The 538,029-nt window shown below is 39.2% G+C and overlaps 17 protein-coding genes, 2 long non-coding RNA genes and 17 other non-coding genes across 48 annotated transcripts in view; 12 read left to right on the top strand and 24 right to left on the bottom strand.

The window, feature by feature from the left end:
- The first annotated feature begins 1,888 nt into the window (after positions 1–1,888).
- Positions 1,889–114,296, top strand: kirrel1b (kirre like nephrin family adhesion molecule 1b). 2 transcript variants are annotated; one of them, XM_022208671.2, is made up of 15 exons: positions 1,889–2,297; positions 64,193–64,342; positions 73,456–73,605; positions 75,943–76,100; positions 80,857–81,007; positions 81,624–81,729; positions 85,577–85,725; positions 88,143–88,270; positions 88,664–88,790; positions 90,893–90,993; positions 99,124–99,340; positions 102,154–102,261; positions 104,551–104,678; positions 105,277–105,387; positions 107,356–114,296. In XM_022208671.2, the coding sequence occupies exons 1-15, from the start codon at positions 2,252–2,254 to the stop codon at positions 107,998–108,000; spliced, it is 2,475 nt and encodes an 824-aa protein (XP_022064363.1). In that variant the 5' UTR covers positions 1,889–2,251; the 3' UTR covers positions 108,001–114,296. The 2 variants fall into 2 exon arrangements, with proteins under 2 accessions (XP_022064363.1, XP_022064364.1); XM_022208672.2 differs by having other exon boundaries at positions 105,313–105,387.
- A 15,977-nt stretch (positions 114,297–130,273) lies between these two features.
- On the top strand, positions 130,274–146,500 carry LOC127535404 (uncharacterized). The gene is made up of 5 exons (XM_051953312.1): positions 130,274–130,356; positions 143,279–143,572; positions 143,657–143,941; positions 145,038–145,708; positions 146,398–146,500. Exons 1-4 carry the CDS (start codon positions 130,308–130,310, stop codon positions 145,154–145,156), a joined length of 747 nt encoding a protein of 248 aa, XP_051809272.1. The 5' UTR covers positions 130,274–130,307; the 3' UTR covers positions 145,157–145,708; positions 146,398–146,500.
- An 8,314-nt stretch (positions 146,501–154,814) lies between these two features.
- LOC110967997 (T-lymphocyte activation antigen CD86-like) lies at positions 154,815–176,312 on the bottom strand. 5 transcript variants are annotated; one of them, XR_007944253.1, is made up of 7 exons: positions 174,513–176,307; positions 173,240–173,542; positions 172,871–173,155; positions 172,068–172,187; positions 171,423–171,466; positions 166,986–167,265; positions 154,815–155,011 (listed from the first exon to the last, which is right to left on the bottom strand). XR_007944253.1 is itself a non-coding variant. In XM_051953309.1 (7 exons), the coding sequence occupies exons 1-6, from the start codon at positions 174,610–174,612 to the stop codon at positions 171,009–171,011; spliced, it is 1,017 nt and encodes a 338-aa protein (XP_051809269.1). In that variant the 5' UTR covers positions 174,613–176,312; the 3' UTR covers positions 155,181–155,291; positions 170,966–171,008. The 5 variants fall into 5 exon arrangements, 4 of the variants coding, with proteins under 4 accessions (XP_051809267.1, XP_051809269.1, XP_051809266.1 ...); XM_051953309.1 differs by lacking the exons at positions 154,815–155,011; positions 166,986–167,265 and adding exons at positions 155,181–155,291; positions 170,966–171,173 and having other exon boundaries at positions 174,513–176,312; XM_051953308.1 differs by lacking the exon at positions 154,815–155,011 and adding an exon at positions 170,966–171,173 and having other exon boundaries at positions 167,129–167,265; positions 174,513–176,312.
- Positions 176,313–179,640: 3,328 nt separating this feature from the next.
- On the bottom strand, positions 179,641–201,648 carry LOC110972082 (ATP-sensitive inward rectifier potassium channel 10-like). Of its 4 annotated transcripts, none has more exons than XM_022222483.2 (6): positions 201,265–201,648; positions 190,660–191,005; positions 186,941–187,152; positions 185,469–185,600; positions 185,169–185,346; positions 179,641–182,114 (listed from the first exon to the last, which is right to left on the bottom strand). In XM_022222483.2, exons 2-6 carry the CDS (start codon positions 191,003–191,005, stop codon positions 181,717–181,719), a joined length of 1,266 nt encoding a protein of 421 aa, XP_022078175.1. In that variant the 5' UTR covers positions 201,265–201,648; the 3' UTR covers positions 179,641–181,716. The 4 variants fall into 4 exon arrangements, with proteins under 4 accessions (XP_022078175.1, XP_051809343.1, XP_022078177.1 ...); XM_051953383.1 differs by having other exon boundaries at positions 190,660–190,973; positions 201,265–201,643; XM_022222485.2 differs by lacking the exon at positions 201,265–201,648 and adding an exon at positions 199,232–200,285 and having other exon boundaries at positions 190,660–190,973.
- Positions 201,649–215,177: 13,529 nt separating this feature from the next.
- On the top strand, positions 215,178–219,464 carry LOC127535431 (uncharacterized). The gene is made up of 3 exons (XR_007944282.1): positions 215,178–215,278; positions 215,677–215,825; positions 219,015–219,464. It is a non-coding gene; the product is annotated as an uncharacterized LOC127535431 (long non-coding RNA).
- A 1,859-nt stretch (positions 219,465–221,323) lies between these two features.
- LOC110967122 (purine nucleoside phosphorylase-like) lies at positions 221,324–233,966 on the top strand. The gene is made up of 6 exons (XM_022216637.2): positions 221,324–221,465; positions 226,975–227,144; positions 227,263–227,366; positions 229,529–229,704; positions 230,803–230,993; positions 232,954–233,966. The coding sequence occupies exons 1-6, from the start codon at positions 221,437–221,439 to the stop codon at positions 233,172–233,174; spliced, it is 891 nt and encodes a 296-aa protein (XP_022072329.2). The 5' UTR covers positions 221,324–221,436; the 3' UTR covers positions 233,175–233,966.
- Positions 233,967–238,675: 4,709 nt separating this feature from the next.
- LOC110967120 (oocyte zinc finger protein XlCOF28-like) lies at positions 238,676–243,926 on the bottom strand. Of its 3 annotated transcripts, XM_051953378.1 has the most exons (5): positions 243,483–243,919; positions 243,203–243,270; positions 240,888–242,794; positions 240,705–240,798; positions 238,676–240,518 (listed from the first exon to the last, which is right to left on the bottom strand). In XM_051953378.1, the coding sequence occupies exons 3-5, from the start codon at positions 240,888–240,890 to the stop codon at positions 239,470–239,472; spliced, it is 1,146 nt and encodes a 381-aa protein (XP_051809338.1). In that variant the 5' UTR covers positions 240,891–242,794; positions 243,203–243,270; positions 243,483–243,919; the 3' UTR covers positions 238,676–239,469. The 3 variants fall into 3 exon arrangements, with proteins under 3 accessions (XP_051809338.1, XP_022072327.2, XP_051809337.1); XM_022216635.2 differs by lacking the exon at positions 240,888–242,794 and having other exon boundaries at positions 243,483–243,926; XM_051953377.1 differs by having other exon boundaries at positions 240,888–243,270.
- Positions 243,927–246,147: 2,221 nt separating this feature from the next.
- On the top strand, positions 246,148–246,221 carry trnai-aau (transfer RNA isoleucine (anticodon AAU)). Its single transcript has one exon. It is a non-coding gene; the product is annotated as a tRNA-Ile (tRNA).
- Positions 246,222–251,340: 5,119 nt separating this feature from the next.
- Positions 251,341–251,414, top strand: trnan-auu (transfer RNA asparagine (anticodon AUU)). Its single transcript has one exon. It is a non-coding gene; the product is annotated as a tRNA-Asn (tRNA).
- A 4,640-nt stretch (positions 251,415–256,054) lies between these two features.
- Positions 256,055–278,225, bottom strand: LOC127535410 (oocyte zinc finger protein XlCOF8.4-like). Its single transcript, XM_051953354.1, has 4 exons — positions 277,754–278,225; positions 274,107–274,697; positions 261,611–262,360; positions 256,055–259,445 (listed from the first exon to the last, which is right to left on the bottom strand). The coding sequence occupies exons 1-4, from the start codon at positions 277,902–277,904 to the stop codon at positions 258,628–258,630; spliced, it is 2,310 nt and encodes a 769-aa protein (XP_051809314.1). The 5' UTR covers positions 277,905–278,225; the 3' UTR covers positions 256,055–258,627.
- Positions 278,226–281,408: 3,183 nt separating this feature from the next.
- On the bottom strand, positions 281,409–283,319 carry LOC127535421 (uncharacterized). Its single transcript, XR_007944269.1, has 2 exons — positions 282,900–283,319; positions 281,409–282,371 (listed from the first exon to the last, which is right to left on the bottom strand). It is a non-coding gene; the product is annotated as an uncharacterized LOC127535421 (long non-coding RNA).
- Positions 283,320–287,494: 4,175 nt separating this feature from the next.
- si:dkeyp-68b7.12 (rho GTPase-activating protein 30) lies at positions 287,495–305,756 on the bottom strand. Its single transcript, XM_022216639.2, has 14 exons — positions 305,709–305,756; positions 304,784–305,149; positions 301,855–301,957; positions 301,595–301,739; positions 301,054–301,136; positions 299,094–299,201; positions 298,728–298,846; positions 298,472–298,646; positions 298,101–298,198; positions 297,629–297,703; positions 295,267–296,004; positions 293,515–293,723; positions 291,421–292,022; positions 287,495–289,370 (listed from the first exon to the last, which is right to left on the bottom strand). The coding sequence occupies exons 2-14, from the start codon at positions 304,869–304,871 to the stop codon at positions 288,125–288,127; spliced, it is 3,789 nt and encodes a 1,262-aa protein (XP_022072331.2). The 5' UTR covers positions 304,872–305,149; positions 305,709–305,756; the 3' UTR covers positions 287,495–288,124.
- Positions 305,757–319,877: 14,121 nt separating this feature from the next.
- Positions 319,878–338,979, top strand: si:ch211-155e24.3 (uncharacterized protein LOC100150696 homolog). Of its 2 annotated transcripts, none has more exons than XM_051953381.1 (4): positions 319,878–320,528; positions 320,624–320,730; positions 331,525–331,624; positions 336,098–338,979. In XM_051953381.1, exons 1-4 carry the CDS (start codon positions 320,315–320,317, stop codon positions 337,045–337,047), a joined length of 1,371 nt encoding a protein of 456 aa, XP_051809341.1. In that variant the 5' UTR covers positions 319,878–320,314; the 3' UTR covers positions 337,048–338,979. The 2 variants fall into 2 exon arrangements, with proteins under 2 accessions (XP_051809341.1, XP_022072330.1); XM_022216638.2 differs by having other exon boundaries at positions 319,901–320,528; positions 320,627–320,730.
- Positions 323,760–323,833, bottom strand: trnai-aau (transfer RNA isoleucine (anticodon AAU)). Its single transcript has one exon. It is a non-coding gene; the product is annotated as a tRNA-Ile (tRNA).
- On the bottom strand, positions 323,989–324,062 carry trnai-aau (transfer RNA isoleucine (anticodon AAU)). Its single transcript has one exon. It is a non-coding gene; the product is annotated as a tRNA-Ile (tRNA).
- trnai-aau (transfer RNA isoleucine (anticodon AAU)) lies at positions 325,052–325,125 on the bottom strand. The gene has a single exon. It is a non-coding gene; the product is annotated as a tRNA-Ile (tRNA).
- trnai-aau (transfer RNA isoleucine (anticodon AAU)) lies at positions 325,281–325,354 on the bottom strand. Its single transcript has one exon. It is a non-coding gene; the product is annotated as a tRNA-Ile (tRNA).
- On the bottom strand, positions 326,344–326,417 carry trnai-aau (transfer RNA isoleucine (anticodon AAU)). Its single transcript has one exon. It is a non-coding gene; the product is annotated as a tRNA-Ile (tRNA).
- Positions 326,573–326,646, bottom strand: trnai-aau (transfer RNA isoleucine (anticodon AAU)). The gene has a single exon. It is a non-coding gene; the product is annotated as a tRNA-Ile (tRNA).
- On the bottom strand, positions 327,630–327,703 carry trnai-aau (transfer RNA isoleucine (anticodon AAU)). Its single transcript has one exon. It is a non-coding gene; the product is annotated as a tRNA-Ile (tRNA).
- Positions 338,980–341,697: 2,718 nt separating the features above from the next.
- tesk2 (testis associated actin remodelling kinase 2) lies at positions 341,698–384,503 on the bottom strand. The gene is made up of 13 exons (XM_051953363.1): positions 384,055–384,503; positions 380,076–380,500; positions 378,518–378,637; positions 369,487–369,608; positions 366,998–367,046; positions 359,766–359,912; positions 357,277–357,359; positions 355,485–355,569; positions 353,986–354,069; positions 353,127–353,213; positions 349,886–350,024; positions 347,468–348,001; positions 341,698–344,166 (listed from the first exon to the last, which is right to left on the bottom strand). The coding sequence occupies exons 2-13, from the start codon at positions 380,196–380,198 to the stop codon at positions 343,883–343,885; spliced, it is 1,857 nt and encodes a 618-aa protein (XP_051809323.1). The 5' UTR covers positions 380,199–380,500; positions 384,055–384,503; the 3' UTR covers positions 341,698–343,882.
- Positions 384,504–388,292: 3,789 nt separating this feature from the next.
- trnai-aau (transfer RNA isoleucine (anticodon AAU)) lies at positions 388,293–388,366 on the top strand. The gene has a single exon. It is a non-coding gene; the product is annotated as a tRNA-Ile (tRNA).
- Positions 388,367–388,656: 290 nt separating this feature from the next.
- On the top strand, positions 388,657–388,730 carry trnai-aau (transfer RNA isoleucine (anticodon AAU)). Its single transcript has one exon. It is a non-coding gene; the product is annotated as a tRNA-Ile (tRNA).
- Positions 388,731–396,258: 7,528 nt separating this feature from the next.
- Positions 396,259–396,332, bottom strand: trnai-aau (transfer RNA isoleucine (anticodon AAU)). The gene has a single exon. It is a non-coding gene; the product is annotated as a tRNA-Ile (tRNA).
- A 5,730-nt stretch (positions 396,333–402,062) lies between these two features.
- LOC110957471 (zinc finger and SCAN domain-containing protein 4) lies at positions 402,063–404,900 on the top strand. The gene is made up of 2 exons (XM_022203518.2): positions 402,063–402,509; positions 403,749–404,900. Exons 1-2 carry the CDS (start codon positions 402,248–402,250, stop codon positions 404,654–404,656), a joined length of 1,170 nt encoding a protein of 389 aa, XP_022059210.1. The 5' UTR covers positions 402,063–402,247; the 3' UTR covers positions 404,657–404,900.
- A 679-nt stretch (positions 404,901–405,579) lies between these two features.
- trnai-aau (transfer RNA isoleucine (anticodon AAU)) lies at positions 405,580–405,653 on the bottom strand. The gene has a single exon. It is a non-coding gene; the product is annotated as a tRNA-Ile (tRNA).
- Positions 405,654–405,806: 153 nt separating this feature from the next.
- Positions 405,807–405,880, bottom strand: trnai-aau (transfer RNA isoleucine (anticodon AAU)). Its single transcript has one exon. It is a non-coding gene; the product is annotated as a tRNA-Ile (tRNA).
- Positions 405,881–407,107: 1,227 nt separating this feature from the next.
- Positions 407,108–407,181, bottom strand: trnai-aau (transfer RNA isoleucine (anticodon AAU)). The gene has a single exon. It is a non-coding gene; the product is annotated as a tRNA-Ile (tRNA).
- A 1,175-nt stretch (positions 407,182–408,356) lies between these two features.
- Positions 408,357–444,202, bottom strand: LOC110957470 (nectin-4-like). Its single transcript, XM_022203517.2, has 11 exons — positions 443,796–444,202; positions 435,121–435,321; positions 430,990–431,157; positions 424,022–424,300; positions 420,162–420,279; positions 416,302–416,453; positions 415,831–415,999; positions 414,025–414,100; positions 413,723–413,782; positions 411,654–411,851; positions 408,357–409,736 (listed from the first exon to the last, which is right to left on the bottom strand). The coding sequence occupies exons 1-11, from the start codon at positions 443,845–443,847 to the stop codon at positions 409,446–409,448; spliced, it is 1,764 nt and encodes a 587-aa protein (XP_022059209.2). The 5' UTR covers positions 443,848–444,202; the 3' UTR covers positions 408,357–409,445.
- trnai-aau (transfer RNA isoleucine (anticodon AAU)) lies at positions 427,770–427,843 on the top strand. The gene has a single exon. It is a non-coding gene; the product is annotated as a tRNA-Ile (tRNA).
- Positions 428,008–428,081, top strand: trnai-aau (transfer RNA isoleucine (anticodon AAU)). The gene has a single exon. It is a non-coding gene; the product is annotated as a tRNA-Ile (tRNA).
- Positions 444,203–450,199: 5,997 nt separating the features above from the next.
- Positions 450,200–452,030, bottom strand: LOC110957469 (high affinity immunoglobulin epsilon receptor subunit gamma-like). Of its 2 annotated transcripts, none has more exons than XM_051953430.1 (5): positions 451,734–452,030; positions 451,520–451,611; positions 451,107–451,145; positions 450,622–450,736; positions 450,200–450,473 (listed from the first exon to the last, which is right to left on the bottom strand). In XM_051953430.1, exons 1-5 carry the CDS (start codon positions 451,747–451,749, stop codon positions 450,451–450,453), a joined length of 285 nt encoding a protein of 94 aa, XP_051809390.1. In that variant the 5' UTR covers positions 451,750–452,030; the 3' UTR covers positions 450,200–450,450. The 2 variants fall into 2 exon arrangements, with proteins under 2 accessions (XP_051809390.1, XP_022059208.1); XM_022203516.2 differs by having other exon boundaries at positions 450,707–450,736; positions 451,734–451,896.
- A 93-nt stretch (positions 452,031–452,123) lies between these two features.
- LOC110957468 (vang-like protein 2) lies at positions 452,124–466,042 on the bottom strand. Its single transcript, XM_022203515.2, has 7 exons — positions 465,661–466,042; positions 463,540–463,663; positions 460,586–461,193; positions 458,756–458,889; positions 458,412–458,547; positions 455,986–456,229; positions 452,124–455,108 (listed from the first exon to the last, which is right to left on the bottom strand). The coding sequence occupies exons 1-7, from the start codon at positions 465,729–465,731 to the stop codon at positions 454,848–454,850; spliced, it is 1,578 nt and encodes a 525-aa protein (XP_022059207.1). The 5' UTR covers positions 465,732–466,042; the 3' UTR covers positions 452,124–454,847.
- An 18,077-nt stretch (positions 466,043–484,119) lies between these two features.
- ncstn (nicastrin) lies at positions 484,120–505,382 on the bottom strand. The gene is given in 16 exon segments (XM_051953362.1): positions 484,120–485,369; positions 487,585–487,797; positions 488,940–489,103; positions 489,414–489,501; positions 490,043–490,141; positions 490,824–490,926; positions 491,019–491,188; positions 493,183–493,260; positions 493,535–493,639; positions 493,749–493,901; positions 497,623–497,669; positions 497,672–497,734; positions 498,964–499,111; positions 499,902–500,047; positions 504,350–504,471; positions 505,221–505,382. Coding segments are annotated over 16 exon segments (1,980 nt in total). The 5' UTR covers positions 505,379–505,382; the 3' UTR covers positions 484,120–485,246.
- Positions 505,383–510,154: 4,772 nt separating this feature from the next.
- copa (COPI coat complex subunit alpha) lies at positions 510,155–526,566 on the bottom strand. Its single transcript, XM_022203512.2, has 29 exons — positions 526,357–526,566; positions 525,488–525,601; positions 525,318–525,391; positions 524,996–525,076; positions 524,813–524,889; positions 524,354–524,463; positions 522,555–522,664; positions 520,307–520,406; positions 519,738–519,956; positions 519,270–519,420; positions 518,522–518,588; positions 518,367–518,442; positions 518,050–518,132; positions 517,386–517,611; positions 516,714–516,852; positions 516,163–516,325; positions 515,822–515,968; positions 515,414–515,603; positions 515,208–515,303; positions 514,557–514,645; positions 512,604–512,727; positions 512,199–512,288; positions 511,970–512,073; positions 511,588–511,734; positions 511,309–511,449; positions 510,940–511,122; positions 510,683–510,793; positions 510,393–510,553; positions 510,155–510,304 (listed from the first exon to the last, which is right to left on the bottom strand). Exons 1-28 carry the CDS (start codon positions 526,394–526,396, stop codon positions 510,485–510,487), a joined length of 3,321 nt encoding a protein of 1,106 aa, XP_022059204.2. The 5' UTR covers positions 526,397–526,566; the 3' UTR covers positions 510,155–510,304; positions 510,393–510,484.
- Positions 526,567–527,948: 1,382 nt separating this feature from the next.
- The window catches only part of pex19 (peroxisomal biogenesis factor 19), a 10,935-nt gene continuing 854 nt past the window's right edge, over positions 527,949–538,029 (bottom strand). The window contains exons 2-8 of the mRNA XM_022203511.2: positions 536,430–536,518; positions 535,968–536,130; positions 535,332–535,417; positions 535,072–535,245; positions 534,819–534,989; positions 531,366–531,410; positions 527,949–529,479 (exon numbers count right to left, since the gene is read on the bottom strand). Coding sequence (XP_022059203.2) covers positions 529,393–529,479; positions 531,366–531,410; positions 534,819–534,989; positions 535,072–535,245; positions 535,332–535,417; positions 535,968–536,130; positions 536,430–536,518 — 815 coding nt within the window. The 3' untranslated portion in view covers positions 527,949–529,392. The remainder of the gene's footprint in view (positions 529,480–531,365; positions 531,411–534,818; positions 534,990–535,071; positions 535,246–535,331; positions 535,418–535,967; positions 536,131–536,429; positions 536,519–538,029) is intronic.

Below are 538,029 nucleotides of genomic sequence, written 5' to 3' on the forward strand. Positions count from 1 at the left end.
AGGTTAAATAAACAACAAAAGTATTTTTTACAACAATAAAAAAAATCCAGTATTATAGAGTTCAAACAAGAATGTAGATGGTTTAAACCTCTAGACTTTTCTTTTACGAAGTCAACTCTGCAAGAATTCCTGATCATTCTTTTCCTTAAGTACTTTTCCTGAGTTTTTAACTTTTCTTTTCTTAGAGTAATAGATGCAATTAAATAGCTCACACATCCAATAACACTGAGTTCTGTATCAACACATAATAAAAAGCCATATTCTTACAGCATGCAGCTAAAGAAAATGCCCAACAGAGGGCAGTACAATAAAGTCAATCAAAGTCTCCTGTTTGAAACACAAAAATGCTGGTTGGTTATAAAACTCGGAGAGCCAGTGATTTTCTGTAATTCCACTAAATTACTTTATCTTATTATATCCAAATTCACTTATTAAATAATGCTGTCTTTCCCTCTGAGACCAAAAACACATCTGCTCACGAGTCTCTTGATCTTTCTTCCTTTCTTTCTTTCTTTCTTTCAGGTTTCCTTTCATTCCTCCTATCTTTTCCCCATCTCTGCTCGTTTGCACCATGGTTGTGCTTTTGAGGGAAATTTTTTTACCACATGTTGGCGTGGAGGTTAACACTCGGCCTCACTCTGTACTCATGCTACTAGTTAATTACACGGTAAGTAGTCACGACCTGCACACAGATGAGGATTCATTATTCTGTCCAGACATATGAGGTCAAACAACTGTTGGAGCTGTTTTGTAAACACACAGAAAACCTTCATCAGTTTGTAAAAAGTTGGTGAAACTAATCACCTCAAAATTGTGATTTATATAAAATTGAACAAAACACAGGGATGTAAGTGCTAAAGCTGACTTTATTTTATCGTAATTCAGTGTAATATTTCGCTGTATTTGCTGGTAGCAAAAGTGTGTAACAGCATTTAAACATGTCTTCTTATGGGTTTTGACTTGAAAATAACTAAGCAGAGTTCCCTCTCTTGGAAGAAATCACTATGAACACACAATTTAATGCCACACTTCACCATACTTCGAGATTAAATTCGAGGCTATAGCAATTAAATCCATTCACTCTGTTCACATCACTGTTTAGTCACACCAGAAAAGCCTTGAAGGGAATATTACAGTGGCACTATAAGGTCACTATCACTATGAGATACTCTAGAAGTCTTTGTGCTGTACTGGAGAATGCTAGCAGATCAAAAAAAGATTACATAAATGTCACAGTGAATATTACTGTGGTCAATCACAAGCAACATAACATCGAATATTCATGACTTTATTCAAAGTTTAGCTCTTAAAAACTCATTGTGTTTCCGTGTCCGTGTGGTTTGTTAGATGGACTCAATATAAGGAAAGAATTGGTTGTTTTGATTGAAATATTTAAAAGCTGTGACTGAGACATGAACGTTTCAGGTGTCCGCTTGTTTCCACACATGACAAAGCAAGATTAAATCAAAATATGCAGAAATCTCACTAAAAATGCTACTGATCTCTCATTTTGATAAATTATTCTACATATGAAAGCAGCTTTAAGTAAAAGAAATCTGTCCAATGAACCCATCTGAGGGATCCTTTAATTATTGTTCTCATGCACTTTGTTTGGCAGGACTCTCATTTAAACATCATGAAAGATTTAAAAGCATACAGCTTCTGTTTAAGGTGCACCCAGTTGTGCATTTTAACACTTTAAGTTTTGAACTTTGCCTACTTAAAGCGCAGTTCGCTCTACGGCCGCTGCAGCGCCCTCATCCTCCTCCTTCTCCTCCTCCTCACCGTGGAGCCTAAACGGAGATTTGGAGCGGGGAGGCGTGGAGGAGGAGGTGGTGGTAGTAGATGAGGGAGGGGGGTGTGCTGCTGATTGTATGAGGGAGGGAGGGGGTGGGGGGCAACAGCGAGAGAAAGAGAGAGGGAGAGAGGAATTCAGTCCTGTTTAATTGGGAATCCACAGCGCAGAGAGGAAAAAGGACGCAGACTGAGAAACCACCAACAACAAAAAGTGGAGACAGATTGATTTTACGCACCGGGAAAAAAGAGGGAAACAGTTGGAGAAAGGACAGAAAGAGAAGGAAGAACAGAGGAGGAGGAGAGGCTTCGGATTTTATTATCTTTTACTTTATATTTGTCTTCTTTCACTCTCATGACTCAAAAAGGATTCCTGCTAAATTCACCCGCTCGGGAGGAATTGATGGTGTCTTTTTGGGGAGCCGAAAGGAGGAATCTGAATGCGTTCGGCTGAACCATGCCAGCCTTGTGGATCATAAGTTTGGCGATCACTTTGAACCAAGGTGAGTGAGACGCGCAGCCTGAGCTGGATGGAGGCGCGAGCAGAAGCGTAAAGTTTATATTTGTGAAGCTCAGATTGTCTTGTGGTTGTTGTTGCTCTGTTTGGATGCGGCCGTCTGAGCTCTCCGTGGGTCTCCTCTTTCTGTCTGGTGATGACAGCGCTTGCAATGTTGTGCATTTCTGCCTGCGCGCGTGGTTATGTGCGCTATGTTGTTGTACATTTGCGCTGCTGGACGTCATCCTCCTCCTCATCAGAACCCGCAGAAAGGATGAAGAGTGTTGGGGTGTTCAGGGTCTCACCAACTGCCCTGCGAATTTGTTTGGGTTTTTTTTCTTTTCTTCAATTACGCGTGTTGTGTGTGGCGGAGATGTGGAGCATCTGCACACGACATTGCTTTGACGTGACCTTTGAAACGCATGAATAGTTAGATTTGGTTGACACGCACACAAAAAAAACGCAGTATGGGTCACACACGCACACATTCATTGCGCATAACCTGCCAGCCGGGGGATGATTGATGAGGCGAGGATCCAATGCACAGTATGGTCCCCTGGCTTTAACATGAGTCACACTTGATCAATTTCACACACACACGCACACTGCACGCACGCGCTTGACACGTGCATGTCTTTAGTCTTCAGTGTGTGAGTGTGTGTGTGTGGGGGGGGGGGGGGGCGAGAGTGAAAACCCTCGAGAGAGAAAGTCGCTGCATGTGTGTGTCTGTGTTGAAGAAAATGTGTTAGAAAGTGTGTATGTGTGTGTGTGTGTGTGTGTGTGTGTGAGAGAGAGAGAGAGAGCAGTGCGTTCTCCTCTTAGCATGCAGGTAGAGTCTGTGCGTGCTCGTGCCCGTGCGCGCGTCCCTCGCTGCGAAAAAGGTGCCAAGAAAAATTCATATTTTACCTTAAAGACAGAGACATATTCACTGGACTGGAGGAGCGTCCCATTACTAATATTAATGCCCCTATTTATCGATCACCTTGATAGATCGCCCTCTCTGCACACACACACACACACACACACACACACACACACACACACACACACACACACACACACACACAGATAGATGCACATGCTCCTCAGCACACAGAGCGGATGAGTGTGTGTTTGAAGGCTCCAAAGACAGAGGTGATTAATGGAGGTGTCCTGATGTGAACAGTTCAACGGCATGTATGTGTGTGTGTGTGTGTGTGTGTGTTGTGTGTATGGGCTGTGTACCTGCCTCCCCACCTGAGTCCTCCCGGTGCCGCAGGCCGCCGGTGTGATGAACCACAGACGGTGATGTGTCTAGACAGACAGTCAGTGGAGCTTCCAGGCCGGAGCAGAGCTGACCACCTCAGAGGGCGGAAAGAATATGTTTGAAAAAAAAAAAGAAGATGCCGTGGAAGACTGAAGATTAGAACAGAATGAATCAGTCAGAAAACATGTAAGGAGATCAAGATTAGTCAGGGTTTCTACAAGGGTTTGTAAGAGAAGAGACATGAGTGGAGAAGGTCAGGAGAGTTGGATTGTTCCAGCATTGAAAAGAGCATCAGAAAGATGAAACAACCACAAATCAGAACAGAGGAAAAGGTAGTCAGAACAGAAGCCGAACAAAGACCCAAACAATAGTGAAGCTGTAATGGAGCAGGAGAACACAGAGCAGACAAGCAGAGCAGAAAACCCAAATGGAACAAAGCAGCAGGACCAACGGAGCAGATCAGAAACAGCCTGAGAATGCGAGCAGCAGCAGAGAACAGAGCAGAGCAGCAGATCAGTGTCTCCAGCTGAGCCGGTGTAAGCCTGTAAATGTGATCAGAGTGAATCTGTCCCCCTACATGCAGCAGCTGCAGCCTAATGTGTGCTTAGCCTGTTTGGACTCTTCCAGGTTTTCCACTACTGACAGCTCAGACCGTCTCTCTGAGCAGCCTGATTTACTGCTCAGTCCAGTGGTGTGTCTGGCTTCCTCACACAGGCCAACTACATCTCTGTGTGGTTGACCGCGCATCTGTGGGCCTCTGTAATTACCATTCGGCCCTGGTTGTGTGTGTATATTTGTGTCTGAGTGTGTTGTTGCCGCTGTGCTGCCACAGCGCCGGTCTGGCCACAGGCGAAGAAGAAGCCTGTTTCTCAGAGTCAATTCTTGAACAGCACTTTTGCTCAAGCTTTTTTTTTTTTTTTTTTGCAGCCTGATCATGCAAAGCAAAGGCAAGCAAAGCGATTCTTGCACTGCAAGCACCTGTCCCATCTTTCTGCTTTCCCTTTCACACACATCTAGACTTTCTTTTTCTCTCATTTCTTCTCCCCTTCTCCCCCCTTCCTCCTCCCTTCATCACAAGAATAGAGCAGAGGCGCAGATGTAAAGAGACAAGCCAAAAGACAGAGAGATGGAGGCACAGGGAGACAAAGAATGGAAGAGACAGCGGGGTTCAGGCCTAATCTGTTGACAAGAGGGGATGTTTGAGGATAAACAGAGGCAGAGCAGGAATGCTCAGGAAGCACAGAGAGAAAGAGAAAGCAACCCCAGCTGGACCATCAATGTTTGATGGTTTACATCAGCAAAGATTTACGCCCAAATTGTTTTCTGGGGGCAACCAGAGATCCAGAGAAAGTTCTCAAGTTGTATTCTTCAGAAAGACAGAGTCAAAGGCAGCCAAGGCTCTAGTCCATTTTTCAACTTTCACTTTGAGATTCACCATGACTGTGAATCTTCCTAGACTCCTAAATTGTTGAGCCCACTTGCTGTGACCTCGTCCAATAATAGAATGTATGCGATAAATCATTAGTTTCAAGCGCTCCTCTGTTACGCCCTCAAACAGTTGTGTAATTCCTTTCTGAATCATCAAACAATATAAATACGCTCAGATGGGGGGTTTGTATGTAAAGTTTTGTCATTTACACCATGTACAGGCTTTGAAAAATTGCACTAAACTACACCAATAAGCTGTGGAGTGACGAAACAAGATTTAATTAAATCTCATCTCTGCTACTTCATAAAAGGAGCATTTGGTTACATCATTGTCTTTAATTTACACTGGAAGATAAGAATAATGATATAACCTCTAACAAACTCTGCTCTTCCTGATCTGATGTAGGAGATACTCACATTTTCACAGCCCAGTTAATCCACATGTTGAACCTAAGGTGGAAACCTGATGTGGGCCTGACTGACACCATCTCCTTCTGCCACCACCTCTATAAATGTTGTGTATCTGGTGGTGTTTAAAAAGACAGACTAAACTGATATAGGAGCACAATTGTCAGTGCACTTCTTTGAATTTAAACTGAGATTAACACTGCTGAAGAATGCAGCCGTGTCACTCATTCCATTGCAATTCATGCAGCCCACTTTTACAGAAAAATAGCACAGATTCATCTGCAAAAGAGTTGAAGGTACTCATCTGTCATCAGCATACTGAATTGTCACTCAGCAGAGCTCAAACATGCACAATAAATATTAAAGCAAGGCAATTTCCTCTTGTTATAAATGGCTATTTAGTGTTTTGGTAGCTGATAAACTTCTGAAGGCACAGATCAGTCGCTCAAATTGGATCCCTGGATCATATTTCATTACCTCACCTTTCACCTGAAGCAGCTTGCCTCTGGCATTGTACCCACAGTAGATGCTTTTTTTTTTTTTAACCTGGGGCTGTGCTAATGGTAAAAAGCACCTCACACCATACGAGAAAACGCCTGAAACGTGCAAATACAGTCATGTTAAAAATCTACATTTATTTGTGGCTTCCACAGAGACTCGACCCTTGTAAAAACTACCCTCATCTAACACAGTTGTTCCACCACAATTGTTCAGCTTTCCATATACTTTCTCACTCATTGATTGGCTGAAATCTCCTGTCACGGGATGCATTTTGTGAATCCTGAAAGTGAAGCCAAAAGGAGGTGAAGAAATATAGTTTCCTCCCAGATCAATTGAAATGCATTATGCTTGAATAACAACAGCATGGGATTTTTGCCTGCTTACCCCAGCTTTAATCAAAGTGATGCAAACTAAAAACATCTTTAACTCAGGGCTTCAAGGGTCTGAGCAGTTTCCCACTTTGAAATGGATTACAAAAGAGCTTATGTCAGTAGTCCTGCAATGGACTAAGCTCTCTAAATCACACTTATTTCAAGCTCTTATTGAAATTCCCTCTTTTTTGTTGATTAAACCCTAAAAAACCCTCATCTCTGTGTATCAGAGTTCCATATTCAGATATTTAGATAATCCCTTTCTGCTTTAAATAACGCTGATGTAACTTCACACTGTTGCTTCCACTAAAATGTGCAGATCTATGAAGTCTGTGCCTCTTTCTCCAGTCACTTCTCCTCCATTCGCTGCAGCTTGAGCACACCACCTCACCTATTGCTCTCCTCAAACACTGTAAAACTACCAGCCTGTCCTCAAATGAAAAACGACCACATAGGTCGTCTGTACATGCCCGTATTACGACCGAGTGTTACGTTTTGACTATGCGACCTCTGACGGTTGAGTAAATATCGACACTCCGGTGTCGCAGGTGAAACGTCACCATGAACAAAAATTTATCTAACACTATCCCTATCCCTTTCCCTCACCCTAACCCTAACTATAACCCTAAACCCGTGCTGGGAAAGTCAGGAAAAAGCCGTTTGGCGAGGGAAAAGCCGTTTCTCAAATTAAATCCTGTAATGCGTTCCTTTTCCCCATAGGGGCGCTAACGTAAATACGCTCTCATGGGTCGTATTCCGGTGCACGTTACATACGAACGATGTGGTCGTATGAATTTGAGGATTTGTTGAAAACTACTTTACTCAACTGCAAGCTTTAGCCAAACATGCTGGAAACCAATTCTTAAAGTTCAAAGATCCAGATCCTCCAAGATGATACAACTGGTTCTTTAGATTTGTTGCATTTGAAACTCTGGAGGTCTGAATCCTTGTTTTTGGGTGAAATGCTCAGTCATAGTATTTGACTGCTTATTTCGCTTTTAATATGTCTTAAAGGACATTTTTTTTAAAAAAGCTATATGTGTACCTGCTAACAGAGTAAAAAGAACTTCAACCATCTATCACAGATATAAAATGCATGCAGGAAGTTCATTAATTTAAGAAATTTGCACTGCCACTTTTATTCAATATGCAAAGCTACTCCACACGTTGGCCTCTTTGGTAAATTTCATCATCTGCAGCACCGCTGATAAGCATTTCTTGCATGAGCAGCCTCAGGATGAATCAAGCCACCAACCTTGGCCATTAGTCCCATACTGTACTAATCATGCCATAAAAGCAAGTATACAAGGCCGACTGACTCTGTTGCTCTAATTAGGTGGTTAAAAAAAATATTAAAAATTCACTCAAGTATAAGACGCTGTACTTTACAATTAAAATAATTAAAAAGAGCCGAGCGTTTATGAGTAGGAGCCGGGGTTCAAACTACATGTGCCACATCAGTAAAGCCCCGCAGTACCTGACAGATCTGATATCCTTATTTTGGGGGGGAATTGTAATCTGAGGTGACAAGGGGGAGCAATTAAAATAAATGAATAAAATAACTGCCACAATTAGCTGTCGCCTAATTCGCTGTGATACAGTCTATGGCGATGCCTCGATAATCTAGTAATCTGCTAAAACGATGGTGGCAAACAACCCCCCCCCCCCCCCCCCCTCCTTTGCACAGGCTGATGTGGGTTTTAGTGCTTTAGTGCATGTGTGGGAGTGAAAGATTGAAGAGTATGCAGATCCTAACAGAGAGCGTCGACTGGTATTAGGACTGACACACGTCAGTCTGGCTGAAATGTCAGCCGGGATGAGGAAGAAGTCGTGGACTCAAAGGGGAAAAGAAGAGGAGAAGGAGGAAGACAAGACGTGCAGAGAAAGAAAAATGGGTTGAGAGGAGAGAGGAAGAAGAGAGAGGATGAAGGCGGAAATTCAAACTGGAGGAAGAAAAGAGGAGAGTGTGGGCTGGAGCAAAAGATGAGGAAAAAAGGGCAGAGGAAGTGAAGCGAGAACATGGGGATAAAGGTGGGAGAGTTCAGGTGAAGAGGAGGAAGGAAACATGAATGAGCAAAAAGAGGGCAGAGGATGAAAAGGAAGGGATTGGAAGTGTGTAGGAACAAGAGATTAAGAGGGGGAGGAGAAGAGGCAGCTGTAAGAGAAGAAAAGAGGAAGGAATTCCAGGTGGAAGGAGAAGGGTGAAAGAGGAAAAAAGTGGGATGCAGTTAGAGAGCAGGAAAATAAAGGAGTTCAGATGGGAGGACAAATAGGTCGCAACGATGGAGGGACGACTCAAAAGTGGAGCTGAGGTTGGAGAAACGCAGGAGGAAAAGATGATGAAGATGGCAAATAAATGTAAATGGTAAGAGGGCAAAGGAGTGAATGAATGTGGGGCCTACAGTGGGGATGAAAGAGGAGGAGAAAAGAGGGAGAATGAGTTAGGTTGGAAGGAATAGAAGATGAGTAAAGGAACAAAGAAGAGCAAAAAGGAGCATTAATGGAGGAGATGAGGTGCGAGAAGACAACAAGACTAGGGACATTTTGTTAGGAAGAGGAGGATGAAGGAAAAGCTGAAACGATGCTAGAAGGAGGAAAAGTGGTGAAAATGAAGAGAATTTCGAGGAGGAAGACATGCAGAAAACGAATAAGGGGGATGCAGCAGTGTGGGTGAGGGCAGGAGTAAAGGAGGAAAGCAAGGTTGAAGAGCAGAGATTTATGTGTGGAAAAAAGAAAGAAAAGGATCAACAAGAAGGGTTGAGAAGAAAAGAGGATGGTTTGGGTGGAAGGACGAGGGAAGTAGAGTGAAGGAGGGCAGCAAAAAGGAGGTGTAGCAGGAGATGGAAGAAGCCCTGGAAAGAGGGCAAAAGGAGCATTAATGGAGGAGATGAGGTGCAAGAAGATGACTAGAGGAATTTTGGTAGGAAGACAATCAAAGAGGAGGATGAAGGAAAAGATGGAAGGAGAAGAAGAAAGAAGGAGGAGGTGAGCAGCATTGGGGTGGAGGGATTTATTGGTGAAACAACATAGATGGGACGAAAAAGAGGAGTAGATGAGGCTCCCCTCATGAGAAGACACGATGATGGATTTGGGTGGAAGGAAGAGTAAAGGAGCAGCGAGAGATGGAAGAAGAACTGGCAAGAGGGCAAAAGAAGCATCAGTTGGATTAGAGAAAGACAATCAAAGAGGAGGATGAAAGAAAGGCTGAACAGATGAGAGAAGAAGAAGACAGGTGGAAGAGGTGAGAGAGAGAAAGTGGGTGAGAATTTGGGGGCAAAATCTTGGGGAGAAAGAGCAAAGGCATGAAGAAGGAGATCAGCAATAGAAGGACAAATGATAAAGGGGGATCCAGCAGTGTGGAGGACAGCAGGGTTGAGGAGAATAGATTTATTAATTAAAAATAGAAGACAAAAAAGAGGAGAAGATGAAGGGAGATTAGAAGAAAAGAGGATGATTTGGGTTGAAGGAAGAGGATAGACGAGTAAAGGCGCTGCAAAAATGAGGCGGAGGAAACATTGGAAAGAGGGCAAAAGGAGCATCAATTGGATTAGAGAACATTTGGTGGAAAGACAGTCGAAGAGGAGGAGAGAAAATGTTGAAAAGATGTGAGAAGGAAAAGAAAAGTGGGTGAGTATGGGATGAAATTTTGAGGAGAAAGAGAGCAAAGGCATGAAGAAGGGACATCAGTAATAGAAGGAGAAAAGATAAAGAATAAGAGGGATGCAGCAGTGTGGAAGAGGGCATGAGTGAAATGTAGAGGAGGAGACCAGGGTTGGGGTGGATTTATTAGTACAAACAGAATAAAATAGATGGATAGCAGATGGATTTGGGTGGAAAGAAGAGAGGACATGAGTAAAGGAGGGCAGGAAAGAGGTGTAGCAAGAGATGGGGGAAATATTGGAAGGAGGGCAAAGGGAACATTATTGGAAGAGATGAGGTGTGAAAGGACAACAGGATTAGAGCTTTTTTTTTGAAGGAAAACAATCAAAGAGGAGGATGAAGGAAAAGATGGAAGAATGAGAAGAAAGGTAAGAGAGGCAAGAGAAGAAAAGGGTCTGAGAGAAATTTGGAGGACAGTTGAGGATGAGATTATAGAAGGAGAAACGATAAAGAAGGGGGATGCAGCAGTGTGGGTGAGGGCAGGAGTGAAATGCAGAGGAGGAGTGGGAGTGAAGGAGGAGCAGAGCAGGGTTGGGGAGCAGAGATTTATGTGTGGAGAGGGTTGCAGCGAGGGAGCAGAGGGAAACAGCCAGGCCTATTATAGATGGGGCTCTCCTGGGAGAGCAGGGCCTGGAGTTTTCCAGGCATTTCTAGCATATTTCACCGCTGTTCCAAGCAGCACGCTGCAATGCACAAAGCGCCGCCCTCGACCCGGGTCCTCAGCCCTCCAAGGATAAATAAAGTGGGTCTCCTTTCTCCGCAGAAGTATTCAATAAAAGTGATAAAAGGCTGGAGGTAACCCTTCTTAGCTTTTTCTAAAATTTTTATTTTGGAATGGAAAGTGAGAAACCAAACCGGCCACCCTCTCCAAGGAGACGCTTTCAAAGAAATGCAGACATCAAGCACAAAAGCACCAAAAGCATAAAAGTGCTTCCTTTTATATGAGGAAGAATGTCAACGAAAAGGGGCCGCGAGATCAAATGAGCTGACTGTGGAGGTAGTTTATGTTTCTGCTTCTCTCTCTCTCTCGCTCTCTCTCTCTTTCTGTTTCTTTGTCTGCCTGTGTTTTCTGCCTCGCTCGCCCGCCGTCTGAGGATGTGTGAAGGTGAGAGAGAACAATTGAATGGGCCTCCCACATAAAATCCATTCAGAGACATCTTGAGGAATAAGAATGAGGAATTGTCCGACGCAGTGAATTAAATCAATCTGATCCATTTACAAGATCGCTATCACAAGGTTTTCCCGTTTGTCTTTGCCCTGGATTATGCATGCTGCTGTACACGGGTGTGTGCCGCCACATTACGTAACGCCGTAATGCAGCTTCCCACGTAATCAATGAAACGATTACTCAAATACATGTTACGCTGACAGATTTTACATGTTTCACATTTACGCTTTTGTTAGCTAACTGTCAAGGTTGGGTGTTACAGACTCAGTAGTTTTATTAAAATGTGCATTACGGTGACCAAAGAAACCTAAACCTGCCTAAAAACCAAAGCTAACTTTTAAATAATGCATCACAGAATGACTGTTTCTTTTCGTTGTCTATTAAACAAACCAATTGGTAGTTTGTATTAAATGCTGTAAAAATTACTATCTTTGTTATGAAATTACGTGTTACGGCACCAGATCACAGTGATTCCTACCTGGAACAGATAGCCACATAGCATTTTCTGCTAATCTGCAAGGAAATTACACAATTTTCAAAAGAAATTCTGATAAATTTCGATGCATTTTTACAGGATGGATGCTGTGATACTTGCTGCTTGATTTGCATGTGCTGTTGCAACAAGAAAGTAAAAAAAAAAAATACAAAAGTAATATATCTTCACAGGAGTTTAGTGAGTCCTAACTAGAGCTGATAGCCACATAGCATAGTCTGTTAATCTGCAAGGAAATAATGGAATTTCCAAAAGAAATTCTGACAAATTTTTACAGGATGGATGCTGCAATACTTTTTGCTTGATCTGCATGTGCCTTTGCAACAAGAAAGTAAAAAAAAAAAAATGCATCTTCAAAGGAGTCCTAACCAGATCCGATAGCCACATAGCATTTTCCACTAAAAGGAAATTTCCAAAAAATATGAAAAATTTAGACAAATTTTATAGGTTGGATGCTGTGATACCTACGGCTTCATCCGCATGATCTGTGACAATAAGAAAGCTAAAAAAAATATTCAAAAAATGTAAAATTTTCAGCAAACTGTTATACGTTGGGTGCTGTAACACTTTAATCTGCATATACTGTAGCAAAAAGAAATACAATTTTTTTTAAAATAATGCATTTTTGATTTCTAACCAGAACCAATAGCTACATAGCATTTTCAGCTAATCTGCGAGGAAATTGTAAAAGTTTCCAAATATGCTGAATTTTGAAAGTAATTTATAGGTTGGATGCTGTGATTCCTGCTGCTTGATGTGCATGTGCAGCTGCAACAAGAAAATAAAAGTTGAAAACATCATCTGTCGTCACAGGAGCATTCTGATTCCTATCCAGAATTGATAGCTACATAACATTTTATCCTAATATGCAAGAAAATAACAGAATTTCCACAGAAAAATCTGACAAATTTTGACCAGATTTTATATTGCTAATGCTGTGATACCTGCTGCTTGATCTGCATGTGCTTTTACCACAAGAAAGTGAAAATTGAAAAAAAAAATAATGGAACTTCAAAGGAGCTCAAGGACATAAAAAAATCTGCCATGCACATTTCAATATGCATCCATAAACTTTGTTATTGATGTAGAAATGATCCACAACACAACAGGAGCTCTATTCTACATCAAGCTACACACACCGCATATAAAATACTTCGTTACGTTTCGAGTCATTTCTTCCAACCACGCAACAACTAATTTCTATGAAGTGCATATCTCATTCAAACTAAAGCTTCAGTTAAAGGAAAAGTTGGTCATTTTTAATACTTTCTCTTTCAAATATTCAACGTGTGACGAACATGATTCCAATTTTTCACACCCCACAGACCCTGTATCCGCTGGCACCACTTTCAGTTAATTTAACATTTAGCGCCTTCCAATCTTTTCCCACAGAGACTTTTCCAAACTTATTTCCCTTATCAGGACCTGAACTTGTGTAACCAAATGATTTCAATGCGTGGGCCCAAGACCAAAGGTTTTTCTCTCTGTCTTTTTTTAAAGTCTCAATATATCGCTCTATCCCTTTCATTTCGCTTTTCCTTTGGTGGATTTTAAATGGTGATAAAAGAGGCAGCAGCAGTTTAAAAGATGGAGATGGACAACATGATTACAGATGATGAAAGTCGGTATCCATCACCACCCACTCTGTTTGTGTTTCCGTCCTCCTTCTGTCTGTCTATCTGCCTGTTCCTCCTCTTTCCCCCCTCTTATGTTTTAATGTAAGTCGATAACTATCAGGAACTGATAACACCCTGGGCTCCAGTCGACTCGGTGAGGCGTGATGAGGCGGAGAGAGGAAGGAGGCGAGGCTGGGTGAGGTGTTGGTGTGGGTGGGAGGGTGGTGACACTATCTCCCCTCGGTGAAGCCTGATACGCTCGGGTGAGGTGGAGATAAGCCGGCTGCTCTTGGTGGCAGCGAGGGGGAGGAAGGTTGACGTCACGCTGCTGCTCATCTCTCCAAATGAAGTTATGTCGTCACAGGTGGAGATTATGTCAGAGTGCGATTTGTCATTGTTCCGACGAGGAGATTTAAACTTGGGTTTTGTTGCTCTGTGTGCCTGTGTTTTTTTTAACAACAAATATTTGAAGTTGTCACAGAAGGAAAATCGCAGGTGTTACTAATATTATTAACACGACTATTCAGCCTTGACAGTGTGACGGTGAGTCAGCAAGGGCCTGGAAGCTGAAGCAGCTTATTGAAATTCGGTCTTTATTAATTCTGTTATTTATACCTGTGTGTTTTCTAATGTGACGTGTCAAAACGCCTTCCATAGAAAAAAGCCTACTACAATTTCTACCGTGGTGACTTACAGCAATCAGCCGCAACATTAAACCATAGACTGGTGAAGTAAGTAGTCATTTTGTTGTAATGCAACATTCTGCGGGGAAACCTTGACTTCCTTGGATGCTACTTTGACATGTACCATCCACCTAAACATTTTTGCACGCCATGCAACAGCAGGATAATGCATGATGCCACACTGCAAAAGCTGCTCAGGAATTGGCTCAAGGAACACAACCAAGAACCTGCAGTGTTGATCTAGCCTCCTACCTCGGCAGATCCCATTCCATACTTGTGTTTTTACTAAAATGTGTAGCCACAAGGTAAAACCTTTCTGCTTCTTTCTCCTCTCTCTATAAAAAGCAAACTGCCCAAAAACTAAGAACTCAGTATATATTCTATTAAGTTTATGTTTTTTTTTTAAACATTTAGTGGACATATTCAGTGGGAGTTAGCTTTCAATAATGTTAAGACTGCTTTCTTTATCAGATTAAACAGTTAGAATTTCCAAACAAATACATAGTTGCTCTTTGAATTCCATACCATACTATTTCATCATAACACAGTGATTTCTAACCACAACAGAACAAACCATACTGTATTATCTGCTAGTCTGTCAGCCAAATAATATGACTTGAAAAAAAATAGCAACTAGAAAAGCACTCAGAGAGCGCAGTACTCCGCCAAGCCTGTTTAGTCGTTGTATCGTTTCCGACGGCTGAAATCTTTAACACATCCGTGGATCCCCACGATAAGCCGCAATCTAATCAATTGGTCCTTGTGTAATTTCTGACCTTTCCTGAAAATTACATCCAAATCCATTAAGAGTAATGTTGCTACTAGACAGACAAAGCCACGCCGATCGTCGCATAGCTGTAATAATAAAGTAGTTACAACTGTGATCGACGAATGAGCAACACGATAATGATATATACGATATTAAGTTTATGGATTTTTTTCATATTTAGCAAATATATTCCGTTGGAGTTACCTTTAAATAATGTATGGACTACTTTCTTCATCCAACTAAATAATTATAATTTCCGAATTCACGCTTGCTATTTGCAGTTTGAATTAAATGCCGTGCTATTTCATCATAACACAGTGATTCCTGACCACAACAGAACCACACCACACTGTATTATCTGCGAGTCTGCAAGCCAAAATGTACTGAATTGGAAAAAAAACAGCATTAACTGTTCTCGACAAATAAGGAACACGACAAAGAGCTGAAAGTGTTGACCCAGCCTTCTAACTCACCATATCCTAATCGGTTTAGTATTGGATCAATGTCCCAGAGCCTTGATCCAAGGAGGATCTTAGGCTGCCAAATCTGGCAACCCACAGGACCCAAAGGATCTGCTGCCAACGTCTCAGTGCCAGAGCTACAGAACACCTCCAGAGATTCTGTGTCCATGGCCACGACGGACCAGAAGCGTTTTGGCAGCACAAGTGGGACATACAAAATAGTTTGCAAGTGGTTTTAATGTTGTGATACATCAGTTATTAATACACTCACATTATGGAGACCCTAAATCCAATTTGGCAGCCAGTATCATGAAAAGACTTTTTTTTTAATACTTTGTTTGTTAGCGGAAGACATTTTTGGCATTTGGCGTTTAATCATATGCCATGGAGCTGCGACAAACCACGCTGTATGCCATTTACTAACATAAAATATCACCCATTACTGTAAAAAGCATAGAAGAGATTTTCAAAGTGTACTAGAGTTGGCCTGCTGATGTTGAATTTGTTGGCAAAAATCACTTAAAGTTCCTTTGAAGGTAATATATTTAATTTAGGGTTTATGTTCTCGTGGTGCCTGCATGAGAAAGTGCCAGACACAAAGAGAGTGTGTGTTTTTGTATGTTTCCTAAGAAAAGGCTCTGTTGTTCACGTGCATGTGTGTGCAACAGTGAGCGAGAAACCCTTGAAAGAAGTGTGTGTGCAGGTGTGTGTGTGCAAATCCACAATATACAGAGAGGGCCAACGGAAAATAAAAGAGTAGGTCTGCTCGCCTGTGATTGAGGCAATGCGAGAGAGGAGGGGGGAGGCGGAGTGGGTGAGATGGGGTGAGTGAAAGAGAGAGAGAGAAAGAGAGAGAGAGAGGGAGGAAGCGAGGGAGCAAAAAGCGAGCGTGCTGGGGAGAGAGAGAGAAAAAGATAATTTCTTAGCTCTTCTTTTAAATAAGTCTGTTTCTATAGCAACCATCCAACCAGCCGCTGGAGAGAGAGAGAGAGAGAGAGAGAGGGGAAAGTGGGGGTGCACCAGAGAAAGAGAGAGAGAGAGAGAGAGAGAGAGAGAGTTACTATAGCAACGGAGGAAGAGGGAGGAAAAAGAACTTGGAGAAACTTTAAAAAAAAAACATATTGTGAGGAAAAAGGTAAAAGGCGATAAAAGGAAAGGACGAGTGCTACCATAGCTGAGGCGGTCCGGTAGCTTTGTGTGCATGACATCAATTTGGTTTTTATTATTTAGTTTGTTTCATTGGTAATTCTTGCAGGGTCAATTTAAAGTACCGCCACAGAACAATAAGTACGGTACACACAATAGAGTTGATTCTATTTATCTCATCACTGTAAGATAAACAGAATCAATAATCAGCGTACTTCAAAAAGTTATTGGCTTCACAAGGGACAAAACTCCCATTACTAACTGTACACTGTAAAGCCTTATATCTTTGTGTGCAAAAAGTTGATAGTTTGTCATTTCTGTGCATCATGAGGTAAATGTGAAAATCTGGTTGCTCCAGGACAATGACTCTCTAAACACAGATCAGCCAAATGTGAATTTGAGCTTTTGCTCGATGAACCTTAATCACCATCTGACTTCTGTTTCCCAAACTGAAATCTGACCGATGAGGTCATACATGCTGCTACTGAAGAATATCTCGAATCCCAAGATGTGACCTTCTGCCATTAACAGAACATGAAGCTTGAACATTGATGGACCAAGTGCATTGAATTTAAAGGAGACTGTTGAGAATAAAGCAAGAATGATCTCTCCTGTGACATTTGCCAAGAACTTTTTAAGTACCTTTATTACACTACAGAAAACAAAAGATTACCTAAAAGTCCATCAGTGTGAGATAAATAGAATTAGTCATCCAGTAACAAGGGGTGTGACTTCCATTTTGTGTACTATAAAGTCTTATGTCACTGTCCACAAATTCTCAGATGTTTGAGGCAATCAAAGAAAAAAGGAATGGAAAGCTTCAAGATGGCTGCTCTTGCTCCAAAACAATGTGTCTGTCCACACAGATCAGGTGCCAGAGGCAGCCAAATGTGGCTTAAAACTGTTACCCCAAGAACTTTTCTCACCCAGCGTGCACCATTGAACTTCTATCTGTTTCCTAAACTGAAATCCAACTGGCATAGTCGGAAATTTCAGACCGATGATGAGATCATGCATGCTGTTGAGGAGAGTCTGAGTGCTGAAGCTGTGACCTTCTTCTGGGAACTGATAATGACACTCAAACATTGGTGGACTGAAAGCATTGAAGTTAAAGGAGACTGTATTGTTCTTTTTCCTGTGGGGCTTCTGGTGAGGTTGAGAGCTTCATGAAGTACCCTTAATAGAATACATAAAACAAAACAATACCTAAAAGTCTACCAGTGTGGGATAGTCAGTAAATACAATACCTAAATGACAATCACTGATGGGGACACTTTCGGGATGTTTGCAGCCAAATCATGAGGCTGGTTTTAAACAAACTTCCTGAGCCCCAGATGCTTGTAGAGATGAAATTCCACTTCCTCATCTCTTTACACAAAAAAAGCACATTGACCAAAAGCAGTCTTTATAAACTGCAATACCCAATATCCTCTAGTAGATACTTCAGTTTTATCTGCCCCGATAGGCCAGGCATCCTCTAAGAGGAGGGGTAGCAAGATTATGAATAATTTTATACATAGGTAAGATAAGATAAGATAAACTTTACTGATCCCACAGTGGGGAAAGTTAACTGTTACAGCAGCTCCAAATGAGAGAAAAATAATTTAAAGACAGTACAGAATAAATAGAAACATATACCTTTTGTACTACCCCTCTACCTCTCTACCTCTTCTGTCCATCTCAACCTGCCAGCCAGCAGGCAGATGGGTCCCCCCACATAAAGAGCCTGGTTCTGTTCAAGGTTTCTTCCCTGTTAAATGGGAGTTTTTCTTGCCACTGTCACCTTAGGGCTTGTTCTGGGGGTTTGGGTGTATGGGTTCTGTAAAGCGTCTTGAGACAATTTGACTTGTAATTGGCGCTATATAAATAAAACTGAATTGGCTTTTAGGAGGCTTTACCTTTAATGAATTCTTCTATGTTAGATCTGATTAATCTCTCTCCAGTAACAGGCTATGTACCACAGGCTTTTAAGGTTGCTGTAATCAAACTTTTACTTAAAAAGCCAACTCTCGATCCAGATGTTTTAGCTAACTATAGACTGATATCCAACCTCCCATTTCTCTCTAAAATTCTGGAGAGAACAGTTGTAAAATCGCCCGTCTAATATGGGTTAGGTTAACTTCATGCCACTAAAGCACCTTCAACCTGTCGGTGCATAGACACAGAGCCCCTTGAATTTGGAGGCCATGGCGACTGTTTTTGGCTCTTGGTCATGTTCCTCCATGCATTTCTAAGCAGTTTTAACAGTGTGGTACATTGGCTTTGTGGTGGGAGGCCACTGTCATGGAGTTCAGCTTTCCCATGGAGAGGTCTGTAACTATGTCTGGGTAGGGAGAACCTTTAAAAGTCACACTCACATGAATGCCAGGAATCAACGTTTCCCGGTAAAACAATGCAGCATGAGACACGCTCAATAGACAAAAACTCACCAAAAGCATTTTTTTTAAAAGTAAAATATGTTGAAATCTGAATCTCCTGTATTTCCATATTGAGGAGCACTGAGGATATTAACGGATAAGAACTTTTTGAAGTTGGATTTCATAGCAGGAGAAAAATGCTCCAATAGCCAGTGGCTCTTCCTGCTTTTGAAGCCTGTTATTTAACAGCAAGTAAATGGTTAGATTTCTCATCCCATTGCTTTCTGTTACTCAGCCCAGTTCTGTCAAAGGCTCCAAATCCTCCACAACTGCACATCACACCTTGTGTGTTAAGCAAGTGTAAATTGTGGTTTAACAAGCACCCAGTTCAACGTTTGGAGGTATTTAGTAACTGTCAACAGCTGTAGCCCTAGTCATTGTTGTACAGACCACCAGAAGTTCTGTTCTCACAGAAAAAAAATCAAATAGTTCAAACAAACCATGGACTAAACCAATGTGACTCCTGCATTTACACTCAGGAGTGGTAAGTTGACAAGATGATTAATGTTGAGTTTTGGGTGAAAAGGATAATAAAAATGTCAAATTACTTCAAAAAATATTCCTTGCACTAAAAACCTCGTCATACTGCTGATTACTTCTTAACAATTTATCACTGTCGAAGCAAAATTGCAAACTGAAACAATGAATTTGGCACCTCACAAAGACTGCAGCTTAGGATGTATGTTACACAACACATCTAAATCAGAACTTTGTGTCGGTGGTTTTACAATTTCATGCTCCTTGTGTGACAGGCACGCTTCTGATGATATCTCATATGGTAATGCCGCGTGTCAATTAAATTCTGTTACACAGTGGATATTGAACTGAAGCTGCACGTGGTAAAGAAAATACTTAGATCCCAAATCAAATCGCAATATCTGACAGAAAAATCGCAATTAGATTGCTCAGCCCTGCTGTTTCTTCTAACTACAAATGGGAGATAAAGAGCAGCAGAGCTGGGTCGTATAGCTGCACTGTATGGAGCCCGGAGAGAGACACAGATATGAGCTGCACAGATAACAGTGGTTATATGGCTCCTGCCTGATTGTCCATTCTCAGCTCTTGACCACACATGACCTCCATCACTGTGTAGAGAGGGCGAGCGAGCAATGAGAACACGGGGGGGAGGCAGAGCGAGCGAGAGAGGATTGATTGGGAGTCCCAGAGTTCAGACAGCTCCGACCACAAAGGCCTTGATCTGTTTCCCCGAAAGCGCTGAAGCTACACAGTGATCCAAAGCAGGAGAAGAGGTCGTGTGGGGAAAGAGAGAGTCCAACACTTCATCCTGCACACTAATAGTATGGAAATTTTAGGGTCTGTAGTGTCTGTGTGCATATCGAGTGAGATCTCATACATTTGTAAGCAAAATTTGGATAAAGAAGTGCCAGACTGCATCAACAAATTCACTATTCAGTGTGTCTTTTTGGTAGTTTGGAGATTTTTTTAGCATAACAGAAGAGTGGCAGATCTTCCACTGGCTTTAGTGTGGATATTTATTTACTTTACTTCTCCCAGTGGATTTCTCACATGCATTAGGATGGTGTTGTTTTGAAAAGAACCTTATTTTGACACAGCAAGAAAAGACCATTATTCTTCGACTTAAGATTCGCTTTTATTCACTGTTTGGTTAGATTTAGAAACCACAGCTACCTGTTTGGGTTTAGGAGTATAATGCGCTTTGGTTAACACGTTCACAATGATTATTAGACGCTTGGTTAAATGTAGACACAGAATTACTTGTTCAGATTTAGGAAAATGTCATGTTTTGGGTTATTATACAACACTTTCACAACATGTTTGAAGCTTCCCATATGTTACCAAAGTGATAATATATTGGTTGGTGTAAATTAACGGGATTATCTGTGGTTTTGCTAGATATTATCTAAATCTCTGAAATAAAAGTTTCAAAATCCAAATCTAACAAAAAGTTGTGCTTAAATACTGGCAATTGTCAGTGAAATTTTTGCTGATTATAATAAAGTAAAATTTTTTGTAATTTTACAGTCATATTTTATAAAAGAAGAAATTACAGCAACTTCCTGTAAAACAATGAAATTTACTGATTATAATAAAGTTAAAATTGTATAATTTCTAGGGCTGGACCCGAATATCCCGAATATCCGAATATTCGTTCGCTACGGCACTATCCGGATTTGATATTTTGGTATCCGAATATTCCGGATACCAAAATATAACAATATTCCACAATAAAATTGTGCAGTTTTAGAGTTTGCAGTCAGATATTGAGTAATATGAATAATTCACCATTTTTATAAATACAGATTTTTTTTGATGCGGACGTTAATTACAGTTAATTACAGTTTTGGCATTTACTGATTATAATACAGTTAAAAGCCTTTTTTTTCAATGAAGATAACATTAAATTAATCACAAATACTGTCTAGACATCGTTAATGTGGTAAATGACTATTCTAGCTGGAAACAGCTGATTTTTAATGGAATATCTAGATAGGGGTACAGAGGAACATTTCCAGCAACCATCACTCCTGTGTTGTAACGGTGTTGAAAGGCTAACTGAGGATTAGAAAACCCTTGTGCAATTATGTTTGCACATGAATAAAAGTGTGAGCTTACATGGAAGACATGAAATTGTAAGGGTGACCCCAAATTTTCAACCATAGCGTGCATGCCTGTGTGTGTGTGTGTGTGTGTGTATTTATATCCATCCATTCTCTATACACCGCTTTATCCTCACTAGTGTCGTGGGGGGTGCTGGAGCCTATCCCAGCTGACTCGGGCGAGGCAAGGGACACCCTGGACAGGTTGCCAGTCTGTCACAGGGCTACATATACAGACAAACAATCACACTCACATTCACACCTGCGGACAATTTAGAATAATCAGTTAACCTCAGCATATTTTTGGACTGTGGGAGGAAGCTGGAGTATCCGGAGAAAACCCACGCATGCACAGGGAGAACATGCAAACTCCATGCAGAAAGATCCCGGGCTCAGGCCGGGATTTGAACCGGTGATCTTCTTGCTGCAAGGCAAGAAATTCACCTCAAATTCGGCCAGTACATACAGGAGGCCTTAATGATTCAAAGTTATTAAAATCTTTTTCCAAAGTCAAAGGGCGTATCCGTGGCGGCCTCTGGAATTTTGATCCTTCGCCATGAAATTTCAAATGCTGTGTAAATGCACTGAACATGCTCCAATCTGCCTGAAACTTTCCATGCATGATCAGAGTCCTGTCCTGATCGCATCCATATGATGAAATACACCCCCTGTCAAAAGCTGTAGGACAGGTTCTACTTTATTTGAATGAGACAGTGTCCTAAAACTTTTGACAGGGGGTGTATATCATACAGTGAATAACAGTAACACATTTATTGTATTTACAATGCTTGCAATATGTTTTCCACACCACATGAGTAGATGAGTTCTTGCTGTAAAGAACTCATGTTCTCATGTAGCTGTATTAATCTATGCATTCTTTGTTGGTCTGCTTCTCGTGGTTGGAGTGAAGGTCCTTTGCCTCAGTAACCTTCTTAAGGATTCATTCTTCAGTTGCAGGTGCTTGAACTCCCCTAACAGGCTTCTATCAATACAAAAGCAGCTCGAGGTGATGCTGAATCACTTAAGTCCTCACTCACTCAATTGATCAGTGAATTAAGAGCTTTGTTTTGATAGGCAAAACACCTTATTCCAAAAGAGAACAGAGTTTTAGGCATCAGTGTTAAACTCTCAACCAGGTGACTGCAGGACAGAGGAGTTGCTCAAAAACACACACCTACAGTGTACACGTTCATGCTGAAATCTTTACTTTGAACACATTTTGAGTGCCGATATTCAGCATGGATTGAAGTTGACACTGGAAACTGTCTCTTAAAGAAGTGATACTAACTCTTTTCCCATTTTTTCGCAAAGCAAACCAGCAGTCTAAGAATGATTACGTTTTGAATTATTAAAGAGGTAGAGTGCTTTTATCAAACTTTTTCCCCCCAACATAAAATGCTTCCTCTGTAAAGTTGGAGTGTGGGTGCACGACTTTTCAGCCTCAATTGATTATGAAGCTTTCTGTGCCTCCGCCTTCACCAAACTGCTGTTTTTCTTAACAGCACTGAAAAATATCTTGTAGATTTTGTCCTTTGAAACAGCTCCTCATAAAGTCGGCCCGTAATGCGCTAGACAGAGCTGGGTGAAATTAATGGGGTTTGGAACAAAAGGTTTTGGAGAAAGATTTCCTGACTATTCCCCACGCAATTACTTAATCCCTTGTAATTAGTCTCCTTGTTTGAAAGGGAATATACATTCTCTGTCTCCCCCCCGTCCCCCCGTCCCCCCTTATTGAGTCGGAAGATAAAATTGCTGACAAAAAACAGCATGAATGTCGTTTGTGGAGATTACTGCCTGTAAGCATCCACGCAGTTTCGGCTTTGACGGCTATATCTTTAGCGATTTACATTTGTTATACTAAACTGCACAAAGATAATTATTTTTCAAGAGGATCTGCCGTTATAATTAGAAATAAGCACGGTCCAGTTTTTTTTCCTGCATAACCTTTTGGGGGGTTTAGCTTCAGTGCACTCAGACGGGGAAAAAATGTTTATCATTTTTGCTTTTATGGTCCATTATTATGTGGCGAATTCACGGTGACTGATAATGAGGAGAACATAGTCATTTCGATTCTGGCTTTAGCCCACACAGGACAGCTGTCTATTTTAAGCTATAGCTGCTGGCCAGCGAACCATTAGCCTGTTTTACACCGATAGCAAATAGCCATTAGGCGTAACTGCAAGCCAGTTAGCCAACAGCCATCTGCTGCACACTGCAATTACCCTGCCTTAAAGTGCTGTTGAAAATATAGTAATTATGAGTTGAGGCTACATTAATGACCCAACACAATGGTGAATATGCCTGGGAAAGGGGCAAATTTTCAACGGTACCTGCGGTAACAGTCTGTGCAGTGAAGAGCGAGGAAGCAATGCAAATACTGAGAGAGTCTGTCAGTCGGTGTGTTGTTTAAAAAGCAAAACAGCTTTTGTTGCAATTTTCACTTTTTATTGTCCAAAAGCATTTATGCGCACGCACACAAAAACAAGTTCCTTTTAGATCCTGCAAGCTGAGCCGCAGCTGCTCCTGACAAGCTTCGAAAACAGAATGCGCCAACAGGAGTAGCTGGTTAGTTGTTAGTGTCTGCGAGCCCTCTGTGCTGTTTCCCATGCTGCGCTCTGCTCTGTTCAATGACAGTGGGCTCATTGAGACCCCGCTGCCGCTACTAGCTCTCAGTGTAAATCCTCCGGCTCTGTTCGGTGACTCTTTTTTCCTGGCAATGACAGTTGCCGTAGTCAGCAGCACATTCAGGTCAAGCAACTTGACTCATTTCGTCACATTCTGCCACGAGCCCTTTTGCTTCCACAATGCTCTGATTAAGTGGTACAATAGTTGCAAAATCTGCTGGCGTGTTTGCTGAAGAGTAATTACTAACGTCTGATAAGTGTTCTGGGGAAGTTTCCCAGCTCCATGATTTCCACCGAGGCTTTATCTCAATTGAACGCGATTGTCTTTGCTGAATTGGCTCGGCCCATGATGCTGGAAACTGGCCTCGTCTCACACACATGATAAGACAACAGATTGCCTTGTACACCGGCCAACCAAGAATAATGCTGCAAGCTGTAATAATTTACGCCATCCATCAAGGCTTCTCCTGCAACTACATGCCTTCTTCATCGTGGAAGATAAAACTGCTGCTCGCTGGCAAAGTCTTGGAATCATAAAATGGCATTGGAGGCACTAATTGGCCACATAGAAGGCGTCTCGGGCTTCTAGCATCATACGAACACGCCAATGCGGATCAAGCTCGCAGAGGCGGGAGACGGAAGGAGGGATTCTGGGATGTGAAGGTTTCCCACTTTTTCTTAATGTGTTTCTTTTGTGTGTGTGAGTTTTTTTCTGTCTCTCTCATGCATGTGTGTGTGTGTGTCGGCCTCGCTTCCCCTCTCTCAGGATCCCTCCGTTTGTGTTACCATGGGGACGGCATGCTTCCTATACCCCCCCCCCCCCTTCACCACCCCCACCATCCTCCTCACTGGTTTCGGTGTTACCATGGCGACACATGTCTGTCTCCTCTCCTACCTGTTTCGCATGCCGCCCCGTCTCGCTGGGTCAGTCTGTCTGTTTGTCTGTCTGCCTGCCTCCCTCCCTACCTCCGTTCGTACCGCCAGGCGTTTGCGTGCCCTTGCCTCCTCATTGTTTACTCTTTGTTTGTTTGTTTATTTCTGCTTTATGTATCAGTCTGTGCTGGGTTTTTTTTCTTTCTTTACCAGCGTCCATCTCAGTCTGTGTTTGCTTTCCATCTTTTTTTTTTTTTTTTTTTTTACGGCTCACTGGCTGCCTGTCTGGCCACCAGGCTTTTCCACCTCTAATCCCTCCTCTCTCCTCTTTCTCCTCTGCCGCTTTGCTCCACAACATCAACCTCCCTCCCTCCCTCTCTCTGCTTTATTTTTATTTTATTTTTATATATTTCTCCTTTTTTTTCTCCAAACCCCCCCTCAAAACATTTGTTTGTTCCCACATCAAAAAAGCATCTATTGAATGTGACTGGGAACACACAGTGTATTTAAAAAAAAAAAAGAAAAGAAAAAAAGGAGGGATTTAGGTAATTTTTGCAGACGGCAGCTGTTGCTATGGCGACACAACTTTTGGATTTGCCGGGGAGAGATGAATAGAAAGGATGGAAGGGAAGGAGGGAGGAAAAAATGTGAGGGGATAGAAAAGAGAAGGGGGGAGAAGAAAGAAGGAAAAGAAGGGAAAGAAAGAAAGAAACACTTTGGCTGCAGTGGTACATGCTGCTTGTTTTCAGAAGTTTTCAACCAAAATAAGCTGTTTTTCCTGCTTTTCCTGCCGTTTTTCCCCAACAAAACTAGATCATCATGTTGGAAAAACATCTCAAGTCCATAAGTCAGAGAATCTAAATGAAGCCAAAGTAACCAGTCATCCCTCATTAAAGTGTCTTCTCCTTTGTTTCATGTGAATCGTGTTGCAAATGTGTTTGTCACATCCTCGAAATGGTGAAAATCTCATTTTGGACAGACCCCTCCCCTCCTCACTGTGTGCTAATGCATTTAGAAAAACCACTTTATTATAATACGCATTTGAATATTCATAGTAGGCAGGCAGGAGAAGGGGTGGCAGCGGCAGTGGGGGGGGGTTGATGGAGGAGACTGGAGCCTTTGGGTATTGATGCAGAGCAGTGGAATTAGCTGCGAAACTGCTATTGATTCATGCTGCGAGGACTGGAATATGAAACACGAGAGGGGCGAGAAAAAGGGCAAAAGACCTTATCAATGAACTTGGGGAGTGAAAGACGGAGCGTAAAGAGAATGAGGCTGCTCAGAGAAGAGAGAGAGAAGAAGAAGAAAGAAAAACCAGATTATCAGTCAGCAGAGAATTGAATTAAAGGGACACAGAATGAGAGAGGGGGTGAAGAAAGAAAAGGAGATTATGAAGCAACACAGAAGGGGAATGAAAAGAGACAAAGTATGACAAAAGTAAAAGGAAAGTAAAAAGCACAAAGGAGACAGAGAAGGAGGAGAGAGAGGATGAGGATGAAGCAGTGGGGGAAAAAACAGTGGAGAATGAAAGAAAAATCAAATAAACAAAAGAGCGAGGGAACAGGGTGAGGGGTCAGGGCTTGCCGGAAGTGCTGCTTCAGCCCGGAGACACCACGCTACAGTAAACCCTCCACCCCCGAACGCTGCAAGTTGTTGATAGGAGGACTAAGTTGACAAATGTCAAAGTTTACATTTCATTACAGAAGGCAGGAAGAGAGGAGTGGATGGAGGGAGGAGGATGGAGAGAGGAGGACTGACTGGTGGTTGGGGCGGTGGGGGAGGAAATGCCATGCATTCCATTAAGTGGCCAGAGAAAACCACAGAAAGAGGGGAGAGGAAGGGGGAGGAAACGGCAGAACTGAGAGAGGAATACAGGAAACAGAGGAGGGGGTGAGGAGGGGGAGGCAGGGATTAGACCATCGTCCATAAAGAGAGATGGAGATAGAAAGGCGGGGCTTATGAGCGAAGGAATGAAGCGCTCGATTCATCGCCGCCTCAACTGTGGTCCTGACCTTTGAAAATGGAGTTAATGTTAGACAAGGCAGCACTTAACATTCTGGTGGCCTCCATGTTTGTTCTGAAGTTGTCGAGGCGGCGCTCCGGCTCACGTCACCCTTTGTTGGTCGACAGATTGCGGGGCTTTTGCAACGCTCTCGCTAAAGGATAATAAGTTGATGTAACAGTGTTTCTGATCTGAAAAGATAAAGATGGTGATTTTCCATGTGACTGTCAAGAAATCTGAGAAAGAAAGGAAGAAAGAGATTCCTCAGAGTATGCCTGGTCTATCTTCTTCTGACCTTTACAGTAGAAGCCAAATAACTATTAAAAGAACATCAGCGACTCCAACCATTAAACTGGCCAGCGTCCTCTTTACTAGCATAATGGGAGCCGGAGCTTATTTTGAATTGATCCCATAAGCAGCAAATGTGTATCGATCCACAGCCGTACACTGTAAAAGCAAAAATGATAAAAACAATAACACAACAGCTTGCATTTGTCTTTTTAGGTTTAACTGAAAGCATGTTCAACCAGCGAACCATATCGAGTTCAGAGAATTTGCCATTCTACTACAATCGGTGGCTTTTTAATGACTTGTTACGTAATAATTGGAAGCCTTGAGATAAGGTTTTAATTTTTCAATTACTTGAAATCTAGAACTCAAGTTGGAGAGAAAAAAAACAAGTCATAAAGCCAATTTAATACATTTTACGATAACTTTTAAATTAATTAATGCGGTTTAAATTACACATGATATTAAGTTGGTGTAACTACCAGTACTATTATGTTAAATTAGAAGTTCAATTCTAAATCTTTCAACCCTAAATTAAGTGGTAGTAGCAGATAGTGTTTTTAGAGTGAAAATCCTAATGTACTAGTGCAAAAAGCTGCATTACCAAGCTATTTAAGGGAGTTCCTTTGTTTTGTTTTGTTTTTTAAGAATGAGACTATAGATTATTAAACTATAGTAAAAAAAAAGATACTAATTAATTCCAGTCTGAGGATATATCATGATTAATGTGTCTCTGATTACACACAAAATATAAGCACTAACTGCAAACCAAGGATGATTCTTTGCAATGGAATTATCATAGAACGCTTTTTAGTTGACATAAGCTCCTTAACAAACTATTTCTGTAAATAGTACCACAGAAAATTCCCAAAGGTGCCTGAAAGAACCATTAAAGGGTCTCTGTTATAGGTACTATGCATGGTGCTCCAAGCAGAAAATACTTTTTTATGGAATGATTTTAAAGAAAGTTCTTTGTGGACCCACCTGGTTCAGTACAGAACCTCTCTATAATGTATTTATTTCTTTATTTAATACGGACAGTGCACATTAATGAATGTTTATTTAGACAGCAATAGATGTAAATGTGCCAGATTTTAGCAACAATGCTAATTTACATCCAGTCCCTGCAACAAGTTCCCTGAAATAACATTTTGATCTTTTAATAAATGTGTTTTGAGCATTCCAAATTAAATAATTACGTTCATGTTGAAAAAGAAGTACATTAAAATGGTTCACAGAGAAGCACAGTTATGCAGACCAAAATATGCCACTGTGATGAGTGACTCCAAGAATTTTGCATTACCTTGAGGAATCTTTGAAAAAATAATAAAAAATAAAAAATAAAAATAAAATATATATGTATAATTATATATAAATATATACAATAAAAATAAACTATTTCAGAGCTTGACACAAGCAAAAACATCCAGCATTCAAAACAGCAGCCTTACCTAACAGTTTCATTTCATAGACTTCAATATGAAAAACACTGTTGAAAGCCACAAAGATGAAATCACTGCATGTTTTTTGTGATTTAAATTGAGGGCAGATAATTTCCTCCGGTCCCTGACCCTTCTCAGAAAGTTTCCTAACGCTTTTAAAAATCTTAACAAGCTCGAGCACATAACCTCAAAGGCGACTGGTCAGCACGCTCGAAACAAGTCTGAGTTTTATTGGAGCTTCAGAAAATATTCAGGAAATCAAGGCTGTCTGTCACATGAGAATCGGAGATGTTTGTTGCCTCAAACTGGAAATCTGAATGTGTCAGTGTCATGTTGAAGAGCGCGCTTTCAATAGGTACAACATGCTGAGAGCTGACGCTGCCAAAATGTAAAATCTGTCACTTCCATTACAGGAAATGATTTCAAACACGACTAAAGTGTAATGTGAAGTGACTTCTTTATTTATATTAAATAACTCATTGCAAAGTGTCATTCTTATTATGACAGGAACACCATCAGGTTCTTGTCTGATATGGAAAACACTCCATGCTTTAGGATTACTGCTGTTGCTGCGTATTATTTCCTTTCGGCCTGCACGGTATGAGAAAAATCTGTGATGTGTAACAACATTATTAGTGTGCATGTTAGCCTCATAGTTGTCTGCTTTAATAGGTGCACTGCTGCCCATATTCCCTCTAAATAAATAAAAAACTGTGTCAAACATGGCTTTATTGAACAAATTCAATCCTGTCATTCAGTTTAGCCAACACTGATTTTAAGAACACATCACATGAAAAACACGTGTGATGTGTTTCTATCTTGCCTTTAAAACATTTTCTTCTAATCTAATAAAAAAAAAACATCTCCAGACATTTTTCTTGTTCTTCTCTCTGTTCTCAGTCACTGTGCTAGGTAACCTTGCTGAGTGTGAATACTAGGGGTGTCTACAGAGAATAGTTTTTGATATTTATTGTGTTTTAAGCAGCCCTTTTGATGTATTCTGACTCACTACATGTAGACTTCGCGTGTCAGCCTGTCATTTGTTTTGGCAGGCTTATAGCCACTGACACACTCCCCCACCTCATCATCTAGCAAGGGCACCATCTCTACATCCTGGGCTAAGCATCACCAGGAATGATTGTGGTTGATTTAAACAAAATACAAACAAATCAGATTGTTGTTTTTCCCTCTATAGCAGAATGATAATGAGGTACAGTGCTGACACGGTGCCGAGAAGATTAGCTTGGCTATGTGAGATTATTTGCAAATTGTTTTTCGCGTCTGCACGTCTCTCCAATCAAGAACAATGACAAAATTGCTTATTTCAGACAGTTTCCCAAAATGACATATGCTGAATTGACAAAGGCTTCTTTCAGCTATAATAATTCTAATAGTCACATAAGAGGATTAGCTACTGAGAGTCAACACTGCTTCCATAACTTTAGCATTAACACGAGAGTGGAGAACTTTTTCATATGAATCCATTACTTTCAAACCTGTCAGTACCAGAGTTTTAATCATAAGTCGGTGGTGATGATGTGTTTTACATGATTTTGTAAACAATTCCTTTATCAAAGCTCTGGAAACAGCACAACTGTGGCTAGCAAAAGTGCCCTCTGTGCAGGATAACAGAGGTATAATTCCACAAATCATAACAAAGAAACCAAAATAGTTTGTAATGCTTTCACTGCTCTTTTGAAAAAATTAAATAAAAAGTATCCATAGGTGTTACGCCCTATAGTTATAGAGCAGAGATATTTTATTACATTTTTAGTGTGTTTCTGTACTTGTTTTATCTGTCATCTGTGGAAACACAATCTTCAGTTTAACCAAAAAGTTCCTGACTTGTTGTCATTTGAGTGTTGGTCACAGCAGATCCAGTCATGGCTTGTCAGTTGCAATGTGGAGAGCAGAATTTTTTTTGTTTTTTACAGGAGCTTTTTGGTGTAGGTTGTTTATTTCTTGGCAAATATTAAACAGAGACATGTAGAATAAAGTCGTTTTGATGAAATATGACAGTTTTAAGCTTAGATTTGGTTATTTTTACCTACAGAATTGCACACAATTAGTTCAAGGAAAAACAACTGAAAAGTTGAAAATGTAATGATTTGATCATTTTGATGATTTTTAAAAAAGATAATGTGCCTTTCATATCTGTTGTGGGGTTTTAGGTCTGAGAGGCTTAAGAATACACTAGTTGGGTTTCCATTACAGTTTTTCGCAAAATAAAAGCGATATTTCTAAAATTTCGACAAAGTATATTTGCACTTTGAACGTGTTTCCACTGAAGGTTGTTCTGGCCAGAAGCATTGTGACTCTCGTAAAATATCATCCTGTGAGATTTCACTGCAGGAAGATGGACGCCCAAAACCTGTTCCTCTGCTGTTTGCTGTCTAGTGTGGCAGTGATGTTTTTCTCAAGAATAATGGCAAGAAAAGTCTCGGTCTCCTCTTCTGTCCACACGTACCGTGCCATGTTTACTCAGAGAGAACTGGTCATGTGACCAGGTACGTCACGTCCGGTGACGTATAATTGCGGAAAAAGTGTTTCCATTGCGCTTTTGCGATATTTCTCAATATCGAAACGTCTGAAAAACCACCTCATGAGAGCGTAAAAACTTTTTAGCGATATTTTAGTCCTTTTTCGAAATTCAGGTGTTTCCATTACCATTTTTTTATTGCGCTATTTACATTTTGCGCATATCTAAGGGTAATGGAAACGCAACTACTAAGTGATCAGACTCAAGAGTTTGACTTTGACTTTAAATATCCCATAAAAAGAAAATTGTACATTTTTTTTTACCAAATGACAAGAGATTGCAAACTTTTGTTCGACAGACTGACTCAACACAATTGACTGCAGGACTTTCTTTGAAATCAGTGGAACTTCAGTGTTTTTAGATGTGAGGACTTTCCGCAGTGGCTCCTTCTTTGTTCTCTTTCACTGTTTTAAACCAAAACCACTTCAAAAAATACTTACCTTTGTCAGCCACTGTTGAAATCTTGAATCTGAGTGGAGTGTTTCAGCGAACCCATTTCATTGTTTCGTAGCTGCGCTGATATTATGCCTTTCCCTGCTCAGGAGGGAAGGAGAAAGTGGATGTTTTCTCACCGCTGTAGCCCAGTAACAATTTCCTAGTAGGATTCAGGCCACGATGAGTCAGTATGAGGCTTGAACAAATGCCACGGATGCACACTGATCCTTTTAGTAACAGATTTTCTTTTGCATTTCGAGATATCTGGTCAACCCATAATTATTTCAAATTCTGCTGGAGATCCCAAAGTTTCCGAAGATGCCCGACGTGTCAACTTAAATTTTGTAGACACGTGCATAAATGATGCACAAGACAGCAAGAGTATTTGCATCTGATGTAACAGTGCAGCCATGACTGAAGAAAAGAAAAAACACTCCACTTTGAAGATTTCACTCGACACGAGCAGCACAGAACACCAGTGAAATGTTGGAATCGGCACATACAGAATATATTTACGGCGCGTGGAGAATATTTTTGTCATTTTAAAGAAAGTCACGACCAATCTCAAGCGTTAAAGAGGTCAAATGGTTTTAAATCCACCATTTACTGCCAATGATGTCTATTTTTTGTCCACATGAATGTCTGTATAAATGTATAGACACTGTGAAGTCACTGTTGTCTGCTCAGAGGATAAGAACAGTTTACTGTGTGTTTTGTCTGAAGGAGAAAAAGAACAAAACTCGCCTTCATTCGGTTGTTTGTGATTGAAGCGTGACGCTCGTTTGGGCTGCGAGAGGAAGGGAGCTATCTGTGATTCTTATCTGTGAGACTTTGAAATTGAAGAGTGTGTTTGACTCTATATGAAAAGGTTTTTGTGGGTAAACACTGGAGCAGGTTTATTTGAGCACTGGAAGAAGAAAAACAGTGTTTTGTGAAACGAAGAGAAAAGATTAAGTACACGTGAGCGTATTTACTGCAGCGATCAAAACCAGCTTGAATACCTGAGATTTACTTCTTTGTGTGGAGAAGTCTGACTTGACATTTAACTTCGTCAAGCCTTTTATTGATTAGTTCTTTGAGTAAGTTTCCCTTCATGGAGGTTTTATTGAAGATAAAAAGGTTAAAAAAAAATACATGTTGGAAAATCTGACATTCTCCTACAATGCAGAGGATGTGTTGCAGAGCTGCATGTGAAGACATCAGTGTTTCTTACTGGCGCTTCTATTCTTTAACTTCACTTCATTATAACAAATGTTTTTGCTCACTGATCTGCTGCAGACAGTGCTGTAGAGACAATGGCAGCAACAGAGTCCAAGTCAGTTTAAAGTTTTAGACACCCAAAGCTATGAATGTATAGAAGTATCAAACTATGACAAAACAAAAGGACGGTTTGTACAGGGTTTGGTTTGTTTCTAATTTTGATAGCAAACAAGACCACCTGAAGAGAAAGCTCACACAGGTATTATTCAGCTCAGAGGCATTTTACATCCGTTAACTTCCATTAGTTGCGAATGATTTCTGCAATATTTTCATGGAATCTGAAGCCAGAGAACAGTTATACAATAAGGAGGACAGAAGCTGCTTCGGCTGCTCTGTGCTTGTAAAATATCCACCGTGTCTGTCGCACTTTTCTTAATGTGCAGACTTTGTGAAGGTGTGTAATAAACAAAATGATTTTTGGGATTTCTTTTTGAGTGGCATTACTGACTTAAATAATTCATTCATCCATCTATTCTCTATACACCGCTTTATCCTCATTAGGGTCGCGGAGGGTGCTGGAGTCTATCCCAGCTGACTCGGGCGAAGGCAGGGGACACCCTGGACAGGTCGCCAGTCTGTCACAGGGCGACTTAAATAATTGTACTTTTTATCTGTATTATGCATATATATGTATATTTTTGGACCAAACCATTTACCAGATCTAGCACTTAAACATCACTTTCTGCAAGTTAGACAGTATGTAGGAGTTTGCTGGAGACTTTTCAAAATACCTACACTACCGTTCAAATGTTTGGGATTACCCAGACAATTTCATGTTTTCCATGAAAACTCACACTTTTATTCATGTGCTAACATAATTGCACAAGGGTTTTCTAATCATCAATTAGCCTGTCAACACCTTTAGCTAACATAATGTAGCATTAGAACACAGGAGTGATGGTTGCTGAAATGTTCCTCTGTACCCCTATGGAGATATTCCATTAAAAATCAGACGTTTCCAGCTGGAATAGTCATTTACTACAATGGCAATATCTAGACTGGATTTCTGGGCTGTGCAGTGGAATGGTGGCTAGCACTTTTGCCTTGCAGTTTGAAGATCCCTGGTTTGCATCCCGGCCTTCCCGGGATCTTTCTGCATGGAGTTTGCATGTTCTCCCTGTGCATGCATGAGTTTTCTCCGGGTACCCCGGCTTCCTCCCACAGTCCAAAAAATATGCTGAGGTTAATTGATTATTCTAAAGTGCCCGTAGGTGTGAATGTGAGTGTGATTGTTTGTCTGTATATGTAGCCCTGCGACAGACTGGCGACCTGTCCAGGGTGTCCCCTGCCTTCACTCCAAGTTGACGGGGGGCGAAGGCAGGACCAAAGGCAACTCTCACGACCCTAATGAGGATTGAGCGGTGTAAAGATAATGGATGGATAAACTGGATTTCTGATTTATTTCATGCTATCTTCATTGAAAAAAATGCTTTTCTTTCAAAAATAAGGACATTTCCAAGTGACCCAAACTTTTGAACGAGGGTGTAAATGATGAAAAAGATGTGTGAGGATGTAGTTTGTCTTTAATCATGTTTGAGATGCAAGTTTACCTCTGAATTTGGAGGTTTAACATCCAAACCTCTGTGTGCGTTTTGTGCTGTGATGCTTTTTACGATGACAAACTGTTTGTCAAAGAAAAATTACATTAAAAATTGCTAAATGAAATGACCATTTTGCTTTTTTGGAGGAAAATGAATTGCTTAGATTAACCGGCGAACTGGTAGAATAGTGGATAGGACAAGAATACTCAGGTTCCTTTTTCCAAACCAGCACAAATAAACACTAAATAGTAAAGTTATTTCAATGCTTTTCAGTTCAGAGGCACCTTCTTGTGTCACTTTATATGTATCCTTCAGTAATCTACATTTAAAACATTTTAGCACCGCATTAACCTTTATTTTGCAGATTGAGACTTTCCACCGCATACAGTATGATAAACTCATGAAATGTGATGCTTTGCTATAACTACATAAATTTTAATGTTAGGTGTCACTATAACATTTAAAATTATGCCATAACAGTAAAGGTTTGTTGTAAAAATGAACAATTGACATTCAGTCTAGATTTTACATGGTGCTTTTGTCACTACATTGCATTTTGTCTATCTTTGTAATCTCACTGTGGCTTTAAAACTCGCACACGTTGTATTTTGTTGGCACATTACCACCTTTTTAATCACCACCAACAAATGTCAATGTGCCTCACTCTAAAAGGAAGTATATGATACTGCTTTAATTCTACTTGTAATAAAACTGATAGGATTCAGACTTGCACTTTTGCCTCATGTTCTTGGTACTTTTACCATAAAAGGATCTGAAAACTGACAATAATGCTGAAAACCAGTCGAACTGTCTTGTGCTGCCTTTTAGAAAAACTAATGAAAACTCTCATGGCAACGTGAGACAATCAGCTATTTTAAAAACAGGTTCACATCTGAACATACAGCAGCCAGTTAAGGTAAATTACGGCCACAAACAAAAGACTCTATGTATAAAGCCGAACCTTTCTCACTTGTTTTCTTTGTCTCACGTGGACAAGCATGTTGCTGCAGAATTTTTTATCATGAGCACATTGTGTGAGGGTGTGTATAAATACAGCTTAAATGTGTGTGTTGCATGTACATGGTCTTAAGTGCTGCCTCCCTGCTGACAGTCCTGTGACTGGGATCTCCTCCCTCTAACCTCCTTCAAATCTTCCTCCTTCATACTTTGTCTAATGAAAAACCTTCTGCCGGCTCTCTGTAACACAAACACACACTCTCACAGACACACAAGAAACCACACTGACCGAGATACATTTACACAAGCTGCACAAATAAGAAGAGAAAAAGCAGATGGAGGAGCACATAGACACAGAATTCCTCCCGACAGACGACATATACATGTGTAAAGTGCACACTTCTCCCACGACTCCACGTCTGGGAGCAAAGAGTCGTCTTTAAAAAGCGAGTCCCTCAGTCCAACTCCACTGAGATTTCATTTTCACTCTTCCCTGCAGCAGCCGGTCACAAATACAAGATTCTTCTCACTGATGATTTTAGAGTAAAAAACCCCAAATGAAAAATTCATCAAATTGGTAGAGAAGTCCAGGATTTTTGCTTCTTTTTTTTTTTTTTTTTTTGAAGTAGCGGGCTGAGTGTGTGCTTATATGTGCAGAAACATGCAACAAGAAATGGAACTGATGCACCTTTTCTGTGTCACTGCTAATGTCGCATGATGCAGGAACCTCCAGAGGGCTGCTGTCCACACACACACACACACACACACACATTATGCATTCACCCACTCTCTTATATTGCACACACATAAACACAGACAGGCTTCATGTCATGTTTCTGCTCGGCATCATGGGAGTTCCAGCTCCTCTCTACTCTGAACATTAAAGCATGAACCAGTACATTTATCTGCTATTGGAATAGAGAGGCAGAAATCAATTCTGCTTGTCATAACACACATGTACACAGACACGCATATATATATATATATATATATATATATATATATATATATATGCGTGTGTGTGTGTGTGTGTGCGCGCGCGTGTGTGTATACCAACACAGAAATAAAAAAGTGAATGTGCCTCCTCTGTGTGTGTGCTAATGCAGAGGAGCAGAGGTTGACCTCAGGCTACCAGCTAATTAAAACTGTTCCAGAGAAATGAGAGAGGAAGGGAGGCAGAGAGAGATGGGAGGGAAGGAAAACACAGAAGAAGAGGAGTCGTTAGAGATTGAAAAGAGCGAGACAGTGGAAAGAAGAGGGAGGAAATGAGAGAAGAAAGACCAGAAGGCAAAGAGAGAGTTAGAGAAGGAGAAAAAAAACCCCACTCTTTTTATGTTGAGTTTTTGGTGGAGTTTGTACGCATTTGAATTAAGGGAAGAGAGTGCAGAGTGCTGTATGGATTGGAAAGCCCTTTGAGACAAATTGGTGATTTTGCGCTATATAAATAACATTGGGCGCTCTAATTCATGCCCCCAATTGAATCGTTTGTGCTAATGAACATACATTGCAGCCCTGCTTCATTAAAATCAGAATCCTATATGACTAACCTGCATTTCCAATTACATTTTGAGGTTTGTTATCTCATATGCTTCAAATCAACACATTTTTGCCTTTTTTTTTTATTGCATCACTGTCGCCAAGCAACCATGTATTAGTTGGGACCTGGATAACCCAGAATGTGGAGGAGAAACTTCCTTAAAAAAGCTCCTATTTTAAACAAAACAGTACTATGGGCTAAGTGATTTTGGTACCTAAACTTAAAGTTCGTGTCCGGAGTTTGAATCGCAGCGTCTCCCAAAACACTGTTGGTCCCTCCCTCCCTCCCTCCCTCTGATTTCGCGAGATACCTCGTGACGCCCCTTTATTTGTGCACGCTTGTGATAACACTCGTGTATCCCTCTCGATGACGTTGTTTTTCAAACAAAATCATTACTGTATATGTGTTACATTGTTTATTTATTTCTATGTAGAGTTCAGAATTGCATGACTCCTCTGACGAAGAGTATGTCCCAGACGCCCCAACATCTTCCTCCAGAGGTCGGGCATCTAAACGAAGCCGTCAGGCGGGCTATGGAGGCCGTGGTCGGGGAGCGACGTGAGCACCCCGAGCCAAAAAACGTCCTGCAGTCTCTTATCCTGACAAGCCGTGGGATTGGTAACTTTTCTGGAAGTTGCTGAGCCCTGATGCTCTCTCCTCCACAAGCAAAACAAATGTGCACGCGGTTGCATAGTGCGTAGCTCGCGCACCTCTGCATGGGCTTGCTTGCTGTGTGCGTAACCGTTGATTGACAGCATGACAAAGCTGAAGCTCGAACTTGATTGGCTAGCTGCCGACCGGCACTTTTTGGAATAACATGGGGGTCTATGAGAGGAAGGCGGAGCTCAGGAATAAATTTTCATATCGCGTGATACTAACATTATATTATAGTATCGGACTAGACTAACACATTTAAGCTTTGTTAAACAATGATACATAAATTGAAAACAAACGGAAACTCCGGACATGAGCTTTAACCAAATAATGAGCAAAAACTGAAAGTAATCAGTGAGTGAAAATGAAACCTAAGCGCGATGCAAACTCTGGATCCAGCAAGGAAGTCTTGTTGCTGATTTATGTTTCCATCTTCTGCTCCAATTTCCTTATGTGAACTTTGTGGCAAACTGGAAGCCTTTGCTATCATATCATGGTCTTTAGTGTGAAAATGATTCTTCCCAAGCATCAATGAGAATGCAGTTAAACTGTATAGGAGTGTACTTTCTAATACAATTTTACCTCGAATGACTTACTGGATGTAGGATGCATTTAGCCTTTTTACTCATAGTATTCACAAAAGTTCCACTAAAACAGCTTCCTGGTCACTATGTTGCAGAGGCACCATCCTGGGCTCAGCATCGCTAAAGATGACTGTGATTGGTTTAAAGAAATACAAACAATCCAGAGTGTGTTTCTTCCATAGCAGAACGATGGTGAGGTGCAGTCAGGTCATGGTGTTCTACAGAATGGACCTGCTAAGCAAGACTACAACTTTACAGAACTTAAAATCACCTGAAAATGTAAATGTCACAATCAAAAACAGACTAAATTCTAAACATACCCTCTGCTGTGTGGTATTCCCTGTAATCAGAGACATTAAGAATTACTGTAGTTAACGACGCAGTTCCAAACAGACGTGCTTAAAGGGGAACTTCGGTTTTTGTCAACCTGAGGTCTGTTTCCATATGTAATTTCATACATGTGAGTGATGGAGAAATGAATTTTCGACATAGCTCCAGTATTTAGCCAGGCAGGCAGCTTAGTAGCTCAGCTAGCAGCTCGGCTAGCGAAAAGTATGGGGCAGTTGGCCCCCCCGCAAATCTCGTTCCGAAAAACACCGGTTTTGGCGTGAGCTCTCACGCAATTTCAGAACGAGATTTGTGTTCTAGCGTCCTGAGATTTGGATACAGACCACAACAAAGAGCGATTGCCAGGTAATGTGGAGGTTTTCGTTCACTTCTCATCTCTAGTATGTTATGGGACACTCATTGAGACTATCTGAGCCGGTCAGTGTGGGGCAAAAGCACGTTAGGGCGGACTTTGACGCGGGGGGGCCAGCTGCCCCATACTTTTCGCTAGCCGAGCTGCTAGCTGAGCTGCTAAGCTGCCTGCCTGGCTAAATACTGGAGCTATGTCGAAAATTCATTTCTCCATCACTCACATGTATGAAATTACATATGGAAACAGACCCCAGGTTGAAAAAAAACCGAAGTTCCCCTTTAATGGCAGAATGTCAAAATCTAGTCTTTGTCCTCTTTAGAAGCAACACTGACTGTTAGTCCTTGAGGACAATTAAACAATGACGAGCAAAACAAAACTGGCAACCTGTGTAAAATGGAAGATGACACTGGATTAAACCTAAACCATAATATAGTGGAGCAACGGCCAGACCCAGATCTAAATGCTCCAGTGTGATACGTGGCGGCATGACCCTAAAGGTTAATCACGGCTGGAGGTGGTGCTTGTAGCTGAACTGTCCATCTTGACTGAAGCATGAAAATCGATAATTAAAGTGTGTTTCTTGTGACGCCTTTAGTGTAAAGAGCTTCGGAGCATTTAGAGTCCTAATGAGAGATGTAACATTCTCTGTGATGTGTGCGGTTAGAACAGATTATTAGTCTGCATGACCAGAACTGTGTAGACTAATAATCTGTACAGGAAGTTGTAATTTATGGTTAATAAAACTGTAAAACTGCAACATTTTTGCCCCTATAGCTTGTTTTCTATTGAATTGTCAAATTGAATTTTTATTTAAAGCAAACTTTCAAAATGTTGCATAAAATGACAAAAAGAAAAAGCTAATTAGGTTTGTTTCCGTGAACTATTTGCAGTGAATTAATCTGTCTCTGTCGTGTCATCAGGATGTTGTGTTATAGACTTTTGCATTGCTGTAATACATGGAGCAAAAGAAGCTGCACGCAAAACCAACAGTTTGACAAGAATTGAAGAAGGAAAGGAAATAAAACTTGGATAATTTATAACAGAATAAAAGGGGAAAGTCTTCAGCAAGCAGGAAATTTCCAATTACTCTTTCATGTCATCTGGTGTTGGTCACGTTTTATGCATTCTGGAAGCAAAGACAGCAAAAGGCGTGGTATCATCAGAACTTATTCGAACACCTTATTTGTCTTTCTTTCAAAAAAGTCCAAAATATCCTCAAGTAAGCATGAAAATTGCTATATTTTAGGTAAATTCGGATATTTTTCTTGAATTTTCATTAACTTTTTCTCAAGCAGTCCTTTAAAATATGAGTAAAAGTACATTATGGAAACAGGGCTACTTGTGACAAAGTCAGGATTTCACAATAATAGGTGTTACATGCAGCTAAAGTCATGCTTCTGTGCAGATTAGTTGTTTATCACCAAACAGGGACACTGTCACGTTACAACAGGAAAATGTCTTCCTCAAAGTGCAAGGAATGCTGTTTAAATGTAACTGTATGTGGTAGCTGCCTTAAAAACGTTGCCTTAAATAAAATAAATGATATCAAGAGCTCAATTTGTAGTTTTCTTTGCAGGACTGTGGTTGGCAAGGCAAAAGAGAAACTGAAAGAATGGGATGGAGGAAACAAAAAATGAATGAAAAAGAGAAAGAATGTGGCGTCAGAAAGAGAGAAATGTGAACAGACTGAGACACAATGACCTGAATAAGTGGAGGAATGACGGAGTCGAGCGAGAGGAACTGTTTTGTAGATCAGTGCTTCCTAAAGTGTATCCGCTGCTTATTGTGTTCACTTAGTTTTTGTTTTTCAATCAGCCAATAAAGCTTTACTGTATTGAACTGAATTAATTAGAGAGTCGGGGAGTCGGACTCAGAGAGGGAGAGAAACAGAAGAAACACACGACATTCATGTTTTATTCACACAGCAAATACACAATCGATGTCTCTTTATATAATTCATGGTACACTTTAAATATTTCACTCTCAACAAACCAATTAGCAATTTAAGAAGGCAGTGTGTGTGTATGTGCGGGCATGTATGTGTGTGAGGATTGCACTATTGTGTGTTTCTGGTTCAGTGTGTGCCTGTTTTTGCATGTTTTCATTTACTTCCCTTGTTCTGTCTCAGTCTGTATGCATGTATGTGTGCATATGTGCAGGCAAATATGCACCGGTGCACTGTAAAAAAAAAAAAGACATTTATTACATTAAAAAAAAATAAAAATCTAACAGCAAGCATGCCAGAAAACAATATTTAAAAACACAAACACTGTAACATCAAAAAACTGTAAAAGCTGTGAAAATATTGGCAGATTATATTATATAATAATGATTTTTTTAAGCTGATATGAATGTAGTAAAACTGTGTACATACTGTAAAGGAATTAATTAATATTTGAAAAAATCTACATTTTTTTCTGTCTAATTTAAATAAAGTTTTGGACCGATTTTTTGTACAATAAAATAAAATTGAAATAAATTAGATATTGTCTATAATTAAATCATGCTGAGAATAATCTGTAAAACAATGCTTCAAAAATATCTGTAAAATAATCATATATATACTTAGCTGATTTAAATGCATCAGAGAATAATGTAATTTTCTTAGCAAACATTGCCAAACAATTAATTACAATTTTAGAAAATTAAGATTTTTTTAATTGACAATTATTTTTCAGTTTTTGCCTCTTTTTAAAATGTGAAATAATAGTTTTTTCCCCCCCCCCTGTGGCTTTACTAGACATAATTTGTAATGTAACACAACAAGGAAAACCTGTAAATAACCATTTAAAAATTCAATAATTAATATACATGTTTTCTCTTCCAAAGGCAAGTATTTGCAAAATGCCATTATTTTTTGCTGATTTACAGCCACTAAAAATAGAGTATATTGTTATTGTTAATATACAGATTAATTTTTAAAGAAATCCCTGTGATTTTTCTGAATGTCATCTGTAATTTAACAAAACAAGGGAAAGCTGTAAAATAACTGTTTAACAAAGTCTGTCCTTAGAATATGTAATTCTTTCTTACAAATAGAGGCAAATATCTGTAAAACAACACCTTTTATTTTTTGCTAATTTAAATTTTAAAAAGTAAAAACAGTTAAATTTTTATTACTGTTATCATGTAGATGTATTGTTTTTTTCTGTGATTTTTATTTTCTGTAATTTAACTGAACAGGTAAAACCTGTAAAATAATGAATAAATAATTAAGCATTAATATACAGAATTTTAAATGAATATATATGGGTGAATATGTTGGTAGAAGGATGCTGAGTTTCCCACTGCCAGGCAGGAGGCCTCGAGGAAAACCAAAGAGGAGGTTTATGGATGTGGTTAAAGAGGACATGAAGGTAGTTGGTGTGAGAGAAGAGGATGGAGCAGACAGGGTTAGATGGAGGCAATTGATTCGCTGTGGCGACCCCTGAAGGGAAAAGCCGAAAGGAAAAGAAGATACAGAATTTTAAATAGAAGCAGATATCTGTAAAATAACAGTATTTTAAGGGGATTTTCTGATTTAACAGATAATATCTGTAATTTAACAGAAGTTACAATCCAATACAGACTTCATAACTTTGAGTTTTTACAGTACAGCCATGTTTTGAACAGGCTGCTGAGTCTGAGCAAAGGGGAGATAGAGTCGAGGAAGAGGAGGAGATGAAGGAAGAGAAGAGGAAGAGGAGGAGGAGAGCATTTGTGTGTCTGTTTCAGGGGTTAGGAGGAGGAGCAGGAAAGAGCAAAAAAGACTAGATTGAAGTTTGGTATGTTTGTTCTCTCCCCCTCCTTTGTCCCACTTACATGTCCCCGTGGAGCGCAGAGAAGGAAGGCAAGAAGATGTGGGTTCATGTTTATGTGCATGTGAAAAAAAAAAAGCCAAAACAGATCAAGATAAACAGATAAACAGACAGATTGAAATAGACAGAGTGACAGCAAAACAGGGGGAGATAAGAGAGAGGAGACACGAGATGGAGAGGGCACCGAGTCTGAGACGGTGGGAGATGAGTTTGGAGGAATCAGTGATTGACAGAGACCGACAGACACGCCTACAGACTGAAAAAAGGATGAGCGGAAAACAGAACGACGGAGAGAGATGCAGAGATCCACGGCCGGATACAAATCCAAACCGACAGTGGAGAGACAAACAAAAAAACGGACAGACAGACGAACCGGGCGACAGTCACTTGCTGTATTTGTCTGTTTGTGTCCTCGGCTGCTCCGTCAAACACATTCTGACCAAGCGGTTTGGTTAAAAGTAATGACCCGAAACATTTGCATGGTAACTGTAGTGTCAGATTTGCCTCCAGCGAGCCTCGGCAGCGAAGTGATTCATTACAAAAACCCCATTTCATGAGAGCGGTTATACTCTCTGTTATAGAACTCTCTTTCGAGGGGAATTTATCTGCAGCGGCAGGAAAATTCTGCATTTTTCTGTTTGTTTTGGAATAAATAGAAAAAACGAAGACGAGCTTGAGTGGCAGTCATCCCAGTTTAATGCTGAAACTCTGGCAGAAAGGCTTAAACAGGCCTCATTTCTGCTAAATTTCAAAGTCGTGAGTCCTGTCCCATTTAAAACCGCTTCTCCGAAAGACAAACATGTCTTTCACATAAATTTGCAGGGGAACAATCAGCTCTCATTTTCCTGCAATCCATCACCAGTCAGCTGCTAATGCGGGGTTGAGGCCATGTTGAAGCGGACACTGGAGATACTCCTTCAATATAAGCTTCCCTCAATAAAAACATGAAAGAAAAGCAGCTGTAACTTCACTCAGATGCATACAATACCAAAATATGCAGAAAAGACACAAACTGGAGCATTAAAAAACCCATTAGATGCAATAAAAGCAGTGTTTAATGCTCAAATCATCCTGGAGAAGGTCGCTCAAAGGCCACTCTGTAACATGTCCCTGTCAGTGTTAAACAAAACCCATGTCTATGCATGAAGTCAAGTCAAAACTACAAAATTCAGAGAGCTTTGCATCCTCCTTTACATCCTCTATACTTACAAAATTGGTGCAAATTAATAGACAGACGTAGAAGTAGAAACTTTACAAAGAATCTTGTTCTGAACTAGACTAACTGAAGCATCTTTGGGTGCTTCTGTCACGTTTTTCCTCACTGTGAGCTCATTTTTCACTGCAATATAAAGTCCTGCACCGCTATGGAAACAGAACAACCACAGCTAGAAGTCGAAAAAGCTCACAAATAGCTACTGAGCATTTTACCAAACTATAACACCCTAAAACCTAAAACTAAAAGTTGGATTTCTTCACTTCTTTTTCAAAAACTGGGGGGGAGAAAGACTGGAATCAACATGTACAACATTTGTCTCAGCAGTGTTACCGATACTGGAGCGCCTAGATATTTAACTGTTTACATTTTTACATCCTACACTACTGTTCAAAAGCTTAGGGTCACTTAGAAATGTCCTTATTTTTGAAAGAAAAGCATTTTTATCATTGAAGATAACATTAAATGAATCACAAATACAGTCTGGGCATTGTTAATGTGGTAAATGACTATTGTAGCTGAAGATGGCGGATTTTTTATGGAATATCTCCATAGGGGTACAGAGGAACATTTCCAGCAACCATCACTCCTGTGTTCTAATGCTACATTGTGTTAGCTAATGGTGTTGAAAGGCTGATTGATGTTTAAATATGACATGAATAAAAATGGGTGTTTTCATGGAAGACATGAAATTGTCTGGGTGACCCCAAACTTTTGAATGGTGGTGTATATAAACTAGGTGTCACTACTCTGCACATCAACTGTAGAAAGATGCTTTACCATTCTGAATGTATCCTCCAACAACTTTCTCCTCTGTATACTGTTTCTGAGCCGTGCTACCTTTATTTTATTAATCAAATATTTACCTCTCATTTGTCATCGACTCGATGCTCTGTTGAAACACTGCTTTCAGTTCAACTAAAACCTCTCAAAATATTTGCCTCATGTCTCTTAGTTGTAACTGAGTCACTACTGCATCGAAGAGTGCAGAATTTCTGGCCTTTTTTTTTTTTTACATCATCTGTTTGGTGTAAATGGTGTATTTTTGTCAATTTTCCAAAAACACACATGTAGGATAAGGTGATTTTAATGTCACATTTTTAAGCTTAGATTAGGTTGTTTTTCTCGACAGAATCTTGTAGTTGAAAATCTGGTGATTCCTTCAGTTTGTACAGGTTATTCCTATGATAATTAGTGTAATTTGGGCTTTTTTAAAATTTAAAGTAAACATCCATTTCAGATCTGCTGGTGGGTTTTGGAGTTAAGACACACACACACTTAATCTTCTGGAAATTCTGTGAAAAATGAAAAACATTTTCACACGTTCACAAGTTTTATTCTCCAGAGTGAAGTCTTGTGCTGCTACACAGGAGGTGCAGACAGCTGTGCTGATTAAAACTGATCCTGCTCATCAGATGCATACAACACGGACATCTCTAGTGGGAATTGCTGCTTGCTCGTCTAACCTCAGCTCTACGTTGACTAAAATTACATTTTTGTGGCCTCCAAAACTAGCGAAGTAGCAAACAGACACTGCAGCACGTCAGCATTTTCCTACAGTTTGTTGTAATTACAAGCAGCGATGGTGCCACCTACTCAAAACTAAGATTTCATCAACAGAAAATAAAACTTCATCTGAAGGTAAAGCTGTGCAGGAATCTGAGCTCTGCCAGAGTTTCAGCTTCAAGAGGCTGCAGCTGCACTTTTGTGAAAGAGACAGAAAAGTAAGAGAAAGACAGTTTCAATTTAGAGCAGCGATCAAACCTCTTACCTTAATTCTGCCCTGGCAGCTAATTTCACAAAGATCACTTTTATAAATGTATTTTTCCAAAGAAATGGAAAACCTTAACTCAGCCTAATTATCAGGCCAAAGAGAGTCCTGGTTCCCCCAGAGACAAATACTGGGAAAGCAGGATTCCCCCAAAAATAATCACTGTCACGCACCACTGTTTGACTGGTAGGTGACCTCTAAGGACTGCAGTGCACTAAATAAGCCAAAAAGACACAAATATATATGAAGGTTTATCCTGCTTGTCTCACTGATACAAGCTCAATTATTACTCCTGCTTTCTCTCATTTTGAAAATAATGTAGATTAATGAACTCAATCTGGAAATATCGCCTCTCCACTTTGTTCCTAAATTAAGCATGAGGCAGGGAATACAGAGAGTCCCTAAACTCCACATCCCACATCTAAACACATACAGTGACAGGGTCCAAATTAGCAACACACAGACCTGAAAGGCTCTTTTTTCATATTTAACGATCTTTGCAATCCCAAGATCAGATCTTCAAAGTTGGTAGTAGCTGAGGTATCTTGCACTTAGATCAGAGGGGGAGAAAAAAGAAAAAAAAAAACGATGAATGTTGAATGCTGCTGGTGCTGTGAAGTTCTGACAAAAAAAGAGCCTCCAACGCATAGCTTTGGCTCGGCTTTCACACTCGCTCTGTGCAGCTCTATTATATCTGTGCATTAGGAGAAAGTGTCAGGGGAAGGGAACTTTTAAAAATGCAGAGAGGGGACGAAAAAAACAACTGAAAATGCAAATAAATTTCCACACAGACTTTCAAGAACGGATTTCTAGTTTGCAAATTATTATGGCACTTTTGTGGCTGACAGTGGAGGTGACATTTCATGCTTTCGAGATGGAACTCCAGGAACGCACTCTGCATACTGTGAAGAACCCAACTACACAGAGGAGACTCTGCTTTTTCACTGGGAGGTCCCGGTTTACACAGAACATCTCACAAAGAATTTCTTAACCTCCAGACCTTTTCTTTTTTACCTCCAGTGAGTATAAAACTTGACATTCACATTCAGCTTTTCTTGCTCTTGGAAGGCGGCCCAGTTCTTGTTGCTGCAGCATTACTGCAGTAACTCGGTGAAAATCCATTGTACTTTATTAACAATCAGATTATGAACACCTCAGAATCTTTCTCCTACAACTCTTTTTTTTTATACTCCCTCGTCATCAGTAAGATTAAAGTTTCCCTCATCCTTGTTTGAGCTTCCTCGTTCTCTTCGTGGGGCTCTGGCGAGGTTATTTCTCTCTTCACCGTTTCACTTCACAGCAGAATCTCATCTCCTCTGCCTCAGTGGAGTTCGCATCACCAATTCTTATTGAAGGGGAAATCACATAGCCATTGCTGAACGAGGTCGTTATTTGGATAATGACTAATCTGCTCCCGACTTAATTCCATTCCTCTGATCCGACGTCCAGGTTGGAGTCAGAGGATGTGGTTAATGATGTGGCTGCAGCCTTGTCTGGGAATGCACAGACTACAATATACACACAGACTCGCACTCAGTCCGCTGCTGATGCACTGTAAGCACTGATATGTATGAGACACGTCGATACACATGTTTGGCCTTTAGTTTCCTATAAAATTCCCCCATAAGGCCATTCTTTAATAACCTGTTTTTCCATTATTCCACAATACACTTCATATAAATATTTGTTGCAGTGCGTCAGCGCTCGATTCAAGGAAACAAGCACAAAGCGTATATTTTTAATGGCAGCCAAAAAACAGCAAATTTTGTCTTCAAGTACAGATGATGTAAGATTGTGTGAACAATTTAAGATAGAATCAAATGAATCTAATATTAAAGTACTCTAATGTATCCACAAGATCATTTTATTCTCTTTTAGTCAGTTTTTCCCGCCCGGCAAAACTGCGTTTGCCGGAAGGTATTGTTTTCACCTGCATGGTCTTGCTTGCGTGTTTGTCTGTAAGACTTTGGTTTCCGCACAATAACTCGATAAAATATTGATGTAGCCTCACCATATTTGATACACAGGTGTACCATAATAAGACACAGGTCAAGTTCGACTTTGGTGACCGTGACCTCATTTTCAAGGTCACAGGGGTCATCTTTGTCTGTAACAATTTGGTTTCCGCGCGATAACTCGATAAAATATTGATGTAGCCTCACCATAATTGGTACACAGGTGTACCATAATAACGCACAGGTCAAGTTCGAATTTGGTGACTGTGACCTCATTTTCAAGGTCACAGGGGTCATCTTTGTCGCCGGGCGGTCCAAGTTTGGTAAAACTTCTTGTTTCTTCTTTTTGTTTCTTCTAGCTCATGGTTTACATTTATTCCTTGTTTTCACATTTCCAGACAGCTGTAGCTTGAACAAATGCACTGTATATTACCTTCTTGGTACCAAAAACCATTAAATAAAAATTTAGAAACTGTCTTTTAAAGGAAAAAAGGAAACATCCAGAAGCCAAAGAGTCAAATATTTTTGCCAGGAGTTGGTAGAGCCCTAAACAGAGCTAAAAGAGTAAAAATTGAAATTTTTCATATGTTTACATGCTTTTTTTTTCCGGTTTGTTAGATGTGTAAGTAGGCACTAATGCAGTTTTATTTTCCCAGTTATTGATCATCTACAAACATACAACACAATAGTCATTATGGATGAATAAAGCATATCAGCACAATGTATGTTTATTACTTTCTGTAGTGGGCATTAGGAGATTTGATCTGTAAAAACAAAACTTTAGTCATGAACATTACTTGAAACTAATTACTAATTAATTACATTATATTGCATTGACAGAAATGAGTTAAAGTTGGACTGATTTTTTCTTCACAGTGATCATTGTTGTCCGCCCGGTGCACACATTTGTCCGAGCTTACCGAAGCTGCATATATAGGAGCCCTCACACAGACTGTCCTTGTACAACTTTAAGGACTTTATAGTCGTAACACCAAGCTAAAACCTCATCCAAACCATAAAAATCAAGTCTTAATCTTCAAGCATCCTGTAAAAAAATGAAGACCAGCCAAAATGTCCTCGATTTCGAAAAAAAAAAAAAGTCCCCGCAAAGATAGAAGTGCCGGATCACATGCTCACATTCATCCGTGCACTTGGTCTAATTTTTATCGAATGCAACATTCACAGCATTGACCTGCTCACTCATATGCTTTCACATGCACCAAAAAGCATGCATACACACAAACACACAAATGTGGTCTCCCCCTCATGACACACACACACACACACACAACACACACACAACTGCCCTCCTCTTCTCACATGCTTTTTTACTCCATGCTCATTTGGTGATGTTAATGCTAGCAGACATGTACAGTGTGCTCTAACAGCGGCGGGAGGGGTGTGTGGGTGTGTGTGTGTGTGTGTGAGTTGCATATGTGCAACTGCGGTTGTGTGTACTTACCGCTCTTAAAAACCAATTAACAGTGCACAGCAGCAGCCGGCCCCCTCCTCCAAATGAAGAGGTGAATTAAACATCACCAAGAACCAGATGGAAAGAAATCAGAGAGAGAAAGAAGAAGAGAGGGATGAATAATTGAAGACGGGGTGGAGGGGTGGTGGTGGGGGGGCATCATAAAAAAAACGGGGAAATAAAACTGAAATAAGAGATGAAATGAAATGTAAGAAAGCAGAAGTCAATTAGAGCGACTGAGCGAGAGCTGCAGGGAGAAAGCAGCAGATAGGAAGACAGGGGAGGGATTGCTGCCAGTGTGTTTGTGTGCAGTTTTGCATGTGTTTGCAAGCATGTGCAAGCGTTTCTGCATGTGTGTGTGTGTGTGTGTGCATCTGCAGCCTGTTTTTCTGGAAAAAGAGTCAAACTTAACACAACCCAGTTGTTTGAAGTCCACAGCGGCATAATCAGGTTGACTGTGATTAGACCGCACTCACTTTGACAAAGCTCAACTTTGGTGCAACCTCGACGCCATTCGGTGTGCATGTGTGTGGTTGGGGGTGGGTTCGTGTGCATGACAGTAAAAACCTGAGAACCAGGAGACAGTTTACCAAAAGCAATTTGCAAGCGCTGCTGACATAACGATCAGAAACGACGGCGAAGTGACATTTCTCCGATGATTATCTCACACAGCCGTACAGGCCTCTTTCATGCTCGTGTGGCTCACAAGTGTAAGACAGTAAATTGGAAATATCTCTAACAGTTGCTGCAGAAAGCAGGAAAAAAAGGCAAACCAGTTATAGCTTTAAAAGAAAAATGCTGCTGTTTTATCTAACCTGGCAGAGAAGCTGCACAAAGTTCCTCAAAAGCTGAGTGTCGACTCTTGTTATGTTCTGTGCAGGTGTCTGACAGAAGGTGACTGAATTAAGAGCTAAGGAGCATCATGTTTACCTGCAAGCAAAGCTGGGAAATAGTTCCAGGAAGCCATTTGTTTTGATTAGTGAAACATGTCAAAATGAGCCACAGAGGAAACAGTCTGGTGCAGTAATTGTAAAACAACTTGTGATCAACTCAATGTATTTGTACTGGATGACTATAAATACATTACACTAGAGTATATACACCCCCTGTCAAAGGTTTTGAGACAGGTTCTCATTCAAATGAATGAGAACTCGTCTCAAAACTTTTGACAGGGGGTGTATGTACTGTATGTATTATACAGGTACCAAGAATAAAGGAACTGAACGAATCTAATTTGAATTAAGTTATATATGTATATGTAGAAAATTGTAAAACAAGCTGAGTTGACAAACGTTTGCTGTACATGTTATAAGACTGCCAAGAACAAAAACCAAGTGCAAATAAGCGAAACAGGATAAAATAAAATGCTTTTGTAAAGCAAAATTTAATAAATTAAGTACTAAAAAACAAGGCAAAACTGGATAACTGCTTGTAAGATAGAATTCTAAAATGCAATAAATATAAAATACTAGAATGTTAAGACCTTTAAAAGCCACCAGAAGTCATTGAAAACATGTGCGTTTTGAGATATTTCTCAAAATATCAACAGAAGAGGGGCATTTTTTAAACAAGGAAAGCTGTTCCAAAGCTTTAGAGCTGCTATTGCAAAGGAACAGTGTCTCCTTATGAACCAGCAAATATAGAACAGCAGCTGTACTGAGGATGTAAGAGACCAAAAGGGACAAAAAAGGTCTAAAAGGTGCACAGGTTCCATCTTACGCACGGCTTTATAAACAAATAACTACCTTAAACTCAATTCTGTATTTACCACTTAGCTAGTGCAGAAATGCTAATGCAGATGTGGTGCTTTCTATGGTTTTGGTACCAGTTAGAAGTCTTGTAGCAGCTACAGAAGAGACACTAAGGACTATTCAATACTCAAGTACAGAGAGTTGATATCTAGCCTTGAGGAAATTATTGTAGTGATCACAGGCTCCTTGTTATTTATAAAGAGACAATAGCATCCTTTTACTGCAGAGTGTGTTTGTCAAATCTCAGTACTGAATCAAAGACAGCATTGGCATGTAGGTTGGCTATCAGTTTCCCTAATAGTCCGGGAGCCCAGATGGCCTACCATGTCCTGCCCCCAAAATCTTTGTTTGAGCATCCACGTTTTTATGGTAAGTTATATTTCAACTGTACATTTCAATTTCTGTTTTGAATTCAAATTTGAATTATTGTTCATTAGTTAAGTACTAACAACACTTAATATGGTATTAACACGTGTAACAATAATATACTTCCATGATACGGTTTTTCTTTAATATGTTTTCAGATTCCAACAGAGTTGCATAGGCTATTGTGCTGATAGTAGAGCAGATAAGTGCAAATTTCAGGAGAATCGTTCATTTCCGGAAACATGCACCAAAATTGCCATTTTTCAAGATGGCCCCCATTGAATATAAAGAAATATTGCAATTCGCAATAAAATTGCAGAGATCTCATTTGAATGATCTTTGTGTCAAATCGTACATTTTTGACTATGCAGAATTTGCATTTGGACCTGTGTACCTACTCACTGGCTTCCATGTACCATAATATCAGTCCTGGAATCCTAATATTCTGCTAAATTAGAAGTTCATGTTAAGTCAGACTCAACTAAAATACATGGTAGTGTACTGTATATCACAGTATTAGAGATTTAGTATGTGTAGCATTTCCTGTATAAGGCTTCCAAATGGGACATGACACGATGCGGTGGGGGATGTTGAGATACCTGCAGCAAAAGGTGTAGAGTAGTAGCGAGCAGAGTGGATGTCAACACACAACCAGAACACACTGGTGGCACCGCTGCTGTGAAACTATTTCCATTTTTTATTGATTGTTTTTTTACCATCCAGCACTTCACATCCAGGAAACAGGTTGGGATGGATGTGACAGAAGTTTGAAGTAGATTTGTGTGTCATCTGCATAAAAGTTGAAGAAAACAGTATGTCCGTGGAAGATGGAGCCTAAAGGGAGCACATTCATAGAAAATACAAGAGGCCCTAAGATGGAACCCTGAGGTACTCCACAAGTGATTGGGATTGTAGAGAAAGCTCTGTATGTTACAAATTAAGCAAATACTTCAGTACAGTGTTCTGGATGCCAACCTGCATTGTTGGATTGTCTCAAAAGGTGCCCAGAGAACTAGAAGAATTAAAATAGCACAGTTACTAGAGTCTAAAGACAGCAGCAAGTCAATGGAAACCAAAGCCAATTCTGCGAAAGCCAGATTGGGATTTTCAATCATGTATCATCAACCTCATCGGTTATCCTCATCATTACTAAATTTTCACTCATTATTTTAATTCCTAGTTAATTGCTGAGAATACTTTAATATAGAAACCAATAGGTTAGCCAAACTTCACAAATACCACAGTTTAAGTTTATTTCCTATGCAACATTCTGTGTCAGGTGAACATGGTGTCCATTTTACAACCAAATAAAGTGTTCTAGATAAAATAGTTAAATTATGGGATACATACATGTCTTATTTTTCAGATTTCATGCCTTATCAAGCTCAACAACCACTTTAGTGTGTAGCTTCTTCTAACCAAACATAAATGATGGCCAAACTGCAAAAAGTCCTCTTATATACACATAGTATTGTACTCTAATTGTCATTTTCCTTTCCACTGCTTTTTGCTTTTTTCAGTTGTACTTTCAAGATGCTTTGGCAAGTTATTTGTACAATATATAATGTGTCTTAAGTTGCCAAAAAAAAGAGAAACAGAAAAGTAGCAACAGCATCACACGGGATATTTTAAAATTTGAACCCCTTGAAAAGAAGGATCCTTAAATTGACTTTCATGGTTAAAAAGAAAAAAGTAGATCTGATCATTAGACAGTAAAAAGAAATGCATGTTTTTTTTCAATCCCTTCATGAAGGTCCACAGTGATTTTAGAACTCAGTATATTTTTGTGTCTGAGAAACACTTAGCAGTCAGTGCATTCACTGTTTGCAGTTGTGTAAGTCTATGTATGCGTGAATCGAGTGTGCACAACTTCTTTCAGTGTTTGTGTGAGAGTGTGCATCTACACACTGGTAGTTGTCCCTCTGTGTGTGTGCGTCTGTGTGTGATTTCCAATAACTGCCTAGTTTGCTCAGCATCTCCTCTGCCGTCGGCGTCATGCTGCTCCACCGTTCTGCTGGAAGTGTTTGTGAGGAGGAATGAAAGCGGTGCTCGGCGGTAGGGAGGACACTGGGAAACCTTGGAGCCGCTGTTTACAGCAAACAGCGAGCGAACAGGGGCACGCAGCGATGAAGTTATGAATCTCTGTGTGCGTCCCTCTGTGTCGGTCTCACTTAGGCCCCCTCTGTCTGCTCTCGTCTCTGTCAGTTAAACGGTGTGAGTTTGGGGGCACCGATGTTACGTGAATGATATTTCACAAACATCGGATAAACAAGGCTGGAGTAAACATATGGTCCCACAGGAATGATGCAGTCGCCCCTCATGACCAATCAGAAACAAACAGGTCGCTGGATTCTGACCTTTGTTTGGAAATGACTGGAGGGACACATGGCTTTGTAATGTGACAGAAAACTCTTCTTTTTTCTTTGTCTGGTAGCTTTGTTCATCTGGTTTCCACTGCGGACGTTAATGGACCATGAATGCATTTCTGTAGAGAAGATGTCGTACCAATACCATAGACAATTCCTATTAAAAATCAAATCTAATAAGATGAAACAATCCATTTAAACACGGTTTGCAAACACATGTACTATTTCTATCTCTGGCTCTGCTTCTATAATTCATTATTCCTGCCTTTGCTGTCATTTGATGACATTCTTTTATGACGTTTTAGTTTTCTCTCCTCTACTAGCTGGTGTTTAGTTGAAAAAACAGAGTTACAAATTTGCAAGGAGTTATGTTCAATGGAAATGAGATTCAGAGGGCAGTTATAGAAAAGTAATTTGGTAGCATCGCTTCCATGCACATCACAATCATTGTCAGTGCCAAAAAAGGAAAATAACAGAAAATATCCATTCCATAAAAAATACAATAATTTTCTAACATAAAATATATTTTCTTGACCTTTCTACATGAGATCATGAACATTTTTGGGCTTTTTAATGTTAAATAAAAGATATTTGCATGTTTTAAAAGGTTGTTTAATGCTATTTTGCACCATACAACTAAATAAAAATCTATTTTTTGTAATTTTATTGATTTTTTTGTATTAAAAATATTTAAAAATTGTAAAATAAAATTCAAAAAATATTTTATTTTTACAGTTATAGATCCAAACATAACATTGAAGGAAATTATCTCATGTTGGAAATGACAGTGTGAATCATGCTAATTTGTTAAAACAGGAGGTTAGGGGGGAATCTGAGTTGTAGATTCATGTGTTTAAAGATTTATCAGACACCAAATGTTTTATTGCAGATTATCACAGCAGCACACATTTCATTTCAAGTAAACTAGAAATCTAATGTTCACATGACAAGTTATTTTTTAAGAAGTCCTTTGTACTGGCAACATATTTAAATGTAGAATTCTAAAAAATCATGAAAATATGGCCGGTAGTTGTATGCAAAAGGAAAAAAACCCTTATGAAAAAGCTGTATTTTAATTTTAATTTCTAATATAAAACCAGTAATACCTACTCTGGAAGAATGTGATGATAGTGGTTCCAAAACAGGAATGAAAGATTGGAGATGTTCAGTGGCACATGTTATGTCACTGTCATAGCTGGTAGAATGTTTTTACAGTTCAAAAACTCTAAAGCCACTTCACACCTTTTGTGTAATCAGACAGAACCTGAAATACTAATCACTGAGTGGTTGCATTTTTTTTCCATTTCTATTGAGTTTCTTGAGCACATCTGGTAGCTACACATGACAGAAACATGCTTGAAGAGTTTATCATCAGTCTTCATTCTTCTGTTGGTCTTTGTGTCTTCACTTTCTCTCTTCTACACACTTTCTGCCTTTTTTTCTCTCTCTAAGGCAAACACCTTTTTTCCCCCACTCTCCCATCCACACACTTTGCCCTTTGCTGCCTTTTCAGAAATGGCAAATATATGCACATGGCATACACATCGCAACAATGACAGATATGCATGCAGGCATGCGTGTAAACACGAACAATACTCACACACACATAGACTCTGGGCTGCCGGAGTGTGGTGGAGTTGAAATGGGAGCGAGCTGTAGCCCAGAGGCAGAGCTGGGATATGAAAACAAGGAGAGGGTCAGCGTGGCACTTTTTGGGGTGGGGGGTTATGAGGATGAACGCTCCAGGGTGTGGAGGTCTGCCGTTTTGGGTTACAACCTCACAAACTGCCCCCTTCTATTCCGACATGGTATCGGTTTGCTTGCAGGAAATTGTATTTGGCCTCTGGCAGCCATATTGGAGGTCTCCAGCAGTTAAGAGACATTCCTCATGCCTAATAAGATGACAAGACAGATCCACTTTGAAGCCAAGAGAGTCCCTCCCTGTTCACATTAACTCAACTTCCAACAAGGGGGACGCGTGAGAGCTCTGATTTGACATTCGTGAGTGCCATTATTGCAGCAGAAAAAGACGGCAATGAAAGGCTGATTGTTGCCTGCAAAAACAGTTTTCTACGTTCCTGTCAGCTGCACTCATCCAGTTTATTTCTGATCCTTGAGTTAATCAAAAACTGCTCGCAAAAGATTAAGTTACCTGAAAGATTTGCTTCCGCCAGTCGAGACAAAGACAGCTGAGCTAAAGGGATGGTGACAAACGTTAAGAGACGACACACATTCAGTTCGCCTCATGGGGCATCAAGTCAGGACAGTGTTGTTTTATTTCACTGACAGGTGTCAAAACTCTAGAAAAGCTGCAGTTTCATTAAAGCCACTGCTGTTTCTTTACTGCACCTTTTGCACAAAACTTTTCTCCAAAGAAGAACATCAAAAGTTTGTGAAAAAAAAAGCCTCCCCAAAAAGAACATCCACCTCTATTGACTGTATAAATTATAGCTTTAGTCTGTCAGGAACAAAGACCTTTCTTTGTGAAACAGTGGATAGGTGGGTTGACTAAGTGTACGACTTTGTGACTGCAGCTTGTTTCTTTTTCCCAGGTTCTACATGAAATGGTTATTTAAACTTAAACAACAGCAACCCTTTTCTAACCTTAAGCAAGCCTTTTCTACAGAAACTGTGTGTCGGATAAGAAAGCATTTACAGACATCATTCTCATTGCCATCTTGATATACTGGGAACCCGTTTAGTGGCATTTTGTGAGATGGGTGGTTAGTTAATGTACAGACAACATCCTCATGGAAAAGTTTATTAGAGGGCTGGTGGCGTCATGGAGCAGACACAAGCCTTGCATCTAAGAGACGTGTCTTCATGTTGTTCACTTATTTTTCTGTTTTGTTTTTTTTCTTTTCTTTTGCATTATTTTCATTTGTAGTCACACCTTTGTTAGATTTAAGCACCAAGTAAAAGCTGTTTTTTGTTCAAATAGACCCTTTTACAATGTCATCCATTCTCCCTTTTGTAACAACCTTCTCCTCTAATTTCATTGCTACCATAGTGATGACTCATGACACATTTAATACAGGACTGGTTGCCTGAAAATGAGCAAACAACATTTGGCTACAATCTTTCAGGACTTCTATTGTCTATTGATGTTGCCCTAACTTGATCGTTGAAAAATGACATTTAAAGGAAACCCACTGCATTCACAGTTGGCATCAAGGGGTCATGACCAAGCCTCCGTATGTGACCAGATGGGAGTAAGAATGTGCAATCACAAGATGTTCTCATACAACTAAACTGCATTGTCATTGTCAGTGTAATCTCATTTCGAAACCAACATATTTTGTCATCTCTGACGTTAGGTTTCTAGTTTCAAGCCACCACAAGACTTTCACCCAGAAAACCAGGGTTGCCATGTCCCGTGTGGGTCAAATATTTTTTCATATTTTTCACTTATTCTTTGTTCAGTTAGATTTCCTGGTTTTGAACTTGTTTTTGGTCAATAAACCCTTTCAAAATCTTATCAAGATATTCGTGGCCAAATTTCTCATTTTTGCAACACCCCTTTCCTCTGTTTTTATTGTTACCAAAGTGATGAGTCCAAACACATCTATTATATAATTTATTGTGTGTTAACGATTCAACAGCATCCCAGAAAATTTCCCAACAATCATATTATATCTATCATCTATTTTTTGGCATTTAGGGAGTTCTATTGATGACTATTCACCCTGCAAGTTGAAATATTATGTTTAAAGGAAACTCAGTGCATCTAAAATTGACACAAAGAGGTCATAACACCTATATGCGACCAGGTGGAAATGAGAATGTACATCCTTGTCTCAACAAATTTAAAACTGAGTGCCGTTTTGTATCACAAACATCAATTCTCTTCTATGACGTCATAGGAAATGCCTCCAGTTTGAAGAAACCACAAGTCCACACTTTTCAGAAAGCATTTTACCCAGGAAACCAGTATTCTTAGACTGAAATTTCATTTGCTTTTGAGTTTTAATTCACTCTGCAATTAGGTTTAGGCACCAAAACCTCTTGGTTAGGGTTAGAAAATATCAGATTATGGTTGACAAATTTCACACAGAGCTTGGTTGGGTTTAAGCATCAAAATTACTTGGTTATGTTTGGAAAAAAATATCATAGTTTGGCTCAAAATATGAGTCTTTCACTACATATTTAAAGCATTTCCTCTATTTTCTGGTTTACCAAGGTGACAAGTCCCGCTGTATGACTGTAAATAAGCGTTAATAAAGCAATTAAAGAAATGCTCTCAAAAAAAAGACCTGTTTTGAAACATATTTGTGATACATCAGAAACGAGGTAAATCTGACATAAATGATGCTTCCTTTATAAAGGAATTGAGAATGCAGTTAATCTGTGTGGAATATATATAGTTCTACTGCAATTTTGGGAAACACGGGCAGAAGTTGAGACAACAAGTCTTAGAGGAATTTCAAAAATATTTTTGTGTTTAATCTGTGTAATAAGTCCAGTCTACACTACTAGCACCCAATAATACAACACAGAACTCAGAGCTTGGGGGTGCTGCCTGCTAAAAAATTTCTTTCTTGGCTCATCACCTGCAAAAGTGAACCCATGTCCTGAATTACATGTTTTTAAAGTCTGTTATTTGACAGTATGACTCTACTATAAATATAAATCAGAATCCAACTTGTGTGAGATTCCAGTGCAGCTCCTTTATTCCAAGACAATCACTGAATCCTTCAGCACATGTATAATGCACAATGTACACATGTGGACAAAATTGTTGGTACCCCTCAGTTAAAGAAGGAAAAACCCACAATTCTCACTGAAATCACTTGAAACTCACAAAAGTAACAATAAATAACAATTTATTGAAAATTAAATAATCAAAATCAGCCATCACTTTTGAATTGTTGATTAACATAATTATTTAAAAAAACAAACTAATGAAATAGGGCTGGACAAAAATGATGGTACCCATAACTTAATATTTTGTTGCACAACCTTTTGAGGCAATCACTGCAATTAAACGATTTCTGTATTTGTCAATGAGCGTTCTGCAGCTGTCAACAGGTATTTTGGCCCACTCCTCATGAGCAAACAGCTCCAGTTGTCTCAGGTTTGATGGGTGTCTTCTCCAAATGGCATGTTTCAGCTCCTTCCACATATGTTCAATGGGATTCAGATCTGGGCTCATAGAAGGCCACTTTAGAATAGTCCAACGCTTTTCTCTCAGCCATTCTTGGGTGTTTTTGGCTGTGTGTTTTGGATCGTTGTCCTGTTGGAAGACCCATGACCTGCGACTGAGACCAAGCTTTCTGACACTAGGCAGCACATTTCTCTCCAGAATGCCTTGATAGTCTTCAGATTTCATCGTACCTTGCACACTTTCAAGACACCCTGTGCCAGATGCAGCAAAGCAGCCCCAAAACATTACTGAGCCTCCTCCATGTTTCACCGTAGGGACAGTGTTCTTTTCTTCGTATGCTTGGTTTTTGAGTCTACGAACATAGAGTTGATGTGCCTTACCAAAAAGCTCCAGTTTGGTCTCATCTGTCCAAAGGACATTCTCCCAGAAGCTTTGTGGCTTGTCAACATGCATTTTTGCAAATTCCAGTCTGGCTTTTTTATGAGTTTTTTTCAGCAGTGGTGTCCTCCTTGGTCGTCTCCCATGAAGTCCACTTTGGCTCAAACAACGACGAATGGTGCGATCTGACACTGATGTACCTTGGCCTTGGAGTTCACCTTTAATTTCTTTGGAGGTTGCTCTGGGCTCTTTGGATACAATTCGAACGATCCGTCTCTTCAATTTGTCATCAATTTTCCTCTTGCGGCCACGTCCAGGGAGGTTGGCTACTGTCCCGTGGGTCTTGAACTTCTGAATAATATGAGCCACTGTTGTCACAGGAACTTCAAGCTGTTTAGAGATGGTCTTATAGCCTTTACCTTTAAGATGTTTGTCTATAATTTTTTTTCGGATGTCCTGGGACAATTCTCTCCTTCGCTTTCTGTTGTCCATGTTCAGTGTGGTACACACCTTTTCACCAAACAGCAGGGTGACTACTTGTCTCCCTTTAAATAGGCAGACTGACTGATTATGAGTTTGGAAACACCTGTGATGTCAATTAAATGACACACCTGAGTTAATCATGTCACTCTGGTCAAATAGTTTTCAATCTTTTATAGAGGTACCATCATTTTTGTCCAGGCCTGTTTCATTAGTTTTTTTTTTTTTTTAAATAATTATGTTAATCAACAATTCAAAAGTAATGGCTGTTTTTGATTATTTAATTTTCAATAAATTTTTATTTATTGTTACTTTTGTGAGTTTCAAGTGATTTCAGTGAGAATTGTGGGTTTTTCCTTCTTTAACTGAGGGGTACCAACAATTTTGTCCACGTGTGTAGAGCTTTTTTAAATGATACAGTAAAATGTGTATTTTTCATACTTACAACTTAAGTATAAACTGATAAGGCTAGTTAGATAGTCTATTTAACACAGCGTAGCCTGATGGGAAAAAGGAGACCAGAATGAATAAAAGATATTAAAGGTATTAAGGATAATATGTTTGGGCACCCCGGCTTTTATTGTCTATTGTACCACTGGGTCATTATGCAATGAGAGCGAGAGAAGCAAAGGAAGATGAGATACACCTCACATCATTCCACTTGGTAATGATGCAGTGATGTGAAGATGGAGAGAGAAGGAAGGGAAGAGACAGAGAAGATGGCCAAAGAAAGGAGAGACTGGGGGAATAGAAGTGTAGAGAGAGAGAGATAGTGGAGATCTAGAGGGGTAGTGGGAAGAGAAGAATGAGAGGAGGCAAAGGAGAAACAAAAAGGTGGGTTAAGGATGCATCGGGAGAAAGAAGTGAGAGCAGAAAAAGCAAGAATGAAAGAAAAAGACAAAACCAGAGAGACAGTTAGGTGGGAAGGAGGCAGGAAAATGAGAAAATGGGAGGAAGAGACGAGAAGAAAGTGAGCAGAGATGGGAGTTTGAAACTGGAGAAGGGTGGGAGGAAAAGATGGGAGGTGTGTGTGATTGTGTGCGTGCTGTGTGTGTGTTGGGGGGAGGTTATCCCGTAGGGTTAATTACATCTCTGTTCTCTGTCAGTGCGGCTCTCTCCTCTGCGATCTGAGTCCCTGCTGCAGGCTGACAGGCCACACACACATTCAGAAATATGCACACAAATATGTAACCCACACTCGCGTAAACACACACATACATGCACTCAAACATCAAGACACACAATCAGTAATGTTCTCTGTCTCCTCCTTTTTGTCTTTCTGTCACAGTTTCTCCCTCACGGTAAAAACCCGTCACAGTCTCGTCCCAGGAGATCGTACGTTGTTCTGTTCCGAGTTCGACACGAAGACGAGGCCTCGCACTCATAATAACCGTTAATTTTGCATAAATCATGCATAACATGACCCACATGTAAATCACTCATGTCAGCAGGATATCGCATCCCGGCAGCTCCTTCTTCTTTTTCTCGTTCTTCCTCATTTTCCGAGACACTTCGATTTTCATTGTTTTGTCTCAGCTTATTCTGTTTGACTTTTTAAGATGAAAGACACTAAAAAGATGCACATAGTTGGAGCCCTGGGAACATCATTAGCATTTCTCCTATCCAGGTTTTGTACGGCAATGAAAAATGTAGATTTCTACCTCTACATCAAATCTGATAAATGTTTTATGAGGAAATAATATCAGCTTCTAACATTCTTCATTCACATAGTAACTGGAGTAGTTTTTTCTCACCTTTGTGAAACATTTTAAACTCTACATCCGCTTCTGTGTGTAGTCGTGATGCTGGATGAATGATTCCTGACATTACATCGCAATAGAGTCTTTTTTTTTTCATACGTACTTTGTTTTTCCTCTGCCTTTTGACAACCTTAGAAAAAGCGTGAACTTGTGCTGAACTGAGGGCTCCGCAAATATGTGATGAGAGTGATAATGATGAGAGTTTAACTTGTAAAGACGAGGAGCTGCAGCACATACTGAAATTCTGCAATTGCATCAGGATTAGTGAGTGTGTTGCAGTTTGACCGTTTTGCATCAGTGCGTACTCCCGGGTAGATTACTGCACTGGACTGTTTATTTAGTATGTTAGGGTCTGAACCCGAAAGTCAAAAGCAACCTGTAGGTCCGTGCTTTACTTTAAAGTGCCTGAAGAAGGTTTTTTTTTTTTAATGTGACCAGTATTTCATGAGCAGTTTTGCATTTGCTGTAGAGAAAAAGAAGCAGGAAATAAGTGCAGATAGCATGAAATAAAAATCCCTTATTGGATCCAGATTGGGTCTGTTTGACTATTTAAAAACCCAACAAAAATCCACTGCTTCAGTTAATTTGAGGAAATAACATCCTAAATCAGTAAACGTAGACTACAAAAAGATTTGCATTAAATAAAAAATTACTTAGCAGGAACCACAACATTACAGCAATGTTACGGATTTGATGAAGAAAGGTAGCGTTGGATGATGTGGATGGATACAGGATGTAAGATGGATGTTAGAGGATTTTGGGTTTACGTCTCAGGTGGAAATTTTCACCTGAACCTTCAGTGTGGTGTCTGGAATGAGGAGAGAAAAATGGAGATGAAAGGATGTGGAGATTGAAGGAGGAATGGATGAGAGGTAGGAGTAGAAGGTTGGGATCTAGAGAGTAAAACAACTAGTCGCAGATGGGTAAACCAGGTAAAAGTAGGGTTGTCAGGTAGTTAAAAGTGTGATCATGGCATGTTTCTGCTCATAAACCAACAAATTAACTTCATAAAGTAGGTGAAGAATAAAGAGGGGGGACTAAAATGATAGTAGATGCTGTTAAATGTCTAAGTTACTGGTCAGAAACAGATTTAGAACAAGAAAAGCACTCACAGAGTGCAGTACTCCACCAAGGCTGCTCATCTATATGATTTCCAACAGATGAAATCTTAAAAACATTCATGGTCCACAGCGGTGAACTCGTAGCAGAATCGCAATCATGTGATTGTCAGCAGGGAGCTGGCATAGTGTTCACTTGTATAGTTACAGTGACACCGTGCTGCTGTCTCACAATGATGTAGAAATCTTTAACAAATCCATGGATCCAGACTGTAAGCCACATCAATGCCAAAATCTCACCACTTGGTCCTTGTGTCATTTCTGACCTTCCCTGAAAATTTCATCCAAATCCATTAAATCGCTTTTGAGTAATGCTGCAAGCAGACAGAGAAACCAACGCCGACTGTCACATAACTCCGCTGTGTTCCTTGGCGGAGCAATAAAGATCTTGAGGTGAAATGTTAAGCTCACTGTCTAGATTCTGAAAGCCACAACGCCAGAATCAGCTTCAAATAATAGATTTCTATCTTGTCGGAGAAAATGTCTCAACAGCACATCATTAGCTTAATTTCAGCCAGAAGAAAACACCACCAAGTAGCAGCTCAACAACAGTGAAGCGTTTCAAGGCAGAATCCCCCTTAAACTTCAAATGAATACCGCAGCCATCAGCTCTCAGCCACCGCAGTTGTCTTCTCGAGAATTCAAAAGGGAAGTTGATGCAACATTAAAGGCCTTCTTGTGAAGTCTGAAGATTCCTGCCTCTGCTAAAAGAAGCCTCCTGCTCAAATAACATGACAAGTCATGTAATCCTCCTGACAAATCAGTAAATCTCCCTGTTGTTTGCACCTTTGTGGTTGAATCCCGCTGAGACGTGTCCCTCAGAGCCATGGCCTGCTTTATTAACCAGTTTTTGCCTTAATTAGCTAATAGGATTGTTTTAACCATGATCCAAGAACAGAATAGCCCACGGGAAGACAAACACCAACTCAGTGGAAGTGTTTGTAGGTGTGTGTGTGTGCGTGTGCCAGTGTCTATGTGCTTTCACAGCTGTGTGACTCAATATGTAGCTGCATGTGCGTGACCGACTCACTGAGGAGTGTGTGCGCGTACGAGCGGATAAATTGGGTGTGATTCAATTTTACATGTGTGCGGGAGCTTCTGTGTGTGTGTGTGTGTGTTTGCGCTCATGCACGTGAGAGTGCACGTGTCGTCTTAGGCAGAAGAGTCTCTCTCTGGCTTAATTAACGTGCCTTCTTGCAAGAATTTCTCCGGAATATGAAACAATTTTACCTGATGATGCAAACGGCTGAAAACAGCGGCGGGTTTAGTGCCTCGCCTCTTCACCTGACACTTTCTCTTTATGTGAGAGCGTTAATGTATGCCGGCGCTACACTTGTAGTTTTTATATCTGTGTATTTTAGTGGCTCTGCAATAGCCAAAAGGCTTATTTTGCTGCAGGAAATGTGTGTGTGTAAGCAGAATCCTTTGTACTGTGTGATGAAAAAGAGCAGGCTGTATCACAGCTTGGCAATGATGTTCCCCCTGCACAAGCATCCGTGCGTGCTCGCACACACATGCACACTCGCACATGCCCACGTAGATCCACGCAGTGTTGGTAAAGTCCAGGGAAAACCTTGAAAAGGGGGAAAGAAGAGGCAGAAGACACAGAGGAATGACAAATATTCAAATTGAGCTCTGGATCCGGCTAAAAAGAGAAATGATTAAAATGATTTTATGAAATAGAATCTGGAAATTCTCCAGCGTCCTTCCATTCAGGCGGTGTGCATGTGCAGAAACGCAGGCAATTCACTTCAAAAAACAAGAAAAGTTCCATGCTGACAGGGTTCATATTAAAATGCACTCATAATAAAATGCTCATACAGTCAATAAAAGCACACACAAATTACCCCAGTGGTCACCATATGGACAAGCATGGGTCAGTAAGGTGCTCTGTAGCTCGATACAGTGCAATAAAAGATGGCAGCTCACGGCCAGGTCATAATGAAACCAACTAAAAATTAATTTAGTCTCTCTGTCCTCTCTTTTGCAGTGTGCTGCGTTCGTTTCTCCCAGGAGCCCGCAGACCAGTCGGTGGTACTGGGAGAACGAGTGGTGCTGTCCTGTGTCGTCTTCAACTACAGCGGCATTGTCCAGTGGACCAAAGACGGCCTGGCACTCGGCATTGGAGAGGGCCTCCGAGGTGAGCAAAGAAATCCTGCAGCTTCACCAGGCTGCAGGGATCAAAGTGAAGTTGAAGAATAACTCAGCCACCGTTTCAGTTCGGTTTTGACTGTAAGAACCCTGACAAAAGCTATTACGGCTGAAAAGTGTAGGGTTTTTTTAACATTAGGGGAATGAACACTGTTCCATGTGAGAGAGAGTTAAGAGCCAAGAGGCGTGTGAGTGACAATCTGGGCAAAAATGAGTCCTGTATATCATGCTGAATTAGAGAAAATCCCTCGCACTGCTGACAAAAGCAGACGCACACTCGCATTTACATTTTAAGCCGACACGCACATCCAGAATGACTTAGTGCAACAGTGCTTCGTTTCAGAGACGAGCAAACATCACATGCAACCACAAGTAAGCCAGTCAATAGGGTCAAAACCACAACAGAACGGGATGAGTTTTGTATTTTTCTTTTTCTTGCGTGCGTGAAAATGGTCAGAGGAAACTCAGAATTACAAAAGTGAAAGAATAAGAAGACTGGAGGAGAATAAGAAAAAGCAAAAACTGACCTCACCTCCATTTTCTCAAAAATTTGCAAACAAGCTTTTGGCCACTGAATGTTGGCACTGACTTCTTTTACAATTTGGCAAAAAAAAATGTCAGGAATGAAAACTGCCTTTCAGATTTTATGTTGAAAAATGAGAAAAGTCTCCGAAACACAACTGAGAAACTGCACAGAAGGATGATTACACAGAAAATTAGATTTAACAAATTAACATTCTACATAATGCAGGAATCACAGAATTTGGCATTTTGTCAGCTTCATTCACTGAGAGTTTCTGGTTTGCATGAAGAGATAGTATTGGAAAGAAAGAGTGAGTGGTTATTGTAGGAAAACAATTGAAACAAACAAGCTGCATAAAGGAAGAGGAGAACACTGATTTATTTTTATTGCTTAAATTCCTCTTTTTTAAAATATTTATCCATCACTATCTTTGATGCAGAGCGGCACTGATGTCGTGTTTCTTTTCTGCCTTAATTAAACCTGTCAATCAGATTGCGAGCACCAAGTTTTCAAACTTTTTTTAAAAAAAAATTTGGAGGCTGATTCTAAATGCGCTCCTGTAGCTGTAAATGCTGACGTGCTAGAACTACTCTCTCTGTGGTTGTTACTACTAGTTACTTGTTAGCCTGAGGGCCTCCTGAAGTAGCACACAGGCCTGAAGGGCTGCAGCTGAGCTGGTGGCAAAATGTATCCGTGGCTGGAGCTCAGGAAGCAATAGAGAAGGACTTTCCGTCGACTCCAAAGAAGTCCTGCAAACTGTCAGACCACTCAGGAAGTAAAAGCGAGTCTCGGCCCAAGCTGTGCTCATCAACTGTTGAGCCAGACTGAAGGTCTTGTTTAGAAGTGGAAAAAGCTCTTTGAGGGAACTCCTGGATCCAACCAACACATCCTCAGTGGAGGAGGCAGAGTTTTAGTCAGAGTTTAACGCCCCGTCAGTGCAAATCAAGTTTATTTTAGCATGTTAACATGTATATGTGGTGTTTTTTTATATGCTAGGGCAGATATCATGGGGTCTGCACAGTGAATGGTGGTTAGCACTTTCGCCTTGCAGCTAGAAGATCCCAGGTTCTTGGCCTTCTACGGATCTATCTACATGGAGTTTGCATATTCTCCCTTTGCATGTTTGGCTTTTCTCCAGGTTCTCCGGCTTCCTCCCACAGTCCAAAAACATGCTGAGGTTACTTGGTAACTTTAAAATTGTCTTTAGGTGTGAATGTGAGTGTGACTGTTTGTCTGTGTATGCAGTCCTGTGATAGACTGGTGACCTGTCCAGGGTGTCTGCTGCCTTCACCCTAAGTGAGCTGGGATAGAGTCCAGCTCCCTGGCAGCCTTAATGAGGATTAAGCGATGTGTAGATCATGAATGGATGGAGATATCAAGAGCAAAATAAGTAGTCATCATAATGGCTGAGTGTTTCCACCTTGAACTGTGTCCCAAAAACATGGATTCAGACTTTCAAGGTTTCTTAAGTAACAAACCTAAGAAACTAATCTTGTTAACTTGCACGGTTGAGCTGTCTGTCTCAATGTTTCTCTTCAGAATCAGTTTCCTCCTCAAAAATGTATCGCTGAATTACTGCAATGTTACAGTTGTGTAGTAAAGTGGTGTTGAACAGGTGAGCCGGTGTGCTCCAGCTGCAGTGAGGGCAGGAGTGTGAGCTGAGAGACAGGCAGGGACTTCATAGGTACACCATTTTTAAAAAAAATCCACTAAAAATAGTAAAAAGTCTGACTGCAATGGGAAATTTAAAAAAAAAACAAACCCTAGTCCCCCCACCCCACCCCACGATGTCGAAAAATGAGAAAAGTCTCCCAAACACAACTGAGAAACTGCACAGAAGGATGATTACACAGTAAATTAGATTTAGATTTAACAAATTAACATTCTACATAACGCAGGAATCACAGAATTTGGCATTTCGTCAGCTTCATTGACTTAGAGTTCCTGGTTTGCATGAAGAGATAGTATTGAAAAGAAAGAGTGACTGGAGCCTATCTCAGCTGATTCCAGCGAAGGCATGGGATGCCCTGGACAGGTCACCAGTCTGTCGCAGGACTGGTCAAACACCGTGAGAAAACAAATCATTATTTTCACTAAATACAGGGAATGGAAGTTGAAACAGTTTAAAGATAATTTATAATTTTTTGATCTGAATGTACACACTTTTGCTTTCAAATGTTGGCAAATATCTGTAAAATAATTATATTTTTAACTGATTTGAAGATAATGAATGTTACAGTTAAATTTTGTTAAGGAATATATTACCATTTACAAAAATGCAGATTTTTGATGATGTTAACTAGTATTTTTCTTTTTTTACGGTCAACATGTAAATTAGTCTATAAGATGTAAGATATCATCTTTGATTTAAACAAAAGAGGGAAAATCTGTAAAATAATAGTAAATTGTTAGAAAAATTATCTTAAAGGTGATATTTTTTATAATGTACATGAACTCTGGACAAATCAACAATGATGTACTTACATTTTAGTCATTTTAAAGTTGGATGGGGATATTCTCTTGGAAAGAAGAGATCTAAATATGCAACTCGGATAAAGAGAGAGGATTTTTTCTTTTTTTTTGGGACTGGAGATGTACCTTAAGACACTCCTTGGAGATTCGTTGGGTTGCTGAGATGCACATGCCATGCTGAAACCCGGTCGATGGATACCAGAGCATGTACTGTAATTACAGTCATGTCATACAGCAAAGCATCCCTGGAAAAACGTCTGACAGAAAGCTCCCTTGGATTGACTCTACATTCTTGCACAGTTACTGGAGGAGTGACGGGAGTTTCCTTTTCCACTTTACATGTGATTTGTACACTTGTAGAAAACCATTTTTCTCCTATGGGGACTACAGCACAAACATGGGGTATCTTGGCTGTAACTGCATCCATGTAATTGCCAGAGAATTTATGCGGAGAAGTTAAACATGTCGGTTTTAGCTTCTTAGCTGTTGTCGGGTCTTTGGAGGCAGGTTTCAGCTGCCGGGGTCGTCCCTTGTCACCAATCCTGTTAGTTTGATTTTCTTGAGCAGGATTTTAAGGTGCAGCTGGCGGAGGATGGCGTCTTGTTTGGGGACCTCAGCGTTGCCTCTCAGTTCTTGGCAGACGATCGGGTTCTGTTGGCGTCATCAGACAGTGACCTTGAGCGGGCGTCGAGGTGGTTTGCAGATGAGAATGAAGCAGTAGGGATGAAAAAACGGCATCTCAAAGTCTGAAAAGGGTGGAACGTATCATCCGGGATAAGAATTAGCCGTTGCACCAAGAGAAGTATGTCGGGATCAGTAATGGAGATGCTGCACCAGACTGTTGTTGTTAAAAAGGGAGATTAGTTTAAAGATTTCTACCTATCAGTATACTTTCAGAAAGCCAAAATTAGTTTCTTTGAGACATGGTACGGACATTCACTACACATAAATGGTGATCTTTTGTTTTGAAAGCAAAGCTAGAAATAGTTTATGGAAGGTTTTCCAATTGCTAGAGATCCGAGTGTGTCCCTTGCATACACTTTTTTAAATTTTACAGATAAAAACTGTAAAATATGAGCATTTGAAAATGGAATAGTTTTTCTCTCTTTTGTTAAATTACAGTTACTATCTAATAAAAGAAAAAAATCACAGAAAAAAAGATTCTGTAAAAAAAAAAACTGTAAATAATGTCCACCAAAAACAAAATGAAATCTTTAGAAATGGTCATTTGTTATTTCACAGTGTTCGATGTTTAAATGCATGATTCCAACTGTGTTTAAATCAACTTAATATGTCAGTATTTTATTATGTTTTAATATTTGCCATTAGATAGAAAAAAATGTTGAAAAACATCAAATCATGTTTTGATCTGTGATTTTACAGATTTTCACTGTTTTGTTAAATTACAGAAAATAACCAGCAAAACATGACAGAAAAACAAATATTCATTTGCATGTTTAAGAACCAAAACTGTAAATAATAGCAATATTTAAAATGTTTATTTTGAAAAATGGTAATTCATTGTTTTACGTTGTTCGATGGTAAAGTTATATTATTTTCAACTGTGTTTAAATCTTTAAGATATATAATTTTTAAGATACTCGATGTTATTTGAAAGAAAAGGATTGAGGGAATAAATACATTTTTAAAAATGCGATATACAGATTTCCTCCTTTTGTTAAATACAGTTTTCTTAAATTGAAGAGAAGACCTAGTAGAATCACAAAATTTGCATGTTAATTAAAAAAAACAGGCCAAAATGTTAATGTCCAGTAATGTCCACATCTAACATCAATACTTAAGTATTAATATTAACACTAAACATTACTAATTAAAATACTAATTAATTACTAATTAATAGTTTTTTTCTTTATACACTGTCGTTTTTTTCTGTGGATTGACTAGATATCATCTGTAATTTAAGTAAACAGGGAAAATCAGAAAAATGGCAGCCATGTTTTTTTAACTACAGTTAAAAGCATGTCAAAAGATGTACATTTTTTGCAGTGTATATTAATAGAGAGAAATTAGTATGCAAATAAACCACTTTAAGCTAGGAATGGGTTACTTTCAGGGGGAAAAACATCTAAATATGTAAATATTACATAGAGTTGAGTTTTTAGGGACCAGTTAAGGAATGTAAGAGGCTCCTCAGTAATGAGGCACCAGCTGTGGATGACATTTACACAGCTTTAATGTCTAAAAGACAAAGTCAGATAAAATATAAATATTTAACATATGTTTGTCATTGTTTTTGCAGTTTTTGAACATTACAGTGCTCCAGCAAATTTTTTCTGGAACCCTTGCTGCCAGATTTTCACCACTTTTTTACAAATTTTTTACAGTGCGGGGCAGAGAGACTATAAAATGGATCTCACCTGGCCTGAAAACACTGAAATATCACCATGGGGTAAACCGCTGACGATGGATGAACAGAAAAAACTGGCTCCACAAAGCTCTCAGTACCTGCATGAAAGAACTTTTGCATTAGCACTTACAGTTATTACATTAGCACTCACACACTTTCAGCTCCCAACCATTCATCACATTTCTCACAACACTGTAAATTCATCCACAAAAGAACGACTCATGCTGTATAGCACACAAAAACATCACATACCCATCCGCCCACGCACACACACACACACAGTCCAATCACCGCCCACACACTCAAACACACACACAGTCACACAAGTGATAATCTGACATGTGATGTGAGTCTTGTGTTCGACTCGATTTAATTCACAGGTTCATTAAAGGTCAGCCCGGCTCTCTTTCTCCCTTTATTTCCCGATGCTTCGTCTCGTGAAACTACAGCTCCACTTTCTTTCTCCTTTCCCAGATATCTTCTGTTGCGTTTTTATTCCTCTTCTTTCCCATCCCTTCCTCCTCCCTCTCTCTTTCCTGTCAGTAAAGCTCCCTTTGTCCTTGTAGCCCTCTTTTTGTTTTTTTGTTTTTTTTGCCAGCGTGGTGTAGCTCACAAACACATTTGATAAACATGTTGTCCTCTTTGTCTCATTTTTCTGTCCATTTTTTCCCCACTCTTACTTGCTGCCGTTCTCCCCCTCCGTCCCTGATGTGTTTTGCTTTATTCTCATTTATTATCAGCGCACCAAACAAAAGGCATCCATTGAGGTGTTGCAGGTGTGTTGCACGTGATGCAGAAAGAAAGAGCATGTGTGATCATATGCAGTGTAGGCATGCAGTAAATTCATACCTGCTCACCCACACACACACACACACACACACATGCGGAATATCTCGACATCACAAATTCATGCATGTAAATATCCCCACAAGAAATGAATATTAAACCCTTTTAATGTATGATGAATGGACGGTAAGACGTGTGCATGAGTGCAAATACCTAAATTACCTCTACCTGCAGGCATCAGTGGTGGCAGTTTATTGTTCATCCTCCTCCTCCTCCTTCTTCTCCTTCTCCCCGGGGTGCTTTCACCTCTGTGGTTGCTATGCTGCGAGGTGCTGGAGTGGATGATGTAATCTCCACTCATACTTTTGCCCCCCCACCCGCCCTCCATCTTCCTCTCCGCACCCCAACTGTCTGCCTGCCTCTGCCATCTGAATCCATGATGTCATGTTAGGATTGGGCACGGAGGATCAATGAGTGCCCCCTAGTGGGATGTCACGCTCAATTATGTCTTTGTCTGAGAGGCAAAGGGTTCAAACGCTGAGGAGAAGAAGAAAAAAAAAAGGTGGCGGTGGCGGTGGGGGGTGCTGTAATTGGAAACGAAGCTGCCTGTAGTCTCACACAGGAATTGATGTGGAGTTATACGATGTTTGATCAGCGTTTGTGCGACAAAAAAGAGAGCTCTAAACTACTTCTTCTGTGTTGTTAAAAAAAAAAAAAAGGACGTTATGATCTCCAGACGATGCAGTCAATGCAAAAAAAGGTCTTGCAAATAAATGCTATCTTTGTGTTGAGATAAAAAAAGCTCTGACATTTTCACATAAATACGTGTCCGGTTCGCTGCTCGCCGCCTCTGATTGATGTGCCGCCGCCGTGATTCAGCATTTATCCATTTCATAAGAGCTTTCTACATTTCCTTTATCTTGTAAACAGATCAGGTGTCAGTCCTCTGCTGCACGGTTAAGCGGAGGACAGGAGTAAAGTCGGTGACACTGAATGAAAGAAAATGAGGCCCAGATGTTCACAGAGACTTCTTTTTTCCTTCATTTTTTTTTTCCGTTTGTTATACTGAAAAATGTCATGATAGGCTTCTTAAGATTTACAGTTTGATTGGTGAGGTGACTGCTAAAAGAACTGATTTGCACTTTGTTACTTATCTTTTGTGTTATTAGGTAAAATTTACAGACATGACCTGTGTGGGTGAAGTTACATGATCTGTAAATATCTACTCTACAGAAGTATCATTCCTACCGTAAAATATTGATTTTCATTTGCCAAATCACCATTATTCTGGACAAGTTACATCATGAGAATACAAAATGAGGAAAAACAATAGGCAGCAGTAGGGCTTTGTGCAACTTGGAGGCCTTAAAACCAAATTTGTGTCCAAACCCTGCTTGGTTGTAGCTCACTGATTTACCTTTTGAGCAACTGCTCTTGAAACAAAGCATTATTCAATCGTAACGTCCTGAAAAACAACTTTATTTCCTCACTTGTCTTTTGCCTTATTCCGAAGTTTGCATATATCTCCCTCTCAGAGCCTTCTCCTGCATCCCTGTATATAATTTATTTGTGCTCTTCACTGTAGACAAAAACAGCACCTTAAAAATTTAAGAGCAGCGTCTCCTTCCAGGAAATAAGTGGCAGTGTTAGTCTGGATAATCCACCGAACACACCACGAACTGTTTTCATCGCACTGCTTTTTTATATTGGAGAAACAGACATGTTTGTTTAGATGAATTAATAATTCAGAAAAACTTCCCCTTCTGAATTCGCACCGCTTGTTTTGTTATCAATTACTTCTACAATTCCAAGAGTTTTATTTTAAAGAATTTTAGATCTTTTACAGCTAAAAATATGTTTAATAACTTTAAAGATAAGATAAAATAAACTTAAATTTACATGCTACAGCTGCTAGATACAGATGAGGCATGGAGGAAGCGGGACAAGAATCCAGTAAAGTACAATAAAGGTAAAAATAATGATATATTAAAGGTCTTGTGAAGAAAATGCATAAGACATGATAAATTTACATACTATATAGGTATGACATGGAGGATAATGTACCTACATTTTTGTTGTTGGAGTCATTACTGAGAGAAAAGACAAATGTTTGCATGTTTTTACACAAGAAGAGCTGTAAGAGATCAGTGTTAGATCTTGTTCACTGGTTTGGAAAGCTGTAAAGTTAAAATGCAGATTTAAAGACAAACTCCAGGACAAAAAAAACATCAAATATGTGAAAAAGTCAGCTAGTTTTCTTTTAAAGATGGAGTACGCAGTTCTAATCCGCTAACGATTGTGTCAGATTTTGAAAATATCACCTCATAGTCTGCTGACTGTCTGTTCTTTATGGGTGCAGAAAATAAATCCAGCGTTTGAGCACGCTGTCAATGTCAAATTACCAAAGTTACTTGGACTGACAACATTATTCCAGCATGTTCTGAATTTGTACTCATGCAAATGGGCTGTTTGAGGTAAATCTGACAGATTATTAGTATCTAAATATGCTAACTCACTAGATATCAACAGTCTATTTCCAGAATTGCAGACTCTTTCAAATAAATGTATTATTTTTTCTTGATAAATTTCAGAATTGAAAGTTTTTTTCAGTGTTCCGACCTGAAACTAATCAGTCAATATCCCTAGAATAAAGATATTATCCTCAGACATGGATGTTATTGTGAATGCAGCACCGTTGAGGTGACTCATGGCTGTAATAGCATCATTTGGAGCTCCTCTTCCTTCACACCGACAGTCATTTCAAAACAGCAGCGTTTTCCTTTCACAGTGTACAACAAATAACGATGTATGAGGCATAACTGATGCACTGATTCTTACAAGTAAATGAACACAGTGTTGCTGTTTTTCTTTTGTTTCATTTTTTTGTTTGCTTTTCCACTGGCTATCTCTGTTTCCATCTCTTATCTGTAAACCCGGTGTGTGTCTCCTGCAGCCTGGCCCAGGTATCGTGTGCTGCGAGCTCTGGACATCGGCCAGTACAATCTAGAGATCTCCAACGCCGAGCTCTCTGATGATTCTCTGTACGAGTGTCAGGCCACCGAGGCCGCCCTGCGCTCCAGGAGGGCCAAGCTCAATGTGCTCAGTAAGTGATCAGACACAGGGGATGTTTCTCTGATTTTCTGCTAACGAGCAAAGTTTAAGCAAAGCACCTTTGGTAGAAATCTGAGCTGTATGAAATCAAAAAATGCCAAATTGACACTCCTGTCCTCATGAAGAGCAGGTTACCTGAGCTGAGAGTTCTCACTTTACAGCTTAAAATGACCTGTGTAGTTGAAGTTCCATCAGCTAGATCATGGGAGTCAAACTGATTTTAGCTCAGGAGCCACATAGAGCTAAATTTGATCTCAAGTGGGCCGGACCAGTAAAATCATAGCATACTAACCTATCAATAATGGCAACTCCTAATTCTGCCTTTGTTTTAGTGTAAAAAAAAGTCCAAGTACGTTCTGAAAATGTTCACATTTAAGCAACTGTCTTCTTACAAAACATTATGAACGACATGAAATTTCTTAAGAAAAATAAGTTCAGTTTTAACAATATTATGTCTCAGTTTGTCATCTACACACACGCCTTACAACTTACAGATCACAGTGTGTCTACAAAAACACAAAACATTTATTCAAAGGTATATGGAACTGAACAATCTAGTATTTTATTTTATGATTGAAACAACCTGTCAAGGTCTCGAAATTATTTTAAATTTATGGTTTTACGAATTTACAATTTGCAGTTGATGTCTCTGTAATGTTTACACTTTGCAAAGTTGGCCGGATTAGACCGTCTGGCTGGCCGACTTGGGCCGTATGTTTGACACCTTCGCTTTAGATGCTTTTCCAGATGTGCTTCATGTGGTTCTACACTTGTGGCATCAGTGCATCCATCGTATCTACTGTAAAATGCTGGGTTTCCTGTCTGTTTCCATTTGCCAAATCACCATTGTGCTTGACAAGTTACATGACGTATGCTTTTTTTATTAGGGAGAAAAAAAAGAACAGCAGTATGTTTAGTTGTAACTTAGAAGTCCACAATCTGCTTGTTTTTAACTCATAGATTTGCATTTTGAGCAACTGGTGTAGCGATCGCCCAGTAAGGGCTTTTTGGGGCTGAAACTGATGATGATTATTGGTAATCAAGAAATACCAAAAAAATTTATTTGAAAACAAAGTGACAGCATGTGATAGCAGAAAACCTGCCATTCGTAACTAGGCTTCTTCATTAATAAGGGCAACTATAACTGAATATGTAAAATAGAAAGAGGAGTGATTATGTGAGATCGACTAAGACTGCACTTCATTATTTTCTAATCTTTCACTGTTCAGTCACTTTTATAGCTGACTTCGGTCCATATCTTAAAGCTTTATTAATTACTGCGTTCCAAACTGTTTCAGGGTAATCTGTGGCTGCCTTCTAACTGAGCCATTAGCCGTTAGCGTTGCATTAGCCACGGTGAATCTAATTTCCTGGTTTGTGGCAGCAACTTGCATTTCTTGTTCATTTCTGAAACTTGTTTGTTTTGATGAATTAATAATTCAGATAAACTCCCCTCTTCTGAATTAACACTGTTTGTTTTGTCATCAGTTACTTTTACAATTCCAAAGAAATAGGTTTTTTTTTTTAAAGTTTAGATTTTTTTACAGCTAAAATATGTTTAGTAGTAACTGTTACATGCTACAGCTGCTAGATAGAGATGAGGCATGGAAGAAGAGGGACAAGAATTCCAAAAAGTACAATAAAGCTTAATATAAAGATATATTAAGAGTTTTGAGAAGAAAATGTACAAGACATGATAAATTTACATATATACAGGTATGACATAAGAGAGGAGGCTGCATTAAACCTGAAGTAGTGCATTTAATTTATCAGTAGTCGGTCAATAAAATACAGATAATCGGAATAAATATCATGATAATCAGTCTGCTGTTACTTGGCACTTGATAAAATCTTTAAATGAATCTTCTCATCCCTGTGAAGCTGCCAATTTGATAAGTCACCACGAGCATCTCAACTTTAAATTCAACCATTTAACTTTGTGTTAAATAGAAGTTCAGAACCTATTTTCCTTTATTTGTTTTTTAGTGTGCGATTCTGACGGACACGAAAAAAATATGGATGAGAGTTGAGATGCTGGACAGCAGGCAGCACAGAGGTTAAAGATTAAAGTAGCAATAGCGTCATGGTGGAAAAAGCTGGAGAACAGAATTGGACTGAACCACAACATGACATAATTCAATGTTGCCCTTTGCACTTTGGTGTTATTGGCCTTCGAAGTTCATATTTAGAAGAGCATGTGTGCTTTGACCTAGCATGTGAAAAATTGGACAGATTTTTGTGTACATATACTATATGTATAAATATGTTTTTTTCTGAGTGCACGCTTGCATAAATTCCTGTTTTTTAAAAGTATGAGTCTTTCCTGCAGTCCCCCCTGAGGACCCGGTGGTGGAGGGAACCCCAGAGCTGCTGCTGATGGCCGGAACTCCGTACAATCTGACCTGCGTGACCCGCGGGGCGAAGCCTGCGGCGCACATCCAGTGGACCAAGGATGGAGGCGCCGTGGAGGGAGCCTACCAGTCCACGGTGACTCACAACGCAGCACAACTCACGCACACGTGCAGATAATAGCAGCTGCACATGCACAAAATTAGGGGAAGAGTCATGCATCATAAAACGCACATAAAACCAGATGAGTTTATTACACTGAAATGAGATCTGCAAAAATCTCACATGCCCGCTAATGGCTTTGAAAGAGTTTGCAAAACAAATGCTAATACTTACAATCTGCTCCTCGATAAAAATCCACTCTCGGCCTGTTTGTTTGTTTGTTAGTTTATGTGCTTCTCTTGCCGTGGGCATGTTTCAAAAGGGGGAGTACAGTATGTACAGCAGCCCTGAGGGCCTGCGTTAGGCGAAGAGTGTGCAGAGCGTGCGAAGATGCAAGTTTCTCGGTTGACAACATCTCGGCAGATGGAGACCATATTTACTCAGAAAAGTTTTGACAAAATGCAGATTCTGACCTGCAAAGCAAAGAGCAGCAGACACATTTTGTGCCTTGAAACCTGGGCTAGGAGGCTTTAAGCATTAATGCAGTATTTATTTTCTGGAGCGGTGAAAACACAACTGAAATGCCTCACCGGTGTCTGTTTACTACAGCAAACTAAAACAAGTCATTTTTCCAACAATTGCCAATAGAAAATGCGCAAGGGAAAAATTCTAACTTCTCACAGCTGCACTAAGGTTCTGTTGCTCTTTTCCCTCCTTTCCTTTCTAATGTAGGAGCCACTTCATGTTGTATATAGTGAGGAGTATTTTTGGTATCTTGACTCTACTGTTTCTGTTTCTTTCTTTTGTCCATTAACTGCAGTGTCTAGACAGTTGGTGAACACTGACAGTGAAATTTGACAAAACCTGGCAACACTAAAAGTCCTGGCCTTAGGGGAGTCAGCAGTGTTCACACAGCATGTGTGTGTTCTGCTGAGTAAATACAGTACACATAAACACCGAGGTGTTCCTGCTCTTTGAAGGCCAAGGATTTCTTCTCACAATACAAAAGCATGACGTGAGAGTGTTTTGCATTTTCCAATTCGGGCTGCAGTGTGTTGACTTGTCGCTGTCTGCAGTGAGTCGCTGCCCAGTGTGAGGCTCCATTTCATGACATTTGTTGTTACAGTCTGTTGAATGATCTGTTTATATATATATATATATATACATATATATATATATAAGTAGGCTTATGGTTGTATCACTATTTGTTTCACGTTTTAGATCTAATTTATCCAAACCATAATTCCAAACCAGTATTCCATATCCCTTATTCACGTTTTGGAAATGTTTTTAAGGTATTTCTATGCAATTTTGGTTTCAATTTTTATGTTTTTTTTTGTTTGTTTTTTTAATCACAGGGATTGTGAGCAATGCCAAACATATTAAATTAAGTGAATATGTATTTTTTAAAAATGTAAAGTGCATAAGTGTAAGCCTACTTTTGGCCCCTGTGTATTCATAGACATAATGATAAATAATGTGTTGAACAATAAATACATATGTTTTTACAGTTTACAAATACTTATTATATATTAATGAAAACACATCCATTTAATATTTTTTGTGAAAACTCATAATTCTACAAGATATCTCCTACTTTACAAACAAATTTATGTAAAATTACTGAACCAATGCTTCTTTGTTATGTTGATTTTCACTAATTGTTTCTAAGTTTATAAATATATTTGCAGTATTAAACAGTTAAAAGTTTCAGCTAGTAAATCAATACAAAATATTTGTGAAATTGCAATAAATTTGGAAATGTTTTTTATATCAAAAAGGTCACTTTTCTGCAAAACACTGATGTTTTTTGGTTATTCAAAGGTACGTCTTTTCCTTTACATGTCCAAACTCACAGTCTGTTTTTGCAGTTTTATTTATATTTTGGTGCAAAAATATGTAAAATGTAAAAGGAAAAGAAAAACGTTATACAGGGTGGGTTTTCATTTCAGCAACAGGCTAAATTGGAAATATAAATCCGAGGCTATCTGCAGAGCAGAATACTCTAGATATATACATTTTTTAAATCCAGATAGCTCCTTGTGACTTTTTCTGTTGCTGCTACACTTACAGAAACCCTACTTTATTACATTATGAATACACACTAACATTATTTTGTCTCTTTTAGCTCCTCCATGTTGAGTTTGGCAGTGAACCTTTATAAACCATTTTAACAATTCACTTAATGCACTGAAGAAGGTCTGCAGCAGTGGCTTATTAAAATCTGTAGTTAAATAGATGTACTCCTGCTAATTTCAGGCATTTTGCATTCACAAAATGTAACATCTGCATGCTGTTGTTAAATAACTGGGAGTCTGCTTGAAATGTGCATGTACAACTCGAAAGACGCAAAGATACGATATGCGTTTAATAAACTCTCTACAAAACTGTATACTCAGGAAGTGTATACATGCGCTCGATCTAACATGATGTTCTCCTACATTCACACTCCTCTATATTCACCTACACATGAAATGAAGCCTGCGAGGTCGCACACAGACACACATGAAGAGTTCATTTGCAAAAACAGATAACTCCGTTTTGATACATTTTCAGAAAACTTTTTTTATTGTTTACTTGAGATAATATCAATCAAACTGAAGTTGAGTGGATTTGACTCAGTAGAAAAATACATAACAAAATAGAGAAAAAATAAATTATTAGGGTTATTATTATTATTATCTCAAGTAAACAATAAAAAAATGAGTTTTCTGAAAACGGAGTTACCTGTTTTTGCAAATGAACTCTTCACATAGACGCACACTCACATATGCACACTCATGCTTTGAATGTGCACACAGCAGCAGCAAACCCTGACTCACACACTCCAACACGGATGTTTTTACATCTCATCGCAGGCAGTTTTATGTCCCCCCACACACGCTCATACATATTACATGCCGCTCATATATTACTGTGCTACTGACCACGCAGCTTTACTACAGCTGCAGCGCGTTCTGGGCACATTCTTAGTAGCTGCATTTCAAAACCCCAGAAAACTGTGATTTTATGATCATATTGAATAGAAGGAGATTTACAGCTTCTTTTTTATGGCTGCTACTGAGAATTATTTCCATGATTGATTTATTGGTCTATTGTTTCCTTCTATAACTTTCTTCTTCTTCCCACAAAACCTCTCATTGTATGTGAATATTCTATTTCTGTCCATGTATTCCTTTTTATATTTGATGATTCCTTACCTCTTATGGCTCCATTAGTAACCAGCCAATATTTACCTCCTTTCTCCTCCTTTCTTTATATCTTGTTTCTCCCATGATGCCTTCTGTTTCCTCCCTTAATTTTTTGTTTTTCCTCGAGCCTATTCTTATAGATTCTTCAGATGCGATTTTCAGCACCTTACTCATCCTGCAGCTTTGAGAAAACCCGTACAAATTACATATCAAAACATGCAGCTCCACTGGGAATAGTGTTCTAAGTCTTTTCTTTCTGCTAAAAGTCCCCATTAAAATTACAGCCATGGCCATAAGTTTGGACACAGCATGACTTACTATGTCTGTTTTGATGTCTATTACAGAACATAACTAATATTTTTTGACAGCACCAGTTTAATTAGTCAACAAATCAACAAGGGATATAATATTATCAATAAATCCCAACAATTGGAACAACTTTGTTCCCAAAACATAATATTAGAAGAAAATAACAAAAAAATGCAGTACTTTCACAACCGAATTTGGTAAGAATAACAAAATGACACCAAACTCTTTTGATGTTTTTTTTAAATATGAAACTTAATATAGTTCTCAGGAGTTGTGTACTGTATTGTAAGTGACAATTTTGTGGTATTTTCTAAGATTCACAAGCGTCATGGTACTTGTGTCCAAACTTATGGCCATGGCTGTAGTGGGAATTTGACAATTGCCAAAACCAGCCATCTTTTGAACTCTGTAACTCTGGTGTACTTCAAAGTAGAAGCTTCATTCGGGTCACAAGGCTTTTGTGTGTCATTCGTCTAAAATTGTGTTTTGATGTCTTTTTTGGTTTCCACACAGTCGCAGCTAAAGTTTATGGAGCTTTTGAAAATCCAGAATGTTTTGTTTCCTCAAAATACTGACCTGAAAAGTTTTATGAAAAATACTGCAATTAACCACGTCTCCTTCTCACAATTTCTCCTCTACACGATCAGTTTTTACATAAAAATGCAGGCAGTTTTGCCCTCTTTCACGCAGTGTGAGTCTCATAGCTGTAGGATAGAGCGTGCCGACCAACACGCTCATTCACTTCCTTTATATCAGCTCCAAAACTGGGGTGAAAATCAGAAACGAGGTTTTTCTAGTCTGCCACAAAATCTACATAATATGCAGTGCATGCATGAAAATACATCACCGTGTTCAAAACAAGATAGTGCTTTAAACGATGAAAGTTTACTTTATTTTTTGTCATTTCTCATTCTTTTTGCATATATATGTACATATCAATCTATATTCTATCACTGTCTCTATTTTAATAACATATATTTTATTTTATTTGTTATTTATCTGCCTAATTTCATCTTAATTTGTTTTTATTTATATTTAATTACACTGTTTTATTGCATTTTTTATTTTCGTAAAGTCCTCTGTGTTGCGTTTTTGTTTGTATGAAAAGTGCTGTATAAATGAAGTCTGAATAATTGATAGTAGTTTAAATATAAAATTATTTAAATTAATTGATTTTATATAGAACATTTTATTCCATTTTTGATATCTATAATCTTTCTCTAACAGCTTTCCTCTGTAAATTCTACTCTTTTCATGCTTCCTCCCATCCTAACAGCTCTTCTGTCTTCCAGGAAGTGCTGTCAGACAGGAAACGAGTGACGACCAGGAGCTACCTGCCCATCACTCCTGTTGACACCGACAGCGGCAGCAATTTCACCTGCGTGGCTAGCAATCCTGCAGTGCCGATGGGCAAAAGAGCCACTGTCCATCTCAACGTCCACCGTATGCGACTCCTCTTCTCCACTTTAACACTATTTAAGCGCCTGGATGGAGCTGAGGTTACTGGAGCCAAGTCGGCTTTGTGTAGACGCACTGGAAAATCAGTCTATAATTTGAATTAGCTGCCTCGGCACTTGTCAAGTTGAAGTAATTATCAGCCAGGAAGAAATAACTCAAAGGCTTTGTGTATGAATTTACAGTCACGATTTTTCTAGACATTCTCAAAGCTGGACTCGCTCCAAATTTGATTTAGCTGCTTGTGTTGTTTTGGCACTGACTTTGAGGCCAATAATCTTTACCTAAAGCAGCTCGGCGTGTTGATTTTCCTCAACATCTGGAGAGCAAGAAACTTTCTGTGAGTGTGTGTGTGTGTGTGTGTGTGAAATAAGGAATGATTGCTCACGAGGAAAGTGTAGTTTGAATTTTTAATTAAGAAGACTGATGTATTTTTCCAACCCAGTTTAGTTAGTAATTTCTGCAAAAAGGGTGAGAGTCCTGTGTTTGTATAGAAGGTGGTAGAAGTCAGTTGTTTATTTGTTAAGTTTGACTTGTTTGTGTGAAAACAAAAAAGCCAAAATACATCAGTTATATTCAAGTTACACATTGTTTCCCTGTGCAGACCCTCCCACGGTGACCCTCTCCATCGAACCTCGCTCCGTCCTGGAGGGAGAAAGAGTTACCTTCACCTGCCAGGCCACCGCCAACCCTCCAATCATGGGATACAGGTCTGCATTAGCTTTTAGAGCATTTTCCCACACAAATCTAAACCACACAATATTACAGAAATTATACAAAACTCACTTCAAATATTTTGTGGGTTCGACCACTCTGTTCCTTACCCCCTCATATAGTCTGTTCTGTACATCGCTTTAACTTTATTCAGCTAAAAAACAAACAATTATTCCCCATGCTGCATTAAAAATTGGACTTAACTTTGAATCACAATCATCTCATGAGTTGCCAAAGTGTTAAACTAGCCAAGTTAAATTAACTGAACTTGAGAAAATACGTTCAATAAACTTAAGATTTTAACCTGAATCAATTTCCTTTTACTTTTTCTAAGTTTTAGCAGTTTCTACTTCTATTTCCACTTAGAAGTCATAGACTTGGCTGTTGAAGCCACTTTTTTTTTTTTAACCCAAATCAGTCCATATAGATGATTTGTGCAGCTGATTTAGTTTGTTCCAAAAAACCTTCTGAGAAAGCTCTACTCGTATTCTCAGCAGGAGGTTTTATTTTAGTTCCCTGAATTCTTATTGGTAGGATGACTAAACATGTTCTAAAAATCCATTTTATAGACTGTCATGCCTATAAACTGAATGTCACACTAAGAACTTTCTGCCTTTGTTATCATGTAATACTGGAACTATTTTTTACCTTCTATACTGTGTTCCCTCAACAGCATCCCCAAAACATCCTCAGAACATTTCAGCCACAATCTAAAACTCTCTTTTACACTTTTCTGAGGCCTTGAAAACATCTGGAAAACGTTTTTTAGATGTTGGTCTGAGAACTTGCCTTCATGTAACATTGTGGTGATGTTGTAAAGATTCTTTAATATTTTCCCTCAACAATGTTCTTCAGAACATTGCAGCCAGAATGTTCCACCTTTTCACGTTTTCTGAATGTTGCATCCTTCCTTTACTATTGGTGTGGAAACTTTCTGTAGAAGAACATTCTATAAAATGTTCCCTCAACGTTAAAGATAAACATTCTACCTTTATTATGTTAGATTACAGGAACATTCTAAAATGTTTTGTCTAAAAAACATCTGTCTTCAAAGGCCTCAGTAACACGTGGGAAACATTTTTTAAACGTTCTGAAAATATGTCCTAGATGTTGTTGTTGAGATCTCAGATGACAGAACATCCTTTATAAGACATTCCTGTAATGTGATACATTGTGGCTGCAATGTTCTGAGGATGTTGTGGAAACACATTGTAACACGTTCCCACAATGTTGCACAATAAAAAATTAAGAACATTCTTAATATTTCAGACTACAGGAATGTTCTATAGTGTTTCTGTCATCTGAGACTGTGAGAACATTTGGAAAATGTTTTTTAAACGTTGGTTTGGGAACGTTTCTCCTTTGTTGTCAGGGAACATAATCTGTGTTTCAGACAACATCCTTTGAATGCTGACATTAAAACATTAAATGTCCGGCTGAACTAAATGACTACAGACCTATTGCTCTAACCTCACACATCATGAAAACTCTGGAGCGGCTGGTTTTACGTCTACTGAGGCTTGAGGTCAAAGACAAACTCGATTCCTTGCAGTTTGCATACAAAGAACACATTGGAGTGGATGATGCCATCCTCTTCATGCTTCACCGTGCCCTGTCTCATCTGGAGGAACCTGGAGTTTATGTGAGAATCATGTTCTTTGATTTTTCAAATGCATTCAACTCCATCCAACCCACCATCTTCAAAGACAAGCTCACAGAGATAGGAGTGCATCCTTCCTGTGTTTCATGGATCACAGATTACCTGACAGGAAGGCCACAGTTTGTCAGGCTGGGGAACTGTGTTTCTGGGACATTAATGAGTAGTACTGGGGCTCCACAAGGAACAGTCCTGGCTCCATTCCTGTTCACTCTGTATACATCTGACTTCAAATACACAAGCACTGAGTCCTGCCACATTCAGAAATACTCTGATGACACTGCTATCGTGGCATGTATCAGAAATGAACATGAAGCTGAATACAGAGATCTGATAAGTGCCTTCAGTGACTGGAGTGACAAAAACTGCCTGCTACTCAACGCCTCAAAGACAAAGGAAATGATCATAGATTTCTGCAGATCCAAACCCCCTCTTCAGCCAGTGAACACTTGTGGCGTGGACATCGAGATGGTGACATCATATAAATATTTAGGTGTCCACCTTGATAATAAGTTGGACTGGTCTACAAACGTAGACTTCATCTACAAAAAGGGCCAGAGCCAACTTTATTGCCTCAGAAGACTTCGATCACTTACATCTGTAGTAAGATGCTGCAGATGTTTTATTAGTCTGTGGTAGCAAGTGTCCTGTTTTATGCTGCAGTCTGCTGGGAAGGCAAGTATAAAAAACAAGGATGCAAGGCGTCTGAACAAACTGATTACAAAAACTCGCTCTGTGGTTGGAATCGGATTGAACACATTGGAGGATGAGGTGGAGAGACGGGCACTGAGCAACATGGAGGCCATTCTGACAAACATGGATCATCCACTTGACATCTGCTTCAATGAACAACGAAACATCAATGGACGGCTCCTATCGCTACGCTGCAAGACCGAAAGATTTAGGAAATCTTTCTTTCCATCAGCAGTCAGGCTATTCAATTCAAAATTAAACAGATAAGAACCCTGACAACTGAATTTCCCTTCGGGGATGAATAAAGTGATTCTGATTCTGATTCTGATTCTGATTAAAATAACTTTACAGAAATATTACTGAAAATTAAAATATTCTTAAAATGTTCTTTAGACATTTAAGTAAGACACTTTCTTTAAAGAATTATTAGAACTTGTAGATAATATGATCTAATGTTGTGAGAACGTTCAGTGTCAGCTGGGTTTCAGTTACAGTGAGATAAATGGTGAGTCTGGGGATGGAAGGACTGAATTCAGTTAGTATCAAAGACACAGTTTCTAACAGGTCTGTTTTTATTGAACCAGTCTCTGAGGAATTTTAGTTTTCTGACAATGTATCCTGGGAAACTTGCTTACATGCTGGTTATGTTTCTGATCAACTTAATGTAATGAGTTCAGTAAAATCACAACTGTTCATCCATGCAAGTCATCATTTTAAATCATAATGCCCCAGGTTATAAGAACTCTTGTTTTGTTTTGTTTTTTTTATTTCTAATTAGCAAAACTCATGTATTTAATCAAGTAAACTAGAAAAAAGGTGTGGCGATTGGACTAAAGTCCTTTATGGTATGATGATGATGATGATGATGTGAATATACAGCTTTCTATGCAGTTCAAGAGTGGAGAAACTTTTTAATGACAGTCCAGCAGAGCAACACTTGGAGCCAGATCAGACATTTAATGCAGATAGATTTTCCTTCATGTGTTCCAATCTGCCTGTATTCACCCTCTGGAGTTGCTCCTGAATTGCAATTTCTGCTTAGAGCACAGAATTGGTGAAAGTATCGAACATTTGTACAGTTAAACACTGACTTTTATCCTAAGCGACAGCGCTGAAGCGCTGCAATTGCAAAACGCTGGACTTTAACAGTCTTAATGTGAGGTTTGAGACTCCACCAGAGGGTCTCAGTGTGGGACCACTGCCAGGTACTTAGGCACTAAAGCCTGCCCAGTGTGTATTAAAACGTCTTCTAATGGAAGATGTGCAGTATGGGTATATGGTCCTGACTTGGCCAGATAGAGTATGGATAACAGAAATGAAGAGAAATTTCTTGAAATGATTCCCTCGGGTTTTACAATCTATAAGTGTGAGCTTAGTTGATAATATAAAGACACTGATTGTCTAATAATAACACTTCAGTCACTGCCTTGTCTTTTGAGATTTCCTGCAGCAGTGATTTGAGTTGCCTGTTAAGCTGGTTGTTTCTCTCTCAGGTGGGCCAAAGGTGGCGTCCTGCTGGAGGGAGCCAGAGAAAGTGTGTTTGTCACCACGGCAGATCACTCCTTCTTCACCGAGCCGGTGTCCTGTCAGGTGTTCAACGCAGTGGGAAACACCAATGTCAGCATCCTGGTGGACGTACACTGTGAGTCCATGATGTGCATTAGTCTTAAGAAACTCGCTGTATTTATCAAATCAAATCAAAATGCACTTTATTGCCATTTTGCCAGATATACAGCAATAATGTAGGATTCCATGGGATCTCCTAGTGTAAAAACTGACAACACTCACCAAGTACACAGACAGATGGTTTGAGAGAGGAGTGAAAGAGGCCATTTATGTTCATCTAGAGCGACCCACTCTGAACAGAGGGGGAGGCCTCAGACACCATCTCTCAGCAACATACAAAGCTGCCTTAAGAACTCTCCCCAGAAGATTTAACCACTCTTCACACCTTTCCTCAGGTGAGCCCGACTCACATGATGATGAGTCATAGGTAGGAGGCGACTCATTGGGCCATTAAATCAACGACTCTAACCAGGCCCCCCTCTATTAGCATATTAATACCTCATTGGGTTTCAACACCTGTTGTTGAAAGATTTTTTTAGTCCTTCAGTAGATACCATCAGCCTTAGCCCCACCTTCACCTTAAATACCTGGGACTCTCCAAACTAGTTTTTAGAACTGAAGAAGTCGCTCGGATGAGAGGCGAAATGTCTTCAAGATCACAAGAATAAGTCCAGTTGCCCAAACTAAACCCTTCCCCTGCCAAGTACACAGTGCAAAAATAGAAATAGATTAGAAAAATGGAATAAAATGCTAAACTGCAATACTACATGTCTTCAAAATGCTAAAAGTAACCGAAAATACAATAATAATGATAAAAATTCAAAAAATGTTACAACACTGAAAATGATGAAACATTTAAAATGCTTAAAAAGTAACAATAATAATAATAATGGATTAGTTTTATATAGCGCTTTTCAAGGCACTCAAAGCGCTTCACAATGGATCCATTATTCATTCACTCACACATTCTCACTCTGGTGGTGGTAAGCTACATTTGTAGCCACAGCTGCCCTGGGACAGACTGACGGAAGCGTGGCTGCCAATCCGCGCCTACGGCCCCTCCGACCACCAGCAACATTCACACGCATTCGTACACCAGTGTGAGAGCAGCACTGGAGACAAGGCGGGTGAAGTGTCTTGCCCAAGGACACAACAGCACATGACTAGGTCAGAGTGGGAATCGAACCGCCAACCCTTCGATCATTGACAAAACAACAACAAAACAAAACCAAAACAAAACTAATAATTGTAAAACAGTAAAACATCCAAAACAGTTAAAAATGCTTAAACACTGAGTATGATAACAACATGTCGTATTATCTTGAGACATTGGAAAACCCCCACTGTCCCAGGTGTTCGGGAGTGGGCTGATGCTATGAGTGAAATTGTGTCATATGAATGTATGCTTGGAAGATTGTCTGATATTTCAAGGGTGGAGGACAAATTGCCATGGGAACTATTTTGGAACCATGTAAAAGTGGACTGAGTATAACCGTTTCCTCCCTTAGACCATGTTTTCATTTTTTGTAAAGTAGGGTCTTCTAAAGTAGGCTACGCTGGTTTTTGTAGAAGCCATGTACCATGTACCGTTTGTGAAATGACAATAAAAAGTTGAATTACAAAAACAAAAGCTTAAACACTCAAAATGCTAAAACACTTAAAATGCTTTAAAAAACAACTTATAACTAAAACTGCTAAAACTACAAAAAAATGCTAAAACATTGAAATATGCTAAAATACTAAAAATGCGAAAGCATCAAAATTCCTTAAAAAATCTCTAAAAGCAAATATGACCCCCCCCACACACACACACACATAAATGCTAAAGCAAACAAAGATGCAAAAAACACTAAAATACTAAAACACTGAAAATGCTAAAACAACTGAAAATGCTAAAACCACAAAAAATGCTAAAACAACTACAAATGCTCGAATACTGAAAATGCTAAAACAAGTAATAATGCTAAAGAAATTAAAAAGCTAAAAACACTTAAAAAATGGTGCAAGCAATAAAAATTCTATTAAAACAACTAAAAATGCTAAAAAAGCTAAAAATGCTAAAACAATTAAAAGTGCTAAACGCTAAAAATGCTAAAACAAAAATGTTTAATATTGTAACTTCACATTGTAAATGGATTGTGGAGAGTTAATTTGCAGTAGATAGCCCCTGCATATTTTGTTTGTTCTTAGTTCATTCAAACAAAGCGTTACTGTACTATATGTTAAAAATATTTCACTTAGACACTTTTAAATCATACAAATAATCAGAACTTAAAAGCAGATAGGACGATGTCCTGCACCATTTTATAGTCTCCTTCAAGCTAAATGAACACTTTCATTAAGGAGAATCTGAATAAATTCTCCTCTAATATGACTGTATTTTAAATTTTTTAATATCTTGACCACATTTTTTTCAGTTTTAGCTTCATTTTTTCATGTTAACTGCAGTTTCCAGACAGCTGGTGATCACTAAGTGTATCATTATTCTTCCAGTCGGCCCGATCCTGGTGGTGGAGCCTCGGCCGGTCACCGTGGACGTGGATGCGGACGTGACTCTGAACTGCAAGTGGTCTGGAAACCCTCCCCTTACCCTCACCTGGACCAAAAAGGGCTCCAACATGGTGAGAAGAAACCCCCTGAACCACCTTTTGACCTCTGAACTTCAACGCTACAGTGCCAGTTCATGTCTGATTAAAATATTCATCGTATCATTGTAATCCCGTCTCTAGAATTAAACCAAACCTATATTAAAGACCCAGACTTCATAAATGTTTGCTCAGTTGTAAAGCAGACCGTTAGTAGTGAGGCTCTGTCTTCATATTTTAAATCTTTAATTCATGGCTAACAAGTTAAGAAAGGCTTGAGGAGAAAAAAGCTAATGGAGCCAGCTGAGTAAATCAACATGTTTTATGAATTAAATATAAATCTCCCTCCCTCCTTCTGTGCTGCTTTTAAAACTATCTCTCTCTGTCTGTCTCTGTTCTCACAATCCTGTTTTTTTTCTTGTGTTTTAGGTGCTGAGCAACAACAACCAGCTGTACTTGAAGTCGGTGAGTCAGGCTGATGCAGGCCAGTACGTCTGCAAGGCCATCGTGCCCCGAATCGGAGTCGGAGAAACTGAGGTCACACTGACTGTGAACGGTCAGTCAGAATCCACTCACTCTGCTATTAATAACAGTGAAAACCATAAAATGTGTTCCTTTGCCCAGTGAAGTCCTGATTCTGTGTCAAATATGTGTAATGAAGCCACATGCATTCTTTCTGTAAGCATCTCTATGAATCTGGCAGCTGTGAAACCACTGAATCCACTAAGTACACGGTCCGAGTGTTTCTTCTGACCCGGCCTGATTCATTTCTGCCCGAGGCCGACCCGAACTAACTAATCAGCTAATTTTTCAGTCCTAAACAGGCTAAAAGCCAATGTTTCACTGTCAAAAACCTCCCAGACACACTAGCAAGCACTTAATAAATCAAAACTGATTCACCAGGGACACGATGATGAAAAGGGGGGTTCACAAACGCATGTTAAATCTTCACCAAATGACAAAGTATCGGGTCAAACCAGAGAGGAAGGCAGATAAATCCATTGGCACGTCCGCACAAATTAAAAGCAGAGAGTTTTGTAATCTGTCAACTACATGAGCACCCATTTACTGGCAGCACAATTTATGCTAACTCGGTTAAATCAAAATGTTTTCTGTTTTATTTTTATGACTGATAGCAAACTATGATGCATCGTTTCAGTGCAACCTGAGAAAAATTAATTATACAAAAAGCATTTACAGCTCATGACCCAGACTTTGTCCTAGAGCTAAAAAAAAAAAATACAAACTGAAAATTACTATTACTCAATAAAAAAAAGTACAGAAATTTTTTTTCGAAAACAGGATTTTTTTTATGTGTTTAATTGGTGCCTCTATTGTGAGAAAAACTAGAAATGTTGCATTGTTTGAAGGTGTATCTACAGGACAGAAAATGAATTTAAAGAAACAGGTGCACAAAGACAGACTTTCTATTATTATTAAAAGGTAATTTTATTTTTAAAAATGGAATTATTCTTGTTATGGAATTATTATATGTAGTCAAAATATGCATTTTCTGTTATTTAATGATGTAACTACAGTGTTAATACGAGATGCTTTCTGTTATTTAATACTACTGCAGTAGAAAAGCTCCAGATGTGGAATGTATAAAAAAAATAGCAAGCAATAAAATGCTTTGTTGAAAGGCTTTTTACTTAAAAACTAGAAATTTCTGTGAATTTAAAAAGACAGGTCATTTGCTGTATTTTAAAAGTAAATCTACAAAAACACGACTTTTAAAAAATTATTTAATAGTATATCTGTACAAAAAAATATTAAAAAAATAGTGAAAAATTGCTAAAAAACAAAACAAACAAACAAAATCTAAATATGTGCAGCTCATTGCCTGTTCATTTATTTTAATCAGCTTATTTTAAAAATGAAAATGTAATATTTTTTAAAAGATGTGTCTATGGTGAAAAGGACATTCTCTGTCATTTAATGGTATTAGCAACAGTATAAATACTGCAAATGTTACATAAATCCATAAAATAGAAACACAAAATGTACTTCCACTTCATTTTCAGACTTTGGCCTGTAACTGGAAAACAGTGGTAATTTTCAGTTACTGTATGGTTCATCTACTGTTAAGTAAAAAAAAACATCTTTGTCGCAGTTATACCCACAGTTATAAGAAACCTTCTGTGTTAAAACTGATTTCCATAAAAATCCTCAAGTAAAATAGATTTTAAAATATACACTAACGTTCAGAAGTTTGGGGTCACTTGGAAATGTCATTATTTTGGAAAGAAAAGTAGTTTATTTTCAGTGAAGATGACAGTAAACTACTCAGAAATACAGTATGGACATTATTAATGTGGTAAATGACTATTCTGGCTGGAAACAGATGGTTTTTAATGGAATATCTACATAGGTGTACAGAGACCAGTTTCCAGCAACCATCTTTCCTGTGTTCTAATGCTACATTGTGTTAGCTAATGGTGTTGAAAGGCTAAATGATGATGAGAAAGCCCTTGTGCAATTCTGTTAGCACATGAATAAAAGTGTGTGTTCATGGAAAACATGAAATTGCCTATATTATGTATAAAATATGAAAAGCTGAAATGACAGTAGCTTTTCCACATTGTTCTGGTACTGATTTGTATCTCCTAGACCTTTATAAATGTGACAGTTTGCTGTGTTGTTGTGATGCTCCCTCAGGCCCTCCCATCATCTCCAGCGATCCAGTCCAGTACGCCGTCAGAGGGGAGAGAGGAGAGATCAAGTGCTACATCGCCAGCACCCCCCCACCCGATAAGATTGTAAGTTCGTCCTTGGAAGTCGTAATTTGCCGCAGAGGTGCTCGACCTCCCTCAGATTGTACCAGACAGAATCCTCGTTACAGCTCTGAGAACTACATGATTTTTTTTGCGCTCTCTGGCTAAAAGACCGGCTCGGGCGACACTGTTTTCCCGCTGTGTCACGAGTTGGTGAGAACAATCTGTTCCTGCTCCGTAGTGGAAGGTGTGACTCATCAAAAGCAGCTGCTGTAGTGTTTGTCTGGAAACAAAGAGGAGACTCACAGAGCTGAGCATAGGGAGATGATGAGGTGCAGCAGACAGAGCTCAGTTTGTACCTTTTACACATGTTTATCAAAATAGTTTTGAATTATTTAATGAATTTTTTAAAACTAGGAAGCAAAAGTAACACAACAGCGAATTTTAGATAGTTTTAATATATATAATCTATTATCTGTGGCCAAGCCTTTCCATATAGTTCAACTAATATGTGTTTTGTTTGCCAGTATATCAATAGATGAATATAAAGTTGCTCTCAAACTCACACATTACTGTGCTGTTTTCTTTTTTTAAATTGATGTAGCTGCTCCTCTAAATCAATAAGCACAGTCACAACTCAGTTTTTGTAGATCAGTGGTTCCCTTTTCCCTCCTGTTGTACCCACATTTCACCAATTAGAAAGCACATTGGCTGTGATGAATCTGTAGATGGAGATGCAAGTGTAGAGTTTTGGCTATTGATTAGCTCTCCCTTTCAACTTTTCTGCTTGTTTCCTGCATTCACAGTAGCAGCACATGATGTTTGGTGTACAGCTAACTGTCTTCTGCAGCTGGTCCCTTTTAGCTGGTATTTTATAGGATATTATGACATTAGGACGTTTAATTATGGCATTTAATATACATTTAATATACATTTTAATGTATATTATGTGTTCCAATCACTTCCATGACCACAGGTGTATAAAATCAAGCACCGAGGCATGCAGACTGCGTTTACAAACATTTGTGGAAAAAATGGGTCGCTCTCAGGAGCTCAGTGAATTCCAGCGTGGAACTGTAATAGGATGCTACCTGTGCAACAAATCCAGTCGTGACATTTCCTCGCTCCTAAATATTCCACAATCAACTGTCCGCGGTATTATAAGAAAGTGGAAGTGTGTGGGAATGACAGCAACTCAGCCACCAAGTGGTCGGCTACGTAAACTGACAGAGCGGGGTCAGCGGATGTTGAGGCGCATAGTGCCAAGAGGTCGCCAACTTTTTGTAGAGTCAATCACTACAGACCTTCAGACTTCATGAGGCCTTCAGATTAGCTCAAGAACAGTGTGCAGAGAGCTTCATGGAATGGGTTTCCATGGCCGAGCAGCTGCATCCAAGCCATACATCACCAAGTGCAATGCAAAGCGTCAGATGCAGTGGTGTAAAGCACGCCGCCACTGGACTCTAGAGCAGCGGAGACACATTCTCTGGAGTGACGAATCGGGCTTCTCCATCTGGCAATCTGATGGACAATTCTGGGTTTGGCGATTGCCAGGAGAACAATACTTGTCGGACTGCACTGTGCCAAGTGTAAAGTTTGGTGGAGGGGTGATTATGGTGTGGGCTTGTCTTTCAGGAGCTGGGCTTGGCCCCTTAGTTCTAGTGAAAGGAACTCTGAATGCTTCAGCATACCAAGACATTTTGGACAATTCCATGCTCTCAACTTTGTGGGAACAGTTTGGAGCTGGCCCCTTCCTCTTCCAACATGACTGTGCACCAGTGCACAAAGCAACGTCCATAAAGACATGGATAACAGAGTCTGGTGTGGATGAACTTGATTGGCCTGCACAGAGTCCTGACCTCAACCTGATAGAACACCTTTGGGATGAATTAGAGCGCAGACTGAGCGCCAGGCCTTCTGGTCCAACATCAGTGTGTGACCTCACAAATGCGCTTCTGGAAGAACGGTCAAAAATTCCCATAAACACATTCCTAAACCTTGTGGACAGCCTTCTCAGAAGAGTTGAAGCTGTTATAGCTGCAAAGAGTGGACCGACGTCATATTGAACCCTATGGATTAGGAATGGGATGTCACTTACATTCATATGCCAACGCAGGTGAGCGAATACTTTTGGCAATATAGTGTATCATCACTTCGCGCAACTACTCAACCGTAAAATGGGAGCGTTTCATCAACTAATTATGGTTAGTTTTGATGTATTGACCGTAAATGGTAAAGGGCCAAGTCTGTCTTTTTCCAACTTCAGAGAAAAGACAAAATTTGATACGTTCCATCCCTCTGCTGATTGGTCAAATGCCACGTATGTGCCGTCTAATGTGCTATAACAGAGTGATTTTCACTGATTGTCCTCAACCTCACTGATAGGTGGGAGCAACGCCCTATTTAATGTGTGCAACAGTTACCAGATATGATCACTTGCCCCATGAAGGACTATGCAGATAGTGAAGCCCAAAATTGTTAATGCCAATGGCAAATGTTGATTTATACTGAATTGAATCTGTGCGTCTTTTTTGAGTGTCTGGTCTTTTCATAGTTTGCATATGTGAAGAAGTTGTAACTAATTTATTAATATCATCACTTTTAACCCCTTGAGAGTCATCTCACTTTCTGATTAAATCCTCTTTGAGTAAATGAATATTTATCATTTCTTAAACTGCTTCTATTTAGTTACTTTTAGATGTTTCGGTCCACAGCTTCTCCAGTGCTGTGATTTGGACCTCTGAACCCCACAAAGTTTCCCGGCGTTTTTTACTCTTGTTGCATTTTTACTCACTGTTGGTTCATTTTTCACTGTGATTTAAAGTCCTGCAACTTGATGGAAACACAATGATGGCTAGACGTAGAGAGAACTCAGAAATGTCTTCATGGAGTATGACACAGTTAAAATGGCATAAATAACAAAAAAAAAATCCCAATGATTTCATTGTTTATTTTACAAAAACTGAAAAGCCCTAAAATCAAAACATACATAATTTTCCCATGTTCCCACAAGTATTACCAATACTGGGAAGATGATGACTCCACATACTACCACTGTTGATTTTTTTGCTACCTGCATTTTATTTTAAACATATATTTCTTGCTTTTATCCATTTATACACTGAACATACACTACAGTGCACAAACAAAACCTGAACAGTTCCCCACGTGAACATATGGCAGTATCAAAAGAAATAATCAAATAATAAAATTAAAATTAAAAAAAGAGAAATATTTAAATAAAGCTTTTAAACGATACTTAAAAGAAGAGAGGAAAAAAAGGTTAAATGCAAAGATACTGAAAAAAGAATAATAACGCAAAACATCCCATGACAAGAATAGCCTTATAAATTATAAATAAAAAGTAGATAAACACAGGTATTGAGCAGAGTTCAGAGTACATTCCTCATAATAAATGTTGTACCTTTATGATCACCTCACATTTCCAGCATCTCTTCAATATCATCCTTTCTAACAAATTTCAAGAACAAGCTCCAGATGTTATTAAACTCAGAAGCTTTCCTTCTAACTATGTAAGTGAGATTCTTGAGAGCCAAACTTAATGTTAGATTTTTTTTAACCAGTAGCCAAGAGAGGAGCACTTACATTCATACTGTTCCAGCACAGTGTGATAGAGCTAGCTTGTTGTAGACAAAGGTCAATCATTTTTCCTTCTCTGGATAGAAGGCAGTTGTCTGGGTAAATACGTAAAATGTAAATCTTAGGACATAGAGGAACTGGGGAAGGTATCATCTGCGACATATATTTTAACACCAAATTCCAAATTTTTTTTATCTCCTCACATTTCCAGACAATGATACAGTGTACCCTGGTGAATATTGCATTTATAGCATAGGTCAGATAACTTTGGATCAACTTTAACCGTACAGGGGAGATATGTTCTCATTGTCCAGTTGAATTGTATTAATCTCAGTTGAGTGTTGATAGTTTAAGTGTGTGCCTTTGAATAAATTCTATGCCAATCAGTGACTGAGATATCTTCCTCTAAGTCTCTAATCCACTCCTGTCTTTTACTTCTGGAGTTATCTTGATGGTTTTCAACCAATAAGTTATACAGCTGTGTGACCAGCCCTTTACCGAAACTATTTTTTGTGACAAATGTTTCTAGCTGGATAAAGGAGATTGCTGCACATTCTTTCAGTGTGCTAGAATAAAACTTCTAAGTTTCTGTGGCACTTCAAACTTGGCCTTTAACTCGTCAAATGACATTAAATTGCAGTCTTTATACGAGTCTTGTAGAGTTATTATGCCCCTGTTCAACCATGTTTTAAACTCAAGTCTTTTGTTGCTGGGCTGAAATGTTCATTACCCTAAATTAAGGAGAAGACAACAGAACACTGGGAAATCATATTTATGTACTTTATGCCAAACAACAACAGTGTTTTTTACAAAAGGATTAACCATGTTTTGTCTAAATTTCTTAAAAGGTGCCGAGTATTAAAAGCTATCCAGTGCCAAAACATTTGTAGATAACTTTTCCAGCTTTAACCAGGGCAAGAAGATATCATTGGAAAACCATAACATTGTGGCTCTTAACTGGGTTGCCCAGTAGTACCACTGCAAACTGGGAAGCTGTAATCCTCCCCTGCTGTAAGGGAAATACAAAGAGAGTCTGAGTCTTGGCTTCCTATTGTTCCAAAGAAAATATGACCAGAGATGGGTAGAGTAGCCACAAATTGTACTCAAATAAGAGTAATGTTACTTCAAAATAATATCACTTCAGTAGAAGTAAAAAGTAGTCATCCAAAAAAATCACTCGAGTAAAAAAGTATTTGGTTAAAAGTCTAGTCAAGTATTGAGTAACTGTTTGATTGTAATGTCCGATTTATTTTTCAGAAATGATGTGATCAGAGAGACAAAAATATAAAATAATGTGTAAATAATGGTATTTCCAAAAAATAAAATAAAAAATAGCAAAAATAAATAAAATCTTTATGAAATGACAAGTTTAGGTACAAGAAACACAAATTTCCACATCTCAGTTTTCACAACATAAAGCTTTTGAAACAAATACCTGTAGTAAAGTAATGTTTGTATGTTTGAACAGTCCAAATTACTTCCAGTGACAACATATACTATATGCTGCATTTCACTTCCCTCCAAATGGCACAGGCTCAGTAGATAGAAATTCACATTACAACTTGGGCTGGACCCGAATATCCGGTCGCTGTGGTGGTATCCGAATATTAATTTAGAGAAACAAATATTCAGATTTCACCTTCCTGCTGTATCACGCAGGGCTACCAAGCCTGACATCACGCTTCACTTCAATTGTGTTAGTAAACAGAAGACAAAAGCCGAAGACAGAGATATCCATGCTAATGTCATGCTAATGTTGTCGGACTCCGAAGCAAGATCAAACTTCTCAAAAATGCCTCCGTTTTTTTCATTCCTTGTCTGCTACGTGTGTAGAGTTTGTGCCACTATGCCGCTACGGTTTGTATTTAGTCGTGTGATTGCAGGGCGATGTCTGGTGCAAGGGAGTCATGTGATTATTGTTGCTTCGTCTGATTGGGGAAACACAGTCGTGGTCGATCTAGCGCATCAGTTTTGCCTTTCTCTGCATTAGCTTTGATATTGCTGATATGCTCTTCTGCTTCATCCATGCGACCTGAGAAGTCTCGTATATCTCTCTTGACATCTTGAATTGCCTTTAAGAACCCTTCAATCTTGGTGGCAAAATCATTTCTGATCACGTCGAGTGTCTGAATAATATCCATGTTATGAGCACCTTTAGCCTCCACGACCTTTGACCAAAGCTTGGGGCTAGCATCACCTGTTGAGCTAGCTGGGCTGTTCACATCCATATCGTCGTCCTCCTCATGCATGTAAGAGCTGGGTTTAGACGTGGTCTTCACCTTTTACACGACATGATATCGCAAGTCTACACTGCAAAGTTGCCACAGAAGTTTGGTATTCCTGTCTGTGGTATGAAAGGATAATTTACAAGAGTTTAATTAGATATCACCAGGAGCTCCTAAGAATAAGTGTGTCTAGTTCAGTGCCAGAACCACTCCTGTGCTACCTGCATTTGTAATTTGTTTCTATGCTTATTTCCCATTTGCTCCGTGTAAACACTGCCTGCAGTTCAGCCTAGAACATTAAAAAAGTCCCTGAATTTTTGTCACATGACTGTTGGTTACAGCTGAGTCACTAATGGCTTGCTGGATGCACAGGACAGTGCAGATTTTATTTTTTGCTTTTTACAGAATCTGGTTAGAATAAATTACTTGAATTGGCTGAATTTTTAATGACATTTTGATGTAATGTCACAATTTCCACTAGCTAATACCGCACATATTTGATCATGATTTGATGATTTTTTTTTATTTTTTTTTTTTTTACAGTTTTTAGCTCTGAAAATGGTGTAATTTGGACATAAACACTATCAAATCTTGTAAACTCACCAGCAGGTTTGGGGGGTTCAGAGGTTTCCAAATTTCCCTTTGAGTTGAATTTGTCAAGATTTACGATTTCAGAAAGAAACACACAAGGAAAAAAATGCTATTATCACATACAATTCCACATTGGTGAATATAACACTACTTATTAAGACAGTTACTTATTTATGGTCTCTATTGAAGGGTCAGTGAACATCCAGAGCTCAAAACGATTCCAGTTCAGTGATGCTTCTCCAAAGGTCTCTTTAAAAGAAAGCTTTCACAGATAGCTTTACCAGACATCTGTAATCGAATATCCTCCTGAAACTGCCACAACAGCAGAAGTATGTGCTGTTTTTTCCCATTCCTGCCTTTTTCTATAGTCTCTGAGTGCAACATTTGATCAAACTACAATTTAATATAAAGCAAGTATTATATAAGTTACAATGTGTGATATGAACCTTAAAAAAGGGAAACGCCAGAATGCTGTCAAATCACAAAAAGAAGCAAAAAAATAGAAATAAATCCACTAACTCAATTTGAGTTTGAAGGCTAGAATGAGCGAGAGAGAGTGTGGGGGTGAAATAGATTGAAATGAGAGGGAGAGAGATGGAGGGGGAGTAAAATTTTGTACCTTTCAGCGTCAATTATCCAATTGTGTGGTGCCGACATGACAGAAATCAGAGCTTTTAGAAAGCCTCAGCCCCCCGCTGCACTGGCAGAGAGCTCAGAGCGTATAATGTGATACGACATTATAGTCTCGGCTTAATGCAGAGACACAGGGACTTATAAAATATGGAATATGATACTGTGTGTGTGTGTGTGTGTGTGTGCTCATAAAAAAGGCAATGAGAGACTGAGAAAGAGGGACAGAAATACAGACAGAGGTGGTGCAATATAGTTACTGTGAGGACGAGCGATAAAGAAATATTCAGACAGTAAGAGATGAATTATGCAAGACTGTCAGAAGAAAAATTTAAAAAGCAGAAGATTTGGGACTCTTTCAGATTTGTCCCTCTATGAGTCTTGATCGCCTTTTTATTTTTTCAAGCCAGGTTAAAAGGTAGATTAGCCCAACATAATGCTGTATGTATATTTGATACCGTCATGTTCCATATTTAATACCCTCCAAATTCCAAGTCAGCAGATTTTAAGTAGAAAAACGTCCTCGAGTTTTTAATCGCTCATGTACACTTGCTGCACCGTGTGTGTGTCTCCTCTGACTTATTTATGAGGAATTTCTTTCTTTACCGGCCTGAAAAGTTGCCACACAGATTATAATTAGGCATCTTCTGCAAAAGGAGAAGAAGTAAAAGCCGAGATATGCGAATATAATTCGTTTTGCCTGCTTTAGTGTCTTTTAACCTCTCTTAACACCAGCCCATCTGTTTGCTGAATGTTCCTTCTTGACTACTTCTTGAGTCTGTTGTAGTTGATACTAAATAAGATCAGACAAAGTGAAATTAGCATTATTGATCCCTGAGGTTGAAGCGGATGATTGCTGCAGTAACGAGAGGAGTTCAGATAAAAATCAAACACACTGAAGACTCAGGTCTTCGTCACAGTAATGGGACGCTCCAATCAGCTGTGTTGATTAGGAGCAGATTTATGAATTCACAGATGTTTCGCCACAGATGCATCATCTTAACTTCATCTCCAACTCAAGTGCACCTGCTTTTCTGCAGACTACAAATTGTTTTACTATTTGTGTTAAGAAGTGCAATTTTCACCTCGCTCTCAGGATGGAGACTAAATGTCAGACTTTCTGTTTCAGGTTTGGGCCTGGAAGGAGAATGTCTGGGAGAAGGAGAAAGGCACCCTGATGGAGAGGTACACCGTGGAGCAGAGCAAACCTCCGTCGCAGGGCGGGGCAGTGCTCTCCACCCTCACTATCAACAACGTCATGGAGTCTGACTTCCACTCGCCGTACAACTGCACCGCCTGGAACTCCTTTGGACCCGGAACCATGATCATCACGCTGGAGGAGAAAGGTATAAGGGAGGGAAAAGAGGGAAATACATTATCAGTTCAACTTTAATACAAGAAATCAATCATCCGGAATTGTCTGAAACATCATTGTTATTGTGGGTCAATTGATTATCATCCTGGTTGACTGATTTAACATCTTTATGATTTTTTTAAACTGACTCCCGATATGAAAAATGCGCTCCTTTAGCTCTGATACAGCTGCCTCTATCAATAATCACTCTGGTGTCTGATTATTATTGTTACACTACCGCTGAAAAGTTTGGAGTCACTTAGAAATGTTTTTATTTTTGAGAGAAAAGCAGTTTTTTCAATGAAGATATCATTAAATTAATCAGAAATCCAGTGTAGACATTACTATTGTGGGAAATGACTATTCTTGCTGAAAATGTCTGATTTTTAATGGAATTTCTACATAAGGGTGCAGAGCAACATTTCCGGCAACCATCACTCCTGTGTTCTAATGCTACATTGTGTTAGCTAATGGTGTTGAAAGGCTAACTGATGATTATGAAACCCTTGTGCAATTCTGTTAGCACATGAATAAAAGTGTGAGTTTTAATTGAAAGCATGAAATTGTCTGAGTGACCCCAAACTTTAGAACGTAGTGTATGTATCACAAGAACTAGACAATCAGCACTAAAAGATAAATGTTGAAAAATGTTCTCTTTTAATTATTAGAATTTTAAAAAAATTGCATTATTTTAGAATATTTTCTTGGAGTTTGTACAATTTAAAATTTTGCCACTAAAGTTTTTTTTTGCTAAATATTGCTGCTTCACAGCGAATTGTTTGTATTTTAATGTAAACCAAAGACGGGACATACATTTATGTTTGGGCTTGTGACCTGATGAATAACATTTGGTAACGTGTCTTAAAACATAAAAATGCGACAACTTAAGAATGCCAAATTTTAAGACACTGAACAATAGTGGTTAAAAAAAGTTTTTAATTTTGCAAATACTTTATAGGAAAAAACATAACATACAGCTAAAGTTCCTCTCTGGTCATTGATTAAATCCTTAAAACTTATCTCATCTGTATCAAAGTTACGTATTTTTCAATGAATATAATCACTTCCGACTTTGAAAAAGGATGAAATGTAAAGCTACACCTTTGCTATATGCAGATTTATAAAGTCTCTGCCTTTTTTTACTTCCCATCTGCTGCAGCTCAAGCAGATGGGAGGTAAAAAGCTCATCTACAACTCTGCTTAAACACTGTAAAACTTCTCATGACTCCAGAATTTCACATGTTAAAACTCATGTTAAAGCTGGAAACTAATTCAAATGAAGAAAAACGATACACAAAGCTCCACCCTGCAAGGTGACAGGATTGGTTGTTTCGGTTTGTGACATATGAAACCTCAGAAAATCTAAATCAATGTTTTTTAAACTATCATTGGTACACTGCAGTTCCAACCAGAGCGCTGGCTATTTATTTCATTCATGATATGTCTTTAAAAACATTATATAGGCACGGTAACACGCTTACAAAACGTCTCCAGAGGGGGTCTTTAAAATATTTGTTATGGATTATATATTTGCTGCATTTTCATAAGCAGCTCCCTGTTTCATTTTGATTCAAGTCTCTACGAGCACGTACAAGGATGCAGGAATACTGGTGCCAGCAGTTTCATGCCACTCTGCTGTTTCATGCGCGGTTGCAGTAATGCATAAAGAAACACAGAAAAAAAGCAGAAAATACGACAAAAGCGGCATGAAGCTAAACATGGATATCTTTTACGAGAGCCGAGTACATGAATAAAATGGTGCCAGAAACCTGTTTAATGCACATGATTACTGCAAATTCTACAGTATTATTTCATGCTCATGAATGAACTGTAAGTGTGATGTTTGCTTTTTAGGAGTTACTAGTGTCACAGTTGGCACAAGATGAGATAATATTATGCTGCAAGTTTGCAATCATGCCACAAGTTTCAAAATTGGCTTTGCGGATGGTTGAACATGAAGAAATTCAACTCATCACATGGACTTTAAAGGCATTAAAACTTATTTTCTTCCTGAGATTTTGCATGGGTGCAACAGTTTTGATCATTTCGTGTTTGAGATTTCAGTATTTTTCCATTTGCTTGTGCTCTTCTTGCTGTTCTGTAAGTGTAAATAGGTGATGCAATGTACTTTCATGCAAAAATGAACATCTTAAATCAGAATTTAATGAGAATTAGTGGCTTGTTTGGTCACTGTCAGTCAAGTGTGATGGAACCATGAAGATTATTAGCTCAGTTTTTAAGCACTAAACCCCAATTTGTTTACAATAAAAAATAATCCGGAGGGGGCCTTTAATAACCCCAAATAAGATGCTTTTCTCTTTGTTTAGGACTGAGGTGCCCTTGAGCAGGATTACTACACAGAGGCCTCAGCTGGAGGACAGATAGATTGTGATGTTAGTCTCCTCTGGATGGTTCCATGTTTTATTATGAGAGCTTGGTATGTCACATTACCTTGAGAAAATGGTTTCTGCATGCTCTGTCAGTCTTATCTTGCTCTTTTTCTTTCAGCTGTCAGATTTCGCCGGCTTCAGAAAATCTACCAAAACATCTTTCGAAGGAGAGAGAGAGAGACAGAGAGAGAGAGAGGGAGAGAGCTTGATTTTGTCCTTACATGTTCACTAAAGGCATTTTTTTATCCCTTGTCTGACTAGCACGCCTTATCAACATAACCAGCCCTCAGAGATTCAATATTAAGCCCAGGACACAAGAGGATTTGTGCTTAAACGACGCAGGTTTCCGCAACAATGAGGCAGCAGCTGTCCCTCAACCTCGGCCCTCTTTTATTTCCGCTTGTGTTTGTTTCAGATATTGTTCCGGTGGGAATTATCGCCGGTGGTACAGTGGGCTCCTCCATTCTGCTGCTTATGTTTCTACTGGCGCTCGCCTTCTTCCTCTACCGCCAACGCAAAGGCAGTGAGTGCTCTCAGTGGTTTCCTTTAATGCGTTTGTGTAGGGCCATGCACACACTCACTCTACATGTCTATCAGTCTTACTTTCCACTGCTATCTGTCATTCTGCTTTTTCCATGAAGAAAGGCACATATGCAGACCGTATAGCATTTTATTCAAATTAGATTAATGAATATTCATAAAATATGGCAAACTGCCTTCAAACGCCTACTGTACATTTCCCCTTTTCATTCTACTGACATGGAATTGTGTTTTTTAAATAATGTATTTATACGCCACTTGTACATTAAAGTACATAAATAACAGAGCAGAGAACAAGAAAGGTGAAGCGTATTTAAATGATGAATTCCTATATGTTATTTCTACAGCCTGCGGCAATCCAATTAGTATTTATGAACACAAACTGTGCCCCTGCAAAAAGCAGAGAGCTAAAAAACATATGGTGTCTTCCAATTGTTCCGTTCTGAGATGCTCCACAGCAAATAAAGAATTGGGAAAGACAGTGAAGGTGACTGGCAGACTCCCCAGAGGGATTTTCTGGGGATAAGAGTATATTTTCTGGTGCGGAGCTGATAACACCACTACAGAAAAGATACCGTTTGGAAATAGAAACTCAAACAAACATCGTTGTGGCTCCAGATAAACAGTCTCTCATTTGCTGTCTACGAAGCAGCTCAAGACTTCACAGATTTAAATCTTTACTTTTAAGGGTTCTGGCTGGGGAAGTGAGCTGTTCATGTCGACAAACACTGACTGTTCTGGGGACACATTAAGCTGAGCATTTCAAGTTGCACAAGGCAGTGTTTAGCACAGAAATACACTTTTTTTGTTGCCCTACAAAGTACATTTTTGCAGTGATGCAGATGACAGTCTTATCCCAGCTAAGTGAAGCCCTTTGCACACACAGTACATTTAATTTCAGCCTCTTTACCTTTATGTTACTAAAAACACTGAAATCAGGCTTGTGTCTTGTGGGAAATGTTGATTAATGCCATAGACTGTATATAAAGATGTACAAACCCTCTGCGATGTCACCTATAGGTTTTCTAAGCAGTGATTTCAAAGTGGCCACACTCTTAAGTATGAATAACTTTAAACCTTAATAATACAATTTAAACAAATGCGTTTTATAATAATATACTCCCTGTACAGTTGTCAGGAACAGGAAATTTCAATGTAGACACCTGAATCTTTTTAGTATCAGGATGTAAGAAACATGGAGTTCTGTGGGGATCAACTCACTTTTAGAGCCAGCCTCTAGTGGCCATTCGTGGAGCTGCAATTTTTGGCACTGTTGATTTAATGTTTTAGTCCTGGAAGTTGCTGCTTGGTTAATATAAATGAGACTAGATCAGTGAGTCATAAAAGGCTTTCTGTTCTGTAAACATGTAGATAATAGAATTATGAAGGGTTTCTCATGTTAACCTGCTGTGCATGTTGACTTTTAAGTTGTTGATGGCAATGTTGGGAAGGAGAAGAAGTCAGGAAAATGGCACTTGTTGTCGTCTGAGTTTAACCAATCAGTAATAATACCCACGGGGAAGTTTTTTTAGGGCCAGTCAGAAGTACTTTTATCTACAGACCTCAAAGATCTTCTTCAAATCCATTTTTTGTGGTTGGAACATGCACAACAAGCTCAGGTTGCTCTAGAACAATCTGCAAGTTCCTGTAGGGGAAAAATGACTTATAGCATCAGAAAATCTTATCTTGACATGAAATACACATTTAAATACTCTCATTTACAACTAGAATCAGGGTCAGCTAAAGCTCCTGACCACCTTCTGCCCCACCAGAAACACCATTAGCTGGGGTAGCTGGGACACTGTGAAGGGTAAAGTTTATTGACATCCGAATGTGGCGCATCATCGTTGCATAATAAGGTTTGCAGACGTATTCTCCCGGTACTTGACACAAAACTGCCGAACAAAGCTTTTAAGCCCCTATATTTAGATTCTTTCACGTGATTACAATTTTTTTTTAGTTTGTTCTGATGGTACAAGTTTACAAACAGCGACAACAAGGAACTGCTGAAGTCACAAATCTGAAAATCCCAAACTGGGGCTTTAGACTGTGCATGATTTAATGAAAAGAGTCTAAATAATGTAAAAAATAAATACATTATCTGTTCTGAGATCTGCAGGGAGAGAGATGTACTAAAAAACTTTTATCTTTCTCATCATTTTTACCCACAATTCCTAATACATTTACATCAATTCAATTTAATTTTGATCATATAGCAATAAATCATAACATAGTCATCTCAGAACACTCTTTGGCTTTTCTTCTCTTTCAGGTCGCCGGGGTGTCACCCTCGGTAAGCCAGACATCAAGGTAGAAACAGTCAACAAAGACACCCACAGCCTGGAGGAGGAGGCGGCCAATGTCTCCACGGCAACTCGTATGGTCAAGGCCATGTACTCCGTGAGTAGACGCCCATCTGAGTCAGCGAAGGCCGCGGAGAGGAGGCGTATGGGTCAATGGCCTTAAATGTACAGATGCACCGACACTGAGAGCGACACGGCAGCAACGGCGAACACACAGTCACACAGGGAAACAGAGATACATGCACAAGATCTCAAATGCACTAAAATGCATTAAAAATATATACACAAGGACATACACTGGAATCAAGATCAATAAAGTACCTATTGTACATGCATGTAAAGAGGAACAAAAATGGACGTGAAAGGTGCAGTCTAAGCTACCCATATATATTTGTGCACATGAAAAGCACAAAAACACACATACTCATTTTAACGCTGTGTTCCTTTTAGAAAAACCCCTGGAAGTCCCGGAGAACCTAATCGACGAAGCCCCTTTGAGGTGGTTTTAAAGCGCCGAGGGCTGAAACCCTTGTTTTTTTTCCCCCCGACAGCTAACTCTCGTTTCTCGTCTACCAGTCTCTTGGGATGAAAAAGCTGAAACTCTTCTTTTCCTCTCCCCTCCCTCTCTCTTCCTTCTCCTTTCCTTTCTCACCCTCCCTCTTTCCGTCTGTGTGTTTCGTTGTTTGATGGTTTAGTTTCTGCCCTCTGTTTCCCTCTCTCCCTCCACTCAGCCATTCAAAGACGACATGGACCTGAAGCAGGACATCAGGAGCGAGAGCGACACCCGCGAGGAGTACGAGCTCAAGGTGAGATGACTCAGCAAAGACACTTTGGCATGCTGACACTGGCTTTCTCAGGAAAACACTTATCTGCTGCATCTCTGACATTGTGTCCTGCATGGTGCATGAGCTTTGTGATCGTGTTCATCTCGCAGGTCCTGGTAGGTGTTCTTTTTGCCTCAGGTCCTGCATTTACACTGTGGTTAAAAGCATCTTTTCTTCATTATTGGTGTCATTTAGCTTTATGCAAAATGAGCATTGTGGTTACTTTATTTTAAAGTCCACCGGGATAATTCTCCACTATTTGTAGCTTGTTTTAATCAGGTTTCTCTGTGAAGAAGCCCTAGTTTTTTAGGCATCATGGTACCATCGCTGAGTGTCAAACCCTCCTAAAAACCCTCTGAGCCACGAAACCTGTCAGTGGGTTTCAAGGGAATGTTGCGTTTAAAAAAAAAATCACCAAAATTACACCATTTATTGTAGGGTTTTCAAAATTTTTCTTTAACTACTCATTTGTGACGTGGGGAAGTTAACCAAATCTACACTTGAAATCATAATATTTTTGTAACATTACTTTATTTGACATGTCTCATTTAAAAATGTGGCAAAAATTAAGTATTCTCTTCAACCAGATTCTGTAAAAGCCTAAAAATTTTACGCTTCCTGGCACAATAGTAAAGCCATAAGTAACTCAGCTGCAATGTGTCACAAAAACTCGTGAGCTTTTTGCCTGAACTGGGTTCAGTTGCAAGCTGTGATAACCCAAAGCAAATGGAAGACAGGTTTGGAAACAAACATAAATGTCTTTGGATTGTAGAGTCATCTTTTTTCCAGTATTGTGAATGCCTATAGATACTTGTTTGTTTTTTTAATGACATTATTCCAGTGCAATACTACACAGAAGACATTTTTGAATTTTCTCTACTTCTAGCTATTGTTTTGCTGTTTTCATAGAGGTGCAGGACTTTATATTGAAGTTATTTAAGAGTTTTAGTCCAGGTGAGGCCTGGAAGAATAAAGGTTTGTCTTAGTAAAATAAAATTACGGAATCATAAACTTTCCTGGTCATACATACACTGTGTGCTGCATCACTCCATTACATTCTCGTACATAGCATGAAACAATAGTACAGCATCAAGATTTCAGAATGCTCTGAACCAGTTTTCTCTTCTCAAAAACTATGTTTCTAAGAGTGCTGCATCTGATTTATTGTGAGCTTTTTTTGTTTGTTATACTGACATTTCCATATATTTTAAAATCTATGCAGTTTTTTTTTATATTTTATGAGATTTTTTTGAAAAAAATGATTTCCTATTTTATTGATTTGCCTTATTTTGTTAATTTTACCTGTAAGTTTTTGTTTTTGAAACACATGCAACACACTAGCGCCTCATTTTTTTGGAATCTGCACCATTCTAGAGCTATTTACACCCAAACCCGGAACAAACCACTTTTGCTAACTTGAGATTAAGCTAACCCAAGCACAAAAGTGATCACACATGATACACATCCTATTTCTGTATGTCTGAACGGTTTTTATTGTTGCTCCTCAAATACAGGGTGGGCCAAAAGTAGTTTTGCTCAAATCAGCTTGTGCTTTCAAATTTACTTCTTATGTGATAAATTGCCTGGTGTGAAGGTAGGGGAGTGTTAAAGGCTCCTTGCCATGATGTGCACACCTGCTCTGCATTTTCACACTTTCAGTACTGCTTTAGTGTCCACTTTCTTTGCTCACGATTTAATTTGTCTGCCATTGCTCACATTCTCTGTAAAAAAATAAATAAATTTAAAAACCCCATAAAAATCTAAACCAAGATTGGAAGAAATAGACGTGAATAAGGGATATGGAATACTGATTTGGAATTATGGTTTGGATTAATCAGATCTAAAACATGACACAAAAAGTGAAACAACTGTAAGCCTACTTTCAGTCCACTCTCTACATTAAAAGAAATAACCGGACTAACTGGCTAATTTTCTTCCATCTGATCTCAGGATCCAACCAACGGCTACTACAATGTCCGAGCCACCACCCACGAAGAGGCGCGCCCCCAGTCCCGCATCATCCACTACCAGGGGGAGTTCCGCTCTCCGAACCTCAACAGCGGACCGGCCGGAGCCACATCCAGTGGACCTCCAGCTGCTGCCAGCGGTGCTGTCCCCCCCAGCCAAGTGCCGGGCTCCAGAGCGGGCTGCTACGACCCCCGCCCGCCTTCCAGGATGTCGCATGCCACCTATGCCCAGTTCAACACCTTCACCAGGGCAGCACAGAGCCAACAAGCGCCTCCTAATCCTGCCCTCCAGTCACCCGGAGATTACCCCGGAGACTGTGGCCTGCTGGACGGAACAACTCAACTGGCTTATGACAACTACGGATACCCTTCCCAGTATCCCACCTACCCCAGAATGGGCTTTGCTCCACCCATAGAGGAAGGGCCATCGTATGAGATGTACCCAACAGGACAAGGGATCGGGCCTGGGCCAGGACCCGGTCCAGGACCAGGACCCGGACCAGGACCAGGACAGCAAAGTCCTGAAACAGGGCTGGGGAAGTACGGAAGCTCTACTCGCTTTTCATATTCATCTCCACCTTCTGACTATTCCAGCAGACACACACAACGGATGCAGACTCATGTGTGAGAAACATACCGATACATAAACACAAAAATACTTTGGAAAAAGCTAAAAAAAAAAATCTCACCTTTGTATACATAAGCAGGAATCCTTTTTCCATAGCTTCCACTGCATGGAATTTCAGTTCATTTCTCGCCCAGCAGTTACGAGCATCACATGTAATACAGTTAGCAACAGCGAGAGCCACAATCAAGAGGAAAAAACAGTTGAGCACTTTGAATGCAGGAAGAAGAGGAGCTCAAGGAGGCACAGAGGAAGTTTTCTCCACCTGAAGTCCTCATCTTGCTGTCAGATCATCTCCCTGCATTGCGTGGTCCTCCCACCTCATCTCTGTAAATAAGCCCATATGGAGATTTGGGTCATATTAAAGTTATTTCCTTGTACAAAGAATGCAATGCAGTACGGTGAGCTACAGAAAAGCTCTGTTAGCCACACTTTTTTGCATTTTCTGACTCTCACATATTGCAAAACACACACAAATCTTTGAAAACGTATTTGTTTCTGTGTGTTGCAGCAACGGGGCAGCTTGGACTATGAATATATCTGGCACTTTTTTGATGCTTCTATTTCCTCAAGAAAATTCGCCCAATGGCCATTTCTTACAAGATCTACCTTGATTTAAGTGGGACAAAGCTTCTTAAGGTGGTGCAGTGACTGAACCGGAGTGCCAATGCTTATGTGCCAACACACACAAACTATTGTGTCTTCTTTTGTAAAGCGTGGACAATGAGGTGCTCTGGACGACAAGATTTTTGTACATGCCACACCTAAAGCGGAAAGGAGCGGTAGCAAGCATCTCTGTGCTCCTTTTCCGCCTCCTCGTTTTCCCATTTTTATCATCATGATGCATTTCTATACTTCATATTTCACTCGATGCTAAAAACGACAAAAAAAAAAGATATTTGTGAAACGAGGTGCGGTGGGAGCGCTTTTTTTCATCCTGGCAAAATTCTCTGCAATTTGTACAAAAAGGTACCTCCCCTACCCTGAAGTGTCAAAAAAAAGTATTTGTTTCTCTCACTTGCACAGTAGAATAGATTTTTCTTTCCATATTTATACGGAAACGTATGAAGAACATGGCATTCAGAAGCATTTTATAATATTTTTATAAGGAGTTGTGGACCAAAGGTTCAGCGTTTTGAGGTGACACTTTTAACGTGTATGTGGCTACATGATCGTTGCTAGAAACCTTTTGAAAAAAGAGACGGATGGTGTTTTTAAAAGTGGATGTTGAATTAGAAAACTTGAAGAGCTTCACTCCAAAATGATGAATATCCAGCACGAGCGAGTGTTTCCCTTTTGATGGATGTCTTTGTTTGGCATGAAACTCTTTCTTTAACTTCCAGTCTTGTGACTGGACTGCCTTTCTCTGAAACGTTGACGACATTCGAAGTGATGGATGGAGAACAAGCAGCTGCTCCCTTTGAGCTGCACTGCAAACTTTGTAAGCAATGGGAACGTTCAAATGTGGTCTAACATATCAAACGCGAAGGTACAGAGGGTTCTATCTAGCTCATATGGTACTTTGTACTACATTTACAGTGTGTGTAACGTGTGACGGTTTCCTCACTGCGATAGGAAATATTTTGGTGGTATTTTGTGTCCGAGATTTTTCCATTTTGTTGTGTCAGCTTTTGGTGCGTGTGATTGGCTTTTAACTCCACAGGTTTGTAATGATGCGCATTTAAAAGTCTGCTTCTCTTAAACCAAATCGGTGAAGAGCAGTGGAAGTCATTTATTTTTGCACACTGACATCTCATAAACTTCACCTTTCACGGTGACAATCATTTTGTTGATTTGACTGCAAAGCAGCAGCGTCGATCTTTACTATATCCTGACCTTGAAGTTGTAAGGTTCGACTTCTAATCCAGCTTTTTTCCCCCTTTTTATTTCTTAAGGAAGACAATAAATGTTTTTTGCATCCGCTTTTACCTTTTTTTAAGGGACAGTCAAAGTTAAGAGCAACAGAAAGCAATAGTCACCCGCTTGTATCTTTACACGTTCAAGCAGTTAAAAACGAGAGCAGATGACGACAACGCTTTAAATAAAACCTGCAGGCTGCAAAAAACTGAAACCAGAAATCTCTGCGCCTCCGGAGGTAATCATCGAGCATTCGCACTTATCAGCCACCCTATCAACCCCTCACGATATATTATGGTAATTGCGTGCAAAGGAGCAGTAAAAAGGAAAAAAAACAGTATTTATAGCTACTGTTTAGAATAAACAGTGAGAAAGGAAACCACAAGCTGCGCTGATTCCATATATCAGATGGAACCTCGTAGCTCCAAGGTCACTATATAAAGTGTTTCAGTGGTTATGGAGGAAAGAATGGCAGATGGAGCACCCTTTTAAATTTATATGGTTATCACAGCCTTGGTATTGCATTCTATTACCTCTTTACAACCTTTTTTACAGAGTTGTAGCTGCGCAGTATTTTGCATCTGACTTGCAATGTCGTTATGACCTTGTGTAGAAGGAGTAAATTTGACACACAGGAGGTACTGAGGCCACAAAAACAACCCCACATTGTCGGGCCACCCAGGCACTTAGTCAGTACCTCTTAAGTATTTGTTGACAGTGGGGACGCATAAATATGTAAAAGACACCACAGATGCCAAAAAAAAAAACTGTGCTAGATTTGGTTCCACAGTGAAAAATTTGTGATTTGGAAGGAAATCTGAAGGAATCTTTCTTTTTCCACCTTATTTCCATCTCCACAATGTGTGCTGATGCTCCTTTGCTCTCTCTTGTGACACATTATTACCGGTTTGCAAATTTAAAGGTCGAATCTGTATCTTCAAGATTAAAAAAAAAGTCTTTTTTGAACTTTCCTTCAAGATTACAACACGTGGGGCTTGCAGGTGCATCTAACTTGCATAAACGCATCTATGTTGAGGGGCTGGTTGTCTTTTTTCAGACAATATATTATCTTCACAGGCCTCTGACATCCATTTAGGTTATTTATGACATAATCTTTTCTTCTTTATTTTAAGTAAATCAGTATTTTAAATCTTATTTTCTTTGCATTGCTTCAACAGTGGAAGAAGCGTGCAAAAGTGTGTGTTTCAACTTTTGAAGACATGTTTTATTTTGTATGCTTCTGGGGGTTCTAATTAATCAAAAAGTATATTAAAAAAGAAAAAGAGAGAGAGGGGGCATCTGTGGCCAGAAAAAACGACAGCGCAGCCAGGCCACAAATAGCCAAAACTTCGTCTCAACTAGGCCAACCCAGGCTAGAAGCAGGCCAGACCCGCAGCTAAACGCCCTGTTCCATGCTGTGCTGTGCTGTGCTGTGCCATGCGATCTCCGGCCAACTGAAGCGACTCGGTGTCCATTTTTACCTTTCAGAGTTAGTCGGTGGGTGCTAAAAGACTGAGCAAAAAAAAAAGCTTCCCCTCATAAAAAGAGAACTGAGCAGACCAAGAAATGCAGCAGCCATTTGTGTCCGTTGTGTTTCTTTGTGTCCATACTAACACATGTACTGGATGCATCCATCTGTGAATGTGCATGTGTGTGTGTGTGTCTGTTGACAACATGCAACCCAAATGTGTTTTCATGCTTCTGGAAATGTGTTGGGACCGCTGGCTTGCCGAAAGTTGGGTTTGACTGATGTTTTCAGTAAATGTCACGTTGTCACCTGCTGGTATGATGGAGGTGACTCCTGACCGCAGTTTAAAAAAAAAAAAGAGAGAGAACTATATGGTTTTGAATTAGATTTTCTTTACAAATTGTGTATTTTAGAATTTGATTATCCTTTCTGTGCAGATACAATTGATTTAAATGTAGTATTGTCCACTGATCGTGGCTCAAAATTAGAAATTCTTAGTATGAAACCTCATTTTTAGGATGCTTCTTCAGAGTCAATGTGCTTTAACCTTTTGAATCTCATGCAGTTTATGCTGTTTTTGCTCTTGCTCTTGTCACCTTTTTACTAAAAGTTTACTAAAAGTAGAGAGAGCTCAAATATGTCTTCTATGCAGTAAAACAAAACGATAAAATCATAAATCATAACGACGACAAAACGAAAGTTCATTTTTTAAAAAGTTATTTACATGATAAAAGTTGAAAAAAATGAAAAGTGGACTCAGCATGTACAACATTCTTCCAAGTGTCCAAAAATATTGCATTTAATTATCTAGTATAGATATTTTACTGTTTCATTTTTAATTTGTTTCACTATTTTCCAGCTATTTACTTTGTGTAAACACAGCCTGCAGTTCAGCTGACAGGTCCCTGAATTTTAGCTATGTGACTGTCGGTTGCAGCTGAGTCACTAAGGGCTTCCCAGATGTCTGGACTAGCACAGATTTATTTTATTTTTTTTACTTTTTTTTTTTTTACAGAATCTGGTTACTGCAGGAATGTATTTTTTGAGAATTTTTAAATGAGACATGTATATTAAAATGAAATTGACAAAATGCAACAATTTTAAGCCTAAATTTGGTTGATTTTCCAAACACAACAACTTAGAACACATAATGCACTCCAGTATTGTTGGAACGCTAAAAATCCAACAATTTTTTATTTTATTTTTTATTTTTTGTAATTTCTTGCTCTGATAAATGGTAGAATTTTGGCTATTTTTCAAACATAACTTGCCTCTCAAATTCACAAGCAAGTTTTTGGGTTCAAAGAGGTTAATTCTACATTTATGTAGAAATATTAATATATATTAAATATTTAATTTAACCTTTATTTAACCAGGTAAAAGAAAAAACCCACTGAGATCAAGATCTCTTTCACAAGGGTGACCTGGCCAAGAGGTCATAGTAAATACATAAAAAACAGTATAAAACATAACAACAATTTAAAAATGCATTTTTGTGAATGAAAAATCGCAGTAAAGGACAGAAGATTATCAAATATACATAACTATTCAGAAACACAGGCACTGCTTAATGGTTTCATGCTGTTTGTCCATTAGCAAGGACCGGAAAGCTCCAAGTGAGATGAGCTCTGAGAGCTTCAGTTCAGTCTATACAGAGTTCCACGCTGTTGGAGCAGCAAAACTGAACGCTTTCTTCCCCAGTTCAGTTCTTACACGAGGAACAGAAAGATGAAATCATCATAATATTTGCCTTTATAGTAGCTTTAAACTTTACAAGCAGATTTAAATGTGTCAGAAACAGTCCTATAATCACAGTTTTTTGCTTTTGAAGGAAATGACATTACACTTGTTGGTTAGGACGAAATGAAGCAGCTTCCAAACAGATATTGGCCGCTATTGAAACAGAATACTAAAACCTTCAGAGCTAAGCAACCGTGATTACCCCGGCTGTAGGAAGAGCAATACTCAGCATCCAAAGAAGTGACTTTTCTGTCTTTCAGAAACAAAAGGAAAACAGTGCAAGTTGCTCAACTGCTCTAACTTCAGCCGAGGGTAGTTTAAAAGCTTAATATCTACAGTAGCAGCCTAATACAGCATTACTTCCAAAGTCAAAGCGTTTTGTGGAGCTACAGGTTATGCTAAGAAACAGAAGGTTAGCAAAACGTTAATGGCTCCTTCCTGCTCTTTCCTGGGTTTTAGGACATCTGCGCTTCAGCAACCTGAGCTAAAGTCTCGTCTACCTCCGTCTGAAGTGTCAAAAGTTGCCCCTGACACCATTTAAAGTTGCCCCGTTAGAGGAGGAGGAGTCCAACAAACTTGGCTGCTAAAAAAATCTGAAGGTTTAAAACTCTAAACTGCTAAAACGGTGCGCACCATTACAGTACTGTGTCTATCTCGTTTTCCCACAATACTTTAAAGATTAGGAGGGAATAAGGAGGGCTACATGTGGCATTTTGGAGTAACTTTCCAAAACCATACATCAGTCAAACCCGAGCAGGAAGCAGGACAGCTGGTGAGACAGAGTGAAGGAACGTCGCAGGGCCTCAGGTCACGACTAAATCCAGCTGCTGAGCCGGAACAGCTGCACGAGTGAACAAGATCAACTGATTGTTCTGAGCATATAATGACAACAATCAGTACATGAGTGAAGGAATCCATATTGCACTTAAAAGAAAAGTGGGGCCGTGCATCACAACAAAGAGAGGATCAGTGTGTGTGTTCGAATAAGCATATATATTCTCCATTTAATTCCTTATTTTTATCTCTATATATTGTTCACGTGTGTTATGTTCTTGCTGGGTTCCTTTTTGTTCGTGGCAAAAAAAAATGTACAAAACATGCAAGATATTACTGAAATTTTTCTCTCTTTTGTTCCTGTTTTTTTGGTTTATTTCCTTTGGCTTTTTTTCAAATTCTATGTAATTATTTTTTCACAGTGTTAGAGACAATAAAAGAAGACACGGTTTCATAAGAACACTGGCAGAAGCTTGTTTCATTTCACCTGCACACACCTGAACTTGAGAGTTGGTTTTGTTACATGTAAATGAGACTCCAGAATGTGGCTAAAAATATGTAGTTTTTATTCAAATGCAGTTTGTGCAGCTCACACGCTGCTGTTTATTTAGGTCAGACCATGAATGACTGCAGTCAAACAGTGGTTGTGACAGTTTCTCATGTCAACATGGAAAGTGAGTCTATGTTTAGCAACACAAGAATATATGTAACTGAATGTGAAACAGCTCAAAACAAACATCTGCAGTCGATCCTCTTTTTCAAAAGTCATTTCTCCTCGTCTCCTGACTCATTTATTCTGTTGTTCTCATCCTCTAGTACTGTATATATGTTGCAGTTTTAAATCTTCTTTCTTCCTCTGTCAAGAAAGAGCTGCCTCCATTCCCTCCTACACTGTAAAAGGGTGTGTTGTTACAACAAATAGATATTTGCAGCAAATAGATATTTGCTGTAGCAGTATTTTTTAAAATTAATATAACACTGATTTTAAAGGGGCACCGAGGAAGATTTTAGCGGAAATGTAGCGTTGCCTACATTTCCCATGAGCCTCGGCGCGCACTGTCGCAAACCGTCGTAAAGGAGCAAGCGAGCCTCAGGAAAGCCGGCGGTGGTGGAGCAGAGATGACATTAGCCGACTTCATTGGCATGGAGCCAACTGGTCCCGCTGGTCGCACTGTTCCAGCATTTTCATAGCTATGACACAAGTGCATAATTGCCCGATCATGTTTGGTTGTGTCCTTAACAGTAACGTGTGTAAATGACTCCGCGGTCTAATAAAACCGAGTTGTCAAAGCTGCTCCGAGCTACGGAGTTAACCGAACATTAGCTCCGAGCTAACGTTACATTAGCCAATACTCATACAGTGTTTTTGCCACAAAGTTAGTCAACTAAACCAGTCACAGTCAAACTAATCCCATAGTCTACTAACCACACATCGCAAGCAACACACACAAAAGACAAAAGAATTGTATCAAACTTACAAAGAGCTAAAGTTACATACCTGTCTAGGAGAAGCACAGCCAGCTTGGCATCTGTTTTGATTCCTTTTTGCTCCCGGAATTCTCTCCACCTCTGAAATGCCTGTCCAAGATTAACTTTTCTTTTGCTTCGTTGTCGATCTGACAATCTTTTTGCTTGCAGACTTTGCTCCGTTCGCTTCCTTTTGCGCTCCATGTGTGCCGTCTTCTCAACCAACTCTCCGCTCTGCTACTGCTAAAAACAACTAGCTCCGCTCTGCTACGCTCTGTCAGCGCACGCGCACCATATTTGCTGTAAATCGCTCCGTCTCTCACAGGAAATTCTAGACGAGTCGACAAAAAATTAATAAAATACAAATATTTACAAAACCAAAATGATTCATGAATCGAAAATGAGGGCATTAATAAGTGTAAATAACGAAGATTCATCCACATTAATAAGAGACTTTGTTACGAGCATAAAAATCTTCCTCGGTGCCCCTTTAACACAGTAAAGCTCTATTCTCTATACACCGCTTTATCCTCACTAGGGTCGCGGGGGATGCTGGAGCCTATCCCAACTGACTCGGGCGAAGACAGGGGACACCCTGGACAGGTCGCCAGTCTGTCACAGGGCTACATATGCAGACAAACAATCACACCTACGGACAATTTAGAGTAATCAATTAACCTCAGCATATTTTTGGACTGTGGGAAGAAGCCGGAGTGCCCGGAGAAAGCCCACACATGCACAGGGAGAACATGCAAACTCCATGCAGAAAGATCCCAGGCCCAGGCCGGGATTTGAACCGGGGATCTTCTTGCTGCAAGGCGAAAGTGCTAACCACTACATCACTGTGCAGCCCAGTCAACAAAATATGAATCTATATTTTTTTCCAAATATGGGAAATACAGTCATATATTTTGCTGATTTAAATACAATAAAATACTGTAATTCTTTAGTAAAATATTGTAAAAGAACAATTTACCATTTGTAACAATAATGATTTTTGATGTGCGCATTATTTACAATTTTGGTTTGTTTTATTCTTCTTATTTTTAGGGTTAACATGAAAATATGTACGCTTTTCTGTTTAACTGGTTCTATAATTCACAAAACAGGGTAAAATATGTAAAAATAACAGTAAATTGTTAAAAAAATTACAGCTAAATCTATTTTAAAATCTAGTTTTTTTTACAGCAGACTTCCATTCTTCTCTCCTTCGTCTTGTCGCTTCTGTTCACATGTAACTTCTCATTTCTCTCAACATTTTTCCTTTCTCTCATCCCTCATCTCTCCTCAAACCATTTAGTTTTTCTCTCTTAGGTGCGCAAAAGCCATTGTGCAGTGAAACAAAGGCAGTGGATAACATGGGAAGGAGTGGAAAAGAGGAAGATCTCTTGGCAAGAACTGTGGGATATGAAGATGTTGAGAGCAAGCTTCACCATCAAAGCGGCCTATGATGTCCTACTGTCACCCAAGAACCTCAACCAATGTTACGGTGAAGACCCTACATGCTCACTCTGCCCGACTCCAGCTACACTCAAACACATCTTAGTGGGTTGCAAGACCAGCCACGCTGAAGGCCGTTACACCTACATGACCAGCTGCTGAGGTGTCTGGCACTAGTACAAGAGACGCAGCACATGAGTGTTCCACCCACCTCGACCTGAAGACAAGAAACAACATTTGTCCAGAAGGGTCAATGTCTTCTTGAATGGGCGCCTCTCAACTGTCCAGGATCTGGGCAGCTGGGAGGGGCCTGCAATTGGAGGATGCTGGTAGCCCCTTTACAAAAGCTCTGCTTCCCACCTGAAATTGCATCAACCAACCTGTGACCAGACCTAGTCCTATGGTCAGCTTTGCTTGGACACGTCTACATCATTGAGCTCACAGTGCCCTGAGAGAGCCAGGTAGAGGAGGCCTATGAGCACAAGAAGCTGAGGTATACGGAGTTTGCTGCAAATCAGCGAGGCTGACTCGTAGCCACTTCGACATCCAGGCTTCTCTGGGAGATGGAAGTATGCGTGAAGGTCCACCAGAACCGCTGAAAAGGGAAGTCAGTGGTTGTGGATGAAGAGAAAGGACTCCATCTGGGCCTTCAGGTGAGTAGACAGCATCTAAAGGGTGAACCTGGGACCCTGGGATTCACTGCTGAACCCTCTGGAGGTGCTGTGGGCCTATCAGCAAAGCACTGATGAAGGAGGACTTCCACTTGATAACTCAGAGCCCAGAGGATGCCCTCACTCACTGCACCATCCCACAGAGTCTTAGATTTGTCATGTATGCAAGAAGGGATTCCAACATCTAGTCCTTTACAACAGATCTTACATCCTTTCTTCTCTCACTCTTTCAGCTCTTCTTATTACTCTATAGCTTGTCCTCTTTCCTCTTCTTGTGCTCCGTCTTTTCATGTGCAGCTCTAACCTCCTGTCTCTGAATGCCTCTAACATCTTTTCATTCTGTTGCTCTTCTCCTCATCGCTGTTCTCCTTTAGTCTCATTTCAATTCAGTTCAAGAGGCTTTATTGACATGAATATCATGTTCACAGTACTAGCAAAGCATAAAAAGTGGCGTGATTGAAATATGGTGAATTATTTTGAAGCTTTGTTTTACAGGTTTTTCTTCTTTTTTAAAACAGTTTAGTAAAAATTATTTACCATAGTCCAGACCTTAATATGCTTATTTTTTCCTTCAAAAAATAGCAGTTAAAGTTAATTACAATTAATAGAAATACAGATTTTGGACGTGCACAAAGCTTTGGCAGTATTGTTTTATAAAAACTTGTAAATTGGCCAAAACCCTGGCAGTGACATTTAAAACAAAAATTATGTTTGCAGACTTAAATGCAGAAAAAAAATAGCCTTTTTTATGGTCAAACACTGTCAAATTAACTTAGAACTACAATTATTAAAAATATTAATTTTGGATGTGGAGAAAGTTTTTCAATTTTTTTTAACTTGTAAATTAGAGTTTTTTATTATCTATAATTTAACAAAACAGTGAAAATCTGTAACATAACAATTAATAAAATGATTTGCCATTTTTCAATCCTCAGTTTACATAATGCTTCCATGAATAACAGCAAAAACTAATAAAAAAACATAAACAATATTTTTGCTGATTAAAATACAGCAAAAATTGTGTGACCAAGCATTGTAAACAAACTATAATTAACAAAAATGTAGAACTTTGAAATGGACATTATGTACAATTTTGCTCCTTTTTTGGATGTTTGTGTTTTACATGAAATGTAAATTTTGATTTTTTTTTTCAATGATTTTACACATTTTTGTCTGGAATTTTAAAAAAGTAACATTTAATCATTCAAAAAAAATTGCTGAAAACCTTTTTACTATACATCCATTTTTACAGTGCAAGGTTAAGGTTAAGTCCAAACTTTGATTGCTGTGTCTATCTTCTCTAAAATACTCAGTTGTCCTCTTTTATCCACCTCTTCTTTAATATCTCCAGGTTTCATTCTCTTCTTCTTCTTCTTGCCTGTCTGTGTCATCTTTTCATCATTTCTGTCATCCTCTCATCCCTCAGATGCCTTCTCCTCTATTTTCCTCCTTCATATCTCCTCATCTTCTTCAGCTGTTTCTTTTTCCTCTTCTGTTTTGTCTCTCATCCTCTGTCTTTTCCATTTCGAGTCCTTCTCTCAGATCTCAAACCTTCTCCTCTCGTTTCTTGCCTTTTCATCTGTCCTTCTCTCGTCTTCCTCCTCCTTTTCATCCTCTCTCACCAGACTCCTCTGTCCACTCCATTTCTCTCCTCTCTCCTGGTTTTCTGTATTTTTTTGTCCTCTCCTCCTCTGTTTTCATCTCTACTGCATCAAATTGTCAGTCCCTCTTACATCACTGCAACTTTACCTTCATCTTAGTCCTTTCCTTTCTGTTTTTCCTCTCCTCTGTCGACCTTTTGTCGCCGTCTATCATCTCTTATCACATCCTTTCAGATTTGGCTGTAACTCCTCGGCTCTCCCTTTAAACCTCCTCGTCTCCTTAACTCATTTCCTTTCTGCATCATTTTTTTCTTTAACTTCTTCTCCCCCTCTGCACCCCATCTTCTCCTCTCATTTCTCTCAACAAGAAAGAAATGACAGCAGATTAAAGAAGGACACAAAAGACAGACGGGAGGCTTCTTCTTCTTCTTCTTTTCTTTTCTGCTTTTTGCTCAGTGTGTAACAATGATTATCGCCTCCTCTCTCCCCCTGCTCTCACTGAGGAATAATGTCTGAAATAACCTTCAGCGCTGCACTCCCAGCGTGGACCTTTCTCCCGCCTCACTCCAGCAACACTTCCATTTTATCCCCTTGCTCACATCTGAAGTGGCCGCTGTATGTATTACGGCCCCTACTCTTGCCTGGCACCGCTCAAGATATATTATCATATTAGTGGGGAATGATGTAATGCGTTTCAAGACATTTGTCCTTCGCACATCCTCTGTCCCTCCGCAGATGATGTCACTGGCTTTGTGTCTGGAGGCAGAGAAGTTCTCAAGTGGCTTTTAAAAAAAAAAAAAAAAAAAAAAATCCCTTGACATTGTCGCCATCTCGTGGTGGAAAAGCAAAGAGCAGAGAAAGGGAGAGAGAGAGAAGTGGGAGGGACTGGAGGAGTAAATTAGGATGTAGGCAATTATTTATTACCCAATGAGAGGATAATGTGACTCGTAATAGGCGTCCTTGGTGTGACTGTACTGATGTGGTCTGCTGGGTCAGGGACAGCAGCATGGAGACAGACACCCAGGACACCACTTGATTACAAATTAGGCCTCCACCGGCTGGTTTCTGGAGACTGTTGCCAATGACAGGATTTTAGTTTGACATTTGTTCAAGGAACTTATTTCATGTCGACCGATCAATACCTTTTAACTGCAGAGAAATTAAATCTATTTAGAAGTAAATTTGAATTTCTTTTAATAAATATTTAGTGTTTTTTACTCTTTCCAGCTGGAATAAAAAAAAAGTTCTGCAAAGTTCTAGTAACGTTTAAAGCACTAAGTTCTATTGAAGGTCCCAGAATTTTGTTCTAAAAGACTAATTTATTTTCCATATGTTGCAGTGATAATATCTTTGTAACATTGTGGGGACCGAGGAAAAAAGCCATGTTTCAATGTAACTTTTTTGTGAATTCCTGCCTTTTTGGCTCTAAAACAGTAACTCACAATTCACAATTTTCTAAAAAAGATTCTTTCTTTTAGATTTTAACAGCATGTCCACTGTAGTGGATGACAGAACAATTTTACCATAAAAAATAACAGCAACACTTCAAAGTCAAAATAGGCTGACAAGAAAACATTTGATCCATTTTGTTATGAAATTTTAAGAAACTAAATCAAATAACAATGGTGTAAATTTTAAGAGGTTGAATGAAACATATAGTTATGAACAACTATTTAATTACTTTACATGGAAAATATATTAAATTGTTCTCATGTCCATTACAGTTCAATATATGAATATAAAGGGTCTCGTATTTTTCCTGACAAAAAGTTTAACTGAACTCTGACCCCAATTTATAATTCCTGACATGTTCATAAACAAGAAAACATATGATTACCATTTACCAGAGGTGGCTAGAGTAGCCAAAAATACTACTCAAGTAAGAGTAACATTACTTCAAAATTATATTACTCAGGTAGAAGTAAAAAATAGTCATCCAAAAAATTACTCAGAGTAAAAAGTATTTGGTGAAAATACTACTCAAGCACTGAAAGTATTGAGTAACTGTTTGATTCTAATGTCCGATTTATTTTTTAGAAATGTGATCAGACAGACAAAAATGTAAAATAATGTGCAAATTCTGGTATTTTCAAATAATAAAATTGAAAAAAAAATAGCAAAAACAAACAACATCTTTACAAAATGACAAGTTAAGGCACAAGAAACACAAACTTCCAAATCTCAGTTTTTCACAACATAAAGCTTTTGAAATAAATACCTGTAGTAAGGTAGCGTTTGTATGTTTGAACAGTGCAAACTATTTCCAGTGACAAGATGCACTGCATGCTCATGGAGTCTATGACACAGACTGCATGTGAATGCTGTTTCCCCCCGTATCACGCAGACCTATCAAGCCTCACTTTGCCCGTGTTAGTAAATGGTAAATGGTCTGTATTTATATAGTGCTTTACTATACCTGCAAGATACCCAAAGCGCTTTACATGATACGTCACATTCACCCATTCACACACTGATGGCGGAAGCTGCCATGCAAGGCGCTAACCACAACCCACCAGGAAAGTCTCTTGTTCATGTTCAGGGACATCTCGACATGAGCATGATCGAACCGGCAACTCTCTGGTTACAAGACGGCCACTCACCGAGCCATGCCACCCCCTTCTGTTAGTAAACAGAAGACAAAAGAAAAAAACAACATTCTGTCATTTGACACCTCTAGAATGTCTTGAAAACATTTTTCTAATGTTGGTTCTTCTTTTGTTCTTGTGGAACATTGTGGGAAAATTTTAAAAATAACTTTCTCAACATCGCTGAAACATCAGAATATTAAAGGCAAAATGTTCTGCCCTGCACAGTGATGTAGTGGTTAGCACTTTCGCCTTGCAGCAAGAAGATCCCCGGTTCAAGTCCTGGCCTGGGCCTGGGATCTTTCTGCATGGAGTTTGCATGTTCTCCCTGTGCATGTGTGGGTTTTCTCCGGGTACTCCGGCTTCCTCCCACAGTCCAAAAATATGCTGAGGTTAGTTGATGACTCTAAATTGTGTGAATGTGAGTGTGATTGTGTGTCTGTATATGTAGCCCTGTGACAGACTGGTGACCTGTCAGCTGGGATAGGCTCCAGCACCCCCCACGACCCGAGTGAGGATAAAGCGGTGTATAGAGAATGGATGGATGGAAAATGTTCTGCCTTTGTTAATATGTCACAACACAGAAACGTTTTTTTTTTTTAAATGTCAGATTTGAGACCTTGAGAACAACTAAAGAACCTTTTTGGAATGTTGGTTCTTCTTTTGTTATCATGTAACATTGTGTTAATGTTTTATAGAAAAACATTTTCAAAACAATTCCCAACTCATTCCAGGTGGAATTTTCTAGAAAAGTTCTGCAAAATTTTAGTAATGTTTTCAGTAGGAAGTTGTATTTTAGGTCCCAGAATTTGATTCCCAGACGCAGTGTACTTAAAACATTTTCCTTATGTTGCATTAACAACATTGTGAGGAAGTTTTATAGAAGAATTTTCTGAACAGAATCCCCAAAACATCCCCAGAATGTTGACAAAATGTTTCATTTGTGTTAATATAACACATTACAGGAACATTTTATAAAAGAAAATTCTGTCACCTTGACAACAAGTTTTGAATGTTGATTCTTCTTTGGTTATCCTGTAGCGTTATAGGAATGTTGATAGAACAAGTTTCTCAACATCTTCAGAATACTGCAGACAAAATGTTTCACCTTTGTTAATATGTCACAGTCCAGGAACATTTTGTAAAAAGAAATATTCTGACATCTGAAAATGTGAACGTCTTGAAAACGTGTTGGTTCTTTTTTGTTGTTGTTGTTGTTCTTATAACTGCTCCCAAAGTTTTTCTTCTGGTACAGATAAGCCACACTGCAAGTGATGTCTGACCAGTATTTATGCTTTTCTTTGCCACAGCAACTCTTCTCTTCACCAGAAAGCACCGTGAAAAACTAACAGAAAGTAATGATACAAACATAAGCATTTTGTCAACACAAAATCAAAACACAAACCTAAATGAAATGTCAATACAAAATAAAGTTACAGTCGCATACTGTGTGCGGCTTCTGACCAGAAATTCAGGAGTTGGTAAGGTCTTTCAATGTCCTCTTATAATTTTCCACTTAAAAAAAGCATCCTTTTTACCGTGTCTTGCTTTCACCAGTAGCTCCTGCCAGCATACTGTTTTTTCTAGGTGATCATGTGAACACCACATGCTGTTGCAATACACACTTTGACCACTAGGCGCCAATAATACTCCAGAGAATTCACATACATTTCAAAACAAAGGTTTTATCTGTAATACCATAAAACTCTTTACAAAGAAACAGAATCATGTGCGACATGTAGCATTGTAGCAATGTTTTACAGAAGATCCTTCTCAACATCCTCAGAATATTACAGGCAAAATGTTCCAAACGCTCCATATTTGGTATAATGTCACCTTTCAGGAATGTTTTACAAAAAAAAAGAGAGAGAGAGAAACAGAAATTGATCCTCTAGAACATATTGAAAACATTTTTTTTTCTTTTTTTAAAATGTTGGTTCTTCTTTCTGTGTGGAGTTTGCATATTCTGTCTGGGTTTCCCCCTGACGTTCCGGCTTCCTCCCACAGTTTAATTTATAACCTTAAACGGGCGGTGACTGTAAGTTCCGTTAGTTTGGTGGACTTCAAACCTGTGAGTTGCGCTTAATGTCAGCAGGGACAGATCTCAAGCTCTGTAACCTTCTGCAAGATGAAGCAAAAATACATAAAACAAAAATAAATATATAAATACAGCATGTAAATGGTCTTTTCTGACTTAAAGATAAAGTTAAAAAACCTGAATTTCTCTTCAATTTGTTCTACTTGTGTACACAAAGCTTCAAACCAGTGAGTAAATACACATCCTAGCCTGGTGTATGTTCAGATAGTGTGACCAGCACACAGACACTTTTATGACCAGCAATTATAAAAAAGAAAAAAAAAACACTTCAAAATGCACCTGTATTCAAATGCCACAGATGATAAGACCAACTGGATGTTGGATAGTCAGTTAGAGACGTAGTCAGCTAAGGTAGCGAATAATGACAGTTTGCTACCAGATGCTGTGAATAAGAAAGTAAGTACAATGTATTAATATATTACTTTTAACAGTGCAAAGACACAAAGTTCTTTATATAGAAAATCAACATAAACTCATAAAAACAACAAAAAGCAGAGCAACCGCTACTTAGCCTTGATACAATCCCAATGTTGCATTCATGTTGTAATTATGTCAAAAGTGTTCTGCATTTTAGTCAATAGCACTAAATTCTGGGCTGCTCAGTGGATTGGTGGTTAGCACGTTCGCCTTGCAGCTAGAAGCTCCCTGGTTCGTGTCCCAGCCTGGGATCTTTCGGCATGGAGGATGCATGTTCTCTCTGTGCATGTGTGGGTTTTCTACCGGGCACTCCGGCTTCCTCCCACAGTCCAAAAACATGCAGAGGTTAATTGGTGATTCTAAATTGTCCATAGGTATGAATGCAAGTGTGATTATTTGTCTCTACATGTAGCCCTGTGATGGACTGGTGACCTGTCCAAAGTGACCCCTGCCTTCACCCTGAGATCGTGGAGTCGACTCCGGCCCCTCAATAGGGAATGAGCATTAAGCGGTGTATAGATAATGAATGGATGGATGGCACTAAATCCTCAGGTTTTGTCACCTTGCTCTAAATTATTAAAGACTTGAGGAAAGTGCACAATGCATGCAAAGAACACTGAGATAAAACTCAAGCAATTTCATCTCACTCCGCTGACCTAGTTAAACTTTTATGTGTTATGCTACCATCTATAATAAGCATCGCAGATATAGTTGTTTGCAATTATTCTTTTTACATCTAAAATCTTTTAAATTTGCATGTCAATTACGTTGCCTTTCCCAGTCTCACCCACTGTATCAAACCCCAAACTTAAAGCAAAATGAAGTAGATAAGAGTAAAAGATTCCAATTATATGAGAAAACAACAGGTTTGATTCTGACGAAAAATAAACGGATTCTGCATTCCCATTCTGAAAATATTCTCAGTTTCAGTTCACAAAAACTCTCCTTTCTATATATATATGCAGGAAGCCTCATAAACCTGCATTTAATTGATCATCTAATCCCAGACAAGTGACATCTGATTTTAAGGAATAATTAACACTGTCCTCTTGTTTAATAATAAAGAAATGATATGTAATTTTCCTGATACTATATTTGTGCAGCAAAAACTACCTCGTTGGTACGACACTTTGTATCTTGTATGTACATGAGAAAAACAATAAAATATTAGGCAAATCTGACATGAATATGTTAAGTGGATAACAATGAGGATCCCTGTATATTTTATCAGTGATTCAAAATGTGAATGCATTCAGAAAAGGATCCAAGTTGCATTCTGTCTGTATTTGAAGGTGGATTATTTGAGTCATGGTCGAAAAAAATCCCAGGCTGATCAGTGAGGAGTGTTGGCAGATTATTCTCAGTCAGTGTTAATGCTGCTTAAGCCTCTTCTTTCAAAGGGACTTTAAGGATGCAGAGATGCATCTGATGAGGCGACAAACTCTCCAGTATGTCACTGAGCTGCTCTGGTTGACATCCAGGCTTTGGCAGAAAAAGAAGCCTGGCTTTGATCACTGCCTCGTTGCATTCAGTTCTTTAAATCACTTCCCATAAACTACTTCCTTAATCTCGTGTGGATACGTAGATGGATTTCTATGAGAGCTCCAAACGCTGTAAATTGGCAAGAGAGACACAAACACTGTCGATTTGCGTTGGAGAGAATGGCGCTGGCATTCCTACCTGGAATGAAGTGAAGAGAGATTTGTTCCTCGGCTTCGTGGGTTTGAGGTCTGTGGATCGTGGATCGGGAGAGATTACGAGTGACTTGTAAGTCATCAAAATGCAGATGATGCACCAAAGCCAAATCTGTCATTGTTTGTCAGACAGATTCAGCGTCTTCTCGTTCCTATCGCTGCAAATCAGAGTAAAAGGATTCACAGTGGGCTTCTCAAAGGAAACCCCTTTATACTGTAAGCGCTGTGTCATCCAAAAGCTCAAGAAACAAGAAGCCCAAGCCAATGTCACAGCAGAACGGATTCTCTCCGTGCTGTACATGCAACTCAACAATAAATCAGACAAATGTCATGTGAATCCAGCTAGTATGTGATACAAAATCAAGACTGAAAACAGTTGGAAGAATAAAAATACAGACAAATTCTAACAGTAGTCTGCAGTTTTTCCAAAATACAATTAAGTTTTAAGGGGTCAAAGACAAGGATGACTATTAACAGCAGTCTGCTGTAAAAACTGACATTGTGAACTGAATAAACAAAGAAGACAAAAAAAAAACAACACAAACCAGACAAAGAAAGAAAACAATGGTACACAAAAAATGCAAACAAGACGTTAAAAACACCACAAAACAAGTCAAAACGACAAAGAAAAGACACAAGTTGACACAAACAACAATAAAGAGGCACAAAACAACAAACTGGACACAAAACAACAACAAACAGGATGCAAAACAATACAAAATGATACACTGGACACAAAATTACACAAAATGACAGAAGGCACAAAACGAAACATTAAAACAACACAAATCAGACAAGAATACAACAGAAATGAAACACAAAACAATAGAAACATGACATCAAACAAGATAAAATGAGACACAAATGACATGAACTAGACACAGAACAAGAAAGAACAGACACAAATGAGACATAAAATGATAAAAACCACAAATAGGACACAAAATTACACAAAATGAGAAATGAGACACAAAACAACACAAGCTAAACTAAAAACCACAAAAATGAGACATACAAAGACAAACACCAGGCACAAAACAAGACAAATAGGACACAAAACAACAAAATACACATACACAACATGACACAAATACAACCCAAAATAACACAGAATCACAAACTAGGCACAAAACAAAATAATATAATAACACAAATCTGAGAAAAACACAACAGAAATGAAACACAATACAATAGAAACAAGACAGAACAACACAAAATGACAAAGAAGAGACACAAATGGAACACGCTAAAAATCAGACACAAAACAACACAAAATTACACAAAATGACAAATCAGACAAAAAATGAGACACAAAATGAGACAAAAATGAGACACAAAACAACACAAACTAGACATGAAATGACACAAATGAGACATACAATGGCAAACACCAGGCCCAAAACAAGACAAATAGAACACAAAATGACAAAAACTAGACAAAAGATTGACAAAAATTAAACACAAAACAATAGCTTGGGCCAGTTTTTTAGCACAACAGATTCTCTCTGTGCTGTACGTACAACACAACAATAAATCAACAAATGTTGTGAATTCAGCTGGTAAAGGGAAAAAAATCAACACTGACAACAGCTGGAGTCTGTTTTAACAGCAGACTTTGGTCTTGAGTCTTGAGCAGAGCAGTACCAGAGGGATAGTCTGCTAAAAGTTTTAACTACGATGTTTTACAGTTAAAAGCACAATGAAAGTTACAAAAACCTGAATCTAATCATCAGCCGGTATAGAGGAGAGGAAGCCTCTGATGTTCTTCATTCTGATGAGGTGGAAGTTGAGGTTGTAAATAGACCAGCAAAAATTTACTATATTACTGATTACAGCACTCTACAAGAAAATTACAAAAAAAAGTTTACAGTTTAATACTGTAGCCGGACTTACTAATAAAACACTGTATTTATATATCTGTAGCTGTTGCTTTTGTGTCTCATTTGTGTGGTATTGATTCTCCAAATCTCTCAAACTCTGCTGAAAGATGAACACCATATCTCTAAAATATATTTCCTCAGTTGCTGTTTTGATAATGGTGATCCAAAAACCACCATCTGTGTTTTATTGAGTTGAGACCTGGTAACTATGAAGGCCCACAGTGGCCTGAACAGATGTCTCCGATCGGGATAAGAATTTTTCATCTTTGGAACTAAACCCTACCAGGAAAATGGCTCCCATAGCATTCCAGAGCCACCAGATCCTCCCACTGTAGGGTCAGGGTTTAGGTTTCTCTTTGAATGTGTCACCTGTATGTATTTTTATGCTTATAAAACTAAAATTGTAAAAAGAAGAGATGAAAGAAATTCCAAAACAAATGTATTTGAACCATTAGCATTCTGAAGTTCCCAAAAATCAAAGAATGTAAACATCTATACAGGCCATATACACCGAGCAGGCGTAACATTATGGCCACTGTCATATGTTATGGCAGTGGTCATAACATGCCCACTGGCATAACAGTGAGCAGTGAACATTTTATTAGAAGCAGGAGAAATGGGAAAGTGTGGTGGACCCACTTTGTGAGACATGAGAGACATTCACCAAAGAGGACTTGTGCCTTTAAGATGGGAGTGAATGTAGTGCGTTATTCCGGTTCCAGGGTTAAGCTGATTGTTATTGTTTTTCCCGCAAAAACTACGCAGGTTGGTTGAGTTCAGATGTGCTGTGAAGTGGAGATAAATTAGTAAACTACCTCGACTCTCTCATGTCTGCTGTCTCGTTGTTCCATCTCCACAAAAGCAAAAAATTTGAGGGAGTTTGACAAGGGCCAAATTGTGATGGCTAGAGAACTAGGTTAGTGCATCTTCTAAACTGCCTCTCTTGTGGGGTGTTCCCAGTCTGCAGTGGTCAGTATCTATCAAAAGTGGTCCAAGTAAGGAACAGTAGTTAACCGGTGACAGGGTCATGGGCAGCCAAGGCTCACTGAGCTAACACATGAGCTACAGTTGCCCAGATTGCAGGAGAAGTAAATGCTGGTTCAGACAGAAAGGTGTCAGAATACACAGTACAGCCATGGCCATAAGTTTGGATACAAGTACCATGACGCTTGTGAATCTTAGAAAATACCACAAAATTGTCACTTACAATACAGTACACAACTCCTGAGAACTATATTAAGTTTCATATTTTAAAAAAACATCAAAAGAGTTTGGTGTCATTTTGTTATTCTTACCAAATTCGGTTGTGAAAGTACTGCATTTTTTTTGTTATTTTCTTCTAATATTATGTTTTGGGAACAAAGTTGTTCCAATTGTTGGGATTTATTGATAATATTATATCCCTTGTTGATTTGTTGACTAATTAAACTGGTGCTGTCAAAAAATATTAGTTATGTTCTGTAATAGACATCAAAACAGACATAGTAAGTCATGCTGTGTCCAAACTTATGGCCATGGCTGTACATCACAGTTTGTTTTGTTGTTAATATTAGGCAGGTGACCATAATGTTATGCCTGATGCTTGTATGTAGCTGCTTCAGATATTTGGTCAGGAAGTTTTTTCTTTCATAGTCTTATACTAATTTATCTGAGTCTTTTTACATCAAGTCTCCACTTCTACTTTTTAAGGCCTGTCTCTTCTGCTGCTGTCTGTGGTTGTTTTGCTGTGAAACTTGTAGTCGGCTATAATTGAACTATCATGTCAGTGCAATACTGTCATCACACAGGAGTAAATTATTTCTATATAGTCAAACAAACACTATTTAGATCAATAAAACTTTCACCCCATGCTATTTTTTTTTTTACTTGTGTGCTGCATTATTATGTTTGAAATTCAAATGATCAAGATGAGTGTTTTTGTTATACATTACTGCAGCACAATAAGGTCTTCATAAAGAACCAAAAACTGACTTTTGGTTCTGCTAATCCAATTTCAGTTTCCTATTGCACTGCAAAGATGGAACTTCCTTATTCCTTGGTATACACAGGCTGTTTTCATAGAACATTTATAGTTTTCCAACTGCTCTGCATCTTCTTACATTCAGAGATATCTCAGGTGTTGAACATAGACTTATTACAGGGTAAGCGGTCATCACTGCAAGTCCAGAGTCACTCAAATAAGTTCAGCTGTTAACCTCTATGATATGAATTTATACATAGTACTTTTCAGATGCTATGTAGTCTACTAAAGAACTAGTTGTATTTACATGGCTAAATAAATCATAATAATTGTTGTTACTTAAAGCAGTCTTTAAGATTTGCTAAAGCACATAATGTGACTCTTGTTTAATGTGTTTTTTGAATGGATTTACACTGCAGACTGCTTCCTTGATAAAATTCAGAAATAAATTCTGTCTTTAGCAACACGTTTGAAGCAGTAAATGGAGGTTTGCCAGGAAATTAATGTGTTTATTTTTGCATGGTAGCGTCTAACTAAACTCTATGTGGTTTTAACAGGAAACACCCACCTGTGAGATGACTTGAAGTCTGTCATGCTGTTGCTGGACCTCAACACTTCACACTGTTGCAGTTTGGAATCAAATCAGCTGGAGACTAAAATGTCTGTCTTTGTGATAGTGGGGCTGCTTCTCTGCATTCAGACACCAGGTAATACAAGAACACTGATTTAATGCTATCAACAGCTACAGTAATGATACATGCTTCTATATTTTCTATTAATAAAGCTTTTATCTTATGATTCATAGAAGTTTGAGACTTAAAACTTTTCAAGACTAAATATAAAGTCAAAATTTACTGCATATTTAGAATTAACTGAAAAAAACCGCTTAAACTTTGTTCTGTTATGTCAACTGTTTGTACAGGGTCCAGTGCAGCGACTTCTGTGTTTGTACAGAAAGGAAACGATGTTCTTCTGGAAGTCCCAAAATCTTTTGTTCCTCGGAAAAACAATATTTTTTTCTGGACATTCAATCAAAAGAACATTTTAGTAAGATTAATTTCTGAGACAAAACCAACAATCTTTGATTATTATGCTGGAAGGGTTTCTGTCGCAAATTACTCTGTGAAACTGAAGAATTTACAAGCAGCCGACAGTGGAGTTTACAGTGCACGAGTGTCAGGGGCTGAACAAGCTATAGCTGAATACAACGTCACAGTTCAAGGTAGGTTTCTTAACATTTCAGACTCTTCAGTAGAGTAACTGCTGTCATGTTTCTGAAACATTTCTCACTAACATTCCTCCACAGATCCAGTGTCTCCAGTGAAAGTGAATGTCTACTCTGTGTTAAACAGCTCAGACTCTTGTATCGTCAATGCAACCTGCAGAACAGTGGACTCCGACTTAAGCAGCACTTTCAGATGTGTTCATAAAACCTGCCATCAGGATGGAGGAGAACAATCAAAGACCACCAACTCTGGAGCTTCTCTACGTATTAGTCTGTCGAAAGTATTGATCATCTGCAACCACAGCAACCAGGTCAACTGGACTGAAAACATGACAGAGATTCAAGATTTCTGCTTCCAACCTGCTGGTAAGACGAACGAACTAAACAATTTCCTGACAATAATCAACAGCTGGAGTTAAATTTATTGCAATTAACATGTATTTAATACATAAACATTTAAATGTCTGTTACAATGCTGAATCAGAGACTCAAACAGCACAACGGAGACATGACAGACAATTGCAATAGGAAGTGTCATTGAATAAGTCATGAAACAGGAAGTAGTTACCGCACTACTCAGGCTGAACAGAGACTCATGTGGGTTCAGAGGATACTTAATGCCACAGTCCAGTCAAAAAATTAACTTAATAAATGACAATTAACCCAAACTAGGTATCACTGAGCCAGGAAAGTTATTGCCAAACACTAATACAACACACACACTAATGCTGAGACTTCAGCGGCTAGGAATACGCTCGGAAAATACGAATGCTGACAATCACTAAATCACAAAAACAGAGCTGGACCCAGAGACTGAGCAGGGAACTTTGCAGGCTGCAGGTATGAGGGAACACAGGGAGGGCTGAGGCAGGCAGAGGTGGTGTGTGACAGGGCAGATGGCGGCGTTTCAACAGGTGCTGTTAATGACGGAGCTTGGCTGGTGGCAGTCCAGATCTGTCCAGGCTGATGAGGGTGAATGGTGTGCAATCCAGGTAAGGGATGACAAGCAGGCAGGGAGTCCAAAACAAGGTAGTACTACGATCCAGCATCGAGTAGTGTCAGCATCTGGCTTTTATGGGAAAGAAGGGTAATGCTGAAATCATTCCCACCTTCTCGTGCGCCTCCTCAGCTGACGGCTGGTCATTACATTTGACAGAAATGAAAGCTGTTGGTGTTACAATGTAAAATTTCAATGAATGAGGAACTATTTTTCAATTTACTCTTGAACTGATGCATTGTTTGTATTTTGAAATATGACAGCATTTGAATAAGTTTTATTGCTTACAAATTACCATCTACATACAGTAACAGGAGTTACTGGATTATTAGTCATAGTTAAATTGTACTGTTTTGATTTTTGCACTTTCAGAGAGTCTCTCTATCTGTCTGGTGAAGACGGTTGTGTTCTCAGTGGGTCTGCTCATCATGGTTTCTGCCGTCATCAGTGTCCACCTCATGGAGAAGTGCAAGAAGCAAAAATAAACAGTTCTCTACTTACCAATTTAGCATGTATCTGTGCGGAGTGATGGCTTTAGAAGAACGGAATTTCATTTGGAAATCATAACATTTGATCTGCCTTTTAGAGCTTTATCACTATTAGTAGGACTTTTTTAATGAGTGAGTTTTTCCTTTAATAGTTTGTATCATAAACAGGACATATGTGCTGCATCAAAAAAGGCAGAAGTTACACTGCAGGATTCAAAGTGTTTTAGAAATTAGTAATTGATATTGCACATATTTGATGAGGAAGTATATGTTGCAATACTGTGATAAGGTTTCAGGAACATTTACAGCACAGCTTGACAAGCAACGGTTTAGTAATATAAATATTATTTCTTTACATAAAACTCCACAGGGCATGTTGTATGTTTTATATGCAAAAGGACCAGTTACAAATTTTTTGTTGATTGTAAAAGAAGAAACAGACTACAACTGTAAATAATGTCCACATTAAAAATCTGTATTATTTTCACAAATAGTAATTTGTTCTTTTTCATTATGTGACCTCTGCGTTGAACTCAGTTTAATAAAAATCATTATTTCACATTTATTTTCTGTCATTTTTACCATCTCTACAGTTTGAATGCACAGAATGTGTTTGTGCATCAATGCTGCACCATCACTTCTGTGTCAGATGAATGTTCCTGCAGTTCCTTTACAGTCTGATGGTGGTTTTGCTTTTCCTTTCTTCTAACAACAACATTCATGGTCTCTTTGCATGCTATGCATTATATTCAGAGAGTAAAATAGGTATTTACATTGACCTCCTCAAGTCAGTATTTAGTAGATGCAGCTTCGGCCTCAATTACAGCATTAGCCTGTGTGGATGGTCTCAGTCAGCCTGAACATGGGGACATGCACCTTTACCCCAATGTAAAACTGTCAGGATAAAGAGGGATGGTTAGTGAACAGTCATATTCAAGTCCAGCTACGAGTTCTGAATTGGATGAAGGTCTGGATTCTGACTCAGCTACTTCAAAACATTCACCTTGTTGTCTTTAAACCATTTCTGTGTAGTTTTGGTTGTTTGCTTCGGCTCACAGTTCTCTTGCAGACTGCATCAAGTGACCCTCCAGTTTTTCAAACGTGCTGCACTGTTATCTTGGAAAGTCAAATTATTGAGATTTGGAGCTTGACACAGTTCATAGCAGTGATTGGTTGGGTGCAGGTAAGTGACGTAGGATGTGGTAAGTGACGCACTTTCTGTGAGACGGATAATTCAAACAAAGCGCGCTCACACATTTGCTTGTGGATTTACTTCCCCTAATCCTTCAACTTTAAAATAATAATAACAATAATAATCGGTAGAAAGTGGAAGTAAGTGTCTTTCAGATCCACTCTGGAGCACAGCGAGGAAGATTTGGCCAGCCTGACGGAGTTTATAGATCGCTGCTACGACACACTCGTCATGGGGAAGCCAAACCAAACCTCAACTCCTGCCGGAGCTAAAGCTAAGAGGCTCCGGGATGATAATTCATCTGAAGCCATTTCTCCACCTGGGAACGACTCGACGGATGTTCTTCTCTCTATAGATAAGAAATTGTCCAGTCTCGACGCTCGTCTGAGCCTGCTGGAAGTGCTCCATCAGGAATTCCAGGCTATACGCCAGTCCCTGGAATTCAGCCAGCAGCAGGTGGAGAAGCTGACGACGGAGAACACGAGCCTCAGAGAGTCGGTAAAATCCCTCACCGAGGGGTTCATCCGACTATCAGAGGAAAATAAAAAAATTAAAGAAACTGTGATTGATCTCCAGTCCCGGAGCATGAGAGACAACCTGGTCTTCTCTGGAATCCTGGAACAGACGGAGGAAGACCCCGAGTCGACGGTGAAGAATTTCATCCAGACTCACCTGAAGCTCCCGGAGGAAACCGTTAAAAACATCGCTTTCCTCCAAGTGCACCGTCTCGGAGGGAAACGACCCGGAGAGCACAGGCCGAGACCCATCATAGCAAAGTTTGCTAACTACAAGCAGAAGGAGCAGGTGAAGCGTCAGGGCCGGGAGCTGAAGGGAACCAACTTCGGCGTTAACGATCAGTTCCCTAAAGAGATCCTGGATCGGCGCAGAGCCCTGTTTCCCATCAGGTAGAAAGCTATAGCTGAAGGCTCTCGTGCTGTCATCGCGGTGGACAAACTATCAACGGTCAACTGTACCGCGACCGGAACACCACTCCATGGCTCTTCTGATGTCAGGTGATGTGCTTGATCTCACTCACAATGTCATTATACACAACACTGCCATAAAATAATTAATACTAAAATTAATTCCCGTCTTCACTGCACTACTCACAGCACCAATGTCCTTTTTAAATCATATTTTATTTTTTTCAGTTATTCGTTTCACTTTTCACTCTTTTTCTTTCTCACCTTTTCACAGTTCACCAATATTTCACCTGTTATAATCACTCAAACCTCACACACAGACATGAGAATAGGAATTTGTTGACACACATCAGCACTATACACAGCTCACATAAACACATTTACTTAAAGCTTGTTGGAACAGCACAACCACGTCTGAAAATATTAAACAGGGTGATTCAGAATGCACACTTAGCTGGCATGTATGCACGTATGTGGCCCCTTTCAGATATAAGCTCTGGTAATATGCATGTAGCACTTACTTTAGTTGTTCAGTCATGAACGCACTAAGGTTTGTCACTTGGAATGTGGCCCACTCCTCATGAGCAAACAGCTCCAGTTGTCTCAGGTTTGATGGGTGTCTTCTCCAAATGGCATGTTTCAGCTCCTTCCACATATGTTCAATGGGATTCAGATCTGGGCTCATAGAAGGCCACTTTAGAATAGTCCAACGCTTTTCTCTCAGCCATTCTTGGGTGTTTTTGGCTGTGTGTTTTGGATGGTTGTCCTGTTGGAAGACCCATGACCTGCGACTGAGACCAAGCTTTCTGACACTAGGCAGCACATTTCTCTCCAGAATGCCTTGATAGTCTTCAGATTTCATCGTACCTTGCACACTTTCAAGACACCCTGTGCCAGATGCAGCAAAGCAGCCCCAAAACATTACTGAGCCTCCTCCATGTTTCACCGTAGGGACAGTGTTCTTTTCTTCGTATGCTTGGTTTTTGAGTCTATGAACATAGAGTTGATGTGCCTTACCAAAAAGCTCCAGTTTGGTCTCATTTGTCCAAAGGACATTCTCCCAGAAGCTTTGTGGCTTGTCAACATGCATTTTTGCAAATTCCAGTCTGGCTTTTTTATGAGTTTTTTTCAGCAGTGGTGTCCTCCTTGGTCGTCTCCCATGAAGTCCACTTTGGCTCAAACAACGACGAATGGTGCGATCTGACACTGATGTACCTTGGCCTTGGAGTTCACCTTTAATTTCTTTGGAGGTTGCTCTGGGCTCTTTGGATACAATTCGAACGATCCGTCTCTTCAATTTGTCATCAATTTTCCTCTTGCGGCCACGTCCAGGGAGATTGGCTACTGTCCCGTGGGTCTTGAACTTCTGAATAATATGAGCCACTGTTGTCACAGGAACTTCAAGCTGTTTAGAGATGGTCTTATAGCCTTTACCTTTAAGATGTTTGTCTATAATTTTTTTTCGGATGTCCTGGGACAATTCTCTCCTTCGCTTTCTGTTGTCCATGTTCAGTGTGGTACACACCTTTTCACCAAACAGCAGGGTGACTACTTGTCTCCCTTTAAATAGGCAGACTGACTGATTATGAGTTTGGAAATACCTGTGATGTCAATTAAATGACACACCTGAGTTAATCATGTCACTCTGGTCAAATAGTTTTCAATCTTTTATAGAGGTACCATCATTTTTGTCCAGGCCTGTTTCATTAGTTTGTTTTTTTAAATAATTATGTTAATCAACAATTCAAAAGTAATGGCTGTTTTTGATTATTTAATTTTCAATAAATTTTTATTTATTGTTACTTTTGTGAGTTTCAAGTGATTTCAGTGAGAATTGTGGGTTTTTCCTTCTTTAACTGAGGGGTACCAACAATTTTGTCCACGTGTGTATGGTCCAAATGTTGATGACCCCTCCTTTTTTCACTCTCTCTTCACTTCACTTGATGGCTACTCAAATAACGCACTGATTATAGGAGGGGACTTCAACATGGTGTGTGACCCGGGAATGGACAGGCTCAGTACCACAGGAAACCAGCGAGTGTGGCGATCCTCAGAAACAGTTCAACAATATATGAAGGATTTTGGTCTTTGTGATGCGTGGCGTTCTCATCACCCTACTGTAAGAGAATATACATTCTTTTCTTCAGCTCATCGTTCTTACTCTAGACTAGATTATTTCTTAATTAGCAACACGCTGATGAATGACATTTCAGAAATCAAAATCCATCCCATTGCCATTAGCGATCATGCACCTGTATTATTTACCCTTAAAAATAAGAATAATAAACCCCCATCTACAAACTGGAGATTTAACACATCATTACTTAAAGATCCCGAATTTATCAGCTATGTTAAAAGAGAATGGTCTATATATTTAGAAGATAACGACTTGCCAGAAACATCAGCGTGTCTTTTGTGAGAAGCAAGAAAAGCAGTTTTGAGAGGAAAAATAATATCTTTCTCTTCACATAAGAAAAAGAAAGAGGTCTCAAGAATCTCAGAGTTAGAACTTCTAATTCAATCCCTGGAGGAAGCTTATCGTGTTTCTCCAGAAGAGCACACGCTGAAGGATATAAGACAAGCTAAACTTGAACTTAATGAAATTATAGATAAAAACTAAATTCATGGTGCAAAGACTTCGCTTAGAGAACTTTGAACATAGCAATAAATCTGGTAAATTTCTGGCCAATCAATTAAAAGTAAACAAAGAGAAAACAACAATCTCTGCTGTCAAAGACCCAGATGGAAACATCAGCCATGACCCAGATAAGATAAATGATACCTTTAGACATTTCTATAAAGGATTATACAAATCACATATAAAGACAACAGAAGAGGACATTAATCAGTTCTTTAGTTCAATTACTCTACCAAAACTACAACATGAAAATAGATTGGTGTTGGATTCTCCTCTGTCAGTCGAAGAACTTCACAAATCTCTGCAGCATATGCCGAACAATAAAGCACCCGGTCCAGATGGCTATCCAGTTGAATTTTATAAAGAATTTTGGACAACGTTGGCTCCCACCTTTCATAAAATGGTAACAGAAATTAAAAACAAACAAAAAATACCTTCAAATATGAACTTAGCCAAAATTATTTTGTTATTAAAACCAGAAAAAGACCCCACACTTCCATCTAGCTACCGTCCAATTTCATTAATAAATGTAGATCTCAAAATTATCAGCAAAGCTCTCGCCAGTAGAATAGAAAAAGTAACCCCCCTTATAATACATCCTGATCAAACAGGTTTTATTAAAGGGAGACATTCCTCTACTAATATGCGCAGATTAATTAACAGATTATTCCACAATACATCATTTAGAATCCACAATCATCTCGTTAGACGCAGAAAAAGCATTTGATCGAGTAAATTGGAAATTTCTGTTTGCAACATTAAACAGATTTGGTTTTGGGCCATCTTTTATAGACTGGATAAAAATCTTTTATAATAACCCGGCTGCTTGTGTTAAGACCAATGACCAGACTTCTCCAAGTTTCTGTTTGCAGAGAGGCACTAGGCAGGGCTGCCCACTTTCTCCATCACTTTTCGCCATCTTTATTGAACCTCTTGCAGCTGTCATAAGACAAAATACAGACATCAGAGGAATCCAAGCCAACAATATAGAACATAAAATAAGTCTTTATGCAGATGATGTATTACTTTTCCTAAATAACTCCAAATCATCTATCTCCCAGACAATTACGCTTATTAATACATTTTCATTGATATCTGATTATTCTATCAACTGGTCTAAGACTACAGCCATGCCTATTAATTGTGACATACCAAGAATATCTAACATCACAATACAGTCAGGAAACCTCAGATATTTAGGCATAAATATCTCTCCCAGGATATCAGAACTTACAAAACTAAATTATGTTCAGTTATTGAAAACAATAGAGGACGATCTTATACGGTGGAAGCACTTACCCATGTCACTCATGGGGAGAGTAGCCACTATTAAAATGATGGTTTTACCTAAAGTTAACTATGTATTCTCAATGATACCATCCAAACCATCCTCCTGTTGGTTTAAATCACTGGACTCATATATATCCAAATTTCTTTGGAAAAACAAACCATCACGTATCAGTTTAAAGACTCTACAACAGACTAAAGATCGAGGTGGACTGGATTTACCCAACTTCAGTCACTACTTCCTAGCTAGTAAGTTGCAGTATATTTCCAAATCGCTAAAACCTAGTAATGTAGATGAGTTATGGTTAGATGTAGAGCAAGCAATATGTGAGGACATAGCCATTTCTGACTTGCCATTTATCAGCACAACTATTAAATCTCATCAGTGTTTCAAAAGCATTAATATCAGCTCCTCTTTAATGGCTTGGTGGGAATTTCTAAAATTAAGTAAGTCTTCAATCATTCCATGTAAATTTACTCCAATCTGGAATCACCCTGACATTCTACAAAACAAAAAGATGATACATTTTACTCACTGGAGAAACCAAGGGATAAAACAGTTAGAACATATCATAGAAGATGGTAACTTTCTGTCATTTCACACACTCATTTCACAATATGGAATTAGCAACACAAAATTTTTAGAATACCACCAACTTAAATCGATCATAGGAAAAAAATACACTCTCAACCAATTACACTGGCAGCTTCCTCTTAAAATAGAAGAATTCTTAAGTTTTCGTCCCCCAAAGCTATTATCAAAACTATATAGAATATTATCAAAGTCAGAAGATACAATCTTTCTTCCTACAACAAAATGGGAAGCTGACCTATCCAGTAATCTTAATCAAAATGCATGGTCACAAATATGTTTAAATACCTTAAAAATGTCAAAGAACTCAAATATGCAACTTATACAATTTAAAATTCTGCACAGAGTTCATTATACAGGACAAAGGATGTTCAGGATGGGTCTGTCCCATTCGGATATTTGCTCACACTGCAGTGATAACATGACTGACAGTTACCTCCATGCCATGTGGTCCTGCGCACCTGTTCAAAGGTTCTGGCTTGAGGTATGTGAAGACCTGTCATTATGGTTTAAATGCAACATTACTGCAAGTCCCACATTGTGCCTATTAGGTGACTTAGGTGAAATCAACATAGGATCTAACTCTGTATGTATGGTTCTCACCAGCTTATGCATCGCAAAGAAAACTATCCTTATAAATTGGAAAGCCAAAAACAATCTGAACAATAAGCAGTTTAGGAATCTCTTATTAGACTACATCAGCTTCGAGACAATGTCTGCAGGTTCAAGGGATCAGTTAGCTGATTTTCGTTCCCTCTGGTCCCCTGTGATCAGCTCCATCACCTAATGTAAGGGGTGAATTGGGGCCTCGCCACCTTGGCGGTCGGATGTCGGTGCGGGGGGCCTGGGGACTGGGTGCGTGGTGCTGTCTTGGAGTGGGGGTCTGGGCTCCCGCGCTGGGGGGGCGGCTTCGTGCTTGGTCCGGTCTGGGGTCGGGGTGGGGGCGGCGGTTGGGGCTCTCTGGCGGCGGTGGGGTTGGGTTGCCGGGGGAGGGGTGGGGTGGCAGGGAGGGGGGTGGGGAGGGGGTGGGGAGGGGGTGGGGGGTGGGGTGCCCTGGATCTTGGGCTGCGGCGGGGGCGCCGGCCCATGCCGGGTGGCCGTCTAGGGTGGCTGGTTCCCCTGGCGATGTTGGCCCTCTGCCTGGGGGGCGGGGGTTGCCTCTTTGGCGCCTGGGGCCCGGGGTCCTGTGCTGGGTCCGCCCTGGGCCTCCGGCCCCTGGCGGGGTCGGCGGCCGCCGATCTTGGTCGCCTGGGGCCCGGCCCTGCTGGGCGCTGGAGGTCCTGGCCGGGTTCTCCCTCTGCCCCCTTCCGGGCCGGTCCGTGGTCGTCCTCGTGGTTTGGTGGCTCGGATCTCTGCTCTGGGATTGCTGCCGGCTCGCCTGGGTCTTGTGGGCTCTCGGGCCCGCTTCTGGCCTTCACGGAGGTCAGAGGTCATAGTTGCATGATCACAGTCACAATTGCACCGTACTCTGCATGTGAACATAGCAACCATGCTGTCTTGGGGGGTGTTAAGTTTGTCCTGGTGCCAAAATATCAAAAGACATGTTTCCTCAGTTTGTGTGTTTCACATAGATGATTTGAATAATTACTAGCTGTGTTTCGGAACAAAACCCGTAGGATGCGTTCTGGTGTGTCTTTGTTAAGGTGTACTAGCTTGTTATCTGTTGTGTCGGTATCAATTGAAAGATAATTGTATTCTTGCACTTTTCCTTTTCTCTTCACTATCCCCTCTTGTTGTTGTTTTTTTTCTCCTTTTCTCGTTTCTTTCTTCCTGCCTTTCCCCTGTCAGGTCCGGCAAATGTATGTATATTTAACTAATCAACAAGTACTCAATCTAAATAAATTACTGTACAGTATCAAGGGGAGTCTTATACTTACGAACTCCCCTTGGAAAAGCAAACTTGTATGGCACAATGTAGCAGCCAGATCCTCATTCTGCCTGCTCTGTTGCCGGACAGGACACAAAAAAAGAGAGAAAAAAAAAAAGGAAAGTCAAATTATTGAGATGAATGTTTTGTTTAGGGCTGCACAGTGGTCTAGTGGTTAGCACTTTCGCCTTGCAGCAAGAAGATCCTGGTTTGAATCCCGGGGTGGGCCTGGGATCTTTCTGCATGGAGTTTGCATGTTCTCCCTGTGCATGTGTGGGTTTTCTCCGGGCACTCCGGCTTCCTCCCACAGTCCAAAAATATGCTGAGGTTAATTGATTACTCTAAATTGCCCGTAGGTGTGAATGCGCGTGTGATTGTTTGTCTGTATATGTAGCCCTGTGACAGACTGGCGACCTGTCCAGGGTGTCCCCTGCCTTTGCCGAGTCAGCTGGGATAGGCTCCAGCACCCCCCGCGACCCTAGTGAGGATAAAGTGGTGTATAGAGAATGGATGGATGGATGGATGGATGTTTTTGTTTAACACCGGTGCAGCACAAAATGGTCTTCATAAAGAACCAAAAACTGACTTCATAGTTCTGCAACTGCTCTGCTTCTTGTTACATTCAGAGACATGTGAGGTGTTGAACATAGACCTATTAGAATTCAATTCAATTCAATTCAATTCAATTCAATTTTATTTATATAGCGTCAATTACAGTCAAATCGTCTCAAGACGCTTTACAGAACCCATATGCCTGACCCCCAGAGCAAGCCAAAGGAAGCGGTCATCACTGCAAGTCCAGAGAGCCACTCAATTGAGCTCAACTGTCATCTATTAAGATACAAACTTCAACACAGTACTTTTCTGATTTTATACTGTACTAAAGAAGTAATTCTCCTCAAGTGAATAAAAACATCATAAAAATGGTGCTATTATTTATTCAGAGAAGTCTGTAAGAGCTGCTAGAACACATAATGTGACTCTTTTTTATTGTCTTTTCATACATTTACACTCCAGACTGCTTCCTTGATAAAATGTAGAAATCACTTCTGCTTTTATCAGCAGGTTTACAACAATAAACAGAGCCTTGTTTGGAAACGCATGTGTTCACTTTTGCATGAGAGCTAAACTCTATGTGGTTTTAACAGGAAGCACTCATCTGAGAGATGACTTGAAATCTGTCATGCTGTTGCTAGACCTCAACACTTCACACTTCTGTGTTGGAGTCAGATCAGCTCGAGACTGAAATGTCTTTCTTTGTTATAGTGGGGCTGCTTCTCTGCATTCAGACACCAGGTAAGATATGAACACCATCTGATTAAATGCTATGAACAGCTACAGTAATGATACATGATTTTTTATTCTGATTAAAAAATGGATCTCCAGAGGAAGAACTGACCAACACATAAAGTTGCTTCAGCTTTTATCTTAGGATTCATAGAAGTTTGAGACTTAAAACATTTTAAGACCAACTACAAAATCACAAAGGAAGCATCACTGTGATCCAGACAGAGCAAGAAGTTATTTCTTCATATTTTTCCTTAGAGGGTCAGCAGCAGGTCTTCATTCTGTTGAACTGTGTTTGTCGCAGGGTCAATGTTCAGAAATTTACTGCATGTTCAGACTTACCTGAAAAAACACAGATGATTGAATTTAGTTCTGTTGTGATGTCCACTGTTTTTACAGGGTCCACTGCTGTGACTTATGTGGTTATACAGAAGGGAAAAATGTTATTCTTGCACAAAATGATGTTCTGATCTGGACATTTAATGAAAACAACATTTTATTTATTAAAATGTTTTCCTGAAACGAAGCCAAAAATCTCTAATGCTTATGCTGGAAGGGTTTCTTTGACAAATTACTCTGTGAAACTGAATTTGTGGGATCAGTTTTGTTGTTATTGTTCTCTTAAGCAGCACAAGGTGGCAGGTCAGACACACTGAGTTTGATACTGTCACAGAGCACATGCTGATTTACTTTTCATAGCTTTGAAACTGTTGCAGCAATTCCAGATGAGCTTAACACACATTTTAAACACGTAATATCAAACTATTAAAGCTAGTTATCATAAGGGAGATGGCTCAAAAAGAGCCAGCCATTGAAAAGGAGACAAAGATAAGACTCTACATTGTTAAAAAATAAATATAAAGGTTGTTACTAACATCTTGCTCTAGTTGGCCTCAGTTTTATCTTTTAAACTGTATCCTATTAAAGTGTTGCCAAAACACTGAGCTGAAGAAATTGAAGTCATTTTCAAATAGTTTGAAGTGGGAACCCTCCTGTTAATAAACCATGATAATGCCTTTATGATTTGAACTGATCATCAGAAATGTGTTAAAAATGATGTACAGAAATTCAGCATTGACAGAACACTATATATTGTGTTTTTCATTAATATTATGTGTATCCTTTCTTTACAGGGTCCAGCGCTGTGTTTGTGAAGAAGGGAGAAGATGTTCTTCTGGAAGTCCCAAAATCTTTTGCTCCTCAACAAAAGGATATTCTTATATGGAGATTTAATGTAAGGGACACTTTAGTAAGATTTATTCCTGGGATAGAGCCAGATATCTTTGATAACTACACTGGAAGGGTTTCTGTGACAAATTACTCTGTGAAACTGAAGAATCTACAAGCAGCCGACAGTGGAGTTTATGATGCACAAGTGTCAGGGGCTAGAGAACGAATAATAGCTGAATACAGCGTCACAGTTCAAGGTAGGTTTCTTAACATTTCTGACTCTTCAGTAGAGTAACTGCTGCTACGTTTCTAAAACATTTCACACTAACATTCCTCCACAGATCCAGTGTCTCCAGTTGAGCTGAATGTGGACTCTGTGTTAAGCAGATCAGACTTTTGTATCATCAATGCAACCTGCAGAACAGTGGACTCTGACATCAGCAGCAGCTTTAGATGTATTTATCAAACCTGCAATCAGGACGGAGGAGAACAATCAGAGACCACCAACTCTGGAGCTTCTCTGCGTATTAATCTGTCAAATGTATTGATCTTCTGCAACCACAGCAACCAGGTCAGCTGGACTGAAATCATGACAGAGATTCATGATTTCTGCAAACTAGATCCTGGTAAGACTGAAAGACAAAGCAATCAATAATGGACAGACTGGATTTATCACAATAATAATAACACAATGAACTGTAACTGTTGACTTTTGGGTGGCTGGTAGTTTGAAAGTCTGTCAGTCTGGCTCCACTCATTAGGCTTTAGTCGATCATATTCAATTATTGATCCCATCAGAGGAGGTCTGCTACCAAGGAATTTGTATTCTAACTTTCCCTCCAAAAAAATTTGCTTGTTTAAAAATGACTTGCATTAGTTTATTTGAAAATCAGTTAATGTGTAGATGTGCCAGCACAGCTGTTGTCAGGGTTTTTTTTTCTTCCCATGACTATTGACCAACAAAGATAACTGCTCAAAAGTTCTGTCTGCACCTAAATGAACCACCGCGTTCACTGTGAGTCATGTAATCCTGGATTTCAAATTGGACAAACATGATGGCTCTTCAGAAACACTACGTAGTTTACAGAAATATTTCTAGAAAAGATTTAAGGCTTGAAAAAAGTAGTGCAACCAGATCAGCTGGACTGAAAACATGACAGAGATTCAAGATTTCTGCCTCCAACCTGCTGGTAAGACGAACAAACTAAACAATTTCCTGACAATAATCAACAGCTGGAGTTCAATTTATTGCAATTAACATGTATTTAAAACATAAACATTTTAAATGTCCTTGTAAATAAGTTTAAGTGACTACTGTTGTGGGATTTTGAAATTGAACAAATGTTAAAATTTGGAAAATAGGACATTTAAATCAATCTCAAGCATAAACAATGATAAAACTGGAAAACATGCTGTATAAACTGAATTCATGTCAATCCTGTGTAAAGTGCAACCCAATGGAAACTTTTACAAGACGACAAAGTCTGAAGCACAAGCTCTTTGTGTGTGTGTGAGAGGTCAAACTAGACAGTACAGTACACAAGTTTTAATTAAAAGGCAATGATGGTTTGTGGACACTGCACTGACCAATGCATTGCTTGTGTTTTGAAAAATGACAGCATTTGAATAAGCTCCACTGTTTACAAATTACCATCTACTTACAGTAAGAGGAGTTACCGGATTATTAGTCATAGTTAAATTGTGCTGTTTTGATTTTTGCAGTTTCAGAGAGTCTCTCCATCTGTCTGGTGAAGACGGTTGTGTTCTCAGTTGGTCTGATCATCATGGTTTCTGCCGTCATCAGCGTCCACCTCATGGAGAAGTGCAAGAAGCAAAAATAAACAGTTCTCTACTTACCAACCTTGCATGTAAACGTGCGCACCGTTGCCTTTAGAGGAACAGAATTTCATTTGGAAATCTTGATCTGCCCTTTATAACTTTATCACTATTAGTAGGATTTTTTTAATGAGTGAGTTCTTCCTTTCGTAGTTTGTATCATAAACAGGACATACAGTGCTGCACCAAAAAGGCAAAAGTTACTTTGCAGGATTCAGTGTTTCACAAATTAGTCATTGGTATTGCAGATGTTTGATGAGGAAGTAAATACATGCAACAGTTAAGTTTGCTTCAGGGACATGTTCAACATATCTTGACAAGCAACAGTTTAGTAACATGAATACTGTTTCTTTATAGAACTCCACAGGGCAAGCTGTAGCAGAATGATGCAAATATTGATTATTCTTTGTTATTTTTATTCATTACTGTGTTCTCCGTGCACTGTACCAATAATAAAACTCATGGGTCATTCCGTGTGGTTTCACCAGATGGTGGTTGCTGCACCATTTTCAGAAAAAAGCGTAAAGAAGATGAGGAGGAGCAAGAAAGAAGTCGAGGTATGGTGTCATGAAATATTTTGTTAGAAACTGCATGAACACACAACCGCGTATCGGCTAGCTCGTAATGCTAATGGGCTAACATTAGCCCTCGTAGTGACAGTACTGTTAGTGCTGCTTTGTTAGCTCACTTTCAATATGATAAAGTTACTTCTGTGTTGAAGAAAGTATCAAAGACAGTGATGTACGAAATGCACGTAGTGATGACATTGTTGATAGAAATCGTTTCTTTCAAAGTTTGTGCTCTGACGCACTGACAGTCTCGTACCTTTGTCTGTGTGTAGGCGATGCTACCGTCATTGAACTTCACTAACTGGCTTCAATTTATTTTAAGCCATTAAAATAAATGATCAACTTAAACACAAGTTTAAGAATATTTACATATTTATATGAATGGAAACATGCTCCATGCGTCCCAGACGGCCGTACAACAGGAGAGGATTACATCGTCTTTATCAGACACGTCATTACCAGTGTATCACATTTAATTAGAACAGGTATACTGAAGCTGTTGTTCCACATACAGTAATTATTTACATGTTACAATTTTGAGATGTTTATATTGACATTAGCTTGCTGCTGTGTTTCGGATGTCCTAGGTCAGGGATGTTATTATGTTAGGTGTTACCATGTATTTACCTTCCCATGTAAACACCCAGTTAATCAATTACCTTACTGTCTCTTTTTAGATTCACTTCTGAAATATTTATCTTCCACTCCTGCCACTACTGGATCAACAGCAGCCTCCACATCCACCTTTATGTTCAATAAAGTGAAAAATGTTTAAAGTTAGTTTATACGTTTTTTTTTTTAAATATCTTTTTTTGGGCGGGGGGCGTTGGGAGGGTCTCGCCTAGGGTGCCAAATGAGTCAGGAACGGCCCTGATGACAGGGAAGGGAAGGAATAGAGTGCAATATTACGACACAATATTGGGAGAATATTACGTTATAATGGTGCTCTGGGAGGAAGGAATTAGAAGACCACACTTGAAAGCAGCCTCTTTTGGGAAAACTTTTGGGAAATGCCAATGTGAAAGTTTGATAAATGAATGGTTTTAGGGAATCTAAGAGTTTAGAGCAGGGGTCGGCAACCCGCGGCTCCGGAGCCGCATGCGGCTCTTTCAGCCCTCTGTTGTGGCTCCCTGTACCTTTGGAAAATAAATTGTTCTGCCTTTCAGGCGCGTTTCAATGCATTTTAATATAGAGAGTTTTATTGTGAAATTACTGCTCTTATTTTGATGTGTCACTCCACCGGATGTGCTGCTGGGGTTTTCCCCTGGCTGGGACATTAGAGCGCAAAGTTGATGCAGAGAAGATGGAGAAGCAACGCCTGTAGTTTCACATCGTTTTGTACTCAAGAATGGCAAGCCTGTATATTAAAGCTCCACTCCAAGAAAGACACGTCTTGTCTTTGAGTCAAAAGTACTCATGAGTACTAAGGTTACTCGCAAGAACACGGCTCGATGTCACCTCCAGCATCCAGGCAGCAGGTCAGAGAGTCAGAGGAGTGCCGTCATGGAAAATAGGGCAGCAACTTACCGGAGAAAAGTTATTAGCTTAAGATAAACAGATTTTACAAGTTAAATAGACATTCGCAAAATATTGATTTCCAGCTAACATTACGTAACATATGAGGTCCAGGAGCAAAAATGACATTAACCAAGTAAGATAAATATTAGTGGTAGGACACAATTAAAAAAATGAATCTATCTAATTAGAGGCTTTGTAATTAATTATTCACTACTGATTGACAAGGGCATAGAGGTAAAAAAGCGATATATGCAGTGTTGTCTTCATTTTAAATGCCAAAAGGATTTTGCGGCTCCCGGTGTTTTCTTTTCTGTGGGAAACGGGTCGAAATGGTTCTTTGAGTGTTAAAGGTTGCCGACCCCTGGTTTAGAGGAATGCACCAAGTATTCAGTGATTGAAAGGTACTTGCGTGCCAGTGATGATGATGACGAAGGTGACGATGATGCGTGCGGTCCGGTTGGCCTGTGGAAGCGGGTCGGAACAACGGTGGACAAAGTGGAGCCTCAGAGTGATTGATAGCAAGTCGACTTCAAAATTCAGGAGAACTCCAAATGGTGCTTTCAGATGTGGTCTTTTAAAGGGGGCCTTTGCATATCATTAACTCAGCAGGGGTCTGGTACATCAGTGAGGGCTGATGTCCAGAGGTCTCTCACAGAGTTGCATTTTCAGGTAATTTCTATAACTTTCCAAAATACTGAAATTTGGTGAACATGGTTTATCTAGGAGCATTACTAGCCGATAGCTGATTAAAATGATGCCAAGCATGCTCATATGTGATCGGCAGACATGTTAAAATTATGACATTGATATTAGTCAGGAGGAATAAAATATTAAAAGTAAGGCAAGAGGTAGATTAATCATGAAGTCATTGAAAAGTTCACTTGTTCGGTGAAATGGATGTACATAAAAGGAGTTTTGTCCAGAATTGTGAGATGATTGTCTTTGTTAGTTTTGAGGTGAGTCCAGAGTTCCTTTGTCTGTGAATGGAATGTCTTTGAAGTGTTCAGTGTTGGGCAAGCTACTTGGAAATTATAATGAGCTAAGCTACCAGCTACTCCGTGTTAAATCAAGCTTTACTACACTGAAGCTATGACCCACAGAAATGTAGCAACCTAAGCTACAGCAATATGGCCAAAGTGCCTTAATACATTCAAGTTACTTTTTTTCTTACCAAAAAATTTCAGGGACTAATGAAGTCAGTCAAACGGAGACAAGAAAATGCTGACTTGTTTATTATTAAACCATCATTTTTGTTCTCAGTGCTCCAAACTTAGTAAGTTGATACACTGAGGAATATGTGGAGCTATATTTAAAATGAATCAACCTTTTTACATTAGAAATCATTGTTTTGATTTTCTTTTTAGTTTGTATTGCAGACATAATGTATCTGATAATTAAGCTGCAGTAGCTTATATTAACACACCAGTTACATTGGAGGGTATAATAGGTTACATTTGATAATCTGATATCATTTCCATATAAAGTAAGCAATATTATAGTAAGACAATATTATACATAATTTGGGTATTCACGTTGGGCAGGCCCGGACTGGCAATCGGGAGAGGCGGGACTTTTCCCGGTGGCCTGCCTCCTTATTGGCCTGCCTGGACAGGCCAGCCATGGACTGGCAGGCCAATGGTAAAAAGTTGATTGGCTTTTTGGCAGACAGGCCAGAGACAGCAGCGCTAGAAGCCTTACAGAGTACACGCCCACCCTCCTGTCACTCACACAAAGCAAGTGCTCTGAGCTCTAAATCAGAAGGATAGGGATTGGTCAAAGTGACATTTTTTTAGGAGAAACGTGCCATGATTGGTTAGTTGCTTTATGGCCCGCCCCTTCATAGCGAGAACGGGGAAGCATGCACTGCAGAGCGGTGTTATGAGAGTGAGGCAAGAGAGTGGAAGGAGCGAAGATTATGGAGCACCCTTAAGTTTACAAACGGTCGGTTCTTCTCACAAATGCATCATCAGACTTCAAAGTCCAAAATATAATAAAAAATGTCCGGCCCAAATAAGCTCCACAGGTGTCAGGTGGGTTGCAGGAAGCCTGAAAATGTTTGAGACCCCCTCTTCAGGTAGGATAGGCAGTTGACTTACAATTTTCAGTTATAAAATGAACATTGGTGTTTGCATATACTATTAGCTATGACCAGCTGACATCTAAATGATTTGCTGACAAAATAATATATATATTTTCTAATTCCACATGTTATATAAATAATAGGAAAAGGAAAACATTGGAAAAATTGGTGAGGGTAGTGAAGAGATTACAGAAGAGAAAAGTACTGGACTGTATGGAGCTGTCATTATGGTTGTGTTTAATAGACTTACTGTCTGTTTAGTAGTGTTGTAATTGCTATAACATAACTGTAAAAGGCATATTTTTGGAAGGAAAGAAAACAAAATTTTGGAGCATTATCCCACGTGACACAACCCTTGCGGTGGCGGAAGTGGCCTGACTGATTGGAAATCTCCCGGCCTGAATTTCTTTCCCAGTCCGGCCCTGACGTTGGGTATTAAATCAAGTTTTATTTCTTAAGTCTAATATCTATGTAAAATCATTCAATGCTTGCCCAAAGTGCTGTATCCACTACTACTTAACTCAATTTTGGTCTTGAGTGTAAGATTAAGATATTTAATCATTTATGCCATCACTTTTGTTACCCTTTCTGTTATTTTTTTCAGCCATTTGCTCATTACTGTTAACAGTAATACTGAAGAAGACAGATTTTGGTTTTACTGTTACCTCGTTTTCTCCCAGACCTCTTCCCTCCTATATGTATCAGTTTAATTATTTAATCCCCCAATTTATACATATTCACACACTGCCACCACAACCTTACGCTTAATTTAGTTAATTTACTGCCACGCGAATTTTAGATGTTGAAAAGTAGCTCGTTTGTGTGTGCATCTTATACTGCGGTTGACATGTGGTGGTTAGCTAATTGCTGCTGGTTGTGCATATTCGGTAGTCACCTGTATATGGGTTCTCTGATTTGTATTTGACGTCTTTGAAGTTGACAGAAACTTTGCCTTGGGCTGGCACAGTAGGTATCTGAAAACAACTTTTCTCCGTTTTTTCACAAAAACTCATATAACTATTTAGGTAGGGCCACGGTGACTCTGACTCCTTCGGTAGCTCCTCATCTTCTCCCTCCTTCTCTGCCATCTCTCAGTGAACTGAAGCGAGCGTCTGTGTGTGTGTGGATCCAGTGAGTCGCAGGAAGGGATTGTTGAATGACGACATCAACAGTTTCTCCGCTTCGATTGGTCGACACAGACATGTCGGCGTTTAGAGATGATGTCACTGACTGATCCTTAAAAGTGTGAGATGAGACTGCAGCAGAGCAGAAAGCTCCGCTTCAAGCAGTTCAACATGAATCATTTTTAATGTAGCTTTTTGCGTTCGCTACCGCGCTACATGACCAAAAGATCAGCTAAGCTGTTGAAACGTTTTTTGATTTTGTAAACAACGACGCTATCACGTCGTTACAGAAAAATGTAGTCAAACTACTAACGACGCTATTTGTAGTGACGTTACTGCCCAACACTAGAAGTGTTCCTCCAGGTTTCCGAGCTTCTTCCCTTCTGTGGTTCAGGAATCAGTCAGAATTTTTATTGCCATCAATTTGGTTCCTTGGAGGCTTGATGGTGCTTGGGGGTTTGAGCCAGTCTCTTGCTAAGACAGGTCCAATACACATCCTGGAGGTCTGTAATTGGGGGAATCCTTTAACGTCGGCTCTCGGCCTCACTTCCTGCTGCCTCGGTGCTTCACACCCCCATGCCAGACATTTCCCACATCTGGTGTGGTGTCCTGGTGTCCCTCTTGCTTCACTGATCAAAAGGGGAGCCCGTCTCCATCCTGTGGCTGCAGAGGAGCTAGGACTCCAGAGCTTTAGGTGGGCGAATAAACAAAACCTTGTCCTGGTTCTGTTTCACTGTTGATAATGGCTGGTGGATCCTACACCACAAAGTTTGAGGAATTATCATCAGCTGACAATTCTTAAACAACATCCATGAGTTGAACTAAAAAGAATTCTTCAATGAAATCTAAACTCAAAAGACACAAAGATGACTTTGAAAACTTTAAAGCTTGTTCAAGCAAAAATATACCTCTTATAATCCACATATTCAAAACAGCTAAAACATTTCAGCACAAGCTTCTTGAGGTTCAGTTGCCACAGACAAAATAAGGTAATTCAAGCTTTTAGGAACAGTACAAGTACAAAATTGAAATGCACAGTACCAGTCAAAAGTTTAGACACACCTTCTCGTTCAATGGTTTTTTATTTAATTATTTTCTATATTGTAGATTAATACTGAAGACATCAAAACTATAAAAGAATACATATGGAATTATGTTGTAAACAAAAAAATGTTAATTTTTTAGTATTAATCTATAATGTAGAAAATAATACAATTAAATAAAAACCATTGAATGAGAAGGTGTGTCCAAACTTTTGACTGGTAGTGTAGGACTCTGACGAAATTCTTTGTTTGCAGTAATACAATCTGTAAACTAAAATTCATAAAATACAGAAAATATATTAAACAATAAAGATATTAAAAAAATAGGAGCTACAATAAGAAATAAAGAAAACACTGTGCATAACGGTATAAACACTTTAAAGTTACATCTCCAAACTGTAAATCATTTCTTGTAGAATACAGAAGCGTCACATTGTCCATTGTCCTCAACATTAAATTCACTGTCTTGCAATCCCTCCACTGTATTTCAAAACTGTGTATATCAGGTTCCCAACTTGAAATGTTTACTTCCCTGGTTACCATTCAACCAAATACTGTGTTGGCAAATGATTTTTTCAGTGCTCTACTCTAAAATGCAGTCCCTCCAGGAATTCGCGATGTTGCGATCGCACGAATTCACACAAAATCAACCAATCTCCGTGAATTTTGCGCGGCTTGCAATTTTGTCCAATCACTGCAACTTTCCCGCAATTTTGGCCTGCCTCCCCTGAGTTCCACTGATCATAGCAGCTCCCAGCGCAAACGTAATGCGCGTACGTCACCGAATTCACTTCCTGTTTATGGTTTGAAGATGCAGACATGTGCGATACTAATGTCTCTCATTTACCAACAAATGACCGTGATAAACAATTACAGTTTTTCTCGATTGCTAAGACACATTTCTGAAAAGCTGCTCTCCTTTTCCCTAAACTTTGAACACAAAACCCAATTTTCAAGCTACATTCACAAAACCTCTGACTCTTCTTGCAAAACCAAACTTTCACCCCAAAACAGTTCAATCTGTGCTCAAAACTGAACTATGCTGTCAAATCATGCCTCAGGTCAATCAAAATTAAATACTCTACTGAGTAGTCACTAAACACTACATAGAAAAAAGGAAAACACAATGCTCAGGACATGAAGCAGTAGAAATAAATGGTTGTTTAGGCTAAATGCATGTTGCAAAACAAAATATGTGGGCATTTGTAACACTTGTACATAGAAAAAAGAATTTGCAAAAAAACAGAAATCCTGTGCATTTACATGTAGCACTTGTACGTAATAATAAAGCACAAAAAATATTCAAATGAAGTACAAAGAAAAGAAGTGCATTACTCTACCACAGCATCATTTCTCCGTACTGGGTCAGGCCACAGGACTTCATCTACATCACAGGTCACATTTTCTCTGGAAATAAGGACCTAGTGTGTCTGATCCAGCCCTGACATGCATCAGCAGAAACATCACCACATGCCAAGACCATTGATGGCAAAAGATTTTACCAAACTATGGCTGCTGCTCATAAACCTTCCACCTCCATGTGGAGAAGAATTCTTCTATAGGATTCAAAAAGGGAGAATATGGAGGCAGAAAAATCACAATGACTTGAGGGTTCATATTGAACCATTCCCAAATCAATAGTCCTCTATGAAAACTAACATTGTCCCCGATATATTTATGTGTATCATCAAAATCCAACTGAAAAACTCTCTGGAACAAACACACACAAAACAGAGGGAAAAGTCAGTCATGTACACTTTCTGTAATTTTACCAGCACTTTTGAAGCAGAATTTTCTCTGGCCGGGCAATGGGGGGAAAAAACCCCTGGCATGCCGTATCCATGCTCCTCTTCTTAGATTTCTATCCATTGTAGTGCCTCACAAACCAGTGCTTTGGCTTATATGTACCCTCACATCATTAGCCACAAGTGTGATCAGTTTTCAGTTGTTGTGTTCAACCGGTGACGCCTGAGCTTTAATTGTGTTTGACTTTTGCCACCTGTGCTCACCATTTTGCAACACAGGTGCATCACAATGACAATGTGTTGACAAGATGTGTCTAAACAGGTGAAAAGGGCTTATGGTTTTGCCAAAAGAGTGACTGATTCAATAAGTGGGTTCAGGCAACTGAGAATTTGGTTCAGACAATAGAGTTTAGTGTTTTAGCAATTGAGAAAAACTGTAATTCACTGATGTTCTTCACCAAAGTGGAGCTAAACTGTTTTACAACCATGCAATATTGTGGTGGAATACAAAAAAAAAAAAAAAATCATCAATTGATACACACTTTTTTTTTTAAAAAACATGAAACATATTAGAACGGCTGAAATGAGCGGACAACAGACCAGACAAACTACCATGATGGAAACTGTTGCATCCAGATCCGTTAGAGCACTGAAAGAATGAGGTAAATTAGATTAATTATTCCACCAAAGAACACGGCGGAGTTATGTGACGATCAGCGTGTGTGAATCCTTCCTCTGTTACCAACATCACTCAAAACAGACTCAGGGATTTAAATGAAGTTTTCAGGGTCGGTCAGAAATGACACAACGACCAAATGATTAGACTTTGGCAGTGATACGGCTTAAAGTTTGGATCAACGGATTTGTTAAGGATTCATAGCGGCACAGCGTCTGATAACGGCATGGTAACCATGGCAACAAGTGAACGCTACCTCAGCGGCCTGCTGACGATCACATGATTGTGATCCTACAACAAATCTACCTCTGTGGACGTATCGGAAATGACACAAAGAAAAACTGATTAAATTGTGGAGGTGTTTCTGAGTCCCATCAATTCCTGTCACTCCCTGCATAGTTAGGTTACATCATGTTAAACCAGTATCTGGCTGCTGCTAATGTCCCACCATGGTGTGCAGGCTTTTGTGGAAATGGGTTGGAAGGTTAAATGATTAATTTTGGAATAAATATTGTCAATTACAGTGTTGAAACCTGTTCTACAAGCTGGAAAAAATGCAGCTTTTTAGCAATTGTCACTTGTCTCCTGCAATTTTATCACAACAAATAAGCTTAAAACATCACAACTTTTATTGCAATGTTTTAGAAAAGCTGCCATGAATTCAGGCATTTTTGGCCGCAACAATCACGAAAAACGCCCGCAAAATCCTGGAGGGACTGAAAATGTAATATTTGGGCTCAAGAAAACACAGCAGTTTCAGTTTCTAATAAAATTCAGTCAACAAAATATGTTGAGCAAGGGGAATTAGTTTTTCCTTAACAATGCAAGCTATGTTTAAATATCAGTCCTAACTATTTGAAATTGCCCATGCATGTTAAGGTGAAGAAAATTCAGGTTGTCAAGTCGATTTCATTTGGTTACCTCAACTTCAATTAAATTTTAAATCGACTAATGGAGAAATTTGACTTTAAGCTACACACAGTATGAAGTTGATGCCATTACTAACAATAATATGTCAACCCAGTCCATCCAAATAATGTTTATTTTTCTTTATCCATGCTACTGCCTGACATTCATAGCTGTTTACAAAACCATTAACTCCAACCTCATTAGGCAGCGATAATTGTGCTACAGTACAAGAAGCAAATTGGAAACTGATAAGACCAGCATGTAAACTACACTATATCCTGAAGATTTTTGCAGGGCCTGGCTGGCTTCTCTACCTTGGCTGGCTTATCTACTGTAGCATACAGGCTCTCTGGCAGTGGTTTGTCTCTTGTTTCAACAGGTCTAGAGTGAGGCCCTACCAAGCTGTAGGTGGACGTTGGAGACACACATGAAGCATCACTGGGTGAAATCTCATCCTGAGTTTGGGTAGTTTCAGCCTGGAAAATAAATTACAGACCACATATTTAGGAGAATGCCCTTAGCCATTTTTGCTGACTGAACATTTCAATTTCAAGAGTTCCATTCACAGCAGATCACCCGTATCCTTCAAAAACTGTAGTTTTCTAGATCTTGGACTACAGAAGTGAAAACCCTGTTCTTCGTGATGTCACAATAAATTTGTATTTTTTTCATCTAAATTGCATGAAATTGCTTTCAAAACACACTTGTATGTGTTGCTTACATAGACTGTATATAAGATGCTATGAGATGACATACACCGATCAGCCACAACATTATGACTACTGACAGGTGATGTGAATAACATCGATCATCCTGTTATAATGCAATGTTCTGCTGGGAAACCTTGAGTCCTGACGTTCACATGGATGTTTGACATGTACCACTCACCTAAACATTGCAGGTCAAACAACGCCCTAACTCCCCAAGTCAACAGCAGTCCTTGATGCCAGTTGCCATCCTCAACGGGATAATACACCCCAACACACCACATAAACAGTTCAGGAGTGGCCCGGGAACATGAGAGAGCTAAGGTGTTCGCCCGGGTTCCACACTCCCCACATCCAAATCTTGTTGAGCATCTGTGGGATGTGCCAGGGTAAGCCTGATCTAGGTAAGTCTACAAACCTACTGCAACCCTCGGGACACACAGAATTTAATGTCACCATCCCAGTGACACAGGACATCCCCAGAGTTCCTGTGTCCATGCCCCACTGGGTCAGAGTTTTAGCAGCATAAAAGGGACCAACACAATATTAGGCAGGTGGTTATAATGTTATGGCTGATCGGTGTATGTTGTGAATTGGTGCTATATGAATGAAATTGAAACTGAATAAAACACAGATGTAGCCACAGTGATGTCACCCATTGATGTGTGAATTACTGTTCTGAGGCCTCAAGTCTGGCACTTTCTCTGTAGCCATATTGTTTTTTTCTTGACACAGACTGAAGAATCAAGGACACTACACACCCATACTGTAGGAGCTTTTCAATCACTTTGTAGCCTCGCCTTGAAAAATACCCTGCTTTATCATCCCTTAAAACTCTAAATGGGATCATAATTCCGAATGTAGACATACTGTTTTTAAAAAAGACTTAAAACTAACAGTTGAGACCATGAACACTTCAAAAAAATTACAAATCAAACGGGAAGTTGGGTAATTTTCTCATAGATTTCTAAACACTCTGATCTTTTGAAACCAGAGAAGTCGACCCCCTGCTGGCTGTTAGACAGAATGCAGGTTTAAGGCACTTCTGCACTGCTTCACTGCTTCACAAACCTGGGAGCTACATCCATCTCTCATACAATCTACAGTTGTTTATTAAGAGTAGAATAAGGTGTGACATGGCTTCACTGTGTCTAAATAAAACAAACTGAGAGTGGAATTCAAACTAATTTCTTAGCCAAGAGAAAGCACAGCACACTGCAAAATAAACAAGCAAATAAATGAAGCACCTACTTTTGCAGAATCTACTATGCAACTAGTACTAACTAAATTACTGTCACCTAGGAAAGTTTCTATGTTGAAGTCATTGAAACGCATGCATCTTTGTTACAAAAATCAATCATGAATTTTAGTTCTTTCATAGATTTAACATTCTTTCTTCATTTTCACCTCGACTACGCACTTTTAGTAGCCGTCCACAAGCTTCTGCTTGTATCTTTGACCCTATTCTTGACAGAATGGGTGTAGTTCAAATAAATTTGTTGTCCTTCTGACATGGACTTGTTTCTTCTAGAACCTCAATTGTAGCTTGATTTAGCCATTTTGATTACCACTTTTGATAGGTTTTTGGGATATTGTCTTGCTGGAACACCCAACTGTATCCAAGACCCAACATTTGGATGATAATCTTAGGTTTTCCTGAAGAATGTGGAGGTAACCCTCTAGCTAGATTCATCAATTTTCTTTGTTTAAGGCACCAGTTCGAGTGGCAGCAAAACAGCCTCAGAGCATAAAATCAAATTGGTTCAGAGGAGTCAGTGCTGTAGTCAACTGTAATGACTCACGTGATGTTAAGAGACCATATAACTACGAAAAATGAATTTACACAACTGTCTACATCACCAAAATTGGTAAATCAAGTTGCTGTATGTATATTTTTGACCCACCACATTTTGTCATGTGTTTAAAAGACATAAAACAAAATCTTCCTCATCAAACATTTGCAATACCAAATGTTTGATGAGGAAGTATATACTTGCAACACTGTGATAAGGTTTCAGGAACATTTACAGCACATCTTGACAAGCAACAGTTTAGTAATATGAATATTATTTCTTTCCATAAAACTCCACAGGGCATGTTGTAGCAGAATGATGATTATTCTTCATTATTTTGTTCATTCCTGTGTTCTCCTTGTAAATAATAAAAAAAAAGGGTACCAATGTTAAAAAATATTTTGGGAGGATGTTATTTTGAACAAACAACAAAATTCAACAACAATCAATAATACCCTTAAGAATATTCATGTATATAACTCTGAATGTGGTCACATTCAAAATGTCCAAAAAAGAAAGAAAAACTCATTACATTTATATGCAAAAGGACCAGTTACAATATTTTTTGTTGATTGCAAAAAGAAGAACCAGGCTACAACTGTAAATAATGTCCACATTAAAAATCTGTATTATTTTCACAAATAGTAATTTGTTCTTTTTCATAATGTGACCTCTGCGTTGAAATCAGTTTAATAAAAATCATTATTTCACATCTATTTTCCGTCATTTTTACCATCTCTACAGTTTGAATGCACAGAATGTGTTTGTGCATCAATGCTGCACCATCACTTCTGTGTCAGATGAATGTTCCTGCAGTTCCTTTACAGTCTGATGGTGGTTTTGCTTTTCCTTTCTTCTAACAACAACATTCATGGTCTCTTTGCATGTTATGCATTCAGAGAGTAAAATAGGTATTTACATTGACCTCCTCAAGTCAGTATTTAGTAGATGCAGCTTCGGCCTCAATTACAGCATTAGCCTGTGTGGATGGTCTCAGTCAGCCTGAACATCTGGACATGCACCTTTACCCCAATGTAAAACTGTCAGGATAAAGAGGGATGGTTAGTGAACAGTCATATTCAAGTCCAGAAACAAGTTATCATTTGGATTGAGGTCTGGATTCTGACTCGGCCACTCCAAAACATTCACTTTGTTGTCTTTAAACCATTTCTGTGTCATTTTGGTTGTTTGCTTCGGCTCACAGTTCTCTTGCAGACTGCATCAAGTGACCCTCCAGTTTTTCAAACATGTGCTGCACTGTTATCTTGGAAAGTCAAATTATTGAGATGAATGTTTTGTTTAGCACCGGTGCAGCACAAAATGGTCTTCATAAAGAACCAAAAACTGACTTTATAGTTCTGCAACTGCTCTGCTTCTTGCTACATTCAGAGACATCTGAGGTGTTGAACATAGACCTATTAGAAGAGAAGCGGTCATCACTGCAAGTGCAGAGAGCCACTCAAATGAGCTCAGCTGTCATCTATTAAGATACAAACTTCAACACAGTACTTTTCAGATTTTATGTACTGTACTAAAGAAGTAACTGTCCTCAAGTGAATGAAAACATCGTAAGAATGGTGCTATTATTTATTCAGAGAAGTCTGTAAGAGCTGCTAGAACACATAATGTGACTCTTGTTTAGTGTCTTTTCATACATTTACACTCCAGACTGCTTCCTTGAAAAAATGTAGAAATCATTTCTGTTTTTATCAGCAGGTTTACAACAGTAAACAGAGCCTTGTTTGGAAATGCATGTGTTCACTTTTGCATGAGAGCTAAACTCTATGTGGTTTTAACAGGAAGCACTCATCTGAGAGATGACTTGAAATCTGTCATGCTGTTGCTAGACCTCAACACTTCACACTTCTGTGTTAGAGTCAGATCAGCTCGAGACTAAAATGTCTTTCTTTGTTATAGTGGGGCTGCTTCTCTGCATTCAGAGACCAGGTAAGATATGAACACCATCTGATTAAATGTTATCAACAGCTATATATGATATATGCGTCTTTATTCTGATTAAAAAATGGATCACCAGAGGTAGAACTGACCAGCAGGTAAAGTTGCTTCACTGTGATCCAGATGGAGCAAGAAGTTATTTCTTTGTATTTTTCCTTAGAGGGTCAGCAGCAGGTCTTCATTCTGTTGAACTGAGTTTATTGCAGGGTCTTATTTTATTTATTTGTTTATTTAATAGGGGCAATGCAATTAACATAGTTTCAATACAGTTCATGAATCTGATGTGTTGCATACAGAGTTTTAGCTACAACTGATTCTCAACTCCTGTCACTAGTTGGGCTTTTAAAACAACCAAAACATACAAGATCACGATCCTTTAAAAGTACAATATACAAAAAACCTAAACAAATAGAACCATAACTTACAGAATTAAGTTAAAAATCCCCACAAATCTATAAAACAAAAGCAAGAAGGAAAAGAAAGAGTAAAATCTTACAAATCAATCCAAATTAACTACTGAAACAACAACACTTTAAAAATGAGTACAGCTCTGGTTTACTTTAAGCTACGCCTTAATTTTTTTGTGAAGGTTTTAATATTAGTTATTGATTTTATTTCAGTTGGTCATATGTTCCAAAATTTGCAACCTTTCAATGCTCAAAAATTTACTGCATGTTCAGAATTACCGGAAAAAACACAGATGACTGAATTTAGTTCTGTTATGATGTCGACTGTTTTTACAGGGTCCACTGCTGTGACTTATGTGGTTATACAGAAGGGAAAAATATTCTTCTTGCACAAAATGATGTTCTGATCTGGACATTTAATTAAAACAACATTTTAGAAAAATGTTTTCCTGAAACCAAGACAAAAATCTCTAATGCTTATGCTGGAAGGGTTTCTTTGACAAATTACTCTGTGAAACTGAGTTAGTGGGATCAGTTTTGTTGTTATTGTTCTCTTAAGCAGCACAAGGTGGCAGGTCAGACACACTGAGTTTGATACTGTCACAGAGCACATGCTGATTTACTTTTCACAAACTGTTGCAGCAATTCCAGATGAGCTTAACACACATTTGAAACACGTAATATCAAACTATTAAAGCTAGTTATCATAAGGGAGATGGCTCAAAAAGAGGCAGTCATAGAAGAGGAGACAAAGATAGGCTCTATATTGTTAAAAAAATAAATATAAAGATTGTTGCTAACATGTTGCTCTAGTTGGCCTCAGTTTTATCTTTTAAACTGTATCCTATTAAAGTGTTGCCAAAACACTGAGCTGAAGAAATTGAAGTCATTTTCAAATAGTTTGAAGTGGGAACCCTCCTGTTAATAAACCATGATAATGCCTTTATGATTTGAACTGATCATCAGAAATGTGTTAAAAATGATGTACAGAAATTCAGCATTGACAGAACACTATATATTGTGTTTTTCATTAATATTATGTGTATCCTTTCTTTTCAGGGTCCAGCGCTGTGCCTCGTGTGTTTGTGAAGAAGGGAGAAGATGTTCTTCTGGAAGTCCCAAAATCTTTTGCTCCTCAACAAAATGATATTCTTATATGGAGATTTAATGCAAGCAACAATTTAGTAAGATTTATTCCTGAGACAGTGCCAAAGATCTATGATAATTACGCTGGAAGGGTTTCTGTGACAAATTACTCTGTGAAACTGAAGAATCTACAAGCAGCCGACAGTGGAGTTTATGAAGCACGAGTGTCAGGGGACAAAGAACGAACAATAGCTGAATACAACGTAACAGTTCAAGGCAGGTTTCTTAACATTTCAGACTCTTCAGTAGAGTAACTGCTGCTACGTTTCTAAAACATTTCACACTAACATTCCTCCACAGATCCAGTGTCTCCAGTGAAGCTGAATGTGGACTCTGTGTTAAGCAGATCAGACTCTTGTGTCATCAATGCAACCTGCAGAACAGAGGACTCTGACATTAGCAGCAGCTTTAGATGTGTTAATCAAACCTGTGATCAGGAGAGAGGAGAACAATCAAAGACCATCAACTCTGGAGCTTCTCTCAGTATTTACCTGTTGAATGTATCGATCTTCTGCAACCACAGCAACCAGGTCAGCTGGACTGAAAAACTGAAAAAGATTCAAGATTTCTGCAAACTAGATCCTGGTAAGACTGAAAGACAAAGCAATCAATAATGCACAGACTGGATTTATCACAATAATAATAACACAATGAACTGTAACTGTTGACTTTTGGATGGCTGGTAGTTTGAAAGTCTGTCAGTCTTGCTCCACTCATTAGGCTTTAGTCGATCATATTTAATTATTGATCCCATCAGAGGAGGTCTGCTACCAAGGAATTTGTATTCTAACTTTGCCTCCAAAAAATTTTGCTTGTTTAAAAATCACTTGCATTAGTTTAATTGAAAATCAGTTCAATTAAACAGCTGTTGTCAGCGTTTTTTTTCTTCCCATGACTATTGACCAACAAAGATAACTGCTCAAAAGTTCTGTCTGCACCTAAATGAACCACCGCTTTCACTGTGAGTCATGTAATCCTGGATTTCAAATTGGACAAACATGATGGCTCTTCAGAAACGGAAATATTACGGAAATATTTCTAGAAAAGATTTAAGGCTTGAAAAAAGTAGTGCAACCAGATCAGCTGGACTGAAAACATGACAGGGATTCAAGATTTCTGCCTCCAACCTGCTGGTAAGACGAACAAACTAAACAATTTCCTGACAATAATCAACAGCTGGAGTTCAATTTATTGCAATTACCATGTATTTAAAATATAAACATTTTAAATGTCCTTGTAAATAAGTTCATGTGACTATTGTTGTGGGGTTTTTAAATTCAACAAATGTTAAAACTTGGAAAATAGGACGTTTAAATCAATCTCAAGCATAAACAATGATAAAACTAGAAAACATGACGTATAAACTGAGTTCATGTCTACACTGAACAATCCTGTGTAAACTGCAGCCCAGTGGAAACCTTTACAAGATGACAAAGTCTGAAGCACAAGCTCTTTGTGTGTGTGTGAGGTGAAACTAAGGGCTGCTGAAGTAAATGGAAAGAAAAATGAGGGGAAAGCCAAGGGTAGCTGTGGAAGGAGAGGAGGGGTTGATTTTTTCAAGAAAGGGAGGTGGTTAAACTTTGACATGATTACACGCTCTGGATATCCTGATTGGTTCTTAAGAAGGATGGATTGTGATTTTCCAGACAAAGGAGGAGAGTTTAGAAGAAGTTTGCAGAACTATGTAAGACCCGGGGTTAGGGTTGAGATTTTGCTCCTGTTTGTTCTTACAGCCTCTGCATTGAATAAACATTATTCACATCAGAACTGAAGATTGTTCTTTTCCAAAGACTCCAATATCTGATCCAGAAGTGATTCTGACTACAAGTTAGACAAAGCTGCTCGATTATCACCGGCCTTTAGCAGGCAGACTGAGTCACAACACTATATCACCTTATTTGGTTTGAAAGTGTGTGGGGGTGGGGGGATAGACAGTACACAAGTTTTAATTAAAAGGCAATGATGGTTTGTGGACACTGCACTGAACTATGCATTGCTTGTATTTTGAAAAATGGCAGCATTTGAATAAGTTCCACTGTTTACAAATTACTATCTACTTACAGTAAGAGGAGTTTCAGAGAGTCTCTCCATCTGTCTGGTGAAGACGATCGTCTTCTCAGTTGGTCTGATCATCATGGTTTCTGCCGTCATCAGCGTCCACCTCATGGAGAAGTGCAAGAAGCAAAAATAAGCAGTTCTCTACTTACCAACCTTGCATGTAAACGTGCGCACCGTTGCCTTTAGAGGAACAGAATTTCATTTGGAAATCTTAACAGTTGATCTGCCCTTTATAACTTTATCAGTATTAGTAGTATTTTTTTAATGAGTGAGTTCTTCCTTTCGTATTTTGTATCATAAACAGTACATACAGTGCTGCACCAAAAAAGGCAGAAGTTACACTGCAGGATTTATAGTGTTTTAGAAATTAGTCATTGGTATTGTAGATGTTTTATGAGGAAGTAAATACATGCAACACTTAAATTTGCTTCAGGGACATGTTCAACATATCTTGACAAGCAACAGTTTAGTAACATGAAAACTGTTTCCTTATAAAACTCCACAGGGCAAGCTGTAGCAGAATGATGCAAATATTGATTATTCTTTGTTATTTTTATTCATTACTGTGTTCTCCGTGCAGTGTACCAACAATAAAACTCATGGGTCATTCCGTGTGGTTTCACCAGATGGTGGTTGCTGCATCATTTTCAAATTAGTCCTAAATTTACATGCCATTAGATAGTCACAAAAGTACTTTCTATGCAAAATTGTAGGCCTGTAGCTCAAATAGGTTCTGAGTTGTGGGGGTCTGAAATTTTCAGAATTTGGGCTATAAAAAGCCTCGCAGCGTTTTTTTGCATCTTTAAGTGGTTATTTCTCAGCCTCTAGACATACCAGAGAGCCGTGAGTTGGTAAACAAGGCCTCTGCATGTAGCTAGTGCCCCACAAACATCCCCAGGTGTTTCCCTACACTCTGCAGGCCATGGGGGCTTGCTAAAAATGCTAAAAAATTAAGAGATATCTACTCACGAGTGGGGTTTGGGACCTTAAAGTCATTACACTTTTTGAAGGTAGTCACCTGTAACAACTCACATTTCAAAAAGAACAAAACATACATAATACTACCATTGGAATGACTACTAATACTTGTATCCCAATTTAAAGTACTGAAAAGCAAAAAAATGTAATGCCCTTTTTGTGTCACAAGGTCTAGTTTAGAGTCATACCTGTAGATATCATGACATGTTGACACCCATTTGCAATGCATACATGTAATTATAACATATACATACAAATTACATGTACTAACTTGAATTCAGGGAGCTCTGTAGTAGTTCATGGTTGATTAATTTAAAAATAACAACAATAATGTTGAATTTTACAGTATCAGTGCAGTGGGATTAAACATGTTAAATTTAATTGTACAATGTCATGTTACAAGCAAAAAAACCTATACCTAAGTTATAACTTAGGTATACCTAAGTTAGACCATTACACTTTTTGAAGGTAGTCACCTTTAACAACTAACATTTCAAAAAGAACAAAACATACATAATACTACCATTGGAATGACTACTAATACTTGTATCCCAATTTAAAGTACTGAAAAGCAAAAAACGATTTTGACATTACCCATGCCATTTTGAGTAAGAATATCTCAGTAACTACAAATATAACCCTGCTGCTTTTTTGTACAGTGATAGAAGACAGATAGAACTGTCTTGTAGAAAAATTTGGGGTCTCTGGTACCTGTCCCACACTGAGATTTTTGTCACCAACTTTGGGAGCTCATATTTTCCAAACTGAGGTACCTAGAAAGCTCCAGTTTGCTAAGTTATCACACATGTTTGTGTAGAATGGAACCCAAAGGTGTTAGAACACTTCTGTGCAGTAGTTCTAGTACTTTTAAGGTCCCAAACCCCACTCGTGAGTAGGTATCTCTTAATTTTTAGCATTTTTAGCAAGCCCCCATGGCCTGCAGAGTGTAGAGAAACACCTGAGGATGTTTGTGGGGCACTATCTACATGCAGAGGCCTTGTTTACCAACTCACAGCTCTCTGGTATGTCTAGAGGCTGAGAAATAACCACTTAAAGATGCAAAAAATGCTGGTGAGGCTTTTTATAGCCCAAATTCTGAAAATTTCAGACCCCCACAACTCAGAAACTATTTGAGCTACAGGCCTACAATTTTGCATAGAAAGTACTTTTGTGACTATCTAATGACATGCAAATTTAGGACTAATTTGAAGATGGTGCAGCAACACCCCCAAGGAATATCTGGTCATTTCACCTGGAATGACCCTCATGTAAATAATGTTCAGAGGAGTAATTCCTTCCATGTAATGTCTGACCATGAAATTATAGTTTTACTGTATAGATTTTAGCTAAAAATAATTAAATATTTTACAGATATTTGCTGTTAATTTCGCTTTGTATTTTTTCAGTTTTCAACATTACAGTATTCTGCTGTTTTTTTTAATACTGCCGTTTCTTTTTTGTGGCAGAAAGAGAGTTGTTTTTTAACTTTTTTTTTTTTTTTTTACAATGACTTCATATGTTGACTTTTGTGCTGAGATTACAGCTTCTGTCTGCATCTAAACATAAACTTTCATGCAACTCCTTTTCAGCCATGTGGTGGCATCGCTTGGTCTTTCTGACAAAACATGCAGTTTGATTTGGAAGTTTATGTGTTCTTCTAAATGTAAAACTAAAATCATGTTGGTTTCCTTATCAGCTTTTTCTTGGTGCCATTTCAGACAATGGAAATTAAAGCTTTGGTATTTTTAACAATGTTTCCTGCTTTGTTTTTTTATAAGTAAACTTAATTTTAGCGCATTGGGTATTTGATTAGATTCCCAGGTTATTGAAGGTTACCGCAAAGTTTGAGGAATTCTCATCAGCTGACAATTCTTAAACAACATTCATGAGTTGAACTAAAAATAATAAATAATAAAAAAAAACTCAAAAGACACAAAGATGACTTTGAAGCTTGTTCAAGCAAAAATATACCTCTTTTAATCCACATATTCAAAACAGCTAAAACGTTGCAGCACAAACTTCTTAAGGTTCAGTCACTGCTGCCACAGACAAAATGATGTAATTCAAGCTTTTAGACAGTACAAGTACAAAATTGAAATGTATAGTACCAGTCAAAAGTTTAGACGCATCTTCTCATTCAATGGTTCATATTTAATTATTTTCTATATTGTAGATTAATACTGAAGACATCAAAACATTAAAAGAATACATATGGAATTATGTTAACAAAAAATGTGAATCTTTAGTATTAATCTACAATGTAGAAAATAATGCAAATAAATAAAAACCACTGAATGAGAAGGTGTGTCCAAACTTTTGACTGGTAGTGTTGGACTCTGATGAAACTTTTTGTTTGCAGTAAAACAATCTTGAAACTAAAATACATAAAATACATTCAGAAAATATATTAAACAACATAGATATAAAAAATAGGAGATACAATAAGAAATAAAGAAAACACTGGCATAACGGTATAAATACTTCAAAGCTACATCTCCAAACTTTTAAATTGTTTCTTGTAGAATACAGAAGCGTCACATTGTCCATTGTCCTCAACATTTAATTCACTGCCTTGCAATCCCTCCGCTGTATTTCAAAAATTTGTACATCAGGTTCCCAACTTGAAACTTTCATATTGTTCCATAAGGGCCTTTGACTTCCCTGGCTACCATTCAACCAAACACTGTGTTGGCAAATGATTTTTTTCAGTGCTCCACTTTGAAATGTAATATTTAGGCTCAAGAAAACACAGCTGTTTGCATCAACCTGTTTCAGTTTCTAATAAAATGAAATTCAATCAACAAAATAGGTTGAGCAAGAGAAATTAGTTTTTCCTAAACAATGCAAGCTATGTTTAAATCCCAGTCCAAACTATTTGAAATTGTCCATGCATGTTAAGGTGAAGAAAATTTAGGTTGTCAGGTCGATTTCATTTGGTTACCTCAACTTCAATTAAGTTTTAAATCAACTAACGGAGAAATTTGACTTTAAGCTACACACAGTATGAAGTTGATGCCATTACCAACAATAATATGTCGATCCAGTCCATCCAAATAATGTTTCTTTTTCTTTATCCATGCTACAGCCTGACATTCATAGCTGTTTTCAAAACCATTAACTCCAACCCCATTAGGCAGCAATAAATATGCTACAGTACAAGAAGCAAATTGGAAACTGATAAGACCAGCATGTAAACTACACTATATCCTGAAGATTTTTGCAGGGCCTGGCTGGCTTCTCTACCTTGGCTGGCTTATCTACTGTAGCATACAGGCTCTCTGGCAGTGGTTTGTCTCTTGTTTCAACAGGTCTAGAGTGAGGCCCTACCAAGCTGTAGGTGGACGTTGGAGACACACATGAAGCATCACTGGGTGAAATCTCATCCCGAGTTTGGGTAGTTTCAGCCTGGAAAATAAATTACAGACCACATATTTAGGAGAATGCCCTTTGCCATTTTTGCTGACTGAACATTTCAATTTCAAGAGTTCCATTCACAGCAGATCACCCATATCCTTCAAAAACTGCAGTTTTCTAGATCTTGGACTACAGAAGTGAAAACCCTGTTCTTTGTAATGTCACAATAAATTTGTATTTTTTCATCTAAATTGCACGAAATTGCTTTCAAAACACACTTGTATGTGTTGCTTACATAGACTGTGTATAAGCTGCTATGAGATGACATACACCGATCAGCCACAACATTATGACTACTGACAGGTGATGTGAATAATGTTGATCATCCTGTTATAATGCAATGTTCTGCTGGGAAACCTTGAGTCCTGACGTTCACATGGATGTTTGACATGTACCACCCACCTAAACGTTGCAGGTCAAACAACGCCCTAACCCCCCAAGTCAACAGCAGTCTTTGATACCAGTTGCCATCCTCAACGGGATAATACACCCCAACACACCACATAAAGTGTTCAGAAGTGGCCCAGGAACATGAGAGAGCTAAGGTGCTCGCCCGGGTTCCACACTCCCCACATCCAAATCTTGTTGAGCATCTGTGGCATGTGTCAGGATGAGCCTGATCTAGGTAAGTCTACAAACCTACTGCAACCCTCAGGACCTACAGAATTGACTGTCACCATCCCAGTGACACAGGACATCCCCAGAGGTCCTGTGTCCATGTCCCACTGGGTCAGAGGAGTTTTAGTAGAAACACATGCATCTTTGTTACAAAAACAACCATGTATATTGGTTCTTTCATAGATTCCTTATAGGTTTTCTTGAAATATTTCAGAATCTGCTGGGTCAAAAGTATACATACAGCAATTCTAACATTAGCTTAAATGTCTTTTCATCATTTTCACCTCAATTATGCACTTTTAATAGTCATCCACAAGCTTCTGGCTGTGTCTTTGACCCTATTCTTGACAGATTGGGTGCAGTTCAAATACATTTGTTGTAATTCTGACATGGACTTATTTCTTCTATAACCTCAATTCTAGCTTGATTTAGCCATTTCGATTACCACTTTTGATAGGTTTTTGGGGATATTGTCTTGTTGGAACACCCAGCTGCATTAAAGAACCAATGTTTGACTGAAGATATTAGGTTTTCCTGAAGAATGTGAGGGCTACCCTCTAGCTATATTAATTAATTTTCTTTGAGGTACCAGCTCCAGTGGTAGCAAAACAGCCTCAGAGCATAAAATCTAATTGGCTCAGAGGAGTCAGCAGTTGTAGTCAGTCATAATGACTCACAAGACATTTAGAGGCCATATCACAAATTGATTAATGCAACTGGCTACATCACCAAAACTGGTCATTGAAGTTGCTCTATGTATATTTTTGAGCCAGCAGATTTTTCTGGATCAAAAAGTTTGCACTTTTTATCTTTAGAAGACCTATGATAAATCTATGAAAGAACCAAAATGCATTATTGTTTTTTGGTACAAAGACTTTGAAGTCATGGAAAACTCAGGATGACCATGATATACATGGTCTTTTTGTTCAGGACTATAAGGAAGATAAGTATTTTGATCGTAATTTTTTCTAATTTATTCCCCATAATGAGAGATTTATTTCCATTTGAGTGGCATATTTCCCGTAAAAGAATATGTAGAGGCACAAAACCTTTGGTTCAGTAGAGCGAGAGGGACTTCATGTGACTTCCCAAAGAAGTCACATTAAGGTTGCATTTTGTGAAGTTAGCACAAAAAACAGAAGCAAAGGTAGAAGAAAGTAAAATCGAGACCATGTGATGGACACAAACACCTTTAGCTTAATGTAAATGACACTGTTGCAGTGGTCCTTTTAGACATGAGTACATAAATCTGATTATTATATGAAGACTTTTGAGAAATACGCATTATTTTCTACATACACACGTGGACAAAATTGTTGGTACCCCTCAGTTAAAGAAGGAAAAACCCACAATTCTCACTGAAATCACTTGAAACTCACAAAAGTAACAATAAATAAAAATTTATTGAAAATTAAATAATCAAAAACAGCCATTACTTTTGAAGTGTTGATTAACATAATTATTTAAAAAAACAAACTAATGAAACAGGCCTGGACAAAAATGATGGTACCTCTATAAAAGATTGAAAACTATTTGACCAGAGTGACATGATTAACTCAGGTGTGTCATTTAATTGACATCACAGGTGTTTCCAAACTCATAATCAGTCAGTCTGCCTATTTAAAGGGAGCCAAGTAGTCACCCTGCTGTTTGGTGAAAAGGTGTGTACCACACTGAACATGGACAACAGAAAGCAAAGGAGAGAATTGTCCCAGGACATCCGAAAAAAAATTATAGACAAACATCTTAAAGGTAAAGGCTATAAGACCATCTCTAAACAGCTTGAAGTTCCTGTGACAACAGTGGCTCATATTATTCAGAAGTTCAAGACCCACGGGACAGTAGCCAACCTCCCTGGACGTGGCCGCAAGAGGAAAATTGATGACAAATTGAAGAGACGGATCGTTGGAATTGTATCCAAAGAGCCCAGAGCAACCTCCAAAGAAATTAAAGGTGAACTCCAAGGCCAAGGTACATCAGTGTCAGATCGCACCATTCGTCGTTGTTTGAGCCAAAGTGGACTTCATGGGAGACGACCAAGGAGGACACCACTGCTGAAAAAAACTCATAAAAAAGCCAGACTGGAATTTGCAAAAATGCATGTTGACAAGCCACAAAGCTTCTGGGAGAATGTCCTTTGGACAGATGAGACCAAACTGGAGCTTTTTGGTAAGGCACATCAACTCTATGTTCATAGACTCAAAAACCAAGCATACAAAGAAAAGAACACTGTCCCTACGGTGAAACATGGAGGAGGCTCAGTAATGTTTTGGGGCTGCTTTGCTGCATCTGGCACAGGGTGTCTTGAAAGTGTGCAAGGTACGATGAAATCTGAAGACTATCAAGGCATTCTGGAGAGAAATGTGCTGCCTAGTGTCAGAAAGCTTGGTCTCAGTCGCAGGTCATGGGTCTTCCAACAGGACAACGATCCAAAACACACTGCCAAAAACACCCAAGAATGGCTGAGAGAAAAGCGTTGGACTATTCTAAAGTGGCCTTCTATGAGCCCAGATCTGAATCCCATTGCACATATGTGGAAGGAGCTGAAACATGCCATTTGGAGAAGACACCCATCAAACCTGAGACAACTGGAGCTGTTTGCTCATGAGGAGTGGGCCAAAATACCTGTTGACAGCTGCAGAACGCTCATTGACAAATACAGAAATCGTTTAATTGCAGTGATTGCCTCAAAAGGTTGTGCAACAAAATATTAAGTTATGGGTACCATCATTTTTGTCCAGCCCTATTTCATTAGTTTGTTTTTTTAAATAATTATGTTAATCAACAATTCAAAAGTGATGGCTGATTTTGATTATTTAATTTTCAATAAATTTTTATTTATTGTTACTTTTGTGAGTTTCAAGTGATTTCAGTGAGAATTGTGGGTTTTTCCTTCTTTAACTGAGGGGTACCAACAATTTTGTCCACGTGTGTATAGTTGAAGCTTTGCAAATACAAACACAGTCTTATTAAGTCACCTGCTCCTAAAACTGAAACTTTTGTATCTAACAATAAATCCAAATAGTGGGAAAAAATGCACATAAAGCACATTCAACAGTTTGACAACACATACCCAGCGTAAAGAAACGTGTTACGGTTTTAGTGGGACTTCAGGACTAAGTCTGGGTAGATGGGTCGTGGTGCATCTGGAAATTCAACAAGTTTGTTGGATCCAAAGCATCCGAGCACAAGGAGGCAGCACGATGAGGGACAAAAGCATGTGGCAGGCAGAAGAAAAAGCCAAAGCAGGAACAGCGACTGATGCAGCTTTGCAAGGAATCCTGGTCATACACAGAAAATGTATTATTTAAAATATATCATTGTTTTGGACCTTGACATGCATAGCAAATGTGTGTTGTATCTTTACAGTGAAGCCCCTATTTTTAAATCTGAAAACGATTCTTTGTCTGTTTTTTAAGTCAATCACAAACTGTTCAAAAAAGGTATATTTGGGTGAATAGTATGGTATTTGTTAGAAAAAATACAAATATTGCATTGATAAATAAATAAATAAATAAAATGATAGTTACCTGAGGAGTTGCATAGATTGTATTTTCAGTGTTCTCTGTGTTATCTGCAGGTCAGACATAGGGAAATATATGATTTGACATGACTTCTAATTTACTTTCTGCACCTTTACATTACAGTTTAAATTCTGTGTATGTCTAAATAATTCCATCCTCACATTATAGCATGATTTACCGCCCTGAAACCTGGAATCTGATGTTTTCTGATGTTGGTGAATCCTAGCAGTAGATATTTTTAAGGGCTTCAAACAGCAATGCATATGGAAATCCCTTTTTCATCCCCCTTGTGATCACAACTCATAAACTCATACTGGAAATAAATGAGCTGAAAGCAACACAAAGATTAGACCGATTGAGATTTTTTTGTTTCTAAATTCGACTTTGTTGTCAGGTAAATGTGACAGATATAACCACAAAAAAATGAGCATATAGGAGATTTAAGTTACAGAATTTGCTCTGGTAGAACAAATATTAGCTGTGATTTCCCGAAGGGTCCGAGATATATTATTTATATATTTTAAACTGAATTGCCTAAGAGCACAAACATGATTTTTGGATGGAGCAGATGAGCTTTTTATAGAACATAGAATTCCTATGTGCAGTAAACAGTAGGATTTTGCAGCTTTTTGCACACTGGGACTTACTCACATTGTCTCCTCTTTTGACGATGACGTACAATTGCAACAGCAATTATGATGGCAACAATCACAATCACAATCACAATCGGAGTCACAATGGGAGTGACGTTGGTGCGAAGTGGATGACGCTCTGAAGAAAGAAAGAAAGAAAGAAAGAAAGAAAGAAAGAAAGAAAGAAAGAAAGAAAGAAAGAAAGAAAGAAAGAAAGTTGAGCCTAATTTAAGTCATGCAACATAACTAAAAGTGTGCTTTGGTAGCATCCAATCTAGGAGGCCTGAAAATTCTGCAATTACAGTGCATTTTTTCAAGCCTGAAATCTTTTTTTTTTAGAAACATTTCCATAAACTATGTAGTGTTTCTGAAGTGTCATCATGTTTGTCCAGGATTATGTGGCTCACAGTGAAAGTGTTGGTTCGATTAGGTGCAGACAGAACTTTTGAGCAGTTATAGAAGTTTTAGCTTGTATGTTGTCTTTGTTGGTTAATAATCATGGGGGGAAAAAACTGGCAACTGCTGTGCTGGCACATCTACACATTCCCTGATTTTCCATTAAATTAACGCAAATTATTTTTAAACAAACACAATTTCAAGGAGATGAAGTTGGAATACAAATTTCTTGGTAGCAGACCTGTTCTGATGGCATCAATAATCTAACATGATCCACTAAAGCCGAATGAATGGAGCCAGACAGATACACTTTCAAACTACCAGTCATCCAAATATCAATGGAAAAATAAAAGTTTCATTATGTTAATATTATTATCGCTATTTTTATTGTGATAAATTATTGATTGCTTTGTCTTTCAGTCTTACCAGGATCTAGTTTGCAGAAATCTTGAATCTTTTTCATGTTTTCAGTCCAGCTGACCTGGTTGCTGTGGTTGCAGAAGATCGATACATTCGACAGGTAAATACTGAGAGAAGCTCCAGAGTTTGTGGTCTTTGATTGTTCTCCTCCGTCCTGATCACAGGTTTGATTAACACATCTAAAGCTGCTGCTGATGTCAGAGTCCTCTGTTCTGCAGGTTGCATTGATGATACAAGAGTCTGATCTGCTTAACACAGAGTCCACATTCAGCTCAACTGGAGACACTGGATCTGTGGAGGAATGTTAGTGTGAAATGTTTCAGAAACATGACAGCAGTTACTCTACTGAAGAGTCTGAAATGTTAAGAAACCTACCTTGAACTGTGACGCTGTATTCAGCTATTGTTCGATCTTTGTCCCCTGACACTCGTGCTTCATAAACTCCACTGTCGGCTGCTTGTAAATTCTTCAGTTTCACAGAAAAATTTGTCACAGAAACCCTTCCAGCGTAATTATCAAAGATCTTTGGCACTGTCTCAGGAATAAATCTTACTAAATTGTTGCTTGCATTAAATTTCCATGTAAGAATATCATTTTGTTGAGGAGCAAAAGATTTTGGGACTTCCAGAAGAACATCTTTTCCCTTCTGCACAAACACACGAGGCACAGCGCTGGACCCTGAAAAGAAAGGATACACATAATATTAATGAAAAACACAATATATAGTGTTCTGTCAATGCTGAATTTCTGTACATCATTTTTAACACATTTCTGATCATCAGTTTATACAATGCAGAATCTATCTTGTCTCCTCTTCAATGACTGTCTGTTTTTGAGCCATCTCCCTTCTGATAACTAGCTTTAATAGTTTTGATATTATGTGTTCAAAATGTGTGTTTAGCTTGTCTAGAATTGCTACAAGAGTTTCAGAGCTGTGAAAAGTAAATCAGCATGTGCTCTGTGACAGCCTCAAACTCAATGTGTCTGACCTGCCACTGTGTTCTGCTTAAGAGAACAATAGCAACAAAAAACTGATCCTACTAATTGTCAGTTGTCTTTGTAGCCAAAACCTGCAATTTATTGTTTCTATTTTGTGTAGAGTCAGTTTTGAAAATGACAAGAGAGAATCTAGAAAATAACATATACAATTCTACATTTTCAGAGAGTGTCTGTAGCCTTGTATAATTGTTGAAGATATTATCTCATAATTTAACATAAATTCAGAAGGCAAAGTCAATTAAAACAGGCCTCATTTCAACACAGCGCCAGACACAGAGCTAAAAGTAAAGTAATTACTGGATGCAGTTAAAAAAAAAAACAGAACTTCGAGTTAACATGTAATGTCATGTTGACAGACATGCAAATGTGTCAACGGTTTGACACACAATTCCAGAATTGTTCCTTGTGAAACAACCTAAATACAAACAGTAACTTACTGATTGTAAATTAAAAACCCAGTATTGGTGTGTTCATCGCCACACAGCAGTTTAATTAGTTTCTTGTACAACCTGCTTGGCTTCCTGTCATGTCCTTCATCCATTTTACTTACTGTGTCTTTCAAACAAAACATTTAAATGTGACAACAACCACAATGTAAACATAAAATACAGCAAATATTGAAACATTAGTAGAAAAAATCAGTCTTTACCTTGCATAAATACCAGAATAGATACCAGAACAACAGCCCATAAAAATGAAGTGCGCTCCATCGTAACGCTCTGTGAAGTCAATGAGGAAGTAAGAAACATATCATATAGAGTTCTCTTCCTGTTTGAATGGTGACCACCCCTTCTCTCTTTTTTCTTAATTTTACTGTAGTTTCATCCGATTCAATTCAATTCAATTCAATTCAATTCAATTCAATTTTATTTATATAGCGTCAATTACAGTCAAATCGTCTCAAGACGCTTTACAGAACCCAAATGCCTGACCCCCAGAGCAAGCCCAAAGGCGACAGTGGCAAGGAAAACACCCTTTTAACAGGGAAGAAAACTCGAGCAGAACCCGGCTCTATATAGGGGGGACCCATCTGCATGCTGGCCGGGCGGGTTGAGAAGGACAGAGGAGGGCAAGGGGGAGGGATGGGAGAAGAGGGAGGGGTGGGAAAGCAAGGAAAACTCAACACACATTTGGATACATGTATGACAGGATATGTGACACAAACAAAGTATAAGCTAACATTGAAAACTGACTCATAGTTTACTCTTATGATGTACGGCTCTGACATGAAACATACTCCATATATAGCGAGCAGTAAAATTCAAACAGTATGTAGATTAGCATAACAAGTATAGTGAAGGCAATGCAGAGTTGACTGGTGGAAAAGGGGAGTTGGAAGCGGAGGGCTGGAGGAAGGTCAGCAGCAGCATCTCACAGTGGACATGGTGGAGACTAGACCAGCTGGTGGAACATCAACCGCAGATCTGAAGCATCCAGCTCTGGGACCAGGGACACTCGGAGAAATAGCACAGGGGCAAACAGAGTGAATGTACTGCAATAACGGTATACATATTAAATGTAAAGGTAGATAGAGAAGGGCTCAGTGCGTCAAGAAAAGTCCCCCAGCAGCCTATAGGCCTATAGCAGCATGACTAGAGGCAGAACGAAGGGACGTCCAAGAGGGAGTCAGCTGTGCAATGAAGACACAGGCCGAACCCCTGTGGGTCACCCAGTCAGCCCTAACTATAAGATTTGTCAAAAAGGAACGTTTTAAGCCTGGTCTTAAAAATAGAGAGGGTGTCTGCCTCCCGAACCCAAACTGGGAGCAGGTTCCACAAGAGAGGCGCCTGATAACTGAAGGCTCTGCCTCCCATTCTACTTTCAGAAATTCTAGGAACAACAAGTAAGCCAGCAGTTTGAGAGCGAAGAGTTCTACTAGGATAATAAGGTACTATCAGATCTTTAAGATATGATGGAGATTGGTTATTAAGAGCTTTATATGTCAGAAGAAGGATTTTAAATTCTATTCTGGATTTAACAGGAAGCCAGTGAAGAGAAGCAAGTATAGGGGAAATATGATCTCTTTTGCTAACTCCTGTCAGTACTCTCGCAGCAGCGTTTTGGATCAACTGTAGATGTTTAAGAGAGCTATTTGGACAACCCGATAATAAGGAATTGCAATAGTCAAGCCTGGAAGTAACAAAAGCATGGACTAATTTTTCTGCATCACTCTGAGACAGAATGTTCCTGATTTTTACAATATTACGCAAGTGAAAAAAGGAAGTCCTACAGACTTGCTTTATGTGTGAGTTAAAGGACATGTCCTGGTCAAAAATAACACCAAGATTCCTCACAGTAGAACTGGAGGCCAACGTGATGCCATCCAGAGTAACTATTTGCTTTGAAAGCGAGTTTCTAAGATGTTTGGGGATCACAGGACTTTCCTCTAAAACTCTTCTTTGTCAGTGTGATCAGAAGCAAACTCTAGCTGAGCTTTCAAGTGTTGCTAGAGGAAGCGTTTCCCTCTTGCATTGCAGTCTCTCAGCACGTCGATGTAAAGGACATTTGACTGTGTACACTGACCGCCGTGCTCCAGCAGCTTCCAGTTTTTGCAGACTGTCATGTAATACAGAAAGAGGACCCAAAGTGTAAACAGGGACAACCGATGCAAAATGAACAAAAAGCAAGCTTTAACCTAAGCTGATTCAAAAAACTCAATTCATATAAACAAAAGCATGGCAGCAAGAAAACAGTAAGAGTCCAAAATCAACCAAAAACATCAAAAACAAACAATGAAGTCCCTTTGACCAACACATACTTATTATTTACCCAGGTGATTAACTGTATTCTCAATTTTGACATTGCTTGCTGTTTTAATGCAACATGAAAGTTAAATAACACATGTAGAAATTACTTTGGATTTTTTAAATGTTTTAAATATTGTCAATTATTTTACAATTGAGGGACATTTTAAATTTATGACATAAAAATAATATTAAATCAGAAGCGTTCCTTAGTCGACAGTAGTAAATAATTCCAGATAGCTAGCTAGTGTCACCTCAAGCTAATTTTGTAATAACCTCAATAAGAGCAATATTAGCTTAACATAAAGTCAGCTAGGTAGTCATTTAGGTACACAAAGTTTTTACTGCTGGTTAGTTATTACAATGGTGTACTAGATGGTAATGCACAAAATTTATCAGAAAAAATATCATTAGCAAAGTTAACGTCCTTCCTTAAATGTGCTCCTCTTTTACATATTACAGAAAAAGTTTGTTATTTTTTGTTCAAATGAATAAATAACCCTCCACAGGACTCTTGTGTTAACAGTAAATAAATGTTTGTATATTCTGTTAAAATACTACAGAGATTTATTTTGTACTGCCAAATAACTACATGATCTTGCTTAAGAACTGCTTCTTTTGATTTCCTCCAACAAGAAAAATTATCTTGAAACTATTTAAAGATTAGTAACTATCATCCAAGAAAATACCTGAAATATAATTCACTATACCTGCTTGTAAGAAGGGCAAATATGGTAGGGTGGTCTTCTTACATTGTACACACGTGGACAAAATTGTTGGTACCCCTCAGTTAAAGAAGGAAAAACCCACAATTCTCACTGAAATCCCTTGAAACTCACAAAAGTAACAATAAATAAAAATTTATTGAAAATTAAATAATCAAAATCAGCCATCACTTTTGAATTGTTGATTAACATAATTATTTAAAAAAACAAACTAATGAAATAGGGCTGGACAAAAATGATGGTACCCATAACTTAATATTTTGTTGCACAACCTTTTGAGGCAATCACTGCAATTAAACGATTTCTGTATTTGTCAATGAGCGTTCTGCAGCTGTCAACAGGTATTTTGGCCCACTCCTCATGAGCAAACAGCTCCAGTTGTCTCAGGTTTGATGGGTGTCTTCTCCAAATGGCATGTTTCAGCTCCTTCCACATATGTTCAATGGGATTCAGATCTGGGCTCATAGAAGGCCACTTTAGAATAGTCCAACGCTTTTCTCTCGGCCATTCTTGGGTGTTTTTGGCTGTGTGTTTTGGATCGTTGTCCTGTTGGAAGACCCATGACCTGCGACTGAGACCAAGCTTTCTGACACTAGGCAGCACATTTCTCTCCAGAATGCCTTGATAGTCTTCAGATTTCATCGTACCTTGCACACTTTCAAGACACCCTGTGCCAGATGCAGCAAAGCAGCCCCAAAACATTACTGAGCCTCCTCCATGTTTCACCGTAGGGACAGTGTTCTTTTCTTCGTATGCTTGCTTTTTGAGTCTATGAACATAGAGTTGATGTGCCTTACCAAAAAGCTCCAGTTTGGTCTCATCTGTCCAAAGGACATTCTCCCAGAAGCTTTGTGGCTTGTCAACATGCATTTTTGCAAATTCCAGTCTGGCTTTTTTATGAGTTTTTTTCAGCAGTGGTGTCCTCCTTGGTCGTCTCCCATGAAGTCCACTTTGGCTCAAACAACGACGAATGGTGCGATCTGACACTGATGTACCTTGGCCTTGGAGTTCACCTTTAATTTCTTTGGAGGTTGCTCTGGGTTCTTTGGATACAATTCCAACGATCCGTCTCTTCAATTTGTCATCAATTTTCCTCTTGCGGCCACGTCCAGGGAGGTTGGCTACTGTCCCGTGGGTCTTGAACTTCTGAATAATATGAGCCACTGTTGTCACGGGAACTTCAAGCTGTTTAGAGATGGTCTTATCGCCTTTACCTTTAAGATGTTTGTCTATAATTTTTTTTCGGATGTCCTGGGACAATTCTCTCCTTCGCTTTCTGTTGTCCATGTTCAGTGTGGTACACACCTTTTCACCAAACAGCAGGGTGACTACTTGTCTCCCTTTAAATAGGCAGACTGACTGATTATGAGTTTGGAAACACCTGTGATGTCAATTAAATGACACACCTGAGTTGATCATGTCACTCTGGTCAAATAGTTTTCAATCTTTTATAGAGGTACCATCATTTTTGTCCAGGCCCGTTTCATTAGTTTGTTTTTTTAAATAATTATGTTAATCAGCAATTCAAAAGTAATGGCTGTTTTTGATTATTTAATTTTCAATAAATTTTTATTTATTGTTACTTTTGTGAGTTTCAAGTGATTTCAGTGAGAATTGTGGGTTTTTCCTTCTTTAACTGAGGGGTACCAACAATTTTGTCCACGTGTGTACAAGAGGAAGAGTAACTTAGCTGGCAACTGGGTAAAGAGAGGAGCTGAAGGATTGTGGGAGAAGCGTGGCAGATGTGACATCACAGCTGGAATGGCTTCAGTAATCGACGCAGGCCAGGTGTGGGAATGGCCCGGCGACCCCGCAGAATCTAGGTAGATGGCATTGATATGAATCCTGGAGTATTGGCAGGCAGAGCAGTACGAGCAGGGGTGATCACGGACTGTACAGAGGAGAATCACAGTTAGTGGCACAAAGAAGCAAAAACGAGCATTCAAAGAGTCTGTGGGAGTGTTATTAAACGGTCTGGCATCATGTCGTGGTCTGAGCCAGGCTTTTATGGAGCGAGTGAAGAGCTGACTGGTACCGCTCCCAGTTGTAGGTGTGCACCCTCAGGTATTTAACCAATGGCCTGCACCTGTACACACTCCACACACACACTGGCACACTTACGCCCACAGAGGAAAAAGAGAAAGGAGGCGGAGAGGGAAGGTATCCAAATAGCTGGAGCTATAGATGGAGGGCATGACACCCTTTTTGTCGCTGAGTCTGGGTCAGTCAGTAACATGTGGTTTCCAGCTTTTTCAACCATTTTTATTCAACCATGCAACATTTCTAGTAAAAGACTTGAAACAAAATGTGACTTTCAGCAATCAGCTTTATTTTTTTAATTTTTTTTTCAGAGAAAATCATCTGATTTGAGCTCTCCATTTGCAATTTAAACACTATTAAAACTCCAGAGCTTGATGTTAATTGATAACATGTTACAAATACTTTCAGTTTCCACCCCGTTCATATCTTTCATACTCCTTGCATTCAACTGTCATTTCTATCCATCACTGTCTCATTTTCATAATCTCATCTCTCAGCACTCCCCTCTGCTGTAGTCATCTTACAAGTCTGTGTTTTCTAGACAGAAAAGCCACAGGGACCTGTACATTAGGCCTTCGGTTAATGTGACAGTGTTAGTATCTCAGCTCATGTGCAATCAACGAGCGAAGTGCAATTACAAGAATTACTTTGCATGTACAGTAGCTGTGATTATCTGGAGATTATCTCATTTGTCAGTTTACTTGAAGTCACTGACACATAGAAACTACATTTACAATTAGCTTTGCAGGAAGGAATAATCAGATTTTAAGTTCACTCTAACTGCTTCAAATTCACCGATTTTCAGTGTGTAAGTGCTTTCAGTAGTTGTAAAACAATATCTTAATCAGGTAAAGTCTCACACACAGTCAGCTAACCTTCCTAAGGTGCAAATGTACGTCATGTACTTACATAAAGTGCTAAAATCACGTTCTGAAAACCACGACAGTCATATATAACAGGCAGTAAACACAGCACCTTAAACACAACATTCAATTGGAGGTTTGTGTTCCTTCCAGTTGTAGAGCTGCATTGTCATACCAGAATGTGCAGTGTACATTCTACAGTGTGCTGTCATGTTCACTTTTCAACAGGAAATGTAAAAATGTCACAAGAGTGTTGAGAGGAAATTGGGGGTGGGGGTTTAGTGAGCTGTAGATAAACTTGTGTTTTCACCATAATAGAAGCTGAAACTCAGCGTCACATGACTTTATAAATACACCAATCAGCCACAACCCTTAAACCATGGACAGCTGAACAGAGTAACGTAGATCTTCTCAATACAATATAATGTTCTACAGGGAAAGCTGGAGTTTATGTGTATTATTTTCACATGTACCACCCACATAAACACAGTTGCTGACCAAGCACAGTCCTCCACCAGCCCTCCCTGAGGAGATTGTACCTCAAAACAGTGAATTAACTGCTTAGGAGCAACTCAAGGAACACGAAAAAGAGCCTAAATAGTTGATCCATTCTCTCAACGCTGCAGACTCCAATGATATGAGCTAATTCCTGGTGGCGCCACCTTGCAGCTCAGACGACCCAAAGGATCCATTTCCAACATCTTGGTACCAGACACTACATGACATGTAGCCCTACACAAGCTTGGTGGTTTTAATGTTGTTCCTGATCAGTTTAAACATAACACTAGCACATACATTTATATGCATATTTACCACACATTTGCATGTATGTTAGAGGAGGTGTAGAAGGCTCTAGCCATGTTCTCTGAAATATGTGGGTGTTTCCTGCTCGACCAACCATAATCTCCCCAACACCCCTATACACTCCTCTGCCACTGAGAACATGAAAATATACTCCCACACTGTCTCATACTTTATTGCAGGTATGTTTCCCCCTTTGTGATGTGATATTCTGTTTTCTGGGAAGCACCTAAACAAGCCCACCAAGGTTTCCATATCCTCCATGGCTTGTTTTAATTTGTGTCTTTGTTTTTTTGTGTGTGTGAATAAATAATCCACCCTGTTATTTTTTTTTTTTTTAGTTTATAAAGTGTATATAGTATATGTAAGGTGAATGGACTTTGTCCACATTCAGATGTGAAAAGTAGCTGCTGCTATGTTGTGTGTTATGCCATGAATACAGTCAAACCAGTGTATTATCCCAGCAAAAATACAACATTAACAAACTTGACCATACAGTAGTCCATAGTCTGTCATAGTAGTCACTCCTATATCCTTCTGATATAAGTTGAAACTGTCTAGAAAGACAGTCTCCCAGTCTGTTTTGATATGATGTTATGCCAATTTGCTATTGACCGTGGTCTTGAAAATCTCTTGTGTCGCCTTCTATGAAATGCTCCCTTCTCAATCCGCCAGTCAGATCAGACATTACTGATGCGTACACTGAGAGGAGTGTCCCTGACCCGGCCTCGGTCCTCCCCTCGCTGCTCTCTGTAGCTCTGCTCCAGACGAATCTTCTCTGGATCAGACACTTCAGGTACAGTTCCCCCTCCGTTGCTCTGATATCCATGCTGGGGGCTGGACGGCTTAAAGATGGGGGTGGTCTTGGTCTTGGCCACTTTGTCAAAGAAGGCGAAGTCTGCTACATATTTCCCTGATGGAGAGAGGGAGACCACGGGGGGAAATTCGTAGCCCCAAAGGATCTCATCTGGCAGATAGGAGGTGCGAACCTGACAGGTGGCGGAAGTCGGCTCTATTGTTGCACTCATGATCACCAGCAGCTCAAAGTCAGCCAGTTCTGGATCTGTCCAACCACCACCTGGTTAAAGGGATGAGGCAGAGCATGAAACTCAAACCCAGCAAGCATGGAACAGGTTGCTAGCCTACCATAGGGCTTTAATTGGAATATTCAAAGGTTGCTTTGGAGGATGTTTTCAGGTTTGGTAGGTGGTATGGTACAAAATGTTTTCAAAAAATGTTTCCAAGATGTTAGAATGTTTTTTATGAAAACATATATGATGTGACATATTGACAACGGTGGAACATTTTGCTTGCAATGTTCTGAGAGTGTTTGGGGGATGTTCTTGAGAGAATAGATATAGAACTTTCTTACATAAAACGTTCCCACAATGTTATATGATAACAAAGGAATGATGTTCTCAGTACATCATCCGTCAGATGCTTAAAATGTCTTTCAACAGTTTTGTCCTTCCTTAAAGAAGAGGATTCTGGGAACTAAAACAACACTTGCTGCTTTAACATTACTGGAAATTTGCAATATCTTCAAAAGAAAAGAAGTGTAGCTAGGAAAGCCCACTGCAGAGCTTTTGACCACTTTCAATGCTCCTAAATAGTGTTGCTACTATCCTTGTTTGCAAATAGAAATTGGTTTTGAAGAGAGTAAAAACAGAAGCACATACTATTGAGCTGCAGGACCAATGGAGGGATGAAAGATGTTAAGCAAAATGAAGCATGCATTTCTTACATTCAGTTTAGAAAGAATAGTTTGATTACGAATGGAAACTCTGCAGCAAGTAAAGAATCAAGTGAGTGGTTGAAGCTTTCGGTTCTCCAACCACAGAAAGGAGGAATTGTGAGTCTGTGAAAAATGTAGTCACAACTTTTCTCAGTAATTCCAGTCTTTCTATTTCAGAGTTCTTATGAGACTTCTAAATTCTTTAAACTTTACATCAAGAGGACTTTACATGAAGGAAAATTATATTGAAAGTCCATGTTTGCACACTATAGTCAGGCAGTATCACTCCCTGTACACTCAATAACAAAGGGGTCTCTGAGGAGCTACAATGCTCTTTTTAAATATCTGTGAACACACTAAAGGTACACAGAGTTGAAGTAACATCATAAATCAGCCTTCCAATTGAGCTGTGTGGTTAAGAGAGGCAAAATGGAGAAACAAATGGGGCAATTATTGTGTTGTTCCAACTGGGGCCACTGAAGTGTACCGTAAAGCCAGTCTCTATCATCTTTGAAAGTATTCTTGTGCATTCTCATCTGTAGTGTTAAAATGGACTCCAAGCTGAGGTTTACTTGAAGCATACTAGTTTATAAAAAGTTTGGTCAAATCAAACCTAAAGGTAAAAGTGTTAATTATATATATTTTTTAACAGTCTCTCTGGAAAATTATGTCCAGGGACAAAGTACCAGACACAAGAATGTGAACATATAGCGGCGTCTGAAGCGATGTGTATGATACTGTCTTATGAAATAAAATGAAGGAAAAACAACATTGCAGGTTGCACAATGTGGACTGTTCATCCTGTAGCATGTCTTACGTTTCTCTGTGTTGTGCATGGAAGAGCTTGTTGGGTTTCCATAGGCCAGTGTGACTCACAAGTTTCTTTCATTTTGTGTATAAAAATAACAATAAAGTCCCTATTAGGTGGTTTGAAGGGTGGTGCTGGCATTAACCAAACACCAGTCTCGCATAGTCAGACCATTCTCTGACACAGCAGCACGTAGAATGGTCTGGCTACACCTCATTAAAACAGGATGGTGTTCACTCAAAATAGCAATGTGGAAGTTACTGTGGTGGAATATTAGCATGCAGAGAGGCAAGAACTGTCATCATAAGGGATGACTCACTAAAAAATATCAAGGCTCAGCAAAACTTGACCTACTAGATGTTATTGTTGTTTCCCATAGTGAATTGGATTTTGAATATGGTAGCACATAGATATCAGAAAGGGAGGAGAAAGTTGCATAAAATGCATGGCCATGGACAAGTTTGTAATTGCAATCAACATCCATTGAGTCAGGAAAGGTTTACAAAACTGTGGTGAGACCAGCCATGTTGTTTGGTCTGGAGACAGTGTCCCTGAGGAAAAGACAGGAGGCACAGCTGGAGGTAGCAGAACTGAAGATGCTGAAGTTCTCTTTGGGAGTGACCAGGATGGATAGGATCAGGAATGAGTACATCAGAGGGACAGCACATGTTAGAGGCTTTGGAGATAAAGTCAGAGAGACCAGACTGAGATGGTTCGGACATGTCCAGAGGAGAGAGAGTGAATATATTAGTAGAAGGATGCTGAGGTTCCCACTGCCAGGCAGGAGGCCTAGAGGAAGACCAAAGAGGAGGTTTATGGATGTGGTTAAAGAGGACATGAAGGTAGTTGGTGTGAGAGAAGAAGATGCAGCAGACAGGGTTAGATGGAGGCAATTGATTCGCTGTGGTGACCCCTGAAGGGAAAAGCCGAAAGGAAAAGAAGAAGAAGATCCATTGAGTCAGACTAACCAATCATAGGATGTTTACTAGAAGAAGAGGAAATTCAAGTCCATGCAGGACCATTCTTTCACTATTCAATTTTTGCACTTTGTTGTTTCTTCAGTTGCTGCTTTCACATTTTATATCTGCTACAAAACCACTTGGTTAAATGGCACTAGAACTGCCCTTTTAGGTTTGGAAAACATCACAGCTTGGGTTAACATACACTCAAACAAATTCTAACCACAAAGTTCTGATTGTATTCCAGGTTGCTTAGGTGAGGAGTCCCACCATAATAATAGCCTCTAAAAACTGAAAGCATCTAACTTTTTTTTTGTGAAAATATTCTGTTTGCACTGTGGACCATCATAGCCATTACACATTTTGGTATGAGACTTGGCTGCCACACCACTCTCTCAAAACAGGTACGGGGAAAAGGGGTTTCAAGAGCTGTTTGACTGCCACAAATGTTGGTTTGAAGCATACTGATGCCTTTAGTCCAAATATGTATAACACCGGTCCCCACATACTCCTAAATGCTTCAGTAAAAAGCAACAGGACTTCACTTCTCACCCCTCATCTAAGAGTTCTTCAGAGTTTAGAGAATCTACACACATTCTCCAAGTTGACTACTCTCACCACCAAACTCACCTTTAGCTGCCCAGGCTCGTAATGGGCTGCTGTCATCGATGACATGGTAGAAAGTGAGGGGCAGGATGAGGAAGGGGCTATCACTGGAGGTGTCCACTTGAAAGGGCACATTCCTCTGATCCAGACGAACCGTCTCGCCTTCTTTGGTCAGAGATGTCTGGAGCACTTTTCCAGTCACCTGAACAATTTTTGCGAGTTATTTCAGTTTGAGAAATTACTCATTAAATCTACAACTATCATTATGACCTACTAACTTTGAAATATTTTAGACAAAGCCCTTTTATCTCTTTGTAAACTTACCTGACAGCCGAGCAGCAGACTCTTGCGCATGTTGGCCACCCTGATCATGAGGCAGGGTCGGCCCTCGTGGGTCGACACCACAGCATGTTGGCTAAACTTCACCGTCTCACCTCGCTTCTTTGGCCGGGCGACCTGACCAGAAAAAATGCTCTTTCAGTTCTGGTTTGAGTCTGGTAGTCCAGAGACCCCCAGTGACATTATCTTTACCCACCCAACCCCTTCATCAACACTGACTCCATGCAATACAATAATGCACAGCTTTTAAATTTGGATAAATATTTATCATTTGCACATCTCAAGTTGCTTGCAATACATAATTTTATGCATTCTCAGATTAATTATTTGCTCATTCCTCCATCCATCCATTCTCTGTATATCACTTAATCCTCATTGGGGTCACGGGGGGGGGGGGGGGGGGGGGGGGGGCTGGAGTCTATCCCAGCTGACTTAGGGTGAAGACAGGGGACACCCTGGACAGGCCATTCTATCACAGGGCTACACTTAGAGACAAACAAGCACTCACATTCACACCTACGGACAATTTAGAGTTGCCAGTTAACCTTAGCATGTATTTGGACTGTGAAAGGAAGCTGGAGAACCCAGAGAAAACCCACACATGCACATGGAGAACATGCAAACTCTCTGCAGAAAGATCCCAGTCCCAGGCCTGGATGCAAACTGGAGATCTTGTAGCTGCAAGATGACAGTAATTTGCTCGTTCGTGTACACCTTAAATATTTATTTTTCTTTTTATTAGTTCAGATTCCTTAGATTTGCTACACTTGCTATTTATTTCTTTTGTAACACTTACTGACTTGCAACATTTACTTTTTCTGCATATGCTAGCGTTTCCTTTTATGCACCAAATCTCTACGTCACATTTTGACCTACTTAACAATAAAAATTGATTCTGAAATCATTCATGTAAGCCTTAATTTTACCACAAGAACATGTGAATGTACTCTGCAATGAGCAGTCTGCAGTTATTTAAGACATCCATCTGTTCATTATCCCGCTTTATCCTCACTAGGGTCGTGGGAGTGCTGGAGCCTATCCCAGCTGATTTAGGGCGAAGGCAGGGGACACCCTGGACAGGTTACCAGTCTGTCGCAGGGCTACATATACAGACAAACAACCACTCCCAATTAACCTCAGCATATTTTTGGACAGTGGGAGGAAGCCGGAGTACCCGGAGAAAACCCACGCATGCACAGGGAGAACATGCAAACTCCATGCAGAAAGATCCCACGCTCAGGCTGGGATTTGAACCGGGGATCTTCTTGCTGCAAGGCGAAAGTGCTAACCACTACTCCATTGTGCAGCCCTTATTTAAGACATATTTCTGCTAAAAGCAAACACAAATTCTCTTTTATATTCTGCAACAATGTGTAGAATTATGAAAGCTGCATAAATCAGTTCTCTTTCTATCACTGCATCTCAGTTTGCAGCTGGACACTTTATGTTGTGTCCACCTTGGCCAGGAAGGTCCCAGTGATGAAGATCTCCATGAGCATGGTGATGACCAGCTGCACTATGAGGAGGATTATCGCGGCTGGACATTCCTCAGTGATGCAGCGAAAACCATAACCAATGGTTGTCTGGGACTCCAGAGAGAAGAGGAAAGCTCCAGTTAGGGTCTGCATCTGCATCACACAGGGAGTGTGGTTTGATGGAGGGTCAAACTCTGGAGGGTTAAGAGAGCAACAAGAGGTCATTGAAGTTATTCTGCAATATATAGCAGATGATTAATTGTGTGTTGTTTGCTTGTTTTTTTCTTTCTGTGCACTTTATTATAAGATTCTAGACATCAATATGTCTCAAAAACAAAACATTTCCGGAGTAGAATATAAAAAGGGCTCATCGAATAAAAAAAAATTTGATACGTAACATTGCACAGAACTTATACACCAATCAGACACAACATTATGACCACATGCCTAATATTGTGTTGGTGCCCTTTATGCTGCTAAACCCCTCTGACGCTTTGGGGCATTGACACAGGACCTCTGTTAAAGTCCTGTAGCACCAGGACGGTGGCAATGAATTCTGTGGGTCCTGTGGGTTGCAGGGTAGGTCCTACCTATATTAGGCTTATCTTGATGCATCCCACAGATGCTGAATAAGATTTGAAGTCTGGCAGTTTTTACAGTGTGCTGGGGTGCATTGTCCTGCTGAGGGTAAAAACTGGTATCAACGACTGTTGTTGCCAAGGAGGGTGGGGTGTTGGGGGGGTTGCTTGACCTGCAATGTTTAGGTGGGTGGTGCATGTCAAACATCCACCTGAATGTAAGATGTAAGACGATGATTGATGTTATTCACGTCACCTGTCAGTGGTCATAATGTTGTAGCTGATCGGTGTGTGTACCTTCTGTTATCACTCTCAGTTGAGCAAACACTGGAAGTATGAGAACAGGAGAACCATGTGTTTTACTGAAGATACTAAATCCTTTCCGAATGTTTAATTTTGCCAGGGTAAGTTCATGCTCAAGAATAATTTCAGAAAGTACAAAAAACACCCACATCTGCACATCTCTGCAACACTGCTAGACATAACACCCTGTAAAAGTGTGTAGGTGGATATAGATGTGTCGCGTTGCAGAGGGTCACATTGTGTGTTTTTATTTTATCACATATGGTACAAGTTGTTTGTTCAATATCTAACAAAGTAATAAAGCACTCTCTCCTTCTCTCTCACTAAATTGATCAAATCGAAAGTAACACAAACAAGATTTAACAAAATATCGAAAGAATAAATTGTAAAGACACAAAAAATGAACTCACAATGAACACTAGTCAGGATTTCAATGTGAATTTTTTGAAAGCTGAGAAAACTTTTGGTCATTTAAGACTTTTAAGATTTATTTTGTTGTAACCATCAAATAAAATGCATTTCAAAGTCAACCTATAAGTGTCAGTAAAAGGCAGCTGGACTTCTCTTCTTGTTTTACCTGTCATTCAAAGGACTTACTCTATTTTTCAGAGAAGCTGAGAACCTCTTAGGATTACTATCACCTGGTTGACTGAGAACTCACACAGATTTGTAACAAACACTAATTTGCTAAATCCTTTTGATGTTTTTTTTTCAGTTGTACATTAAAAGACAGATGATACTGATCATGAGTTGGTAATTCCCCAACTCATGTTGCACTACATAAAATGAAGTTGTAATTTCCATGCATTTAAAATTTCCTCTAATTGCTATAAATATGGAACTATGTAGGTCATGTGCTGCCAACAATAAGATTCCAAGAAATTGTAATTGGAGCACTTGTGTTTCAGTACTTAATGGTTACAGCATTGACTTCTCCCAAAGTAGAATGTGCCATCTGCACCTCCAATATATTCTATAGTGTGTTTTGTGTAGCTAAGAACTGAGTGTGACCCTGCTTGTTCCTAAATGACAACAGGCTATTATTTGCACATTACAGAATGAGATTGATGTTCCTGGTAAAGTATAGTGTAAATGTGGACATCCGATCAATGTTTTCAAATAGTCAATAAAACATTAAACTCTGAACATCATCAATCAGTTTTAAAATGTCTTTTCAATGTACAAAGACATGTGATGATGAATTTAAGACAGGACCTCTCATTGTTTCTCCTGCAGTACTTCATGCAGCTGAAACAACACTCATCCCATATCATCACACCTCTCTACTTGCGTCATACTCAGGATTATTCTGTTTTCTATAATCTGTTTCCACTGGTGTGGAAAAAAATCTGAAACATGTTTTGTGCTTTTTTGGTTTGCCATTAGACAGTGACATCCACAGTGAGGTACCGTTTAAAAGTTTGGGGTCACTTAGAAATGTCCTTATGTTTGAAAGAAAAGCAGTTTTTTCAATGAAGATAATATGAACATTAAATGAATCAGAAAGTACAGTCTAGACACTGTTAATGTGGTAAATGACTATTCTAGCTGGAAACGGATGATTTTTAATGGAATGTCTACATAGGGGTACAGAGGAACATTTCCAGCAACCATCACTCCTGTGTTCTAATGCTACATTGTGTTAGCTAATGGTGTTGAAAGGCTAATCGATGATTAGAAAACCCTTGTGCAATTAGCTAGGACATGAATAAAAGTATGAATTTTCATGGAAAACATGAAATTGCCTGGGTGACCCCAAACTTTTGAATGGTAGTGTATAAACAAAGTTTTGGCAGCATATCATTCTGCATAACAAGGAAAAGATTTGGACACCTAAGAAGAGAATGGATTTGCGATTTAATATTTATAACAAAAGAATATTCATGATTAAATGGGCAACAATCATTTATTAAGAGTTTAACTGTCAAAGCTCAGTTAATGTCACAGCTGTGTGGATGCAGTAGAATCAGATTTGAATGGCAGTGATCAGTTATATCACAAAAATGTGGATTGATTACTTGTACAGGCAGATGACCTCCTTTTTTTTTTTTTTTTACAAGTGTATTCATATAAGACATAAAATACTGCTCTGTATGTGAATAATATCTCTCATGTTTGGTGTATAAATGAAGCTTCCAGAAGCATTGCTGGATAGTGAGGTGATTTTGGCATTGACGCCTTAGCTGAAGGTGCAGATTATGGCCCAAAAAGACTTCTGCATACCCCAGATAAGAAGTTATGTTTGTGCTATTTATATTTACATAGAGGTAGCAGGAAGTAGCTGCTTAAACTGTCATCGCAAAACAGACTGACATTTAGATGTTCACACTATAGTGTCTGCAATGACACTGTTTTGTTTCGATACATTTGCTGTAGTTGAAGCATATGAGTAACTGCAAAAAGGTGAAAAGGTGTGGTTTTTGTGGAGATGTTTTGAAATTAAAGTTTCTGGATGATTCAATTTAAAGAGTCCCTTTAATCGCACCTTCCTATTTTCTTGTCTACTCCTTGTTTTGTTTCAGTTTAGTTGTCTCAGGTTTTGACACCAGCATAATGGGGGAATGAGAATTTTGTTTGTAGAGCTTGTAAAGAATTGCACAGAAAAACTTAATAGTAGATTCAGAAAGAGTGTGTGGTGTTTCCAAATGTCCTCTCTGTCATTTCATTGAAACTAATGTCTACTCAGGGAATGTTCGCCATAAAATCTGTCTAAAGTGACACCTGTATTTCAAGTAGATTGAAAACGTAGGAGGGAACATCACACTGCACAACAACTTATGGCCTGTTGTTTTCTTTTTAAAATTCCCCTTGCTATCTCACCCAGCAGGTCTCCGTGCACCAGTGCCACCAGGTACCAGAGCACCCCGAACAGAAACCAGGTCCCCGCAAACGTAGCCGTGAACAGGAAAAACTTGTAGCGCCACTGCATGTCCAGAAAGGTGGTCCAGAGGTCGCGCATGTACAAAGCACTGCGACCGCTGACGTGCTCGATGCGCACGTTGCTTCGTCCATCTTTGGACAGGACACGCCTCCTCTTCCTCAGAGTCCCGCCCCCACCAGAGATGCCACCGCCCAATAAGGGTTTTAAAACATCTGTCTGTGTCTGGGAGTGGCAAACTTTCTGAGGGGAGGAGCTGCGAGAGGATGGAGGTGTGGCAGATGTCATCTGGTGAATAACAAAATACAAAAGTTAAATTCATTCGTCTGTTTAACTTGTCAGCTGGTGTGACGTGTTGTTAACAGGCTCATCTGACATTTGGGTTTTTTGGAGGTCATTAGAACCTCAAGCAGTTTGTGGGCATTTTTTCTCCTGTCACATTTTTACTCACTGGGGGTTTATTTTTCACTGCAATATAATGTCCTGCACCTCTATGGAAACAGAACAACCATGATTAAAGCTAGATACAACACAAATATGTCTTCTGTGGAGTGTAAAACAGTTATGAGGCTATAAATTATAAAAGGGCAAGAACTAAGGTTGAATTTCTTTAAGTATTTAATTTATAAAAATTTTAAAATCTTGGACTCAGCATGGTAGATGTTTTTCTAAGTGCTCACAGGTGTTACCAGAAAAAAGTGGCACCACAAGCTATAAATATAGTTCTTTTTTACATTTTTTAAGGTGACTATATAAAGATTCAAAATCTCATTAGAATTTGTGAAACATTTTTAAAATACCTAACAGTAATGGCATTATTGACATCTGGACGTGATCTGACAGCAATGCTGACTTCTCGTGAAGTTTGGGGAACTTTCGAAATGCACACAATGACTGTAGGTTTTGGTAAGTCCCTCTGCAGCCACCTGCTCTCAGTGTAAGGGGAAATTCATTTTATGCAAATCTAAGATTACCTGGAACCAAACCTGTGACTTATCTTCTACTAGAGATGTGCCAAAAAAAGTTCAATGTTAACATCAAGCTGTTATTTTTCATTGCAAACCACAAAATCATATTTTAAACAGTGAAAAACTTAAAAACAACAACAACAAAACAGCACAAAACACTCCCACACTAGAGTTTCTGATTATTCTGATAAATATTTTTAAATAAATTTGGTGTAACTATATTGGGATTTTCTTGAGGAAGCAACATTCGTAAAAACACCACATTTTATTGCAGTTGCACATAGCGCAATACTGTGGTTTCCACTCTCATGAATTGGTCCTGAGTCACTCTCAAACTTCACAGTATCCTCCCGCTGAACTGGAAGTGGACTCTACCAGGTATTTTCAGTAAATAATAATACTCAACAGTCCCAGGAGGAGATCCAGTAATCCAGAATATATCAAAACACACGTGTGGGGGTGTACTGTGTGTGTGTGGTTTTCAATCTTGTGGCTCATGTTATAATGTAGAAAATGTTTCTGAAGCCTGCAGAGTTTAGGAAGTATGCTAATAGTCATTCTGTCATTAGTTTGGAGACAGAAAGTCAAGAGTTGTGGCTAAAGTGCACTGCAGCAGATTCTAACATCCTGAGAGAGATGTCAGGTTGCTTAAAACAAAGTAAGCAGTATGAAGTGTCATCTGGCAGGGGATGTCCAAAAAGCCTGCTTGAGATGTGCAAAACTGGATAAATATTAAAATTACAACAAAACAAATTGTGTAAAGAATGAAAATGAAAGATTCAAAGTTCAATCCAATACGCTTTGTTCCATCCATCCATCCATCCTCTATACACTGCTTTATCCTCACTAGGGTCGCGGGGGTGCTGGAGCCTATCCCAGCTGACTCAGGTGAAGGCAGGGGACACCCTGGACAGGTCGCCAGTCGGTCACAGGGATACATATACAGACAAACAATCCCTATCACATTGACACCGACGGGCAATTTAGAGTTATCAATTAACCTCAGCATATTTTTGGACTGTGGGAGGAAGCCGGAGTACCCGGAGAAAACCCACACATGCACAGGGAGAACATGCAAACTCCATGCAGAAAGATCCCAGGCCCAGGCCGGGATTCGAACCGGGGCCTGTTGCAAGGGGAAAAGTGCTAATCACTACTCCACTGTGCGATCCGCTATGTTGTCTTTGCATATTTCACCGTTCAGTGCATTTAGTGGTTGGAAATTTACAAAAATATTCTGACCTAGTTCTTTCTTTCTGTCTGTATCACAACATTACACAAAAAGGGAAATTTGTTACTAAACCCTTCATCATTCTATTAAAATGATGGCATCGTGTCAGACATTGTTTACATTCATGTTCCTTATTGCTTCATTCGGACATACCCATAAACGCACATGATTAGACAGTACATCAAGTGATGTTTAATACATAATAATGCTCTAATAAACAGAAGACTCAAACTAATCTAGTAGCACACTTATGAAACTGTCCAAAAACTAAAGCATAATCTGTTTAAACACTGGACATTTTGTTCTTGTGTTATGATAACCTACATACTTTCCATCCATCCATCCATCCTCTATATACCGCTTTATCCTCACTAGTGTCGCGGGGGGTGCTGGAGCCCATCCCAGCCGACTCGGGCGAAGGCAGGGGACACCCAGGACAGGTCGCCAGTCTGTCGCAGGGCTACATACATAGACGAACAATCACGCTCGCATTCACACCTACGGGCAATCTCGAGTAGTCAATCAACCTCAGCATATTTTTGGACTGTGGGAGGAAGCTGGAGTGCCCGGAGGAAACCCACACATGCTCAGGGAGAACATGCAAACTCCATGCAGAAAGATCCCAGGCCCACCCCAGGATTCAAACCGGGGATCTTCTTGCTGCAAGGTGAAAGTGCTAACCACTATGCCGCTGAGCAGCCCTACATACTTTCCCAAAAGTAAAATTAAAATATCCCCACAGCAGTGATGAAACTCAGGATTTAACCTGAGGATGGCTGCGATATAACAACCTGCAATTTATAAGTTATGAGTGTATGTGACAGCTCACCTGCCTGTGACATGGTATTAGATCCTAACCTATCCTGTCTCCATGTCAGGGACTATATAATATTTAGTAAAACAATGAAGTTACTGCTGTTTTCAGGGTAAATGTAGGCAGTTCTCTAATTTTATATGGGCCCCACTGGTGTTTAATAAACTTACAGAACAAAACTCCCCAAAACAACTGGAAGCGACAAACTGAATTCCAGCTCCTGTTCATGTTTTGTCAAAATAAAGGTTATATTCCTTATTGGAGAGTTTTGGTAAGCTAGACTGCTAAAGTCTTCATCTTCATCACAGTCAGATTTTACTTTTATGGACATTTCAATTTTGAATAGATGTGTACACAACTGTTCAAAATTTGGGGTCACCCAGACAATTTCATATTTTCCATGAAAACTCACATTTTTATTCATGTGCTAACATAATTGCACAAGGGATTTCTAAAAACCATCAATTAGCCTTTCAAAGCGATTAGCTAACGCAATGTAGCATTCGAACACAGGAGTGATGGTTGCTGGAAATGTTCCTCTGTACTCTTATGTAAATATTCCTTTAAAAATCAGCCATTTCCAGCGTGAATAGTCATTTACCACATTAACAATCTCTGTACTGTATTTCTGATGAATTTATTGTGATCTTCAGTGAAAAAAATGGCTTTTCTTCCAAACATAAGGACATTTCTAAGTGACCTCAAACTTTTAAATGGTAGTGTAATTGTATGGTGAGAAACGAGTGTTGTACTCAATTTGGCACACAAACTTTGTCTTTGGCTCTCACTGTGATGTTTTATGACCAATATTTGTGCTTAAATATGGAAAAAAAAACCTTCCCTAAGTCGCTTCATATAAGTCTAAGTACTGCCATTTGAGTGTAGCTACAAGTTACTGCGATGGGCTGCAGTTCAGAGTTACGCTGTGTTCAAAGTGATACAGAAATGTTGCTAAGTCTGACCTTTTAAGATTGCCGTCACAGCTTGTACAAAAAATAACCAAAGTGTTGTTATTGACATGAAGCTGACATGTTCAGATGCTGTCAAATTGACAGAAACAATTGCATCAAACGGGCTTGAGAAACATTTTCTTTAGAAAGAAGTTGCACTGTTCGTCTTTTGACTTTGATAGTTGTCTGAAGCAAGCAGCGGTCAGAGGAGGAACAAACATTTCCTCATGTCACCATCTTAAGGCCCTGCCACACAAATATGAAGACACTACTCACTACCCATATGACCACTGTTTCTTTAGAATATACAACCTTGTTTTTTACCCTTTCAAAAACAGGACAGCTCTTGAGTATTCATAAGAAGGTCTGAGGTGAAAAATAATCACAATCTGAACAATCAGTGACACATTCTTTCCAGACTCCAGTCACGAAACCTTTGAACCACCAGTTGAGAACCAAAAACCACACACAAAAAACACTCATAGTGAAGCACAAAATGAAAGAGTGAGTATGTGAACTGGGTAATGCTAAAGGCCCTTAAATATGTCATTTAACATCTTTCAAACAACTGACAAGATTTCTCATCACACTAGTGACAAAGTTCTGGGGATGATTCAGAGTCCTGATGATTTCAGTGGCATCTTTAGGGTCCGCATTTAGCCACTAGCATTTTTGGATTTACTTGTCTGTGAGTGCTGAAAATTTAACAAAACAAATTTAAAGGAAAATGGTAGCCTCGCACATCTGTTAGCATGGCTGTAGTTTCTTACCAGAACTCTACTATGTACATGATAACAAGTGTGACTGGTAACAAAACTAGTTTCTGATCAGTTAGAATGATCAGTCACATATTTTGGCAGACTGATTTTTAGCTTATGATTAAGCACTACTCACTTGCACTTCACTGACGCACATTTTGTGTCATCTACAAGCCAGATTCAACTCTCACTCCACATCATTTTAGCTTTTTTGCACAAGGCAGCATCCATTTCTGTCTGAGCTTAAATTAATTGGGTGTGTTGAAAGCTTTTAGTGCTTCACACTGTAGGATGTTTGTATGAATGTGTGCTCTTGTCAGAACATTTAGATACAGTCCACCCCTGTCTCTTACAGACAGTCGGTTACTGTATCCCCCCACACAATTTGACACGCTCACTTACGTTCAACAAATCATGCAGGCCAAAGGAGAGGACAGCCAACAAAAGACGCAGATAAGGAAAGGGGAAGAGAAGAGAAATAAGAGTAGAATTAGGATGAAGATGCACTACATTAACCTAACAACACAGAGACTCATTTGTCAGCCAGAGGAGAGAGGAGAAACTTAAATGACTCAATTAAGGTACAAATCTTTGCTTGAAACTAAGACGTTTATCTAGATAAAGTTTTTCTTTTTTTTAAAAAAAAAAAGAAGAAGCTTACACTTGATTCTAACCAGAGAGGCCTTTTGTGGACAAAGAGTGAACTTCTGACTAGAAACTGGAGATGGCTGTAAGAGTTAGATGGGGTAAGGGCCAGTTTGGCTCTCAGTGCGCTCTGGTTTTTTTCAGGCTGACACTCAGGTCTTGTGCATTCTTTTTCTCAGGTGTTTCTTACCGTGTTACCGATTGCATCCTCACAAGGTCTCTCTGTGTGACTTTCTCACACAATACAGCAGAACATAACATTTAAACTGATGTAAAAGTTGCAAACTGTGCCTATCTGGCCAAAAGTACATGGACATCCATGAATATTATAATTACTTGTGACTACTGAGCATCTTTTTTCAGTCTTATGGTTGCCAATTTTCCATGAGAGTTTGGAAACTGGTTGCATGGATTTATTTGCATTCAACAACTGATTAAGTATCAAGTCTCCTTTACATAAGTAAAACAAAAACTATACCACCATGTGTTTGTATGCCTCCACCAACTGATGAAGTTGCAGTTCACATTCATTCCCATCCAGACTCATAAAGCACATGTAGTGAAGACTTTGAAGACATTTACCAGGTGGGCACCAAAGATTTCCAAACCAAAGCATGGTTTGACCAAATTTGAAGTATGGCCACAGTCTTCTCTTTCTGTTTCTGAATAATGGACCAAAAAGTGCTTTTGCAGAACATCGCGATTTCACAGTGATGTTGACTTTTAAGCATTTGGACATAATGTCATTACTTCATTATTTTATAACATCAAACATTTGTGTGAAATTTTGTCAATATGTAATTTTCCATTGCAGAAACATCCTGGCCATTTTAAGGAGGCTTGAACCTTTTGTGTTCGTGTTCCATCCACAGGATTGGCTCCTGTTGAACCTTTTCAGGGAATAAAACCGTACCCACTGCATGGTAAATACTTCTAAATGACTCTGAAAAACTGCTTGTCTGGTCTTGATTCTGATTGGTGAAATTCAGAGAAGAAAAATACTGAAAGGTTAAAATTGGAGAGGACAACAAGTGTCATTTTTCTTCCTTGAGGCTTGAGGTCCTTCTTCTGTAGTAGTCTTCTACTCTTTAACATCACCTACAATCTTTAACACAAAATTAACCATATAGATAACATAAAAAACCCCTCCATTGTTGTATTTGTCCACATAACAGATCAAAGTAACTACAATTTGTCCTTGTTTTTGTTTTCTCTGAGTTAATTTTCTAGTCAAAGCAGATCCTGCACCTCAGTGGAAACACAAAGGCTGATAAGGACTCTTATTAGGTTGTTCCTATAAACCTTCTCCAAACCTCATGTCTGTCCTGAGCTCGCTAAGGGGACAGGCATCTGTAACTCACAAGGGTCATTCCAGGTGAAATGACCAGATATTCCTTGGGGGTGTTGCTGCACCATTTTCAAATTAGTCCTAAATTTGTATGCCATTAGATAGTCACAAAAGTACAGTACTTTCTATGCAAAATTGTAGGCCTGTAGCTCAAATAGTTTCTGAGTTGTGGGGGTAAGTAAGAATATCTCAGTAACTACAAATATAACCCTGCTGCTTTTTTGTACAGTGATAGAAGACAGATAGAACTGTCTTGTAGAAAAATTTGGGGTCTCTGGTACCTGTCCCACACTGAGATGTTTGCCACCAAAAATAGCCAATTTAATAATCTCGTCCAACTTTGGGAGCTCATATTTTCCAAACTGAGGTACCTAGAAAGCTCCAGTTTGCTAAGTTATCACACAGGTTTGTGTAGAATGGAACTCAGGGGTGTTGGAACACTTCTGTGCAGTATTTCTAGTACTTTTAAGGTCCCAAACCCCACTCGTGAGTAGGTATCTCTTAATTTTTTAGCATTTTTAGCAAGCCCCCATGGCCTGCAGAGTGTAGGGAAACACCTGGGGATGTTTGTGGGGCACTATCTACATGCAGAGGCCTTGTTTACCAACTCACAGCTCTCTGGTATGTTTAGAGGCTGAGAAATAACCACTTAAAGATGCAAAAAAATGCTGGCAAGGCTTTTTATAGCCCAAATTCTGAAAATTTCAGACCCCCACAACTCAGAAACTATTTGAGCTAAGGGCCTACAATTTTGCATAGAAAGTACTTTTATGACTATCTAATGGCATACAAATTTAGGAATAATTTGAAAATGGTGCGACAACCACCATCTGGTAAAACCACACAGAATGACCCACATAGTAAATATTGACTTGACCACAAACATGTCTTTGTGAAGCCAGAATGATCTTGACCTTTGACCACAAAATCTAATTAGGTAATTCTTGAGTCCAATTGGATGTTTGGGCCAAATTTGAATAAATTCACACCAGGCCTTCCTGGTCTGTCACATTCATAAGGATAGGGTGGATGTGAGGCGATAATGACTTTGATATTTTACAATTAAATAAATTTATCTGCGTAGTTTAAAAAAGAAATGTGTCTTAACAAGGAACAACAGCTAGACGGTGATATTTTTCGTTGAAAGGGTCACATGCAAACAAGTTTAGAAAAACTAATATTTAACAATGTTAGAGAAGTATAGCAGAGTTTACAGTGAAAAAAACTATGGCTGGCTTGCAGTCAGCATTTCTGTTTATCCCAAAGGTGTTGAATTGGGTTGAGGTCAGTGTTCTGGGCAGGTTGGTTAAAACACTCTACACCATATGTTAGAAAACTTTTTTTCATGGGCTTCCCTTTATACAAACATTTTGTCTCATATTTGGATATACAGAAAAGGAGATAGAACTATGCCCAAACTATCAAAAACAGATAGGTCCACATATTTTTGGCGGGGAAATGTAAATCAAAATAGCTCCTTTGCAATGCCTACCATGATTACATAACCAATCAGCTTTAATTACATTACACTTTTGTGATTATGCAAGGGTGAGGCCCTCAAAAGCTTCAAAATCACAATGACACCATTGAAAACTTCACTCTTTCAACTCTGTATCACCCTCTCACCCAATCTCCTCTCTTCACTCACACACACGCAAATACACTCACGTGTCCCAGAGTAAAAAAAAAAAGAAAGAAAAAGAAAGAAAGAAAAAAAGACACAAATTCCACTATATCAGATAACTAATTGAGTAAATGGGAGTAAATGAGGGTGAAAGGACGGAAATATTTTTGACCAACCTCTCCAGTAGGATGTATTCCATCTCCATGGCAACACTACAACTTTACAGCACCGTCCTGCAGCCTCAGTGAGCCGAATCCAAAAACTGAATCAAAACTTTTTCTTTTGGCAGACAAAGGAGCGGTGAATGTTTTCCTGATCTCCCTTTCTCTCTCTCCCTCTTTTTTCTACTTTCCTCTTTCTCTCTCATTCCTTCCCTCTCTCTCCTCTGTGTACACAGGAATGCTTTGTTGGGAGCTGAGATAAAAGAAACAAAAGACGCCATTGACAGAAACGACTCTGTGCCCATCCATGTGTGTGAGTGTGTGTGATTTTGTGAGAGTGGGATTGCAATTACATGTTTTTTTTTTTTTATGTGTATGTGACGGTAGGCATGTGTGTCTGACTTTGCATGCATGTATCTGATATTTGAAAGCAAGTACACAATAATGTGCATGTTTGTGTGCTTGTTGTGGTTGCGTCACGGGGACCTATATCCATTTACATAGTCACGTTGTTGGGACGCGCCTTCCTTTTGGGGACAAAGCCAGCTTGCATGACATAAATCCTCAAATTTTAGGGTTAAAACTTGATTTAACGGTGGGTTAAAGTTAGGTATATGTTCAGGTTCAAGTAAGTAGTTAGAGTTGGTTTAAGTGAAAATGAACATAAATCAATGTTGACCCCCAAAGTGATGGAAAAGCAAAAGTGTGTGAGTCAAAGAGGGAGAGAGAAAAGAGAGGGACAGATGAGTGAAAGGGAAATTGAGAGAACGTAAGAGAGGAAGGGAAAAAGAAAAAGATCTGTGACAAAAGGCCCTCGTTAGTATTCTGGAGTAAGGAGTAATCCCTCTCCGTCTCTCCCTGACTCCTCCTCCTTCAATCACACACTCTTTTGCTTTCTCTCCCTCCTCAGTTTGTTTTGCTCTTACCCACCTCTCTCTTTTTCTTTTCTTCTGTTACCTCAAATCATTTCACTTCATCTGCATTACCAGAATTTCATAAGACACCCAAATAAACTACAATTAACTTCTTTCTTAGTTCCTTTCTCTTTTTCCACATGCCGTTTACGGACTTTCTACATTTCATATATTTTATTTTGTTTAAACTTCTGACCAACAAACAACCATTTGTTTACTTTCTTCTTAGGTCTTAGATTTTAACTGATTTCCATTTTATTTCTTATTTTAACTGCAACTTTTAGTACATTCTTCTGCTTTCTTTGCTGACTTTAGAGAATACGTGCTGCATATATATTTCACATTGATGTAATGAACATAGAATTTGTGCAATAAATAAAGCCGATTATATGTGAATGCTGAGCGTGTTTTTTAAATCTATGAATCCAATTTGTCATCTGAAGTTCCTATTGTACTACACGAGGAAGTGCCTCTTCTGAATTTTTGCAAGTATCTCAACACGTGAGACTATTTCGAGAAATGTGTCAAACTTAGAAGAGTTCATAATACAACAGCGAAACAACAGGTAACCTATGAGCCTTGAACTATGGAAAGTACAGTGGTCATCATGAGAGAAACAATTATTATTTGCTGTTTTATTACTCAGTTTTATTATATTTTATATCACATATGCATTAACTGAAATGTATTTGCTGAGTAGGAGGGCATAAACAGTATCTTTCCACAGTAAAGAGAGGTTCTGTGCAAGGAAATGTGAGTTATTTGTATTTACTGGTAATTTCACATTCACTAACATTTTAAAAATTATAAATTACTCAAGTTTATTGAAAAGAAATGCTGAAACTTAATTTTTTATGCTTTTTTTAACATTTAGGAATACACATAGTAAAACAAAATGATATTAATACATAAATGCATATATCAGCTAATAATAAATGGAATACATCATCACTTAACAGTTCAGAGATAAACATCTATACTACAATATGCAAATTGAATAATACATATACCCTATTTATTGTACAAACATCAACATTTCCTAATATAAGAAACAAATTGGTTTGATTGCTGTAGTCTTGTTTTGCATTTCAGTTATATTCACAGTCGACCCTGTTGAAAAATTCATTTGCTTACCTTTTCAGTGCGGATTGCAATCTAATTGACTCATGCAAAGAGGAGTTAGGAGCCCGAAGCCTCAGTCTGTCGTCCACATGTCTGCTTTGTTGTCATACACATGCTCACAGGACACAGCTGGGACTGTAATTCTGCAGGGGTAACTTCAGCAGCCTGCGTTCCACGACACTGATATACCACCGAGGAGAATTATGGAGACAGTCATTGGCTCATCGGGTTCCTTTTTCTGACCCGAAGCCCAGTCTCACTGCCCGCTAATTCTTCCCAAAGTGACAGGACTTGGCTTTATAAGAGGCCTCTCTCTCACTTTTTCTTTTTTCCCTCTGTCACTCGCTCTCCCTCTGTCCTGAATTCCTGTTGGGTCCTGCTCACAACTGTGTAATTGCTGTAATAATTGATCGCCACTCACTGCTGTCTCAATTCAGCATTAAAGTAACACAAAATGCCACAAATGCAGATTTTGAAATTGGACTCAACGAATGAGGTTCAGATGTTTTTCAGTCTTGTTTTTTTAATTTTGTGCTTTTGTTGTTGCATCACTTCCTCACAACCAAAAGTGGGCACATAAATCCGTGCACAAACAAATAGATGCACATGTTTGGGCCCTCACATGCACATTCCCCACCACTGCACCAAGACACACGCCAACAAATGGCTCTAACAAACCACCCCCTGCAGAACACACAAACACACACACACAAACACTCTTTTTGGGGAAACCACAGAGCCCCCTATTCATAACTTCCGTGCCCAGCGTTTGCTGTGTCCAAGAGCGTCTGTACGGATCGTCCTGTTGAGCTCAAACACATAAAAAAGGGGACGTCCGTGAGGTGAATGCAAGCCCTTACTCTGCCGCAGGAGAGGGTGACAAAGCATGATTTAATTGAAAGAGGGAGAGTTGATGAGGACCATTGGTCAAATGTGCTGAAGAGTCCCTGTGAGTCTGCCTGGTACAGAGCTCAGGATAGGCTTTATTTTGTGATGCTGTTGCTTTTAAATAAAACTGTATCTTCAGTACACTATGGTGGATGTTTGGGGACAGAATTCAACTTTTTTGCTATTTACATTAAGATGATAAGATATTTTATGTAGAAGATCCGGAAGAGATCCAAACAAATGCACATGAGCATGGGAAGCCCATGTGTAAGGGCCCCAACATAGCAAGCCAAAATAGCCAAGAGAAAAGAGCTGACACCTTATCATCCTCATTATCTCACTTGTTGTGTTAAAGTTGCAGCTAAACATCCTGTGGGGGGAAAAAAAAAATTTGCAGCTGATTGCATTGCATTTAGGACATGAAAGAGAAGAAATCTCACTGTGGTGGCATGCTGCAGCCTATATTTGCAACCTAATAATGTGGCATAACTTATGATTTTCACACCACTTTGAACTTATGGAAAAGTTTCCTATTTGCTCTTTATGCTAAAATGCACAAGAAAAATGTAATCAACTGCCACTTCCTTTGTGAGCTTGTGATTAATTTCAGAGCTGAAAACCATGAGGAAACCACTCTAAAGGTGCAAAAACAACTGTCACACCAAGTCTCAACAGCCTGCCAGAAAGTTTTCTCTCTCTGATAAACTCCCTCTTCCGTAGATTTAGTGTATTCAATTAGCTTAACTGCATTATTAAAGGGGAGCCTCAGTGATTTAGTTGCGTGCTTCCATAAAGTAAGAGGGCTTGTGAGAAACAGGTAAGAAGCAAGAATCAAAATCAAAATTAAAATTAAAGCAGCAAAGGTCGAAATATCCTTAATTTCAGTCCTTAAAATGAGTCACACCCATATAAACTGCAGATCCAACAATAATGCGGCTAAACAAACACTTTCACTTTTTCGAACTCAGTGCAAACCGTTGCATGGTATGTGGACTCTGCACAGGTATTGCAACAGCTGAGATGAAACACAGTCATTCAGTATGAGAACTAATAATATTGGAAATAGCCCTTTTGTTCAATAGAATTTCAATATGCAACAGTAGGGCAGTTTCACAGAAAGAGGAAGCCAACATGTTCTTCTTGGTAAAGCATGTTACCGACAGACATGCCAACTTAGTTAAAGGATTCAAAGAGCGACAGGTGAGGGGGACTGCGTGGTCAGTCAAGGGGTTTTAATGCCATAAATCATGAAAATGAAAATGTTACTGTTTGAGGAGGATTTGAACCCAAAGGTGAAAGTACACAGAGCAGACGGCAGGCAGATGGATAATTAAGGAGGATTTTTATTCACAAATAATGATAAAGAATGCCACTCAGGCCAAAAACTAACTACTGGAGAGAGTGGGGAGGTGGGGCAAGGCAGGCTCCTAGGGGTGGCAGTCGAAGGGGCATGCCCCGGCACCTACGGCATCCTGTGGAGCACGGCTGCAGTTCCAGAGATGACAAAGAATCCTCTACGGGAACAGCTGGGTCAACCTCAAGGATGGCTGTAACCCTACAGCTTATGGCTCTAATAAATGGCCATAATTCGCGTGGTTGTTTAAAGATAACATGTTTTGGTTTTCAGAGGGTTAAAGCACTTTGTAACTACTATTTGAAGAAAAAATCAGTACAAGTAAAGTTATTATTATTAATGTACTCTGCACTAATTTTCATATGTGTCTTTTTTACAGACTATGAAGTTCGTAGCTTTTTGTGGAGGAAACTACTACACATAAAACTAAAACCAATTCCTCTCTATTTCTCGTACATTACAGATCTACACAGAGGGGAACGGTGGGTTTCGTTTTACTATAGATCTTTCCAACCTCTCTGACGGTACTTACTGTAAGCATGTTGAGGTCTTTCACTTTAAAAAATTTTTTAAAATTACCGTATTCTTCCCCTTTGCATGTGTCATCATGCTGTCATCTTTATTTTGTGGGAACATGACTGTGATGTGATGTTGTGATACTTTTATGGAGAAGTTGAGTCTGACAAATTATATCTCACAAAACATCACGTTTTACCATGAACACATGATCTGCTTGGCGGTTATTCAAGGCCTGAGACTCAACTGTTTACCACTTCCTCTGTGGGGGAAGGAAAGAAGAACATGTGCATGTGTTGTTGCAGGGGTGAGTTGGTGCTTTTGGCTCATGTCGGTGGTGGTGTTGGTGGACTTACCTCCGTTTTATTCATCCTTAGAAACCCTTTTCTCTCTCTCTCTCTCTCTGCAGCCTTTTGTCTGGCTCTCTCTATTCTGTCTCCTGCATACTTATTTGCTGTTTAGTTCGCCGTTTCACTTCCTTCCTCTCAGTTTGCCAGTTAAGGTGAAATCACTGACACAAGGTCACAGAGAGTTTAGAGACCTGCTTCAACTTTCCATCAATCCCAGATTCATGAGGCCGCCATTTACACCAGAATTTATCTGTTTCATTCATTCATTCGCTCATCAGAATGTAATTAACTGGATCATGAAATAGCCACAGATCATGCTGCAATGTCTACAATATAGTGTAATCTGTTAAACAATAGAATATCATATTTTTGTTATTAAAAGTTAACAGCAGCAGTGCAAAACTAGCTGCTAAAATCCATTACATGCAAACTAGCATGATTGGTACAGATGATGCTCAAATTTCTACAACCAAAGGTACTGTGGTGCATCTCATCTGGACTGTCCTGCAAGTTAAGGTTTAATTCAATTCAATTCGGTTCAATTCAATTCAGTTCGATTCAATTTTATTTATATAGCGCCAATTACAGGTGAAATTGTCTCAAGACGCTTTACAGAACACTGAACTCCCAGAGCAAGCCCTAAGGTGACAGTTCAGCCAGCAGGGGGCAGTAACAGATAACAAAGATTCATTTCAAGACCAACTTTCAGTGTGTGCTGCACACCTTTTACATTAAGGGGAATTGCCTCATTTGAGGGGGCAAAAAGCAAGCAAGCACAATCAGATCATTCCATTTTGAGATGAACAGTTGGTTTAAGATCGGGGTAATGCTTAGTTTAGGTTAAGGGGGAAAGTCAACAAGAAACTGCAGGCACTGGCATTAAAATCATGTCAAACAAATCTAGCAGCTGTCTTTGACTCAAATCTTTTTCTTGAACCTCATACTAAAACCAAAACAGACTGCATTTTATCAGTTAAGAAACATTGCCAGAGTGCAACCTGTTCTCTCTCAAGTCAATATAGAGATCCTGCTACATGTTTTTATTACCTGCAAGATTGTAATACTGTCTTAAGATCTCTCCAAGAAGAATATATCTCCACTTCAACTGTTAAAATACTCCGTAGCACATGTGTTGACCAAGACCAGAAGAAGAGCACATGCTATATCAATTTTAAACTCTCTTCACTGGTTACCGGTCCATTTTAGAAAAGACTTTAAGATCCTTACATTGGTTTATGCAGTTTAGAATTATCTTGGTCCTACTTATTTATCAAATTTGCTTTTATCCCATGAACCCTCTACATTAGCATTTTGTTAACACGGCCCACATCATTAGCCTTCCTAAAAATTTGAGGGCAACAAAGAGTGTAGATATTTTTAAAAGCAAACGCCACACCTACCTTTTTAGTCTTATTTATTGCTGTTACTATTTTCAGAACTGATTGTTAAAACTGATTTCTCTATTTTTTATTTTTTATTTTTTGTCTATATTATCTATTTGTTTTACATCATTTTGAATTGCTGTCTTATTTTGCTGGTATGAATTTTGACTGATCCTGTCTCCAGCATTTCCTCATTATGTTTATTTATGACAGCCTTTCCTCAGTTCCTCAATTTGTGTTTTATTGATTTTATCACTTCCTATCGTTCTGTAAATCATTTTGTGTTCCATTTCATTAATGGGAAAAGTACAAGACAAATAAAGTCTGATTGATTTATTAATCAATTAAGGACGGGTAGCGGTCAGGGTAGGGCGAAAGGAAATTAATGTATTCCACAGGTCTGGACTACCAAGATAGATGTGAGGTTAGTCAGTTAACTCTGGATTTTCATGTCTACAATGGTGGTTTACTTACTAGTGTACATGCCTATTAGCCTAGCCGCGCTAGACCCAGGTCTGAAGACGCAAGGGTCTAGGAACTCTCGACAGGGAGGGAGGCGGGCTAAAAGGTTGTCTTTCAAATCACTCTGCAGCAATTGGGTAGGTATACAACCAATCAGCACAACGAATAGGCTGACGTAGTTCCTAGAGCGCCGGAAATCAGAGGATGCAGGAATTCGGTGAAGCCTTATTTATACAGCCAATGGGTGAAGTTCAAGTATATTACAGACATGTTAACAGAAAGATTATTCAGAGTCGGTGCTAATGGAGCTCAATGACTGTTGTCGTGGCCAAAGCCAAGTCGAAAGATAACTGTTTATTGTGCGCAGCCATCTTCTTGTCTATCCTTGTTTCTATGGTTGTTTCCAGTTGTTTCTGTCAGAATCGTCGCACCTCTGCCGTCACTCAGTTACGCCCGCCTTCTGACTCTACACTTCATGGTGATTCGTCGGCCAGTTTTAGGAGCATCCAACCTCGAGGCTTACTGAAGGTAACTAGACCGACCCTGGCAGAGAATTAAATTCGTTGCTGTGGGTTGTCTACCGCGGCTAGGCTACATGCCTATGGCAATTGAAGCAGGTTATGTTCATGCTAACAAATCAGCACATATGTCTGCCTGAATTTACAGTCATCCAGGTCATGATATTCATTGGAGCTTCAGTAAAAAAAAAAAAAAAGAAAAAAAAGAAAATGTACTCAAGAACTAAAGAGTCATCTTGGATGAAAGGAGAAACATCCCCAAGAACCCAAAAGAGAAATAAATTTGTGCAGAAACTACAGGGTTTCTAATGAGACCAAGATTCTTTTTACAGACTGTCTAAACCCATCATTCCCTGACAAACATATAGATAACAGATAAAGATTCTCAATGGAGTCTTGCTTGCTTTTTGCAATGTTCTTTGATTCTAAAATATTGTTTATCTCAGTACATATGAGGAAATCGTGACATTTTGCTTTGTAAATGTTGCACGAGCCTTTTTTTGACACTGATTCTGTAAATATGTTAAACACAAAGACATGAACAAGTAAGAATTTCATCACACTAAAAACTTTTTTACTGATGTATATGAAAATAAAATATTTGGATCCATTGAATCCTTTTCCTTCCTTTTTGACTACAAGAAATTTCATTGTTCTACAGGCCTGTGAAGAGCGATATAATCCTAAAGGCGACAAAAGCCTTAAACTTGTTGACCTTACAAGGTTTTCAGTGAGATTGCTTCTGAGTTTGAATTTTGTTTTTATATTTGTTCTGTACTCACTCATATGACCATTTAATGAGAACTTTCTTACAAACACCATAATAAATTATTTAGGAAACACATTTAACGGAGTAATCAGATGCACTCGTGCCTTAACGACACGGCAGTGATAATAATAAGCCAGTTAGCTTTCAGCAGTCAGGAGTCGGGATTTTCCAGCTGCTACCTTGAGGTCTCAGATTATAGCTTGCTGTTCTTGTGACAAACACACAGCTCCACGATGGTCCGTGTTTGTGATAAGCTTGATTAAGAACCCCAGTTTTGTGTGACCGCTTGGCTTGACTGAGGTTGTTAGGTTTAGTGAAGCCAGATAACGAAAAGACATCCTGAATGTTTTGACCCTGTTTCGTAGTGCAGGGCTTAGGTTTAAGTCATGTTGTGTAGATCACAAAAATTAAGTCTTACCTATGTAAATCTTTCAGTTTTGAGGTGAAAATGTGTTTTCAGGTTACAGTAAGTTTAGGCCAGGTTTGGATTGGACAAGTCCTGGTAGCAAGAAAACAAACTAAGTCATTGTAATGTTTGAAATAAAGACACAAACTTAAGTGTGTGTCCATGTGTGTGTTTCCTTTGCAGAAATTCTCAACTGTTCATTCCCATGAGAAAGCAGCTCCAGTCTGCTCACGTGAAAACAACAATCTGTGGTAATGATGGTAAATACGTATATATACAAAATAAACAAATACCCAGAACATATTCTTAGTAATAGTTGATGGTTACATCCATAGCATAGAGGTTTTTTTGTTTTAGAATCTGTGCTTCAATATCATAAAATTTGTGAAGTTATTTAAAAATGTCTTTACACAGCAGAACTGAAAAGAACTGAAAAGCACAAATTCTATGACGTTATTACCTTAAAGGTCAATTTGCTGAGTTCAGGGTTCTTTCTCAGGCTTCATTGCTTCAGGGTAAGAGCTTTTAATATTGCTTTGGCATTCACTGGACAACACTTAATTTCTGCATTTTTATGTAGACAGATTTTTTTAAAATTTGTTTTCTCTTAACAATGACGGTGAAAAAATTCAGTCAAGCTGCACGCATAAGAATCAGAGCACCTGTCTAGGGTATGCAGATATGGAAAAGAAAATGTCTATATTAATTTGAGGAAATATGAGGGGGTTAGAAGCACAGTGGCCCAACCCACAAAACATCCAAACTGAGTTTGATATAATTTCTATATTTTATGGTCTAGATTTTAGTAGCAAAACTGAAACATAGCGGTACAGCAGCACTTCTAATGTTAGACCAATCTTGAAAACACAAAATTTTGAACCCATTTTTCTCAGTAACAGAAACTGGGTTCGACCACTCTGCTTCCAAACCCTTCATGTAGATTTCACCAAAGTGTGAGTAATGAGTAAAAGCCCCATCTATCTCTCATATGTATTTTGCTTCCAGTTTTACAAGCATGAATGTTACAAACATGAGTCACAGAACAAAGAATGTAGCCCTATAAGGTACAGTCAATTCCAGACATTTTCAGTACAAAAAAATTGCTAATATTTTATTTGTAAATAAATAGTGGACTTTAATAAGTCCACTATGAAGTTCACTAAGTCAAAGGACAGGTCCAAACTTACTGATGAGCATCTTCAGGTCATACTGAGGGTCCTAACTGCATCCTCCTACAAGCCAAATGGGGCTCAGCGTTGTGAGAGGAAGAGCTGCCAGGTCTCTGTGTTATGGTTATGGTCCTGCTCATAGATACACACGTGGACAAAATTGTTGGTACCCCTCAGTTAAAGAAGGAAAAACCCACAATTCTCACTGAAATCACTTGAAACTCACAAAAGTAACAATAAATAAAAATTTATTGAAAATTAAATAATCAAAATCAGCCATCACTTTTGAATTGTTGATTAACATAATTATTTAAAAAAAACAAACTAATGAAATAGGGCTGGACAAAAATGATGGTACCCATAACTTAATATTTTGTTGCACAACCTTTTGAGGCAATCACTGCAATTAAACGATTTCTGTATTTGTCAATGAGCGTTCTGCAGCTGTCAACAGGTATTTTGGCCCACTCCTCATGAGCAAACAGCTCCAGTTGTCTCAGGTTTGATGGGTGTCTTCTCCAAATGGCATGTTTCAGCTCCTTCCACATATGTTCAATGGGATTCAGATCTGGGTTCATAGAAGGCCACTTTAGAATAGTCCAACGCTTTTCTCTCAGCCATTCTTGGGTGTTTTTGGCTGTGTGTTTTGGATCGTTGTCCTGTTGGAAGACCCATGACCTGCGACTGAGACCAAGCTTTCTGACACTAGGCAGCACATTTCTCTCCAGAATGCCTTGATAGTCTTCAGATTTCATCGTACCTTGCACACTTTCAAGACACCCTGTGCCAGATGCAGCAAAGCAGCCCCAAAACATTACCGAGCCTCCTCCATGTTTCACCGTAGGGACAGTGTTCTTTTCTTCGTATGCTTGGTTTTTGAGTCTATGAACATAGAGTTGATGTGCCTTACCAAAAAGCTCCAGTTTGGTCTCATCTGTCCAAAGGACATTCTCCCAGAAGCTTTGTGGCTTGTCAACATGCATTTTTGCAAATTCCAGTCTCGCTTTTTTATGAGTTTTTTCAGCAGTGGTGTCCTCCTTGGTCGTCTCCCATGAAGTCCACTTTGGCTCAAACAACGACGAATGGTGCGATCTGACACTGATGTACCTTGGCCTTGGAGTTCACCTTTAATTTCTTTGGAGGTTGCTCTGGGCTCTTTGGATACAATTCCAACGATCCGTCTCTTCAATTTGTCATCAATTTTCCTCTTGCGGCCACGTTGAGCCACTGTTGTCACAGGAACTTCAAGCTGTTTAGAGATGGTCTTATAGCCTTTACCTTTAAGATGTTTGTCTATAATTTTTTTTCGGATGTCCTGGGACAATTCTCTCCTTCGCTTTCTGTTGTCCATGTTCAGTGTGGTACACACCTTTTCACCAAACAGCAGGGTGACTACTTGTCTCCCTTTAAATAGGCAGACTGACTGATTATGAGTTTGGAAACACCTGTGATGTCAATTAAATGACACACCTGAGTTAATCATGTCACTCTGGTCAAATAGTTTTCAGTCTTTTATAGAGGTACCATCATTTTTGTCCAGGCCTGTTTCATTAGTTTGTTTTTTTAAATAATTATGTTAATCAACAATTCAAAAGTAATGGCTGTTTTTGATTATTTAATTTTCAATAAATTTTTATTTATTGTTACTTTTGTGAGTTTCAAGTGATTTCAGTGAGAATTGTGGGTTTTTCCTTCTTTAACTGAGGGGTACCAACAATTTTGTCCACGTGTGTATATACAAACACTAGATGTCTCAAGACGGAGTCGGTGGCGGCATCACTTGGCGGCCATCTTAGGACAGGGGACTGCTCTGGCGCACTGTACTGTAGTCAATGGTAAGGTGGATGATTTCCTCACTTTAACACTCATAACTCGCTCAATTCTTGATTGATTTACTAACAGTTTAGTTTATTACAAACCTTATTAATGTGGCTATGATTCAGGCTAAATTCCGAAATCGCAGCTTTTCGTTTTGAAAAATGCGGCATAGTTGTGTGTCTTGTCTGCCTGGCTACTCACATTGAAGATGGTGTTACTCACAATCTGATTTTCAATTATTAGGTTTTCCTGAGACCAACGTTTTTTGAGAACCGAATCTTTAGGCGAAATTACATTCTTTGTGGTTGTGGTTGTATTTATTTGCTTGTTAAAAGACTTTGATTGAGACCTTAGACTTATTGTTTGTATACATATATGCCTGGATTAGTTAGCCCGCAGCCAAAATGCATTGTGGGTAATGTAGGCAGCAGGTTCATGAAAAGAAAAGACAACATCTCTGTTTGTTGTGCATTGATTTTGGTTGAGCTTTGTTTTTATCTGTGCATTAGAAAGCTGACAGTAATAAAGAAGTGCAATGCTAAATAATAAAATTACATTTACATCCATTTATGCTGAAAAAAGATGATATCTGTGTTCATTTTTTATTTTTTTGCAGTGGCAGCCTGAAGTTTAGACAAGTGGAAGGTCCTCGCTGCAGTCCTCAAACCAGCAGGATAAAATTGTGAAGATTACAATATAAGTATAAACCATAAATTAAGAATAGTAAGACACTAAATAACCTTTGACTAAAAAGACACTAGCAGACAATTTTCATGCCCGATATTAGAAATAAATAAATTCAAAAGCTTAACATGATACTGTGCAGCTAGTTAGAGATATTGGTCATCAACCTTTAATCTTGCTTTTTTTTAAGAAGGCGAGATTAACTTAAAAATTGCCCACTCCATTGTTGTAACTTCAGTTGGTTATGGGACACTGCAAAAATCCTGGAAAATGATTTATTGAAAAGGGTGGGAATCTTGTTATTATTTTTCTTTATTCATTATTTATTATTTTTTTGTTCAAATGTCATTATTTTTTCATTTTAGCATTACTTTTTGTTATTTGTTCATCATCATTTATTTATTTTGTCTATTTGAATATTGTAAATATTAAAGATTGACAGTATAATATCTGTGTGTGTATAGCTATTTCTTTACCTATCTACTTAATATAAGTTTTATATGAATTCAATGGTTTTAATTATTCTTATGTAAGCAGTAAAACAAGAACATCTCTGACGTTTATAACAAACCAAGCTGTTGTAAAATCGGTTGAAAATTGAGCAATCTTCAGTGATTTTAAAATCTATGCTCCATTGACTTCAATGTTATGAGTGATCGAGCAGCCCTGTCCCAAGATGGCCGCCATGTGGCGACGTTGCACTCCATAGACTGACAGCGCTCATGAGCCATCCAGTGTTTGTATATATCTATGGTCCTGCTCCTGCCCTTTTTCTCCCCTTTTCTTCTCTTCCCCATTATTGCCCTTTGGCTTGTGTGCCTCTGTCTCCCTCTGTCTGCCGTCCTTCCCTCTTGTCTCTCTCTCACAGTCGCTCGCCCCCTGTCTCCCTGCACTCAGCCACCTGATTGCTGCATGAGCTTCAGCTGCAGGCAATCAGTCAATTCCCCTCACCTGTTCCCTCAGCTATATAAACCCTCTGCTGCCCTCAGTCTTTGCCTGATCATTGTTTGCCTTTACTGTGTTGCCACAGCCTCTGTTCCCCATCTATGGACTACTTTTGTTTTTGGACCTCTGCTGCGTCTTCCCTTTATGGATTACCCACCCACCCCCTGGACCCGGTCGCTTGGATTCCTTCAGTCTGTTTTTTGCTCCCTCGTTTAAGTACCTCTGTAGTGTGAGTACTTCCCCTCTACTTTGTTGTATGGAACCTTGTAGTGCCACAGCATTAGTTAATTTGGTTTTTGCCCTGCAATTTGGGGCACCCAGATAGCTCAACATGTTAAGCAGGCGACCCAGGGGCTTCCCCCACGCAAATTGTCATATGTTTGATATTTACACCATCCTGTAATATGTAGGGTTTAGTTGCAGACTTACAGCCACTTTTGAGTTACAGTAGAACAAATTATTTGCCTGATTAAAATGTAGCAATCAAACATCACAAATAAATTAATTTTCTCAGTTAGAGCAAAGAAGTCTGTTTCACAAAAACATTCTTCACTAAGATTAAAAAAAATTGATAGTGACTGTAATCAGTTTGTTAAACTTCACTAGATTACTACAAACAGCAAAGTTCATCACCATTTCGATCTCTTACTGCAACATCTTACATCCTTTGAGAGTTTACTTACCCTTTATCTAACTAGAAGTCTTTTCAGGGTGAGCTGGACAAGGAGGCACTCAATTGCAAACTTACAAAAGATTATAAAAATCAACTAAGGAACTGACACAGGACAAAAGCAAAGCACAATAAAACGGAGGCCTTCCAATACACAAAACAGAATCCAGTGTAGGAGTTCAATTACACACCTTTTGATCAGAGCTTTGAGGTCTCCCAAAATTGTGAAGCTGCAGTTTCTTTTCAAGTTTGTTTATTCCAGACCCAGAGAGCAAAACAGGAGGAGCCTGTTTAACCATTATTCAGAGCAAATCCTGGGTCTTCTGTAATAGCAGCAGTTTCGATGAGTGAGAATGATAGAAAATTACAGTTTACGCTCTTCTGTTTGGTAAATAAAATATAAAAGTCCTGCTGCCTCCTAAGAAGCAGAATACAAAACACACAGTAATGTGAGCTTGACAGTGAGTTGGACATAAAACAGAGGAAACTCCTACAGTAGACGCAGCCTTTACAAAATGTCACAGTAGCCTAAACACTTGCGAATCTGTGTTTTCCTGACTGCTAAATGAGAGCAGGACCTATTTGAATCATAAACAACTTAACGTTCAGTTTTGTTCACTAGGTGTTCAATATGCATTTGGAAATGGAGCCATATATCCAAATACTAAGAAACTTGTTCATTCAAGGCAAAATGTTTTGCAGCACATTTAGAGTAAATATGATCCAGATATCTGCAGCACATGTCAGATCTGATACCATGTCACCTGTTAGAGAATATTTGAGTATGGAAACAGCTCGGGGGTGATACCGGTGAGTATGCTAGGTGTGTTGCATGATTTGAAATGACAGCAGCACCCTGGGCAACCGCTGACCTAAATTATCCTGTTAGAGGCTGCGAGGAATTTTGTTTTTGTCGTCTAACAACTCAACCTATTATCTTGCATCAAAACACACCAAAAATCTGGAACATAACAATATTTCTTTGAAGTTCTCTCTTAGATCCCTTAGATAAGTCTCAGACATAAATTTACGTAGCGTGAGTGGAAGTTTTGACCTGCTTGTAGGTAAAGCATCAGTGTCATTATTATTCTTCTACTGGGAAACATGAAAGCTCTTCCATTATAACCATTATAATCTCTTTAAAATTTGCTGAGATGTTTTAATCTGGACAAAAATAAGGTCCCTGGAGATTGTCAGTACACTCATGATGCTTCAAAGCTCAATGTGTTGGCCCCTAGTCAGAAGATCAGGTGTTCAAACACAAAAACAAAGGCCCAGTTTGTTTCTTTGTTAAGCAGCTTAAGTTACATGAAAGGCGACGCATCTAATGTAATGTAAGCAGATGAACAAAGACACAATGGAAGACATGCCTAAAGCAAAAAACGTGAATATTCGGTTAGTTTGAGGCGTAAATATGCAAGAAAATAACATAAACCTATAATAAATGCAGTATGGATGTTGGTTCGTAGCACATGTTTGATACATCAGAGAGCAGTGATATGAATAGGACAAAGAAAGTAAAAACACAAAGTGATGAGTGCAATTACATTTTACAAGTAAATGTTGCGCTTAAAGGCATTATGGAGGATGTTTTTGTTTAACTTGTCTGATTCACATAAAATGAATATACTGACCTTTAGTGGACTTGCATGTATGGTTTCTAAAAAAAAATAACTGTGGACATGGCAGGACCTGAAAAACATCAGCCAATCAACGCGCTCGGACCGAGGCGTTTGCTTTACTCCCTTTCCTGTCAATCAAAAATCTTCCGGCTCAGGCCTAGTTGCGTAGATTACGTACGCCTTGGACTTACGTGTTTTCTGTATGTGTTGCTTTGGTATAGCTTCGTAGTTAGCTGGCGACTTGTTTTGCTCATCTTTTTTTACATAATGGCAGCTAAAGATCCAGGGGGACCCAGCCGTAAAATAAAGGCTGCTTTTTTTTTTTTTTTGAGGTCAGAGAAAACAAGACAACTGGATCGCGAGAATGCAAAAACAAAAGTGATTATTGGCGAGTCATTTGGGCGATGGCGTCCGCTCAAGCAACAAATGGACCTAAAGACAGATGCCTTGGTTGCTAAATTCCTTCTGGACAGGTAAAATGTATTATTGTATTATACTGCGGCTGTAGGCAACTTCACGAGTCCTACGCAAGTTTCTGGAGGGGGCGTTTCTTCGTAAATGTTAAGAGGGGGGAGGTTAGAGGGGGTGAGGGAGAGGTTGTATATGCGCATGCTACGTTCAGAGTTGTAGGAAATTAAATCTCCTCTAATGCCTTTAAAAGGATGTATACAGTTTTAGTTTGGAGTTCTGTGATTGCAGTAATAAATTAGTAGCAATAATACAGTCTGAAGCTCAGTCAAAGTTTCAAAACAAGCTCCTGCAGGTGAAATCCATGTAAAATGTCTTAACTTGCAAAGAAACTATAGTGTGAATCTGCCCTGAGTTGTCAATGTGAAATTCTTGCACTGGTGACTTTCTAATTTGCTTGCAGAACGAGAGCTGTAGCTTTTGGCCGGCATGTCAGGATAAAGGCCTGACAACTGTGCGAATACAAATCAGCAGTTATGTAACTGCTGGTAACCGGAACACTGGCCGCTCTGTGCTGCTGTCACGGCGGGTGGATACAACACACACACGGAGGTAGATATACACAGAAAAACCACATCCATGTTCAGACACGCTTTTTCTTTACAATCAGACATTAGTACATGCTTGTAAATACAAATTCATTCTTTGTCCACTCAAGAAAACACAGCCCAGACTGCTGTTTAATTTATCTAAATGATTCTGGGTACTTGTATGGAACCTTCCTTCCATCAGGTCAATATTTCCACTACATAAACGTTTTAATTATTAAGAGCTTGAACAGTGCTGGCTACATTCTGATGAAATTTGCAGTGAATATTCATGATCTCCAGAAGATCAACCCTGATATTTGTAAACTCCTGATAAAAATTCACTAAGCCTAAATTATTTATACATTTGACTTCAATAAACAAAAAAGTGCATTTTTTTCCACTTTCTCTCTCCAGTTTTGCAAACCATTTACTGCTCTTTACCACATTTTCATGGTTTGTATAAATGACAGCTTATAACTAATAACAATGCAGAACCAAAGTAATCAGTCATGTGTTAACCTTTAAAAAAACAGGCCAAAAATTCTAAAAATGTATATACTTAAGTATTTTTATAATCATTTACACACGTGGACAAAATTGTTGGTACCCCTCAGTTAAAGAAGGAAAAACCCACAATTATCACTGAAATCACTTGAAACTCACAAAAGTAACAATAAATAAAAATTTATTGAAAATTAAATAATCAAAAACAGCCATTACTTTTGAATTGTTGATTAACATAATTATTTTAAAAAAAAAAAAAAACTAATGAAACAGGCCTGGACAAAAATGATGGTACCTCTATAAAAGATTGAAAACTGTTTGACCAGAGTGACATGATTAACTCAGGTGTGTCATTTAATTGACATCACAGGTGTTTCCAAACTCATAATCAGTCAGTCTGCCTATTTAAAGGGAGACAAGTAGTCACCCTGCTGTTTGGTGAAAAGGTGTGTACCACACTGAACATGGACAACAGAAAGCGAAGGAGAGAATTGTCCCAGGACATCCGAAAAAAAATTATAGACAAACATCTTAAAGGTAAAGGCTTTAAGACCATCTCTAAACAGCTTGAAGTTCCTGTGACAACAGTGGCTCATATTCAGAAGTTCAAGACCCACGGGACAGTAGCCAACCTCCCTGGACGTGGCCGCAAGAGGAAAATTGATGACAAATTGAAGAGACGGATCGTTGGAATTGTATCCAAAGAGCCCAGAGCAACCTCCAAAGAAATTAAAGGTGAACTCCAAGGCCAAGGTACATCAGTGTCAGATCGCACCATTCGTCGTTGTTTGAGCCAAAGTGGACTTCATGGGAGACGACCAAGGAGGACACCACTGCTGAAAAAAACTCATAAAAAAGCCAGACTGGAATTTGCAAAAATGCATGTTGACAAGCCACAAAGCTTCTGGGAGAATGTCCTTTGGACAGATGAGACCAAACTGGAGCTTTTTGGTAAGGCACATCAACTCTATGTTCATAGACTCAAAAACCAAGCATACGAAGAAAAGAACACTGTCCCTACGGTGAAACATGGAGGAGGCTCAGTAATGTTTTGGGACTGCTTTGCTGCATCTGGCACAGGGTGTCTTGAAAGTGTGCAAGGTACGATGAAATCTGAAGACTATCAAGGCATTCTGGAGAGAAATGTGCTGCCTAGTGTCAGAAAGCTTGGTCTCAGTCGCAGGTCATGGGTCTTCCAACAGGACAACCATCCAAAACACACAGCCAAAAACACCCAAGAATGGCTGAGAGAAAAGCGTTGGACTATTCTAAAGTGGCCTTCTATGAGCCCAGATCTGAATCCCATTGAACATATGTGGAAGGAGCTGAAACATGCCATTTGGAGAAGACACCCATCAAACCTGAGACAACTGGAGCTGTTTGCTCATGAGGAGTGGGCCAAAATACCTGTTGACAGCTGCAGAACGCTCATTGACAAATACAGAAATCGTTTAATTGCAGTGATTGCCTCAAAAGGTTGTGCAACAAAATATTAAGTTATGGGTACCATCATTTTTGTCCAGCCCTATTTCATTAGTTTGTTTTTTTTAAATAATTATGTTAATCAACAATTCAAAAGTGATGGCTGTTTTTGATTATTTAATTTTCAATAAATTTTTATTTGTTACTTTTGTGAGTTTCAATTGATTTCAGTGAGAATTGTGGGTTTTTCCTTCTTTAACTGAGGGGTACCAACAATTTTGTCCACGTGTGTAGTAGTAGTAGTAGTAGTAATAATAATAATAATAATAATAATGTATTAGATTTATATAGTGCTTTTTTGGACACTCAAAGCACTTCACAATGGATCCATTATTCATTCGCTCACACATTCTCACTCTGGTGGTGGTAAGCTACATTTGTAGCCACAGCTGCCTTTCACAATCTTTTTGATCATAAAACTACCTTTTTTTTTTTTTTTTTCTGTACGTATTTAAAATGGCAAATTATTTATGAATTGTTTTTTACAGATTTTGAATTAGAAATTGTTGTTTAAAGTGTTAATTTACAATTTAATTATTCAAAAAGGGACAAAATTGTACATAATGTCCACACCTAATATTAGCCATTATTTGAAAAACAAAAGTTTGTGTATATTAAGGATTGAAAAATTGTTACTATTTTACAGATTTTGCCTGTTTTGTAAAATTCCAGAAAATATCTAATGAAATCACTGAAAAAAATACTGATTTGCCTGTTGACTATAACAATGTCTACATTACAGCCAATATTTTTACAAATAGTTTTTTCCACAGTATTTGACCATAAAATTACAGATTTTCTTAACTGTATATAAATCAGAAAAGTATGTCGTCATTTACGTGTTTTTGCCATTTTAAGAAATATTCTGTATTTGGAATTGGAAAATTAAAAAAAATTAGTTATTGTGCACATTTACCTTGTTTTGGTAAATTACAGATAATATCTAGTTAAAATCACAGAGAAAAGCATTAATTTACTTATTTATTGGACTGTAAAACAAAAACATAGTATACAATGTTGACGTCAACAATCAGTATTTGTACTTTTTTTTATGCTGTTTTATTGTATTTAAATGAGCTTTAAAAAAAACTATTTTGCAGATATTTTTCGTTATTTTCACTGTTATACAACATTACAATTGTAAACCGTTTTTAAAAATCTTTTTTTGGCATCCTTGCTGCCAGATCTTCACTAGTTTGTTGTTGTTTTTTTTTTTTTTTTACAGTGTAGTTGGACCATCATCTGACCTGCCAACTCTACACACAGCATTCTGTATCTGATTATGTTAAAGGCTAAATGCAGATCTGTTGAAGAACTCTACGCTCTATGAAACCGTTTCATTTTAATGAAGCCGAGACATCAGTCTACCCTTTAGTGTCACCCTCAGGCCTGAAAATAAACATTCAACCAAGAACCGTGAACCCAGTAAGTCATTTGACAGAATTATCTTGACTCAGAGTTCACAAACTTGTGCTTTATTTTCACTTTGAACTTTATCTTATTGTCTGTTATAATAATTTCAATAAAAACTAAAAGTGTCTGCGTTAGTTTCCATTCAGCACTTTGATAATGTTAAGTGTAATAATTGCATTTGAAGTCTTTTTATGGGTTCTGTAAAACATCTTGAGACAATTTGACCTGTAATTGGTGCTATATAAATAAAATTGAATTGTTGGCTTTTTAGTGCTTTTGTCTCAAACATGCTCCAAACTCTCAGGGCTCTACTCTTTTGAATGTGCTGCAAGTTATTTAAAAACCAGATGTTGAAAAGCTACACTTTGTCCTGCTTTGATTACAACCTCAACAGCTGCAGCCTTGCATTTTGTTACTGCATTTATTTTTCCTTTCTGTGAAAATCAGCAGCCTCCAGGGAGACAAAAATGGACAATTCCAGCAACAGGTGTGAATTTAACAAGCTGATAATTAATCCTGTCTGCCATAAATTGCTAGTTTGAAACATTCCTCCTTTTATTTCAGAAATACTGATATGAAGCTGATCCATTAAGCTTTCTAAGAAATAATTTTGATCAAATTTCATAAATCCTTAGTAGATAAGACATTAAGATCTTTTCATGTCTAGTGCTGAGCGATTGCATCAGCACCAGAGCCAAGAGGACCACGTTGTGAGATTTGTGTGGTCTGCTGATGCTTTCAAGTGCTGTTGGAAATCCTACAGCCGAGTGATCACTCGGGCTTTATTGGCCAAAATGGCTAAATGATATTTTAGTGTATTTAAAGTCTATTTTTTTAATCTGGACAAAACTGCTGTAAATCTGGGCTTTAGCCAAATTGTAATGATAGATTTTGGTTCAAAGGCTTTAAAACGTGACAATATTTAAGGAAGAACTTCTAACATTTTGTTGTCTTACTATCTCCCACACAAAATAACTAATTTTCATTTTAGAGGGAAATAATAATCTCACTAAGAGTCTCTTTAAGATGTTTGGTTTATGTGATGTGCTACGTTCGTGGTGCATTTAAATAACTTAATTAGAATTTAACTTGAATTACATTGTGTATTTGTATATAAAATATGTCTATATATTTACACAAAGTAGCAATATTAAACATGTCGTAGATATCATTTCACAGATACTTGCTGCTATTTGAAAGAAAAAATTTATATTTAAGATGAAAAGTGGTCCGTAATTTTCTGACTTGTTTTGTGAAATGACATAATTTCTCGTAAAATCACCAAAAAAGTAATGATCTACATGTTCACTATCAAAAACCAAAAAACAAAACAAAAACTTGTTCATAATGTCCGCATAAAAAAATCTGTACTTTTATAAATGATGATTTGCTTTTTTACAATATTTGACTATAAAATTAGACATGCTGTTTACTGTATTTAAATCACCAAAAACCCTCTTCTTGAACTTATATTTTCTGTTATTTGAAAAAAAGTTGTGTATTTTAAAAATATGAAAAATTATAAATACATTTAACTGTTATTTTACACATTTACTCTGTTTTGGTAAATTAAAGATAGGCCAAAACTGTAAATATTGTCCACATCAAAAACCTGTTTTTACAAAAATTTCACAATGTGTGACCGATATTTATGTATATTTTTTTATCATTTCAACAGAGTGTAACCATTGCAGCACGTATTCTGACGTCTTTAGCTCATGTTTTCTGGCACCTTTTTGCTGCCAGATTTTCTTTAAAACATGAAATTCAACGTAATTTAAATCACAAATCGGACAAATTCCAGGTAAAGTTACTTCCTGAAGCTCTGCTAGACAGTTTAAACCTCAGCAGTTTCAATTTGTGTCAATTTATGGCAAACAGACAGATAACTACTGCAGTTGCTTTGGGAAAAACCTACCTCGTATTTACTGTCAGAATTGCCACACAGACACTTTCCTCCCGCTTCTTTGTTTCATGAGGCTCCTGAACGCACCACCAGAGTTTTTTTTTTTTTTTTTTTCCCCCACCAGAGTTACCAGCATCGTGTGAGAGGCGCAATCGAACAACGCCTGCGCTGCGACCAATCAGAGGCTCCGCTGCTGTGACGTACAGGGGGACATGTCCGCAGCGTGGTGAAAGGGTGGAGGGTAAAACCTAAAACCGGCCCCTCCATCAGGAAGCCGGATAATCGCTCACAGATTGAATCGCGGAACAACCTGCTGCATCTTCTCTCAATGCTCTCCATGTCCGAGTTTGTCACCGGGTGAGTTTTTATTGTAATATTCTGATTCTAGACTAAAAAAAAAAAAAAAAAAAAAACACCTTTCTGAGACTAAAATTTGCTTTCTGACGCTACATGTTTGATTTTATCTGCTTGTAACTGAACATTAGATGTTGAGGCTGCTACCGGGTTTCCATCGCTCGTATTACATGTGGAGGTGGTGAAACTGTGGTGAAAATCTCATGAATGGAGTTTGTGTCCACATCTAAAGAGTAAAATAGACAGAGGCCCCTTTAATTACACTGGTCTTAATTAAAAACAGCTTAAGAAGCGCGCGTAACGCCATTCATTTTACACACCTGTCCGCCTCATGTGGTGTGTTTAGGCATTAAAAGAGAAGTCTTCTAGGGGAATCTATTAATAACGCAATAAGGCGCGGAAAACCCCACGATGTGCTTATTCACGGGATGGAATGATAAAAAGAAAAAACCGTGACGTCAAGACCAGCCCGGTGACCCATCAGCGGCTCAGGAGGGGGATTCAGGCTCCCGAGCTGAGACCTTTTGTGTTTTTCCATTTGCCCACATGTGGCTCAAAGTGAGGTGTTCGTGAATCAGCCACAGCTGGCATCCAGAGAGGGTTTCCATCAGCACATAAAATGAGTAGGTCAGCCAAAGAGCGCAGGAACATTAACACCGAATAGACGGAGTATTCTTTTTTGTTCTTTTTCTGTTTTTTTAATGTTGGATACAGGGAAGATTTTATGTTTCTTAATGCACATACAGTTGCTTTTTTGCTTTGCTTTCCTTTACCCTTTCAATACCAGAAAATTAATATGAGCCCAAAGAAGTTTCCATCGGCTCAGATTGGAGACTTTCACTGCCCTCAGTGATGGGACCCCACATTCTTCCATAAGTGGGTCAAAAATATAGGAATCGGTGTGTTTTTATTCCATTTTTATCATTTTGATTCAGAATAATCATTTGTTATTGTTTGTATTATATTTTTGTCCACACAAGAATGATTTCATGTTTGAAATATGTTTATTTTTCACTTTAGAACAGATTTTGAACATTTTGATCATCGAAAAAGAAGAATATTACACAGAACAGCAATAGAAGAATGTCCATTTGTCAATTTTCTTCTCCTCCAGCTGTTGCTAATCACCGTCCCTCCGAGTTTGTGTACTTCATCACCTCCTTGTAGGAAATTTTCAGTGATAAAGAATTTAGGGTGATAATACAAATACTAAAATTTCTTTAAAAGAGAAAAAGGGAACTTTTAATGAAATTATATCAAAAACATGTTTTTGAGAAATAGCTAGAATATGGAATGATAAAAACTTTTGATTACAAAGATATTGCAAGAAAACGAACGGCCTCACTGGGTCATTTTTGACTCACGAGTTAGAGAGCAGCTCACTTCTTTAAAAACTGTCTCGGGTCAGGATTGGAGTTAGATTTAAGGTTTGGCACTGACTGAATTTAGCAACAAAACCTCCATGCTGTTGGAAATTTATGATACAGGAACAAATCATAAATTAAAGATGACAAGAAAAGCACAGTATGGCTAAAAGTAAAGATATAATTAAGACTATGTACAGCTTTCAAGTGGCAGCATGGATAATGTACCCAACTGTAGGACGCAAATAGAAATACACTTAAACAGAGCAACAGTGCTACATTTCTGATACTGCACTTATTATAGAGCAGGGGTGTCATTTTAGTTCAGGGGCCACATGAACTAAAGAACTTAGTTAGATCCTTTTGCATCAATATATTTTCAAGAACTGAACACCAGTGTAGAAATACTTATGAGCTTCTGGGGTAAAATGTGTCAGAAGAAGCTGCTGAGGGCTCATTTTGTGTCCAAGAGTCTCGGGCTAGATGTGGGCAAAATGATTTTTAGATCAGATTAGACTGAATTCAACTTTATTGTCATTTCACTGAGTACCAAGACAACCAAATCTAGTTTAGCATCTTACAGGAAGTTCAAATAAAGCAGTAAAAGTGCAGTTGGAGACTGAAATTACATTCAGACAATCTGAAATATGGAAAGTGGAATAACTTTAATGGCAGTATAAGGGTGCTGAGATATATAAATACAGTGTGAATAGTGTACACTGTGCATGCAAGCAAGATATACAAGTTTCTAAGATGTAGACGTTATGTATACTACTGTTCAAAAGTTTGGGGTCAACCAGACAATTTCATGTTTTCCAGGAAAACTCACACTTTTATTCATGCGCTAACATAATTGCACAAGTGTTTTCTAATCATCAGTTAGCCTTTCAACATGATTAGCTAACACAATGTACTTTTAGAACACAAGAGTGATGGTTGCTGGAAACTGGCCTCTGTACCCCTGTGTAGATATTCCATTAAAAATCATCTGTTTCCAGGTAGAATAGTCATTTACCACATTAGCAATGTCTAGACTGTATGTCTGATGAATTTAATGTTATCTTCACTGAAAAAAACAACTTTTCTTTCAAAAATAAGAACGTTTCTAAGGGACCCCAAACTTCTGAACAGTAGTGTGCATGCAATATGACAGAGTATTAACGGAATATACAGTATGAACTTGCTAAGTTTATATACAGCTAATGTGTCAGTAAAGTTCAATTAACTTTAGACCCTCCAGAAAAACGCGATTATGCGATCGCATGAATTCCCGCATTAATCACCAAAATGCCGCTGATTATGCGGGGTCAATTATTTCCCAAAAGGCCGCATAATCCCCGCAAAACGGCGCATAATTCCCGCAAGAATCTCACATTTCCACGAAAAAAAAAGAGAACTATGCGGGTCCCGCTTGATTTCACAATTTCCGCATAAAATGAGAAAACTATAACCAATATAAATGGAGTTGTGAGTGAGTTTTTATGTGACGCCCGGCCTGACGTCATCAGTTCGCGCATTCACACACACACACTAGAAGCATGAGCTGATGCGGAGCGCAGCGCCAGTGTTGCCAACTTAGCGACTTTCTCGCTAAATCTAGCGACTTTCCAAAGCGTCCTAGCGACTTTTTTTGTCAAAAGCGACTAGCCACAAATCTAGCGACTTTTTCTGCCGTTTTGGAGACTGACAGGAAAACTTGGATCATTCTGCAGTTACTTCAACAAGCAGCAGGTGCTGCTGTGAGCTTCTCCCCCTCCCAAAGCACAGGCTGTCAGTCCAATAACCCTGCAGCAGTCCCAGTGTCTGATTAGAGGACACATCCCTCTGCGACCAGACGGCAGGTGAATCGCGCATATTTTTGCATATTTCACAACTATTTGCATACTTTGCAACTTTCCGCAATTTCCCCGCATAAAATGGCATAAAAACCCCGCATATTTATTCGCATAATCAAGGATTTTAGCCCGCGTTTTTCTGGAGGGTCTATAATTTGTATTTAGTGTTGTGGTAGCATTACTTGTGTGATATGTGTTGCTTGTGCTGTTTTAGTTTGTAGTTGCTGTTGTTGTAATTTGCAAACAAGCCAGTTTCACAACTTTTACAGGTTGGACATGTAGCGCTGATGGTCAAGATAAGAGTGAGAACTAAAGGCAGATTGATGGTCAGTGGGAGAATTCACTCCTCACAAATACAGAAATTTGAAACAAAATATAAATGTGAGCATCGGTATGTTTGCAAAATACTGTTGACTTTACAAATGGGCAAGGTCAGTTCAGGTTTTCTGATGAATCACTTGAACATGATTTGCAAAATAGTGCAACTCAATCCGTTCACTCCCGACAAAAAACAGGATGGAACGCGTACTTGTAACGGCATTACTGTCAGTCCAGTGAGTGTACAGGATGTACAGTCCATTAGATATTGTTTACTTCCCAGTTAGTGAGCACAGCATGACTCTGCACCTACATCCTGTTGAAGAAAAAAAGAAAAGAGGATGAGCTCATCTGATGCCTTTGGAACAAATTAATCCACAGGGTGGAGGCCAACGGCTTTGTTTGGTGTCCTCATGCATGTTTCGTCACGTTACTCACTCATACTGCCAAAAGGACATACACAGTTAAAAAAAGACATTCTAAAAAAGTGTAAAATAAAAATATGAAATGCAGATTCTTTATTTTTTATTTTTATGTAAACATTATTTTTTGTTTTGGCCATTTTTTTGGTTTGTTTTTTTCTATCAGCATGTAAATTAAAACTTTTTTTTCTGTGATTTTTATTTGCTGTTATTTGTAATTTACCAGGGAACAGAGAATATGCATTTGTTATCTAAAAAAAATCTGTTCTTGATATATAAATTTTTTCTTTGAAATGGCAGCAAGTATATATATTTTTTTTCCTGATTTAAATCTAGTAAATATTTTTATAGTCGTGCATTGCAGAAGAACAAACTATTGTTTCAAAAAACAATGATTTTTTTAATTGGACATTATTTATAGTTTTGGCTTTTTAAAACATTTCTTTTTTACTGTCAACGTGGAAATTAATCATTTTTTGCTGTTATTTTATAAGACGTCTTTAATTTACAAAAAAGAAATCTGTGAACTGATGTATATAATTTCTTTTAAATAATAGCAAATATTTGAGGAAGAAGGATATTTTTTGGTAATTTAAATATAGTAAAAGTTGTGTAATTTTTTTTAAGAACAAATTACCTAGAAAAATACAGATTATTGTGAAAATTATTTACAGTTTTTGTCTGTTTTTTAAACACTTGACATGTACATAAGTCTAATTGAAATTTTATTATTTTTCTGTGATTTTACTGATTTAAATTAATCATTTTTTGCTGTCATTTTACTAGATAACTGTAATTTAGAAAAAAAGAAAAAAGCCGAAAATCTGTAAAATAAATTAATTGATTTCGTCCTTTTATATTCATAATTTGTCTTTCAAATAATGGCAAATATATATTGATTTTTTTGTTTGTTTTTTTGCTGATCTAAATCCAGTAAATGTTGTGAAATTTTATGTTTGAATGTTTTAGAAGACAAATTAGTTTGTAAAAATACAGATTTTTTTTATGTGAACAATATTTACAGTTTTGGTCTGTTGTTTAACAGCTGATATGTATGAATGTACGACATTTTATTATTTTTCAGGGGGTTTACTGATTTAAATGAATCCTTGTTTTGTGTCATTTTTAAAGATATCTATAATTTAACAAAAAAGGCCAAAAATCTGCTACATAAATTTTTCTATTTTATATACATAATTTGCCTTTCAAATAATGGCAAATATATATATTTTTCTGATCTAAATACAGTAAATGTTGTTTCATTTTATGTTTGAATGTTATAGAACAAATTACACTTTAAAAAAATATAGATTTCTTTTTTGATGCAAACATTACCGCAATTACAATTTTGGTCTGTTTTTTTAACCTTTATTATAGATATTAGTATAAAATTATATTTTTTGTGTGATTTTTTTTTTTTTTTTTTTTTTAATCAGTTAATACATGTCATTTAATAAAACAAAAAAACTCTGTTAAATAAAAGCAAGTTGTTCAAAGTAAAACATGATATATTTTTCTTTACAGTGCATGATAGTACATGTCTGCTTCATGTTTGTTTTTCTTGCTCTCTCAGTGACAGCTATGAGGAGTGTCGGGCCACGGCAGACTGGCTGATGTCCAACACTCAGGTCCGACCCACTGTGGGAATCGTGTGCGGTTCAGGGTTGGGAGGACTCGCCGAGATGCTCAAGGAGCCGCAGGTCTTCAAGTACAGCGACATTCCCAACTTCCCCCGGAGCACAGGTATGCACAGTCCACAGCTGTTTTGGAAAATCACAGCAGTAAATGTGTTTGTACATGTTTGCAGGTGTTGATTAAATGCACTTGTTATCTAACTGTGTGTGTTTTGTTTGTGTTGCAGTGCACGGTCACGCGGGCCGCCTGGTGTTTGGAACGCTTAAAGGGAAGCCGTGTGTTTGCATGCAGGGCAGATTCCACCTGTACGAGGGTTACCCCATCCAGAAGGTGAGTCTAGATGAACACCTGCACCAGTGGGTTTAGTTTAAAGAGCCCATATCCGGCTTTTGTGAGATTTTAATTTCCTTCAGAGTGTCATATATCTTTTCTTGTGCATGGAAAATGTCCGCAATTTTCCCAAAGTCCACAACAAAGAAAACACTATTAATTATCTGCCTGAAAGCACCATGTTTGACGTCCAGGCTTTTCTTCTGTTACTTAGTTACCAGGGATGTTAATGATTAGTGATTAATTGCTAATTTCCAGTAATAGTGTAACAGACTAAAAATGATATTAACCACGAAGGCAGAAGACGAAGCACATCCATGCCAGAAAATGTATTGTAGTTTAGCTGTAGTAGCTGGTTAAACACGAGGCGATCACTCCAACTACCAGCAGTTGGAAAACAAACAATAATGTGGAAGTTCTTCCAGTTAAGTGCCACCATGACAAGTCTTCTGTGATGCCACAGCTCTGAGTTATTTGCTGAGATGAAGTGTGCTAATACAGCTTCACAGAGGACCAGTGGTTGATAATCTACACCACTGGAGCAGCAATTATGTCCGATGATTTCATTTTGTGTTACTGATCAATCAGTTATTGATCGATAAGGCTGCTGTTAGCCTGCAGAGTTGCTAGTTTGGTCCTCAAACAAAGAATTAGCAGCAGCCTCTCAGTTCAGCATTATTTTCTCAGTAGACTATCCAACATTGTCTTGCTTTCATTGAGCCAGCTGACCAATCAGAGCAGACCGGGCTTTTCAGTGAGAGGCCTTAAAGAGACAGGAGCTAAAATAGAGAATTTCAGACTGAAAGTGAGAAGAAGTACTGCACCAATGTACAATATGAGAAAAATAATGTGCCTTTTCAATATTAAAGCATCTAAACATATTGTAATAGATCCCCAAAAAAAGAAATTTTAAACCTGTGAAGGCTGATGCAGACTACATGACTGCATTTATCCACTGTTTACGGTTTGCCTCTGATAAATTCTTGAGGTCTGAGGCAGCATTCAAGTCTGCACATGCATTCACAATGCATAGAATGTTGTCTAATTCAACTCTGAGACATGGCAGCATTTTTCAAACATGTTTTCTTGTATCGTAACCAATCGCAAGATGCACTTAATAATAATAATAAACAACAATAAAATCACCTTGGGGATCAGCCTGAGATGGTCATTGAGCTCTATCCAATCAGAGAACAGGAAACCAGAGGAGGGGATGGAGGGTGGCAACACTACAATTCTACACATTTGTTTAGCAGATGCTTTTATCCAAAGCAACATACATCTGACATCAGATAAAAAAACGGTACTTTTGTTTAACTGAATATTACCATTGTCTCTCAGCAACCAAAATAATCTAATAATCTGTGAGTCTCACAGTAGAAGTTCCAAGACTTTAGGAGCCCTATAGTCTGCACCAGCTTTAAGTGTTCAATTTAAATGATTCAAATTACAGGAGCTATTACATTCAATAGAAGTGTTTTCTATCTTAGTCTTCATATCACTAAGCCACGCAGATACATTTATATGGAGGGTTTTGCGATATTTGCTGCAAAGACATTATCCACCTCCAAAGTAGAAGTAGATTAACATTTGTTTGTACTTGTCTTTCCACAGATATTGTCCTGGTAAAAGTGTTATGCACAGACTTTCCTGTGCACAGTTTTCAGTTGGACAGGTTTTTTGATTGAAAGTATATTTCATGAAAACGTCTAATCCAGAGTATTGTCAACACACACAGCTATTAAGAGTTTCAAATGTAAATCTCAGGTTCTAGATATGACTAGAGGGGATTAGGAAAATATGTAGTTGTTTGATTTGTGCACCTTTTAAAATATTATGTCGAGCATCTGCTGGAAGTTTTTAGCAATTCAAACGGAGTCTAGACACGGCAGAGGTAACATGCTCCTCCTTTTATCAGATTGTCCATCATGGAAATGCCCGTGTTTGCTCTGTTTGTTGTTAGTTGATACACAGATTAGGAAAAAGACATGTTGTTACAAAAACATGGAGAAAGAACACATATTTTGCACTTCTATCCACTTATTTAGTCTTTGCCTCACGTCAGGTTTCTTATATCTGGCCCAGTTACAACTCTAATACTAAAAGTGCTCATTCACAATGTTATTAAATCTTAAAATCATGGGTGCGGATGTGTGTTTTAGATCACGCTGCCCATGCGAGTCTTCAAGCTGATGGGCGTTGAGACGATGATCCTGACCAACGCAGCCGGAGGCCTCAACCAGGACTACAAAGTCGGAGACGTCATGATCATCAAGGACCACATCAACATGCCGGGATTCGCTGGAATCAACCCGCTGGCAGGACCCAACGACGACAGGTAGGTACTGAAGAGAGGGAGGGACAGAAATGGGTATTGAAAGTAGTATTTTAGTTTAGTTTCCCCCCAATATATGACTACAGTTATGATGTGTGATGAGGGGAGATATTCAGTCCTGGATCAGTCTGTGTTTTGTGCTTTCAAATGGGCAACAAATGAGCCTCACAGGGAATTTTTCTTTCCAACTTTAAAATCTATAATTAATGCAGCTTTCTTTAATCCCTTATTCAGTCACAACACCCACACTAGTCATTAGCACGTCCTCAGTGCATGTCTCACCGTGGTGTACCCTGGCGACGCTTCCGTTTGCTCTCAGAATAAGCATCAGTGATTGTTCAACGTAGGGCAGAGAGGCCACAGAAAATGTCACGTCAATGTTAGTTTCCAGTATTAGAAATCACGCTATGGAGTAGCATAATCTGCAAATAGTTCATTTCAAAGATTCCATAATTGCAGAATATTTATGATTAACTCAAAGAAACCAAGTCATTTTTGGAAAAATTGCAAGTAAGCGATGTTGACATTGACACTGCTCAAATGACTCAGTTGTTCCAAGTTTTCCCTGCCGCCTTATTTCTTCCAGTAATTTATGTGCATTTTTGCAGTCTCCTACACAAAAATGCCTCTCTTCAGCCTCAGAGGAACAATAAGTATCTGATTTCAGCGTCAACCAACTCGTCTTTTGTTTCCGATGGCTGCAAGCTTTACATAACACTGGATAACTGCTCGCCTCAGAGCGGAGCTTCATGTCATTACAGAGGAGAACAACAGAACACTCAGTGTTTGCTTACATCTATTAGGTGCAGAGTGCCTTGATGAATTACTTATTTTACCAAACTAATGTTCCACCCATGTAGTCAGATGTCTAATAATCTTATGCAATGCTGGTTTACCCTGTTTGTCAGCATGAAGCACCACAACCGGTGATGCATGAGGTTTCTCACGTCTCGCTGTCACGTTACCAAACCTCAAAGATTTGCTGCTTTAGTGTTCTATGAGTCATCTGAGTGCAATTTTAGTCATTCAGCATTATGCAAGAACTGTGCAAATTCCTTCTGTTGGCTGAACTTGACTCAGAACTCTCCTCCAACCCTTCAGGTTCGGCGTCCGCTTCCCCTGCATGTCTGACGCCTACGACCGCAAGCTCCGGCAGATGGCACACGATGTGGCATCGGACCTGGGCCTCAGTGACTTTCTGAAGGAGGGAGTTTACTGCGTGCTCGGAGGTCCGTCCTTCGAAACAATCGCTGAGTGTCGCATGCTGCACCGGCTAGGCGCTGATGCTGTCGGTGAGTGTTTGAATCGCAACCTACAGCTCAAAAAAATGAGGAAAACTTCAAATTTGATAACTTTCATATACATATACACATAAAGTATCATATTTCAAGCCTTGTCTTTGTTGTAAAGGCACCACTGATGCAGTAATTTGTGGTAAAGGAAAGGAGCCACACCCCAATGTTGAGTGTATATTCTAGTAATTTGAGATACTAGATTTCTGATTGTCATTAACTATCCAGCCATAATCAAAACAAACCAAAAAAAGGCTTGAAACAATCCCTTTACGTGGAATGAATGTAGAATATTAAAATGTTTACCATGTTGAACTGAAATGACATTACATTTTTTTTCCTCCAACTGTACATGTACACACTTGTATTTCTGTACCTGAAAGCACCTTCTCTGATGTGATGCATCACCTCACCCTAACCGTCAGAACGCCTTGAGTAACGCGCAAAAGCTTTTTTTTTTTAAAGAAATGAGGATCAGAGAACAACTGCAAACATTCAGGTTAACATAAAAATACAAACACAAAGTGTACAGTCATCCTGTCAGCTGAAAAGATCAGTTCAGATCATCCCAGTTAATCACATGATGACTAACAGCCAGGAACTACACCATGACAAACAAACAAAATAGTTACCCTGGAAAATAATGCTTGACGCAAAACACTACTCGACATGATAAGCACAGACTGATACCTGCATTAATGGATGTATAACCACTTGGATGTATTTGGTGTATCACAGCTCAGATCAGTTCAACTGTCACAGTAGCAATGCAGGCGTCAGCGAAGCAAAAACTCCTCGCAATGCAATATGCACGTGTAAATCCTGAGGCTGTGACAAATCCAGTGAATTAAATAATTAATCATCAAACTTTACATTGATTCCTCACTTTGTTGTTGTTTTGTTTACCAGGGTTTGAAGGAATATGAAGATGATAATAATGATAAAACAACCACAAAGTGACAAAATGGCAACAAATAAACCCAAAACAGCTAAAATGAGACACAGAATATGACATAGATGACAGAAAATTACCTTAAAGAGACACAGCATAGCCACAATAGATTTAAAATCACCAAAATGTGAAACAAAATGATCTCAATGTGACATAAAATGACTAAAATGTGATGCGAAGCTCCTAAAATGTAATGCATAACAACGAAGGTGTGAAACAAAATCACCACAAAGAGACATAATGGCAATAATTAAATAGAAAATGCCTAAAAGGGGACACAAAATGAGACTCAAAATGACAGAAATCAGAATCAGAATGTGATACCTATGACAGAAAATTAACTCACAGAATGGCCACAAGATGGGGGGGGGGGGGGGGGAACAAAATGATCTAAATGTTACATAAAATGACCAAAATGTGACATAAACTGAATAAAATGTGACATAAATGACCAGTAGGAAACAAAATGGTAATGACTAAATACAACATGACTAAAAAGGGAGACAAAATTACTAAAATAAGACACAGAACATAACACATGACAAAAAATTATCTCAGAGATACAGAATGCCATGAACAATGTGAAATTAAGGACCATAAAGAGACACAGGGGTATCAAATAAATGCAAAACAACTAAAAAGTGACAAAAAAAAGAGACAGAATTTGACCAGAAAATGACCTCAAAGAGACATAAAATGGCCACAAGAAATGCAAAAGGCCAAAAATGTAACACAAAACTGACACAGAATGACAGAAAATCTTATCTTATTGTACACATTTTTGATATATGAAAACAATGTTTTGATTAGAAATGTATGTAAAGACACTGAAACATTGCTTACAAGACACTAAAGTAGTAATTAAATCAGCATTAACGATATCAAATACAATCTGATGACCTGGGTGACCAATGTATATTTACCAGCCAGAACTTATAACTGTAAAGTACAGAGACTGACATGGATAAAGCAGTATGGTATTTTACCTTTCCTGTGTCTTCTGTGCAGGTATGAGTACGGTACATGAAGTAATCGTCGCCCGCCACGCCGGGATGCGCTGCTTCGCCATGTCTCTGATCAGCAACCAGGCGGTGATGGACTACGACAGCGAGGAGAAGGCCAACCACGAGGAGGTCCTGGAGACGGGCCGGCAGAGGGCCGAGCAGCTGGAGAAGCTGGTATCCACCATGGTGGCTCGGCTGGAGCACAACAACAACAACTCCTTCTGAAGACGCTTTCCCATTCCTTCTGCTGCAGCTGATCCTGGGTCAGCTGCCCTGCTCTATATTTTTAACACATTTGCTAGAACGCTAAAAGAAAAGATGTAGAGTCTTAAACTTCCAGGCTGGAGTTCCTACTCGATGAAGTAGTTTCTTAGCAAAATTGTTTTTAAAAAGTTCCTGCAAACTGTTACGTTAAGTCCTATTCTTCTGGAAATTGGTCCACTTTTCTACACATTTCTCTATTAGCTCTGTTTACATTCTCTGAGTTGTACAGATAAATTATGCCATTTTAAAGCAGGTGTACTGTACTGTGTCCAACTGACTGTTTCAGTGAAACGGCATTTTATTGTAAAGTTAAATTATCAGAATATTTATTGTTTCAGTTCTCTCACATTCCCTCGATATCCAAGAAAACTGAATATAGTTTTACTAAACAGGACCAACTCACTGTTCACACTCTCATGAAATGACGACCAAGTTGGGAATCATTTGTTGTAGAGTCGAAGAATTTTTAAAATAGTCAAAGATATTTATACTAAATTTATTTAAGTAGTGTTTGTATTTGTCTTTTATAATGTATGAGGTGTTTGATGGATTATGTTAAAGAAAGGGATGATGTGACCAAACGTAGATATGCCATGTCTTATCACTGTGTTAACCAACAGAATGGGTGTCTGTGATTTTAGAGATACTTTTCTAAAAACTGTACAAACTGGGATCGATTTTTATAATAAATGGCTGAAATTGAACACAAAATGTTGTTTGTGGGCTTCATTTCAAAATAAAAGATTGAATCTGCTTACTTTTGGTTCATTCATTTGTAGGATTGTGTGGCATCTTTGGCTTTCAGTCAGATTCATGTGGCCTCTGTTGCTCTGATGGTCATGTTGATTTGCCCTGTACATCAGGAAGATCAGCCCGTTCCTGTCTGAACGTGCAGCACAACTGGTACAGGCTCTCGTAATATCAAGCATCGACTACTGCAACCCCTTACTGGCAGCCCTCCCCGCATGCACGGTCAAACCTCTGCAGATGATCCAAAATGCAGCAGCACGTCTGGTTTTCAAGCAGCCAAAAACAGCTTGTCATCCCGCTGTTCAGATTGCTTCACTGGCTTACAGTTGCTGCCTGCATAAAATTCAAAACTGCCATTTGCATTCAAAACGACAATGAAAACGACTCTCTCTGACCTGAACTCTCTCATTGTCTACACTCCTTAAGGCTCACTACGATCAGCCAAGAAAAGACGCCTGATACAACCACCACAACAGGGCCCTTTCATACCTAGACTCTTGTCCTCTGGTTCCCTGGTGGTGGAACGAGTTATGAAACTGTTCGACCTGCAGAGTCCCTTTTAGTCTTTAGGACTAAAAACCCAGCTCTTATCACACTTGAACTTCTTTCTGTGGAAGTCATCCAGGTAGTTTTCTGACTAAATCCTTGCTTGTGTTGCATCTATTCTCAGATTTACGTTGCTTTGGATAAAAGCGTCTGCTAAATGAAATAGAATTGTAGATCAGCCACAACATTAAAATCACCTGCCTAGTATTGTGCAGGACCTTCATGTGCCACTAAAACATCTCTGACCTGTAGGGGCAGGAACGTAGGACCTCTGGAAGTGGTATTTGCTGCTGCTACTTAGGTTTTTTAGGCTGCATGGATCTGGCTTGTTCCAGTGAATCCCAAGTTGGGGGAAGTTGGGGTTGAAGCAGAGCAGTTTGCAGTTGATGAGATGCCTTATCCCTCTGGTGATCAAGGTGTGTGTGCAATAATGTTCAGAAAGTTTTCAAAGTAACATCTACATGAATGTAAAGGGAGGATCTGACATTTTCCCAGCAGAACATTACATTGTAATAAGAAAATCAATGGTTTTAATACATTCTTATCTTCTACTAGTCAACTTAGTAGCTTCCATTCAAAACTTCCATAGAGTCAAAGTCAAACTGAGCTAAGTGGGCAATTCTGGTGCAAATAGATGGGCTTTCAAGGAATGAATAACCAGAGGGTACTTTAAAGTTACATCTTTTTTTACATACCTAATCATCTGAGGCCCTGTCTTATTTAAGTTGTGTGTTTAATGACTGGCCATCTACATGAATAATAAGAATACAATAACACACAATAAATCTAGAAGGACAGACCCCTATCTCACAATTTTTATTTCAAAAAGTGATGGGGATTTGCAACAGAATTAAATGTGTTCTTTCTCCTACCATGTTCCACTTCTTTACCAGATTTAATTAACTTCTGCCCAGTAGTTTTTGCTTAATCCTGCTGAAACACACAGACAGCACTAAAACCATACAGTACCTCTGCCAAGGCAGGAGCCACAAACACAAATATTTTCACCAGGATCTATCTTCCCTAAAATGTTAACATAGCCATTAAAGCACAAGCTGCTGGCATTCCAAAAGTAAAAAATATAAACCTATGTGGTGCACACAGTTATCCCTCTGAGAAAAAATCTTATCAGTCATGTTTATCCTCTTATTTTGTTACCATCTACTCTCCCATGGATGCTCCTGTCCTCACTCTGCTGTTCCCACTTTCTTACCCAAAAAATATATCCACTGCCAGTTCGTCGCTCTTCCTCCTCCTACTGCAGGAAAAAAAAAAAAATTCCATGACGCTCAGGCACCACTGTTATGGCCATACAAGGTCATGAGAATTTTATGAGCTGTCTGTTTGCCTGCTGTGGGAGGAGGAGGTCCAGGTGTCTGCATAAAATGTACTGATATACTGCAGCGTACGTACACAAAGCAAGGCCACAGCTGTACACACTGTTGGGACACGCTGACATAATATCAATAGCTCCATGCACTGCTGCAGGTTGGATTTATGACCGAACACACACACATATTTCTTGGCAACCCTTGAATGTACAGTATGTCCTGCATTTAATAATGGTGGTAAAATCACAACAGCAAACTGACTGACTTTCATCCGATGACTGCACTGCTGAAAATGTCACACTGGCTAAAAAGAAGCACAAACATCCATGCATCAGTAGGGCAGGTACATGTCAGTATGATCTGGTATGAGGCCATTCTGATCACTGCCTTCTGAATTATATTTTGATCGTGGGAAACTTCAAAAAAGGATTTTTTTCTGAGGAAAATCACTAACTGAGCTTACCTTCTTCCTCAACCACTGTATGTGCATGTGTGCAACAAAGCTACGCAAACATAAAAGCTATTTCACATTACTGTCAAACATGACGGCTGCTGTTTCAAATGAAATTGGAGATTGATTAATTTACAATGAGAAAAGAGTATGTCTATGGAAAAAGTAGGCATTTCTGACCCTAACTACCAGGACACAGTGTTCCAGGCCAGTGTTTATACTGAACTTTACAACCTGCACAATCTTGTAGCGCCAAACCAAGCCAAGCCCTACTGCACTATTTATCCATAATCACAATGGAAAATATACTCTGAATGTGGTCCAGAATCTCAGAAATGTCAAACTATAACCATCAAAACATTAAGAAAATGCATGGCTCTCTTCTGGAAATCTGGACAAAAGCACTAGTGTCCTTGCTAACAAGCCATGCTAACAGCTTACTGAGGTTCGCTTTTGGGCACAGCGATATTTTTGGCCTACATTTTGATGTCATACAGCTAATTTGTCAATGTTTACCCAGTAAATCATTTTGGTTTGCATGTCAGCAAGCAAAAATGTGTTAATTAGCACAAAACCCAAAGTACATCCATCCGAGGCTGATGGAATGCCATTAATTTGCAGATATTTGGAGATAAAACAAAGTTGGCGTGAACTTCAATACTGACTTTATAATGGGGAAAGATTAGCCTTGCATAGCCAGACTATGCTGCAGCACAGAATGGTCTGATTCCTCCCCTGCTACAGAGGAAAAATTGCTCTAGCTTGTTGGTACTTCTTTTAACCACTGACAATCATATTGAGTGGATTAAGCAGCAACAGTGTCCCCTCAAAACAGTGATGGGGGAACTGTTTGGGAGGAACATTTGCAAGCATGGAAGCAAGCAGTGTCATTAAAATGGCTAATTTCCCAATAAAAACACAGCAGGGTTGTAATCAGTCCAAATTCTCTACAAAGCTTTACATTTTTAGTGTGGAAGGTTGTTAACTTGAATGTCGTTGGTGTAGTTTCCTGTAGTGAAGGGGATTTTGATACAGTGACACGTGGACGGAAAAAGGGGAGGAGGAGGCTGCATGAAATACGTGACCAATGGCAGACTTCTATCCGCAGTCTATATAGTACAAGATTAAAAATTCATCACCAAAGCTGTTTCAACTCTGAGTAAGACATGAATGAGTGTAACAAATTTCAAGGAAACGCATTTCATTTAAAACCACAAATGTCAAGTAGGTGGAGGTGGAAGGGAAAAACCTCTGCTTTGTACGGTGAGGCCGATAGCGCAACAAAAACCAGTAAGCAAAATAAATTAAAAGCATCAAATACTGAGCAAAAGGCAACACGTAGAACAATGAAATAAGGCTGGAAAAGGCATGTATCAGCAGCATGCAGCATTTATGAGAAAGGCTCTCAAACCACTAGAATTCACAGTCAAGTGGTTATTATTTCTTGCAGTAAACAGGAACTTCAAAGTGTAAACCTCCTGTTCCTGTACAGGCAGTGCAGTGTCACAGTTCCCTTTCTGTTTTGTAATTGTTTAAATGATGAGTTACACTGCCCTCTGGTGACATTTCACCTACCAGAATGACTACATGCTTGGATAATGCTAGAACTTGTGTGGTGGTAAGACAGTAGATTGATGGTAAATTAATCAACAACAGCTTGGCTGATCAATTAATAGCGATTATTTAAGTAAAATGCCTCATATTCACCAGATTTCTTTGCCATCTGGTGCTGGTTCAACAAGCAGCTACTCATCTTCTAACAGAAAAAATTAACTATGATCACATAACCTCAGTTTTTAAATCCCTCCATTGTCCTGCTGTTTGTTTCACAATTGATTTTAAGATTTTATTATTTTCAGCCCTAATTTTGTTGAGGAGCAAATGGCGCACATATTTAATAATGTGATGAAAACAGTGAATAACAGTGAATTAGGGTTGGACCTGAATATCCGAATATTCGTTCACTACGGCGGTATCCAGATATTAATTTTGGTATCCGAATATACGCGTCCGGGAGACCAGACGAATTGATCCAAATATTCGGGCCATCGGGCCGTCCCACTCCCCCCCCCCTCCTCCCGTCAGACGTTACGGGGCGGAACGAATATTCAGATATTTGTCTTTAATAGGGCTAGAATATCCGGAGACCAGAAACCACTATTCAGGCCAGCCCTACAGTGAATACAGCCAAGTCCTATCCCTACAAGCAGTTAAAGGAATACAAAGTTTGCAGTTGACAAAATATGTCCAAAATTTGAAACATTTCTGCCAATGACACATTGTCTATCAAATAAGTTGCAATAAAAAAAGTACTGCTTTGTAGGATTAAAGTAAATTGAAAGGGGAACACGTCTTTTTTGTGAGAATCACAAAATTCCAGCTGCTGGTTTTGACAATCATTTTAATATAAAGCATTAAAAAGAGGACAGAATTTTGGGGTGAATTTTCATGGAAAATGTAACAGAGCAAAAGTCAGGCAGTCTTACCAATGCTGACATTAAAACATGAACCTGAGGTGCTTTCATGGATTTGAGTGGAAACCCCACTTGTCTATGGAGTACACAATTCTAATCCAATACACTCATAGTCCACTGGATGTCCATTTCATTTGTGCTGAAAAAAATCCGGTGTTCATACACTGCCCTGACTGAATAAACTAACTAGCTAAATATCCAGAAACGCAGACCCACCTTTAAGCAAAGAGTGGATGGGGCAATGAGCATCTTGTGCTTCTTAAGTTTCAGTACTAAGATGAAGTAAGGCTGGTTTCTACATGACAAGCTAAAAGACAAAGAGTTTGGGTGAGGGTCTGTATGTACGTAGGTAAGTGTCAGAGGAAAGGCTGAAGGGTTTGTTTAATGACTCCACATTTTAGACCTTGTTTTTTTGGATTTCTAGCTTTGGAAGTATTTTACAAATACTGACTTGAGTGAATAAAGGTGGAATTCAGCTTCACATTTTGATCCTTTTAAGACAATATTTTGAAAAAAAAGAAGCAAAAATCTTAAAATCCATCCAGATGGATTTTGCATAGTAAATTATGCGTTAATATACAAAGTCTGTCAGCAACACCACAAAGTTAAAAATCACAACCCAAAAAACAAACAAAAAAGCTGCCGCTCAGTGGCTTTCTGATTTGGTTCAAAGTGTTATTTGAGTCCATTCTTTCTCCGGAGCATCACACATCTCCACCCCAGCTGTACGTATGAATTATTCTGTGCCGTTTTAAATGGTGCATCAGGATGAAGGTTTTCCCGCACTGTGAGCAGCTGTAGGGTCTCTCCCCACTGTGAGTGCGCTGGTGGACCCTCAGGCTGCTTTGCTGTGTGAACCTTTTCCCGCACTGTCCGCAACCGTACGGCTTCTCCCCCGTGTGCGTCCGGTGGTGGATGCTCAGGTGGGATGAGCACTGGAAGCTCTTACCGCATACCGTGCACCAGAACGCTCGCTTTCTTTTGTGGCTCTGCTGGTGCAGTTTGAATTGGTGCAAGCGGTTGAAGGTCTTCCCGCACTGTGAGCAAGCGTAGCCCCGGGCCACGCCGGAGTGAGACTTGTGGGGGTGGAAGCTGCTCGGTGTAAAAGTGTTGTGCGAGTGAGTTACAGCTGCTCTATCTCCGGTGGCAGCCTCCCTCTCGGAGTCTTCATCTGGCTGCCTCAGATGGGCGCCATGCGAGGCGTTTCTCTGCGGGTAAATTTGTTCCTTTTGCTTGTCTTGCTGCGACAATGCAGCCTGAGGTCTGGGCTGAAAACCAGATGACTGAGGAGCATCACTGTTGTAGATCCCATTGCACAGCCTCTGTGACTGCTGGACACTTGTCGACTTGTTAGAAATCACGTTTGCATCTGAATGGTCTGGGAATGTGTTGGAGTACTCCTCAACTACACTCGAGAAGTCCGGAAAACCAGCCTCAATGTCATTACCTTCAATTATGGATGACCAGAGCTGATTTTCCCTTTCATCCATAGAAAAGTCGGCTGCGAGCTGAGTCTGCTTCCCCACATTGTGCTGGCATCCATCCTGTCTGAACGGCAATCGGTCCTCCTCCTTCTCGGTCTTGACTGTGAACTGAAGGCCACTGATGTCTACTGCATGCGGACCAGAGTTGTACGAGTCGCTGAACTCTGAAGGCTTCTGTCTGGTGACCTCTGAATGGGTTAACTGGTGCTGGTCTTCAAACTGCTGGTTTCCCGGAACGTTAGCAGCATTCGGGTATTGTACAGCAGAATCTGCAAGTGACAGGTGTGACAGGAGACTTCAGGAAGGGATATGAAGTCAATTTCAAACTAGAAGCAACAATTCTGGAGATTCAATTCCTGCACAAAGTCCAGTTCTTACTGTGTGCAACCATCTGATCTTTAAATTGGATTTGTACAGGAAAGAAATCCACAAATTCTTCCCATCCTTTAACTCACCAATCGCTCGGGCAGAATCACTGATCCAAAGCGCCTCATCTGGACTCTCTTCTTTAATTGTAAAGGAAATTGTGCCATCTTCAATATCAGGAAACTAGATGAAGAGAAGAAGGATTAATTGGATTTCTCTGGGTCACTTGGGGGCAACAAAACAAACACTAAACAAATCAAACATATTATTACCATATAATACAGATTTGGAGAAGGTGTTGGCAAACAGTCTTCTGTTTGTGCATTTATCAGACGCACAGCAGCTTTACTACCTGGTGAAATAAGTCCAGTATTGACCCTGTTTGCTCTTCAGCAACTCCTGAGGGATGTATTTGGTTAAACAGTCAGTTTGTCTGTCAGCTGTGCAGTTCTGGACAAGTAGCTGCATTTTTAAGCTGCCTGCTGTTGCTGGAAGCAACATCGACCAGAATAGTCACAGAAAATCGTGAAATTTCAACCAAAAATGCAGCCAAAACAGTTAGCTGGAAGACACAAACACTATTCAGAGTTGAACTGATATTTATTGCTAGATTTGTTGGATGTATGAGTATGATATAAAAACATTACTCACTGAAGCAGAATTTATTAAAAGCAAGTTCCACGATACAGTTCAAAAATTTGGGCAAAATATAAAAGTTTTTGGACAGATGTTGCAATTTGATTTGCAATGCACAAAATATCATAAAAATAATAGGTCTTTAGTCTAATGTAAGGAGTAATGTAGAAACATGAACTGCTTTTACCATGACCTTATGTAAGTAGCACAGAACATGGAGCAACTGAAAATGGAACAATTTTGACTAAAGCTTTAAATGAAATTCATAAAGTGATAATAGTACTGGGAATAAACTGTCCAAAACTGTTTCTAATTAAGCAAAGCTCATGTTTCCCCATTCCAAATGAAACGTTTTCTGTTTATGTGTTTGCTGGATGGCTGTCACATAAGGGGGATGCCATGAATTTGCAAAACCACTGACAAGACAGTTTAACAGCTGGGTCAGTCACGTAGCACAGCGAATGCCCTAAATTGGAGTGAGTTGGTTTTGATTTCTGAATAAAATGAAGTAACAAACAACATAAAAGTTAAAATTCTAAATTTATGAAGGAAAAATATGTATATATAACTGTCTAGATACACCTTTTTAAATTCCAAATCAGATAAAACAGCTCTGACTGATCAATATATATTACAAAACAAATACACAAACATACAAAATATATATATATATTGCACTATACTGAGTTGGATAATAGAACCAAAAATTTAGGACTAACTTACTAACACGTCCTAAATTTGAGCTTTTTCAATTTCTGAATTTTCATTTTTAGATTAACTGTTATTAATCACTAGTCCACGCCAGTATCAACGCTAGTCAGTTTACTTCTTCTCTCTGCTTCTTTTTCTTCTTTCACCTGCTCCGGTTCCATCTCGTCCTCCTCCACTTACATGTCTTCTCTCACCACATCCATAAACCTCCTCTTTGGATTTTGTTCTCAACTGGCAACTCCATCTTCTGCATCTTTTCCAGAGTAAACTGGACATATCTCCTCTGCAAACCAACTCAATCTTGCTTTTCTTACTTACACCCATCCAGAGCAAATCACAGCATCTTTAACTCTTTTACCTTCAGCTCCACTTCCTACTGTCTTTAATATAACTGGTCCTTCTATCATTTTTACCTTTTACTCTTTCTGGTACGATTCTGTTGCATATCACTTCTGACACTGTTTCCACTTGGACTCCACTTTCTTCCACAACATGTTAAACTCATCCACTCATTTCTTGCAAATACCACCACTAATTTTTGCACTCTATCTATCTATCTATCTATATCCTGAAGAAATTCTTGAGCCATAAATAGCTAAAAAAAAGAAAGAAAAGAGCATAACATGAGAATGAACCCACTGCCTACTAGAAATACAATAAGATAAAAGTACAATACAAGAAGTAAGATCAAATAAGACTAGAATATCAAAGTAGGAATCCATCCATCCATTCTCTATACACCGCTTTATCCTCACTCGGGTCGCGGGGGGTGCTGGAGTCTATCCCAGCTGACTTGGGCGAAGGCAGGGGACACCCTGGACAGGTCGCCAGTCTGTCGCAGGGCAAAGTAGGAATCAATACTAGTAATGGCTTTGCAGTAGTTAAGTAATAATACAGGGGAATAAATGCACTGTGTAACAGAAGCACAATAAAATAGAAATATGATATAAGAAGAAAGCTAAAATAATATTAGGTAAAAACTAGTAATAAGTCTGAAGTAATAAAGTAATAATGCAAATGATAATAACATTATAATACAAGTTGTAGTTTGAAATGTCATTATTTTTGCTATCTTGCGCTGCTGTATGACAATAAATAAAATTTTGCAGGAAAATTGCAAATGCTGCATATAAAACTGACATATCACAATATTATGAAACTGATATTGGCAACAAACAATTAAAGAAATAAAAAATACATCTACAAATCAAAGTTTCTAGATAATAAAACCGACACAGACCTTAATATCTCCTGCTGTGGGATGTGGACAGTTGTTTCCCTCATCAGGTCCCCGGTCCATGTAGTCCTCTGGAAGCAAAAAATGGACATTTAAAGGAAATTAACTGTTATTTTTAAACCGGAAATAATAATAGAGGTTAATTTGAAAAGAGCAACCTTCCTACAATGCCAGATTAGATTCATGCTGTTGCATAAACCGACTGGGCGTCTTGTTTTCTCTACTTCTACGTGAAGATACATGAATGAATTTTGACAGTTTTGTGCAGAAACGAGCGTCTTACCGAATCCCCGCTGCAGCTGCCGGTTCTTGTTCTCCATCAGCAGCAGCTTCCTCTTCAGCATCTCGTTCTCGCTTTGCTTTCGGGAGATTTCCAGGTGCAGAAACGCACATTTGTCATCGACTAGTTTGGAGATTTCTGCTACTGCTGCCTTCACCAGAACCTCCATTATTGAGGATAACTGTGTTTGGAAGGGGATGCACGTCGCCATGTTCAGTCGCACAAAGTAAACACGAGAGGAAAATGTAAACAGAGGCTCCCTCAGCGCAGAAGGTTTCTATAAAAAAAAGGAGAAAAGAGGCGACGCAGTATAATTTTTACATCCCTGTGTGTTTCTAGAAGCTAACTGCTCCTTTCTTCCGTGTGGCGAAGAGTTTTACCGTAAAGACATGAATAGACGCGCAGAGACATTACCGCTGAAGTCTGACATGATGGCCTCCACCTTTATTTAGCATCACTAAACTGGTGATTAAAGGAAAATTACAAGTAGCTTACCTCAATTTTCAGTAAGGAATCTGCACAGTAATACATTAGGACATCAAAAAGTTCACATTTTGTGTAAATTAAGTTCCAGAGGTTTTGTTTTAGGCCAAAATCCACAAAAATATTAAACAAATGTTGGGTTAAAAACACACTCATTCCTTATACAATTGTGTGTAATGAATGAGTGTGTGTGTGTATACACACACACACACACACACACACACACACACACACACACACACACACACACACACACACACACACACACACACACACACACACACACACACAGAGCGCCCTCCATAATTATTGACACCCCTGGTTAAGATGTGAAGCATACTCTCACACTGAAATTTGTACAGAAAAGTATTATAGGAGAAGATTTGGTGCTGTTTTGTTGGCCAAAAGGGGTTGCACAAAGTTTTAACATCAGGGGTGCTAATAATTATGGCACACATGATTTGATTTCAAAGAACTATTTCTTAATGTGTGTGTTTTTTTCTCTCCACTGAATAAATGCATTTTAATTAAAGGTTGGATTTTCCTCTTTTTTCATTGTGGTCCTATATTATTTAGAAAAAAAATGAATTTTTTAGAAGCTAAAGAACACATAGTTATGGAGGGCGCTGTATGTACAAATATGTATGTTATTGGGCAAGTCAGAGTTATTCAGATAGCATATTGCTGTTAAAATGTACCAAACAGATTGAAATACATATGCAAATAAGGCTTAATTAAATATTACTGTAAAACCAAACAATAACAATAATATTCAAGACAAATTTAAAATGTATAAATATTACAGTTTAGATCCTGCAAAATCGTAAACTATATAATTATGAGTAATTTAGATATGACGGTTAAGACCTTACAAAATTAAACAAAATAAAAATTTACCTGCCAAATTAAATATGAAGACCCTACAATACTGTACAACTAGACTGAAAATAAATATTGCAAAAACTCCATATTATTATATAAATTACCAATTTCCCTGACTAAATTAAACATTACAACCCTACAATTTCATATAAAATATAAATTTACCAAACTAAAATAGTTAGGACTCGACAATATTATATAAAACATAAATTTAGCCAACTAAAATAAATACTGATCAGACTCTACAATATTATGCAAAATACAAGTTTACCTAATTAAATTAAATATTATTAGGACCCTACAAAATTACATAATATACAGATTTACCTGCCAAATGTTTTTAAGACCTTAGGACATTGTCTAAAACACATATTTTGGGTAAATTTAGTTCCTGTGGCTGTTTGTTAGGCCAAAATCTACAAATACTTTTATATTTTTTGTAATTATTAGTCAAGTAATCATTATTTATATTTCACATTGGTGATAAAAATTCAACAAGCAAGTTTAAATAATAATGTCAGGACCCTACAACATTAATAATTATGCAAATAACACAGAGTTAAATATTACAATAAAGACCCAATGATGTTAATTTTAAAAAGCAATATCCATAAATTAAATAATAGCATTAACGCCCTACAATATTGTATACAAATTTGAGGAACTCAGATATTATGTTGTACAACTCTTAGGACTATGCGATAAATCGAATTAATTCGATTAATTCGGCTATTTAAAACCTGACGATTTGAAAATTTGCCCAATCGTAAAATCAAGGCGAGCTTAAATATATAACAATACAGATTCTTCTTCTGTCTTTCACGACTTGTGCACTGGCGTTTGCTTCCGCCTCTCATCTCCTTCCGCCAAAACACTCACACTGTCGTCATGGCGGACAGAACAGCAGACGAAGAGTTGGTCGCGAGAAAAGGGCCTCATGTTACATCGATTATATCGAAGTGGTTCGGCTTTGACAAGACTGACACAGAGAAAACAAGGTTTGCAAAAGTACTGTGAAAACGAAGAGTAGCAGCACAACTAACCTCTTTCAGCACCTCCAGCAGAGGCATCCTAAAGAATGGGAAGAGTGCTCGCAGCTACAGGAGTGCGGCATGGCTAGCACTAGCCATAGCAAGCAGATCGCAAAGAAACAACTAAAATCGTAATCATCCAAGATGACTAAAAAAATAAATCAAGATTTTATTTTTTGGCCATATCGCCCAACCCTACATCAAATCAACATTTTGCACCAGATTTTGTGGAATTTTCGAACAAATTTGGCCAAAAAAACCCTCAGAAGTCAGGCCGGTTAGCTCAGCTGGTCAGAGCATGGTGCTAATAACGCCAAGGTCATGGGTTCAACCCCCATACTGGCCAAACAGTCCATAAAGCAACATTTAACACCCTCAAAAATCTAAATATTAGTGCGTCGGTCAAACGAAGCAGTAATTTATAAGAACGTTTACAGAATCTGTTTTTCAACCACTTCAGAACCTCAGAACCTAAGAACCAGAACCAGAACTGCGACAAGAATCACAGAAAATTTTGATCCAACGTCTAAACAAAGACTGTTCTTTATTTATTAGACAGTGGATTTTACTTTTAGAATAAGTTACGTTTTCTTACATGAGACTTTGGGGCATTTTCCAGAATTTTTTTTCCTTTCTGTGGAGCAAAATGGGAGCTACTTCCTCAAACTTGTAGCAGTTAAAATTTGTCTCACATCGTCAGACTATTCACAGAGCGACCTGGCTGCACCTCACTGTCATTCTACAGTCGGGGAGAAACCCAGTGGCTTTAAACTAGTCCTTCAACTCAGACTTAAATCAACCACGAAGGGACTCGAACCCTCAATAGCCACAAAAGTATTGTACATCGACTGTAAAACAAAAAAAACAAAAAAAAAAACAACTAACCATGAAATCATTAGCTGATTAAGCAGCAGTTTCTGTTCAGATCCCTACTATTGAACAGATAAGATAAGATAAGATAAGATAAGATAAGATAAGATAAGATAAGATAAGATAAGATAAGATAAGATAAGATAAGATAAGATAAGATAAGATAAGATAAGATAAGATAAGATAATCCTTTATTGCTCCCCGTGTCTGGGGAAATTTCCCATGTTACAGCAGCATACATCATACAGTAGAGCAACAATAAGCAACAATAGACAACAATATAATGATAAACATAATAAAAATCACAATATGTTGAGGAGTGTAGGATGGAAAATGTGGCTTATGTAATGATGTGGAGTAAAGTAAAAGTAAAATAGCTCAAGAACTGTGCAGATTATGTGGTAAAGGATGATGTTCTAGAGTCCAGTTTTGTGTTAACATCAGCCAGTGATGCTGATGTTATAAAGTCTTATAGCGGATGGAATGAATGACTTGCGATAGCGCTCCTTCTTGCAGGTTAGGTGTCTCAGTCTACTGCTGAAAAGGCTACTTTGAGACTCCACACTGTCAGGCAGTGGGTGAGAGGGGTTGTCCCTGATGGATGTGAGCTTTGCCAACATCCTCCTCTCACCCACCTCCTCTATGGAGTCCAGGGAACAGTCCAGCACAGAACTGGCCCTCCTGACCAGTCTGTTCAGTCTCTTTCTGTCCCTTTCAGAGCTCCCTGCTCCCCAGCAGACCACTGCATAGAAAACAACAGACGCTACCACGGAGTCATAGAATGTCTGGAGCAGAGTCCTGCATACTCCAAAGGACCTCAGTCTCCTCAGCAGGTGGAGACGACTTCTTCTTGTACAGGACCTCTGTGTTGTGTGACCAGTCCAGTTTGTTGTTGAGGTGAACACCCAGGTATTTGTATGAGTCCACTATCTCAATGTCCATACCCTGGATGTTCACCGGTGCAGTCTGAGGTGCTCTCCTCCTGCGGAAGTCGATGGTCATCTCTTTCGTCTTACTGGCATTAAGCTGCAGATGGTTTCGCTCACACCAGTCGACAAAGTCAGAGATGACTGTCCTGTACTCCAGCTCGTCCCCATTAGACACACACCCAACAATGGCTGTATCATCAGAGAATTTCTGGAGGTGACAGCTCCCAGAGTTGTAGTGGAAGTCCGATGTGTACAGGATGAAAGAGAAAGGGAGAGAGCACTGTCCCCTGTGGGGCCCCCATGCTGCTGACCACTACATCAGAAACACAATCCTGAAGCCTCACGTACTATGGTCTGTTGGTGAGGTAGTCAATGATCCAAGCAGCCGGGTGACAGTCTACTCCCGGTCCCTCAAGCTTCACCCTGAGCAGAGAAGGCTGGATTGTGTTGAAAGCACTGGAGAAGTCAAAGAACATGACCCTCACAGTGCTGCCGGTGTCCTCCAGGTGAGTCAGCAATCTGTGCAGCAGGTAGACAACTGCGTCACCCACTCCAATGTTCGGTTGGTAAGCGAACTGCAGTGGGTCCAGATTAGGGCTCACCAGGGGGCGTAGATTCCTGAGGATGATCCTCTCCATCGTCTTCATCAGATGAGAAGTGAAAGCCACAGGTCTGAAGTGGTTTGGCTCCCTGGGGTTCCTAGTCTTTGAGACAGGAACCAGGCAGGAAGTCTTTCACAACACAGGAACCTTCTCCAGACTCAGACTCAGGATAAAGATGCGCAGCAGCACCTGACAGAGCTGGTCTGCACAGTCGCTGAGGATTCTGGAGGACATTCCATCAGGACCTGCGGCTTTTTGCACCAGATTTAAATTTAGAGTGTTGAGCAATGATTTCTGTTTGTCACCAATGAGTCTGCTTATTGCAGCAGATTCATGTTGATTTTGAGCAAATTTGGACAAAGAGATTTCTGCCCAGCAGGGCCAGATAGCTCAGCTATCAGACTACTCAGAGAACAACCTGGCTGCACCTCACTGTCATTCTACAGTCAGGGAGAAACTCAGCAGCTTCAAACTAGTCCTTCAACCCAGACTTGAATCAACCATGAAGGGACTTGAACCCTCAATCTTCTGACCTGAAGTCAGACGCCTTATCCATTAGGCCACATGGTTCTACTTTGACTTTCTTTATAGTGGATTTTTTTCAGCAGTCAGAGTTTGTGGAATTTTCGAACAAATTTGGCCAAAAACTTTCAGAAGTCAGATTGGTTAGCTCAGCTGGTCAGAGCACGGTACTAATAATGCAAAGGCCATGAGTTCAACCCCCATACTGGCCAAAGAGTCCATGAGGCAACATTTAACACCCTCAAAAATCTAAATATTAGCGCGTCGGGCAAACGAAGCAGTAATTTCTGTTAAATTCCTTACCATCAAACCAACATTTTGCACCAGATTTTGTGGAATTTTCGAACAAATTTGGCCAAAGGTTGATGCTACAGGTACGGACCCGTACCTGTAGCATCTGTACTAGAGGTACGGACCCATACCCGTAGCATCTGTACTAGAGGTACGGACCGTTAAGGTCACTGAAGAGCTGGCGCCGGTTAACTACTATTTGCTGCACATTACAGGCAGTTTATATGAATGACTCTGACGGCGAACATTGTATAATTTAACCAAAAATACACCGTCTCCTCTCACACTTTAGACATTGCAGTTTTTACGCTTTTAGACGCCATGTCTAAATTGTTTGAAGTCCAGTTCCTATTAATTAGTTTACCGCGTTCAGTGGTGGAAGCGGCTGACGAACTCCATTGCAAATGTTCCCATTTAATTTCGGACGCTAATTTACAAGATAAAGTTAAGGATGTCGAATATGAAACAAACACTCGTGAATGGTGAGGAGCAGCTCTTTAATTCGGCATGAATTTAAAAAAACCCACAAACTCGATTTACTGTGATATTGTGAGATTTGTTTGTGGTTATGTAACTTAGCCATTCAACAGAGTCCGCTAACATTAAAGTGACTGACGTGCAGTGTCTGTGTTGACAGACATAGAAAATACGTCAGGGTTTTGTTTAGGTTCTTAAAATGTAATAGTCTGTCGCTACTTTTGAAGGTAAAAAAAATACTTGTAGTTTGCTGGCTGTTAGTTCCGCCATTTGTTTTGTTTGCTGTTTGTGCTTTATTAGAACAGGATCACGTGAATAAAAAGTTTTGCTATTTTTAATAGTAGTGCTGATTTCAACCCCCAAATCGCTGTCCGTGAAAAAGTCAGATAATTATATTTATAAGACATTATGCATGATAGAAAAGAGAACAACGGATGACTGACACGACAGGCTCGGCACGCAGATTCACCTCGAATCACGGAAGCGCCTTCATCACTCGGATTACCAAGCCGGCTCATTAATATTTATGCTTCTCTAACATATATTAGTGTGTGTGTGTGTGTGTGTGTGTTGACAGTGTTTGCAAAATACCTGTCTACTGTCGAGCTTAATTTCAGAATATTCTATTACCTATCATTATTATTATTATCTATTATTTCCGCTATGAATATTACTATGTTCAGCACCCCATTGATTTACACCTGCATTTTGTGCTTCATGGCGCTAGGTGTGCTGTTTGCATGTTGGACATTGTTTTACACAGACACCACCGAAGAAGAAAGGTGCCGAAGTGCTGCACGTTTTGTTTTTTGTTTTTGTTTGTTTTTTTAAATTGAAACAGGAGTCTGTCCGCATGAATGTCCAATGGGTTAGGAGTTGTCCATGAGTTTGATATCTTCAATCATGTTAAAAAGTTTTACAGCAGTCCGTTTAGAAATCTGCATTTGTGTATGAAAAACTTCCAAAATATTATAATAAAGCAGACTGGAATCGAACCCGCGTCCGAGACCAGCTCTTGTACATGGGTCACCCGCTTAACGTGCTGAGCTATCGGATACCCACTCATCAAAATTATTTAATAAATACCAGCGCACCGGCCCGTCGGTCAAACGGCCGAATAATGTTTACACAAATTTTGGCCCAAAGCCACATCTAATTGCCGGCCCCTGCGAATGCAAAATATAGCGTTGGATTCGCAATGCTTTTACATTAAAAATATAATATACCGATTCAAAATGCCCTACGTAACTCGCTTAAATCTGACCGAGGAGAAACATGACACACGAGGAATATTTGATTAATTAAACGTTCTATTCAGGTGTGATTAAGACTCAGATACGAAAACAAAATCAAACCCGTTTGCAAACAAACAAACACTAACGTTTATTAATCTCAAATACCCAAATCCTGCAGCAAAAATAAAGGCATCACATTATATGTATGGGACGATGTAATGCAAAATATAGCATTGGATTCGCAACGCTTTTACATTGAAAATATTTGTTTGAAATACTTCTGAGTGGCATGAAAAGTCCTCCGCTTTGATTCGCAACGCTTTTACATTAAAAATATTCGTTTGAAATACGTTCTGAGTGGCATGAAAAGTCCTCCGCTTGAAATATATTGGTTTGAATTTCGTTGTGAGCAACACGTAAAATATGAGAAATCGTGTTGGTGCGCACGTAACCATAGATTAATTTACGTGATAGTTTCACGAATCCTTGTGAGACCGGGTTGGTAGACACTACCTTGGCGAAAAAACTCTCACCAGTCAGGCCAGTTAGCTCAGCTGTTCAGAGCATGGTGCTATTAATGCCAAGGTCATGGGTTCAACCCCCACACTGGCCAAAATGTCCACAAGCCAATGCTTAAGAACCTTTTTTATAAACCTAGATAATAGAGTGTTGGTCCAGTGAGGCAGTAATTCCCGTTCAATGCCTTACCATCAAACCATCATTTTGCATAAGATTTAGTAGAGTTTTCAAATAAGTTTGGACAAAATAGCTCTTAGGAACCAGGCCAGTTAGCTCAGCTGGTCAGAGCATAGTGCTAATGAAGTTAATGGTGAAATAGTCCCACTAAAGTCTCTTATCTGAGGATCCCTCTAACTGTCTTTGACTGAATGAACTTCCAGTTCTGGATATTTAGACTTTACCTGGTGGTAAATGTTTCTGACTGTCTGTATCCTCATAGATTGAACTAGGGCTAGGCGATAAATCGAATTAATTCGATTAATTCGATTAATTCGCCTTTTTAAAACCTGACGATTTGAAAATTTGCCCAATCGTAAAATCGAGGTGAGCTTAAATATATGACAATACAGATTATTCCTCTGTCTTTCACGACTTGTGCACTGGTGTTTGCTTCCGCCTCTCATCTCCTTCCGCCAAAACACTCACACCGCTGTCATGGCGGACAGAACAGCAGACGAAGAGTTGGTCACGAGAAAAGGGCCACATGTTCATCAATTATATGGAAGAGGTTCGGCTTTGACAAGACTGACACAGAGAAAATTACAGTTATGTGCAAGGTTTGCAAATTACTGTGAAAACGAAGAGTAGCAACACAACTAACCTCTTTCAGCACCTCCAGCAGAGGCATCCTAAAGAATGGGAAGAGTGCTCGCAGCTACAGGAGTGCGGCATGGCTAGCACGAGCCATAGCAAACAGACCGCAAAGAAACAACAAAAATCAATTAAAATCGTAATCATCCAAGATGACTAAAAAAAAAAAAAATCAAGATTTTATTTTTTGGCCATATCGCCCAGCCCTAACACCTCTTATTATAATAGATTCTAATATACCTGACTACAGTAGCATATAAATCAGACATTTACCAGACTGAAAATAAATATTGCAGACTATTACTATTGTATAAAATACCAATTTCCCTGATTAAATTTAATATTAAGATCGTATTCATAATATTACATAAAATACATAATTACCTAGCTAACAATAATGTTAAGATCTCCTTCATCATCTTTTAAATACCCTAAGCAGCATTTATCAGTCGCAAGAACTTGACTGAAAATGTAGACCTACCGTAGAGTGCTGCAAGCCCTTCTGCAGCAGACAAAACCTATTAAAGTTCCTTTGTGGTCATTGATTAAACCATAAAACCTCATCTCTGTGTGGCTGAATTAGATATTATTTTTTTACATTAAAATAATCCATGACTTAATAGAAATAGCCTGTATATAAAAAATTGATTTAGTCAACAATGTGATTTAAACTTGCATTCTTCACAAAAGCCAGTAGGGAGCAACTCTTCTGGTTTACAGTTTTTTTTTTTCGATTGGTAACACGCATTGGTCGAAACTGAAGTCCCATGTTCAAAACTCTTAACTAAGTCTGCAAAACAGAAGTCCATGTGGACTGAACTGTGAATCACCTTCCATTGCTTTCACACAAAATGCATTCAGTGACCACAGTCACCAAAATTCATGAACTCTTTTCCCAGTTACTAGTTCACCACCAAGGCTGCACAGTGTCGTAGTGGTTAGCACTTTCACCTTGCAGCAAGAAGATCCCCGGTTCAAATCCCGGCTTGGGCCTGGGATCTTTCTGCATGGAGTTTGCATGTTCTCCCTGTGCTTACGTGGGTTTTCTCCGGGCACTCTGGCTTCCTCCCACAGTCCAAAAATATGCTGAGGTTAATTGATTACTCGCCCGTAGGTGTGAGTGTGATTGTTTGTTTGTATATATATCCCTGTGACAGACTGGCGACCTGTCCAGGGTGTCCCCTGCCTTTGCCTGAGTCAGCTGAGGCCCTGTCCACACGTATCCGGATAAGTCTGAAAACGCATATATTTTTCTCCATCCACATCCACACGTAACCGGAGGTTTTTGGTTCAGAAAACGGAGGTTTTGAAAACTCCAGCCAAAGTGGAGATTTGGGACAAACCCTGGGTATGCGTTTACGTGTGGACAGACAAAACCAGAGTTTTAGGAGTGTAGATGTCACTGCCTGCGACAAAACTGCTGTGACATCAGACATGCGACCTTTGTAGACAATCAGAGCAGAATGGACGCGCTCAAAAGTATACTGGTTTCAACAATACTACAAGCGTTTTTTGCTTGTTTGATCTTACAAGCTCATTTACTGCTTCACCTCGAAGAGCATCGCAGAAGGAGGACTGCTGTGACTTCCGCTATTTTGCACCTGACAACCATTTCACGTCCTCGGCATGTTCGACGTGAGAGACGCCGCCGCCGCTTCTGATTGGATAAGCTTGATATATACGTACATGTATCCGGATACATGTAGACGGAGATTTTTGTAGAAAATGGAGACGTGTGGCCGCAGATTTTTTCCTAAACGGAGGGGGCGGATATTCGGTTTTAAAAATATCCGGATACGTGTGGACATGGCCTAAGATAGGCTCCAGCACCCCCCGCGACCCTAGTGAGGATAAAGCGGCGTATAGAGAATGGATGGATGGATAGTTCATCACCTGCAAAACACTAGACTTTTACAGCACATTGTTCAAATGCTAACACGCTTTGTTCAAAACAGTTAACAACACAATCAAATCAGGAAAAACATGAGGAATTTCTGCTGCACATTGAAATCTGTTGAAAATCATATCAAAGTATTGACAATAAAAATAAATTAAAAAAATGTAATTCCAAACACAGCTGAGTGTAGTCGTCAGCTGAAAACAGATTCAGGAGATCTGTGTTTGACCTCATCAGAAACCATATAGGAGACACTCAAAAAGGTTCTACCCACAGTGCATCACGAGAGAAGACATCAGATGTGACGTGGATGGAAACGTGGCCAAATGCAGACAACAGGGTGCGATTGTTACAGTGTACATGTTAAATGGTTGTATTTATATAGCGCTTTTCTCCAAAGTTTGAGCATAATGCATCACATTCACACACTGATGGTGGGAGCTGCCATGCAAGGCACTAACCACGACCCACCAGGAGCAATTAGGAGTTAGGTGTCTTGCTCAGGGACACCTCAACATGAGCACAACGGGCCAAGGGGTCGAACCACAACCCTCTGGTTGTAAGACGGCCACTCTACCCACTGAGCTACACCGCCCCAACATGTTGTTGGTTTTTGACTTTTATTTCTTGATTTCTATTCTGCCCCCTGAATTCTGAGATTCTGCCTTTTTTTTTTTGTTTACAGTAAACTTTATTTTTTGTAAGGTCCCAAATTTTCATGCAAAGGCATAGAGAAAATATGTAAATGTTGTTGAATTGTTGCATTCTTGATTCATTCTCGTTGCAATATATTACAATGATTTAGAACACTGAAAGTGCAAAGATCTTATTTTATAATAAAATATTGATTTATCTAAAAAGAAATCATTCAAACTTGAAAGATTACAATTTATTTAATGTGAAGCTCTCTGTTAGTATTTTGCAGTTCAGTGTGCTCAGAGTGACAACGTTCGTTTCCAAAGTGAGACTATTTGCTAGTGTTGTGGTTAAATGAGCTTATTTTGAGACGTGTATGAAGTGTTTTGTTGGTGAGAAACAGTTTTGGGGATGAGATTATCTGTTTAGCTGAGATGCATGATGGAAATGCAGGCTGTGTAAAGAGTTTTGAACATGTGACTTCAGTTTGGACGAATGCTTGTTAGCAATTGAAAAAAACTGTAAAAAGAAGTCTGATTATGAGAAAATGGCCTCACTTCCTCCATGAACTGTTACCTCAGCTGACATTTTCCAAATAACTTTCAATTACTACTTTTAAGACTGTAAAAATTTAATCTAAAATCCGGCATCCCTCAAGGATCCAGCTTTTCAATGAATGTAGAAAACCTGGAAGAAAAGGAGGGAAGGTGAGAGACATAATAAAGGAGGAGAAGGAAGCCATAGAGAAAAGATTCAATAATCACTTACTTACCTAGCCTAGCCGCGCTAGACCCCATGTTCTGACGGCACAAGGGTCTAGGGAAGCTCGACAGGGAGGGAGGCGGGCTAAAAGGTTGTCTATCAAATCCCTCTGCAGCAATTGGGTAGGTATACAACCAATCAACGCAACGAATAGGCTGACGTAGTTCCGAGAGCACCGGCGGATTGTGGCTAAGTCCCATTAGCTTCCCAACCAGCGGAGCCAACTGGTATATTAAGGATTTGCCATATCCCGTCGGCATAAGTCCAAATACGTCTTTCTTCTCAATGAAACACTTCAGTGCCGTCCTTTGTTTATCTTTCAAGTTGAATTTTAGCTTCAAATCTTTAAGGGCTGTGGCCAAAGCCGAGTCGAAAGATAACTGTTTATTGTAAACTGGTTGTTTCTGTCAGAATCGTCACGCCTCTGTTGTCACTTCGTTACGCCCGCCTTCTGACTCTACACTTCATGGTGATTGGTCCGGCCAGTTTTAGGAGCATCCAGTCTTGAGCCTTATGGAGGGTAACTAGACCCACCCTGGCAGAGAATTAAATTCGTAGCCGTGGGTTGTCTAGCGCGGCTAGGCTATTACTTACCCTGATTAATAATAGAACAACCACAGTGGCCAGAATTCAATAAATTTCATTTTTATTTCTTTTGAAAATACAAAACAAAGAAAATCTGACTTTACTTTCAATATATATTTATCTTTTCAAAGGTCAGCTAACCTCGTGCACGCAGTGACTACTACTGTGGAGGTCGTATGATGACCGTGAACCATGCTACAATTGGTGGGTATCACATTAACAGTTATTGATCATGGTTTTGTCCAACAAGCCACTGAATTAAATCAGAGTGAAAACACTACAATTAAAGAACAAACAAAAAAACAAGAACATGACAGTTTTTAAAGGCAGTAAGACTGCAATGGCAGGTTTAGAGATATCTTTGTCATGTGAAAAATGTAGGCACTCACACAATAAAGGGTTCTAGTCACAATTCCTGCCCCTGACAGGTGCTACTTCTGAGCTAGTGCTATTTTAACCATCTATACTTCAAGTCCAGCCATCAAAAATGCACTGTTCATCTGGGACACACAACTGAATCAATCAGATGATTTCTTTTCATTTTAAGGGTGTCCATTTGAAATGCTTAACACTGCCTTTGACTGCATTTGTTATAAATGATCTCGACCAAATCAAAGGGACATCTCAAAAATTATGTGACCTTCCCAAAATCTTGGAATCAATGAGGTATTTCAGGTCTCTTTAGTAAAGTTTATTACATATTCGTCATCTTACTACCGTTCCTTCACTTTCTCCACAAAAACTTCACCATGTGGTCATTCACTGGTTTTGGTTAGTGGAAACTCATATGTTTTAAATCTTGCCTCCATTCAAAATTCACAGCATCTGCTTTTTGAAACAACTGACAGAATATTGAACCGACATTATCAAGACGTGTTCACATGCAGCTTTGGAGGTGATGACAATTTGAGGAACAATAAATGAGGATGAGGTTCGACTCTGCTAACTGCTATCACTTCAACAAATTATTTTATACTAGCTTTTAACCACATCTGCAGCAAAGCTAAACTTCAAGCACCTTCATTGGATGCCCTCAACAGAAGAACTCAATCCATATTGTAAAATAAAATATGCTGATGATGCACTGATCACTGCACTTTAGTAAAATTATGATGTAGACTGATTTAACTGTGAAATATTGCAGTAAAAATAGCTAATAGAGCAGAAACCATTAGCTGATATGCTACATCCATGCGTTTAGCATGGGTTTGTATCAATTCTGAAAAAAATACTAAAAGAAAAAAAAAAAAAATCAGCATTTCCTGATTTATTAGCTAATGTATCCATATTGATCTTCTTTAAAATCAGGAGATTTGCTTAAAGCACATCACTTGTAATGTAAAGGACACATTTCTAACCCTCTGAACCTCAAAATCTGCAGTTTGAAAGGCACGTCTTAAAAAAGAAAACAAACTTGTAGAAATGACACATTTTAGATGCAGCAGGAATTGTAAAAACTGAAAGAACTATTAGACTTTCTTCCTTCAACGTTTCACTGGAAAACTTATCTAAATCTAAAATCATAATTTTTACCAAAATTACTTTCATCTACATGGCCTTTTTCAAAAAATTGCCCAAATGAAACTGTTTGCATTAATCAGAATCTGCATTAAACAAAAATTGGTAAGTCTGCTATGTGTCAAATATTCTGGGACTTGTTGGCTGAACTTCAGCTACTAAGCAGGTAGCAAACAAATGAGGAAATAAAATGTCTATAATTTTTTTAGAGACAACATTATTATCTAGTAATGGCAACAATCGTGGGCACTTGAATGAATGCTGTACATGTTGACTCCAGTTTCTTCCCAATTTTTGAAAAATACGTAATCCAAGTAATTCAGCTTTTGCTCGTTCTTGATTTATGACATTACAGCTGTGTTGTTGACCTTTTTATAATCTCTCTACTTCTAACCACAACTGTTCTGTTTCCATAGAAGCACAGGCCTTTATATTGCAGTGAAAAAAAATGAAAATGAAAATGCGACCGTAGCAAAAAAATACTGAAAAAGTGCTTTAGGTTCAGAAGGTTAAGAATAGAATTTCGAATCTTAGCATGAAAAAACACAAAAATCACACGACTTACAGTACGTGTTGAACTGGTTTATGTTTTAAGCTTCTTAACTTGTACTGTGAAATTGCACAGTAAAAAACAAAAAATAGCCTTAATAATTTCAATAAACTAATGACAAGCCCAACTGACAGCTCTGCATATAAATTTTTTTTGGTTTCTCTTGATAGTAATTAAATTATTGTCACTCAAAAGCTGAGCCTACTACGGCAATCGTGTTCGCTGTCTCTGCCAACAAAACTCAGTCATGTCGAAAATAGCTTTCCCTCTACTGTAAGAGGAAGATGGAGGAGGTTAAAGTAGCAGGAGAACATTTGTGCCAGGAATTTAGAAATGTGGAAGAAGTCAGACGGATCAGTCTTTTGGTGTCTGCACAAAAAAAAGAAAAAAAAACATGATTAATACTATGAATGGAGAACAATGCAGTTTGTTCCTCAGCTTTAGCCATTGAAAGTTTTGGTTGATATTGAGCAGTTTTGTAGATCTCATGAGAACATAATCTTGTGTCTTTTGCCGTTTGCTACAACTGTATTTTCCCCGTTGTGGACATTATGAAGGATTGTTTTCCAAGTGCAGTTTAAGGTGCAGTTTCAGGATGGTCATCTGATTGAAAGTCTTCCCACATATTTCGCAGCAGAAGGACTGCTCTGTGATTTGCTCACACTGGTGCCTTTGAAACATTGTGAAACTATCAAAGCTTTGCCCACAACTTGCGCATATAAAGCTATTTTGTCTGGGGGCGTCCCCGACACCGCCGTCCTCATGCTCGCCCGAGGCGGTCATCGTAAGTTCAAAGAAGCCTCCCTCATGAGTCCTGCCACTCACTGAGCTGTAATCATTCACAGACACCTCATGTGTAAGACGCTGATCATGTGACTCAGCTGCTAAAGTTAAATCAGAGCTTCCTGGCTGCATTCCCAAGACTGGATACTGATCAATATGCATGACGCTTTCCTTTTCTTTGTTGTCGTGAAAAGCTAGATCTTTGACTGGAGATGTGTATTCCTGCTGCTCACTGACTCCGGCAGCAGGACTGAGGTGATACTTGACATCTTGCAAAAGTAGACAGGATGTTTGTTCAGGGGCATCATTGCTCTTTTCCATCCCAGACGTCCACAGCTGACTTTGGTCCGATGCTCCTGATCTACCTTCAGCTCCTATTTGACCCGGAGTCTGAAAATCCTCCCTGTTTGGCTCAAGCTTTACCATTACAGTTTCCTCTTTGACTGTCTCGCCGTATGCAGGACCTGGTAACTGTTCCTCTAAAGCGACCAGTCCGTTCTTGGGTTCCAACAGGTTCTCTAATAGTTGATTGTCAGGCATTGTGAAGATCAACTGAGTAGCCTCAGGCACGTCTGGATTCTCCCCTTTTCAGAGAAAAAGACAAAAGAATTAAATGAGCAACCAGTGTTGGACAGCTGAAATGGAGCACAGGACTCAACCTTAAGACAAATGCTAAGTAACAAATAACGAACTGCAGTTGATAAACCACTGACAGGTGATGTGACTATTATTCAGTCCGTCCAGGAATTCGCAATGTTGCAATCACGCGAAATCAACCAATCTCTGCGAATTTTGTGCGGCCTTGCAATTTTGTCCAATCACCGCAACTTTCCCGCAATTTTGGCCCACCTCCCATGAGTTCCACCAGTCCTAGCAGCTCCCAGCGCAAATGTAAAACACGTACATCACCGAATTCACTCCCTTGTTTCTGGTTTGAAGATGCAGACATGTGCGATACTAATGTCTCACTTACCAACAAAAATTACTGCTGAAGACCGTGATAAACAATTAATTCACTGACGTTCTTCATCAAAGCGGAGCTAAACTGTTTTACACTGGTGCAATATTTTGTTGGAATACAAAAAAAGAAAAAAAACATCAATTGATAAACACCATTTTTCCCTTGTTTTTTTTAACCACAAAACATATTAGAACGGCTGAAATGAGCGGACAACAGACCAGACAAATCACCATGATGGAAACTGTTGCATCGAGATACGTTAGAGCACTGAAAGAATGAGGTAAATTAGATTAATTATTCCACCAAAGAACACGGCAGAGTTATGTGACAATTGGTGCATGTGAATCCTTCCTCTGTTACCAACATCACTCAAAAACGGACTCAGAGATTTGAATGAAATTTTCAGGTTCGGTCAGAAATGACACAAGGACCAAGTGATTAGACTTCGGCAGTGATACGGCTTAAAGTTTGGATCCACGGATTTGTTAAGGATTTCCCATTGAGGTAGCGGCACGGCGTCTGATAGCAGCACGGTAACCATGGTAACAAGTGAATGCTACCTCACATCATTGACAATCACATCATTGTTATCCTACAACAAATCTACCACTGTGGACGTATCGGAAATGACACAAGAAACAACTGATTAAATTGTGGAGGTATTTCTGAGTCCCATCAATTCCCGTCTATGCCCCGCTACATATTCATGTCACGCGATTCAGTATGTACACATGCAGAACACACACCTGTGTTCAGCGCGAGGTCAGGGAAGGAACAGTTTTGGTAGAGTACTGCGCTCTCTCAGTGCTGTTCTTGTTATTTGACGTGACAAGCCGTGAGCGGGTGTTTGAACACGTGTGCCAGGAAGTGAAATTAACTTTTGGAGCCACTGACATATGTCCAAATATGATTAATTCAAGAGTAAATTATCATTTTGTCTTGCAAATCTACCAAACACGTCATGTTAAACCAGTATCTGGCTGCTGCTAATGTCCCACCATGGTGTGCTAGCTTGTGGAAATGGTTTGGAACGTTAAATGATAAACTTTCGGAATAAATATTGTCAATTACAGAGTTGAAACATGTTCTACAAGCTGGAAAAAAATGCAGCTTTTTAGCAATTATCACTGTCTCCCGCAATTTCATCACAACAAATGAGCTTAAAACATCGCAATTATTATTGCAATTTTTTAGAAAAGCTGCCGCAAATTCAGGCATTTTCGGGCGCAACAATCATGAGAAACGCCCGCGAAATCCTGGAGAGACTAATTGTTGATCATTTTATCTCAATGGGAAACCCTGGCTTCTGGCATTCATGTGAAAGTTACTTTGACAAGTACCTCCCAAAGACACTGCATCAGTCCTACACAGTATTAGTCAGGTGGTCTTAAAGTTGTGGAAGATTGGCATATTTTCCTTAAAATAAATCTATTTCAAGACATAGACTTTACACCTGCATGTAATTTCAGGAAACATTACCCCCCCCCCAAGAAAAAAAAAACTCCAAAAACTGACTGGTTCTAGCAACTGAAACGTGAATATCTACAGAATCTCACGACAGCTTCTATGATGCTAATCTAACACAAATAATGATCATGATAATCAGGATCTTGCTATTTTGTGCAAATTTCTTTAAGTCATCCTTGGCTTAGAGTACTTGATGTGAGTTACATTGTTTCAGGAATGTTAACAACACGAAAGATAAATCAATCAAGACAACAGTGGGTTTCTGAATAAAAATAATTAGTTGCATCTCGTCTTTATTTGGAGTGACAGTTTGTCTCTTACCATTCCTGTGTGTCTTCATGTGGCCCTTGAGACTGCTTTTCTGGTTAAAGCACCTCCCGCAGATGTGGCAGCCGTACGGTTTCTCCCCGGTGTGAATTCGTAAGTGTCTCTCAAGGTGGCCAGCTCGCTCGAAGATCTTGCCACAGTACGAACAGGCAAAGCATTTCTTTGGTTTGATCACCTGAAAAGATCTAGGTCTCCTCTGCTGACGATGATCCATCGAGTCCTCTGTTAAATTGTGTAAACCTGTTTCGTTTGGCATAAGTGTGTCTGAGGATCTGTAAGGTGTCTGGGAGATCATGCTGGTTTTGATTTCCCCGTATGGTTTCCCTGGGAAAGAGAAGGGGCTACAAGAAGCTTCTACCGGTGACTGGAGTAACTGAGCTATCCTTGGGTAGGAGGTCACGTTCTGCGCTGAGTTGCTGAGAAACTCTGTGCTGTCCAGCTCTTGGTTGCTTTGTAATCTGGACATCCACTGCTGACTTTCTCCCTCCAATGCTGTGAAGGTCTCACTGAGGTTGTCAGAGCCTTCCCTTGTCTGCCGATTTCCTTCGTGAAACAGTGGTTGTGTTATTTTCTCCTCTACAGGCTCAGATTTTACCTGTACAGGTGTGGGCAGAATGTCCTCAGTCTTATGGACATCTCCAGCCTGACTCTCCTCCTCTTGGCGTTGTGTTTCAATACAAGGGTTCACCTCAGGAGTCGACTTCTGTTCGCCCATTTGGGTCTCAACTAGTCTGGACTGAATATCTGTTTGAGCAGAGAGAAGAACATTTTACCAGAAACATCTATGAAAGAGCCCATATTATTATATAATATACCTGTAAAATCCATAGAAAATCTGTAGGATCTATAAATGCTAGCAAAAATGTATTAGAAATAAACACAAACAAAATCAACCACAGTTAATAGTCAGCTGGGTCATTCAATCAAACATCGAATACAAACACTGCAAAGTCTGTGTGTAAGGCACGAAGGTGGCAGTATCTGGTGCATCTGACTCAAAGGAACATTTCAAATCAAAACCACAACAGATGAATATCCATAAGGCAGAGAATCAGCAACAGATGACGAGGTTTGTGTCCCAGATGCCCTCCAAAAAACGTCTGAAATTCTGCTTTGCAACTTCACAGCACAACACAATCTGCTGATGTCTGACTGAACTTGAAACAAACATATGTTAATTTGATTGATTGATTTCGTACACATCCACAAGCGGCTTAAATTAAATCAATATAATTTACTCAAACTGCTCAGTCAGTTATTAAAGCTCAGTGAAAATACCCTTTTCATTTCTGTGACCATATAATTGAAATTAAATAAAAAAGTATTCTATTTTGTTAAGTATCGCTGTAACATAAAACTGCACATGGTTCAGAAATTATCACTAGCTTACTTCTACATTATTATTATTTTGTTACAGTGCTCAAGTTTGGCCTTTCCAAGATGACTTCAGTATTTTTAATCATATTTCAACTCTGGATCAATGCCATTATAAGAATTAATGTTGAAATTTTCACGCTTTTATACTTAATATTTCCTGAGATATTATCAGGGTTCTCGCCAGCGCATTTCAGCGTAACGGGCCGTTATGATAAATTACGCTGAAAAAAAATCCTGGCGAGAACCCTGATTATCGTTCAATTGTAACCTCAAATTTCAATGTGTGGAAAAATATGCTAAAAATAGGTTGACAGGAAGTTTTTTCTTAAACATAATCTCAAAAAACACTTGACATACATCAAACTGAAATGTCTATATAAATATCCATATTTCATGCTCTAAGTACTTCAAGCAAATGGAGATGGTCAAGCAGAAATTGTTCTAAAAATTTGATGATTTAAGATGGAATGACCCAAAATGTGTTACATAGAGACATAACAGAAGGGAAAACCTGGACTTTAAACAGGCCTACTAGTCAGGTAAACAGCCGTATTTGCTATGGAGAAAAATAACTGTTTGCCGTGCACTTTGGGCTTTTAAAGACTGCAGACCTTTTACACAGTCAAAAAAGCTACATTGGCTGGCCAGAAAAAAAAAGTCGCCACTCAGATTTAAGTAAGCAAATAGGTAAGAGCCTTCTATTGGATAATTACTGCAGTGATGAATATGTTTTATCTGGCAACAACTTATTTAACCCTAGCTGATGCAGTGAGGAGCTTCTCATTTCTTTAACATCCATGTTGGAAGACATGTCCTGTGGTCATGGAAAGGATGCTAATCTGTCTCAGAAGGGTCAAATTATTGACTTATATCAAGCAAAGAAAACAACTAAACTACTAAAAATCAGGTTAAGAACCGTCCAACGCATGATTACAACCTGAAGGATAGTGGTGAACCATCATCTTCGAGGAACAAATGTGGTTGGTCATGTGGTTTGATGAGTCCAGATTTACCCTGTTCCAAACTGATAGGTGCATCAGAGTAAGAAGGCAGATGAAGTGATGCACTCATCATGCCTTGTACCTACAAGTCTGTGGGGGTTAGGGTTATGATCTGGGGTTGGTCAGGTTCAGCAACGTCATGTTCCCAAAGAATGAGGTCAGCTGACTACCTGAACAGACTGAATGACCAGGTCTTTCCATCAATGAAGTTTTTCTTCCCTGATAGCATGGGCATATTCTGAGATGACAATGCCAGGATTCATAGAGCTCACATTGTGAATGAGTGGATCAGGGAGCATGAGACATCATTTTCACACATGGATTGGCCTCCAGAGTCCAGACCTCAGCCCGACTGAGAATCTTTGGAATGAGCTGGAGAAGACTTTGTCTGACTCTCCCATAATAAACAAAAGATCTTGGTGAAAAACGAATGCATCTATTGACAGAAAAAACTGCTGTGACATTGCAGAAGCTTATCAAAACGATGCCATGAAGAATGAGTGTCATACTCACAGCTAGAGGCAGTCCAACAAAATATTGGAGTGTGCGACTTTTTTTTTTTTTTGGCTGGGCAATGTATAATACATGAAAGAAAATTAAATCCTAAAAAAGTGTAATAGGGGTTCTTTAAAATTTGTAAACATCCCATCAATACCATTTCAGCAACTTGATATTGCAATTTTGTGCATTAATTCCTCAACCAATCAGTCTGTTTACATCCCTGTTTCCGTTTCCACCAGCGTCTGCATTACCGTTTCATCATCTGTTTACAAGGTTATCAGCAACATAATTTGGCATATTCACAAATTAATCTGCAGAGTAAATAACAAGCCTTTGTTCAAATACTCCTGTCTAATGACACAAAGTGCTGATATAGTAAAAACTGACTTAATGCCATTTACTTCATTGAGAAATTGATATTTGTAAGCAGTGTTTTATTGCAGACACATCCTTAGCCTGAATTAAAAAAACAGATAATTACAAGTTGAAACAAACCTTCAAACCTGGGTGAAAATTAAATAGTTAATCAGTCCAAATGTGCCTACAAGAACAGGTAATGCTGTCCTTCAGTACGACAGCTAGCAAAATGGATTTAAAGCTCCACTGTGGAACACTGAGTAGTCCGAAGAATTAACAACTATTTCAATAATTTATCATTTCAATCATTATTTAATCAGAAACACAAAAGACTTAATTGCTCCATGGTAAAATAAAAAGTCTTATGTTACAGCACAGTGGATATTTTGGGGTTCTGGCAGGTTTGTTAATTAATTAATGATTAATTGCTATATAAAAACAGCCATTTCTTGCTGCCCTGCTGCACTGACATAAGCGAATTAAGCTTCTGAAGTTCTCTTCAGGGGCCGTACAGTGGAGTAGTGGTTAGCACTTTCGCCTTGCAGCAAGAAGATCCCTGGTTTGCGTCCCGGCTTTCCCAGGAACTTTCTGCATGTTCTCCCTGTGCATGCATGTGTTTTCTCTGGGCACTCCGGCTTCCTCCCACAGTCCAAAAACATTACTCTAAATTGCCAGTAGGTGTGAATGTGAGTGTGATTGTTTGTCTGTATATGTAGCCCTGCCACAGACTGTCCAGGGTGTCCCCTGCCTTTGCCCGAGTCAGCTGGGATAGGCTCCAGCACCCCCCGTGACCCTAGGGAGGATAAAGTGGTGTTTAGAGAATGGATGGATGGAAGTTCTCTTCATTAATGCAACCAAGAGAAAACCAGCAACCACTACTTGCTAAATCTAAACCATCTGGGAAGACGTGTGTGGAAGCGTTTTGGATTCAACACCACAGATGGAAAAAACTGTGGATAAAGCTCAAGCTGTTTGCTGACACTTAAAACAGCAGCTGCAGAACAGAAAGATCCAAGCCACATCCCATCTCATACCAATACTCTAGACTATGGGGGGTGTTTTAGAATAAATTCTAAGAAACGCGTTCATTCTCATTTGTCCGACACAGATAATTTAAAATACTAGCATCCTTGGAGGTGTAATCCTCAAAAGAACTCAAAGTTTTGACATTTTTACAACATGAAATAGTCATCAACTGTATTTTATGGGGCGTGACAGCTGTTAAAACTATTGTGGTCTCTAAATCGAACACAAAAAGTGCATCAGAATCTGTGTGGCTTACCAAGATTGTCAAGTATTCTCCAAGGTAAACATCAGTATGCTCTATCTGCACACACTGGAAGGAGTTCTTAATCACGGGTCTGCATAATTGGCCCTTGGTGCAGGTTTATTTGCATGCTAATATTAGCAGAATTAAAGATTAGAGCAAGAGTGACAAACATGCGAACAGCAAGACAAAAGCCTGCTGGACTGGACCCGCCAATGGGTCCATTCCAGCCCATGAGACGACTTTGCAAAGTGTGTGGATTACAGAGAAGACATTAACTGCAAATTGTAAATTTGTAAAACCCTAAATTTTAAATAATTTCTACACTTTGACAAGTTGCTTTGATCATAAAGTAAAATACTCTATTGCTCAGTTTTAGTCATATTTTGTCAAGTTTTTGCATTTTTTTTGTCTAATCTTTTGTCGTTTGTCTCATGTTTTTGTTATGATTCCTTTTTGTCTCAATTTGGTCATTTTGTTCTGCTTTATTCATTGTTTTTGTCTCATTTGTCATTTGTGTCTTTTTTTCTCTCGCTTGTGTCGTTTGTCCATTTCTTTGTCACTGTCTCATTTTTGTAATATTTTGTCGTTTTTGTCCTTTTGTTGTTTTGATCATAACGTAAAATACTATATTGCTCAGTTCCAGATACATGTGACTAAATGTTTTGTGCCTTTGTAGATACTCTGATGTGTAAATGATAAACTGAGGCACAACATTTTGAAATTGAACTTATTTTTCTTAAGAAATTTCAGGTTGTTCATGTTTGTAAAAAGATAATTCCTTAAACGTGAACATTTTTAGAATGTGCTTTTTTGCACTAAAACAAAGGAAAATTTTAAGTTTTTGTTATTTATAGGTTATTACGCTCCGATTTTATTGGTGCGGCGCATTTGAGATCAAATTGGGCGGCATGTGGCCCCAGAACTAAAATGAATTTGGCACCCATGGATTAGAGCATCTCCTGAAGGTCTGGAGGACAGGTTGAATGCTCCAATAGTTTCACTGTTACATGCGTGAACTCAGGTTTGATCTCAGTAATTAATATCAAATGGATGTTAAAGATAAAAGACGATCTTTTTCCAAATCCAGCCCGGTGAACTCAGCTGTCAGCAGGGCCCTTTTCAATCCCATCCCCCCTCTGACTGTCATTCCACCTACACCACAACATTTTTCTCTGCTTAGTGTGACACCGAGGAATGTCACAGTCAGAAGTCCAGCTGTGAACTGAACCGAGACTTCCAAAACTGAAAATAGAATAAGAGAAGATAATTTACCACTTCTCCGCATCATTTCTCTATCTAGACCAGTTTAAAACTGATTCCAGGAGGAAGTCTTTATCTTTCAGTCATCCAGCTGAATACAAAAACTGTACGAGTCTCCAGACATCCAAGATTGGTCACCCACAAATCTGAGAGCCGCTCTAATCCTGCAAAAGGGTCCTTAATCCTCAGCAGCTCCACAGATGGAGGGCCCAACCTCTCTTAGGAGGAAAACATTGAAGGAATGTCTTCATCCTCAAATTTATTCTCAAACATTTATCTGGAGATTGCCTGACTGTGCAGACTCTTTTGCGGCAGCACCCGCATTTACACAGATCTAACCTAATTGGCACTTGAAACCTGCCAAATATAACACCGAGTCCTTCTGTGAGAAAAAGCTGGGATTGTAAAGTTACTGAGTCATTCGAGAATGTTTAAAAATTAGATTGTGTTTGAGCGTTTTCACCAAACAGGACTGAGTCTAGGTCAGGGGTCGGCAACCTTTAACACTCAAAGAGCCATTTCGACCCGTTTCCCACAGAAAAGAAAACACCGGGAGCTGCAAAATCCTTTTGGCATTTAAAATGAAGACAAAACTGCATATATCACTTTTTTTTACCTCTATGCCCTTGTTAATTAGTGATTAATTAATTACAAAGCCTCTAATTAGACATTCATTTTTTAAATTGTGTCCTACCACTAATATTTATCTTACTTGGTTAATGTCATTTTTGCTCCTGGACCTCATATGTTATGTAATGTTAGCTGGAAATCAATGTTTTGCAAATGTCTATTTAACTTGTAAAATCTGTTTATCTTAAGCGAATAACTTTTCTCTGGTAAGTCGCTGCTCTATTTTCCAAGACGACACTCCTCTGACTCTCTGACCTGCTGCCTGGATGCTGGACGTGAAATCGATCCGTGCTCTCGCGACTAATGCCGTATTCATCTGACATATCAAAGAGTAGACACTGAGCAAGACAATTATCCGTAGTTTACATTAGTACTCACAAGTACCCGACAAAATGCAGGACTCTGCTGTGAAGGCGGAGACATGTGGCAGTGTTGTATTTGCAACAATTTAAAAAATAAAAGAAATTTGAAGGAGCAACGGCTAAGATTTAGGAATGGTGGCCCGCCGCTGCTCAATGAATGTAGAGCAAACACTGGGATCCAAAGATCAACAGGACTCCAAATGAATACACGCAGGCGGCGAGTGTCGGAGATTGACGGCTGGGACGCATATTTTGACAGATGAAAATTTAAAACGTTTTATTTTGATGTCACAAGATCACCATAATCTTCAAATGTAGAATTAAAATTATTAATCTAAAATAATAGAAATTTTAATCAAATAGTCTGCTGATTATTTTACAAAGCTACAGGGAGCCGCAACAGAGGGATGAAAGAGCCGCGGGTTGCTGACCCCTGGTCTAGGTGCTTGCACAGGAATGAAAAATGTGCCTTACAGCGGTTGGAAAACACGATCTTGAGTTTTCCACAGGCACAAACAGAGACATGGCGAAGATATTTCAGATTCTAACAGTTTGAAACCAGTTTGTGTTCATTCAAGGAAGAAAAATGAAGTTTTTACAAGATTAAAACTTCGACCTATAGCGTATTTTGGGGGCTCATTTGGTGCCTTCAATACCTGCAAACATTAAAGATCTTTTACAAGAAATAATGCATTTAATGTAAAGCTGCAATGATTATTAATTGTCAACTGCTTGATGACTGGTTCTTTAGTATGAGGAAGATTTTAAAAAATAAGTCACAATTCTCAGATTCTGATTCCAGCATCTTTACCCAAAAAACGCCAGCGAGTTTGAAATGCTTGCCGTCTTAAAAAAAAAAAAAGACAAGGAAAAAGTAAGAAAAAATACACAACAAAATAAGAGTTAGAAACTATTTTAAAAAATTAACTGAATTGTCAGATTTTTAAGATTTCCACCATACTTGTCCTTGGCTCATCTGTGAAATGCTGATCGATCTGGGAAAATTAACCAAATCTAAGCTTAAAATCAAGACGCTTCAGTAAAATCTAATTTTTTTTTTCCAAAGTCTAATTTGAAATTTTATCACTAATAAACCATGTGCTTGAAATAGATTCTATCACAAAACAACAGTGAAGCCATCAGTGACTCAGCTGTGACCAACAGTCATGGGACAAAACCTTTGCAACTTTTTGTCTGAACTGCAGGCTGCGTTTATGTGGTGCACCTAAAATTTGGTGACCACATTTTGTCTGATTAGATTTAATTTTACAGTCGTCCAGCCAAGACAATATTTTATCTTAAATAAGGGACGGGAAAATAGCAGCATTCCGAGGGGGAACTGTTTACATCTCCAGTGTTGTACCTGGGTCACCATAGGGGGAGGAAAACCGTGGCAGCCCAGATGTAACCTGGAGGATAGAGTGTGTCAAGTGTCTTCATTGCTGCGCATTTCTCCTCTATTTTGCAGATTAGTACGGTTAAAAACTGCTAAAGTGTGCTCATGACTTATGAAGCTTTAAATGGTAAATCGCTGTGTATCAGTGATATGTTGTTTTAAATGATGAAATATAAAAATAAAGCCGTTAAAAATCTGCAACAGCCTAGCCTAGCCGCGCTAGACAACCCACGGCAACGAATTTAATTCTCTGCCAGGGTGGGTCTAGTTACCCTCCATAAGGCTCTAGGCTGGATTCTCCTAAAACTGGCTGGACCAATCACCATGAAGTGTAGAGTCAGAAGGCGGGCGTAACGAAGTGACGACAGAGGCGTGACGATTCTGACAGAAACAACCAGCGCACAATAAACAGTTATCTTTCGACTCGGCTTTGGCCACAGCCCTTAAAGATTTGAAGCTAAAATTCAACTTGAAAGATAAACAAAGGACGGCACTTAGCGTTTCATTGAGAAGAAAGACGTATTTGGACTTATGCCAAAGGGATATGGCAAATCCTTAATATACCAGTTGGCTCCGCGGCTCCGCTGGTTGGGAAGCTAATGGGACTTAGCCACAATCTGTCGGTGCTCTCGGAACTACATCAGCCTATTCGTTGCGTTGACTGGTTATACACCTACCCAATTGCCGCAGAGGGATTTGATAGACAACCTTTTAGCCCGCCTCCCTCCCTGTCGAGCTTCCCTAGACCCTTGTGCCGTCAGAAACATGGGTATAGCGTGGCTAGACTAGCAACAGCCATGTTCGCAGGCTAAATGCTAACCGCAGTTTCATGGGATGTTGCTATCTCAGCACTGTCTGGCAGGAAGATCTTCACTTTCTTTTGTATATTCTTTACAGTTTTATTTGGGCTCCCACACCTGTTGTAGATTTAATCTGGGATTTAACAGATGTTAAAGCAAAGAATATTGTTACGAATTGAGGATATAGTTTTTTTTTAATAGTTTTGATAATAACTGTATAAAATGTTTCTGAATTGGTATTTACACTCCATGTGGGCACTTTGGACATGATGCTTACAAATTTTGAAATAAATTAAAGCTGCAAGCAGCGATGGACGGGTCCTCGCATCCACGCTGGTCGGTGAATCCACGCACGTCCACCAGGTGGCGCTGTGACTGAGAGTGTATGTCGGCCTCTGAATCGCATCTGGACCAGAGTCCAATCATACATGTAAAATTTCAGCCAGACTGTAGTATGTTCAGAGCAGTTATAGAGCATTTCCTGTCTATCCACCAGGTGGCGCTGTAACTCAGAGTGTATTTCACACAGTGGATGTGATGAGGGTTGGACTCTGATCACTCATGAAAAGTTTCAGGCTGATTTGATCATGTAGAGGCCAGTTATACAGCATTTACTGTGCCTCCAACAGGTGGCGCTGCGACTGAGAGTGTCTGTTGGCCTGTAGATGTGATCAGGATTGGATTGTGATCACACATGGAAAGTTTGAGGCAGATTGGAGCATGCAGAGGAGAGTTATACAGCAGTTGATGTTTCATGGCGAAGCATCAAAACGCTGATGGTCGCCATGGCCACGCCATTTGGCTTCTGGTTAAACTTTTGATAACTTTTCCAAACCAAGTCCTGCTGTGTGGACTGACAAAATTTCAGGTCTCCTGGAATTATCCCCGAGGAGGTATTAACTCTCAAAAATGAGAAAAATCATCAAAAATCTCACAATTAATCCAAGATGGCCGACTTCCTGTTGGGTTTAGGACATGGCTCCAAGAGGCTTTTTTGTGCGTCCTGATGTGCTCTATAAGCCTCCCAAATTTCATGGATGTAGGTGAAACGTGCTGGGGGGGCTGTTTGTTAAAAATACTGTAGGGGGCGCTATAGCATGTGTAGTGCCGAGATGCATACAGTGTTGTTCCTTGGGTCAATGGTGATGTGTGTGGTAATTTTTGTGAGCATTGGAGTATTCCTAACCTGTCAGAAAGGGCTTTGTTTTTCATGACGATATTTGGTTGCTACGGCAACAGCGTTGCATGAAATGTCACACCCTTCACAGTGTGTGATTGTCAAGAGGTGAAGACTCGACTGACCAATTTCCAGCATGATATCACCAAGTTTGGGGCCATTGTACCTGAAAATATAAGGCCTTAAACTTACTATTACCAACAGGTGGCGCTATGACTTTTTCAAAATTTATGAGTGTGGATGTGTTCAGACTGGACCTGGTATCCAGCATGTGAAGTCTGAGGCAGATAGGATGTTGTTCAGCTGAGATATGAATCGTTAAATTTTCATGGCGAAACATCGAAATTGGTTTGGCCGCCACAGACACGCCCTTTGATGACAAGTCACCATTTTCACTGGGATGCATCATCAATGTGTTTAGGCTGTTGTCACTGCATTTGAAGTGAATATGATCAACCGGGTAACAATAGGGCATGAAAGTGTAAAAGATGTCTATTTCCTGAAACCACAAGGTGGCGCTATGACTGTCAATGAATATCCCTATGTGGATGACATCAGGACAGGACTGTCATCATACATGTAAAGTTTCAGGCAGATTGGAGCATGTTGAGAAGAATTAGACACCACTTCCTGTTTCATGGCGAAGGATCAGTTGTTTGAGGCTCCGCCATGGCCACACCTTTTGGCTTCTGGTTGAGTTTTTGATAACTTTTCATCAGAAAGGTCTGGTGCATGTACTGGCCAAATTTCAGTTCTCTCAGACTTATCCACTAGGAGCTATAAATTTTGACAAATGTACAGCAAATTCAAGATGGCCGACTTCCTGTTGGGTTTAGGGTGTGGCTGTGATTGACTTTTTGGTGTGTCCTGATGTGGTGCATATGCCCACCAAATATTGTAGCTGTAAATAAAACATTGTGGAAGTTGGCCTAATGACCACTTTTTCAATTTTGCAGGTGGCGCTATAGAGCCATTTTTTCACACATATGCGCAACTCCCATAAAATATCAAATTTTTCGCCAGTCCTGATGTGCACGCCAAATTTCATGCGTTTTGGTTCATGATAAGGCCGCCAAAAAGGCAAGTCATTTCCCGAGGAGCGATTAAGTTTGAAAAATTTACAGCAAATTGAAGATGGCCGACTTCCTGTTGGGTTTAGGGCGTGGCTGTAATTGACTTTTTGGTGTGTCCAGATGTTCTGCATATGCCCACCAAATATTGTAGCTGTACATGAAACATTGTGGCAGTTGGCCTAATGACTACTTTTTCAAGTTTGCAGGTGGCGCTATAGAGCCATTTTGCCACGCACATGCGCAACTCCCATAAAATATCAAATTTTTCGCCAGTCCTGATGTGCATGCCAAATTTCACGCGTTTTGGAGTATGATAAGGCCGCCAAAAAGCCAATTTACTTTACGGGAGAAAAAAAAAAATAATAATAATAATAATAATAAACCCTAGGGTTTCAATAGGGTCCTTGGCACCGCTGGTGCCTTGGACAGTCGGTGCCCTGGCACCACCTGTCCTTCGCACCCTCGGTGCTCGGACCCTAATTATCAGAGAAATTCAACTTTCATTTATAACTTTCTCATATAGCACACAAGATATTTTGAGGACATTTTTTGCTTCCTAAGAAGTGCAGGACTTGCTCAGAAACTGCAAAAGCTTCAGATGGGTAACTGTGAATATCTTCTGGTTTCTGCACTAGATTATAACAATAATGTCTTTATTTTTGGGTCGTGGACCAAAAAAGACATTTCAGCGGTTTTGGTCTTCTGCACAGATCCACCACTTTCTGACATTTCTGAACTGAACAACTACTTCATTATTAAAGAAATCCAAGAAATTTACATATAAACTAGCAAAGAAAATAATCACTAGTTGACTAGTTAATTTCTTATATTTACCATTCAAAAGTTTGAGGTCAATTTAAAAAGTCCTAATTTTTTTTGAAAGAAAATCATTTTTTTCTCAATGAATGTAACATTAAATTAATCAGAAATACAGGCTAGACATTATTATGACTATTCTAGCTGGAAACAGCTGATTTTTTAATGAATATCTACATAGGGATACAGAGTCCCATTTCCACCTACCAGCATTCCTGTGTTCTGATGGTCCATTGTGTTAGCTAACGGTGTTGAAAGGCTAGTTGTTGATCAGAAAACTCTTGTTCTATTGTGTTAGCAGAGAATGTTATGGAGAACTAGTAATTTCCTCATGATGAGCTTCAGAGGACAAAAACTATAATGGCAGGTGATGCCAAAAATCTTTTTTTTTTTCCCCCCCTCTTCTGGCTTTAAAAAAAATAAAAAATAAATCAAACCACCAACCTTAAACAATCCCATACTTTACTTACATCTTCTGTGAATCTTCATGTGCTCCTTGAGGCTACATTTCTGATTGAACCTCCTCTCGCACATCTCGCAGCGATACGGTTTCTCCCCGGTATGAATCCTTTTGTGCCTCTCAAGGTGGCCGGCTCGCTCAAAGCATTTGCCACAGTATGGACAGATGAAGCCCTTCTTGAACATCAACCTCTTCACAGTCCTCCTTCGCACCGTGTTGTACGAGTTCCTGTACTGACTGTAGCCCAGCAGTCCACGGCTGATGAACGGACTGTGGTGAAACCCACTGGAACTGCCAATGCTGCAGGGCACAACCAGTCCGCCATCCAAAGGCGCTTCAGGAAGACACAACATTGAGTTCTGACCTACAGTCAAATAATCCGAGTTGTTGCGTCCGGTCTCATTTTGCGTTATTGATCTCCACTGAGCACTTTCGCACAATCCCAACTCTTCTTTCGGCTTGTCAGGTTGTCTTATAACTGCCCCACCTGCATCTTCCACAGGTTCACATTTCATCTGAGCTTCAGCTTCAGGCAGGATCTGGTGGCCTTCATGACATTTATGAAGAAGGTTCCTCTCATCTAGAGCACCACTATGACTTTCTGTGAAGAGAGAATAAACTTTGATGTAATTTTGTGCTGATAAAAACTGCGATTATCATCCCCAAAATTACATCTAACGTGAAACAACTAAAACACTCCAATAACACACGGACTGACTGATCCTCTAGCATATTGATAAATGGAAAATCTGAAGCTTTTCATTTAGTAGTTTTCATCAACAGGTAAATATGATTCTTCATAAACCTTCTTCAGGCTACAGTGTCATTACGACTCATAAGGGACTATAAGAGAAGACAGAACTTTATTATTACTGGAGAAAATGTACTTATGTTGACATGTTGCATCTCTTATCTGAATCAAGCAGCTAAAATGTCTAAATATGCTTAATTATTTTTTCAGTAGTCACAGCAAAAGTGTGTCTCTTGTGAAACTTCAGCGTGGAATCGGGCCTTACACACTGGGTGGCCAAAAAAACTAAATTAAGCAAATGGGTAAGAGCCTTCCATTGGATAATTATTGCAATGATGAATATGTTTCAGTTGACAACACCTTAGTTAACCTCAGCTGATGCAGCAAGGAGCTTCTCATTTCTTAAACAACCGGCTTATTCCATCCCAAAACACCAAATATTCAGGAAGGTGGTTGCAGCACCATCTTCAATTTTACTGTGGATGCTGGTGGTGGAAGATCATATAAAAAAGCTTTGTGTGCAAAATTACAGGCTTATACTCCCAATAATTTTTGAGTTATGGCATTTTCAAATTTTAATAATTTAGGCCAAAATGCTCTCCCCCCAATCCTCGCCTGGAAATTTTAGGTTTTAAAATGCTTATATCTCTGCTTCTGGGTATCACAGAGACTTGAATTTTTTTCTCCAAGCTCTCTACATGTTGGTTATGTCCTAGAAACAACACACACACTCAGGAGAAGTCTCTACAGAGCAGGGGGGCTTGCCCAAAATGTATAAATTATTTATAAAAAACACAAGTAGGGTTAAGGGTGTTAAAAATACCAGAAATCTTACAGACTAATGTCTTAGCACCATTTAGTATTGCTCCAGACCAGACTGGCTTATACCTTATACAGGGGGAGCCCTCTAAGCACATTATTTAGAGAGATATGGACTGCTGAACATTGCCCCCCATGAAAAATGTCCAATTTTCAATGACCCTGAAGTCAATGTAGTACAGGTAGTAGAGATCTGCAAATTTACACAGAAACTCATCTATCCTCTTACTATAGCCATGCAAAGTCCCAACTTCTAGCCATCACTGCATCATGCTCAATTTTACCCCCAAACTAGGCCATTACTGGCCTACTCCTTATGATAATATCTTTAATTCATCCTGTGTTCTATAAAAAGTTGATTGCAGGTATTTTAAATATCATTATACTTGCCTATGTAGTGACATAGGGCTTGAAAGAGTTTTGTTCTTCAAGATAAGGTATGTCCAGGAAATTTTCGAGGTGAAATGATTTGTCCTGTAATTTCTTGAATGAAAGTAGGTATGTTTATTCTATTAAATTCAGAAGTTCAGTGGGCACAATTCAGCCCTTGCAAATTATCTAAAAATGTGGAAGTTATTTTTCCAACTCCAGTTGTACACACCAGCATAAATATGCACACTATATATGCATAACAGGTAATGCTCAGATTCGTGACTACCAAAAATGGCATAGTTTGAGGGTAAAATTCAGGCATTTTGGCCTGAATTATTAAAATTTGAAAATGCCATACCTCAAAAACTACTGGGAGTAGATGCCTGTAATTTTGCACATAAAAGTTTTTTTTTTTTTTTTATCATGATCTTCCACCACTATCTTCCAAAGCCAAATTGAAAATGGTGCTGCAACCCCTATCTGTGAATTCAGACGGAATTGGTCAACCACATCAGAAGACATGTCCTGTGGTCATGGAAAGGATGCTAATCTGTCTCAGACAGGTCAAATTATTGGACTGCATCAGGCAAAGAAAACAACCCAGGAGATTTATGAAACTAGTAAAATCCGGCTAAGAACCGTCCAACGCTTTATTAAAACCTGAAGGACAGTGGTGAACCATCATCTTCGAGGAGCAAATGTGGTTGTCATGTGGTCCGAGTTCAGATTTAACCTGTTCCAAAGTGATGGGTGCATCAGGATAAGAAGAGTGATGCCATTCATCATGCCTAGTGCCTACAAGTCTGTGGGGGTTAGGGTTACAAGCTGGGTAAAAACAACTGGATTGCTTATCATCCAGGCCACAAAACAGTGATAAATGATATCTGTATCTACAAAGGCAGAAAGCATTTAGTCACAGGTATCTGAAACGTAACAATCCCGTATTTGACTTTCTGATCCAAACGACTTGTCAATGTCTAGAAATTATTTCAAGTTTACGTTAATTTCCACATCTGTCTAGTAATCTTGACCACCTGAATTGACTCACTATTACGGAAGGTTAAGTTACCTCCCAGCCATGTAAACATATAAAATTTATACATAAAAAAAAGAGACAAAAGTTGTGGCTGTGCATGAACAGCAGGGCTCCACCAAACCTGACTGACATTATATTGCACATATTGCATGTTCAATGTCTTTAAATATCTCTACAATAAGTATTCGTTTTCACAGAATGATATTCTTCAGGACGTGTCTGAAGCAGCATTTCACATGAAGTCGGCTTACTCACCGTCTAATTTGCTTCTGAAACTTGGCATCTTAGTTTTTTTAACACACGGTGTTTAATACAATTTTCAGACTGTAATTGATGTGATTTCTGGATGCCTTCTACATCTAAAATGAAGAAATATTCCTCTTGCACTTTTTCTATAAGCTTTAATCTCCCAAATGTAACCACAGGAGTGAACTCAGTCACAATGTCGAGGCTGCACTCACAATTTGGTCAATGTAAAACTGCATTACATGAGTTAAATAGGTCCTTTTAAGTTATTTCAGTTTGGAAAAACTACTGGATTTTTTATTTTTCAGGCCACAACGCAGCTAAATTTCAATAATAATTATATATATATTAAAACAGCAGTGACAAAATGATATCAGCTCCAACAGATTGCAGTCCTTTCTGGGCAGATGATCCCTCCATGGCTCCCACTCACCCTGTCCTCCTCCTCCTCCAACGCGGTGCTCGGGTCGACGAGTCACTGCCTGCTGCGCCGCCCTCAGCTCTCCGTGCAGCAGCTCGATGTCGCTCTTCAGCTTCTGGATCTCGGAGTCCCGCTGACAGACCTCCAGCCGCAGCACCACCATCCCGTCCTCCACAACTTCAGCGATTTGCCGCCGCCGCAGCTTTGGACAAGGCGTCAATCACGGAGGCGATCTGAGCGCAGAGAGCGACGCTGCCCGACATGATCACAAACCGGCCAAGTGACGATAAAAGCTCAACTTTAAAACCGACAAAAGTGACTCAACCGTCCGACAGGCGCCTGGAAGTCCGGCGGCTGTGGTTAAGCGAGGCGGGCCGCTGGAGGAGCCCGCCGTCTGTCCACAGGTTGCAGCCATTTAAAGAGCTGAGTGATGTTTTTAATGAGCCGCTTCAAGCTAGCAGCTGCTAATTGGTACAAAGACTTCTTCCTCTACGGTCTTAAAGGACGCTGACAGCTGCACTACCGCCACCTGCTGGACACCGGGTAGTGGACAAACACTGAATAATACATCCATCCATCCATTCTCTATATACCGCTTTATCCTCACTAGGGTCGCGGGGGGTGCTGGAGCCTATCCCAGCTGACTCGGGCGAAGCCAGGGGACACCCAGGACAGGCCGGCAGTCTGTCGCAGGGCTACATATATAGACTAACAATCACACTCGTATTCACACCTACGGGCAATTTAGAGTAGTCGATTAACCTCAGCATGTTTTTGCACTGTGGGAGGAAGCCCGAGTGCCCGGAGGAAACCCAAGCATGCTCAGGGACAACATGCAAACTCCATACAGAAAGATCCCAGGCCAACCCCGGGATTCGAACCGGAGATCTTCTTGCTGCAAGGCAAAAGTGCTAACCACTACGCCGCTGAGCAGCCCTGAATAATACAGATAACTGGTAAAATCCATCTATCCATATTCCATACACCGCTTTATCCTCACTAGGGTCGCTGGAGCCTATCCCAGCTGACTCGGGCGAAGGCAGGGGACACCCTGGACAGGTCGCCAGTCTGTCACAGGGCTACATGTACAGACGAGCAATCACACTCACATTCACACCTACGGGGCAATTTAGAGTCACCAATTAACCTCAGCATATTTTGGACTGTGGGAGGAAGCCTGAGTGCCCGGAGAAAACCCACGCATGCACAGGGAGAACATGCAAACTCCATGCAGAAAGATCCCAGGCCCAGGCCGGGATTTGAACCGGTGATTTTCTTGCTGCAAGGCGAAAGTGTATGTATGTATGTAAAGTGTATCTATGTTTTTAAAAATAAATGTATTCTTACAAAATCTGGAAATATCTACACTTTATGCACCTTCTATTTATATCATAGACTGTCTATAAAGTCTAAGATTTATATACTACACCTTGAATGTGCTCTAAGCCGCTACATTTTCATATATGTTCAGCAATGGTGCAGTACCCAGAAGTGCAACATCAGCTGCACTACTGTTTTAAAGCTTTTAATACACCGAGCTGTCCTTACAAAATAAGCTATATGGGTGTTGTAACTGATTACACTTGTACAAACAAGTTTTTTACTGTATTTTAGTATTTTATATTTGCAATTTTACAGTACTTTGGGGAATACAATGTTATCCATTTTATCCGATTGTGTGATTACACTGTGCAATGACAAAGAAGAAATTCAGTTTTATTCCGAATGCTGATTTGACTTTTATTCAGTCATAAACTATTAATATTTAATACAATCTCTGTGAAATTTTAACGAGATATGCCAAGCATTTTCCTCGATGATTTAGGTTTTGATTGACTTAACTTTTGACTCGATCAATATCTCACTATCTATCTAAGATAGAAGCCTGAAATGTTCACTGTTGTTTCTTAAAATTTCATTGATGATAACATAGCTTTATAAATATCCATATATTATGCTATTAACATTTCAGGCAAATGGTCGAGCAGAAATTGTGACCTTTTACAATGTCTAAAATTGCACATTTATTGTATTTAATGCAGCAAATATTAAAATGTCATTGTATTTATTTTATATAGTTCAATATGAGACTCTACAGAACCTCTATAGAATAAAACTTCCTCTATCCTTAGACTATTGATTTAGTGCTATAACACTGTCAAATTTTATGGATTAGTTTAGTTAATTTTTTTATGTCACTAATAATCAACAGGATTGTTTCAAACACCAAGTATTAAAAGAACGTCACACACCTAAAAGACATTAAATGCCGCCTTATAATGACCTTTGAGGTACTTGATTATTTTTAAAGCTTTTTAAAGTAGATTCCTCCAACAAGTAAACAAAATAACATTTACATACTCAAAAATCCTGCAGGGGATTTATAGAATTCAAGTTACAGCCTTGAAAGCAAAATGTACTCAAGAAAAATGTCAACATTAACATTAATTGAGTTTGACTTAAGTGAATAAAAATAGTCTTTATAATTTGTGTGCCAGGCTGCACAGTGGGGTAAGTGGTCAGCACTTTCGCCTTGCAGCAAGAAGATGTCCATGCGTGGGTTTTCTCCGGGCACTCCGGCTTCCTCCCACAGTCCAAAAATATGCTGAGGTTAATTGATAACTCTAAACTGTCCGTAGGTGTGAATGTGAGTGTGATTGTTTGTCTGTATATGTAGCCCTGTGACAGACTGGCGACCTGTCCAGGGTGTCCCCTGCCTTTGCCCGAGTCAGCTGGGATAGGCTCCAGCACCCACCATGACCCTAGTGAGGATAAAGCGGTGTATAGAGAATGGATGGATGGAATTTGTGTACCTCTCCTTTTGTTGCGGCCATTTTGAGCCAAGTCTTAACAAGTGAAAACATAAAACACAGTAAGTTAATGCTTAAATTAAGTTTGAACTACTCAACCTAATTACAGATATATTTAACTGAATAGAGACCTTAGAAGCTGCAACAAGTAGGAGGCACTAAAGCACTGTAAGCGTAACAGCTGTGGGATTCTGTTTATGTTTGTTGTGGGTCCTCCAGTGCATCTGGAGACAAAAATGACCCGACAATAAACTACGCATTTAAACCACAACTCACTAATGAACGAAGCTCTCAGTCTCTACAAACTCCTCACTGAGAAGCTCTTTCTGTTTCCAAACATTTCGTAATGATCGTATCCCCCTCTACAACCTGATTACCTCTGCTGGCACTGTTCAAATGCTTTGCAGATTTTATATGTAACTTGAAACCTAGCATGAGCAACCATTTTTCTTGAATTTGGCTTTAATATATCTGTAACTACAATTTGGACAAGTCAAAACTGAATCCCAAACATCTCTAACTGGTCAGTCACAGATAGTTTGAGTATAACTTGAGTCCAATCACAGAATAGCTACAAATATAATTGACATTATTGATATGTAAAATTCTTGAGTCAAACGAACCTCAGAAATGTTCAAATGTCTCATTACAAGCCCTTTATATGTTGCCATACCTACTAGCAACACATTGCTAAAGTTTCAATGTGAGAAATTTTACCCTCTCAGATTCTCTGAATCATCTCAAATGTTTCTTTTTCTTCACTAAAACAGAAAAGAGTGCAAATTTTGCCAAATCACAGCTGAAGTCCTAAAACCCAGTTTGGAAGCCACTGTGGACAATAAAGCAAAACTTTTGCATCATTTCAAATACTACATTTATTTGTCAGTTACTGTTTCATCCTTAGGAGTTTCCTGATTTTCCAGGAACAAGTGTCTATGTGTCTTTCTAGGCACCAGAAACCTATTAAACTGTCTAGTTTCTCACAATTAATGGGATGTCCAGTAGAGCCATTGGCTTTTATTTTGTAGTCTGTAATATTTCAGGAACAGCTGTGTGAATTCCCAGTAATAAATCCAACATTATTGTTTTAGTGATGGATCACAAAGACTGAACAATCTGAAAATAAGCCAGCTTTTTCAGCGTTACAGAACGACAGATAAACATGGCTGTCTCTCATTCAGTTGTGCTCCATAGACTTCATCATTGCAAACAAACACTATTTCCAGATACAATTGATGAAACTTGTGGTAGATGCTCCCAAGCTCCTTGCAACCCAATACGCATGCTTTGGTCCTGTTCTAAATTAGTTTATTTTTGACAATCCTTCTTAAAGTCCATGTCAGACATTTTAGGTTTAAGTATCAATCCAGCTATCTTCGGCAGGCCACCTGACAAGCTTGGTCCTTCGACCACTTGGGACAATGTTGTTGCCTTTGGCACGCTTAAGTGGTTATCTTCGACATCCTCTGCTGCAGTTGATGAAGAATTACACAAACTTTCCGTGTTACTGTGAGCAGAATATCGCTCAGCATGAGAGGGGAAAGTCTGCATTTGCTGTTGCGTGGCAACAGAGATGTTCTCAAACATGCTACAAGCAGGAAGAAGGTGTGTTGAGTCATCTCGCTTTCCTGCTTCAAAGCTAACGTCCGCTGTCACTGTGCTGTCTGTTGTTTCTGTGGTGATAAGCTCATCCGCTGGCTCCTGTTTCACCGCCGGCCTGAAGTTCTCATTGGTTTCATTTGGGGTCTCGCAGAGTGAATCAGCAGTTTTGGATTCAGGATATCCAGGGCTTCTGTCCTCATCTTCTTTTATGTCTGCAACTGAAAGACAAAACGTGCAATAAATCTTCAAAACTTCTTATCTTTTGAGGATCTACACAGGTGTTAGTCATGCTTTCCTTCATCGCCTCCACTTGGTTCAAAATGCTGCTGCAGAATTATCAAGAGTACAGCCATTCGTATAACTTTCAGCACCTACTCCCTGTTCATTATAAAGTTTTGCTGTCGTCCTTGATGAAGAAATTAACATGTCTTTGCTACAAACACCTTCTAGTGTCACTCCTCACAATATTATCAAAACTGTAAAACTGCAGGTTTGCAAACAAAAATAAAAACTGAAAAACACTAAGTGCCTGATGATGTTCAACTATGTAAACTACATTTTTAATGAAATAGAGATCGTCCTAATTTATTCCCTAACAAGCATGAAACCTTGTGTAGAAGCAATTTAATCCTGAATTTGAGAGCTTTTCAATGGAGTCCACTGTGACCATAGACTGTATATAGAGATTTTATACACAGTCTATGGCTGTGACCCACTCGGATGTAGGAGCCAGTTTACTTTCTCACCTCTCAGGTGGACCTGGTTCTCGGCTGCTGGTAACTCCTCCTGTCTCCCCTTCTCTCTCTCTCCTCCATCTCTCGGATCGTGAAGGCTTCTTTGAAGAGTTCAGCCTCCATCAGCTCCAGACTCCTGCGGAGCTTTTGGATCTCAGCGTCCCTCTGACACACTTTCAGCTGCAGAGAGACGCTCTCGTCGTCCACCAGCTTCGTGATTTCTGCTACCGCGGCTTTGACCAGAACGTCCAGGATGGCTGCGAGCTGCGAGCCGAAGGAGGAGGAGAAAGACATGCCGAGGAGCGCAGCCAGAAAGTCAGGAGAAAAAACTTCAGCCTTCCTGGAGCTTCAGCATGAAGACTGTTGTGTGTTTAGATTTACATCCGGGACTTTAGCAGGCGACGGCCGTAAATCGTCAAATAAACGCGCATTAAAATATCTCCGTCAGAGTTTAGTTGTTAGATTTTTAGAATCAGAATCAGCTTTGATGGCCAAGTACGTCCACAACATACAAGGAATTTGGTTTCGGTTGTTGTTGTTACTCAAGGAATATGGAAGAGAAAAATGAAAAATAAACTATAGAAAGAGGAACAGGGAGGGGAAAATGTAGTAATAAAATTAAATATAACTCCACATATACAGAAATTTACAGAGGAATATATCAAGACAAAAGTGCAAAAATGCTAATTGCTATAAATACAGTAGTGCAAATGATATAGACCCTTTAATGACCCACGTCACGAATGACGTCACAGCTTTAGCTGGAGGCAAAAGAGGAAGCCCGCGGCCGTGACCGAAAGGCGAAAGACTGAGGGACTAGGCTCTATTAACTTTTCTAAAATGTCGTCCTGCTGTGTTTTTGGATGCCAGAATAGGAGGAATGACATTGGCGAACGCAAATTAAAGTTTTATAGGATTCCACCGAACACTCGTGCTCAGAGGGAACGAAGACAGTTGTGGTTAAATGCACTGAGGCGAAAAGACTGGACAGAGACGATCAGCTGCAGTCAATTCCAGCCATTTTCAGTACAAAAAATCGCTAATATTCTATTTGTAAATAAAAAATATTCAATTCAATTCAGTTCAGCTTTATTCCAGACACTGGGTCCAAATACACACACCATAAGAACAAGGACACAACAAGACACAGAAAAAAATACAATCAAAAACAATAACCCGTTAAATATGACGAGAAATACAGGGAATATTGGACGCGCATCGCGAGGTGCATTTCCTTGAAAACGACCGATTCGTGGATTATATACCGACTTCAAGACATGTTTTGGACAAAATAGTTTACTGGCTTGTGTTGTCTGGATGTCCAAGGTTGGATTATGGCCGTTTTTTGTGGAATATTTTCATCTGTGTGTAATAATGAACCCGGAAATGTGAGTCGCCCTGTGTACGTTAAAGCCGTGTACAGAGAAAGGATGGATGGATATTCGTTGTTTGTCGGACAAATGTGTTTATATTACCCGCTGTGGTAATCACATCTGAAAGTGGTTAATACCGGCGGATTCATGAGAATCTAAGCTTTCCATCGGCGTATAGTGTTTGTATAATCGCGTTTGCAGCCTTCGGACATTCTTTAAATTCCTATGCAAATTAGTAAGTGTACCGCCGGCGGTACACTGAAGTTTAATGGGTTAAAAATGCTCGAGTTTGCAGCGCAAACTCCCAGCGCAAACTATATACTCCCAGTCCCGCTTGACTTCTCGCTCCGCTTTTGCCTCCAGCATAAGCCCCGCCCACAAAAATGTCACAATGTTTGTAAACAAATAAAGGGTCTATTTGCATGATGCAGTGCAAAAAGCAGACAATGCTGTACATGGTGCAAAAAATACTGTGCATGTCCATTAGATTACTGTCTCAGCTGTTTATCAGGGTGATGGCAGTGGAAAAGAAGCTGTTCTAGTTTCTGGAGGTTTTTGTGTACAGGGTCGTGTAGCGCCAACAGAGGGGAGGAAGGAGAACAGTTTATATCCAGGGTGAGTGGGGTCGCTGATGATGTTCCCTGTCCTCTTTTTTAGTAAACAATTTTAACCCTGCAAAACCCACTGTTGCAGAAATACATCAGTTTTATATATTTTTTAAGATTATTTTCTATTATACGTACGTGTGTGTGTGTGTGTGTGTGTTCTTGTACTTGCTACATTGTGAGGACCATTTTCTGCATTTAACTATCAAAGTGAGGACATTTTTACAAAGTGAGGACATTTTGGCCGGTCCTCACTTTGAAACAGCCATGTTTGAGGGTGAAGACTTGTTTTTAGAAAACAGGTATGAATTGAAGTTTGGTTAGGGTAAGGATTAAGTTTAGGCAATCAGTTGTGATGGTTAAGGTTAGGGTAAGGCTCTAGGAAATTCATTACGCTTATGGATGTCCTCACTAAGAAGTACAAACGTGTGTGTGTGTGTGTGTGTGTGTGTGTGTGTGTGTGTGTGTGTGTGTGTGTGCTGGCTATACTTGTGGGGACCAAATGTCCCCACAACTGTAGGAAAACCGAAAACAATGTCACTTGTGGGGACCTCATTTCGGTCCCCACAAGTTTAAACAGTGTTTTCTTGGCCATGTTGTTGTTACTGAAAAAAGTAAAAGTGCAAAAACGTTTCTTTAGGGTTAGCCATTGTTTTGGTCTGGGTTAAGGTCTGGGTTAAGGTTAGGGTTAGGGTAAGGGTTAGGGGTTAGATATGAACGTGTCACGATCTCAGAAGGCGGACCCGAACAGAAAGCCACACTACCAAGGCTGGTGGGACTGAGGAGGAGTTTTATTGTTGGAGGGGTGAATTATGGCTCGATGAGGGGAAACCAGAGTGCAGGAGCGGCTGGTGTAGTGGGGGGTTTTGGCCAGGAACGGGGGGGAATCCAAGCAGGGACAGAAGGGGTCCAGGCAGGAATGGGGAGTCCAAACATGAGCAGGAGGGTCCAGGAGGGAAAAACCGAAGATGACTGGGTTGGGGAGAGCCGGAGGGGAAGGAGGATGGCGGGGATCCCGGACAGCTGACTGAGGTGTCTTGGTTCAACAATCTGGCAGGGAGTGGAAGGTTGAGCCGGTTCTTATTGCAGGGGTGATTAATCAGCGTGATGTCTCTCAGCTGTCCGGGAGCCGTGGAGGTGGTTGATTACCTGAGTGGAGTCAGCTGAAAAGCTCGACTCCACTCAGGCACCGAGCTGTAGGGGGAGAGACAGGGCAGAGGAGCGGATGGGAGACAGGCAAGACAGACAGGGCAGGGGAACAGGAGAGGGAGGAAGAACCAGATGGGAAAAGGGTATTGGGGAGGTCAGGTGGGAAGGACGGGGGCGAGAAGGGAGCCGTGACAGAACGGGAGTCAATGGTATGTCCCCACAATGATAGAAAAACACAGTGTGTGTGTGTGTGTGTGTGTGTGTGTGTGTGTGTGTGTGTGTATACATATATAACAGACAATGATAATAACAACAACAACAACAACAACAATAATAATAATAACTTCATTCCTATAGCACAAGAGTTTATAAAGTGTAACTCAGAAAATGCAAAATACAGTAGAGATCAACTAAAGGTGGTCTAGAGTGCAGTGCTTAATTTACTGGCACCTAATTAATGCAAATTAAAAATCTTAGATTTTAGTTTAAGTTGTAGTGGGATTTTCGGTAACAAGAAAATGTGTAGAAACAGTCGTGGAACAAAATCTGAAAAATACTTAAAAGTGCTTAATTAACTAACATCTAACAAGGTTTTATTTTTAGTTGCGATGAGATTTTTGTTCAGAAGAAAATATTTACTAACAAACATGGAACATTATTTTAAAAGTACATAAACCGTGCATAGATATTGTATTAAAACTGCCTTTGTCTCACAAACTGGAATTGTACTATACTACTACTATCACCATTCCTACTACTATAATTTCTAGTACTACTACTACTACTACTACTACTACTATTATTAATAATAATAATAATAATACCAGCCACAATAATAACAATTCTACAGAACTTTTACAACTAAAATTTAAAAAGTGCTGTAGCATTGGATTTATGTATGTTCATTTGCATTTTCCTTGTTATTTATTTTGTTTATTATTTTGGTGTTTATTTCTGTTGTGTTTTGAATCTTGTTTTGTAGATTAATTGAATTATTTGATAGTTCATTTTTTTGTGTTTCCTTAAAGCCATCCTTGGTCTCCCAGATGTTGGTTCAGACTTCTTGGTGTTTCTGGTATGACCTTTTTAAATCGAGGCACCGAGAGTAATTACGCGGTCGAAGTTGTTGTGTGGAGCTGAAATAAAAGCTGACTGAAAACTGTTCTGCTGTTGTGGTAATGCGCTAACACGGGAGACAGCAAAATGTTCGGACAGCAAAATATAAAAACATTACAAAATTGGAACTTGTCTGACCCACAACCCTGGAGAGGTAGGCCAACAACTTTTAAGGGTTACAGTGCTTTGACAGACAAAGTAATATGATATAATAATAATGTATAATATAAACGAGATGGATGCTTCAGCCATATTGGATATGTTTTTTATGCTACAATAGCCTTATTGCTATCATAACATCTAAATAATAAATATAAAGATTAAAGATGAGTTGGGAAAGAAAAACAACAATAAAAGACCGATATCATCTTGAAAATATTTTTATTCACACAATCCAAAAAACTCCTGCAGACATTATATTCATCATAATGATACATTCTATTCATTATCTTCTAACCATACTTTAAAGATAAACTGTTCATATATTAGGTATTCTATAATTAGATGACTGCTGTAATTTGCTCTGTATTTGGGGCAAAATTATAAAAATTTTAGATCTAAATTGACTTTTCAAAAAATGGGAAGTTTTGCTTTACAGATTTCATACCAATTTAGATTTTAAAAATTTCAGTTTATAAGGTGGTTTGTCATGCTGGAGCAGCATTTGTCTTTAAATTCCACTTCATTATTTGCTTCTATATATTAATTTCATTTATTTATCCAGTGGGAAACCTCTGTTGCATATCAGTCAACATTTCTTTTTCCTATTTCCTGTCTAACAAAAGGGGAAAAAATCCTTTCTCCCAAACATACTTTGAAAAAACTACTAGTTTCCTAAACACCGAAACATCCTCTTCAGCTGCATTAGACGAGTGACACTGTTGTTGTACTGAAATTAAACTCTCGCCCAGCATAAGAAAATACAACTTTTTATGCTACATAGTTTGTACAGAAACATCTGTTTTAATTCATATATTGTACAGAAACATTCGCTTCACTTCCCCAACCCGTCTGCATCTAGTTCACCTTCTCGCACTCGCTCTTTTTCCCGCCTCATGGTTGCTATGGCAACGGCTTCATCAAAACACATGCTGAGGGGGCTGTTTCTGTTGCCGGTGCCTTCGTCCCTCCGTCGCTCCCGGTCGCCTCCTCGGAGCGTCGGTTTGTCGTTTTCATCTTTGTCCTGCTCTGCCGGGACTCTCAGGGTGTTGTCTCTCTTCTCTCGCTGCTGCTGCTGTCGGATCGTCAGCGCCGTGATCTTGCAGTGCTGAGGCTTCGGAGGCACCACTGGCACTGCTTTGACTTGGTAAACTTTGGGCTGTTTGGAGACGACTAGCTGCCTTCCAACGCCTCCTAGGCCACTTGTTTCACACTTTCTGCTCTCTCTTACTGTATCAGATCTGACCTCCTTTAGCTGTTTATCTGGAAGCAGCAGAGTTCTGCGTTGCTCTTTGTCACTGTTCTCTTTTTCTGGATGTTTTGTAACCACTTCTTCTCCGTCATGCTGCTGTGCTTCTTCACTAGAGCCCTGCTTCACCTCGGTTGCTTCTTCTGACTCGATTTTCATTGAAAAGCAAGTCTCGTCTTCCTCAGGGTCTGCCAGCTCACTCTCTTCCTCTACTTCGATTCTAACTTCTGTTTTGTTTCTCTCTCCTTCTTTAACTTCCACCATCTTTTCACCTGAAACCTTTGCCGTCTGCTCTTCCTCCTCTCCATCTTTGACCACATCTGCCCATCCAGCACCACCCTCTTTCTCACATTGCTCACTTTCCTCATCCTCTATCACTTCACATATAACCTCCTCAAGTTCCTTCCAAATGTCACTGTTTGTCCCACAGATTGCACTTTTCTGCTCTTTGTGTTTTGTGTCAGCTGTTCCCTCAACAGGTTTCTCCTGCACATTCTCATGCATTTCTTTTGTTTCCAGAGGAAACTCTTGGTACATGTCGTCTGTTTCTTTGTCTGCCTCCCTACAGCATCTCTCCTCTCTAGAGGAGCTGCTAGACATCATTTCAGAAAAGTCTCCGGAAACCTTTAATGAAACTGTTTCTGTCTGTGGAATTTCAACCTCCTCCTTCTCCTCCTCGACTTTGATGCCGGCCACAGAGCTTGATTCATCATTGTTCTCGTCGCTTGGCGGTGGAAGATCCTCACAGCAGGGTGGTGATGCCTCTAAACTGACAAGAGATTTTTCACTTTCAGCGTCTGTCATGCTGTTCAGCTGCTCCTCTGTTGCTGTGCTAAAGATAAATAACAAAAAAGGTCACCTACAGTGTATAAAGTGGGCACAAAGAAGAACATGTAAATTTAAACCAACTGGTTGAAGTTGTTTTTTTTGCATTATGGGTATTTCAGTTTTGGAGAAATTTTAATGTCCTTTTCAAAGGACTATCTAGTGAAATACACAGGTCTTCCTTTTTAGATTGAGGGCGTGGTGGCCGACTATGGACTCACACTGGGAGATCTCATGGGGGTTCTACATCAGTTCTTCACCAAACTAGGAATTACCAGTCATAATTAGATTTTGTTAGCCTAGCCGTGCTAGACCCAGGTCTGAAGACACAAAGGTCTCGGAACTCTCGACAGGGAGGGAGGCGGGCTAAAAGGTTGTCTTTCAAATCACTCTGCAGCAATTGGGTAGGTATACAACCAATCAGTGCAACGAATAGGCTGACGTAGTTCCTAGAGCACTGGGAATCAGAGGATGCGGGAGTTCGGTGAAGCCTTATTTATACAGTCAATGGGTGAAGCTCAAGTATATTACAGACATGTTAACAGAAAGATTATTCAGAGTCGGTGCTAATGGAGCTCAATGACTGTTGTCGACCCTGGCAGAGAATTAAATTCGTTGCCGTGGGTTGTCTAGCACGACTAGGCTAGTTGTTTCCGGTTGTTTCTGTCAGAATTGTCGCACCTCTGTTGTCACTTAGTTACGCCCGCCTTCTGACTCTACACTTCATGGTGATTCGTCGGCCAGTTTTAGGAGCATCCAGCCGCGAGGCTTACCGAGGGTAACTAGACCCACCCTGGCAGAGAATTAAATTCGTTGCCGTGGGTTGTCTAGCACGACTAGGCCAGTTGTTTCCGGTTGTTTCTGTCAGAATTGTTGCACCTCTGTTGTCACTTAGTTACGCCCGCCTTCTGACTCTACACTTCATGGTGATTCGTCAGCCAGTTTTAGGAGCATCCAACCGCGAGGCTTACCGAGGGTAACTAGACCCACCCTGGCAGAGAATTAAATTCGTTGCCGTGGGTTGTCTAGCGCGGCTAGGCTAAGATTTTTGTTAGATTTCTCAGCAATTTAAAAGAAATTAACTTTCATTTAAATTCAGTCTCACTATTGATAAACTTTGATTATAGGAATGGTGAGATTATTCTAATGGCATTAACTGAAAAGACAGTTCATTTTCATTTGGGACTGTCCATAGACTGTATATATGGATGTAGTGTCTGAGACGTCACCAACTGGTTTGTGGACTACTATTTTGAAGACTTGAGTTTGGAATTTGTCCGTCAACATCTTGTTCTTTGGAAACCAGACATACTGTGCAAGGAATGTATCTGATTGAGCATCTAATACTCTGTTTTATCATCTACTTTACTCTAAATGGAACCATGATGTACAAAATGAACATCATGTCGTCTTGATGAGGATGTGAAACTAATAATTGAGACGATGCATTCATCGGGATAAAGTTTGCTGAAGTGAGAAGTAGCATCATTTTCTCATGGACCTCTATACAATTACACTACCAGAAGAGTTGCCCCCTGTTGGCCATGAGAAAGAAACCATTTGTTAATTAGACATCCAGTACACACAGAGCAACTTTATCATTCATTCTAGATAATTTTGGCATCCTGATAAATGTATATTCATTATTCAGTCTACTTTTAGCTCTGGTTGGTTTCCACGAACTCCTGAAAGAGTCGCTTGAATCTTTAGCTGCTAAATGTTTCACCAGCTGCTTACTTCATATGTCTGGGCATTGGTGAGATTATCATTTTATTTTTGCTGATAAAGCTGCTTGTTGCTGCTGCCAATAGCTGAAGAGAAACTGTAGAAAAACTGCAATGTCAAAGCACTGAATTGCAAGATGCTAAATGGATTCGATTGAGAACTTTAACCTAAAATGTAGTTATCTGACCCACTGCCAATTTAAATTAATAATTAACACAGCTTTAAAACTGCAGTCTGTGGTAACCAAAGCCTGTGAGAGAAATTAACCTAATTATCGTTAATGTTATGAACTAAGTTTGTGTTATGTATTCCAATCTGAAGTCAGGTCTCACCTTTGCATATTGTCTTCCTGCTGGTCTGGTCCCTGGTGAACTTCCTCTTCTTTTTTTGTTATCTCTTCTACTTTATCTTCATCTTCTTCTGGTTTCACTTCTGTTTGATCTCTAGTAGCCGTTTCTTTACATGCAGAGAGTTCAGGGTTCAATGACTCACAGTCTCGTTCATCCGAGCTCTGAAAGTAATGTTCAGGATCAAGAGCGGACCTGTGCTGTGCTTCAGTGTCTGGGTCAAACCCAACCAGAGTGCTTAAAAAGAAATTAGGTGGAAGGCTTTTAATAAACATGTTCTCGTCATCGTCATCGTCATCGTCATCGGTGTAATCATTATCACCAAAGTCATCCTCTGCATTATCCTCATCCTCAGAGCAAGACTCCTCCGGTCCATGGATCGGTGAGGTCATGTACGGTAAGCTGAGTGATTTAGTGTGTCGACTGGGGATGTCGAGGCTAAGTGGCCTGTGTGGATTTAACTCGGTCTGGTTGAGTGGTTCGGGGCTTGACTGAACCTCTGCAGGGTGATGTGAAGTCTGAGCTTGTTCCATGTCTTCATACTCATCGTCCGAGTGTCCAGGAGGTTCAACAGAGAATTCATTCGCCTAGCAGGTAAAAAGACACAAGAAAAGGGGTGCAAAAAAGTTATATTTCTATATAAAAGCAGTATTTTCTTGTCGACATTTCCTTTTTGGAAACCAAACATAGCCAGCGAGAGTTAATCTGATTGTGGACCCGATGGCATTATTCGCATTATTACGATGATACTAATACATACACTACTTTAGCATCTATTTATCTCTGCATGGGAATATAATTTACAAAATGAACACCATGCTGTACTAAAGAGGATGTGAAACTAATGATTAAGACCATAAATTCATGAGGAAAATTTCTGTGAAATAACAAATCAAGTGAGAAATAGGATTGTTGTTTCATAGACTTCTGTACAATTGTACAATCAGAGGAGTCGCTCCCTGCTGGCTGTTAGAAAGAATGCAGGTTTAAGACATTTCTACATTGGCTTCACTTTTCATCCATCTTTTATATACCGTGTATGGTACAAGCTATAAGAATAAAGGGAAGTAGAACACAATGCAATCTGCTATCATGAAGTTTTGATATTTCCACCTGGAGGTGCAACATAATTTTTATGTACTATGTAGCATTCCACATAACCTTTCCATAAAAATCAAGTTTGCTTGTCGACATGTTGTTTTTTGAAAACCAAACGTAACCAGTGAGGATTAATCTGACTGAGAACCTGAGATGATTAGGCACATTATTATGGTGATGCTAATACATACACTGCTTGATCATCTATTTAACTCTACATGGGACTATAATTAACTAAATGAACACCATGCTGTACTAAAGACAGTGTGAAACTAGTGATAAAGACCAGAAAGTCATGAGGGAAATGTTCACTGAGGCAACAAATCAAGTTACAAATAGGGTCGTTTTCTCATAGACTTCTGCACAATTGCATGACCAGAGGAGTTGCCCCTGGTGACAGTTTGAAAGAATGCAGGTTTAAGACATTTCTGCATTGGCTTCACTATTCATCCATCTTTAACATACAGTCTATGGTAGAATTTATCAATAGGAAGAAAGGGAATTAGAATGCATTACTATCAGCCATCGTGCAGTTTTGATATTTCCACCCAGAAGTGCAACGTCTGTAATTTTTTTATACTCCATAGCACTCTATGTATTCTTTATATAAAAGCCATGCTGCCCGTAGACATCTTGCTTTTTGGAGATCAGACATGACCAGCAACCAGAAGACCAGAAAGTCATGAGTTAAATGTTCACTGAGGTAACAAATCAAGTGAGATATAGCTTTGTTTTCTCATAGACTTTAGTACAATTACACAACCAGAGGAGTTGTCCCTTGCTGGCCGACAAATCTTGATATCTGTCAAGTACCTTTTTTTTGGTATTTTCATTTAGAGGTGCAAAGTTTGCCCTTACAGTGTATTCTTATTCCTGTTTACTCTTGGCTCAGAGTCAATTAAAGTGACAATTAAATGTGAAAAAGTCTCTATTTTCTTTGCAACCCTAAAACCTTATTTCTACAGACAAAACAACACACACCTGATAGGCCATACTGCAGTCCATATGGTCCAGGACATTGCAGTCCATTTGGTCCAGGAATTCAAAGTTATCTTGAACATAGCCAGACAGCTCGTGGTCGTACGCCTGCACCTCTGTGGAGTTCAGGATGTCTGAAGCATCAAACACGCCGTCGTCTCTATGTTGAGCCGCTACTGCCTGAAGTTCAGCCAGGTCTACCCCTTTCATTTCTATGAGTTTAACAGAGTTTCGATTTGAGTTAGAGTTGATTTGGTGCACTGTGCTTTCAAAAGAATGAGTCAAGTCCATGTTATTTACACATGCAGCAAATTTAAAACAACAGACACTGCCCCAAAGTGCTTTCTAGTAGAGAAATAATATTATGATTACACAATTACTGGACAAGTTTAAATACAAAGACCAAGATCAGACAATATTAAATAATATACACTGTAAAAAAAATATCAGTGTTTTTTTAGTTTGTAACTGTAATTTCTTGCACAATATATTATTATTTTACATATTTTCGCAATCTAGTTAAATTCCAGATAAGAATAAGCTAGTAAAATCAGTCAGAAAAATCACATTCATTTATATATATGAACTGCAAAAACAGGCCAAAACTGATGTCCACATCAAAAACCTGTAGTTATTTTCACAAATAGTAACTGATTCTTTTCTAGCATTTGACTGGAAAATGATACTTTTCCTGTATTTGAATCAGGAACAAAGGATTATTTTACAGATATTTGCTGTTATTTGAAATAAATGTATGTATATTAAGGACTGAAAACAAATATTTGACAGAATTTGTCTACTTTGTTGAAATGCGGAAAATAAATAGTCATTAATCACAGAAAAGTATTAATTTACATATTAGCTGTAAAAAAAAGTCAAAACTTGAACTAATGTCCACATCAGAAAACAGCATTTTTACAAATAGTAATGTGTTCTTTTACAATGTCTCACTATAAAATTACACACCTTCTGTATTAGAATCACCTAAAAATATATATCTTTTACAGATATTTGCTGTTATTTTCAGTTTTGAATGTTGCAATTTTCAGTATATTTTTCTGTCATTCTTGCTAACAGATTTAATTTTTTTTCCCCAAGAATGCTTCAGAAAAGGATAATAAATGAAGAGGAAAGTGTAAGATGACCTGAACAGAATGGGGGACAATATGAGTGAAATATCCATCCATCCATCCATTCTTTATACACCGCTTTATCCTCACTAGGGTGCTGGAGTCTATCCCAGCTGACTTGGGCGAAGGCAGGGGACACCCTGGACAGGTCGCCAGTCTGTCTCAGGGCTACATATACAGACAAACAATCACACTCACATTCACACCTACGGGCAATTTAGAGTAACCTATTAACCTCAGCATATTTTTGGACTGTGGGAGGAAGCCGGAGTGCCCAGAGAAAACCCACACATGCACAGGGAGAACATGCAAACTCCATGCAGAAAAATCCCAGGAAAGCCAGGACGCGAACCAGGGATCTTCTTGCTTGAGTGAAATATTTTTTTTATTAATTATTATTTATTAAATATTTTTTATCTGATTAAAAATTTGTAGTGATTGTTCTCTAAATGGATGTCCAGTTTTCATCATTTTATTTTTTTAATGTTGAAATAACGTTTTACAAAATTATTTTTGAGACTGATAGGTGGTTAATAGTTAATTAAAATCCTAAAATCATCTCTGTGTATCAAAGTATCATTTAGATGTTAAAATGGCTCAGATGGATAAAAACTGGTGTACTTACCCATGTATTCGCCGTTGTCATCGTCTGCATTACTTCCCTCAGTGTTGGAGTTGACGCTTTTGTTTCGCAGCTCTCTGGACAAACTTCGAGCTTCCATCAGCTCCTGCTTCGATCTACAATCTCCTTTCACCTCCTCGCCTCCTTTGTCTTCTACTCCTCCACCTTTTTCCTCACCAGCACCATCCACTGACTCTGTTTTCCCCTCCACAACCACCGCTCCTTTGCTGCTTTGACTCTTCTCCTCTTCCTTCCTACCTTCCTCCATCTTCTCTTCCATCCTGCTGCTTTCCTTCTTTTCCACCTTCTCTCCTGCCTCCTTACCCTCCACCTTGTCTCCTCCATCCTTATCTCTTCCCCTGTGGATGACCCTGTCACTGCCGCCCCCCTGCAGGACCCCTAACGCCAGGTTGGAGGTGATATGTAGTGGAACAGTGACCATGGTGGGCCCTGTGATGTGCATGGCTGCTCTTCGGCCGACTTTAGTGGACAGTCCCGGGGATCTGGACTGGACGCCCTCATTTCCTGCAATCCCTAAACCTTCTGGGTCGAGAGCTGTGTAGGTTCCCTGAGTTCCTGCACCTCCGCTCACTAAACCTGTTCCTCTACGATACGTCACAGCGTATTCACTGCCACCCATCGCACCAGAAGGCACCGAGGCGTCTGAACCGGACTGAGCAGGGGGAGTGGTGATGGCAGACATGTTGGTGGAAGGAGGACGCTGGGCAGAACGCCTGGAACCTGGAATATAACAGATGAATAAGATCTGGGACGAAACAGTTCAGTCTAAGTAGAAGAACAATTTGTATGTTAACAAAAACTGTTTCGAGAATCTGTCCTTCAAATAATTAGTCTAAGAGCACTTAAGTCAGATAATTCTTTTATCTAATCATGGATATTTTTTACAGCTGATACCCAGCAAGATCATTTTTATATCGCAAAAATGTTCTGCAAATTTTCTGCTAATGTTTTCAGCTGGAAGTTTTCTTTTAGCTCAAAGAGTGTTCCTCCTGAAGGTAGGACAACTAAACACATTCTAAAAATGTTTGGTGACAAAACTGTTCTGCTGTTGTGCAAAACTTGTTGCACTTAGGACATTCGTCCTTTGTTACCACATGGAACACTGTGGGAACGTTTTATAGATCCTAACATCCCGAAACTTCCTCAGAACATTGTAGGCAGAATGTTCCATCTTTTTTAATAAATCACAGTACAGGAAAGTGTACTGCTCCGTCATCTGAGACATCTTAAAAACATTTTCTAAATGTTACATTGAGAACATCCTTTCTTTACTGTAATAGTGGAAATGTTTTATAGAACAAAGGTCCTATAATATATTCTCTAAACAAAAAGGCAAAATGTTCCATCTTTCAAATGTTATGTTACAGGAATGTTATAAAACGCCCTGCATAAAAATCACCTGTCATCTGAAGACTCGATAACATTTGGAAACCATTTTCTTGGATGCTGGTTTGAGATCTTTTTGATTTTCTTAGTTTTGAAGGAACATTCCACGACAAGTGACCATAAAATGTCTTTTAAAAGACATTATGTCATCCGAGTTCTCGATTGCATCTGAGAAACAATTTCTGAATGTTGAGAACATCCTTTCTTTGTTATCATCCTGAAAACATTTAATAGAAAAATGTTCCATAGTTTGTTCTCTTTAAAGGGATAAATGTTGCACCTTTAATATTTAACATTACAGAGACATGACAGCATTTTTACAGTATTAACCAGAAATTTAACTGTTTCATCTGTTAAATAAATAGTAAATATTTGTGGAATGTCAATCAATTTGCAAAGGTATTTTCAGTCTTTTTGTGTCAATATATATATATATATATATATATATATATATATATATATATTGACAAAAAAAGAGGGAAATTTTAGGTTTCTTCACAGTTAAAGCTTTTCAATTTTATTGAGGCATTCATGGCCTATAAAATGTATTGAAATTTTGTATATTTCAAAAATATGGGGGAAAATCCATAAAAAAAAACAACAAAGAAAATTCTGTAAAATTACAGTTTTTTACAGAGTACAGTTAACTCAATAAGTCTGTTTGCCTTATTTGATAGACATATATGAATGTTTCTCAGATTCATGACTATTTGATAAACAAAAACAGCCATGAATCTGAGAAAAATGCATAGACTACTTCTGTTTATCAAACAGTCATAAATCAGAGACTTATTTTCTCAGATTTGTGACTATTTGATAAACAAATGTCTATTCTGCCTATATAAATTGTACTTAATATGTCACTGGCTGAAACTGCTTTAGAGGTGTTGACTTAAATATCAATTCATTTTAAAAAGATTCACAAAATCAGCTTTTTAAATATCTGAAAAGAGGCTACCTTCAGCTGGAAATGATGGTGGGGTGTTGAGGGAGTCCATGCTTCTTGCGGATCTCAAAGAAGAAGTTTCTTTTTCTGAAAAAACAAGAAAATGAATTTTTAAGTATATCTACCTACCTATCTATCTATAGTGAGAGGGAGGGAGAGAGAGAGAGGGAGAGATACATAGATATATATATTAAAACCTCCTGTATAAAACAGCAGCCAACAATTTGTTTCCAAATCAAATGTCTGACTTTGATTACTACCCTCACATTCAAAATCCACAGTTCAATAACAGAATATCGCCTTCTCTTCTGCCAAAAGAGTGACAAATCTTCATTTCTGGATCATTTGTACAGTTTTAACTATTTGTGATATTTCATAAAACACTGAGTAATTAGTAAACACAACAAAGTTAACAAAATGACAACAAAGGATGACTGTTTATGGACTGATTGCTACTATTCATGTCCATGTGAGGGTTTTGTACCTTTGGCTGAGTGTTTGTGTCTCCTCCGGGGGTCATGAAATCGTCCTCCGATGTTGAAGATGGACATCCACTTCCTGCCTTTGAGAGATCCTTTCCTCCTGATGAGAGTGAGACACAGACATTTACAGGAACATGTTACATTTATATTAAAAACACATAGAAATTTGAATTAGGAAACTCAGAAACTTGTTTTGTAATATACAGTAATCATGTCATAATGATGCACGTTTTAAACATGACTTAAACTTGAATACAGTTGAATTGGTCTGACAGCCATTTAACCATCTCTGAGTGCATGTGTGATACTTGAACAAGGTAAATAATCATCTGGAGTGTAATACACAGTGATGGCAAATGGATGTCGTGCTCACTTGTCTGTGCCTTCGATGATAGCGTGGTAGGGTCTAATAGGAAGAGGACCATCTCCTGGGCTGATGTTACCAAAGCTGGTGACCGGCTGAATGTGACCGGACCTGAAGAAGATTTCATTCTGATTGGGCATGGCGGACGGCGACGGGAGGGACTTCCTCCTCTCGTTTGATACACCTGAACAGGAAAACAAAGAGGTAAAATCCAAGTAGACTTTTGTTTGTGATGGTGTGATGTGTGTGATGTTTGTGTTGCAACCTTGTTCAGGAAACAGCTGAGGAACATGTGTGAGGATGAACTCCACCACAATGGACTGAACCCTGACCTCCATGAAGGCTGCTGTGCCGTTAAATCCAGATGCCTCAATGTCCTTCGACCTTCAAATACGGGTTGATGGATTGGTTTGATGATTATTTGAAGAAGGAAGATTGGACAAAAGTGAACAAATGAATGAATAGAAAGAAAGAACACTGAAGGTGTAATAAGGAAAATGGAAACCTCAGAGTTTATTGTTTTGAGCCTATTGGTTGTTAAATTACACAGAATGTAATCGGATTTATATCTGCTGTATTTTCTTGCAGAGTTAAAGCAGGTAGTGTCTTTCTGAAAGTGATATAAACACACCTGAGCAGGTTGGGAGCCCAGACGATGGCCAGGTTTCTGGCGTGCATGTTGGTCTCTGAGGAATATGAAGCCATTTTGACGAGATGATGCATCAGAAACTGCAGAGTCCTGACGAACAGATAGACTGTAAGATTTCTGGATGTTTTTTTCTCCTGTCTAAAATCAGCAAAGAGTCCTACACCTCTATGTAAACAGCACAATAATGGCTAGGAGTAGAGAGAACCCAAAGATGTGTCCTTTGCAGTATAACAAAATTATAATGGCACAAATAATAATAAAAAAGAAAACGCTAAGTTAAAAGTTGGAAAAAATCCTAAAATCAACCACATATGCCTACAGTTTCTAACAGTACTGGAATCCACATTATAGATATTTAACTACTTATATTTTTACAGCCTCTGCAAACTCAGTGTTCTTCACATTGTTCTGCACATCAACTCTAGAAAGATGCTTCACCATGCTGAATGTATCTTCCAATAACTTTCTCTTCTGTATACCAATTTTGAGCCATGCTCCATTTATTTTATGAATCAAATATAGTTACTTTTCCTCTCAGTCTCTCCATATTCTGTTTTATCTTAGCTTAATGCTATACACTTTATATGTAGTACATCAGATGGATTCTATGTTAATTGCATGGTCCCTGATCAAATAAATGAACAAAAAATATATATAAACAAATCAATAAAATCCAAAGTAGTTTAAATCAATCCACTGGACTTTAAGAAAGCTCCTTGAAGAAGTTTCACCTCTCATCCAAGAGGTTTCTTCAGTTCTAAACTGAACTGAAGAACTGAAGAAGCCTCTTGGATGAGAGGTGAAACGTCTTCAAGGAACTCCAGTGGATTGATTTAAACAACTTTGGATGATTATGACCTGGATGAATGAGAACCTATACAGAAATCAATAAAATATAACACTGCCTGTAGTTCAACCTGAAAACTCTCTGATTTTTTGTCACATGACTGTTGGTCACAGCTCAGTCACTAGTGGCTTCATAGTTGCACCAGGGAATGCAGATTTTTATATTTTCTATTTGGATTTGGTGCAAAATGTTTATTTTTGAGTTTCAGAGGGTTAAACTGGCACACTTATTAGCAAACAGTTGTGTATTTACATATCTATAAGTAACAAAGCAACACTGAAGTAGTATTTCTAGTCAGTAGTGACTCTTTTTAGCTCTGTTTTTGGTCTCTACCAACTCCTAAAGGAAATATCTTTCTGTGACTGTTTAATTGTACACCGTGTTGACCAGCTTGTTGTAAACTGTTTCCAACTAATGTTTGGTGGCACAAGTTCTGCTACAGTCGCTGCACAGAGAGTTTTTAAAGCTTTTTTGCAAACAAGAGATACCTATTGCCGCAGTAAACGACACTATGACGGCGATGGGAGTGAATTAATACAGTGAAGTTACAGTTAATCACAACAAGTAAACCGTCATCCATTTCATTCTGGTGTTTACATACATCTGACCAGGTTGTTTATCATTGTCATTTGACATACTGGTATAGAAAAAACATGATTTACACATACGCTGAATAACTAGAGAACAAGTCAGTGAGTCAAAATTAAAACTTATTCATCAACCAAAATCACATTACACAGGTTTTATTGGCGAAATAGGGGTCTGATGTTCTTATCTTTGAATGTGGTTAGCCAAAGTAATCCTTAATTTCCAAATCTTAAAACCTCCATTTACAGAAAGTCAGCAAATCCTAACACTATTAACAAAGAAGCACCGAGGTGGCTTGAGGATGTGGCCATTTTTCATTTTGTAAAAGGCCTGAATGTTATCTATTAATCTCAAAGTAAAATAATGGCGCTTAAACTGTTTTGGATGGTTTAACTGCAAGGAAATAATGACTATTACCTGCTTCAAGGCAGAAAATACAGGTTTTTACGTCGATTTAGTTGGAAAAGGTGTTTTATATGAGTAGAAGAAGCACTCAAAGGACTGTACTTGTAATGTGGTGCTGGTAGTTCTTTTAGCACATCTCTGATCTTTACTAGCCTCTCCTCCTCCAGCTGGATGGCCACAGCTTCCTGTAGGAACACGAGGTATCACAGTTTACTTTGTAAAATTAGTTAGGGTCTTATTCCAGTTTAATGTATAACATTATTTGGACAACAACCAACATTTTTTAAATTGTGAATCATATTTTCTGTGAATCAATTACTTATTTGTTATGTAAAATGTAACAAAATGGTTAAAAGCATCAAAGAAGTCCAAGATTATGTCCTCAAATTAATTATTTTGTCCACAACCCAAAGATATTCAGTTTACTGTCATAGAGGAGTAACAAAACCATAAAATATTCACATTTAAGAAGCTGGAATCAGAAGATTTTGACAGTTTTCTTCTTGTTTCAGCATATATGTTTTCTATTCATGTTTTCATTGCAAAAAGAGGGCGGCTCTATTCTTAAAGACCAGGCTTGTCTATTTTCAAAGGGTAATCTAAATCTATGAGGACATACTGTCTTTGCAGTGTAGATACTTACAGCAAACTTGTCGTACAGCTGGTATGTGAGCAGAGGGTTTGGCAGCTCTCGGAAATAAGCTTTGCACAGAGAGCTGACACAGTGGATGTCCTGCAGGTACACATCCTTGTTCAGGTCTGGACTCCCGTCGCTCTCAAACTCACCCCTGGTTTTAATGCAAACACAGAGTGCATTAACATTACGCAAAATTCTGACCAAAACTTCGGTGCAGCTTGTTGTACTTGTACAGATGCGTGTTCCAACGGCAGCACACGGCTCACCTGAGCTTCTGAATGTTGGATGACACTCCAGACAGCCTGTAGATTCCATCCACAATCCCATTCTGCTCCACAAACTCACTGCAGCATCGCAACACCAGAGGAACTGTGGGAGAATAGTAGCAACAGCATCAATAATAAGAAAAGCACTCAGAGAGCGCAGTATTCTGCTAAGGCTGCTCAGTCGCATGATTTCCGATGGATAAGTCCCGATAAGTCAGCAGTGATGGATTTTTAGTAGGATCACAATCATGTGATTATCAGCAGGCAGCTGACGTAGCGTTCACTTATAATCATAGTTACAGTGACACTGTGCTGCTATCTCACAATGATACAGAATTCTTTAACAAATCCGTGGATCCAGACTATCAGCCGTATCACTGCCAAAATCTTATCAGTTGGTCCTTGTGCCATTTCTGACCTTCCCTGAAAATTTAAGCTAAATCCGTTTGTCTATTTTTCTGCGTTGCGAACAGACAGAGACAGACAAACAGACGGACATACATACACCATTTCTCACATAACTTTGGCGCATTCATTGGTGGAGTAACAACAGAAAATAGTATGTGTCACATTATCATCTTTATGTTTCAGTATGTACCATTTATGATCGAAGCATGTACACTACCCTTCAAAGGTTTGGGGTCTCTTAGAAAAATCCTTGCTTTTGAAGGAAAGGATAACATTAACAAAATTAATCATAAATACAGTCTAGACATTGTTAATGTGGTAAATGACTATTCTAGCTGGAAACAGCTGATTTTTAATGGAATATCTACATAGAGGTACAGAGGAACATTTCCAGCAACCATCACTCCTGTGTTTTATTGGTACATTGTGTTAGCTAATGGTGTTGACAGGCTAATTGATGATTAGAAAACCCTTGTGCAGTTATGTTAGCACATGAATAAAAGAGTGAGTTTTCATGGAAAACATGAAATTGCCTGAAGTGACCCAAACTTTTGAACGGTAGTGTATGTTGTGTTTTTATGAAAACAAAACATACCTGGTCACTGTTTACTTGCTCACAATTTATTTCATACTCAAATAAATTGTAAATAAAGCCTCTGTACCTGAATGTATTTGAAGTTTAAATAAGGATTCACTGAATACATATGAAGCAGCTTGGAAGCTAATTTGTGGCTGTTTCATTTTTGTTCTCATCACATAACAAAATAGCAGTGTGAGGGGTTTTTTGGTCCTTTTGTACACATTATTGTTATCCAGCACCTGAGTTATGAAACTCAAGATCACTGTAGATCACTGCTGGACATAGCATGCATAACATGTACAACAAATGTGTATTACCAAATCATCACGTGTGCAGCAGCATGAGTAACTGCGTTAAAATCATTTTGAAGAAAAATATATTTATACAGCCTTCATATACTGTCAACTAGTGTGTAATTTGAACATTCTAAAATATATCTTCGTTTGGGAAAGCATTTTTTAGCCAAGATATTACATTGATGACAAAGTGAAATGTTATTTGTGGCTCTTTGGTGGATTGCCAGAAAATTTCAAGGTCCACAGAGGATGAATCTTAACCACTTTACATATGAGTAAAAACTCTAAACAACAAGTGGATGAACTAGTATAGATATCGAAGTTACACTCAGGATAAATTGTAATAACCAGTAATGGAAAGTAACTAATTACATGTATTCAATATGATTTAGTACAATTTTGAAGTACCTTTACTTGAGTATTTTCATTTTATACTTCCACTCCACTGCATTTTAAAGGGAAATATTGTACTTTCTGCTCCACTACACCTGTAACACAGTAGTGTCTTGGTTCTTTTGCTTGAATAAAACACCTAAATACATTTTTCCATCACCGGTAATACCGCTGGGATTATCAGACTTTTTTTTATCTTGCTTCATCGTCAGGTCAAACTTTAATCAACGGAATGGTGAAATGTGATCATGTAGCTCAAAACATAATGACATTCCCATTAGCTGTACTTTGTGTTCATTGCTTATTAACATGCTAGCATACTAAAACACCAAACTATGACTATAACCATTGCAAATATTCTACCTGTTTATCATGAGCATGCTAGCATTTAGCTCAAAGCACAACTGTGTCTAAAAGTCTTGCAAATGTGCTAGCTGGCTGTAAACCCTTAGTCTTGTTTCTATCTAATGCAAAAAAAAAAAATAATAATTTCAGCCATTCTGGAGAAATAATGTGCGTATTCAGGTAGTTATTAACATAGTTTGCTTTTGCCAGATATACCATTCCTCCACTCCATCTCGACAAAAAGTGTCAGATTCCGTGACTAGATTAGCAAACTCCACCTACAAGTCATTTGAAGCAACAGGAATGACTGTTAATGAACTCCTAAGACTAACAGCATGTGCACATACTGGTAAAATTATACAGTAAAATGACTGGAATTATTTCTTTCAAGCATGTGTCAAAACCTGCTCTTATTAAAGCTGTGTGGTCTGAGTTGTTGTGAAGATATAACTGAACATGGGCATTTTCTCTTGGTTTCATGTCAAGGTTTCACTGTAAAATGAGAAACCAAACAGTTCTAAAACGTGATAAATATTCTGCCCAATTACTAGCTATAAAATAGCTCCATTATTACTTCTGAATGAGTCTTATACCAACTGTATAGCAACTTTTAAGAGGATATAATCTGTGTTTTTATGTTCACAAATACATATACAGTCTCATCTAATCTGGCACATTAATTGTGACATGTATTAATAGGTTTGCACACTTGGTTTCTTTCAAATTGCACAATTATGCAGATGTCCACAGTTAGATAACACTGTTGCCCATATATAGTTAATTTATCTGAACAGGATGGTGTAAGTTATTATACCTGCAGTAAAGGAAGCCATCACTCCAGTGTGTCTGTAGAATGAACAGAATAGAGTACACTGGGATTGTTACGGAGGGATTGCGGTTTACTTACTCTCTTGCGAGGAGACGGTCAGGTGCTCTAGCAGGTCACATCCAAACACCTTCTCTTTGTTCACTCCTTTTCGTCGAACTCTTCGCATCTCTGCCTGTGGTTTGTTTCCACTTCACATTCAGACCAACCTGCTCTGTGTTTCTGTGTCTGGCTGTCTGCGATGGATGTCTTGCCCAACTCAGTTAATGTGACTTTGTAGAGACGCTGCACATTTCAGAGATTTGACTGTGCTGCTACTGCTGCTGCTGCTTCCTTTACTTCAGTGCATGTTGTTGGGTGCAAGTGGTTTCCTCTGTGAGCTGCGTTGCTTTGGAGTCAACATGTAAAAGCTGCAGCATTAGGACATACTTTGGTTTGTCTTCCACCCTGCAAAAGCAGAGCACAAGGTTGTCTTTGTGCAAATAGGAGTTTCAGACAACAATCAATCTCCCCAAAAACCAAACAAACTGCTCTGAATCCTCAGCATGCATATGTGACTCTCTACTTCCCCCTGATGCACTCAATTTATTTTCGAATGAAAGGCCACACCCTTGCCGCTGTACTTCTCCTATTGAGTGAAATGAGCCCCTGAATGTTTCACTTCAATCTCGCCTGAAAGCTTCCCCGAGCTGCTGGAGCCACCTAAGCCTCCAATCTGAGCTCCTGCGTGAGGCCTGCGTTTGTTCCAGTCCTGGTTACTGCAGCCTGGCCGCATGTCACGGCCATTGCGGCCCCATTGTCACTGCAGCGGAAGTCGAGCACTGTTGAACATACAGCGCCTCACACAGACATTCAAACTCTCTCTCCACACCCTCTGCATCCTCCTGACACCTGCCTCTGCTCTCCTTCTACACTGCCACCACCTCCTGACCGACTCACTTTTTAGCAAAAAGTTTAAATTTGGGAACATGAGGAAATAAACAACTTAAAACGCCAGAGTTCCTACCTTCACTCTGCATCGGCACACAAGTAGCAGCATAAAAATGATGACGCAAGAAACCGCTAAACTTCCCCTGTTAACTTCCTGAGTATCGCTCCTTCTCTTGTGCTTTCTCTCTGTATGTGGCCCACAGTTTCTCCGCCTCTGCCGATTGAGTAGGGAAATCAGTTCAGTGTATCAGCGTAGTGTATCTATTTCCCTCTATCTGCTGTGTTTGTCTCTGCAAAGTCCAACCTCTGTGTGATTTAGTCACCTGGTAGGAAGAAATACATTTGTATGTGGACAATTTAACCAATTTAACCCAATTTCACTGTCTGTACTATCTGTTTTGCATCATTGCAACATCATTACAAACTTAAGTACCACTTAGTGTCTGCCAGTGCCATCAGAATACCACAAAACACCACAAACTGCCACAGCCTTCAACACCACAGCATGTAGTGCTATTAACTACTCAAAAATGCCATGAATCACTAACTAAATCAAAAGACATCAGATAACATTTTAATACTGTTCCATTCTATCACAATCACTGGAAGAGACTACAAATGACATCAAAGTTCCACAGTATTAGTACACAGAATCACAGAGCTCATGAATACATGACAAACTACCAACAGTTTCACAAAATGCCGCTAAGAAAGACAAAAAGTGCCACAAAGTACTGTACTGACCAGAAACACTTGTGTACAACCCAAAATGGAAAAGATGAGAATAGTTAGAGTTTTTCTCTATTGATAAGACACTGTTCCTGAAAAATAGCACACATTTCCCAAAACACTGCACCCTATTTTCTTTATTAGGGACATAATTCACAAAGCACTGCACACTTGTGTCAAAAGTGCACTGTACAGTTTTTTTATGATTGCATAAACACTAAAAACAAAGAATTACATATTTATGAATACCTTACACTCAAGGAGCAAAACACTGGACCAGATTTCCCCCACTATAAACACCAAAGTCAGCCTCACACTTTTTGCAGAACAACACACAGTGATTTGCAAAACACTAAACACACACATATACATTAGACACAGAAGTATATCATGATGTTACTCCCTTGCAGTTTCAACGCACTGACTAACAAATCACTACACCCATGAGCCAGTTGGTTAAACACACATCAGGTGTGCAAACACATGATTACTTTATTGTAGACACACCAATCAGGTTTGAGCACTATAAAACCACTGTCATGTCAATATGGGCCCTTGCAACACAGATCACAGTCTCACATTTTTGGACTGATCTCAACCTCGTCACAGTAATTAACCAAATGCACCAGATGCAACACACTGTCATCTGGGACAATATGTCATTCCACCGCTCTGCCCTGGTCCAGAACTGGTTTCAACACCATCCACAGTTTACCTTCCACCAAATTCTTCATTTCTAAACCCCATCCAAGAGTTTTTCTCGGCATGGCGGTGGGTGGTTTTTGATCTCTGGCCCCAGACTCAGGTGCCCCTCATTCGAGCCATGGAAGAGGCTTGTGGCCAAATTGACACCACAGCTGTGCAAGGATGGATCCATCATTCAAGACGGTTCTTCTCTCGCTGTCTTGTCGATGCTGGCGATGGTGATGAAATTCTCTGGCTAGATGCAGCTAGGCAAAGAGATGTGTACTATTTAATTTATTTAATTCAGATTCCTTTTGTTTTCTTCTTTTACTTTTCTTTTACTCTGGTATTTATACTCACACTGTTATTTATAATGTATATTTGTATATAGACTGTTTGCACTATCTTAAGTTTTATTTGCACTGAAAAGGAGAAGCTCTCCAATCTTGTTATACACTGTACAGTATAATGACAATAAAGCATATTCTATTCTATTCTTTTTTATTATTATTATTATTATTATTACAACAGTGAACATTAAAGACATACAAACAGGTCACTTTTACAATATAGAAGATAGTGTTAAACAAAGTAGAGAGCAAACAATAATAATGAGTAATAACGATTATATATGCAACAAAGACGAAACAGGGAGAAAAGAAAGGTAAAAAATAAATGGAAATGAAAGCAGAAATAGCTGTTCTCTGTGTGTATGAAGGAGGGAGTGTGTGTATGTGTGTGTGTGTGTGTGTGTGTGTGTGTGCGAGTGTGTTCGCGCATATTCCATATATGATGTATAATATATATGCTGATAATGATAGTGATATAAATAAGGAGATCAATGAATAATAACAGTTATTTACCTCATTACAGTAATAATAGAAAACATAACAATTGTCAAAACAAGTGATTGAAACCGGACAATCCCCACACACAGAAACCACACGGGGGGGCAGGGCAGAGGGGTACGACCACCCCACCGCAAGGCCGTGCCCAAACCCAGCACCTATTTTTTTTTCTTTTTTTTCTTTTTTCCCCCCCTATTCTATTCTATTCTATTCTATACAGTACTTTTTACTTGTACTGATAGTACAGTAGTTTTGTTTGTCTGTTTTCTGGGCCCACAATGTTGGAACAAGTTTTGTTGTGGTTGTGTATGTTGACTGATTTAGGTATATATAGAGAAATAAATCATATTGTCAATAGTCTGCAGCATTGATCTTGTGTTGTGTTTGGTGAATTACAGTGTTTTATGATTGCATAAACACTAAAAACAAAAGAATCACATAATTATCAATACCTTACACTCAAGGAGCAAAACACAGGATCAGATTTTCACCACTATAAACACAAAGTCAGCCTCACACTTTTTGCAGAACAATACACACAGTCATTTGCAAAACACTAAACACACTTGTATACATTAGACACAGACGTATATCATGATGTCACTTCCTTGCAATTCCACAGCACTGATTGACAAATCACCACACCCATGAGCCATTTGGTCAAACAACCACATCAGGTGTGCAAACACATGATTGCTTTATTGTAGAAACACCAATCAGGTTTGAGCACTATAAAAATGCAACAGGTGAGTTCAACTGCTTTCATGGCCGTAGCCAGGTATGAGGTCAGCGAGGTCCGGACCTCACCTATTTTTTCCGAGTTTTTTTTTTTTCGCCAAATATGCCCAACTGAGTAAAACATAAACTCATAAAAACTTGAAACCTCTCTGTGAAACGTGCTTGTAAATTGTAAATTGTGGTAAACATCCATGGGCTTTGTGTTCTGTTTGTGCCTGTGTGCGTGTTGCGGTGAAAAGCTGTTTGATCAGCTGATGCACGTACCCGCAAATGCGCCCTGTGACGCGCTTGGCAGCGGGCCAAACCCCGTTCAAAAACTAGTGTTTTTATTATTAGCACTTTGTAGACCACATCCCCGCCCATCTACACCAAGGTGACCACAAAATATTTTTTTTAGATAATTCGGCACTAGTTCGGCCTGTCAGATCATCTGATCAAAGAGTTTAATTACTTTTATCCACAGCGGAGAGCGCGTCCGGCGCTTTTTTTTTTTTTTTTTTTTTTTGATGAGCGCCTGGCTCATCAGACAACATACAATGTATGTTGAAGATATTTCTAACCTTGCCAGTGACGACTTGTGTCTGTGAGAGGTCATTCTCAGCCATGCGAAGACTTAAGACATGGCTTAGATCTACCATGTCCAACGACAGACTGACAGGCCTGGCGATGATGCATGTGCATCAGAAAGTGGAGGTGAACAGGGAGAATATCCTTCGACGGTGGGATGCCTCTGGTCACAGGAGGATTCAGCTAGCCTTTGATGTAAAAAATTGATTTGTTTTTTGAAAAAATATACATTTTTGTTTGGAAAATGCTGATTTCACATCATTAAAAGATATTAAAACAACAAACATCTTGTGTGACTTGTAGCCTAAAAAATATATATGAAAATAAATATTTTTAAAAAACATTGAAAAATTTTCGGCGCGCGCTTTGCGCGCGCATCATGGACCTCACCTATTCCAAAATCCTGGCTACGGCCCTGACTGCTTTCCACCAAAATGGAAGCAGCCAGAGAAAGACGAGTGAGGATGAGAAGGGGAATCCATGGAGGACGAGCAGGAGATAGAGGCAGAGGTCGAGGAAGAGGAAGACCTGAAGCAGGAGGAGAACACCCTCCAAGAAGAAGAGGACCAAATTTGTCTAATGAGATTCGAGCAACACTAGTTGATCACATCGTGAATCATGGATTGACACTGAGGAAAGCTGGATTAAGAGTTCAGCCAAATCTTAGCACATTTACAGTGGCATCTGTCATAAGGACATTTCGACAAGAAAACAGGTAAAAAAAAAAAAAGTTGTCAACAGTTAGAGTAATCAGCTGCTTGCTGTATTGTATGCACCGTATCGGCACTTTTGATACCTCTTCCTGTGTCATTTTACAATAGCTTACATGTATTTTTTTCTACATAGGATTGAGGTCCGAGAACGACAAGGAGGAAGGGGACCTATATTCACACCAGAGCAAGAGACAGAAATCATAAACATGGTTTTGGCCAATAATGCCATTAGGCTCAGAGAACTTCAAGCCAAAATTATTAGTGACAACACCATTTTCAATAATGTCCATCAGGTCTCTCTGACAACTATAGCACGCATCCTGAAAAAACATCAAGTTCACATGAAACAACTGTATCGAGTACCTTTTGAGAGGAATTCAGAGAGGATCAAACAGCTGCGGCATGAGTATGTGGAGGTATGTATTGTTCACTTTAACATTGTGATGTTACATACTGCACACGTAATAATTTTTACATGTAAATTTACTACATACTAGACCTATGCTGAACTACACAATCTTGTCTTTCACTGTATTTCAGAGAGTTTTACAGATGGATGCTGAGGAGATCCCACATTAATTTATTTACATCGATGAGGCAGGGTTCAGCCTCAGTAAAGTCAGAAGGAGAGGCAGAAACATCATTGGCCACAGGGCTATAATTAATGTCCCAGGGCAATGTGGGGGTAACATCACCCTTTGCGCAGCCATTTCCCTGAATGGGGTCCTCCACCGTCATGCCAATATGGGCCCTTACAACACAGATCAAATTATCAGATTTTTGGACAGCTTGCACAACCTCCTCCTAGTAAATAACCAAATGCACCAGATCCACTACATTGTCATCTGGGACAATGTGTCATTCCATCACTCTGCTCTGGTCCAGAACTGGTTTCAGCACCATCCACTGTTTACAGTCCTATACCTTCCACCATACTCTCCATTTCTAAACCCCATCGAAGAATTTTTCTCGGCATGGCGGTGGAAAGTTTATGATCTCCGGCCCCAGACTCAGATGTCCCTCATTCAGGCCATGGAAGAGGCTTGTGACCAAATTAACGCTTCAGCTGTGCAAGGATGGATCCCTCATTCAAGACCGTTCTTCCCACGTTGTCTTGCCAACGAAGATATTGCCTGTGATGTAGATGAAATTCTCTGGCCAGATCCAGCTAGGCGAAGAGATGTTTAGTATTTAATTTCTTTTACTCAGATTTCTTTTTGTTTTCTTCATTTTCTTTACATATTTTCAACCTGTACTGGTAGTACAGTATTTTTATTTGTCTATTTTGTGGGTTTACAGTGTTGGGATATGTTTTCTTGTGATTGTCTATGTTGACTGAATGTGGTTATATGAAAAAAATGAAATCATATTTTTAAAAGTCTGGAGCATTGATCTTGTGATATGTTTGAATTTACTATGTTGTATATTTGCACTTTCTCTGTGTACTTCACTTACAGTAATCTATTCACTGAGAGGTCCAGAGGTAGAATTGCCAAAGGTAGAATTGAGATTGAGATACCAGAGGTAGAACTGCCAAAAGTGTTTTAAGTTAAACACGGCAGTGTGTAACTGGTTCAAACAGAACTAAGCCTTATGAAATGTGTGTGTTTCATATGGTAACACAGTATGGTTTTTATAAATGTGTATATAGTTTTTACAATAGTGTTTCATTTTGCACAGGATCTGAAGTGTTGTCCATATTGTGTGTGTGGTTGTGCTAATTGTGTGTAGTGTTTTGAAATTCCGAGCCCTGTTTTCAAAATCGTGTTTAAGCAACTGTAAAAAACTGTAATGATGTTGTGTATTTGCACTCACTGTGTCCTTCACTGACAGTAATCTCTGAGATCAGTGAGAGGCAGAACTGCTAAAAGTGTTTGAAGTTAAACACAGCACTGTGTAACTGGTTCAAACAGAATTAAGCCTTATGCAATGTGTGTGTTTCATAAGGTGACGTAATATGATTTTTATAAATGTGTATAAAGTTTTTACAAGAGCGTTTCATTTTGCACAGGATCTGACGTGTTCTGCATATTGTGTCTACTGTTGTGAAATTCCGAGTCCTGTTTTCACAATCGTGCTTAAGCAATTGTAAAAAACTGTATTGTCAAAATTTGAACCTTTTTGAATCAGAGGGGAGCCCTTGCAGTGCCTGACTGTACATTACAAAATAAAAATACGGCACTGCATTGTACACAATACAGTATGCAAATATTTACACCAAGTCTGCATCAGTTCTTTCAGCCTGGTCAGGCCACAGGACCTCATCAACATCACAAGCTATGTTTTCTCTGGAAAGAAGGACCTTGTGTGTCTGATCCAGCCCTGACATGCATCAACAGAAACATCACCACATGCCAAGACCATTGATTGCAAGAGATTTTCACAAAGCATGGCTGCCGCTCATATACCTTCCACCTCCATGTAGAGAAGAATTCTTCTATAGGATTCAGAAATGGAGAATACGGCGGCAGAAAAACCACAATAACTTGAGGGTTCATATTGAACCATTCCCGAATCAATAGTCCTCTGTGAAAACTAACATTGTCCCAGACAACAACAAAAACCATGTCTTCTTGCCAAACACCCTGCTGCACCCATGTCAGTAGGCCCTCCCTTGCCAAGTCCATCTAGGAAAGTCAACAAATGCTGGGGGTTCTATGGGCCCAGAACTGCATGACGGTCAGTTACTCCAAGATTGCTTATTGCATCAAAGAGGGTTACATTGCCCCTACACTGACCTGGGACGTTGACTATAGCCTGTTGTCCAATGATGTTTCTCCCTCTATTTCTACTCTTGGCCAGGTTGAAACCAGCCTCTTCCACACAGATGACTGTAATAAAGACGCCTGCTGAGCAGTGACAACTGACGTGTCCTGTCTTCCTTTTCTCCTGCATAAAACAGAGCACATATTCTGTCAACAGGTAACTCGGCTGGGGCCTGTAGCATATTATTTCATTAAATGGAGAGAGAGAGAGAACGAGAGAGAGAGAGAGAGAGAGAGCGAGAGAGAGAGAGAGAGAGAGAGAGAGAGAGAGAGAGAGAGAGGTTTTAGCGCCACAGACACCTCCGCGTCCGAGTTGTCTTTTTCTCCATCTTTTTGTGTCTTGAACACAAACGAGGAATGCGCTTGTGTTGTCATGACATGTAAAAATCATTGGGGACTGCGATTGAATAATTGTTTAATTTTTCAGTAGTTTCTTACGATCTTGATTTTGTTTGTAAGTTATTCTGAAGAACAATTTTTTTATAGCTGTTGAAGTTCACATAATACAGCCTTCATCATTTTTACCGTATACGTGTAAAATGCTACTCATGATCTGACATGGCCCTGCGACAGACTGGCGACCTGTCCAGGGTGTCCTCTGCCTTCGCCCGAGTCAGCTGGGATAGACTCCAGCACCCTCCGCGACCCTAGTGAGGATAAAGCGGTGTATAGAGAATGGATGGATGGATGATCTGACATGCACACTTTTGTAAAAGATGTTGTCTCTGCTATTCCTTTCAACCAAATGAACTGAAACAGCATTTGCCTTCATATGTATCACATGTGAAGTCATTCTGAAGAAGAAATTTCTTTTTCAACATGAAGTTCACATAAATGCCGCCTTCATGATTTTTAGATGCTTAAAATGCTGTTCTTGAGCTGAAATGCACACTTTTGTCAAATGTGTTGTCCCTGTAATTCCTTCAAAGCAAATGCAGTGAAACACCATTTGCCTTCATATACCTTCCTGCTTCATATGACATTTCAAGTCATTCTGAAGCAGGAACCTGCTGCATGACACTAAACCTGCTCCAGCGTTTGTGAATATTCTAAGCTTAAAACAACCTGTCGCCACAAAATTCCGTTCTCCGACAACTAAACTGCATTCTCATTTATGTTACCGAAACGTAATCTGTCCCTATTACGTTCACTTGTAATGTCATTTTCTGTGACTTTTTATTACCCAACAGAAGGTGATTGTTAGGTGAGCTCAAATGCACACTTTTGTAAAATATGTTGTCCCCGCTATTCCCTCAGACCAAATAACCTGAAACAGCTTTGGCTTTCATAATTAGCACATGTGACATCATTTTGAAGCAGAAAGCTGTGTGTAAAATGTCACCGGCCTCCAGCCTCAGAGTGCCTGGGCTGGTATCAGTGTTTCTTCACAATGCTAAACAAGAAAAGCACTCAGAGAGTGCAGTAGCCTAGCCGTGCTAGACAACCCACGGCAACGAATTTAATTCTCCACCAGGGTGGGTCTAGTTACCCTCCATAAGGCTCGAGGTTGGATGCTCCTAAAACTGGCCGGACAAATCACCATGAAGTGTAGAGTCAGAAGGCGGGCGTAACTAAGTGACGACAGAGGCGTGACGATTCTGACAGAAACAACCAGTGCACAATAAACAGTTATCTTTCGACTCGGCTTTGGCCACAGCCCTTAAAGATTTGAAGCTAAAATTCAACTTGAAAGATAAACAAAGGACGGCACTGAAGTGTTTCATTGAGAAGAAAGACGTATTTGGACTTATGCCGACGGGATATGGCAAATCATTAATATACCAGTTGGCTCCGCTGGTTGGGAAGCTAATGGGACTTAGCCACAATCCGGCGCTCTAGGAACTACGTCAGCCTATTCGTTGCGCTGATTGGTTGTATACCTACCCAATTGCTGCAGAGTGATAGACAACCTTTTAGCCCGCCTCCCTCCCTGTCGAGCGTGTCTAGACCCTTGCGTCTTCAGAGCATGGGTCTAGCGCGGCTAGGCTAAGAATGCAGTACTCTGTCAAGGCCGCTCATTCCCCCATATGGCATTGTCAGTAATGCAGCATATTTTTGTAGAAATGAAGCATTTTTTAAATTAGTGTTAAGCAATGTTAGGATTGATTTTTTTAAAAGATACTACTAATTGAAAACTAAAATTGATATTACATATGAGTGTTACAATATTGATAAAAATAACAATTTGATGTGCAATGAATGCATGAGTTGTGCTTGACCTTTAAAAGGGAAGAGATGGAGCTAAGCACTAACTCCAAGTAGACAGGTCAGGCTGGAAAGTTACAACCACTTACAAAAAATGTTTCTTCTTCTACACGTACACACACACTCACAAAAATAGATTTTTGGCTTCGATACACAGCACTTTCCTATTTCCTTATAATGTAACTGTCACACTCCAGTGCTGCCAGTGCTGATTCAGCCGATTAGGAGCAGCTGGGGAGAGAGACAGCTGAGAGCAATGATCAGTCAATCAGCTCAGCATAAAGCCTGGCGCGTCCCTCTCTACTCTGCTGCGTCATTGCTTCCGAACTATCACCTGCTTGCCACATATCAGCCACACTCCTTCGTCCTGTTCCTGCCAGAGGCTCGCTACACCCTGCCTGTCATCTGCTACTGTCTGCCATGGGCGCCCGCTCTCTGGCTTTATGGACTACTTCACCCGTTCACTACTCCTCCTGGGCTCTGTAACCTCCGGCATCGATTCCTAGTCTGTCTGCCTTGCCGTTTACACCACCTACACCACCACTGGATCACCTGCTCTGCCTTCACTCTGTCTCCCGAACCCCCCTGGACGATTGTGAGTCGCCTCTCCCCGTTTGTAGTTTAGTTAATCCCTGCATCACAGTCTCGTACTGTCGCCTTTAGTTAATTTTAGTTTTGTTTTCCCCTTCTTCCAGTTAATTTCCCTACGCCTCCCTTATGGAGTGCTTCTTTGTTTGGTTATTTGTTTGATAAATTCCTATCCTCCTCATCCTGACTGTCTGTGCCTGCTGCATGGGTTCACTCTAGCCTAGAACGTGACAGTAACAACCAATTGCACTGAAACTGCTAACTCAAGGATCTTTGAGGAAGAAAACCATTCTAATCCTCCGTAAAGGACACCTGCATCCTCCCTATGAAATACTACTAATAGCTACATCATGTCTCAGCTAACAAAGGAATAAGACTAGCCGGTCAAAAGCAGGAAGAAGCTTGCAGGAGGGTTCTTTTTACAGGTTGTGGATTCTGGGGATGGGATGAATCATGTGCCAAGAGATATGGACATATCTGTGCCCCAACTAATGGGAGAGCTAAGTCTAAACCACGGTTTATCCCCACCTTTAGCCAATCACATTTCAATATTTGAATTATATGTTTGTGTTTTATAACCAATCACATTTCACCATACTGCATAAAACGTCCTGTTCATATCAGACTTTATGCTTTTCTCGAAGGCTGTTCCAAACAGAAAAGGGCCATGTACAAGATTCTTTTGAGACACTGATATTTACAAAATAAACAGCTTAATTGAAGAGAAGTAGTTTGTCTTCTGTCTCAAAAAATGAATACACTCAACAGCAACATGAAATTTGCATACTCCTTGTGTTTTGAACCATGCTTTTTTCTGAAGGATGTGTGCACTGATACGCAGAAGTGAAGTATTCTGTGAGTGCCGGAAAATTGTGACTTGTTGTTTAGTGACCTATATTGATGAAGTTCCGAATGAAGATGCAGCGGTTATACCTGTTCCATGAAGTAGTCTGAAATTGATTCCTTAATTAGTTATTGATGATCAGAAATCATAGCAACATAGAATGTGGTCATTTAATATAGATGTACCCACAAATAAAATGAAGCTGCACTGAGCACAGGTGTGTGTTATGCATGTATACATTATGTACAAAGACCAAATCCTGTGACTTACAAATGTAGCTGATTATGGGACTGGGAAACACCTCCACTATTTAATCAGTTGTTCCCTGTATCATTTCCTACAGATAAGTCCTGGGGGGTATTCCACGAAGCTGGCTTAGGTCTAAGCCTGGCTCATTTCGGTCAGCTTTGCTAACTTTAGTGAGAGTTTTGTTCCACCAACAAGGCTTGGGGCTAGCCTGGCTTGGTAACCATGGTAACTCAGCCAGAGCGACAAGCCTGGTCCGGGGCAGGCTAACAGTCAAGCTTACTTTAGCCCCATGTCAGAGAAGGTTCTGACGAGCTTCAGAAAGACGCCTGTGAACCGCATGTTACACATTAAATTCATCTTGATCTGTAATCAATGATGTTCTTGTTCGGTGACATACATTGAGACCTTTTTTACAGTTTTTTTCAATTGCTTTAGTAGATTTCTCAGATCAGAATTGAAATTCTCAAAACAGTTTGCATTTCTCAAAACATGTCGCACAAGTAGCAGAAGAACATGGATTACCTGCAAAAGCCAGTTTTTTTGTGCAAAATTCTTAGTCTATCGCTCAAAATTAAATTTCTGTGTCAATGAACATGTCAGTGCTGTCACAATAGCACTCAACAGAGACCCATGATAATACATTTTAATCAACATGACAAAAGCAATTGATAATGTAGGAAATAGCAGAGAATTGTACAGAATCATTTGCATGGATGGACCAAAGCATTTGCAACTTGTTGAAAAAAATGAGAAACTGCTTTCTTGATGTGCACAAGTGACATGATGATGTGAAGACTGAACAAGGAGTTTCGAGAATTTTAATTCTGATCTGAGAAATGAACCAAAGCGACTGAGAAAAACTGTAAATAACGCCGGAATAACCGTGAATCAAACTATATCATATTACACTACACATTTTGTCACAGTGTGCAACTGTGGATCAGTGGTTAAAGCGTAGTTAAGTAGATTAAATATGGTTTTACTTTTCATTGCGCCATGGGTTCGAATCCACCAGCGGTAAATACTTGGAAATATCTGATTTTCTGTCTTCTTTCACCCTCAAAGTGCAGTCAACACGTAACAGGAATAGGCACAGATTGTCTTAAAATAAGCAGGACACAACAGCCACAGTTTTCCATAAAGAATACCTTCCTTTTACCAGCGGTCCAATCTGATCATGATGATAATCCAAAGGTGATGCCAAATGATGAGATAACTATTTTGTGTACAAGCTCATTTGTGTGTTCTCCCTTATTTAAATGTAGGGCACAGTAGCACTATCGTCTCTAATAAAAATGACATCTCCTCTATAGGCCTACATGTTTTTTTCTGCTTTTTTATTCAAAGTTTGAGTGTTTGATGAAACATCTCCACATGAAGTTGCCCCTTTTTTCCAAAGTATTCCTACTTTGGTTTTAGGTGTTACCTATGTTGCTGCTTTATTCATCTATGGTGGATATATATTTGTCAAATCAAGAACATGAATTAGGCCTACCAGAGTAAAAAGTGAAAACCACCATCACATTACACAAAACCAGGCTATGTTGTAGCCTCTTTCTCTCATATATATATATATATATATATATATATATAGAGAGAGAGAGAGAGAGAGAAAGTCTCCGCTCTGTTTTTAGACATAATGTCATCATTTTGACGATCGACACGTCGGGGCTTTTAATCTCCCCCGGACGCGCGCTCAGCCGCAGCTTGGATCAGCCTGGCTTGAATAAGCGTCTCTGAAAAACAGCTGAGCCTCGTTCGTGGAACTACTCGCAGCTGAGATTAAAGTTGCCGCTTATTCAAGCCACGTTTACCGGCGTAAGCCCAGCCTGTTTTAGCCAGCTTCGTGGAATACCCCCCTGGTGGATTGTTAGTAGGATTGTAATCATGTTATCGTCAGCAGGCGGCTGACACAGCGTTCACTTGTCATCATAGTTACAGTGATGCTGTGTAGGCCACTATATCTCACAATGGGAATTCTTTAACAAATCCGTGAATCCAGACTATGAGATACACCTTTGCCAAAATCTAATAAGGTGGTGCTTGTATTTCTGACCTTCCCTGAAAATTTCATCCAAATCCGTTAGTCTGTTTATGAGTAATGTTGCACACTGACAGACAAGTTCACAGACAAACTTATGCCGATCAGCACAAACACAATCTGGAGATGTTTAGAGAGAGCAGTTTTAGTCATAGATTAATTCCTCAGTGCAGATCTGAGCTTAGCAGGAAGTCCTTCCTACCAACTGCAATTGTAGATTCTATGGCTGCAATCAGACTTTTCAATTCTCAGTAATTTTTATAAACTAATGTTTTCAACTTATAACTATATGCTGTGCAAGTGTTTTGATTTTTTATAGATATATATTTTTTCTAATTGATAGATATGACTATTAGGTCAATATTTAGATTATGGTGTTGGTGTTCATCGCGTTTGTGGGTTGTCTGTGCATCAAATGCTGCTTGTACAAAAAAATGTTCTTGTCAGGATCAATAAAGTATATATTATATTCTATTAAATCACATCCAAATTCATAATCTGTACATACAGAACTCAGGTCAAGGTTATCCTCGCCACTGAACATACAGGATGTGCCTAAAATGTGAACATGATTTAATATCACTAAAATGAAGAGAAAAAAAATCGATCTAATATTTATCATCTGTTGATATATTTACAGCTTCTTCTTTTTTTGCAATTCTCTTCTATTTTTTTCCTTGGTTCCACTTTATATACATTTCCATAAAGGGTCTGTTAATTTTTTAAATAATTAAACAGACTTTATTGATTACTTTTATTTTTTGCTTTCAAAATGTCGCCCTCATTGTTTTTTTTGTTTTTTTTAATTCATTTCTCAAATCTTAATTAAACTCCACAGCTGTAGTCAAGGCTGCACAGTAGAGTAAGTGGTTAGCACTTTCGCTTTGCAGCAAGACGATCCCCGGTTCAAATCCCGGCCTGGGCCTGGGATCTTTTTGCATGGAGTTTTGCATGTTCTCCCTGTGCATGCGTGGGTTTTCTCCGGGCACTCCGGCTTCCTCCCACAGTCCAAAAAAAATGCCGAGGTTAATTGATAACTCTAAACTGTCCGTAGGTGTGAATGTGAGTGTGATTGTTTGTCTGTATATGTAGCCCTGCGACAGACTGGCGACCTGTCCAGGCTGTCCCCTGCCTTCGCCCGAGTCAGCTGGGATAGGCTCCAGCACCCCCCGCGACCCTAGTGAGGATAAAGCGGTGTATGGAGAATGGATGGATGGATGGATGGAGCTGTAGTCAAAGTGCGCATGTCACTCATATTTACGGTAACAGCGCAACGTCATTTGTGGCTACACGGTTGCTACAGTAACCTTATTTTGAATTCCAATACGTCCATTAGCAGCGGAGACAACACTTAAGAAAGCTTGAAAAAAATGCATAAACGTTGTCAAAGCGGATATTCAAGTCCTGTGAAAGTTGTTGGGGAAGGTTAATACAAAAATGTTTTTCTTATTAGGCCAGAAAACGTACAAAGAAAGAGACACCGCCCATACGAGCCGCATGTGGAATAAAAACAAGCGCCCCTCTGCCTCCTCCACGCTCCGCGGAAGGGACATCAGCTCATACATCTTCTGCTCTCCGGCTAGGACGAAGGCGAAGCTACGACCCGCCTTCTGAAAACACATTCTTCCACAGAGTGAGTGACTTTCAGCCCAGACAGCCCAGTGCGACCGAATTCATTTTATTAGTGCCGCGACAAGGGGCCGAAACAAAGATGGAGAGCTGCAGCTTCCAGAGCCAGCTGCTGTCCGTCATGGAGGTGCTGGCCAAGGCGGCGGTGGAGGAGATCAACCGGCGAGTGGAGGACAGCTGTGCGGTGCTCCGGCTGGAGGTGAGCCAGAGCCGGCGGGACATCGAGCTGCTCAAGACCAAGTGCGAGGTGATGGAGGCGGAGCTGCGGAGGAGCCGGCTGAGAGCCCGAAGGAAAGGTGGGAGGTGGACCGAGGATGGTGCTCCCTGCTGGGTGGGAGATGATAACTTCTAGTAACGGAATGTCTCTCTGTTGTGTGATGTTCTTGCCCAGCAGGAGAGAGGTGTTCTCCTTTAGTCAAAGTAGTTCCCAACACAGAAAGTCAGAGGTCAGACTGGGACAGACACATGGATGCTGAGGCAACAAACCAACTCCAGCAGGTATCAATACAAGAAAATTATATTTGAACTATTTATTTATCTGCTTTTTCAATCAGTCAATTCATTTTTTTTTCATCCACGGTGGTCTAATATGGGCAGTTTTACTCGGTTTTGCATGGATGCACTCTGTGCAAACATTTACACAAACTTTATAGGTACAGATCTCAAGACCTCATTCTAAAAGTACCTGATGAATGGTGTTGTAGAGCTCCTCCTCTGTTTGCTGCTCCAATGCCAACAAACTTAACAGCTATAAATAAGACAGTGGTTAGGTAACCAGTTACTCAAAATGTTAATAAGTAATGAAACTTTATGCTTAAAGATTCTAATACTGCATTATAAGTACCTGATAAGTGATGTTGTAGACCTCCTTATCGGTTTAGAGATGGCTGCTCCAATGCCCACAAACTTGTCAGCTGTAAATACGACAGGTCCCAGATGAGGTATTAATCAGAATGTAAATGGCACTGAAACCTTACAGGGAAATGTCATGTTAGAAGAAAAACCGACGACCCAGACCCAATTTTGCAGCTGACTGCTGGAGGTTTTCTTTCAAAGTCTTTATATATCCTTCTTTCTTCATGATTCTTTCAGCCTTGACAAGATTCCCAGTTCCAGACGCACTGAAGCATCCGCACAGCATGATACTGCCACCACCGTGTTTAACCCTCATCAGTACACCTGGGTTCCATGCAGACCTCAGGGGTATATGACTTGTCATATTTTTTTATTTGTAAGTTGGATTTTTCTGTCCCTTTAGGTAGTCATCACCCACATAGTTGCCATCTCATACACCAAAGCTTATTTGTTTCCAATCAGGTTTGTGGTGTATATATGAAAAAATAATTTGGGGTACATGTGGACCCCAGCCAGACCTGAGCCAGACTGTGCATCTTTTATGTATGTTTGTGTCGTGTTGCTCTTGTGATGACTGCTACAGTTGCATTGTGTTTCATTTCAATTCAAGAGTTCTTACATTAATGTTGTAAGCAATACATGTCAGTAATCATCAATAGTAATTTCATTGTTTCTTTCATATTTGTATCTACAGACACATTTTAGAAAAATCTACATTGAGAGGAAATTTGAAACAGATGAAATATTACTGGGGTCCAGCTGGACCCCAAGTGTATGGATGAAAAAGGTTTTGCTACGTGTACTGATGAGGGTTAACTGTGGGAACGGTGTTCTTTGGGTTATACGTCTCTTCCTTCTCCAAACCTAAGCAGGGTCTCTCGTTTGGTCTCATCTGATCAAAGGATATGCTTCTAGTATTCCTTATCTTTCTTCAGGTTGTCCTCAGCAGACTTCAGTCTGGCTTGAAGGTGTCTCTTCTGTAGAAGTGGGGGGTTGGAGTTCAGTCCATTTCTTCTTTTTTTTTTCAGTCCATTTCTGTGCAGGGCTCTAGTGACAGTCTCCTTTGACACTACAGTTTCTGACTTAGCTAAGTCATTAACTGGTGCTTTGGTGGTTCTTCTAGCATCTTTAGACACATCTCCCACAAGTTTTCTTTCCAGAATTTTTGAAATCTTTCGCTTCCTTCCTCTGCCAGACTTGTTCTGTACTGTGTGGCTCTTTCTGAATTTCCTAATGAGACTTATCGCTTCACTTCTTGACACTTGGAAATGCTGTGATAACTTTGTAGACCCTTCTCCTGCTTTGTAAGCATCAACAATACTTTTCTCTTTTTGTTTTTGGTATTAAGCTTTTTTGATGAATTTATGATGCAGTTTTCTCCAGTTTCCTCCCACAGTCTAAAAAATATGCTGAGGTTAATTGATAAGTCTAAATTGCCCATAGGTGGGAATGTGAGTGTGATCGTTTGTCTGTATATGTAGCCCTGTGACAGACTGGCGACCTGTCCAGGGTGTCCTCTGCCTTCGCCCCAAGTCCCAAGTCAGCGAGGAAAGGCTCCAGTGTGTGAGTGTTTTGGCGGAAGGAGATGAGAGGCGGAAGCAAACGCCAGTGCACAAGTCGTGAAAGACAGAAGAAGAATCTGTATTGTTATTTATTTAAGCTCGCCTCGATTTTATGATTTGGCAAATTTTCAAATCGTCAGGTTTTAATAAGGCGAATTAATCAAATTAATTCGATTTATCGCCCAGCCCTGGTTTGATGGTAAGGAATTCAACAGAAATTACTGCTTCGTTTGCCCGATACACTAATATTTAGATTTTTAAGGGTGTTAAATGTAGCTTTGTGGCCAGTATGGGGGTTGAACCCATGACTTTGGTGTTATTAGTACCATGCTCTGACCAGCTGAGCTAACCGCTACAAACAAGGGCAAAGCAGAACCATGTGGCCTAATGGATAAGGTGTCTGACTTCGGATCAGAAGATTGAAGGTTCAAGTTCCTTTCTTGGTTGTTTAAAGCCACTGGGTTTCTCCCTGACTGTAGAATTGCAACCATGGCATTCTCTGAGTAGTCTAACGATGTGAGACAAATTTTAACTGCTACAAGTTTGAGGAAATAGCTCCTGTTCACTCTGTGCATGTACAAATGCACTTCCGCATTGAAACTGCCACGTCACAATTGTGACACACCATGGGGGATTAGCTCAAATGGTAGAGCGCTTGCTTCGCGTGCGAGAGGTAGCGAGATCGATGCTTGCATCCTCCAAAGTGTTTGCTAATGTAATTAGTTAGAAATATTAGCTAATATTTCTTGTTGTATCTTCTGCAATAATCCATCCAGCATGAAAATAAGTAAACACTGATTCAAATAACTATATTTTTTATAAAATCTGGATTTATACGTGTGTGAAAAAGAAAACAAGGAGAGGCATACTTGTGCTAAGGGCCTCTGGTAGTGGAGTCTGTAGGCGTCTTTACACCAAAGCTGACATTCACTCACTCAAAGTTTAGTCTGTGTCGGTTCTCTGTTATCACAAAGAAACTCATTGGTTGCTCATGTGGTAATGTGACTACATCCCCTCAAAATGTTAATTCGACACTGTTTTGTCGGATGTGCGGAACATGCGCTAATATTTAGACTTTTAAGGGTGTTAAATGTTGCTTTGTGTACGTTTTGGCCAGTATGGGGTTTGAACCCATGACCTTGGCGTTATTAGCACCACACTCTGACCAGCTGAGCTAACCGGCCTGGCTTCTGAAAGTTTTTTGGTCAAATTTGTTAGAAAATTCCACAAAATCTGGTGCAAAATGTTGGTTTGATGGTAAGGAATTCAACAGAAATTACTGTTTTGTTTGCCCGATACACTAATATTTAGATTTTTAAGGGTGTTAAATGTAGCTTTGTGGCCAGTATGGGGGTTGAACCCATGACCTTGGCGTTATTAGCACCACGCTCTGACCAGCTGAGCTAACCGGCCTGGCTTCTGAGAGTTTTTTGGTCAAATTTGTTCGAAAATTCCACAGAATCTGGTGCAAAATGTTGGTTTGATGGTAAGGAATTCAACAGAAATTACTGTTTTGTTTGCCCGATACACTAATATTTAGATTTTTAAGGGTGTTAAATGTAGCTTTGTGGCCAGTATGGGGGTTGAACCCATGACTTTGGTGTTATTAGCACCATGCTCTGACCAGCTGAGCTAACCGCTACAAACAAGGGCAAAGTAGAACCATGTGGCCTAATGGATAAGGTGTCTGACTTAGGATCAGAAGATTGAAGGTTCAAGTTCCTTTCTTGGTTGTTTAAAGCCACTGGGTCTCTCCCTGACTGTAGAATTGCAGCCAGGCCATTCTCTGAATAGTCTAACGATGTGAGACAAATTTTAACTGCTACAAGTTTGAGGAAATAGCTCCTGTTCACTCTGTGCATGTACAAATGCACTTCCGCATTGAAACTGCCACGTCACAATTGTGACACACCATGGGGGATTAGCTCAAATGGTAGAGCGCTTGCTTCGCGTGCGAGAGGTAGCGAGAGCGATGCTTGCATCCTCCAAAGTGTTTGCTAATGTAATTAGTTAGAAATATTAGCTAATATTTCTTGTTGTATCTTCTGCAATAATCCATCCAGCATGAAAATAAGTAAACACTGATTCAAATAACTATATTTTTTATAAAATCTGGATTTATACGTGTGTGAAAAAGAAAACAAGGAAAGAAGAGGCATACTTGTGCTAAGGGCCTCTGGTAGTGGAGTCTGTAGGCGTCTTTACACCAAAGCTGACATTCACTCACTCAAAGTTTAGTCTATGTCGGTTCTCTGTTATCACAAAGAAACTCATTGGTTGCTCATGTGGTAATGTGACTACATCCCCTCAAAATGTTAATTCGACACTGTTTTGTCGGATGTGCGGAACATGCGCTAATATTTAGACTTTTAAGGGTGTTAAATGTTGCTTTGTGTACGTTTTGGCCAGTATGGGGTTTGAACCCATGACCTTGGCGTTATTAGCACCACACTCTGACCAGCTGAGCTAACCGGCCTGGCTTCTGAAAGTTTTTTGGTCAAATTTGTTAGAAAATTCCACAAAATCTGGTGCAAAATGTTGGTTTGATGGTAAGGAATTCAACAGAAATTACTGTTTTGTTTGCCCGATACACTAATATTTAGATTTTTAAGGGTGTTAAATGTAGCTTTGTGGCCAGTATGGGGGTTGAACCCATGACCTTGGCGTTATTAGCACCACGCTCTGACCAGCTGAGCTAACCGGCCTGGCTTCTGAGAGTTTTTTGGTCAAATTTGTTCGAAAATTCCACAGAATCTGGTGCAAAATGTTGGTTTGATGGTAAGGAATTCAACAGAAATTACTGTTTTGTTTGCCCGATACACTAATATTTAGATTTTTAAGGGTGTTAAATGTAGCTTTGTGGCCAGTATGGGGGTTGAACCCATGACTTTGGTGTTATTAGCACCATGCTCTGACCAGCTGAGCTAACCGCTACAAACAAGGGCAAAGTAGAACCATGTGGCCTAATGGATAAGGTGTCTGACTTAGGATCAGAAGATTGAAGGTTCAAGTTCCTTTCTTGGTTGTTTAAAGCCACTGGGTCTCTCCCTGACTGTAGAATTGCAGCCAGGCCATTCTCTGAATAGTCTAACGATGTGAGACAAATTTTAACTGCTACAAGTTTGAGGAAATAGCTCCTGTTCACTCTGTGCATGTACAAATGCACTTCCGCATTGAAACTGCCACGTCACAATTGTGACACACCATGGGGGATTAGTTCAAATGGTAGAGCGCTTGCTTCGCGTGCGAGAGGTAGCGAGAGCGATGCTTGCATCCTCCAAAGTGTTTGCTAATGTAATTAGTTAGAAATATTAGCTAATATTTCTTGTTGTATCTTCTGCAATAATCCATCCAGCATGAAAATAAGTAAACACTGATTCAAATAACTATATTTTTTATAAAATCTGGATTTATACGTGTGTGAAAAAGAAAACAAGGAAAGAAGAGGCATACTTGTGCTAAGGGCCTCTGGTAGTGGAGTCTGTAGGCGTCTTTACACCAAAGCTGACATTCACTCACTCAAAGTTTAGTCTATGTCGGTTCTCTGTTATCACAAAGAAACTCATTGGTTGCTCATGTGGTAATGTGACTACATCCCCTCAAAATGTTAATTCGACACTGTTTTGTCGGATGTGCGGAACATGCGCTAATATTTAGACTTTTAAGGGTGTTAAATGTTGCTTTGTGTACGTTTTGGCCAGTATGGGGTTTGAACCCATGACCTTGGCGTTATTAGCACCACACTCTGACCAGCTGAGCTAACCGGCCTGGCTTCTGAAAGTTTTTTGGTCAAATTTGTTAGAAAATTCCACAAAATCTGGTGCAAAATGTTGGTTTGATGGTAAGGAATTCAACAGAAATTACTGTTTTGTTTGCCCGATACACTAATATTTAGATTTTTAAGGGTGTTAAATGTAGCTTTGTGGCCAGTATGGGGGTTGAACCCATGACCTTGGCGTTATTAGCACCACGCTCTGACCAGCTGAGCTAACCGGCCTGGCTTCTGAAAGTTTTTTGGTCAAATTTGTTCGAAAATTCCACAGAATCTGGTGCAAAATGTTGGTTTGATGGTAAGGAATTCAACAGAAATTACTGTTTTGTTTGCCCGATACACTAATATTTAGATTTTTAAGGGTGTTAAATGTAGCTTTGTGGCCAGTATGGGGGTTGAACCCATGACTTTGGTGTTATTAGCACCATGCTCTGACCAGCTGAGCTAACCGCTACAAACAAGGGCAAAGTAGAACCATGTGGCCTAATGGATAAGGTGTCTGACTTAGGATCAGAAGATTGAAGGTTCAAGTTCCTTTCTTGGTTGTTTAAAGCCACTGGGTTTCTCCCTGACTGTAGAATTGCAGCCAGGCCATTCTCTGAATAGTCTAACGATGTGAGACAAATTTTAACTGCTACAAGTTTGAGGAAATAGCTCCTGTTCACTCTGTGCATGTACAAATGCACTTCCGCATTGAAACTGCCACGTCACAATTGTGACACACCATGGGGGATTAGCTCAAATGGTAGAGCGCTTGCTTCGCGTGCGAGAGGTAGCGAGATCGATGCTTGCATCCTCCAAAGTGTTTGCTAATGTAATTAGTTAGAAATATTAGCTAATATTTCTTGTTGTATCTTCTGCAATAATCCATCCAGCATGAAAATAAGTAAACACTGATTCAAATAACTATATTTTTTATAAAATCTGGATTTATACGTGTGTGAAAAGAAAACAAGGAGAGGCATACTTGTGCTAAGGGCCTCTGGTAGTGGAGTCTGTAGGCGTCTTTACACCAAAGCTGACATTCACTCACTCAAAGTTTAGTCTATGTCGGTTCTCTGTTATCACAAAGAAACTCATTGGTTGCTCATGTGGTAATGTGACTACATCCCCTCAAAATGTTAATTCGACACTGTTTTGTCGGATGTGCGGAACATGCACTAATATTTAGACTTTTAAGGGTGTTAAATGTTGCTTTGTGCACTTTCTGGCCAGTATGGGGTTTGAACCCATGACCTTGGCGTTATTAGCACCACGCTCTGACCAGCTGAGCTAACCGGCCTGGCTTCTGAAGGTTTTTTGGTCAAATTTGTTCGAAAATTCCACAAAATCTGGTGCAAAATGTTGGTTTGATGGTAAGGAATTCAACAGAAATTACTGTTTCGTTTGCCCGACATGCTAATATTTAGATTTTTAAGGGTGTTAAATGTAGCTTTGTGGCCAGCATGGGGGTTGAACTCTTGACCTTGGCATTATTAGCCCCATGCTCTGATCAGTTGAGCTAACCAGCCTGACTTCTGAGAGTTTTTTTGGCCAAATTTGTTTGAAAATTGTACTAAATCTGGTGCAAAATATTGGTTTGATGTAGGGCTTGGCGATATGGCTAAAAAATAAAATCTCGATTTTTTTTTTTTAGTCATCTTGGACAATTACGATTTTAATCGATTTTTGTTGTTTCTTTGCGGTCTGTTTGCTATGGCTAGTGCTAGCCATGCTGCACTCCCGTACCTGCGAGCACTCTTCCCATTCTTTAGGATGCCTCTGCTGGAGGTGCTGAAATAGGTTAGTTATGCTGCTACTCTTCGTTTTCACAGTACTTTTGCAAACCTTGCACATGACTGTAGTTTGTTCTGTGTCAGTCTTTTCAAAGCCGAACCACTTCCATGTAATCGATGTAACATGACGCCCTTTTCTCACGACCAACTCTTTGTCTGCTGTTCTGTCCGCCATGACGGCGGTGTGAGTGTTTTGGCGGAAGGAGATGAGAGGCGGAAGCAAACGCCAGTGCACAAGTCGTGAAAGACAGAAGAAGAATCTGTATTGTTATATATTTAAGCTCGCCTCGATTTTACGATTTGGCAAATTTTCAAATTGTCAGGAAATAAAAAGGCGAATTAATTGAATTAATTCGATTTATCACCCAGCCCTAACTGTGAATAAGACATACAGCACTGGATCACATTAGACCAGATCTCAAACCACTATATGTAGGCGGGTTAAGTCTGTACTGTATTCTCCCAGAAAGGAAAAAAAATTATTTAAAACACAGTCTCTGATTTGTGTAACCTTTGTTCTGGTGTGGAAATGTAAAAAGGGAGATTTCACTATGTGTAGATTCTTAGTCATGCAGGTCACAGTAATCCTAAGAACTTCACTAGAAGGCTACTGGACGTCTCTTTGAGGTTCTTTCAGACTCTTTACCTCTCATTCAAGAGGCTTCCTCAGTTCTAACTGACAAATGAAGAGTCTTAGATATTTGTTTGAAACTGCAAGGAAAGAGGATCTCAGTACTGCATTATGAGTACCTGATAAGTGTTGCTGTAGTAAAGTTCTGGCCTAGATGATATCAAAGACTCTAAAGAGTCCATAAAACGTCGTTCCTGTTTTACATTTAATTCCAGTTTTTGTAATGTAAGATTAGTTTTGTAAAGTTTCTTGTTGTTTTCATTTATCAAAATTGATATGTATTTAAAAAAGGACTTACATGAGGGATTTTTTTTTACTCTGGCAACTCAGGCTTATTAATGGTTAGCAAATTATTAGTAAATTAGTTATTAGTTTCTATTAATTCGTCATAAGAGCCTGTTAATGATATATTGATTTTGCTTAGATATGTGGTATCAATTAACATTCAATATCAGCCAAAGAAATATGTTGTCTTTTTCTTGCTGCTAAATATTTCTTCTGACAGCAGAAATACATTTTAGTGAGTTTTGTTCTATAACTGTAAATTTTAAGAACTGCAGAGGAGATGTAAACTTACACCAACTGTTTTGCGTAAAGATGCTTTATGGATAAAGATAATTCTGAGGATTTTTTTGCTGGCGGTGAAGCACAACCTACACCACACTGTTGTACAGCCAATCCAAATAGAGTCAGTTTACAATGATGTTAAATAGTAGATCATGTTTTTTTGTTGTTCCATATGTGAGCTAAAAATAGAAAATTCTGGAAGAAAATTAAATAACAGAAGAAAAATGTTTTGTTCTACTCACGAAATTTCTGTTCTGTTCTATGTTAACCTTGTTTCAATCTTTCATGAGCTTTAGTTCCATTAAATTACGGTATCTTTGATCAGTCTGTAGCGCTTTGTAAACTGATTACTGTGTCTTCTACTAGTGTATTTATAATACTGTTCAGCTCACATTTACTTATATAGCACCAGTTCAAAACAGAAGTCATCTCAGGGCACTCCACATAGTATGGTCAAGACCTCATAATGTTATAGAGAGAAAGTGAACTATTCCCTTTCAGCTTTACAGTGGGAAGAAAAAAGTCAATTCTAACAGTAGAAACCTGTTACAACCATACTCAAGAGAATCTGTCTTGGAGAGAGAAAAGATGAATGATAAGAAACAAACAGACAACAAACAAGACAGTAGTAAACACTCGGCAGGTTGGTGAGGCCATTGAAAGCAGATCAGAAACCAAAGAGAAAAGAATAAAACACAAACTACAGGAGAGAGAAGACACACGACGTGCAATGGTGGCTTATAAATATGTCGAGAGTAGAGGTGCTCAGTGCATCATGGGAAGTCTCCCAGCAGCCTGGGCCAACAGCAGCATAACTGAAATATAAGCTTTATCAGAAATGAAAGTCTTAAGCCTAATCTTGAAAGTAGAGAGGGTTTGTGCCTCCTGAACCCAAACTGGGAACTGATTCCACAGCAGAGGAGCTTGATAGCTTAAAGCTCTGCCTCACAGTCTGCTTTTAGAAACCACAAGTACACCTGCAGTCTGAGAGCGAAGCCCTCTGTTAGGATAATATCATGTGATAAGGTGTTTAAGATGAGATGGAGCGTGGTAATTAAGAGTTTTATTTGTATGGAGAAAGATTTTAAATTCTATCCTGGATTTTACAGGGAACCAATCAAGAGAAGTTAATACGGGAAAAACATAATCTTTCTTACTGGTTCCTGTCAGAATTCTGGCTGCAGCATTTTGGATCAGTTTTTCAGAGAGTTAATAAAAAAATCCTGCCAATAACGAGTTACAGTGATCCATCCTCTAAGTTACAAATACATGGACTTTTTCAGCATCACTCTGACAGGATGTTCCTGATTTTGATGATATTGTGAAGATGAAAGAAGGTCATCTTACAGAATTATTTTATGTGAGTTAAAGGACGCATCCTGGTCAACAATAACTCCAAATTTCGTCACAGTAGAGCTGAAGGGCCACGGCAATGTCATCCAGAGTTTCTAAGGTGTTCAGGGCCAAATGCCATAACTTCAGTTTAATCTGAATTTATAGAAGAAAGTTACAGCTCCTCCAGCCCTATATATCCTTTGGACATGCTTTAAGTTTGCCTAACTGATTAGTTACATCTGGATTTATAAATAAATATAGACAGGTGTCATCTGCATAGCAATGCACGTTTAGGGAGTGTTTCTGAATAATATTGCTTTCGGGAAGCACGTACAAACTGAAAAGTATTTGTCTTAACACAGAACGCTTTTACACTTGTTTTAATTTTTTTCATTTGATTTATTTTAGACATGCCACAGTATCATGAAATCAGATCAGATAATTAGTAACCTTCACTGTAAAACATGAAACCAAAATATATCATTGTAGGATTTCTTAATTCTTAATCAAATTTTTCTTCAAGGAATTTAGAAATAAATTCAAGTTGGGATATCGGTGGATAATTGGTTAAATAGTCTGGATTATGAGAATTTTAAAAGCCAGCCAAATGTAGCTTAACATAAAGACACATTTATTGGATCTACAGAGCAACACCCTAGTTTAAATGGAGTCTAAAAGTCATGTTGATAGTTCAGGTGGAGCGACTATTGAATTTAAATCAGAGCAATCTACAGGAGAAAAGTCACGTGTGTCATCTCACTGGTTTGAGTATTAATGCTGAGGTTGCTGTTGCAGTGTGCAGACCTGGAGGCTGTTAATGAAGCTGATCGCATACAGATCAAAGAAGAGTGTGCAGAGGAGGACACATGGAGGAGCGAGCCAGACCACAGACTGAGTGAGTGCAGAGATACAAACACACTGTGGACTGGAGATCAAACTCAGTTTCCTCTATTTGCCCTGAGGGAATTCGACTGTGCGGAGGAGTTTCAGTCAGACATCACTTGACTTCCACACGACACAACAACCATATCAAAAGAGAAAATTACCTTTCTCGCACATGTAACCCTTCGGATACTCTGTTCAACCACTGGTTGAACAGCTAACAATGTTAGCTATAAAGGTAAAGAAATGCTATTTAACAGGTCATGTGATAAGAAGAATGCTGAATTTGGATTTTGTTGTGGCTTTGGGTCTTCCAGCCCTTTTCCTGTGAGTTTCCTCCAGTGTCTGAGAGCCTTTTGATGGTGATGGAAACTACACTTACTGACACCTTGACTTTCCTCACAGTTTCTCTGTAGAAAAGACCTACATTTTCAAGTGTTAAGGTGGTCTGTCTCTCTTCTATTGTTTTTTGCCTTTTCTTTGTCATTTTATAGCAACATACTACATTTTGTAGTACCATACTGTTCAAATAATGCTCTCGAAGGTATAGTGCCACGATGTGTTCCAACAATACTTTTATGCAGACAGAGGAGGTTGTAACTAATCAAGAAAGGTTGGGGCACCTGTAGGTTTTTGTAGCACCAACTTTCAAGGCTTGATCAACCTCCATTGCTGCAGAACAGCTTTAAGTTTACTTAAAGCCTACTTTTAAGTAAACGCCTACTTTTTAATTTACAAACAGCCTTAAGCATGGCTAAATTGAAAAATTCAGCATCTCTTGTCAATAATTATATTATTTTAAAGCTGAACAGTTGCATATTTGCTCTTATTTCTAATTTAAAACAAACAAAAACACAACAAACCTAAAATACAGGCCTCACTGAAGGAACTTAATGCAACAAAAGTCAGGACACTGTTCATTACTGAGAGTCAGATAGCTTGTTTTTCCAGTACTTTTGTATGTCCACATACACAATCTCCTCTGCATGGAGGATTGTTGCATACATTTTTAAAGGCGTATTCTGTCATTCTTTAGAGGCTATTTTGCAGCTGGAGGGGTTGTGCTGCTCTACCTTTCTCTTTAAAATACCTCAGAGGTTTTCCATTAGATTCAGGTCAGGGCACATACTTTTTCAGGTCATATTTTTCTGTGTTTTTTTTCCTTTAGAAATTCTGGCAGTGTGATTTTGACAGTTTGCTTTGGATGGTTTCCACGCTGGAGTATCCCTCTTCTGCCAAGCTTCTGCACACTGGGAGTCATGCTGTCAGCTTTGGTTCATCCACAGAAATTCACAGTGAATCTACAAAATTATTCTCCTCAACACCTTTTGCACTCATGTAGCCCCATATTTTCATGTTCCCACCTCTGTGCAATATCCTTAAAATCCTAAATTATTAAAAACTGTATCATATTTATGCATTATTGCTAAATTCACAAGCAGAGCATTTCCTTTTATTAACAATCAAAAAGGAATACTAGAGAAAAACTATACTGAAAAAGAGGTCTGAAAGTAGTAAATCTATGCAGCAAAAGTGAAAAATCTGATACACAAGTTAGAAACCTGTGGTCATTTGTGATTTCTGATTAGTCTAACTGCATGAGCATGGTTATAAAATGGCCTGTGGACACCAGAACTTGCTAAATTTTAGACCTAGGCACTGTGTCTGCATCAAGGCTTCAAATGACAAAAAAAGCCAGAATAACTGAAAAATCTGATTGCGAGACTTCATAACAACAAACAGATAGAGGGAGAATTGTCAAAGCACAGCTGCAACAGTCATCAGAAGGTATAAAGAACAAACCATAGTACCACTAATCAAGGCTGCAGTGGTTGTCCTCTTTAAATGATGCAAAAGAAAGTGAACCACTTTCACTGTGTAGCTCTGAAAAAACAGAGGGACAAGTGCTTCAGACTTGACTTATTACAGTTTTTCTCGATTGCTAAGACACATTCCTGGAAAGCTGCTCTCCTTTTCCCTAAACTGTGAACACAAAACCCAATTTTCAAGCTACATTCACAAAACCTCTGACTCTTCTTGCAAAACCAAACTTTCACCCCAAAACAGTTCAATCTGTGCTCAAAACTGAACTATGCTGTCAAATCACGCCTCAAGTCAATCTAAATTAAATACTCTACTGAGTAGTCACTAAACACTACATAGAAAAAAGGAAAACACAATGCTCAGGACATGAAGCGGTAGAAATAAATGTTTATTTAGGCTAAATGCATGTTGCAAAACAAAATACCATTTGTAACACTTGTACATAGAAAAAAGAATTTGCAAAAAAACAGAAATCCTGTGCATTTACATGTAGCACTTGTACGTAAAAATAAAGCACAAAAATATACAAATGAAGTACAAAGAAAAGAAGTGCATTACTCTGCCACAGCATCATTTCTCCGTACTGGGTCAGGCCACAGGAATTCATCGACATCACAGGTCACATTTTCTCTGGAAAGAAGGACCTAGTGTGTCTGATCCAGCCCTGACATGCATCAACAGAAACATCACCACATGTCAAGACCATTGATGGCAAAAGATTTTCCCAAACTATGGCTGCTGGTCAAAAACCTTCCACCTCCATGTGGAGAAGAATTCTTCTATAGGATTCAGAAAGGGAGAATATGGAGGCAGAAAAATCACAATAACTCGAGGGTTCATATTGAACCATTCCCAAATCAATAGTCCTCTATGAAAACTAACATTGTCCCCGATATATTTATGTGTATCATCAAAATCCAACTGAAAAACTCTCTGGAACAAACACACACAAAACTGAGGGAAAAGTCAGTCATGTACACTTTCTGTAATTTTACCAGCACTTGTGAAGCAGAATTTTCTCTGGCCGGGCAATGGGGGGAATAAACCCCTGGCATGCCGTATCCATGCTCCTCTTCTTAGATTTCTATCCATTGTAGTGCCTCACAAACCAGTGCTCTGGCTTATATGTACCCTCACATCATTAGCCACAAGTGTGATCAATTTTGAGTTGTTGTGTTCAACCGGTGACGCCTGAGCTTTAACTGTGTTTGACTTTTGCCACCTGTGCTCACCATTTTGCAACACAGGTGCATCACAACGACAGTGTGTTGACAAGATGTGTCTAAACAGGTGAAAAGTGCTTATGGTTTTGCCAAAAGAGTGACTGATTCAGCAAGTGGGTTCAGGCAACTGAGAATTTGGTTCAGACAATAGAGTTTAGTGTTTTAGCAATGGAGAAAAACTGTAATGGAAATCTAATTTTCTGTGAAAGCTAAGGCACTGCAAAGGACACTGCAGAATGTGAAACTCTATATATGCTGTCCCAGAAAAAAATAAAAACCCTGGCTTGCTCCTCAGTGCTGCAACATGAAAATTTGCTGAAGTAAGTGAAAAGAAGCTTCACGCAATTTGTTAACCTCAGACGAGTCCAGCGTGTTTAGCGTTAACATGTCCAGGACTGCCACAGTGAATGCATAGTCCTGACAGTGAAGCACAGAGGTGGTACTGTCATGATGTGGGCCTACATAAGTACAAATCTTGTTGTGGAAATGACATTCATAGATGCACTGTGAATGTTCATGGATTTACCAAAATATTGGCTGACTCCCAGTTTGCAGAAACTTGGCAGAAGAGGAATATCCCAGCTTGACCAGAGCACAGTGCCAAAAAAACACAAGAAAAAAAACAGCAAAAACGGAGACATGGACAAGTATGTTGTCTGACTTGAATCCAAAAGAACACCTTTAGGGTATTTTAAAGATAAAGGCAGAGCAACAAAACCCCTTCCAGCAAAAAGCACAGAAAAAAAGTCTTTGAGGAATAGCAGAACATTTCTCCAGAGATTTGTTAACTTCTATGCTGAGGAAAATTGACTGTCATCAAAAATACAAGTGGATACGAAAATTTAAAAAAATAAAGGGCTTGAATCTCAGACGTGGTATACTGTAAAGGTTTACTGACTTATATTGTGCTGAGTTTGTGATGTGGCACCTGCAATTTGAAGACATAACGGCTAGTTTTAAATTTTGCTGTAGAGGTATTGTAATTTCGTATCATTTGACATTGAAATGGTGCTGCACAGGTCTAGTAAACAGTTCTTTTCTATGTTTGTGTGAGAACTGACTGATCATATAGAGACCAACATTCATTCCTTCCCATAAACTTCACCAGTGTGCAACAAACGAACAAGCTTAGATTTGAACTGCTCAGTGAGATTTATCATTCTTGGATAATCCTCTGGTGCACTTCATTTATCCCGAGTCTGTATAAGTAATATATTCTCTGCTGTAATTGACAAGAGAAATTATCAACATGGGGTTTTCAGCTAAAGTTGAAAAATTGTGATTCTAATAACAGTAATTGCAGTCTATTTAAATGTTTGGTACATTGCTTTTGGTTATATTAAAGGGAGATATTTAAAGATTTAATGAGAGACTGATCAGACTTTGAGCTGCAAAAGCTCTACTTTAAAGCTACACTCACTCTCCTCTGCTTTCTTTAGTCTCTGGAGCTGAGCAGCTGCCATGTTTTGAAGCCACACCACCTGCCCGAACTGACAGCTTTGCAGAGCGTTACCACTCTTCTGAAAACCCAGCCAACCCTGAATCTCTGGTTCCCCCAACAGACAGCTACAACACTTTCCCAGAGCAGCAGCTCAACAGAAACCAGGATGAGGCAGAGCTTGTGGTGAAACACGAGAAAGAGGAAGAGCCCAAGGAGAACGCCGCTCCGCTCGATTCAACCTCCACATTTGCGACAGAGGAAGCAGATGCTCAGCTGTGGCCGACAAATCTGTGCAGAGACGCTGCTGATCCAGGCGTCTCATTCGCCAGGCAGCAGTTTGAGCAGATTCCTGCTGTGTTTGCATCTCAAACAAGCTTACATTTGGAAGATATGGCGCCCAGAATTCCCTCGGTGGACAAAACACACTCTGTGGTGGTGGTGAGCGCAGCTCGGGTGAAAAGACGAGCCAAAAGCTTTGGGTTTAAAAGGCCGCAACCGGATGAAGGACACAGTGCTTTGTCTCAGATTAATTCCTTGGACTCAAGTTTGATTCAGCAGCATCAGTATAGAGATGCAGCACCTCTCATAAGGAACCCAAACGAGGATCTGATGTCGCCGAACTCGACTGCCTCTCTGAGCCGTGGCAGCTTCGGCCTCGTGAGGAGGATGAGGGTGCCCTGGAGGTCCGGCCTCTGCGAGAAAAGGTTCAGCTGCTCATACTGCGATAAAAGCTTCACCCGGTTCAGTCAACTAAAAGAGCACCTGAGGAGTCACACGGGCGAGAAGCCATTCAGCTGCATGCAATGCGGCCGCAGCTTCACCAAGCAGTGTAACCTGATCAGGCACGCCGTGGTCCACAGCGGGGAGAAACCCCATGAGTGCACGCTGTGTGGGAAGTGCTTCACCCAGAGATCCAGCCTCAAGTCCCACCAAAAAACAGCTCACTGAGGTCACAGGGGTTTATTTTCTACATCTGCATCCTGTGTGTAATGACTTCAACGATGACACACTTTTTTCTGAAGAGTTTAACTGGAGAATGGCAAAATTTTGATAAAATCATTTTATCTGTTTTATTGTTGTGTTGCATTAGATTAATATATATCAGACAAGTATTAAGCTTAACCCTCTGAACCCCAAAACCTGCTGATGGGTCTGAAAGGCTTGTTGTCTTTATAAAATCCCCATAATAACACTATTTAACAGCCACAAACTGTAAAAACAGAGAGAATTGTCAGATTTTCAACTTTCTTAACTACTCTTCTGTGATGTTGTTACATTATGATATTTCATCAAAATCGCTTCAATTCTAGATGTCTCCGTTTCCTTTAAGCAGATTCTCTAAAAAAGAAAAATCTTGCACTCCTTGTCAGAACTGTGAAGCCTTCAGTGGCTCAGCTGCAACTAACAGTCAGAGGACGAAAATGTAGGGATTTGTAAGTTGAACTGCAGGCTGTGTTTACAAGTATGGAAAAAAACTAAAAATGTAAATGTAATATATCTGCAGTATAGAAAATCACCATTTTTTTCCAGTATTGGTAATGCTTGTAGAAACTTGAAAAAATGCCATATATGTATTTTTTTTGTAAAATATATAATCAAAGATGTTTAACTTCCATCTTTTCTTTTTTTATTATTTGTTGCGTTATAACTGTCATGATGCACACAAGACATTTTTGAGCTCTCTTTTCTTGTAACCATGGATGTGCTGTTTCCAAAGAGGTGCAGATCTTAATATAGCAGTAAAACAAATAAACCCAGTGAGTAAAATAATGTCACAGGAGTAAAAAAGAAACACCTAGAAACTATTTGGGGTTCTGAGGGTTAACATTATGAAACAATATCGAATGGACAACTGTGAAATTGTAATACCAAATTAAGCTTAATCTAAGAGAGCCTTTTCAACTGCTAATCATAACACACTACAAATACACATCAATTATATACTTCAAGTTTTTGCTCGACTTTTTCAAATGACTACTGAAGAGTTCTTTGAACGTGCAGATCTTTTCCTGTCGTTACTGGCAGCCGTGAGCTTCCTTTCTTTTTTGTACGGTATGATGATCCCTTAACTGACTCACAGCACTGACTTCTCCAGTGTAATCCATCGGTCTTATTACCAAATCTACATTTTCCAACAGTAAATAACTCCATGGCTGCCTGAAAGTGGAGAGAATTAATCATTAAAAATTCTGAAACATGACAAAAAAATACAAATCAACAGGTATGACCGTTTAAAAATGTTTTTAAAGGCTTCTGTAAAATGACAAAACCGTTTCTAGGGGAGTTTAACCACTTATTAATGTGTTTTGTAATTCACTCAACATATCGTGTATAAAGGTTTTATTGTCAAATTGTATTAGAACAATATTGTGATATTTGATTTTGTCATTATTGATTGTCGATAAAAAATTGTATTTATTTATTTATGGAGGACTTTTTATGCCATTATTACAGAGAGATAGAAAAAACAAACAAGTTTCTGACTGATTATAACGCACAGCTGGTGTCTCAACACATCTGGCTGCACTGTGGGATGTTTTGAGTCGTGAGAGAATTTTTTTTTATTAAAATTGGCATGAAAGTAGGTTGAAAGTTTATCAGACAACCTGTGATTCCCACCATCAGGTCACATATGTAGGACAGACATGTAGGACGATATAAGCCCTCCAGCAAGGAGAGAAAACACCCTAATGAGAGGCTGCTGGTGTCATTTTCCTCCCTTTGTTCTTTGATCTCCTGTCTGCTCATCCTCATTCCTCATTCAATATTAGTTTCTTTTATTACATGCAGCTTCAGTTGCGATTATTTAATTTACTGCTGCTAATTTTGTGGAGCCTAAATCAAACCGAGACAAGAAAATAAAACTGCTCTGCATTTTAACTTGGACTCCTGTCACATATGTGTGTCTCCTGCACACTAAAGCTTACAGTTTAGGGACTGGACTGAATCTAAAATCTGTTTACTTCTGGTTTCAGGCCTTTACATACACTCACCGGCCACTTTATTAGGTACACCTGTTCCTGTGCTTGTTAACACAAATAGCTCATCAGTTAATCACATGGCCACATCTCATTGCATTCAGGCATGTAGACGTGGTCAAAACAACTTACTGGAGTTCAAACCGAGCATCAGAATGGGGAAGAAAGAGGATTTAAGTGACTTTGAACGTGGCATGGTTGTTGGTGCCAGGCGGGCTGGTCTGAGTATTTCACAAACTGCTGATCTACTGGGATTTTCACGCACAATCATCTCTAGGGTTTACAGAGAATGGTCTGAAAAAGAGAAAATATCCAATGAGCAGCAGTTGTTTGGAGCAAAATGTCTTGTTGATGTGAGAGGTCAGAAGAGAACGGGCAGACTGGTTGGAGATGATAGAAAGGCAACAGTAAGTCAAATAACCACTCCCACAGGCTGACCAAAACTGGACAATAGAAAATTGGAAAAACGTTGCCTGGTCTGATGAGTCCCCATTTCAGCTGCAACATTCAGATACTGGGGTCAGAATGTGGACTAAACAACACGAAAACATGGATCCATCCTCCCTTGCATCAGGGCTTTAAGTTGATGGTGGTGGTGTAATGGTGTGGGGAATATTTTCTTGGCACACTTTGGGCCCCTTAGTACCAAATGAGCATCATTTAAACACCACAGCATACCTGAGTATTGTTGCTGACCATGTCCATCCCTTTATGAGGAAGGTGTACCTAATCAAGTGGCCACCGAGTGTATACTTGTAGTTCTCCAACATCTTCAACCTACCTGTAGCTAAATTCAACCTTTCAAGAACTATACTAGAATACCAGTAAGATGGAAATCCTTGTTCGTCCACCCGGTTGAAGTGCACACACACTGTGTACTAAATGACAGCATCTTGGGTCTGATTCCAGCCCTCTTTGTCTCTCTTCAGCTGTCCCTATAAAAAAATATCAGAAATCATAAACTCATCTTTAACAGAACATTTGATTACAGATTTGGAATGTTTGTCCAGTAACTGAACACTGTCAAGTCAAATCTGTGAATGATTTTTGTAGCTCTCAGTCAGGATTGCTTCAAGAGGAGGAGAATCAGTTTCCGTACTATTGCCGATTTCTCATTGAAGATGATGTTACTTTTTTTTTTAAAATTGCATAATAAAAAAACTGTATTTAAAGCAGGAGTAGGCTGTAGTGTCACGGAAGCTTCAATTAATGACCACGACGTATCTGTCTTTGTGAAATTTTACTGAACATATGCTGCAGCATTATATGGAGAAAAGGGTAAAAATGCAATGTAAACAAACCCACATCGGCATCTCATCACGGAGATTCATTTCTTCAAGTACCGCCAATACACGCAAGACACTTCCTCAAAAAAGAGCTTCAAAATAAAAGCACTTCCTGCTCACAGCAATAAAACATTATTAGTCAGAATAAACTAACTTATTCATTTACGGATTTTCTATTGCAATTACTGTTCCATGTAACACATTTTATGCAACTGAATATAATGAATTGCTTATTTAATTATTTTAGCCTTAATAATTCACAACATAGGTAGCTTTTTAAATGTCTAGTTTTTTCACATTTGGTGTTATTGGGCAAAAATTCTGCAATAATGTTTCAGTATATTGTAATTCAAATGGTTTGAGAGGAAAATAGACGGTAGCACCGTCTCATGGCTGCTTGTTTTCACTTTGCAGCCCAAATCGTATACTTTTTATTTGCCCTTACAAAGTACATACTGTTCCATGCAGTATGCACACAACTGGTGTACTATGTAGTATGGTAGTTAGGATACTGGAATGTACCATGGCCTGTCATGGCAGATTTTGGCCAATCATGCGTCTTTTCAGATCAGGTGAGATGGATTAAGGAGTTGGGAACAAGATGTGGTGTCTGAATGGATTAAATAGTGGACTTTGGTCCCATTAGAAGCGGACAATGAATGTTGACTTTTAGCTTTTGACTAATTTTGCAGCAGCATATGACCACCTAGTGTCAGGGTTTAATACAGAGAAAGGAAAGCTACAGTTTGAGGGCTCAAATTTCTTCAAAACTACACAATTAAAATTGCCAGTGTCTTGTTAATGGAACTGATTCTTAATGATTAAACTGACAACCCACCTGCAGAAACCACCTGGACGTTTTGATCAGGATGTGAAGTCTGGGTCTTTAGACAGCTAAAGAAACAAAAAACATCTTTTGGCTGTATTTTTTTTACAATTTTATCACCATTATCAAAAAAATCTATTCTGACATGAATATGGAGAGTTGCCTTTTGACCTGCAATTTTTCAAGTATAAACATTTAAAAGATCCATATAACTTAACAACACAGAATCATTTCTTTGACTGGCTGACATTAGTTTTATTATTTGTAATGCAACAGGACTGACTTTTAATGCCTAAAATCACAACTCACCTGCATAAACCACATGTCTCTTGGTCAGGATGTGAAACCTTTGACAGCTCCAATCGATGGCTTCGGTTTCCGGACTTGCAAATTAAACCTGAAAGCTCAAGTTTCATTTATTTTAAAAGGAATACAGCTTCCTGAAATCTAAGTAAAGTCTGTCTGTTTTGTGGCTGAGATGAAAAAGAATGAGAAACACAAGTAAAACTCAGGTAAGCTTTTGTTATTCAATCAGGAAAAAAAACAAAAAAAACCCATCTCAATCTGTTTCAACAAAGCGGGTAACAAACTTTTTACACAAATGTACAAAGGTAAGACATTAAATGTTTTGTTTTATCTCATAAATATCCTGCAAAAAAAAACAAAAAACTGTGTGCTACAAGTTGCATAGAAAAGTAGTGATAAGAGAGCGCTGTATGCTGTATAGGTCACTGTACATGTGCATTTTAGTTCGTACTGACGTCATCCGATCAACAGAATGGAAGAAAAGTAAATGAAGTGCTGGAGGGAGTCGAGGCAAATATGTTCAACAATGTCAAGCTAATTTCACTGAGTTTGTACACTGAAAACTGTTCTGATAAACATTTACAACGATTATAATACTCATTCAAGAGGACGTGTACTGAAATAGCGAAGACACTGCAAATTCTTGTGCTAATTCAGACATGAAACGGAGTGAAAAGTACGACATGTCGTGAGAACTTAATGAAACGAAACCAGATGTTAGCAGCTACCACATACGGAGGAGTTTCTGCAGAAAACCACTTCATAGCATCACGTGTATAATTTAATCAGTCGATAAATTACTCCAAAGAACAATAGCATTTATTAAATACTGATCATTTGTGATGATTTTTAGTGGCTTAAATGTTTCTCACAGAGCAGAACATGAGGCCTTCTGATTGGCAGAGTGGAACACCAGGTTGTGCTGTTTCTATTTTCTAAAGCTTATTCCACCAAATCGACTCATGTGCTGCTTCCAAGTGAAATAACTTATCACTTGAGTTTTCAGGTAAGTTAAGGGTTTGCTGTGCATTTAGGAAGCTGTAATTCAGGTTTAATTAAATCTGTTGGACACATTTAGTCGGATCAGTAATGCCTCTGCATGTTAATACAAACATGGCAACTTTTTTACCCACAGCAAAAACCTCGTTTTATAACACTGCCTCAAGAAATATTTGACTGTGGATTACTTGTTTGGGTGCATGTCGTGTAATTTACTTTTAATTTCAAGTTAGCCACCGTAATCTTTTGGTAATAACCAGGTGAGGCTACTGAGAGCATTGAAGTGGGTAAGATTGAGTTCAGTCATTAATAAAGTCAAACTTTTGATGATTGTTATGTCTTTTAAAAGTAGCTGTGTATAGTTTTAATCTTTTTTTTAGGGTGGTAAGCCATCATAACTGTTTTTTGGCTTCATTGTTTAACCATTTTATCACCGTCAACAGAATTGCAAGAAAGGACAGCTTTGAAAAGTCAATTCTGACTCGTGAAATTCAAGCTTTTACTTAAAAAAAAACCCATTATGACGTGAGTTTTACAATGTCCTTGTTTCCCAACAGTTTGTTTTCTGGATTTAATATCTCGATGGCTCCTCTGTGATTAATTTAAGGTGTCTGATTCTGTGAAATGACTGTGTTGTCTCCAAGTGCTACCAAACTGCTGTACTTTTGAAGTAAGTGGGCCAAAAGATGCCAAAACCATCAGAAAGGTCCTTAAAGAGTTCATAAAGACACAGTTACAGTCATGGAGTCCACTGCGAATGTTTATCTTATAGAATAAATAACTAAAAGGGATGAGCTGCACAAAATCATCTGTGAATTCAGTGTAGAAATGGTGGTTGGTATAAAATCTGAGGTTACGTGAGTTTTTCAGCACAGTTTTCTCTCCTAAACATCAGCACACGGTTTCATATATTAGAAAGATGTGGGATTGTTTTTTTGATTTAGTATTTGTTTCAGTGAACACATTAAGTATCATAACAGACTTTTTTTTTTACATTCACACGCAACAATAGGGATCTTCAATACCCCTCATCAGAGACAAAATGCAGACCACAGGAAACCTTTAAAGGGGAAAAAATCTACATCTCACAGTATTAAATATAAACAACCTTTTCAGAAAAATAATCTCTCTGCAGAGTGTCTATTGTGTTGATAAATGTGCTAACTGGGGACTGTCACGCTTGGGTGAGAGCTCTGACAAAATCTAGCTCTTCAACATGTGATACATTCACTTGAAAGATAAAAATCAAGTGCTTTTTTTCCTTTTTATTCATACAAAATCTCCGTGCATGCGTCTAGTCGGGTCGGTTTGAAATCCATTTTCTGCTGCCTCCGTGGCCTCCCAGGTCCAAAACCACCGCATCTTTCCACTGTCACCTCCATGTGTGGTTACATTGTGTCCGTCCCTCTTCCTCGTCCCTCCTCTTCCTGTAGGCTGCTGGAACAGTCCATCACCTCCCCACTGTCTCTGTCGCTGCTGGGGACCACCGGAGACCAGCTCTCCCCAAACACATCCTTCCCCTCGCCCGCCTCCCCATCACCGTCCTCCCCTCCTCTCAGCCTGCAGTAAGGTGGGATCTCGACCACGACGTATTTCTTCGCCCAGTCGCTCAGCACTGACTTCTGACGGACGTCAGTCCCCATCAGGCCTGCGTCGGACTTGGAATTAGCAACTGAGGGGAAGGGAAAGAAAATGGGTCAGAAAAATAAAATCATTGCAATATTTGGTGAAATTGTCTAGAAGCTCCTGAGAATATTTATCATTACCAGATGGAGCCCAAACCTCTACAAAAGAGGCAGAAATGTAATTATTGTTCTTGTTTGCAGATGGTATTTTCCATATGACTGGTGTATATTTATGTACAACACCTAGAACTCATCTCATGGATTTGTGCTTTTTGTATGTCTTTTGCATAATGCATGTTATTTATTTATTTATTTATTTAGGATGGGACAGTGCATATTAATCAACATGAGTCCAACAAAGTCCACATGTAATTATGCCAGAGTTAGCCAGAGTGGCTGATTTTCATCTGTAGTCCCAGGGCAGGTTGATGTTACAAGATTAAAACAAGGCCACACAACATGAAACAAAATTAAAAGTCATTGGACATTGTACAAGCAACAATATACCAACTGAATAAGACACAAGAAAAGAAAAAATGGACTATAAGGAAATTGATAAAAACTACATGTCTACGCTATGGCTACAGGTTTGATTATCAAGAAGCCAAAGTTTGACTGATCTACTGAAAGATCCAAGAGAAGAAATCTGTCTGATAAGTGATGGAACATTATTCCAGGTTTCAGCTGCCTTTACTGAGAGGCTCATCTTACCGATCGTGCTGCTTCTGTATGGAATGGCAGTCTCCTCTGCTTTGAGATCGTGTTGCTCTGGATGAATTGCCTCAGAGGAGGCGGTGCCAGGCCATTTAATATTTTATAAACCAATATTAAGTCATAAAATTTGGTAATGTTCTCCCAACTAAAAAACTTGTATTTTGAGAGAATATGACAGTGTTGACCACACCTCTTGCATTTTGTTTAAACCAGTAACCAAAATGAAAATGAGCACAGAGATAAGAAAAACTGTTTACAGATGCTGCATAACTGTATGCTTGATGACCACTAGATAAAAATCCTGCACCTGCAGAATGAGAAGTCACATCCTTTCTACTTGCGACACAAACAGAAGCTGTTCATATTCATATTCATTCTTAGTTTTGGTAGTTAGATTTCAGAAAGTGTGAGAACTTTGAGCTCACAAATGATCACTAATGGAAAACATAATAACTCGAGAGAGAAATTCACTGTAAGACATGCAGTCATCAGTGGAATGAGGGAAATAATATTACATTTTTATTCCAAGTCTCACTTCTTTCTCACAATATGTAGAAGCTGCTTACACAGCACTGAGCAGAGGTTTCTCTTTCTGGTCATTATATGCAAATTGTACACCCCACGTATGATGTAGTCTTACAAGAAAAGACATGTATCACGTGTGCACAAACCTGCATCTTACAAATTAGACTGTATGTTGTAATTCATTTACTTAGAGATAGTAAAGTAATCTGTTACTGCTTCTATTCTATCGCTTCTATTTTACCGGCGCAGCTTTTCCAGTGTTTACGGCATTGGTTATCAGCTCAGGAAACAGACCAATTATGTACAAGTTCAGACATCTCATGTGACACTACTCAGCCAATCAATTGGTCTCTGCATTTCAGGTGCTAAACATCACAGCTGCGTTCAGAAAACAGGTGAGAGACAGACAAAAAGAAAAATAAATAAATCAACACTGAGAAAGTAGCCGTGCACATGCTGACAGTGTTTGGTCCAACATACAGCTGTGAGGCAGCTTCTCAACTATGAACATAATCAAAACTAAATATTGTTACAGACTGACCAATGGACCTCCAAATGTGTCTGAGAATGACCCTGACATCGTTCAGGCCACACTTCAAAACACTGGCAGGACAAGCTGCAGCTCAGTTCTCCCATTAAGCAGCAGAGGTATAAGGGGAGTGATATCAGACAGCAAAAACAATGTAAAAGTGTTCAATTGTTTACATTTTTTTAGATTTGGGTATTGTTAAAGATGTTTATAAGTTGGTTCAGGTAGTTCAGTCATCATTTTTTTCAAAGTCTGCACTTTATTTTAAGATGTACGATTATATCAAAAGTTATTTATCAATAAATGTTGTCAAAATGTTATTGAACCATACTGAATTTATTTGATTTGACCGTCTGTTACTGATTGCATGCAGACTCTAATAAAACTACTAGGTTACATCAACATATATCACACTAATTAAAGTTAGACATTATGATTTTCTGGACCTTTGCTTTAATACATTTTCTCTGACTGGACCTCTGAATTTTAGTAGAATACCCCTGCGATACATTTTTCCAGTTTAACTGCTTGTTTAACCTTCTGAACTCCAAACCCCAGTGGAGGGTTTAAAGGGGATGTTACATTTTTTAAAAATAAAATACAATACAGCCAAAATAACACCATTTATCTGCTGGAAACTCATCAGACTCTCGACTTTCAGGCTGTCCTTGAACTACTCATCTGTGACGCACCATTCCATTAGAAAACCTAACCAAAACTAAGCTTAAAATTGTGATCTTTCATGAACATAATTTTATTCTACATGTCTCACTTGAAAATTCTCCAAATTAAACAGTTTTCCCTAACCAAATACTGTAAAAACAAAAACCTGAAAATCTGCACTTGTCTGTGCAATTCTGAAGCCATTATCTTTCAAATTCTGAATAATTAATTAATTCAGCTGCAACCAACAATCACATCATAAAAATTGTGGTACGTTTTGGCTGAACTGCAGGCAGTGTTTACACAGAGAAGAGATGAAACAACATAATAAAACATCTATAACATGTACTGCTCCCATTTCTTTTTCAGTATTGGTAACAGCTGTGGGCACTTGAAAATTTCTTTCCAAATGTAGAATCAAAGTAATTCATGTTCCTGTTGTTTTTTTGTTTTTTTTAACTATGGCATCATATTTGTGTTATACTGCACAGAAATCCTTTTTGAGTCCCCTCTACCTCTAGACATGAATGTATTGTTTCCATAGAGGTGCAGGACTGCAGTAAAAAATGAGCCTCTGACTGTGTGAGTATTGGAGCAAATAAATGCCCAGAAAGTACTTATGGTTCAGAGGGTGAACAGTAAATGGAACAGAATGTGAAACCCATCTATTTTCCTACTAGACAAAATCTTAATTTCTTTTTCTCACTAGCCTCAGTAGATATGGATTGGTAAAATAAGCAACCTTGCTGACCAGACATTGAATCTTCTTCTGCTCTGGTCAACTTGGCTGCTCAGCTATGAGATCATGAGAGAAACTGACTAACCTTTACTGCTTACAGTCACATATTCTCACAACAAACCTATGATAGTTATAAAATCTATTCTTGCACAATAGGCTGCTTTTTCCTTAAGCTCACCTGGAAGAGTCGATGACAGCTGACCGGAGTTACAGGTAACAGAACCGTTGTTATTGGAGCTGACAGCAGCGGCGAGGTGGAAGATCTCAGATCGGGGGAGTTGGGGGGACACCGGTAAAGAGTGACACTGTCTTCCTGGCAGCTGCTGCCAGTAATAAGACGCCTCCTGCTGGGCTCCTACAGGTCCGTGAGCAGGCGGCTGGTTGCTGAACAAACTTCCCGGAGGCGAGTGGAGGTCGAACACCAGCGAGAAGACAGACTTGCTGGGCACGTCATAAAACTTGATCTTGCCGCCACACAGGTCTTCCCGGGCGGTGAACGGGTTGATCTTGCGGACTTTGGAGGCTCTCTGGACAGTGGGGGGGTTGTAGTAAGGGTCCTGGACATTGATTTTTCTTCCCGGCTTGCAGGAGAAGATGTCCGATTGGCTGCGGCTGAGCCAGATGTTTCGTCTGGGGCGAGGCGATTTGGGAGGGATTTTATCATTCTGGAAGCCAAGAGGATTCAGTCGCTTGAAGCCCTGGATCTTTTCACCTGGAATGAAGAAAACAAGAGCTTCTGTCAACATCATCTATTAAAACTGTATATATAAATTGAACAGAAACATAAAAATATGACTTGTAAGCATAGGAGTGTGTCTGACAATTTTATTACCACACAGGAAATTTGAGAGTTGGCTTCTGAACAGCAACTTTTAAAAGGAAAAAATGGAAAACATCCATGTTTGTTTTTTGGATTTGATGTCTCTCTTCTGTGATGGACATTAATTTGACTAATTTCCAAAAGTGTGATTGGATTAACTGAGTCATATTGAAGGTAAAGTGAGAATTTTACTGAACCACTAGGTGGCAACAACAGGCTAAGTTCTGTGTACGGAGCTATAAGTTCTTTTTAGCTCTTTCTTAAAGTGCTTTTCTAAGTCACTGGATAAGACTAGCAGTTGTGAAAACATTTTCACTGGTTTGATTGGATTTAATTAAAATGTTTAATTCATGGCAGCAGCACAAATACACATATTTTGATTTTTAGGATTAGAAAGACATGTTTGCAAAGATTATAGACACTGTTAAGAAACAGAGTATTTGCATTAGCATTTAAGAAAATGAAGCATTCACAAAATCTGTAATTCTAAACAGCAGACTCATCTCGATAAATGAGCTAAACTGGAAAATATATTTTTATCCTCCTCTCAAAGCTCTAGCTATTGTCACACCTCTGACAGGCCATGTGCTTCATTTATTCCAGGAAAAATCTGAAAGATTTACTCATTTTACTCATGAGGACCAAAAAAGAAAAACCCTCCTTTGGTAAAATATTTGGCTGAGAGGTTTTTTGTTATGCAACAGTGATATTTCCTACTATAAGGGTGATCCTGGCCTCCGGTCTGGCGGAAACGCTGATGTTATCAGCAGACAGAGGGAGATTGAGAAAGGAGGAGACATTTATGACAATCAACCGCTGATGAGAAGTGAGAACAGTCAGATACAGGTCATGCTTATCACACAAAAGACATAATTCTTATGTCAAGAGGCTTAATCTTGACATAGGGTTAGGGTTAGGGTTAGGGTTAGCTAACCCTGCTAGCTTAGAGATTTACAACACCAGACAAGAGATGTCAGAAAATGCATTTGTTGCTTGTGTGAATCACACCTGCATCCTGTGACATCATGGGCAGTGAGGGAAAAAGGATCCGTTTGGCTCGTCTAAACAAAAACATTACCGCCTCCTGACTGTGTGATGGTCAGACATGTAGACGGCTGTGCGTGGGACCAAATTAGAAGTAAAACCTGGCCCTGCATGGATCAAGTGTCTCAAAATAGGAATGTTGATCTCAGACCAAATTTCTTCTTCAAGTCACGATGAAGCTTATATTGTTCGCCACCAAGGGATTCGGGATCAGAGCTCGACCTCATAAGTCTTTGCTTTTGCAAAAAAAAGAAAAAAATAACCTTTAAATACTTGTTTGGGTGCAATCACAAGGAAAACAGACATTATAGTGAAGAAGGGACATTATTCATCTGCAAAACTGACTGTTAGAAGGCGTAAAAATCTGTCTTTAGCAAACTTGGCGGTATGTTTGGGTGAAAACAGTGTAAACAGTCACCTTGTAAATGGATGCACAAACATAGAATCAACAGTGTGCTTTAAAAAAAAAAGTGTTTTGGTGTCAGGAGAGAAGAGAAAGAGTCTGTCAGGTTCCACGCTGACTGGTAAACCAGTGAGATATTGGCTAGCTGAAAAGATAAGAGCATCTGTTTTATAGTGGTGAAGTGTAGTTTGGGAACTGTACTTGGATTACAGCTTCCCCTCCTTCCACCTTCCCTTACAGGAATTTACAGGCATCTTCTTGTAAACAAAAGGATGTGACTTTTATTGACTGTAAAACTGAAGTGTTGCGTGAGCAAGCAGCGCTGCTACCTTTGGGGATGGTCTTCTTGTCATTGTCTCCGCCGAGCGGGACACACTCGTGCTCCATCTCTTCAACTTTAAGGTGGGCAAGAATCTCCTCCAGGTGCCTGACGATGTCTGGGAAGGATGGACGGAGTTTAGGATCCATCTGTGTTGAGGAAATAGACGGAGATATAAAGAATCACCGGATTATCAGGAAATCGGGAAACGGGATGACCTTTCATTTAAAATGCTGCTACTTATAACATTTAAACAATAAATAATATGCCAATGTTAATTATGCAATACTTCTAAAAATTACATAAACAAACCTGAGCTGATGCCTCTGCAAGCCTTGACAGTGTATTTTACGAGACAGACTTTCTAGAGATACGCTTACACTGTTTAATGGTGAAAGAAAGACTGTTTTATGACTTTTATTGGTTATGGACTTTGGAAATGCTCATTTTCTCTGCAGACAAAAGCACATAAGTCAAACAAAGTGAAATTTGCTTTACTATATCTTTGAATCAACATTACTTCAGAAAAATGTGGGTTTAAATTTATAAAAAGAGAAGAAATAAGTGAGACTGCATGTCGTGTCGTGTCAGTAACATTTTAAACTGTCTTTAGCAATAATAAACAAACAAAAAGGAAAGTGATGAAAATGTGGAGAAAATTTAGTGATGAAGGACAAAAATGTGGCTAAAAGATGTACACAGCTGACAAGGAAGTTCAAAGTGGTTAGAATAATATGCTACAACAGAACGGACTTGGAAACAAACTTGAAATTAGAATAACAGAGACAAGGACCAAAAAAGCGAGACAACAGACAAGGATGAGAAGGGATGGAAGGAGCCAATATAGGATCAATCAGCAGGGTGCTGCAAAATCTTTAATGCTCTCATCTTCTGTGGTTGTAATTAATGTCAGAGAGAAAAAGATTCAGAGCTCCAGCCCAGTGATGAGCGAGCAAAACTAAATCTCATTTTAAGTTTAGAAGAAAGTATATTTCATTATTTGATTTGATTCATTTCATTTCAATAGTTACTTATTGCAACAACTAATCATTTTATATATTTAAAAAAAAAGCTGAATCTGCCCAGTAACTGATCCAGCTTTTAGAGAGTAGCACACCCCCTGGACAGTAAGCCAAATCAGATTATTCAGATAATCAGATTGCTCCTTTATTTCTGAACAGGGGGATATAAGTTACTCAAGAAATTAAAAATGAAACATGACAAACTCCAAGAAGCAACTATGATGAGTCATTTGGGAAAAGTTATCAGCATGAAGAAATTTGTCATAAACTAGGGCTGTCAAAATGAATGCGTTAAAGCAGATAAATCCATCATCGTGATTATTCTGATTGAAAACTTTGACATAATTAACGCATCTGCAGCGCAGAACGACTCAAGATCCCTGAAACGTTTATATATGTTACAGGCGAAATTAGAATCCAGGCAGATTTTAAATCCGCCTAGGCAGAATTAGAATTTTGATTTCGCCTAGGCAAGATTGAAATTTGAAGGGTTTTGAATATGATATGCTCTGCTTCAGTCAATTCCAGCCGTTTTCAGTACAAAAAAATCGCTAATATTCTATTTTTAAATAAAAAAATTACGAAAAATACAGGGAATATTGGACGGGCATCGCGAGGTGCATTTCCTTGAAAATGACTGATTCGGGGATTTTATACCGACTTCAGGACATGTTTTGGATAAAATAGTTTACTGGCTTGTGTCATCTGGATGTAAAAGGTTGGATTATGGCCGTTTTTTATGGAATCTTTTTTTGTGTGTGTAATAATAAACCCCGGAAATGTGAGTCACGCTGTGTGCTTTGAAGCCGTGTATAGAGAACGGATGGATGAATATTCGTTTTTGTCGGACAAATGTGTTTTTCTCACCCGCTGTGGTAATCGCATCTGAAAGTGGTTTATACCGGCGGATTCATGAGAATCTAAGCTTTCCATCAGCGTATAGTGTTTGTATAATCGTGTTTGCAGCCGTCGGACATTCCTGAAATTCCTATGCAAATTAGTAGGTGTACCGCCGGCAGTACACTGAAGTTTATGTAATTATTTGTTTTCCCTAAAATTATGTACCTTGAAATTTGGTTTTAGATACAAGGTAGATAATTACTTTAGAAGTAATGTCAACTTTTGTCCTCAACACTTGGCAAAATAAACAGGGAAAAAATTATGTTGTCAAAGTAGTTTCTGGGTTGTTTTTTTTCATATACTGTATACCAAAATCCTATTAGAGTGTTCGGGTTATTCTTTCAAATATACAGGCTATTGATACATTAACAGGGTTAGATCTTAACACTAGCCCGCTAGTGCACACATCCACGGGCTAGTGCAAAATCTCTGCTACTAGCCCGTGTTGGCTAGTGCAAAACTTTTTAAGGTCACTCTATTTCTATTGTAATGTATTGTTGATGTCATTGTTCATTGACACAGGTAACTGTGTTGCACCATGATAAGTGCTTAACAGAATCTGTAACTTTGGATAGATGGCAGGGCAGTAAGGTGGGGTGATGTCAGCCATGTTTGAAAAGTTTGTTTGAAATGTGAGTGAGGAGATTTGCAGTGAATTTGCAAGATAGCATAGCTTTTAATGGGCTTATCCAGATGGCCAGTGATTCTGAGCGCAGGGAGCATAACCTGGTGAGTATAGAGATTCAAGAAGTCTCAAAATCTGTTAGTTTTTCAGAATTGAAATACATGTGACTTTCAGATTGTAAAACAGGTGTTCCTTAGTGCTGTGTCAGTTAGTTATGAGCATAGTAGGGCTGGCCCGAATAGTGGTTTCTGGTCTCCGAATATTCGGGCCCTATTAAAGACTAATATACGAATATTCGTTCCGCCCCATAACGTCCGACGGGGGGGGCTTCAAGTAACGGGCTAGTGCAACATTCTGCGGGCTAGTGCATTTTGCAAGCTACTAGCCCGGGTGGCTAGTGCAGAAAAAAGTTAAGATCTAACCCTGATTAAGATTGAAATCTGTACAACAACCAAATTCTAATTCTGCCTAGGCGGATTCTAAATCTGCCTGGATTCTAATTTGGCCTGTGACATATATATGAAGTTTCTTTTAGTTGCATACAGTTATTTTCATGCAGGTGAATGGAGACAACTCTAATGAAAAGTGATCGCAGTCAGCTCAAGTAACTGCATTCATGTGGACAGCTGCTATCTATTATCTGTGAATATTAGTGTTTCTAAGCTGACAAAGATTGACAAAAGACAAATGGATGGTGGACTCACATTGCAGCAATCGAAGGCCAGCTGGAGAAAGTCAGGCGGACAGTCTCCCACCATGTGCTGGAACGTGTGATAGTCCAGGCCAAAGTTCTAGCCAGCAGGGCGAGGTTGGAGACGCAAAGAGACAAAGGGGGTTTGACACATTAGACACACAAGATAAACATGGAATTCATAAGCTAACAGCGGAGTAAAGATAGAGCTTTGTCAGAAGTTAGAGAAACTGTTACTCAACTGCCAACAGCTTCTTGTCAAACTAATCCCTCTGACATGGTCCTGCTGACTGCCAAGATCACCTCTAAACCTGGTTTAAATGTACAATCAACACTGGGATAAAAGGACGATACTTTCTATATATCAGGGAATTCGTGCTGACTTTCATACAGCAGGTGATTGGTAAGGGGTTTTAATGATAAACAACTTGAGAAACGCAAGATTCCAACACACATTTCATATTTTAAATGACAGAATAACATTTGCGTGCAGCTGCGAATAAGCCTGAACACACTGAACTGAGACAATCTCTATGCACTTAAGTTTACTTTGTTAAATTTGTGCAGACTTGTGAGTCATTACTTCACATACTTCACCTGTGAAATCCTAAATATTTGCCTTACATTAGGAGACTTTTAAGATTAATACACTGAGGAAGTACAGTAGGTGAATCGCTAGTAAATATTTAAAGTTGGTCTTGCAAGAATGGGTTGGAAAATATTTTAACATTCCCTTTTGAGTTCTGCGTGAGTCATTTGACAGTGTAAATACAGCGAGAGTTATGGTTTGGTCTATGGACAGAGCAAACACTTAGAGTGAGTATTACAGGGTCACTGGGTGGAAAAGAGGTGAGAGGGAGATGAACAGTCACCTCTGTGCGAGGAAGGAAGTCTGGGTCGGCCTGGATCCTCGCGATAATTTCACACAGTATTATCCCGTAGGAGAAGACGTCAGCCTGAAAACGAACAGAATAAATGAACATGTATGCAAACAGAAAGACATTTTAAAAAAATGGTGAATTCTGTCTATCCTGTTTGCTTTTTGCCATTATATATATATATGTATATATATACCCTTACAGACACATATTTTTTTGCACAAGGGTTTTCCAGCCATCCATCCATTCTCTATACACCGCTTTATGCTCACTAGGGCCGTGGGGGGTGCTGGAGCCTATCTCAGCTGACTCGGGCGAAGGCAGGGGACACCAGGTCGCCAGTCTGTCACAGGGCTACATATACAGACAAACACTCACACTCACATTCACACCTACAGACAATTTAGAATAACCAATTAACCTCAGCATATTTTTTGACTGTGGGAGGAAGCCAGAGTATGAAGAAAACCCTGCATGCACAGGGAGAACATGCAAACTCCATGCAGAAAGATCCCAGGCCCAGGAAGGGATTTGAACCGGGGATTTTCTTGCCGCAAGGTGAAAGTGCTAACCACTTACTCCACTGTGCAGCCCACAAGGGTTTTCTAATCACCAATTAGCCTTTCAACACACTTAGCTACCACAATGTACCATTAGAAGACAGGAGTGATGGTTGCTAGAAATGGGCCTCTGTAGCCCCATGCAGATATTCCATAAAAGATCTGCCATTACAAACTAGAATAGTCCTTTAGCACATTAACAATGTCCAGACTGTGTTTTTGATTAATTTAATGTTATCTTCATTGAAAAACTGTTTTTTTTTTCAAAAATAAGGACATTTTAAGTGACCCCAAGCTTTTGAGTGGTAGTGTGTGTGTGTGTGTGTGTGTGTGTGTGTGTGTACATATATATATATATATATATATATATATATATATATAATTTGATATAATACTAAATTTGTGATGAGTGTTGAGTTCAGTGATGAGACTGAACTACGCATCATTTGTTTGTAGATACAAACCAAGCATAGAAGCTTTGTTTAGTTTTAATCAAAACTAATCCACTGTCATCTAATTAAAGTTTATTTTCCATTTTGCTCTGAAGAAATTTGCTGTCAACGCAAAGATTAGAGGTTACAAAAGGTGACTAGAGCTGCAACTAATAATTATTTTCTCAATTAATCAATTAGTTGTTAGGTCTTTAAAGTGCCAAAAATGGCGAATAAAGTCGATCAGCGCATCCCAAAGCCTAACATGACTTTCTCAAATGTCTTGTTTTGTCCACAACTTAAAGATATTCAGTTTAGTGTCACAAAGAAGTTAATAAATCACAAAATATTAAAATGTAAAAAGCTGGAATCTGAGAATTTTGAACATTTTTCCTGCAAAGCTTTATCCAAACTGATGAATTAATTTTTAAAAATAGTTGGAAATGAATGTAATGGTTGAGAACTAATCGATCAATAGTACTAGCTCCATTGGAGACATTACCTTCTCATTGTAGGGTTCATCTCTCAGCACCTCGGGAGCCATCCAGAAAGGAGAACCAACAACTGAAAGCTTCTCTCCTTCAACACTAAATACAACACAAAGAGAACGTTTTATTATATACAATATCTCATGCGAACAAACAAAAATTTGAAAATATAAGACTCTTTGCAGCTTTGAGATGATTCCTGAACTCGATGTTTCTCCTTCAGTTATGTTATTAAATATATTTACACAGAGCATCTAACTTGAGGAAGCAGCAGATTGTAAATATGGCAAACTGGTGAAAAGTTGGTAAGAAATAATTCTCTTCTAACCCTGTGAGCTGCCAGGAAGAAAAGCTTGTTCACTATTCATTAAGTGTGTAAATGAATGATTTTGGAGTAAAATAACTCCATTAATTGCACACTTTATGTTGAGATGTTAGCACATAATGAAAAATCCAATCCAACTTTATTTATATACACTTTAAATAACTACAGTTGAAAAAAAGCCCATGTGGGAAGATTAGAGGAAGTATGTAAAGTAATTTCTTCAGGGTGCTTATGAAAGGTTAATATGAAGAATGTGCTTAATAAAAAAGAAACAGCTGCTCAAAGTTCGCTCTGTGTGTAGATGGCAATGCCTTTTGTGCTAAAACTAAACTGCAGTTTTAAAAAATTCCCAAGCAGATGTTTTAATCAGCTTTTAAAAGATTTCTGATGGTGTACATAATAAATCTTAACTCTAATCATTTCAGTGCAGTAGCTGTTGCTCCAGTTAGACTTTAATTTGGTGAAGTCGGACCAGATTTGTCACGTCTAGGAAAAATGTACCTTCCCACTTAGGAATGGCTGCAATCTGTACATTGCTGTCCATAAATGGTCACATATATATTAATATAAATGCATAGACATAGAAGATTCTAGAAATTATCATTTAATCTTTTCAGCTCTGTTCCTGAAGACAGTTTAGAAAACAGGCCCACTCTTACTTTGAGCTACTGCAAATTTTTTTTTTTAAAGTACAAACCCTGTACTGGTAGCATCCTCCTGCTATTAAAACACTGAAGTGAAGAGTGAACTGTAGAGGCGGCTGTTAATGTTAGAACATGACCTATGTGTTAATAAATAACCCGGCGCCTGGTATGAGGAGGAGGAGGAGGAGGAGGAACGCTCTTAAATGAGTTAGCTTGAACAGCAAAAAACAAGCGGTACAAACAACACTGTAGTTGAAAGTGGACAAAATATAAACAGAGGCTGGAATAAAAATTTTACCAACTAACATTTTCTCTTTCTGCTGCTAGTTATAAACAAGAGCATTTAGAATAAGCAGATGCGACACCAAATATGAAGATTTAATGTAAACGGTGCAGTTATAACAACGACAAAGGGAGCAAATTTAAATATATATATATATATAAAGCAAAAAACCTACTCACCAGATGCATCATCTCAGTTAATTAAGGTTTGTTTTATCATAAATGACAGCCTACAGTAAAATGCTGATGAGAATAGCTGTGACTCAAACGCAGTAACTGTGTCATTAAAAGATAAAATTGTGGGCTAATAGAGGCTAAAGAAAAGATCTGTCTGTTGATAGGTGATAATTATAAGTAATTTCAACAGTACAGCTACAATACATTTTAGGTCCAATGTTAATATGACTAAGTATGACTGCAATGTTACTAGAGGACCAGATAATGAGCACTCAAAATGCTTCTTTTCAAGGTAAGTTCTGGTTGTTATTGTATTGCTTGTAAAGACGGAAGTCTAAGGATTTTTATGTACAGTAGTGATTGCTAAAGGTTCCTTACAGATTTGTAGGGATCTTCTCTGCGAGGCCGAAATCTCCCACCACTGCTGTGTAGCTGCTGTCATCACACTTGATTAGGCAGTTCTGTGAATACAGAAGATCATTCCCACAGATGGTTAGCTGAGGAAGTTTCAATACTGAGGGAACAAAGAAAAACATGCTGTAGCTTAACAATTTCCTCTAAAGCTCTACTTCTTATTTGAACCTGAATTAGTGAACTGTACTTTACATTATATACTAAAAGTTCAGACTCTTCCTATTAAGTCTCAAAGAAATGGCTTGTACTTTTGTTATAATATTCATCTACATGGCACAAAACAATTAAGGGAACACTTTATTTTCACAGTATAACAGTAATTCGGCTGAGCTTCTGGGATATCAGTCTGTCCAGGTAAATGATTGTGACCATCCTTCTCTCCTTATCATTCCGGATTTTTAAGCCCATTCAGGTTGCACAGGTAGTCCAGCTCCTCCAGGATGGAACATCCATACATACTGTTGCAAGACGATTTGCTGTGTCTCCCAGCACAGGATCAAGAGAATGGAGGAGATACCAGGAGATGGGCCTTTACATAATAAGAGCTGGACATCTCGGCAGCAGGACAGATATCTGCTTCTTTGTGAGAAGAGGAACAGGAGGAGTACTGCCAGAACTTTACAAACTGACACGACTGCAGATATCAGTTGTAAACTCTGAGTACTTCGAGTTTCCTCTCACATCCTTAGTGAGAACCTTCTTGTCTCTAATGGTGTCAGAACAGTCCGTCTGGATCTTGTTGCCGTAGTCATGGAGACCCATGTGATGTAGCATCATGACGGCGCTCAGCAGCAGGGTAGTTGGGTTGGACAAGTCCAGGCCGGCAACGTCAGGGGCGGTACCATGGACCGATCGAAAGATGGCAGCTCTGTTGGCCGCAATGTTGCCGCTGGCTCCGGGTCCTCCAATCAGACCAGCCCACTCATGGGTCTGTTTCTGACCAAACTGTCAGGAACAGACTCTGTGAGGCTATAAGAGCCACAGTCTGCCCAGGAGTTCACTGATGTCCACCATCTAATCAGAAACATGCCAAGACATTGTCGGGACTGGATCCGGGCCCTTGGGGGCTATACACACAACTACTGAGCCATATTATGAGTTGTTTTGATTCATTCATGCAAGTTGGAACAGTTTGTGATTTTTCACTTTTATTTTTGGTGTGACTCTGCATTCACATCTCAGTGGGTTAAAATTTTGGTTTTCATTGTCTGTTCTTATGTCATTTTGCTCTCAGTGAATGACACAGTATAATATATTAACAAAGATTTTCAACTTAAATATGTTGTTCATTGAGATCTGATGTGTGATTTAAATCTTCCCATAATTTTTTGAGCAGTGTATATTGGTATATGCACTGCTGCTGATCATTTGCACACTCGTGGTGTAACATAACATTTGGCTGTCGCAGCTACTCAGCCGAACGTTAATGACCTATGTCCTCACAGTTATTTATACTTATCAGTCTAATTGGCATAACTGGTGACACATGAATCCAGTGCACATCTTCACTCTCACTTAGCTTCCTTTCTAAATTGTGGGGTTCTTCATAAAGGAGGTGTACACCAACACATGGCTCCGTAAACCTAAAATTGCTTTATAATTTCTACAAGACATATACAAATACAACAACTACATAGCATAGAAAGGACAGAATGCTTCTCTGTTCATTGACTTCTCTAATTTAGTATTAATTTGAGGAACTTTAACATGCAACTGAAAAACAAGTGTCTGCTTCCTTAATGCATTTTCATGTCTTCCTGTCAAATTTGTTAATTAAATTTCTCTGTGCACTTGTTTATAATGTTTATAAATGTGATTTTACAGCAGAGTGCAAACTGTCCCTGTTCCCTCACGGTGCCAATGTGGCTCTCGGTCAATGTGGAAAACTAGAAGCTGCTTGGTACAGAATATCAAATCTGTCAGTGTCAGTGTTCTTTACAGAGAAGCCAGCAAGTCATTAGTAAGTAGATGCAATTTAGTGTGCCAAGACGACACCTAATACATTTAACATTATTGAGTTATATTGTTATTTATGTATGTTATGCTGTTTATGTTATTTATTTATAGCTAGCCTTTAACAAAGTCAGTGAACAGAAATTCTGGAGTCATACACTGCAAAATAATTCACTGTGATCTACCAAAACCAACTAATATTTCAATACTCCTGGATAAAGGAAATGAAATATTCTCTAGACTAATACATTTCCCTCCTCTGTCATTTGCTGCATTCCTCCTCACACAAAGTACTTGGAGCAAATATGAAAACAAAGGTTTAAAAAATGCATGACACAAATGACTCAATTTTTCTTATCTGAAGATGCCCAAACAAAACAATGAGACATGCTGATGTTTTTAAGTCAGTGCTTTGTTTTATCGGGGCCATGAGCAGGTCTGCAGCTCTGCTTTTAGCTACGGTTTCTGCTCTTAATGACCAATTAGCCTGTCAAGCTAACCTTGGAGGTGAGGTCCCGGTGGAATATGCCTTTGGAGTGCAAGTAGGCCAGACCGCTGGAGATGTCACAGGCTAATTTCACCCTGGTGGGCCAACTCAGGTGTTTGTTGCTGTCTAGAAGCTGCTCCAGGTTTCCACCATTGATGTACTACGGAAAGCAGAAAGACAGACACATGAACAAATAAAAAGGTAAATGTATTCCAAATATTTTACACAAGACTGACTAAGAAGGGGAAAAAGTTATTCTTGCTTTCAGTTGTACAACAGATGAAGCCAACAGATTGGGTTTGGTGAACAAATGCTTGAATTCTAATTGCAAAGTGTGCTAAAAACACATTTACCAACAAATCTGGCTGCAGAACACACAATATACTATATGAACTCTTCAAATTCAAAGACACATCCATTCACTTTAAGCAACTAGACAACAGAATGGCTTGGACCGATCCATCCAACACGTTTTCAGGGTGTCCTGCTCACATTTGTGGTCATGCACAGGATGAGGAGGAAGGAAGGTGGAGGGGACATGGTGGGAAAGATGATACTGGGAGCGTGAAGACCGTTAAATCTGGCATCTTAATATTCTATCAGTGATCTTATTGTCCATTTCTAATGCTCATGAGCCATTAACTGCACTGCTGTGCAGCAAAAAAACCAAAATGTTTCTGTTTGGATTCCCTGCATGGGTCACTGTAATACTAAACCAGAGAGATTTGAATGACTTCCAAAGAAATACATTTCAAAAGACTTCCAGAGAAATTAGATACTTAGTTCGTGTGAATACTCCAACCTCAACAGTGTAACACTCTCTGTTGCCAGTGATAGAAACACCAGACTGACCGGCTGGGTTTAGCGTTCATTAGCGGTGCACTGACTCGTTCACTACAGTATGTCATTAAGATATACAGACACACCAAAAGTACAAAGAGGTACTGACTAACTGCATTATTCAACCCTACTGCTCATCTGATGGGCTCATAGAGTGGAACACTGATTGGCTGCTTCGATTACAGACGGCCTGCCTGGTGGGTTAGCTGATATATCGACCACCTGGCTGAGCAGAATCTGACTTGCAGCCTGTTCAGCTGGCTGTCAGAGGTGCTAGTTCACTAATACATGAATGTGGACCGTCTGGCTGCCTTTGTGTGGGCTGGGGAGTGGGCAGCAAATCAGCTCAGTGGGTTTAAAAGTATCCAGGAGCCTTCACTTTGTCTGTCAGCTTTGATCCTCAAGAACTTGCCTGACTTTGCTGCTCACATGCAAACATGCAGATGCACAAATCCACGATCACATATGACGAACAACTGTAGTTAACTAATGACGAGATAAAGAGTTGGTCTGGTTTAGCTGTGGTTACAGTAGTGGCTGATGGGCAAAGAATTAGAACAAAGACAGCTGGTAGTGAAGGGAGGAGGAGTTTACTAATTCAAACTACTGAATAAACTGGGCTTCTGGTCAGATTAATACCAATTTTTTAACTAACCTTAACTTATTAGTAAAAAAAATTCAAAATCCAAAGCTGTCTTGCTACAACAAATTTCATATCTGGGTTTAGTTTTTTTTCCAATTAGTGGCATCTTAAAGTAGATATCCTCTTCAGCTTGTACACATCTACATACCTAACTTAATGCTAAAAAGCCTTAATATAGGAGCTCTGACACGCAAAACCTGCTGTGTAAACCAAGTTTAACTCAAAGTGAGGCTGATTGATCCACCAGGCTGCATGTCGACAATCACGCACTGGGTTCATTTAGAGATGTTTGCATGTTTTATTACTTCTGTATTTTTTGTAAAACTGAGTTATATTATTCAATATTTTCCCTAACAAGAATTGCTTGAATTTAAGATTTAGAAGTTGTGCACATTGTGCCCTATGACAGCCTGTGCAACCAACTATTACCCACAACACAGAGTTGCAGAAATGTTTCTGTGTACCAGAAGGATAATTCCACTCTGATGAAGATACACTAGACCCCTGTCTTTTTCATTCTTTCTACATCTTGTATTATTTACGGCATGAAAGCTGAGGCATTTTCAGCTTCTGACACAAATTTCTAAACTCATTCTTTCATTACTGAACCATATACACTCCCTCATGCATTGAAATGTTCAACTCTGCATGAATAAATCTTGATACTTACTGTCAGATTTTAATTTTACATAGTAATTAGCAGTTTAATATCTCCTAAAAGAAGGTGGAACGATGTTTTCTTGCTCTCAAATACAGTCTAAGGATGCTTATTAAGTAAAATATGAAGTGAACCTTAATTTGCCAGGGGATTTGTAAAGCAAATGCAATATTTGTACACGTGAGAAATTCAAATGCTTGCACCCTAAACAGTGAGATCCCTGCATTATTTATCCTCAAATGTCCTATTAGATACACACACACATGCACATACACACACACATATATATATAAACACCCCAAATCAAGACGTCAGAGGATTACAGTATTTGTCCAGCAAATTCCTCAGTAGCCACAGAGTTCAACATCTGTTGTCTGCCTGTTGGGGTTTAGGAGAAGAGCAATACAAAAGAAGAAAACTGAAAAAGACTAATCCGACTTCCTTACTTCATCATCTCATTTAAAATCCAGACAACACACATTTTAATCTCACACTGACTGAACAGGCAACAAGTACAAAGCCTGGTCCAACATGCAAACTGCATGGTTTTGACGGAGAGTCCACCTGCTGTGTCAATTAAAAGTAACTAAGTGGAAGTAAAGTCGTATTCCAAAAAAAGCCTCTTACTCGGGACATGGTATTTTTTTTCCTGGAATTTGCTTTATCCTATTTGTGGAGTTACTGATACACCACAGTAATCACTCACCACAGCGCATGTTTGGGCATTTTTAAGTACCTCACCATGACTGTGTACAATGTAGAGGAAATAAGAAACATACGGCTGGTGGCAACTGATGTGGAAGTTGCTCGGCTGTCAGTGTTTCTGGTTTAGAATCCTGGAGAGACCCAAACAAAGAATCCTTGTTTGCTGATGGGAGCAGCTTCAAACAGGAGCATTATCCTGCCATGGGTCATGACTTACCATTAGTCCAGATTATGATTTCAGTAGTATTTCCTATAAGGTGCATTAAATTAAAGCTTAGCACAGGCAGAGCAAGGCTCTATGCTTTCGATTATTCTGTCTTTCAGAGTCCTTAAAGAATAATTCTCATGCAGTGTTCTGACCTATGTGTTGCAGCAAATCCATCATACACCGATCAGCCACAACATTAAAACCACCGGCATGACATTTGCATAGGTGTTCTTCATGTGACCAAAATAGTTCCGACATGTCGACTCAAAGATACAGGATCTCTGGTGGTGTCTAGTGGTGTCCGGCTGACTTTAGGAAGCTAGCAGATGTTTTGGGTCCGGTGGGTTGCAGGGTTTGGCTTTGGCCTCACTGGACTGGACTTGTTCTGAAGCATCCCAGTGATGTTCCACTGGATGGCATTGAGGGAGTTGGAGGCTGTGTCAGTACCTTAAGCTCTTGGTTGTGTTCTTCAAGCTGTTCTTGAGCAGTTTTTAGGTATAATAGGGCACACTGTCTTACTGGGGGTCTGTTGTTATCCAAAAGGAGTGTTCTTAGTCTGGAACAAAGATTAGGTAGGTTGTAGATGTCAAAAAAACATCCAGATGAATACCAGGAAACAAGGTTTCCTGGCAAAACATGGCATTATTACAAGAAAATCAATGTTGTACATTTGAGCTGTTGATGGTTTTAATGTTGTGGCTGATCGGTGTATATTACAATTGAAAGCCCAGTGCCAGTGTGGGAAAAAGTGTGGTCTGTGAAATGTGACAAATGTAGAAGTGGTAAGTCTAATCATTAGACCTTTAAAGCAGGTATGCTATCTTTGAAAAATCTCAAATATTTGTCAGAGCTAGAAACCATGAAAACAGAATGAATCATTGGATTTGAAATTTTTCCACAGTCCTTGAACTAATCATGTGTTACTTCCATTTTTTTGGAAAAGTAATCAAAATCCAAACAAATCCACTTTATTATAAATGCATCTACTAAGAAATAACTACAAATAAACCTTTTGTGCTAAACAGATTCTGTAAAAGACAAAAAAATTCCACAGTCTCTGTGCAACCGAGAACCCATTAGTGACTCAGCGCCAACCAGTAGTCATGTGACAACAATTTAGTGGCTTTTTTGCTTGAACTGGGTTGAGCTGCAGGTTGTGCTTACAGAAAGCAGATAGGAGACAAGAATGGAAACAACTTTAAAATGTAAGTAGTAAAGCATTTAAAATATGCAAACTCACCATTTTTTCCAGAACTGGTAACATATGTGGGCACTGGGAAAAATGTTTGATATGTTGATTGTGTCTTAAAAAGTAAATAATCTAAAATATGTAACATTTGTTTTTACTTTTTTAATGATTTATGGCATTGCAACTGAGCTATACTGCACAGAGGACATTTTTGAGTTCTGTCTCCTTCTAGTCGTGGCTGTGCTGTTTCCAATGAGGTGGAGGACTTCATATTGCAGTTAAAAATAAGCTTACAGCGGGTAAAAATGTGTCAGGAGCAAAAAATGGACAGATGCTTCTCTGGGTTAAAGGGTTAAAATAATGAGGATGTGCAAAATTTAACATTAAAATTCTGTTCTGCTCAGTTTTAGGACTCTTATTAATTTGACCGTTCTTAAGCGTGAACATCACTCACAGATTCAGTTTAAAGGCAGCACGGCTCATCACTTTTGCCAGTTTTGCAATACTATATGTAGATTTGCACATGCCTGTGCGTGAGTCAGAGAGTTTCTTGAGGTAGCTCGAGGCCACGCAGTAACTTCACTCTCCGTTTCCTCTGAGCACGGCCTCATAGTGGGGGTCAGGTAACAAAACACCAAGAGCCTGTTATTGGGGTCAGAGCGTTCAGTTTGGTCCTGACACGACACAACAGGATCTGTTTATGCTGCAGCAGGAAAACAAGCCCCACTGCACTGCGTACATATGTATATTCATATGTCTTCATATGGCTGCTTGAAGTACCGAGGCCTAAAAACAAACACTGGGGTGACCGAGCGTTCTGTGTAGCTGCACCTAGGCTCTGGAACACGCAATCCTCTGACCTGCGCACCATCACTGGCCTAAGTCCTCTTAAATCACAACTCAAAACCTTCCTGTTTAAAATGATTTTTCATACCTAGTGGCATGGTGACACTTTACTACTTTTATTTAATTTGGATGTATATTTTAGTGCGGTTTTATTGCTGTGTATTTTAGTGTTTTATTGTATATTTTACAGGCTGCACAGTGGAATGGTGGTTAGCACTTTTGCCTTGCAGCTAGAAGATCCCTGGTTCATGTCACCGCCTTCCCGGGATCTTTCTGCATGGAGTTTGCATGTTCTCCCCTGTGCATGCGTGGGTTTCCTCCCACAGTCCACTGTTGTAAAGGGCTATAGAAATAAAGTTTGATTTGATTTACAATGGGCTGAGTCACTTTGGAACTACAGTAGAAGACCAAGTGTGTGTTTGTGAATGTACATTAGGGATCTTCAGATGCGCTGTATTACGGAACTGCAGAAAGCTGCTATCTGTTTTGGAGTTTTTTTGTTGCCATAATAAGCTCATTGACTGTGCTGCACAACAGTGTAATTAAGAACACATGTGTGAGCCGCGGAGCATCTTTAACAGTGTGTGCTTTCTTTAGAGTGGAATGAATGGCTTTTATATTTGGTACATCTTAAGTCACAACCTGTACTGTTCAAGCGTAACTGTATCTGTCATAAATGTGCGTTTTTGTGCAGTTTAAATGTGGAAACATTAGCCACAGGAGGATATACAGCTGCCAGTCTGTAGCAGTGAACATCAAAATACTATCAGCCCTGAATTAAACAGAATCAGTGCGTTAATAGTGCATGTTTTCCATGGCTTTGGCTGTTCTTGATGGCGTTATATTTCATATTTGTTTTTGCTTTTTTTTATTTAGGTCTAGCAAGTTCGTATCCTTATTTGCCTGTTTTAATAATTTACGAGTTGACTGTACTAGTGTTATATTGTTTCGATGATTACACGTTTTTAAAATAACAGTCGCAGCTAACAATTACTTTTTATTTTCTGCTGATTAATTTCTTAATTAATCAAGTCTATATATTTATAATATATATATATATATGTCAAACGATTAAAATTTGTAAGATATATATATATATATATATATATATATATATATATAAAAACAAATTTATACGATACACATATATATATATATATATACAAAAACATTTGATAAAACTAATTTTACATTTTTGTAGTTCCTGCTGTATAATTATTCATTCATTACCATTGTTTATATATATATATATATATATATATATATATATATATATATATATATATATATATATGTATGTATGTAGATAGAGAGAGAGAGAGAGAGAGAGAGAGAGAGAGAGACTTCCCAACTTTCTTTTCTTTAGCTGAGTAAAATTATCATATTTAAAATCCATCATTTAGCATTGTTTATAACTATTTGAAATCAAAATCAAATGACAATGGTTCCAAATATTTAAAAGTTGTCACAAGTCTTCACAGATTTATGTGTTTCTATGTGGATGTTGTCCAGTGCAGTATTGCAGCAAAACAGCCAGAGAAAATCCAAACAAATTTCTTAAATAACTGTAGGAGGAGCTATTCGCTACAACAGGAACACACAAACAAATTAATTATGTTTCAGGCTAAATTTAGCCTTTCCACCTCTTTCACATCAAGAAAACTAGGCCTGACCTCCTGTACACCTCGTCTTTTCATTCAGCAGTCAAATATATCAGCTGCTTATCAGCCATTTTCTGTTACAAATTACTGATTATCACAACCACAATGCTTTGTCTCTCCTTGTCGCACACAGATGAACATACACAGGTTTAATATAGAGCTATGTGCAGTTTAACATATGGCGCTCTGTAAACCCACTGGTTTATGTTCTATCGTTTAATTGTATTGGTTGCCTGTATTAAATTCTCTCACATAACCACACAGCGCAAGTGTCGTACATACTGAAGCACATTCAGTTCTTTTGGTTTTCCACAATTACAGGCTTGCTGTGTTCGTGGATGATGTGATGTTCACCTGAGAAGAGTCTGAAAACAGAGAAACTATATTCATGTGTTGACACGAGACGTACTGTACCCTTTCTTTAGATACTTGATCTCACCTATCATTAGTTTGTACAGAAGCTCTAACATAAAACAGTGTGGACTGCTTTCTTACTTCTGTCAAAGCGTGAAGCTGGCCTTCATGGACACACACTCCCTTAAACCTGCAAAGACACACAAGATACGCAAAATTAAATCATAATACAATGATTTAAACTTTGTCAGAAAATGGCTAGAGTGAAAACAATAGTCAATAATAGTACTGGGGCTGACGTGCAGACACGTTGTTCTTATCTTTGCAACCTAAAGAGAGAAAACTTCACACACAGCTGTTTAGTTTCTCCTGTGATACACAGAAATTTAAATGTTTCTGTATCACAGCAAAACACATGCTTGACCTTTTCTGCTGTGAGTAAACAGAGAAAGCAGAAAGAAAAGTTAAGAAAAGATTAAAATTCCAGTGGGCAAGACCAGACAGGCTATTACTGCAAGTCTGTGTGTTGATAGGAGGATAATAACAGTTCAGTTGCTTCACCTGCATTCCTCCCATTTCTCATTCTACCTTGCCTATCAATTTCCAGCCTCTTAATAAACATAACTAGTGTGTGCTTGTGTGTGTGTTTCTCCAGTACTTTGACATATTGGATGTCACGCTAAAAAAAAACACACAAAAAAAAACAAGAATTAAAACTCATTCCCACAATGACCAACTTATTAGTAATGGAGAAAAACTGCCCTAATTTAATTTGATGGCAAATTTTGATGGATTATTTTGAATTATTACGTCATTAAGTCACAGAGGAGCGCACACTCCTTCAACTAAAGTGAAACAATGTGTGTATACAAAGCAATGTATGAACCAACTTTGTTCATGAGCTGCGCCGAAAGGCCTCATAATTCTGGAGGCAAAGAAAAGGTCAACTTTGCGGGTCCTTGTTGGATTTTAGCTAACAATGACCCCCTCAGTATCTGCTTGTTAATGCACACACACACACACACACACACACACACACAACTAGGCATGCTCAACAAAGATGGCATTGTAAAAGATGTGTGCATGTGTGTGTATGTGCACACAAAGATATTTATGCATGTATGTGCATGTTCACACACTCTCCCACTCAGAAACTCTGAGCCGGAGTATTTACTACAAAGGAAAAAAATAACAACTATTCTATTCTGAGGTCTCACAGTGAATTCTCACAGCTGTAATGTTGTTTTGTGTACCAGATTTTCATTTTTCTGCTGTAAAATTCAAGGCAAGTTTATTTGTATAGCATCTTTCACAGAAAGATGCAGAACATGGAACACAACATAAAATGAAATACATGCGAACAACAAGACAACTGGCCAAAAATATGGTTACAGTGAGGTAACGCAGCATGATTTCAATAAAGAAATCAAAGTGTCTAAAATCAAAAGTTGATCAACAGTACAGAAGGGCAATTCTTCAAAATTATTAAGATCATCAGCAAGTTAATTTATGTGCAGCAACGTAGTTAAAAGCACTTTCTTGCTGTTGGGTTCAGATTAAATGCACTAATAGCTGATGACTTGGACTACTGGGTTTATATAGTCAAACATATAAAAATAAAACAGCCGCTCAGGAAGACCAAAGAGGGGCTTTCCATTTAAAATAATGCATGTGTTACTGCTGTCAGCAGGCTTGTTGATACCATAATGCATTCTGGAAAACAGTGCCTTGATTGTGTTAAAAGCCTGCAATGTCAAAAGCTCAATGATTTAACGCAGGTGGAGGTAGTTTCAGCTTTTCTTACTTATTTAATAGTCACACCTTACAGTAAATGCAAAATGCTGGATCTTCCACAAGTTAAGTTAGTTTTGACATATTTTGTTTGAGTTAAGATTTGACTTTTTTATGATTGGTTAGCTCACAAGAACACATTGTACAACCATACAGCGCATGTAAAAACAGACTAGTCTGACAAAAGAGCTGTCACTTCAGGTCCACAGGTGTAACCAGGCGTAAAGCAGTTACAGAGTTTTGCAATTTTCACCCCCACAATCATTGACCAGATGATCTGAAAAGTTAACATGGTTGTTCATTGTCTCTGCCTCTCCCCCCTTCTGACAGAAAGGGTCCTCCTTGCCATCCACCTTCAGGCATCTGGTGCAACTCTAACAGGAGCTGGCGGTTTAGAAAATCCATTGATAATAGGCTCTGAGTTTGACACAGTTTCTCGCCAACCCCAAAGGAAACAGGTCACAACCACAAGCTCATTAGAGAGTGAGAAGAGATGAGAACGAGCTAAACGGGCAGGCATACCGTAAGAGAAAATAGATTCAAATTTTATGACCAGACAGGCAGGTGTTAGTGGAAATTACCGATGTAATGTAGAACATCAAATTCGTCGAAATAATGAGCAAATACTCTATATTTAGAATGACCTAATATCCTGATACATGTTCAAAGGAAATAATGACATTATTTTGGTTTCTTCATTTGAACAGCTGCATTAATAAGCAAGCTTCCAATGATTTCCCCCCCTTAAAAATGAGAAGAAATACTACATTTTGTAAGTCAGGCAAAGTAGATTTTTTTAGGAACTTCCTTAGATCTAAGTCAGTTATTTGTTTACAAACCTGAGGATGTTTGGATGTGACAGCCGGTTCATTAGCTGAACTTCTCTCAACATGTTTGCTCTGTTGCTGCTGAGCTTGTTCATCTTCAGAGCCATAACTTGGTCTGAAGCTCGATGACGTACCTGTAAAACAGATAATTACAAAATGTGTTTCAAGAGGCAACAGCACAATGCCTGCATCCTGAGATTGGGGATAGAATAATGTTCTGGTGGCTGCAAAAAAAAAAAAAACATGCATAATTATTTAAATTAACATAGAATTTTAAAATATTTTTGAGCTGTACTGACAAGGCCTTGACCTGCTTGTAACAAAGCGATTTTGTCATAACAACATGTTGAAAAATACAATCTGGCTCATGCAGGAAGAAAACGGAGGAAGAAGAAAAAAGAAGACTGCACATAAAAGAGAAGTGAAATGAGGTCAGTCAGTGCCAGTGTTTCCTCTACGTTCATTTAGGAGTGGCAGGCCGCCATTCCTAAATCCTAGTCGCCGCTTTTTCAAATTTCTTTCTATTTTTTTCACTGTCACAAATACACCACCGTCGCATGTCTCCATCTTCACAGCAGAGTCCTGCACTGTGTCGGGTACCAAGGTAAACTCCAGATAACTATTTTGCTCAGTATCTACTCTGTGGGGGGTTAATACAACATTAATTACATGTGAGAGTGCGGACTTGAAAATGACATCCCATCAAGCACCCAGGCAGCAGGTCAGAGAGTCAGAGGAGTTTCGTCTTGGAAAATAGGATAGCTACTTACTGGACAAAAGTTATTAGCTTAAGATAACTCATAATATATTTTACAAGTTAAACAGACATTCGCAAAATATTGATGACCAGCTAACATTACGCAACACATCAGTAGCTGAAGTTAAATTCAGCGTCACTAACATGAGTGAACTACGGTAATTGATAGCATTAAGCTAATATCTACATGCTATGATGTAACTGCTGACTGCATTTTCAGGTGAGCTTGTTAATATATATATATATATATATATATATATATATATATATATATATATATATTCAATAAATAGGTTGTACAAGTAAAATCTGCAGTAAAGTGTCATTTGTTTACGCCACCACAGCTCCCGGAGAGCCTGCCACCACCGCCGGAAAAAAATCCTACAGGAAACACTGAGTGCTGACCAGCCATGACAAAGTAGACTGTCAATTCAGTGCTGCCTAATCAATTTTGTATGATTGTGCATTGGGATTTTAGTTTCCATCTTATTGTTCGATTGTTGTTGCATCACTGTCAATTTCTCCACGGATGGCTGGACCCTATCTCAGCATGCTTTGGCTGAAAGGCAAGCAACCACTGCGAAGAGGTCATGATGACCAGGAAGTCTTTTCTGCTGAAGCTTTAAACTGTGCATGTTTTACTATAATACACAAAAAATGAAGCAAAGTGAACTTAATTCTCAAGTTTCAGAAACTAATAATATTGTATTCTAGCAAACTCCAAGTATCAGTTAGTTGTTTGAAGAGCAAGTGGTAAGTTGGGGACATGTCTTGAGATTAACTGGTGCATTATTAAAACACATGCTTATTCATTTATATTTGTTCTGATTAAGAAGCAGTGTTTTGTATCAGGAGTAAATTTAAACTTCAAATATCACTGACATTTGTATTCCAAAAATACCTGCAGGCCATTTAGTAGGGTAAAACCCCCTCTAAAAGCGCACTAAGCACATTTGATCTCACTACAAATACAATAAATTATTTTATTTATTAAAAATAAATGTTGTTGACTATCAAGGTAGGAAGGCCCAGACGGCATATCTATTCATTGCACCTATGACCTCACAGTCTTTGAAATAGCAAAATGACTTTAAATCTACACACCACAGCTTTCAGAGATGCCACAGCACAGTATATTACAAGAATTTGACTTCTTCTGAACACACTCATGCATGCATGGAAATAGGAAATATCAATGTGCAAACCACAGAAGGCAGCACACAAAATGACTGAGCTGCTGCAGACACATCTACACTTGCTTACTCATTTCCTGAAAGCAGAAACATATTTAGAACAAGATATAGATTTTCATCAAGTAGTTTGAAAAGCTTGCAATAATACCCCTGTATCTAATGCTAGGCAACAAAGATATGGAGGTAACATCAAGAAATTATTCAGAGGAGTCATACAAACATGCAAAACAGAGCCACTCACTGTCACAACCGTAGGACAGCTATTCCCTCATTTATGGTACTGCAAATTTGAAATTTAAATCAACACCTTGACCATTTGAAACCACACTGGACACATGAAATGAAAGGTTTAAAAAATTACAAAATCTAATTTTAAAATTGTGGCAGTTCATCAAAATTATTTATGTTTTACACGTTTTTATTTATAAAAGTAAACTAAATTAACCAGACTGTTAAAAAATAATAAGAATAGGAATTTAAAAAATTCACTTCTAAGCGCAACTGAGATACCATGACTGACTCAGCTGTGACCAATAATCACCTCAGAAAAATTTAGGGACTTTTCAGCCAAACTGCAGGCAGAGAGGAAATGAGAGTGGTAACAAAATTTAAAATGTAAGCCATATAATACCTAAAGTATGTAGAGTCACCACCACTGTTTATCCAGCATACTAAAACAACTGCTGCCTGGAAAAATGTTGTACATATTAACACCTGTTTTTCAAATATTTGTGAAGTAAATTCTCAAAAAAATGTAACTTTAATTTCTTTTCATTTTACGATTTATGGCATTCTGTTACACTGTATGAAAGACATTTTGACTTCTCTTTCTTTCTAGTTACGGCTGTGCTGCTCTTATCGAGGTGCAGGATGTTATATTGCAGGGAAAACACACACACTAACAAAGTGACAGGAGCAGAAAAACACCAGAATCTGCTTGGGGGTTCCGAGGGTGTAATGAAGCATTGTGGTGTTCCGGCACAAAAATGAGATTTTCCAGATGCAAGGAAACATGCTTGTTTGATAGAGACCACAGTCAAAATCCTCTTTACAGTGGGAAGGAAATGCAAAAATTACAATTCCTACTCAAATCATGACCTATATTATAATAGCTGCCAAAATAATTGGATAGTTTAGCTCCTGTAGTCATTGCAAGCAGCACTCTTATTCAGAAGACAGCGACTCAGGCTAGAAAAATACCACAAGTACAGCACCAAAGAGAGCATTAGTCATATTCAGTACAAAGAGGGACAGCTTTATGTCGTCTTCGAACAATGGCTCTTTCATTATCGCAGCCACAGTAAATGGAGAGGTAGTATCACTTAAAGCAGGAAGACGAATTGATAGCTGGGACAAAGTCAATATGGATTCCATAGAAAGTTAGCGAAATATACAGACAGACAATACTGCTGCTATACTGCAGTTTGAGTATTTGAGGACCCCTCTGTGAAGCGCAAAAGTATCAAAATCATCTACAGTATATATCTAGTAAAAAGACCATAGGGATCGTGGACTTGGATGGAGATAATCAGAGTTTTCTGCACCTACTTTTCTCTGTCTCAGGCAGAAACAAAAATCTCTCTGTTCAAGTTCAAAGGAGGGAGTCTGACTATAGGAGCCGACAGTCTCCACCACAGTACAGCAGAAACAACAGATGGCCACTCCTCTGAAGGCCTCCTCCCCCACATCCGTCTATCCTCCTCCGACCCCCATTCCACACTCTTCACATCCCCCCATCTGCATATATATATCTGATCCCCCTCTTTCTCCTCCAACAAACCGCCATGCCCAATTCCCCAATCTGAACCATCCCCTGAAGTCACAGAGGTAGCATATTTTTTCCTCTTCTTCCTCACTTTTCACCTCCTATATGCTCAGTTGGAAAACATAAACCCAGCCTCCGTCTCCTCCAAACCCTTTTTCCTTTATTTTAAATTTCCTCAACCCAAGCTCCAATCAATCTCCAAATCATCCTCCACTCCAAAACTCCTCTTCATCCCCTCCGCTGCCCTTCGTTTGTACTCAGTAAACACCAACTCAACCCCCATTTTTCATCCCCATCCCATTCGTCTCCCCACCCAACTTCTACGCCATCAAAAGCTCCCCCCTCCTCCGATCCCTCCTCCCTTTAGCTTCAACTTCACTAGGGGTGCACAGTAGTATTGACTTGCAATTGATTAATGTATAGTGTTGAAGTTATTTGTCTTTTTGCCTAAGCCAAATTATTGGCGGTGAAATTGTTTTTCATTGGATATTTCATGGAACTGATTGTAATGGGTGAATGAATTTAGGGGTGGGATTAAATAAGTTTGAACTTCTTCCCACTCCCTTTCGAACATGTTGAAGCTTTTGTTTTCCTCTCATTCTCCTTATATGAGAAGTATGATGAACTATTTAGTTGTTATTGTGAATCATTCATTGAATGTTAGTAATTCCATGTTCGAAATAAATAAATAAATGAACTGAACTGAACTTCTGTTACCATTAATTTCACCACCTTTTCATTCCCATCCCTGTCCATCATCCTCCTCCAATTGAAGCTTTTCTTGCCTCTCTACCTGCAGATTCTCCTCCAGAAGGGGGAAAAAAAAGCAGTGTCGATGGGAATTTCCAACGACACCAACTTGGCACCTACACCCCCTGTCAAAAGTTTTGAGACGGGTTCTAATTTAGTTGAATAAGAAAGTGTCTCAAAACGTTTGACAGGGGGTCTACATTAAATGACAGGATTGTAGCGCTTGTGTTGGAGAATTTAAGTCTACTGTCTGGCTGAGCCCAATTTGGCTCACAACAGCTTTTCAGATTTAGAGAGAAACCAAGGCAGTGTCAAAGATGATGCGCTTAGATTTCAATTAAGATTAAGGAAAACATTTATTTGAATCAATAAATACGGAGTGTTTGCTATTATGAACATATCTTCAAGTCAGAATCAGAAACAGCTCTAATGGCTAAGTATGTGAACACAGTTGTGTTTTCTTTGCCTTAAAAACATTTATGCAAATGAAGTACTTGTGCATTTAAACAAGGGCGACAGGTTACAGATGGAAAATGAGTATTTAACCACATACAACTATACAAACGTGTCAAAGAGCTTCTCAACCAGTGCACAAATACAATTTCTAACAATAAAGACAGACTTGTTGACACCTTATATACATGAGGTTGGTTGGTTTCAGTAGCTCTGTATTTATGTAACTTGATGACAAGATGTCCTAGGCAACTTCTGGTGTTCATTGTACCTTTACTGGTCAAAACGTAAAGGGTTTACTTAAGAATCAGTATAGTTTCCTACAGTTTTTTTATATCAGATTTGCCAACCCTCTTCTTGTTTCCCACACTGAGAAAATACTTAATTTCAGATGCATTTTCAACGGCAGTATAGAAGCCCAGTGACCAATGCTTATCTCAAAGTGGCTCTATTGGTTTTCTTCACTGATACATGATGCAAATGTCTTTCAAATCATTAACTGTCACCTGCTGTTTATTTGTGCCACTGTACATCTCACTTGCAGCATGGCATGCTATGAATAAGCTCCAATGATTTTACAGCCTACAATGGCACATTTTCAACAGCTGGCACACCCAGAGCACAACAGGTTACAATAAACAAGGGACTTAAAACCAGCTTATAATAGCTAATAAAGACATCAATAAAACGTACCTTCATTTGCTTCAATGCAAAACCATCAGATCGGCCTGCATTAACAACATGCACATCACTAAAATGCCAACATTATTAACAGTATTGTCAATCTGCTCACCCCCGACATACAATGGAAACCAAATGTCAAAACCAGTTCACCAATCTATCGGAGATCTCATGTGACACAGATACTCTACAGTAAATGACATATCTTCTTTCACTAAGGCCATGCTGACAATCCACTGTAGACAGAGTGACGAGACAAACAGGAATCCTTGCAAACTGTAATATAATCTGAAAAATCTTCTATCTTCTTTTAAAAGCTTCGAGACCATTTCCAATCATGTACAAGAGACCGCAACCTTTCCTGCATGTTAACTTGTCACTCTTGCATGTACACAGTGGTGGGAAACACTGAAGCACATGCATACAAAATCTCAGAATAAATGCCAAGTTATACAGCAGTCGCACCAAACCAACAAATTCAAAAGCTATTGTGCCATAATTAAGCATTTCATACATATGACTGTACAAACGTTTGGGGTCACTTTGAAATGTCTTCACTTTTTAAGGAAAATCAGTTTTTTTCAGTGAAGATAACATTAAATTAATCAAAAATACAGTCTATATATTGTTAATGTGGTAAATGACTAAATACTGTTCTAATGGTACATTGCGTTAACTAATCATGTTAAAAGGCTAATTGATGATTAGAAATCCCTTGTGCAATTATGTTAGCACATGAATAAAAGTGTGAGTTTTCATGGAAAACATGAAGCTGTCTAGGTGACCCCAAATGTTTGAACTGTAGTGCAAATCTCCTAAATGAGTTATTGATTATCTAACCAAACTGAGGCATGCTAAAATGTCCTACTTTCAATGTGGCCTCGATAATATAATGAACAAAAAGAGTTAAATGCTAGGGCTGTCAAAATTAATGCGTTAATGCTCATTAATCCATCGTCATGATTAATTTTAACGCAATTAATGCATCTGCAGCTCAGAATGACTCAAAATCCCTGAATTGTATGTGGCAACACATTTTGTCCAAGTAGACTTACCATAGTGCATGCACAAATGGGCAATTGATCTGGCAGTGGCAGAACCACCCAACTCTAAATGGAAGACGGTAAACATTGGGGCCCAACTGATTTATTGGCCAGCCGATTAAATTGACCAATTATAGCCCTTTTCAAAATAATCGCCATGACCGGAGTTTTGAAAATTAAACACCGATATATTCTTAATTTCTCATAAGTAATTGCTGTTAAGTGTCAGAGTTGTGCAGAATGATGCCCTTGTGCCATTTGTCCAACACATGGAGTTCTGTCTCCATTCAGTCCTCATCGCTGTCTTCTCAGTAATGTACAGGAGTAAGCTACAGCCAGGCAACATTACAGAAGTGGGCTGAGCCGACAGGTAAGTCTTAAACCAAATTGTAAAATTAACAATTACTCAACATGTCTCCTGTTTCAGTTTAGAGAAAAAAAATAGGGTTCAAATGATTTACATTACTGTCTGTTTTCAGCAACTGTCATGATATCATGTCACTCTTAAGTTGTACTTTGTCAGAAAATACTAGAACGTGACACACGCTGGAACAGCAACTCACCGTGTGTGTTGCTATAGAGGGACATTAGTGTCTGACTATTTGTGACCATTATATATTTAAAATGCATCTCTGTCAAAGAGGGCATGTTTTGACATCAGAGAAAGGCGTCTCTGGTTTTTATTTTGGTTCATATGAGTCCTGACTTTACGGCAAAGAAATAATGCCGTAGAGAAAATGTGATTTAACGATAAAGGGCATCAGAGGGCTGCATGAATTATGTTTTGCCAGTAACTTTACTCATTATGTTGCTTATATACCGCATATATATAACGTGGCCCTCTTGGTGGGAAATTTGCATACAAAAAAAAAACAAGACGGAACAGTTGACCAAGATACAGTAATATGCACACTCTGTAGGAAGAAGTTTTCTTTTCAACGAAGCACTTCCAGCTTAAAGTACCACAATAACGTGAGGCATGAGTTAGTCAGGGATTCTAACATGAACCTTTAAAGATGTTTAGTAAACACCTTAAAGGGGAACATCGGTTTTTTTCAACCTGGGGTCTGTTTCCATATGTCATTTCATACATGTGAGTGATGGAGAAATGAATTTTCGACATAGCTCCAGTATTTAGCCAGGCAGGCAGCTTAGCAGCTCAGCTAGAAGCTCGGCTAGCAAAAAGTATGGGGCAGCTGGCCCCCCCGCGTCAAAGTCCGCCCTAACGTGCTTTTTGCCCCGAAATCACGCGAGAGCTCGCGGCAAAACCGGTGTTTTGGCGCGAGCTCTCGCGCGATTTCGGAACGAGATTTGCTTTCTAGCGTCCTGAGATTTGGATACAGACCACAACAAAGAGCGATCGCCAGGTAATGTGGAGGTTTCCGTTCACTTCTCATCTCTATTATGTTGTGGGACACTCATTGAGACTATCTGAGCCGGTCAGTGTGGGGCAAAAGCACGTTAGGGCGGACTTTGACGCGGGGGGGCCAGCTGCCCCAGACTTTTCGCTAGCCGAGCTGCTAGCCGAGCTGCTAAGCTGCCTGCCTGGCTAAATACTGGAGCTATGTCGAAAATTCATTTCTCCATCACTCACATGTATGAAATGACATATGGAAACAGACCCCAGGTTGAAAAAAAACAAAGTTCCCCTTGAAGTGTGTATATATTATCTTCTTTGAGTCTTTTTGCGCATGCAAAATGAAGCATGATTAATATAGATTAAAAATGAATGATATTTAATTGTGATTAATGAAAATTAATCCACAGCAACCCTGTGATTGATCTGATTAAATGTTTGAATCGTTTGACAGCGCTAATAAATACAGTTACATTTCTGTTTCATTTACCAAATCCAAACTAATAATGCCAAATATGGTTATGTGACTTTCATTCACATGCCTGGAGGGGAGGGGGCAAAGACGCAGGGTTAACCACCCCTTCTATCTAAGAGATGTCTGTGAAGTGACTGACCTAAAAACGTCTGGGAAGGACGAGTTAGTGAAGATAGGTCACAATCAGTCTCTGACCAACCATGCATATCAACCTGACAAGATCAAATCAAATGGAAAACTGCTTTGTGTTTAACAGTCTCATCCTCACAAGGACTACTGCACAACAAGTTCCTTGTTCTTTCTATGATATTCTAGCCTTTAAACTAAAGTCAGAGGACACTAACGCTACAACTATCATGTACCATGGGGAAAGAGATCAATCCTGAAACCCTCAGTCAGTGTCTTAGCGACTGTCTATTACAAAACACCCTCAATGGATAGCTGGATGGAGAAAAGCTTGAATAGAAAATGAGAAGATAGAGGATCAAAACAAAGAGATCTAAAGGTGCAGCAGAGGAATGACTGAAGGGAGAGCATAAAGAGGGAGGTAATATCTGATATCCATCCACCTTGAAGACATCAGAGAAGAACCCAGAGCCAATCCACTCGCAGGTGAAGTCATCGAGGCGTGTTAGACAGGAGAAGGCACTGATCAGGGCTCTGTAGGATGACGGCCACACCCTGCCCACCTGGAGAAGACAGAAACAGACTGGTGAAAACAGGGCATCTACATCTGATAGGCATGGTGTAGGATCACTGCCACAGCATACTTGTTAGGGCAGAAAAATGAGATGAAAATCACAGATAGTGCTCCCTTCAGGTGGAACAAGGATTAGAAGGCTGTAAAGTAAATATAAAGGCTGACTTACACCGACATAAACAAATTTTCTTGGTTCTTGCAAACAGAAAAGAACAGCTAAAACACATCAATGAGCTGTGTCACTGAACATATTTAGTGTGTCTTTATTAAAACTGATTATCTAAACCCAGTCAGTGAAAAGCATTTATTCAGTACCTGTTGATTAGTAGCATCATTTATTTATTTTCATTTTGGAAAATTTGTTCAGAGAGAAACCTTGAGTCAGATTTTATTTCCTGATTATAAACAATAACTGGTCCCACTTCGGCTGTACAACTGGTGGATTTCAAATCAAAACCACAGTCTGAAGCAATGCAATCATCAAACTGCAAAAGCTGTGTTTTAAAGCGAGGATCTGCAACATCAGAGCCAGGGTTTATTTTTTATTAAGTTACTTGAATTTAGATGCTGCACCTAAGCCAGCAATAAGTCACCTCAAAAACTGATTACAGAACAGTTCTATTTCTTAAATTCTTTATTCTAATTTATTTATTAGCATTATTTATTTGTATTATTGCTTTATATTTAACTTAACACAGCCATAGCTTTTGTGACTTCTATGCCATTTAAAAATTTTAATAAATCCACGTTCAAAGCAGTTTATATCTGGATTATCGAGTAGTTCATCTTTTTATCTGCTCTCATGAGGTAATACTTAATCGCGTTTAAATTTATTACACAATAAATATTGAACTGAAGCTTTGAAAAAATGACAACACAAATCAAAATATTTGTTAGAAAAACCACAATTGCATATTTTCCCCAATTCATTCAGCCTCAGTCCAGATTGGAACTCAGTCCAACTTGGTGTGATAGATCTAATTCATTAGTAAAATAAATAAAATTATAACATTGTATCTGTATCAGGGCTTTACACTGGTTTTACATCCATTCAATAACTATATACAGCTTAAGCCTCATTAGGGTCGCAGGGGGCTGGAGTCTATCCCAGCTGAATTGGGGTGAAGGCAGGGGACACCGTGGAAAGGTCCGTCTATCGCAGGGCTACATATACAGGCAAACAATCACATTCGCATCCAAACCTACGGACAATTTAGAGTTACCAATTACCTCAGCATATTTTTGGACAGTGGGAGAAAGTCAGAGTACCTGGAGAAAGCCCACGCACGCACAAGGAGAACATGCAAACTTCATGCAGAAAGATCCCGGAAAGGCCAGGATGCGAATCAAAGATCTTAACCAACAATACTTGGACTCCATAGGAACTCTGTATGCTGTAATATGTGACAAATAAAAAACAGACTGACCTGTGAAGGAGGGCCCATTCCCATCTCGCAGACTCCTACCCCTCCGACACCATCTCTGTCCTCATTGAGGCGTTCAGGTCGCATAGGAAACCCAGCGATGGAGTTGCGTTTATTCCGATCCATGGTGATGAGAAAGATGGTGATACCAGTGAGGGTAATATGGGCCTTTTTCTGTAATGTACCCACATGACAAGAGGACTAGTTTGTTTTAATGGTGCCGATGGTTTCACGGCAGCACAGCATCGACTCAGTTTGGGTCCTTGGGTAAAGTATGGTGCACACATAGACTTTTCAGTCCCCGGTGATAAATCCTGAATGGATCCAAAAGATTTTTAACAAATCCAGTTTTCGTTGTTTGTAACTGGGGTGTCCACCAAGTGAAGGGCTTCACATGTTTAACAGAGGTATGGTGATTCCTTGGAGACCTAGAGAAAGTAAAGAAAAAATGAAGGAACAATAACAGTGGAAATTCTACTAAACGCACCTACACATCACAAGAAAAAGGCCTATGCAATTCTTTCTTGAAAAGTTAAGGTGTTTAATAACAGCTCTGGATCTGGTCAGGCCTTGCATTGACAAGACAAGCCACTCTTGCTCAACAAGCTCAAATGTAATGGCTGTAATAGGGGCCGACTGTCCAATTATGGGAGATTAGCCAAGGAATAACTCAGGTCCTGGACCTTTCTGCCATCCAAAACAAAGCCAACGGGGTACAAAGGGGAACAGGAAGGCAAGCCTGTGGTTAAAGGCCTTTTTTAAAAAAAACTTGTAAACAATGTGGCTTTCATATCTTCTAAGAATACTTCTTGCCAGAAGGAGGTTTCTTTTTCTGATGAAACATGTTGAACCTGACTACAAATCCTTATTAAAAATGCTCAGGCTATATTGAAAAATACATTCCAGAAAATTTCCTGTCAATTTTGTTTCCCCCTTTGAAGACATCTGTAAAATCCTTTGCATTAACTCTAATTTTGGCAATATCCCCTCAGGCCTTCATACATATTTGTTGAACATGATAATTAATGAAGCAGTCTTTGATCAAAAACAGGGGAAATAACCTTAAACAGCGTAAAACCTTTAATTCCTCATGACCAGCTGACTAGCATGTAGTGAGGACAACTGCATCAATAATCTATTAACTGTTTCGCAACTGAATTAGCAGATAATGTACCATATAATAGTATATACTGCACTATTACTACACTACCCCGTAATTCATTTTATTTGTACTCCAAATGAGTAAATCAATGTGAAACCTCCTACTTGCAAAAAGAGGATTCTACAAACACAGGAGCAGTGGTTGACAGAAAAGGCAAACCGACAAACAAAGTGATTCACAGTCCTCCAATTCTGTTGCTTGGAGCAACCAGGAAAACCCTCACTTCTCATCCCTGACTGTGGGTTATTCTGTGCTGTTTATTGTTTATTTGCAACCCTAAATAAGTTCTACTTGATGCATTTTCAACAGCATCATTGCTGCTATTCAACACAAAAAGAAAAAAATCCACACTGAAGGTGGATTTTTAGGGTCAAAACAGCCACCACCACTGTCACCTGATTTATGTTGATGAATTGTGGTGAATGTCATGTTTGAATCATTCACTGATCAGTAATCATTTATGTCTTGAGCTGAAATGGCTGGTTGATTAATTGATAAGCAAATGACTTAACATTAACTGGTAACTATTTTTATGACCAAAGTATTTTCCAGTGATTGCACTGTTATTCATACAAACATGATATCTTTGAGGTCTGGACTGCTGGAAGGATTTAACCTGACATCGGATGATGTCACCTTGGGTTTTAAGAAACTGTGACAGGCATTTTTCACTAATCCCCATTGTCATCCACTTGAGCTATGTTAAAGGAGCTTACATGAGGCTACACTGGCGTGGAAATTTTTTACTTCAACGGCATTCTAGCTGCAATAACAGAAAGTAAACAAAGACTAACTATTCCTCTGGGGCTAAACTATTCCTTTAAGTACTTGTGACCCACACTGAGCTCATACATATCATTGAAGAGGTTGTAGAGTTCACAATCATCACTTTTAATACCACAGAGCATGTCATTATGTACTCTGAGATTTCTGTCCCCACAAGCAGTGGTGATGCATTGCAGTCGTATTTGACAGCTGTATTTTTTTTTCAAAAACAACGTGGTGAACACGTCACTGTAGATTGAAAGGAAGGATGCAAAGATTAAGACAGGTGCACATTTACAATGAAAATACTAAAGAGATATACTTAACCAAAGCAAAAACACAAATGTCAATCCTCAGCAAAGATAAGATAATCATAAGATCAGACTCTATAAACAGCAAACCTGACACTAGCCTCTTAGAGAGTTAGTGTAGACCTACTGGTTAACTTCTGAGATCATTCTCTGTCCCAGGCACATCCTTAAAAGGCTTTCCTTTTTTTCCTTCAGTGACACCTCATTTTCTGCTTTGTTGAAATGGTACGGCAGAAATTAAAGTGCCTGTGCCAAGAAAAATGCAGGCCACAAGTACCAGGCCTAAGCTTTCCTTTCTAATTTCGGTAGGGTTTCCGTCCAAGCACAAGAACAGAGGCACAAGCTTCATAAATGCAGTATCTGAGTAGACAAGAATACTCGTGGTTCAACACAGCCAGCAGCAACAGAGAACTTCTGTGTTCACACACCCACATCAGTGGTCGAGGCAGCCCTTACTGACTAAACTAAAACTTCCCATACGTGCTAATACCTCAAACATGTAAATGATACAAAAAAAATCTAAAATAGGGAGGCTGGTTAAAATCGAATATTCTTTCAAGAGGATTTTTCTAGCAAAAGCAGTATACTCCCCACAAACATTAATTTAGACACATTTACATGATGTTACCATGAAACTACACGTTATAAAGCATCATCCCTGATATACAAACAGCTCAGTAATACGAAAAAACAACCATAGCTGCATATCATTAAAAAAATATATAAAATCCAACTCCTCAGACTTGTAATTTTCAGCAACACGATAACCCTTTTTGACACTGGAAATGATAAAACGAAAACAGGCAAACCACCACTGTACTTTACTATATTTGTTCCCAAACTATACCCTGTTGCCTACACATCCAGAGGGCATGCATTTGAAACACCACATTAAAGGAACTATGCATGGAAAAGGGTGGATTTTTAAAAGGCATCTTTTTTTCTGGTCTGTAAATGTGGCCTGGTGCTACTTCAAAACAGATGGGGCATCAGCAGAGCAGCCTCAGGCCAAATGTTTTAGCAGTAGTTTGGGGGCCTGAACACTACCCAGCTGTGTCCCAGTGGATTACAGACTAATAGAAAATGCCAGCAATAAATCAAAACTTAAGTGATGTTATAATGACAGGTTGCAGGGAGGGTTAGAGTGTCTCTGAAGAGCTAGAGGTATTAAATGGGTGGTTGAGAATGTGTGTGAAAGGTTCATGTGTGCACAATCAGTGCACATGCATCCTGAATGAAAACACCAGCCTGTTATCATTATTTTTAAACAAGTTCATGATTATCTTGACTATAAGTTCAAAAAGACAAATAATTTAAAAAAGAAATTTTCAGCATTAGATGGGGCTTTTTTCTGTCAGCTACAGTTCCCAGCTCACTAAAAGAGCAATGCCAAGAATTTGTGCAAGGTCACATTTAACAAAAGTGAATAGCAACTTCTTATCTGACCACAATCTATTGTGTTTAACTGCCATGATATGTGAGCTGGTGCATACCTGTCATTCTTCAAGGGTTTAAAGTAATGAATTAGTCTATGGGGCAAGAAGCATGGAGGAGATAAAAATGGATGCCATAGAAAGCAAATGTAGCCAGAAGAGCTGTATGACACAAGAAGTTATACTAACTAGAGCTGATAGTACATATCTCATTTGTTGAGAATGTGTTGTGGACGTCAGAGAGAAAACGTAAACACACCACAGGAGTCACTATGAGCGTTTACACCCTGATAAGAGTTGAGCAGACTCACCTGTTTTTATGTCATGTAGATGTTTGGAAGTATAGTCAAAGCTGGGTCCCATGCTTTTACCAGGTGGCATTTTTTTTTTTTTTTAAACGACGAGTTATCACCGAAACCGCAAAGTTGATAGCGCAGCTCGCTGACTGACTAGCGGACGGGCTAGTTTGTCAACACAACTCGAGCTGAGCGAAGAGCTAACAGACATTAGCCTGTGAGCCTGCTGCAAACACACACACATAAACAAGGTCCTCGTCGTGACGGTTCAAAAGTCCAAATTCTCAAAGGCGGAATTTTCAAAAAGTGAATTCAAAGTCGGCCTCTGTCGTTCTGGTTTCCACAAAAGAGCGAAGTACGGTGAATATTTGTTGTACCGCCCGGAATAATATTTCAGAAGGTTGTTGGTGTTTGACAGCTCCGTCGTCTCTTTGCTCTCATCAGTCACTCCCACTGGGCCCGCCCACCCCTGACCGACGGGCCTCCGAGCCAATGAGCATGCGCAGTAATTGTCAACAATATCGTCTAAACTGTGAGAATGAAATAAAATAATTTTGTAATAAAATAAAAAACAACTCCAAAATAACAACTACACGCTCAAATGACACGAGATAAAACAACAATAAATACCTTGTATAAAAATACAATGATGATTCAAATTTAAATTTAGATAAGAAAAGTTGACATATGTTTTCCTTTCATTCATTTGCTGTATATTTTTATTGTTCGCATTTAACACTTTATGGTGTATTTTTTAATGTAGTACAGTTTTTTACAAAGTATATTTTACATTTTATTGCGCATTTTGCATCTTAGTATATTTTCACCCAAGTGCAACTCATTCACGCAAATATTCTTACGTCTTTAATTTATGGTTGTGTTTTCTAGGTTTTCTTACTGTGACTCTGCTGCTGTGATGTTGCAAATTTCCCCTTGCAGGACTAATAAAGGGTATTCTATTCTGTTCTATTCTATGTTTCAGTGTGTTACTTTACTATTTCTGCTTCCTACTGTAACAGTAGAACTTCCTCCTAGGGATCACTAAAGTATTTCTAGTCTGTCCTGTATATATCTATAGATAATTAAATAATAGAATAGAATAGATTAGATTAGAATAGAGCAGTCACTTAAATGTCAACCAGAACATACATGCAAATTATGACTGAAGTTCCAATGCAACAAGCTCACCATCGGACTGATAAATACAAAAAAATAAATAAAAAAACAATCCCAACATATATATGTAAACACACACACACACACATTTATATATGTATGTATATATATATATATACACACACACATGATACATTTGTGTTGAAGCTCAAGGTTATTTCCATATTTGCATTGTATTTGTGATATATAGTTTGAAATAAATGTATACAACTATCTAAATAAGTACTCTCATCTTGAGAATGAGCATTTTCTGCATTCTATTTTTGCTAATGCAACCCGCTTTTGTTAGAGCCATCATATTTTATTGTGCCATAGGAAAGCTCTTCATCATATCATTCATAACGTGGATTTCTAATTAGTTACTAATGTTAGTGTTAGAAGGGCCCCAATGGCAAAGGCCAAAAAAAACCAAAAGCCAAATCAGTAATTAATTTGTGGTTTACAAAAATATTGTGGTGGGATGTGATTAAAACAATATCTAATTAATTACAGGTTTGTAATTACCTACTAATGGCTAATTTAAATTAGCCATTAGTTTCTTGATAAAGAGATTATTTGTCAGGTCAAAACTGTCAGAAAATAGTAAAAAAAAAATAATAATTTTTTTTAAAAACATCACAGGCATGCAGAGGTCAAAGTGGAACATTTAAATTGCTTGTTTTATTCAACCAACAATCCAAAACTCAAAAAATATCACTTTGAGAGGCTAAAATGAAAACAATGTATATCAGTTTTGCTTGAAAATTGCTTATTAAAATTTTGATAATTTTTACATTGATTGACTAATAATTACATGTTCTATAGCATTTATCATATGTATTTCAAAATAATTCTGTGCTCTGAAATATATTCAATTAGATCCTAATCCCAGCTTGAGGCAACTCTTTTCTTCAGAGCTGCCTATTTTTGCTTAGAAATGTACCTTCAGACAACACTGTTTCTGTTAGACCCATTCCATTTTATTGTGTCATACCAAAAGCTCTTTAAGATACAACGAATTAGGGAACTTAAAGGTACCTAGATATATTTCTATTAACCTACTATTTTCTTCTCAGCTGGCCACTTTAAGAGACCACCACTGGTTGAAAGTACTGAGACTACAATGACTGACTGAAATGTACCAAGATATTTTGACAATCTACCGGCCAATAAACAAGTTACGGGCATATGAATTAGTGAAGGTATTACAATTAATGGCGAATTACAGCAAACATAGATTAAAAGGGTCTGATTTAATATGATTTTTTGACAAGGGCAGTTGATATGACCCTGATGTATGCAGTCTAGTAGAAATACAGCCTCATCTAGTGGACAAGCGCAGACAGCACTGCTACACATGTATCCTGCTTAAACAACAGCAGCATATTACCACACACCACTGCTCTTTGTTTCATTCAACATGTGTCACACCTGTGTTTGCCTTGGGTGAAGTTTTGTGATAGCTTTGTTAGGAAATGCCGGGTGTGAAATAGGTGTCACTGTAGGATTGTGACCCTCATTAATGTCTCAGCCACTCCTTCAGTACATCCTGATGCTATCAGAGCAGCAAACAGGATCTGAGCGTTCGGACATCTTGTGACAAATAACAACATGATTGGGTGAGGTCAGGCCACATTATACAAGTAATTAAGTTCAGTTTACACTACTAATTATATACTAGATTACAATGTTAGTGTTTTTATTCATAAATGCTCAAATTACCCATAATTACGCTAAGCTATAATGACAAAATTGTTAACAATTAAAAAATATTCAAAGAAATTATATTTCTTATGGCTTTAAAGGTCCACCAATTTGATAGAAAGAGGCTTTCTATTTTAAAAATTTCCTTCTAGGACCCATTATTATAAAATATGACAACTACTCCATGGCTTTACTCCCAAATTGGCCCCAAAAGTTTCTTACTCACTCTGTATCCATTGCTTTTTACAAGTACAGTTTAATTACTAGTATTGTAGAGTTAGGAGGGACCCCACAGTAAGGCAATAAGACAAACACACAGCAGCCAAATTAGTGATTAGTTTGCAATAAAAAAAAATTAAACAAACAAAAAAAACAAACTGTAATAGATTACTAAATTAAGGCTGCAAATGACAGTTATTTCAAATATCAGTTCATTTGTATATTTTTGAATTACTAAAACATTCTTTTTGTCAAAAAATTAAAATTGTTTTGACAATTCAATAGTTCAAATCTCAAATACAATATTTTTACTATTATATGTGATCATGAACAGCAAATCATAATATATGAGGCAAAATATAAGACTGATTGGCAGTTTTGTTTGAAAAGTCCATCCATCCATTCTCTATACACCGCTTTATCCTCACTAGAGTTGCGGGGGGTGTGCTGGAGCCAATCCCAGCTGACTTGGGCGGAGGCAGGGGACACCCTGGACAGGTCGCCAGTCTGTCGCAGGGCTACATATACAGACAAATAATCACTCTCACCTACGGACAATTTAGAGTAACCAATTAACCTCAGCATATTTTTGGACTGTGGGAGGAAGCCAGAGTACCCAGAGAAAATCCACACATGCACAGGGAGAACATGCAAACTTCATGCAGAAAGATCCCAGGCCCACCCGAGGATTTGAACCAGAGGTCTTCTTGCTTCTGCCTCTCATTTCCTCCCGCCAGAACACTCACACCGCTGTCATGGTGGACAGAACAGCAGACGTAGAGTTGATCGCTAGAAAAGGGCGTCAAGTTACATCGATTATATGGAAGTGGTTCGGCTTTAACAAGACTGACACAGAACAAACTACAGTCATGTGCAAGGTTTGCAAAAGTACTGTGAAAATGAAGAGTAGCAGCATAACTAACCTCTTTCAGCACCTCCAGCAGAGGCATCCTAAAGAATGGGAAGAGTGCTCGCAGCTACAGGAGTGAAGCATGGCTAGCACTAGCCATAGCAAACAGACCACAAAAATCGATTAAAATCGTAAGTGTCCAAGACGGCTAAAAAAATTGAGATTTTATTTTTTGGCCATATCGCTCAGCCCTACGTCAAACCAACATTTTGCACCAGATTTTGTCTAATTTTTGAACAAATTTGGCCAAAAAACTCAGAAGTCCGGCCAGTTAGCTCAGCTGGTCAGAGCATGGTGCTAATAACGCCAAGGTCATGGGTTCGACCCCCATACTGGCCAAAAAGTCCACAAAGCAACATTTAACACCCTTAAAAATCTAAATATTAGTACGTCAGGCAAATGTAGCAGTAATTAACCACGCCTGATGTACTTGTCAGCAGGGTTACTGCATTCGCTTCGGTATCTGGCTGGCTGGGTGTGTGTGTGTGTATGTCCATTCATGGGCGTGGTTCTGCCATCTGCTGAGGGCTGGTCTAGTTTCTGTTGAATTCCTTACCATCAAACCAACATTTTTCACTAGATTTTGTGGAATTTTCAAACAAATTTGGCCAAAAAACTCTTAGAAGTCAGGCTGGTTAGCTCAGCTGGTCAGAGCATGGTGCTAATAATGCCAAGGTCATGGGTTCAACCCCCATACTGGCCAAAAAGTCCACAAGCCAATGTTTAACAACTTTAAAAACTGAGATAATAGAGTGTTGGTCAGTGTTGTGCCAGTTCATACTTAAAAAGAACGAGCTCAAAGTTCAGTTCACATATCTAAAAATGAACTAGTTCACGTTCATTTGTTACTTTTGTTAGTACTCAATAAAAAAATCTTCTTAACCATCCATCACAAATCACTGCCACTCCAAAACTAAACAAAATTCTTGAACCAATAAAGAATCAAAAGACTCGAGACAATTATTACATCTAGGAGAAAAATAATGTTGAGATAGAGAATAGATTTTACCCCTTAAATAATGTGTGATCATAACATGTAGAAAATGGAAAATGCAAGGTGCAGTCAAGGTATAATGTACGTTTAACGAAACCTTTATTTAGCCAGCATGAACCAAATTATGCAGGACTTCAAAAACAACAAGGCACATTCAGGTTCAGGGGGAAAAGACCTGTCCGCTGAAAAAAATTCAGATAATTCTGAAATGCAGTAACTGTAAACCAGACAAAATTTGTCATGTACTGTAATGTCAACTTTAGCTTGGGTTTACCCTGCACAATGTGCAATACTTAGATTTTTACACTCTCAAAAGGAAGTAAAGATTGAGTAAACAATGAAAATACCATTTACATTCATTTATAATAAAAAATACTTCCTTACTATATTTGTTCAAAGAAAATGAATAGCTAGCAGCTGAACAAACTAGCTTAAATTGAGCTTACCCTGCTAAATGTGCAATACTGAACCAACACATTCTAGCATCCTCAAAAGAAAGTAAGCAGTGAGTAAACAATAAAGAAATTATTGACATTCATTAAAATGTTTTAAAATCTTCCTGACTTATATTTGTCCTAAGAAACTGAATAGCTCTGAAAACTGAAAACCATACAGCATATAGTAATAAACAAACACAACGCTCAATTTCAGAAGCTGAATTCAACTGTATAGAAAGGAGACAGAGTCAGAGGCTTTAAAGTGCATAGTCAAGCAGCATAACTTACTGAAAGTAATCATTTGAGAAAAAAGCAAGTCGTTGACTCTTGTGTTTTTGTCATGCTCCAACACTGTTACAAGATGTTCTACTTTTTTATAGCAGCAATAAAGAGTTGCAATGGATATTACTAGTCCAATACATCAACCAAAGAAGTTAAACTTCTTTTAGCTTTCTGTTTGCATTCAAGAGCAGTTGCTTCTCAAAGTTTTCATCACCAAGCCTGTTTCTCCTGGGCCTGAAGATTTGGCCTCCAATACTGAAAAGTCTCTCCACTGGAGCGCTTGAGGGGAGTGCAGTGTTGTATTTAAGGAAGAGCTTTTTGAGCCTGGGCAGCAGCATGTACTCTGCAAAGCCATCTGTGGGTGGTGCATCCAAGTAAGTGTCTGCTTCACCTTTGAGATTCTGTGGGTTTTGTTTAAACCTGAAGAAGGAAGCTGTTGGATCTCTGTCACTGTCACCACTAGGCTGGGAGTGATCAGGGGTTTGTTGTGCTTCTGAGTCATCTGAGTTGCAAGTTAGAAGTTCTTGCTTCAGCATCGCTCTGTAAAGCAGCCATTTTTCCTCATCTTCCACCCAGTCGAGCTTGAATATTGGCAGCAGCACGGCTGACAATATATGTTCCTTCTTCTCAAGCATGCCTTCGACTCTTGTTTTCAGTGACTGCAGGATGTTAAGAATGAGAGGACGGCATGCAATCAGACCATGTGCAGCAGTGGACTTTGTGCTCTCCTCCAACAGGCCAATCAGATCAGTTTGCAGTTGTACAATGGTTGGAGCCAAGTACCCAAGGAAAATGTTTTTCTCCCCCTGCAGGATATTCAGTGCAGATGCTAGGGGCCTCATTACATCCACAAACTTGTGTATGAAGCTGATTTCCTCTGCAGAGAATCGCCTGAAGCCAAACTCATCACAGACAGCATGCAGGATAAGGTTGTCATATGCATGAGTGACAGCATCAGCAGCTTCACTGGTGTCTGCCTTGGAAGTTAATGTGGCTATGTGAGACAGTCGCTTCATAGCAAGATACAAAGAATTCCACCGTGTATCATTTGGAAACACAAAGCCAATACCAAGCTTTCCCTCAACAAAATCTGACACTTTGTGGCTTCTTTTAACCTGGTTCCACAATGCAGATGCCTTAGTAAAAACGGACCTTGACAAAGTTTTGTACTGTTTATCAGTCACCTTCTCTGTGTCTTTGGCAACAAGATTTAAGTTGTGAGCCACGCACCTTCTGTGAGGAGGAAGACGGGGATCTTCCAATGCTGAGAGAGGCTCAGGCTCCATGTCATCCTTTTCATCAAAGCTCTCACTGGCAGCATCAGGAGGTGAGGTAGATCCTGGTTCATTTTCAGTTGCTCCATTATCGCTGTCAACATCTGGATCTGTATTTTCATCAGCAGTGGCAAAATCTTCTGCAAAACAGTTGAATGCTTTCACAAAATTAGCAGCATTGTCTGGCACAGTGCACACAATCTTGTTTTGGATTCTGAACTCTTTATGCACCTCTGACAATGCTTTAGCAAGCACGTCATGTGTGTGTGCTCCTTTAACACGACGGCAAGCAAGTACTGCTGAGCTTCTCTGAGAGATATTATTTTTGTTGAGCCAATGAACAGTAATGCCCAAAAACGCCTTGTTCACTGTGGACCACCAATCTGCTGTCGTACATACGGCATCAACTTCAGAGAGTTTGTTCTTTAAGTCAGAAATATTCACCTGGAATGCATTGTTCAATAGTTTCTGTACCTGCTTTCTTGAGGGGACGTGCCTGGATGGCTGCAAACCAGTCACTAGTTTGATGAATGATGGCTTCTCAACCTTACTGAAAGGCTGGAGATCTCCCACGATGTAATCCAATACAAGCTTGTCCGCTTGTTGTTGAGAAACGAAGGAAACAGCTGGTTCTTTACTAAATGCAGTTAGCTTCACTTGGGTGGGTTTGCTCGGCGGTGGGCCTCTCTTCGTTAATGATTTCTTGCGTTCATCATTCAGTCGCAGATATTTGCCAAGATAGCTCGGATGCTTTAATTCTATGTGGCGTTACAAATTTAAGCTCGACGTGGCTGACGTACATACTTGCTTGTTAAGTCCTGGTGGGCACAGTTTGCACAAAAACGTGAGTTTTTTCCGTCTGGGTCTTGCTCTGTTTGTACATAAAACTCTCCCAAGTGTTCTGTAAAACTGGCTTCAGCAATGCCTGTAGCTGAGTCTGAATCGCGGGAACTAGCAGGACTAGCCATGCTGGACCGTCATGATGTTTGCCGTAAACAGTTCTTCTTCGTCGTTTAATTTCCGCAATGCTGCCCCGACCCCGCTGCCCTCCACTGTGCCGTAAAACCTGACTTTTCAAATGAGCGTGAACGTGAACTGCGTGTGCCACTCATTCTTGCCAAAGTGAGCGGCGCTCTCGTTCATGTTCACGATATAAAAACTGAATCGTTCAGTTCACAGTTCACCGTAAATATGAACGTGTTCAGTGAACGCCGTTCATTGAACTCGTTCATGCACAACACTGAAGATGAGCCATTAAGTGATTGTAGAAGTAGCTTGGAAATATATTTTTCGAGGAAAAAACATAGTTCCAAGCTGTCAGGCTGGTTAGCTCAGCTGATCAGAGTGTGGTGCTTAGGGCTGGGTATCAATCTAAAAGTTTCGATACCGGTACCAATTCCGATACCTTCACTTCGATACCGGTTCCTAAACGATACTTTTTTCGATACCAGTTTTACAATATATACTCTAACAGAATGAAAATTGCATTACACATTACTTTTCACATCTTGAGTTTAATTTTCCAGTGATTTCCAGTGCAAAAGAACATTTGCAAGCAATGTACAGTTCAGTACATTCTGAGCCACCTTCGGCCCCGGACCCTTCCTGGCCGACCCGGAGCCGGTCGCGGCGCACCGCCGCGGAGGAAATGCGCCAGGCGGGGGACGGCCCGCACCCGGTGAGAGGTCCCGCGAGGGGATCCTCCCGCACCGAGCGGCCGCCCCTGGCCCGCCGAGTTGAATCTCCCGGGCGGACTGCGCGGACCCCACCCGTTTACCTCTTAACGGTTTCACACCCTCTTGAACTCTCTCTTCAAAGTTCTTGTCAACTTTCCCTTAAGGTACTTGTCGACTATCGGTCTCGTGCCGGTATTTAGCCTTAGATGGAGTTTACCACCCGCTTTGGCATATACTGCACCACGCACTATTGGCGTCTGTGGCGATGGGCGTGGGAGAGCTCAGCTGCAGAGGGGAGAGGTGTGGAGGAGAGTGTGTGGAACCAGCGTCAGGTTAATTAGCGCAGCTGGCACCAATTAGACTCACCTGATTCTCTCGGCAGTAACAGACTGAAGCAGAGGACAAAAGACAGACGGACAGAGAGGACGGGGGAACGGACGAGCGGAGGACAGCGGACAGGACGAGGTCCGGTGGAGCGGGCAGCTTATCGAACGAGATCCTGTGGAGATCCGGCTGACGCTGAGACTGTTTACCGGAGGAGAACCGGCGGAGAGCCGGCGGACGTTGAGACTGTTTACCGGACGAGGTCCGGTGTAGCGCCGGGCAAGGAAGAGAGACTGTTTTATTTACATTGAGACGGTGTGGTGAATAAAAGACTTTGTCTGCATTGGCCGAACTGCCGTGGTTATTGTGCTGAGCAGAGCCGCAGACAGGTTCTCCTGTTACAGCGTCCATTTTACAAAAGTAGAGCCACGCTTTAGACCTCAGAGGCATCTTTTCCCACTTCGACGACATGCTAAACAACTGCAGTAAATTCAATGTACCTAACGTGAAACCTGTCTGTGAACGGGCAGCATGCTTTTTTCCGGCTTGCCGCAATCACGTGTAATGTTACAGCCAATCACAGGTTTGCTTTATCATAATCACGTGATAAGTACCGGAACATGGAACCGAAAGACGAGGCTTATTTCGATACTCATTAGTACCGAAACATTTCGGTCGGTGCCATTAAAGAACCGAAGTTCGGTACTCAGCCCTAGGTATGAATGAAACTACTGTCAATGAAAAATAAAATGATATAAAATTACACATTGCCTGTAAAGTGCAACGTCTCAAGTTTCAGAAACCGTTGGATTTTTCCGATAGCATAAACAGTGACATAATTACGGTATTCCAAAGTGTGCTTATACCCAAACACTGATGACAGACTAGGACTTAAAGGGTAAAAAGAAATCATTTTTAACTGGACAACAAACCAGTCAAGGATTCCCCTGGTTTTATTGTCCCTCATGGTTTTAACGTGGACAGCACTAGATGCATGCTGTTTAACTTCATAAAGTCCACCATGGGCTACAGAAAACGCGTGCCGACAGACAGTACAGTACGCCTTGTAAATATTATCGCACACTTTTTCCACCCACATGTATTCTCGTTCCCATTCGCTTCTGTATTTCTGCCGCCTCTTAATCTTCCTTGGAGGAGTTCCATCGGCAGTGTCCGAGGCCTCAAAATGTCGTCCATGTCAGTGTCATCCATGCTGCTTTGTTGTTGTCTCTTGTTTGCCAGTATACCTTCTTTCCACGTGAAAAGACCTCAACCAATGAGATGAGCCGGATTCGGTATTGTCTTACTCGTGTGTGAGTGTGCTGTCAGTTCATTGGTCACAGAGTAAGAGAGGGCTGGCAATGAGATTACCGTAAATTTTCACATGAAGCACCATGTTATTCATTGATTACATTGACATTTTACAGACTGATTTTTGATTCTCATGGAAATATGGGACAAAGTGTGTTCCATATGGGACGCAAAATTTTGTTGCTCAATATGGTACGATCCCATATTTTAAGAGACGGTTGGCAACTCTACCTCCACCTGTTCCCTGCTCGCACTACAGATCACAATGTCATCTGCAAACATCATAGTCCATGGACACTCCTGTCTAACCTCGTCTGTCATCCTGTCCATCACCATAGCATACAAGAAGGGGCTCAGAGCTGATCCCTGATGTAGTCCCACCTCCACCTTGAACTCCTCTGTCACACCTACAGCACCACTCTCTTACAGTCCTCATACATGTCCTGCACCACTCTAACATACTTCTCTGCCACTCCAGACTTCCTCATACAAAACCACAGTTCCTCTCTGGGCACCCTGTCATAAGCTTTCTCCAGATCTACAAAGACACAATGCAGCTCCTTCTGACCTTCTCTGTACTTCTCTATCAACATCCTCAAAGCAAATATTGCATCTGTTGTACTCTTTCTTGGCATGAAACCATACTGCTGCTCACAGATGTTCACCTCTGCCTTTAGTCTAGTTTCAACTAGTCTTTCCCATAGCTTCATCATGTGGCTCATCAGTTTTATTCCTCTGTAGTTGCCACAACTCTGCACATCTCCCTTGTTCTTAAAGATGGGCACCAGGACACTTCTCTTCCATTCCTCGGCTATCTTTTCACTATCTAAGATCCTGTTGAACAACCCAGTCAGAAACTCTACTGCTCTCCGAGACACTTCCATACCTCCACAGGTATATCATCAGGACCAAGTGCCTTTCCACTCTTCATCCTCTTCAATGCCCTCCTCACTTCATCCTTACTAATCTTTGCTACTTCCTGGTCCACTACTCTTCGTTCTCTCTCATTTTCCTCATTCATCAACTCTTCAAAGTACTCTTTCCATCTTCCCATCACACTATTGGCACCTGTCAACACACTTCCATCCTTATGCTTTATCACCCTAACCTGCTGCACGTTCTTCCCATCTCTGTCTCTCTGCCTTGCCAACCTGTACAGATCAGTCTCTCCCTCCTTACTGTCCAACCTAGCATACAAGTCATCGTAAGCCCCTTGTTTGGCCTTTGCCACCTCTACTTTCACCTTACGCTGCATCTCCCTGTACTCCTGTCTCCTCTCTTCAGTCCTCTCAGTGTCCCACTTCTTCTTAGCTAACCTCTTTCTCTGGATCCACTCCTGTACCTCCTCATTCCACCACCTAGTCTCCTTATCTCCTTTCCTTCCAGATGACACACCAAGTACTCTCCGACCAGTCTCCCTGATCACATTTGCTGCAGTTGTCCAGTCATCTGGAAGCACCTCCTGACCATCCAAAGCCTGTCTCAACTCTTTCCTGAAAGTCATACAACACTCTTCCTTTTTCAGCTTCCACCATTTGGTCCTCTGCTCTGCCTTTGCCCTCTTCATCTTCTTCACCACCTGGGTCATCCTACACACCACCATCCTATGCTGTCTGGCTACACTCTCACATACCACTACTTAGCAGTCACTGATCTCCTTCAGATTACACCATCTACACAAGATGTAGTCTACCTGTGTGCTCCTACCTCCACTCTTATAGGTCACCCTATGTTCCTGCCTCTTCTGGAAGAAAGTATTCACTACAGCCATTTCCATCCTTTTTGCTCTTGCTCTTCTGGACATCCTGTAAAAATCCATCCATGACTTTTTGAGTTATGCTGTTAACAGACAAACAGCATGGCAGAGGTATGCGCTCTCCAAGTGCTTTTCTAGTCTAGGTTTAAGTCGTTAAACTTAGGCTTGTGGACTTTTTGGCCAGTATGGGGGTTGAACCCATGACTTTGGTGTTATTAGCACCATGCTCTAACCAGCTGAGCTAACCGGCCCTACTGTGCAAAAATCTTTTTGTCCAAATTTGCTCAAAAGTAACACGAATCTGCTGCAATAAATAGACTCATAGGTGACAAACAGAAATCATTGATCAACACTCTAAATTTAAATCTGGTGCATAATGTTGGTTCTATAGTAGGGATCTGAACAGAAACTGCTGCTTAATCAGCCAATGATTTCATAGTCAAGTTTTTTTTTTTTACAATCTACAGAAATATTTTTGTGGCTATTTGGCCAGTATGGGGGTTGAACGCATGATCTTGGTGTTATTAGCACCACTAGGGTGCTAATAATGAGAGAGAACGAAGAGTAGTGGACCAGGAAGTAGCAAAGATTAGTAAGGATGAAGTGAGGAGGGCATTGAAGAGGATGAAGAGTGGAAAGGCACTTGGTCCTGATGATATACCTGTGGAGGTATGGAAGTGTCTCGGAGAGCAGTAGAGTTTCTGACTGGGTTGTTCAACAGGATCTTAGATAGTGAAAAGATAGCCGAGGAATGGAAGAGAAGTGTCCTGGTGCCCATCTTTAAGAACAAGGGAGATGTGCAGAGTTGTGGCAACTACAGAGGAATAAAACTGATGAGCCACATGATGAAGCTATGGGAAAGACTAGTTGAAACTAGACTAAAGGCAGAGGTGAACATCTGTGAGCAGCAGTATGGTTTCATGCCAAGAAAGAGTACAACAGATGCAATATTTGCTTTGAGGATGTTGATAGAGAAGTACAGAGAAGGTCAGAAGGAGCTGCATTGTGTCTTTGTAGATCTGGAGAAAGCTTATGACAGGGTGCCCAGAGAGGAACTGTGGTTTTGTATGAGGAAGTCTGGAGTGGCAGAGAAGTATGTTAGAGTGGTGCAGGACATGTATGAGGACTGTAAGAGAGTGGTGCTGTAGGTGTGACAGAGGAGTTCAAGGTGGAGGTGGGACTACATCAGGGATCAGCTCTGAGCCCCTTCTTGTATGCTATGGTGATGGACAGGATGACAGACGAGGTTAGACAGGAGTGTCCATGGACTATGATGTTTGCAGATGACATTGTGATCTGTAGTGCGAGCAGGGAACAGGTGGAGGTAGAGTTGCCAACCGTCTCTTAAAATATGGGATCGTACCATATTGAGCAACAAAATTTTGCGTCCCATATGGAACACACTTTGTCCCATATTTCCATGAGAATCAAAAATCAGTCTGTAAAATGTCAATGTAATCAATGAATAACATGGTGCTTCATGTGAAAATTTACGGTAATCTCATTGCCAGCCCTCTCTTACTCTGTGACCAATGAACTGACAGCACACTCACACACGAGTAAGACAATACCGAATCCGGCTCATCTCATTGGTTGAGGTCTTTTCACGTGGAAAGAAGGTATACTGGCAAACAAGAGACAACAACAAAGCAGCATGGATGACACTGACATGGACGACATTTTGAGGCCTCGGACACTGCCGATGGAACTCCTCCAAGGAAGATTAAGAGGCGGCAGAAATACAGAAGCGAATGGGAACGAGAATACATGTGGGTGGAAAAAGTGTGCGATAATATTTACAAGGCGTACTGTACTGTCTGTCGGCACGCGTTTTCTGTAGCCCATGGTGGACTTTATGAAGTTAAACAGCATGCATCTAGTGCTGTCCACGTTAAAACCATGAGGGACAATAAAACCAGGGGAATCCTTGACTGGTTTGTTGTCCAGTTAAAAATGATTTCTTTTTACCCTTTAAGTCCTAGTCTGTCATCAGTGTTTGGGTATAAGCACACTTTGGAATACCGTAATTATGTCACTGTTTATGCTATCGGAAAAAATCCAACGGTTTCTGAAACTTGAGACGTTGCACTTTACAGGCAATGTGTAATTTTATATCATTTTATTTTTCATTGACAGTAGTTTCATTCATACCTAGGGCTGAGTACCGAACTTCGGTTCTTTAATGGCACCGACCGAAATGTTTCGGTACTAATGAGTATCGAAATAAGCCTCGTCTTTCGGTTCCATGTTCCGGTACTTATCACGTGATTATGATAAAGCAAACCTGTGATTGGCTGTAACATTACACGTGATTGCGGCAAGCCGGAAAAAAGCATGCTGCCCGTTCACAGACAGGTTTCACGTTAGGTACATTGAATTTACTGCAGTTGTTTAGCATGTCGTCGAAGTGGGAAAAGATGCCTCTGAGGTCTAAAGCGTGGCTCTACTTTTGTAAAATGGACGCTGTAACAGGAGAACCTGTCTGCGGCTCTGCTCAGCACAATAACCACGGCAGTTCGGCCAATGCAGACAAAGTCTTTTATTCACCACACCGTCTCAATGTAAATAAAACAGTCTCTCTTCCTTGCCCGGCGCTACACCGGACCTCGTCCGGTAAACAGTCTCAACGTCCGCCGGCTCTCCGCCGGTTCTCCTCCGGTAAACAGTCTCAGCGTCAGCCGGATCTCCACAGGATCTCGTTCGATAAGCTGCCCGCTCCACCGGACCTCGTCCTGTCCGCTGTCCTCCGCTCGTCCGTTCCCCCGTCCTCTCTGTCCGTCTGTCTTTTGTCCTCTGCTTCAGTCTGTTACTGCCGAGAGAATCAGGTGAGTCTAATTGGTGCCAGCTGCGCTAATTAACCTGACGCTGGTTCCACACACTCTCCTCCACACCTCTCCCCTCTGCAGCTGAGCTCTCCCACGCCCATCGCCACAGACGCCAATAGTGCGTGGTGCAGTATATGCCAAAGCGGGTGGTAAACTCCATCTAAGGCTAAATACCGGCACGAGACCGATAGTCGACAAGTACCTTAAGGGAAAGTTGACAAGAACTTTGAAGAGAGAGTTCAAGAGGGTGTGAAACCGTTAAGAGGTAAACGGGTGGGGTCCGCGCAGTCCGCCCGGGAGATTCAACTCGGCGGGCCAGGGGCGGCCGCTCGGTGCGGGAGGATCCCCTCGCGGGACCTCTCACCGGGTGCGGGCCGTCCCCCGCCTGGCGCATTTCCTCCGCGGCGGTGCGCCGCGACCGGCTCCGGGTCGGCCAGGAAGGGTCCGGGGCCGAAGGTGGCTCAGAATGTACTGAACTGTACATTGCTTGCAAATGTTCTTTTGCACTGGAAATCACTGGAAAATTAAACTCAAGATGTGAAAAGTAATGTGTAATGCAATTTTCATTCTGTTAGAGTATATATTGTAAAACTGGTATCGAAAAAAGTATCGTTTAGGAACCGGTATCGAAGTGAAGGTATCGGAATTGGTACCGGTATCGAAACTTTTAGATTGATACCCAGCCCTATTCATACCCTCCCAGGAAGCAATAGAAGCAGCCACTTTGTTCCCAGAGAGAGAACTGCCCTATGCGATTAAATAAAAGCTGCAAAACAAAGCTTAATTTCATAGTTTTTTTCCCAGTAAAATACAAAAATCAATTTCCGTTTTAGTGTTTTTCTTAAACCATCAGTACACTCTTGTAGCAGGAGGTAAATTGTAAATAACATAACCTCATTATGGGAGTCATTAGGTCATTCCCTCACACAGTAGGGTTTGTTAAGTGCCCTAGTGGCCAGGTGTGAATGGATTGTTATTTTGCACTGAAAAATAAATTGTTGAATAATAATTTGTTTTCCATGCATTTGTATCACTCAAAAACATGCATCTAATTAAACTCAGGTTTGACCCAAAAAAGGTTAAAAATCGTTTCACGCAGAAAAAAAAAAGGCAGAAAAAAAAATTTCACCATGCCGGGAGGAGTGAAGGCAATCAGGTCAGCCAGCCCTGTCAGCGAGGTGTCCCTAATTTATTTTTCAGGGAGTTGGCAACCCTACGTGGAGGAGAAGCTAGAGGCATGGAGGTTTGCACTGGAAAGGAGAGGAATGAAGGTTAGTTGCAGCAAGACGGAGTATCTGTGTGTCAAGGAGAGGGACCCAAGTGGAGGAGTGAGGTTACAGGGAGAAGAGATCAAGAAGTTGGAGGATTTTAAGTACTTAGGGTCAACAGTCCAGAGCAATGGAGAGTGTGGAAAAGAGGTGAAAAAGCGTGTACAGGCAGGCTGGAACGGCTGGAGAAAAGTGTCAGGTGTGATGTGTGATAGAAGAGTTTCAGCTAAAATGAAAGGAAAGATTTACAAAACTGTGGTGAGACCAGCCATGTTGTTTGGTCTAGAGACAGTATCCCTGAGGAAAAGACAGGAGGCAGAGCTGGAGGTAGCAGAACTGAAGATGCTGAGATTCTCTTTGGGAGTGACCAGGATGGATAGGATCAGGAATGAGTACATCAGAGGGACAGCACATGTTAGAGGCTTTGGAGATAAAGTCAGAGGCCAGACTGAGATGGTTCGGACATGTCCAGAGGAGAGAGAGTGAACATATAGGATGCTGAGTTTCCCACTGCCAGGCAGGAGGCCTAGAGGAAAACCAAAGACGAGGTTTATGGATGTGGTTAAAGAGGACATGAAGGTAGTTGGTGTGAGAGAAGAGGATGCAGAAGACAGGGTTAGATGGAGGCAATTGATTCGCTGTGGCGACCCCTGAAGGGAAAAGCCGAAAGGAAAAGAAGAAGAAGTTTGAATGGAGAGAAATTCTCAACCACTGAGTTAATGCATAGCCTAGTGAGGTGCAGCTTTAAAGCACAATCATGAGACAGTGTGACCAGAACAGACACTCCTTTGTCTGGTGACAACATAAGTCACCTTAAAATCCAACTTTGCTCAAGTGACGCAATGCCACAGGTGGCAAGAGAAAGACAAAAACAGGTTGTTGACCTGCCTGATGCTGCATGTCAGTTAAGATCGACACCAGACGTTGGACCGTCAACAGCTCCAACATTTGTTGACTACAGAATCATGTGAGACAGCTGTGGTTGGACATGTCCAACACCATGGTCTAATCCCCCAAAATGTCTGCCAATTTCACTAAAACTTTCAGGAAGACAATATTACACAAGCTACACTGATCTCATGAACTGATGATCATACTGTCACAGTATGTGTGGCACTACATACCTCAAATGGTGGACATACATACTGACTTGTGAATTCTGTTCTATGGCACCACTGCCCATCTGATCATTATGATTTACAATATAGTGCATATTTCTTGTTTCATGACATCCATTCTGTTGTACAGATTCAATGTGTTGGAATCACAAATACTTATTCTCCTTATGTTAAAACAAATGGATAGTATTTAATAAAATATTACCTGTTTCGTTTATATTTTTGTTTGGTAAATTTATTGTAATTGCCTGTACTTTGAATAACCTTGTCTGCACTTTAATTCACTTGATTTTAATGAATATCTTTTCTATTTTATTGCTACCTTCATCTTTTAGTTGCCCTTTTATCCTCTTGCCTTTTTTACGCTGTTTTATTCAGTTATAATTATTCTATAAATCTCTTTGTGCTTCATGTGTCTGCATTTTTTATTTATTTAACTGAATTAATAATTTTTATTACATTTTTGTTTACCTGTAAAACACTTTAAATAACATCTGTGTATGATAAGATGCTTTATAAAACAATTTGCTTGTTTTGTGGTAAACAATTTAAAAAGAAATGTATTATGCTTAAAACATAATTTAATGACAAAAAAAACTGCAACATGACACTAGAATTCGACTTAAGAACAAGCATTAATAATGCAGGTGTAATAACGAACTTTAGTACAGTATTATAAAACGAAACTGCAGTTATTCTAAATTGCCATAAACTACCACACAGTGAACTTTGCGTTTTGCTGTTGAGGACTTTTGACCCCTCAGGAGCACGGTACTTCCTCCATCACGTGACCACCACCGTTTCCTGCTACTATTGTATTACACTTCCATGTTTTTCACCTCAAACAGCGACGGTAATGTGAACCTCAAACGCCACATCGCCACTGTGTGACTTGTCCCGTACAGAGTCCGTTAACCGTCGCCGCGGCAGGCAGAGGTGCTGATCCGGGACAAATATGGCCAACTGTGTGGCTTTCCAGAGCAAGTTAACCTCCATCATGGAGATGCTAGCTAAAGCAGCCGTGGTGGAAATCAGCAAACTGTGGGAGGACGGCTTCGCCTTGGTCCAGGTAGAGCTCCGCCGGAGAGAAGGCGAAATTGAAGCGCTGAACAGAAAGTTGAAATTGATGGAAACAGAGCGGTTATCGGTCGAGACTCAGAATGTTAGTAAGTCCAGGAGAGAGCAGCCAAACAAGCTGCTGCCGCCCGCCGGTAATGGTAAGAACAACTAATGTTTACTTTAAATGCATATGTAACAGTAACAACTACATTTAATTAATAAGCTATATTATACTATATTACACTGTACTATACTATGTCATACTGTACTACACTGTACTATACTATACAATACTGCACTATATTACATTGTACATATTATATTATGTTAAACTATAGTCCACTGTACTGTACTATGCCATACTGTACTATATTATACAATACTACAGTGTACTATACTGTACCATACTACGCTGTACTAGCTATTCTATACTGTACTAAACTGTACTATAGTCTACTGTACTATACTACGCTATACTGTACTATACTATACTACAATACACTACGCTGTATTGTACTACACTTTACTATACTATGCCATGCTGTACAATACTGTGCTACACTTTAGTATGCTGTACTATCCTGTACTGCAGTATACTATACCATACTACACTGCACTACTTTATGATATAGTGTACTATACTATACTGCACTGTACTTGACAATGCTATACTGTACTATACTATACTACAGTGTACCAGACTATTCTATGCTATACTATACTACACTATACACTATACTGTACTGTACCATACTGTACTATATTATACTATTCTATGCTACACTATACTATACTGTACTATATTGTGCTATATTCTCTGATTGCAGCTTCCTAAATGTATTTTCCTTTTTCTTTCCTACTCTGTGAGAGTACACTGAATATCTTTGGGTTGTGGACAAAACATGAGATTTGAGGACTACATCTTGGGCTTTGGGAAACATTGATTAACTTTTTTTTTTAACCATTTGGAGAAAATCAGAGTAATTTTAGAGAAAATAATCAGCAGATTACCTGGTTTATAACACACTACAGTGTAGTTGGAAACCTTTGTAAGAGGAGTATTATTATTATATTTGTTGACAATTTTAACTCCACTTCTGGACAACCATTGGTATGGTTCACTGTATAAACTGTATTGACAAATACTGTACATAAACACTTGGTGTCCTTCTATCTGTTTATAAGTGGATTATAGTGGGTCATAAACAATGTATGACATGTTTCTACAATAATTATAAATGGCAATTTATTTCATCATTGTAGCACAGCATTTCATAGTGTATACAGAATGAATAACACAACAAATAGAGCTGTGTACTGATCGCATAGCAAAAATGTCTTTAATTAATGAATTTTCAGTTGAACTTGTTTTAAATAAATCTGCTTTGTCTTTTCAGGGCCGACAGTGGATTCAGTCAACACCCCGTCTTCTGATCAGAGCATCAGAGATAAGGCCGACACCTCAGCAAACCACAGAACATCGCCTCCAGCTCAAACAGAAGAGAAACAGACTGAGCAGCTCAAGTCGGGCCTCTGTGAAAGTGACGACAGAGAGGACGAAGACTTAATAGTAAAGCTGGAAGATGAGGATGACATCCAGATTGTGGAACAGATTGTGAACTCGGATCCCGGTGTTCCAGACGGAGCGGGTCACCATGAGATGGATGTGAACCTCCAACCTACTGAAGTGGTGGAGGAGCCAGAGACCCAGCAGTGGTTGTCTGTTTCCGTTGGAGACAGTGATGCCACGGACGACTCGGACTGCTTCTTTGAACCAAAGCAGCTGTCGCAAAATCTGGACTCAGAAATCTTACTTATTCAGAATGCCTTGGACATTTTTGATAATTCAGCAGAGACGGCTTATTCTGTGAGAGATAACGGGACAGTTGAAGGTGCGTCGAGTAAATCAAGGCCTTCACTGACTTTCAGCCAGTCTCAGCCAAGTCAACCTCTAGAAGCAATAAATCACCCAGAGAGAGGAATGTCCATTCGATTCCTTTCAGAGAAGCAACAACAACAAACTAAACCTATGTCCGCTTTCAACCCGGACAGCAGGTTCTTTCTTTTAAATGACCCAGAGTTGCACAAAACTATAGCGAGTCGCCGCATCAAGGAGAAATGGTACATCTGCCCGTTCTGCGGCAAGAGCTTTGATCGCATCAGCCATCTGGAGATTCACCAACGAATTCACACGGGAGAGAAACCGTACACGTGCGATATATGTGGCAAGTGTTTTTCTCAGAGGAGTAACCTTCGGACTCATCAACGGACTCACAAAGAGGCTCTTTCACAAAATGCAGTTTAATTCAACAGCGTGGGAAGATTGAGAAAAGCTAGAAGTCTCCCAGTGGAATTTTATGTCTAGATTAATTAATTAAATCCTTTTTGTCTTTTTATATTTCTGAAAAACTATGTAGCTGACTGATTTTACTGTGCTTTCATTTTTTTAGATAAAGTACAACTTTGACATAGCTTAGACTGTAACAGTTGATACTTGTTTGTAAATTGAGCTAATTAAGAGATTTATAAAAAACATTTTGGGACGTACAGCCTCAGTGACTTATTAATATTGATTTTGACAGGTTGTACACAAGGATGCATCTTTAGCATTTGGCTGAGTTGATGTGATATTAAAGATATCAGGCTGAAAATTTTTGACAAATTAGTTAACCGCATTGCTGAAAGGATTAAGAAAGCTACTAACCCCCCCGTCAACTTTGGTAGTCATTACACTTTGTGTGGTCACAAGAATTTCACTGATGTTTTCTGACAATTGCAGTGACTATCCTCTCCAAAATGAAATGATGCATCAGAGCAGTTTTTAGTATGTGGCCAGTCTGTTTTGCATTATGTTTGTGGGTCAGGGAATTTAAGAATCTTCCTAATAAGAAACGACATCATGAACATTCAGAACCTTCAGTTTGTACTCAACAATCTCTGATTTGCCTAAAATTTCATTCAATAAAATATGCGTATTTATGAAATATAAGCTTTATATATCAAATATTTTCTATTTTTATGATTGTCTGTTGACCCACTTTCAACACGATTTATCACACAGTGAAATATCTCAGCCGCTATTACAGATGAAAGCCTTAAATATTCTGCTATTTCTCATCATGTCATTGATTCAGAATCTGAAATATTGGAAAAGTAGATCATGATATTTTTTGAAGCATATATAGTTATGGAACCTTACTGTTGTTGAACATTGGCTTGTGGACTTTTTGGCCAGTATGGGGTTTGAACCCATGACCTTGGCGTTATTAGCACCACGCTCTGACCAGCTGAGCTAACCGGTCTGACTCCTGAGAGTTTTTTGGCTAAATTTGTTCGAAAATTTCACAACATCTGGTGCAAAATGTTGGTTTGATGGTAAGGAATTCCTGCTTCATTTGCCCAACACCCTAATATTTAGATTTTTAAGGGTGTTAAATGTTGCTTTGTGCACTTTTTGGCCAGTATGGGGGTTGAACCCACGACCTTGGCGTTATTAGCACCACGCTCTGACCAGCTGAGCTAACTGGCCTGACTCTGTCAGCTCTAAACTACCTTTTTCCTCCAAAAATCTATTTCCAAGCTACTTCTACAATCACTTAATGGCTCATCTTATCCTAGTTTCAGGGGAATTAATGAACATCAAAGCAGACATTCCGCTGCTGGAGTGTTTTGGGAAATGTTTGGTGTTTAATGCATCATACTGAGGTGGAACAAATGATTTCGTTAGTTTCAGGCTGCTAAAAAAATCCACTATAAACAAGGTCAAAGCAGAACTATGTGGCCTAATGGATAAGGCATCTGACTTTGGATCAGAAGAGTAAGAGTTCAAGTCCCTTTGTGGTTGATTTAAGTCTGGGTTGAAGGACTAGTTTAAAGGCACTGGATTTCTCCCTGACTGTAGAATGACAGTGAGGTGCAGCCAGGTCTTTCTCTGAATAGTCTGATGATATGAGACAAACTTTAACTGCTACAAGTTTGAGGAAATAGCTCCCATTTTGCTGCACAGAAAGAAAAAAAATTCTGGAAAATGCCCCAGAGTCTCATGTGAGAAAATGTAAGTTATTCTAAAAGTAAAATCCACTGTCTAATAAATAAAGAACAGCCTTTGTTCAGATGTTGGATCAAAATTTTCTGTGATTCTTGCCGCAGTTCTGGTTCTGGTTCTTAGGTTCTGAAGTGGTAGAAAAACAGATTTTGTAAACGTTCTTTTATACAACAGAGCTGGACGGTGTTCTGGTTTTACTGGTGGAGCTTCCATTGCAAAGTCAGACTGTTGGTGTGATTTTTATCAGCAGTCTGCCACTTAGAATAATTACATTAAAGCTCGTATCTGTCAAAGAGGCTGGACTAACTGGAGAACAGACGGAGTCTGATTCAGCATCAGTTATGTGATGAGTTGGTGGATTAAAGTTCAATCTATGAGGATAAAGACAGTCGGAAACATTTACCACCAGGTAAAGTCTAAATATCCAGAACTGGAAGTTTATTCAGTCAATGACAGCTGGATGGATCCTCAGACAAGAGACTTTAGTGGGACTATTTCACCATTAACTTCATTAGCACCACGCTCTGACCAGCTGAGCTAACCGGCCTGACTTCTGAGAGCTTTTTGGCCAAATTTGTTTGAAAATTCCACAAAATCTGGTGCAAAATGTTGGTTTGATGGTAAGGAATTCAACAGAAATTACTGCTTCGTTTGCCGGACACATTAATATTTAGGTTTTTAAGGATGTTAAATGTTGCTGTGTGGACTTTTTGGCCAGTATGGGGGTTGAACCCATGACCTTGGCGTTATTAGCACCATGCTCTGACCAGCTGAGCTAACCGGCCTGACTTCTGAGAGGTTTCTTGGTCAAATTTGTTAAAAAAATTCCACAAAATCTGGTGCAAAATGTTGGTTTGATGTAGGGCTGGGCGATATAGCCAAAAAATAAAATCTCGATTTTTTTTTTTAGTCATCATGGACGATTACGATTTTAATCGATTTTTGTTGTTTCTTTGTGGTCTATTTGCTATGGCTAGTGCTAGCCATGCCGCACTCCTGTAGCTGCGAGCACTCTTCCCATTCTTTAGGATGCCTCTGCTGGAGGTGCTGAAAGAGGTTAGTTGTGCTGCTACTCTTCATTTTCACACTAGTTTTGCAAACCTTGCACATGACTGTAGTTTGCTCTGTGTCAGTCTTGTCAAAGCCGAACCACTTCCATATAATCGCTGTAACATGAGGCCCTTTTCTCACGACGAACTCTTCATCTGCTGTTCTGTCCGCCATGACGGGCAGTTTAGAAAAAAATTCTCGATATTTGAATCTAAAATTTCGTGGACACTACTTTAAACATCCGTTATTTATGATGACAAAGTTTCAAGCAAATCAGAGATGGTCAAAAAAGGCTGATGATGATTTGAGATTTTTTTTAAAAAAAGACCCTGTAGCTTTTTCGGGGGATCACCAGCTGACGGCCAGATCCATGCCAGGTTCATGTGTTGTCACTTAGTGGAGTAGCAGCATCTTCAAAGAAGAGTTTGGAAAATTTGCATGTTTGCTTTCACGCAGAATAAGACGAGAAAATAGGTTAACCTGTCATTTAGCTTAGCATACAGGCTGGAAACTGCTAATCTGGTTGCTACAAAAGAAAAAAAAATGCACCTACCACCAACTCTACAGGTTGTCAATAATACATTATATCAAGCTTGTTTAATCTGTAGAAAAGGCAGAATGTCGTGTCAAGCCTCAGCTGGTCTCAAACTATGAAAGTGAGGACAAGACTGAAGAAAATCATCTTCTTCGTCCTTCCTACAATCTGTATCCCAAGCTAACCACTTTTTCTGGCTTCATATTTATCCTTCACATACGAGAAATCCTCATCTTAACTCTTGGCAAGAAAGCCAATAAAGTCTATTTCCCAAATCTACTCCTTTGATACAGAAGTCATCTGAACTCTTAGCTCCACAATGAAACCACAGTTTCAATTATTTCCGTCATTAACTGAGGCAACAAGTATGTGAAAGTCAGAACAAGGACAACTGCAGTTTAATACATCTGCTGCATTACTGTGTTACTGCAGTGACATCATGAACCATTAACCCTCTTTCATGAGGAGAAATTAGCTTAAATCCCACCAAATTACAGTACAGAACAATTTATTTGTTTTTAAAAATTGCATACGCTGTTCTTTTATGAATAAACATCGAAACTTTTACATGTCACTTTTGGAGTTTCGTAGAAAAACACATAGAAAAAACAATGTATGGTGTATTTGTTATCACCTGACAGTGCTTTTATACAGAAGATATTTACAGTTCATGAAAAAAAGGGAATATATCATGACATTAATGCCATCATGGAATCTGGTTTGCTGCATTTCATCCATGAGCTGGATCAATATCGGTCCACTTCCTCATCCAGAGGAGCTTTTTTTGACTTTTCGGTGGTTGCAGGTAACTGTTAAAGATACAATAATAAACATACAGCAGCTCTATATTTCTATCTATAATACATACATACACAAATGCACACTACCTTCTCATTCAGAGATGCATCCGAGCTTGAGATACCAAGCAGCCAAGTAAAGTTTGCTTTGTCCTTGGATCATGTTTTGTCCGTATTGTCCTCCCTGAATGTTGCTGTAAACAAAGCACCACGATCGAGAGGCAGGATTCATCTTTGTGAGTTTGTACGTCGATGTGATTTAACCAGTAGCTCTGTGTGCAAAATGGTTGTACCCTGTAGAGTAAACATGGTGTAACTGGAACCTTAATTCCACGCAAGTTAAAGAGCAGAAAGAGTTTTCATTTACGCGCTTTTGGTGAAAGGCAAAAATCTTGAGCCTCTTAACTCTCCATTATTGGATGTATAAAATAATTAAAATCAAAAACTTTCCAATTATGCAGTGGCCCTGCTGTGAGCTACAACATCCCAGAGTCCTGTAAAACAAGGACCCTTCCCCATCATTTCTTGTCATCTCCTGACTGTCAGCTAACTGATAAAGGCAATTTAAGAATAAAGGGTCAACATCCCACCAATAAGAGGCAAAAATGACTAGTGTTTGGGTGGTTATCAAGACAAAATTCACTGTCCATGCAGGGATGAAGATGATCTAGACGATCTGTGATCTGGGGTGCAGCAGGATGGCATTGGAGTGCGGTCTGGGCCTGAGGACGCCATTGCTGTAGTAAAAGTGAGCGTTTAATGTCTCAGAAATCTGGTTGGAGCGGCTGCTGTCGTCATCTTCGTCCTCCTGCCCCTCAGTCACAGTCTGAGGGGGAGTCCAGCCCTCCCCACGAGGAGAGTCTCCCCCTCTGGCGTGACCCAGCTCCGGGTCTCTGGGCCCGACGGCGTCGTCCTGCTGGGCCTTCAGGGGAACCAGAGATGAAGGGAGACCTGAGTCCTGGTAGAAACAGCATAAAGAGACAGCACTGTTTCTACTGAAAACGACCAGTAGGTAAAATGTTGCTGAGGAACCAGAAAGTTCCTTGAGGTTAAAATCTCTTGTTCGAGGGAAATTTGTTCAAGAAGGCACAACATTATACACACTAGTAGTCAAAAGTTTGAGAATATCTCAATTTTTACAATTTTTGATTGGAAATTATGCATGTTTATGTCTCACTGTACTCTGAAATGAAAGTATAGAGCAAATAAATAAAGTTAAAGGTTTCCCCAGTTTCTGAGAGCCTTTTGATGGAGAAGAGAACTGTACTCACTGACACCTTGACCTTCTTCGCAATTTCTCTGTAGGAAAGACCTGCATTTTTAAGTGTTATGATGCCCTGTTTCTCTTCTATTGTTAATTACTTTTTCCTTGCCATTTTTATAGCAACATACTACTTTCTTTAGTACAATACTGTTCAAATAATGTTTTTTAGGGTATGGTGCCACTGTGTCTTTCAACACTACTTTTGTGCAGACAGAGGGGGTTGTAAGTAATCAAGAAAGGTTGGAACACGTGTAGGATTTGGTAGCACCAACTTTCAACGCTTGATCAACCTCCATTGCTGCAGAACAGCTTTAAGTTGTTAACCCATTTGTTGTTCCCTGAAAAAAAGCCTTTTGGTATAATCTGAAATGCACATTATTTTTCAGTTATGGGTAACCTTACCTATTGTTTTTAGCCTCTGGCAGTTCACCATTTACCTTTGTACCATTTCAAGCTATTCATTGGACTTGAAGTACTTGAAATTCAATAATAACTGGAAAAATTGGGCATTCTGAAACTTTTGACTGGTAGTGTATGTACAAAGATTGGAAAAGTGAGCATGACAAAACCCAGTTTAGGAGTAAAAACTGCATTTTTCAGGTTCACATCTTTTGATTAGAGCTTTAAACTCTCCCAGTGACACAGAATTATGAAGCTGTAGTGTTTTCTGAAGGTTTTTCCAAGACCAGGCAGCAAAATAGGAGTAAAAGTTCAAATCAAACCCTGGATTCTTGTAAAGCAGCCATTTAAATGAGCAAAATAGGCCAAATAAGGTGCATTCAAGCTGAAAATGCTCTATTTGAACACATTTTTGCACAGTATTTTGCAGCTGCCTGTACAATACTGTAATCTTATACAAAAACAAACACAAGACACATTTTGAAACATATGTTATCCAATTTAAGGTAGCAAGAATTTGATCTCTGCTGTAACAACAGCAACAACAACAAAAAACGGGAACTTTTTAACAGTACAATAAAACCAAGAGTGATGGAAGAAAAATATTTTATTCATAGTAATTGAAACCTTAAAACATGTCATTTAAGAAACAATGATGGAATTTTCATTTTTTAAAAATTTCTTCCTGTAGATGGCGTCCTCCTGTACGAATACATTCTTGAAATCTGCTGTTGAGATTCCTCATTGACCGCTGCAACATCTCAGCTGGGATACTGTGAATTTCATCCTGAATTCTCTGTTTTAACTCATCCAGAGTTCTTGGTCGAGTCGTGTACACTTTACTCTTGAGATAGCCCCAGGTAGATTTCAAGAATGCATTCGTACAGGAGGATGCCATCTACAGGAAGTAATCTTTAAAAAAATGAAAATTCCATCATTGTTTCTTAAATGACATATTTTAAGGTTTCAATTACTATGAATACAATATTTTCTTCCATCACTCTTGGTTTCATTGGATTGTTAAAAAGTTCCCGTTTTTTTGTGTCACCCTGTATTTGTAAGAAAGAAGTGAAGAACAGAGCACAAAAGATGACATCTGTGTGTATCATGTGCTTCCAGTTCCAGGACAGTTTGTTGTCTTTTGTTTTGTATAGTTTTCAGTGTGATGGTCAGAGATGCTGCAGTAAATCAAACTAAGGTGATGTGACGTACCAGTGACATGTTGCTGCTCTTCAGGAACGACTCCACCCTCCTCCGCCGCTCCTCCTTCTCTCCATCCATCTCTGATCTCCTCAGGCTCATCCCATCGTGCCAGATGACGGGACGTCCCAGTTCATCCACCTCCACCTCTCCAGGAGGCCCCCACTTCCCCACCAGGGTGGACTGGCTGCCCCTGTAGATGGGACGCTCCTGCAGGGAGGGAGGGAGGCGACGGTCACAGCACTGAAGGATTTATCTAAATAAAAACTATGCAAACTGAACTTCTTCTCTGTTTTTGAATCAAACATTCCATGGCGTATAGTATGAAGTCATTGAAGGAAAGCTGATACCATTCCCTTGTAGTGTTTCGCTATAAATTTGATTATTTTCATTTAAAATGGGAATATTCAGAATGTACCCTGAATGTTTCAGTACTATTAGAGTGGAACTAAAGGTCTCTGCTGAAATCCAGACCATTTTTTGTTTGTGAAGCATCCTGAAACACAAAAATATTGAATTTTAAGTCATAAAATATAGAGAATATACGATGCCTTCTTATTTTCATGGCTGGAATCCACATTTTCTTTTACATTTTCTTTGATAAATGACTAATAGTTTATTAATTTGAATTATTCCTGATTCCTTAAATTGCTATTTTTCCATATCTTACCCACTAATCCAGTTTTTGTCAAACTTTTTTTTCCTCATTGAAAGTCTTCTAAAACGGTATAAATTTGAACATTTTCATTTATAAATGAGAATATTCAGCATGTAACCTGAACATTTTATTGCTAATGGCATGCAAAAGCCCCAAAACTAAAGGTATCTACTGAAATCCAGGCCATGTTTTGTTTGATGAACATTCTGCAATACAAAATTTTTTAATGTACAGTCCTAAAAAAATTGAGAAAATACCATCTCTGCATATTTCTGAGGCTAGAATCTGGTTTTTAAAATGTTTCCATGTCAAGCATTTTATTATGTTGAAATATTCCTGATTAAAATGTTTATTTCTCTCATTAATCCAATTGTTACCAATCTTTTTCTTCCCTTGTGCTCCTTTGGCAGCCTTCAAAACAGTTTCCCATTCACAACCTATGCATTGGTTTCAGCATAAATTTATTTAATTGAAAACTGGGACTAAATAATGGTAATTATTAATTATGTTATCTGACTAGGGCTTCAAGCAACAGTTATTTTCATTATCAAATAATATCGTAATTATTTTTTAGATATAGAAATCTCTTATGCTTTCTAAAATGTCAGATAAAAGATTCTGAAGCCCTAAAGATCATATTTTCACACTGCATTTATTGTTTCCTCAACATTCTGTAACACAAAAATATGTAATTTATAGTGATGTAAAGTAGAGAAGATACGTCTTCATGTTTCAGAGGCTAAAATCTGCATTTTTTTTCAAAATTTGCTTGATTAATGTCTAAAAGTGTATTGATTTGAATTATTCCTGATTAAATTGCTGTTATTATTTTTACATTTATCCACTAATCTAATTGTTACCAAAACCCTTTCTGCCCCTTTGGAATCCTTTAAAAAAGGCTCACACACTCGCCCATCCTGTGATTTGAAATAAATTTCACCATTTCCCATGAAACAAATGGGAATATTCAGCAAGCATCCTGGACATTTCATCACTATTGTTATTTATTACTATTACTATTAGAGAACAAAATCCCAGAAACAAATAGTCTCCTCTGAAATCCAAGCTAATAAATTATCTTAATTGTGTTGGGTGACTAAAATGTTCAAGGTTAAATTTAATGATTATTATAGTTGACCCACTAATTCAGTTGTTACCTGCCAAAAGCCTTTTTAAAAAGCCTCTCACTCTCTTGTGGATGGATTTGTATTTAGATTACACTAATGCAGTTGTTTGGTGTTTTCATTCCTTTTCAAAGTCCGTCCTTCTGTTACTTAACATCTCTTTTTCTTACTGAAATCACAATAGCCTTGCTGGTATCAGATTTCTCTTATCCCTGTATTTTACCCTAATTACCCATAAACGAAACATGTTTAAATCCCGTCTGCCTACTTTGGAAAGACCCCATCAGTGTGAAACTCACCAGAGACATTTGGCTGTTTTTCATTCGGCTGTCCACTCTGAGCAGAGCATAATCGTCACCCTGAGAAGACGAGAGGAAAGCGAAAGAATATTAGCAGAGGTAATGAATCACTGGGAAAGAGATATTAATGATACGTGTCTGTGATGTTTGTTTGAAGCTGCAGCAGCCTGTAATCATCGGCCTCAGCAGCAGCAGACACGACTGCTGACTCGCCAGCAGCTCCACCCGACCGGGAAGATGTGTCAGCCTGGTTTCTCTCAATCTGCAGGTTATTGTTCTCAGCATGTTATGTGTGTCTTTACCTGCAGCCTGAAGTCTGTGCTGACGGAGTTCACTCTCCTGAAGGAGGCCTGTCTGGAGAGGGTTTTAATTTCATCCCTGGGGAAAAAAAAGGGGGAAAAAGACAGTGCATGTGGGATTTGTGGAACACTAGTGTGTCTGCAGGTCAAACAGTTTAACCCTCTGAACCCCAAGCAGTTTCTGAGCATCTTGTCATATTTTTCCTCATTGTGGTTTCATTTTTTTTCTGCAATATAAAGTCCTGCACCTCTATGGAAAGAGCACAACCATGACTAGAAAGCTCCGAAATAGATTTTGTGCAGTATGACACAGTTAGAATGCCTTAAATCATAAAGAAGAAAACATGAAAGCTTAATTTCTGTGCTTGTTTATTTTGTGAAAAATTAAAAAATAAAATCTTGAATAAACACGTATGACATTTGCCCCATAGGTGTTACCAAAACTAGGGGGTAAAATGGTGGATTTACACACTACAGATATCTGGATACTTAAATTTGTAATGTGTTTCCATACTTGTCTCCAATCTGCTCTGTTTAAACACAGCCTGCAGTTCAGCTGAAAACATCACAGAATATTTATCACGTGACTGTTGGTCACAGGTGAGTCACTGATAGCACTATAATGCCTTAAACCAGCAAAAATACAAACTTATAATGAAATGTTTTTGAATATTCATATTGGGAAAAACGTTTTTTAAAAAAACCTCAGAATCAGCAGGTACAATATTTTTCCAAGTGTCTGCAGATGTTACCAACACTGGAAAAAAATGGTGACTCTCGATACAATAGATATTTTACTCAGCGTATTTTTTGCAGAATGTGGTTTGTGCATATTGTACATTTTTGGTAAACTTTTAAATGAGACATTTATAATAAATGCAGTTCATTACTAAAATGGATTTTAAGCTTAGATTTTATAGTGTTTGGTTTGGATAAATAGAGTAATTTTACCTTGTTTTGTTTTGCATTTATTTGTATGAATAATAATTCAGCTACATTTTTAAGATTTCCGCAGCCCTGGCACAGCATGTCATGAATGAGTAGTTCAAGGTCAATCGGAAAGTTGAAAATCTGACGTTTTTACAGAAAAAACCCAAATGTACACTTTACAGCAGTTACACAAAAATGAAACATGATAATAAAAAATAAAAAAAAAGCAAGACAAAAAATAATACCAAACAACAAAAGCACTCAGCGTGCTCTACTCTGCCAAGGCTGCTCAGTCATTGTATAATTTCCGATGGATACGTCCTGATAAGTCCACAAAAGTGGATTTGCAGTAGGATCACAATCATGTGATCATCAGCAGGCAGCTGATGATGGTGTTCACTTGTCATGGTTACAGTGACGCTGTGCCGCTATCTCAGAATGATACAGAAATCTTTAAAAAAAACTCGTGGATCCAGAATATAAGCTGCATCACGGCCAAAATCTAATCACATACTCCTTGTGTCATTTCTGACCTTCCCTGAAAATTTCACCCAAATTTGTTAATCAAGTAATGTTGCAAACAGACAGACAAACGTACACCAATCACATAGGTAAAATGGCAGGTATAAAGATAATAATAAAGACTATTTACACGATGTACATTTTTTTACATGTGCAGATATGCATAATGGATAACTGTGGAAAATTGCAGATAAATTAAATTAATTTTGATGTTTTCTGCTTTTTAAGTACCATGCGTTCCACAGATGGTTAAATACAACCAAAACATGCACACTGAAACTCCCATCACAGCTGAGGCTATTAATACAACTACTTTTCAACTACATGGCTGCTTCAAGAAAATCTACTAGGACTCACGATTTTTCACTGAGCGCCATTTCAAGCTTTTTGGTTTTGTGCCGGTGGTGGCGGTTGACCAGCAAGACGATGATGACCAAGAGCAGGACCAGCGCACCGGCTGAGGCACCAATAATAATCAGCAGCTGGTTGTTATCGGGACGAAAATCTGACCCGCGTGGAGAAGTCTCTGGAAGAAAGAGGAAGAAGAAGACATCTGATGCCCCACATAAGAAAAGCTACATCTTTCATGCTGCAATTTTCGGTCAAACTTCATCCCTTCATGCCCTCAGTTCACCACAAGGGGGCAGTAGATTTGCACAATCACTCCAAATCAAAAGGACAGTTATTGCTCAGTATTTTGCTGATTTTAAACACTTCTCTTTTCATTTGCATCTCCAGAAATTCTAACAAAACACACAATAGCAGGAGAGTTTGTTACTTTAATGTCGTGATTTAAGCTCAAACTAAGTGGGATTTTATCACACTTACCTGCTACTGTCAGTGTGTAATCTGTTTTTCCGAATCCCACGCTGTTCGTGACCACACACTCATAGACCCCACTGTCATTACTACGAAGGGCTCGCGCGAAAATGAGTTTCCCTCCAACTACAGACACCCCATCTGGCAGTGCTCCTCCTTTCCTGTGGATAAACAAAAAGGAAAATGTCCCAATTTTGCAATTTGCAGAAAAGTCACAAAGTCTTGACCCACACAGAAACCTGTGATTCATAACTATCAACAATAAAATAATAAGTGTGACTGATTTTGGTAAAATAGAAATGAAAGCACAAACATATATCCGTGCCATGAGAAGGGAACACATATCGAATAACATCTGCCCTTATGCAACAGCAGAAAATGCAACAACTGGTTTGCATGACGGAAGTGATGCGGCTAAATAAACACGACCAGAGGATCAGGTTCGCCGCAAAGTGCAACCACCAATTCTCACATGCACCTGAGCCAAAACCTGTTGGGCTTATAACTAGCACCCATTGATCTGAATAGACCAAATAAATAGCAGGTTTGGAGGATTTAAGCGGGGCCGGCTACACAGTCCCACACTGTGCAGCTGAGCACATCGCAGGCCTCATAATGGAGAGCCGGTTTCTGCTCAGGTCCACTGAGACGGGTCATGTTGCCCCTGGTTTCACTGGGCTGCAGTACCTATTTAACCGCGGCTTTGCTACCCCCTCAGACTGGAGCCAGCTCAGATTTCTGTTATCAAAACCCCGCCTAGCTCCTCTGACCGGTCTTTCATCAACCAGTCGCAGGTGGAGATGGTGGAAAATGATAGGGATGAGGTGAGCAATCCACCTACAGCAGTCAGAAAGATTGTAATCTGGGGAATGGAACTGATTGAATCTATCAGAGAGGAAGACGGTTTGCTGTTTTGCAATTAATGAAACTAAATAGTTTTATATGTTGAGCCCTGAATCAATGAACATTAGTGTGAGTGTTAGTTGACAAGACTGATGCACTATGGTGTCTGTCAGCTGGAACCAGCAGCTGAATAGTTGAGAATAAAGAGTAAACACAAGAGGAAACAACAGGTCTGAATCTCACCTAAAGTAAAAGCTAAGTTCATTAATTGACACAAATAGCGGCCTAATGAATTAGAAAAATACAAGACAGTCAAAGTGGCTCCTGTCCATCACAATGCATGCTAATGTTTCGCTTTCTACAGTCTGTAGGTTTCTTTTAAATCTCTTTCGTCAGGATTTATGCAAGCATATTTAATATCTAATATTTTTGAACCTCAAATTGTTCATTACTCCTTATTTAAACTGTACCACTGATGTATAAGTCCATAAAATATATATATATATATATATATATATATATATATGTATATGTATATGTATGTATGTATATGTATATGTTCACGTACATGTATATGTACTTGCACATACTGTTTGTTTCTACTAAATGTTATATTTTATTTATATTTGCACACTTCCTGCTGTACTTTTAAATATGTGTGACTGTGTGAATGCACTGTACGCTGGGCAATGGTAATAAAGAAATTATATTATATTATATTATATCAAGTACATGACAGCAAGATGAAGATGACCAGGCTCACAATGTACTTTAAGTACTTATAATTATATACTTAATGCATTTACCACTAAAGTGGACTTCCTTTAGATAGGTTATGGACTTAGTGCTTACAACACTTCAGATAATTTGATATGATTTAGAAATATAAAGTGTAAATGCACTTTATCCATTTTAATCATTCGAAATAATCATTCGTTTCACTGTGGAAAGAGACATTAGCTGCTTATCTGTTCTGGAGTCTGTTCTGTTAAAAGGGAAAACGTCCCAGGGTGAGTTGGGGCTGTTAAATACCTTAAGACTTTGTGGTTATAATTGCATCAGGGGAACACAACATAATCATCTGCAAGGATGTGGAGAACAAACCAGCCATGTACATTCATAGCAAAATAATAGTAAAAAAGGTCTTTATTACTCCGCCAAGAAACGGCGGAGTTATGTGATGATCGGCGTACGTTTGTCTGTGAATCTGTCTGTCTGTCTGTCTGTCTGTGAGTCTGTCTGTCTGTCTGTCTGTCTGAAACATTACTCAAAAACGGACTAACGGATTTGGATGAAATTTTCAGGGAAGGTCAGAAATGGCACAAGGACCATGTGATTAGATTTTGGCAGTGATGCAGCTTATAGTCTGGATCCATGGATTTGTTAAGGATTTCCCATTGCTAGATATAGCTGCCAGCACAGCGTCACTGTAACCATGACAGGAACACTGTATAAGATATTGTACAGCAGTTAAGCTTATGTAGAATTTTGTAGGAACTTAAATCTTTAATTAGTTGGATAATTTGGTAGAGTATATAATACTGTAAGTTCTTAATCTTAACATTTACATTAGGCTATGTCAGGCTAATTTACATTATAGATAATATATTAGGGTTGTACCCATAATATTTAAATTACTCTGATAAATTTAGATCATAAATATTGTGGCAGAGTTTAATCCATATAATATTGCATTTAATAGTTAAACTAGGTCATGGAAGTACATTCCTCTTAATAAATAACATTGTTGGGTCTTAACCTTATTATTTACACTTCTCGAGTAAATTCTTGACGTCCGTCCTTTTTGTCTACTAGGAAAGACTTTGGCTCAGTGCTTGTCACTTTAAATGTTCTATAGATGTACGGGTAACTTGACTTCAACATGAATTACTTGTTTTACTGCATTGTCTGTCATACTTCACATCTTGGGGACAAAAAGCTCAACCACCGTAACAAAGCAGGACATGGGATTTGGTGAAAGGTTGCAGCAGCAGAAAGTTGGTGAACTTCAAATACTGATTTTTTAGAGCTGCTGTAATAAGCATAATTTTTACACACATTTCATTATAAAACTGCATTTTTGATCATTTTCGCAATTTGTGCAAAAATCAATGCATAAAAACAACAAGTTGTGGTTTTATGCAGAGTTACTTCTATAGTCAAATAATCTCACGACAAAACTACATGTTTTTATTTATTATATCGGTTTTAATGCAGATAAAACAGCAGATTTGTGTGTGCTAATTGGCTGTAGAGATGCTGGTGCTCACTTTTACAAAGAGTAGCTTGTAGGAGCTTTTTGTTTACCATATGTAGGATGTTGTATTTCAACGTTAAAAAAAGGTGAAAAAGTGTACATCCCAAACCGTTGACCTATTTTTCACACAAGAACCTAAAACGAGACTCTGGCTGTGAATGTCTCCACAGTGGGTCTCCACCAAACATCCAAAAAGGATCTGTGAGAGTGAAAAGGTTTAATCCAAAATAATTTTAATATTTAAAGATTGTCTCATGGCAGAAATATTTTTTTCACTCCACACACAGCATTGGATCATTGTGTGCTCAGGCATATATCTGTAATGGCTGCTGCAGTGTCTCTAATTAAAGCGCAGACCCTGTGTTTTACCAGGCATTAGACTGATATTTAAAGCATGGCACTATGATTTAGTGCTTAACATGTGTCTCCTGCTCTTCCTCGCATCCCTCCCTCGTGTGAAAATATAGCCCTCCCTCTTTTTTCCAACTTCAAATTTCGAAACGAGACACTGCAGCTTTTATTCGGCCGTGAATTGAGCCTGCAGGAGGAAAAGCTCCCCTCTTTTTAGGTTCAAGCACACTTCTTGGTTGTTCGTGGGTGTGTAGTCCATGTGTATGTGAGTCAGTGTTGGCTGGTTTCTGTTTTGAGTCGCATTCCGATGCCATGTAAAGAGCAGTTTAGGCAGTATTACAGTGAATTAACGTGTAATTGTCACCATCTTCCTGGCAGCCAGACAGAAATAAACTGATGCATGAGGGGCAGAAAGTACCGTGTCCAGGAGATGTTGTGAGGTTTGGGGTGTCCTCTGCCTTCACAAGAGAGCTCAGCTTTCTCCAAACCCGCGTACCACTGGCCTGAGGACGGGGAGATGGTGGCATCTGGGGGGTCTGACACAGAAACACACATAAAAGCTTCAGCAATGCAAAATATTCACCCAAATACTGCAAAGGAGAGCACAGAGAAAGATGAAAAGACATTTTCCCACACCATAAACACACCAAAGTAGGCTTTTTGTCCTCTTGACCTCACCTACAAAGACAAAGTCGCATAAAAAAAAATCATTTCTTTACACTAATAAAGTCAACAGAGGTGGGGAAAAGTTATTTTGGAAGTCACTGAGCACCAAACTGAACGATTTTTAACAGAAGGAGTATATTTCACATTTCTGCAACATAAAAGCTTTGAAACTTGCGTGCTCTAAATATTTTGTGTATTCAAAATACTACGTACAGTATAAATAAATGGTAGGAATCTGTGCAATGTCAGTATTATTTTCCACTCATGGAGGAATCTGTACAATTTTAGTGCTTTTCCACGTGTAGAATAATCCTGTGCAATTTTGTTATTTTCCACATTCAAAACAATCTCTACAATATCTGAATTTTTACATGAAGAGGAATCTGTACGACATAAGCAGAACTTGAATATGTTCCCTCTTTATTTCTTCCTGTATTTTTGAATTTTCAACTGATGTCCCTACGTTTCTGCATTTTTGGTGAAAAACTGCAAAATTCCCTCTCTGTAGGATTAATAAAAGGTACCGCATCGTGTCTAATTTTATCTTATTTTTTCTCATAGAATCCGTATCGGTACTGTATCTTATATGTTATCATACCGTATCTTATGTAATCATATCTTACTGGATCTTATCTTACCTTATCTTATGTGATCATATCTTATTCTATCTTATTTTAACATATTGTATCTTAAGCTATCTTAACTAACTTAGCGTATCGTATCTACAATTACATTTAGCAGATGCCTTTATCCAAAGAGAAGTACACCTGAGAGTAGATACAACACAAGCAAGGATCTAGTCAGGAGAAAACAACCTGGATAAGAGCCATAAAAGTGTGATTATCAGACCATGGTGTCTACAGGCAGTGTAGGTTTTTTTTTGTTTGTTTTTTGCTGTCTGTCAAGTGCAAAGGTGTTCAGTGAACAACAGGGTTTTTAGTCTTTTATTAAAGACTGAGAGGGACTCTGCACATCGAACAGAGTTTGGTAACTTGTTCCACTACCGGGGAACCACAGACGAGAAGAATCTAGCTATCTTTTCATATTTTATCAAATCTTACAGCATGTTTATTACTCCTAAATGCATCTTATTGTAGCCTATGCTATCGTATGTTGTCATATGGGATTGTATTGTATAGTACGGTATCTTATCATATAGTATGTTATTGTAGCTTATCAAATCATACCTTTTCTCATTTTATCATATCGTATGTTATCTTTTGCTATTATATCTTATTGTATCGTATCATATGTTATTGTATGGTATGATCATATCAGATCATATCATCATATCTAATCATGGCGTATCATATATCTCATCTTATAGAATCTAATCGTATGTCTATTACTCCCAAATAAACTTGCCTTGTTTTAAAAGCTAACCGATTCTCTCCCGTTTTGTTGCAGTGCAAAATTCCAGTGAAACAATTACAAGTAATTTCTGAGTAACATGTTGTGCAGATTTCTGATGACAGCAGCCTGTAATGACAATGACCGTCACATCTTTTGCATCATTTCCTCCTTCTTGCAAAATGTGCAGCCTCAAAGTATCTGCAACAACCTCTGCTCATTCCACATCTAGAGGCTTGTGATTTTAGGAATCCTTTGCCTATCAGTTCTACAGACATCAAATTCGTGACTCAGGTGTAAGCCATGTAACTTCAGTCCCACACCTTTCCAGTGAACTGTACAAAGAAACTTACAATGAAACAAAGAGCGACTGTTCAGCAGTGTGACAACGAAAGTTACTTTCAGTCTGTGTCAAGGACAGAGAATCAATCAGACACTTTCCCAGCTCAGGACCTGCCAATATTGTTTAATGTTTAGCTTCCTTTCACACATCTATTCTTCCCAACAGACAGTTAAGTGCTAAAAATGCAAGGGAACCAGAGGAAGAAATCTCTGGTTGACCTTCCCTTTAATGGGAAAAGCCTATAAAATCTACTGCATTCAATTTACAAGGGGGATTATAGTGTGCATACTAAAACTGCTGGATTTTTTTTTTTTGATTTGACTGTCACACAATACCACACAGGAAGGGAAATATTAGACATATATTAAAAAATAGTGGCAGAACTGTTTCACAAAGAGTAGAAAACATTCTATTAAATATTTAGAAAGTTGTTTTACTAATATGTAAAGTTTATTTCTCAGTGGCATGTTTGAATCACAGTTTGTCTTTCCTGTTATTGTAAAACACTGATTGATTTCTCGAATGCAACCTGTAAAAAACAATGTAAAATGATTAATTATAAGTGTGAACTGTACAAAATTAATCAGCCGTGAGTATCTGTGGCACAGCTACACTAAGTTATCTAGGTTAAGTAAAGCCCAAACTAACTCTGGATTAGCTGGATAAGTCAAAAACCACCAACATTACATTGTTATGAATGCAGTTGCTATAAAGATCACTGTCCTTCACATTTTGACCTGTATTTTGACCCGAACACACCCAATTTCACTGCAGATATTGTGAAACTGCTGCAGTATAAACATGGGCGGATCTATTAATAATAGTTAATCACACTTGCATTCCACTTAGGTTTCCCTGCTCAAAGCACTGCAGTTGTGAATACCAACTCAGTGGCATCACATCCTCACAAACACACCTCAAAAAAAATAGAGTGAAGATCGTTATTGTTAGTTACACTTGTGTTATTCCAGTTGAAAATCAAAAGCTGTCGCAGCTGCGTTGAGCTGTCACCGGAAATGCATTTAAATGAGATGTGGGAGGGAACTGGACACAGAATAACAAAAATATATCAGAATATATAGATTCATCTCACTTACTTTGCAGTTACTTATATCCACAGGTCCTACAGTAGCGGCAGAATGCTAAAAACAATAGATCAAGCTAATGCAGGCTACTATTTGGTATCTGCAAATAGTACACAGTTTTATATGAATGAGAAAATCACAGCAAATCTTCAACTGAAAAGAGAAAATGCAGTGCAGTTTAAGCAAGATCTGATAGCAAAAAGCAACTCTGTGTCCTTTATTTCCCCTATTTTATTTGATGTGAGAAGTGTTGTGTCAATGTTTTGTAAAATTTAAATATTTTTGCAGGTTTTAAGTATGTTGTGTTTTCAGAAGCACAAAAAGCTTTGTTTTCCAAGCATGGATGTACACCGTTGACCCGCGATGCGAAGAAATGGAAGAGCAAAGCTGTAAAAACACTAAACCAAGCTATGGATGGTTGTGAGAGCAGAAAAATATGTCACTTTCTATTTTGCCACGTTTAATTGACAGCATCACTGAGGTGGAGTCACCGATTAATGTCAATTCACAGGTGTACTGCAAATTTAGTGCAAGTAAAAAATGTTCATGTGTTCTAATTTCTTGCATAAGAACTAGAAAACATTACACTGCAACTTTAGAATGGCACAAACTGAATCCTGTTAGTGTGCAACTTGGTAGCATGACACATGTCCACTGTGGAAAAAAGGTCTATTTCTCTTTTGTTTCTGGGTAATAAGTTGCACTCGGACACACAGTGTATCCTCAATTCCTACTATTAAAGATTTCATTAAGCCTGAATTCCAAGAAAACCAATGCTCCAGTCTACTTCCCATCGTCACTCCGTCACACAGCATCATTATCAGTTCTACTCACAATGAACCTCCAGGCGGTTGGAGATCCTCCGTGGCTGCTCCAGGCTGGGATGCGACACCAAACAGTCGAGCTTCTTCCCGTTCATGCTGCGCAGAGGGTGGAGGGAGTAGTAGCTGGACACGGAGCCGCCCTCGTTGGTTCTGTCCTGATGCTGACCCGGCAGGTCAGTGTCCCAGGACAGACGGGGGACCGGGCGACCCACAGCCCGGCAGGAGGCGACTACGCGGTACGACTGGCCCTCTATGAGGACCACCGGGTCCAGGGAGGAGATGGGTAGAACTATAGGAAGAAGAGGAACAAGGTGAGTTTAGGAGATCTGGTTCAAGATTCAAGAAATTTCCACAAGACTGTGCAATATCAGCAAAACACAATAGAAAAGCTTTTTATAAACAGTCATAAATAATGAAGAGTGAAGAGAATGTGAACCTAAAGTAAAATGGTAAATGGTTGTATTTATATAGCGCTTTTATCCAAAATGCTTCACATGATACGTCACATTCACACACTGATGGTGGAAGCTGCAATGCAAGGTGCTAACCACAACCCACCAGGAGTGATTAGTGGTTTGGTGTCTTGCTCAGGGACACCTTGACATGAGCTCGACAGGCTGAGGACCAAACCAGCAACCTTCCAGTTACAAGACAGCCACTCTAACCACTGAGCCATGCCGCCTGCAGCGCGGTGTACACTGTGCAGAAATGTTTTGTTATCCATAAGAGTTTAATATGTTGTATTCATATTGATCCATTATGCTGCTGCTGTCAGAGATTCGCTGCTATGATTTAGATTTAGAGCTTAAGTCAGAAATAATTTATCCTTTGGAGAAGGTATACAAAACTAGCTTTATTAAAGCTAGTTTTATTTTTCCAGTTGTAATACATACTACAGGAAAGACCTGATGTTGTCTACAACTGTATGCATATATCAGTATCTGCACTGACAATTGGGCAAAATGAGTTGGAAAACATCAGCATAGCAGATATCAACAAAAATCTAATATCGTACATCTCTAGTTGTAAGAAAAAGAATCAGCTGACAGCTATTGGATGAGCTGAATTTGCTTCAGACAGTTAAGGATAAAACAAAAACAATGTTTAAGTATTCGTGCAGATAAAGTTAGGTCGGAATTGAAAGTAAAAACAGCAACACATCATTTTCGTTAACCTAGAAGGATCTAAGGTGACTGTAAACAGCTTCATTACCGTCAGGACTTTTCCAGAGGTTTTTGGATGTTTGAGCTGGAGTGTTACCACTTTAACTTTGTACAGAAGTCTTCACAATTTGCAGAAACAGAACTGCGATTAATGCATTTCTTACTAACAGCTTTGTAAAGTTCCTGGTAATTTTGAAATAGACTTGCCTTACAAAACATTGTGACAAAATGTCACCTTTGATGTTTTTTCACATAATTAGTTTTTCCTGGCACCAACTGGTTCAACAAGGTTGTGACTCACACCCAACACATCTGTTGTAAACACTCAGCGCCTGACTAAGTCTTTCCACTGATGTTTGGATTATTAATAAAGAAGACAAAACATGCAGCTAGTAACAACAGCTATTAGGGATTAACAGACAAAGCGAAGGGTAGCACCTGTGGAAAAGTTCAGATTTAGAAACAGACAGCAAAACAACATGACATCAGTGATGCTGCCCTGCAGGCAAAACCTGCTGCATTCACAAACACAAATTAAATTATTCTGCATAATAATGACAGTATTTTCTTCAGGATTAAAGAATTTCCTTGTGGATGAATAAGGCTGTATCTCATCTTATGTCATCTCATCCTTTCTAGTAGGGCTGGGCGATAAAACGAATTAATTGGGGTGGCTGTGGCTCAGGTGGTAGAGCAGGTCGTCCAGTGATTGAAGGGTTGGTGGTTTGATTCCCGATCTCGCCTAGTCATGTGCTGCATGCTGAAGTTTCCTTGGGCAAGATTCTGAACCCTGAATTGCCTACCAGTGACTGTTCCACTGGTGTATGAATGTATACTGACTGATGTTGCAGGTTGATTAGCAACCTGCACATTAGTGTGTGTGTCTGGGTGAAGTTGGAAAAGTGCTTTGAGTACTCTGATGAGTAGAAAAGCGCTATATAAGAGCAAGTCCATTTACCTTTCTAAAACCTGATGATTTGCCAAATCATAAAATCAAGGCAAGCTTAAATATATAACAATACAGATTCTTCTTCTGTCTTTCATGACTTGTGCACTGGGATTTGTTTCCGCCTCTCATCTCCTTCTGCCAAAACACTCACACTGTCGTCATGGCGGACAGAGCAGCAGACGAAGAGTTGGTCACGAGAAAAGGGCCTCATGTTACATCGATTATATGGAAGTGGTTTGGCTTTCACAAGACTGACACAGAGCAAACTACAGTCGTTTGCAAAAGTACTGTGAAAATGAAGAGTAGCAGCACAACTAAGCTCTTTCAGCACCTCCAGCAGAGGCATCCTAAAGAATGGGAAGAGTGCTCGCAGCTACGGGAGTGCGGCATGGCTAGCACTAGTCATAGCAAACAGACCGCAAAGAAACAACAAAAATCGATTAAAATCGTAATTGTCCAAGATGACTAAAAAAAACTGAGATTTTATTGGTTGGCCATATTGCCCAGCCCTACATCAAACCAACATTTTGCACCAGATTTTGTGGAATTTTCAAACAAATTTGGCCAAAAAGCTCTCAGAAGTCAGGCCGGTTAGCTAAGCTGGTCAGAGCGTGGTGCTAATGAAGTTAATGGTGAAATAGTCCCACTAAAGTCTCTTGTCTGAGGATCCATCCAGCTGTCTTTGACTGAATAAACTTCCAGTTCTGGATATTTAGACTTTACCTGGTGGTAAATTTTTCCGACGGTCTGTATCCTCATAGATTGAACTTTAATCCAACAACTCATCACATAACTGATGCTGAATCAGAATCCATCTGTTCTCCAGTTAGTCCAGCCTCTCTGGCAGATACGGGCTTTAATGTAATTATTTTAAGTGGCAGACTGCTGATAAAAATCACACCAACAGTCTGACTTTGCAATGGATGCTCCACCAGTAAAACCAGAACACTGTCCAGCTCTGTTGCATAAAACAATGTTTACAGAATCTGTTTTTCAACCACTTCAGAACCTAAGAACCAGAACCACAGCTGCGATGGGGATCACAGAAAATTTTGATCCAAAGTCTGAACAAAGGTAGTTGTTTATTTATTAGACAGTGGATTTTACTGTTAGAATAACTTACATTTTCTCACATGAGACTTTGGGGCATTTTCCAGAATTTTTTTCTTTCTGTGCAGCAAAATGGGAGCTATTTCCTCAAACTTGTAGCAGTTAAAGTTTGTCTCACATTGTCAGACTATTCAGAGAGTGACCTGGCTGCACCTCACTGTCATTCTACAGTCAGGGAGAACCCCAGTGCCTTTAAACTAGTCCTTCAAGCCAGACTTAAATCAACCACAAAGGGACTCGAACTCTCAATCTTCTGACCTGAAGTCAGACGCCTTATCCATTAGGCCACATAGTGCTGCTTTAACCTTGTTTATAGTGGATTTTTTTCAGCAGGATGCTAACTACATCATTTTTTGCATCTCAGCATGATGCATTAAACACCAAACATTTCCCAAAACACTCCAGCAGAAGAATGTGTGCTTTGATGTTCATTAATTCCCCTGAAACTAGGATAAGATGAGCCATTAAATGACTGTAGAAGTAGCTTGAAAATAGATTTTTGGAGGAAAAAAAGTAGTTTAGAGCTGACAGAGTCAGGCCGGTTAGCTCAGCTGGTCAGAGTGTGGTGCTAATAACGCCAAGGTCACGGGTTCAACCCCCATACTGGCCAAAAAGTCCACAAAGCAACATTTAACACCCTCAAAAATCTAAATATTAGCGCGTTGGGCAAAGGAAGCAGTCATTTCGGTTGAATTCCTTACCATCAAACCAATATTTTGCACCAGCTTTTGTGGAATTTTCGAACAAATTTGGCCAAAAAGCTCTCAGGAGTCAGGCCGGTTAGCTCAGCTGGTCAGAGCGTGGTGCTAATAATGCCAAGGTCATGGGTTCAAACCCCATACTGGCCAAAGAGTCCACAAAGCAACATTCAACACCCTTAAAAATCTAAATATTAGCGTGTCAGGCAAACAAAGCAGCCATTTCTGTGGAATTCCTGACCATCAAACTCGGGCTGGGCGATAATTTGAATTAATTCGCCTTTTTAAATCCTGACGATTTGAAAATTTGATTAAATCAATCATTACTAGTGATGCTGTCTTCACCTAATCCAAATTTCATCCCCCAATTTTTTATTGCTTGATATTAATTACGCAATAAAACTTGGAAACTGTTTTTAACTGTCCATAACCCAACCTGGAAAGCTGTAAGTTGTTTAACATGTTCATATATCCATTTGGATCATCTTTAATTACAAAAAATCATTGTGTTTTTTTTCAAGTTACAGTTAACATACTCCTGAAAAGACAAGATTAGAATTTCCACTGTTTTTGTAAGGATTGAAGAATGACATGCTTTAAAATAGGTAAAATGCAGTGTAAAAAAAAAAAAAAAACAGGAATATTTGAGAAATGGGTAATGAGAAAAGTATAGAATTTCTCATTTTATAACGTCACATTTGTATGGCAAAGTTGCATCACTTTACAGACAGGTAACCTCCTGTTCATAGACATACATATAAACCCTTATAACATTAGTTCTATTGGTTACTCGTCTGCTTATTGTTCTGGATTCATGATTCATAATTTTGAAGTATTTGAGGGGAGATCTTTTCTAAAAACCTCAAGGGTGTTTTTTTTTTTTTATCTCGCCTACGCAGTTTGCTTTTGTTGTAACATCCCTGCTGCTTTGTTTTATTGTGAAAAAAGTGTGGATTATGCAAATCCACATTTGAACATTTAAAGGAGATCCACTGCTGGAGGTTGTCAGTTGCTTCTGTGTATATTTCTGTTGGGTTGTCTGATCAGATGGCATGTTCAAACAGGCCTGTAACCAAACTGTCGCTGCTGATGGCTTACGGCTAAATGAGAAAGTAGTTTGGAATTGATAGCATCATTCCTGGTTTTACAACACTAAAGGACCCATCTAGAAGCAGCATTCCCACGGCTGCTGTAATGATTCCACTGAAGTTATTTCAGGGTAATCCACTCAGAAACTGATAAAGAAAGAGGTTGAAGATGCTACTTTAGATGTTGCAGTGACAACAACTGCACTGTAAAACCCATTATCTCCTCAAAATGTATTATTTTCAGTTTTCCAATGAAACTCTGCTTGTTTTAAGACTTTTATTGTCGACTAAAGTGTTTTTTTTTAATACAGATTAAGAATCTACCTTGTTCATTTCAAGCATTAGGATAGACCACCTTTTCCTACACTAAAGGATCCATCTAAAATCAGCCTTCCCACGGCTGCTATAATGATTCTACTGGAGCTATTTTGGGAAAATCCATTCAGAAACTACCATAATTTCCGGACTATTGAGAAGAATTTTAAGTTGTCTCCACTGAAGACCTGCCTGTTTTCAGTAGACTAAAGTCGTTTCTTCATGAGGATTAATAATCTACCTCATTTATTTCTAGAATTAAGCTAGACTACCTTTTTCTATACTACAGGATCATCCAAAAACAGCATTCCCACGACTGCTAAAATGATCTACTGAGGTTACTTCAGGATAATCTGGTCAGGAACTGATAAAGAAGAGGTTGAAGATAGTTCTTTAGATGTTCCACTGACAACTCCAATGTATAACCTATTATCTCCTCAAAATTTATTCTTTTAAGTCACTTGAAAAGACACATTTCAGTGTAGTGCAAAACTTTCACTCAGCTCTCGATTGAAAACTTGCTTGTTTAAAGACTTTGTCAACTAATGTGGTTCATTTCAAGAATTAGGGTAGACCACCTTTTCCTACACTAAAGGATCCATCTAAAATCAGCCTTCCCACAGCTCCCGTAATAATCCACTGAGGTTATTTCAGGGTAATCCGGTAAGAAACTGATAAAGAGGTTGAAGATACTTCTTTAGGTGGTCCACTGACAATGACTGCACAGTATAAACTATTATCTCCTGAAAAATCCTTCTTTTCATCCACTGAAAAGGTGAATTTCAGTGTGGTGCAGAACTTTAAGTTGTTGCCAATTAAACTATGCTTGTTTTAAGACTTCTAATGTCAGCTAAAGTGGTTTCTTCATACAGGTTAATAATCTGTCTCATGTATTTCAGGAATTAGGGTGGGCCACCTTAAGAGTTTTTTAAAGAAATGCACACAGTGCTGGAAATAGGTGACATTTTACAGCAACGCACAAACTGTTACACATCTGGAAATTCCAGATTGTGCTTGGCACCCTTCAGTTTTTTTGGATATTGTCTCTAAACCTTATTCCTCATGTGTTGCACCTTCTGGTTAATACTGCAACTTTACTGCACTCCTCTGTTTGCTTCCTTTTCCTGAGGTTTCTGCATTTGTTGTGTTTTTTGGAAAGGGAATTTAAGGATAAAAGGGAAAGGTTCTTTCATGCATTTTTGTGATTTTGGGATATATACATATAAAACTGACATGACCTAACTTGACTTGTCATACGTCTCATCAAATCCTGTGGTTAAACCTGTTTATCTTTTATCACAGAACACCTACTTCGGTCTTGCTTGGGCACCAATCAACCCACTAATGTTTTTACAGGTGAGCTCCCATTTAACTGCTGCACAGGTAGATTTTCGGGCTTTTGGTGCCATTTTAGATCGTATTCTTCACTTGCAGTAACAAGAAACATAATTTGCCGGAAAAAAATTCATTTTTCATGCATTAAAACTTAAAATATGCAGCCAGAGTTTGCGGCTACGATGGCAAACCTATTGAATTCTGCCGGTTACTGGCTCTTCTTTTTCTGTGAAGAGGATTATGATTTCAAGCAGCAGCTCTGACAGGATTAGGAAGGTGTGTGGGAGAGAAAAGGAAGGGAAAAGGAGGATGACTCTTACTCCAGACGGTGAGCGTGATGTGTCTCTCAAAGTTTCCATTGGGGAAGGTGGTGATCTGGCAGGTGTAGCTGCCTTCGTCCGACTCCTCGGTGTTAGGGATCAGCAGAGCAGCATTCAGCGTCGGGGTGCTGCTCTCGAACCTCACCCGGCCCGAGTAACGCCCAAATTCTGGCAAAAACAAGAACTTCAGCTGAGCACCTTCAGATTGTAGAAAGCTCAGACAGACAAAAAATAATCCATTTAGCTACATAGTCAAAAGCATTAATGGCAAGAAAGGAAAATAAATGGGGAGATATTGTCAATATAAACCTGCATTAATCCAAGTACAAAATGAGAGCCTCCTGGTGTGATATCTGTTCAAATCACACTGTGGTGTAAACAGAAGTGAAGGAGAACTAAATTATTTACTCAAGTACAACCACTATACCAATATGAAGCAGTATAAGGCTAAAATTGGAATTACTTGCATAAAAATCTACATAAATAAAAGCAAAAAAAACCCAGTTTATTAAACTTTTTTTGTAAAAGTTGCTGATTTCCATATTTTAACTGTGCGGTCGGTCATCTGCAGATAAATTGTCCTGCATTGAGGAACTTTACAGCACCACCTCAACTGATAGCCAAGCTGACAGTTTTTCTTGCACCATGTCAACTTCAGAATAGAATTGACAACAGATATAAGAAAACATTGAATCACTTTCAGTCCTTTAGGTTAACTCACCCACTAAGTCATTGCTATAATGGGGAAGATTAGGTTGTATTGAAGTCATTTGTATTCCTGCACAGAACAACTTCTATTAGCATTAACCAGCCAGAACGTCTCTGTTTAAATGCAGCTTAAACTTAACAAAGCAAAACAAACATTTACTAGACCTCCAGGTGCAAACTTTCTGTTTCCAATACTTTGTGAACCAGAATCAATTAAGCTACTGGCTATTGTCATGGATAAATAAGAAACTGATTGGCTAAAGTTCAAGTTCATTTTGGTTTAGTTTTTCATTTTCTTGTTATTTTTTGGCATTTCATCTTAACCACATGTCATGCAATGCATGACTTAATTTCCATCCTGGTGTACAAGATCATATCATTTCCCAGCAAGTACAGTAGTCTGCCAATTTACAGACTAGTACAAAAATAATAATTTGGTTTAATTTTCTCTTTTGAAAATATGTTCTGAATTTACATCCCAATCCAAGATAAATAAAGTTGCTGTCAAAGAAGTCAGTTCTCTCATGTGAGTTTTCAAAGAAGGAACTAAAACTGTTGTATCTAATTGATGAATCAGACAGAATCTGTGAAATAAAAGCCAAGGCAGATTTGTTATTATGAATGCAATAACTGCTGTGTGATTTGGTTTTGTTATGCTGTTTAAAATATGTGTAGCTTTACTCTGAGTTACAGTTACAGAACATCCCCCAACTATTCATGAAGCAGTACTATACATACACTGACTGCAGCAGCCAGTCAATTACAAACAGGTATTACACTATGTGATGCTCTTGAGAATAAGTTTTGCTCCTAAAAAATACAATTAGAGGTGCAATAAACTAAAAAAAAAGTTCAAACGTCAGCTTCTCTGAACTGTCAGCCTCGGCACATCACACACATTTCTTTAATCTCCTGAGCAGCAACCTACATGTCTGAGCTGTAGTCTGTGTAATATTCATAAGATCATTGTAAGTGTGCATGAAGCACTTATTATGTTCCTGAAATGGGAACAGCTAAAATAAATGCAGACTTGGATAATGTTCTGAGCAAACCTCTTTGTTTCCTCATTACACACGTCAAAATATCTGCTTTTGAGAAGTTCAATCAGGTCAGAAGTGCACATGACAACACACAGCATTGACCTTACAATAAATATTTCATCAGTCACTTACTAAAGCTTTTTTTCACAGAAACACCTCCAGAAAAATACCAGAAATATGTGCTTCAATAGGCTTTAGATTGCATGCATTTTTTGAGTGCATAGTTTATTCTAATTAAGCAGCTATTAATGCATATTTTGAATTGCTATGCAGTTTACTGTGGTTGTAATCATATTATATAATAAGAGTGCAGGCATTTGATTGGCATTTGAAGTCATAATTACTCATTTAACATACTATTTAAATGAGTTTCGCTTCTACGCAAGTACATTTAAAGGAGCACTTTCATTTAAATCAGACATTAGTTATCCCAGTAAGCACCAATCAGGTTTTCAACATTGATTTCTAGTTCAAAACTGGGTGATATTGGACCTCCACACCATCTTTCAAGCCTATTACCAAAAATGCAGCAACAACACCATCAATGTTGAATCTGCTCTGAATGTCTCTTTTTAGACACTAACATGTCTAACATGAGCACTAACATGAGCAGCAGAATACTGTATTATTGACTGGTCATGAGGCTGATATTATTTTTAGTGCTTGAAGCGCAGTTCCTAAACAAAAGCCTGATGAGTATCTATGCAACCCAAGGATGCAGCAGATGGCTATTTTGCGCTTGAAAATGAATGCTTGCATTCGGTATCATATCCAAAGAGTGTGCAGCAATTGTTACTGTAGTAACTGCTGGAAGAATCAACACTTCACCTGACTTTAAATGTCAGGTGCTTTTACAAAGTATATACTCCATCCCTCTTGGAAGTTTTATTGCTTTCTTAAATTGAATCATGGTCAATTTAATTTGGCCTTTTGGAGAAGAATTTACTCAAAAAGACTCTTAACATCAAAATGAAAACAGATTTCTACAAAGTAATGTCAGTTACAGTACTTAAAAATATCAAATAGCTGATTTTTTTTAAAAGCGTAAGTATTTGCCCCCTGTAAAGTAACTCACATAATTCAACACACATGCTAGAAGTTACACAGTTAGTAAAACAGAGATCATGTAAGTGTAGTCAAAGTGTCACAAGTAACTGTAGTATAAAGACACCTGTATCTGGAAGGTCCAGTCACTGGTGAATCAGTACTACTGTATATAACGACATCATGAAGACATAAAACACACAAAGCAACTCTCTGAAAAGATTATTAAAATGTTTAAATCAGAAACTCCCAAGCCCCTTTCACTACAGTTAAATGCATCATCAGGAAATAGAAGGAATATGGAAGATGTGTAAATCTATCTCGAGCAGGTTGTCCTCAAAACCGAGTGACTCTGCATGAAAGAGAGTAATGAGGGAGGCCACTGAGACACCTGCGAATCCTCTGAAAGAGTTCAAATCTTCAGCAGCTGAAATGGGAGAGGCTGCGCTACAACAACTGTTGCTTTTTCTTCACCAGTCTTTATAGGAAAGTGAAGAAGAAAAGGATGCTGTTGAGAAAAGCTCATCAAATCTTCATTTGAGTTCACCAGAAGGCATGTGGGAGAGTCTGAAGTCAACTGGAAGAAGGTTCTTTGGTCTGATGACACTAAAAGTGAGACTTTTAGCGAGCAAACTAGACGCTATGATTGGAGAACATCAAACACTGCACATCATTACAAACACACCACCACCACTGTGAAGCATGGTGGTGGCAGCATCATGATGTAGGAATGTTTCTCAGCAGCAGACTCTGGATGGTTTGTAAAGCGAAATTGTAAAATTAATGTAACATAGTGTCTTGAAATCCTGATGCAGTCTGCAGAAGAACTCTGACTTGTGAGAAGATCTGTTTTCCAGCAAGACAACGACCCGAAGCATACAAAGTTCCACAAAAACGGTTTAAAGACAACAAGGTGAAACGTCTTTATTAGCCAAGTCAAGCCCAGGCCTAAATCCAACTGAGAAATTGTGGCTTGACTTGAAAAGATCTGTTCACTCACCATACCTATTTAACCTGACAGTTTAATAGAGAAGAATGGGGGGAAATTGCAGCATCCAGATGTTCAAGGTGATTGAGATCTATCAATACAGGCTAATGCTGTAACTGCGGCAAAAGGTGCATCTGCTAAATACTGACTTTAAGAGAGTGGATTTTATCTCTTATTTTATGTGTTATAATTGGTTGACATTACTTTGCAGAAATCTGTTTCCACTTTTCCACAAAAATATCTTTATTTGTTCTCGTGAAAAAATCCAAATTAAATTGACCAAGATTAAATGTTGAAGAGCAATAAAAGCAGAAATCCAGTTTGGGAAGAGCTGCCACTTCACTGATTTACCTGTGTGGCCATCTGTGAAGTGACCTGTGATGATCTGGTCCTTGGTGCCATCTGGAAGTTCCTTGTACCAGGTGACCTGAACCACCTTCTCGTCATCCTCCACCTGGTATTGACAGGGGAGTCTGGTCTGACTCTCTGCCAGGGAAACCTGCGAGGTGTCAGGCTCAGGAGGCTCCACAAAGTCGCCCTGAACAGACAAAACTGAGGAGAAACCGAGAAGATGGCATCAAAGACAGATAAGGAAATAAATGTTGTGAGTGTTGTGTAACTAAACTAGGACAACTAAATTTCAGTTATTTATCGAGTAGTTTAGGTTTTCTTAACCGGTAGTCAGAAAATCCAGAAACTCTGAACACACAATGATTTATTGTGTGGTAATTGCCATTATTTTTGACATTTTGTAGACCAAATCATGTTCATTCAGTACACTGTAGACATTTTCATTTGTAGTTGAAGTAAAGCCCTGCGTCAAATTAAACTATTATCTTTCTGCTTTGGCGATGGCGATGTCAATGTGAAATTACATTTTGTCCCTTTAAACTGGTATTCAAATTTCAGCAAAAGTGAGAAAATCTGGTCAGAATTTCTTCAAAATTTTCAGCTACAACTCAACCATAATTTTTTTCCCGAACACAGTAAGTCTAATAAAAAAAAGTGCCATGATGTGGACATTGCGTAGCCTAGCCGCGCTAGACAACCCACGTCAACGAATTTAATTCTCTGCCAGGGTGGGTCTAGTTACCCTCCATAAGCCTCGAGGTTGGATGCTCCTAAAACTGGCCGGACGAATCACCATGAAGTGTAGAGTCAGAAGGCGGGCGTAACTAAATGACGACAGAGCCGCGACGATTCTGACAGAAACAACCGGAAACAACTAGCCTAGCCACGCTAGACAACTCACGGCATTGAATTTAATTCTCTGCCAGGGTCGACAACAAAAAGTACAACAGTCGTTGAGCTCCATTAGCACCGACTCTGAATCATCTTTCTGTTAACATGTCTGTAATATACTTGAGCTTCACCCATTGACTGTATAAATAAGGCTTCACCGAACTACCGTATCCTCTGATTTCCGGCACTCTAGGAACTACGTCAGCCTATTCGTTGCGCTGATTGGTTGTATACCTACCCAATTGCTGCAAAGTGATTTGAAAGACAACCTTTTAGCCCGCCTCCCTCCCTGCCATGGGTAACTAGACCCTTGTGTCTTCAGAGCTGGCTAGGCTAGACATTGCGGTCATTTTACTAAAAACCATAAATCTGCTGGTGGTGATGCTCAAAGAAATGAGGAGATCACCAGTGTCTTTTGTCTTAATCACAGTAATCCCACCAATAGATATTTATGTCTGGATCAAAATGGCTGACACTGACAGTCAGTTTGTTATCGTCATCCCTTATTTCTTTTTAAATGTTGTAAATTCTGGTTTTGCACTATTAGCCAGATAAAACGAACAAAGACATCAGGGGAACCATTTTCCACCACATTCTAAAAAGTAATTCCAGACACCTGTTACCACCACTTTAATTAAAGGCAAGATAAAATACATAACGATAAAATCTAATTTTCTCACTCAAATGGGTTTTGGTTGGCATAATAATGTTGGTAATTACATCAACATTTGAACTCAAACTTCAGCGTTAGTTTATATATCCATACATCCATTATCTATACACTGCTTATCCCTCTGTAGGCTTGTTGGGGGACTGGAGTCTATCCCAGCTGACTGGGACTGGAGTCTAACCCTACTTCCTGGGCGGAAGTAGGGCTCACTTGGACAGGTCACCAGTCTATAACAGGGTCACATAAACAAGCACATTCATATTCACACCTACAGACAATTTAGAATCACCAATTAACCTCAACAAGTTTTTGGACTGTGGGAGGAAACTGGAGAGCCCACGCTGCAGAGGGATAACATGCAATCTCCATGCAGAAAGATGCCAGGAAGGCTGTGACGCAAACTGGGGATCTTCTAGCTGCAATCGATGGCGCTAACCGCAGCACCAGCGTTAGTTTATCCATTCATCCATTCTTTATACACCGCTTTATCCTCACTAGGGTCACGGGGGGTGCTGGAGCCTATCCCAGCTGACTCGGGCGAAGGCAGGGGACACCCTGGACAGGTCGCCAGTCTGTCGCAGGGCTACATACACAGGGTTCTCACCAGGATTTTTTTACAGCGTAACGGCAGGTCCTCCCACATGCCCACGCGCGTGCGCAATAGCCTTCATTAAATCTCGCGAGCGGCCGGCCCAGATGTCAGCCAATGAGCGTCACGCAGATGCTCCAAATGCTCGTGATTTAGGTTACTATTCACCATACATGGCATCACGGAAACAACCCAGACATGCTAATTGTAACCCCGAGATTGGAAGCAACTCTTAATTTTAGACGGGAATGGGTCAATCGACAGGAAAGTACGGCTGAGGTGGGGAGACATAAATTAACCTAGATAGGCACCCAATCGATAAAAACAAACGCACATGGTATCTGTCAAAATAACAGCGTAGCTGCCCTAATCACAGCGTAATCTTTTAAACTGACAGCGTAACGGCCCGGTACGACAGCGTAACGGGCCGTTAAGACAGCATAATGGGCCGTTACGAAATGCACTGGCGAGAACCCTGATATACAGACGAACAATCACACTCACATCTACGGACAATTTAGAGTCATCAATTAACCTCAGCATATTTTTGGACTGTGGGAGGAAGCCGGAGTACCCGAAGAAAACTCACGCATGCACAGGGAGAACATGTAAAAAGTAAAAAAAGATCCCAGGCCCACCCCGTGATTTGAACGGGTGATCTTCTTGCTGCAAGGCTAGTGCTAACCACTACCCACTGCGCAGCCCAGCATCAGTTTATTCAAAGCTAAATTCAGGGTAAGTTTAACTTAATGAAATCGACTTGATAACTTAATTTTTCTCTTCACTTTAAGTACAGGATCTCAAGTCACCGTCCTGATTTTAACATGTTCAGTCAATTTCAGCTGGTTAAAAATATTTGTTTAGGAAAATATTGTAAAGGAAAGCTAATCCTTCTAACTCAATATAACTTGTTGGTTAAACTCAAAAAGACTGACATTGTCAGGCCCGAAACATTATCTTTTAGAGTGCATTTTCTGACATTTCATAGATAAAAAGTTTTTTAATAAAGTAAAAGGTCTACTAAAAGTTAGTTGTAGCTCTATTTTTTCTGTACGGTTTTACAGTGCGATTCCTTCCAGATTACAGCTGCAGACACTCTATATGTTCATAATAAGGGTTTGACATTATCCTATAATGCACGAGACATGAGGTCGGGTGTAGCCCATACAGGTTTGTATCTTGACAGAAAACACACTCACACTCACACCTACACTTCACCGAACCTGCTCGTCTGTTGACGACATGAAAATGTGCATAAAGAAAGGAGGGTGGATTCAAATACCTGGATCTTCATGCTCTGAGGCGATGTTGCTAAAAACCCAAACAATGGAGCTTTTATGCCCATTAAGTCTGTCTTTGAAAGCAGAAATGTTTTCCTGTTTGTGAACAGACGAGCTACTGTGATACAGTAGAGGAGATACTTTACCCTGAGGCCACTTCTGCACAATGACAGTGACACGAGGCCAGTTATCAATGAGATAATTATATTTAGCAAACAAAATGAACAAATATCAAAAGGTCTATAACTCATATTTTGTTGAAATTATTTTTTTAAATTGACTGATTAACAGCTAAAGGGAGATTATTGGAGATGTACTATATAAATAAACAGAAGAAATCCAAGAGATTTTCATTGTGAATTAGCAAATGGTTAACTGAGTATTGCTGGAATGGAAAGTTCCTTCTTAATAGCAGTTGCACTCAATTATAATTGCCTTCAAGTACATATTTTTGATTTTGACATTTTTATATAAGGCACAAAGTTAAATGAACTTTTGCAACATACAATTTTAACTAAAAGAAATAATAAAAATTTTAAATAAGTGTAAAAAAGGGAAAACTAGGCTTAGGGTGCTAGTATGAGCCAGACAGAAAATTCACATTAAACAGTTTTAATGTAGACATTCTTGCGTTCCCATTGTTTCAGAACCTTGTCCAGTTGCATTCTGACGATAAAAGTAATTTTTCCATCTAGAAGTTATCAGAAATAACATCAATCCAGTGACCTATTATAGGTTTTTCTAGTTTTAACCAAGTTCTAGTAATGGCTTTCCTTCTGGCTGTGCTTAAAGTCTGTCAAATATATCTAAAATTAGAGGTTGTTGCCTTCTGTAGACTTCTGACACATACATTTGTGTTTTTTAGCTTCTCCATTCTTTGTTTGCCTGTTTTGTTGGAAAAACTCACATATTTTGCATTTTCTATCCATTCTGTTTCATTTCTCTTCAGTGGATCTTGCTGTATGTGGTTTCACGCCACCTCTTGACACATAGTTTGATTCATTTAGTTTCATTTTGTATTTAGTATTCCCCTATCTTGGTACGTCATGGTTTGTTGAATCTTTGTTTTCTTTTGTTTGATTGTTTGCTTGTCTTTTGGTTTGTATGGTGGCTGAATAAATCTCCATCGCCTGAGGCACATATACAGTATATACAGACAGGTGACAAAATAAAGGAAAATCTGAAAACCGTAATCTGTCCAGTGAAGAGATCACAGTTTGAGGGTAGAAATGGTTTTGTTAAACTATATATATGCCAACTTTGCATTCATTTGCATTGATAGTTCCCTCTAAAAGGACAGGTGGAACCAAATCATGGCAACAAAATGTCCTCACCAGCAGCTTTCAAGGTTTTCCTTTAATTTGTCACCTCTCTGGATATGTTCAGGGAAAGATGACAAATTAAAGGAAAATTCTGAATACTCTGATCCCTACGTTTCCCTATATTCTCTGTTTGGTTTAGTTCCTTTAAGAGGGAACTGTCTACGCAACTCAGTACAAAGATGGCATATATTGAACAACAAAACTATTTCCGGCCTGATGTGAGCAGTTTTTTTCCAGGATGCCCCCATCTACTGGGCATGAGGGCTCACTGAATGGTTTGATGAAATGAAAATGATGTTAGTCAGATGCTATAAGATAAGAAGCTTTATTGTCATTGCAAGAGTACAATGAAATTGCCCCTCCCCAACTTAAAATATGAGGATACTACTGCTTCTGGCCGCTTATATAATAGAGAAATCCACTTAATAAAAGTTTCTCCAAAACCATATACTTCTAAGGTCCTAAATAAATCGCCCCATTTCATTCTATCAAAGGCTTTTTTGGCATCAAGTGAAACAGCAGCAACTGGCGAATTAGAATTTGAAAGTGCCCACATAATATTGATAAACCGGCTTATGATATCTGCCGAATTACGTTTGCAAATAAAGCCCACCTGATCTTCATGCACTAAAGAGGTCATGACCTTCTCCAGCCCTCCATCTCCACTTCGGTGGCTAGCAGGTTAGCTTCCAGCAATGCTCTCATCTTTTTATCTGCATCCTCCAGCCACTCCACTCTCTTTTCAACCTCCACAATGCGCGTAATTAATGCAGAAAGTTTACCCTCAAAAAGGATTGTGGTTTGTGAATTTCTTCGACCGGCCAAATAGCTGGGTATTTCTTTCCAGCGCGGTAAATATGTTAGCAGTATCCTGTCCCACCTGTGGAGACTCAGAGCCCTCTAGCACATTGCTGTTGCCATCATCCTGTGGGTTTTGAGACCTCAAATGCTTCTTGATGTCCCCACTTTTTGGATGCTTTGCCATTCCAATTAATTAAGAACGTTACTATGGGCAAGACACGATTCTATAACTACAGTTAAAAATGATTATAGAGGATATTCGGTGATGCTAGTTGGAGCTCCCGCTCAGGCAGCTATCTTCAGCCACCGCGTCACGTGACCCCTCTTTCGACTCAAATTCAGTTTTAAACTAAAAGGAAAAACCAACATAAAGTGTCTTAGTAAGGTGTTTGGCTACCTGAAAACATTATTCTCCATAAATCAGAAACAGCTCTTTTTTTTCCATCTATGCAGTTCAGTGGTAGGAATAGGAGCTTTGAACCACTTTTTAGATGTTTTTTGCAGCTCAAACACAAAAACTTAGCTTTTTAAATTCATCAAAAACATTGTTTGCAACTTAAAGGTGAATTTAAATCCAAAAGTTAGTTCTTTTTTCATCAATGTAGTTAATTAAGTGGTAGAAATAGGGCCTTTAAATTACTTTTTAGATGTTTTTTGCAGCTCTAACACTAAAACTCAGCTTTTTAAACTCATCAAAAACAGTGTTTGCAACTTAAAGGTTCATCTAAATAAGCAAATTAGCTGTTTTTTAATCTATGCAGTTAATTAAGTGGTAGGAATAGGGCCTTTAAAATACTTTTTAGATGTTATTTGCGGCTCTAACACAAAAGCTCAGCTTTTTAAAATTCATTAAAAACAATGCCTGCAACTTAAAGGTTCATCTAATTCAGACAGTTAGATGTGTTTTTTTTAATCTATGCAGTTAATTAAGTGGTAGGAATAGGAACTTTGAATCACTTTGTATACTTTTTTGCAGTTCAAACACAAAAACTCAGCTCATCAACAGCTCAGACAGGAAAAGCCAAACATTTGCACTTTGATTTCTGGGGAGAACACGCTTTTTTCTTCTTCTGCAGTTACTGATTCATGAGCACAATTAATGATTACAAAGCGGCTGATATGGGACTCCCACACATCCTGCTGCAGTGGCAAAGGACACAAAGAGTCTTCATGCAGACTGACGGTAACTACAGTGCTGGTGACCTAATTTAGGGGTTGACTTTAGAGAAAGACTGACTTTAGAGGAAGGTATGGAGGCCGAGGTGAGAGCATGAGTCAAAAGAGACAAACGTCAAACAGACAGAAACACTCTCCAGACAAACACGAGCTCATAAAGCTGCACTACAAGCTTTTCCTGTTCCTGTTCACTCACGATTTTATCACACCTCAGCTTGCAGGTGAAAAATAACACAGTCTGTTATGTGCTTTTGAAGCTTTAATGGGAGTCGCACACAGTTCAGCCACTTCAACCACCACAGGAGGAGGAAATAAAAGCTTCATCTGAATTAACAGGAAGGAGAAGGAGGCGGGTTGGGCAATAAGTTCTGTTTCATGAGGGGTAAAAATGTGACCGGGCCACATTCTGTTCTGCTGCCTCCGTCTACACACCTGCAGGGATTCGTGCAGACAGGTGTCAAAATCTGTGGAAACTCAAATGTTAAAGGCTTGTTTCAGGAGCTGCTCTTCTACTTTACGTCTGCAGAGATCCCCCCCACCCCCACCCCACCCCACTCAGAGCATTAGTGAGATCTTGATAAAACCCATATCACAGTCACACAGTGTGTCTGAACGGGCGGAGGTCAGATCCCTGTTCAAGGAAACTGGGAAAAACCATTTGTTTCTGGACGTGGATCAACACAGGTTGCTGAAACAAGACGGAGTCTCCCTCAAAATGTCGTGGTCCAAAACAAACTTTTGTCTCTTGGCTTGTAATTCCCTTATTTAGCTGCTTGCAACAGCTTGTGACAGGCTGAATGTTTTTACGAGATGTCACCTGTTAAAGCAACACACCGCTCTCCTGTTTGTTCTGGAGAAGGAAATTTGCCACTTATTTTGTTGAAAAAGGTGAATATTAGAAGGAAAACTGTAAGAATAGAGATTTAAAAATGTGTTTTTTCACTGAGAAAGAACAGGAAAACAATTTAATATTTAAAATGAGCCAGAAAATGGGAAGAAATTTAAAAGAAACGTGACCTACAATGAAAAATTGGTGTATTGGAATGGAAAGAAATGATTGATGATGAACATGATTATGGTACACTGGTGGGGTCCTGACACAAGAAGTTGGGAAACATTTATCTCAAAATACAGTTGTATGCTGTATAGAGTAGAGCAATTAATTAAAAAACAAGTAAAATTGCATTCTAGCCTGCTGCAATTTTTAGATAAAAGCAAAATGCATCCCAACATATCATTATAAATAAAAGCATGGTGGTGTTGCAGAGAGCCTACTAATCATATTCTACTGACACAAGAGAAGATTATATCACCATTTTTTATTTATTTTTCAATGGAAAAGTACTGCAAAAAGATCAGTCCCACTAAGACTGCCAGTCATTTTGCAATATTGGTCAAAATAATTGCCTAATTCTGCTTAACTGGAGCTGACAGACCTTGAAAAACAGCAAAAGTATGTGAACTTATGGTCCTGTAGGCAACTTTAGAGCGTGTACACACCAGAATGACAAAAAATAGAAAATAAATTCAAATTGATCTGCCTTTGTCCTGAGAAGCGCGTTTTTAAAGCATGACAAACCTATACAGAAGTTTTTTCTTACTCACTGAGAGTTTATAACGTGGCAGAATTCTTAGAATAAACATGACTGTTTACTTTAAAAGGTAGGAAAGGAGACTTTTGCTGCACTCCATGTGCTTATTTGAATATTTGGATTACTATTAGTAACTGCATCATCCAATTTAGGAATATTGCAGTCACTATCTTTGAACTACAAGAAACAAACAAGTGTATTTTCCCACTTTACACAGTTTTATGAGCCAAAAGACTCCATTTCTGGATCAGCACAGTTGAAAGAAACCCAGAAAATGGAAAATAACAGGATTTTCACAGTGCTTGTATAAAACACTGGCAATTGTCTTGTAAAATACTGCAGCAAAAAACTCACCAAGTAGAAAAATCAGAGCCAGAATCTTCTCCTGTCGCCTTTTTGACTCCATGTTTAGTCCAAAAAAAAAAAAAAAAATTTGTCTGGAGCTGTTGTAAAAAGAAAAAAAAAGATATATATCGTGTTACAGGATTTTCATTCTCAACATCTGTACTGAGATCAGTAAGTCAGCAGCAGTAGCAGGTGCAGCGAGTGTTTCCTCCTCAGATCATATAAAAAGTTTCAAAAATAAATCTCTTCTGCCTTCTTTATCCGCTGATAAAAGCAGAATATTATTGTGCAAAAGCTGCAATCTTCATCTCAGGTAAACAGAAACAGTGTCACTGATATTCGAGCCGATGGAACAAAAATAAAGTTTGTGTTGCACAAACAGAAACCTGCTCGATTGTCACGCACCGCTGTAAAACCGCAGGTCTGAGTCGCTACACCTGTCTGCACAGGCCCCGCCCACTTCACAGCAGGCCCCGCCTACGTGTGATGCTGCGTTCAGGTGATATGGAAGAGTCGTACGTGCTGGAATTTATTAAGTTGCATCTGAACAGGATTAAAATGTGACAAAATTGTGTCCAAAAAAATTAACAAAATGCACTAAACAATGTGTTGCAAGCAATTTAACAAGAATATTTTATTATATTTAACTTCTAGCAAAAAGCAAATTGATTGTTTAGCTATACATGAGGCTTTTTCTTGCAAATATCAAAAACACCTGTAAAAAAAAATGCATCACAGTTTTATAGAGCTTTGCTAAAATATCTTGTTTTGTCCAAACAACATTGCAGAACCCAAATATATGCAGTTTATAATGTTAAAAATAAAGAAAATCAGCAAATCTTCACATTGGAAAAGCTGAAATTGGAAAATCTGTATTACTTTCTGCTTGAAATAATACACAACTCAACTTCATACACTTTTACACTCTTACAAAATTATGTGTACTTAAACACAACACAGTTTTCCAATATGCAAACACACACAGCATTAAGAATAGGAGAGAAAAATGCAACTTAGAATTAAATAAATTGAAATGAAAGTGAAGGTTATTTGGCAGCACAATGCAGAAAACAGATTTGCAGATTTGCTCCAAAGAGCATTTTAACACTTACTCTCAAATTCAAATATTGATTTTTCCACCATTGTATGAGTACTGAACGATTCCTTTTTTTCTTTTATTTTTTATATATATATATTTAGGAATTTATTGTGAGAATTTATTTCACATTTTGCTTTCAGACTGAGTTACACAGATTTTAAATTTCTTTAAACTCATGCTAAAAACATTCTAAATACAAGATGATCTCCCTTAAACGTTCCAGAAATGTTGCAGTCATATGTAAGTGATGCAAAATATAAAATGTGACACTAAGTTTTGTAAGTTGTGCGAATTTCAATGGAGAAGCAGTTATGTAAAAATAAGAAAAGCGTTGTGATTTCTTTGTTTCGACACTGTTGTGGGTGATATAACAGTATTAGCTAGACATTGTGTGTATTAATTCCTACCATTGATGGTTATTTCTAGCTTTAAAGCAGGTTTGTGGTGATAAACATCCAGCAAACTAAATAAAGAATCCCAACAACATTCATTTTTCCCAGAATTGAATTTCATTTCCACATGTTCTCCAACATAAGACTTGAATTTCCTAGGAGGACTTGAACACAGCACGATTTCAATAGAAGTGCGAACTTATTCTGTTTATCCCAGCCTGAGTGTTTTCCAGAGAGTTCAGCCTGCTGTTGTTTCAGATAAATGTCAGATGAATTTAAGGAGGCCTTTTCGTCCACCCATTCAATCTGAATTACACCAACATTGTATTTAATCACCACCCTTTTGAATAAAACATGTACATTTGAGGATGTAGATTATTTGTTGTTAAAACTGGAGTGGTATCAAATACAAAGAAAACATGTCTTGCCTTGCTTAGGGGTAAAGTCATTTCTAAAAAAGTGTAAAAGTGTATAAAAAACCTGTGAGGATGAGCAGCGTTTAACAGCTGCTTTCATCTCTCAAGATAAAGCAGGTATTATGCAACATTTGTGAGTTAAGGTTGGAGTGTGAGTGAGTTCCTGGTGAAGAGCCTGAGGGAAAACAGTCAGAGCTGCGGAGCACTGAGGCTGTTTTGAATACAGTTCCAGTTATGTTTCTATATAAATAACAGTGTATTGTTGCCCTCTGCTGCTCCTTCTGCTGGCTGTTATAGTCTCTGAGGTGTTGCATTCACTGTCTGCATGCTCAGACTGAACTCTTGCTTTACTAATGTTTGTTTCGAGGAGGGTGTCAAACACTGACGACTTTCTAAAGTGTAAAAATTGCAGAGAAGACATAAATTGCAAATTGTAAATGCGCAAAACTATGAATTTAAAATAATTTCCTGATCATGAAAAGTTGTTTTGATCATAAAGTAAAATACTACATTGCTCATTGTTCTTTTGTCCTTTTGTGTCTTATTTTTGTAATATTTTATCTTGTTTTGGTTGTTTTTTGTCTTTTTTGTATGACTTTTGTCATTTTGATCCTAAAGTAAAATACTAGATTGTTCAGTTCCGGATACCTGTGACTAAATGCTTTGTGCTTTGTGGACACACTGTGATCTGTAAGTTGTAATGTGTAAATGATGGATTGAGGCATAATATTGTTGAAATTTAACTTATTATTCTTAAGAAATTTCAGTTTGTTCATAATGTTTTGTAAAAAGGTAATTCCTTAAATGTGAACATTTTCAGAATGTACTTTTTTTGCACTAAAACAAAGGAAAAATCTGTTGTTATTTATAGATTACTGTGCTGTGATTTTACTGGTCACCTGACATCAAATTGGGCTGAATGTGGCCCTGAACTAAAATGAGTTTTACACCGCTGGACTAGAGGATGTAGGAGGATTTTTCTGTCACAGTTGTGCATACTTTTTACTATAAAGTAAATAACAGAAATAAAAATGTTGACAGAAATAGTTATTGAACTGTTTTGAGATCTGACAAATGATGAAGCCCAGAAATCAAATACAAATGGGTGAATGGTTGAATTAAACTAGTCTGATGTATGACACATGCCTGTTTACTTAATATTTTTGGACATTTAGGATAATTCACAACTACAATTTTTTCTAAAAATGAAGCATGCCAAAACTTTAAAAAAAATAAAAATAAAAATATATTTTTCTTTAACAAATTCCAAAAGTCTTAACAGAATTAATTAAACTTTAATAAATTAAACGTTCCAGTTCTGGTTATTTTATTGCAAGTCTCAATCTTAATTAATCTCATTCAGCAGTTGGATTTAAATCCAAACTGCGAGTTCTTGAGACCGACGTCACAACATGCACTTGTTTTATTCTTAAATTGCTTGTAACTTTAATTTTTATGTTTGTTTTTTGCTCATGTTTTAATTATGTTTTAACTGTGTAGTTTTCGTAACTGTGTTTTGTATCTTGGCAAGGACTCCCTTGCAAAAGAGGTTGTCTTTCTCAAAGGAATTTCTTCTGGTTAAATAAATGTTAATAAAATAATAATTTAAAAAAATGTTAGTATTTCAAATTAAAACTGAAACTAGATCAGCCTTCTGAACCTCAAAACCAGGCATCAGGTTAAAGAGACATGTTTTCTATTTTTAAAATTACCATAAATAAACCATTTATCAGAACAGGAAAAGAAGGGAAGTGTGATCTATGGTAACATCAGGAAAATTAAGCAAATCGAAACTTAAAATGTTCATCTTTCGTCAAAATCTCATTATTCTATATGTCTCATTTAAAAAGCATGAAAATTCAATTGTTCAAACTCAGCATTCCTTGACCCAAATGAAACATGAATGACTCAAATGTGACAAAAAGTGAGAGGTTTCAGCCGAATTGCAGGTAGCATTTTTAAAGAGCAAACCGGAGGAAAGTATGGAACTAAAATACAAGAATTTAAATTACATTTAACTACTATAATTATATATAAAGTATACAGAGTTGTGTTTTTCTTCCACTACTGGTTGTGAGTGTTGCACATGTTGACTCCAGAAAGACATTTAACTATTCCAATTATTAACTCATTTCTTTTTATATGAATGGGAGTTTTTTTAACTGCTCGTCCTCCTTGTCATAGATGAGCTGTTTCCATAAAGGTGCCATAAATGTTGCAGTGAGAAATTGATCAACAATTAGATTAAAGGTCATAGGAGCAAATAAAAATGCCAAGAAGTTGCTTAAAGTTCTGGAAAAGTGTTAAATTCTCTGAAAACTGAGTTTAGTTCATGGCATTCAGCGACATGTTTGAAACCCTAAAGCCATTGACTGACACAGAAAAAAAAATCAAGTTGAGCTAAAATGATTAGTCAACTATTATTAGCTGATGAGCCAAAAATTAAGTGACAACTATTTTGACAATTTTAAAATAATAAAAAAAAAAATGTGGTTGCAGCTTTTTAGTTGTGAGAAATCTACTTTATGTCATCATGAACTGAATTTATTTTGGCTTTTCACCTGTTACATTTAGAAAAAGGAACTTCAACACATTATCTGGAGTTTTAGGAAACATTTTCTGACACCAAAACACCAATCTGCTGATAAAAATAAGTGGAAATGATCATTGTTTGCAGCTGTCTTTGTGAGACTAACATCTGTTTGTGTAACACTATCTTTACAGGTACACTGCTGCCAGAGTCCTCACTAAGACTAGTAAAATCGATCATATCACTGCAGTTTTGGGGTCTTTACACTGGCTTCCAGCCTCTCGGAGGACAGACTTTAAAATACTTTTGTTAGTTTCTAAATCAGTGACCTCTTTTTACCACATGAACTATCTGCTGATATAAGCCTGTTCGCTAGCCTAGCCGCGCTAGACAACCCACGGCAACAAATTTAATTCTCTGCCAGGATGGGTCTAGTTACCCTCCATAAGGCTCAAGGCTGGATTCTCCTAAAACTGGCCGGACCAATCACCATGAAGTGTAGAGTCAGAAGGCGGGCGTAACGAAGTGACGACAGAGGCGTGACGATTCTGACAGAAACAACCAGCGTACAATAAACAGTTATCTTTCGACTCGGCTTTAGCCACAGCCCTTAAAGATTTGAAGCTAAAATTTAACTTGAAAGATAAACAAAGGACGGCACTGAAGTGTTTCATTGAGAAGAAAGACGTGTTTGGACTTATGCCGACGGGATATGGCAAATCCTTAATATACCAGTTGGCTCCGCTGGTTGGGAAGCTAATGGGACTTAGCCACAATCCGCCGGTGCTCTCGGAACTACGTCAGCTTATTCGTTGCGTTGATTGGTAGTATACCTACCCAATTGCTGCAGAGGGATTTGATAGACAACCTTTTAGCCCGCCTCCCTCCCTGTCGAGCTTCCCTAGACCCTTGTGCCGTCAGAAACATGGGTATAGCGTGGCTAGGCTACCTGTTCGCTGTTCCCAGAGTCAGAACCAAAAATGGAGAAGCAGCTTTCAGTTAACCTTGCCAGCAAGTTGATTTCTCGTGATATTTGTGAGTTCACAAATCTCTCAAGAAACCATCTTGCCCCGCTCCCGCATTCACTGTTCGTACAGAGCCAAGTTGGTTCGGGCCAATCACACAGCAGTATTCGTGTGTGGGGTGGGATATCCGGGTGTGAAGACGACACCAAGCACCAGTAGATCAAAACAAACATGGCAACGGAGGACAACGATCGTGTAGATGCTGCTATTAAGTCAGTTTTAGCTGAATCTCGTATCGCTTCTTTGAAGGAAGAACAACGAGAGGCGCTTTGCGCATTTCTGGATGGTAAATATGTTTGTGCTTTTTTACCTACGGGTTTTGGTAAGAGTTTAATCGTTGTGAAGATCCCGCGATTGGCTAAAAACAAACCTGTCAGAGGCGGGACGTACTGTTGCATTGTCCAATCCGTGCCTCTTTCCTCCGAACGGATTTACATGGAGCGGTCCCAGATTGATATTGTGTAGTACTATCAAGTACTACACAATTATTAATCTGGCTATTGCCAGGTTAGCTTTCAGTTTTTGTGCTCCACACATCTGGAACAAACTTCCAGAAAACTGCAGGTCTGCTGAAACTCTCAGCTCCTTTAAATCTAGCTTAAAGACTCATTTACTTATTGTTGCCTCTGATTAATGACTGTCTTAATACCAGCACTGCACTGTTACTCTTAGTTTTAATTTCTTTATTTTTATGATCATAAGACTTCATGTAGATTCTATTGCTTAAATTATGTCTGTAATTAATTACTTTGTCATTATAAAGCACTTGGAATTGCCTCGTGCATGAATTGTGCTAAACTTGCCTTGCCTTATGTGAAGTAAAACTACTGCTTAATTTGAGGCTGAAAAAAGGGAACCCACGAACAGAGACAAAAAAATACACTTAAACTTCTGTTTTCTCAGAAACTTGAGTAAAACCAGCTCTGAACAGAACAACAACGAGCAGCGACATCTGACTGATACAGGCTTTATTAGTAAAACTGTTAAATATTAATTTAGTATTTTAACATTTCATGCATGCACAACATAAGAGATAGGAGTTAAAAAAATTTTTTTTACAAAGAAAAGATAGAAAAATATCTGCCATAAGTCAACACAACATAACACAAAGCTTCTACAATGTTTTTGTGCGTCCTCATTGCACCAGATGTTTTCTGCGTCAGATGATGGGCTTCTTGTCCATTCTGATGGTCTCGTAGGTGTCAGTGCTGTGGGAGGTCAAACCCTGCAGGACACAAAACACAGTGAAAATATACCGACGAGCAACAAGACCTGGTGTGAGAAGTTCAAGAAAACAACGTGACGATCATTTCCTGCACTGAGTCTAAGTGTGATTTTGTGACAGCCTTAAAAAAAAAAAAAAAGTCCTTTACCATCCGCTGAGCGAAAAGCTGTCACTTTATGTCCCTCATGTGCCTTTTTAAAAGTCTTTTTAAGCATTAGAATGAGAAGTCTCACCGCATAGATGCCTCCATCAGCGGGTTGCTTCTGTGGGATGGAAACAAACACATCATGAAGAGCTCTTGAACAAACTATTTTTTGTAAATAGATAAGATATCAACATCCTCCTTTGAGTTCCGGAGGACAAACACGAGCAGATGATCTTATCTGGGCTTTTAAAAATTTATCTCACATGAAAAAAAAAATTGCAGCTTAGGGTGTGAAGCGACACTGATGGAAACTGTGAATGCGAAATGTAAAATAATGTAGGTCGGTGGTCAACTCGAGCTTTCAGGAAATGATAGAATGTGGTTTTCTTTAAAGCAGAACTGCAGCGTTTGACAAGGCAAAGAATTTCCCTTAATAAGTCTCTTGAATGTGTTTTATTCAAACATATAACACTTATTTTAATTTTTACCTCGGGGCGGTTTGCAAGTGCGTAGTTGGACGGTTGCATCTGTGGAAAATGAAGCAGAGAACTCACATGATTGAATGATTCACATATTATTTATCACAAGGCGTAAATTAGACACAAAGGGGGTAAAAAGTGATGAAATATTCAAGGAAATATGAAGTTTGCTTCTATAAGTGGGACATTTTGGAAAAAGGTGACTGACGCAGCAAAAAGGAACAAGGATATTTTTTGTAATCTAAACGAATTTATGCATCATTTATAATGAAATTTAAAATTTTTAACTTTTCAAACCAAAAATATGAAGCAATTATAGACAAAAGTTGAAAAATATCGCTTTTAATTCTGTTTTTGTCACTTTTTAGACACTCACACAAGCATAAAAGACAGTTATTAGCATTCACCATGGTGCATCTTACCCTCAGTCTGCAGTAGAGGACGGTGAGAATGATGCCGTACAGGATGAGAATCCCATCCAGGATATAGCAAAGGTTCATGTTTCCCAGGAAATCTGTACACACAAAAGTCACATCATCTTCACCACTGACCATCGTCGCCTCAAACACAATTATCGAGACCTTCAGACGCTGAAGCTTAAACGTTCAAAGCAGGCAAGAAAGTTTCAATCCTCACCAGCGTATCTGGTCATCAGAGAGATGAGAATATGCGTTTTACCGGGTGGGCTGAAGATGATACGATCTGCTTTGTTGCTCTTCAGTCGGCGAAAATGTCCTCCGAGGTGAAGCTGCTCAAGCAGGAAGCCGGCGGCTCTCTGTCCGTTTTGAAGCTGTGAAAACCACACGCCTACCACACTGCCATCCTCCCTTCTCAGCAGTTCCTCTTAAAGCTCTTGAGAAAAACAATCCTCTTTCTCTTTGCTGTAAAGTTGCTCAAATCCACCTACATTGTATTTCAAAGGCAACATTTAGAAGAGGAAGTTTTGAGCAGCAAAACCACAAAATATCAAAATAGATAGAATCAGGAACCACCGTTGGTCTCTTTAAAATAAGCGACGAAGACGTGTACGGAATAAATGGTTTAATAATGGAAAAATGCCTAGCACACTATACAAGCTACAGTTACCAAAAAGGAAGAAAAATACAACACAAATCTACAAATGATGCTTTTTTTGTTTGTTTTTTTACAGGCCACTTGTTTTCAAAAAGTAAAAACATTCTGAATATTTGCATCATTATAACTTAGGCACCTTTAAAAAATGATAGAAAACAAGTTGATATAAAAAAAACTTTTGGAGCCCAAAATAACTCTATGCATGCATTTTCAGAAAAAAACATTTTGATCACTCAGATGAAATGCCAAACATGTTGGACCCGTTTTTCTGGATATTTCTTCTCAGAAAGGGCCTTTACTTTTCAGTTTTTTTAAAACATATTTGGAAAGAACTGTTGTGTTTGTGGCTCAGAAAACTGTACAAACGGAGCAGCTCAGGTCTCAGCATCAGGACCTGCAGAGGGGGAAGTGTGCAGCTCCTCCACGTCTGGAGAATAAGGCCGAGTTAAAGGGTCAGCTGGTGGCACAAGGCGGTGAGAAGCTACAGCTGCAGAGACAATCACACGTCTGGTTTGGGATTCTTGTGATTAAAACTGTAAAAAAACAAAAAACAAAAAACAACAACTTCAGAATAAAAAGCTGCAGCTCCTAGTTAAACTCCAGCTGCCTGATCAGTGACTGCGCTCCTTCTGTGGACACATTTACACCTGGTTTTACACTGGGATCTGCATTTTCTTTAGATTACAGCCCTTTTTTCTGCATTAAATCATTAAACAGCGGTAGCATATCAGTTGTGCACCATCCAATGAAAACCATGCGTGCATATTTCTAACAATTTCCAGATATTGGAAAAAAAAAAGCTGACAAAAGAACACGGTTTCCACAGAACAGCAAAAATGTGCAAATTAGGGAAGCAGGAATGATGGAAAACTTGCATGTTGGAAAGTGATGCTGTTGTAAACATTCGTATTGTTTTTGCTTGACAAAAATGGAGGCTAGTTATTCTGTAGATTCTTCACTAATGCTGCAATTCATTAATTTCTCTGCAAATTTACCTACTAAATCCATCTTTTTTTCTAAAAAATGTTAGAAAATGGTGAAAAATGTGCCTCCCAGAGTCTAAAACAGCAGCTTAAAATGTCTCATTTCCAACCGATGAAAGATTTAGCAAAAGAGTTTGCTGGATATTTTTCAGTCAGTCTAAAAAAGTGATTATTTGCCTTATTATTTAACACATAAGTGTGCAATCTATGGAGATTACTGCACAGCAAAGCAGCTCAAGATGAAGAAGAATCAACAAAACTGAGCAACTCCATTGCCAAAAGAGAGAGGGAGAGAGAGAGAGAGAGAGAGAGAGAGAGAGAGAGAGCCATGAAATGTGGCAGAAACTAAAAGTAACTTCGACTGTTGTTGGGTTGAGACAGTTTTTGCACATCAGGCTGCAGATGATCTGTAGTGTTTTTAGCATTTAGAAGATTAAAGTGACATTTTAACATGAAAAGCAAATACTTTTTCCCACCAAATGTTGAAAAAACTATACAGATTGCATTAGCTCTTTATTTCTCATAATGTCGAGCCTCATTAAAAAAACAAAATTAACAACCAAACTAATTTTTTCACCCATTTTGCTCTGATTTAAGAGATTAATGCATGTTATGCTCCAAATAGTAGTGACAGTGCATCGCTGAGCTGCACTGTCATACTAACAGACGTGTTTTTATGACTGAACACACTAGTTGATTCTGGCTCAAAGCCACAAACACCATCCTGCTGCCTGATATACTTGTATTTTAACAGTCACCAGCTATAAAATGCACTTCTTGCTCATGTTTGAGTAAAATTTGCTAAAACGTACAGACTGAAAGTGTTTTATAAAATTCTTGAGCCTCTTTCAAAACTAAATAATGTAAATATGAGCTGCAGGTGTCGTCTTTTTGCCAGATTTGGCTCAAATTTGATCATCTTTATCTAAGTAAAATACCGATTACACATGAATACCAGGTGAAATGTGTTTTTTTTAAGTCTTCCTGTTAAAACTGTGACACCAAGAGTATAAAATACCATTGTGAAATAATTAAAGCTGCACATTTAAACAATCATACAGAGTTTGGAGTAACAACAAGTGAGGAATGTACTTCCATTTTTCTTAAGTCACATTAAAAAACAAGACATTTTGGCTCTTTAGGCCGCAGGAAAGCAACATGTTAACTCGCTGCACGTAATGCTACATTCTGTAAGTTACAAAAACGATCAAAAAAAAGTTGCTCCCTCTGATGTAACAACCAGTCAAACACAGTGACACTCTGACGGGGAGCCAGAAGGCAGCAGTACACCATGAGAGCCGAGATCCAGTTGTTTTTTTTTTTAAGACATGAGAAAGAGGAAGTGGCAGATGTGATGTAATCCCCTCCTCTGGTGTTGGCGTGGTGAGTCAGCACAGTAAAGTAGTCCAGTGGTTACAGCAGAAGAAGAGGCATAAGGAGAAAAAAAAGCCCCCTTCAGATAAAACACAACAAACTTTACAGAGTGTTGCAAAGGATAAACAACACAGAATTTTTCTTTTAAAAAAGGAGGGGGCAAGGCATCCGTTTGTTTCCAGGGTTTGGACAATCATCGAGCTGATCACAGTTTGATATCAGAGCATCTGTGATGACGAGGAGGCGACGTCACCTCCTCCAATGGTTTCATTGTCACAGAGAGAGGGAAGTGATTGGACGAGAATGGAAGCACCGTTGTTCACACCGACGTCTCCGACTGCAGTCGCATCACAAACTTGTGGCTCTTGGGGTCGATGAACTCCTCGCCGAGCCGCAGGAAGGGGAGCGACGTTACCGTGACAACCAGGGAGAAGTCTAGACGGCGCAGCGAGAAGACGAGACCCTGGCGGAGCGCCGACGTCACCGGCTCCTCGCTCACCAGAGTCCACTGGCGCCCCCTGCCACCCTGCTGCTGGTACTGCATGGTGGGTCCGGGGCCCAGGTACCGCTCCAGGAACGCCTGACAGGAAACAGGACGGAGGTTTATTATTACAGCTGCCTCTAAAAACTGTAAACAATCCAGTTTGTGTTGGCTAAAATAATCTAACTGAACTGGATGATATTTTTCCACATTGTTTGCTCTGCTCACCACTGTACTTTATTCATCTACATATATTTTTTGTGTTCTTAGCTACTTTGCAAAGCGTCTGAGTGTGTTGAAAAGTGCAATATAAGTACTGTTATATTATTATCATTATAAGTTTTATTATTAATATTTTAGGTATTATAGCTTTAGAAAAATAAACATAAACCCTCTGAACTTTAAACAGATTCAATTCATGATGACACAAAGAAGATTTCTCTCAAATTAAAAACTTCAAACAGATAATTTTTTAATTGAATCGGTCAAAATATTTGCCAATTAATATTCTGTGGATCCGCTAAGAGTAAGCTAATTAACTAATCATTTCAGCCATACATTACTCTTAATTTTTAGGAATTGCAAAGTGTCCAATAATACCAATATACAAAGCCTAGACTTGGAAAAATAGTTAGTTTTCACAGAATATAACACTTTTCCAGGTGACTGACCTCTGAACTCCAAACAGTTTCTGGACTTTTTCTACTCCTGTCACATTTTTGCTCACTGTGGGTTCATTTTTCTCTGCAATATAAATTCCCGCATCTCTATCTCAACAGAGCAAACATGGCTACCACCCCCCCACACATGTCATTCTATATTCCAGATGTCATTCTAGTCATTTCTAGGCTCGTGTAAATATGATTCTGGTGCAGAATTTTTTAAAAATTTCCTTTAATTGCTGTGTTTAGCCTAAAAACAGTCACATTTGAACTATTAAGCCTTGGTTTAATGGTAGTGGATGGGTTGAGCTCACCTTGGGCGTCATGTTGTGTGTGATGCAGAACTGCAGGTGTGTGAGGATGCTCTCCATGCTGTGGAAGGCCTGTTGTCTGGTGGTCCTCAGGTACTTCTGCATGGCCCGGGCCATTGGGGCGAAGATGGCCTGAGCCGCCTCCCGAGGATCCATCACCTCTCTGGGGTGTTTGGGAGACGAAGCCGCCTCGTCCTCGTGGAGACGTTTGATGTGTGTGAAAGCTTCTTCCACCGCCACAACCAGCCTGAGGGATGAACAGACAGAATAGCAGCAATAAATACAAAACGACAATTGATCAATCTGTAGCTAAATTCAAGAGAAATCAGAGGATGAAGACAGAAACAAACCAGCATACCTACAGAAAGTAAAATGCCTATTCGTTTGGTCTAACAAGCCAATATCTGCTGGAATAAAACATGTTGAGTATCTGTCACAGATGCTAAATTCTGCACTTTATTGAAAGCAAATTAAAATCACTGGCAGATACTTGTACTCCTGCAAGAATTCAGCTTCCTGCATAACTTTGAAAGGGCACAAATGATTGCTTTCAGGAGTTTTTTTGTTTTTTTTTTCTTCAAATCAAACTGAGCAACTAAAGGTAATAAAAACTGAAACTTCAGACTTCAAAAACAAAAACCTTAGTTGGCTGTTTTAATACGGATTCATTTTTGGTATGTAAACTATCTATGATCTGGAGGAACTTTTAAGAGGTGATATTTTTGTTGCATTTTTATACCTTTATTTTATAGTGGCAGTAGAGAGAGACAGAAAATGCAGAAATTAAGACCAATTAATGCCTTCCATGTCTCTGTGAAACTCGGGTAAAATACTATGAGATGAGAAAAACATGACAATAGTTCTGTTTTCTGCTTCCAGGATTAATTTTCTGACACTCATACAGTCATCGCTGCAGATTTTACAACACCAAAGCTTAAAAGTGTCACTAACTGTAGATATAAATGTAAATGATTAAACCACAAATACTTCAGAGAGACTGTAGTACACAAAGCAATGTCTAGAAACTTTAAGATTTACTTTATGTACTTTAGTGCAATAAAGATGTTCAAAATGGGTCCACAAGGGTAATCATGATTTAAATTTCGTCATCCTTTCAAATCCTGCGTGCAGCCCAAAATTTGTGACTATTTGGATTCTCTGCACTGCAACTATGCAGAGTGGACACGCACCAGGAAAATAAATGGTGACGAAAACAATTTTTTGTTGTGAGAAAATTCTCTTTGTAAATTTATCATCACAAGAGTTGTAACTGAAGCAGTTGTTACAGGACTTTGGAGATGCTTTGATTTGCTGGCACATTCTCTTTTGTACATTTCCGTATAATCTTAAAAAAATACTGTCACTCTTGTATATTAACAGAATATACAACAGTGACAGTATTTTTTTTATATTATTACTCAGTCAATGAGTGTGGCAGATTATGTGATGATTGCCGTTGGTCGGTCTGTCTGTCTGTCCTGAACATTATTCAAAAACAGATTAATGGATTCGGACGAAATTTTCAGGGAAAGTCAGAAATAAAAGGACCAATTGATTAGATTTTGGCAGTGGTGCGGCTTATAGTCTGGATCCACAGATTTGTTAAAGATTTTTGTATCTTTGTGAGATAGCAGCATGGCGTCACTGTAACCATGACAACATGTGGACAATCACATTGATGCAGCGCCTCATCCTGATCTGATAACTAGCGGCTTTAACCTATAAAATAGTGCAAAGTCACAGCTGCCATTCCAGAAACATCCAGAGAGCCTCAAGTGTTTTTCTGTCTCCAATATAATTGGCAATTCAGTCATATGTATAGCAGACTGTCCCTGTTATAGTGTAAATAAAACTCATCTGTCGTGTCGAAACTATGAATTTGGGAAAACGCGATAGAAGATCTCTATAGCCGGGACTGAAACCAGGAACTCGTGGCTACAAACATTCACTTAGGTTGCCACAGAAGTGAGTTTTTAAAAGTTTTTATTCCATATATTTATGATTTTATTGACTCAAAATGTGTCATGTATGTGTTGTTATTCTGATGTTTATCTGATTGCTGATGTGGGAGTTTTATAAAAGACTGAACTCAGCAGTTTATGGGCTGAAATGCTTTGACATTTGAGACCAAAAGGAAAATTTTTACGCTGTCTGTCACAGCTACATGTCTCAGTGTGTCGCTCGATTTACATTTAGCAAGTAACTGAAATGAATGAAGGAACAAAGACAAATTCAGCTTCAGTTTCTGCTGGAACAAAATTATTTGTGACATCAAAGTCTGACTGTAGGCATCAGATTGAGCCCAAAGTCACTACTTTGATCGGGGTTTCCCTCATTCAGACAGGATTATCTATCATCTGCATGTCTCTCTCTGCACAGGTTTCATTTGCAGCTTTAAACACAAAGCGAGTCTGCAGATTGTCTCTGACCTGGCCTTGCGTTTGCGGATCCTGCGGTCCATCTCGGCCTCCTCGTAGTAGTACTCGTTGTGGGAGTTGTCTCTCCTCCTGGCAGCGGCTGCTATCATGGCCCGGGACTGGCCTGTGGAGTTGTTGGTGGTGCTTTCTACAAGACATCACATGCAGGAGGAGGATTAGCGGGTTGCATTTCAGGTATTTATCCCACACTCAAGTGAGAGCAGGAGGAGGATAACGTTTACTTTTGATCTCTCACAGGCAGTGTCCAGGTGTGTAAAACTGCGTCAGTTCTGACGTAAAAAGACAAAGCTGTGGATTAAAGACGGGCGTCAGAGCCGTATAGAGGCTGTATTTACCGTCCAGGGAGTAAACCTTGAAGCCGGTCATCTTCTTGGACAGGATGGACTTGGGCAGGTTGAGCAGCGCAGGATTGTAGACGGTAAAGTCACTGTAATAGCGGTCCAACACCCAGACGGCCGCCCGCTGGATACTGAAACACAGAGTCAGTAAGCAGATGTCAAATACCAGCTGCTGACTGTACACAGACACACTGCAGACAATACACACACAAATGCAAAACATGTATCATAGCAGCAATTTCATATTTATGCGACTGTAAAATCCACATATTTATGTGGATGTAGAGTAATATCACACTTCAAAGTGTCATTAACGTATAAAGATTGATACGTGGACATTTGGAAAGAGCAAAAACGCTCATTATTTTCAAAATTTCAGGTCTCTTTAGATCTAAAATATGCCAGTATTTGCTGAGATTTTTGAGAATTCTTAATAAGAACTGAGGTAGTTTAAAAAAAAGAATTCAGTGATGAAACTTAGAAGAAATCTTCTCAAATTTTAACTGTATGATGCTGTAAAGATGTCAAAGCAACACTTATATTGACCTTGTTGCATATTCTGAATATGATTTAGCTATAACTGGCATAGACTGTCCTAAAGAAGGGTGCACCAAATAGAAAAAAAACAGAGAAATGAATTGGAACTAAAAAACTGTTCTGCCATCAAAACATGCTGTAGTTACACACATGCATATATAGCACATCACCCTTTCTAATATAGACAATAACATAGGACCTTGACACACTGGAATCTACTTTGACTTTTACTGTCTGATGGAACGATGAGTAATGACCCTTACATGCTTTCATAGAAACAGCTGTTTACAAATGAAAAAAATCAGTTTTCCTATGAATACCGTAGGAATTTTTTGCTATTCAATAAAAGAAGCCACATTTGTTACTCCACCAATGAGGTAGAGCCTCGGCAGAGTTATGTGGCGGTTAGGCTTGTCCATCTGTCTGTTTGTTCGCAATATTACTCAAAAACGGACTCACGGATTTGGATGAAATGATGCAGCTTACAGTCTGGATCCACGTATTTGTTAAAGATTTCTGTATCATTGTAAGACAGTGGCATGGCGTCACTGTAACCATGACAACAAGTGAACACTACATCACCTGCCTGCTGATGTTTACATGGTTGTGATTCTACTAAAAATCCACTGCTGTGGACTTATCATGACTTATCCGTCAGAAATTGATTAAATTGTGGGGATGTTTCCGAGTGCCATCAATTCCCACCACCCGCTACATATTTAGGTCACACAGTTCAGTATCTGCACATGATAGTGTACATGCATAACACACCTGTGCTCAGCACAAGGTCATTTTGTTTGTGGGTACATCTATATGAAATCACGGCACGTTCTATTGTGGCGTGATTTCTGATAAATTGTTTCAAGATTTCATCTGTTGGAAATGATACAAAGACTGAGCCTTGGCGTAGTACTCTGAGAGCTTTTCTTGTTGTTAAATGTTGTCCAAACAGAGGCAGTATAAAAATTGCGAGGGTTTTCTCTGGGCACTCCGGCTTCCTCCCACAGTCCAAAAATATGCTGAGGTTAATTGATCATTTTGATTTGTCCATAGGTCTGAATGTGAGTGTGATTGTTTGTCTCAATATGTAGTCCTGTGATAGACTGGCGACCTGTCCACTGTGTCCCCTGCCTTCATCCTAAGTCAGCTGGGATAGGCTCCAGCTCCCCGCAACCCTAATGAGTATTAAGCCGCGTATAGATAATGGATGGATGGATGGATGGATGGATGAAACAGTGAATGTCACGTGTAATGACAATAAAAGTGTTTAGTGCTGAGGTTGTCACAAACCTGAGGTGTCCCACATTGTAGAATTTGCTGGCCCCGTCGGTGCTCCGGACCACCTTGAGGCAGAAGGCCGGCTGCATGTGTCGGACCTCCAACAGCACCAGCGCCAGGTACTGGATGAAGAGCAGAGCGTCCACCAGCGAGGCAGCGTACTCCACGATGCCCCGGTAGTCCCTCTCCCGGGGCTCCAGCACCCGAACGCCGTAGAACAACCAGTAGGATGCCACGAACAGGAACACCAGCACCATCAGCAGGCAGCGGAAGACGAAGAAGCGGGGCAGGGTGGCTCTGGGCGACCGGAGGAACAAGGCCCAGGAGGAGATGAGCAGCACCAGCAGCTTGAAGGCCAGCGAGACGTAGAGACCTTCGCAGGGCGTCCCGCAGGGCTCCAGGGCATCGCGCCACAACACCTGAGGGAGGATGAGGAAGGCCAGTGGGGTGACGAGGGCAAAGAAGCTCAGGCAGCCGCCCAGTGCTGGTCCAATGAAACGCTTGCACTCCAGCGGCGTCGACTCCTCCAGATCTTTGGTGACTCGGGTCAGGTCCTCATTGGAGATGCTGTGCTCCGAGGTGCCGGTGACGACAGTGGTGGTTTCTCCCCAGTTATCATCCTGCAGGACAAGAGGAAGAAACAAAGGTGCGTGTTTAGGGTTCATTTTCACCATCTATATAAACTCTGCTAAATACTCAAGAGTTTTAATTTGAAATGCAACAAAGCTGTTGAAGAAATACAAGTTTGTCTGACTGTATCTGCAGATTTCACCGACATACACTGCTCAATGACACTATAAACACTAATCCAACAAAACGTCTGGGATCTGTTCAGTCAGAAAGCGTAAGTGATTGTGAATTTTGGTTTCCACTGTCCTTTCATATGTCATTTTGTTCTCAATAACTCACACAGTGAGTATAAGTGATTGAAGTGTTCCCTTACATTTTTGAGCAGTGCATGTTTGGTCATTTTACTCACAAACAGTGAAGTAGATCTGATTAGCGCTGATTTGTTGATCCAAAGAAATAAGTGAGAGCTATGTAAAACTGAATAGTCACTGTTTCTAGCTTTTTAGACGTAAAGACTTGCAGCTTTTCTACTTGCACATATTCAGTGCTTTCGGATATTTCAACTATTTTCAAGCCATTTAAAGGTGTCATTTTGGTCTTGTGCAAACGGTAACAGTTTTTCACAATACTGGATCATTTCATCTCAAATCCTTCCATTTTTTTTGAACAGTTTTTGGTATACTATCTTAGATTTGCCTGAATTTTTCACAACAAAGAATATGGATATTCATAATGGTATCTGTTATGTGTTTTCTTTTTTTTGCCCATTGACTCAGTTTTAGAATTTTTTTCGCCTATTAAATTTGAAGCTCTGGTTGAAGGACAATATGTCAGGAACTACTAAAGATAAAAGCCTGAAATTTTCAGATTTAATTCTCATTATGCCAACAATTTACAATCTGAAATATTGAACAGTTAGGTCACATAGTCTCTGATTTTGGGTGGGTTGAAACACATACAAAAAAATTTAAGCGGTCACCAAAGTCCCATCTTTGAGCACACATTAACAAAAAAATGACAGTAGTAAATTCTTAATAAAATGTTATCAAAGAAAGTACTTGATCAATTAAATCAATAAAAAATGTCCCTGATTTTGATTTAAATCTCAATTGCCTTTGAGAAAAAAAAAGTTTGAAGCAAATCAGAGATGGTCAAGCAGAAGGTTCCTGACGATCTGAGCTGGAAAAACCCCGTGTTGACATTTCATAAAGCAATGAAACATTAAGCAATTAATCAAATAAAATTGCAAGAATTTATTCTACATCGAGACAAAAGCTTAAGATGTTTCTATTAAGGCTTGAGCAAATCCAGCAGAATAATGTCAGACATTTTAATCCTTCTCAAGTCGGTCATAATTCCTGGAAAATTAAAACTAAAAGTTATGAAAGGAACCAGGGTGTCAGCATCTTTGCCTCAGGAGCGGTGACAGGTTGGTTAAGCTTCATACAAAATGTTATTTGAAGACAGTCTCATTTCAGAACAAATATGTTTCCTCAGGTGCCTCGATGAAAACAGCCTCTGCACTTAAAATAATGTATCATTTACTCGAATGTCAACACCTGCTGAAACTAAATGACGGACAGCTCAAGCAAAACACACTAAAGGTGCAGAGAAAGTGAAAAGAAACAATTTTTACATGATTTTCTAAAACATGCTAAACAAATACACTTAAAAGGGCCGACATAAAATCAAAATACTTCCTTTTGATATGACGAAAAAGAGCAGAGAGGGCACAAATCCAGCATCAGATACAGAAAGGGCGGCGGATGAAAGCTATTTCAGGTGACTAAGTGATGCCTTTAACTTCAGTTAGACATTTATTCTTCCAAAAACAAACTGAATATTTTAACAAAGATATCCTCAGTGTGTTTTGAGCCTGCAAGCGCTGCACGTGATACAAAATGACATGATCTGTATGCAGATTTAACATTTAACCAATGTAAATACAACCATCCATCCATCCATCCATTCTCTATACACCGCTTTATCCTCACTAGGGTCGCGGAGGGTGCTGGAGCCTATCCCGGCTGACTCGGGCGAAGGCAGGGGACACCCTGGACAGGTCGCCAGTCTGTCGCAGGGCTACATATACAGACAAACAATCACACTCACATTCACACCTACGGGCAATTTAGAGTAACCAATTAACCTCAGCATATTTTTGGACTGTGGGAGGAAGCCGGAGTGCCCGGAGAAAACCCACACATGCACAGGGAGAACATGCAAACTCCATGCAGAAAGATCCCAGGCCCAGGTTGGGATTTGAACCGGGAATCTTCTTGCTGCAAGGCGAACGTGCTAACCACTATGGCACTGTGCAGCCCTAAATACAACTAATGCAGGTGAAAGATGAATAAACATGCACTTAAAATAGATAAATCAGCGGTGTAGCTGACCCTGTCATCTCCGCGGGTCGACTCTGCATCCAGCAGCGGCTCTCCAGGAGTTTGTATAGTTACTGATTTGTCTCCACGACTGCTGCTGTCTCGGCTCTTGGAGCGATGACGGTCCCTCCGATCCCTGAAACACAACAAAATGTAGAGTTACTGTGTGGAAAGCAAGGCTTTCTTTCATATGCTTCTTCTGTGATGACTCTTTGGTGTTTTGAAAACGGAAAAATGTGAGATGTTCTGTCGTCAGGGATGTTATTTATTAAGTTAGGAATGTAAGAGTGCCTGGCCCACTTGGATTCATGGTGGTGAAACATTGCCATCTCATTGCATTACTCACTATTCAACAGTATTTTCATCAGTTAAAGGGGAAATTCGTTTTTTTTCAACCTGGGGTCTGTTTCCATATGTCATTTCATACATGTGAGTGATGGAGAAATGAATTTTCGACATAGCTCCAGTATTTAGCCAGGCAGGCAGCTTAGCAGCTCAGCTAGCAGCTCGGCTAGCGAAAAGTATGGGGCAGCTGGCCCCCCCGCGTCAAAGTCCGCCCTAACATGCTTTTTCCCCCACACTGACCGGCTCAGATAGTCTCAATGAGTGTCCCACAACATACTAGAGATGAGAAGTGAACGAAAACCTCCACATTACCTGGCGATCGCTCTTTGTTGTGGTCTGTATCCAAATCTCAGGACGCTAGAAAGCAAATCTCGTTCCGAAATTGTGCGATAGCTCGCGCCAAAACTGGTGTTTTGGCGCGAGCTCTCGGAAACAGACCCCAGGTTGAAAAAAAACAAAGTTCCCCTTTAAACTACATTTCCAAAGTTCAAAGTTGTTTTTCCTCTAATTTAAACCAAACTGGCCCAACAGTCACCAACTGATTTGACTAATTTCTTCTTAACTTTAGCTTAAATCAAGTATTTGCACACTGATTTTATTTAGAAACAGTCAGTGCAAATAACAAAAGTTATTTAAGACACTTAAACAGCTGGTTAAGATCTGAGTTTACCAGATTATGTCATTAAAGCATGTCAAGAAAGACAGAAGTCAAGAGCTTGCATTCAACTCAACTGTACAATAAACAAATAATCCTGACCCACCACGACCCATGCCCCACAACTCTCTTGTATGCTCCTTATTATTAGCTCTATTTTCACATTGTACCTTTTTTTAACTTTTAATACTGAATTTTATTGTAAATACCAGCAATTCCTGGCACCTTTTTGTAAACCATGTAAGACAATGAACTGAAACACAGGTTTGCGTTGATGCCCTCTGGGAGGCGCTATCTTGCTCCCAGTAGGAAAACAAACCGATGCGCCAACTCTTTTATTCCTTCCGCCATCAGGCTTTTAAATGACAGTGACAGTGTTGTTTTGTAGTTTTTAATGTATTTTAGGTATGTATGGATATTGTGCACTTTGTCACTGTTGCACTTTATTGCTGGACCCTTCACCAGACCTTTGACAGATCCAAGTCAAATGTATGTGGAAAGGTGTTTAATGTCCTGTCCTGCTGCGACCCATGTCTGCAAACTGAATTGCCCCTAGGGGATAAATAAAATTATGTGAATCCTTTACTTTACTTTATTTATTTGATTGGGACAATGCATGTTAATGAACAGACATGAAAAAAAAAACATGAAAGTAAACATGCCAGATTATAGCCTTCAGGCTAATTTTCATCTGTAGTCCCACGGGACAGGGTATCCTGAATAAATACCAATGATTTTTGCAACTTTTTTGTAAATATCAGCCTTCTGTTGGCACCATCTGTCTATCCATCTATATGCAGAACATGCAGTGAAATGCATAATGACTATTCCACAAGGCTGGGCAAGACCCCTTAGACATGATAGAAAATTTTTCTTAGAGACAGAAAAAGTGATAAATACTAAGTAGTAGGGAGAGTGTGAAACTAAAGTGGTGTACATTGTGTAAGAGCTGCAGTCGTGTGTGTATTTATCTAAATGTTACAGTCATATCTACATTGTGAGATGTCAGGCAGCATAGTTCAGGATGGAGTTCACACAGACTCAGACACAGCAGACAGAAACATATGCAGCAGCTGTCCATGATCATGAGGGATTCTTGGTTCGATGTTAAAATGACGTACGGTTTCGCCCACCTGTGCTTGCGGGAGCTTCTGGAGTGGGACGACTTGTATGAGTAGCCCGAGTACTGTGACTCGTTGTCCATGTCTCGGGTCGGCGGTGGGCGGGCTTTACGGGCCCCGCCTCCTCCTCCTCCCCGAGTACCGCACTGCTCGCCGACTCCGCCCAGCTGGCTCTTACGCTCGGAGATGGACTTAGTTGACAGAGTCAGGGGCAGCTTGAGCAGGTCAACCTTACTCCTGAGGGAATCTATCTTGGAGGCCGATGAGGAGGGAGGCAGGAGAAGGGAGGCGGGGGAGGCTATGAAGAGGAGGACGAGGAGATGAGGAGGAAGAGGGGTGAGGGAGGATGATGGGTAGGAGAGTCGCAGCAGGGGACAGCTGACGTGGATGCAATCTAAAAGAGAAGGCAAACAGAGAGAGAGAGAGAGAGAGAGAGAGAGAGAGAGAGAGAGAGAGCTGTGGTTAAAACTGAAACACTGATCAGTATCAGTTCATCTGTTTTGGATTATGTTTGTGGTTTTCTGACAGACTTGTTTCTTCATCACAGTCTACAGATTCTCAATGACTTTGAATCAGATCTTTGGGGAGTTCAGTCTAAATTCTTAATTCTAGCCTGATTTAACCATTTATTTACCATTTTTGATGTGTCTTTAGGGTCATTGTCTTGTTGGAACATCTAACAGCATCCAAGATCCAACCTTCTGACTGATGATTTTAGGTTTTGCTGAAGAATTTGGAAGTAGTCCTCCTTCTTCATTATTCCACTTTGTGCAAAGCACTGTTTCCACTGGCAGAAAAAACAGCCCCAGAGCATAATACTGCCACCACCATGCTTGACAGTAGGTTTGTGTTATTGGGGTTAAATGCCTCACCTTCTCTCCTTCAACATATTTCTGGTCGTTTGGCCAAACAGCTCAACGTTTGCTTCATCTAAACAGTGCTGTCTTTGCAGCAGGTGATAGTTGGTGTTTTCTTCCTGATTGTAGCATTGACATAACTGTACCATGCACTTTATACTTACAATCGTCTGCACAGATGATTTTGGGATCTGGTTCTGCTTTGAAATGGCTACAAGTGACTTTCCTGACTTGTTCAAGTCAATGAATTGTATGATTTTCAACAGAAATCAACTGGACTTCTCTTGCAGGTTCTTAAAGACGTTTCACCTTCATAGAACAGGCTTCTTCATTTCTGAACTGTACTCCAACCAGTTGATTTCACTTTTGAACTGAAGAAGCCTCTTGGATGAAGGTGAAACATCTTAAGAACCGACAAGAGAAGTCCATTTGATTTCTACTGAAGCTCCTACGATTACCATGACCTGGATGACTGAGAACTTACAAAGACAAATTGCTTCTTTACTGAGCCCCTCAGACCTTCCCATTACAGTATTTTAACTTATTCTGAGAAGTGTATTAAATGGACCCTATTTAAATTGGTTCAGAGGAGTCACCAGCTGTAGTCAATCGTAATCACTCACGAGAAGTTAAGAGGCCATGTCAATAAGTACATTTGATTAACACAACTTCCTACATCACCAAAACTAAGCATTTAAGTTGCTGGAGGTATATTTTTGACCGAGCAGATTGTGTCATATTACCAGAAGACCCATAATAAATCTATTAAAAAGAATTAAAGTATATGTTTTTTGGGGGACAAAGATGCAAGTGTTCCAATGATTCCAACATAGAAAACTCAGCTACAGGAGTCATTGGAAACTCAAGGCTGCCATGATATGATATACATGATGTTTACAAATGTATATAAACTTTTGTACTCCACTGTACATGTTAACTGGATGAACGGCATTAAAAATACACAGCAGGGTTCACGTGGTCCTTTTCACTTTTCCTGCCTGAGCTTCCTGCTATCACAGCAGACCATCTAGATGGAAACATTACCAGAGTATATTCTGAATTTGGACAAAGTTATTTTCATAACACCCATAATGGCCTCAGTACAATTTATGAGCTAAACATCACTGGGAAACACAGCCTTTATACCACGCCTTCAATCTGCCCATTCAAAAGGATTTCTGTGGAATGTAACAGTTTAAAGTAGAGTGCTTAAAAGAAAAAATACCACGCACCTCTGATAACAAATCAAAAACTACATTCATAAAGCAACTAAACACAGTCTTGCTTACAGCTTTATTTGACCAGTGGATTTATTAGGATTCTTCTACTTGTGCTTCTGTTACTCCTACTTTAACCAAAATATAAAATCTTAAATAAATAAAAAGCTGAGAAAATGAAATTACCACACTAATTTTCAAGCATTTATGGGCTAATTTGATTGTTTTATCTGCAAATAACAACAGGGAAGCTTTGAAAGCTTAAGTGTCATTATAAATGTCTAAAATATTGTTAAAGTTGTGCAACATCCACTTTGAAAGAGCAGTTATTTTTTTTGAAAAAAGAAAACAGTCACAACACACAACCATGGAGCTACAGATGTACCCCAGGCTGTAAATAATATTCTCCAGATGTGAAGGAAGCATGCATGTTTGGAAAAGACCACAGGAAAAAAACACATCAGCACTTTTATTTTAGTTTCAGTGAATAAAAAATGAAAAAGCTGCCATTCCCACTAAAATATGACTGAATTGTAACATCTGTAAAAAATAATCACAATATAATTATAATATTAAGTCAATCAATCATGCAAACAGCTGATGCACATTAAATTTAATCTCACATCTTTAGGGAAACCGAACCTGAGCTGCAACTACTATTCTCTATGATTATTAAAAAATCTTAAACAAGCAATGTTTAAGATTTTTAAATGATTTTTTTATGTCTGCAATTTGACAGAATATAGAAAATGGTACCCGGAAAAAAAGAAATAAAAACTTTACGAAAATTAAAGAGGGACTTGACTGCAGAGTAAAATTATAAAAAATATAACAGAGAAATGTCAGAGATTAATTTGTAAAAATAGTGTCAAACCATATTTGGGTTTTATATTTTATTTTAGATCTCCTGATTTGCTGGAAGTTTATTTAAATCTTTGCACATTTTCTTGCTTCATGCACCCGTTTAGCTTTATTTTTTGGATTTATAGGTCTGTAGTGTAGGACTAGATGTTGATATCCCTTTTGACTTTCTCAATCGGGTTAATAGTTTTGTCTATGAAGTGGCTCATCACAATCTAAGTTGATGTGTTTATATTGTCCAAGCAACAGCCCAAAATACAAAGAAATTCAACCTACAATGAAATAAAACTGAGAAAAGCAGCAAATCCTTACACCAGACAAGCTGGAACAAACAAATATGAGTCTTTTTTCTTTAAAAACAACCAAAAACTATTTTTTTAACAACCCAGCTTTAAATAGAAGCATCATCTGACCTGAATGGTTCCAACTTTCCAAGAATAAAATTGTGAGTAAATCTCTGAAACACTAAATCAGAATTTTAAGGTATAACAATTGTCAGATTGAGAGAAAAATCAGCACCAAAACTAGTCCTCCTAAGAATATCAGGATCTGGAGAGTGAAGCCAAATATGATCAATATGCAACTAAATAAAACACAGAAAATCCTCACAATGGAGAATCTGAAAAAAAAAACACTTTTTTTTTCCTTTTAAAAACAACTGAAGGATATTTTTTAGCCTTGCTTTGAACATTAATGACCTGAATGTTTTCAACTTGTCAAGAATAAACCTGTTTGGAAATCACTAAAACACAAAATCCAAATGGTCGAGTGAAAAATGTAAACGGTCCAGTAAAAGAAATGTGACTTAAAATAACCCTTTAAGAGTCCCTGTATTTGTTAAATTGAGGGTGTGACTAATGCTTTTCATTACTGATTAGGTATTTTTGGAAAACATGAACCATCACAACCTTCCAGAGTCTAGGTTGATGTGTTTATTTTGTCCAAAAAACAGACGAAGATATGAAAATATTCAATTTCCAATAAAAGAAAAAAGAGAAAAGCAGCAAATCCTCACATCGAAAGAGCTGGAACAAGCAAATGTGAAGATTTATTCCTTAAAAACAAGTGGTGGATCCATGTTTTTAAGCCCAGCTTCAAAAGTAAAGTCTTAAAGCATAATATGACCTACATTTTTCTACTAAATAAATAAAATAGCGAGGAAATCGCCAAACACACTAAATGTAAATAGCATAGTATAAAAATGGTGCAATTTAGAGGAAGATCAGCACTGAATCTAACCCTTAAGTATATCAGGATCAGAAGTGTGTATCAGTAAAACACAGGCAGTTTTTATGTACAAATGTGATTTAAAATGACTCCTTAAGAGCCCCTGTATCTGTCAAATCAAGGGTGTGACTAATGCTTATTTGCATTATGATTAGGTTTTACCTGCAAAGTTGCCCATCCCAACCTTAACAGCACAAAATCCAAAAACATACAATTTATAATGAAATAAACCAGAGAAATGCAGCAAATCCTCACATCAGAGGAGCGAGAACAAGAAAATGTGAAGATTTATTCCTCAAATGCAGCGTCTTAAAGCATCACATGACCTGAATGTTGCTAACATGTCAAGAATAAAACTGTGAGAAAGTCCTAAAATCTGAATGCTAAGGTATAAAAAGCATCCAATTTAGACAACTATCAACAAGAAAATAGCCCCTAAAAGACCATCAGGATCAAAATCAGGTTTCAGGAGGGTGTATCAGTGAAACACACATCTGTGAGTTTGATTATACAAACGTGATGTAAAAATGACCCTTTAAGAGCTCCTGTATCTGCGTGTTATCCACTGTAGAAATCTAACGTCTCGCACTGGAAGACTTCAACTTGTCGGCAGTAAAACACATTAACCTGCTAAACTGAGAACTTTGGTTTCTCCGTCTCAGCTCCTATCCTCCAGGTCTGGGAGGTTAATCATCACACGACTGTATCTGCTTGGTCCGAGACGTCCGCTTCAGCCGCACTTAGCTGCCACACAATGGCGGCCATATTGGATTACTGTGTTTTCACCAAACTTGTTTGCCCTCTCCTCTCCCCTTCCTCCCTCCCTCTCGCCGGCTCACATTCCCTCCCTCGTGCCCCCCCGTCCCCCGGGAAACCAGGGCCTCAGCGCTGCCATAGCGATGAAAGAGGGCGTTCAGCTGGAGGGAGGGGGGACTAGAGGATGACAGTTGCTGTGGAAACCTGACCTCACGCCGCCCTCTGCCACTCTGGAGCAGAATCGCCAAAATAAAAGCGCTGGTCATGACGGATGTTGGACTGTCGTACGCCAGTTAATTGATAAAAGGTGGGTGCGGCTTGCTGGCTTTGATTGACCCTCGGTGGGAAATGGAGGAGGACATGAGCTGCCACGACGCTCCGACAGAAACCCGATTTAACTTAATGTGGTTTTTATGCTCCATCAGGACCATTGTGTTTAAAAATCCACTTCCCTTCAAGCCAAATACTGTACGACAACCCATCTGTCTGCGGGATTCCTGTGTTTACCCACATCATACAGCGCACATACCTTTTTGTTTTACGGCCTAGTTTTTTCCCAAGACAGAGTTCTGCTCATCCAGAACTGAAAATGCATCTACTTTTACCAGAGCAGAGAAGATTTCGGAGCCAAAACCTCAACAACATGCAAACCGCAAAGCTCAAATGACTAACAGCCTCTTCCTGGTGTATCATCATCATCAGCTTTTATCTCTGGTAACAGCAGAGAACTGAGCTGGATCCTGCTGCGATTTTAAGCCATATAACGTGCAAAAAAACTGTCAAGTTTCATGCAACCACATGATACTGCTGCTCTCTGAATGTCACACAACACGAGCAAATTCTCGCTGTAGATTCTTCATGACATTACACCAAAAGAGCCAGCATTCAATCTCTGCCATTCTCAGTCGCTTTGAAGCATCTCAAGCAGAAAAGCAGATATTTCTCCCATTACTCAGTGAGCAGAGATTCTCGTGGAGGAGCGGATTTAAGCTGAATTTCTCTGCAAAAATAACTCAGAAGCCCACAGAAACCTGACAGGCAATACACTAAATCTAAACAGTAGTTTTAATCCAATGTTTGGCTGGAACCTGGCCCCAGACAGAGAACCGTCGGCCAAAATAACTAGCACAAGTCCTGACAAGCCTTAATGTTTATGCCGTCACTTTGTAAAAATAACAATTAAAGCGATTGCAGAAATACTGTCAGTGTTTCAAAGCACCAACTGTAACAGATGGACGAGTACTGTCTGATATCAGCAGCATATTTACCACTTAAGATCTGAGAATTGTACATGAAAGGCTGCAGATATGTGACTGTTTGCATGTCAAGGTAATTGCCATGATGACTAAATGACATTACCAGTCCATATATACAGAGTCCATGTGTGTCTAAATGCCTCAGAGAGCAATTACAGGGCTGAGAATAGAAGCTTAAATCCCTGCTGGTGACCTCTAAGGGTGACATACAAACATCTCGGATGGATCAAACCCTGCAGTGACTTTAAACTTTGTTAAGAGGGCAGAAACAACAAAAAAAGGTGATTAAAACCAAATGTTTAATACTGTAGATGACGAGTGTTTCAGCCCAGTATGGGTGGATCAGTCAAATACCTCCATAAATGGTTCATCATCAGGGGAAATGAGGGCACTCAGTTCATTTTATGGGCCATCTGCTGTTTAGATTTTCTGTGCTAACGGCTGAGTTGATGAGTGGCACAACAGGTGAACATAAGGCAACCAAAACCTGAAGGATTACTCCTCTGGGAACCAAGAACAGCAACTGTGATTTTCTAGTAATGGATGTAATTCCTGCTTGAGCTAATAAAAGATGGACTTAGGAGACTTTTGAGGGAAATGTGGGACTTTATAAATGGCATCTGATATTAGTGAGAGAGTCAACAAAAGATTCATCTTCTGGGAATCATGAACAGAAACTGCAATAGTAATTATTTTAAGGAAAGGGTGCAATTCATGTACAATTTAATGAGCAATAGATTTACTAGAGGAATAAAGCAAAATTTTGAATTCATAATGGCGTCAGATGAATGGTAACAGGGTAACATAAGATTAATACTCTGGGGGCCATGATCAATACCAAATTTAAAGGTATTTTGAACAAAAGCTGGTGAGATACAGTGTCTTACTCTTACAGAAAGCAGGATTTCTTTAGTAACACCCCTCAAAAACAGACTAAAGTTGGATGAACTGCTCTTGGTTTCTGAAATGTATCAGTGGAGCTTAGAAATGCCGAGTCATGACACAAATTCTCCGAATCAAAGACACAGACGATTCAACAAACCAGCAAATTTCACCATCTGCAAACAGAACAAGTCCTGGAATGAAAATAAACTTGTCGTTGCTGCTCATTTGTCTTCTTAATCCTGCCTTGTCTACCTCTGATTCAGTTACAGTTTCGTACACTTCCCAGAATTACTTTCAATCTCGCCACATGGACTTCTTTGCCTCAACATTAGTCACATACTCATACAGTATAGGCACTGACACTACCCAAAGAAACCAAGACATGATAAAAAACAATATTCCTTAGAGATGGCAAAGCCATAAATAATGAGTAGAAAAGATTGTGGCACTAAAGGACAGTGAACTGACCTCAAAACTAGGCAACATGAGCAACATTCGTGTCATAATAATTAACACAGAAGCTCAAAATCCATCTCTGGTTGTTGATTAAACCCGTAAAAACTAATTTCCGTGCATTAAAATTATATACTCAGAGGCACAAAATTCTGCTCAAACACTGTAGAAGTACAACTACAAGTTGTGATATTGGAGTAATTTAGCCAAACGTGTTTGAATCAGAAACCTTTTAGGAAGAAGAATGACACAAAAGGCTCCACCCTGCAACAAGACTGGCTCTTTAAGATTTTTGATGTATGAAACCTTGGATTTCTGAATCTGTATTTTTGAGACGGTCATCACTACTCTGCAGTTTCAGGGTGAAAAAGCTCAAGTGTGGCGGTGACCGGCATTAAAGTAGTAAAAATCTGATTCCTTGTAACCACACTGATGCAAATTAATGTACTGTGGATGTGATATTTTAAAAAAACAAACAAAAAAAAAAAAGAATATTTAAGAATGCTTAAGATCTGATGCTATGAAAGACATGGAGAGCTGTGATATATTGAGACAACCAGTGTCATAATATATACAATAATGCAATAACTTCATTAATCCCCAAAGGGAAATTCAATATGGAGAGACGGTGAAGGATTAAACTGAACCCAGCTCTACATAATCTACACAAAAACTGGAATGTTACAGCTCACTTTTGAAGCTGCTGTGGATGGACAAATAAGCTTTGGTTGAACTTTAGTTTATTCTTGTACATCTAAACCTAAGTGATGTTCATTCCAAAGGACTGACATCATCTTTGACATTAACCTTTAAGATGAGTAAAACCTTTCTGTTCAACATGATGTCACATTTAACCTGTGATTCACATAATAAGTGCTGCACAAAGCAAAGCAGGCCGGCCAGTTTCTGAAGGTAGAACAAGGCCACGACTAAACAAGAGATTAACAAGTGTTCTGAGCATAACATTTTTAAAAATTAGTTAAACGGAGGCTGCTTAGAGTTTAATAACGTCTGCAGCTCGACAGATTTCTTTGTCCAAACCTGTAGCTTAAACTTCAAGTACCAAGTAAATAGATGGTTGCTCCTCCCTGACCGCTACTTTGAAATAAGCCTGTTAGTGAGAATATGACAGAACACTTGATCTAAAGGTGTGGTCCAGCAGTGACATGGGTAAGGTTTCCTATTCATCCCAGTGTCCTACTTCATGGACTCAACCAGGACGCTTCTCTTCGAGCTTAATGTAAAAACCCATAATTAGAGTATTAAAGTTCATCTGAACACAATAAAGTGTCCTCTGTAAAAACATAACCCTTCGATGGTGGCAGTTTTTGATCAACTTCCTCAACACAATGGTTAATTTCTTTTCATCCTTGTCTGCTATTGTTCCTGGGCAGCCATTGTTACCAGCACAGAGGTGTCATTACTCAGGTCATTTTTTCCCACACAGAACTCTTTCATTTAATTGATTTCTGCACACACTAAATTGATCTTCATTCAGGTTTAGGATGAATTCAGCAGCGGCTCAGTCCAGTATTCTATGTGGTCTAACATTGAACAGTTCTAATGTTGGGCGTCAGGTCCACTGATGCTACGGTTGGATGGTTTTATGTCTTCGTCCAACGGGAGTGCAAAGCCATTTAACATGCATTATCAACTGAGAGCAAAGACAATCGTTTCCTCTATGAGGAAGCAAACCTTTCCACATGGGACCACATTTCTGACTGAACTCAACTCATTAAATTACCCTGTTTATCAATTCAACTGTTACATTTTTACCCCATTACTTTATTCTCTGTAAATGACGGTCGGTGACACAGTAATTATGTCATTCCAGTCACTAAAGTGGCATGGTTTGATGGATCGTAATCCTGGTCTGTCGGTGAGGCTGAATGATACAAAAAATAATCACATGGATCATTCCATCTCAATTAGTTGTATTTTTTAGGAAAATTTCTGTTCAATCGTCTCTGATTTGCCTGAATTTTTATCATTAAAAAAAATCAATATTCAGAGAGATTTTAGCCTGATACAGGAGGTCCTCGGTTGACAACGTCCTCGACCTACACGTTTTGTTGTTACATCGGAACTGGTTACGTGGAACTACTGGGGAGCGGAGTAGATGAATACGTCATCACGCGGCATTATAAGATGGCTTTGTTTACATTTGCCGGTTGTACATCACCTTGGATTGTGCTACATTCGCTAACTTTTTGCCCTTCATTATGGCTCCCAAGTGTAAGTCAGACTTTTCTGATGACAGTTGTACAGTACAAATTTGTAAACTGATTGATACTGTGATGCACATAAGGGCTTTGTTTACATTTTCGCCGGTATTTTCCTACTGAGTTGTGTTTCAGTGTGAGCTAGTGACTGTTTTTGTTATTGTAGTTGTAAAAATATGTAAACTGATCGACATCGTGATGCATATAATGGCTTTGTTTACATTTTTGCCAGAATTCCGACTTAAGCTGTAAATCGACTTACGTCACACTGTAGGAACGGAACTCTGACATAAGTCAAGGACCCCCTGTATATGAAATACTTTCTAAGATATTTTATAAAATTGTCCACTGACCCACCTAACCAAGTATTTCATATTATAAAGTATTCTATATATTTAGTTTTTTTTATTTTAGTGACATGCAGCTACACATGCTTCACAAAATATATGTAACTGACCTCTGCATTATCAATCTTATAATTAAAATAAGCTCAAAGGTGTGATTTTTTATGGCAACTTTACTTTTTCCCCCATTTTTCAAATCACTCATAATCAGAGAATTTTCTATCTACTCATCCAGCATTGCAGATTCTGAATCAATGACACAATTAGAAATAACAGTAAAAATGTAAAGTTTTTATCTTTAATAGCTTCTGAGATATTGTTATTCAAACTGAGTCAAATTTGTGAAAAAAAATGTGTTGAAAGTGGGTCAACAGGAAATTTTTAAAAACATTTTATCTCGGAAAGTACATGGCATGTCAAGCTAAAATTTCACAGATACTATTTTAAATATTCATAGAGTCTGATAAACAAGTTTCAAGTCAATCGTAGATGACTGAGCAGAAGGCCCCTGACGATTTGAGATGGAATAACGGCTTATTTTGAAAACATGTTGTGAGAAGAGCTACATTTTTGGCAGGAATTTGTCAGATTCATTTGTATTATACATTATTTTGTAGAGTCTTAACCATAATATTTGATTTCTTCAGGCAAATTAGTATTTTATTTAATATTTTCTGGTCGAGCCCTGCCACAGACTGGCGACCTGTCCAGGGTGTCCCCTGCCTTCGCGCGAGTCAGCTGGGATAGGCTCCAGCACCCCCCACGACCCTAGTGAGGATAAAGCGGTGTATAAAGAATGGATGAATGGATGGATTTTATGGTCGTAGTCACAATATTTAAATCACTCACGTAAACTTGGATAATAGACCATTATGTAAGGCTTTAACCATAATTTAACTAGAATGCCAATCTTACTGGAAAACACTTTGGCTCAATCTTACTTGTTTTAAATGTGTTGTATAAATAACACCGACTTGACTTGACTTGATTAAAAGCAATCTAAAAATGATGGTGGGATTTTTTTTAACCACAGTCTTTAACAAACAAGCATGTTCCCTCATGTCTGGAGAATATGATTTATGGACCCAAGCATCTCTGCAGCACCACAATGTTTGATTTAAATGGTGTGTTGTGACATATTTTACCTTGAGTTCTCACAGTTTGGAGTACTGAACGGATTAACTTGAAATTTGGTACACAACACTAAACTGATGACACCTGCAATAACTTTGGTGACTGTGAGTCTCAATTTTGCCCCAAGAAAAAGTCAGTCAGTACCTAGTTTTGAGACAAAACCACTGCAAATTCAATGAAACTCCCCTCAGCACCGGCTGTAACTGTTAGCATTTAGCTTAAAGAAACAATACTCAAGTACAGGCCCACACAGTCACTAACATATTTGCAGAAACAGTCAATTTAGGCCTAAAATACACCAGAATCAACCTTTAAAAAAACTAATTTGTGTGTATCAATTGAATGTAAACTCAGCATATATGGCATGTAAAATAGTTTAACCTAAAATAATTCAGACAAAGGGAGAACAATACAAATTTATATGACTAAAGGAAGTAAGAAGAATGAACAGCCATTGGTGGCAGTCAAGACCTTAAAATATTAAACCCAAGAATTTCCTTTGAGCAAAAACTCAAGGAACGTGGAGAGGAAGAACTCCCCTTTAAAGCAGGAAGAAACCACCAGCAGAACCAGGCTCAGGGAGGCCAGACGTCTGCCTCAACTGGTTTGGGTGAGGTGAGAGAAAAACTAAGCAGTGAAGAGGACCAAATTATAAGAAAAAGATTAAATCAGACACTAGGCTTGTAACTGTGCAAGCAAACCTAAATTATCAGAAATATTACAGAAGGGATGATTTTGGAGGAGTCAGTAACAGCTGCAGCCCTGCCAAAAAAACCTTGACATCAATGTGTTTTGGATGGAAAACTGGTTATAATCTTGTTTAGTGATCCAACATTTCTTGGTTTCAATCAGTGGCTCTGTGTCTAAAAAATGGCCGCAATTCACATCAACCATTATCTATCAAGCACATCTGAAAATTCATACATGTGTCCATTTTCCCCATTAAAAATGCTGTGTTTCTCATCTACTTTTACGGATTTTGTAATTGCACCCCATACGCTATCGCTCAAAAGTTTGGGGTCACTTAGAAATGTCCTTATTTTGAAAGAAAAGCATTTTTTTCAAGATAACATTAAATTAATCAGAAATACAGTTTAGACATTGTTAATGTGGTAAATGACTATTCTAGCTGGAAACGATTGTTTTTTAATGGAATATCTCCATAGGGGTACAGAGGAACATTTCCAGCAACCATCACTCCTGTGTTCTAATGCTACATTGTGTTAGCTAACGGTGTTGAAAGGCTCATTGATGATTAGAAAACCCTTGTGCAGTTATGTTAGCACATGAATAAAAGTGTGAGTTTTCATGGAAAACATGACATTGCCGGAGTGACCCCAATCTTTTGAACGGTAGTGTAGCTTTTCCTTGCAAACATTCTAAATGTCTTTATTAAGGCCTATTTGTTCCTGCTGCTGAAAATAAAATCATTAAAATACTCAAAAACCAAAACCCTCAACCAGTTTTTTTAGCTCTAAGCATGCAGTACAAGTCGCTGTGTGTTCAAAACAAGCAGATGTAAGATTTTACAGCCTCTATCTTCCCACAGGCGAAAAGAAATGAAGCTGTCATTAAACATTTCCAAGCTGCTGGCTCTGGGACAGCAGCTGTCAGGATGGGAAAAGCGAGCCGGGACATCTTTGAAATGACCAGCTCTGCTTCGACGACCATCTGAGGCCTGATGTGCCAACTGTGAAAATAAGAGTCCGAACGCACGGAATCCAACAGAGGAGGAAGCTCATCGGTGTGACAAGGCCACACACACACTCCTAACACCCCGACAACCACCCACGGTTGCCTGCCACAACACCAGTAAAACCAGCGAGAAGCAGGGCAACTACGACTGTCAGCACCGGTGCACACATGGCCGGCGGACTGCAGCAGGTGTGTGTTTGCAGATCTAACAGGGTGTGGTTCAGTCAACAGGCCTGGATTCAAACAGACCAATGCCGCATGCATTAGTCTTCAAGTCCAAACAAAGTGTTGCAGAGAGAGGAAGTGGCTGAGATGAGATGGATGTGATTGGGTTTCAAAGCCACAGGTGGCTGCTAATGACATTACTGATAATCTGATGATTATTATGCCCATGGCTGGGACTATAAAATATCAGAAGTTGCTTGTCTCAACTGTCTGAGAGCCAAAAACACAAAGATAATAAACCTAGTATCATAAATTACAGAGTACAACAGAAAAAAAATCCAAATTTGTGTAACTGGAGTTAGTAAGTTTTGCCCATTCTTGCCAAAGAAAAACTGAAACATCTCAATCATTCTGAAAGATCAACAGATGTTTTCACTTGGAACTATGTTCTACCAAAAGTACAAAAGTGTTAAAAAAAAAAAACTGTCCACCTAGGTACTATTGATCCCAAATCTCGTGTTCATAATTTAAGTTATCTTTAAAAGAGTGGATGAGTAAAATGACAGAAACCCAGCTGGTTTGTTGTTTAACTGTCATGCACTCAAAAAATAAATCTAGCATCCAAAATGTTATTATTAGTATTTTATATTGAATATTTTTAAGTTGCCAAACTGAACAAGCCATCTGAAGCTGCCCTTGGTCTTTTAGAGCAGTTGTTGGTGTTTCACAAACTACAAGATTTACAAGAAATTTTAAAGAAATCTGCTTATTAAATTAAAAACAAAAGTAAAAACAAGACAAGAGATGCATTTCTAGATAGACAAGCATCATTAGAAACATTCTACCAAGTCTGCTTTTAGAAAATAAGGAGAAATGTTTGCTTATAATAAAATCTGGCAGCTTTTAGTTTGTATGTTTCTTAAGTCTGACTTTAAACAACTGTTTTACCATTATAATGTTGGTTTTCCAGGCTTTAAATTTCTGTTATGTGTTAATAAACGAACGCCACAAAGCTACCTTGGAAGAAAAAGAGGAGAAATTTTGCTTCTCTTTCTCTGAATTTTATGAACCGAATCATTAAGCACAAAGACATGCAGGAATGGCTCAAATAACTGCTGATTTAGTCAATTTTCACTTTAATTTATGACAATATTAATCATGAGTAAATAGCTCATCTAACTTATGAGGGAAAATGTGGACGATTTCCAGATTCCAGCTTCTCAAATGTGAAGATTTGATGCTTTTGTCTGTTTTATGACATTGAAAACTGAACAAATTTGGGTTTAAGACTACAGCTCGGACAAAAATTTTTGAATTTTTAGACCTTATTATGGATTCTGGTTGGAAATTCTTAAAATACATATTATACACTAAATTTAAAAAATTGAGGCCCCACAAAACATTATTAATCATTAATTAACTCACTCACAACAATTCTGTTAATAAATCCTGTAGAGTGTACTTTATATTAGTCTTACTGATTATTTTCTTGATGTTCTTTAGTGTCACTGTGATTATTCCTGTAAAATCTCAGATTCTGTCCTTTCACACTGAGCCTCTGCTATGTTTATGTCCACTTTTATCACTAAAACATCCCACTGGAGTCAGTCATTGTGAGCCACTTTTTTTTTTATCCCTCACAAAGCACACTGAGGGTATTAAACAGGTTTTCTAGCCCTGGTCTCTTTATTTCCACTGTGTAGTGGACTTTATAAACCCAGTAGGTATTTGAAGCTCTCGCTGGGGGAATCAGGGCCTGTTTTGTGCTGCAGCAACATTCTCCTGCTGCACTTTGAATTTCTAGCTGTTTGGACACATTTCCTCGCCGCCGACATGCATCAGGAGTCGAGCTGCATCAATAATTCAGCAATATTCCACATGCACAATGGGCCAACTTACTGTGAGGAGCCGCAGTATTTAGGGCGAATCTACAGAGTTGTGCGACCTACAAAAAATGAGACAGGAGGCTTGCTGTAGACAGGCAGGACAATGGGAGACTCCCAGGCCCCACCGGCCGCGTCCTGATGCCAAACGATCCCACTGCTCACTCCCTTTCTTCCCCCCTTTCCCCTCCTCTCACTGTAAATGAATGGACGCACTGAAATTCCCAGCAATCCTCCACGGCGGACAGAATTCAAACCAGCGGCCTACAATCAAACTGTCTGATTCGCTCTGGGCGCATCAGTCCGTTTTTACCTCCGAGTTAAATTCACTCACTGCGCCTCTCTTCGTCTAGAATCGGAGCTACGTGGCCTCCGTGTGGACAACAATAGGGCCCATGAGGGTCCTAAACTTCCCTATGGTTTAAAAAAAAAAGAAAAGAAAAGGCGACCATCGCGTCCTCTCGACTATTGTTTGGGGAAACCGGAGATCTCCGGCGCCCCAAATCCTCCCCGGTCCGCTCCGTCCGCCTTTTACGCAGCGCACATGCACCCACAGCACCACCGGACACATTTCTACACATTTTCCAGTAAAAAATACTACTTACTTATTCCAGATTGTCCATTCAGGTATTTTCTCACTTTCCACTTTCTTTCCACTCAGCCGTAGCACCGTGCGCCCCGCCTCCGCTCCAGTTTGGCCCCTCCTCTGGATCCCCTGGGGGCCAAGGCCTGCGAAGCCCTGCGTTTCATCCACAACGCGCTTATTACCACACTGATATTTATTTGTGTGTGCGTGTGCGTGTGCGTGACAGAAAAACGTCACAAAGCAAGCTGGTTCTCACAGCAGAAGAGCAGATTGTGGAGCTACTGCTTGGAAAAACTCCCCCCCAAACATCATCACCGAGTTTAAAAAGTGCATTTTCCTATAGAATATAATATTATTTAGACAAAATAATAATTTTTTTAAGTAAAGAAATACTGATTAAGACTTCTCATATGCAACAATAGTTAAAACTGAAGGCTTTCTAATAAAAACATGTATTTGACATATTAAAAGCATACTGTAAATAAGTATATTTTAATTAAACTCAAAGTTTTACCATGTTTATATCAAATTATTTAAATTGCTTTAAAGACTTAACTCTATACTAGATCACACTATACTGGGCTGACCCTCTACTACATCTCTGGCTAGATATAAAATCCAAAATCAATGCAAAATTTATACGTTTAGCCCCAAACACATTGTAGATTTGTAACAGCTGCTTAAATCTTACTGGATTTACTTATATAATGTCTATTAGCTTTATAGAACTTTACTTGAAGACTTTTCACATACTTTTACATCATAATCCTGTTTTTAATAAGCTATGAAACCACATTTTCAACTAAGAATAAAACTAATAAATCCTCAAAATAAAACGGGATCTTCCATTAAACTGTATAATGGATGGTGATACCTCATTGAATACTTGATTTACTTAATATTGTCATATATCCTCTTAGAATTAGGAGAACCTCTAAGGAACTTTTGGCATATTAAAGGAACCATGCTTGCTTGATAGTTCCCAGAGGAACTTTTAACAGTTCAGAGAAGAGTTTACTAGAGGAACTTTATTTTAAATAGGTTCCTGTAGAGTTAGCTGTGGGTCTACCTCTTTACACCTGCATTTGTTCTATTTGTTCTATTTTTAAAGTTATAGTTTCATTGTAATTGCATGCATTGCAATATAATAAGCAAGGAAAAATGAGGCTAACAACATTATAGTGCTTTATTTTAGATTTTATATGGAAATATATAGGAGTCGTTTTACTTAATACTAATAAAAGAAACATTTAAAATAACTTTCACCCATAAGAACCCAGACCCATTTTCCTTAAAGGACTTAATGAGTTAAGGTCAGACATAAAACTTTACAAGGAAGAGACTGGGGCACTCAAAGTGCTTGTTACACTGGTGTCACCGTGGGTTCCTATGGGTTAAGGTGTAGTTTTTTGGCAAGAGTGTTGGAGAAATGACCAAATTCAAGTTTTAGACACTAGATTTATATATTTGGACAAATTAGGATCTTGACTTTGTGCCGACAAGATTTGGATTCAAATGACACTAATGTCAAGTGTCCCATATGCCCAAATGTTAACAAAACACATTTTTGGTGATGTTTGGGTTCATAAAACCCACTTGGACAACAAAAATAACAACAATGAGCTCCAAATTTAACCCCAAGCCCGACAAAATGGTTCCTTAATGAGCTTTCTGATGCGCCTCTACTTCGAAGAGTGTAGTTTCACGTTCTTCTTCTATTTCTGCTACTTCTGTGCCTGTCATTCCCTTCTTTCTTGGTTTCAGTGAGGTTGTTTTGTGAGGGCTCAGTAAAGTTTATTTTATCTTTGTTTCAAAACCATACAGTAGTTTTTTTTTCTGCCTGTTGCTTTACTTTATAGTGAAATACACATGCTTTAGAAGGGAAAAAATTGTTTGTCACTTAACAAACATCCTTCCTTTAAACTAACATTAAACCTTTCTCTGTACAGCAGTTCAAGTATTTGCGTGATTGTAGACGTTCTGTTGCAAGATTAAGGCGATTAAACCTTCGAGAACATGACTTTTACACAGAGGTGACACAAAGCATTATTTCTTCTCCATGTGATGACAGGTTGCAGGTTGACGGATTCCTTTCAAGGATTTTTTAAGATAAAAACTTTTAAGAGCCACTGATTTAGACTTCTCTGTGGTTTGCAAACGACCATTTATTTATCCAAAGTAATGCTGGATGTTCTTAGCTGCTTTGCTAAAATGGCAAATTACAAACATATTTCAGCACTTCAAACACTATAAAACATCTCTAAATCACGGTTACTCGTGTATTACTCGTGTTTATGGTGAAGAAGCCTTCATCAGAGAGCCACATGAGTCATACTTTTTGGTTAAAAGTGTTTATTGTGCATGATTTCCTTGCTACATGTGCTTTTAGTGTGAATTATAAGTTCTTCTCCATAAAAATGAGGATGATATCACTCCTGTGTTGTTCTGATGAAGCCTGCTTTAAGAAAATGTGTCAGAATAAGAAATTAAGTAGTGCAGTGACACAGAAGTGTACCATTTTGCTGAGTATAACCACCACTGGAGTGACTGGAGTGAGGGAGGTTTTAAGGAGTTGAGTTACTTTATCTTAGGCGTGACTCAATCGGCTGATGATCCTGATTCTGTGGAAAGACAAGAACACCTGGCGTCCAGGTAGAGGGTCGTCACAACCCTTAACATGGAAATTATTTCAGTAAATGTGTATAATATATGTAATGCTGTAGAGTTGTAACCTTAATATTTAACATTAATCTTATTTTATAAGATTGAAACGCACTGATTATATGGAAATTTGGCTTCAGATGACAAAGAATTATAAATTTTGATTATAGAGTGCCATTACTCAATCGATTTATTTCATTTTCAGGTTCTTTCGGCTCTTTTTAGCACTAACCCTTTCAGTTTTAAAGTCAAAGCACTGTGAGAGAAAATGTTGGAAAAGAAGCAATGTTTATTTCTTGCATCAAGGCATCAAACCTGGTCTTTGATTCCAGCCAATAAATGAACACCCGACAACAGGATTAAAACCTCGCGTGTCGTCACATTTCTAAAAGGAGCCATCATCAAAAGAAAACCTTGTGGGGGAAAAAAAGGTACGAACCAAAAAGAGTGCACAGTCACAGTACCAGCGCTTTTTCAGTGTCAAAACTCCTCTAATTTCATTTCAAACTTTACATTTTTAAGTTAGTTTTTTTTTTTTGGCAGCTGAGAAGGAATAAAGTGTCTGCCAGCAACGCCAGACTTGGAAAAGATTCTTTTCCATGAAATATCACAATATGTGAAACTGCAGCGGGTTCACAACTACATACACCAATGGTTTTTTTGTGGTTTTTTTTGTATAACTTCCCAGGAGCTTATCAAAATACTTCACTGCACATTTCCAGATTTTGCAAAAAACCTTTAAATTTCACTACTTGTTCACCGACTCAGAAAGTGGTTTCTTATCATGAGAACTGATCGATAAGTTAACTACATCGACAGAGAAGACAGCTACAGTATTGCACATACCATTGCAATCCTCACACACACACACGCATGCGCACACACACACACACACACTGAATCGCACGCTCACTCGGTCACATTTACATATTCAAAGTCATACACACACTCAAAATAATGCTCCATGTTTAGTGCCTATCCCATGACACAGTAAACAAAACATTCTTCAATAACAAAAAGGAAAAAAATGAACTAAAACAAAAGAAATATTAACATCTCTTTCCACTGACAGGGCCCTCTGGTGCCTGACCAGTGTGTGTGTGTGTGTGTGTGTGTTTTATTTATTTATTTTTTAAATTTTCTGGCCCTGATGAGTCCAGATCCATCCAGGCCAAATCCAGTCCAGTCCAGTCCTCACGTCGCGCCTCACCTAAGTGAGTCCACAAACACGGAGTTGTCGTCTAAAAAAGAAAAATCCCCTCTGCAGATGAGTTTAACCCATCTGTGTACCTACTCGTGGTGTGTTTGAAAAGGCAGTCGTCCATGTCAGGTCGGGATAGAAGTAGAAGTAGAAGTAGTAGTAGTGGTCGTTGGCCTGAGACACCGTCCGTGGGGATCAGTAGGTGGCGTTGGTGGGTTCCCTCCCCGAGCTGAAGAGGATGTCGGCCTTCGAGCTGATGATGTACGTTAGCAGGAGGGATGTTAGCAGCACGCCAATGCCAACGCCGAGCGTCAACATCTGGTGGAGGAAGAGGAAGAGTTCAATCTTAGAAAATGTACATGGAAAAGTTAAAGGACCATATGTTGGGCTATTTTTCCACACATTCCCTTTTATAATCTATATGTGTAATGACTGTGATTTTAGTTGAGTTTGAACAGTGTCTTATTTCTATAAAATCACAGTAAATCACAGCATAATAACCGATAACAACTCCAAGTGTTTCCCTTTGTTTTAGTGCAAAAAAGTACATTTGAAAATGTTAACATGTAATGAACTATCCTTTGGCAAAACATGATGAACAACTGAAATCTGTTAAGAGAAATAAGTTTAATTTCAACAACATACAAAAGGCACAAAACATTCAGTCACAGCTATCTGGAACCAAACAATATAGTATTTTACTTTACGATCAAAACAGCTTGTCAAGGCCCAGAAATTATTTTAAATTTACACTTGTACAAATTTACAGTTTGCAGTTGATATTGTCTCTGTAGTCAAAGTCTTGCCATGTGCCAAGGGTTAACCCTAACCAAAACAAATACTGCTTTACTTAGTTCAAAACGAAAGTAAACTGAATAACTGTTTGTGAGAATCCTGGAAACCTGTGATGGACAGTTTTTCCAGACTTTCCTATTAACTTCCTTTATGCGGTTGGTGTTCTAAAGTGTCAGATATGTTCCTGAGCTTGTGCAATCTAACTTTTTTTGTACACGTTCTAAATGCAAAACAAGCAAAAGCTGGTCATCCCGGGGGCCGGATTGGACCCTGTGGTGGGTCCGTTCTGACCTGCTGGCCATACGTTTGGCACACCGGGTTTAGACGTTTTCTCACACTGTATTGGCTTTATACAGCAATTTGTCTTTAAAAACCTGATGATGATATGACATGTATGTTCTATTTTTTCTGTCTTATGAAGCAACTTGCAATTTGAATTTTAAATAGCATTCTAGAACCGAATATTATTATTTTATAACATCTACTCACAGTGTGCAAACATATGTAGCTTTTGAATTAAAAAACGGAATTAATGCAGCTTGTTTAGAATTTTAACATGTACACTACCGCTCAAAAGTTTGGGGTCACTTAGAAATGTCCTTATTTTTGAAAGAAAAGCAGTTTTTCGATGAAGAAAACATTAAATAAATCAGAAATACAGTCTAGACATTGTCAATGTGGAAAATGACTACTCTAGATGGAAACAGCTGATTTTTAATGGAATACCTCCATAGGGGTACAGAGGAACATTTCCAGCAATCATCACTCCTGTGTGCTAATGCTACATTGTGTTAGCTAATTGTGTTGAAAGGCTCATTGATGATTAGAAAACCCTTGTGCAGTTATGTTAGTGCATGGATAAAAGTGCGAGTTTTCATGGAAAACATGAAATTGTCTGAGTGACCCCAAATTTTTGAATGCTAGTGTATATGGCTTTGTTATTGGGATAACAGCAAAGACCAAAGGCCCTAGTTTCAGCTTTAAGACGCTACAGCATCTTAAAGTAAAGTTGATTTACTTTAAGATTTTCATTTAAATTTTGATTAAATGTGACTTTGCCAGACGAGTTAAGTTTTTACTAATTAGTAAAAAGAAGTCTGCACACACTGGCTTAAAATGGAGGGATCACAGAGATGGAGAGATTCAATTCATTTCAGCACGAACATGATGAGACTTGAAGCTTGCTGAAGACAGGTGATCCATCACTGTCAAGCTTTATCCAGCTTTAATTTTGTTGTTAGAACCCCTTTAATGCTGCTGTTTTGGAAATCATTTGTTAGTTTAGGCGTGTTTGAGAGCTGAAATCACAAACACTATTGTGACAAAATCTGGTTTAGAGGCCGAATAACACGCAAACAGAGACACTGCTAAAATGAAAAGTTTTTTTTTTTGTGTGTTGTAAAAGTTCCCAGAAATATTTATCTGCCACGACCAGGAGGGAGTTATCTAAACACTCCCTGCTCTCCACTAACCACAAGATCAAAACTTAACACAAAAACAAGGGAACACGATACTCCATCTGATAGATCTCAGTTACCAAGCAGGTTTTAGATGACTGCAACTCGGTTTTCTTACCCTGACAAAATAACCGAGACAAAGAGGTCGTTTTAATTCTGTTTTCATCACCTCTATCAACATCAAATTGTTTATTTTCTCAGCTGGTAAAACCCAGCTCACAGGTCTGACTCCACTGGTAGGAATCTGTGTTTCTGGCATCGTTTTTAAGAAGAAATCTTACCTCCAGTTCATGACTGGCCACCAGGAATATGCGCCCTTTGATGCTCTTCCATCTGGACTCTGTCCACGTTGAGTAATTTTTGGAGGTGTAGTCTCGTAGCTCGAAGGCCGGGGACACCGCTCTGGAGAGACGCACGGTAGAGCGAACACAGAAACCCTCTCGCTCTGTGCTGTTGGGAGGAGCGGCGCCTTGAACCCACATGTAGGTGAAAAACTGAGGGAAGAGGGGCGAGAAGGGTCACAGATAGAAACTAGAAGAGCACTCAGAGAGTGCAGACCTCCGCCAAGGACAGAGAGGAAAACAGGAAACCCATGCAGTAAAGGATCATGAGCTGGAATTGAACCTGCGTCTCTGACACAGTTCTGTTTAAGAATGACCTTCTTCACCAGTTGAGCTATCTGGACATCTTGCTCCAATTTGTTGGACGACATACTAACCTATGATGTTTTTGTCATATTTTGGACCACATACTAAAACATACTAAAAAATTCAAAGTGATCCAGAATCCAGGATCCTTTCCAGATTGCCACCAAAATTAAATCAGCTCTTCTTCTTACCATAGTCTACATCCCCTCAAAATTTCATCTGAATCTGCCCAGGTGTTTTTGAGTTATCTTGCTAACAGACAGACAGACACACAAACGTCGGGTGTCACATAACCTTCTTGGCGGAGGTAATAAATTCTTTTATAAAAGAAATGGAGCATGTGCCAAAGGGTTGTCAATGCTGCAATTACTGTTTGAAATCAACAGAGGGCAACAGAAGTCATGATGCACTTTAATGTGATGGATGGATTTTTATCTTTAAAATTAACATGCAAACCTATTCTCCTCTGGTTTAACTTCTGAAGTTGTGACATTAGCTAAGAGTTACAGATGTGCAAAGCAACATTAATATTTAGCTGGAGTTGTGTGTCAGTCTCCCGGATGATAATCAGCTCTTTTAGTTCTGTTTTGTATGCTTTCAGGGGAAATTCCTGGATTTTTATCTGTTCAAGGATCCAACAGATTTATTAGCCAGCCACTAACTTTACTTGTCTGCCATTTGGAGCTGAACTAACCAGCTAAGCACTGGTTTAATAGAGCTATTTGAAGCATTGTTGGTATAAAACTGTTGATTTAAGTTTAAAACCAGTAAGACTTGCAAGATTTATCACATGTGGAAGAATTAGATTATATTTTCTTTAATTTGCATTTTTTTCCAATGCTAACATGTCAGCAAATTATCAACGGATGAATGGATGGATGGATGGATGGATGGATGGATGGATGGATGGATGGATGCTTTCCTTGTTTTGAAAGAAAACCAAACAAAACTCAGTAACTTCTTAAAATACAGACTGCTTTATGTCTTACGTGTTTGTTCTCCTTGTCATTCTCATCCTCTCTCTGGTTCTGGCAGTTTTCCTGGGTGACGTTGACGGTGCTGCCAGTTAGGTTGGCCAGCAGGTATTGGACCAGAAGAGTCGGTTCGCTGGACTGCATATCCACGCCGACGTAGAAGTTTGTGGGTCTGTCGGCTGAGAGGACAGACAGCAGAAGAAGTTTAGTGTCATGATATAATGTAGTGATTAAAAAACGCCACCTGCTGACACAACACTTAATATCCCAGACCACAACAGATTTGCAAATTCTCTGTCTCCACGGCAATGATAACAAAAGGGACTTCTCACTTGTCTCTTTTATTAAAAGCGAGAGTAAATAAATCAAAGCACAGAGGCGACATTCAGTATTTCCCCAGAAGCATCAGAATAAACTAAAACAGGACAAGTAAAAGCATTTATTTCCACCACTTTCCAGTGAGTCCAGAGTAATTCAGGATCAACTTACTCAGATGACTCGAGAGGTCGGAGGGTATAAGCTGCTGGAACCAGGAGTTATTTGACCGAACAAGGAAACCATACAGCATTTGGCTCACCTGAGAGACAAAATAAGTCACCTCTGTTTAGCTGCACAGGACAACAGATGCATGAAGAAAACATTTTTACTGGTGGAAAATCTACACTTGTTTATCCTTCAATTATTGGTAGTAAAAATGATTAAAAAGGAATGAAGCAGAAGAAATTGCAAGTAAAATACACAATATGTAAGAAAATGAAACAGAAACAAAGACACTTGATGAGAAAATAAAAACATCAGAAAATCTAAAAACATCCAAATCACAAAAGGCCAATGTGTAAGAACTGGAAGGTGGGAAAGCAGGTTGTTTTTAATCGACTCCGCTTATCACCAACAATTAAAATGGAAAATATGACCAATTCTGAGAATAAAAATAAAAGAATACACCATTTTGACATATTACAGGAGCAAAACTGAATGGCAGAAACTGAGATGCAAAAATATTACAGCTGTGATTGATTCAAGTCAAACTCAAGTGTGGGGTTAAGAAGAGGAAAATGGACTTTATAGAGGAACACTGAGTTTGTAGATAAGAAGGCTAGAAAGAAGGAAACTCTTACTATCTGACGGTCAGCAGTGATGTTGTCCTTCTGACTTTCTGCCCCTCCAGCCTGCACGTACAGAGCTCGAGCCACCATCGTCGCCACTTCAGTCAGAGCCTGAAAGATGAATGCAGACAAAAGGCAAAAAAAAATGTTTTAGAATTTCTGATCTGTAACATTTGCATTAAGTTCACCACATGAAATTCAAGGGAGGCATTGTAGAGAGAACACACTGGATGTCCTTGAAATACTTGCCAAGGCAGAGCGTTCAATCACATGAAGAACTGCTGCTCAAACTCTACATAGTGAGTAAATAACTTAATAAAAGATATAAAACAGATATAAAATAAGACTCTTGTTCAGTTTTGCCTTAAAATATACTCTGTTTTTATGTCAATTAACAGTAAAAAGGGCACATTTGTGGTTAGGAGAATTGTCTCTGTTTTTTCAGGGAATTCATACAAGCTGATGGTTATCCGCAAATCAAATTTCACCTCAATGTTTGCATTTGCCAGACATTTACCCACTGAGGATAAACAAAAGACAGTTTTTAAAACCAAACAGCTGATACAAGGACCTGAAACTATTAAATATGACTGTTAAACTGCAAGGACCCATTTCTCCTAAAGCTAAAAATATACAGATAAGAAGAAATTTATTGGATCTTTAAGTTTCTGAGATAAAAATCAGAAGCAAAGACATTTAACAGGTATGTGAGTGGTGCATGTATGTGGATCTCTCTACATAAAATCACCAAAGCAAGCAGAACACATTTACACACTGTGAACAACAGAATTACCTTTGCAGTGTCTGTAACAAACTCTAGCTGCTCCTCAGGCGTCAGGTTTGGTGGGTAAGACACATTAAGGTACTCTGCGTTGTCATACATACTCTGATAGTACCTGCACACAGAGCAGAAAAGTAAATTGGCAAACATTCTCTTTGACTGCAAATGAAACCAAAGCTGGTATAAAATAAAACAATATATAACCACCTGTTGGTGAAGTTAAACTGGTGATTCTCAATGACAACACCGGGGATCTGCCGAGCTCGCAGGAACCGCTGGAAGGACGAAGGAGGCAGTGGCTGAGAGAAACCGGCTTCTCCGACGGTGAAGCCTAGACCTGCAGCTGCTGACTGCAGGTTATCTATGAGCTTCCTCACCTGAAACAGATCGTTGAAATGTTTTATGCACATGATGTAATCTTGTTTTTTAGCTCCAATCTGTTTTACAGATTAAAAAAAATAAGATTTTACAGCCATTTGCACAGGTAAAAAGTTTATGCACGCTGGAGTATTGCAGCTGCACCAATTAGTCAATAAAGTGAAGGAGAGGGAAGTCCAGATTGAAACTGTCATCTCATATTCAACTTTTAATTATCGTCTTTGTTTTACTTGATCAATTCAATTTCTTAATGTGACCTTTACAACTTTTTATTGTTTGGTTTTATTTACATTTATTTTATTTTACTCTGTTTTGCTGAACTATTATCAACTCTCCTCTATGTAATGCACTTTACAACATTTTTAATGAAGTATTTAATGAATAAAGTCATTAATACTAATACTAATGTGCAGATGGTTTTTAGTTATTTCATTCATCTCTGAATTTGCCACTTCATTGTATAACAATATGCATTTTTCTGATTTATACTGTAGTGTAGTTTACATAGGAATGGTGACCCTCATGGCGTTCAAATGATATTTATTTAAAGCAGATTAGACAGTGCTGTTGTTGTATGTATTAGTATGAATTCATCTTCTTTGGTTAAAGTCACTATTTGTGACTAAATAAGACGCAACACTTCATAATCTTAATATTTGTATATGGTGTATATAGTGTTTCTCGTTTTAATTTCATGCTCCATTGTTAAGTACAGAAAATGCTGATTATGTACGGAATATTTAAATTTTGTAATGTTTCAGTCTGTTTAGTGCTTCCTCTTTGTCTCTGTGATGATTTGATTTCCCTGCGACGGATCAGCAAAAGCTTATCTTGCCAATACCGTATTTTCACGACTATAAGGCGCACATAAAAGTCTTTGATTTTCTTCAAATTGTGCGGCGCGCCCTATGGTGCAGTGCGTCCTGTGTGTGTTGTTGTTGTAAAGCGGACGTAGACCAGGTGTTTTTTTCCACGCATCACCATCGCTGTTGATCTGTGACTCTATGAGTGCCCATCTCACAGCCGATGTGAAAAAACAAGTGAAGCAAATGAACTCTGAGCTTGCTGTCATTCCGGGAGGCCTGACAAAGGAACTCCAACCGCTGGACATCGGTGTGAACCGGCCGTTCAAAGTAAGGCTGCGAGCGGCGTGGGAGCGATGGATGACCGATGGAGACCACAGTTTCACTAAGAGTGGAAGGCAGCGCCGGGCGAGTTACGCCACAATTTGCCAATGGATTGTAGATGCTTGGGCTAACGTGTCTGCCGGCACTGTTGTTCGAGCTTTCGCAAAAGCCGGCATCATTTCCGAGGCGCCGCACGGCACGGAAAGTGACTCTGACAGTGAAGAAAGTGAACCTGGCATGTTTGATGGAGGTTTAGCGCAGCGGTTCAATTCAGAAACAGAGGATGAGGACTTCCATGGGTTTGATTGATGACGATTACCGGTAAAAAAAATGTGAATACCAAACTCAGTTTTGCTCCCGCTCTATTTTTAAATACGCACACTTGTGTGCTTGTTTTATCCGTGTGTTTTACCAAGCTCGCGCCTATTGATGATTAAAAAAATGTTAGTACTTTGTAATCAATACTTAAATAAAGCACAACCAAACTCAGTTTTGCTCCCGCTCCATTTTTAAATACGCACACTTGTATGCTTGTGTGTGTGTTGTTGTTGTAAGGCCGACGTAGTAGAGGACACCATGAGAACGTTAAAGGGGGAAGTGTGGGCGTGGATTGTATATAAAACCCTCGCTATATAATCAGGTGCGCCTTATGTGTGTGTTAAATACAGTAATGGCACACATAACTGAGACTGCGCCTTTTGGTACAGTGCGCCTTTTGGTCGTGAAAATACGGTAATTATAAAATTTAGTACAACATCTTTGTTTAAGAATATTTAGCTCCACGGACAATAAAAGTCAGCCTGTGCTTTCTCAAGCAGCAGCTGTGCATCAGAAGACAAGAAACTCACATATCCACAAACACAAACCTCCTCATTGACGCTGCCGTTTCTCTTTGAAACAGGATCAGAGTGAAGCCAGAGTCTGGAGTCGCCATGGAGTCCCACCTAGGAATAAATATACATAACATCAAACTCGTCATACGAAAGGATTCTTAGAGACACGAGGTACAGGAATGTGTTTATATCATCATAAGTAAATTTGATTTCAAGGGTCAAGTAGTGTCCAGATTTATATTTAAGTTACGGTAATTTAAAAAAAAAATCGATCCCATATTTTAAGTAAAGCAAATAAAGTCTGGCAAGTTTAAGTAAAATCTGGTAGTTTTTTGCAGGCTGGCAGGTGCACAGAAATATCTAGTAAAGTCAAATCAATACACACCTGTCCTATCTCCAGCACTGAGTGAACATTGTCTAAGTCCACAGTAAACCGATTATTCTCCATGTCGTACACCATCCGTGAACTGCCGATGTAGTCAAAAGTCTCCTGCAATCACAAAAACAAGGAAAAACATTCGTAACACAGGCAGGACTGAATTATATTTGGCATGTATGCAAAGAGCAGTGTTGAGTACGACGGTGTGGAAGAAACTAACCCCTTGGAAGAAGGTGTAAAGGATGGTGCGGTTGGGTGGGGCCTCCTGGGTGACGTTACGCAGAGCGTGTGCAGCCGCCAGCAGGGTGATGAAACCCGACGCTCCGCTCTCTGCTCCCGGGGCAACATCGAAGAAGAAGGACCTGCTGTCGAGCTGCAGAGGTGACAGCAGACGAGAAGCATTTAGCAGAGATCAAATCAATGGAAGTAGCTCAGTTCTACTTGCTATGACCTGTTTTATGAGTCATAAATCAAAATGTGGAAACAAAAAATGATAAGGGACAGAAGATCTATGAACAAATACAGGATTTGAAGAGACATATGCATGAGATATTTGGTGAAGAAGTAGAGAAAAAAAGCAAGATTCACAAAACAGAGGTCCTATGAATTGGGCCCTAAATTCACTAGACCACTAGCTCGGAGATTACGACAACAGCAGGCTGACAATACAATTAATAAAATAAAAGACCCTATTATCAAAAAATTGATGACTGAACCAAAAGAACATATCTTCAAGGAGTACTATAAAGACTCATATACACAAACATCAACGGTGGACAGTAAATTAATGGGAGAATTTTTAAACACACTCAATCTACCTAGTATTGGAGAAAAACAAAATAAGACAGTTACAGCAGAAATATCACTAGAAGAGATAGGGAAGGCAATAGGCAGGTTAAAAACAAACAACGCCCCAGGTAGTGATGGCTTTCCCATAGAGTGGTATAAAATATTTCAAAATGAGCTGAGTCCACTCCTCTATAGGACCTTTAACTATATTATGAAAGAAGGAAAGACACCCCCATCATGGAAAGAAGCAATTACAACACTAATCCCTAAAGAAAACGAAGATAAAAAAATGTAATAACTATAGACCCATATCAATTCTAAACGTGGACTATAAAATATACACTTCAATAATCTGCAAACGATTCGAAAAGTTCATGCCAGATTTAATTGATGAAGATCAAACTGGATTTATATCAGGCCAACAAACGCAACATTAGAAGAACGCCACACATCAGACATGAAATTCAAAAAGAAGACTATAACGCAGCTATGATAAGCCCAGATGCAGAAAAGGCATTTGATAGGGTAAATTGGGAATTTTTATACCAAACATTGGAAAATTTGGCTTTACTGAACATTCAATCAAATGTGTCAAGGCAATTTATCAACAACCTGCTGCAAGGGTGAAGTTGAACGGTTTGTTATCGGAAAGATTTGCATTAGGAAGGGGAACAAGACAGGGATGTTGTCTTAGCCCAGCATTGTTCGTCATTTATATAGAACCACCGGCACAAGCGATCCGTCAGGATATGAAATAAAGGGTATAACTGTTGGAAGTAGGGAACACAAAATTGGCCTTTTTGCAGATGACGTGGTAATATATTTAACAGATGTAGAAGCTTCTTTCGTGCGAATGATGGAAATTATAGAAAAATTCAATTACTATGCAGGATATAAACTAGATCTTTCAAAACTCAGATTCTCTCATTTAATCACATCCCCTCAGCAGAAATCAAGCATAAATATGATGTCCAATGGGACTTGAAACAAATGAAATACTGACATCCACAAATTCATTTTACATGGCGAGAATTTAATTGGAAGAATTGAACATGTTTTTTATTACGCCAAATTTAAAAAGCAAACAATTATTAAAACAGCAAACATGCTGGAGGCAATGTGGTGAAATAAATTCTAACCATACACATATCTTCTGGTGTTGCCCCAAAATAGAGACATTTTGGGATGAAGTCAACTCTGTGATGAACCAAATACTTGGATATACGATTATTAAGAAGTGCTCCACTCTATATCTGGGAAATATAGGTAAAGTTGTACTGAAGGAAGAGAACTATTTGGTTAAAATTCTTCTCACGGCTGGTAGGAAGGCCATAACAAGAAACTGGCTTGCTTCAGATCCACCTTGACATCAACAACGGTTAGATATAGTACAAGAAATATATGTGATGGAAAAAATGGCATATTGTTTAAGAATTAAAAAAGATGATTTTGCTCAAAAATGGAGTAAATGGAATAGGTTTACAGGCAAGGACACCGGCATTTGAATGACATTTTTGCTTTTATAATGGAACACTGTAATGTCGACTGTAACTGCCCCCCATTGGTGATGAGCTGATCCCATACTTGTTTGTTGTTTTGTTCATGTGTGAAAAGGAAATAAAAAACTAAAGTGGAAAAAAAAATGTGGAAACAATCGCTGACTAAAAAGATGATTTACAAACAGTACAATGCATTTCTATGTACATTAGAGCGGAAACTATCGACCATTATAATGTTTTTTACTCCACCAAGGAATGCGGTGGAGTTATGTGACGATCGGCGTACGTTTGTCTGTGCACATTACTCAAAAACGACACATAGACCAACTGACTGGATTTTGGTAGCGATGCAGCTTATAGTCTGGATCCATGGATTTCTATATCATTGCAAAATAGCAGCAATCAGGATTGAATTATATTTGGCAAGGTCACTGTAACTATGACAAGTGAGCAGTACGCCAGCTGCCTGCTGACAATCACATGATTGTAATCCTACAACAAATCCACCGGAGCGTGGGTGCCTGCATAGCTCAATGGGTTAAGCTGGCGACCCATGTACCCTTGTGTATCACAGAAGGGAGTCTTGTGTCCCTTCCCTGATGCAGTGGCCTGGGTTTGATTCCCGCTAGTGGCCATTTTCTGCATGTTTCCCCCCCGACTTTTCCACCTCCTTTCCTGCCAGTCTCTCACTGCACATATCGAAAAAAGCCTAAAAAGGCTAAAATAAATATCCACCGCTGCGGACTTACCGGGACTTATCCATTGGAAATGATACAAGGAACAACTGATTCAATCGTGGAGGTATTTCCGAGTCCCATCAATTCCAGCCACGTGCTACATATTTATGTCACACGATTTGGTATCTGTACATAATGTACACATGCATAACACATGCCTGTGTTCAGCACAAGGTAATTTTGTTTGTGGGTACATCTATATTAAATGACCACATTCTACAGTGCTGTGATTTCTGATCATCAAGAACTAATAAAAAAAATGCCCGCATTTCTACAAAAACATGCTGCATTTCTGATACTGCCATATGGGGGAATGAACAGCTTTGGTGGAGTACTGGGCTCTCTGAGTGCAATTCTTTTTTAACCAATTAATTAATTGTTTTGTTGATGTAATGTCAGAAACACACATTTGTCCAGAATCTAAAGATATTCACTATGCAATAATGCAAAAAAACAACATAGAATATTTAAATTACAGAAGCTGGAAGCAAAGAATGGTTTGATTTTTTGCCTAAAAAATTCATTATTGATGATCAGAACAGAGTGCAATCACTGCAGCTACTTTCTCTCAAACTCAGATGAACATTAAAACACACAAACGTTGGACTGAGGGAAACACTAGTTCTTGCTGTTTATTCTACAGAACATAACAGTCACTGTCATTTTGCTACAGGGGGAAAACTATACTCTGCCTTGTTTGTATTTCTTTAAACTGATCACAGTCATCATGGACAGCCCTAAGCGAAGGATGCGGCTTTGATGTTCACTCAAAAAAGTGATGGCTGGAATTGTTGTGGAACATTTGCATGAAGGGAGGTAAATACCCAAAAAAGCTAGCAGAGTTGCAAAACTTTCCGTTTCAATGTGGTAGATGGCTGCCCAGAGCTCGCCATCGTTGTTTCTCATAGCGAACAAAACTGTAAGATGCTACTAGCAGAAGGGAAGGAGAATGCTCGCTGAAATTATCGGCCAATGGCAAATTTACACCTGCAACCTAGAAAACACTGATCTCATCTATTCAAGTGCTTTTCCCTGAACTTAGGAGGATAACAGAGGGTCAGAAACTTACTCTGGCTGCTGCGATGACCACTTCCTCCCACTTCTTGTGTCCCTTCTCGTGTTGTTCAGAGGCTTGGTGGAGGCCCAAACGTTAAAGTCACCCAGCGGGTCACACACCATCTCTAAAGGGAGACACAAAACAAGCAGCAAACATGCAAAGTGGTTAGAAATCATTAAAAAGCACAGAAATATCACACTTCCTGACTAGGAAACACCACTTCTGGTAAAAACAGCATCACAGACTGAATGTTGGATGAAATATAAACTTGTTGGATTGTGATAATTTCTAATCCTGTGTAAATACTGAACTTTATCAATTATTATTTAGTTATATTTGCTGTCTGTATTTCTATTTTATTGTCCTGAACTGTTATCTGAATCTGTGTAACCACTTTGTCATGTGTTTCATGACAGAACTAATAATACTAATCACGTCAAGAGGATTTTTGTCACTTCATAATTCTCTGAATTTGTCTTCTCGCAACCTAAAAATAAAATGTTTGCACATTTATATTGCAGTGCTGTAAAGGAATAGTGCTTTGCATCTGGTTCAGTTAATGTTTGATTCAAGTATTTTAAACAGTGATGTTTTTGTATTTATTAATTTTAGTTCAGTAATTTTCTCTTAGTTCAACAAATTTCACTATTTGTGACTCAACAAGACATGACTAATTTCATCCTCCATTACTATGTACAGAAACTGCTTAGAATGTATTTTTTTAATCTTCTAATATTTAAATGTGTAAAACACCACAGATGGTAAAAACAATGTATAGGCTGAATGTTGAACGTGAAATTGTGATCAATTCCCATCCTGTGTAAGCACTGAACTTATCACTTCTTATTCATTATATTCACTTTCTGTACTTTACTGTATTGTTCTGAACGGTTAAGTGAATCTCCCCTGTGCAAAACCACTTTGTAACGCTTTTGGAAAGAGGGTTTTTGTCACTTCATTAATTTCTGAATTTGTCACCTCGCAATCGAAGAATAACATTTTAGCACAATTTATATTACAATGGATGTTATAAGGAATAGTGGTTTGCATTTGTCAGGCAGGTTAAACAGTGATGTTTTTATTATGAATTTAGTTTCTCCCTTGGTTAAAAAACTCTCATTATTTGTGACTCAACAAATACCTTAATATGTCTATATGGTGTATCTAGTATTTCTCCTTTTAACTCACCTTCCATTATTATGTACAGAAATGCTTACAATGTGTGTATTTTTTTAATCTTCTGAAGTTTAAATGTCTGAAATGCCACATCTGGTAAAAAACAGCGACACAGATTGAACGTCAGATGAAATATAAACTTGTTGGTTGTGATAATTTCTTGTCTTATGTAAACACCTGGGCTGATAGTGAAGTTGATGTCGTTTCTCCTCATGCAGGTAGCCGTGTCGGTGACAGCAGACATGTGGGAGTAGAGGCTGCAATCGCACCACAGCGGGTACCGAGGACTGCTGCCATTCACGGCCTTGTTGTGGTTTAAGTAGCACTGTGAATGGAAAAGACACACGAGTGTGAATTATCTTCGTGTGTGGGTTTCTGAAACCACAATTATATTTTAGCATTAAATATTTTTCCAATCGTTAGAACATGTTCAGCTGGTGCTTGGTGCTCTTGCTCAGGGCACGTTGGCAGGATTGAGGGCAGAAACACTGGAATTGCGAAATGTATCACCTTCATATAGTGGCTGTCGTGGGGATCAAACCTGAACTGTCTGTTTACAGAACATCTACTCTGACATCTTGTCAAAGGCAGAAAGCAAATCATACAAATCAACTGTAACACGAACACAACCTCTGAACTGGGTCGTGAAAATAGCCTTTACATGTAGTGAGGGCGAGTTATCTGTGGTTTAAATCCAGTATCAGTGAGCTGAAACAGAGAGCTGATAAAAATGAATTCATGCTGAACTCAGCGGCTTTGTCCATGAAACATGAACATGCCACTTGAGTTACATTCCAAGACTGTATTTAAAACCTATTTAATATGATCTGCTATTGTTACATACATGGAAGATAAGCAGGCAGTAATTGGTGGGTTCTGCCACAACATGCCCTCAATGACGATGAACTTAAGCACTGCTGCTTTTATTGCCATCATTAATCTCAACCACCAGTGAGACGAGTTCAGATCAAGTTTTACGGTCGCTGTACTATCTGCAGTGGGAGTTCTAATCTCCAGCACCAAAGACAAGCAGAAACAAACAAGACAGCCATCTTGTGCAGTAGAAAAGGTATGAAATGGGGATTAACAGACAGAATATCTGGAGTCCCGTTTACCTGTCGGATGACTTGAGTGTCATTGTCGTCTTTCAGGGAGAAGATGGGAAAGTCATACTCCTCGTATGATAAACCGCTTCCCAGAGGATTCCAAACTGTCCTATTACAGTGTGCCAATGCTGGATCATAGCTCTCTGAATAAACACCTGAGGGACACGTAGAGGAAAGAAATCAGCAGCAGTAACACTAAAGAAACTCTCAAGAAGCATGAAGTGTCTGAAGTGTCTAAACTCTTCTTTTTTTTAAATTCTCCTTTTACTTCATAAAAAAGTCAGCAGATACACAATATCTTACAAACGGAAACTGCAAACTGTTTTTCAGTTTTGTAAATGAACAACATCTGGAACAAGCATATGAAAATAAGAAAAAAGAACGTTTAACATACACACCAGAAAAAGAAAAAACTAAGCAAAAAACAAATTGTGTAGCAGAGAACCAGGGGTGTCATAGTAACTTACGTATATTATGTCATTTAAAGTCTGATGTATATTGGCTGATAAACTCGATCAAACCATTTCAACATTAGCCAAATGTATCTGTTGTGAGCCTCAGAGCAAATGTTATTTCTCCATTACAAATACACACGTGGACAAATTGTTGGTACCCCTCAGTTAAGAAGGAAAAACCCACAATTCTCACTGAAATCACTTGAAACTCACAAAAGTAACAATAAATAAAAATTTATTGAAAATTAAATAAATCAAAATCAGCCATCACTTTGGAATTGTTTGATTAACATAATTATTGAAAAAAACAAACTAATGAAATAGGGCTGGACAAAAATGATGGTACCCATAACTTATATTTTGTTGCACAACCTTTTGAGGCAATCACTGCAATTAAACGATTTCTGTATTTGTCAATGAGCGTTCTGCAGCTGTCAACAGGTATTTTGGCCCACTCCTCATGAGCAAACAGCTCCAGTTGTCTCAGGTTTGATGGGTGTCTTCTCCAAATGGCCATGTTTCAGCTCCTTCCACATATGTTCAATGGGATTCAGATCTGGGCTCATAGAAGGCCACTTTAGAATAGTCCAACGCTTTTCTCTCAGCCATTCTTGGGTGTTTTGGCTGTGTGTTTTGGATCGTTGTCCTGTTGGAAGACCCATGACCTGCGACTGAGACCAGCTTTCTGACACTAGGCAGCACATTTCTCTCCAGAATGCCTTGATAGTCTTCAGATTTCATCGTACCTTGCACACTTTCAAGACACCCTGTGCCAGATGCAGCAAAGCAAGCCCCAAAACATTACTGAGCCTCCTCCATGTTTCACCGTAGGGACAGTGTTCTTTTCTTCGTATGCTTGGTTTTTGAGTCTATGAACATAGAGTTGATGTGCCTTACCAAAAAGCTCCAGTTTGGTCTCATCTGTCCAAAGGACATTCTCCCAGAAGCTTTGTGGCTTGTCAACATGCATTTTTGCAAATTCCAGTCTGGCTTTTTTATGAGTTTTTTTCAGCAGTGGTGTCCTCCTTGGTCGTCTCCCATGAAGTCCACTTTGGCTCAAACAACGACGAATGGTGCGATCTGACACTGATGTACCTTGGCCTTGGAGTTCACCTTTAATTTCTTTGGAGGTTGCTCTGGGCTCTTTGGATACAATTCCGACGATCCGTCTCTTCAATTTGTCATCAATTTTCCTCTTGCGGCCACGTCCAGGGAGGTTGGCTACTGTCCCGTGGGGTCTTGAACTTCTGAATAATATGAGCCACTGTTGTCACAGGAACTTCAAGCTGTTTAGAGATGGTCTTATAGCCTTTACCTTTAAGATGTTTGTCTATAATTTTTTTCGGATGTCCTGGGACAATTCTCTCCTTCGCTTTCTGTTGTCCATGTTCAGTGTGGTACACACCTTTTCACCAAACAGCAGGTGACTACTTGTCTCCCTTTAAATAGGCAGACTGACTGATTATGAGTTTGGAACACCTGTGATGTCAATTAAATGACACACCTGAGTTAATCATGTCACTCTGGTCAAATAGTTTTCAATCTTTATAGAGGTACCATCATTTTTGTCCCAGGCCTGTTTCATTAGTTTGTTTTTTTAAATAATTATGTTAATCAACAATTCAAAAGTAATGGCCTGTTTTTGATTATTTAATTTTCAATAAATTTTTATTTATTGTTACTTTTGTGAGTTTCAAGTGATTTTCAGTGAGAATGGTGGGTTTTTCCTTCTTTAACTGAAGGGTACCAACAATTTGTCCACGTGTGTATATCATCCATCCTCTATACACCGCTTTATCCTCATTAGGGTCGCGGGGGTGCTGGAGCCTATCCCAGCTGACTCGGGCGAAGGCAGGGGACACCCAGGACAGGTCGCCAGTCTGTCACAGGGCTACATACACAGACGAACAATCACACTCGCATTCACACCTACGGACAATTTAGAGTCATCAATTAACCTCAGCACGTTTTTGGACTGTGGGAGGAAGCCGGAGTGGCCCGGAGAAAACCCACGCATGCACAGGGAGAACATGCAAACTCCATGCAGAAAGATCCCAGGCCCACCCCAGGATTCGAACCAGGGATCTTCTTGCTGCAAGGCGAAAGTGCTAACCACTACGCCACTGAGCAGCCCGTGTGTATATCATGCACCACATTATACCAGTCTTCTATCACGGGTGGGTCCTGTCATAGGCATTTTTTGTAATGGCTTTTTTGCTGGCAACCAGCAGAATTCTAGACAAGTATGTTTTAGGGTAACCAATAAGTTGTGGTGGCATCTTGATTCTTAAAACGTTTCCATGCTATCTGTGATCGTCGTCCAGAAGCTGCATCCCTATAACACGTGGAAATGCTTTACCTTCACATTCCCATATCCTCTCCCTCAATTGTTTCTGAGCTCGTTATAATTAATCTGACTATATTTTTCCAGTTAACCACTTTTTTTTAAGTCATGCAATCAACTGAAGCTAAAACAGCAACAATGTCTTTACATATTATACCTTCCAGGACAAGCCTTGTATTATAATTTAACATGAAGGACTATTTTATCTGTTAGTGCCAAAACTGCCTATAACAGTGAAATCCAGTCTGATTTAAATAATGAAATGTGACATTTAGATTTAAAGACACTTTACTGTGTGACCTTTCACTTTGGACAAAAAAAAGAAACTCTGGGCACACATGCACCCTTGAATAAATCGGTGGTGAAACATAACTAATATTGAGATATATATATACATATATATATATACACACACACACACATACTTAACTGGACTATGCCCTTTTTTGCTACTTACTCTATATAATTAAGTTTTAGAGAAAAATATTACAGCAACTAGGTTCTCTGGTTACTTTTGATATCAAACTTGTGCATAAAATACCTATTATTAAATTATGGCCACTTTATTAGGTACATCTCAGAAATCTGGTGCAAGCAAATACAACAGCTCTACCATAAATTCTACTTTTACAAAGCTACGAGTGAAAAAAATCGTACATCATAATAAGAATATACAACCTACACAGACCTGCCAACCTTGGCGAAATATTTTGCATACCACTTAATCTCACACACGCAAACATGCACGCACACACGCACACACACAGCTCGCCCATGTCTATAGGAAAAAAAACTCTCGGTGCTTATTTTCCCAATATGACATCGTATTTTCAACGTGAAAGTAACGTTATTAACAGTACATATTTGCCAAAAGACACACACACACAAACACACACACAGAGACACACACACCATTTTAACGTTTTAACCGCCAGCTGCTGCGGGTGGGGGCACAGGGAACGGGGAGAGAGGCGGAGGGAGGCAGAGGACAGGAGAGAGTGGGCCAACAAGGGTTCGGCAGACTCGTTATTCTCAGCTACTCTATGACGATTGGTTGAAATTGCACCACTACACTGCTGCATCATGCATGAGTATTGCACGTTCACATTTCTAACAGCACTCACAGATGTCTGCAGCTTTTTGAGTAGTTTAATGAGGCGGAGCGTACCAGCGTATTTTGATGTCAAATTGCGTACCTGCTACACAAAATGTGTACAGGTTGGCAGGTCTGCCTACAAGAGATCTCTTGAATAGAAAGTACCTAGCTAATAATATAAATTCTAAATTAAAAGTTTAAAAATGTAGTACTTTACCTATATTAGAAGTCTGAATCAGGGCGTTTATTTTAAGTGTTTGGTTTAAGGAGATTATATGAATAGTGTCACACTGCTACTTATATTTCTGTTAAGGACGTAAAAACAGTTTTTACTCCCCAGAAATAACATAAACTGGTGAGACACTAAATCTCCGCTGAGGGCAAACAGGATTTTTAGGGGACATTGCAAAGTTTCAGAGGTCAGTCGCAGAATACAAATTCTGAACCAACAGCAGCTTGTAATCTCATCAGCTGTGCCCTCTGAGGATCCTCAACCCACAATTTTTTTCTGTGGCTTGTGTACCACAGAGGGGCAGGTCTGAGCAGGCGAACCCCCACCCACCTGTGTTCTCGTTGGGGCAGCTGGTGTGAGGAGAGAAGCCCTCCACTGGATTCGTGTTTGGCGCCACGACGACGACGCCAGCCACCCTGCTGGAGCCGTTCTTCAGCTTCATCATGATGGATCTGACGGGTGGCATGGGGCACAAGAGACCATACAGGTATAAATACAGGTCAGAAATGGGTTGCATTCTTTTAAAATGTGGTTCTAATTTCTTTCCTAAGGGTTCGACATTTCACTATACAGCGCCCTCCATAATTATTGGCACCCCTGGTTAAGATGTGTTCTTTAGCTTCTCATAAATTCAGGTTTTTTTCTAAATAATATTGGACCACAATGAAAAAAAGAGGAAAATCCAACCTTTAATTCAAGTGCATTTATTCAGTGGGGGAAAAAAAATCACACATTAAGAAATAATTCCTTTACATCAAATCATGTGTGCCACAATTATTAGCACCCCTGATGTTAAAACTTTGTACAACCCCCTTTTGCCAACAAAACAGCACCTAATCTTCTCCTATAATACATTTTTGTACAATTTCCACTGTGAGAGTATGCTTCTGCAATACAAATTGAATTTATTTTAAGGCTTTTAACAGATCTTAACCAGGGATGCCAATAATTATGGAGGGCGCTGTACATTTCTGCAACTGAGGTTTTATGGCGGGCTGCTCTCCATCTCCTTGAAATGCTTATTTTCACAATTAGTTAATCCACAACTGACAAGCTTTTGATTGATTATAATTTAAAGATACTCTGTTTTTAATGAGAAAATGTCAAAAATAACAACAAATGTCAGTAAATCCAAAGCAGACTGAGATTTACTCTCATCAGGAACTACTGTAGGTGTTTCCTCTGCAGGGTGGAACTGTACCTGGTAAACAGCGAGGACTCCAGAATAACCATGTAAGGAGGATTGGGGCCAGAACTCAGGACCCAGTCCAGGTTTTCCTCTGACTCCAGCACATGGAGCACGCCCACATCACCTGACAAAGAGGCTGCAACCCGAAAGAGGAAATTAAATATCAGCATCTGTGATAGCGCAACAGCTGTAGTGGATAAAAGTGTCCTCAGAGCTCATTGATCTGTGTGTGTCCAACAAGCTTCTTCTCCATTAAAGGAAAAGTTCTAGGATGAAACGTTTTTATGTAGCAGGAACAAAACTGCTGCTGTTGTGGCTTTTGTAGTTTGGCAACAGCTTGCTGTTATTCTAAGCGCTTTTGATAATCAGATACTTATCGCAGAAAATGTTTATTTCACTGCATGCTTTTATCTTTGGGAATGTTTCTAACCCTTATAACCCCACACTTGAAGTGCCTGAAGCAACCACACAGTAAATAGTAGCATTTTACAAACAAATGAACACTCAAAGAGAGACGCACCAAAGGGCTTGAGGACACACTGGACAAATAAGAAACTGCAAACCTGCAACAAGCACTTTTACCAAATCCACAAGTGCGCTACATTCACCTTGTACAATCATACTAAGTATCGCTTTAATCTGTGACTACTCACATTGGCAGGCCTATTTGATGTGGTTGCATTTAGCAGCCGCACACAAGGGACTGTGTAATTGAGATGCACATAAATCTTCTTTCCACTGAGTTGGCAGCTGGCACCTGCAAGGAAGAAAAAAGAAAACATTTCAGCATCCACGCACGATGAAAGACACCAGGGCCAGAGCATTAAGAAACACAAATTTAATGGTCACAAAACCTTGAATGAAAGTTTAATCTTTTATCACTTACTAGAAAAAACACACATTTGCAATTTTAGACACAAGATTGTGACACGTTTGATGTTACTCTTCATCAAGTGTATGCATGTCTTATTTGCCATCAATGTGAATCCTTTAACAAACTTTGCAAGCACTTTGGAAAATGCTGGATCAATGTCAACTCCAGGTTTTTTCCAACCAAACCATGAACTCTAAACTCCCAGTGAAGCAGAACTAAAGTAAAATGAGAAAAAGGGGCTATTTCTCAATCTTTCAAGTCGTCACTGCTGCCATTTTCCATTATCACCATGGCCTTGTATAATGTGAAAAGGACATTGTTTTCCAGACACTGAAACTCTTTTTATAACAGACTGTGGAAAAGCCTCTAGTTCTTTTCTCTATTCGACAACACCAAATAAAAGAGAAGAAGACTTTCAGAGCGTAGTCAGGGATTATTCACAGTACACTGTGACCAAACTGTTCTATAATAAAATGTTCTTTGAGTCACCAATTAGATGACTGTTAAGGTTAGATTCTTTGTACAGAATGATTTGATGCCATCTGTCTTCTTAGCATCTTATGGATTGATTAATACAGCAATTTCTCATTAAAAGACTTTCAGAGAAATACTCTTGCCAAATCAAAATTACCTCCTGTCTTTTGTAAAGATAACAATATAGCTAATTGCTTTAGAAATGTGACCCATTCAGTGTTGCTTCCAAATTAATATACCATACTGGGCGAGCCTTTTCAGACCTTTACAAGTATCATAAAGGAAGCACGGGATCGCACACAAATTCATTCTCCAGCATGACAATAATGCAAGTCCACAGACAGAGTCTAAGAACAATCTTCAGCAATAAGTGAAATAAAAAGTGCTTAAATACACGGTGTGGCCTCCATAAAGTCCTGATACTGAACAGGAACTGATAGAAGAAACGGAGACAAACTGTATCCAGACATGTTAGCACAAATCTAAGATGCTCTAAAAAGCAACTTGAAAAACTGTCCCAATGTTATTGCATGTTGTATGAAGTGAATTGATAAATGAAAACTACTAATGATTGCATTTTTTTTTTAAGCAGATCAAGAGAATATCTAATTACTCGAACGACTAAAAGGCACTGTTCTAACTTTTATCCAACTCGGCAATGAGAATATATCCGTTTAGTTTGCCTCAGCTGTTGTTCTCAGAACTAAGTTACACAAAGCAGCCAAAACACAAGCTGGTAAATTGTTCATTTCCAAACTGTTTGACGGTTCACTTGTACGTCGAATTTACCGGGACGCCCCAAATATGTGAAAGTAACTTCACTTTCGTTTAATCGTACTTGTACGTCAGGTCTCAATCACATTAGCGTTAACCTGGGTAAAAAAATATATGTAATTTGGTATGACGATCTAGCATGAAATCACTGAAGCTGCGGACGGCCGCAGGGAAATCACGAGCAGTCACGCTGATGCTGAGTTGCTCCTAAGAAGGCAAACCCAATCTGAGACTGAGAGAAAAGTCAACACACAGGCTTAATAATAAACAAAAGACGTGGGGGTATTTATTATCTTCGAGTTAAGGGAAATGTCTCAGGAACTGTGCCAAAATGGAACCTCATTTTTTAAACTTTTGTAAAAAGCAGTCAGTGGAGATTAGAGGTAGACAAGACAGTTTCTGCTAACGCTAACTAGCTTAGCATCCAGCTAGCGTCGAAGCACAAAGAAGTCCACCAAGCTAACAGCCTTAACGGCGAAATACGCTTCAGTCGCTGGCAAACGTGTGGAGACAAACTCAGCAGTGTCAGAATATGACTTACCGACGAATAACACACAAACTAGCAAATTAGCAATCCATTTGTTCGACATCAAATCCATCTTCCTGGTTCGAGAAGCAGAAAAAACACAACAGGAAGTGTTGACATGGGGAAGCGTCCGGGTTCCACAGTTTGGTTCCGCTCTCCAGAAGGGACTCAGTCAAAATGGCAGCTCTGCATTTCTGAGGAGGGACTGTTAAAAGTTCTCTAGATTATTTACATTTGACTAAGTATCAGCTAAAGCACAGATAATCTAGATTAACATAATTTAATAAATATTACACCTCCTAGTTTTTCATAAAGTACAACTGGTAAAGGAATAGGTGAACACTGTGCTCTCTCACACCTCATGACTCAGCCTTGTGGTGCATTTCAAATATCCCTTTCCCACATTTACATCTACAAAAACCATCTTCCTTCAGTGTCATCTGCACAGATTTCACACATTCATTCCACATCAAAAACACCACAGAAACACTCACCCACACACATCAATGCCACGACGGGGACTTTAATTACATTTTTCCAGATACACGGAGCACTGCTGCACAGCTTGAATTATTCATGTTATACAAGTCAGAAAAGAGATAACAGTTAAGTTTTTAAAGCTCTAATAAAGCACACAGCATTGGCGAAAACGAGAAAAAGCTTTTTGTAGGAATAGGTGGTGCATGGGAGAAGATAGCTAAAAAGGATTGAAGATTTTTTAATATCACTGTGAGCAAACATATCTCTGCTTCCATTTCTCATGCCGATAATTGTTTTATTTCTACAGAGCAAGAGTGGATGTGTTTCACTGAGCATCTTCTTCTTCGCTGTCTTAGCGGAACTGAAGCGGACTCACACGCAGGCCAATCACGTCCTTGCCAATCTCTGTCACCTAGAAAATGAAGCGACAGCAAAGGTTAAGAACAACAAATAACGGCAACACAAATTTTATTTCTTTTCTGGATTTTATCTCATATTCTGTCTAGAGACAGACATTTAAACAGCTAGAAGCCCCTGATTGGACAATTTTAGTCTAGGCTTGATTATTGCAACTATCCTTTCTGGAAAAAAGCTGCTTTGCATTATATCACTCCTATCCTGCTTCCCTCTATTTGTTCCCTGTTCATCTTTGAACTGATTTTAGGATTTCACTGATCACTTTCAAAGCTGTCTGGGTCCAGCCTCAAGCTATGCAGTAAAAGCCTCGACCCCATATGAGCCAGCTCGTAGATCCTCAGGGAGTTTCTGGCTTTTCCAAAGTTGAAGCTTAAATCTTAAGATGGCCAGATAAAGCAAACAGAATCTAATTCACCTCCTAAAACACTATTTCCACAGACTTGCTTTATTGTGATGCCATCTTTTTATTGCTTCCAATTATAAATTTTTGATTCAGTTCCAGGCTGGTTAAATGCCCACCTATGTGAATCAAAGTTTTCCTCAAACAATCACTCAGTCAATCATCAGAAAACTATTTTGATAACTGCAGCTATTTAAAGTGAAATCTTTTCATGACCTGAAGAAGAAAACTTTAAGATGTTGTTTGGCTAATGCGTCAGATTATTCTGGAAACCAGTGTCTGCACTTGACTAAATACTGTTTGTAAGTAAACACAGACGTACATTATGGTGTCCATTTTGACGTGTTCCCATGTTTGTCATCATGTACGGGCAGATTGTGCAGTCCTAAATTTAGCCAATTTGCATGAGAGCCTCCCAGCTAAGTAGCTAGAATCAAACTTAAGTAACATCCCTCTATGGCAGCAAGTGAATGCTACAGTTTTGTTGGTTTGTACTACAGCATATCATTAAACAGTATTATTCCACTGAGCAATAATAATTTTTTACCCTGTAGTATTGATAATGTTGTTGTGTGTGATTGTAAAGAAATAAAGCATGATAGAAGGGAGCACTAGCATCAATCCCCTTCTTTATAGAGGATTGTTCACCCATAAAGAAACAAACGTCTTATTTTTGAACATTCTCAAATCATTTTTCAAGCAACAATTGCATGTACTTATCAAATGTTGACTACAGGTGTTTTTCCCATTTTTGACAAGTAGATTTTGTGGCAGAACTGTTGTACTGGATAATAAAGCAGACACTGACTGCTGTATACTTACACTTGTAGTTCATTAAATAAAACAAAAAGGCACAACTGATACTACAGATCATTCTCTCTCCTCCTGTTGTGACTGATGAGTACAACACAAATTGAGTCTATTATTTTGAAAGGTAAGTGGCAGTCCTGGTGTACCTGTGTGACCCTGCAGATCTGCCCTTTGTAAGGGGGGCAGTAGCAGGCTCCAGACAGAGGGCACTTCTCAACGGGGCGTCCACGGTAGAGGGGGACAAAAGACGCAGCGCACAGGTCAAATGGGTTGTGGGGGTCGTAGTTCAACTGGTGGGCGTCCGTCAGGGTCTTCTCACAGGCAGCCAAAATCTTGCGAGTCTAAATGGCAGGGAGGTATTTAATATGTTGATAAGAGACGAAGAACAGTACAACGCTCAGCCAGATTGACAATTAGCTCATGACTTACCTGCTGTGCCACATCTGGCTTCGGTCCAAGCTCGAGGAGACGACGTGCAAAACCTGCGGCTGTCTTGAAGTTACGCAGTTTGAAGAAGAGGTTCAGAGCTGTACGCAGCACCAGCACCATGTGGACTGGCTGGAGGTTACAGTGGGTAAATAAGCAGCCATCTGCAAGGAAAACACAACTTGGATTAAGAAAACTGCTGGATAAATTATGATTCATGGACATATTGCAGCAGGTTCTGGTGGTAATTAGTCAGTTTATATCAGAAGCTTAAGGTGACATCAGGTTCTTACCTCACAGAGCCTCTTTTGCTGGTCCAAAGTGTCTTTAGGTAATTTCTTCCTCTCAGTCTCCATAGTCAGACCCACTATGTACTCTCTGCAAATTGTGATCAGCTGCTGAGCCTGAAACACATTTAAGATAGTCGAAATTATGAAATATAATGATAAGTACTGACATGTCAACAATATTACGCCATCTGAAACGCATCTTTTTGTATTCATGGCTTGGGGATTAAACAGGTCTGATTTAAAGCAGGCCTGTTTCTCACCTCTGCAATCTCCTGCTTATTATCAACCACCAGCAGAGGCACAGACAGCAGGATGGCTCTAAAGCGCTCGACAGCTTCCTCAAACCGGCCGGCCGTGGTCAGCTGGTAGCACTGCTGCAGGCGAGCGATGAGATCGGAGAGGCGCAAACCGACAGCAGGCAGACCCTGCTTCGCCCCACAGTCCTAAAAAAAAAACCAAAAATATAAGAGCATTTGTTTTTTAACAATAAATGAAAAGATGTGACAAGGAAGAGCTGGAACACATGTCGGTCACGAGCATATTTATCATCAAAAATAAAACTAGAAAAAACATTTCAAACAGCAGACATCCTACAAGACACTAATAAATCCACAAAGCTTATAGCCTACCTTCCAGTTTCTCTGGGGATGACTGCGCAGGCAGGGCTGGGAGGGCAGTCCCAGGTAACAGGTGCGTCCTCTGGACAGCGTCTGCATGAACAGCGACTTGTAGGGGCCGAAGTTTACAACTCCAACCTGGTCGTGTAGCAGCTGTGGAAGGAAAAGCAAGTGACAGTGAAGTGTGTGTGAAAAGAATGCAGTGAATTTATGCTTGGTCTTTCGTCAAACACAAATAGTTTATATTAAAACATTGAACTAAAAAGGAAATCAATCAAAATGTGAGCATACTCTCATGGCAGTTTCAAAGGATCCAGCCAGGATGTGGTCCACTGGCAGCTGGGAGTTGTTGCACCACATCTGGGTTGGACTCATGCCCTTGGTGGGTGGGACGAAGAAGCCGTCCTCTGTTCCTCCACCTGCACCGACCGGCACGTCCTGTTGATTGAAGAAAAGACAAGGAAATGTGAATATTCAACATTTCCTATCACTGAAATGTAGAAAAGCATAGCAATAACTTGTTCGTGCAACGTGTAGCTTCAACAGTGAGGGCAGAAGATGAAATCTGATGTAAAGATTTCACTTAAAGCTGACAGCCTGGTCAGTGCTGGTCTTTGTTGTGTTGGCTCAACATTACGTGTGGTGGGACTAATAATGATGTCGCTGCTCTCACCAGCTCTGGAGGAAGGTCCAGGTCTTCCTCAACCTCCCATCCCCCTCCTTCCTCTTTCCCAACTCCTTCTTCTCCAAATCCTTCCTGAGCATCCATGAAACCATCTGACAAGAAGGAAAATATAGGGAAAAAAAAATAAGCATCAACAGATTATTTTTGGAATCAGGCCCAATTAGCTCACTGAAAGGTATTGCTTAACAAATTACTGTTAACTTCACGGTAAATCTACCTTCATCCAGCTGGAGCTCAGCATCATCTCCCCATCCTTCACCTCCTGTGGCATCCATATCCAAGTCGGCAGCCATCTGACCTGCTTTACCTATAGCACAAAAACACTGTTAACATTCTGGCAAAGTCAGTCGCAGCAGCTTTCTACAACTTATCTAAAAGTAAGACTGCTTTATTTGGAATTTGAACATCTTAAAGGACAGAAAACACTGAAGAATATGATGATTTCAACGACTGTCCTTAATCTAAGAAATATGAAATGTTGGAGTCCTTGTTCTGGGTTCCAGTGTAACAAATATAACATGAATGAACCCTTTAAGAATGTTGCATACATGAGTTTTTCCTCACAGACAGTATATCTATATATTTACATACACCAAGCCATGTTTCATGACTGATGACTCACCCTTTGCTGCAATGGCGCCCTCAAAGAAGCCCTTTGACACGGTGAGCAGAGGCCAGTTGGTGTCCAGAGGGTTGATGGGTGGAGGAGGCTGCAGCAGCTGTGCATTAGGATCAACCTCTGGCACCTACGAGATACAAGATCAACCACTAGTAAGATCATGTGGCACAAACTGAAATCAGTCCCTCCAGGAATTTGCGATGATGCGATCGCGCAAATTCAAGCAATCTCTGCGCGACCTTGCAATTCTGTCCAATCATCACAACTTTCCCACTATTTTGGTCAGCCTCCCATGAGTTCCACTAATCATATCAGTCCCCAGCGCAAATGTAATGAATGCATACAACCGAATTCACCTCCCTGTGTTTGGTTTGGAGAGGCAGACATATTCCATTCTAATGTCTCTCATTTACCAACAAAAATTACTGCTGAAGTGCAGAACAATGAATTCCCTGATGTTCTTCACCAAGGCGGAAACTAAACAGTTTTACACCTGTGCAATATTGTGGTGGAACACAAAAAAAGAACAAAATTCATTGATTGATAAACACTTTTCTACCATGAAACATATTAGGAGAACGGCTGAAACGAGCAGACCACAGATGAGACAAATCACCGTGATGGAAACTGTTGCATCCAGATCTGTTGGAGCACCGAAACAATGAAGGTAAGTTAGATTTAATACTCCACCGAGGAACACGGCAGAGTTATGTGACGATCAGCACATGTGAATCATTCCCCTGTTAGCAACACTACTCAAAAACGGACTAAGGGATTTGGATGAAATTATAGTCTGGATCCACGGATTTGTTAAGGATTTCCCATTGAGATAGCGGCACAGTGTTTGATAGCGTCATGGTAACCACGGGAACAAGTGAATGCTACCTCAGCGGCCTGCTGATGATCACATCATTGCAATCCTACTACAAATCCACCACTGGGGACTTATCGGAAATGATACAAGGAACAACTGATTAAATTGTGGGGGTGTTTCTGAGTCCCATCAATTCCTGTTGCCCGCTACATATTTACGTCATATGATTCATAACGTACACATGCATAACACACTCCTGTGTTCAGTGCAAGGTCAGGGAACAGCGCTCTCTGAGTGCTTTTCTTGTTAATTGCAGGGATGAGATCAGCAAGTTCTGATTCTAGCGGAAAGTTGATGACCGGGGGGGGGGGAAGCAGCAAATTCCAATCGCTGGGCCGTTTACAATTGTCGTTAACAAGCTATTGTTAACGTCGTTACCATCACGTGGGAGTATCAGCGACAATAAAGTGTTCAAACTCGGCGTTCAAATAAATGAAATCCGCGGTAAATTCCCATCCCTGAAAAAAAGCAGAATTCCGCCAATTCGCGGAAAAATCACATCCCTGTAATTGACGTTACAAGCCATGAGCGCATGTGTGAACACGTGTGTGCCAGGATGTGAAATTATTTTTTAAGCCACTGACAGATATGTCCAAATGTGACTCATTCAATAGTATATTTTCATTTAGTGCCTTAAATCTACCAACCACTTCTTGTTAAACCAGTATCTGGCTGCTGCTAATTTCCCACCATGGTATGCCAGCTTTTGTGTAAACGGGCTGGAGCATTATAGAATTAATTTCAGAATAAATATTGTCAATTTCCATGCTGAAACATGTTCTAAAAGCTGAAAAAAAGCAACTTTTTAGCAAATGTCATTGTTTGCCCCAAGTTATTGCAACAAATAAACTTAAAACATGGCAATTTTTTCGAAAAGCTGAAGCGAATTCAGGCATTTTCAGATGCAACAATCTCGAAAAACACCTGCAAAATCCTGGAGGGACTGTGAAATATACACATGAATAATAGTACATGAATATGCAGTGTTACAATGGAAAAAGTCTATTGAGTGTACTATGACTGTTTGTTATGGTTTCTCATGTTATGTGTATGAAGTTACAGAGAATGTTTTTCCAACACACCGTCTCCTTTTCTGGGTCAAAGGTCTCCTTTAGGGCCTCCGCTTCTTCATCCAGACCATGAGTGGCTGCAGTCAGGTAAGCCAGAGACTCTGCAAACACAAAAACAGTTAGACAGGTTGGTTTCTTATTTACCTTAAACATTGCAGAAGAAAGGCAATGTTGTCACCTGTACAGAGAAGCGGCACATAGATTTATAGTATAACAGAAAGTGCAGTCATTCATTTTGACTGACTTTTTGAAGCTCTTAGGAATTATATCAGGGATGGGATCAGCAAGTTCTGATTCTAGCGGAAAGTTGTTGACGGGGGGGGGGGGGCAGCGACTTCCAATCGCTGGGCCGTTTACAATCGTCGTTAACAAGCTATCGTTAACGTCGTTACCATCGCGCGGGAGTATCAGCGACAATAAAGTGTTCAAACTTGTGAAATCGGCGTTCAAATGAATGAAATCGGCGGAAATCCACGGATCCGCGGTAAATTCCCATCCCTGAAAAAAAGCGGAATTCCGCGAATTCGCGGAAAAATCACATCCCTGATTATATGTAATTATGATAGGTAACTAGTCCCATGGAATGAGCTAAGTTTTCCATGACATTACAGGCAAAGAATGCAAAACATAACTGCATATGTTAATAATGATAAGTTAACTCACTCTGCCCGCAGTTCTTCAAGATGCGAACTCTTTCACTGACGTCTCCCAGATAGAGAGCTGCCTGGTAGTGGCCGCTCATGTCCTTCCTGATCTCAGCTACACAAAGAAACCACATGCATTAGATATGCGATGAGAGAACACACAAACCCTCACCAAGTCACCACATCCTCCGTAAAATAAGGAATTACTACTCCGTCATCACTCACCGATCTTCATCATCTTGCGCAACTTAGCCAAGTTGCCGGTGATGAGGTAGAGGAAGGTGAGCTTGTCGAAATTCTTGGTCCTCTGGTAGCACATTTCCACGACCTGGTGGTGACCCTGCAGCAGCGCCGCCTCACCCAGACGCTCCCAGCAGCTGCGCTCATCGAGAGCTTTGGCTGCCTCTAGCGCCACCTGGAAATTGTACAAGAGATGTTTTTGATTTTGCGGTTTGTCCTGCAGTAGAAATTCTTAATTACAGATCTCTGAGGCAGCTAAACAGGCAGGAGTAGGACATTATAACTTTAAAATACAAATTCTAAGATTCAATCGAATTAAAGCCTGCCATCCACCCGCCTTTCAACCAAACTTAATCCCCAACAGATAATGAGTAAGTAAACCTGTGAGCTCACCTCGATGTTGCCACACTCCAGAGCCAGGCTAAAGCGCGTCTTCTCATCTTTGACAAAGTGCAGCGCTACCTCAGGGTAGCCCTTCTTCTGCAGGTAGGCAATGATGGACTGACCCACCAACTTGGCGTTACGTACCATGTGGAGCACCTGGACAACACAACAACAAGAGGAATGGTACTAATGAGAAGGAATAATAAGGGAACTGAACGACTGACAACACAAAGTTAAAGAGATCAAATATCAAGCTCAGATTAGAGCTGCACAATCACATGTCGAGAAAAGTCCTAATTCTGCAGAAACACAGGTATTATCTACATACACATTAGTCACTAGGGACCTACCTCATCATACTTGCGGTTGACCAGGGCCAGTTTGAAGCGGTACTCTGTGGGGTCGATGGTGAGGACGCGAGGCCTGCACTCTCTGTCCAGGCAGTAAACACTGTTGCCTCTCACACGGGTCACATAGATGGGCAGATCCAGGGTTCTGATGATGCCATGATCACTACAGAGACACAATGAAAGTAACATGTTAGAAACAGATTCAGATCAGGAGTTGATATGCATGTTGTATAGGTGGACAAATAAAATGTTTGCTGTACATGCCGATACACCATTTTGTTCTCTCAAAATTTTGTGAAATTTAACAGCAATGAAACCAACTTTGCAGCACGATAAAAACATTTCCGTGTTTGACAATGAAGTCAGTGAAGATGTCCAAGTGGAAAAGGTGGTAGACTTTAAAAGATGCTACCTCAAAAACTTTCTATTCAATAATGGAAAATTTTAATTGGTTTGAGTGTTAAACTCTGTTTCTGTTCTCACCTGCCCGATTTATTGACCTGTATCAACGGCTGCATTAAATCGACACTGTGTTTTAAAGCTTCACGTACCCAGAGGTAAGAGCGTATTTGATGTGGTTGGAGGTGGTGTAGATAAAGACCCCACTCTCATCCCAGGCTCCGCTCTTCACTCTGATGTTCTCATGAATGTTGCACAGACTCTCGAGCTTACGGTTGCAGATCATAATTGCTGAGGGGAAAAAAGAGAGACAAAAAGATTTAGACTTTCCTTAAATTGTCAGGTTCTGTTGGTGAACCGAGAACTGGGACTTGTGGTATTGAAATGTGTTTTTATCCTGTTTGAACCAGTTACAACACCTTTTTTTTTTTTAAAACAACAAAACTCATGCATTTACCCACATTCTCAAATAAACTAAACACCCAACATAGCAGCTGCTTTTATGTTCAACTTAATGAGAACAAACAGATTCAAAAACTAAAAAGAGTCAACAAGCATTTAAATTTGTAGTTACAAGACAGAGTAAGGTTTATGCAGTTTGTCAGCGGATTGCCACAATTCCTATAAATGTATTTTACCAGCCTCATAATACACATAGTTAAAATCAAATTACTGCCTTGTGTCTGCCCTCAAATGTTCTTCATCCGTCCAAACAGAGCTAATGTCTCAGTGATTTAGAAATGTGAGAGTCTCAACTCTGATTGAGATAAACTTGTTGTGTCTCTCTGATAAGCATCTTGATAACATTCATCTTATCTACTCACCGTGTTTAGCCAGCAGAGCCACGTGGCTGGTGTCAGAGCTCCACACCACATACTTGACCTTGGCGATTTTGACGGTGGCCAGGGAGCGTTTCTGCTGCACGTCGAACAGCGTGACGCCATCGGCATCACGCAGCAGCAGTGAGCCGGTCCCGGCGTAGAAGATTTCCTCGCAGCTTGGCACCTGGACTTTCTTCACAATTTCATTCTTCAGGTTTTTAATCAGCAGCTACAATGGAGAAGAAAGCATTTTAATAAATGAGCCCTGATCAGGACACACACAAAATTACAGAACTTCAGAAAAGTGCTGACATAAAGCCTGAAATACAAGACATCTTTTAAAAATTAGACAAACTGGCCTGCTGAGCATTAAATCACTGGTTTGGAAATGTAATTTTCTCTAACTGGCTTAAAATTATCTTAATGACAAATAAAACTTGTTTTTTTTCTCTCTCTAAAATAATCTCTAACATAATCTAGACTGTTGACTTTGGAAATGAATAACGCTGAGTCAGTCTTTCAGTGAGCAACTGCATAGACCAAGACTATTCTTTACAATGACGAATATCAAAATACGGACGGTAAAACAATTTTTAAAAATCTTGCCGATGTGTTTCTCCAGATTTCGGCTTTTAATACACTTCTCTAAACCTGGAAATTGACTTACAGAGTGCATACGGTCCAGAACAGCAAACCTGTTCCTGGCCACCCAAACTGCTGTCAGACCAGAAGACCGTTTCCCCTCTGGTGCTGAAAAAAACAGGGTCTGTGTTACTTAAGTCACAGTTCATAGCACAGTTCAGTTCACAAAGGGATTGGAATTGCCGTCATTGAAACAACGTACACTGCTGCAAAGTAATACAAATTATACAGTAAAAAGGAAAATGTGGTGTTTAAGTACAAACAGACTAATGGATAAAAAGTAATTTACTGTTCACTAAATGAGAGGAAAAATGAAAGAACTGCAACGTGGTGTTTCTTTACCATCAGGGTTCTGAGAGTCACTTTCTTTGGGAATTGAGTACAAGTCATAGGTGCTGTTCTCCAGGTTGGTCGCTCTCTGTAGGAAGTGAAGAGTATTGCATGAAATACATGGAAAATACTGACTGAGGGATAAATGTGAGTGACAGGATACTTACGGTGCAGAGCAGGACGGCGTTCTCAGCTGGGTTGTAAGACATGCTGAACACCGGGAACTTAGACCCACTGGAAGAAGAAGAAAAAATGATTTAATTGTCTCAAAACTTTTACACTTACTCTCACCACAACACTCTGTACTGACTGTCCAACTGCTAACAACAAGATGATCTTTTTGATGTTCCATGAAAACATGTCAACATCACATACTTTTCTAATTACAAAATCCCTCCACAGGCATTACTAGAGCTCAGAGGATTAGTCAAGAAACTGGTCAACAGAAAATTAATGTCCATTTATTTATTCATTCATTTAAAACCTCAGTCAACACACTGAGCGACAAGTCATATTTAAAGCAAGAAATGCAAACACATTTCCCCTTTTTAAACTCAAATAGAAATTAAAGAGGAGGATCTGGCCATGTCAGATAAAATATGCTTCAAAAAATGCTTTAAAGTGTAGCAATGAACAGCCAAACAAACGAATAAAACAACAGCAACTAAAATTTGATATTATCTGAGCACTATAAGAGAAGTCAACCAAAAGTTTAGTTAAAGAATATTTTTAAATTATTCCTTGTATGTGGAGCACATTTTTGCTTTTCACTGCTTTCTGACATCTTACAGAGCAAGAGATTACTCAAGAAAATGATAAGCAAGTTACAAAATAATAAAATGATCAAATTCATCAAATACCAAAATGTACTTGGTGAGAATAAAAACTTTGGCAACGCTGACACACAGCACTGACCTGCGGAGCTGCATGACAGCAGTGTCCTTGCTGCTGTTGAAGTCCAGCTGGCGGAGGAAGCGATCCTTGACGTAGTACAGCATGTTGCCGTGCACAGCGTAGGCCGGACGTTCACGCTCCAGCTTGAAGACAATCATACCACTGTCGTGACCTGGAGGACACAAAACAGACAGTTCGGTACAAAATCCTCATACACAGACCGCATTTTTCCACCTTGAGAAAAGTTGCATGTTATAATTTTGTCCTGTTGTTGCACAATGTAGCTTCAAATGTAGCCAAAAAGGCACATTTAATGAAAATTTAGCTTTTGACTGTGACACTCACCAATACAACACTAAATTAGTTCACAAATTCTGCAAAAAAGATTGCAATGCTTCAGTAGCTGCTGTTTAAATCTGTTCAACCTGTTAGTAGCTGATTTTACACTTGGGGTAAATGTTTCCAGCCTTGTGTGAGTACCACTCTTACCTGCAGCAAACAGGTTGAGGTTCGGGTGAGCCCCCAGCACCCAGAAGCGATCGTGATCACGTCTGAAGGTCTGAACTCCGGTCCTCTTGGACATGTCCCACACCCGGATGCTCTTGTCTTCAGAGTTGGACAGGATGAGCTCCTGGCGAGGATGGAAGACGGCACAGGACACGTTGTTGTAGTGACCTCGGCATGTATCCAGCTCCCACGCCTTGGACTCTGGATTGAGGGAAAAGAGAGACGATATGACAAAAATCCACAGCTGGTTTAAAAAATAAAAAATTAAATGTGGAAAAAGACCAACAATATCAAAACACATAGATCTACCCTCCATAGAAAAAGTAGAAGTACAAATACATATATAAATACATAATACAGGGGAAAACGTACAGCTGAAAACAATTAGTCAACTGTTTAGCTTCATGAAAAGTCTTCCACAGAACACAGGATCTTTGTTTTTTACTTTTTTATACCCCTCATCCATAGAAAAAAATGTAGCTTCAGTGGACACTGGGTGGCAGATTTTTAGTGGATGTTAATGAATGTCTTCTAATAGTGAAGTCACTCACCATTCATTCTCCAGATCTTCACCTGCCTGTCATCAGCTCCGGACACGATCAGAGGCATGCTGGGGTGGAAGGCTGCCCAGTTCACCCCACGGTCATGACCCTGAACACAGACACACAAACTCAAGTCACATTAATCCAAACAAAATCATCTTTCAGATGTTGTAGCTCTGAGGCCAATGACTGGTGGCTCTCTAAACGCTACAACATAAATCAACTAGATTTCTACAGCTTTACACTTATTACAAAGACAGAAAAGGTAAATCATGCAAAGCATAAGTAATGGCAAAAAAGGTCGCCAGTCTGTTACAGGGCTTCATATACAGACAGACAATCACACTCACACCTACGGACAATTTAGAATAATCAATTAACCTCAGCATATTTTTGGACTGTGGGAGGAAGCCGGAGTACCCGGAGAAAACCCACGCATGCACAGAGAGAACGTGCAAACTCCATGCAGAAAGATCCCAGGCCCAGGAAGGGATTTGAACCGGTGAGCTTCTTGCTGCAAGGCGAAAGTGCTAACCTCTACCCCACTGGGCAGCCCACACACAGGACTGAAACCTGAAAATTGACAATTTTGAAAACCTCTGTACAATGATTTTGGGGAAAATTATGCATTAGGTGTGTAGAGTGGCTTGGTGGTTAGCACTTTTGCCTTGCAGCTAGAAGATCCCCAGTTCACGTCCCGGCCATCCCAGGATCTTTCTACTTGGAGTTTGCATGTTCTCCCTGTGCATGCGTGGGCTTTTTCCAGGTTCTCCAGCTTCCTCCCACAGTCCAAAAACATGCTGAGGTTAACTGGTGATTCTAAATTGTTCATAGACGTGAATGTGACTGTCGCTATATGTACCCCTGCACTGGTGACCTGTCCAGGATGTCACCTGCCTTTGACATAAAGGCTGGGTTATGCTTTCCGCACGAACAAGCCGTGTGGAAATCTACTCAAGAGACCGTGTGTGACTTTATACTCCATGCAGCATCTGCTCCCAAACTGCAGGGGCAGTGTATTGCAAACACACGTCTACCTAGTCTACTCAAGTAGTAAACTGGAGTAGAAGAATTTTGCTATTGTTTACACCCATAGACTGTATACAAAGTGGACTTAGCATCTGGCTCCAAAATTGAAGCCCACCCGGAAGTGTCAAAAACTTGCAATATCACGCCGTCCGCTAGGGTTGGCTCCAAAAAGCTTTTGCTCCATAGACCCCAATTCATTTTTGGAAAAAATAAAATTTGATAGAATGATTTTCTACAGCTCAGGATTTTTTTCCCGTTAGTTTTCATGGTCGAAATGAGAGATCAGGTGACCGATCTTAAAATAAATCAATACTGAATTTTAAATAAATCGTTAAAGTTGGCGGAGACAGGGGGCGTGGCTATACTTGATAGACAGCAACAGAAGCCTCTGCGGTAAAATGTGGGCGGGATAAGAGAGTCTTCAGCCAATCCTGCCCCTAGTTGCTCTCCGGTCCAGTCTGTTTGATGACGCTTTTTATGTCACTGGGTCCAAAAAATCCAAAACAGCGACCAGGAAGTAGCAAAATCCAGGCTTCATTTTCTCAGCGTTGAAACCAACGGGTGACGTCATGGTTAGTTCACGCCTGTTTACACCACTAACAACATGGCATTTTATCGAATAGTTGCATTTCAGCAGTTAGTTTTAATTTTACACCATGAATTGTTAATAATCTGGTTGTCATGGTGATCTCTGTGTGATGAATCGTATAAACATCTGTATTTCTGAACTTCTGCTGCTGTTCTTCCACGTGTCTCCGTCCATGTAGTTAGAAAAATTCGGAGGTGTATAACATGGAAATTTTCCACTTGAGAAGGGCCGTGTGAGGGGGCGTGGCTGCTTAAATGACGTAATTTGTCCGCACGGAGCCGCACGGACCTCGCGACACGGCATGCACAAAACAAGCTTAAGTCAGCTGGGATAGACTCCAGCACCCTGCGACCCTAATGAGGATTAAGCGGTGTGTAGATAATCGATTGATGGATGATGCATTTAACGTTTTTTCCACTCTAGTGTTGCATCATTGTTGTGATTTTTTAAAATATTCTTAGTGAAGGCAAAAGGGCAAAACAAGGAATACAGTTCATGACAGAAAAAACAGGAAATGACTGCTACCTGAGCAGCAGTGACACTTTTTATATTTCACTAGCAAAAAGACTGATTTTGTGAAATTACAACACGTACGGGATATGTAAAATGAAAAACACACACATGAAAGTCATTGCTCACCTCAAGGACATGCTTAACAACAGCATCCGAAGCACCAAACAAGTCAACACCAGAGATGCCCCGCACCTCCGTCTCCACAGCTCCCGGAGACAGGTTCTTCTTCCTCAAACCTGGAACCATCATTTACAGCATCGCATGCAAAGGGGGAGCCATATTCATGTTACACAGGGCACACACACACACACACACACAGTACAGGGGATGAAGAAAAACATGTTTTAAAAAAAAGAGATTAATTAAACAATCAAATATGAGGCTATATTGTGGAATAGAAGCAACAAATGGGAATTACAAAGAGGATGAACTGTTGGACCACTGAACACACACAGGGGCTGAAACACACCAACACAACCTTTGCTCTCTCAACACCCACCAACTTGAGTCTGGAAACAATCATAGCTGTAGTGGCACTGTTGATTGGGTTAATGAATCATTGGCAGACAGAAGAAAATAATTACTTATGATCTCATTGGACAGCAGAGCAAGATTGTTGATTATATCCCAGACTCAAATGATCAGGAAGAAATAAAAAATCATCGAGAAAACACAGCTTGTATTCATGATTCCTGCCTGTTAAAACAATGTGGTGAGCAGATAGTTCAACAGAAAGGAGAGATGATGCACAGGGAAAGAAATGGCACTAGGAACCCATGTGCAGGTGTGGATGTTTCCAGGGAGAGCATGGGATAAGGAGGGTACAGGAAGTGTGTGGACTTGGCTGATGGGTAGGGTGGGTGGTGGCTAGTGTTGTAAAGACGTGCTCCGATGGGGCGTCAGGAATATGAGCTTTGAAGTGTGGTTTGTTCAAAGGCTCATGCATGTGTCTGTCAGTATGTTTGAGTCACATGCAGAGCAAATAGACTGAAACGTCACAGCTATGAGTTAGGAATGAAGTTGATAACAATATGGTGACTATGGATACAAGAAACATAAGCACTGTTGTGTTATATTTTAAGTCAGCCATGCAAGTGTCAGGGGTAGTATAAGAATATTTTAACATCCGTGCTGAGAAGGTTTAGGTATGTAAAAGACACTGCAAAGCCGGTTAGTAGTTAATGTTCCTGTTTTTCTAGATGCAGTTTAAACTACATCAAAAAAAGATAAAAGAGCTGCATAGGAGGCAGTATCACTTTTCAATAATGACAGTATAAGTGCAAAGAGAACCTTCCTTTAAAGACAGTCTGGTCATACAGGGAGCATTAAACATGAAAACTACATGCTTTAGGAATGTCATGTGATCTAGGAGTTTATAAAAATGGATGGAGTCATGCTCAATGCAAATGAATGTCAAAGCACATTAATTCATAACAGGTGAAAATCACAGAAAAACATCTTATACATGTTCATGTGTTAGAAAGCAGATGAGAGCCAAATAATGGTTTAGTTAGTGTAAAGACAAGAAACAAGAAGCAAGAAAATCCATCAACAAAAACAGATTTTAAGAGCATGCAGAGGCACAGAAACACCTCTCCAGTTTCCTACTTGCATCTTTTTTTGCATGATCTGTGAATTCTTGTCATTCAGAACATTTATTTACAGTGCAGTATTTCATTCATAAATGCCACACTGTAAATAAATGTGTGGCAGTACATCTACTTCTATCTATCTTTCCTGAGAAGAGAGGTGTTTCTGCAAACAGCCCACAGAGATTCGTCCTCTACAAGTCAGAAGGGAAGAAGAGGTTCAGGACTTGATATTAGTCCTGCTCCCGTCTTCTTCTTCTTCCTCCTTTGTACCACTTTGCCTGATCCCCCAACCAAAACCCACAATCCTCTGGTCCACCATCCCCAAGCCCTCACCGGAGATATCCCACACTCGCACAGTCTGATCCAAACTGGCTGACACCACCAGGTCCTCAGATGGGTGGAACTGGGCACACATCACATAGTGGTTATGGCCAGTCAGCACACTGCAGACAAGAAAGAAAGAGTGGAAATACTGAAACACAGACATCTATCTTCAGGGTTGATCAAATGATTCCACTGACAATAACATACCAAAGTAGTTCGCACATTAAATGCAACAACACAAAAAGTGATTTAAGTAGTGTATTTACAACAAAAATGCAAAAATACATTTAAGGAATTTTCTGAGTTTCTAACGAGACATCGCCAATGAGTACTCTGTATGCAGCAAAATTCAGTGTTGAGTGACCAAGAACCAATGACTTCATTCTTGTGTTGATTTTCACTCTAACTATATTCTCCAGCTATGAATGAGTTGTCAGAAAAAACAGTGCAATTTACAGAGTGTCTTACCAGACACAGGTCCTTGACTGCCAGTTCCAGATACGAATGGTCTGGTCATCTGAAGCGCTCAGAATCCACGGGTACTCCTACAGGCGAGGTGATAACTAATTACTTATGAGTAACTTTAGAGAATACTGAGACTTAGTCACTTGAAACTGGCGATAAAAAAGAAGAAGCAGCAGAAGAACTCACATGGTGAAAGAAGGTGGTTCTGATGTAGTCAAGGTGCCCCAGCAAGGTGAAGAGGCAGCGTCTCAACTTGTAGTTCCACACCTGCTCAAAATAAGAACACTTAGTCGGAGCTCTTCTAATAATTTTATGACACATGAATTTAACATTTAAGACCTAACAGCACCATGATATAGGTCATGAGCAATAACATTTCCGACTTCTGAATTCTGTAAATGTGTGAACTCCTGATCAAACCAAGTACCATCCAGAAATAAGCATTCAAACAGTATTTAAACCTGACAGCTTCTTCACTTTTTATAGTTGCTATATGCAGCAATCTCACCTTGATTTTGTAGTCATCTCCTCCAGACACAAATAGAGGCTGCTGTTTGTGGAAATCAATGCCTCTGACAGGCCCTGTTGGTGAGAGAACATTAAACACGTTTTATTTCCATTGAGAACAGACTGTGTGGACAAAAATATCCTCTTAGAGCAGACACATTGATGTCTTACCATCGTGCTCATCAAATTTGTCGATCAGAGTGCACATCCGATAGTCCCACAGCTGGATCACTCCATTGTGCAAACTTGCCAAAACCCATGGCCTTTTGGGATGGAAACTCAGGCCTGAAATGTAGCACAGAGCATTGACTCACTCATAATGTCATGTAAAACAAGCCATTTTCCTCACAAAATCAGTTTAATCACCAAGCAGGTTTTCACATAGGAGGAGATTGGAGTGGTGTTTTAGTGCATAACATTAAAATACTTAAAAGTAAAAACATATTTAAAAAAATAAAAGTATTTTTAAAAAGCAAGTGTTGCAAGTCAACAGAAAATAATTACGATTAATTAAATAGATGTTGACAATCGATTGTAGATATGTTTTTTTATTAAGCCGTGCTTCAGTTATCATTAAATATCATTCACAGTGTAATAAATATACAATTTGATGGATCATTTAGCACACAAGAGGGGCGGCATGAATTTGTAAAACCACCAGCACAACAGTTTAAACCCTGACTCTGACCTGCTAGAGAATCGCAGCCTTCACAAATTTCATTATTTCAGACTGCAATTCCGATTTCAGATCGAATATGTGTTCTGCCCTAATTCAGACGACGATCTAACTATGTAATATTAACGAAACCGTGTCAAGCTTGAATCAGTACGGTAGCTAAAATAGCTAAAGACACGTACAGATAGCCTTCAATCAACATCACAACATAGGAACAAGACGTGATATGCATTTTTTGAGATTCAGTCGATAACAGAGAAGTCTCTTAAATCAAGAACTTTGTTTATTCACAGGCAACTACAAAAAACGGAGCTGCATAACATTAGCTAGCTAAGGTTAGCTTCTTGGTTAACGAAAGTCTTACCTTTAACACGGGCTGACTTCGTTTCAAATTTCGTTAACATCGTCCCTGCTGAACAGTAGGGGCTTTAATTTTAATGTTGTAGTCAACTACAACTCCACGCGAACAGTATAAAACAGCTAAAATCTTGCAGACAGGTTCACTCGGGGGGCCTGGCCGCCTTCGCCCATTTAGCTGATTCTCCTTCTTCCTGACACGTAGCGCGTTCTGTCTTCCGGCTCGGAATAATAAAGTTTTGGAGTGAAAATGTGACGCAGAAAGCTCCACGGCAGCTGCGCGTAGAAATACAATACAGAGAGCTGCACTGACAGGAGATGTGCGGATAGATGCCTAGATGCTGTCATTACACATCTCGATGTAGAATTTCTGCACAGTCCGGTTAAACGGCTTTATTTACAATGATAAGACCATTTAATGGCCATTTGTATCATGTATAATACGGTGGGGTCTTAATTTTAATATTTAAATTAATCAGGTAAATTTATATTTTTTTGTAACTCTGTAAGGTCTTAACTGTAATATTTACATTACTCAAGTACTGGTACATAAGAAATAACAATAGGATCTTTCCCTGAGTATTTTGATAGTAACAGTGGTGGAAGAAGTATTAGAGTAGAAAGAGTAGTCAGTATGGTTACTAGCTTCTTCCAGTGATGGGATTCTACTTGATTGAGCACTTTAAAAAGTCAGTTCAAAAAATGGGAAAAGTACAGAGAATTTAAAAAAGAACAACAAAAGCTGCAGAAAAGCTTGTAAGTGGACATGAAGTTCAGATTTTTTGAAAATTTCAACTTTTCTGCTCGAAAAGCAGGGTTTTTCATGCACACAGGAATTTCTGACTCCATTTGAAATAGAATTTAAAGAGCCCAAAAATGATAAGGGTGACAATAGCAATTCTATCTTTTTAACCAGTGTTGCTTAAAGGGGTTCCATTTACTCAAGCATAATTGACATTTTTATCAAATGGCCAAAAGTAACAGAACACTTGCCTGGGGACCAGACAGCCTTTATATTGTATATTACAAATACCCTTATAACGGGAATACAGTCTAGCTAAGCTAGGCTAACAGAACACAGCAAGTATTTAAGTATTTTCAACATGTACCTGCAAAAAAATACTCATTATACAGAAAAGTTCTAATTAATTCCATATACACAAGCATGTATGGATGTAGCTGGTTGTCATGGACTCAGTTTTTCTGACATTTAATTAAAATGCACAACTTTTATTCTAGATGTGTACAAATGTTGCATACTCTTAAGTAGATATGTTTTGTTTTTATTTTTAATCTGTATGTACTTTGTGATCTTTTTTTTTATTGTACAGCTTTAAATGCATCTACATGCATAGTGTTTTGTATTTTTATCTAATACTGTCAGTTTAATGTTCTCCTTTACAGAAATATTGTCATTTTAAATAATGTACTGTATACATCATTTGACAGTTTAATCTATCTCAAAGCAGCATATTTTATTGCAGTACACAAATTCAAGTGTAGTAAAAACGAGAAAATTTGCCTCTTCGTGTAGCAAATTACTGACAAACTGCTGACACAAATGTAGACGATGACAAATAATCCACAACAACAAACATATATGGCATTGCATCATTATTTAATTTCATATATTTACAAAACTAAATAGTGTCAAATAACAGGTTGCATTTTTTTAACAGTGCCGTGGACACATTTTCATCAGCCCTGAGAGTTGAATAGATCGGACCCCGTGATGAAAACCACGAGTCTTTATAAACCCCCACAGCAGCCTCGGCTGTGTTTCATGTAAATCTGATCTCTGTTCAGTGCATGGCTGACCGAGTCCTTTCACAGTACCCCTGTATCATACAGTTATTGATGGGCTGACGCTTGTGTGATTTCTAGACCTTTCTCTGTAGTTACAGAGGTAACCGTTTGTCCACTGGGGTAAACAAACCCAGCAACCACCGCCAAAAAAGTGCTAACATCAGGCTGTTGATGTCTTCTCCAGCAGAGTACCTGCATGAATTATTGGCATGTTTTCCTCCTCATGTGATGTTTACTACTCTGCCCGCTTCTGGAAACATGATGTACTTTTAATGGACATACGCTCACGCTATCAGAAGATAAACACTCCAAATTATCACTTGGGTGTTTTTCTTTCCTCGCAGGGACCCCATACCCAAAGAAAACATCACTCTGCACATTAAAAACACTGGGAATCACAGGTGAAGCACTTTGCACAGTAACTACACTATAATGATCACTGTAACCACAGCAAAGGCATCCGGGAATCATCATCTCAATCACTTCAAATCAATACTCAGGAATGGGGAATAACACACAGGGAATGGCTCTTGTTAAACTTAGCTGGCTGAGTTGCTGTTGGGAATCTTTTGTGAGGCGTTAACTCCTCTGTCGTCTTTTTAATTCTTTAAATAATTAACAAATGTACACACACTTTATCCTGTTTTCTTGCATATTATTAGTCCACGTGCTAAGCTCAGTCCTGTACAGTTTTTAGGTTTAGTAAAATACCAAAATAACGATCACTTACTTGGTACAAACCTGGGATGAATTTGCAAACTATTTTCTAACTATAATCTGAAGTGCTCAGTTGAACGATAGCAGAATTATGATGAGACCTAAAACCATAGCTCAAAGTTATTTTGCAAAGGCACTGCTCATACCCGTGAAGTCACTTGATAGATTTCACCATTAGGCTAAACAGAATTTAAAAAAACAGCAGTGTGATTTTAATTCTTGTAGAAATTCTGTTAAAATTAAACCGTGAAGGAATCTATGGCAGCCACTGACAAACTAATACAAAGATGTTCAAATGCTCAGTGATTTTACAGAGAAGAGAGTGTTTGTGTGTGGTTCCTGTTGGTGCTTTTGTGCCGCCTCCTGTTGTTTATGTTCCTTTTTCTTCGTCTTTTGAGGGAGAACAGTATCGACGGTTCGGTCACACTCCTGCCTGACCTTTGCTTCAGTCAACCCTTCCTGCAGCCGACACACTAAGAGTGACCTTCCGCTGTTCCTGATGGACTACGACGCCACCTCATCACATGATGGAGCACTGTTCTGCTGCACCGGCCCCGGGGCCTCCTGGGAGGTTGAGGGACTCCATGTCAAAGTTAAACCCCGGAGGCTGGAGGGGGAAGAAGAAACAGGAAGAACAGAGTTAGGTAGGAACCACTCCCTCACAGCTTTAGACTATACTGTTGGTGCCACAATGGCGAATGTGGTAGAGCGGGTTGTCCACTAATGGCAAGCTTCAATCCACAGCAACTCGATGCGAAACTGAGAAACACACTGTAAAGCAGTTTGAATCCTGAGGTTTAGAAAGTACTACGTAAGTTTTTAAGTGTGTGTATATACATGTATTAGTGGTGGAACATGACTAAAAAAATGAATCTAATTAATTAGATGTTTGTAATTAATGAATCATGATTAATCCCATTTTTTGTCAAACAGCAATATTTGATGCAATGTTTGTTTCATTTATATTTATCTGCATTTTTCATCTGTCTGCTACATTCACAGATGACTGCAAACTCAAAGTGCAACAATTATAGCAATTATATTCAAGATTTTAAGACTTTTTGTAAACTCAAGCACTTTCAATGTCTTGAAAAGTGGTCTATTATGGGATGGTTTCACCATTTGTCGGTATCAGGACTGCCATAGCTAACATTAGCTCTGGTGCTAACAGCAACATGTTTTGCACTGAGATGATACCATCAGCTTGAAGTGCTGCGACGATAAGAAAACTCTTTGTTGCACAATTTGTATACAACCCGATTTTATCCAAGCTGCCACTGGGAAGATTTTCAAAAGTAAACTTTACACCCAACAAGCTCAATGAGGTCTCCTCTTCCTTCACTGTTCACCAAACTTTATTGTGTGCTGACATCACTTAGTGTGTCCTGTGCATCTCCTTCACGGCTGGAAAACAGACTTTAGGCTCTTCAGCCAGTGAACACTTGTGGCACGGACATCGAGGTGGTGACATCATATAAATATTTAGGTGTCCACCTTGATAGTAAGTTGGACTGGTCTAAAAACGTTGACTTCGTCTACAGAAAGGGCCAGAGCCGACTGTTTTTCCTTAGAAGACTTTCATCTTTAGACATCTGCAGTAAGATGCTGCAGATGTTTTATCAGTCTGTGGTAGCAAGCGTTTTATTTTATGCTGCAGTCTGCTGGGGAGGCAGTATAAAGAACAAGGATGCAAAGCGTCTGAACAAACGAAGTGAAAAAGCTGGCTCTGTAGTTGGAATGAAATTGAACTCATTGGAAGATGAGGTGGAGAGACGTGCACTGAGCAAGATGGACGCCATTCTGAGAAACATGGATTATCCACTTCATATCTCACTCAATGAGTAACAAAACGTCTGTGGTGGACGGCTCCTATCCCTGCGCTGCAGGACAGAAAGATTCAGAAAATCTTTCTTACCATCAGCAATTAGATTATTTAACTCTAAAGTAAACAGATGAGACCCCAGACAATTGAATTTCCCTTTGGGAATTAATAAAGTTGTTGAATTGTATTATTGTATCGTATTGTAATAAAAATGTGATAGAAGAATGTGTGATAAAGGTAGGCTGTCATATTGTGAATCTTTAAAACTCAGGCACAGTCCCGCCCAGGGCTCAAAGGCGAGGCGAATCTCAAAATTAATATTCGGATACCACCGTCATGACCGAATATTCGGATATTCGGGTCTAGCCCTACTGTGCACAAGCACAAACACGCACAACTGGCTTGAGCCACTTTGTTTGCTATTTACAGAGCCGTGGCTGTGTACAAACAGTAGATTTTTTTTTTTCAGTGCACACACAGATGAGGCAGCGAGCAGACTGTGTGACAATATTCATTGAATTTGATCAAAATTGAGTTGGATTAAAGTCTCAAACTCCACTTTTAACTCTGAAAACATCATTAAGATTACTTTAAAACACAGCAGGTTCATTGCACAAATCTCAAGTCAAACTAAGACTGTATATATGAACAGATATCCGTCTGCAACTTACCGCATCGCCTGCTAACTCTTTGGGGGGCTGGCCAAGTTCCTGAAGCTGTAAGAAAAATAATTATGCTTAGCAATCAGTGTTTTTTTTTGTAAAAACAAAAAAATGTCATTTTTTTCAGTGGAGATAGAAAGTTTGGGCACCCAGGTAAAAATTTGGTATTAATGTGCATAAGAAGCCAAGGAAAGATGGAAAAATCGCCAAAAGGCATCAAATTACAGATGAGACATTCTTATAATATGTCAAAAAAGTTAGATTTTATTTCCATCATTTACACTTTCAAAATAACAGAAAACAAAATAATGGCGTCTGCAAAAGTTTGGGCACCATGCAGAGTTTATAGCATGCACCGGCACCTTTGGAAAGCTGAGACCTGACAGTGTCATGGATTGTTCACAATCACCATCTGGAAAGACCACGTGATGTCAATCTCAAAGGTTTTAAACGCCCTGACTCATTTGACCTTGCCCCAACAATCAGCACCATGGGTTCTTCTAAGCAGTTGTCTAGAACACTGAAACTGAAAATAGGTGACGCTCACAAAGCAGGAGAAGGCTATAAGAAGATAGCAAAGCGTTTTCAGATGCCAATATCCTCTGTTCAGAATGTAATAAAGAAAAGGCAGTCATCAGGAACAGTGGAAGTTAAAGCAAGATCTGGAAGACCAAGAAAAATATCAGACAGAAAAGCTCGCAGGATTGTGAGGAAAAGCAAATCAGATCCCACGTTTGACTGAACGATCCCTCCAGAAAGATCCGGCAGACACTGGAGTTGTGGTACACTATGCCACTATAAAGAGATACTTGTACAAATATGGTCTTCATGGAAGAGTCATCAGAAGAAAACCTCTTCTACGTCCTCACCACAAAAATCAGCATTTGAAGTTTGCTAATGAACGTATAGACAAGCCTGATGCATTTTGGAAACAAGTTCTGTGGACCTATGAGGTTAAAATAGAGCTTTTTGATGAGAATGAGCAAAGGTACATTTGGAGAAGAAAGGGCACAGAATTTAATGAAAACAACCTCTGTCCAACTGTTAAGCAAGGGGGTGGATCAATCATGCTTTGGGGTTGTATTGCAGCCAGGGAACGTTTCACGAGTAGAAGGAAAAATGGATTCAAGAAAATTTCAGCAAATTTTGCACTGTAATTTGATGCCATCTGTGAAAAAGATGAAGTTAAAGAGAGGAGGGCTTCTACAAATGGATAATGATCCTAAATACACTTCAAAATCCACAGTGGATTACATCAAGAGGCGTAAACTGAAGGTTTTGCCATGGCCTTCACAATCTCCTGACCTCAACATAATTGACAAGATGACATGGTCATCAATATCCCCCGCCACATGTGATGTCTATGAGTCTATATGCAAAATAGTGATAAAGGGCCATAACTCTGTTAAATATTATCGCACAGGTCTCATTTTCGAACTTGATCAAGGTGTCCATGGTGTGAAGCTACATACTAAATTGTTAGCTGTAAAATTAAACGTTCACTCACATAGTGTGCATCTCCTGGGGGCTAAGCCCCCCTGTCCTGAAGACCTAGTGCCGCCCCTGCAGCAGTTTACAGCTTGTCAGCTGCAGTCACGTTCTGTCGCTAATTACGGGCTAACCATGAATGCTAGCTCAAAAGTAACCAGATGGTGAGTGGCAGGATGAGTCACGGAAGAGGTCGGTATGTTTAATGTTGCTGTAGAGTGAAAAATGACCGAGAAACGGCAGTTTTAAAATCGCTGTGTGTGAAGCAGCACAAGGCCTAAATTTGCATTGAGCCTTATGGAGGGCGATTCAGGTTCCCATGTCAATTAAGGGCTGGCGCGTGACGTAACAATGTGCCAGGTGAACAATGTCGGACTCATATGAATGTAGGGAGTCTTTACTATAGTCTGTGAAAGGATTGTCCTTGTAGTATGTACCGTTTGGCCAGGATGGCGATTTAAGTAAAAATAAAAATTTTTTTAAAAAAACGGACAGATTTTGTCCCTCTCCACTCTCCACACTCTAGTACCAGAGGAGCACATGCTCTAACATTGGATTTTTTGCTCAACCTCGGGGTTTTTGGAGGCTCCTGTATGGAAAACCATAAATCCCACCATCACAATATGTACATGGCTGAAAAGAAGAGAGTTGGGGCTTTTTTTAAGACTAAAATGAAGTCTGTAGGTGAAAGTACGGCGAAGCAGTAGCGTTTGGAAAACAGTGCATGACATGGTCATCAATATCCCCCGCCACATGTGATGTCTGTGAGTCTATATCCAAAATAGTGATAAAGGGCCATAACTCTGTTAAATATTATCGCACAGGTCTCATTTTCGAACTTGATCAAGGTGTCCTTGGTGTGAAGCTACACACTAAATTTCGTAATCCTAGCTGTAATAGTTTCCGAGAAAAGCTGTCCCCTTCATCTCGGACGGACGCACAGAGGCCAAACCTATATCCCCCTTTTCCACTTTGTGGAGGCGGGGGATAAAAATCTATGGATAGACCTTAAAAGAGCAATGCATGATAGACAGCCCAGAAATCTCAAAGAACTGGAAGACTTTTGTAAGGAAGAATGGGTGAAGATACCTCAAAAAAAAGAATTGAAAGACTCTTAGATGGCTACAAAAAGTGTTTAGAAGCTGTGATACTTGCTAAAGTGAGCAGTACAAGGTATTAACTCAAACTTTGCAGACACCATTATTGTGTTTTCTGCTATTTTGAAAGTGTAAATGATGGAAATGAAATCTAACTTTTTTGACATATAAGAATGTCTCATCTGTAATTTGATGCCTTTTGGAGATTTTTCCATCTTTCCTCGGCTTCTTTATGCACATTAATACAAATTTTTACCTGGGGTGCCCAAATTTTCGATCCCCACTGTATATTCAATATTGTCTATTCCTATAAGTCTGTGCATCTCTTTCTCCTACAAGTGATAAAAAGCAACTAGTTCAAAGCCATTTTCAACTCAAAAGGATAGACCTACCTACAATGAAAATCAACTAAATAACTATGTAGGAAGAAAATCTTTTGCAGACGACACGCCTTGAACAATGCAAGAGTTATAGGCACTCGAGATGCTTGGATTCAATCAGGAAGATGTATGATTGTCCAAAATGATTTTTCAGAAGTGTACTGAGGAGTACTGATGCCGTTTCAAAGGTGGCCGCAGAAAATATTGGATTGATGAAGGTTTTTTCTGTTAACTGACACCATCCTCACCTCTCTTTTAGTGCCTAAGATGCTTGTAGAGTGGTGTCATTTAACAGAACTGTGAAAGTTCTCTTTGACATGCTGGTTCCTATGAAAAAATTTGCCACAGTAACAGTTTTGTGTTTTTTCTGGTGTCGAATGGACAGTAGAAACAAAGCCATAAATGAACTCATTCTCAACAAATTCTGGTTTCTTTTGTCTGTCACATTTACAATGAAATACTCAGTTATAGCATGTATGTGTGAAAAGATGCTTCACCTTCTGCATCAGGTCCATGATGCTCTCAAACGTGCTGTCTTTATCTGCAGCTCCCTCCTCCTCCTTCTCAAACAGCTGACAAATCTCTCCCATGATCTTGGCCTGTTGCTCGTAGCGCTGGTAGTCTTCTGAACTTAGGCTTGGCTTGTTGGCTTCCAGCCACTCTGGGTACTGTGAGGGTGAGTTACAGATACTACAAACTCTTAAAGGAAGACTGAGGAATAGTGTAACAGTTATTAAAACAATGCCCTACCTTGGTAGTTATCTCTTTGAGAGATGGATAAAGCACTTCCTTAGAGAGAAGATTCTGCATGATGGACTGCATGATGGGAAGGATGTTTCCCTCCTCACCACTTCCATCAGCTCCCTCCTCCAACCCCAGGCCTTCCAGAGCCTTGACAAGGTCGTCTCCAGCAAGTCCTGTAGTCTGTAAGATGTCAACACAGACTGTCTTTAAAGTACCTCTTATCTGTAGCAGTTTCACAACAATCATTCAGTCCTGACTCGACCTACCTGCAGGTTGTCTGCATTTTTGGCCAGGCCACGGAGAGTGTCTTTAAGACAAGAAGTGAATTCTTGCTGGGAGGCAGTGTCAGTACCTGTTCAGGATCCACAAGCAGCATTTAGAGCACAAGATCAAAGCAGTAAAAGTCAATTCACGCTTTCTGGTGGACACTCTATTCATGCTAACGGGTCAATGCTGGTCTGCACAGACAGAAATACACAAGGGGAAATTTTTACATTATCTAGTAGTTACTTGTAAATTTAGCTGTATGACTGTGAATATTCACAAGGTCTGCTGAACTCAGTGGTCTGACATAACACAAGTTTCTGGAGGAGTTAGAACTTCCTACATGTTTGGGCTCCGTCAATTGAAAGCAGGAAAAATCAAAGCACCTCCAAAGTCTTGCAGAGACTCTCTCAATTACAACTCTGTGTATAATTAATTATAAAGGTGTAGTTGACAAAGAATCTCCACGCACAGTCTCTCCTTACACCAAGCATTTGTTCTAAGCACCACTGTAGATTCGGGTGGATGACGAATTTCCATCACATGTACCTTTGCGGATGCAGATACAGAAAGCACGAACTGTGATTAAGAGGAGCAATATATATATAAACCACAAATAATGAATGTGTATTTCTTACCAACTTTGCCTGCGGCCTCTGACAGTTTTTGGAAGTGCTGCAGCAGCTCTGGCTCCTCCTGGGCCAGCTCCGTCATGGCTTTCTCCCACTCCTCCCTGGCTTGAGTAGCCATGTCCCCCTCAAAGAGAGTCTCAAAGAGCTTGCAGTCTTCAAGCAGGGGTGGCTACAGGCAGGAAGAAGGCATGAGATGTATTGATGGAAAAGAAAGTGAAGAAAGAAGAAGGAAAACGTTCTTTGCAGTGTTTAAACACACGGTCTCTCGATCAAACGATGTAGTTTGAGGACAGTGAAGTAGCCTGGGATCATAGGAGGGTTAAAATGTTACAATAACTTTGATAGTAAACTTGATGTTGTAGCCACTTGAAGCAAATTCATTCACAAGTATTGCGTTGACCATAAGTATAACCCAGTTAAGAGAGGATAGAAAGCTTTTCTAAAAGATGGACAGAACCAGATTCAGACCTTCTCTGCACCGCCGCTGGCTGAAGAGGAAGCAGCTGCAGTTTCAGGTGCTGGAGGTGCAGCTGCTTTGTCAAAGTCATCAAGCGCACCTGAAAGAGACAGATTTCATTACAACCAACATGGTCATTAGAATTTTTAAGGAATTAATCACCTAATGACCAAAGTAATATTCTACTTTTTCCCGAACAACGTGTGGAGCATATTCCAGGTGATTTCCCTTTGTCTAAAGCTAAACAATACTAACTGTCAGCGATAGTGTTGCAACAACAAGTGCTCTTTGTTTAAGCGACAGGGTCACTCTGGAACAGTCTAATTGATGTTTTTGCTGGTTGTGAGATGTAAAAAGATGCTTCTTATCTTATTACATTACGGATCAAAAGTTAGAGTGGACCTGAGGATCTCCTTTTTTGTTAATACTTCAACTAATACTGAATGGCTACACATTGAGCCTGTACGTACTTATTATTTGATGGAGAATAAATTTGCTGTGTGTTTCTGTGAGATGGTAGGTATTATTATCTATTTAGTGAAATTAGGGTATACCAAGTGTTTTAATAGTAAATGCAAAGCAAAAATGAGTATAATGCAGATTGCATCAAATAATTCTGTAAGTAAGATGAATCAAAGAATTCTGTCATTTTTTCCCCTTGAAAATTACTTAGAGATTAAACAAAATAGTATCTGATTAATTTAACAGTTGACAACTAATCGATTAATTGTAAATGAAAATCGAATTCATCAGTGACGCTGTACTGTCAGTGGAAGCAGTTGCTCTCTCATCAGTTTTGTTTACTCCGTTTTATTTGTGTGTTTGCTGAATCCCAGTGAATGACTGTAAACATGACACTGCGAGTACCTTTTGGCTAAACTACACTTTACAACCACTTTCCAATTTATTACCCTCACCTGCCTAAAACTAGCATACTCTAAATCAATAATCCTTCAATTATTTCTGCAGTCATAAAGGTTACAGTGTTCAGTTTTTGTTTGAGATGTTTAAGTTTGGGGTTATTTTTAAAGTGATGATTGTGTTACAACACATTTGTGAGAGTTACGGTCTTCGAAGTTTTATTATCAGTTAGTGTAGAATAAACACTAATGTGACACAACACTTTTAAACAGAATCTCAAACCACAGAATCCAACACAACTATAAAATGATTATATTATAACTCATAAAATGACTCAGGGAAGGTTTAATGGCAGAGCTTTGGTCTCACTACAAAGAAACTGGCAATGAGGTCTACATTTTGAAAATCTTTTTCATATGAAAAGTTGAAATGGCATTTGTATATATTCGAGCTGATTGCTGAAATGAGTGTTGATTAATGTGTCAGTATATTGAGAAAGAAGAAAAACGTTGTTCAGAGATATGTAAGTATTATCTGATTTTCTTTATCCACTCAAATAATAAATTGAGTGTGTTTGTATTTTGAACCATTTGTTTTACAAAACTCACTTTGACATTTTATAAACCAAATTATCTGAGTCGTTTCATTGAGGTAAAAATGACTGAAAAACACAGAAAATGGATTAAAACATTTAGAGCTGTTCTGAGAGCATTGCGGGAATCCTCAAAAGACTGTAGTAAACATGTGGAT

Source organism: Acanthochromis polyacanthus, chromosome 9 (assembly GCF_021347895.1).
Source record: "Acanthochromis polyacanthus isolate Apoly-LR-REF ecotype Palm Island chromosome 9, KAUST_Apoly_ChrSc, whole genome shotgun sequence".
Taxonomy (NCBI): domain Eukaryota; kingdom Metazoa; phylum Chordata; class Actinopteri; family Pomacentridae; genus Acanthochromis; species Acanthochromis polyacanthus.

Excerpts from the sequence above, each read along its gene's own strand:
- kirrel1b (XM_022208671.2), top strand. The coding sequence starts at position 2,252 with ATGCCAGCCTTGTGGATCATAAGTTTGGCGATCACTTTGAACCAAG. Across the intron at positions 81,008-81,623 it reads TGTCCATCTCAACGTCCACC|ACCCTCCCACGGTGACCCTC; the intron begins GTATGCGACTCC and ends TTCCCTGTGCAG. Across the intron at positions 90,994-99,123 it reads CCCCCCCACCCGATAAGATT|GTTTGGGCCTGGAAGGAGAA; the intron begins GTAAGTTCGTCC and ends TTTCTGTTTCAG.
- LOC127535404 (XM_051953312.1), top strand. The coding sequence starts at position 130,308 with ATGTCTGTCTTTGTGATAGTGGGGCTGCTTCTCTGCATTCAGACACCA. Across the intron at positions 143,573-143,656 it reads ATACAGCGTCACAGTTCAAG|ATCCAGTGTCTCCAGTTGAG; the intron begins GTAGGTTTCTTA and ends ATTCCTCCACAG. Across the intron at positions 143,942-145,037 it reads TTTCTGCAAACTAGATCCTG|TTTCAGAGAGTCTCTCCATC; the intron begins GTAAGACTGAAA and ends TGATTTTTGCAG.
- LOC110967997 (XM_051953307.1), bottom strand. The coding sequence starts at position 174,612 with ATGTTTCTTACTTCCTCATTGACTTCACAGAGCGTTACGATGGAGCGC. Across the intron at positions 172,188-172,870 it reads TTTCTGCAAACTAGATCCTG|AGCGTCATCCACTTCGCACC; the intron begins GTAAGACTGAAA and ends TTCTTTCTTCAG. Across the intron at positions 171,467-172,067 it reads TCGTCAAAAGAGGAGACAAT|ATAACACAGAGAACACTGAA; the intron begins GTGAGTAAGTCC and ends TCTGACCTGCAG.
- LOC110972082 (XM_022222483.2), bottom strand. The coding sequence starts at position 191,005 with ATGACATCTGCCACACCTCCATCCTCTCGCAGCTCCTCCCCTCAGAAA. Across the intron at positions 185,601-186,940 it reads CTGGGACCTTCCTGGCCAAG|GTCGCCCGGCCAAAGAAGCG; the intron begins GTGGACACAACA and ends TTTTCTGGTCAG. Across the intron at positions 185,347-185,468 it reads GTCTGCTGCTCGGCTGTCAG|GTGACTGGAAAAGTGCTCCA; the intron begins GTAAGTTTACAA and ends AAAATTGTTCAG.
- LOC110967122 (XM_022216637.2), top strand. The coding sequence starts at position 221,437 with ATGCTCTCCATGTCCGAGTTTGTCACCGG. Across the intron at positions 221,466-226,974 it reads ATGTCCGAGTTTGTCACCGG|TGACAGCTATGAGGAGTGTC; the intron begins GTGAGTTTTTAT and ends TTGCTCTCTCAG. Across the intron at positions 227,367-229,528 it reads AGGGTTACCCCATCCAGAAG|ATCACGCTGCCCATGCGAGT; the intron begins GTGAGTCTAGAT and ends TGTGTGTTTTAG.
- LOC110967120 (XM_022216635.2), bottom strand. The coding sequence starts at position 243,690 with ATGGCGACGTGCATCCCCTTCCAAACACAGTTATCCTCAATAATGGAG. Across the intron at positions 240,799-243,202 it reads CCACAGCAGGAGATATTAAG|TTTCCTGATATTGAAGATGG; the intron begins GTCTGTGTCGGT and ends CTCTTCATCTAG. Across the intron at positions 240,519-240,704 it reads TGATTCTGCCCGAGCGATTG|ATTCTGCTGTACAATACCCG; the intron begins GTGAGTTAAAGG and ends TGTCACTTGCAG.
- LOC127535410 (XM_051953354.1), bottom strand. The coding sequence starts at position 277,904 with ATGGTGGTGCTGCGGCTGGAGGTCTGTCAGCGGGACTCCGAGATCCAG. Across the intron at positions 274,698-277,753 it reads TGGAGGAGGAGGAGGACAGG|AAAGTCATAGTGGTGCTCTA; the intron begins GTGAGTGGGAGC and ends CTCTCTTCACAG. Across the intron at positions 262,361-274,106 it reads CATGAAGATTCACAGAAGAT|ATATTCAGTCCAGACTAGTT; the intron begins GTAAGTAAAGTA and ends CTGCTCAAACAG.
- si:dkeyp-68b7.12 (XM_022216639.2), bottom strand. The coding sequence starts at position 304,871 with ATGCGAAGAGTTCGACGAAAAGGAGTGAACAAAGAGAAGGTGTTTGGA. Across the intron at positions 301,958-304,783 it reads GACCGTCTCCTCGCAAGAGA|TTCCTCTGGTGTTGCGATGC; the intron begins GTAAGTAAACCG and ends ATTCTCCCACAG. Across the intron at positions 296,005-297,628 it reads ACCATCATTTCCAGCTGAAG|GTTCCAGGCGTTCTGCCCAG; the intron begins GTAGCCTCTTTT and ends GTTATATTCCAG.
- si:ch211-155e24.3 (XM_051953381.1), top strand. The coding sequence starts at position 320,315 with ATGGAGAGCTGCAGCTTCCAGAGCCAGCTGCTGTCCGTCATGGAGGTG. Across the intron at positions 320,529-320,623 it reads GCTGAGAGCCCGAAGGAAAG|CAGGAGAGAGGTGTTCTCCT; the intron begins GTGGGAGGTGGA and ends GTTCTTGCCCAG. Across the intron at positions 331,625-336,097 it reads CGAGCCAGACCACAGACTGA|TCTCTGGAGCTGAGCAGCTG; the intron begins GTGAGTGCAGAG and ends TGCTTTCTTTAG.
- tesk2 (XM_051953363.1), bottom strand. The coding sequence starts at position 380,198 with ATGGATCGGAATAAACGCAACTCCATCGCTGGGTTTCCTATGCGACCT. Across the intron at positions 367,047-369,486 it reads TCACATCCAAACATCCTCAG|GTTTAAGGGAGTGTGTGTCC; the intron begins GTTTGTAAACAA and ends GTGTCTTTGCAG. Across the intron at positions 350,025-353,126 it reads TGGCCTTCGATTGCTGCAAT|ATGGATCCTAAACTCCGTCC; the intron begins GTGAGTCCACCA and ends TCCTCAACACAG.
- LOC110957471 (XM_022203518.2), top strand. The coding sequence starts at position 402,248 with ATGGCCAACTGTGTGGCTTTCCAGAGCAAGTTAACCTCCATCATGGAG. Across the intron at positions 402,510-403,748 it reads GCTGCCGCCCGCCGGTAATG|GGCCGACAGTGGATTCAGTC; the intron begins GTAAGAACAACT and ends TTGTCTTTTCAG.
- LOC110957470 (XM_022203517.2), bottom strand. The coding sequence starts at position 443,847 with ATGGAGTCAAAAAGGCGACAGGAGAAGATTCTGGCTCTGATTTTTCTA. Across the intron at positions 416,454-420,161 it reads CACAACATCTCCTGGACACG|GAAAGGAGGAGCACTGCCAG; the intron begins GTACTTTCTGCC and ends GTTTATCCACAG. Across the intron at positions 414,101-415,830 it reads ATGGCGCTCAGTGAAAAATC|GGATGAAATTAAAACCCTCT; the intron begins GTGAGTCCTAGT and ends TTTTTTCCCCAG.
- LOC110957469 (XM_051953430.1), bottom strand. Across the intron at positions 451,146-451,519 it reads TCCTCTACTGCAGACTGAGG|ATGCAACCGTCCAACTACGC; the intron begins GTAAGATGCACC and ends CATTTTCCACAG. Across the intron at positions 450,474-450,621 it reads AGCTTTTCGCTCAGCGGATG|GGTTTGACCTCCCACAGCAC; the intron begins GTAAAGGACTTT and ends TGTGTCCTGCAG.
- LOC110957468 (XM_022203515.2), bottom strand. The coding sequence starts at position 465,731 with ATGGACAACGAGTCACAGTACTCGGGCTACTCATACAAGTCGTCCCAC. Across the intron at positions 463,664-465,660 it reads AGAAGCTCCCGCAAGCACAG|GGATCGGAGGGACCGTCATC; the intron begins GTGGGCGAAACC and ends GTTGTGTTTCAG. Across the intron at positions 456,230-458,411 it reads ATCCGCAAACGCAAGGCCAG|GCTGGTTGTGGCGGTGGAAG; the intron begins GTCAGAGACAAT and ends TTCATCCCTCAG.
- copa (XM_022203512.2), bottom strand. The coding sequence starts at position 526,396 with ATGTTAACGAAATTTGAAACGAAGTCAGCCCGTGTTAAAG. Across the intron at positions 518,589-519,269 it reads GCTGTCATGCAGCTCCGCAG|TGGGTCTAAGTTCCCGGTGT; the intron begins GTCAGTGCTGTG and ends TTCTTCTTCCAG. Across the intron at positions 515,969-516,162 it reads TCAACCGCAAGTATGATGAG|GTGCTCCACATGGTACGTAA; the intron begins GTAGGTCCCTAG and ends TGTGTTGTCCAG.